At 43.3% G+C, this 576,716-nt stretch overlaps 7 protein-coding genes across 19 annotated transcripts; 3 read left to right on the forward strand and 4 right to left on the reverse strand.

Moving 5' to 3' along the window:
• Positions 1-20,591: 20,591 nt before the first annotated feature.
• On the reverse strand, positions 20,592-44,035 carry SF3B1 (splicing factor 3b subunit 1). Of its 3 annotated transcripts, XM_068407507.1 has the most exons (25): positions 43,927-44,034; positions 37,625-37,791; positions 36,186-36,287; positions 35,362-35,476; positions 33,448-33,527; positions 32,059-32,226; positions 31,663-31,897; positions 30,659-30,871; positions 30,182-30,303; positions 29,316-29,513; positions 29,123-29,224; positions 28,199-28,378; positions 27,665-27,751; positions 27,266-27,536; positions 26,870-27,015; positions 26,637-26,783; positions 26,340-26,465; positions 25,774-25,995; positions 25,341-25,523; positions 25,132-25,243; positions 24,925-25,045; positions 24,366-24,497; positions 23,212-23,484; positions 22,520-22,736; positions 20,592-21,218 (listed from the first exon to the last, which is right to left on the reverse strand). In XM_068407507.1, the coding sequence occupies exons 1-25, from the start codon at positions 43,952-43,954 to the stop codon at positions 21,060-21,062; spliced, it is 3,906 nt and encodes a 1,301-aa protein (XP_068263608.1). In that variant the 5' UTR covers positions 43,955-44,034; the 3' UTR covers positions 20,592-21,059. The 3 variants fall into 3 exon arrangements, with proteins under 3 accessions (XP_068263608.1, XP_068263609.1, XP_068263610.1); XM_068407508.1 differs by lacking the exons at positions 35,362-35,476; positions 36,186-36,287; positions 37,625-37,791; positions 43,927-44,034 and adding an exon at positions 33,844-35,154; XM_068407509.1 differs by lacking the exons at positions 20,592-21,218; positions 22,520-22,736; positions 23,212-23,484; ... (15 more) ...; positions 31,663-31,897; positions 32,059-32,226 and adding an exon at positions 33,844-33,899 and having other exon boundaries at positions 43,927-44,035.
• Positions 44,036-50,908: 6,873 nt separating this feature from the next.
• COQ10B (coenzyme Q10B) lies at positions 50,909-64,526 on the forward strand. Of its 4 annotated transcripts, none has more exons than XM_068407770.1 (5): positions 50,909-51,015; positions 54,858-55,004; positions 56,440-56,632; positions 59,243-59,344; positions 62,021-64,526. In XM_068407770.1, the coding sequence occupies exons 1-5, from the start codon at positions 50,933-50,935 to the stop codon at positions 62,186-62,188; spliced, it is 693 nt and encodes a 230-aa protein (XP_068263871.1). In that variant the 5' UTR covers positions 50,909-50,932; the 3' UTR covers positions 62,189-64,526. The 4 variants fall into 4 exon arrangements, with proteins under 4 accessions (XP_068263871.1, XP_068263873.1, XP_068263870.1 ...); XM_068407772.1 differs by having other exon boundaries at positions 50,952-51,015; positions 54,841-55,004; XM_068407769.1 differs by lacking the exon at positions 50,909-51,015 and adding an exon at positions 51,496-51,675.
• On the reverse strand, positions 64,255-74,509 carry HSPD1 (heat shock protein family D (Hsp60) member 1). Its single transcript, XM_068407768.1, has 12 exons — positions 74,375-74,509; positions 73,329-73,504; positions 70,219-70,471; positions 69,590-69,672; positions 68,801-68,896; positions 68,394-68,487; positions 67,842-68,010; positions 67,394-67,493; positions 66,259-66,504; positions 65,721-65,895; positions 64,945-65,123; positions 64,255-64,853 (listed from the first exon to the last, which is right to left on the reverse strand). Exons 2-12 carry the CDS (start codon positions 73,500-73,502, stop codon positions 64,701-64,703), a joined length of 1,722 nt encoding a protein of 573 aa, XP_068263869.1. The 5' UTR covers positions 73,503-73,504; positions 74,375-74,509; the 3' UTR covers positions 64,255-64,700.
• A 235-nt stretch (positions 74,510-74,744) lies between these two features.
• Positions 74,745-95,614, forward strand: LOC137667012 (MOB-like protein phocein). 3 transcript variants are annotated; one of them, XM_068407375.1, is made up of 9 exons: positions 74,745-75,017; positions 76,860-77,024; positions 87,027-87,089; positions 87,584-87,684; positions 89,256-89,298; positions 89,551-89,637; positions 91,282-91,361; positions 92,173-92,284; positions 93,219-95,614. In XM_068407375.1, exons 1-9 carry the CDS (start codon positions 75,015-75,017, stop codon positions 93,348-93,350), a joined length of 786 nt encoding a protein of 261 aa, XP_068263476.1. In that variant the 5' UTR covers positions 74,745-75,014; the 3' UTR covers positions 93,351-95,614. The 3 variants fall into 3 exon arrangements, with proteins under 3 accessions (XP_068263476.1, XP_068263474.1, XP_068263475.1); XM_068407374.1 differs by lacking the exons at positions 74,745-75,017; positions 76,860-77,024 and adding an exon at positions 84,707-84,893; XM_068407373.1 differs by lacking the exons at positions 87,027-87,089; positions 87,584-87,684; positions 89,256-89,298; ... (2 more) ...; positions 92,173-92,284; positions 93,219-95,614 and adding exons at positions 78,367-78,456; positions 78,955-79,311 and having other exon boundaries at positions 74,755-75,017.
• Positions 95,615-96,468: 854 nt separating this feature from the next.
• Positions 96,469-132,586, reverse strand: RFTN2 (raftlin family member 2). 5 transcript variants are annotated; one of them, XM_068408150.1, is made up of 10 exons: positions 132,506-132,586; positions 131,897-132,100; positions 127,507-127,690; positions 125,322-125,433; positions 122,958-123,270; positions 119,001-119,201; positions 113,906-114,027; positions 112,661-112,764; positions 105,898-105,976; positions 96,469-100,650 (listed from the first exon to the last, which is right to left on the reverse strand). In XM_068408150.1, the coding sequence occupies exons 2-10, from the start codon at positions 132,033-132,035 to the stop codon at positions 100,381-100,383; spliced, it is 1,524 nt and encodes a 507-aa protein (XP_068264251.1). In that variant the 5' UTR covers positions 132,036-132,100; positions 132,506-132,586; the 3' UTR covers positions 96,469-100,380. The 5 variants fall into 5 exon arrangements, with proteins under 5 accessions (XP_068264251.1, XP_068264253.1, XP_068264252.1 ...); XM_068408152.1 differs by lacking the exon at positions 132,506-132,586 and having other exon boundaries at positions 96,469-97,982; positions 100,377-100,650; positions 131,897-132,366; XM_068408151.1 differs by lacking the exon at positions 132,506-132,586 and having other exon boundaries at positions 96,469-97,994; positions 100,377-100,650; positions 131,897-132,366.
• Positions 132,587-141,376: 8,790 nt separating this feature from the next.
• On the reverse strand, positions 141,377-167,750 carry BOLL (boule homolog, RNA binding protein). Its single transcript, XM_068407942.1, has 11 exons — positions 167,686-167,750; positions 164,707-164,847; positions 160,760-160,851; positions 158,322-158,376; positions 155,663-155,738; positions 152,153-152,280; positions 150,125-150,196; positions 149,094-149,135; positions 147,925-148,050; positions 146,513-146,590; positions 141,377-141,461 (listed from the first exon to the last, which is right to left on the reverse strand). The coding sequence occupies exons 1-11, from the start codon at positions 167,701-167,703 to the stop codon at positions 141,438-141,440; spliced, it is 852 nt and encodes a 283-aa protein (XP_068264043.1). The 5' UTR covers positions 167,704-167,750; the 3' UTR covers positions 141,377-141,437.
• Positions 167,751-180,914: 13,164 nt separating this feature from the next.
• On the forward strand, positions 180,915-390,369 carry PLCL1 (phospholipase C like 1 (inactive)). Of its 2 annotated transcripts, none has more exons than XM_068407444.1 (6): positions 180,915-180,985; positions 343,230-345,701; positions 347,896-348,099; positions 360,460-360,535; positions 364,352-364,461; positions 388,677-390,369. In XM_068407444.1, exons 2-6 carry the CDS (start codon positions 343,281-343,283, stop codon positions 388,857-388,859), a joined length of 2,994 nt encoding a protein of 997 aa, XP_068263545.1. In that variant the 5' UTR covers positions 180,915-180,985; positions 343,230-343,280; the 3' UTR covers positions 388,860-390,369. The 2 variants fall into 2 exon arrangements, with proteins under 2 accessions (XP_068263545.1, XP_068263544.1); XM_068407443.1 differs by lacking the exon at positions 180,915-180,985 and adding an exon at positions 181,954-182,226.
• Positions 390,370-576,716: the final 186,347 nt, after the last annotated feature.

The raw sequence follows: 576,716 nt of genomic DNA on the forward strand, positions 1-576,716 counted from the left end.
CCGGGCTGAGGGGCGGCACCGTCCCAGGCCGAGCCTGCCCCGCCGCCCGGACCCGCCCCGCGCCCCGGGCGGGGCGGCCCTGACCGGCAGCCTGTCCCGAGCCGTAATCGGGGGTCCCCGGGGGCACCTGCCACGGGCGGGAGGCGGAGGGGCTGGCTGCTGCCGGCCCGCAGGGGGAGCGCCCCCCGCTCCCTCAGGGCGGCGGTGGCTCCCCGTCCTGCCGGCTGCCTGAGGGGCGCAGAGCGGCACCCCCGTTCCCGCCAGGGCGGGCTGCGGGCGGGGGCGCCCGTACCCCATCCAGCGCCAGGCTCGGAGCAGGCTTCACTCCCCGAAGGAGCTGGGCCTCCAGCCCCGCTTTGGTTCCCCTCACGCTGAGGGGAACGGGCTATTCCCCACTCGTGTAAAAGGGGAAGGCGAGGCCTTTCCCTTTGCCTTTGCCTTTCCCTTTTCCCCCTGTGTGCCCACCTCTGCAGAGGAGCTGTCTGTCGAATCCCACCAACCAGGCACAACTGTTAGAGGGAAGGTCAGACCTGACATCAAGGCTTTTGGGTTTTTTTTTTACCTCTTTTTGGATTATACAGTTTAAACTTGCAAGAATCTGGTAACTCCTGCCAAGTCCAAGTCACTCTTCAAAGACTAGCACCTCAGATGTACTTCTTTTTAAACAAGCCATGCAGGCCCTGCCCCGTGCTGCAGAGGAACATGAGCATCATCCAATGTTCCTGCTGAGCTGACCTGGGGGAAACCTCAGTTCCACCCTCAGGTCTGGCTGTCAGCGGGACTCGAGCGCCAGAGCAAGACTGCACAACCAAGCACAAAAACCGGGGGAAAAAAGAATGAAAAAAAAGCATGAAGGGGTAAATTCTTTCTTGCCCCTCAGAGCTGACAAACTGAATCCCCAGAGCACGCCATTTAATTGATACCATTGGCACAATGCATGGCAACAGGAGTTACAAACACGCTGAAGGTAATGAGGGTAATTACATCTTTCCAGGTACACGCAACTGAGGAGCAAAGGATGGAAGATTCCCTCTTCCCCTCCTCTGCGCTGCACAGCGAGGCCAGGTATTTCCCCACAAGTTAGACTCTGCAGCAACGAGCCCCCCCTACCCTGTGACACGTCCAATATAACAGTGATTTACGACTTTTCAACCCTTCATTACAGAACAGGGTGACTTTAAGGAGTTAAAAAAAAAGGGAAGTGTCTTCTATGGAAGAAAACCAATCCAAGAAGGAAACAGATGTTGGTTTCAGGCTTCTGAGGCTTGAAATTATAAATGGGGATTAAAAATAACATGTTACAACACATTTTGACTGCATCTATTTTAAAGGGGTCTTAACGGAAAAACAGTGCTAATACAAATCAGTCTTTAAAAGAAAAAAAACCAAAAAAGCAGCAAGAGAGAATCCAGTACCTGTTAAGAATGTACTAACTCAGGCAGTTTTTCTTTTTAATATCTTCACCCCTTATGGTCTTTGTCACACCAGAACACATAGAAGCATTACACTTGCATCAGCAGATTTGCTCAGAAGGGCAGCTGGCAGCCCTGCGCTGCCGTGCACCGTGGACCCGAGCCTTTCTGCGTCCCACTGACTCAGTCTGGAAATTCTGCTTTGACAGTCCGCTCCCAGGCTCTGTCGAAACACATGTTCACCACACAGAGGTCAGAAGTAAGCAGAAGTTAGCTTCTGTCTGAGCGCAAGCAAAAAAAGGAAGGGGAAAATGGAGGGAACTTTGAGCATTATAAGGAAAGGTCTGCTTTGTTACTTCCCATCATAAAGGCCTGTTTCCAAGGGCTTGGCATTCACCACAGCGTTTTCCCTGCAGTTAAACTTGGTGGATGCCTAAGGAAAATTATTTTTAATATTTGCTCTGTGCTCCCCTCACTTTCCGTTCTAAGAATCTGGTACAAACCCTTGTACCTTCTTTGGGACCCCTGACAATCTCCTGCCATGGAGCTAAGCTGATGATGGGTCACCTGAATGGAAATTTGCTGATGCAGTAGGAGCCCAGTTCCTTGGCAGCAAATAATTGGGCTAGATGCGAGCTGGTGTTAAAATATTTTTCTGAAGTTTTTTGTTCCTAACAAGCACAGTCTTGTGCTAGCTCCTCTTTCCCAGGCCCCACAGGATGGTGTCTGGGAGGACCAACAATCTACGATGCCGCTCCTTGGGAAGGTCCCCCTGGGGCATGCAGGACAACAGAAAGTGGTCACATCCCATATTAACAGGGCAGCACTTGGTTTAGAGAGGTCCTTAAAATTATATTTGCACTATCCATTTAAAGTGTCACTTGCATGAACTGCCATGACCAGTCACAGTGCTACAATCGTCACCATCACAGCAAAGAAGTCCAAGATTTCTCTGAAAGTACCATGTCCTTCTCTCCTGTCACAAAATAGCACAACCAAATATGTTACAGGCTTCTGACCTACCGTACAGAATCAAATCTCTTTTCTGAGCTATTTAACTCAACAACAACTTAGCCCTGGCTGGTACCTAACAGTAATTCCATAGCACATTTTCATGTGAAACAATGCAGTATGCTCAACTGCCTTTTTTTCGGGAAGACGAGGCACTAAGACACTAGTATCCAGAGCCAATTTTTCAAGTAATGGTCATACCTGCAACTCTCAAACTTGTAGCATTATGTTGACTTTCCATACTGAGACATTAACAAGTATCAACAAAACAGGTGTGCAACAGCCTTAATGAAAATACACTTGAGCTTGCCAGATATTGTCATCTTGGATTAAAGCTGTATTTGGCAAGGAAAAAGCCCTAGGGCTGCCCTGGGCCTCTGACAGGGAAGTGGAAAGAACCCCTCTAGGGATGGCTGATGCATTTGTTTCTTACTGACCCGTGCCCGATCCTAAGAGGATTCTGTGCATCCAGTTGAACTCTTCTATGAAACACCCCCCCCCCCTTTACATATTTTAAAAAGCAAAATAGGAGCATGAAGCCTTGAACTTTAGCACTTCAGCAATTTCTGGCCAACAGCAAGGAAGAACAGAACCGCTCCAAATATTTTGCAGTTGCCCATACTGAGATTTCTTGATCTGGCCACAACACAGTAGGGCTCTGTAGGATACTGGCTCACTGTAACAGGTCTCTGCCTTTCCACCCCCCCCCCCGCCTCCCTTTTTTTTTTGTTCCCAGCAAAACTAAAGTTCTTCCAGTTCCATCCGAAACTGGATGAACGCCATTTGCTATTAGCAGTTGTACATGCATGAGCCACTTCCTCATTCAGATTTTGTGTCAGGAAAGCACTTAGCATTCTTATACCCACTTGGGCTCAGCAAAACTCCCAAGCATGCTTAGACTTAAGCACGTGACTTCAGCAGAACTTAAGCATCATCATAAATGATCTGCCTTTTGTTAAGATCTCACATGCCACTTCCACGTGGTGTAATGTTGCAAGTCTTGGTTTGGGCACTGACTTAGGACTTGAGAGACTCACTATCAATTCTCTCTCGTGCCACAGTGTTCCTGCATGGTCCTGAGTGAGCAACCCGGTCTCATGGTGCCTGGCTTCATGCTCATACAAGGAAATTCTCCCACCTTGCGAGGTGTAGCACTCTGACACAGCTGGGGAAGGATCTCAGGTAAAGGCCACCGGCTGCTGCTCCGAGCATTACTCTGCCATCACAGACTCCGTGTTAGTCTTCCCATGCAACATCAGGAAAACAATACCCGGGAGCTGCACCAGAGAAAGCAAAAGCAAACTCGTTGAAATAAGTCCATTTGCACTGTACTTAAATGCTACAGAGACTCAGGATGTGGGTGGGAAGTGGGTGAACAGACTGAGTGCAGGAGCAAGGTCCCGAGTTTTCCCTGCACCACAGTTCCTCCTGCAGCAATACAAACATGTCTGCAAATTATCTGCTGGATCCCCACAAGAGCTCCTACGTCTCAGACAGACAGATCTCTGCATTAGACTGATGTTTCCACAGCCCAACAGGATGTGGTCACTTTAAGGCAGCCAAAAGTCTGCACCACCACCCTCCTCCCTGCTCCTGCTCCGCGTGCACAGCAGAGTAGCAGAGGCAGGGCTCAGATCTGTTTTGCTCTCCAAAGTCGGGTCTGCTGCTGTATTTAAGCGGGATGATCACTCACAGATGGAGGGTGCAATTGTTCCTAGACACGTGTTTGGCTCCCGCTTCGTGAAGAAAGCTAAAGTAAATATAGTCAGCATATTCCTTAACAGAGTTTATTTGCTACTGTTGAGCATGGATGAAAGACAGGACTGATGGCAGAAGGTACATTTGTTATCTCTAACCATTTCTGACGACTTCAGGTATCTAGCATGCCTCTGGTCCCTACCTGTTGTCTATCCTCTATCAGCAGCACATAAACATCCTGCTGTGCTTTATTCCCCCTTACAGACTCGGTGGGAGTCAGATCAGAGTGATGTATAAGCATCATTATGAGACTGCAGCGGTGGAAACAAGCAAAAAACATACAGAGCTGTGTGAATTTGAAATAGAAGGGCAAACACAGGCCGCAGCAGGAGACGGGGCAAGCAAAACACCAGAGACAGTAATTAATGATTGCTGTCACCATCTCCCTCTCCTGCACTGCTACAGCACACAGGGTGATTGGGGAGTGGGAAAGGAGCAGTCACCTCAGAAGATGCTTCATGCTGCCTCTCAAAGTCTTCTCCCTTCTGTTATAGTATGATTTATTTTCACAAGGTGGAATTCATTTTATTATTTTTCCCAAGGGAGATTCTTTTTATGTCATTATTTTTCCTCTTAGATCTACTTGTTTAATATTTACACATGGAGGGGGGAATCAAACAAAATTAATCAATCTGCTGATAAGGGCAGAGAGGGGAGGAGACCTTAGCAGCACTTCCTTGTATCTAGACACAGGCCTCCTCTCATTTCAAATACGTTTTGCTTATACTTCTGCAGCCACGTGGTTAACACACACAGAGGCTCAGGCATATGATACAATTGGAAACTGTGAATTTGAAGCTGAAATCATAATTATTGCAGCCTTCTGCTGTGTTAACCAAAAAGGAATAAACACTCCCCCACATGTTAAGGTGTTCTTACAGTTGGTCTTAGCTAGCACCTCTCTTGCAGATGTCCATATAACTAATACTAGGTATTGAAAACAGGGGAGGAATTAAGGCATACGACAACTAGACAGGCCAAGCTGGGTCAACTCCTTTATGGTTACACCAGTCTAGAAATGCATCTCTGCAAAACAGGAAGATTTCACTGACAGTGGTAGGCGTGAGGCTCACTTCAGTTCCTAAAGCGATGTGTTAGTGGCCTGTGCAAATACATATCTATCTTTATCAGCCCTGACAAGAGACTGCAACAAAATTTTCACCAATTTGTCACATAGCGCAGTGCTCGATCTAGAAACCAGGTAAGTCAGTAGAAAGACACGTTGATTTCCACGGGCTTTGCACAAGGTTTTACACGATGAAGTGAGAACAGGACAAGAGGGAAGAAAAAGCCTACGCTTTTTGCTGCCTTGTATTGCATAAAGAGGGCCAGAGAGATATGGGTTATTTTGCTGTTTGTTTGGGGTTTTTACTTTTATCTCCTGTCCTCCTTTCCTGGAAAACACCAAGTTAACTGATTCTGCTTTAAGTTTTCCAACACACAAAAAAAAAAAAAACACCAAAAAACCACCAAACCCAACACACAACAGAAAAAAAACACACTGGACACTTCACCACACAACGGAGCTGCTGGCCTGGCTGTGGAGTCTGGACTCTGCACCAAAACAGACACTCTTTACCAACTGGTGCTAAGGCACTGGAGTTAAAAAAGAAGAAAAATAAATGAGGGGAAAAAAAGGATGAGCAAAACAAAGTGAGCAAGAGGAAAGTTCAGTATTTAAATTTTCTGTCCTCAGTCCTATTCCATTTACGGGTATATACAATATCTTAAATCTCCTGTGTCATTAATCTTCTAGGGGAAACATGGAGAAAAAACAGAAGACATAAGAAAAGTATGTATAGGGCTTCCTTGTGCATAGCATAAGTACACATGAGTTTAAAGAATTCCAATCCTACTCACCTCACCCCCCCCCACCTCAAGGCAACAGTCTTTGGACTTTAAAAGCAGCATCTTCCAGTGCTCATGCTCTGAAGTGATTCACCAGCTTTGAAGTATTCTTTTTTAATGTAAATCTTCATTTTCTGCTGACTTACATTTTGAAGTATACCTGACCTTTAAAGAATTCAGCAAATGGTCTCCAGGGGGTAGCATTCCTGTTACACTGAAACATCAACATCAGGTAATTGTGCAAGTTGTATTTATCTAATGAGTTATACTCATTAGAAAGATACCCTTGATAGTTCAAATGGACATTAAACCAACCTCTCTTTGTACGCTCACTTCACCTAAATAACCTACAGCAATTAGTTATTTGTAATCCCTCGCTTTGAAGTCCCTTTTTTACTTTCATCCTCAAGATCAAATTCATTGAACTGTCACACTAATATAAAATACCAAATTTTAATCTTATTTGCATCAGGACATCATCATTATTTTAACACAAGAAGATTTCATGTCCTTGTTTTTTTTCCTTCACAGTACCTGCATAATCTTCACTTCTGTCTGGTACCAGGTACAGCTGATGGGACACCGATGGATGCATGCCAGCAATGTTGAAATCTATCAGCCAAAACAGAATAATTCTGGAAAGAAACAACCAGGTCGGTTGTCCAAGGTCACAGTCTTGGAAGTGAGGAGCATTGCACAAGCTAAATTAGGTAGGAATCCTTATCAATCCACTCTCACTGTGCAGAGAGGAAGAAAGGGCCTATGCCTGAGCCTCTGCCAGGACCTAACGAGTTCAATACCAGCTCTAAGACCCAGGTAAGACTTGGGACTGTTCTACTAGCAAATTCCTTCTCCAAACTCAACTATATTTTTCACAGTGCCCAAAAGCCAGCAAGATATTTCATTTTTTAAGTCATACGAAGAAAGAAATCCCATCCCTGAAGTTGCATTTAGTTAGAAGGGGTGTGGAAGCACACAGTGACTAACATGCAGTTGCCACCAAGGAGGGAGCAGCGCTGTGGTAATTTTCTCTCTGATGTTAGGGTTTAGCTCGTAATCCAAAGGGAGTCTTTTTTCCCTTCCATCAGAGAAGTTATGTGGCCAAGAGCTCTGTGGGGAGAACAATGTGACAGAGGGTGTCAGTAACCTTATTTTTGGAGGAACGCTGGAAGCCTGGATTAAGTTCAGATCTGCTGGATGAAAGCTAATGGAAACAAATCAGCCTAAGACTGTAGTCCATGTTGCTTCACGGTTAAATATAAACCATTCTATGCAGTACTATATACTCCCTTACAAAAAGGGAACACTAGAACATTGCAGAATGAAGGTCTGTGAAGTAAACCAATTAAAATATCTGAATACACTAAAACATAGATGAGAATTTATGATTTGTTTTCAGGAGAACAAAGCTGGGGGAACAAAAGGGTATGGGCTTACCTCAAGGTAATTGGATCATCGCAGGCCATACTAAAACCGATAGACATCCAAACTCTTTCTAGAAGATAAATCAGAAACAGCCATTATATACCCTTTTGCTGTAGCAATACTTGGAAACAGCAGAGAGCCAGTATTCATGGTCACAAGCCACAGCCTACAAGCTTGTCTGCAAACTGAAGGGGGTGATGGGGCTCAGCTCCATGTGTCTACAAATGGCAGAAAGCCAGAGGAACAACCAGCACAGCTCTGAAAATAAGCAGAAACACCAAGCTCTTTGGGGCACAGAATGAATGGGAGGGGCAGACTTGGAAAGAGTTTGTCCTGCATTCAGAAACAAAACTAGCTACACTCTCCTGTAAATTTAAAACAAGATCATGTGTCATAGCTGATTCACAGGAGTTTCTTATTCTTTTATAAGAAAATAATTCCACCAACCCCATATTTCATCCTGCCACTCATGCAATAAAAGAAAACAGTGTTTTGCTTCTAAGGTTTCTAGTGCCTAGTCCAACTGCAGTTTATATCCCAATATTTAGCCAACTGTACTAGCTGCTACACAGGCTGAAGAGGACAAAGTTCCTCCCCTGAAGAGCACAAACCTTTGGAACGCAAAGAAAGCAGGAAATCCAGCACCACAGTTATCTTAGTTTAGTTTTACTAAATTTTACCTTACATGCTTCATAACTGCCTGGCATTTACTGACAGCATTCATTCTGAAGTGGGTGGTGGTGGTTCTTCAGATTATATATTTTGAGATGTTTTATTCCTCATTTTCGCTACTTCCTTGCTAAAAACTGGGATGTGACTTTTTATAATGGTTTACACTGTAAGCCTGAGGGAGGAAAAAAAATCCATTTTTCTTTCTGTGCTTCAGTTAAAGAAGGAAATAAGTAACATGAGCCATGAAAGGACTTTGATCCAGAACTAGGGAATGTAAATGCTTTACAGATGCCAAATAAGGATGTTTCCAAAGAAAAAGAAAACAAAGCATTCTCGACCCCAACCCCTTTTCATTTCCAAACAAGGTAATATAAGGAGAATTTTGTAAGATTTTGATGCAAGTTCCATTTCTCCAAGAGGTTGTTCTGCTTTTAATAATTACATATGTCCATCAGCATAAACAAGTGATTGTTTTGACAAGGGCTTATTGTGTTCCTGGGAGGGAAAAAAATTATTTCTTTAGATCAGAAGGGTCTCTTAAAGCCCTATAGAGACTGAAGAAAAACAGGGTAGAGAGGCAGGAGTCCGTCCTTAACTGCAATGATGTTGGTGAAATGATAATGACCTGCCTGACAGCCATACTGCCTGCACAATGCATCCTAGGAAAATCCACAGCATGTACCAACACTGGTGAAGCCCATGCAGAAAGTGCCATGAATAGGAAGATCCTGTGGTTGACCAGTTTTATTTGTACTGGACAGCACGTGACCTTGCTCTGACTTACAAACATCAACATCAGTTCATCTGGCACGTTCTTTACCAAAACTGCAGTTAAGAACTGCCGAGAGTCTTCAATAAAGAAACAAAAAAGATCCAACAGACTAACATATGAAGTGTTCCCAACTAAAACCTACTTTCCCTCTAAGTGGTGAGCCCGCCCTCTATTTATGTGAGTTGGAACAAGGTATTTGAGAGGAAAGTCATGACTCCAAGATTGAGTGACTCTATTGCAGTCTATTCAGATCCCCTTTAAATGGTTTGTCTTTCACTGTAGGTGCCCTTTAGAGCTAATACAATGTGAATACCTGCTATATGCTTTTAAAAAATAATGTGAAGTACCCTTTACGTATGCAGAATACATTAGCTAAAATTCTTTTGGCATTGTATATTCTTAAACATGTGTTTTGCACAGTATTTTGACTTAGCAATGGATGGAATAAATAATGCTCAGCACACATGCCTGGTCCCAAGATAAAAATCTATGGATTCAGCCCATACAGATGGCCCTGCACTTGCTCGATGCCTCAAGGACATTCGTAAGATTCTGCATGAATGCAGATGTCTTCCCTGATCCTCTTGCAAGATTAGAAGACTTGGGTCAATGGCTGTGCTCCAGATTGTGTCACTAGTAACATCTCCAGACATAACCACAGATACAGCTACAAGAATAAAGCAGGTCAGAAATGAGCTTCTAAGCTTATGGTACAGCTGCCTTACTCCCCTCTAATTCCCTAAATCCCGGAGCACAGTGAGAATGAAAAAACACCTTGCTGACAGAAAAACAGTGCCATGAGGCAGCCAGTGTTCAGATATGGGAGACAAATGCTGGATTTCAGAAATGTTAAACCTACATCTTTGGGGAATGGCAAGGCAAGAGCTCATTCCGTTACCTCTCAAAGCAAAACGGCACAAATGTATCAGGATATAACTTTTTTGATTGTTTACTTCACGTTAACAACAAATTTGTGATTGTATAGTACTAATGATTTAATAATGCATTAATATCTTAACTCTGCTGTCCAGCCACAGCAGAAGTAACTAGTACTTACAATAAATAACACACTACAAATCACACCCCTATCACACAGCACTTCCTGGCAGGTTTTGCAGTTCCTTTAGCGCAGGAAACGGCATGTTTCAGTACAGTATTTCAGCCGATGCCATGACTTTCTGTGTTGACTACGCAGGAAACTAATTTTCCAAACAGTATGTTATGGATTCAAACCCACTTACGTGGAAGTGGGGAGGAGGACACAGACAGAGAGGCAGAAAAAGCTACGCCTGTGTTACTAGAAAGCTCCCCACTAAACAGCAACATCTTGAACCAGAATGCCAAGTAGGGCAGACTGGTTTCAATCACGATGGTCTGCAATTCAGCGTGAGACTCCTTATTAAGTCCTCCACGTCACACTGCTGATTTGCTAGTGGCTTAAGATAGCTGACAGTAGGCTGTACTCTTTTCCAGCATCAGGACAGATGGCCTGAGCTCACTCCAGCAACTCAGTTTAGCTGATACGAAAAAAGAAACACTAAGCAGCATTCTTATCACAGCAATGAGACACAGCCAAGGCTTGGAAAGGAAAGGGAACCTGCCTCCTGAAGGATGGAAAGCATTGTTCTGCCATAGTAAATAGCACCAGCTGGGCTCTCGGATGTCTTCCTGTGGGCAGACTGCTGGGGAGAATCCACGCTCTAAACATGCCTTGCAATAATTTACCCCAGATGCAAGTAAATATTTAAATTTTCAACAGCTACTAACTTGCAATATTTCTTAGACTGCTTGAATATGAGGGAGAATAAAACAGATCGATCCACTTCAATATCATCGGAAGAAGGAAGAGGAGGGGACTGCAAGCATCGCTGCCACAGCACTCCCTCACGGCATGCAGCCCAGGGAGCTGGGTGGCCTCAAGTGACTCACAGGATTTAGAGTGGATTTACCAGCTCAGTCGTGGCTTGCAGACCTATGTCTTCTGGTCCCCTCAGAGGTCAGACCCTGGCAGTCATTCCTGCAGGCCCTAAAACTAGCACTAAGCCCATTGTTTCCCCAGCATAAATGCCTTCTTCCCACAGATACATCCTGGTAGAAACTGGGGTTAAAGTGTCAACTTTCAGGGATACGTGGTAGATAAAACAAAACAGAGAACTTCACAAAGTAACTACATACAACACATACACAGATAAAGAGCACGAGAACTGCAGATAAAATTCATAATTAGCATGCCAAATACATTTTCCTCCTTTCTTTCCAGGACCAATGCTTTGGCCAGTGCCTCCTCTATTCTGACAACACCTCTTGGAAGAAGGTGACAAGTGTCCTCTAATCTATTGTAAGATCCCTTTGACTCCCCTCAGATTGTTTTCTGAGAACCGATACTAAGTGTCACAATTTATGTTTTCCACAAAAGCTTAGCAGTGGAGTCACTGAGCAAATCCTTAGGCAGAGCTGAAGTCCCAGTATTCACTGCTATGCTTTAATCACTATGCACTGCTCCTTTACACCCACACACGCCCCGTTTCAAGCGTGTAAATCAAACTTTTGACAAGACAACACACAAGGTGTGCTAGACAGTTCCACGTTTTAACCCTAAATTAAAACAGCAAAACAAAGCTGTTTGCTTGTTAAGACCCTTATTCTACATAACACAGGACCAAGGACCTAGTCCTTAACTCTCCATCCTCAGGAAACATATTCTGGGGTAAACAAGAAAGCACTTGAGCTAAACATCATGGCAGCGGGTACTTTAAGCAAAGTCCAGGATTACTATCTTGATTAGGATACCTGGAGTTTTGTTTTGGCTTTAAGCCATATAAAACGGATGTGACGTAACAAGAAAATGACCCAGCTGAAGAAAACCATATGAGTAAAACAATATAAAAATTGAACAGATTAAACACGTTTGAAATAAAACGTTAAAAATAATTGCTCATCAGTTGGGGCGTTAAAAGAGGAATTGAGCAGGGTTGAGGGTTACAGCTTTTGTTTATCAATGGAAAAAGCCCCCATTCCTGAAATAGGGGAGCATAAATAAAAGGACCATATGTGTCTACAGAGAGATGATTTGCAAGCAATGGTAACAGAAGTATTACAGTCAGATGCATGTTAGTTCCTTTGGGGGGAAAATTACAACCCATAGCAGCAAAACTCCAGAGGTAGGTAACAAGGAGGCCCCAAGAAATCCAAAGGAAGCAAGAGCAGAGGTAAAACCTTTAACAGATGTGTCAGGAAGTTCTTTGATACCTGAACTGCCCAGGAAGTCTCAAAACATCTCCCAAATGGCAGTATCTATATCACACAGGCATCCCTCTCAGCAGTGCTGGCAAAGACCCTTACTGGAGGCCTCTTCTCTGACATCAGAGAAAGCTTTATAAGCCTCCCTTGGAAAGTGATTAAAAATAACCCAATCAAAATGGATGCAATCCAAGGAACTAGTGGTACAAGCTAAAATGCAAATATGGTGGTGGCTGGATTCTGTGTTTTGTTTTTTGTTTTGGTGGGGTTTTTGGTGTTTTTTTAAATCACTGCATATAGAATCATAGAACCATAGAATCGTTTTGGTTGGAAAGGACCTTTAAGATCCTCAAGTCCAACTGTTAACCTAATAGTACCAAGTCCACCACTAAATCATGTCCCTAAGCACCACATCTACACGTCTTTTAAATACCTCCAGGGATGGTGACTCCACCACTTCCCTGGGCAGCCTGTAACCTACACTATATGAAAAATAAGATTTTTTTGAAGGGTGGACAACTGTGGTACATGGCATTACATCAGCATGAAGGATGTAGAGCTGGCAGCTGACAGGCTGTCATGAACAGCAGACTTATATTTATAACACCAAGAGAATAACCAATGTAAGAAAATGTAATAACACCAAAAGTTTGTACTGCAGGCCTGTCTCCAATGACTGAAGCACCCAAGAGCTACCTCAACACAAAGAAATATAGAAAGAAACCGTAACTGGCCGTAAGAGAAAGAGCAAGCTGCACCCAGGAGCATATATGCCTTTTTTACTTGCACATGGGCAAGTAAATGCATATTAATACTGGAAAGTTATTCTCCCATCTTCAGACAGTGATTCAGAGGAAGATCTTTTTATACAAGCCATGCGAGGGCTTATGCAATTACTAATTGCAACTTCCTACAAACAGAGAGCAAATGATATGCATATGACAGCATTCAGTAATTAATCATCTTTGCTCCTGTAAACACTGCAGGAACGTTCCACTAAAATCTTACACACAAAACAACAAAAACAAAAAAACATAGGTTGGTGATGACTAGCAGGGAAGCATTTTGGACAAAGATGGACTTGTCCATTAAACTTAGCAAGTCAAGAAGCCCATTCTCATCTTCAGTTGAACACCAGATTAGTCAGCGAAACGCTTAGGAAAGGTAAGGTTGAGTTCCTTGTATGAATCTTGGTCAGCTGCTGTCCTAGGCCTATCATACTCTGTGTGCAGGTGGCAGAAAATTTCAAACATCCTCCTGAAGGACAGTATAAGAGCAGACAAGAAAAACTATTCTGGGAAACATGCTACCTAATTAAGATAAACCAGGCTTTGAATCAACTACTTGAAAGAAGTACACTTTGCCTTAACGCCAACAAGTTGTAGAACGTGTTTAACAATGTGTTAGTTTGCAGAGGCAAACACACCCATATCAACAAGCACCTCTAGCCTTAACTTAGATACTAAGCAGGAAGCCCAGTTTCTAGGAGAATGCTGCAAGAGAAGCTTCTCAGAGACCACCTGAGAGTGCTTCTCGAGCCACAACATGGGAATGAATCTCTTGCCACAGAAAAGTGTGCGGCAATAGGGCCTGTGCTGCAGACCCTGGTCAGCTGGAAAAGTAGCTCTACACCTGCAGGCCAGTACATTTCTCTAGCATGACCCGGGCAAACAGCAAAGCCTAGGACATAGCCGGCCACGGCAGGAGGCAACCGCTGCAACACAGGGTGCTGTGGAGCGCTAGTGGCAATTACCAGGATACTGCTGGGTGGGGAACAAAATGACCCTACAGCTTGTCACCATGATGTCGTGTTCACCATTTTCAAGAGAACAAAACCGAGCTGATTTGAAAAGTGTGCTGTCTCTAGTTTTCTAAGCTTTAAATTAAAGCTGTACCTGAAAAAAACTGTAATTGTGTTAAATGATAACTTGCCATTTTATTTTACAGATGCCTTACACTAAGTTTAAGGTACCATGGTTACACCTTTTACAATAAATATAATAAACAGGAGGGAATAAGAAACAATTATGCCCTTGATTTTGCTTGTATTTTTTTAAAATGTCAGGGTGTTTGTTTGTTTTTTTTTTTTTTTAAGGTACTGACACAAGATTGATAGTATCATGTAACTGGTAGTATTATTACTGCAATATTAACAGCAATATTTGTATGCAGCTGAATGTCTAATATATATTTGCAGTGGGACAAAAATTTCTGCCTGGTCTCACTGGATATTATGCACCTTCCAGTGTTGTCAAAATTAACTTAGAACCTAGTGTTATAGAAATCTCTAGCTATATCTCAGCAGGGTTTTTAAGACAAATCTATTCATCATTGTGTTTGTTCTGTGGAAATATAAGATACATATACAGAAACATCTGCAAACCAATGTAGAGAATAATTAAATTATTTTGTATACATTTAACTTATTTTTATTAAGTGAGGAAATAGCCTTTTTTGAAGGTCATTTCTTTGGTCTTAAAAATTCAAACCCAGGCCACCTGGTTTTCATTTCCTGGCATATTCCTTCTGTCTCAGCTGCATACTGTGCTAAAAACAAAGGCTCCATTCTTTAATTGTGAGTATCAGACGCCTTTAACTTTCATTCTGTTGCTAGCGCCTTGGAATGTGAAAAAGCTAATATACAATATCCTCTTTTATTAGCTAAAATAATAAATGGTCAGTTCCATTCCTTTTATCAGCTGGGCTCAAGATCTGCAGATCCTTGGAGACTTAGCCTTCGACAGAGACAAAAACGTATGGCTTTCAAAGCAAAATCACTGTATTTGAACACAGTTCTGTTCTACTGGTTTGGGTGACAGCTAGGGAGTGAAGGGCACTATTGCTAAAGTTACCTAAGAAAAGGCTGGAAATAAGTCACCTCAGACCCTTGTCACCCTACAGTGGTTAACAGCCATCACATCTGGTCTCAATCAAGAGCCAGTAACGAACGACAGCTAGCCTATTCAGAGGCCTGGATCATGTATGGTTTTAACATAAAAACCTGGTACAGAGCATCAGGACCAGTGAAAGATGGCATTCTTCAGTGAGAAACGCAAGCCGTCAGAGGAAATGGGGCGGGGGGGAAATTACTTGTACAGTTCATTGAATCAGTTTATTAGCCAGCTCAGTGCAGAAAATGATTGCTAATAAAGCAAAGAAATATTTATCCAACAGTGAAAAGGAACACTTAGATATTAAGGCTACCAAAATTTCTCCTACTTGTGAAAGGAACGGGAGATTCAGAGTGAATAAACAAATGGATGTAGACCCTGGAGAAGATCTTAGAAATAAGCAAATGAACAAACCAATGAACAAAAAAATCTCTTTTCATCAAGAAAGCAAGCTTTCAGAAAACCTGACACTCTAATCATGATCACTGTGAAGAGGGGACACAGTAACTGACTTGAGACCCATCACATACAGTCTTGGGATGAACAGATCAAGTCCATTAATTTACTCCCTCATTTATTCACAATCCAGAAAACATTTGTTGCTGTTTTGCCTGCAAATAAAACAACTTATTCAGTATTTCCAGAACATTTGGTCTGGGGATTGTGTTAGGAGTGACTGCGCGTAACTGGATAAAGAGGAGGCACTCCTCACCTACTGGTGCACTGGATCTCTTAACCAGGCTTCTGGGAGGCCTTAACAAACCGCACAATGGTTTGAAGGGGTACAACTGGGAGGGGAGCACAGGGAAGGCTGCAGTTTAAACCACATGGGCCAGAGGGAAAGCCAGCACTGGTGGCCAGGGGCAGAAATCTTTCAGTTACTACTGGTGAGACTCAAGGCTCTCCAGCATGCAGCATCACATTGATGTACAGATCTATACTTTGGATCACAGAGTCACATTTACCTCTTCCCTTTTCAATCAACTGGCAAAGACTGAGATTCTGCAGTTGGTTCGCAGATGTATGTTAAATAACAGGCAATCACTTTCCTCATACATCAACACGTCCCACGTTTAGTGAAGAATCACAAATTTGAAAGCTGTTTCCTGTCTCAGTCTATTAGTAACAAGGGTATTCATTACAGCAGCTTAAATAGAGGGAGAATACGTTGCTTAGCTTGGAGAAAAATGTGTAGAACAATAATCAGTGCGATGCAACGCTATCTGAAACTTGATTTCCAGCAGTCACTGCACCAAAAGGTTTAAAAAAGTGGCCTTAAGAGACAATCTTGTGAAAAGTAACAGAGGAAAAAGTTTGTGCCGTGTAATCTCTGGGAGTCACATGGATTAAGACTGGTAAGGAAAACCCTTTGGTTTGGTTTGTCTGTAAAGCTGGTGAACAGAATTTATGCCACAGCGATAAACATTCTTCAGGTTTCCTAGCATTTATTGTTAAGATCATTCTGTTTATTACAACCCTACCAAGCTCCAGCCTTTAACATGTGAGACCCTGGCCCAGGTTGCCCAGAGAAGTTGTGGCTGCCCCCTCCCTGGCCATGTTTAAGGCCAGGTTGGATGAGGCTTTGAGCAACCTGGTCTAGAGGAAAGGTGTCCCTGCCCGTGGCAGAGGTGTGGGAACTGGATGATCTTTAAGGTCCCTTCCAACCCAAACCATTCTGTGATTCTGTTAGAAGCTACTTCACAACGAACCATTTTTCAGAGAGCAGAATTCCTTCATTGACAAGAACAAAATGTTGGAAGTTGTTTTGCTAATTTTTAAGGACTCTTACATGTGATTTTACTTAAAAATCATCACATTCATACTCTGCTGCATAATTCTTTGAAATTCTGTCAAAAAGACTCAAAACCTTATGCTGGGCATCAAGCTTCTGTTCTTGTGAAAAAACTGCCACTCCTTAGGCAATCTCAGGGTCTCTTACAAAAGGTAAATTAAAATTTACCTTATGCCTGTAATGACAATTGCCAATGCATTTCAGGGTTATTTGCAAACCTTTATTTACTAACTTAAACTCTTCAACTCTGCCTCCAGCAGGAACTCGGGCTTGAAGTTCTGCTGTGCTTTGGAATAAGCTTTCCAATGTTCCCTCTGGAGGTACAGACAAAACAGTATCACAGAAAATCTAGTATTTCAGTAACCTTCTGGCACAATGTTTCCTTGTCTTGACAGGAAGACCTTGACAAGCTCCATCTGACTCCTACAAAGACTCTACTACAGGATCAAGAAATTGAATGTAAAAAGCCACTGAACATGCTCCATCTCCACTTTACGTGGCAGAGGAGCAGCCCATGTAGCTCAGGCTGGGCAAGGAAGACCGGTATCAACCTTGCCAGTATAGATACACAAGCACACTGTACTCCCTAGTATTTTCCAAAACAATTTAGAGTTTGGAAGCTATATTCAGGACCCCCCCATACCTGGCACACTCCAGCCTGAGCAGCAGAAGAGTAAGAATTTTCCAGCAGTGACTGATTATTCATGCATCTAGGACCTGCTGCAGTTTCAAGCCAACAGAGGCAGGGAGAATCCCTCTGCAGTGCTCTCATTGCCACCACAGCTACTGTGCCAAGACATGCAGGGGTGAAAAGAAATCCAATACAGACACAGGGGGAAGCGTACAGGTTTCAGTGCAGAGAAAGAGAGGGGAGAGATGCAGATTAGATAGATGCCATGGAAAAATGAGTTATAAGTGAAGTGGGTACAACTGAATCAGAACAGTAGGAGTGAAGGGGGTGTGTGTGTGAAATCATATCAGAGGTATAGAAGCAAGAGAATCAAACTACAAGTGACCACAAAATTGAGGAAACATTAGATCATTATCTTTTGCTGCTCTCAGAAAGTAGCTCAGACAAAACACACAAAAAAAATTATTCTCCCAATCTTTTAAGATTAACATACCTTAAGGACAACTGCTAGCCTTGGCAAATTTTAGCCTCATCAACTCAAGCTGTAAAGGGGCACGATCTGATGGAGAGGTTCAGACTGTAAGGAAATGTAGGTGAATACAACTGTTGCATCCTTTTTTCCATTGAAAAGGACAAACCAAAAAAATCAGTTACAATCAAGAACCACATTAAGTTGTAAAATCAAATATTCTGAAGTAGGAAAAGCCCAAGGCAGTATTGCTTTTTGTAGTGTGGATTACACTCTCTTAATCCACTGCCCCTTTCCAAATGCATCATTGTAATTGATTTGAAAAAATAAATACAGAAATCACATACTTTTTTTTCCCTATAGGTCCTTCCACCTCATTCTGCATACTGGGTGGGCCTGTTCAGAAGAATCAGGGCTGTCAGTGAGGCTTTTGTCCATAGTTTCTTTTGCAGTTCACTAATAAAGTTAGGAGCTGTATGTAAATCCAGAAGGCGGAATGGCGGGGAGCTGGGAAGGAACACTTGGTTCCCTTTACAAGGAAACCTAACTAAGGGAGTTGAGAGACTCTCTGGACATTCAGATTTTATACTTGTACCTGTATTTACCAAACACCACACAGTAATTCTGCAGCAAGGTAAACTCAGTTGCCAAGCCATGGCATGCCTCCCATTTTATAAACAAGCAGCAAAACAGCAGAAGTAGATCTTTTGGTTACTTAGCCTAGTCTATTTTTCTATATTAATGGCAAAATTGATTTTTCATTAATGGAATTTAAAGAGCAGTGACTCAATCTTTCCATTCATTTAAACACTTTGCCCTTTGTTGTCCAGAATCAGAAATCTGCAGGTTAGCACCAGCCACAACCTCAAACTTTCCCATTCATTAATGATTTTCATTTGTACTGGGAAAGAAACATGTTTGCCTACAGACACAGGGATGCCATACTACTGTATCTAGTTACTTCGTTCCCCCAAAACTTTTTGCCCTTGGGCAGAACAAAAGTGGAAGTCAGTATTCTTAGATACCGTCCCCTTAATCTGCCCATGCTAAATAAAGCTTGGTATGGCTGCTAAACAACATAGGCAAAATTCTTTAAGAGCTGCCGTAGGCTCCTAGAAAGTCACTTCAAACAGTGTATGACCCAGAGATGGCCTTTTTAGGTCAGAGATCCACAAAAGCCTCAGGAAGGGAAAAAAGGCCTACCGATGACACTGCATATGAAGAATTGCACTTCAATATGGCTGTTTCAAACTCGATTTCATACGAGATACTCGGGATAGTAAGAAAACCAAAGAGGAACATCACAGTTTTATGTAGAATTCTATTTCATCAGATTCCCTTCCCTCTTTCCCTCTTTCTCAGGAAAAACAGTTTGTACCTTCCTCAAAATGATTTATGAAAATACTTTTGAGAATTAAAGTGATGAGCTTGAAAGATACGAAAATGACAAGCTGAAGTTGCTCTCCTCTATCTTAGTAGAAAATTTTTACTATTCGACTTGTTTATAAAATAACTATTTTGCTAAGATGCATCTAGCAGTCATGAGCCATCATCCATTCCTACCTGTTTCAGAGCTCTCTTTTGGCTAGTCTCTCAAAACTGTTTTTTTTTCAGCTCTCCACCCTCTCTATTGGCACTCACTTAGTCCTATCTTGCAGAACTACTGAAGAAACGAAGATGGCAGGCCATCTGTAATACAAACAATATTATTAAATCAGAAAGCACTAGAAATAGACTAGAATGCACAGGTTACTCTCCAAGGGAACAGATCAGCAATAAAGACTTCAAGAAGTTTCAGCTGTTTTCACCTGAAGAATTTCAGAATAAAGCACACTGCTGAAAAAAGTCACTTCAGTTCCTAACAAATTAGTACCTTTGTAAAAAAAGGATCCCAAGGTGCTGCACCACCCCAAGCCTCTAACAAAAACATAAGCCTTGAAAGGCAGGGTGGAATTTTCTTATATGCTGAACCGCTAAAGAATCACACATCTATATAAAAAAGCAGAGAGGTGTCAGCTAACAACATTGCATTGAACTTGGTAAGATGAAACTTAACACTCAACTTGAATCAAGGACTCTCAGAACAACACGCCTGATAGCCAACTACTACCTTTTGTTATCTTACAAACATACGATAACATATAATACTACCAGAATGATTTAACCTTGTGTTTTATGTGGTTTACTGTCAGATATCAAGACCATTTTCTTTTTAGCACACGCACAGAAGGAAAAAAACAAATGAGGAAATAAAATGCTTTTCCTATCTCAAGCTGAAGCATTTCCTGTGTCACACACACGCCTTCGAAATTGCCTCATCTCAGGTACCGGGGACATTACTTTCCTAGCTCTTTATAGGAATCATAGCATGGCCTATAAATATTACTTGGCCTTTTATACAGCCATACATGGTAAAAGACATGCTAAATGTGATCAATACGCATAATTTGCACAACCAATTTTACACATACCATCTACAATAAACTGCTTAACTTCTGAAAATTTAACAAGCTAATCCATCCCCACAACCAGGATACTGCAGATGAAGCAATAATAACAAGCAGCAATTAAACCACTACTTTTTCCATGACAATAAACTGCCACTACTACAACTATCACCCAGACTACAGCAACATTACTGCATGACAAAGATAGACACATTAACTACAGTTTGTATGTTTTTCTTATTTATTCAAAAGCTAGGTGATGACAAAAAGGGTTAAAATGTTTTATGCCACCTACTTATTACATGAACAAATACTTAATCCAAAGGGACTTGTTTTAGAAGCCCCTCTGTCCAAAAAACACACACAAATTAGTTTTTATACACAAATGTTTATTTCTCAAATAAACTTCCCCTTTAAACACAAGGAATGAAATCTAAATCTTCATAAAGATGAATCCAAAATGAAATCCCTCCAGTACATTGTAATCACTGTTTTCTTGGTCACTACTGACTTTAACTGTTTAACATCAAAAAACAAGGACATATTTAAAAAATCATGCTACTGGATTCCTAGCTCTGCCTCTGACCAGCTCTATACTGATCTCCAATATTTTAAAATTTTACATCATCAAATCTGAAGCGTTTAATTGTAGAACAGCTGTGCATTAAACACAAACGACTGAACAAGAAGATTATAAGATGTAATCAAGTTCATAACGAATATAGGTGTTCTTTTCATCATTATAGATTCTTGGATAATGTGCTATCAGAGCATCCTGTGATCCGATGTAGATCGAATTATAAATCTTCCAATAAACGTCTCTGACTTTCCTGGCAGGGTGAAACAAACCCTAGAAAACAGAATGGAACAAAATTTATTAAAAGCTTAAGGTCTAAATGTCTGTTATTGAATTTAATCAAGTTTTGCACAATAAGCCTTCTCAAAAAGCAATTATAGTAACTAACACCACTTATAACAAAGAAGGTACACTAAATGTGTCATTCCCAATTTTTGCGACTATCTAAACCAGCTAGTAGTAACAAAGTATTATTTAGAGACAGATTTTCTTATCTTTTTTTCTGCCGGGAGAAATTCCACTTAACATACTTCCAGTTCTGGTTTCTTCTTTTAAAACAAAGATTAAAACCTGCTGCAGTATATTTGGCTGGAACTGAGTCTTATCTTTGGCTTTGCTAATTGTGATTTGTGCAGAGAGCGCTAGATAGGAATACATGACATAAACTATTATTAAACCTAAAAAAATGAGCAGCATGTGAAAGCTCCAGAAGAAAGTTCTATATATTAAGAATATACAAGTAGTATTTACAAAAAAATACACTGTGCAAGAGACTTCTTTCACTTTCCTACTGACGTCAGTATCTTCATGCTGAGGCTCCCCATACAAAAATAAATCACACAGTGAAATTCCGTATCTGCAAATAATTAATAAAACGCTGTCACATCTTCTTACATTGATCTGCACTACATTCATCCTTGCTTCCCATCTGTTATGTGAGTTTAGATTCTATAGCCAACGCAGCAATAACTGTTACGTGCAATTACACAGAAAAGGAGCCTTCAGATTTTACCACCACACAGACATTTACAGAAGCTGAACTGACTAGTGATGATATGACGGTATAAACTCTGATCAAAGCACTGGTTTCTAGGGCTTCACTCTTAAACAGTTTTAAATGTTTTTCTTGGCTAACGACAAATAATGTTGATTTAATATTAAGCCTATCTTCTCATTTATTTATCTCACTTGTTACTTGTTCTCATAACACTTTGCACTATCAATTTATTCCCCCATCATTAGTTAGTGCCCTCAAAATTCGTGAGATGCTTCCATTTTACAGTCAGAGTGCCAGGTTATTTTAGCAAATTTATATTCTAAGTTACCTGCTACTTCTACACAAGTTCCTCAATGTAATGAGCTATCTCACTATACCAAAATCGCTGTTTGTTGCTTATTTCAATAACTGAAGTCCCTGGTACAGAATGCCATGTTTAAAGAATACTTTAAAGAGAGGAAAAGCCACACTGTTTTCCTTCGCTGGAAACCATTTTCAGTTGACTTTTTTGTCTCCTGGAAAGAGGTCCTGCCTGATAACTGCTGTCTCTGCTATCTCAGCATACACAAGGACATACCTGTAAGCAATACTGCAACATTCTGCAGGGACCAATAGCGACTCTGAGACCCTCCAGAGCCCCCATAACTGCCTGAATGACGTGGGGTGAGGTTTCAAACACATTAGGCCATACGTAATTTAACAAATGATTAAGAGAATCTTCACAGCCAAACCCATAAACACCCAGAGACATATGCTGCACCACGGCACTGGCTGTTTGTCTGTGGACAAGATCCCTGCAAAGAGAACAATGGCTTATTAATAAATTATATTTAGAAGCAACATGATTGGACAAGTATATTTTTTTCAATAACATTTTTTTGAAAGCACTAATACACACTTTTAACCCTTATTTACTGACAGCAAGAGGCAGAGTAACAAAAATCAGTAAATTAAAAAAGAGTTTTCAGACAAATTACTGTGCTCTGATTCTGCAGCAAAAGTACTAACAATGGAAATTCTCAAAAGCAGTTTGAATGTAAGAAGTCTTGACTCACTTAAGATGCCTGTATCATTTCAATCTTCAAAAGTATTAGTAAAATAGGAGTATATAATATGAATTACTTGCAGACAATGGCTTCCAAATTATGCTGGTCACTTAACATCTTCAGTAAACAAGGACAGTGTGCATCTTTGTTATCACTGAGACACAGCTATACACTTAAAATATATGACTATGGCTAACTGTACCATAGAAAGAAGTGCACTCACCTGTCCATTAAAGCATCTTCAAGCAATGGTGTAACAGCATAGATGTAATCTTTTCCCATCTCTCCAATGTATTCAAACAGGAAAGACAGAGATTTTAACACACCATTCTGGACATTCAGTTCTGGAACTCTGTATTCATTCATGAGTGCAGGCAGCACTGTGAAAGGTGAGCATGTTTCAGCTACAATAGCAATTGCTACTGTAGTACATACTCTGTTCTGCCTTTCCTGTACTTTCAAGTTATTTAGCAGTGTAGCCAATACATCGTGAGGTCTGGAAGAGATAATATGCACATCCATGTCAGTAGATTCCGAGAGAATTTGATAAAATTAGTTGAGTTTCAAACAGCAAGTGGTAGAAAAGGATGGCTTAGCCCTTAAAAAAAGTTTAGGTAACTGGGAAACAACATAAACCACAAAACTGTAAAGCAGCTTAAGCAACTGCGTGATCTTATTTTCATAACCAACATTTTTTACTTTCTCTAGACTTAGCTTTTTTCCTGCCTTCTATTCTGCCTCTTGTAAACTCTGGAGGACAGGAGTGGCCTCCTCACTATTACTCGGATCCCACAGGTAATTATGAACTTGTATAAAACCATACACATTGACAGATATAGGCAATGCCCTGGATAGAGAAGCGTAGTTATGGCACTCCTTGGTTGCTTGCTGTATCTACATTAAGTCAGTAATTGGTCACTTATTTAAGAATATGCATAAAGATCGGAATTGTGCTTCATTCTACAATTCGTGGACTTGCAGTACCACCTCAGTGGCAAAAAATCCTTTGCAAATCAATGGAAGTATTGATTTAGGGAAAAATAAGAGAATAGAGATTGAGTATTTAAAGGAGAGTTTATGAAATAATACAGAGAGGGTCTGAATGCATATCACAGTATCAAAAATGTATAAGACAAACTGCTCTTACTACCAAATTATATTCTACCCTTGCTCGCTGACAAATTCAGTTCAAAAGTGCAGCTCCTTATGTTAATGAATACGTGACTGTATTCTCCTTCTACAAAATGAGTAAAATCAAGTCTACACATTTAACACGTTAAATGTAGAGAAGTTTGAATACTTCTCACCAGAATACTCACAATCATCACTATGTTAGGTAACCACTCGTAGAAGTGGATAAGCATTAGACCAACTTACCCAATAGCTTTTGCAATATAACCAAAAGTGTTCACTGTGGCTCTTCGGATAGCTTTCTTGTGAGCTTTTAATAATTCAAGCAGTTCAAAGCAGATCCTCATCCATTCTCTTGCAGAAACATACTCTGCACCTCTGAAAGAGAATAAAGTGAGCTACCTCTTCAGCGATGCTAGAAGTTTTTAAATAAAACCACATAAATTGTAGCACCTATTCATTTGCTATCAACAGAGGGATACTGCTTAAGCAATTTCCCTAATTAGGTATCTGTTAACACTAGACCTTCACTGGTTAACAGTTTACTCAAATTTTATTATATTGTGTGCATTCTAAGTCTGCATAAATGGACAACATACTACTTAAAAACTGTTTGTAAAATAATGTAATTACAATACATTCAACTGACTGCCAAATATCTCATCTTAAGCTTTATGCACAACTGAAGAAATATCAAGAGATACAATAATAAATACCCAGATGCCAAACCTGATACTCAACTTCAGCTTTTGGTACATTAATTGCCCACGCAGAGGGTCAAATATTTTATCATTAGTCAGCTTACCGGTCTGCAATGCGCCCAACAAGATCAATACAATTTTCCTGTACTTTCTCATGTCTGTTCTTCAAAATAGGTGTAAGCCGTGGCAGCAGATCTTTGATTGGGGGCGTCATCTTGTGCATACCTATCGAATTCAAAGAAGCATATTTAGTTTTGTAACGCCTTTTAATTTTGCTCTTGAACAGGCACGTAATCAATACACAAACGTACCTATAACATTGACAATAGCCTTAAGTGCTCCGAGTATGCTGCCCAGTACTTCAGGATATTCTTCACCCAGGTACTCATACAACACAACACCTAAGTGTCCCATCAGTTTTTCCTACAACCAAGTAAAAAGATTCAGAAGTTAAATTTTTCTTCCCTCTCATTACTACGACGCACTACAGCAAATTTGGTAAAAGTCGTCAATACAATACCTCTTGACAAGTCTTCATGACAACTGCAGTACGAGAGATCAAGTCAGCAGCCTGCTGCCTAACTTTAGCTGATTTGTTGTTCAAACGCCACAAAACCGTACCACAGATTTGTGGCAAGTAGGGTTTAACTCTTTTGCCTAGAGCATTAACGACTGTGCCAAAACCATTCAGCATCACAGAATCCTGCGTGTAAAAACAACAAAGGAAAATCAGACCAAAAGCAACACTACATTTTAATTAAACTCGACATCATCTAAAATTGCTATTAAAATGCTAACACTCCCGAGCTAGTTTCTGGATTTCATTGACAGAGCACTGACATCTGAAAAAGGATTCTAAAAATCTAACTTTTAGAAGCATACATTTCTGTATAACTAACAGTGAGCTAGCTTACAGTTAAAGTGAACCAAATACTAAACACCCTTGGCCATACCTCTGTGGTCTGTTCCTGAAAGGCGTACAAGATACCATCAATAAGTTGTTCTTCCAGCTTATGATCAATGTCTGCTGCCCCCAGATTTCCCATTATCTTCTCAATTGTTTCCATGACCATTTTTCTGTACTGCTCAGCCTCATCTTTCAGATCATCCACAATCCTAGAAATAATTTCTGCTGCTCCAACTTTATTTGCCAGCTCCACAGTTGTATCAACCAACTGAAATATAAAAATGTTAAGCAAGCGTCGTTAAAATCTACTTCCTACACCTTGAAATTAAATTTCCCTAGTCTAACAAGGAGAAACAGCATCATGCATGTTAAGTGCACTATGAACAACTGTTTTTACCTTTAGAAATCACTCCATGTTTTAAACACCACAAGTGGGGTGAACTACCCCACCTTACAACTAATGTAGACTCATATTCACAGATGTAAAATGTACTGATAGCCTCCTAAGAACCTGTGAACCTCTTAGCTATGCAACTTCTAAATCACTAGTCCGAACACTCTAATGTGAATTTTCTTCTACCGTAAATCATTTTCCAATTAAAAAAAAAATACCTGTCTGTAATTTCTTCTGTCCAATGCCATTCTGTGCTGCCAGAAGTGTTTGAAAAACGGTGGCAAGATTTCTGTTTTAATGTAGTTTGCTTCAACACCATCCGTACCACAACACTGCTTTACCACCTGACAGGAAATAAAAATCCAATAATTTTAATTCTATGTACAGTTTGGGGTTTTGGGTGGTTTTGGGGTGGGGTTTTTTTTTTGTTTTGGTTTGAGCTTGTTTTGTTTTTTCTTAAGAAAAGGAAAAACATACATATTCAATATTAATGCTGAACAATCATTCTGACATACCTTCAACACAATTTTTTTCATCTCTTCATCAGGAGACTGGAACTCTCTGATAAGGATTAGCATGACTTCTCTGGTATAATAGTTTGCATACTCAGCATCCATGAGTGGAATCAGGTAACCAATAGCCTTCAAAAAGGCAGCCAAACCCTATTTAAATGCAGAAATATCTCTAATGAGTTACAGAAGGTATAAATCCATTTCAGTTCAAACTAAAGAAAGTATTTTAGATATACCTTTCCTCTGTGTTGACGTATACCCTTCCACAAAGGCTTCAGAACAGAATCAAATGACTCAATACCATAGGGAGTAGCTGCCTCAGCCAAAGCAGCAATAGCCAAAGCACTGATGGTGCGAACTTTCTGCTGCTCATCCACCAGACCTGCAAGAGAATAGTGTTTAGTACCACTTCCTGTACTTCTTGTGACTTAAGTTCAACATAACAAAAATAGAGGGGCAGTATAAAAGGGATTAACTTATTTTCAGGAATTCCTCTTTCTGAGTCAGCTGAACTGTTTCTCAGTGTCAAAAGACCACACAAAACAAGGACCTTACTATCACTGAGCCTCACTGGGGTATGAGTAATTTTCCAAATATAAAGCAAAGTCTTTGCCCAGGAAAGCAGAACTTACCATGTTCAATAATCTCAACCAAGCTCCTGAGATGAGGCAAGATAGCACAACCCATGAGAATGGCAATCTGCTGCACAATCTTGATGCCAGTATGCCTAGCCTGCCAGGATTTTTTGCTTTTACAGACAGCTTTCAAGAAGGGTAACAGAGAAGGAATGCCCAAAGCAGAGGCAACGACAGCAAAGGCTCGAGCTGTTGTATTTCGGACATATTCATCCATATTATCAATATCGGGTCGCATTGTGGAGATCATTGTTGCCAAACCAGCAGCCTGAAGGAAAAATACACAAAACATAACAATCGGATTTACGAACAGCACAGTTAATTCTTCTCTCATGCCTATAAACATGTAGCTATATGTAAGCTGATTCAGTGCCTTAACGATGGATGGAACTTTACCTTAGCCAAGTTTGAAATAATTTCTCTGCCTTCCACTCTAGCATAGTAGTCTTCATCAATCAGCAGTGGTTCAATGACAACAAGGATCTGAAAAAGATAAACAAATTAATATTTTCTTTCATTAATACTTTTAGTAGCATTTTTGGCCCTACTAGACTCCATGAAACAGAGATGATTCCATGCATCCACCATTAAAGCTTTATGATAACCAGAGAAAATTTAAATCTATTATGTTCTTTTTACAGCTCTTTGCCTCTGAAGGACCCGGCCCGTAGATACTAACTAAATCAAATCAGACACCTTTCCCACCCCCAGGTGTGCATATATCATTTTTACATCATGCCTCGATACTATAAAGCCCACACTTCGATCACACTGCAAGAACGTAAAAGTTTGGCTGAAGAAGAAATATGAAAGCCAATTATGCCAAAAAAAAAACCACGGAATCATCCTCTTCTGATATGCAAATACACACTTCTCCCAGCAATGATCAGAAAAAGCTAATCGAAGACGAAATAGTAAACTGCAACAGACCTTGTGTACGTATGGTCGGACCAAGTCATCCAGTTTGTAAAGAATTCTGTCAATGACTTTGACAAGCAAGTGACGCTCCTGATCTTCAAGCGTTGGTGACATCAGCAGAGGCAGAATCTGATTAAACAATGGCCCTGCCCCAAATTCTCGAGCCTTATCAGTAATTTGTCGCAACGCAGCCTAGACAAAACCAAACAGCCTATCAGTTAAACTAAGGAAACAACACCGAAAAATTACAAAACAGGTAGAGGGTAACCAAGTTAAAATATAATTCATTGTAACCATAGGCTTCAAAATACTTGCTCCTACCACTGCAAAACTCTGCTTCAAACAATTTTATGCTGCTCTGTTTAAAAATGAATGCATGAAGAGAAACACCCTGACATTAGCTCCCAGATGTTCAATTTTCAAGAAAAGCATGCTCCTGGTCTAATACTAAGAATGGCTCCATCTGAAAAGTAGCTTATACAGCACTTAGTTGCATCTAGGAACTTGGTGCTATGGTCAATTTAGAGCAGAACTGTGCAGAGAAGACTGCCAACATATTGCATAACGTGTAAGGCTGAAACTTAACTAAGCGCTTCTTAATTTAAGTGTAAGAAGCAAAATGCAGAAAATTACGAAGCCCTGTAAGTAAAAAGCAATATAAGTCTAGTTTCTCATAATTGTAAACAACAACAAAAAAATTATATAAGCCATACACTATTTAGTGACTGACATTACTGTACAAAGAGCAGCAATACTAAATTACATTGAATGACAAACAAAAAGCCACACAGATATAAAAGAGGACGAAAGCACTAAACATATATCAAAGTTTAGGAGATTAAAAGAGAATCCCACGCACAACTGAAATTAAACCCAAAAACAAATGCAGATTTTTGAAAAATGAAGTTACATAAATGCATCTGCAATTCATCTTACCTTCCTCATGGGAGGTGTGCCATTCTTTATTTTCAGAAGTAGCTTCATTATTTTTCTCTCCTTCTGTTCTTCAGGACTCAGAGTTGATTCATCAACATCAACCTACAAATAATTCCAGAGAAATAAATAGGCATTGCTACATATTCAAAAGAAATCAGTAAACTTTAATCAGCATGAGTGAAATCTCATTTACCAGCAGTTTATCAAAGTACTGGATATCGTCTGGTTTTAGGAAGGGCAGATTGCCAGATGGCTGGTCATTAACACTCTTCATAGTCCGGTCTTCCGTCTGCATGTGGAATCCAGTCATACCACCCAAAGGTGTTGGAGTTGCTGTAAGCTTACGAGCTGGAGTGCGAATAGGTACATAACCAGCTGGTGGGGGAAGAACCTACAGAAGAAAAACCAAAATTTATCCTATCACAACAGATATAAAAATACAACGGCATCAAATACAAAACATTACTAAACTTGTATCTTCCATTTTATTTGTTTGGGGATTTGTGCAAGTGTTATTGCATACATCAGATCCCATGTTCACAGCAACACACATAAATTCACTGTGACAGTTTGTATTTGTGCTTATCCTGTATTGATGGTATTTCAGAAGAAAGCTCACTTCCACTGCTGAGAGCTTGGATAATAAATTTTGAAATCTCTTTACAAAGTATTAAAGAAACACTTCAATACCTGTATCCACACAGCATACTTGCTGACTTAGAATTTATGACTCTCTTCTATGTTTTTCTACATCTGGACTTAATATTTTTATCAGTCCATTCAGAGCTTATTTCTGGCCTTGACAGGCATTCCCAACACTGAGAAGCAGAATAACGACTGGCCTTTGAGATCACCTTTAGCTCTCCCTTCCTAATGGATTTACAATAAATCAGTAACCAAACTGAACAAACGTCTAAAATCAATAATCACTACTTAATGTGAAACATTCTACTTCTGGGATAAACTTTTTTTTTTTTTAAAAAAAAAAAAAAAAAAAAGTCCCCTGGCAGGAAAAAAATAAACATTATGGTCTGCTGTATTTTAATCCAGATGAATTACCTTATACCCTTCTGGAAACATAGCATCCAACTCCTCATCAGAAAGTGGTCTGTTTCTCTCATCAATTTCTCTTTCCCAACGCCAAGCCTGCAGCTGTTCAGGAGTCATGCTCATGATATGACCTATATTCAAATTACAAAAAAAAAAAAGTTTAAGAAAAAATCTTCTGTATGCAGAAGGAGATTACTTGTTTACTTAACCTTTAAGTGCTCTCTTAAGCCAAAGTCTCCACAGCACTTGAAATCTGCAGCCAGTAAGATATCAAACTTTTAGAGAGCCTTTTATCCATTTTTTACCAACTAAATTGAACAGGAACAGACATATAACCTTAGTCTCTATTTCTCTCTGGAACTTAGTTGCTGTGGGCATTAAAAACGGTAAAATGAACATATACTGACTATCTCAAAACACAATATAAATGTAAATGTTTCATTTCTACAAGAGAAAGTCAAGCCTTAGAGAACGGACTGGGCTTACCGGGTGTAGGAGTTGCCATATTCATAGCTGGTGTACCAATGGGTGTTTTGCCAGGTGTCAGAACAGGAGTGCTGCCACCCATCTGGCTAGCAGGTGTCTCATCCCATCGTGACTTTCTTTTACTTGCTCCTGGGGTTGGTGTCTCACCAATGGAGTCACCACCTCTATCTGTACGAGGCGTCTCAGCCCATCCACTGCCATGTCCCGGAGTATCTAAGGAAAAACAAAACAATCTTTGCAGAACGCTGAACAGTATATACTCCAACTATAGAATCAATATCCAAACCCCTTTTCAGTATCTTGTCCTCATGCCTACACAAATCAACAAGTATGAAATAAACAGATACACTAGACAAAGGTAAAGACTACTTTGGTGAATATTGAAAAAAAATACAGGCATTACACTAAAAACATCCAACAGAGAATTTCATTTTATGAAAAAAGCACGTCATCTTCTTGCTGAATCTTAGCATAAATAAAACGCAAAAAAATACAAAAGAACTCAGATATTCTAGAAATTGGACAAAGTAATCCATGTACTCCCTTGATAAAAGCATTAAGAAACAATGGTGTTTCACTGTTCTCCGACTCATGAGCTTCATTCAAATTAGGCAGGTGAGAAAATGCTTCCACAACTTGTTCTAATGTTAACCTCTTCAAAAAAATTTAAGTTCAAGAACAACACACATAAATGTATCATGAAAAGCAATTCAATGTGAGCTCCTTTACACATTAAAATCCCACCCTGCAGCAGTCACTAGATATACCACGGAACTTTGATTCAGTTTTTGAGCCAAGGTACTTTCACAGACGTGAGTTAAGCTAACGGGCAGAATTCAATGCTACAAACTCAGACAAAAACATCACTTCCCATCAACCACTAGATGTCAGAATAGAATTACTTCTTGCCTGATTTCTGACTCTACTGCTTACTTAAGGTGAAAAAATCCTATACAATTAACCATTCAAAGCTTATTATGCGCTATCCAATTCACCATAAATACCTCGCTCTGTTTTAGGTGTTTCATCCCATCGATTTTTACGAGCGCTGGAAGTGGCTCCTCCATGGCCTGGTGTTGCATGACCGGGCGTGTCCCGTCCGGGTGTTGCAGCTCCTGCTGGTGTATGACTGGGAGTTGGATCCCATATCTTTGAGCCTGGGGTGGCACCAGGAGTTTCGCTACCCTTTGCACGGCCCGGAGTTTCATCCCATCGCAGAGATGGTGTATGTCCAGGAGTCTATACAAGACAAAACCAAAAGTATCAATATCTCTCTCATACTATAGAGCAAAAGACTGCTAGTTACTCTTTTTCAGTAGAGTAAGAAACTTCGGACATTCAACAGGATTAGCATTAATAACGTCTTCTGTAAATAAGGTGACAAACACTAGGATTATTACCTCTGCTTGGTCCCAACTGGATAATTTTTTAGGTGTAGCACCAGGAGTCTGATCAGCTGTCTGATCCCAACGCCGTTTGCGTTTTGAAGGTGGCTGAGATGCAGCTCCATTGACGACTTTAAGCTCTCCAGCTTTAGCTTTTTCAGCTAGTTGTTGCCTAATTTCCCTCTATTCAAGGGCACAAAAAGACAAAACATAAGAAACAGATTTTTTAAGAAGGCCTATTCAGATTATACTTTTAGAAGAGATTTTTCAGCTGTATCGTATCTTTTGATGCTACTGTTTGAGGTTTTGCTCAAATAACATGCAATTAGCTACTGTTTTAATTTCAAGTTCATTATCTTTTCAAATTCTTCTATACTGACAGTTTGGAGGGGCTGTTTTCAATTGATTTCTTATAAAAGCCATTATTCCAACAAATGCAAACGCATGGAGAATTTTGAGTGCTATCAGTTTCTGTCATCTATATGTATGCCTTAAAATCACTACACATCTGTTTCAAACAAGTTCCATTTCAGGAAATTAAAGGTGGATGAGTTAGAAAATGTGTTCACGTGAGTTATATCCCACGACATAAAAAAGCCCTGAAATTCTTACTTAAAATTCTAAGATTACGTTGTTAAAACAGCACACTAACCCAGACTGCTTTTCACTTATCAGTGGGTCCATAAACAGTAAGACTGCCAAAATTATGAACTAATTCCTCATTAAGGTGAGTCAAGTAGGGTAAATCAATATAAATCTAGAGAGACCACTGGAACTACAAGATCTCGCTCCAATTAACAATGTGGCACTGTAGGTATCACACAAGAAATCTGATTATATTATCAGTATCTTCTTACCTATTAAAATGAATTTTTTGAAGCCATGGATAAAGCACGTATTTTTACATGGGTTTTGTTTTGGTTTTTTTTTTTTTAAATATTTAAAACCAGATGTCGACCTTACACCAATTCTTAGTACTGCAACATCTGTTTTAAGTGCTTTAACAAAAGCCTTTTAAAGCCCCCCTGGATTCCCTTCACACAGAGCTCACAAAAACAAACATCTCTGACACTGAATACCCCTCAGTGACTTTGTTTTTGTCTCTCATCCTCTGAAAGAAAATAAACAACAAAAAGTCCCAGTGCTATAAAAAAATCCAGATTAAAATATATTGAGACTATTTCTCCCTCCATTGTTTAGGCATTATATAGAACAGATGCTTTTCAAAACTTTCATCTTTAAATTCTACTGACTTTCAACACGTGAAACACAGGATTTTCCAAAGAAAAAGACTTTTCAGTCAAGACAAAAAGTCAACAGAACTTCTGTTCCCACTTTCTTAACATGCTTTCAAAGGCTGTAAAATGAAACTAAGTTCAAGTGGAAAACCCTCCCCACACACACCTCTTCTTTTGTTAAATGCTGTTCACGCATGACATCCATGTATGTTCTGGCATTCATTTTAGGATCTGGTGTCTTCCCTCCTGCGGAAGAGAACAGCAACAGGAATGGAGCACAATGAGTACAAGATAAGCAGAAACTACTGACTTTTTCTATTGTCCTGCTCTAATATTATATTATTCCATGATCATTTAATTTTACTTTTTGATTGAGAATTTTTAAAATTACATGTATCTTACGTTTATTCAGTTTGCTGATCAATTTAACCTGTTTGAACACAAACATAGCTACTGCAGTTTCAAACAAATATTTTAAAGCCGATATAAATGATAAAATGACAACACAGTTAAGAGTCTTCAGAAGTGATGGGTTCCTGGGTTGCTAATCCGGAATACGTACACTTTCGTGCCTTTGTCTCCATCAGCAGTTCTGACTTCAAGCAGCAGAATAGAAGCCTAGAAAATTATCTCTTTACCATTAGTAACACTTTGGAAAGATATTTATATTCAAAACATTACCTTGTGTAAGCTGGTAAATCCTAGTTGTTATCTGACTATAAATAACTATTGCATACCTAAGTAATGTTTAAAATGTTTTATCATAAAGACCCATTTATAAGTTTGACAAATCTGGACACGTCTCCCAGATCTTCTAGTGTTATATTGTAAAAGGGCTTCATTAAAAAAAACAAACAAAACAAAAAACCCCAAAAAACCTGTTTGATGACACTTTCCCCCTCTTCTCAAGGTACAACTGTGATTGGGAGCTGAATGCAATACAGTACATATACCACCACAATGATACTCACAGGTAATGGGTTTTGTATACCATATGTTGGTTTATGCTGTGTATCTTGAGTTAATTAAACTTTTAAATACTTTACAAGAAGCCCAACTTTATAAAAATGAGATTTGTCAAGAAAAACACTTTTCTTTAAGAAAAATGTGCAGATTAGCTATACAAGTGGTATAGCATTATAATCTAGGGAAAAAAATAAACGTCTTAAACATTTTTATACTGAAGATCATTGCCCAATTGGCTGTGTCACTCTGACACTAGCTTTGATAGGACTTTCCTTTGGAATAGTTTTTCACCATAATCTACACAGGATGTGTTGAACTGCACCCTTAAGAATGCAGACAGGACTGGCATATAGCAGTACTGCTGTAGGAAAGAAATTAAGGACAGTTAGTATGGGCCTGTGAATTCTGACAATACATGTTTATATCAATTACAATTAAGCAAGTAAAATAATTAATATCCCTATTAATTCATGCAGGCTGAAATTCTAATTTGTAAAACCTGCAAAATAGCTACTAATTTTAAGCCAACAGGCACCTCATTGCCACATGTGAAACTCACTCACCTGAAGAAAGTTTCTGTCAGACCCACTATACCCCTTTTCCTGACTTGCATTCTAAAATTACCAGAACAGACTTGAACTATTAATAGTATCAAAGTCTCATATATGCTTGTTTCTTTTAGCTATACCACCTAAGTTTACATAGGATGGTAAGAATTAGGTGCTCTATTTTGAGAACTAGCATTTCAAAATCAGTAACCCTGTAAATCTATGACTTGGAATGAAAACTTTCAAGGTACTGAAAGAATTTGAGCACTCAATACACAAGTTGTTCAAAGCATAATGCACAACCCAAAACAAAATGAAAAGAGAAACCTTTAACCCTTTGTGTTTCTATGGCAATGGCTCATTATTTTCTTGTCCTTCTACCTGGAAAGAAAACTGGTATTATAAAGATGAAGAATATGGCATCTAGGTTTTCAACCAAATCTCTATAAAAAGGGGATGCTTAAAACAAAACTAAGTTTATAAGCATGCCAACAGAAATCAAAGGGCTAAAGACAATTAAGGACAACAAATTTCATAAAGGGTATAGAAAAGTCAAAATAAATTACCATCTGCAAAAGGATCAAGACGCTCAGGGGAAATTATCATCATCCGCCTGTGCTTTTTGTACTCATCTTCCCGATCTGCAATCTTTTGAGGACGGTGTTCTGCAAAAGGATCATACTAAAAAACAAAAAAAAAAAAAGCTGGTTAGTCACATATGTAAGAAAAACAAGATGAAAAGTGTCTGGTGACCATAAACCTGTATTCTTTTTCAGTATTACTAAAAAGGCCTACTTTATTTTTAATCACAACTACGTAGGAGTGTCAAAACACTGTGCTAATATAAATTTTACTTCTGTAACTAGAATTTCATTTTTTTTAACAAAGAATTTCTTACGAAATAACTCCTGATAAGAATCTGCTATTTTAAGAAGTTTATTCACTCCTTACCAAAGCATTTCTTGCTGTCAACCTTTCCTCTTCTTTTTGCAGGGGGACTTAATGTTACTTCATATGCTTTTAAATTTCACAGAAAAATACTCCAGGAATGTAAAGCCTAAGTGATTACATTTTCTTTACAAAAGTAGAAATATAAAGGACATTAAGTTTTCCTGTTATTTTAATTTTTGAAGTATCTGACCTACACAAAAAATTTTTTAATAGTTTACTATATATGCCTACATTGCCTTTATATGCAGAAGCGCCAATTTTTATCACCCTGTGGAATTCTAAACTAAAGCACTAACAAGCCTACAGCAAAATTAAAATACCATAGCCTTTTACATGCATCTTTTATTTCCAGAAGACAAGACCTGGTCTCAAAAAACTTTAACACTCTTTACACTAATACCTACAACAGTATTTTACTGTGCCTTAAATGAAGATGTACCTGTTCAGTAGACTGTGGTATGTCATTAAGCAATGCCACTGGAGCATGGTACCCTGGCTTCTTCTGGCCAAGCAAACTTGTAGAAGGGTAGTCATCATCATCCTGTCAGCAAAAAGACATGGCAAATTTGTCACATTGATATTATATTTAGATAAAAAAATGTCAAATTAACATACTGTGGTCATAGAAAAGACAAAAATGGACAACTAGAATAGTTAATTCCAAATTTTAGCAAGCTTTTTCATATAGCTTGCTTTATTACCCCCAAACTGCTGAATCAGATAAACCTATCACATCACTAAAAAGATAGCTTTCTCTCCACAAGACTCAAGTATTCTGCAATATTAATTTAATCATACATTTAATCAAGTATGCTGTCTACACTAGTTATACAAAAAGCCTGTATTTCACATTAGCACTACTGATATAGTTCCCTAGTTGGCACGTGAAAACTGGTGCACAGAAATTCAAACCATTTTTTCTTAAAAGCCTGCTAGATTTAGAACAAAACTGCAGTAAATAACCCCATAAAAAAGCTTCAGGAACAGTGAAAAATTCAGAAATATATTAACGTCGATTTAGTTATACTATCTCAATCACAATGGCAATAACAAGCACTCAGAATGTGTAAGATGCTTTTGCTATCTATTCCCTCGTATTAGTAGCCAGTTTCGGAGCAATAATTTGCAGCAACCCAAAAGAATAACTGCTCTTAAAACTACGAACTGATTTCAGTGAGACCCTGTAACAGAAAATTTTTAATGAAGGAATTCTTAGAAGTCCACAAATGACACACAGTACATCACTAAAAAAATTCATCAACTAGTACTAAACTGAACATAACAATCTTCCTTCCTCCTAAAAATATAATTCACTCTGTGTAATATGTAGTTGCCTATGTATTTATGGTCAGAACTGTAGTTTCTGACTGCTCCTGCAGCTGAAAATGTGATCAAATTTTTAACATTAGGAATTAACATGAAGTAATCTTACAAGCAGGATACGTGAGGAGAACCGTATTATGCAGTTAAAAAGCCAATTCTCAAAAATTGCTCTGAAACTTGAAATGAAGTAGAAACAGAAATCTTAAGTTTGTTGGCCCAAGTTTTATTAGATTTTTTTTTTTCACTACCATTTTTCATCTTGGCAGCAACAACAGAACAAAGTTAATTATTCCAGTCAAGGCTAACGCTGATTAAGTACCAGGCCACAACTTTTTGCCTTCTGCTTGGGCCTACATGAGTTTCAAAGCACAATTCATGAAGTACAAGCCAGACTTAGAACTTACAAGCTTCCTGCATAAGACATATTTGGTCCTGTATGGCTTTAATGACAATAACTGCTTTTACTTCAGCAACTGGTATTAAAAATTGCACAAAATTAATTCCAATATACTTAGAACGCATGCCCTAAAGAAACAAATACATAAAATCACTCACATCTTCCAATTCTGTTGCTGCAATAGAAGTGACATATCCAGCAAACCTGCTGTCACTGCCACCATAGATTTCTTGATCGTAATATCCTGTGGAATCAAGGCCTACTCCTTGTGCTTCATCAAGAGCTGGCTTTTTTCCTTGAATTTCTCGAATTTGTGCTTCAATATCTAGGGTAAAGACACAAAAAAAAAAATCAGGTCTTTTTACACATACACACAAAATGTAATATTCATGTTACTATGTAGAGCAAACTGAGCTTTTCACCCAATTTCAAAGATTATCTCTAAAGAAATAAACAAATATGACACATAAAACTATAAAATCACCATATTTGTAAGCAGCTTTTCTTAAGCTGTAATATTATCCAGCACAGGCTACTTCAGTTGTATGGCCTAAAGCAAACTATTCAAACCCACTGTTAACGTATCTCATCTTCCAATAAATCTACCAGAGAATGTAATTTACACCACAGTAATACTTCTAAACACTACACTAACACAACACTTTCTCAACGAATGTAATCCTCTCATTAAAAAAGCCTTTCAAAACGTTATCTCCAATTAACAAACCAATTTTGCTAATTAAAACAAATCTGTTCAAAGGAGCTACCACATGAGTTGTCAAATCTCAGAACATTTATTAAAACAACACTGTATTGTGTTATCTAACATATTGCAAAGCTGTATTATCGTTGAATAAATAAATTTTAAAAACCCTCTAATATGCCACTCGATACCAAATTAGCAAAAAAAAAAAAAAAAAAAAGAAGAAGTTAGGACCACCTTCTTTTCACTCTGGCAGCTCAAATGTTATTTGCTCATGACTATTCCTGCCTGCACCACCATCTTTGAAGAGTCTGCTATTCTGGATAAGAAGCAGCTTAACCTTCAAACAGGACAAATGGGGCTTTGCCAAGCTTTTAACGTATCAGGGTCTGACTCTAATCAACTCTGGTGGCCATCTTTGACCTTAGAAATTTAGTACTTTCAGAAAGAACATTAACTTGTAAACCCAGAAAACAAGGAACCCAATTAAACCATGCTTTCCTCCTACCTGTTGTAATGCAACAAGAAAATAAGTTACAGCAATTCAACTGTCTTCAATAAATTTAACTGTGATATAGGTATACTAAGGCACAGCTGGCTCCATAAAAATAATTACTGTTTCCACCTGAATTTGATTCAATAGATATGTAAAGATAATTATCTATACAATGTGAATTTCAGTAGATCAAACAATCATTTTCATGGCCAAAAGAATACCAGAGTTGCACTTCATGGCTGAAGGAATACCAAGGATCATGCTTGAGCAGGAGGGTTGGACTATTTCGTCTCAAAAGTCCCTTCCAACTTCAACACTTCTGTGATTCACGCTTTCCCATCTGAAGTGGTATTGCCTGCTACAATAATTTGAGGGAAATTTGCCAATTTACAAAAGCTACAGGAAATCCTATTCACAAATAATCTTAAATCTTGATTACTCACTAGTTTTTTACTACTGTTGGTCATTTCTCTTTTTCAGGACTAATAAATTTCAGAAGCTTTTCCCACATATCTTGCAAAAGACACTATACTACAATACCTGCTAACAAACCTGGCAAAAATTCAGACTAGAATACTTTTTTTTTAAAAAAGGTAAGATTATTGCTAATCCAAATTATTGGACCCGAGACATAAATTGGGGGTGGAGTGTTTGGCTTTGGTGATTTTTTTTTTTAATGACTGAAAGACTGCAGATCAGAATTGCTTAGTTTAAACCGTCAGCCCTGTAAACTTCAAGACCTAGAGCCAAGGCTGAGTCCTCTTCTTATCACAAACTGCCACTAATTAAAAAAAAAAAACAACACTGTAAGCCAAATTATGTCTCCTGTACAAAGGCATGTTTTCTACAGAAGTAACTGAACACGTAGTTTTACCTGACAAATCTTTGCTATATAGCTATGAGCGAGAATAGCAGGATTAAGTGTTCACATACAGCCCTGCGGGACTGGCAGTTAGAAACAGTGACTTCACCTTAAGCACAGTAAACCTGACAGCAAATCTGCAATTCCTGCAGTGGTCTACTGGGCACAGAAAGAAACAGCAGCAGTATGTTTCTAAAATCATCAAGAGTCCCATGCACAGAAGAGACACCATAGCAGCTGATAAGGAGAACCTTGCTCCAGCCAGTTAAGGGATTCCATCAAACTTTTGCAGGTATCTAGAACAGGGTAACCTGGACAGTCACCTCTGCGTTACAGAATCGTACGGTATCTGCCTTGAACTCACAAGAAGCTGAAACCTGACAAAAGCCTTATACTGCTGGCCATGATCACCTGCTGAATCCTGCCCCCAGGTACATCCAGCTCCCCCTAAAATCCTGTACAGCACAGGGATTCCAGTGAGTCCAGAACCTGAGACACTTTCTCCCTAACATGTTACTTCCTGAAGAAGCAGCAGAAATAAACTACTGTCGAATTACAGATCCCAGTCTTGCCCACAGAGGTCTCCCACCATCTTCAGAGGCATTCCACACGTATCCTGTTTACCAGTGTCATCTCAAGGTATTCCATTTTTGTGAAGTCATCCTATGGCACGGTTATGGAATGATACAACTCAAATACTTTTCTCATAGATTTTTTAGTTATTTCCGTTTCTTCCAAAGAGCAGATCAAGCTCCTGATTCCTTTTGCAGCCTGGTGCAATGCAGCACTGGGGTGAAAGGGAATACCTGAAGCTTCTGCTGCTGCCAAGGACAACACTACTAGCACCGAGTGCTTTTACAGTACAATGACATTGTTTCTTATTTCTAAAGAGCAGTTACTAGAACTGCCTCTTTAGTAGCACATTTTTTTACGTCCTGTTTGCGCATCCATAGCTGTAACCAACTTCAACACAACAAAGCCTACAGATCTTGCCTACAATGCAAAAAAGCCTTTCCATCACCTGTCCACTGAATCAACCTGACCATACAGCTCAGCCAAATAAAGCACCAGTAAGTACCCTGCCAAGCAAGATGGGCCACAAAGATTTGCCCGTGCATGGGCTCCCGCCACTACTGCCATCAACAGTCTATTAAAGCAGCTGTGGGATTTCTGCAGCAAAAGTGTTAATACAAAAATATTTTCCTATTAATGGTTCTTAACAACACTTTACATACTAAGGCTTTGTTCTCTTATTTTATTTTGAAAATAGCTATATTTACTGAAGAGGGTATAAATCTCATTTATTATTGGCCTCCTTTAAATTACAATGACTACAACTGTTTGCAGACTGAGCAGTCTCATTTTCTTACAGCAAAACCTGCTGGGTTACCTATACAATAAAAGAAAGTCTGCACAGGGTCTACAGGGTTAACTAACCCCCACTTATGGCCACCATAATTTTCAACTAATGCCATGCAGTCTCTAAGTGTGAGTTTAAATGAAGCACTCTGAAGAGAACACCCATTTGACATGTCACAAAACCCCGTTCACTGGAAGGTCTAAAAGGTCTGCAGCCTGATTGTCAGTTTATAAAGCATCACATATTCAGCTAGAAAAGACTATTTTGACATTAAAGATGTGTCTACCTTCCTTGATCTAACTGGCACTTTCTTGAAAAACCTCCCACCCTATTTAACAAAGCACTTAAATACAAATCAAATTAAGAAAGAGTAATCACAAAGCCTAAAAATACATTGTGTAAAGCAAAGTATTTGTTTGATGATTTAGTCAACCAGGACATAAACAGAAACTTCAAAGACAAAGAAACAGTAAAGGGAGTGGGATTTTTAAAAAAAAAAAAGAGGGAGGAAGGGGGATAATATCCTACTGATCATTCCTTTTTCTGTATTTTTCTCTATTTAATAATATATTGGTATTTTAAAAGAAGTAACTTTAACATGCAGTTGATTTGAAACATATCATAAATGTTGAAAATTGTTAAAGTCAACATATTTGAATTTAAAGTCACTGAAAATCTAGCTCACAGACAGATCATGATAGCCTTTCTCAAAATATATACTGCATTACCATACATGTAGTTCTACTTGCAACATTTGGAGTGTAAGACATTATTCAGCATGAAAAAATAATCAAACCTTGTACCGAAGTAGCATTTTACAGTGTAAATAGTTTCTATGTTTTCATGCCTTATCATATTTTTGCACATTCAGCTTGCCCTGTGCAGCTTTATTTCTAGCTACTTTAGCACCCTCATACATGTTAGGTCTCTCTACTATGTTTGGAGATTTCTTCATTCTTTTATGAGCACGAAAAAAAATAATGCAAGTTAAAAACTACCTTCGACAGCATTCAAAACTCAAGCACTTATTGAGGCTTTATAAGCTGCCCTTTAAAACTTTTCAGCTTAACAAAGCAAAGAATTCTCCCTTAAGCTATGTAACTGCAACAATCTCAAACTGTTTTGAGACCTCTTTCAAGTTGTGTCTTGAACACATCAATCAACAAGTATTTAACAAACAGTACAAAGATGTGAGAAATCTTGTAAGACAATGTAGTAACAACTCAATTTGGAAAATCAGTTAGGAACTGAAAAAAGTAAGATAGGATAGAACTCAGAAGAAAAATAATCAAGGTGTTCAGCTAATACCTCCATGTGGGGAAAGACAGCATTACATGGTCATACCCAGTTATATAAAATTTAACTACCTACACCACCACCCCCCTTAAAACCTGTTCTCTTACAACACTAATCAAAACACATGCAATTTGAAGTGTGTCAATGTTTTCATTAAATTCAATGGATCATCATTTGCTTCAATAAATAATTTAAGTTCAAAAAGAACCCAACAACTCTACTATTTTATTATTAAAAGCTCTTTAAATAATATGAGAGGCAGAGCAGTGTGATGGGTAATATTCACTTGGGTAGTATCTCTCACACAAGCATTATGCATGTAACAGCATATAAACAAAAGACAATTTCTGTAACTGCACAAAAATGTTCTAGAATGCCAAAAAATAAAATCAAATTAAATAAAAAAAAAAATGAGGACAACAGTTTACGCTTTTCTTCATCCATAAACTCAAATTAGGTCTGCAGTGTTAAAGACTACGTTAACCTCACTCCCACGGGAGACAATGCCTCTCCATTCATAAAGGTTTTTCAGTGCAAACTTACCGACCCCAAAGGCGATGAATACCTGGGCACCCTGCCTACCTCACAGTGTATAACCGCTGTCCAGAGGTAGTTTTTGCTTAGTGAATTACGGATGTAAATTAACATAAAACGCAGCAGATCACCTATCACACACAGAAACATGAGTAAAAACCCAAAAGCAAAAACACAGAAGCAGTACAATTCTAAAAATTATTCTCCCTTGCCTGAAGATATTTAAGGGCAGGGCACGCCACAGACATTGTCCAAGAAGAAACCTTCGATTGACGCAGTAAAGGGCTGGAAGCAGTAGTGAACACAGCCACACAGCACTCCGAAAATAACACACTGCCTGTGAAAGCCCTCACTCACTAAACCGCTCAGAGACCAGTTTTCCTACACAAACACCCAGCCGGCAGGAAGTCTCCGTGCTAAAATAGCACTTGAAATGCTTGAGACCTCACGCTGTTTTTTCCCTCCTTCGGGGCATCTTTCTCAGAACGCACCACGCCGACACGACACTTAGGAGCTGCTCAGGCCACGCTGGCTTTCAGCGAGCAACACCCGCTCACCCTCCCTCTCTGGCCTCCTGTTTACTGCGGATCCAGGCCGAAGGGCTCGGTCGAGAGAATGAGCGCGTGTTACCGACACTTGCGATGCGGGACCGAGGAGGCGTACAGCGCGGCTGCTGCTGAGCGCCTGCCGAGGGCTCGACGCGAGCGCCAGGAGGGGGCCGGGGACGCGGGAGGTGCGCGCAGGGACGGGGGGCGGAGGCGCGGAGCGGCCCGCGGGCGGCCTTTCGTGGAAGCGCTGCTCCGCCTCGGCTTCCTGCCAGCAACTCGTGCCCCAGCGGCGCCGCCCGCCCCGACAGCAAAACCGGAGCTGACCGACACCGCCCCCCCCTCACCCCCCCGCGCGGGCCTGGCAACCGCCCCCGCTCCCCCCACGCGTGCACGGCGAGAGCCCCCCGCTCCGGTCAGGTTCCCCCGCGCCCGCCCCCGCAGCCCCACAGCGCGCGGCGGCGGCCCGGCCATGGTGGTGACACAAGCGGAGACGCCATTACAAACAGGCCCGGCCCGCCCGCCGCGGGGCGAGCCCGCCCGGCCCCCGCCCGACGAGCCGGGCCTGACGCTGCCCAGAGTCGGGGAAAAACACAAACAAAAGACAACGGCGGAGCACGCAACTACAGGGGCCGCCGCTGCGGGTGTTTTTCGGGCTTTTTACCTTCGTGGGTCTTGGCGATCTTCGCCATTTTGTCCACAGCGAACAACGCCGAGGCGGAACTGAGGCGGCCCCGCCACTTCCGCTACGAGGGGGAAGGCCGAGAACGCAGTGCGCAAGCGCGGCTGCGGGCCGCGCCGCGTCCGGCGGGGCGCTGCCGCCTCGCGCAAGCGCAGTGCCCGCGGCTAACAGACGCCACTCTGCCGGTAGGCCCCGCCCACCGCGTGATGGATGGCGCGGCCAGCGAATGACAACGCGGCTGAGCGGCACGGAGGCGGGCGCTGGGGGCCGGGCGGTCGTCCCGGAGCAGGTGGGGGCGCGCTGTGGCTGAGGGGAGGCCAGGCCGCGGGGAGGGGCCCTGACAGCCCGGGGGACGGCTGACAGGAGGGAGGGGGCCAGGGCATCCCCCGCTGCCGCGGGAGAAGGGGCGGCCACCGCAGCTCCCGGCGCTGGCCTTAGGAGTGGCGGCCGCCGGCTGCCCGGGGGGCAGGACCAGGCTCGGAAGGGGCCTGAGCCATTTGCGGGGCCGGTGAGCTGCGTGGGGTGCGGCCAACTCCGCTCCCCCCGAAGCATTGTCCCCGTGCTGACGCACATCTTTCCACACCATCTGGGTTTATCTGTGCAAATGTTCCCTCCCTCCGCGCTTTTCAGGCCGGTTCATAAGGGACAATGTTTTATCGTGGCCTTCCCACAGGAGTAAGAAGCTATTATGTCTATGAAGGTACAAGCACTTCACTGCTCCTCTGTTCTCTTCAGGCTAGAGAATCAACGGCACCCTTGCGTTATCTGGCTACAAGTTGTCTTCCCATTAGAGACACCAAAAGATGATTACACTTCCACAATACACTGTGTGGACAGTCAAAATGCAATCAGCAAACATGTTACTGTCTCCTGAAAACTTGCTTCTCACAGATACTGGTCTCTTCCTGAGGGCTGGTCCCACTGGAATTTGGATGTTGTGCTATGTTTGCCAAATTGCCTGACCTTTGTTTCATCTTATCAGGGTAACTAGCCTGGTACCGACAGATGAATTGCTAGATATCAGAATAAAGCCTACAGATGTATACTTGCCACAAGATGGGGGCATAATGGGACAACAGCACTTCAGCAGGTTGAGTCTATGAAAGAGGGAATGGAAACTATGTTTCCAAAATTGGCAGATGACACCAAACTGGCCAAAACCACTAGCAGGTGGAAGAAGGAATTCAGAATCATCTTATATTGATCCATACAAGAAATAATCTAAGATCAAGGAGGTGACCTTTAATAACAAGAAGCAAAAAATGTTACATATTGGAATTTGAAATCAAGTATATGAATTCAAAATAGCCAAAATAACCAGAAAGTGATCACATGTGGATAGCAAATCAAAGCTAAATCTCTATCAGTAGCAACATGCTGCTGCAGAGGAAGTAAATTAATTATAGGCCATTAAAAGTGTCACTGCATATGAAACCTGGAAAGCAATCTTTTCACTTCACTTGGCACAGTCAAAGCCACTGATGGAATACCTGATGATGGAGTTCATTTTGGGACTCTGCAGTTCAACAAAGACACAGACAAACTCAAGGTAGTCTAGAAGAGAGTGGGAAGAATGATAAGAGGTTTATGAAACATGACCTAGGTGGGAATCTAAACAGAAATTGTTTTGCTGTTCTGCAATAACTGTCCTTATGCAGCTTCCATGTTTCATTTGGTAACTATGAACTTTTTTTCCCAGTCCTGTTGATGTAATATATACATATTTAAACATCACTGTCTACAGGATACATCATAACTGAATGGGGTTGATTCTGTCCACATGCAAAGCCCTGGAAACTCTCCCTTATAGTCAAGTTGTTCTGAATGAGCTAATTTTTTATTCTCTCAACTTCTACTAGTAGTAAGCAGAAACCTAAGTAAAACACTAAGGCTGGCCACACAACCTAAGTTCAAAGTCCATGATTGCTTAATCATACAACACATTAATGATACTTCATAACACAGTGTAATATGTAATCTTATATAGCTTATTTACTGTAGTGCAGTTTTATTGTACAGCTGCTAAGTTTCTAATCTCTTCAGAAGCCTTTACAACAAGCAAAGTTGAGTCAGCTTGAGAACTTCCAATAAGGTAAAATGTATAAATTATTTGCAAAAAGGGAGATAAATGCATGATGATAAAACTCGTATTCACTACTCACTAATCATTCCCCTTATGAAAGTTGATAGTTCACATTATGGCTTTTTGAGGATTGGCTTAAAGAAAATAAAGCCAAGATTGTGTTTGTGTGAATATGTATGTTTGATTGATCAATTGATCCATGCATCTGCCTGTCTTTGCTTTGTATTGCTTGGCTTGCAGAAGTTTGCTGAACAGTTCTACTTGTAATATTTGACAAAACCACATGTATTCAAATTTTCCTAAGAGAGACTCATTTGAAGGTGCACAGTGTCTTCTTTTTCTTCTCTTCGTGTTACTAAACTCACATTCTGCATTTCTAGAAAGATGCACTTGCACATACTCATAGGCTGCAAAAGGAGACATTTACTGAGCTGCCCAGGGACATGTGAGGGTAAGGTCGAGGCAGACACTAATTCCCTACTGCTGGAATTTAATGCATGTAACTATTTTAAGTAAACGTCACATCACATGCTCGGGTTCACCATGAAGATCAATTTGCAGTAACTTTCTCTAGTTTCTTCAGCCTGACTTCCAACTTACTTTAGGCAGAACAGTTGCAATATTACATTTCCTCTGTATTAAACAGAACTGAGCTCAGGGATTGCGATCCTAAGGAACACTTTTAAATAGTAGTTCTGGAGTATGACATTTCCCAATGAAAAGGGAGTTCTGTGTTGTGAGAGGAATTGTGCTATGATGAAGCGTTGCAAAGTGCTTGTGTCTCTTCCTGCCCCCCCAAGTTCTGTATGCTGCGCCAGGTTCTTTAAATTTGTGTCTGCCTAATCCCGATATATATACTTTTGCCTCCTGAACAGTATCTCTATCACACAGCTTCCACAGAACACAGGGTAGTAACTTAGTGGTTTACCAGTCCTATTTTGCCTGCCCAAGTTCCTACCCCCTTCCCCTACATGCACATGTACATACACTTCATAGAGATCCCTGCATGGATGGGAAACAGATTGGATTTAAGAGCCCACAAGCTTTGCAGATCTTGAATTGTACCTAAGTTCAGACCTGTGAAGTCCTGCTTTACGTAACAGATTCAGGTCCAATTTCATGGCCAGCTTAAGCTATCACTAGCTGGCACTGCTGCTGAAAGAAGTATCCAGCCACTTTGCCTGTCCTTGACTGACCCTGCCTATTGTGCCAGTAGAAGTTTCTGGCACTGATTCACTCAAAGAAGCCATGCTTATGACTGCACTCTCCCGCTGATTCTTCCAAAAAGAACTTTTTATTTGTGTTCAATTTTTTCCCCACACCCAATGCTATAAAGAATTGCACAATGAGCTGGCATTATGCAAGAAGTCACAAACCTGTTCTAAACTAGTCCTTCGATTTACCCCAGGTCTGTGCTTAGCTTCGTGTGCCAGAGACAGTTCACTGACATTTATGTGTCTGTTGAAGATAAGGGCAAGAATTCTTAACTCAAAGAGAGGAAACATTTAACAACAGCAGCTATGTTTCAGCTCCATAGAAACTTAATTAAAGTTTCTCACATGTAACATGAAATAAGATCTCTTCCAGTCCCATTTTTGCTTCTGTTGTCAAGAAGCAGTAAGGTAGAAAGGATCGTTTTTCTCACTGAAAAGCCAATGAGTTGAAAAATACACTTTGGATGACAAACTTTTTGGAGGGGTTTGAATGAGGGCTGTGTCGTGTTTTGCAGCACGGTAGACCTGTGTGTAATCTGAACACTAGCCACCTGTCCCTGCTGGTAAAGACAGGCTGCCAAACATAAATGGAAGCAGGGATGGGGCAGTCATCTGTGCTCCTGCAGTACCGTGGCCTCCCCTGGGGCAGTCTGAGGAGCCTTTTGTAGGTTTTACCTCAAGGGGAATCAGGCTTCAGCCCCACCGGAGGCCTGTGTCACAGCTGGCACAGCACCCCAGCGCTGGCAGGGGAGGGTGGCTGGGTAAGGGCTGCGCCAGCCCCGTGGGGAAGCAAAAGACACAGCCTTCCTCAGGCAGCGATCCTCCCCCAGCCTGCAAGAAGCCGAGGCTGGTGTGCAGGTGGTTTAGTGCTGACCGTGTTCTTCCTTAGCGGTCAGATCAATACGGCCTGTATTGTTTTGGGAGTGGGACAGAGTACAAACAGAGCAGCTGGATTTCAAAACTGGCTATAAGTGAGCAGGGACTGAGGTTTCCACCTTCTTTGGGTTTACGGGCCCACCAAGATCATATAAAGATGTACCAAGTCTAAGCCTTTGCACAACAGGTGTACAGCCAAATACTTTAATTCTTGCTATGCCAGAAACATCCAGTTCACTGGTGCTATATGAAATATAAGAAAATGATCTTGATTTTATATTGTAGCTCCTGATTAATCGACTGAAGTGTGAAATAGTAAATCTGCCCTTAACTCCTAGCTGCAACATTTGTGGATCACGTAACTAGCAACTTAATGATCACCCATGCTCGTAGATCATCCTTCCCAGCCTAAATGTGTGATTTGTGAGAGTTTGTGAGATATTTCAATGGCAAGAATTATTCAAAACTCATTTATAAATAAGAATACAATGGCTTTATTTTCGCTTTACTCAGCATATCTTTGGCTGCCAAGGGAATATACTAAACTAGCTGCCCCATTCAATCATCTATAGGAACAGAGCTGAACGTACTGTGTAAAAAATAGCCTACTTTTAAACAGGGATATGCTTGCCACGTCTAAGATTGACTCTTTCTGCCCACTTAAAAGTGTCCTTAAAATTTTAAAATGTTTTTTAAATAGTATAAACCTTATTAGCCTTAAGCTGAATCTTTCCCATGATGGTGGTATTACAAAAATAGTATTTAGAAAAAAAATAATAACATTTCTTTTTGGTCATACAGCACGGTTGTTTCTGGTGTATCAGAACTGCCTTGTATCTCTCTGGTGTTAAATATTAATGTGGGCCACTCTTCCTGTCAAAGTTAGTGAATGCAAACCTCTTTTCCAACGGCAGATATCAAGCAAGGTGTAAGGACTGTTATTTCTGAGCCTACCAAGGAAAAATAAAGAACAAAAAACCTCAGAGTTCCCTCAGACATCCATCATCTTGTGCTTCTCAACGCTTGATCCTTCAGCTACTCTAAAGACACCAAACTCTCTAAGAGGCGATTCCTGATGCACAGAAGTGAGCTAGAACAGATACAGAACACACTCCCATGGCAAACACAGAATCCAGCAAATAAGAGCAGCTCTGATGGAAGTGGCAAAATGCGCAGATGAGATTAGTAACAAGGATCGGAGGCAAGGGGGTGGAAGGGTTGGGCAGGCTCCGAGTGGGGCTTTTTTTTGTATTTCTGGCTTTGCTGTTTGTTTTTCACCTGCATTGGAGAACACGGGTTTTTACATGTTTCTGTTTTCCACCAAGTTCAATATCAAGAACACGTTACAGGACAGCCTATCTGAAAAACACCATACCCTGATGTGATAAAGAGCTGCTCCAATTAGTTCCAATTACCCAAATTGGTGGTATCCTTGTTTAATAATGAGTGGTTTTGCTAATGGCAAGGACACTAAGATAACTATAAGGAGAACTTTCTGAAGAGGATGTATATGTGGACTTATGTAGTCAAACTGTTATTTTGTCCAGAAATTTTCTCCCTTTACGTGCATTCAGTATTCAACTGCTTTAACTAAAATAGCTTAATTTACATCAGATGTAAAATTCTAGTTGCATTTAATTGAGTGGGAATGGGTTGATCACACAGTTGAAGAGACATTGTTGACAACGTATCCAAGCTGTTTCACTAGTGATACAGCCCAGACACACGTGCAAGTTAAGGATGTGTAAATCCTATGAGGTTTAAGTATGTCTCATTTCACGAGCTGAATAGCCCACCAGGTACTAAATTAAAAAAAAAATATACAATTTTATGGGAATAGATTTTGCAGACTTACTTTTAAATAACTTGTGTGCAACACATGAAGATGTGAATACACTACTCTACATACACGTAGTACAAAGTGTATGATGAGACAAACGACATTTAAGCAATAGTTCAGTTGCAGGACAGTTGTAAAATGCGCTTTTGTTGAGGGAGGCTGTATTGGACAGGTGAGTTATGAGGCAGCACAAGTAACTCCGAGTGTTTTGTTTCAGTGTGTAGCAGACGATGCTCTGTGACTACCGCCAGGTCCACGGAGGTGCGGGTAAGCTTTAACGGCGTCGATCGTTCTACGCTTTAGCCCGCATCGAGCAGGAGCGGGCGAAGCACCAGCCTGCTCCGCACCTGCGCGGGCAGCCCTCCCTCTGCCGAGGGGCGGCGAGGCGACGCGCGGGACAGGTGGGCGTCCCGCACGGAGCGGGAAAGCCCTCCCGGCCGCCGAGGGGCCCGCCTAGGCCGCCCCCACCACGGAGAGCTCTTACCGGCTGCCCCGCGAGCTCCTTCCGCCGCGGAGGCTGCGCTCCCGCGCTGCCAGCCGAGCCGCTCCCGCCCCTCGGAGGCGGGCGCGCCGCCGGCCGACACCACCCCTCCGCGGTCACGCGCTCTGCCGGGCGGCGGGGAAGGGGCCCGGCCGCCCCCGCTGCTGCCGCCTCCGCTCCGCGGGGCGCTGTGGGCGGCGCCCCCTGCGCGCACAAGCCCAAGTATAGCCGTGCGCGGGGCTCGCGCGCCGCCGGGCCAACCAGGCGAGAGGCCTCTCCCCGCCTCCCGCCGCACGAGCCCGCGCTGTCTCGTGACTGCGCCCCCCGCCCCCGCGGCAGCGCCGGCCGGCGGCGGGGCCGGCCCGCGGCGCGTGACGGCGGCCCGCGCGCGGCGATAGGCGGTCGGGCGGCGCGGCGGGGGCGCGGCGCTCGGGCGGCGGCGGTCAGGCGGCGCGCGGGGCGGGCGGGGCAGCCGGCGAGGAGCGGGGCCCGAGATGGCGCGGAGCGGCCGGGCGCTCGGCAGGGCGCTGGCCGGCGGGCTCGCCGCGGCTCCGCCGCCGCGCACGGCCGCTGTCAGGTACGCGGGGCGAGGCGGAGTGACCGCGGGGGTGACAGCCAGGGCCCCGCTGCGGCGCCTCCCACCGCCGCGGCGGGTGGCACGCCGTCCCGGGGCCCCGGCTCCCCGCCGCCCGCTGCGCGGCCCCGCTGCCAGGGCCCGGGGGCGGGGTGGGGCCGCCTGAGGCGCGCGGTGCCTCGGTACGCTCGGAGCGAGCGCTGCCGGGCGTCCCGCAGCCCGCGGGCCGGCGCTGGGAGAGCCCCTGCCCGGGGGAGAGCGGCGGTGCCCGGTGCTGCCCCGGAGAGGAGCCGGTGGCTGTGGGGACGGGGAGAGCGAAGGTGCTCCCCGGTGCCCTCCGGCTCTGCGCTCCGCGGGCCGGCTGCGGTGCCCTCCGCTTCGGTCGCCGTTGGCTCCTTTCGTCGCGGCCGGCGTGGATGGAAGAACAGACGATTCTCCGGTTATAAACTTGTGTTGTTTGCTTGAGCCGGTTGCATAACTCTGAGCAATCCGTAAAAGAAATGAAAACCTTGAGTAAAACGCCCAGATGTTTTCCACTTGGGAGAACGCAACAAGTTCCTTGTCCCCTGGTCACATGTACGGCTGGCTGGGAGCAGAATGCGCTGCAGGAGAAGGGCTGACCTTGGCCCTGGGAGAGAACAAGCAGCCGAGGGAGCGTGTAAGGTGAAAATCCTGCGAGAGGAGGGGAAGAAAGGCTCACCTGTTACTACTGTTAACGGTGGTGCTGCTGTGTTAAATTTTTTGTTAGAATTTTTGTTAAATTCAAAGTCTTACTGTCATCCTCATAAAACCAGTGAAAAAGTAGAATAGAGATGGGTTCGTGATGTCAAATTTCAAGCAGTCATTTGACATAGTTGTTACTGTGCAGGGGTATAATCTGTCATCTTGCTTGGACCCCATTTCTTACTGTATATCCTTTGTGCTTAAATCTTCAAGATGTGGCTGCAATATCAAAATAGTTCAAAACAAAATTCCTATTTTTTAAGTAATTTATTAGTCTTGAATTGAGGGCAAAGTCAATTACTGGGAAGGGTGTTCAGTATAAGGAAACTCATTACGTAACTGGTTGTAACCTCAGTTTGAAAATGTTTCCAGTGTAAGCTGCAAGAATCTTGGCAGCTGGTTTTAAGCAAGTGCAAGGTGAATCCCCAACCGTGCTGTATTATTTGTAGCCTTGAAGCCGGGTGTGCTTTCACCTCTTGCAGTTGTCGTTGGTGTACGTTCTGTACCTGCTGTCAGCTCGGCAGACCCCTTACTGTGCTGAGTAGCAGGCTTCAAGGACTCAGGTGGTGAAGTAGTGTCTTGCACTTACTCAGACTGAGATGCTGATGAGGACACTCGTTGGCCACGCTTATTTTTGGGGATTGGAACAGCTGTCCGCAAAGAATTTGAATGAGATCAACTCATGTCTCGCAGACCTTAAAATGGCCACCAGATCTCACTAACCTTATGGAAGTAACAGTTGGGATAACAGTAAACCCAACTGCCCTGGCATGCTCTTGCCACTAATTTCAGTCTTTTTATAGTCAGGAGTTTGAGGTGCCTTATTTCAAAAATACGTTGATCTTTAGGCTTTGAAAATTTTGTAGCTATTAAAAATAATCACTGAATATAGATCACTTATGTATGTGGACCATACCCCAGTAAATGCTTCCTTTTCAGGTCCTGGAGGTCAGGTGATACTGTGATCAGTGCCCAAATGTTTAGAGAGAAAGCAGCGAGCGGCAGGAATTGAATGATGCCAGTAAGAGCAGTGTGAGCGGGTACGGTTGTGTTACTGTCAGAGGATAAACACAGAGGTGGTAGGTGTGTCTGAATTCTAACATGGACTTTGCTTTTCTTCTGTGGCCTTGAGCGGGTTCACAAAAACACGTGTGACAGTCCATTGACATCTGTGCTTTTGTGATTTCTTGAAGAGGTGTGCTTTCCTGGACTGGGACTGAGCCCAGCACATTCTCAGAGCATCTGTTTTTCTTCAGATAGAATCGGGAGAGAGATGAAGTCTCGCCATGCTTGTTACATTATAACCTCTCTTAACCTTGCCTTCCTCGGACGGCAATGTAATTGCAAAGAGGACATTGTCTTACAGCAGCTAAAAGATTATTTGTAGAGATTGTTTTTCAGCCTTGTAGCTGAACCAAGTCTAGATAAAATGGTATGAAACAATAAACTGGCATAGCATTACAGTAAAAAAACACACACAGAGAAGAAACGTGGCAACTAGTTTGGACTGTGTCCTATATGTAGCCCCAGATGGAGAAAGTAATTTCATTAGCTCTCCAGAATGAGGTCTGGTCCAAACATTTGAACACTTTTTATGAATCTGGTTGAGGCAGCTACAATCTTTCTGGCGCCCTTCCAGCGTTTCTGTCAAAGCAAGGCTTTTCCTTAACAGTCTTGTCCAGTCTGTGTGGAAAAAACCAGACCGTGTCCACATCTCTTGAGACACAGTTGCAAAGATTTGCAGAGCTTGTTGCCTACAGACTTTTGAAGTTGACTATTCTTTCTTAATTTTGACACCATATTTCTGTCCCATCTTAAGTAACTCCTTTTCAGCTGCAGTGATTACAATCTGTGTTGTCAGTCATCTTGCTTCATGTCACAGTTGCTTATTTCTTTTTTAAAAGTCTGTACAGATTGTTTTTAATCAGCTGCTGCTGATTGTTATTTTCCTCTAAACTCAATACCAATTTATTATTTGCCTGTCTCCTAATGCAGTGACCATATAAGCTAGTGTGGTGAGTCCCAGGTTATTACTGTGTTTCTTTAAAATTCAAAGTCATGTTGATTTTTAAAGAACAAGTTCATAGTAATTTTATTTTTTTAAAATCGGTACCTGTAATTTGCTAGGCTACTTTGGTGGTTAGTAAATAACGCATCTATCTGTTCATTGTGTTTAACAAAGCCACCAAAAACCCAAACAAACCACCAAACAAGCCTAATGCTAAATGGGGAAGGTTGGTTCCATTTTTGTCTATGTGAATCCAGAAGTACAGTCTTGATTGTTTAATTAGAGAAAGGACAGTAAAAGACCTAGGTTGCTCTTTAGCTTATGTTTGTAGAATCGCTGACAGCAAACAGGGGCATTTTTAACTTCCTGGTGCCAAAAATCAGAGCTTTTGAAGTAGCATGTTGAATCTTAACTGAGTTGATCTAGGCAAAAATCAATAGTTTGGCAGAACAGACCTATTAATCGCAATGAATATTTGTTACATTTCAGTGCAGATGTTCACAGAGAACACTGGGGTGCAATCTTAGAATTACTAGCATTTTTAAAGGTAATTTGTTAACTGTTATTTCTGAAAACACTGTGTCCAAGGTTTTGCATGATATTTTCTGAAGGAAATTTTGAAAGCTGGGTAAAAACAATGCACTTTCTGAAGGGACTTTCAAAATGAAACTGTCCTTTTACAGAGGGAGCAGAGCAGAGTTCAGCTTTGTATCTCCAAGTGGAACCTTCTCTTCTTTGCTTATTCCAAAAGGGTAAATTATTGCAGACTACGCCTCGATTTTGCTGTTAAGAAAGCCTGTTCTGCAAATTAAGTGCATATGAGGATTGTACATGAACTCAGGCTGCCATGAAGCCAATGTTTAATGAGGGCCTTTGTATTTCACTCTGCCAGTTACTTTTCTCGTGACTGGAGACTATTTTTAGTTTCTCCTAAGGGGAAAAAAAAAAAGTCCGTGTGTTTTTAACAGTTTGTATACTGTTACGAGCCTTTGTTTTTCCATCTGAATCTGACATTTTCTGGAATGTTATACAACAGATTGTTTGTCTCACCTGAATGTGTTGTTATTTATTTTGCTGATACTGAACGCATCTAAAAGCATTTTCACTGTTGCAGGCACTTGGCTTCTTGTGGTATTCTGATGACCAGAATTTCTCCTTTGCAAGTGCCTGTAATGAGCCATACCTTTTCAAGAAGTTTCTTCAAATTCGCTGCACCGCTAGTAAATAAAAGAAAAGAATATTCGGAAAGAAGAATTATAGGGTTTGTATAGATGTGTGAAAAGAGATGTTATATGCTTATCGATTTTGTGTTTGCTGTGATTAATCCGACACACGTGCCCCTATGACTCTGCCCAATTGGAGACTAGGAAGGAGTTATGACTTCCAGAATTTGTAGATACAGGCTTTTTCCAGTCTGAAATTGAGCATAAAAAAATGTAGCAACCCAAAACCCTTGCCCCATAGAAAGAAAGAGCAGAAATAATCCTTCTATTCCATGACGAAACAAGAACAACCCTGAAAGGGAAGAATACCCTATTAATTTCATCTGGTGAAATGGGAATAAACCAACAGGTGTGAAAACTCTGTTTGTTCCCTTCCATCCCAAATACGTGCTAACATTTGCACTTACGTTATGTTGTACTTCTCACTTCTCGAGATTTTCTTCTTTCTTTAAAAGAAGGAAAGTAATTAGTCGTGTGATGAAGAAACTTGAGCACATAGAAAAAGATTTTGAAATCCTGTTTGCCTTAAAGCTAGTGGGAAAATTCCATTCATTCCATTCCTGTTCATTTGATGAGACTTGGATCTGCCCCCAGTCTCTGGTCCACAATAGTATGAACTATTTGTTTATTAGCATAATTTTTTTGACTATGCTTAACACTCCATTATGTGATAGTTCTTGAACTGCAATAGATTTTGCATAGTCGCTTGGAAAGAGCCTTTGTCCAGTAGTACTCACTGTTGAACACATGCTTCATTTTAAACACAGATGGAATTAAGCATGTGCTTAACTTCTTTTCTGAGTCAGAACTAAAAGTTAAAAACCATAGCTATGTAATGCTTTGCCATGTTAGCACAGAATCAACTAAAAAGTTGCCATCATATTCTTTCATATGGTTTCAATACCCTGCTTGAGCAGGGGGTTGGACAAGATGACCTCCAGAGGTCCCTTCCAACCTCAGCCATTCTGTGATGCTGTGAGGTTTTCCATCACATGTATGTTTTAATTAAGCTTTTTTATTTGGGCCAAAATAAGGAAAGTAGCGTTCTCTATTCAAACCTTATGAAATGTAGTACCTTAGTTGTGATACACCTTCTCTGGGTAGCAATCAAGTCTGCATTGTTTATGTGGAATGCAAAAGATCTACCTAAATGAAGACACAACTGTGCTGAAAAAAATATTTTTCTATTTGAAATATATGTGTATTTACCTGGTATTGCAGGAAGTGGCAGACACCAGGTTCCCCGTTCACTAACTTTACTGCTGGATGTGTGATGTTTTGCATCTTTATGCAAAGACTTTTACCAGTTTGTTACTTTTTTTTTTTCTTTTTAATTTCCGAAAACAGTGGTAGTGTTTTCAGGTGACTGTATGTTCACCTTCCAAACTGCCATTTACACCATCTTTGAAACAGTTAAATACTGAATTTGAAGTTAAAATACCTTGTAACTAATGTTCGTGTTTCTGTTTCCAGGTATTCTATGCAGGAAATGTATGAAGTTGTTGCTGTTGTGGAGAATTACAAACTATTTGTTCCTTGGTGCAAAAAGTCAGATGTATTATCGAAGCGCTCTGGATACTGTAAAGCACAGCTAGAAATAGGATTCCCTCCTGTAGTAGAGAGGTACACATCGGTTATTACCCTAGTGAGACCACATTTAGTTAAGGTAACTCCTTTTTTTTTTTTCTTAGCTGTAACTTTCCATAACTTTTGTTTGTTGAAATTCAAATCTGGTGCTTCAAAACAAAATTGATGCTGGAAGTGCTTTGTGTGGCTCAAACCTTGTGTTGCTTTTGTTTAAAGACTTAGATTGGCTGGAGAGAATTTGAATGTGCTTTTAAAACATAAGCTGCCAAATGAGATGGGGAGGAATTGCTTTTTAATTTCCTTTTGCTGGAGAAACTAGCAGCCATTAATGAGGATATACCATTTTTGTTTGTTTTTGTTAGAATTTTGTCCAAGCCTCTCTAAATGCAAAATTAATACTCACTTAAAAGTTCTTTCACAACTGTAGCTTCTGCTGCCTTAGCAAATTTGCTATCCATCATTACTTTTCTTCTGACAACTTTACCTAGCTAATATGAGAAGTCTTAAACTTAAGTGTAGGATATGCTGAAGAACTTGTTATTCAGTGTATAGATGAGAAGATAGAAGAGTGGATTTAAAGTCCATTTTTTAGAATTAATTTGTTCAGAAGAGAAGCTGTAGTATTTCTCCTCGTTTCAGCTTTTCAAGAGCAACAATTAAAAATGTCAAGGGAGAAATTTTAAATAACGTCCGGGTCTTCTGACTAGTTGGCCTGACATGTTCAAATCTGTTTTGGTTAGGAACAGCTCAGAACAGGTTCCTTACAGCAAAACTGCCTCTCCCTTCATATGGCAGGTCTTGACTATTTTTTGGAGTAACTAGTGGAATTACAACAGTTGATTGCTGTTCAAGATAACTGTTTGGATATCCTATTTCACTGTTCTGTTCTAGGCTCCCTCTTAAGAGGCACTACTCAAAACAGAAACTGCGTTTCCCAAGTACAGGGGAGACATAAATTGGAAAAGGAGTATGCAAAGTGCCTTTATTCAAGGTACTTACTGATTCTGGAAAGAAAAATAATATTTCTCCCTTTATTAAGAAAGTTGAACAGCTACAATGGAAAAATCTGCATTTTACATGCCAACTGCTTTCCCTTTCTGTTCTTCCCTGACAAGACTGGCTTTTCTTTCACATAGCTATCGGACTGGCTTACCAGCTCTTTTTCCCCTCTAATTCCCTCAAAAGAGGCATTCTTGTCTCAGAAAAGATCATGAAAGTGGTGAGGAAAACCATTTCTTTAGATTTCCTCCTCCTAGACTTATTAGCCTTTTCTCTGCTGGGATTATTTTTCCGAGAAGTTTACATTATGTTCATGTGATAACTGTAGGAACAGTTCTAGAGAAGCGATTGTGTGTTTGGACTACTTCACCGTCCTCAGAAATAACTCTGGGCACAGGCAGCTTGCATGGTGGTCTAGCATAGCGGGCTGCTGGTGGTGTGACAAAATGGGCACAGATTTGTCGCTTACGGCAGCAGTGCTTGAGCAATGGAAAAATCAGGCTGGTAGCAGCAGCTCTTGCTGCAGAGGAAAGCACGGAGTGAGTTTGCTACTTATAAGGTTGGGAGCAAAGGGGACACGCTGGCAGTTTTCCCACTCTTCCTGCCCTTTTAGCAGCAGCAGGAAAAGCAAGCCCAGCTCCTCGTGTCTAATCTTCCCTCTACTCCTCCCCTTTCTGTTGTAGAAGTAGGAAGGCACTGCATCTCATTCCTGGGCAGAAAAATGTCAGTATTTTTGTGCTGCTGATTAGTCTTTGTGATGGCTTACCTTACCACGGCTTTCAAACCACAGGGAACATCTGTTCTTCACGGGTAGTCTTGTTGGAGCAGAGCTGCTTGTGGTAACAGTAAGAACTTGTAAAAAAAGAATTAAAAAAAGTGACAGAAATTCTCTCTAGAAATTCCAAGCCAATTGAGATTATGTATTTGGATGAGTTTGAAGTATATGTCTTTCAATCTTTTTCTATTATAAATATAGCCACACAAAATTAGCTGTATGTGCTAAAAGCAAAATGAGTGAATATAAGGACCCTGTTGTCATGAAGACTACAAAGCCAACTATTGCAAATTCTTTGCAGTTTTAAAGGAGGTTTGTATGCAAGCACTCCTGAAACATCACTTAAATATGGCTTGCCAGCAACTTAAAGCCCACATATAAGCTGATTATGAACTTGAGTGTATAGTCTTATTGACTTCATGGTAACTCTTACTCGCAATAGTATCTTGTGACAGAAGATGTTTGGAGTTTGTCTTCAGTCAGGTTTGTTTTCATGCTAAGCATTCCTATAGCCCAAGACTGCCAGTCTGTAGATCAGTATATAAAACATTATACACATGTAATGAAAAAAAAACCCCAAACAGTAAATATCCATGTCCTTTACTTAAAATAATGTTGTTCAGAATTCTGGTATATAGCATTAGCATTATTTTGGTGTTCCATGCATCATGCTAGGGATCTGTTTTATGACTCACTCAACACAAAAATTCTTCCTCTCCCTTAAAAGGAAGCCAATTACTTTGCTGTACATGACACTGTGCAAATAGGATCTCGTGCTGCCTACACTGTAAGAATAACGTTTACTATGCCGTGACCTTTGCTGTCTAACCAAATGCAAATGCAAAATTCAGTAATACCACTTTGTCACATCTGTAAAAGCCTAATTGTAGCTTGACTTTTTACACTTTCTTTTAGGCATCCTGCACAGATGGAAGACTATTTAATCACTTGGAAACAGTGTGGCGTTTCAGCCCAGGTATCCCTGGTTACCCAAGGACATGTACATTGGATTTTTCAGTAAGTATTGTAATTAAGACTGCCACATGCTAGGTAGAGGCATAGAAACAGTATCTTTCACTGTGCTTTTTTTTTTTTTTTTAATGCCTGGAACTATTTTTTTAAAAACACATACACAGGGAAAACAAATTTGTTTTAGTCATCCAAAAAAAATTTTGCAAACTTTACCACATGGAGACCACTACGGTGTCTTTTAGAGACAGCAGTCTTCCGTGAGGTGTCCACGTACCATGAAACAGCCTAGGGATGGGTATCTCCCACTGCACAATTACAAACATGCTGAAGTTTTTAGACAGTCAAATACAGAGGGAGAAATACTAAATATACATTGGTATTTCCTTTAATTACTCTACAACCTAAGTGCTCTTGATACCAGAAAGTAGGTATTCTCCCATCTGTCCTGTTTGGCCTGCAGTTCGGTCAGTTTAATTTCCTGGCTTCCAATTTTACTTTTTCATGTGCTTTAAGTCTTCTTCCTTCTACAATACAGGTACAATAGATTTTTGCTGACTTTCTATTCTATGATGGGATATCACTGCAGCTCAAGACTGTTGCTTTTTACATCTAGTATCTGATTTAGCCTGGTACTCCTAGACAAGTTGCTTTCCACTCATTATTGCTTTTCCATTTTGTCTATTTGGTCTGCCATCACTTTTTTTCTTCCATTTCATAGTGTTAAGAGTAGGTGTTGCATTGAGCACGTAGCTAAGCTGGGGTTCAGAACAGGCTACAAAAGTACACAGAAATGGGTTGATCCTGCTGCCATCTACTGGGATACTCTGCTTTAAAAATATCTTCTGTAAATAGGAAAGAGAGCTTTTGGAGTATTTGTAAACTGGCACATGCATCTCCTGGGGTTAATAACTTTCAGCTTATTGCTGTATTGCACTTCATACAGTTCAACAGTAAAAATCAATCTATAGGCACTCAAAAAAATACATTTCTCATGGGATTTGACAGCGATATTTGCATGTTATTTCCTCATGGGATCTGAAGTTCTCCAGGCAAATAGGTGCCAGTTCCTGCTACTGACCAGTACATAAGCTCTTAACCCAAGCTATAAATCAGGTGAGAAAACTTGAATTGTTTAAACCCTATAATCTAAATAATGAGTTTGTGAGGAACCACGCCCCGCCCCCCCCCCATGCCTCCCTTCAATGCCAAAGCCACCTTTTGACATTTCAGGTCAAGAATTTCAGTTGAAGGGTGTCAAAACTGGACTTACAATGGACATTTTCACTTTCTTGGGGAAACAGTATCGATCCTTCTTACTTCTTACCCCATTTGGAGAAATGCAGCCAGCGGAGCAGGGGGTTGCCTCACAAAGCCAAGCCCTTACAGCCTCTCACCCTTGCTAGTTACTGACCTGCTGTGTTACTTGCCTCTGGGCCTGCTGTGCTCTAAATGACAACTCCCAGACTTTCAAAAGGCACATTAATTTTCCTGATGCTTGAGGTCAAGCAAATGTAAATGAAGCTACACCTGGCTTACAGTCCAAGTAGTTTAATTACTTCTGTGCTACTGTTCCCAGTTAACACACATTACTCATAAGCAACTTGAGAGAAGCTGAATTTGCTCCATTTGGCATTTAATCTGCTGATTTATCAGGAACAACAAAAATACTTAAATCTCAATCCAAAAGACATGCTATAGCAGGAGTGATAAAAATCACAGAACAACCTGTTTCTTTTCCCGAAAATTCTGTAATCATTTTTGGAAGCTGTGTATTCCAAAACAACGTGACTCCATAGCCTTAGGGGAACGTTACCTAACTAGACTGAAGGCCAGCACAGCAGAAAAGCGTAATTGAAGGCTATTTGACATAAAAGTGACCTTTTATTTTGAGGGTGGAGGGAGAAAGCCAACTCCCTGCACTCCTGCCATCACTGTTTACTGCTGCAGTAGCTTCAGTTTAACTGCAAGGTTCAGTAGCTAGAACAAAATGTGGAAGTTCAGTTGTGAGCACTGCGGTGGGAGGCCCGAGGGCTTGGTGCAGAGGGGTTCCCCAGTACCTCTGTACTCTGACACTGACTGCCCGTATCGGGACAGCGAAGGTCGGGAGTAGGAGTTGTTCAGGTAGGAGATACGGCACACAAAAGCCAAGTTGTAGCTTTAGTCAGTAAATTCCTCTTGTTTGAACATACCATAACTACAGCTACCCCGATGGAGAGACCGATTTAAAATGTTGGCATTTAATAGGTGACTATTTCGAGCTGCTTTTAAATGCCTCTTGCGTGTGCTGCAGCTTACCTGTACGTTTGCTCTCTTGCCGTGCAGGATTTTCTTCAGACAACTTTTGTCTCGCAGGTGAATTCTGTGCACAAAGTAACTATGTTATTGTTTGTCAGTAGCTTTTCATTATCCCACATCTCTTAACCTTTTGCAACACATCTCTTATTAAGTAAAACACAGTTAGTTTAGATAAATGGAAATGATTACTTCAGAGACCTCAACAAAATGGTTCTTCTCATTGAAAAGCCCGGGGAGACAGTCCCCTGACTAAGGAACAAGGCTTTTCTTCACAGACACACTCCCCCACAGTTCAGTTTTAACTGTTCCTTCTCCCACAGCTTACTTGCAGACCAGCTGATCTTCAATGACATTGTCTATTTGTAACAGCATTTTACCACAACCATAGATACAAGAAAAACAATTCTTCTCTATTTTCTTAAACAGGTTTCTTTTGAATTTCGTTCACTTCTACACTCGAAACTTGCTACGCTATTTTTTGATGAAGTAGTAAAGCAGATGGTAGCTGCCTTTGAAAGAAGAGCATCCAAACTCCACGGCCCAGAAACAACCATACCTCGGGAGCTAATGCTTCATGAAGTTCATCACACATAAAAGGGAAAATTGTAAAACCTCCATATAAACTTGTTCATACAAGAGGTGCCATACTCCTCCTTTGGGGCATCTGTTTCATATCTGAGCTTTGTGTGTGACTTTATACTGTACAAAACACACCTCTGCAGCCAGATGCACATAGAACGTTCAAGCTGCAATCAAGTGCAACTTAAGGTGTTACCAGTAACAGACAATTGGCAGCTACTGTAACACCAGGTATCTCAGGCTGCCATTTAGTAACTTGCCAGTTTGTGTAGTCACAGTGTAAGTTCTGCCTTATCCAAGCTTATGGGTTTTTCCTCAGCATTGTAATGTATTAACTCAAGTTTAAGTTATTAGTAGTGTGAATGTAACTTAACAGCATCAACTCATCCAGCTCTGACCAAGTGGAGTGAAACCAACATTCTGGCCTTGGGGAGTATGAGGTTTGTCAAGCACCAAGTAGCAGGTGCTGTTAATCCAAACGAAGGACAGGGGTAAGTCAGGAGTCTCCAGGTGCTGTGGAACTCTGACCTGCAACTGCAACAGAAAACACACCACAGCCTGGACACTCTGGAGTTTTCAGAAGTTAAATGTGAGGGGTACACTTAATGTAGGGAGGACTATAATTTGAGTGCAGCAGTTCCAGCCACAGCCAGCGGTTCTCAGCGGCCTGGGCTCTGTGCACAGTTGAATTTGTAGGCTGTCTGGCAGGCTGAATGTGCCTGCCTGCTGCTCTTCTGCCGTTACACACTGCACTGCCCTCATGGTAGATACATCTCATCTAGTGAAACAGTTCCCAGTTCCAACACAACTTTAAACCAAGCATTACCTCTTTGAGAGCTAGGGCAGGGACACACAACATTCTGTACCACACTGCTGTCCTTCGCTTACTACGGACGAGCACACCCAAGGCCAGTTGTCATTAAATAAAACAGAGAGCTAAACCTTTGCTCTTAGTTTTCTAGTACCATACCACCATTAGTTAGTCCATTACAATGGTACCAGCTGTCTTGATTGAGTTAATTTTCAGTAGTTCTGTTCCTGACAATATTCTCTTTCCAGTCTCTGAAGAAACTTGTTAATAGGTTTGAACAGGTTTTAAATCCTGTCCCTGTGCTGCCTTGCATTACCCGATTTCCTTACTGAACTTAGGTGAAGCTGGTCCTTTCTCCAAAGCATCTGTAATCCACGGGGTTCCTCCGGAACAGTGCATTAAATAGCACAGGAAGGCACAGGTCAGCACAAAGCCCTGAAGCAGTTTCAGACCATTTAGATACTTTTCCAGAGAGAGCAACTGACATTTCACACATCCTGTCTGTGACGGATAATGAAAAGTAGGAAGGTGAGGAAAGCAACAGCTGGATTAAGAGGTCAGTTTTAAAGCACTGAGAAGTTGTAAAGCAATTTTGTTGAGACAAACATGCCCAAATTTGGAAACACCATTGCTCAGAAGTCTGGAAAGCAAGAGCTGAAAAGCAGGCAGGAAAGGCTTTACACATCCATGCCAGTAGTGGTGTCTGGTGGAAGGACACAGCAGGGGGCAAACAAAGCTCATTTTTAAGGGAAAAGCAGCATCAAGTGCAAAACAACTCAAACCGAATCCTGGAGCCTGCTACCAGAAAGCTGGAAGACAAGACTGGAAGCCTCAAGGCGAGGAGGTAACCACATAATACACCCGAGCAAGAGAAGCATTTAGAAAACCCACAGCCCTTAGCAAAGATGACTTACCTGTTTCATCCCCTCAGGGCACTTTCCCTCCCACAGTACTGTGAAAGACGCGCTGGGCCTGTTCCAGCACGTGAAACAAGCAGCGTGGACAGGGCAAAACACACGTCAGTGCGCGTGCCTTATTTTCATAGCGTTGTTTAATATTTCAGAGAACTGTACTGTCAGTTCAGCTTGGGTATTTCTTAGCAAAATTGAAGTCACTTGTATTTCTGAGAAACATTCTAGAGAAAGGAATGCTCCCTGGAGGGAAGTGCCCCGTCGTTTCCATGCCTGTGTCAGATTTCTAGTCAGCAGCAACAGGCTGTCAAGGCTCTCCCATGACTCTGGGTTTGTGTACAGATGAATAAGGTGATACATTTGGTAACTTTTGAGCAGTTGGTTTTATTACATAAAGGTCACAGAACTGTGTATTTGCCTACTTGGTACACAATTGTCTAGTCTCACGCACAGTGGCTTCCAAGTTCTTCCTAGTACTGGCAAGCACCAATAAATTCTGAAACAGAATATCAAGTGCCTTAATTAAGTTTAAATCAGGACCTTGGTAGATGGATCTTGCACCCAGTTATCAGGAATGTACAAATGTCTTTATTCAAAAAATACAAAATAAATTATCTGTAGGCATGGACAATGACTGTAAACAATTACACGTGTGTTAAATGAAATCCAGTAACTGATGGTTACAGTGATTCTTTTAAACACCAGCCTCACTTCAGTCACTATCCACCCTCTTGCACTGACACCTGAAGGTTAAGTCAGAACTGTCTCGGGCAGCACAGCTCAGGCCACATCCCTGTCCCAGGAATCAGAACATGCCACCTCCCATTCCTCCCCCCATCCCGCCCATCCCTCCCATTGCCGCCTCCTTCTCTTCTTTAGGGATTTCAGTCACCACTGCTTCTGCTGTCGATAGGAGGGACGCGACACCTGCAGCGTCCATCAGAGCAGTTCTCACAACCTAAAAATAGGAAAGCAATAACTTAAGACCTGCTGACCACCACGTGAGCTGGGAGGAAGGAAAGCTGAGAATTAAGACTATTTTAGGTTACCTTCGTTGGGTCTATGATTCCTTTTTCTACCATATTTACAAAGTCCCCAAGCATTGCATCATAGCCGACTTCTGAGGGACTCTGCAGGATTTTTTCAACGATTAAGGACCCTTCAACACCTGCATTCTTTGCAATGGTCATTGCTGGGATTTTCAGTGTTCTCTTTATTATTTCAATGCCTGTAAGAAAAAGGATGTTCAGAGTTACATGTTGCATGCGCTGCTCCTACTGCCGAGGCGTGCACTCACGTGATGGAGATCAATACAGAAAGGGAGAACCCTCTGAGCAAGAACATAAGCTATTTTTATCAGTTCCAGGGAAAAAACTTCCCTGGTACTTGACATTTGTCACCAAAGGAAATCTTTGCGGGATATTCCCACACGTTTTAGTTTTACTTCTGCACAAGGCAGTAAAGAGCACTGCTAAGGTAACACGGCACAAAGCCTTTTCCCCTTTGATTTCCCACACAGCCTCTTAAGCGCTCTTAGACTTTGTCTGCAACGGCTGCAACAGTCAGCTCTCCCCGTCATGGTGTGCAGTTCTTGCAGGGGGCACTGCTGCTGTACTGGTGGTTCTCTCACATTCAGGTCAGGGACACAGTGAAAGCTCCTTCCCACTGTAAAGCAGAGTCTGCCATACCAAGGGGAGATGAGGTTCTAAAGATCAAGTAACTAAAAACTCACCGAGAGCAATCTGTACTTGATCTTACAAAGCCTCAGGACAGAAGAAAGTCTCACCTTAACACTTCCACACACACGTTCAAGTAATTCACTTACCAATTTTCTGATCTTCGTTGGCTGGTGTTAAGGCATCTAATGCTGGAATGCAGCGAAGCAGCGCACAGCCACCGCCTGGCACGATGCCTTCCTCCACGGCAGCACGGGTCGCGTTCAGGGCGTCGGTAACTCGGTCTTTCTTCTCATTCACCTCGACATCACTTGTGCCACCAACCTACAAGCAGCAAACCACACGTCAAGGCCCACACAAGGAGCCCAGGTGGGAGAGCACTGCTGGCAACGGAACTGCTGCCACAAAAATAAACAGCCAACTGGAGTCATTAACTGAGAAGTGCCAGAAAGCAAACCCACTCTCTCCCGAACGGGCAGTGTTCGTCTGTAGCTCAGCACTCACAGAGCCTCAACACACCGTTGTGGCTGGTTATTTCATCAAGTTCTTAATACTAAAGTGTAGCACTGTAAGAAGCCAAACTCCTTATCCAAATCCACTGCTAAGATTACGAGACAACCACGGAGCAGTAACTTAGACTGGCAATAAAGGACCGATACCGCCCCTTCCCCAAGTTTAACTCCTCACCTTCAACACTGCTACTCCGTCAGAGAGCTTGGCCAATCGCTCATTCAGTTTCTCTTTTTCATAGTCACTTGTGGTAACTTCTAGTTGTTCGATAATTTCTTGAATACGTTTTTCAATTTGAGCCTTTTCACCCTTCCCCTTTAGGAGCATGGTGTCATCTTTTGTCACAATCACCTCTCCAACTTTACCAAAGTCATGAGGCTGAATGTCTTCCACATTTAGGGTCAAACCCTCTTCTCCAAACACCTGAAACAAGTTACGTGAAAAGTTGGAATTCACAGCTTCTCCATACTTGAAATTTTTATTTACAGAAATACGAACTCATGCAGCAGGTTAATAGTGCAAAATAATCACACTAATGCAGCCAAGAGGAATGAAACTCTTCCCTTCTAACAGAGTCCAGGCACGTGGGTACCTCACAAACTGGCCCTCACAGAGGGGGGAGCTGCCAACTTCTCATTCACGATTGACTAATGTAACTCCCTGATTCAAAGTGCCTGGAAGGTAGAGTTGTGTTACAAGAGTCCTCCTTGTATTCTGAGAGGTTACGAATATTGGCACAAAGCTGACTTTAGAACAGAGTTTGCTGGTTTTGTTACTTTGTGCTCCATTTAGCTTAAACATTTGTATTTCAATAACCTTTGGATCCCAGTATCATGCTATGATTTTGAAGTGTGTATTAAAAAAAAAAAAAGCAGTGTAGAAGGACACTAATCAGCACATTGATTATTGAAGAAGCTGAGTACAAAAGAAAGTTACAGCCAAGTCTGGGCAATTGTGAGCCAATCGCTTTTGTAAGGTGGCAAGAAAGCTTTGCTATTTCTAAAAAATGTCCCCAATATTCCTCCTTCCCCTTAACAACCTAAATACTGCAAGGAAATTGTGTGCAACTTCAGTCACTTAAAAGGACGTATTAGTCATGGTTGGTCAGGGCTGTATTACACAGCAATTATCGATATCCACATTTTAAAAAAAGATCCAAACATGAGAGTTACTGTTACATTTCTGAAAGAACAGGACGCAGCCTGCAACACAGCAAATACAAGCCAGGGACCTAAAAACATACGTTCTTTTGCTCCTTAAAGACCATTAGCATTTCTTAGAGCACAAAGCCATGCAGAACATCATTACTTACAGCACCACCAGTAGCAATGGCCATATCCTTAAGCTGGTTTTTCCTGTTGTCACCAAAACCTGGCGCTTTTACAGCAACAACCTGAAGGCCAACCTTCAGTCTAAGGAGAAGAATTCAGAGAGCAACACTCCACATGTGTTCAGAGAACAAGTCTTATTACTAAAACCAGTTATTTCAGTACAGCTCTAACAATCAAGCAACAAAGAGACCTTCATGAACTGAGCTGCTTTTGCTCAACAAGGTAGTTAGGGAACAACTGCGGTTCTGTGCGGACTGATGCAAAGGACAGCTATGTACAGAAGCTGCTGCCTCCTTGGTGCTGGTAAGAGGACAGACAACAGTACTACACTGGCAAATTCAAACACATGCTTTTGTGTGCATTCCTTTACAAGGATGAAGATACACACACAAGCAGTATTTGTCTGGAAGTATGGATTTTAAACCTCACCTGTTCAAGACTAGAGTGCTGAGGGCTTCTCCATCAACATCTTCAGCAACGATGACCAAAGGTTTGCGGTGAGCGTTGGCAATTTCAAGAGCTGGGACTATGGACTGTACACTAGAAATTTTCTTTTCACTGATTAAAACGTAAGCGTCCTGGAATTCACATTTCTGCCCTGCAGAAACAACATGCAATATCTGAACAATCTGATTATAAAAACATAGCAAGCATTCTATTGAACTCGAGGAGCTACTTTGGAGCAACTGTTGCACTTTTCAATGGCATTAAAAAAAAAAAAAATTGTTTTCTCCAACACTCCACTTTCAATTCTGCATTGTTCTGGAGTGTTGCAGGGCCAGCTTGATGTTAGCATGGACACTGTCCCTGCTTAACAGAGAAGCTTTTACCAAGAGTTAAAAGTTTCTGACGGGGAAGGACGCCCGTCCTATCTGCTGTAGTACGCGGTGTAACAGATTGTAAAGTCTTCATAACAGGCACCATTATTTCTAACTTAAAGAGCCACTGTAAGGTATTTGACGTGTGTTGTTATTAACTTACCTTTGGTTGTATTAATAAAATACGGAGAAATGTAGCCTCTGTCAAATTTCATACCCTCAATGATTTCCAATTCATCGTTTAGAGTTTTTCCATCCTGTTTAGACACAAGAAAGTCCACATTAAAGACCCTTTTTACTACCAAAAGCACACGAATATTTTTAGCATAATATGCACAACAGAGTGAAAGTCTCTGCACCACACGTTAGTTTTACGTGCTTCCCTTCAAAATAAAAGGATTATAAAAGGGAACAGTGATCAAACTCTGATCTAAAGGAGCTGGGAGGGAGGAATTATGGTGGGATACCATCTGTGAGCAGCAACAGCTATATCATGTGCCACAAAAGCCAGTCCTAACTGGGGAAGAGACAATCACTTCGCACTTGATCCGTATGTTGGCCAGTTCTCACCTTGACAGTGATCACACCCTTTCGTCCAACTTTTTTCATCGCATCAGAGATTATATTGCCGATTTCCTGATCTCCATTTGCTGATATTGTGGCAACCTGAAACAGTAAGCCATTTAGCTCATTGCACAACACAAGTGAGTTGTTTCCCCACTATAAGGAAAATCAGAATAACTGTTTTCAATTCTCATGTTTCCTGACAGGACAGGGCAGCTGACTGTAGCACTCCCACACGAGGGTCCAAGAAGTGCTAATGGCTCTGGGGCAGCTGGAGCACAGGGCCAGATCCCCTGCACTGGGCTCGTGCAGCACGCGCAGGCCAGCTGAATCTGCAGCCATGGGGAGAAATACTCCATGAAGGCCAACACAGCTGGTGTTAGAGACCCAGCTGGGCACCCATCTCAACCTGCACCTCCCCCAGCAGACCACCACACCCCCAGAAGTCTGCCATCACCTCCCACCCACCAACACAGCTTTGCTCTCATCGATTCTTCTCAAGTACACAAATTTATGTTTTAAGATCACATTTTGGAATGAAACTTAAAGATGAGAAAAACTGCCTCCTTCTGAACTAACTTCTACCAGTGTAGTTGAAGGCAGAATACTCGAAATTTTAAATAACTCAAGAAAATGGAAGTATTACCATGAGGATCATTCAATGAAACACACTCTGAATCTTCATATATAAGAAGAATACTCAGGTGTCACGCACAACCTAGCTCCATTAAACCTGACTTCCAACTTTTTCTGAAGAATGGCTATGTAAACTTGGTTTAACTTTTATTTTTTTACCTGTGCAATTTCTTCTGGAGTTGTCACAGGTTTAGAGAGCTTCTTCAGTTCAGCTATGACAGCATCAACTGCAAGCATCACCCCTAAAGATTAACGGAATACTTGTGAGTGAGCATAACAAGGCAGACAGCATAGGAAAAAACCCAACCCACAAACAAGTTAAGTTTCAAACCAAAGTCCACACTGCAAAAATGCATCAGGTTTGCACGTTCAAAGGCAAGTGACTGGCAGTTCTAGTTCCATATTGTCATTTATATTCCTAGAGATCATTTTTTGGAGTTGGTGTGACATACTTTCCATCACGATTGAAATTTATAGCAATTTACATGGCACCAGTAAATTTATATACTTATCAAAAATTAATTAAATGCAGAAATGGCTTTAAATGGAGTTTACATATAACAAATTAAACAAGTTAACTGCATATAAAATAGTAAAATGATTAGAAAAATTAATAATTGTTCAGAGTATCGTAACAGAAACAAGTGGGTTCTCTACACATTGCTCTTCATATAAAGCTTTATGTGGCTCTTCAAAAAGAAGGCAACTTACTCAGGAAGCCAGTCAAATTGGGGATATGAAAAGTAAAAAGACAGTGACTAAACATTAAAAACAAGGGAAAAAGTTACCCCTCCTGATTTCTACTGGATTAGCTCCTTTGCTGATCTTCTCAAAGCCCTCCTTGGCAATAGCACGTGCAAGTACCGTTGCAGTAGTGGTACCATCTCCTGCTTCTTCGTTCGTATTGTTGGCAACATCTTGAACTAACCTGGCTCCAATGTTTTTGTATTTGTCTTTTAAGTCAATTGCCTTTGCTACCGTCACACCGTCTTTTGTCACTTTGGGACTGCCCCAGCTTTGTTCTAGAATAACTGTTCTTCCCTAGGGTGACAAAGAACAAATATTAAATCAAAGCCACGTAATCCACAGTACTCTCAGAGTTCAACTGAAGATGAAAATTCTTTTAAACAGCCACAGCTGAATAGAAACACCCCTCCTTGCCCAGAGCTTTCAGCTGGGACTTTTTCCAAGCACACACATTTCCAAAGTTCTGCAAAACTGGAAAAATGGCTCAAAGGTTTATACTTTCACAGAATGAGGCTTCATTCCCCAGTCATAATGCTCAATGCCACAGACTCAGAAGTCTGCAGCTAAACTAAAATTGGCTTTACGGAGAAAAGTAATTGAAGAGATTCCCCCTAAGACCGGTATTTTCCTCTAAAATTAAAAACACAGCAACATACTGAACTTTGCAAAATTTCTATCAAATCACAATAAAAAGTTTATGTGATTGAAAAATAGTAATAGAAAACTCAAATCATTGCATGGTCTTAAAAAAAAAAAGGTAGACTCAAGCCTTATTAGTGATTAGCAAAGAGGACTGAGAATACTTAAACTGTGGTAATGTGTTGCAATAATTTCTCAAGCCCTGCAAGTTAACAAGCCTTTTTGCTCTTAGCCTGCACTTGCATTCAACTGAAAAGCTGGACTGTCCTGTGCAATAGACACAGTCAATACGGGACAAACTGCGGACTGCAGAGGGAACGCAGGGCAGAGGCACGTGCACAAGAGGGTTGCTTGTTCCCAGATGAATTCAATAGCTTGAACAGCTGCCCCAAACAATCGTGTTCCAGTTTGAGCTGGAGGCAGCAGAAATGTAAGAGCCACCTCTGGGCCGCTCCTGCCCTGAAGGCCCTCTTCAGCTATCCTGGCAGCTGGAGCTGTTGGAAGAGGGGAAGGGAGAGCAACTGCCCCACCTCACCACTGTCGCTCCTGGCTGACCCTGCACAAGCCCCTACACCCGGCCTGTCAGCTCCAGCCCAGAGCTGACCACACTGGCTCCTGCCGAGCCACTGCCGCGGCTGATCACACGCCAGCACAGCTTCAGCTCCAGCCAGAGTCTGGATCACGTGCCGAGCAAACTAGCTACGGACTCCGCACAGCGTGCGACCGCTATGGCGCACCGCGTTCCTGCTCGCAGAGCCCACTCCCGTCTGCCTCAGCGCTTTAACTAGCTGGGGATTCCTGCCACGCACGAGGCTACGCTGCTCCTCACGCACAACCAGCCCTGGCAGCTGCAAAAGCAGTGTTAAGCTTCAGTTACTGGTGTTGAACTTGGGAAAGAGCTTACATAATTCTAAGTCTGTACTATAGAACAATATGGCAAAACAACACATAATCTGATTTCTCACTGCTATTTCATTTGACCTGCACTTCTCCTAGATCTAAAAGTGGTTCAAGAGTAAAACTCTCTCTGGAGGATCCTGCTACTGGTAAGCTCTTCATGTAGCCTCCCCTTGTTTTGCTTGATTTTATTTTCTATTTTGACATGGTCTTACTCCAAGTGTGTATGTGCTGGTTATAAGGAGAGTGGCACAAAAAAAAAATCTACTTATATCCAATCACATCAGAGGACTTACACTCAAACACTTTTTATCTGTGTTCCTGAAAAAGGAACATCACCAGGAAATACACAGGCATTCTGAATGGTCCCGCACATCAAGAATCCAAGCGCTCACATGAACTAGTTCTGACAAAGAAATCAGCATGTTGGCAGCAATACCAAAAGATTGCGTGAGACTGCAACCACGTTTCTTTAAACGTAAGAACAACGCGAAAGGGAACTTTCCTCATCGGAGTGATATTTCTTGAAAATGCTGGAAGCAGAATCAGGCATTACAGTACAGTCCCTAAATCTCTATAAATACCTGGAGAACAGCAGATGAAGTGAGAACACTGGAACAAAAGCCCCACAAGGTTACAGTAAGTTGCATCAGGAACTGCCCTTTAACCAGTGCATTAAAACTATGCTTAGGCATTCACAAAGTAGCCTTATCCAAAAAAACGAGTTAAATTAACTGACTACACTTAAACTTTGTTCCTTTATGGAAAACAACCACAGCTTGCTGACATCACTGTTTCTTAACCTTCACCTGCTCAGCTTATGGCATTTTTGCTTTTGAATATAACTAATAGAGCACCAAAAACATGCAAGAAATACATGAATGAGTTTTACAGAGGCCAAGCAGCCTTGAGAAGAATTACCATGCATATGCTGTTATTAAACGGAACAGAAAACCAGTCTCTTCCTTAAGAAAGACTCTCATCTGCACGTTGCATGACTATGCAGAATACAGTAGTTAGTCTTCCAAAAGACCTAGAACTTACAGGGAATCATACACTACATTCTGTCCTATAAGCAACATAAAGGAATGCCACTGCCACAGAATTTCACTTAAGCTAATAACATTTACTGGTCAACTGAAAACTCAACATTACACTTTCAGTGTTTCTTTCACTTTATTAATACTAAAAGGTAAACTGATACAAACCCATAATTAGTTAAAAAACCCCACATGCAAATTAACCCACCTCACAATAAAGATAGTTAAATTATCCGCTGCATTGTTACAGGCCATCAGCTGAGCCATTGTAACCTATTATGCACATACTCTCAACCTTCAAACTCTTTTAACAAGTATACTGCATCTTCCAGTGAACCAAATCATTTTACTTTGTTACTATGAAAAGCACATGCACTACTATCATGGTTCAGATGACAAAAATGAGAATATGACTGTTTGCAGTAGGCCCGCCGTACCCCTACATCCTTGTGTTACACATCTGCAGATGGCAATCGTGCAGCTCTACAGAGGGAAAACTAACAATTGTTCTCTACTATGGTGTTTTCAACCAGGTCAAAGCATTAATATAAAATAAACGCAAAATCTTCGGTTACCTTTGGCCCCATGGTGACAGCTACAGCATCTGCTAGAAGATCTACTCCTTGAAGCATAAGAGCTCTAGCATCTGCTCCAAACTTAACATCTTTTGCATATGCTCGTGTTAGATGGGGGGCAAGTGCTCTGGACACTGGCCTTATCTGGCGGAGTACTGTAGATAAACGGAGCATGGCTGAAAGAGTAAAACAAACACAGATGAAAATGTAAGCATTATGGTTTTGCACAGCTACTTCTAGAATAAAAGAGAGCAAAAGGGTTGAGGAACTAAAGCAAGTGACCATGAACTTTTAGTTTTTCGACTGGTTTGAACAGACACACAAGCAACTTGAAGTGACATGGCCGGGGAGCCCAGATCCCCAAGGCAAGAGCTGGGCTGTTTCCAGCAACTGCGAGATCGCCCCGCCGGGCCTTCCCCGGCAGCAGGACGGGAGAGCGTGAGGGCACGGCGGAACGCCAGCACCTCCGAACGCAGGCGGCTCCCCCGGCAGCGGCTGGGCGCGGGGGGCCGCGCACGCCGGCGGCGGCAGCAGTGGTACCGTTCCGACGGGCGCCCGACCGCGTCTCGCAAGGGCAGCCCGCACCGCGCGGCCAGCCGAGAGGGGCGAGGGGCCGCGGCCACCGCCCCGCGGCGCAGAGAGGACCCAGGGCCCTGCCGGGGCCCGCAGGGCGGGCGGGCCGGGGCCTGCGGCACGCCACATGCCGCCTTCCATCAGGACAGGCGCAGCAAGGTCAAGGGCCGCTCGCCCCCTGCCGCCGGCCCCGCCACGCTGCACCGCCGAGCCCCGCCGCGCCGCCATCGCCCCCACGCGGGGTGGGGGTGCGGGGGGGCCTCGCTCCAGGCGCCTCGGCCCAGCGGCCGGGCTCGTAGCCACCCCGCTCCCCCCGCCACCCGCTCCGAGCAGCTCTGGCCACTAACGGCGCGGGCCCCCCCGACAGTAACGGCCGCCACAGCGGGGACGGGCGGTGGGGTGCAGCACCCCCAGCCCGCTGTCACCCCACCCCAGGCAGGGCCAGACCACGCCGCGCCGGCCGCCGCGCTCACCTGCGGGCAGCGCGGGGGGAGCAGCAGGAGCCTCCACCGTCCGGAGCCGAGGCCGAGCGGGCAGGTCTGCGCGCAGGAGCGGGAAGGCGCTGGGCGCTCACTGCCTCTGCCCCGCCCCCCGCCAGGCACCGGCCCATGTGGGGCTCCGCACCGCCCGGCCCGGGAACCAGCATAGCCGCCGCGGCCCCGCCCCCGGCGGGAGGAGCGCGGCCGCGAGTGCCCATGTCCCTCCTGCAGAGCTGGGGGGGGCCGGGCCGGCTGTGCGCATGCGCAGCAAGCTCCAGCATGAACCATTCAGGTTCCGGGGCCCGCCAATTCCAGAACCTTCTGGAATGCTCATGCTCGCCGAAGGTCAAAGTTGAGCTGACCTCACTTCCGGGCTGGCGTCCGAGCCCGGGAGCCGGCGGGCGCTGGCCAGCGCGGCTGGCGGCGCCGCGGGGGTGCCAGCCGCCCCCGGGAACGGGACGTAGCCCCGGGGGAGAAAAATAACCGGCGCGATTAAAACTGACCGGGGCCGGGGCGGGGGGCCGGGTTCCGCCCCGGGGCGGGGCGCCGGGCGCGCATGCGCAGGCGGTGACCTTTCCTCACGTGTGCCCGTCGGCGGCCCGGTCACTCGGTGGCGGGGAACGCAGGAGCCGCCATGGTGAGTGCCCGCCGCCCGCGCCCCGGCACGCCGCCTCCGCCTCGGGCCTGGCTCCCCTCAGCGTGCCCAGCGGCACAAGCGGGGAGGCCCCCGCAGGGCCTGGTGGCGGGCCCGCCTGTCCGCCGCGGGCGTGCCGCTGCTGGGGGCCCCTGAGCAGCCCGCGGCCACGCCGCCGCGCACGGGTGTGCCCTCAGCCTGCTGGAGGCCGGCAGCGGTGGGCCCTGTCGTGCTCGTGGGGCTGGGCTGAGCCACGGGAGGAAGGGAGGGAGGTGACGGCCCCCGCCTGTGGACGCAGCGGCCCCGCCAGCCCCGCCGGACGCTAGCAGCGAGCCGCAGCCTGCGGGGGCTGCCCGCCGCCGGCCGGTAGTGCCGCAAGGTCACGGGATCCTTGGGGTAAAAACGATCGCACCGGCGAGCGCGCAGGCTGCGGGCGCTAGGACGTGGCGGGGGTGTTGGTAGGGGCTGCCGCTGGCTTCCCAGACGCTTCAGCTCAGTGTTCCCTGCCGGCGGTAACGGGAGCGTCCCGTTGGCAGCGGGTGCGCGGGCAGGGCTGCACCCCCCGCGGCGGGGGCCTGCCGATAAAACCGAGACATTTTATGCTGAACTCATTCTCTATGTTTTATAAACCTTTATGGAGATCTTACCTAGAAGAAGAAGGGGGTGAGGGCAGAGCTGCCCCTGTTCTTGCGGTGATACTTTATTCTCATGATCCTACTAGCGTGAGGAATTAGCATTTCTTAAAATTTAGGGTAAAATGCCCACGTTCATAAGTCTGGTTGCTTATTTCCGTTAAACAGAGAATGTCCTCCCTTTAAAAAAAGAGGATCAGAGCTGTTATCTTTACAGAATGAAAATGATCACAGTGGGGCAGCCTTTTCCTCTTTTTTTCCATCACTGTGGTAGTAGCATTAGTTACTAGTTGGGGGGGACACACATCTTTCATGTACAGTCTTTTGTTTGTGCTCTACCTGTAATTTTGTCTTCCCCTGATGTGAAAGCATGTGTATGTATATGGATGAGTGTCAGTAAAGGGCACGTGGATGCCAGGCCCTTGTTTCTAGTCGTTTCTATGAGTGTGGGCTCTGGGTACCTGTCTGGTGGAGCACTGTCTCCATGTGACTTGGCAAGTTGCCATATCTTCCCTTTTGAATCAAAGCACGTTCCTTCTTCCTGACCCCTGCTTGCTGGGATTCGGTGCTTGCATTTAGCTGGGAAAGTTTCTTGTGAAGTCGCAGTCCGTTTGTAGAAGTCGATACAAGGGCTAGGACTCGCTTCACACTTTGGAGGCTGGATATCATTGGGTGGAATGCCAAGGCTTGGAAGTACCTGAAAAAGACTGATCTGGGGTACCTGGCTAGACTGCTGCTGCTTTACTATAAACCACTCCACTGCACGAATAAAAATGCAACTGTCCCAAGAGGTGCTTAATCATCATTAAATCTGGTGGGAACTGAATAAATATGTTGCAGATAATCAATAATTGTGCTCACCAAACTATAGTAACAAAGGGTTTGGGATTAGAAGCCTGGGGAGCTTTTCAGCCGGAGGAGGAGGCGGCTGCTCTGTCTGGTGAGGTTTTATTCCCCCAGCTGGAGTACAGCTTCTTACGGCTGAACAGTCAGGATTGCCCAGCATCTGCTTGTGTCTTTAGCAATTTCTGATGCAATCAAAGGTGGCATATGTATGCTACTATTAAAAATAAATGCCTAGCAGTTTTCTTAAACTAATAATTTCTCTCTTCAAGAGAGAAATCACTTTGGTTGGTTGGGGTTTTTTTTAAACTCTTTAGTTGCAATTTTGTTGTAATGTGCCTCTTGTTACAATGTACAATTACTTCTACAGGCAGGAAAAGCATTTAGGAAATTCCTTCCCCTCTTTGATCGTGTTCTGGTTGAACGATGTGTGGCTGAGACAGTAACCAAAGGAGGCATCATGATTCCGGAAAAAGCTCAAGGGAAAGTGCTACAAGCAACAGTAGTAGCCGTTGGATCGGGAGCCAAAGGAAAGGTAAACAGCCTGAGGCACTACATTTGGGGAGAACTAATAATGGTGTGGTGGCAGCTGGAACGTTAGCATCAGAAAGGGATGGTTGCAGTGTAAATGGAGTGATGGCTGACAAAAATGGATGATGGTAATGACTGAAGTTGGAAGTACAGACTCAAAGAGGAGTCTCAAGTTCCCCTGACTGGCTCTGACCTTGGATTCCAGCATTCCTTTCATCATTTGGAAAATACTTGCCTTTTAAAAATCAGTTATTTAATGATATTTATAAGCAGCTCTAAACAGTAGTGGGTTTTTTGGGGTTGGGAATTTTTTTTTTTGCATTTTGGTTGGGGTTTGTTTTGGGTTTTTTTTAAGTTTTAAATACATAAACAGTGTTTTGGGGGATATCTTGTCTCATCATTTCTCAGGCAAAACCTTAAAGGACCGGCAGCTGCCTTTGTTAAAATGATTACATGCCTGGATTTCTGTGACTTGTGAGCAGGATGGAATCCCAGAACGTGGCATTTGCTGTCTTGTGCTGTGCAAAATATCGTTGTCTGTAAAGATTAGACTTATTGGACAAAAGAAACTCAGGAATTAAAAGAAATTAAGTGTTAAATAATTTTTTGTGAATTTTGCATGTGGAATAGACATCTGGGATGATAAAAAAAGACAGTCTTCACTTTACAAAAATGCCAGTGTCTATGGGCTTCAGCATCAGCAGGGTTTTTTCTGCACCAAAGTAGCATTCGGTTAGTAGCAATGGTGGAAAACAGCTTAAATTTTAACTCGGGCATGTTGACTTGGACTTTTTCTTTACCGTGAGTCCCTCTATACATACCACGCTGTGTTGTGTCACTATCTCATTTTCAAAGCTTTATATTGCGAAACGGTGCTAATATTTGACTAACATGCTAATATTTAATTTATAATACAAAAATATAATTAAACCTTATCCAATGTTTCTAAACAACTGATTTGCCCAAGGTAACAAAGATGGGAATGTACTTTTAACTGGCACTTGGAGGAATTAGCCTTGGCTATCCTTTAAGTGAAGTCCTATTCAGTGTGTCAAGCAAAGATCTCACAGTTGTATCTACACTCAAAATTAAATGAAAATTAATTCTATTCAGAAAATCACTGCAGTTCTACTGCCTAAATATTGCAGGACTCCAGTGCTTGAGAATTGACTGGTGTGCTTTTCTTCCTAGTAAACCTGTATATTCTAGTTTCTCTGTACAATGAAAATAGAGAGTTGTTGTGATTTCCTCAGTGTTTTGTATGTGGATGGACCATTGTAGTTTGGAGGAATTCTTTTACATCTGTCTGTATTGTGGAAAACTAAGGACTACTTTTTTTCTTTCAGAATGGTGAGATTCAGCCAGTGAGTGTAAAAGTTGGTGAAAAGGTTTTGCTACCGGAGTATGGTGGTACTAAGATTGTACTGGAAGATAAGGTAAGTTTCCCAATATTGTGAATGCAAGTTAAGCTGGTTCCCAGAATGTCATACTGCCAGTGATAAATACTATAGCTAGCCTCTGGTACCTGGAGTACTTGCTACTTCCACCCCTGCTTAGAAGGAAGTAAGCAAGGAAACCTCTGGCCTGACCTTTGCTGCGTGGACGAAGTGGCTCCATATGCCAAGCATGTAGTAGAGAGAGCCCTAAAAGGCTTTGAAATTACTAGGAGTATTCTTGCTTTGCACAGGGAAAGCTTGTAGAATTGTCTTGCCCTTCCTACTACTAAAACCAGTAACTTGGTAGCTTTCCCCAAGAGTATCTTATGAACAAAAAAATTTTTTCAAGAAATCAACATGTAGAGCTAGTCTCGGTTAGCTCAGTTTTGATTTTGTACTTCATGACTGTGGGAGCCCCGACTTCGGAACAAGACAGTATTTGCAAAACAACTGAAAAACCAACTGATGTGACATGTACTAACACTTCTTTTTTTGCAGGACTACTACTTGTTTAGAGATGGCGACATTCTTGGGAAATACGTGGACTAAACTTGTTGCAGTATCAGTCATCCATTCCACTAAAATGCTGAAATTTTTCTTTCATCATGTAAATAATGTCCTTTATTTTATAATAAGCAGGCACCGAGTCTCTGAAATAACTTGTGATCTCACTGTAATGATGGAACACAAATAAAAATATGTACAGTCAGAAATCAGTTGCTCTTGCCTGAGTTCTGTTGAACAATGACATTCAGATGACCACCAACCAGCCTTAATTATTCCAAACAACATCATTTTATATCCTTATCTCTGTACTGAAATTGTAAAGGTCTTTACAATAAACTTCTAAAACTATTCTGCTTCTGTCTCAGTTTCTGCTGTTGCTCAGTGAAACTGAGTCCCACTTGTGTAGAGAACTAATCTCTCCGAAACAACTACTCAGTTGTAGCAGTAATGTTATTTTCCCTAAACTTCTATGAAGTTGGGAGACGAGTTTAAAATGGTTATCACAGATGCAGTGATGAAGGGGACTTTCAGCTAGCTCCCTTGCACATTGAACTTTATCTTAAGATAACGTGTGTTTTTAACTTCTGTCTTAGCAATAGCTAAGACCCTGATATGGTGGAAGATAAATGCGCACAAACCACCCTGCCACAACCAGCCTGTCCCACAGCAGTCTCAAAGGAGCTCGGTACTAGTCATACCTGTGCTAGAACAAAATCATCCAGGTCACAGGTGAAGCAGATAAGAATTACAATGTTTTTTCTTACCTACCTCTCACTAAATTTTGCCAATAGAAAACAAGTAACTTCCCTCACGAAGTTACATCAGACAGAATTGGGGCTGATGCTGACCTTAAAGCAAATTTCTTACTGATTACTACATTCTCTCAGGCCAGATCTCTGGCTTTCCCAGTAGAGAGCTGATTTGACAAGTTATTTTTCCTTTATCCTTAATGCAACATTCTTAAATAGCAAGACATGTATGTACTTAAGTAATGCTGAAGCAATCAAATTTGCATATTTCTAACCACCCTATCTTGCCTTGGGAAAGGATTCAAGGTTGTTCATGCAGGAGTACACAAATCTGCACTTCATGCACCGTGTTCCTAATGATGCCTTCAGAATTGGTATGCACACACTGATCTAGCGCAGTCTAAGAGCATACACTGCCGTAAAATGTTCTGATGTAGTCTTAGGTGAGATAAATCAGTATATGACTTACTGCTACTGAAACTTGAATAGCAGCAGTTAAATGGTACTTCTTCCCTGTTACATTCAAGCTGTTACAGAATCAACATTGCTAGATACACGATAAGCCTTATTTGGGAGATAAATATTTTTCAGACCTTCAGTAGCTGCAACAGGGGCTTCAGCTTTGCCGTGCTCTGAAACACAATGTGTTTTCTGCCAGGGCAGTTTGGGGTCTCTCCCCTCGACAGCCAAACTTCAGCACAGAGGGGAGCTGGAGCCACTTTTTCACCTAGTTACCACCCAGCTGTGCTGTTAGGAGCTACATTTGACAGTCTTGGCTGCAATGTCTTTTGTCTCCCATGCCTGTGGGGTGTGCTGCTTGTTGGTGGTTACCACCTACCCGCTTGGGAGCTGTAGGCAAAGCAGGCAAAAGCTACACTGTTCAGGTGGTTAAACTCCCCCTGAACTATGTACTAACAGGGAAGATGCTAAATTAAAAATACCTGTTTCAGTATAACAGGCCTACTTGAAATCTGCCCTGTGGTAGTTTTACTTTAGTAGTTACAGCAGTGCACTTCACAGCTGAAACTTAAGATTGTCACACTACAAGTACCTTAAAAGACGACTGTGTAATGCAACACAAACTCAGAAGCATTATCTTCCACCAGAGCAAGCATGCCTTTATCTTCTGTGATAAGGTAGGTATGGTGGTGTAGTCACACACCAGAGGCAAAGGTATTTAACATATTTGCAAACTACTTAAGGAAACTAGACGCCACCTCAATGAGAAAGAGATGCAGTAGGAATCCACTGCCAACAGAGAGATGTTTAGGCCCAACATTTCATCATTTCTTTCAATAATACCTTTTAGAGACTCGCTTTACCTAAGATCCCCACTCACAGCAAATCGTTTCACAATGGTTACAGTCCTTGTTGATGAGGAGCCGCTACAACCTGTGGGGGTGCGATCTGAGGGCAGGTGACCCGGAGGTAGCACCCCCCCCCCCTGTACTGCTTGCAGGACTTCACCCCCAAGCGCTGCACCCCTCAGCCAAGGCACCACCGCTGTTCCAGCCCGCTTCCCAGCAGGACTACGCTGAACTCGCACTGCGGTGCTGCCCAGCACGCACCACGCAAGTCTCTCTCTCCCCAACTCTACCTCCAACCCCTGCTTTCAGCCCCAGCACATTTTCAGCAGCTTGATATCATGCTTATTTAACAAAATACTTAGCGTGGGTGTATCTACTAGTGTTTACATAACTGATTAAAAACGAAAGTCACATTTTCCTGAAAACTTTCATGGAAATAAGTACTTTATGGATACGGAGGGAAAAAAAGCATTCCTAGGCCTAATCAAATGGAGGACACGCTTGAGCATCTGATGGATCAACAGACAGAGAACATGTTATTCTTGCACCACGAGGCTATCGCCGCAAGCAAGGACAAGGTGACCATTACATAGCCAGGGTGATCCATCTGCTGTTACTGTTTTTAGACCCCGACTGCATGCCAAATTCTATAACCCCCAGGTGCTATAGGGGAGGACAGAATCTATCACAAATGCTCGCTCTTTGCTGTGTCAGTCCTGTAGGAATTTAGACCTCTTTATTCCACTGTTTTCTAGACTATTTCGAAGCTTCAGTTTTGGCAAAAATATTACGTATTGCCCGACCTGCTTTTTGCGGGGGATACAGTCCTTCCCAGCCTTTCCTCAGGCTGTCTCAATCATAAGGAAATGAGATGGACTCCACCTACTTTTGCTACTTTCCTTCTTAACATTTCAGAACAGCTTCCATTAGCAGCAGCTATACTGTTTTCAGAAAACCTTTATCACAGAATCAATCAATCAATCAGGTTGGAAGAGCCCTCTGGGATCATCGAGTCCAACCATTACCCTGACACCACCATGTCAACTAGACCATGGCACTAAGTAAAAAAACAGACATTATCGTCCTGGTTATGTTATCCTGCCATAGCAAGAGAAGGATGAAACTTTTACACGCTAGTAGAGAAGAAAGGAAGGCCAGGCCCCTAACAGCACAGGAATCGTCAGTAAGATTTTGGCCAAATATTCCACTTGTCACTCTTGAAGGTCATGAGGCAAACGAGGACCGCGTGAAAACCAAAAAGTAAAGTTACTGTTGATCAGATTTTGCTTAAAAACAACTCGAAATCCAATAAAACAAAAATAATGAACAGCTTCCAGGTATACGGGGTTAATTATCAAGGCACAAGAAACCTAAAAACTTTAACATTTTCATTCAGAAACACTGCAGATTTCTTTCCTTTTCTGCAAACCCATGAGCCAGCTGCAGATTGAACTAACAGACACATATTTCTCTCTGAGAGGTATTTCTTCACAGCCAGATTTATTTCCATTTTAGAAGCATGATGTCCATGAAATAAAAGTCAGGGACAAATGGAAATGTCAAATCCCCAACTCTTCTGTACTCTAGTTATCAGTTAAACCTTGAATGTGATGATAGAAAAAAAAACCAACCAAAAAAAGCCCAGACAAGCTGCTGAGTTTTAAAGGATTTAAACAGCTAGAATCGCTTTTATTTTGGGACTGTCTGATTATAATACCAATCTCATAAAAAATTAATGTTGGATTACAGCTGATCTAACGAGATAAGAGGACATTTGTACCCTTCATTCTAATGCACCAACTTCTCCCAACGTTATTAACCTTTTCATGGTTTCTTACACAAACCGCTAAGAAGTGCTGAGGTTGCCTCAAATAGCTAACATCTCTGGGGCAGGAATGCTGACCAGGAGTAAAACAGTAACTAGTGCAAACCGAACTGGGGTGCCTGAAGTCAGGAATGCCACCTCGGTGTTACAGTGTAACGCGAAGGGAGCTGGCCTCGCTGTCACGGTGAACTGCTGGTTAGCTGGGTGCATGCACCCGGGCAGGAGATGACCCCGTTACCTATTTCTCATCACTCGCACATTGTCCAGCTTTCAGCTCTAATCTGGCCTCCAGAACAAGGCAGGATCCTGGTCATGGCACTGCCCAAGCAAAATAAGGATTCAGAACGCACTTTGCTCTCAGATGGGAAAACCTAATTAGAGATTTTTCAATGTTTTCAATACAGAAATGTTTCACATGCTCTAACTCTGGTTGGGTGGATGGAAGAGGTTTTAACATGGGGAAGCATGTGTTATTCAGAGCAAAGCAATTGAGTGAAGGGGGCAAACCACACCTAGCATTCCCTCTGTAATGCAGTGGAAGTAGGGGCGGCATCAGGTGCCAGTGTTCTCCACTTTGCAGGAAACAACACACAACTGCAACCATTTATTTATTGATTGCATGAGGGGGGCTATCTCATCTCTACCTTGTTCTTCCATCATTCTTGCTCACAGACACAAGCAATTCACCCTTACTTACCTACTCTGTACTCTTCCTACTGTCTATTCCCTAGAAACAGTGCAGCTTCCAGGTAATTTTCTTCTCACTTATCCTACAGAAGCAATATGAGCCGCTCTAATCTTCCAAAATGTCTGCTTGCTTGTAACAGGGACCTATTTATCAGCCAGCTATAAGCTAATAGTGCCTTTTTTGTGTTTTCTTCCCAGTCAACGTGTAACACCTGACTAAGTAAACCTTGAAACCCAAGCTGTTTTCCATTAGCACAGCACTCCCTGACCTCTGCACACCAAACTCACAAGTCCGTCAGTCCTGCCTTTGAGGACCTAGAAAGGCTTTGTACCGAGTATTTTGCCCCAAATCACTGTCGTTGTGGGGTTTTTTAATTCATTATTCTTAGCAATAACAATTACATATCTTTAATACAGGACCTTAAATATTTTTAAAAATTCACATCCTTATGGTTTATATTGTACCAAATTTCACAGACCCAGTTGTGTCGTACAGAGACTTGCACAGAGCAAGCGAGGACTGACCTTGGGGGCAGCACGCACGCTCGGGCGCTGACAGAGGGATGCTGATGAAATGGGGTGAAATCTGAAGAACGCATTTTCTCAACAACCGGTCAGCTCCTTACTCTCTGGAGACTTCGTCTCACAAAACCATCAACTCTGCCCACTGTTACAGTCCTGCCCTTGTGATAACCGGCCTCGCCGCGCAGCTCACGCTTCCTCGGGCAGGCACCGAGCGACCTGGACAGAAAGCGGCAGGGACCACCATCAAAACTGTCCCCCTCCCCCGTGTGTGCGCGCTGTCCCTCTCGAACACGAGCCCCACAGAAAGCTGAGCTTCCCCAGGAGCTCCCCAGGCAGCCCGCGGGTGCCCGCACGGCACTGCCCCGCGGAGCGGCCCGAGCAGCCGGGAACGCGGCCGCGGCCTCCCCGGGCCCCAGCCCCGCGCGGGGAACGGCTCTTCCGCGCACCCCCGCGGCCAGGAGAAGGAGCAGCACGTACCGCGGCAGCGATGGGGAGGAGGGACGGGGAAGGGGCCGGGGCCCGCCTCGCCGCCCCTCAGAGCCGCCTTCCCGCGCCGGGGGCGGGAGGGGCCGCCCGCCGCCTCCGGGCTCCTCTCGCGAGAAGCGCCGCTCCGCGCCCCGCCCCGCCGCTGTTCCCGCTCCGCGCCGCGGCTGTTCCGCCCCCGTCCTCCCCGCCCTCCCTCCGCCGGCAGCCGCGGCAGCCGCAGCGCCCGTTCCTCCCCCTAGCCCGCCGCCCCGCCCGGCGCTGCCGCATCCGGGTCCTGGCGCCGCTGTCACTATGGTCATGGCGGAGGGGACGGCAGTGCTGAGGCGGAACAGGCCGGGCACCAAGGCCCAGGTGAGGCGCCGCGGCCCGGCCCGCCGCCGGCTCGGGCGCGGGGACGGGCAGCGCCGCCGCCGCCGAGGCGCCGGGCCCGACTGGCCGTCGGGGCGTCGTCGCGGGCCTCGCCGGGCCCCAGCGCTGCCCGCTGGGACGGGCCGGGCAGGCTGCGGCGGCGGGCCCCGCGCCGCGGGATCGCTTTGTTCCCGCGCAGCCGGGCCGCGGCCTGGGCGAGACCGGGCCGCGGGCGTGGGGCCGTGGCGGCTGCCTCCCCCGGGGCGCCTGTCTGCCGGGCCCGGGGAAAAAGGTCGCCGCGGCACCGGCCGCCCGCGGCTTTCCGGCGGGGCGAGCGCCGCGCTCCCCTGGGGTCTCCCGGCTCCGGGTCGTGGCGCGGCCGGTTCGCTGCCGGGATCGAGCCGCGTCCCGGGGCGCGGTGGCTGGCAGCGGCGGGGCGCTCCCGGCGCCGGGGACATCCACAGCGTTGGCGGGCGCTTGTGAAATAACCGGGTGTCAGCCGAGGCACGGTGCTGCTCCCCGGAGCTGGGGCTTTCTCCAGGCACGGGGCTGTGTTTCTGATACGTGCCGATGTATTGCTGTTGCTGCTGATAAAATACTAAATACATAACGAGCCGAGTGAGATCACCGGGTGGTCACACGAATAGGCTTCGGCGGGGAGCTCTGCATCGTCAGACAGACGGTACCTGGCCTGTTCGTCTGGAGAGATCAGTCATCCTCCCCTTACGTAACCTGCGCTCCTCTCACAGCAAACCCGGGCTGTTGTCAAGTCGTTTCTCTTAATCAAAATTAAACTGATTTACTGCTGGGCTTTCAAGGTCATCTTGAAAAGGTACATCTCAAGCACATATGCTGCATTTTTTGTATTACTTCAGAGATGTTATCTCCCGTGTGGCCTTTACGCAAGACTTTTTCACTTTGCTTTTGTGAGGAGAGCTCATGGTCAGAAACACAGCAGTGTGAGACACTGCTGTAGGAAAATGCATCTCTTCTTCTCCTGCTGTCATAATGTACAGGGGTAAAATTGCTACACAACCCTGTAAATCAGTTCATTCTGTACATGTTTAATCTATGAAGGAAACAACATTGTGTGCCTTCTGTTTGATAAATTGGTATTCTGAAAAACAGTAAGCTGGACGTAGACCTAGATTTGCTCAAATATTACAAAGTAGTAGGTTGAAGAATTTTGTGTATAGTGATGCAATCATATGATTTTTTTTGTGACTGTATTTAATTTTGGATGACACCGGTATAGCTATTTGGTATGTAAATACAACTACTTAATGATATTTCAACACTGGAGATTCACTCCTTTCTCTAGAGATGACTGTTCTCTCAAGAACAGATTGCTGAGCTTTACAGTTGGAACATTTTAATCGAGTCATTGCGTCTACTAGGATGGCTACGGGAGGCTGATGTGCAGTATCTCTGCATGATAAGAGGGAGTAGCACTACATTTTAGATGCGAAAAATGCCAAGTAAGAAAATGCATGTGTCTGGGACGACCATAGTTGCACCAGATGTGAATTGCTGCAGAACACTGAAGTAGAGCTGGATCTGAGGTGAAACTTCAGGAGGGTTTTATCATATACACTGTGGGCTAGCAGAGCTGATAACCAACCAGTTTTGCAGCATGCTGACCATACCAAGAGAGTAGTTAGTACCAAGTTAGGCCACCGCTGCGTTATCTCAGTTTAGAGCAGATGTTTTCAGTGGTGGGCTACTATTAGAATAGACTGGTGTAATGCTGCTCTCTACAGACCTCTCTTCTTCCCCATTCTTACACGGTCTGACATGTGAAGTGGGCACTGTATGCAAATACTGCGTTTAAAAAAATACAGGCTATACAGGTGTTACAGCAAGATGAGAGGGAGAGACGATGTTTACAGTGTGCCAGGTCACACAGAATTTTCATTGCAAGATGTTCTGCTATTGTGACATTATTAGCATAAGTCCCATTTCACCCTGTTCTTGCACACAAACAAGACTGTGCTGCTTCTGTCGAGATGTAGCTTCCTGGAATTGTATAAACTACCTCTCCATCTCTTTTCCTGCATGTTTGAGCTTATTGTATGTTGCGCGCTTTTCTTCCTCACCCTCTATTTTTGTTAAATTGTTTTAAACTTTTTTTAACAGGATTTCTACAATTGGCCCGATGAATCCTTTGAAGAAATGGATAGTACATTAGCTGTTCAGCAGGTATTCTTACTTATCTGAAATGTTGTTAGTAAGTTCAGTTTCCCCAGTTTTGTATTTTGGTAAAGGAACAGGGAACAGGGCATGCTATTTATCTGTGCTCACGGGAGTGAATTTCATAAGCACCCTATGTACATTAAAAAAATCGTAATTATTGTGTATGCAGAAATAACTAGAATTCCCATGTCGGGTTTAAACAAATCAGATTTAAGAAAATGGTGGGGTTTCCTGTGGGGTTCTTTTGAGACGGATGTTGTAAAAAAGCTGTAAAATTTACCCATTCTTTTACCTTTTCTAATTGAGGAAAGGCATTTTTCAGATCTGGCAATTTTTATACCAATTTTGTTACCCTGCTCATCTAGTCGTTAATGTTTTAGTCTGTCAGTCACTTCTTAAGTAAAGAGAAAAAGAAATCCCTCAAAGATGTAATGTCTAAAATATACTGTCTTACTATAATTACAAAAAGATCTAGATTTATTTTTGCCCCCCTCTTCTAGTATATTCAGCAAAACATAAGGGCAGACTGTTCCAACATTGATAAGATCCTTGAACCTCCTGAAGGCCAGGATGAAGGCGTATGGAAGTATGAACATTTAAGGTAAGAATCCATCTTTTGTCAACATAGTGTCCTGATTCTAAGTTTTGTTCATTGATAGCGGTAGGGAGTCTTTTTGAATATGACACATCAAAAGTCACTTACATGAAACTTGATGTTTCTAGTATGAAATAGTGTTATACTTTGGTATTAATTATTTTGCGAATACTTTGTTCTTTCTAAAGATTTGTGATGATGCGCTCTGATTTAGTGTTTTTGATGTTTTTTAAGAAAAAGTTTGTACCTCACTTCAAAAGTTGTACTAGCATGAAAATATAGTCATGGATTTCCATAGCGCTTTCCCCTAGCAGCATCAGGTTCTTCATCTCCACTAATTGGGAATGTGATTTTCACATGCTCCCAGTGCTTTTTTTGAAACATGCAGGAAAATAGGCTTTAGCAAGAGTACTTAGGTCTTACGGTTCTTTTTTAGTTGTAAGGAAACTCAAAACTTTGTCCTTCCCTTAGTTTGGCTTATGCATTATAATAAACATGTTCAGCCTAGGTAGTTTGTGCCTGGAAGTATTTTTCAGCTGTAGTGTAGGTTTACACCCTGTTAATACATATGTAGTAATCCTTTTTTCCTGGCATTACTTTAGTATCCCTGTGTCCTGATTTTTTTTTCTTGTGTGTCTTCTAACTTTATCAAATATACTTTCAGGAATAAGAATAGTTTTAAGCTACTCCTAGATTTATATATCGTGGCTTTTTGCCTCCCATTTTCTTTTTCTCTCCTCTGGTCTGGAATAGTTTCAATAGACACAGGGAATCCGCAAAAGAGGAACAAACGTGTACACACAATTGCAAAAGACACATTTTAAGAATTTCCCCCGTCCTTTCACATACCCTGAAAATAACTGTAGATTCATAGAAGTGACTTGTCACTAAATACTTGTCACTTTTGGAAAATTTATTCAGATTTTTCCTGTAGGACAGAGGGATGAATTCTCTTAAGTTAAAGAAGGCGCTTTCAGGTACATTCTAGTCAAAGCAGTATTTCTAGAAGTCCACTCTGTTAATGATCTGTGATGGGACCTTAGCTACTTGATTTGGAGGAAGTATATCATAGAAGGATGGAATGATCCAGCTGTATGAATCTAAAGCTTACACTCTTAAGAAATTAATTTTCTTGAAGTGTTCTTTATTTTTTTTAAATCTGTATTAGTGAAATAGCACTTTCTTCCATAACAAAGTTGGTATCTTAAACACTTCCACTACATTGATTGTTAAGCTCAGCCTCTACTGTCAGGTAAGAATTAAAATACAGTTGTTTTGCTGAGTAAAAAAAATACGCTGGTGTGAATTCTGTTTCTCTTAGCTTGTAGTTCTTTTATAGTGTGTTAATTCCTAGCCTCTTGCCTTTTCTGGTGTGATATCAGCTGAAATTATTTAATGGTATTCTTTAAGTATGTTTTTTTTCATGTTCTGATGTATTTTTTTCCACTTTACAAGAATAATTTCCAAAAACATTAGAGATCTGTGAAGACCAGAATGCATAACCTTGTTTTTATTAGATGTTTCCAGTAGGAAAACAAATTGTTGATTTTGATGCTGCTGTGTTCAAATTTTTTTAGACAATTCTGCCTTGAGCTCAATGGACTAGCTGTCAAGCTTCAGGTAATTCTTTTCTTGGTATTTTTATATCGTATCACAGAAGAGACTTTTTTGGTATTGTAAGAGTTTGCAGAGCTTTCTTCTAAATTTATACACATAGACTTATGCAGCATTTTGAGATAAGAATTTTTTAGGGTTTTAAAGACTTCTGGCAAATAACTCTTTGGTGGGGAACAGGACAGGAATGTGATTTGAAAAGATGAGCTCATTTTTGCTGTTGGGGTGGTTTTCGTAACTGAACAATTGTTTTAACAGAGTGAATGTCACCCAGACACGTGTACTCAGATGACAGCAACTGAACAATGGATTTTTCTTTGTGCAGCTCATAAAACTCCCAAAGAGGTATGGATGTATTTTGGAAAACTGACCCCACTGATGTAGGACTTTTTTTCACAGGTCGTACGTTCATTGGGAGACCATTATAGCTGTCTTAGTCAAACTGAGAGCTTCTGAGGGTTAAGAATATCACTTGAGGTTTCTTTCTTTCCCATTCTGTAGTGATTTAACAAAAGAACAGGATGAGGTAGGGAAGAGCTGCTTTTTACTGCAGTATTGTACACTTTGCACATTCCCCTATTTTCTCTCTTAATTTGTGTTGAGACAGCCTGAAACTCAATGGAAAAAGGCCTTTGTTTAATTGAAAGAAGAGCACATGCTGAGATTAGGCTGTCCTCCTCAAACTTCGGCCTCCATCCATAGCACTAGGCACATAAGCCTGGTTCCTAGTGACCATGTGTGCACATTCTTAGGGAAGTTACTCCTAAAAGGTAGTGGAGCCATAAAAATACTTTCTGTCGAGTGGGTTAGCACCATAGCAGTAGCTTGTCTGAGTGTCCAATTACTTTCAACTTTGTTCAGATCTCCTGTTGAACCACTAGAGACGTGTTTTTTTCTTTTTTGCCTTCAGAAGATCCGTGTGTTGCTGTTGATATGGCAATAGTGCAGTCTGTCATATTTGTCTTTGTATTTCACCTTCCAGAATAAGATATTGGTTCTTCTTAACCTTATCCTTTTTGTCCTGTAAGCTTGTTTTGTTTTTCTTAAATTTCCTGAGATGCCTCGATTTAGCTCTGAAGCCCAACTGCATTCCCACTCCCTCCTTTGGCCCTCGTCCCCACTCAGTATATTGGTATGCAGTAAGTCTGTTCTACTTAGCTAGACTGGAGAACTCCAGGCTGCCTTTTATCTCTGAACATGCATCATTCATCTCCTGTCTTCCATGTCAATAACAGCTACTGACTAATGGTTAGATAGATAGTAGGTGATGCAACCTTGAACTGCTGACAGAAATGTGCAACTGAGAAGTCTTCTTCCTGAAACTGGGGCATGGCAAGATGGACAGACATTCCTGCTCTCAGCCTGTCTAGGTTCATCTTTTCTTCTTTCTCTTCTACTTGATTGCAGAGCCAGGGCTTGGCTTGTTACACACTTAGCTACACTAATGATTTTGTTTTCCTTTGCCAAGGTAAAAAGGATTGATGCACTTAGGTGCACTTAGTTTGTTGGCATTTTTTTGGTTGTGTGGTGTTTTTTTTTGTTTTGGTTTGGTGTTTTTTTTTTTTTGACACTGTGTTAATTTAGGCTGTAAAAGAGAGAGTCTGGCAACTTGACTATGTGGGAAAGAAATGAACTGTGAGGTAACAATCATCTTTCCTTTCAGTGTACTTCCAGTGTGTATTCTTATTATACAGCTTCACTTAAGGAGATGCATAAAATTCCCTACTCATGCGCATAATCACATTTCCATAGTAACTTTGTTCTTGAAGTAATTTACATGGGCTGTGAAACGGAGAAAAGAAATGGCTCACTTAAGGAGGAAACGTAGTTAGACCTTCAGAGAAGCTATGTGAAACTTCTGGGAATAAAAATGACCAGTGAAGTTAAAAGCATCAGGAAACATAATTGAAATGTTTTTCTTTAAACAAGTTATATGACAATGTCACGCATGCACTCATACATGTGCTCACTCACTGTCTATTTTTGTAGTGTCCTGCTATAGACTACACCAGACACACACTTGATGGAGCTGCGTGTCTTCTGAATAGCAATAAATATTTCCCCAGCAGGTAAAAATGCTTTCTTTTGGGAGGAGGGAGAGAGTTGGTGGCACCTAAACACTTACAAAGCATGTGGAAATGCATAAAGCGTTTTTCATGGACTACTACTGCAAATATCAGAAATCCTGCAGCATGCGTCACTTGTCGGAGAGCTATTGTCACTTGTAAGCCAAGGAAGAACTCCTGCCTAGTCAAATAGTTTGCCATTTACTGGAGCTGATGGCTGCTTTTTAGGTGGAAACTGTTTTACTAGTATGTGTTGGTGGTATGGGGCTTCCGTTGGAGTAGTGCCAACCTAAAGAACAGGATGGCCTTTAGAGATGCAGTGACTCAAAGGACTTAAACACTACGCCCCTGAAAGCCTCCAGAAGCCAACACCAACCTAGTGTGGGACATCAGTGACCACAGAAGACAGAGGCTGAGTGTATTGAATGGGCAGCCCACACACTGGATCATGGAAACCTAACTGGAGAAGTCAAAACTGTGCTTCTCTAGGAATCTGGTATGGGCAAGGAGGTACAACTGGAAGTTGTCTTCCCTTTGCCCATCAATGCTAGAAACCAGAAATCCAGCCCTTACCAGAATAACTGATAATGTTTAACTACAGACAAAACTGGTTTTGTAGTCAGGGTCCATGTGGAACATGGACCAACATTTTTATCTTCCTTGCAAAAATAAGCAGACACAGATCTCTGCAACACTTAAGTCTAAATTTCATACGCAATTATATACTACAGTTTAACCATCAGAATTCACATCAACATCTATCTCAGTAGTCATTTCAGTAGACCTGTTTTAACCTTTCTCCTGGTGCTTACAGGGTTAGCATAAAGGAATCCTCCGTAGCCAAATTAGGATCAGTGTGCCGAAGGATTTACAGAATATTTTCACATGCTTATTTTCATCACCGGCAGATATTTGATGAATATGAAGTAAGTAGTTTCAAATTATGTCTTGAAAGAAGGGAATTTGCTGAAGTTATAGCTGGGATGTAATGGTATTACGTGCTTTCTTTAACCCTGCTAGAAGATCTGCATTCATGGGAGGTATTGATTATAGTAGATTAGTTTTGTAAGAACTGAAATGCTGTTGTACGTACATATACGTAACTGAAAATGAATTTATATAATTAGTTTACCCAGTTATGGTTTCCTTCATTTGGATAAAAGAGTCAGAATTTGAGAGTTTTTGTACAAACAACTAAAATTTATCTCGTTTTAAAAGATTCCTGAATGTATTCAAGCACTTGGTATAGGTAGTACTTCTTATGTATATACATTGCCTGTTTGTGTATGTTACACAACAGTTAAGGAATTATAATTGTAAAACTGCAAAGAAACAGAGTAACTGGTGGCAGCTTGTGCCCCTCCAGTAACTTCCAACTTTTTTTTTTTAAATGGAAAAGTAGAAATTAATAGATAGAGGGAGATGTATAGCTGGATGTAAAAGGACACATTTGCCAAATCCCACATAAGGTTCCGGGAACAACTCTGGAATGGTTGTGCCCCATTCTGTTGGGGATAGTGTATGTGGGAGGAGTTTCACAATACCTTAAAATTCTCTTGTGGAGAGGGGCTCAGGACCGTATTGATATTTGAATATATTCTTGTCTGAGTACTGTTGAGCTGTGGCTTAAGCCTGAGCTTCAGTAGGGTTTTTTGTTACTGCAGTTAACTATAAGCAAGCAGTAAAGGAAAGATTTAAAAGTAGTAATATAAATTTACCGTTTAAGCATTACTACTTCTAAGACTTGTAAATCTAATGAAGCAATTGTGTATAAGCAGGTTTTTTTTTAGTATGTTCTCCTCAATTGTTTAAAATATTCCTTTTGTATATATTGTTTTTCCCCCTTTTTTTCATCTCCAGAATGAAACTTTCTTGTGTCACCGGTTCACTAAATTTGTGATGAAGTATAATCTGATGTCCAAGGATAACCTGATTGTACCGATTTTGGAAGAAGAAGTGCAGAATTCAGTGTCAGGGGAGAGTGAGGCATGATGGGGATGGCAGTACAGAAGCCTGTACTGAATATAAACAAAACATTAATTATGTACTGTATATACCACTTTAGACACTTCAATCACGTATCCTCATAGCTTTGTTAGTATACTTTTTGTATGCTGTGTGCATTGCCTTTTAATATGGGAAATACTTTTAAGTTATTCATGAGCTGTATATTCATCAATGTGGCACTCATGGTTTTTAAATAAAAGTAGAAGTATCTGTTTATAATGCCTGTTAATAAAAGAATTTACAGTTCTCTAAAATTGCTGCTAAACAATCATTGAATCACAATCCTGAAGATGTGTCTGATTGGGTGGGAAAAAAGTGAGATTAAGATGTCACAGCAAGCCACTTTTTAATGCAGTAGCTATATTAAGTCTTAGTTCAAAGATTATCACCTTAAACATATAATTATGCAGGAAGCTTCTTGCAATGTAGCTTATTCCTAATTTAGCTTTTATTTTTTTAAGATGGCTTTACTGGATGTGCATATTCCTGTATGTGTATATCCAAATACTAATAGGATCTGTAGTATTAGTAATACCAAAAGGACAATTCCACTATGCTATTGAACATATATATTCTTGATATACATCTGACGTACTTTCTGGACTTTTTTTAATTAACAGTGGAGGTTTGTGTATAGCAGAGGACAGGTTCTGTCCTGTTAAGGCAGACTTCTGCTGTTCTCCAGTCCACAGCTGTGGCAGAAAAGTCAATGGCTTATACCTGTGCGTATTTATCGCAACTGCTTACAGATTATACCTCATAAATATTCATGTTACACTACATAACACACTAGCACAGTCTTTCCTTTTATTCCTAGTAAAATCATTCTAAATACCTGAAATATTGAACCTGATTCTTTGCAAGAGTTAATCATGCTTTCCACATATGTTAATTTGTTTTTCTTCATTGATCTGAATTATAGTCTTTGACAGAACGATTTGGATTCATGCTTCTGTTTCCTATGAGATGTTTTATTCGAGTTGTGTCTGCAGATTTGCAATAACTGACAATTTCCATGAGTGCTGCTTAATTGTGTTATATCTAGAATGATCGAATTAAATGTTTTACAGATGAATATAGCAGACATACTGCTAAGCATACATGAATGCAGGGTCTAAAAGCACTAGCAGTGTTCTTATATTAAATGAGTTTTGCTTAGCTGTTTAACAAGTGAGCTAGTTGTTTCTCTCTGAGGTTGCCATGGGCGCTCTTTTTATTTCTTTAAGCAGGTCAGAACGGGTTAACTCAGCTGGTTTCTGTAACCTACGCTTTGTTTTCTACATTATACTTACTTGGAAAGAAGAGAGTCCACCTATTTTTAATAGGTGTTTTTTCATAATATATTAAACATGCCTTAAATTCTAGTTGTCTTTATATGAATCAAGCACACCTCAAGCAACTGTACCACCTGGATGTAAAGGGAATTTAAACAATGAGAAAATAGATAAACTATACTTAAGTACTTCCAACAGCTGTATTCTTTAACAGCTCTTTTTGTCTCATGTTTATCATTGTATTTAACTGTCAGCAGGGTAATTGCATGAGATGATGTCTGAGTAAAAGTAGCTTTAGTTACTGTCTATACACTTAGCTGTAACTTGCCTTGTATAGACCAGGTTACTTGATTTTGATAGATTATCTTGAAGTTTGTACTGCAGGCAGGAGGACTGTATTCCAGAGGCAGTCAAATGTATTTAGCTTTGTTACAGGCTGGTGTAGGACCATCCATGGTGTGGTTCTTCTGTACAGTCACTCTGCAAGCTTATATTGGCCACGGTGACTGAGACAGGCAAAAACATGTAACTGGTGTTGCTAATTACATTTCCTCTACAAAACTGAAGAAAATGATGCAGTGCTCAGGACTGCATTAAAATTCCAAACCTCTCTTCTTCCTCTTGTGCTTTAAGAGTTTCACTTCAAAACAAGACTCGGGAAGTTTGAATCCTGTTTTTTCTCATTCAGATTTGCACTGTAAAGTTGACTTGCTATACTAAGCTGATTTTATATAAGGCCTAAGTGAAATACTGCTTGTATTTTCCCTTGCTGTTGTTTACATGACTACTGTGTACACACATGTGCCTGAATGGTACCATAAAACTTCAGTTAGCCTAAGCAAACCATTGATTTATCTAATAAATATTAACAGGTTTAATTTAGACTCTACATAATAGGGAAATCAAGACTGTCTTTGAATTATACTGTAAAAAAAAAAAGGATAAAATTAAACTGTTTCTTTATCCATACCGCTATATTTTGGTAAGTGATTCTCATTTTTCATGTCGTCCAAGAATTCAGGCAACTGAGTGCTTCCAAAAGGAAGTTCGGTGCTCTCCCATCTCTGCTACAAGGTGTGCTGAAGCGAAGTGGTATTTCTTCTTTTGAAAGCAGAGAAATACAATACTCATTAGCATCCTGAAGTCAGACCTCAAATTTATACACCCCTCAAATCAGAAAATGGTGGTTCTACAATTAAAAAGAGAGATCTAGAAGAGGACATTTCAGATACCACAATAAGCACATTATGACAGCACGTCAGATGCAAGGGCATATTTTAAGCAAAGGATAACTTTCAAATAACTTTTTTCTTAGTCACTGAGGTTTTCCCTGATGTTTGGCTTGGCATATCTTGCAACAAGTCAGCCACGGTGATTCTACTACTTTCAAGATTTTAATTCTCTCAGATGTTGTCAAAGTTTATCTGCTTAAACAGATCAAAACATGTCACTAGACCCATTCCTCTAAACCACTGTGTCTCTTCCAAGTTATGCTCACCTGAAGTCAGTTCACTTTAATTCATAGCAGTTGTCTAAATTCTGATACAGGAATTTGGCTTTGAAAAAATGTAAATCCTAACACTGTTTTCTAAATTAAGCCATCGGGAATTGTCAAGACAGCAACCTGCAATTTTTACCTTCAAAAGATTGATATACTAAGCACAAGGAAAACCTAATCAGCTTTTAATAGATGGCTGTAAGTCTAACAACCTTTGCCTTGTGAGCTGCATGGATGTACAGACAAGACTGCAAAAAAGTAAGCCTAGCTTGAGGAAAGGTAGACATTGATCTAACCCATTTAATGCCAGTGTGAGACAAATAAACTGGTACCTGATTTGGTAAGTGCTTTTAATGGTGAGAATCCTCCTATCAAATATAGGAAAGATCTTAGCTTTACAAAAAGAAAACAGTATTTTACAGAGCAGAAACACAGAAGTTAAGCAGCAGTCTATTGCAGTTGACCAGGTGTGTACAGTAACTGTTGTGAAAATTACAAGCAGGGCACAAAATCATTTTACAGTGGATAGTTTCTCCCTCCTTGTAAACACTAGAAAAGTATTTCTTCTCCAAACACTTTAAGAATCAGAATAAAGAGTCTTTTGCAGAGGTTCACGAACAGCATTCGTTGCCTTCTATCTCTGTTCTTTTTAATAGCTGCAGGACGTTTCTGTTGTCATACACAGGTAAGGGACTTTTCAATTACAGTTCAGACACGCAGGCTCCTAATTGAAGCCCTGTTATTGAATAAGTGTACTTACTTTGTCGGAGAATGCATCCATGCTTTAAGTTTGATTTTCAGTTCTTTCAAGAAAAAGATGACTATGTAAAACATTCCGGTAAAATGAAAACTGAACTCTGTGTGAGTGTGTGTGTATATATATATATATATATATATATATATATATATATATAAAAAATACGAGCAGTCAAAAAAAATCTTGCCACCAGAGTTACTCTTTCTGACAGCTCTTCTGATTTACAAACCTAATTTAATTAATGGGCAGTGCTGGTCACAACAGTAATAAAGGCATACTTTAATGCTCTAGTTTGTGTAACACCAGGTGATAAAACAAGTAACTTAAATTAATATCCTTTATACCCAAAATGCACCCTTCCCTTTTCACTTTTCAAAGATATAGTTGGCTTTCAAAATTTTTAACTATAAAGAAAGAAATAAAAAGATTTCCCATCATTTGTTTTAGAAGCATTTTCAGTTATTTCTGTTTCAGCATCCATGCCCTAGGAAGATGGGTGGTTTATTCTGTGTTCTTCAACTAGTGCATGGAGTCAGATAATTCTTGCACAGTCTTCACACAGGCTGAGCAAGTAACTTACTCTCCCTGATTTTTGAAAGCCAGCCTCGCAGCAGGAGAACACTCTCAGCTATGCGCCCACCAGGTACGAAGCCCTGGTGCTTACAATAATCTAAAATAACAGAATAATGTAAAGAACAGAAAAGCATGCAGTCAGTCAGACCAGCTTTCAGAGTCTCCAACAGTTTCTGGTTCAGTGACTTTCAGAGAGAACAGGGCGATTTTTTTTTCTTTCAGGAATTTTTCAGTCACCTTCTAAATCCATGTAGTTTTATACACAGCATCCTCCAGCAGGGAGTTCTACAGTTAGCTGAACAGATACCTTGATTTGTTTCAAACCTGCTACTTACCACTTCCATGACTCCCTTGAGTTCTTGTATCAAAAAAAGCATGCTGAAGAATTTATTTCTTTGCTACCCTCTCCATGCCACTCACTTCACAGACATCTATCTTGGCTCCTGTCAGATTGACTCCTCTATTTTTCCCCAGGTGAGGAATTGCATTTTGTTTATTTTTTTCCAATACAGAACCTAAACGTAGCCCTGTGAGGTGAAAGACAAAAGAGAGCTAGGAAAGGGGCAACTTTACATACTGTATGTGAGACAAATGGCATTAAAAAACGCCAACTATCCTTAACTATATAGGAATTGCTGAGTGCGTTCAGAGGAAACAATATAGCATATTTACACTGAATTAAAAAGACTAAAATGAAACTCAGAGGTTTGCACCACAGTCAACACCTACCATACTCAAGAGCAAGGACAAAAGCACAGTCAAAACTGTGAGCTACTGAAACAGAATATGGCTTTTATTTCATTTTAAGACAAGCCTTTCTTGCTAAAAAAGTGGAGATATTCTAGAGTGCACCTGTGGACATCCAGAGCATACTCAATTTCTACCCTTGTTCCAGAACAGAATCTCCCTTGTGTATATCCCATTAATCATTAAGGGGAAAGGTTCTTTTAAAAAGATACTAATTTATTTGAATTTTCTGCATTCTCAACAGCTGATATGAAAAGATCCCAGTTAAAAGTTAAATTGATTGTTTTTATCCAATAAATGTATTCTATAAAGATTAACTGCATTCAATTTAGTACTTTATACGTTGTAACTTGTTATATAAATAGTTGTAGTTCAGTTCTGGTTTACGATTCACTACTGTTAACCATCTTAAGCAGAGATATTGCTTTATAAAAGGTCAGGAATTTCTTCGATATACTTTATAGCTTTAACTTGGAATACTCAGAATTCCCAGGGTTTTTGACCAATTTTTGCTGCTTTTACAGGTTTGATTTGTATGGAGAACTACCAGTAGTTAAAATTACACACACAATGAGAGTTCTGAGTAACTTGTGGAAAACAATTTTATAAGTAGAGCAACATATTCCAAGTTGCACAAGACCAGCTGTTACCCCATTTTTAATATGCTAAAGTTATTTGGCTTTCTACCAGAGCTGGATGTAACATGTATTTTCATGATTTTTTTTTTTTTCCGCATCCATGTACCATTGAGGAGATCCCTGCTACTGGGTGGCCATGACCGCTGCTCACAGTGGGCTGCATGAGGAAGCAGCGGCTGGGTCAGGCTCTGCGGGGTGCTGCAGTTGAATGTATTCACATTTCTCTCAACGTTTGCAGTACAACACACACAGACAGGTATCAAAATCCCCGAGTGAATACGTTTGCTCAGTTCTGTTCCGATTTCTCATTTTGACCAAATTATTTTCCATTACCTTGTGTGACGAGCATTTATAGGCTTTGCTTCTAAAACCAACTGAAAAATGCAATTTTTAGTTATAATCACATTTATCTTCTGGAGATGCATTTTTATTCAGCTTCTCCTCTGTAAAATGTAATTTCAGGACAGCAGCATAAAAATAGTTCCTGCTCATGCCTCTCAATGCAAGCAGCTCCTCCCCACAGTGAGGATGGAAGCACAGCAGCTTCATCCTTTCCTCTGAACATTGTCTCTGGTATTTGATGCAGTTGAATACACTTTACCCAGTGTGAGATATACTTAGCCAAGACATTTTTTATATACACATCAGCATATTTGTATATAGTCTATCATTTAAGATTGCCTATTAACTTTAGCCTGCTTCCTCCTATATATTATCAGCATCATTGTGCACCTTAACTGTCAATACTTCTTAGCGAGTTTCTCAAACTAGTTTTTCATAGACTGCAAGTTATCTTTCAGGGATGAGCGGTTCTTAATTTCCACTCATGAGTAAATTATGAATACATCATTATACAAGCTGTATGCTTAGAAAGCTTTTGGCTTAGATATACAAGGAACTCTGGTAAAACCTGCATAGGTGAAATTATATTACAGGAGCAAGTGCCTGCCTACATCCTCCAGAGGTTTTCTGTACATACCAAGTCTGAACGTAGCTTAAATTATTAACCCTCTAGTGTAAGACTTACATTTCTCTAGGCTTTTGAATTTATGCAAGGCAAGTAAAGTGAAAACTACATTAAAACTTAACAACAGCCAGATAGTTCATTTTTCTTTTTTTCCCCAGCAGTATTTACAACACCCTTTAAAAAAAAAAAAAAAAGAAAATAAACATTCCTCCAGCTTGTGGAAAATACTAAACATCCTCATTCCTTTTTCTCTTACACAATTCAACTGTCCCTGTTTTGCAGCATTTGCTTCCTTGCTTGTCAAAAGCATTAACAAGTTAGCAGAGCACCCAGTCACGTAGTTATTCTATTAAAGAGAGGCAGAAACCCAAATTATTTTGCAGTAGTATTATTACTACAGTAGGATTAACACAACAAAGAAACAGACAAAAAATACAAAATGAGTCTGGGAAAAGTCAAGGGATTATACCAATGCATTTAAAGTAGTATGATTTTTTTTTTTTTTTTTTAAGCATTTGTGTGATTTATGTACATGTCCATCTGATGCAGTTACTTACTTTATCACATACATGTGACCTGAGTGACTCCATCTTCCTGGTCAAACTGTCCATCATCCAGTTCCCTTAATACTCCATCACTGCTACTGAATCCTGGAAAGCCTCCATACTGGGAAGACCCCTCCTTGATCCAGCATTGTTTAGAAGGAGATAGGTGAAACTCATCAGGTGGTTGTCCAGTTTCTACAGGGCGAGAAGTAGCCGTGTCTAATCCAACACTTCTACTAGAGACTTTGCCTTTTTCCTCCCCAATAACTTGTCTTAAGGATTTCTTCTGAAATACAAGAGTATGTTTAAGTGTTAGCTTATTTAGGAAAAAAAAAGGCCTAACAGTTTGCAGTGAGTCATGCATGGATTTAATGCGAGCTTCATTTTAAAATAAGGCAGCATTTAACACTCCAGTTTAAACTGTGAACTCCTCTGGAGAAAAAACCTCCAACAGATAGATTTTTGTTCTCTATAAATAAACTTCAAGCGAAACAAAGAAGACACAAGACGTAGTCAACATTCAAGAAAGCACAAATGAAAGCTAAGAAAAAGTACTTCAACAATGCTCGATTCTTATGCAGTACTTGGCAGATCCCGAATGGTTTACAAGCCTTAACCCATACTAAAACCAGCTGTTTGAAGAAAGCACAATTTTTGTGCCTAACGTACACATCTACCGTATGCTGGCTCTGACGCTTTCCGCCATACAGCATTTGTGTGTGTGCTGCCCTTTCTCGTGCTCTGCAGGGATGAATGCTCGAGGGTTGCACTGCTCCTGCTATCACAGCTTCCTCTCAGCTGCACAGGTCCCTCCAGCCCGGAGGGGTGGGAGGGCCAGGCAGTGGCAGGCATGCAGTGACACAGCTCCCCCATCCCCAGCTACCACTGCAGGCATACTCTCACTGTCCTTCACTCACCTATCTATGTGCCATCGTGTACAATGCCTGGCTAGTGCCCTCACCTGCAAGCTGCTCTGAAAGTCACCAGATGTTGATCGCTTCCCCAAACACAGTTCTGTCCAGTGCAATATTTGATAAAGATGTGAATTAAACTCCATCGACATGGAGCTCTTCAGTAGTGTGATCTGACCACTTCATAGGACTGAAGATTTCCCACTGATCCATCTTATGGCAAGACTGCTATGCTTTCCCATCTTTCCAGTTCTGCCCATAAAGACCTTCAGAGGCCTCCTCAGATAACGACAAGTTTCTTAAGAATTGCACTCAATGCACAAGGTGGATCTCCACGGATCGAAGTCAGTGGCTGTCCTGCAGAGCAATTTCAGAAGGGTCTAAAGAGACCTTGCACAGTAAGAACTCAGTATAAATACAACCTGAGATTCGTACTGGATTTCCTGACATGCTTCTTGAAGTGATGGCTGCCAGTGTCAAAAAGAAAAGCAAGCAGATTGTCATTTATAAAAACAACAGACCTATCAGACTATGCTATGGGTCCTCTGAGGCATTACAAGTAAATAAAAGGTTTATTTTACTTTAGCATCAGAAGCTACCCAAGGTACTCCAGTCTGTGATGATGCAGCACCTCCAGAGGCAGGGTCAGTGCCTTGAGTCACAGCAGAGGAGCGTGCTCAGGAAGGCATAAAGTACCCTGGCTGCCTGCCTGGAGCCTTGCTGTCAGCACAAGCACTGCTAAACCAGGAGATGCTTTGCCAGGGGACAAAGCCCTGTCCACACAAGGAGGACATCTAGCTAAGAAGGAATCCAGCCTCAGCACAGAGCTGCATTTCAGCAAGTAAAGGACACGAGCACTCTTGCAGGGGGATCTGCACACACGCTAACACTTTAAAAACAAAAACACCCCACAACTGTATTTGCCATGCTCTGGCAAGTTCTGTGCCCCCCTTCTATACATTGCTAAGTTTTTTCTCAAACCCTTTTGAAACAGTACGAACAATGGTCCTTGTGGCTAAAGGAAATGTATTTAGGGAAGCTGTTACAGGAGACATTGGGAAATTAGACTAAGGGGAAATAGCATTGCCTCAGGAGAAACAGAAGGAAATAAGCTTCGGCTGGATGCCATGGTAAGAGGATGGAGAAGTCTGCTTAAGGGAACTAAAGCAAAAAAGAGAAAAGGAAAAAAAAAAAACCCAAAACCCCTCAGGCACTGTGTGGTTCGATCTTGGATCTCCTCCTCTGACCTCTTTTCTTCGAAAAGCAAATGGTATGTGATAGACAAAGAGCTCACTAAGACAGTATAGCCCTTCTAATCCAAGAGGCCTTTGAACCACTACATAAATCATAAGCCAGGTCATAATGCATTATGCCATGAATACACAAGGCAGCAGAGAGATGAGCTGTGAGAACATAAAATATGCCCTCCTCAGAAAAGAGACCCTGTGGGAATAACAGATCAGGTAATAAGGGCTTTCCCCTCAATTCTTACTGAAGCAAAACTTCCTTTAGAAATGGCAATGCTAACTTCAACCCAACAACTAAAAAAAACCAATCCTGGATACACAAAGCAACCCATACCCAGTGCTGCTGTTCTCCAGAACACAAGTCTCAAGAGGTCCAACAGCTGGACCTGCCTTTGGGGCAAAGCTCCTGCCACGGCCAGACCCTGCTGCGCTGTGAAGAGCTGGGAAGTGATGCAACTGGGGCTCTGGAGGCTTGATAGTGAAGTGTTTGAGGATGCCTGTACGAGGCTGCTTTCTTATTAAGATTCAGTTGTGGGAGAGCCTTGTTGGTTTCATATTTTGACTGTCTCATAGGCAGCATTCTTCTGAAGGTATCAGAGCTGCAAACATGCTAAGGATGTGCTTAAATAAAGATAAATTGTGGTGCAATTTGTTTGTTTGGGTTTTTTTTGGGTTTTTTTTTTTTTTTGAACTTAAAACAATTTAGGTATCTTAAGTATTTCTGTGTTTCAAAAACATCCTAAATTTTTTGAACAATAGCTTTAATATAATTTGAACATCAATGAAAACTATATACAGTACAAATGAAAATGAAGATGTCATGCCCAACAATATAGAATCACAGGAATTAAATGTTTTTACTAAAATGTTTGCAAGGGTTTGATAAAGTTGTACACCTGTGTCATCAATGTCCATGGGACATTTTAAATAAACATATTAATAAGTTCCTAAAGCAAAAGTTAATGCCTTCAAATTTCATTAGCTCGTTTTGCACCTGAAATGTAGCTACCCAATGCAAAGCTAGCATGACATTCTATACCAGTTAGGTATTATTAAACAAATCTATGACTTTAAATTGTAATGAAGGTAAAATGCTGTTTGCCAATTCAGACATTTTGGTAAAAAAGCAATGAAGTAAAAAGATTAAAAATTTAGGGGAAAAAACAACATTATTGGAAAAACAGAAGGAAAATTTTACTCTGCTAAACGTTTCAGTTTCAGCCTGAACTACCTATTTATCTCATGCTAAAATGACCTCAGCATACTGAAATTTCCTGGTGGAGAAGTAAAACATTCACTGGTGCTTAAAGAGCACATTTAGATACCAAGTTTGTTCAGATTTTAAACACAGTAATCCTGATGTAAATGGCTACAAATCAGCTATTTCTTGTTTACTTACACTATGTTAACACTTAAGCCAAAGGTTTCCCATTACAACAAAGTAAAACAGTAACTAAAGAACACACCATTTTATTTGTATAAACCAAAGCTGCTGATCACCTCACAACTGGGTGAGAGAATTTAAACTGTGAGCATAATGCTTCCTATTTTTAATTTAAACCACGTCTCAAAGATTCATCAGTTCCTCAGACTGAATGGTTTTACAGAACTGGTTTGTATTATGTCTCTTGGCAGAATCCAGTCTTAACCATTCTAACTTGTGTCATGTAGTTAGTTACGCAGCCTTTTAAGAGATGCTTATAGTTGGAAATAATATGCCTTACCAAGGACAGAGTATTCATATCAGGAGTCCGTACCCTTATTATACAGAGCATTAAAAAAAAGCAGGGAAGCATCAGGAAGAGTATGACTTTATTTAATAATGACTGACATAATAAGGTTTTATATATTTACAATACTGATATCAAAGTTATGTACCAAAACCTACTTTCAGAAATGTATTAGGAAAGAATATAAAGACTACAAAGTCAGGCATGAGACCAGGGCTCAGAAGCTTTGAAAGCTGAAGATGCTTGGTACACAGAGGGAAATTAAAGGAAAAAAATGTATGAGGAACTGGCAGAATTTAGAAGAGGGTATGAATGGAAGAGGAGATTAAGACATTGGCAAGGGAGACTACACAGAACACTGAAGAGAAAAAAGCAGGAGCTCAAATTTTGTAAATGAGGAAATAAATTATAGACAGTGTACAAGAACTAGCTGGGAACTGAGATGGCAGTAGAGACAAAAAACAAAACAGGACTTCAGCTGTGCATGTTGAATGTAGTTCTTCCAGGCATGGAAGTAGTAATTATCAGGGGACACAGCAAGAAGGAAGTTAAGCTGGAAACAAGCAAAAGCCTGGGGAAGAACAAAAAAAATGAGGGAGTATATTTTAGAAACATTAAGCAGAGGAAAATACAGATGACGGTAACAGTCTGGATAGAAGGTAAAATGGACAGCTAAAGATCAAATATGAATGCAAGAAATTTAGAGACTCTTGGAACTATTTATACAGACAGAGAAAGAAGAGAATAGGTGTCACTGCCTTATAGTAGTATATAATACCATGAATAACAGAGTTTGTCAGTTACTACTCTGGTGCTGGACATCAGTAAAAATATCCATAGTTTTCATAGCTGCTTAAGACTATCACAGGAAAGCCGTGTCGATTAGAAAAAGGTTGAATAGCCGTTGAAAAATAGAAATAACAAAAATTAAAAATCCATCATGGAATGTTGAAAGACTTGGCAAAGAGGAGCCCACCAGTTCATCCTTCTCTGACCACAGCAGGATATACTATAGCGCTACACAGGTGCAATAACTGTTGTGACCTTGACTCTGAGCAGAACATGGTGACTGCCAGTTACTTAATCCTCAAAGCACTTTTATACTACCACTATTATGGGAGCCTCACTCAAAAGGGACAAGGAGTTATTGAGGTCCAGCTACAGCAATTATAAATCCTCTACTTCTGTCACACATTTTCATGCAGCAGCAGCTAATGCCCCTTCACCCTGTTAACCTCCAGATTACAGTATCCCTCGCACAGCTTGACACTTGTACTCTACAAGTGTGAAAGTAGATGTTTTGGAGGTCAAAAGAAAATGTTTTCTTTTTCACGTGCAACAGATCCAGGATTTGAGTCAGAACATTCAAGACTTCCTGAAGACTTCTAAAGAAATACTTACAGCATAGCCAACCTCATTCACCTGATGCTTTTTTCTATGGCTTAATTTAAGAGGTATATGACTGAGAAAAAAATAACATACAAGTTCAGCTGCAAAAGCTCTCCAAAAACTTGAACTTGTTTCAAGTGAAACCATCTTCTGCCACTTTTTTCCCCATTAATTTTGAAGTCTAGTTTGTTTCTGCACCTAACCATTATATGAATTACTAATTTGTTAATACTAATACCATAAACATGTTACTCACCTCTGGTGTCTGGACAGCAGAATTCCACATAACAGGTCTCTGAAGAAAAATGACTTGCTTTGTGGCCAGATTTCCTTCACTACAATTTAAAGAAAATTGTTTCAATATTTTAAAGGCAAAAAAAAGTCACTGTAACACGTTCACAGCTTTCAGAGTCAACTCTAAGTTGTGTGTACATAAGTCCACAGGTGAGAAGAGGATAAAGCACTAAGCATTAACTGGTTTATTAATTTCAAAACAGTTCTGTAATCACATTTTTTTTAAAAATAGAAGCATAGAGCTGGGTAAAGGTGTTGAGCATGAAAACAGGTATAGAACAAAAATTTGTATTACTATGATTAGAGTTATTTAACATGTCTGCTCTTGGAATTTTAAGTCCCAGAGCTCCTCCTCTTAATCAAAGTCTGCACCTTTATGTCTGAAGTAAACCTCAAAGAGTCTGTCTTTCATCTAATCTTCACTGTCAAATATACAGCAATGTATCACTACCTGTTAATGCCACAACAAATAGGCCCAATCTCAACAGACCCACAGCTTCAACAATTATCTCAATACTTTGTGGTATGAAACTTGGGAAGCAAGATTCTTTAACTGCTACCTAAAAGGTGTTTTCCAGTTGAAACACGACATTTAACTGACACAACAGGATAAGCTTGCTGTCTCACCACCTATGGATAAAAGTACTTGGCTCAGTTTTTATATGCTCTACATCCACAGTGACATAGATGTCACTGGCTGTTTTGTATGTGGGAGGTACACGCACAGGAAGAACAAGGGAATATAGTAGTAAGATAAATAAAGGAGAAAGAGGAACTTCAGGTTTTAGTCCTGGAACTTTTACAAATGCTGATACTGTTGTGGTAGATATAATTTAAAGAAGAATTATTGATTTTTTTTTTCAGAAGGAAAAAATTTTAGAAAAATAAATGTGAAAAGGCAAAGCTGTTCCTCAAGACCAAATCAGGTGTTACTGATATGATGTTTCAAAAGCGTTACACTCTTTTAGTACTGGTGATACATCCTCTTCAAGTTTTTATGTATTTATTTTCATCACCTTTCCATCAGAAATACAGGTCAGCACATTGATTGCGTATGTACTACAAAGCCTGACTCTGTGGCACTGAAGGAGCGCAAGAATTTCAAAACCAGAGCTCTAGGATGGGAGGGTTTAAAAAAATTCCTGTGCTCTTCTAAATATCAGATACTACATTTTGATAAACTTTTCTACTCCCAACTCCTACTTCTTGGGAGTATTCAATGAGATCTTTCTGCATATAAAGAAAAGACACTGAAATACTTCTTGGCAGAAAAGTGACTACAGATTTAAGAGCACACTAAAGAAAAGCAGTGAAATAGAAACGAGAGACCCGTAGCGAGTTCATTTGAAGTATCTATGATTCTACCTATTCTATCAACCACTGAACAGTATTATTATGCATAACATTATGGAAAGAGCTAGTAAAATAATGTACGCTTGTACTTCAGTATGGGTATGCCACAACCTTAACAACCACACACATGAAGCTGAGATAACTGATTCATGTTTCATGCCAGGGCTAAGACTGATAGAATTAATTTATATTTAACATTAGGGACTTGCTCAAAGAAAAAACAGGGATTAAAACTGTTCCTATGAGACCAGGAAGAGCTTGTTAACAGCCTGCCCCAGTAGAGCTTCTGGAAGTAGGCTCTGAGAAAGCACACTAAACACACTACTCCCAGCGTACTCAGCTACATCTGATCGATAGTCAGTGATGATGGTTTTGTGATGGTGTTTGGCCCCTCACAATCTTCCTTTCAGTCCAGCTGAACTCAGGTCATGGCATATCTTCGCATGTCTATCTTGGATGAGAACAGAGAACTATCTTAAACTCCAGCTTGTAGGGAAAACAAGGAGGCAGGAGAATGAACTCATTAGTTTCCTTAAGAAGGTTTCCTGCTCTGAGAGTCCCTAACTCACTATTTTCGTTCATTAAAAGAAAGTGTGTTACAATTTTATGTCATGACAAGGAAATCAGCAATCCTGCAACCTTATTCCACTTGGCTAGGTGTCTCTCCCTGCCTCAGTTATGTCTGTTTTGATAATATCACTTGGGAAATCTCTCTTCTAAGTGAGAAGGCTGAGCACAGTCCCCAGCATGAGGAAAAGCCTATGGCTTATTTTGTAACAGTGTCTGCATTCCCTCAAAGAAAAAAACCCAAACATTAAGCTGCAGCTTGTACAAATTCTACTAGAACAGAAAAAGGACACGATGGTGACTAGACAATAAGTAAATTAACAATTTTCTAAGTCTGACCTTGTTAAAATGCCACACACGACAAAGCGGCTATGAGCTTAATTCACAAAGAACTCAATGACAGTGGGATTCCCACAGAATTTAAATGAGAAAAAGTGCTTAGAGCAAGCCACTCCATAGCCTCCCTCATATTTCCACATTCCCTCTTTGCCTCCTAAGTCAGGGCATTTTGAAAACTCAGATTAAGTAGTTTGTCATGATAAATTAATAACCACAAAGTCAGTGTTTTTGCCCTGTGTTTGCCTGTGTGCTTTCTGGCGCTCATAGCAGCCTGCCTTGCCCATTTTCAGGGACTACAGTAATCAGTGAGGGGAAATAAAGGTCACTGCAGAATAAGGCTGCTCAAGCCTTTTTCCTGTCTCTTCTTTTAAGAGGGATGAAGAGCAACAGAGACTCTTTTGTTAAAACACCAGCAATTTGCCTGTCTGCTTATGCTGTATGGGCAATAAATTTGTCCTCTTATTATATGTATATATTTAATAAGTCCCCCAAAACAATCATCAAGCTAGAAGATAACTAGTACTGCCAATGCCTCCTATTTTTACAGATCTATTTTTTAAATGCACGAATGTTTTATATACAAAAGCACTTAGAATTAAGGTTAGACAAAGTTTTCTGAAAAATCAACGAAAGGAGCAAGATAAATTATTTTAGCCCATTTAGGTTTTCTCCATTTCCTGAAATAAAGTTTTGCACTCCTTTGGAATTGCACAGCATCTAGACTCTCAGTTATGAGACAGACACCCACTTGGGACAGTAAGTCTCCTGGCTTAAAGGATCTGTTTAATGAAAATAAATTATAAAAAAAAAACCCTTAGAAGTAATTCTAATTTCAGACCACAAACATGTATGAAATTCTACCAACTCATGATAATATCATATTAGTAACTGCAGTAGCACTAATTTACCAAAGTATCTTCTCAAATACTTTTTCCACTCACTAGATTTAACTCCTAAAAGGACTATTAATTTTATCCTTGTTACATAGCTTCTGAACTTGCATAATTACTGTCAAATTCTTGTCTTGAAGACATTTACCTAATAAGCTGTACGTCATGCAGGAGGCTCTTCAGGTCACTAATATTATTGTGGGTCTGTCTTGTATTTTTTGGCCAGAAAAATCTTTATTGACCACTGACAAAATGTAAATACCCAAGATATGTATGGACACAACAAACATTGCATCATGTGCACTTTTTTTTCCCCCATGCTCTTGTTTTCTCATATCCCTGGAAAAAGAGAATTGATGACAGAGAGGGGAACTTCTGTGGGTTTTACAGTGTGAGGACTAAAAAAAACCCCCAAAACCCCACAGTGCTTATTTTTCAAACAACATCGCACAAAAAAGCAACTCTGCATGTTTCAAGAACATGACATCTACCATTGCTCTATTTGTAACAGCAAAGACAACATTCTCAAGGAAATGTTTCCTGCATCCAACATGATTTAGCCTTTGTGGTAGGAGTTAAAAGGACTAAACAGGGCTAGAGACTGTTGCCCCTGCCTGAAACAAGACAGTGATCCATGATATTCAGCTACCACGTAGTGTGACACTCCCTGCAACAGGACATTTTATTTTACGGAGAGGAACGTCTGTAAAAAAGAAAAACGTCAAGCAGCAACAAAACCATGCAGGAACAGACATTACAGCCTGGCATTTTTTAAACTGTTTCAAATCCTAACCACATAAAACCCAAAAAAGGAACATGTCAGTGCATGACAGTCTGTCACACCCCAGAACCTGCTAGCCTCTTGGTCACACTCTTTGGCTGCAGACAAGCAGTGGGCATAATGGCTAGGAACAGATCACCGAAGATCTGAGATGAGGGAAAGTTTTGCAATAAATTAGGAGAAGAGGAAAACAGAGACTAGAGCAAAATATAAAGGTGAATAAAAATGGGGAGCTGGCTGCCCTGCTAACATATTTTATTCTTAAATAGAATTTTCTTTATATACTTTGTCCAAATTATTTTTTTTAAATAAATATGAAAACATGATTTTGCCAGATCGTCCCAAAGTGCTGCTCATTTTGTTTGTTTGGTGTTTCTGAAGCCTGTTAATATTCAGGCTGGGTTTTGAGGTCAGAGTTCCTGTCTGGGAAAAGAACAGCTGTTCAACAGCATACAGCGTCCTTCTTTACTGAGACATTTAACTTGCATTCCTAGGATAATCCACCACCACAGTAATAGTATCTTTCATATCAGACACATAGTAACCATCCAGGAATTTCTTTTCCTCTTTAAATACCAACATCAATGCCTAAAAATAGTATTTATCAATCACTACTTAGCATATCAGGATAGAAACACATTCTTCTTTGGACTCTTAAGAATTCTAAATTCCTAATTAGGAATTATTGTTCATAGGCTTTCGTGGTTTGTTTTTGTTTGGTTTTGGGTTTTTTTTTTGGTGTTTTTTTTCCTTTTTCTTGAAAAGAAAACTGAATAGCTGTATATTAGATACACGACAGGCACACAAAACACGATTTATCCTATTTCTTCCAAAAGTATCTCTCAAGCCACACTAGGACAACAAGTATTAGACAATTCACGCAGACACCTACCCAACGCTTTAGGCCAAAAAACAAATGCCTTTTCTTAGTCTGAATTATTCTAGTGTGGATACAAAATAAATACAACTTCAGATTTGGCCAGGTTACAACCTCCTTTTGCATGATCACAGCTACTAATGGGCTGGTTGTTTCACATCTAGGAAGCAACGCTACTTCGGACATCTAGTGCAACTTAAATACCTTGCTAGTATATTACCTTCTTACTAGTGCAAGGAACAGGTCTGGTCTAATGAATCTGTTTGCACTTCCTCCAGTATTTTTTCCTTTATTTTTCCTATAGCACTTAGCTTCTTTTGAATGGCCCTGCCTTTGCTCTGCAATCTACAGGGTACAAAATAGCATCATTTTGCCTGCTGCAAGCACAGGCTGATACTCACAGAGTGGCTGATCAGCAGGTGCTCAGGACAATCTTGTCCCTGCTGTCCAAACCCTACAGCGATGGGTACAGTTACACTGCTTGTGGGATAGAAGAGGTTTGAGGTTAAAACCTCTGTCTCACCCTATGACCCACAGCACACCATGACTACTAAAATCTTTCTCTCCCATTGTCCACTCACATTTGGATCCTGAAGGCTTACTCTCAAGCTCTAAGATTTGGCCAAAAATTTCAACTGTTCATGAAAACCAGGCTCAGCAGTTCACATACCCTTAACAAGTCACCCATGTTCAAAACTAATACACTTAGACTACAAAGGGTTTTTTTGAAGAAATGAATTAAAGGATAACCATTTTGTTTCATGTTCTGAAAACTGCTTCTGTCTGGAGCAGGAGCTTTACAAGTTCAGAATTTCATAAACTTCAGCACAAAACAACATACAGAGACCCTTAAAAAAACCCTCCTTCTCACATGGATGAGTTGATTTAATTCTGTCAAATCATTTGAACAAAATTCCACTTTCCTGAAGCAGTTCTCTTAGAACATTTCATTCACGTCCTTTTTCATGCTGTCTTGATTTAATACAGTGAGGTTTGGATCCAAAAGATTACTGAAGTAACCCACACTCTTTCCATCGTCCTTAACGAGCCCTAAAGCCATGCCTCAGTACATTTGTTTGTTTTCAAACCTTAGCAATCTTAATCTAATGGGAGAAGAATTAAACAACAAAAGAAAAAAACCCCCAAAACCACAAACAAAGACAGAAAGAGAGACAAGAGGTGTATGCTTAATCCAGTGTTTCATTTGCCATTTTTTAGCTTCGTACTGTGAAGAAAAGCACAGTACTTTTTTTTTAAAAAAAAAAAAAAAGACACAATCTGGAACCTTATAGGGGGTCCAGTTCTGTTACTTAGCTCCTCCTATGTACACAGATCACCCTCAGTCATCTAAACAAATATTACTGTAAGACAACTGAAACACAGTAGTTTGATACTATATTTGAAATTAAGCATAATGTCTACCTTAAAAAAAGATAAGCAGCTCAATAGCTTTCTGGATTAGCATTCTCCTCTTTAATTTGCAATAAATACTGCATGACTGTCTTGTGACAAGATGACTTCCTACAAAGTCTAAACCAGTCATTCACCAAAGTCCTAAATTAGTGAAACATTTCAACACTTGTTTGAACTTGAAGGATATGAGTAACCCCACTGCTGCCCCATTGTTGCAGACTGGCTATGTGATAAGAAGTTTCCTAAGTAAAAATCTTTATTATTTAGATATCAACAAATTATTTTAAATTCAGGATTATTGGTCTAATTTGAAACTCACTAAGTCAGCAGTCCTAAAACAGTGTGGTAAAAAAAGATTCCACTGTAATGCTAATTACATATTAAGTTTTACATGCAGTTACATTATTAGCATTTTTCTTCCAGTTACATTTAAGTATGCAAGTAATCACTTGATAATTCTCAGAGATGTATACACCAAAAATGCTCTAATCTATTCTTTCAATACCTGTCATGTCGTATGATAGGCGTAGGCAGGACACAGGTCAGGAGCCATCCAAACTCAGCCAGCGTGTGCAATAAAGGTCCATAATCTGTTTTAATTTCACACCCCTACATTAATAATTATAAAAAGTAGTAAAGAGACTCTGTACAGGTTTTATTTGCATTTCTACACATAAATTACGACAACTCTCCTCTCATTTATAATGAGATAATCCTTTGAGATGACATCAAACTGTGTTGTTTGGTAGAGATTTACCATTTCCAACTGAAAACAACTTGAAAAGTTCAAGACTACAGAAGACCAGGAAACAGAGCATATTAACTTTAGGTATGAGCCCTGATTCAGCAAGACATTCAAAGCACATTTCACTTGTTAAACTTGTCATGGTGCTAAATTAACGCCCAAACCTTTTTAAACACCAAAATAGGTGTCTCAATTGATGTATTTAGGTTCTTACTTCACATGTGAATAACAAGCATCTCACCTAGCTATATACTTAGGTTTTTGGGGTTTGGTGCTTGTTTTTTTTGTCTTTTTTTTTTTTTTTTTTTAAAATAAATATACAAGGTCTTAGTTTTATGCTGTTTCTGTTCATATCGGTAAATGTATTTACCATTGAATATTTCAAAAGCAAGACCTTAGCATCCTGCAACAATTACTTTCAGATGTCATTAATTCATACCAATAATCTTATAATATTAAAATATTAAAAAACATTACGTAATTTTACTGCTGTATCATGCTACAGTAGTACATGTAAATTCATTAGAAAAAATGAAGTCTTTCATATTTAGCAGTAAAATTTTACTTATACATCTGAAAACCATACTCAATTCATTTGCTATCAATTTTTTCTTGTTCTGTTTCTAGTTTTTGCTATTTTCTTACCCTTTTTATTTAAAAATACTTCAGCACATTGTCAGTAGACCTGCACTTGCTGAAATTATGTCTAAATTGGTCTGAAACACCTATACTTTAAAAAATATTTTCTTTGGTGGTTGTATTTGTTGGTACGAACATTTGTAAATGTCAGGCCAGAATACCTGAGGCATATTTCTTTTATGCACATTGACCAGTGGCCACAAGCCTGACTTCATTTTTATGACTCAAGGCTTTAGTTTAGCTTATTCAGGTGACTTCAAGAAACCATCCTGAATGTTTATCAAACATGGGTACAAGCATTCTAAGGGGAAAAAAAAAAGAAAACTAGAACTAGGAAATTGCATTGCTAAATAATCACCGATTTACCTCAATGACTGTCCATTGTTCAACAACTATTGCATCATTTCCTTTCCTGTTAGAACCTGGAACCCCAGCACCTTCTTCTTCGTAGATAAATAATCCTTCTAAAGATTTGGGTAAATAGTCTCCTGTGAACATAAGGACAAATATAAACTGAAATATAAAGTTTTAAGTTGATACCTTACTGAGATATACACATGGTTTTGTTTTTTCTCATTGAACAGTCCTCTCAAATAAAACGAACCGAGACAACAAGTAACTCAAATTTGTGGTTATTCTGCGTCTAGTTACAACTTGAAAGTATGCAAGTCAACTTATTCAAAGCCCTTTTTTCTTTACAAATTGAAATATGAACCATTTCATTTTCTCAAAAGCATTAGCCACTTCCATGCTTGAATATGAATTCTAATTTCCGGTATTCGACATATCCCCCGCAGCAGATGGGCACAAACCCTCTTTATTCAACTTCAATATTGGACACTTGACAATAAGTGGGGCTTTTGGGGTGGTGGGAGAGAGCACAATGATAAATAGGGCATGTAGTGCAAAGCCTAGCTACTGTTACTTAAATAAATATGTAAATGGCCACAGGAAGAGCCTGAAACAGAAGTAATTGCAGGAAGATTCCTGATGGGAAGGAAGCATCACAGCACAACTCCCTGACTCACTTGTCGAAGCCTGACAGTATCCGGCCCTCCCAAACTAAAGCTGTGCATCAGATACCGGTTCGTTTTCTGGTTATGCTTCTCCCAAGAGCCACCGGGAAGCCTTTTGGGCAGATGCACCTTGACAGTTGACTATCTTAAACTAAATTTGAACAGTAAAATTATGTAATCCTCAGAATATCCGATTTAAATCCTCTCCACTATTGCACAAAGAGAATGTAAAGAGAGATTGTTTTTGCCACAGCTTCAGGGAAGGCAGATAAACCTAAAGGAAAAAAAAACCACCTAGCAAACAAAGAAAACTTATGTAACACAACTGGTCTGGTTTTAAAAATTGATCAGATTGACACAGAAGTTGTACTGCGTAAACCAGGAATTCCCGTTTTTGAAGAACGCTTGTTAATGTACCATAAAATACCAATTATTTATTCATACCATTTTTTACTATATTGCATGTAGCAATTTATGTAGTTTTAGTTATGATTAGATAATTGCATATATCTCTCTCCCACACATTTGTAGTGATATTGGACTTTTTATTTTTAGATTACACATAAATATAATGTGATTGTACATGGAACTGAATATATGGCTTCAGGCACAAACATATGAATATCTGCACAATTCCTAATGATTCATAAATACTCAATCTTATAAATTCATGAACTTTGACCTTTCTTCAGTGTTCAGGCAGATAATTGAAATGGGCAGTTCACATACAACATGTTAGAATATTTCTTTTTCTATCACTGTTCTAACATGACAGAGTAACTCTAAAATTTAAAGTTACTGACACAAGACACCTCCACTCAGTAGTAATTTGAGACAAACTGTTAATTCATAAAGTGTATCATGTCAAAATCACCTCTATTGAAAAAACATGTGCAGCTAACTGGTTCACCTGCTCATTCTGTCAATTACAAGAGTTTGTCTTTGTTAATATCAGTAAAAAAACACAAAACCTGCTGCATGACAGATAATACAAACCAGAAAAAGCAAAAATATTGCCACAGCACTCCTACTAATCTTAGGTACTTCTATGATCATGAGAGCCTCCAAGGCAGCTACAAATAGAGGAAACACTACAATGATCCAAATGGCTGCTAAAAAGAGAACCTACCTGGATTATTTTTATGACTGCATCCTCTTTTGGCAGCAGAACACAGAAGCTGGTAATTACTAAGAACTGACAATGATTTTTTAAAAAATTCTTTTGATGTTAAAACTTCCTCCTGCCTTAAATTGGGTATTACATTTTGATCCTGGTAGCAACAGAATTCTGCTGACTCTGCAGAACATCTGCAGAGTTCAAACCAGAGGAAGACTTCTGCAGCTACCCAACTTGTATCTGATGTTGTATCTGCTAAAGAAACCTCAGAGTCTAAAAGCAAAGTGAAGTGATGACAATTAGATGTACATGCAGACATATAAGAAGTAATTCTAGAAATGAGTGCAAGTGCTTAAATACTTTCTCTCCCCAAAAAAGCATTTTAGGTTTCCCTCTGTTTGGATGCCAAACTTTTACCTGGTTATAAAACTCTCCAATGTTCACCTCAAGAACAAACATTTTAGCTTAAGAACTCAGTAGCTAAATTAATTTCTTACTGTGGTTACAGACACTTGATTAGCTGCAGAATTCTATCCACATAGTGAGCTGTGCCTTTGAACATATCCAGTTCAATTCAGCAGTGTCCCACCCATGAGTCTAACCGAAACACGTATCAGTCAAGCAGGGCTGAAGCAGAAGCACCAACTGCTGCAGAGACAGCATGAAATCCCTAAATAAGTCATAACCTGGTTATTAAAGATGGGATAGTTATTCACACAGAGAAGAGCAGACAGCTACAGGGGAATGGGAAGACTGCGAAACTGTTGTTGGACAACAGCTGCAAAGATTAATTTCAACAGCTGCCAAAAACACCCCTCAGTGAATTGTAACGTATCTCCAGAGAGTTATTTTCCAGCTCTAAAAATTCTGTATTGAAAACTAGGAGTCCGATTTCTCACCTCTCCTCCCCCAAAGGAAACTTTGTTCTTCCACTGACTTCAATAGACAGGAATTATAATTTAAGAGTAAAAAAGATGGCCAATACAAACTGTGCCATTAGACTGTTTATGTGCATAAAATGTGCAGTTTGAAAGGGACCAGCTGCCAAATTCAATCTGAGGTAAATACAGTGATGTCGATGTGCTTGTGTTCCTCTGACAATCACTAAATTTACTTTATTACAGAGCTACAGAAATGCAGTGATTCACACTCAAAACTAAACTGAGAACAACAAAAACTGAGTTCTTGTAATTTTCAGGGTCTGATTTTTGAAGAACCCTTATCATCCAACTTCCAAAGATTTCATATGTTTTAACTTTTTTTTGTAATTTAAGTCCTTCAGCATTTTCTTTTTCTGATGTTCTGGTTTAAAATAATATGCTTGTACTAACTTAGCACTTAGTAGATGCAAGACATGAAAGGATCCAACCAAAGACAAAATATCACGTTAATGAAGTATAAATTCTAAGTTTGGTATCAAACAACATTTATTACAATAATTAATAAATTCTGAAACGATTAACTATGTCAGATTCTCTTGGTCTGTTCCCCTAGCACTACAGTACTACCATTTTCTTCACATTATTTTCAAGTAATTGCACAACAGTGCTACATACTATTTTTTGCAACACTTCCAATTTCTGGCTTTCAGACAAATTCAGTTCAAATGGACATGAATCTCTTAATCACATATTTTACCAGCAACAGACTTTTAGAGTTCAACAATACTTCAGCCAGTAAACAGCTTCTCCTGTTGTCAGCAGTGGTACAGCACCGTCTCACAGCTCTGCCAAGTGCAGGATCTGGGGCTCAGCAGGGTGTGCAGCGATGGGCCTGGCCCAGCAGCAGCACTGCTGACAGCAGGCTTGTGTCTGTTCATCAGGAGGATGAAGGCTAAGAACTCCGAAAGAGCTAGTCGGATCCCTCCAGAACCGAGATTGAACTGAAACTGGCAGAATGAACAAGGAGATTTGAAAGTCCTGTGGGCTGAAGCTCTATCATTGTAGCAATCTGAGTGTTAATTGAGCTGGTAGATCCCTGCAGAAGAGTGCAGGAAGCAGGAGGGACCAGGGAAGACCTTTCTCCCAGCTATGTGAAAAGGTCCTGAAGGATCTGCCTACAGCTGAGGGCAAGGACAAAACCAGATTTCTCTACTCTCTGCATACATCTACACCTGACCAGAATAACCTGCAGAAACATCTTGAAACTTCAGATCAACAGCCAAATTTTAATGCAATTTGGTGATTTGGAAAGAATTTTTAAGCCCAGCACAGAGCTGGAGAAAGCAGGAAACACGGCAAGTCTGACTTAGGTGTAATGGTACAGTAAGCGCTATGAGAACTCAAGGTGATCTTTTGTCTCATTAGAAACATCCAGAGTGCAGCACAGTATCTACAGTGAGCAGCAGAATATGAACATCAGGGAAACACATATCTAATGATTTTTTTTTCCCATTACCTTTTCCTTTAAAAAACAAAACTAGCGCAAAAGGTTTATTTCATTATAACACTACACTGATTTCCTTTGGAAATCACAGAATCACACAGAATCACAGAATCACAGAATGTTAGGGATTGGAAGGGACCTCGAAAGATCATCTAGTCCAATCCCCCTGCCGGAGCAGGATTACCTAGACCATATCACACAGGAACGCGTCCAGGCGGGTTTTGAATGTCTCCAGAGAAGGAGACTCCACAACCTCTCTGGGCAGCCTGTTCCAGTGTTCGGTCACCCTCACCGTAAAGAAGTTTTTCCTCATATTTATGTGGAACCTCCTGTGTTCCAGCTTGCACCCATTGCCCCTTGTCCTGTCAAGGGATGTCACTGAGAAGAGCCTGGCTCCATCCTCTTGACACTTGCCCTTTACATATTTATAAACATTGATGAGGTCACCCCTCAGTCTCCTCTTCTCCAAGCTAAAGAGACCCAGCTCCCTCAGCCTCTCCTCATAAGGGAGATGTTCCACCCCCTTAATCATCTTCGTGGCTCTGCGCTGGACTCTCTCTAGCAGTTCCCTGTCCTTCTTGAACTGAGGGGCCCAGAACTGGACACAATACTCCAGATGCGGCCTCACCAGGGCAGAGTAGAGGGGGAGGAGAACCTCTCTCGACCTGCTGACCACACCCCTTCTAATACACCCCAGGATGCCATTGGGAAATCCTCAATCTGGTAAAACAAAGCAGAAATTTCAATTATTCAGAGCTGTAACTGCCCAGAAAACAAGTTACTTCCTTTTCAGGTATCAGATTCTGTAATTTCACGATGACTATCTGAACATGTTTACATATTGCCCTTCACACCAAGAAGCAAAACATGATCTACTTTTTGAAAATTATGTGGTTCTACGTAAATGAGTAAAAGCTTCACGATATTCTGGGATAGTACTCACCTTTAGAAGTTTCCCAGTGTACAAAAGAATCAATTAAGGACAATCCTTGTTTATAATAAAACGTGGTTAATTCTAGCCAGTCTGCTTCCAGTGTACTAATAACTGGCCCCTTTCTTGTTACTTTCATAGACAAAACACCTTCATGATAGGTCCAGCAGGTAGAATCATCATCAAAGACATTGAAGACTGTATATAGCTTGTCTAAGAACAAGAAAAAGGAAGAAGAATGAACCTCTGGAAGACAGTGCTCCAAAATAATAATAAAAGAATATTATTTTCTTTCTTCAACATGGTTTTCTAATTCTACGCAACAGTTTTAAGAATTGTTTACTGATGTGACTGTACTCAGATCGAGTCCTAAACACATTCAGGACAAGGTGTGAGAGGGGCACACTCTGGGATAGGAGAAAAATTTGAACATATTACAGTTGGGTTGTCACTGGACCTTTTAGGTAGGTGGGTTTTGCACAGAGAATATACTAGAGCTAAGAGAAAAAGCCAGTGGAAACAGGCTTCATTTCTTCTACTCATGGAACTTCTGACTACAAATATTTGAAATTAGTGTAACTGAAGATTAAAGACAATTTTCTGAATTTTTAAATATTAGGGAAGCCTTGTACAGTATTGATTTTTAACCATTATTTTCTGAAGATTACTTAAGTACCGGTATAATTAGTTGCTTCCTAGCGTTTCCCACATATTAACTGATGAGTGTGTGAGTTAAGCACACAAAACCTGCATATCCTCAAATGCTTTTTATATCTAGGAATTAATACAGTGCTGTTGATACCAGACGGTTCAGTTTAGCAACAGTTTAGCAAGAGTAGGCCTCAGAGTTAGCAACCGTTTAGCAAGAGTAGGCCTCAGAGTAGGCTCTAAAAGGCCTGCTCTGTGTTACCTTTACACAGAACAAACTTTCCTATCAATAATTTTCCTTTTAGCTAGAATAATAGAGAATAACAATAGGTTCTGAAGCAAACTGTATGTTTTGTAGATAGAGTTTGTTTATGGGATTGATAACAAGGTTCTAGTAGACAATGATTCATGCTGTTTACCCTTAGTCCCAGAAAACCAAAGGTCTCTGCTAATTATAAAAGGCCAAAAGACAAAACAAAACCGTAAAGAACAACTTTGTGATGTCTAAATTAACTTCATTCATAAACTCTTGTGTCAGAGGAGAGAGAAGTCCAAAACGATATCTTCTTGACAACACATGTACTTGTAAACAAGAAGGCCTCAACCACGCTTGCGCACAAGCACGATTAAAGGGGGATTGGGACCACCATCGACCCCCAGAGACCACCCAAGACCCCTTCCCCAATTTAGTATCCATGCGTAAAGACATTATGTAATGCATTATATAACGTGTTATGTATAAGGGTTTTTTTTGGAATGCGTGGGCTTTTCTCGGAATTGTGTATATAAGGAGCAAGCTTTTGTTCTTAGGTGTGCCTGATAGGAGGAGATATCCCCCATGCACCCAGCTGTAATAAACCAGTGTCGGCTTTCTAAACTATCATTTGGTTTGGAGAGTTTTCTTGGTTACTATTTTTCGGTAACACTGTTACAAGAACAGAGTCAAAAACAAGCATTCATCAAAAATTAAAACTCACAAATCCATAGCATTTTAGGAAATAATTGGTGACAAGTTATGAAGTCCTACCTACATAAACGTATTCTACAAATACACTTACATGTATGTCACTGCTGTGGAGGAATAACACAAAGCAGTTGCCAAAAAAATGCTCTCAGACTGTCTCATACTTCAACATCTGAGCAGCCTAAATCAACACAAGCAAGTCTCTAGGAAAGCAGAAGTATTCACATTGCCAAAACAAAGGAACTTGGTTTAGATGACCCCACTTAAGATGCTAGCCTCTCTAGGCTCCAGAAATAGAAGGTGATTTCCAAAGTAGGAATTGGACTGTAAGGAGTCTGCATCAGTCACTGGGAGAACCCCTCTCTGTTTTGAGAAGCATTACCATATCCACTGCAAGTAAACATCAGGTGCCTGGAATAAGGTGGAGTAAATTCACGACAAAATTTTGAACTCTATCAGTAAGAGATGACTCCTTTCTATACAGTGTTACTTCATCACCTCCACAGGTGACTGTATTAGCATAAGTGTGTTTATCCTGACAAACCTTGATTTCCTTTGCCATTTAGTAAAGTGAGATCACTTTTATATTTGTTCTTCGGGGGGGGGCAAGTTTCCCGATACAACTATTCAATTGCTCACGTGTATTAGAAATTTGCCTCTGCAAGAAGTGTATTTGTAAATAGTCAAAATTAGTATGTCATGACCCCCAAACCTAGAACTCAGACACAGTTTTGCTTCTTTTGAGCAGACCTAAATAGAAATGGCATACTGAAGTGGCAGTACATACCTACATGCATGTAAGACTTTCTTTGAAAATTCACATCAGGTTTTTTTACAATGATGGTCATATACATTTACAAAGAAAGGGGGTGACGTTTTCATAAGTTTTGTCATATGAATTCCAATAACTTTACTGAATATTTAACTAGCATAGAGAAGCCTGGCATGTTCTTGCCAAAGTTTTTTGAAGAATTTCCTGAGAACACTGCATGTAGGGGATGCACTGGTTGCTAATCTACCTGGTGACCCAGAACCAGGAGGTTTTGCTTACAGGATTTCTATTTTGCTACATTTAGCAAACCCACTATTTCAAGCTGTAAGGAAAGAGTTAAGCTTTAACAGATCATCCTATAAAAGCTCAGCATGCTGTACAAGAACTGCTTTAATTCAAGTGTTAAAAATAAGAGGGACATTGATTACCTCAGTGCTTAGAGTCATTATCCTCACAGTCTACAAACTGGAGAGGGTGCTTAACTCTTAACAAGAAAGTGAAAAGGTTGCTTTTGAGAGCAATTAAAACACTCTGGCCCATCAGGGAAGAACCTATTACGTCAAAATGCAGTCTGACATGAAAGTTTCACGCTGGCTGCTTTCTACACAATACCATCTTGCATTAGTTCTCATGCTTTAGATTACTTCTTCCTTTTCTTCCTAGCAAACCAGGAGGCCTTAGTGCTTCAGTATCAGAAGTCACTGTTTCAGGCAATCTCACACCAAATATCTCAGATTTGTCTACAACCAAGTCTTCTACCACAGCACCAACATTTTTCAATGATACTTTTCCTTCCCATAGAATTTTTTAATGCTTACTTTTCTCCAGTGTAAATTCATTTTTTAACAATTATCCTCTCTTTGATTCCATGGTCAATGCATTAATTTAAGTGATCTCTTTCAGGATGCTTCTTGAAGGCATGTTAACCAGAAAGAATCCATTATTAACGGATTTGTTTGCTGTACATTATGTGAGCTGGCAAGAAGCACGTAAAATTACAGCTCTAGCTGGAAGGGGCTCTCTGTTGTCAGTTTTGAAACAGGCAGGAGAACTGGAATCATATTCTTGGAAATCCATTACATGTTTATGATTTAATATTAAAAGTAAGTGAAAACTTTATGAATTTGGAAAAAAGGTTTTAAAACAATTGCATCCTTCTAAAATAAGATTTTTACTGCCACGTATTTGTTATACGTGTATCAAGCAAAAGAGCTGTTTGCACCACAGTTAAAATCAGAATTACACTGTGGGCGTTTTTTTGGGTCTGAGTTTTTTTTCCTTTTTCTTTAAATTACAAACTAGAATTTTAACAGTACATTTGTAACATTCTATACGAAAACTGGAATATCATTTTAATATATTACCACAGTTCACACATACATAGAGCAAAAGGTAAATATTTCTTCTGTTTTCTCACCTGACAACTTTTTTAGAAATATATACGCATTTAAGGAAGGTGCATCTTCCAAAACCAGTATCTGACACAACAGAACATGCTGTTCTGTTATTTTTTTTCCAACATCTTTTTAAAACAACAGCTCAATAAAATACCTTATTTCTGCAATAAATAAGCAGCATTTATTACCTTCTCCTTTTCGTGCTTTAACAGGGCTGACTTCTTTTCCAAATTGTAAATCTGCATCCTGTAACAGACCACTTTCTCCTTGTGTTTCCTCCTCCATCCCACTCTCAGATGAGTGACCACTCAATGTCCCTTCATTCCAGCTTTTATAGTTCTCATCAGAATTTTTTCTTCTGTGTTCCCTATTTCTTCTGCCCAGCGTTGACTCCAGCTTGGCACTTCCATCTGTGCTCATTCCATTACAGGCTTTAGGTTGAGGAAAATGTTGTGTCACAAACCCCACAAACTTCTTTCCTCTTTTAGCAGCTTCGTTAACCTGTATTTACAACAGAAGTTTATCTGCAAAGTGATTTTAGAATTGCATGTAACTTATGTTTTTAAAAAAGCTTCTATATACATGTCCTGTTTAACTAAACTGCTTATTTCCAAGGACATAGAGGCACAACACTGTACTCTAGAAGGGTGGCTTGTCTTTGTACGCTGCCAAGTAAATGGAAGTCTTCCAGCATGTCTTTGGACTCAAGCCAAAAAAGGTGGCCATCACTGGTACTGCCTTTAGTGTATACAAAATCCTTCATTTATAACAAATCCAAAGTATTTTACTTGCTGTGTTGTAGTGATAAGCAATATACTGGTGCATTAAGTAGTATTGTTTCTCTAAACATGTGATACCAGTCATACTAAAATTACTGACCACTAGTACTATAGAAATATATATTTGTCATGTGTCATGATTCATTATCCCCTGGTTTCCTTAGAGGTTACTCAGCTTCACTATTACTGAGAATAGTGAAGAAGCAGGGAAAGGAGGGAGCTAGAAGCAAAGTAAAACCCTCAGCTCTGCTTTCAGCCAGTGGTGGGTCTTTTTCTCTGCACTGAAGTCTCAAAACACAACTGTAGAATATGTGCCACCTGTGAGACGTGCCTGTTCTTGGAGAGAGGGTTTTTTTCTGGGATAAGGAATGCTGCCATTTAGGAAGGTGATCCCACTGACATCTTGTGCTACTAGCTCCCCTGTGCAATAAAGCCTTCCCAGGAAAGTACAGAAACCCCAGCCCAGAAAGAAGAAATTGACTGGGAAATACTGGATTAGTGAGGGCAGAGACGGAAGGATCTCTACCCAGTTAACTCACATTAACTACTAATAACAGAGTGAATAACACTCAAATATCTGATGGTATTACAACCCCTTTTTAGTACCACGACAGACTGAAATGCTACTACCTATTATTATGTATGTACAGCAATGATATGATATGCCAATCACTGAGATTACACAGAGCTGCCGTGTCTAAGACAACCAAAATAATTTAAAATGTGACAAGCAACATGCAGAAAAAGAGGTAATATGACAATCTTTTTCCTGAAATGCCACAAAGTCTTATGGGTTCAGATCTTGTTTAAAAAAAAAAAGAAAATTAATTTGGTACTGGATTACTGCCTCAGTCTTTAAAACACTGGGAGCATTTTAAAAATCAAATTATTTTCATACACTACTTGTGTTCCAGATTTGCTTGCAAGACTGAATCACTGCTAATTTCAACTGTACTCTTCCTTTAAATGTTTGTCTGGTACACTATACAACCAACCTAGCAATATGCATATAGTATAAATGTGTAATGACATCCCATTTTAAACTTGTAACATCTGAAAATTTCAAAACAAGCCATTTAGAAATTTTAAACAACTCTGTGATAATTTCAAAGATCATTAAAGATCTCCACTATGCTTTTTCCTTTACTTCTTTCCTTGGCAACTAATGTAAGAGATATCACTCTGTTGTAATAACAATAGTTTCCTGTTTCGCTAAGTCTTCAATTTTGCAGAGGAAGCGAAACACAAAAAGAACTAGAGCTTGCATTCCAGTGGAAGCTTAGCTTTCTTTAATGATACAATATTTTCAAAAGCTGTGCCAAGTAAATATTTAATACAATTATGGTGTATTTTGTATTTCTGTTAGAAAATGAAAACATCTTTCTTAGAAACTGAACATATTCATTAGGAACACCTTACTTAACCCAGAGCAACATAAAACTTCAGATTTTGTTTTACTATTAATTCCAGAAAAAGCTATCATACAAGCATTTTATAAAGACTGAGAGAGTTTGGGCCTGATTCTGCTTTCAGTGGTGTGAGTGGCCAGTCTCCCAAAGCTTTACAGGGCTCAGTACTAAGTCCTAAATTAGGAAAAGCAACTAGTGAAGAAAAATAACTCCTTTTGCATCAAGAAAAGACTTTGTAGCTTCTATAGAAGAAACCAAGGTTAAAACTCAAAACTAAAAAAAACCCCATCAACCACTAAATATAACTTACACGTATGGTAGAAATAAAAATCTATAGAGGAATTTGAAAAAACCCCTCCATTACCTTTTCTAACAGTTCTTTCACTACCTCATTTGTCAGTGTTTCATACATTAAAGGACATTCCTCAATCACCAGCCTGGGGTGCCTTTGTCCTCTGGATGCTGCATGCTTCTGGCTAGAACACAGAAAGAAAGCAGTCTTTGTCAGTAGTTTGCTGCTAACTTGGGCAAGTGCTTGCATATAGAATGCTTTTATTTGGAATAGTTATGAATGAAATCCTGGCAATACTTCTTCATACTTTCATTTAGAACTCAGTGGTTTTTGGTGTTTTGTTCTGTTTCTTACACAAAGTGGCAGTTACTGTGTATTACAATGTCAGGGTAAGAATATTAATATTTAACAGGAATTCATCTGAAGACTGTTAATAGGTATCTTTCAGAAACTGAGCTTTACTGACAAACAGCCCTGCTTTTGTAGTAAATAAACCCAAAAATCTCAATGCAAAAAATACAAGTTTAAGCTATAAATGCAGCAAGCACAAAACAGATTCCGTTTTGTAGAAAACACACCATGGATAGAAATGGAACTTTTACACTGTTAACATGCTGCTGTTCAGTTTTTGTAACTGAAGCAGAGTTGCAGCTATTGTACGAAATACAGTGGAGGCAAATACTAGAAATACAATGCAGTAATAATTACTTTGGGTTAGGTAAATGTTTAAATCACTCAGATTTGAGAATCTGACAAGCTTTAACTTCCATTTAAAGTTAAAGAATAGTATTCATCATGTTTTATCTAAAGCCAGTGAGGTTATTACTCAGACATCAATATTTGGTGTACATCAATAATATAATGGGGTTTTATTTAATGTTTCCTTCGCACAATCTTTTGCTTTAGAATGAAACATCAAATGAGACACGCTCAAATATAACGGGTTACTTTCCAGATAGTATTCAGAAAAGTGTATTTGCCTATAGGAAAACCAACATAGGCACATATGGCACCTGCATAGGAGATTTGGAACCTACACCCAACAGTTTCACATGTAGGCTGCAGGGTCTCGTCCTTCACCTATTCAAGGGCCTAAAGGTTCAAACCACAACTTCATAAGAATCTCACATCTACAGGGATAAGGTGAGCTGTGGGAGCTGCGTGCTGGCAGTGTCAGGTCTTACAAGCCTCAGCTCCAGAGAACAGGTATTCTGCTTGTCTTACTCAAGCATTTGCCTACACGGACAACATTCACCTTGTTTGCAGATGAATTTATAAAGGTAAGTTGGATGAGCAGCAAATAACATGGACAATGTTTGTTTAAGCAAAGCGTTTGAGAAGCTCCCTCAAACGAACCGTGTTGTACAGAAGTAGTACTGGAGTGGCAGGGAGTACCTTCCAACTGACGCCCTTCCAGACTTCCAAAAGAAAATGAAAGAACCTTTGTGCACTGCACTAGGACTCAGGAGAGAAGGGGAAGCATGACAGCTCTTAATGCAATAAGACATTCACTTTTCTAGTTATTCAAAATAAGAACAAAATGTTACCTTCTTTGCATTCAGAGGAACTAATAGTAAAGCTTCTTTGCGCATTTTCTTTATCATTAGATGGTGATTACAATGCAGTGAAAACAGGAGTAATAAACAAGACTATGGTGCTGGAACATAAACACAAACTCTTGACTCTCCCTCAGTGTCAAAACCAAGCTTTTGTATGCCCTCTAATAACAGAACAATTATTTCCTTCTTATTAAGAAGGAAAAATAAACTCTGACAAACAAATTCATTCTTCACAGGTAATTTTCCATGAATGATGCTCTTACGGGAAAAGTGAAAACACAAAAGTTTTGAAAGTGAAGAAGAAAAAACAGACATGAGAGAATTTAAAGCAGCTTATTATTCTCCCAGTGTTTTGTTTAATCTTGTATTTGCTGCAGGTTCTAAGACAGATGATACTTTATAATAAAATGTATTAAAATAAAAGGGTAAACTAACAATTTATTTTCCTACAAATTATGATAAGCAACTTTGGATTTTTGTTTGGACATTTACTAAGGCAAAGTAAACATTAGTCTACTGTGTGCTTAGCGTTAATTAGAAAACTTTACTAACTTGCTCACCCTTCTAGACAAGAAATACTTACTTGATTCTCTGAGGTGCTCATTTCAAGTTGATAATAAATTATGCATGTTGAGCAATCCATTACAAATGGCTTAAACAAGTAATGGATCAATATATTGAAATTATTTCACTGTTACCTTAATTTTAATCGTGAAAGTACCACTCGATACATGTGACTTGCAGGGAAACTCCTTCTACGTCCAATTGGCAGGATAATAGGATGAACAGCTCCTACAACATATCCTTTGCTGTAATATTCTTCCACCTTAGATGCTATATCCAACACAGAACTGATCTTGATAACTTCTGGATTCGAGGAAGCTAAAAGCATTGAAAGCAGAAGAGAAGCACATTATACTGTGTACGTCCATATACTTTTTGGAGAGTTCCTTTTATATAAACCATGCAAGATGGGATATCCCAAGGCATTTACTAAAAAGCTACAGTTCTATTTATACAAGAAAAAGCAGTTTCACAGCTGATTCAACAGTATTCAACTAGTTGAAGTACATGTTTTTACAAGTTAACATGATCTATTTTTAATCTACTTGGCAACACTTTGTTGGATCTAGCTTTGCCACGCTCATCTAAGAGCTGCATCAACATCTAAACACACAATAGGTCTGAACTTAACAAAGTTAAGTTCAAAACTATTTTGTCTAGCCAAAGCCTTAAACATGGAGAAGCAGTATCCTTCAACTCTAGTTGTAAAGTAAATTCCCATACAATGCATTTAAGCCTAGAACAACTGGTTTGTTTTTCTTAAAGAGTTTTTTGGATCCCTTAGAAGTAATCTGTGGATTGCAGGGTGAAATTTTAACATAGTTCCAATTCCTTTTCCCAGTAGGCCTAAGTACACATCACCTAAGTAAGCTACATGGTGTCACAGATTTCTAAGAAGGATCCCTCTGAGTGTGTGCAAGCACTTCCAGTCAATAGGCAACAGCTAGGTACTACATAGCTATCGGGGGAAACTACACAAAAGGAAAACTTTTTGGAGAACCTTTTTTGAGTGGTCTGATCCACAGCTTTTGCACAGAGAAAAGGAAGATTCCTCACTGGTAACAGATGATACATGTACATTATGGAGGATTTTTTAAACACAAACAAAAAAACCCCCCCACAACCCCAGAAACTACTGTTTTACAACACACAAATGCTTTTAAATACCAGCTTTTACTAAAGTGAAAAAGGAATGGAGGCCTACTTTGCTTGTCACTGTAAGAGCCTTAACAGCTCAGAAAAGCTATCTCAAGAGAAATGAGAATAGTGTGTACAGTGGGAAACGCACACTACCAAAAAGTATCACTAACACATATATTGACAGTTTATTGCCAATAACTGGCCAACTCAACCTATTAATGTAAACTCTGCCATTCTCAGTCACAGGGACTGGGCTGTTGCACTTTCTTGTGCTACCTTGTCTGTCTTTTTTTTAAGCAGACAGTACATCACAGCCCTCCTTTCCACAGACAGATGATATTTTGCCCTTAGTAATGCCTCCATCCCACGATCCCACTCACAGTAAATCCAGGAGACATTAAATATGTATTGATGAAATAAATGCTTTACAGCCCACAAGCCAAAAAAGCAGGAATGTATGCAACGTGATCACCACTTCACTGGTTTTGCTAATGTCTTAACCATTTTTCATTAACAAAATTTCCTTCCTGATGTGCTGTCAACAGGAGGCCAAAATACTTTTACAAATAACAGAACTACAGCTGACTTGCTAGCTGTAAACTTCAGATGCATGATATTGAAGATGATGACAAAACAGCTACTTCATACATATTCACAATGTTATTCAGTGACAAGAACTTCACAGTACGTCATCTTAATGGGCTGCATCAATATTGCTTCTTTTCCCTAATAGGAGAGTTGTGGAAAAGGCATAAGCATTCTGCTTCAGTAAGAGTATTTTAACTATCCCTACTTTGTGGTTAAACTAACCTCAAAAAATAACAGCTGTTTTTGTAACTGAGATTGCCTCAAGCTTGAGACCATAGAATTTACAATCCTTGAAAGGCATTTAAAATTACACTTCAGAGTCCACTGTTCCCTTTCCTTTGTACTATTCAATCCCACCAAAATAAAAGATGCTGTAATTTTGTTGTTTGGGATTCTCCTGATGCAGAAGAACCTCCATTGAACTCAAAACTGATTTTTACAGTAGGGATGGGAGTATTTTGGGGACCAGGAGGAAAAAAAACAAGGTACAATACACTGCTGCTAACTAGTTAAGATGTGCAGTGGTTCCAGTCAGTGAATTTAGACTACAGTATGGTTGACGTAATCTGCATCACGGCTTGGGAGAAGATCAGGGACTCCTGAAAGTCTCCCCAGCAGGCCCATTTCCACTTCACATAGCATAAATCTGATGAAACAGAGAATAAGGCATATTAAATTGAAATAATGCATTTATGCTTGCTATACTTTTATCTTAATGCAGGACACAGCTTACTGTAGGATCTTACAAAGGATACTAAGTGCACATTTTCTGTTTTACTTGGTGCCAGATCCAGTGGCAACAAGTCACTCAGGCAAACAAATCTCAGATGGTGGGGAAGACCTTGCTCTGGAAATCAGCAGAGTGCCATGAAGACACAACACAACAGCAGAGTGAAAACTAACTTTGGTCTAAAGCGATAAAAGGCTCTCACTTAGGTTTCATTTAGCCAAAGGATATTCAAGTAGCAACAAGTATGTGAGTGAGTTGATTGGGGTAGAAGAAAAAAAAGTAGCCTAACATATTTCCCACAGTACTTCAGCCAATCCTCGTGTTTCATAAGCAAACAGAATTCAGAAATGCCTCCAAGACAGTATATACACCATTTTTTTCCTGTATTCATTATCTTAGCTCTAAAAAGTGAGGACTCCAAACAAAAAATATTTTAAAGGTCAAATACACACACAGCTAGAACCATTCAACGGAAAGATACCTGTGTTTACAAATCCAATTGCTTACAGTTAGAAACCTAAAAAAAGTTAGGCAACTATCTGAAACTGATCTCACTGTTATTTAGCATTCATAATTCCACAGTAAGTCACTGAAGCTAAGCACTTTTGAATATCACACTAAACAGAAGAAAACTTTACTGCTGTACTAACAGGTTATTAAAATACTACAGAGATGCACCTTTATTTGCACTTGTTTGACGTGCTTTTTCTGAAGTCACAACCACCTTTACAACAAATCCTTTACACAACACTTCCAGAAACTTGTTACTTTAAAACACAGCAAAACTATCCAGAACACAGACTATTTAAGAACACTACATGCTCTTCAATTTCAAAAAAAGTTTTACTATCCTATTATCATTAGTAGGCAATTCATGTATGCCTCAGGCAGCCCAGCTTTATTTCCAGTATGTTACCACTACTACTTACTCAAAGCTTTGTTTCTTCAAAAAGAACAAGCCAGTGAGAAACTCTTTACTTGTGTAAATAAACAGAACAAATACAGTTGGATGTCAAGTACTATAACTTAGTAGAATGTGGCTTCTATTAGTATCTTGCAGTTTTTCAATGAACAGACTGATAGATTTTAAATAAAATTAATACTACAGTCCTTAAATTTGAGTTAAAACTAACCAGAGACCAAGTTTTGTTTATGAAAAAGTTCCTGAAAATGTAACAAGACATGCACTTACACTTTCTCCCTTTATCAAACCCTTCTAGCAATTGCATTTACTTCAAATCCTTGTTATTAAGAATTTCCAGTAGATTGGGTTGTTATAAAATGCAAGTTACTACAAAGTGACTGCAAAACTGAGCTGTCTGTTCTCAGAGGGCAGCCATCTGGGCTTGTTTATGTTTTCAACTTTGTGGAACAGGGAGTTGCTCTGTTAGAGACAGGACACCCTCGGGAAGGAAGTATCCCACAGAGCACTGTCTGCCTCTAGCTACGCATACAGATTTTTTTTTCATTTTCAGTCATGACTATTCAACAGCTACAAGTAAAAAGCATTTGGAAAAAATAGAAATTGTTAAGACTCTTACTAAAATATCTACCAAGAGACCAGGGTGGGCATAAGAGTTGAAACTACTCCTGGTACACAACTAAGAAACAGACTTACTTCTGCATAAAGTAACAAGGACAATAACAGCCTGTTTTTGGAAGTTGAGCGCATTTTTAAAAATTGTTATTCAATTAATGCTCAGGCACAGCATATTTTCTGAACCATCACACTGAACTCAAACAACCATTATTCAAAGTGAGTATGGATGGCAGTATCCGACTCACAGGAAACTAGGATATCTCAAACAGTTTTTAGACAGCTTCCTTAACAAGGACAGTTGTGTAATTTGGAGGGTTTGGTTGTTAAAAATACTTCAGTAGTTTGCATTGTAATTTTATCTAAGTGAGGACCTTTGTCATGATTTGTCTTTCAAAATAAAAGTCTTATGTTTTGGCTAGCTTTGAGAAAAGTATCTGAGATTTACTGTAAGTCAAACAAGACAGAACTAAGTTAAATCCTATTCCTTGCTTTCTCAGAATAGTAAAGATATAACATAAAAAGATACCTTCTAAAGTAAAATCCAGCAATACGTATTCATAAGCAGAATCAGTCTTTGTTTCAACTTGTGGTCTCTTCAACGTAGAAAAGATTTTTCCAGGACTGCTATCATCTGGGTCTTCCAGCTTTCTCAGTCCGCACCCCATGGCAAGATCTGCAAATGATTAAATCGCAGGAAGAGGTGGGGGAGCAGCAAGATCTGCCGCTCTCACTAGAGGAAAAAAGTAACCAAATAATTCCCTTCGATTTTGTTTTCTTTTAGCCGTAAACCCAAATATAGAAGTAGTCTGGTTCCCAAATCAAAAAGGAAAGGTACTTTCCATTCATTTTTTATATAGAAACAGTAAGCCCGTGATGATTTCAAGCTACAAACTTGGTAAAAGTAGGCTTGACTTCGCAGAGAGGTTAGAGCTGCTACAAACTAGCAGAGATTTTCCATGCCACGTCAATTTACAGCCAGCCCCCTATCAGTGCTCTCTTGCAGAGGACACCAATAGTGCTTTGTTTGTCCTTCTAGACTGACTGGGTGAGGGGGGGCAGCAGGGGGGGTGGGGGGGGGGGGGGGGAGAGGAACTGAAAAAGAAAGCTAGAGAGAAACTTGTCTGTAATTACTTACCTCCAGAAGTTCTACTCAACTGCAGTAGCAAGTCGGAGGAAAAAAAGCAAGTTAGTCAGAACGAAAGAATGAGAAAAAAGCCTCAACATGGTTGGAGACCAAAATCATTTCCAGAAAGGAAGTCAGCTTCAAGAGGAAATTGCTTCTGGCATCTCAAAGGGTAGAAAAGTAAATGAAAAGCAGTTTAGTCCCTATTTTAGATTTCAAAGTTTGGTTCCTATTTCCTTTCCACAGGAACTTTTTTCCAGAGGGAAAAAAAAAAAAAATCCACGAACACAGTATAATATATTGTAATAATGTAAAAATATGTAGCAAAGAAATACCTCGTCAAGAAAATCACATATGATTACAATAAGCATCTACATCGCTAAAAATCAACTCACATAATTGGTTTTGATAAACACCAAAAAATAACACTGAAATATTTCTCATTTCAAATCAGAAAGACTTTTTCAAAATTAGGTATGAATATAGTTACAAGACATTGTTCCCTATTTTTCATGGGTATTGAACAACTGAAATCCTCTTCTCCTCTGTCAGGCTGACTTCAGTTGGTACAGCCAGACTTTCAACACTGCTTCCCAAGTATACTTTTCTTTAAGTCCTGAAAATTTAACACTATTTTAAGGGCTCTCATTACTCTTACATTAACTACTGCAAGTTACTTATAACTGTATTACACACCTGATGCAGACCATGACAATGCATGGGGAAACAAAAAGAACAGAGACTGATTTTCTAAGGTGCTATTACTGCCAGGGTGGGCGGTTAGAAAATTTACCTTTTTATTTTTAGGTTGCATCCAGAGAAATTAAGAGTCATCGAGAGAAAACCAGAGATTCATAATACCATTTTGGATGAAAGGAACTGCACTTTTGAATTTAAAAAGCTTTTTACTTTTTTCACTGAAAAATATTCATCTTACAAAAAATTGCTCACATTTTCTATAATCAATCACTGCAAGTTAGGCGTTAACCATCTGTGATTTTTCTTCCTGTTCTATTGTAAGCAAAGTGATCTAACTTTTATTTAGGTAGCTTACCAGGAATGATAGCCTGCAGACTATATCCCCTTTGAAATCCACATTAAAGTTACTTAACTTGGGAAGAATTAAAAAAAAAAAACAAAACATCACTGAGTGCAGAGCCTAGGACTGAAGTCACATTTATTGTGTACAGTCTTTAAAATAAGCTCAGGTGCTGAAACCAAGAGGAAATCCCTCAGTGCTGTCATCTCGATTAAAACCTAGGAAAATATACCAAATAAGCAGGATTCTTCAGCTTCCTGCAAGTCTGCTTACAGAGAAACTGCTCCCAAACACTATTTTCTTTTCAGTAAAGGTCATCCCTGAATTGTTGCTATACCAGACACACATGTAAACCGTCCACTCAACCTTGAGAATCCTGCTGCTTCATTCCACACAGTCCTTAAGATCCACTGTAACCACTTGTATAAAGCCATGTGGCATGACTAAGGTAGCTGCAAGTAAAACAACTTTTTACAGCACTAGTGCAGTTGCCAGCTGGTTGCTTTTTTTGATTTAACTAAAGCAAGTTACATTTTTAATGAGGCCAGAATATTGTATTTTGAACTCTCTGTGACAAGGCTTAAATCAGATTTCAACCCTCTCACCAAGACAGGATTTTTCATAGTATAAACAAATTCTTACAACACCAACACAGAAACACTGTTATGGATAAAAACAGTGGTCCTTATTTTGGGTAACCCTAGATTATAGTTAAGTAGTTCCAAGCTGGAAGTAGTTAAGTAGTTCTAAGCTTCCAAGTTGGAAGTCAGTCAACAGTTGCCATTGCAGACTTGACTCAGAAGTCACTAGACTGAACCAATGAAACCAAAGATCCCACATGTCAGAATAAACAAAATCAAACCAAGAACTATCGCAGCATCCCTCCCAGGACCTCAAAACTGCATCAAAGCATCCGAATGACTCAGGAGAGGAACAGGATTGAAAGATTCCTGGATTCGAGAGCTGCTCAAGGAACTGCCTCCATAGCTACAGTATCCTGTCTCAAAGTGGGTTTCCAACTACAAAAGAGTCCTTTTCTGATGACCCAAAACGCAAAGGCTCTGGGAAATCAGTATCAGAGAAGATCCTTAAAACTACACTGTGATTTACTGACGTGTGGTAGTCACAGCAATCCCCATTGAAAGAGCATGCGACTCATTCATTGAAGCTTGATGTAATTTTTAGGCTTTTAAAAAGGCAGAGATAGCCAAACAATGGACCAATTAATATAAAGGAACTACGCTTCTGTAGAAGGCTTCCAGGATCCCCCTACAGTTTTTATTCTGATGAAATAGAAAAATGATACAAAGATGGCAAAAGAGTAGTGTACCAACAGGGGCGTGTGTCTAGTCCTGGACTATTGACTGTCTTCTAGCAGTGCAGGATGAGAGGCAGCAGCAGTCCCGCACAGTACTTTTGACCAGGAAGTGAGACAAGCCTTGCTGTCCACCCACACCTTAGGGGTTGTTCCTGTCCCTTGCTCATGACATACTTTGTTCCCTGTTGTCAGTGTCATGGAAGGTCTGACAACAGTTGTGTGGGAGGCATTTGTGTCTTTCTTGTTACATTACTTAACTTACTGAATGCATGGACATCATCTGATGCTTGAAACTGACGTTTTGAAATAGAGGTCCTTATGTTCCTGACTCCATGCTGAGCTGCTCACTAGTAACATTATCGACATCCAAGGCAGGCTCTCCATCTACGGCATTGGTGCCAAATAAAAGTGGTGTTGGCAGCCCTTTTTGACAAAACTTCTCTTGCTAGAATTAGAAAGACAACACTGTTTTTGGAACACCTGTGATAAACAGACTCTGAAGACAATGCTTATTTATAAGAATGCCTTCTCTGCTCCAAAACCAAATATTACACCTGCCTAAACGGTTTAATAAAATAATACAGTTCAAACTTTGCTTCCCCCAGTATCTTAAAAGATCAAGAATGGGAGATAGTACTTGACAGTGGCATGTTCTTTTTTTCAAGTCGTTTGAGCTTCCCGTTGATTGAATCATAAAACAAAGAAAATGATAAAAACCGTGCAGGTACACAGAAGACTTTCCTTGTCTGTGTATGTACAATGTAAAAATAAAAACGAAAAATAATAAATAAAAACTCAGGGAAATTGACCTATAAGCATTTAATTTTTAATGGATACCAAAACTCAAGAAAGATCATAAGCTACTGAGTCAGCTATAACAGGATCCATAGCAAACACTTCCTTAAAGATATCTCTCTCTTTCTGATTAGGATAGGGGATAGTATGTTAAAAGCAAAAGGAATCATACTGCTTTAATGCTATGTTAACTTCAAAAAGCTGCAAAAGCAGCAGTATTTTATTTTAAATTTTAAAATAGATATATCAAGGACTTCATAAGAAGGGCTATAAAATTTTTAAGCAGTATCGCAATCGTGACAAATGACTCCTGCTCAATCACATGATTTGGAACTGGCTGAAGCTTCTGAGAGGAGAACATCTCATGCTCTCCAGCCTGTCAGACCACCACTGGGACAAAACCATCACTGGCGCTACATCTGTGAGAAGGTTGTTCACTCAAAACAATGTAACTGATGAGCTTACCTGAAATAAATTCACTATTACAAGCTGCACAGCCTTTAAAGATCCATTCCTATTCTCAAGGTTAAAAAGAGTAGTGAGCATCAGAAATACAAATACCTTAAAACTGTACCCATTACCTAAAGAATAAGTTATTGCTATTTATAACGATTTCACGAGAACCAAAACTGACTCAACTAAAAAGAAACAACTCTTAGCTCCTCTGAAAAAGTCAAAACGCAAAAATAATATTTGGACCAAACATGTTTCCTGCTTGGGGTAATAACCATCCGTGTTTGCAGCTTAGAAAGGCATATAAGAGCACCACTTAAAAAAAACCCACCCACCCAAAAAACCACCCGCATTATTATCTGCAGTAGATCAGTCATCCCTGACACATAACGTTTTCAACAGAGGACTGACACATTAGTAAGATCCAAGGGGGCAAGTTACAAACACAAGCTAAAGTAGTCAGGTTTCTCGGGAACCGAGGCTATCTGAACAGCTACAAGACTCAAAAACAATGCATTGAAAAAATGGCTAAATATGAATCACCTCAAATTGCAACACTTTTGAACTTCACAGTTCCTCTCTGAATTTCTTTTTAGCCTTAACTCCCTTTGTTCTACGACTTGAGGCAAATGTAAAGGTGTTGCTTGGGACAGGATAATAACAACCAAAAAATTCTATCAGAAAAACTGTGAAATTCAATTGTAAAGTATTTTTCACACCCCCATCCCCAAGAGCTATTACTTCAGCTAAAACAGAACACTGACATTTAGTTCTTTTTCTGTAGAGTGATTTGATTAAAACTGTTTTGTCCAGACTTTATTTAAAGATGTTATGAAAATAGCAGTGTTCCATTCTGAAGGCTCCTTGGTTTGGCAACTTTTTTTTTTTTTTTTAATTCACCCAAGTTTTTTTGTTTGTTTGTTTTTTTCCTTAGAAGGAAAAATTTTGTGAATGTAGCAGGAACAGTCTTGTTAAATGTGGTAACTTGAGCAGAAAAGCTAGCTTTTCTGCAATAATATTTAACTTAATGTTAAAAAAATAGAGAGATGACAACAATAGTTATATTTTAACAACTGCAAAAGCATAGTTTAATGATAAAAGTTCATCAGTTCCATTTTTCATATTTTTCTAAACGCGTATTTAAACTACTCATCAATGCTACAATTAAATAAACAAAAGTTACAATCCAAACAGTAAATAAGGACCAACTTGAATTAAACTTTTAGTTACCAACCCAGAACTTTACTAGAAGTTACAAACTACGGAAACTTATTATTGCTGTATTACAACTAGTTTCAATAGAAAGTGCTTTTGATTAATAAAATTGCTAACAGTTCTCTAAATGAGATCTAAAAATGTATTAAGCTTTTCCCTATGCACATTCACAGTATTTCATTTATCAAGGCTGCAGTAACCAGATCATCTGTGTCTCCAATACAGTACCAAATAACACAGCCATGTGATCAATTAAAATCACTCATTCTAGAATGACACTGGATGTTCTAGTTTATCTGATTAAAACCAACTGGAAATATTACGAATAGCATTCTCTTTACCTCTAATGTACACACTTATGCAGACTGCAGCTCCACTGACAAGAGGTACACCATGACCATGTGAGGCCCTCAAAATTAGTTTCAATACTTCTTTAAATTATTTGTGACTCAAAGTCTAAGGCAGCCTTACAAGACCTCACTTTCCCATTACATCTTAGCTACATTATTAAACACTTAAAATGAGAGCTACATATAACTTTTCTGCTTTCTATATTTCTATTTGGATTTTCTGTGTAACAGTTTATAAGAATTTGCATACAGGGTAGCACATGTGTATCAAGACACTGGCATTGTATTTTGGATCCTTAAAATACTGATTTAAACTGTGTATTTTTTTACTTAAATAGGAAGCATAGGAAACTTATACCAGGTGAATTGAAACTACCATAGTACTTCAACATTACAAAGCCACAAACCTATTTTACTGTAATTTTTACTGTAAAACAACCTATTTTACACCAGTACAATTTCTCACATCTTAGAACTATGTTAAACAGAAAAACATTTTAAGAGAGCCATGTGTTCTGCTACCTTTGGCTCAGTTAGTATTGGAATGCAGTTTACTCATTGACTTTACATTAGCTATTTTGAAAAACAAATTTCAGAATACAAAGAATTGCCAATTTAATATGAAAACTGTAAACAGTTTTTCAGGGATGAAGAATGGAGTTCTGATGCTTAAGATTAGAAGTAACATCTTGCACTTCTACTAACTACAGAGGCTATATTTTAACCTTTGAGGAATCTGACTTTTCCAAAACATAGAAGGAATCCTATGGGGGTGACAGGAGAAGCATGGGGCGGGAAGAAAATTATCTTCCTGCAGTTGAGGAGAAGGTAGTATTCCATCTCAACTCATGATACTGCTAAGGAGTTCCTAAGTTTTGCATAGACAACAGGAAAAGTCAAAATGCAAGGAGAAGTTGTCAATGGCCTTGTAATGGTAAGAAGTAAATTCTTGCCTTTTCCTATAGCTAAAAACATACCATAAACCCAAGTTTATTGCTTACCATATGCAAGAAAAATGTCAGCCTCATATGAGGATAAATAATTATTAAACTAGTGGTTCAAATTTTATTTTAAAGTTATTATTCCCAAGCACTAAAATGACACATAAGTAAAACATTTTATAAAAAGTAGAGAATACTGACTGCAAAAAAAATTAGAAGTAGACAAACTCTATTGGAAATGAAACAAAATGCACATAGATTTAAGTAACCAGATTTTAACCCACAGCACATAAATGCTGTCAGTTGTGGGGGAAAATGGCTTTTACTTTGTAACTAATGGATCTTTTAATTTTATGTAATCCAGAAATGAAATGTTAAATTTTCCCTTTAATAGAAGTACACTGAAGTATTCAATCTATATTGGTAACCAAAGTTTATACAGCCTGCTGTGTATCAGAAATCACCATTTTGTCCTGTAACAGTATATTTGTTAAGAAAGAAAGTGTAGGATAAAATCATGTTTTCATGTGTTTTCACCTGTCCAAACCACAAGATTTCATTTTATTTCTTTACAAAAGGGAGTGGTATTTTAACTTAGGCATTTTCAGGCAAATAAGTTAGGAAGAACATACTCTCCATGGGACAGGCGTACGTTAACAAAGGAGATAGCTAAAACTCTGTTTTACAGGATCTGTAGAAGGTGGTATAAGAATTTTATCTTCCATTCTGTAATCTTTTCTAGGATGAAAATGGGGACTTCATGTACACCAAGGTTTCAGAGTCACAGATGGATAAAGTGAAAAATTTCTTCTCACAGAATGTGATCTCAATTCCTAAAGAGAGGGAAAAATGCTGTGTTGTTTCCTCTATTTCAAAGTGTGTCCCATTTACTACATTAATAATGCTTCAATTAAAAGGTACAGCCCATTTTGATATTGCATCAGCTAGACAGACTTAGTTCAAAATGGAAAATCAGGTTTCTGCTACGTACATAGGTGAAGTCAATAGTGGCAAGAAATATCGTCCTTTATTTACAAGTATGGAATCTTTGAATGAGTTCAGAATTCATTTACTTTAACAAAAAAAAAAAAAATCAAGTTTTGTTTATTGATCATATAGCCTTAGTAAAGTACGTCAAGTTATTAAAGCGATTGTATCCTCTTTCTAATTGGATATGGAAAATTTATTTTTATAATATGTTAGAGTGCAAAACTATTTAACCAACTATTTTTTTAACTTTTTCATTCTCTGTAATGTAGATTAGAGCAATGCATTACTATGGGAATTTATAATAATGCTTGCATTGTTTTTTCAGTAGCTAAAACTCAGATTTATAAACTTCGATTGAGCTCAGTAACTGCTAGCTGTCCTATTTGTAAACTAACAAACAGTCAAAGGACTGCAATTAAGTAACTTGTCAGTGGATGCCACGAGCTGCTGAGAAGAGGATGGCAAGATCCAGAGAACAGGGCTACCATTTTAGGTCCTGGCAAGAAGAGTTTTTAAAATACTTGTACTATTCTGTTTATACTTCCTAAGATCAAATTCTCTTACAGTCTCCCTTTGTACCTCAGCTGTTCTGTATCCCATTTGTGGAACTCCCATCTGTTTTATTCTCTTTACTTAACCAATCTGAGTCCTTTCTTCACGTTCCTACGATGCCATATGACAGACCCAAACTATCTGTGTTTTCTAACCTTATCTTCTTCGCTCAGGCCTTTCAGCACTCGTTTTGTTTTGTTAAACTTACTCATTTTTTTACCCTTCCTTCTGGCTCTTTAATCTCAAGATTTCAGTTTCTTTCCATCTACTAGCTCCACATCATGTTGTGCATTCCTTTCCTAGATCTCTAGGTTCCATGGCCATCTAGTGCCAGTCTCTCCGCGCACTTTAGCTTTCATTACATCAACCTTAGAGGACTCCAGTCCCAATCAGTTTCTCTTACTCTTCCTTTAGTTTTGACTCTTATTAGAATATGGAGGACACAAACACATTTTCTCCTCTCTACTTCCTGGTCCCAAGAGAAAAGAACTATGCTCAGTTTCACCATGGCAAACTTCTAATATTTTTTAAAAAGCCACATCTGGATATAAATCACACAGACATACACAGACAAGAAGTCACACCTTAACAAACAGCAATCCCCTGCTACAATCACCGGGCTGTTTAAAGGCTATCAAATAAGAAATGGACACAAATTTTAACATGGGCAGAACACGTATTCTTCCCTAGCTTCATTTTATTAAAATAGTAATTTTTAAAAGAAGTGTAAGCAACTAAAAGCAGCACTTTTTTCACAATAAAAAGCATAGTTAAGCACCTGCGAGAGTGTAACTCCATGAATACAAACCACGGTAAATCACACAAAATAGGGAGAAAAGGGGAGAAAGTTGAGTTGTCAATAAAGGAATTAAAAACAGTTTCAGAAACAAAAAATATACATTAAAGTGCTGAAAATTTCCCTCCCTGTTGAAAGAAAATAATCCAAACACACACAGAACTTGGCAAGTTGAACTATAAAGAAAATAATGATGGAATGAATATATACATAGTTATCCCAGGAATGAATAACATGGACTATATAAAGTTTGTTTTACAGAAAAGAATTATTAGGAAATTCACAAACATGCAGGAAGCAGCTAAGTGGTACTGCAGACTATGCTAAATTCTATCTATGTTTTATTATTTACCAATTTGTAAATAGCAGGCATCGCAATGAAACAACTGACCCCAACATGCAGCTGCTAGCTGGTATGTTGATGATGGATCTCAGCCACATTGGAAGAACTGGACAAGAAAATCAGTACAGGTAGACTAGAGCTGCCCAAATGGCTTAATAGTAAATGCTCCATAGTGTCTGTCAAGTAAAGAGAGAGAGAGAACATATAGATCAGAGAAAGCAAAAGCAAAAAACCCAAAACCACAACACTAAACTGGGATGAGAATCAACTATTAGAATAGAAAAAGAGCATATTTTAGAGAGAACAAAGAAGGAAACAACCTGAGAAAAAGCAAGCCATCTGCACCTTTCTATGTTAATACAAAATTAACAAAAATGTTTCTGGTGGAGTTTAAAATACTCCTTTTACAGGCAATAGATCTTGCTACAGCTGGTCACAAGCCTCTTGATAATAATATATGATGACAACTAAAAGTTTAGATCCATGTTTCTGAGACTAAGGTAACTTTAAACAAAAGGTTTATTCTCTCTCTCAATTTCACCGCATGTATAAATTAAAAAAAATACTTACCTATACAGAAAATAGGTTGTAAGGTTTAATTTTTTTGTTCCAGATGGAATAACATATAATGGCATACAGTACTAGTATAAAATTACTATACTTTTCCCAAAATGATTACATCAAGACTTCCCCTTATAAAAAACACAATTTCTGTATATATAGATGCATGTGTATATACACAAACATGTACAAACTCATGTATATTTATGTGTATTACACACTGACAGAACACAAATTTTACCTTATTGCTCTTAACTGCAGAGAAAAATGGAGTGCTCCAAGTTCAGTTAAGTTCACAGAGTGTTCACTACCAAAAGGCCAAGGTGTTAGCATCATACACCATTACAATCTGAATGTGTGTATACAAAAACAATATTACAAATGAATACCCTAAATTCTGTTTTGACAAAGGAAGATCCTCCTCTGCCTTTTCAGTTAGGAGCAATATAATTACTGCCAATATACTGTAGACTGGAAATGCTCAAGCAAAGAATCTTTGACCTTTCTAAAAAGCATTTTCTTATAGTAAGTAGAAAATTCAATTTTAAAGCTATCAAAAAAGATTGTGGGGAATAGAGAATAAAGTAGTGACAAAAACCAAACATGGAAACAAATCTGAAAACCAGGATCCATTTCTATCATTGATAAGTTCTTGTTAAAGAACTCAGTTAAGTAGGTTTTCAGGGGAAAAAACCCCATCAAAATACTTACTACCTTTGTACTCTTCTGTGCCTTTCCAGAACATTTTCTGGAGAAAAGGGCAAGCTTAAAAGAAGTACTATAGCTCTGCACTCCAATCCAGTGTATAGCACTTTCAGGTTCCAAGAATTGGACTAAGGAAGATTGTCAGCTAAAACTAGTCTATTGTAGGGACAGCAGTGAGGAGTTTAGATAACGTAACACTGATTTGCCCCCCACAAGCTAAATGTCCAAGCTCAAAAAAAAAGTGAACACCTCCTGCTCTCCCCCAGGGACCTAAACAGTCTCCTATAAGAAAAGACAATGTATGATCCCATGCTGTCAATGTCAGCCAAAACATTGTTAGATGCAGACCATGGGAATAGGAAAAACTGACAAGACTAGAACCATGCCTACCTCCTACAGGTACACTGCAGCTGGAAAAGATTACTGCATAATAAAAAAACCCCAAAAACATAAAACAAAACAAATCCCACCCAGCTACCCACCTCCATATGCCAGAACCTTTTACACCTTTGCTCAGTTTACGTAGACTGCAACTGTGTTGCTCAGCTCCCCTGGCCTCACAGTTCTCCCTCATACACACACATCCAATAAACATTTACCAGGCCAGTGCCTCAGAACCCAAGATACCCATCCAGCAAAACAAAAATTTCACTCACAGGTATTTCTCCCAGGTCTGAAACCACAGAACATGAATTTCAATCCTGCCTCAAGTTTCTGATGTTACTGTAGACTACACAGATCTTACTGCCAAACACAATCTCGTACCTGTCCTCTAGAAGCATTCAAACATTAATCTCTTTATTAGAGGGCGACTTAAGATCTGAAACTGCACAAGATCCAGTAGAGAGATATATATAAAAAAAACCCAAACAATTCCTAAAAAACAAGTGTCACCTAGCAGCCTTTGAGAATGAATGTCAACCTTATCCATTTGTATAGATGTGAAGATGAAATAATTTCCACATACTCATGAACAAAACATGCTATAATCCCCCAAAAGAAAACATCTTCAGGTAAATACAAACTATCATTAGCAAATAGGGGATAAGATTAGCATTTTTGATTCAAACCTGATCTTAAATACCCAATTTGTATATAAAAATAAATTATACTTGGAAATTGGGGAATGTTTTCTTCTAATTTTCATTTAAGATTACTACAAATTTTATACTAAAAGTTACATCAGCAAAATGCTACTTATGTGGTAGAACAGAAACAACGAAAAATAAATTTGAGAAGTGCCAGAATTAAAGCTTCGTTAACTGCTAAATGGCTTACATGATGAATGAACTGACTTCTCATTTTATCCATCCACAACAGCAATACCAACAGTGGCTTAGAAATTTGTGATTTTCTTCTTCAATAAAGATTTTATCCATTTTGTGTGCTCACCCTTGTGACTTCATTAAAATATGACTGCAATACATGCTCTGTTTTGAGCTGCATTTGACAGCTGTAAGAAGTCTACAACTGCCAAAAATATCTGGATACTGGCTGTTCCCATCCTACTCTCACCATATGACTTACAGCTCCTAGTATAAAGCATATGTTCATTCCTAATGCAGTGGAGGCAATTAGCAAATTACCTTCCAGGTGAGGTCCTTATTTTAGGCATCTGCTCTCTCTTACATGGCCACTACTTGGCAATTTTCCAGCAGCAGAGATACATTTGTTGGGATATCTTGACAAGACTACAGTAATTTTTATGCAGCTGGGGAGCAGGTGGTAATGACACAACCACTTGCTTAATACATAGCAGTCTGCTGTCAACATTTGCTCTTTTTTTTCAACCATTGTTGAGCACTCAGCCACAGTGATAGACACAATACACACTGATCATATTCATTACACATGGAATACATCCAAAACTTTAAGTGGGTATGTGAAAAGGTAAGGTAAGGTCCGCAAAGGAAGAATTATATTCCAGTACTACTGATTACTACTAAACAAAGCTAACTAACTAAACAAAAATTAAAACCTGTCAAAAACTATTTAGCATCACCTTGTAATGAATGAAATTATCAGAATTCAGCAAGTCTGTGTAAGGGTTTAACTGTATCTGTGACAGATGTGTAACTTGAGATCTGAACAGAGCAGAGTTTCAATTTTGGGTAACAGAAGACTTCTGAGAAAATGGGTAAGAATGAGCAAGAAATACAGTGAAGGAATGGACAGGATTAGCAACTCCATGCTCAGTTTCATCAAGGTTAGATCTGCGCTGTTAAAACAAGTCTTACTTTCCTCTATCCTATCTCAAACTTCTTGTACAGGTACAAGAGTTTGTGCAGTTGCTTGACAAACTGGTCTGAGGAGCTGATCCAAGTTTAGTTTAGCTCTTTTTGGGTGGTGAGAGTCGGGCTTCATCTTTAACTACATCAGTTCCCTGACCTGGTTTACCATATTGCCTCAAACCTCTACCAGCACAGGAAACGGGTGGTGTGGAAAATGGAATGAATTGCTGGGTTATGCCAGCTTTGGCTGTGTGTGAAATCACTTCTAAAGCTACGAATAAACATAGAAAATATTATATCAGGAGATAAGTAAGAGTCTGAATTTGTAGCTCACTTCCCATGCCACAGTAACCAAACATAGTTTTACCATGTATGCGCATATTCTACTGTAAATTAACACACTATCACTTATCACAGAGTAAATTACTTTGCCTTTGCTATAAGGTAAAGCATGGTACTGTGGTAATTACTGTAGAAGAGAAAGAGCTATCATGCTCTAGATCTACCTTGTAACTCACTTGACACTATCTGGTTCGTATAGCCTTGGTCCTAGGAAAAATAATAGAAGTCAAGTTTCAAGGTGAAAAAGCTTGTTTCTCTATTTGATACAGTAAGTATGCACTTGTTTTTAATTGAGACTACTATTGCCTTTTTTTTTTTTAAAGTGCTTTCATACACTGTTAGAAAATGGAATACAAACTGGGTATTATGGTCACTGTGTTACCCTAACACCCTTTTAAGTATTCCCTAAAAATTTGAATCACTCAGGATTAGTATTCTCAAATATTCAGCTTCTATTTTTTTTTATTAGAGTACTTGCATTTTATTCCAAGACAACATTTAATGTTACAGCCCCCTCTACAGGAAATACTTAGTAGATATTGTTACACAATAGTCTGGAAAAAAGATTCTTCTCTTAATTGAAATGTAAAATAAATGAAAAAATTCATATAAAAGCCTATAACATGGCTTTGATTCATTCATATTTAGTTATTTAATCTGCATTTGTAACTGAGTAAGCATCTTTCACAGAAGAGCAAGTGCTGTACTAACAAGTAAAACTACTGATACCTTTAGTCCTTTGTTATCAGGCAAATCTAGGATAAGTCTAGTTAACATACTAGATAATGTCTAAACAACCTTATTAATTTAGGCAAAAGGACTAAATTAAACTGGGACCCAAAAAACCCCACCAACTTGCGTCAGGTGACATGGAAGAATCCCATTTTGGAACGGCCATTCGAAATCAGAACTGCACAGAAAGACACCCACAGGTGGCCCATCAGGACAGTTTTTCATGCTCCATGTTCCAAAACCCAATCTCACCACAGCGTGAGGTGCTTATCTAAGGCTGCAAGTAATGAGTTCAACTTCTCAAGATCCAGAAACAGAAACAAGGATTTGTAACAATAATTTTGAAGAACTGAATAAGGTTCATGTTTTCTCTCAAAATACAAAGAAAACTACAAATGAAAAAAAAGTATCTCAAATTTTAAAATAACTAGTCACGGTGGTTTTTTTTTTTGTTTTCCCAAATAGTTCTAAAATAAGTAATACCTATGTCCTCTGTAACAAAGCCTCAAGTGAAGTAATAATCTCAGATTCTCCGCAACATTTTTGTTTCCCTTATTTATTAATTCATTAATAAGACTTTTTCACCCCTGTCCCTCTTCAGAAAGGGGATAGTAAGAATACCACGCTTACTTTAACTATCTTAGTTTGATACTCACAGGTGCAGGTGCAGCTATAGCACTCTGGGTGTAAGGCACCTGGTGATGTGGTGCTTGAACTCCATGATCAGAATACAGCTGGTATTAAAAAAAAAAAGGCAGAAAAACTGGTTTCACAATTTTATGTTTTTGCAAACCTTTTACATGAATTTAGATTCCTTAAAACTTCAAATTGTGGGCTATGTTTATCTAAATTACTGACTTCTTAAAAAACAAAATTTCAGTATTTAAATCTATGTTTTTCCCCCCAGTACGAAAGCTTGGTAAATTTAGTTTATCTAGATCAGTGTCAAAAAGCACTGTCCTTGACAGAAGTAGCATGCTTCTCTACTACAAATCCATTTCACTCAGCTCTGACTGGAACAGTGTTTAAATGTGTAGATTAGCATATTGAAATGTAATTCCCAGCATCATCACACAAGATATTTACATACAAATAATACACAGGCTTTTCTTTGAATTTTACACTATCCTCTGAATTTCCACATACTGCTTCCTTCAACATCAACAAATATGTACCTGTGAACTGAGAGCATGTTACATTCAAATATTCCTTAACTAATTTCATGTTTTTTCTTAGTGCTCACAGTATTATTGTATTATTCAAGACCTCTGCAGGGAAATTAAATTGCTTCGGTATGTCAGGATTTCCCACTCAAGATGTTAGAAACACCAGTTTTGGGATGTCTCTTGTAGCAATAAAATACTCTTCAACTTCTGTAAAAATACTTTATTACTGTCCTAATTTACCATTTATTTTGGCATCTCTGTTAATGAGGAATGAATTATCAAAGAGGAAAAGTATGAATTGATCATAATACAATTTTTTAGTTAAGTTTTTCTGTAGCCAATTACTTACTGTCATTTTTAATATCCAATTATAAAGAAATGGCCTTCTTGTACATTAAGAATGTCAAGAAACATTCGAAATGCTATTGATATAGAAGCAAAAAAAAAAAAATTGTAAACAAAGAAAAATACATTATTTAGTTATTCAACTACTCTTAATTCATTCCAATCTTCAGAATATTTAGAAATGAACTTCTACTCACGCAGAAGAACATTTACTTCAGGAAACTCATGGCTTGGGTAGACTTATCCAGCATTCTGAAGAGTCTGACTCATTTTATTTAAATGTTATTTTCAACAAAACAAATTGACTAGTCTTCATACTGCTGTCTGTCATACACTTGTGACCCTCTAGAATATTTCAGAATCAAAGCATCCTCCTAGAAAACTGTAAGGGATACTCTAGCTTGAGGACAACTGAAATGATTTAACAGCAGCAGCATGGATGTGGGGTTAAGCACAGGGAACAGCTGACATTAAGCACTCTGAACTGCCTGTGCTTAAACTAAAAGATTATGTTTTTCAATTGCAGATAAATGCTTCAACTGTAAGTAAAAAAATACCTCAGGAACTGCAGCTTCCACTAGGAGAGGAGGAGGTACAAATCCACTTTCCTGGGTAATCCCTACTGGCTGATAGATGACTTCAGAGGGTTGCAGATACAAGAATGAAGGTGGAGAGGCAGGAGACTGAAATAAAATACATTATTTTCATAAATTATATCATTTATGCACTATAAATACCAAAGCTTATTTTACAGTCTTCTTTGCTACATATAAACGAAGATAAAGCTTTAAAAGAAAGTGTCAATTCATCTTTGATAACCTAAAGAAACTAAGTGAGAGGGAAGTGGATAGAAAGGTCAAGTAGTAGGATAAGACAAAGACGTCCTTTAATGACTGTTATATATTTTTCAGGTTTTATTTACCTTTTGGAGAGCATTGTTAGAGAAATCCTAAACTTTATAAAATTAACACTCACTCTCAAGATCACAGTTTTATTTTATCTTGCAAAAATGTTACATAAAAACCCCAAGTATTTTGGTTTTAAAATAAACCCCACAGTATTTCTCTAATTCAGCACCCAGATTTCAAAGCAGCAGACTGACATCTATTAATAGAGGCAAACTGACCATAACTGGACATGGCTGCCTGCTACTGAAATAATGAGCACACATTGCAACAGTGCAAACTTAAGAGACGTGGTCCTCCTTTTAGCTTCAAACTCTTCAAGTTCCTTGGGTGGCAAGATTTCCATATTAAGCTCCTCTGCTACAGAGATCACAGAACCAATGAAGTCATCCCCCACCCCGGTCAAATTACCAAGTTAGCAATTTCAGGTTCTTCCTCCTGTTTCAATGGTCTGCGTCTAACTCCAATGAAACATTACAGTTAGTATCAGTTAATGAGCTAGTTAATACTAATTTCTCCTATGAAGCCAAATATGGCAGTTTTTACCTGTTTCTGAGAACTTATTAGATAATTTAATACAAACTTTTTGCCAGAGGGAGAGAGGAGGGGAAGATGCTTTCTTTACATCAGAATTGTATTTGAGTGCCATTTTATGCCTTCTATTGTATCAGTGCTGCAAATTCATTGCTAAAATACAGCAATTAATATTTATTTCAACAGTGCTGTGAAGAGTGGGAAATTTCACTGTTAGATAAGCACACTGTACCTTTAAACTAGATGCAAACTAACAGTAAAATGCTGCAACTATGAACTGTATTTACCTGTGGAACAGACCACTGACTTGGAAGACACTGTGTTGGTGCCTAAATTCAAACAAAAAAAAAGATATTACTTATGTGATTAAGAACATATGCATACGTGTACTATATTTCCAACATACTAGAATCAAAACCTTCTCAAATCCATAACAAATTCTTAATTTAAAAGAAGATATCAATTTTCATAAGCCCCAAATAATTCAGGAACATAGTTTTGTCTACTTTCACTCAGCCTCTGACTTGGGCATTTCATAAGCTTCTAAAATACGGAGGTATCTAAGCAGCATGTCTAATTAGGAAAACAGATGATATAAAACGCAGTTACCTTTCCAACACACATGAAAAATACGGACATACAACATAAATCCAGTAGTGGGCCACCAAGATGGTTAGGGGACTGGAGACTAGATATATCAGGGTGCTGAGAGAATTGGGTTTGTTCAGCCTTGAGAAGGATAACAGTGGGAGGGGATAATTATTGCTGACTACAACTATTTAAGTGGGAGGTGGGGGCATAAATATGACTGAGCCAGATTCTCAGAGGTGTGCAGAGCACAAGAGTAAATGGACATAGGCTGGAACATTGAAAATTCTAACTAGTTATAAGTGAAAAAAGTCTTTTACCAGGAGAAGGGTCAAATACTGGAAGAGGTTGTCCAGAAACGTTGCAGAATCTGCATCACTGGAGATGTTTAAAATTTAACTGGACAAATTCCTGAGAAACCTGATCTAACCAGCCCTGCTTTGAGCAGGAGTTTGGCTTAGATGCTAAAAGTTAAGGATGCTACTAAGCCAGTTGTCTAGCAACTCCAAAGAAAATTTTAATTTATTACATTTCCATGTAGTTACATAGGCAGAACAAATTGTATTCTAGTGAAAAGAAAGTCTCTGATGAAATTCAAATCTGTTTTATATTACTATATTGAAAAGTCTTTTTATTTCCTAAGAATAAACAGACCTGAGACAGTGCTGCAAACAAAACTGCACGGCTGGAAGGAATACTGATAGTCTGAAACCCATTTTCAAACAGGTACCTGATAATGGTATGTAGGAGACTGATAAACCGGTTGAGCTACCATCACAGGTGAACTGGAAACAGAGCGCGGCTTGAAAAGAAGAGTTACAAATCTTAATGCAGCAATTTCACAAACTGTCACTCCTATTAAGAACAGTTCTGAAGTACTACAATGCTTCAGAACCACCTCCCCTCCCTTTTGAAAACAGATTTACCAAGTTTTAACTTACACTTAGATTCTTCAAAACCACTGTTTCTAAGGGCCTACGTTAGAGATGAAACAAAAATCTTAGGCGTATTTACTTAGTCCTTTCCAGAAAGCACTAGGCCATCACTATATAGAGGTGCTAAGGCCATCTACTATCCTGACCATAGGTATGTTTTTGCCACCGCTCAGGGCAATCTAAGTCGTCACTGATGTATTCCTACCCTCTCCACAGCCCCAACCAATCTTCCCTTTTCCATTCCCTTCCCCACAACAGCCCCAGCATTCATCCGATTTGGCAGCGAGCCAGTTTAGGGAACTAATCCAGCTAGAAACCTGCCTGGGTTTTATGGGGGCCTAGTTTAGGGTCAGAAAAACATCAGTGAAAGAAAGGGGTCCAGAAACATATGGCCACGGTAGAGGACACCACTGCACTGTGAACCTCCAGTTCTGATTAGTGTGTGCAACTCCTGTGTCATGAAATTCCCTCAATTCCTGCAAATATTTAGGAAGGGATAGCTCCAAAACTAATTCGTTCTATACTATATGAAAACACAGAAAGCAAAATGGTAAAAAAAAAAAAGGCCCAATCTGCACTGTTATACATGCACAATACACACCAAAAAGTATTAATATCTTTAATTTGATTAATGTTTTCTGTAACATGAAGTTTTCAGGTTTTTTCCTTAACTTCTTTATATAGGTACTTTCCTAACAATGAAAACTAAGAACATGTAAATAACTGAAACCAAAAGAGGCAGCACTATTTGTAATTGGAAAGACTAAATGCTATTTGAAACACAGTGGACCTGAGGCAGGGCACCAGAACCAAAGTTCAGTACTAGAACACAAGAAGTACTGGTTTTTGCAACAGGTAGGATTTGAGGAAGTTCTCTAGAAATATAGAGAATGAACTTCAAAATATGTAAACGGGTGTTTATGCTTATCCTCCATAGATGAGGAGGCACTATGAGGCACTATATTATGCCTGTTAGAAGAGCAAATATCTTAGAAGTTAAGAGAAGTGATTAAAACAAAGGTTAAATACCAAGAAAGAGATTCTACAGTGCCAAAATAAACAAAAAAGAATCTATTACTGCTCTCATCTCCTTTTTGGGAAAGTTTGTTTTTATGTATTAGTAATTCTTCTATTGAGTTTTTCCCCAATACGTGAAGGGATTTTCCACTCATTTAGAGATTGTATGTACAGCATCTGTGAATGCAGCTTTTACAGAAATCTTTCAATCCTTCCCTCTTGCTAAAAAAAAAATAAAAATAAAAAAAGTAGTGATTGACAACTCCTTCCTGTAATTCCCAAGAAATTCTGTCCAAGTTCCCCAAGCCTACTAAAGCCAAACAATTAGTCTATTGAATTATCTTCCTCCTAAAACAAGCAGTATTCTTGAAAAAGAGTATGTGAATGACTATAAAAATACTCAATTTCACTTTTGCTTTGTTGATCTAGTGTTATGTTCTCTTTTCATCCTCAGCATAACAGTTTGCAGCCAAGAACACCTCACTCATGGAGGAATAATAAATTGAGCCAATCGAGGGTCATAAGCACCAACAACTTCAGTAAAACAAAACTTCTCCTGGGGTAGGACCCACACTGATTCTGAACTACCCTGTCCCATAGGTCACATCAAAGCAAAAATCCCCTGCAGAAGAACAATAAACTTAAGTAATATTTAATAAAACCCCGAAGTAAACAGACTAATACAAGGAAGCCATTTAAACATTGAGCACAAACCATAATTAAAGAAACTGGAAGCAGGAGGGACTTGAAAACACTGCACTCATCTTGGTCCATAGAAAAGCATCTTACAAAAATCAGTTACTTACTGGACATGGCTGCAGAACAGAAGCCACTTCAGATGTTTGAAAATAAGCCACTCCATTATGGTACATATAAGGATATCCGCTTGAAGTAGTTAAGTACATTGTACCAGCTTCTGGCATTACAGCAGAACCTGGAATTAATATTTTGAAGTTTACTTACCAGTAAATTTTATTTTTTTAGATGTGTAGGTCATAAAAAAAAGAAGAAAAGATCACTTCTGAACTTCAGAGAAGCAAAACACCCAAAGGAAAGAAATGGGTCCGTGTGCCTAGTGTCATCTCAATTCCCTCTCAAACACAAGGTCATGAAAGCAGATGGTCACAGGCTGTCTCCAGAGGTAGACGGGAAGGGGTGCAGAAGATTACTTGCGTATAAATTATTAAACACAGATAACTCCAGTTAACAGCAAATATATGTATTTTTTTAACCTTCCAATGTCCAAAGGTAACCTCACATTGTAGGAGGTTCTCATTGGTAACCTCCACATATTCATATTTATCTGAAACAGGATCCAAGCACTAAAAACACAGAGCCATTTCATGACAAGGTGCAGTGTGGCTTCTCAACACACAAAGACTGTGTTTCTGTGACGGCACATTGCCCGGAAAAAGTAAAAACCGGTATCTAGATGTCAGCAATGCTGCCACTATGGTGGAGGCTGTAAGTGAGCATGGTGTGATCCCAAAGCAGAGTTCCATCTACCCAGCCCTCTAATGGGTACTGACAGCAAGCATTATTCAAATAAAGGGACATCCATCCCTATGCAGAGGAGGTTCATCTTTTCCAAACACTGCCTTTGAGATCACCTAGGCTCTATTTCTATCTGCATTTTGGAGGGGATGGGACAGGACTTCATGTTTCTCTAGAACTTTATGCCAAACATGAAGACAAGCTTCAGTTCCAAATATAAAAAGACTTCCATAGAACAAAAAGGAAAATTAATTCTGTAACTGAAATGGAAATCTTGAAATCACATGAAGTAGTAACATAGCATGGAAAAAACTCAGGAAGAACACAATATAAAACAGATCATGGAGCAAGTTTTAGTTTTTCATCTCTCTTGCAAAGTTAAGTGCCATGAGGAAGTGTCATTTTATGGACAGACACAACACTGAAAAGATTACTAGAATGCTAAGTGGAGGATCAAGAAGGGTCCCACAACGATTCAAGAGCTTTTATCGATGGTAATAGTTTGACTAACTTCTAGAAAAGCCTGAAAACACTTGGAAACAATAAAGCTGAAACACTATCCATACAGAGGTCAGGCTAAGATGGTTGTTAGGACAGTGTTAAACAGACTTCAGAAAAACTAAAGGCTATTTCAGCTGCAGTAAGCAATCTAGAGTAGTAGTTACTGATTATCTCAAAGGAGAAAACCAACAGGATCCCATGGCCAACAATCCTGTTCGCTTTGCTAACTACCAAGTCCATTGCATGGAACTTTCTGCTATTGTTTAATATGTCTCTTGCAAAGGAAAAGGAAATATTCTCCATCAAACCCAGCAAACTCACTGTGACAGAAAAATAAAACAACTTGGGGGAGGTATGGCTATCTGAAATTCTTCCAGTCCACAGCAATCCATCATTCTTCTTCCATTGTTCAGGTTTGGTTTCTATTGTTCAGCTTTTAGAATGCCCATTTTCACAATACTTGGCGCTGGGGAAAGGCAAACTGAGCAGTCCTCCCAGGACGTTCAAAGCTCTTAGCACAAAAGGTCCTATGATGACAGAAGAGCTAAAACTGTTTCACTTAATAGTACACAAGACAGGTACAAGATAGGTAGGCTGGAGAGGACAGTGATAAATGGACTATCTCTTAAATTCTGCTAAATATAATAGAACCACCGCCCAACAGTGATACTATGAGTCTAGATTTCATGGCTTCACGAACCTCAAGATGAGCTGCAGTTGGATGAAGTATCCTAGTAGCCAAGGTTGGTAGGCTGAGCATGAGATACATCAAAATTAGAACCTAGGATATGTCCCTAGATGTCAATATGATCTTGTATCACAGACTTATCCTAGGCCTGGGGAAGAAGTGGCAGAGTCAAATGGGGCCACAAACATATCTCAAGAGGACATGCAGCTTTCTCAAAAAAAAAAAAATGTTTTTGAGGGTTTTTTTGTCCCCTCTGTTCCCCCAGGTATCAGAATTAAAGAGAGATATGCCCCTCTTCTATCAATACACACATTCACAACAAGAGTTGGAGGAAGGAAGCACCACAAGTCAGGCAATGAAACTGAGAAAGTCCACGTCAAAGATGGAAAGCACAGAAAAAAAAAGCATATAGCCCCTTGATGATGACTGAGCAAAGATCACGCTAAATAATTTCTGAAGCAAAGAAACTATGCAGTTGGAACAAAGTATTCCCTTTCCCCTGAGTAAACGCTATCCTATACACTTACAAGGGAGAAGGGCACACCTGTGCATGAGGGGGGGAAATAGGGAGATTCCCTGTCTGCAGAAAGTATGTCTGCACCAACAGTGTCAGTGTACACATGAACTACTTCTAATCAATAATGTGACAGTAACAACTAAGGAAAACTTTAGAATTAAACTAAAATTCTTCTGTATTGTCCCCAGATGAAAAATGAGCAAAGCTGTTTTTTTTACTCTTCTAAAAGGTACCAAAGGACAAATACTGAAGGGAAGTTACAAAATACACTTCACTCCCTGCTGCACTTACAAAAGGAACGTATTTGTATCTCTGACACATAGCCCTTACTGAGGAATAACAAAACAGTATGCCCTGTTATGCCAAAACCTGACAGATCTTGTCTTAAAAGGTGGTGATTTATACCCTACATTTTCAGTAGTGTACTATAGAAAAAAAACCAGCCCCGGCAGAAGGGGAGGGCATCTTCTCTACAAGAAAACCTGTCTTCCATCTCCCCTAAAAGAACATCGTAACAGCATACTTGCTCAAGATAAAAAAGTCATCTCACAAAAAAACCTTATCAATACTACTCTTATCTATGTGTTCAGTCTAAGTACTTCTTTGCCAGAGAAGGAACATACAGCATCCATTCCATTATCTGACAGCAAAGAACTCTTCAGAACCAAGCGGTGACTGCACCCACACATCCTTATGGTTTCCACCAAAGAAAAAAACAAGATGCAACAGTTCTGACGGATTGTGCTAATATATATAAATAGGTAACAACCCAAGCAACCAACACAGCCTGCTTTATCCTGTAGAATCTGAGAACAGTCTAAGTGTTCAGATTTGAGGTTCTGCCTGGCAACTGAGAGAAATGTCCATTCAGTTTGTTCCTAGATAATATTTTCCAAGAAAGAAAGTAAACAACATATTAAAAGAGATAAAAAGAACCAAAGATCATCAATCTGGTTTTTTTTGGACATTTTCACTGGCATGCATTTACTTCCATTGCAAACCATTCTGAGCACATTCCACATACAGCATTAATGAAGCACACAACCAGGCACATCTTGGTTAAAAGCTTACATTCATAATGACACATAATATACAAATGTAAATAAAAATACATACGAGGACTCCGCATTTGGTGTTTTCTTATTGCTGGACCAATATGCAATTTCTTATCCTTATAATTAAGTTTTTTAGTCTAGAATTAAAGAAAAAAATAAAAGACATTCAGCATGTGTATTTTCTACACATATCTAGGCATCCAAGAAGCAAAAATCAGAAGTAGACAAGGCACACTTAATAGGTTTCACTCTCTCCTGCTTTTTATTTACAGTGCATCTGAAAAAAAACCACAAAAGCTATACTACTACTTCCTCTATCCTAACCTTAGACTTCACATACATAAATTTAATCATTAGTAATTTCAAGTATCATTTACTCCTCATGGAGCCTCTTGACTAAGAACTGATATGTATAATTGTCAGCCGATTTTTTTTTTTTTTAGTTTTACCTTCCTTGTGTATTTACTGTTTTTATAAGAGCACATGTATGCACTAACGGACAATTGCGAGTATAAAGATTATATTTTTTTTTTCATGATCATAACATTATTTTACAAAAGATTAAAGGAACAAGTAAGTCTATGAAAATGGTCAGATTACAAAGACTGAATGTAGAAAATCCCCATATTCACTCAGGACTACCTTAAAACTTTCTTACATCCAGGCTAACAAAACATAAAAGCACACTACAACAGATATCCTAGTAAGGCTAAACTATTACAGAAGAATTTTTTAATAAAAAAAAGTGCTACATACAGACCAGCAGAGCTACATTCTCTTTCAACTGTTTTGCTTACAACAGAAAGCAAGCATCAGGCCCATCAGGTAAATTAAAACCTTGCCTTTGTTTTTAAATTGACGCTGAACTCACTACTTATGGAAAGGAATATGGTAAATCAACCACTGAACCATTTTTTTTTTAGTTGACAGCATCTTTTTCATGCTGCTTTGCAAAACCTGAAAGGGTTCTTCTGAAGGCCTGCTGCCCTGAACAGTTGTGTAAGGGAGAACGCACACTAAACCCTACCACGTTACACCACAAAGTTTCCCGTTTTCAGTGCTGTAACTTCTCCGGTAAGGAGATAACTACTTCTTAAACAGGAACACAGAAAGAAATACAGTTCTAAATCACATTCAACAGAAGGACAACAGTTAGGTAATCAATACATTTTCTTAATTTGAGCCCAATTTAACAAAATACTTGGAACACCTGCACATAATGCAAAGTCCCACCTATCAGATTTAAAGTTAGGAAGAGGCTAAACTACTTTGCTGACTCAGGAACTTCATAAACAAGTACTAATTACAGCAAACATACCTATCTAGCCTATTACTAATGCAGTTTAATACCTTTGAAGACTGCAACATCGAAAAAGAAATTTCTGGAGACATTACTCATGATAGAGAAGTAGGCTGCAAAAAATCAGTGCAAAGGATGACTGGACTACCATATAAATGAGAAGAAATTCAAGAGTACAAAATGAAAAATCATTCATTTCATACATAAATTAAAGCCTAGAAACTCTAAGCTGAGAAAGACCTACATGCTAATTGATCTTAAGATGAGTATGAGATAGCTGTATGATGCAAAGATGAAAAACGTGACAATTGTAGGACGTGTAAATGAAAGCACTTACAGTAGACAAAAAAGTATTAGTATCATTGAATGAGACACCAGTAGGACTTCACATGGAGCAGCCTCTCAGTTACAGAGGCAAAAATCCCAAGCCATTTTCACAATGGTACTCAGTACCATGGGTATTCTTCCAGTTCACAGGAAAGTAAAAAAAAACAGGGCAAGAAAAGTAGCTGACTCAAGAAGTTCCTGTCTGTATATGCTTTTGACTCCACGTAACAGTATTTTTTTTTTAAAACACACTGAAGATTTCTTTGAAAATGTCCCAGCTCTTATTTTCAATTTTGATACATGAATTTTCAACAAAGGCTCAGTATTTCAACACTTTAACCAGCTTTATATTTGGGAGAAGCCAATTTGCAAGCCTTGGATACTATTTTCTTTCCCCACCTCCCCCGCACCCAGATACCTGCACATGTAGGAATAGATCCTGACTAATAGATCTCTCCAATACATTCCAGCCAGAACATGGAGCACACATTTAAAAAAAGCCAAAATAAACTGAAGAGCTAACACACAGCTCAAGAGCCAACCGTGTCTCAAGGGAGGTTCTACACGGAACATCAAGACAGTAATGTAGCTAAGAGGAGGAGCAACAATTACATGACATAAAATGAGCTTCATTTTTTAAGATTTCAATTTAATCTAATTTTTCCTGAAAAGAATTACATCAGCTCTGACAATCAAACATGTCAGGGTAAAAGACGGAGTTATCTTTCCCAACTCCCCACAAAATCTTGATAGCAATGGATTTTCCAATAAAGCAAATGAAAGTAGTTGTGAAGGATAAAGTCTTTACAGCTGTGTATGTACTATAGACCACATACAGACTAAGAAAGTAAAGACTCTATGTCAAAGCCAAGAGCATTACTATGAACTGGCAACTCCTCTCCCTAGTTCCAGAAGATCTCAGTATTTATCTTAGACCTCTCTAAGCCGTCTTCTTAACTACACAGACCAAACTTAACAGATCTTCAAAAGGCAAGCTGGCAAACAGAACAGGACCAGACACCAGGGCTACTTAGTGTAATATGAAATGAAGTATTTAATTTAAGAGATAATCATAATGGGAACTACCCCTTACCTCTTGTAAAATCTTCTGTGCATCTTCTTGGGTTTCAAAAGTAATGAAGCCATACCTAAATGAAATTTACAGAAGCTAAGTCTCCAAAGTTCATATTTATATACATTGCACATTATTACTTCACATATAGTACAAGTGACATTAAAAGGAAAACTAATGGGGAAAAAGATCCATTGTAGAAATAGAGATTACAGTAACAACTGTAATCTTAACATCCTTGTTATAATCTACTTGCTAATATATTTAAGTACATATCATACACTACTGTTTCTATGCAGTGAATGAATAGCCCATGTAGAAAGCTAAGCAAAACTCTGTATTGTCCTTGTTACTCAGTGTATGTCTTTAATTCCTTCATTTCTATTAAAGAAAGAGATTTTGATCTGAAGCTCTCACTCGCTACAGGTGCCCAAGATGAGATACTTGGGATTGTTTTTTTGTTTGTTTTTTTTGTTTGTTTGTTTGGGTTTTTTTGTTTTTAAAAAAGTGTACTTCATAGCACAGCTCCCACCTACTTCAGCAACAACAGTGAATGCTCCACACGTCCACAAGCACTATCCAGTACGTTAAATTGCATTATCAGAAAAAGTAGCAATGCAGATACAGAGTTTATCTGTGACTTTTCTTGTCATTCTTGACGTGACTAGCATTAAACAAGAGTTCTGTGGTGATGAAGGATGAAGTATTTTCATACTTTATGACATAATATGTCTCTTTCACCATACCTCTTCTAACTGCTGCAACAAACCAAACAGGCTTTCTAAACAGAGCTCCTGTTGTACCAAAACCCCTCAGTTAATTCACAGAGAAATGCAGGCCACCTAATGTGGCACTGCCTCTGCAAAAGTATGTATCTCGTCTTATAATTAAAGTCTGTACCACAACACATACATATAAAAAAAATGGATTTTTTTTCCAAAATTAACTCCAACCTTCTGAATTTCAACAAATCTTCTAGTAGTTTTGTATGCACAATTTCTTAGGTTCATCGCTCGTTTCTTAGGGTGAGATTTGAGAAGACACCAAGGCCTCTGTCTTTCCAACCAACAGATCAAATTTTGCAATACAACGTATTATTCTTTGTGAGCATTTCCGTGCTTCCTTGAGCACAGAGGTCCAGTAAAGTCTCTGACCAGCTACACTTTTAAATCTGTGGGCTTTTCTTATCCTGCCTTCTCTAAACAAACTTGGAAACATTTTTGAGTCCAAAGAACACAAACTATTTTCCTAGCTTAGGGCTTTACCCACACAGACTTTTCATTCTATGTGCTATCTGGACGATAAACTAATAGATACAATCAATCACACAATCTCATAACTTACTTAAATCACTTGTCAACAAGACGTAATGAAGCCTGTGCTTGGATTTCAATACAAATCCCAACACCATTCAAAGTAATTGTTTTCCAACATATTTACTGCAAGACATATGTTGGCAATCACAACTGCATAATAATCGGGTATTCTTTCATTGTTGTATTATACGGACACACGTACTGCAAGTCTCAGATATTTCTTGGAATTTGGTAAAAGGGTAAGAGGTCTGGTGACTGATCTGGGACCAGGACCAAGTCCAACACGCCATGCAAGTGTATACTCTATGTTAGTACCTGCAGCTCAGTGTGTAATTTTCTGATCTATGTTAACTGCTGATAGCATTAAAATTATGAGATTCAAACCCCACAGGATTACTGCTCACAAGAGAACTTCTGACCAAAGTTAACTTTACAGGTATAAATTCTCATGCACATTCCTTTTTGCTTCAGCTCTCTTTCCACCCTTCTGTGGCAGTACAGTTCCCCACCTTATTTCTTTCACCATCCTTTGGGTTCTAGCAATAACTTTACTCCCCAGTCTTAATCTTTCTCCAGATTTGTTCTTTGGCATTTCTCTTATTGTTGACTTCCAGTCTTAGTCCCCTTTTCTGCAATCATAATTATCTGTCCGATTTGTCCCCTACGTTCTTGTTCGAAAAATCTTCACACAAAGTCTTGGTTATTGCCATGCACTCCAGCACAATCAGGTGTATCTCACCTCTTCTTCCATTCTTAGCCTCCTTTCCACACTAGCTTTCAGTAGTAGAAACATATCTGTTTAACAACTAAATTACCCTTTTAGGATTATTATTGTCATTTATTTAAATAATTATTATTGTCATTAAAAAACCTGAAAGGACTATTGATTTTTTCCTAGTTGCACACAGCTTCATCTTGTATTATACCAACATGACTATAGAGTTTACAGTTATGCAATTACAGAGACATTTATATGTAAATGGTAAAGGGCAAGAGCAGATTTTTGCATACATGGAATAACTGGGAACATCATTGACATTAATAATATTCCGAGCTATGAAAATCATAATCAAATTTACTATAGTCAGTCAGCTTTCTGTTACATTTTCAATTCCCATAACATGCTTATTCTACTATACCAACCCCTTTGATACTCCAGCTCTGTCATTTACTATCTTCACTTCTGTCACACTGCCATACTGAGCAAAAAACCTCCTCAGATCATTTTCATTAGTCTAGTACAGTAAATCAAGAGAGGAGAAAAAAAGAAGAAAAGTTGGTTTGCATAGTTACTCAATGAATATTTGCCATTAGACTTTTAACGGATATACTTTGGATAAAGTTTGCTACAAACTAATTATAACGCTGGATAGGAAGAGAAAAGAATGAGCATGTACGAGCCTCACAGCGAAGGAACAGCATACCTGCTTAATTACTGCATTTTCATATTCAGCAATAATGCTAGAAAGACACTAAAAGATGAAAATTCTGTTTTTAGTGGATTTATGTAACAACTGTCCCTGTACAGGTAAAGCCACTGAACCAAGTTTACTAGATCTGAATTTTAATTTCTGTAAGTTACATACTAGAGCATTGTTTACAATATGAAACATCACTGCAATGTTTTCAAACTTCAGAACTGCACAGTTTGTAGGCTTCCATAGAGGACTTGCATAGGTCACACATGAAAAAAATTCCCACTAAACCACAGCAACTTAATGGTCAAATCAATCTAATATACCATGATTCCTCTTTTTTAAGGTATATTTAACATAAGACTCTACAAATATGCATAGGCATACCATAGGAACTCCCAACTATAAATTAAGTAATAAAAGGTCCCCTTAATGGAGAATGAGCTAAATCCACTTGGACGAAACTGTTCCCTACGGAGTATGCATGGAGGAAGACAAGTTCCTATTGTAAAGGCACACTTAAGCTATGTGAACACTTGTCCATCTTCTACAGATCAGTTTTCTTTTACAATGTCAGCATATATCAAATATGGTGCCCTAAACACCACTTTTCAGATTTTAAAGTTTTGTTCTATGTGGTCCACAGTTACTAACTTGATACTTAATGCTGGAAGAAGTACGCTAATATGCATGGATCTCCATACGCTTCAAGCAATTTCTATATTCATTAATAGCTATTTTAAAGAAGTGTTTTAACCTCTATTTTACCTCTAGTGAATGACTTCTGTTTTTAACTGTATGTATACAATTTAGTACATCCTCTCCTGTACATCAAAGGCTTATCTACCTCATCTAAGTTTCGAGAAGCAAAAAGATCTTAAAAGAAACAAAACCTAATTTAAACAACTTTCAAAACTGGAAAGAATATGAAGTTAATGCTCTTTTTGAATAATTCTACCCTCAAGACACATTTTACAAAAAGAAATAATGCAGCTTGCTTGCTGCAAGTCCAGCAGCAAGCAATGATGGTAGAAGACTGCGTTATTTCCCTCCCTAATCCAAGTATTCAGGTATTAAAACATCAGAAAATACTCCACACACTGAAAGTGTGAGGAGTAACAGCAGATATGAGTGCACTGAACAGGCATGAAATACTTCAATGTTTTATTAAAGGTCAGTCATTGTGTCCTCTCCTTGGAAAGCGCCTGCATCGGTTCTTGAGAAACTACCCACAATGAACAGGTTTAAAGAAATTCCGACTGGAGTCCACAACCACTCTCTTGAATAGATGATCATGCTTTGCACCTAAACAGAAGTGTGAAAGCCTGTGTGTATAGGAAAAAAGATTCAGCCAAACAACTGATAGCTTACATAAAACAACTCTACAACATATGCTAAAGTGTTCTCACATTCTTGAGTAACAAAAACCATGTACAAAGTGCAAAAGACTGGCAGATGTTCCCCTCAAAATTTTCTCCAATGAACATCAAAACATATCTGCTTAGAAATTAAAGGCCTATAGATAAAATGTCCCATTTCTGGGAGACTGTTTCTTTTAAGCTGCATATGTTACATGTAGCTCAGCTGCTTCACAAAGCTGAGAAAAAGAACCTATGACAAAAAAGTTGAAAGCTAAAATACACCAAGAAACAACCAAAGAGCCCTTAAGATTGATCAGTCCTGAAAGTTTCATTCAATACCTCAAGGACAAGCAGCATGGCTACACAAGACTATAAACCTGGAAAGCCAAAGGTTTGTCTGCAGAGCAGCGTATTAAAGAGGAGTATACGAAGGAAATGCTGTTCAAAGACTCACGGTGAAATCTGCAAGTATCTGGACAAACATGGTATCTAGAAGCTTGCCAGAAACATGTTCAGGACTTGCCTTTTCCTGCTCACAAGAGGACAAAGGGACTTGTCAGATTCTTAAGAATGGCTAACGTTAAGCCTTAACCTATGTTAAAGGTACATGGCATACACCACTGAAGAAAGAGCTCTTCAGACCAAGATGAAAATGTACCCAACTGTAACTCCTCTTACTGAATTTAAGAGGCCAGACATTTCCTCTTACAAATTGGAACCACTGCTATGGTGACAGACCAAATGGAAATGTCTGGGAAAATTATAAAAGAGATTGCTGAAAATCAAATAATTTTTTGTTGATTAAGTGTCTCTCTTTTGCACAAAAAGAAATAAATAGCTTTTTTGCCCACACCCCCCCATGACTTGAATAAGACTTTTTCGGGAAAAAAACAGCAATGTTTTTTGCCATAAGATTCCCAATAAAAAACAATCCAAGACTGATATATATATCCTATTATTTGAACAGAAATTTAAGACTCCACTTGATATTAAGAGTCACAGTAAATAGAAGAATAGCCAAAATGTCTACCGAGGTTTCATCCGTACTATTTCCTTTTCCAATGAAATCCATCTCCTTTATGCTTACAGATACAAACACACTTAATTCCTCTATTGTTGAAATTAAGATTCATAATAGATTTTGACCTATTAGTGACCAAAGAGTCAAGAAACCCTTCAAAATGAACAATAAATGACAAATAACAAGAATATTGATATTTTATGCAGAAAAGTGTTTTAACCTTTGAAATTGCAGTGAAGAAAGAACAGAGCAAGACAGGTCTTTTTACAGCTCTAGTAATTTGCTTACTATTAATGCAAAAACCTACTGTGCCTCTCTGCTAAAGCCCAAATATACTGAAGACCTTGTACAACATCTTTTGAATTATGAACGCCTCCCTTTGAAGTATCTCAGCCAAATGAGCCAGAAGATCCTTGAATTTCTTGTATTTATTATGCAAAACAGTCTGAATGAACTGTCATTCTTCCTCCTCTTCACCTGAGTCAGTGCTCAAAAGGTCCTCAGCTGAGGAGGATTAAGGGAGAGAAGATACTGTTGGTGGGAACAAAGAAACAGCTAAGCAAAGGAAGAACGTTTCACAAAAGTCAATGACTTAACTCATTATCTAAGTGGTAAGAAAGAAAAATGAGAGTAGCTGGTATAAAGGTCTGGTGCACATTTCACTACAAGCATTGAAAGCAACTGAACAACGTAAGAATGGTTCAATATTCAGTGCTATTTGAGCTGTTTAGGGCATATGCAAAGGCACAAGCATTCTAAGAATTAAGATCAGTACTGCAAATTGCCCACAGAAGCTTTAATATTTGTTTCAAAACAAACACTTGTTTTTAAGAAAATTACTATGGTAAGTGAGGAATACATGCACTGTAGCTCCTTCTTTGTGTGAACGGGAAGAAAAGCACTAGAGGAACTGAAGCTACTGACATTTGCTCTGTTTGCAATCTAGAGCATCCTATTTATGGTTTATTAAATTACACTAAATGTTATAACATAATAAAAAAACCTTCTACATACTTTTCTGCCATAAACTCTGCTGATTACAAAAGCCATCTTCTTTGAGGAGACAATTCTGAAGAAACAGTACATCAAAAGCTTCTAGCAGCCACATGTACAGTCAACTTAGTAGTACAGTTATGTACATCAAGGCTTAAAGGTTATTTTCTACTGATGGTTTGGACATTACAGTGAAGGACACTTACCACAAACACGCATATGATTTTGTCTCACATTTTTGCCTATTGATTTTTATGAGGTTAGAAATTATCATTTAGTAGTAAAATGAGGAAAAAATACCTTAACATCAATTCCTCCTACAAAGATGCGATTTGGACTAACTGTTCCAGACCTTGGAGTACTGCTCAGATTTAACGGCACCGGTGACACAGTGTTGGGAGATGAAGATAAAGATTCTGTTTGCGTCTGACTTGTGGTGTGCTGATTGAAAGAAAATAATTTCAAATATTTTCAGTATCTTACATGTTAGAAGCTATTAAATACAAAAATTCTCAACAGAAAATACAAACTTCTTTTTGGGGAGGCACAGCAAATGCTAAACAACTGAACATTAACCACATTTTTATTCAGAATGCAGCTCAGCAAAGTATTTAAACATAAGCTTAGTTTTAAGCAATTCAGTAACTTACTGAATACACTATGGTCTGAAGTTTGACTTTTATTTTAATTTAATACATTTCTGAATTGGACATTTAGGGCCTAATCCCCTAAGCTTAATTTTTCTGTTTGCTGCATGAATCCCAAGTCATGAATTCTATTTCAGAGATTAATTTATACCTATTAAAAGCCCCTTAGTTTAAGCCCATATAGAAAGGACCTTTGGAACTCAACCTGTGTGCTCACACACCCCTACAAACTCTGCTCTTTGAACAGCTTCTGCTTGATTTTCCAAGTGCCAAGCACCCATAATTCCACCACATAAAATCAACAAGCTCATTACAACTGATGAGAACAATACTTGAAGACTAGTCTTTTAATGCAACACTCTCTTAGCTTACAAACATAGTGCACAGTGATTTAAACAGAAATTCTCTCTGCTGAAGAACCAGACTGCTCTTGCCCCAGTAAAGGAAGGGAATGCAGTACGCTGGGAACTTCACAGAAACCATTATTTAGTGAAGTCTGCCTGATGTTTTAACTTCCACCTTGCTTACACCTATGAACTGTGAAACAAAACAGACTTGCATTTCATTGGAAACCCTTTTCAGAACAAACGAATACTGCCTTACATAACCAACCCTAACTGTAAGATGATAGCTGTAAAGCAGCCACGTAGTACTGTCACTAACTTCTCTCATAGGAATTGCAACAGAGGCTTCAAGACCATTTTTGCTCTGTGTTTCCCCCCCCCTCCCCCCACAACTCAAGTTTACTAAAACCAATCCTGGGCCATAGTGCTCTGGCAGTACCACTAAGGAAGGAGCCCAAAGTGAAAGACAAGCTGCTGCTGCAGATAACAAGACTAATAGTAAGCAGAGCAGTGAAAACCAGAAGTAGGAATCTAGGAGTCTCAGCCTCCAACCTTTCTTTTGAAAGGATTTAAAGAGAAATTATTTTTTCTTACCGTTGTGCAACCTTTGAAATTTGTAGTGAGGACTGACAAAACACATGCAAGCATATTTTAAAAATAGAAAGCTACTGCATCTAGTAGAAAGTTCTTTCACTTCCTGTGGTATCCGTACCTTCTAGCCTCTCAAAAACTAGAGCAGAAAGTGAAGTGCTCTTGGACACTTCTCCTCACACAATCCCCCTTTCATTTACACTGTCTGTTTTACTTCCTGATTTTGCCTGTCTCACTTACTCACGGGACAGTATTTTGTCCACATGGACAGCATTTTCTTCTCTCTGCCTTTAAGCATTCCTGGATAAAAACAAATCATTTACACCTTTGGGAGAATGCACAAAAAATGAAGGCTGACAGTTAAAGTGCAGTGAGAAACGGAAGATCAATAATGAAGAATGTCAGAAAAACAAGTTGTCTTTTTGTTTGCCCTGCAAGCCCTTCTAGGATTATTCGGTATTTCCTTAGCTACCTGAGAACTAGTCCTATTAATTCTGAGTAATGGATTAATGCCATTGTTTTGGATACCTTAAAGACAGTAAATCCAACTTTGTCCATGCCTGTTTAGTTTTAGGGAAGACAAAAATCCGTTCCAAATTTACTAAAACATATACATTTGGGGCTGAGGAAAAAAACAAGTCTTTAACCTGATCTATGCAGGAGAATGTATGCATTCCTCCTACTAGGAATACCACCCTAGAGTAGTGCCTAACCTGGAAAAAAAAACCAAACCAACCCAACACTTGCAGGCTAAGAACAATCATAACCCCTAAAGTCCCAAAGGCTTTAGAAAGAAGAAAGTTTTCTGCCGAGAACAACTTCTGAAGGATGACGAAACAGGTTACAATACAATATTCTACTTGTATAATCACCTGGTAATTGTGTATAGCACTGAAACGTCTGAATTTAACTATAAAGTAACAATTAACAGTTGACACCACACTCAAAATGTATCCCTTACCTCAAAGATCTTAAACTTCATTTTCTCTACACAAGTTTTTAGAGTTGTCTTATTAAAAAATCCACCAAAACCCCGAATGGAAGAAACGAGGAATTAAACACATCACTTGTGAACTCCCAATACAATAAACCCCAATGAATTTTAAAACATTAAAAATCTGCATTCTGATAGCTATCTCAACACTGTTTCCTCACTTTAGCGCCAATGTAGCAGTAAGAAAACAGTATTAAAAAACCCCTATGTGCTAATAGCATGTCACTTGCCAAACCAGTTATGTTTCTAGAGGTTTTTAAACTCACTTTTTATTTTTTTTTTCCCCAAACAGTATATGTATGTATATTCATCAGTATTTTTATGGGTTATTTAGCGTGTTTGACAAGTGCTCTTCACCAGAACTGATAGTTTTTTTTTCATTTTTATGTTGCACACATCCACAGTCAAACAACCCAACACTACACAGGCTTGGTGATTAATCGCACCCTGCTATCTAAACAACCCCCTTTGCACAGTCTGTATCCTGTAACGTCTGAAATCAGACGCAGGACCCACGCACCGCTGTAGGCCCGAGGCAAGGGGGCGGTTTGCCACCACCTGAAGCCACCCCAGAGAAAATGGCGGCAGCCCGCGGCGCTGGGCACAAGGCCGCAACCGCCGCCGGGCAGGCCGCGCTCCCGCCCGCCGCCGCCGCCCCCTGCCCCCCCGGCAGCCCGCCTCGCCACCCCGCCGCGCTCCTCACCGTGCCGTCGGGCTCCATCTGTGCGCCGCCGCCTCAGCCCCGGCACGTTGCCGGCACGCGTCGCGCTCCGCTGCTCCGCCTCGTGCCCGGCCGACAAGCACCAGCAGAGAGAGGCCTGCACCGGGCGGGGGAAGACACGGGCGGGCGGACGCACGGAGCGGCGGGAAGCGGGCTGGGGCAGGGGTCGGTCACCGCGGTGAGACCGAGGAGGGACAGAGCAGCCCTTCCTCGCCCAGAAGGCGGGCGCCTCCTCTGAGTCCCGCTCCCCCGCCGCTCTCTCCCGAGGAGCCGCGGGCGCAGCCGGTCCCGCGCCCCCCGGCTCCCCTCAGCCCTCCCTCCCCCAGGGAAATCGCCTTCTTCGCAAACTTGCGGCCTCTCCTCGGCACGTCGGGGGCGTCGCCTCCCCTCACAGGATCCCTGCGGCGCCCTCGCCCCACCTGCGGCAGCCGGCGGCGGTACCTCTTCCCCCCTACGCCTCCCCAGCACCTCCTGGCGCCGTCACTCACCGCCCGCTCTAGGGGCCTGGGGCAGCTCCCGCCAGCGAGGGCAGGGGAACCGCCTGCCGCCGCTGGCCTCAGGGCCGGGACGGCCCGCCGAGCCCCGGCCGCTTCCCGCGGGCCTGCCCGGCTGCCTGTGCCCGTCTCCTCTCCTCTCCCCTCCCCTCGGGTACCGTGTCACCGGCGAGCCCCCTCAGAGGAACATCACCCGGACGGCTCACAGATAGGAGGTTCCCGCCACTGCCCTCAGGAACAGCACTGCGAGGCAGAGGAGGGAACCTCCCTCGAGGCCTGTCCCCGCCCCCTGAGGAGACAGGTGGCCAGCTCCACCCACGTTCTTATCCCCTCAACCAGGGAGTGAAACAGGGTCATGCATGTCACCTGTCCTCCGGCCTCAAGGGGAGAAACACAAACATGCCCAGGGAGGCTCTTCCCCGGGTCTGACTGACCAGGCCATAGTTGATGGAGGCAAAAACATCGTTTAGACTTGACAGCTGTAGTGTGAAGATGTGAAAGTCCTTACTTCAACTCAAAGAGACTTCCTAAGATTCCCCAAGAGACTCTCAAGTAGGCAGGCTGCCCTGAAAAGTGCTGTGCAACGGTAGGCCTGGGGTGACCTTAGAGATGTAATTCGGGGTCCACTAGCAGAGAGGACTAGAAAGTTACACTCACCTTCATGACCACTCTGAGTGTTCATGACCACTCCTCAAAATATTCCATCTCTTTTTCAGCCCATACTGAACTGGAGGAGAAGCACCAGTAGTAAGACTTGTATCAGGTGTACTTCTCTGGTCATTTAACGAACAGCACTACAACCTGTTCTATAATTTCCTCCTCTTTGCAAATAGAGATTGACCTGAAAATAGCCCCTAAACAGATCTGGAAAAAAAGAGGGATTCAAATGTCAAGCTCATAATCAATGTAGTTAGAAGGTACAGCCTGACACATGATTTGATGATGGCAAGAGCTGGAATGTAGACAGATGTGTGCCAGGAGAACCACACCAGTGGGAAAGCTGCTTTTCAAAGTGATCAAACATTCACAGGCTAAGTCACAGCAGCTCAACCCCGAGACACAATGTCAGGATCACTGTAGGGTCAATATATCAGTGGCTACTCTCCTGTTTTACTTTTTTGGGTGCTTTAAAACAAAAACTTCAAGGAAGATTATCTTGATAATGTCTACAATAAAATGTAGTTCAGTTGAATTAAAATCTTTCTGTCTTGCTTAAGTTTGCTTTACGCAAATTATACCGATCCAACCTAAACCCAACAGCACTTTCCATATGAATTGCATCACGTAACTCTCACTGAGCATAGGCACGGCACAGACCTGCAGTCCGTACAGGACCCTACGCTGCTCCTTACTGTTCTGGTGTTGCTTCAACATCTGCCAGCTTCTGCAACATTATTGTTACCACAAGGGGTAAAAAAAACCAAAAAGAGACTTTCTAATAAATTCTGTGCCTGTAATATATAACCATATAATGCTCAACTCTTAGTAGTGACTTTTTTTTTAGCTGCCTGAGAAAACTGTATAAAAGGCAATTTTAGCAGAGCTGATGAGATTTTTAGAAATAGTTATTTTGCGAGATTACAGAGCTGGTGAATTGCATTCATTGACTTTCATGAATATTTATCAGACAGTAACAAAGCTTATCCTCAGAACAGCACTATATTTTAATGATGTGAAAGGTAGAATAGGCCAAGCCTTTCATGTGCTTCGTATCTTGATTTGGGGTATTTCAAGTCAGAACACCTGAAAGAATACAGAAGCATTCTGAGACATGAAAGCGTATTTTGCATAGATTTAATTGTTGGATCTTTTACATTATACCTCCTCTTCAAGTTAAAAAAACTAAATCTGGGACATTTACATTTAAAATAAGGCAGTTGTGACAAAACCAGGACTTTTTCAAATAAATTAGAAAGATTGAGCTGGTTTTTATTCTGATGATTTAAAAACTTGAAACCTGAAAATCCAACACATCTATAAATTTAACAAGATCACTAGCAGAGCTGCCAAAAATGTTGCCATGCATACAGGATTTAAATAGTACAACAAAAGTTGCTGGGCTGCCCTAGCACTGCGTGGCTGCTTCATTAAGGGAATAGTATCCTGGCTTAGTAAGTCACTCTCAAGGGAAATCACGAGTGTGTCTGTTTTTCCTGACTCCGCATGCCAGCAATATATGCAGCATGAAATGATCTCTCCTTCTGTTCTCTCCCACAAATTAAAAGGCAGTGCTGGACAAGGACAAGAGTCTGACTGTGCTGGTTCCTGCAGGCTCTTGCCTTTAGTCCTTTTTTATAGCTTCAGAGAAAGTCAGAGGTTAAATGAGGAATGATAAACTCAAAAACACAAGAGAGAAAAACAGGGAGAAAAAATTATTTGGGAGGAAAAAAGAGGAAAAGAATTCTCCGGGCACAAAAAGACAAGCATGATTTTATGAGCAATACAGGGCCTGGCAACAGACTGCTATTTCACTGATTTATTCCCTGACCTGGGAAAAGACATGCTACCTTTTGTGCTTCTATTACGTATCTGTAGATAATAATGCTAGCTTTCCTACCAGCATCTCAAGATCCTTTCATGGAAATATGAGCATTAATATGTTGTTGTCAGACAGGGAGAGCCAGACTGTACCCGATTAACTTACTTCCTGCTCTCAATTTTATAAAAATGTCTCTTAGGATGTTACTAAAAGATTGACTTCTGTCTCTGTTGCATCGACTACAGCTGCATTAAAAAAATCTGTAATTTATGAAGATGTACACTGTTGTTTGTCTTACGAGCTTGTTAATGGATTCTCTAGACCTTGAGCCTTAACCAGAACAATCAAAAAGCCAAGAGCTCTTATGTATTCAAGGATTTGGGGGAGGCTTTCTGAGAGAGTTAACAGTGCGTAGAAGCAAATGATGGTGGTGACCTAAGGAGTGCCACTGATAAAAAAATTATGGTCAGTGCCTTGTGAAAAATGCAGAAGGAAATTACTCATTTCTGGGAAGTTTTCTATTTAATTCAAATGGGTGTGTGTATTTCTCTGGTATGACATTTCCATCTTACAGGCCCTTTTCCCGTACCATTCCCTTTCTTGGGTTACTTGGGCACATCTCCCTTCTAGATGAGCTGTCACTCCTCACCTCACCCCAATTTCCACCATTCTTTTTGCCCTTTGTCTCTACCTCTTACTTTGTTTCTGGTTGCCCTAACTATACTCTTGCTCGCTTCCTCTTGTCTCTGTTATCACCTTCTCCCCATCACAGTGGCTGTACTGGTATCCTTCACCCCTTTAACCCCTGCAGTCATCACAGGGTGGGTACTGGTGGGCTCTGGCAGAGTACTGGGTACTCAGGGTACTGCAGGACTCTACAATAGTATTGGGAGGGCTCTGAGAGGTACTGGGGGCACTGGGAGAGTGTATAGGGGCTTAGGGGGTACTGGGTTCACTGGGGAGGTACTGGGTAGCTCGGGGGTCTGTTAGGGGCACTGCAGGGTACTTGGGGACTCTGTTGGCCTCTGGGGCGTTCTGAGGGATGGGTACTGGGGTGGGTGAGTGGGGCTCCCACACTGCTTCCTATGGCTCCATCAAGCTGAGCTGCTCTGCTCATGAGTTGCTCATTTGCTTCTGTTTCACATTTTCCCCACCCTCAGCAATGGATGAGCCAGAGGAACATTACAAAACACAAGTGGGGAAAATATACTTGCAAGAAAGATAAAGTATCAGGCTTTGCTTGCTCTGGAAGTGTAAAGCTACATGGATATAAGTGCAATTTAATAACACCTATACACTGCCATGATGTTAAAGGGGTCTTCTTACAAAGAGGTTCTTCCTTTCCCAATACATTTGACTGTCATCAGACAAAATGGCTCTGGGTTCTAATCCCACCTTTTACAACTTGATTCTTCAAATGTCATTATATGTCTAGGTATAGATTCCAAATTAAAAAAAAGTAAAGAAGAATCTCACTGTAGATAGGATGTTGCTAATCTATTCCACATACTTGGGCAAATTTTTGAGAGTCATGTTGTAATTTTCTGTTCTAATGTTCTATTCTATTTTTTTCTTTATTGTATTTTAGATCCAGTAGTCCAAAAGGCCAGGAGTTTTTCTCTCTATTGACTTCCATGATTTGAAGTAGAATGCCACACAAATAGAGTGAAAGAGCCAAGCCATTTTATTGTTGCCCATTACAAACTTTGTTTCCTTTCTTTTCTGTGCATGTGGTAATTTACTCCTTAAATGCAGTTTTTTCAGATTCAGATAAGACAGCAGCTTCTGTTTTTGCAAGTACCTCATTTATGGGGGAATACTTGCATATATCCCTACACATTTCTGTTGCCTTTGTTCTACTATCTGCTACACAAAACTTCTATGTGTAAAAGCGCAGGAAAAGTATAACATAACATAATTGCTATTGCTTAGAAACACTATTCTGAAGAGTTGAACATAGCAGTAAATTAATTAACCTTTACTTCATTTTGTCTTGTCTTTCCCACACTATACTGTATAGAACTGTATGGAATGGAATATATACCAACCTACCATGCAGCTTTCTCCTGTGACTGAACAGCTTCTGTAGTTACAGCCCCCACTGCCATCAGTTCAGGATGGTTATGCAGATATCAAACATATCGAGAAGTGTTTTCCAGTGGTTTTCTTCCTCATTTACAGGAGTTAAGTACCTAATAGGAGTCAAAAGAGAACTGAAATGGGATGAAGGCAGCTGAGTACAGGAAGAAAAGTTTATGCTTGGTCTCATTCTGTGCATTATAGTCTTCTTTACTCTTCACATCTTGATTGAAATGAATATAGAATTTAATGGTGAAAAGGAGAATTGCAACTGTAAAATACCAGTGGCAGAGATGAAAGTAGTACGTTTTACAACCTCAGACTTTGATACCCTTTTTGAAATACTTGGTTTCTGATATTTATTAATCAATTTTAGAGAAATAAGCCTGGCAAACTTTAATGGGCAACACTTCATCATAATCTACTTGTATAATGAAATAGAGTATTTTATCTGGAGATCTCAAATAACTATACAAAGGAGGCCCCTTGTTCTTAAAGTTTCTATTAAAATATTGTTAGATACATAGGAAGAACAAGAACTCAAAATACTGATTTTTTTCCCTACTTGACTTAACACTAAATTTGAGTCGTTTTTATGTCTCATGAAGAGATTTTTCCATATTAATGTTTCAGTTCGAATCAAGCTTTATAAGATCACTTATCTTGCCTGTGTGAGTGATTAGGGGATTTTTTTCATAGTTGCTTTTTTATTTTGCTAAATTTGGAATTCATTCTTTTCCTCCATTTTGTAGAATCCAATCTCTTCCTCTGACATTTGTGAGCTGTTATAGTTTTACCTTTTGCCTTCCATTCAAATCAAGGCTTTTAAAGTATTTCTACTGATATGTAATTTAGATTCAATTTAACTTACTTGTAGTGGCTCTTAGGAAATAATTCAGTGTAAATTTTGGCCCACACTATGGACCCGGCGATTTACAAAACAAAAACCATCATTCTTCCTTTCCTTTTTCCTATCCTCCCCCAAATCACAAACCTTTGAGTAGTGCTCTGTTCAGGAATGGTTCACTGAGCCTCATCTGCTCATAAAAACACTTCTTGGCATCTTTGGGCAACAGACTTGCAGAGTATATATGGGAAAAGTCCTGCTGTCTTTTGACAGCAGCATAGCCTGAAGAGTTAATACACTTCAGTTTTTAATCTCCCCAAATCTTGCTACTGAGTCTGACTGCATATCTGAGATTAGATGAAGAGAGAGTAACTTGTTAGAATTAGAGGATTCTTCCAAACCACAATGTAAATAGGTGTCTTTTAAGTTTGCCTAACACAGGTATGTTTTTCCACTTTTATTGTGGATTTGTCTGTAAATCTCCACATTTGGGAGTAAAACTCTCCTGGCCTTTTAGTTGGAGAATGCTTCACTTTTGCTAATCCTGCAGTAAGCTGTAGTGGGAGTTACTATAGGCTACAGATTTTAACTACCAGCTTATTTAACCCCACTCACAGTGGTTAACAATGCTTTCAATTTGTGCATATTAGTATTCCCACAGTGGCAAATTTCAGGAACACAACCTTACATAGATTAGTCATTAGCTTTTCTTTTCCATGTCCTTAGAATATCTTCTAACCCGACATTAAGGAACAAGAGATTTTGCAATAAAAAACTAAATATACTTCACCCTTGAGGGAAAGTATTTTGAATCTTCTTAAAATCCTGTTCAATTAATACCAGAGGAATTTAAGTTATTTTGAGGATTACATGTTGATCATAATCACATAGCATGTCTTTTTTTTTTTTCCCCAAGATGACTTTTTTAATGACTTAAGAGAGAGGGGCCAAATTTGCATGCATGAGAAACAATCAGACATAAACGTTTTTTGCAAGTTTTCAAATCCATCTATCTAGCCACATGTAAGCTTGTATTTGGAAGTGGTATCAAGGACTAGGCCAAAGTTTGCCTATAACTTTAGTTCCAGTATAAAAAGGATAGAGTTCACAGGGTACCTGTTCTCTGCTCACTTCTACTACCACTTTAAGCCAGTGTAGAAGCTGTCAAAAATACTGCTGGGAAGCACTGCCTTGACTTTTTTTCATTGGAAAGCAGCTTTCTGTGAAATGAGGCAGATGTGGATGCAGCTCTTTACACTCTTTCCTTGGGTAGCCAGTCAAGCTCAAGAGATCTAAATGCAGCAACGTACTTCTAACACCAACATACTTCGGGTGCATCTGGTTTAACATTTTTGTTTGGATCAAGGGTGCAATTTTGAAGCAAATCTGATCACCCTAACTTATCTACATGGTTCACATCACAGAGCAGTTTCTGAGTGTGCAAACTAACTTCTCAGTTGAAACCAAAACAGAGGTTGTGCCCCAGGAGTGCCACTACTGTACTCTAATGTGCAGTTGTGCTATCCATGGGACTGGACTAGGGCTTTTCCCATGTAACCCCCACCCAGATTGCCTATGGTATGGATGTCAGGCTCTCAGTACCAATGCTCTCCCTGTACAGATCCTCTCCTATTAGGTTATTTGATACTTTCCCTCACATCGTTGTCAGGAGCCCCCAGAAAGAATTCCAAATGAGCAGTCTCTTCTCCTGATGGTCAGGCTAGTGCATATCCCTTCAGTGGTCCAGGCTGCACATGATTGTCTTGTTAAGCAATGCAAAATCTTTCAGAGAGCACATGTTAAGAGGAAGGTTGTGTGTCTGATTACCAGGCAGAAGAATATCCTAGATTCTGTGCTTTGTATACTTACCAAATTTCTTCCAAAGTATTTCACTGGAAAATAAATATGAATATGGCTACTGTTGACATTGCTAGCAATTTTTTTCTGAGGTGGCAAGATTAGAGACCATAACAGCAGCTTTTTAATTGGGATATTACCAGAAGGCTTTCTATTCTCAATAAGAAGAATTCCTTGCTAACAGGTATCATTTAACACTAATGCTGTTTCCCCAATAGCTGCACAGTTCATGATAATCCAAATGTTCCCAAAAAATTGCATTGTAAGTGCATGGGAACCATGGTGCCATGTATATTTCTAACACTGAATATATCCATTGAGCTAGCAAGGATGTGAAAGGCTGTGACATAGTATGCTGGCATGAAATTGTATTTTTGATAGGTAATTACCAAAGAAAGGGGGAAATGGCATACACCTATTGGATCACACTGTTCATAGCACTTAACAAGTTCACATAGCCTGAAAGATAGCAACAACTACACTTAGATGTCTATCCATGTGTCACAGCCAAAGAAATACTAAAAGCAATGATCAGAGGAGTTGAAGAGCTCTGAAAAAGACAGTAATTGGTAAACGTTCTCATTAAGTGGAATTACCACCTACCTTAAACAAGAGTCATTATTATTAAGTATCATTAGACTTGCATAAGAATTGATCTTTAAGACTCCTCCAAATCCTGAAGACAATTTCTGTTATAATGTGTACAACATGCCTTCTCTTCCCTCCCCTAAACTTAAGCAACGAGCAACTAAACATAGGGAACTTGAGACAGCTTCACTAATTGCACAAATGAGTAAACTCCATCTATGTTTTGCCTAGGTTGTAGCAACACTTCTGGGATTATGTGATGCTGTCTGTTAAAAACCTTATTTTCAATTACTTGTTAACTTCCCGAACTTCAATCACTTTGGCCAAAAATTTGAAGATCGGTGTGTGACTCATGTTGTGATTCTTTGTTTAAGTAAGGGAAATAGATTCTTGTCAAACATCTACCCTTGAAAATCAGATTAGGAAAAAAATGTTTTTTAATTATTTACAAAAACAAATCAATACATGACATCTTACCATCCTCCCATAGAAAAATTCTAATGTCACCTTCTTTTACAACTGATGCTAAATTTTGTAGAAGAATCACTTCCTTTCCAGGGATGTTCTCTTTCCTGTCTACAAAATTTGGTTCAAATGTTGCTACCTGCTATGCCTCTGAAAAATTTGTTTACAGAATCTCTGTATCGCAGGTTTTACTCTGCTGTTCATGCCCGGCATTACCTAACCCAGGCTCCATTCAGTCTTCTCTGCCGCTGTGGAGCAGTTGTGCTGTACCATGGTCAAAGTCAACCAGCAGAACCATGAGCAGCGACGTTGTCCCTCCTGCTTGCAGTGACCCATCGCTATGCCCAGGTTGGAGGTGAGGGACGCTATGTTGGTCAAACACACAGTGGTAAGAGCTGAGTCTGCAGGAGAGGGAGCAAATGGGTAAAGCAAGTCCATAGCAGGAGCAATGAAAGAAGTACCCCCAACAGTGGCAAAAAATGCCACAATGACTCTGGCAAGGGTGTCCAGTAGTCTTCTCAGGTCTCCTGTGCTGAATGGTCCACAGCAGCTGGTGAGCAAAAAATGGTAGCAGTAACTAGGAGGATCCAGCTAAGGGAAGGAGGGAGAAAAAGAGACCCTGAGTGCCAGAACACCTTGCTACAGTTTGGAGGGCAAGGTGGTGGGTGACAGTAAAATATCATGTCTGGAAGAAGGTGAGAAGAACTGGGATAGGGCTCAAGGTGAGGAAAGCAGTCTCATTCACAGGGATTATCCCATGCAGTGAGAGGAGCCGCAGTCCTGTAGCATTTTATGTGATTGCAACGTCCGCACCACAGGATATTAAACTGCACTGGGACCACTAACCTCTATTCTGGTGTTCGCTAACTTTTGGGTGGCTCTTTGCACTGCTAATGATCTTTACATATGCACTGATCTGTGTATAGAAACCAATACATTCTACTCCAAGGGCTTGGGCATGTGTCTATATAGCAAGCAGTGGCTGTAAAATAGGATTAAACATGACCTAATTGAGGTCCTGATTTTACCCTTTCTCATACTTGATTTGCATATCTGTTTGGGCAAACAAGACTGCTAAAATAAAGGATTATTCCTTGGAGCTAAGAATTGGCAGGAATCTTCCATAACTGCAGTATTCTAATTATTAAAAACACTGGATTAGCCTGAAAGTACTATCAGACAGTGAAAGGAATTCATCAGTGACTTCAGCTGGAACAAGAACATCATTAAGATAGAGGCATATCACAAAAGTACTTCTTGCTAAGTTAGAGAGGACACAACATTTATACTATCTAGAAAATAAAATAAGATGTATAAGTATAGTGAGGCTTTCAACAAAGCAGGAGCCAAGACAAAACAAGAATTAACAAAAAAATTAGGAGGCATTGAATCAAGTAGTGTACATTTTTTTTTTAAATTTAACAAAGATTGAAAACATACACAGTATGTTTTAAATCAAAGATTATGACCTTTTGACTAGATTTGCTGTATACTGACTCGAATTTGCCTTTTTTTTCCCCAGCCTAAAAACGGAGTAATAGTTTTATAGGCAAAATATGACTTGGGGTTGTCTTGCAAAAACCTGAGCGAAGCTTAGCAACACATACATCTTTGTATAAATAAGTTATATCATTAATATGCTTTTTTGTTCTATAATTTCATGTTCAGGATATAACAGCACAAATAGACAGAATAACCACTGAGACTTAAAAAAATCACTACTTTAAGAACTACCTAGCAATACATTTTTTCATCAATAGCTTTGCATAAGTCTCATCAATTCTAAAATTAATTATGATTTGCTATCATTGTGAATACATACTTGAAGAAATTACAACTTGTTCGCTATTGCTTTTTCCCGGTCTAGCAAATCAGATGTTCCTGACACAGGAAAAGATGTCAATTTTCACACTTCATCAGCCATGGTCAATTGGTATAGGAGCACCACTTTCAGCTCCCAGTAGAACACTTAATTTTAAGAGCTTCCCAAAATGCATTATGGAGGTGGAAACTACTGGCTCATGTAAGCTATACTCCAGCACGGCTCCAGACGACTGTATTTTCAGCTGTTTTATGATACAAAATACACCCACTAAGGACCAATTGTGCACCTCGAGAACAAAGTTGAGTGTACAAAAGAACACATTAAAATAGACACTGCAGGCACTTGCTGACTCATGTGTTCAGGCAAACACAAATAGATGCTTTTTATCTATCATCTTGCCTTTCTTAGCTTGAGTCAATTCCTTGGCTGTTCTTGAAAATCTGTCCCTATCTCTTCTCAAGTAATTGTAGAAAACATTGCAGTGTCTTTGTACAGTGGGCTGCATCAGATCATCTTAAAACTGAATATGGAAACGTGTTAAATACACTTATCACCAAGCAATCTTGAGTTTTTTTACTTTCTATGCAAGCACTTTGACTGTAAAGCTTCCTTTTGTTAACTCTTTTTTTTTATTAGATATTAAAAAGTATCAAAACCAACTGATCTTTTCCTTCATAATTCATGGTTCTTACATTTACAAACAGAAGCAGATAGATATACAGATGCCTCAGAAGCATCTGGAGATGCATAGTCAGAAATACAGGTCTAAAAATGAGTCCACCTTTTGTTCTCTTCTGGAGAGGAGTTTAACTAAACTCTCTCTTAGCTGTACCATACGTAATTCTAGAACCTCTGCATCTTGTGGACAAAACAAATATGATTTGTTTGTTGATGTTTATGAAACTTAAAATCTGTAGATTCCCTGTAGACCCTTTTCAGTTAAAGACTTCAGATGTCAGAGGTTGTAACTTAAAGTGAGAATTAAATTATTTTAAACTTCTGATCTCAGAAGACAAATGCATTTGAGAGCAAATATCTCTCTAATTTGAAATGTGTAAGACATGTCCTAAAAGTTCTTTAATATGTTATATGCATCTGTCTGTGCAACATGCTACAGACAGTTTCTGGTACACGCAGCAGATTCCAGCTATGAGAGTACTTTGCTGTTCCCAAATAATGAAACGGGTGATTAGACTTCATAAGATACCACAAAATATATGAAAAAGCTGCAACATATTTCTACATGAAGTAATCCCTCTGATAACATACTGCATGGTAATTACCTTTTCCATTGTCTTTAAATTAATCTTCTTAAGTCAGTCTGTGGACGTGTAACCATAAGCTTTTATTAGTTCTTCCCCCCCCCCCCCGCTTTGTTGCAATGACTTGGTATCATGATCTCTCTCTTGTACAATGCAGGCTGGGGTTGAGTCCTCCACTCCCTTAACCAGTCTTTTCTCTCTCCCCTTTTTTTTTTTTTTTTTTTTTTTATAAATGTTTCTTCAATGTGAATATTTTGTATCTTTTTTAGGGTTACTTATTTTGTGGCCTTTCTCGCTGAAAAAATCCCAAAACAACTGTGGTATACATGCATTGTGACATATTTTTTACATCAAATCTAGGCAGAAGCTCATATAAAAAAGTATTTAGTGGTATTTAGATTTGTCCCTCAATTAGCATTTCTTTGTGTTGAACACGATAAATGCCTTGGTAACCTTTGGCAAAATTCTGTTTTTCACATGGAATTATAAGTATTATATATTGTGTGTATATATATAAAAATTTCACATCCTTTAAGTGGCAATTAGCCTGTAGCTAGGCATTTGTTAGTAGCTAATGACCAGCTGGGGTAAGGAGGTTACCTCTTGCTCTTTCCTGCTTAATCATTGACTGTCAACAGGTTCAACACATTCATTAGGAAATTACTTTATAAACCAGAGAGAAATGAAATTTCCTGCTGAGTCTTATTGCCTTCAAAGCCAATAGCTGTGGTTTCGAATAGTCTCACATTTCCAGTGACCACCAGCTTGCCCAGCCCTACCCCTCCTCTTTTTCATCTGTTTGTATAATCTCTCCTCTGCCCTGCCTGCTTACCTCTTTCCTACGCTTTACCCTTGCTGCACTGCCCTTTGCCTTCTCTCCCCCGAGGTCTCCGTGTCGATAATCTCACAACCAGCACCTGATGCATCGCGAAGGGCAGCACCGCGCTCACACTAACCCTTCACGGCTGACCACGGCTCTCGGCCTCGCTGCCAGGGGATGACCTTTCCGGTATAGCTCCTCCGCTCCGCCTCACGTTGAGGCACCGCACCTGGGACGGCTCGGTACTCGGTGCCGGGGCCGCTGCGGGAGCGGGGCGCGGGCACCGGCCGCTGTCCGCCGGCACCGACTGTTCCGCGGGCAGCGGCGGCCCCGGCCCTGCCGCGCCGCTCCGCGCCGCCAGGGGGCGGTGTTGGCCCTACAAAGGCGGGCGCCGCGCGCCGGCGGCCCTCAGGGGCCCGGCGCTGTGAGGGGCGCGGCGGGAGCGGGACCCTGCGCCGGGCCGGCAGCCGTGAGCGGAGCGAGAGGAGGGCAAAAGGCGGCGACGTCGCAGCCCCGCATGACTTGCCTGGTTTTGGGCTCATTTTCAAGCGACGGAAGGTCCCCACGTGAGTCTTGTCTTTGCCGTCTTTTGCGAGACCCCCCTCACGCCTCGCACCCGCTCTGCGGGCCCGCCCTCAGCAACCGGGGCCTGAGCGCGGCGTTCCCCGTCACGCCGCCCGCCCTGCGGCTGGCGGTGGCAGCGCTCCCCCGCCAACCACACGCCGCCGGCCTGGCAGCGTCCCTGCTTCTCCCCGGCCGCGCTCCTAACGTGAGTGCCTCGACACGAACGCCGCAGCTACGCGGGCTGCGGGTCTGAAGGGGAGTTAACCTAAATCGCCTTTCTTCACACGCTGTTTGTGCTCGGACAGGGGCGCAGCCCAAACCTTCCTAGACTACTCGCGGGGAAGCATTCACGCGGCTGCCCCGGCACACACGCACGGAACGGAACGATCTCTCCCGCGCCCCTTATCCCGGGGCTGCCGTGGATGCGCTCAGGTTTTACAGCCGCCCCTCACTCACTCACAGCCCTACCTGCCGCTCGCCGCCGCGCACCGCCCAGAAGGCCCATCCAGGCGTCCCGCGGACACGCCCATCACCAAAGCTATTGGTCGCCGGGACGCCGCCGCAGCCGCTGAGTGGTCCGGCGCCCCGTCCGTCAACGCCGCCTGTCAAAACACGCCCGGCTCCTGTCACAACAGAGCGGGGCCGCGGCCGCACTTCCTGCGCGCGCGCCGCCAGCACGGCGCTCCCCGCCGCCGCCCCGCTTCCCCCGCCCCGCCGGGCGCACGGCCCCGCCGCCCCGCTTCCCCCGCCCCACCACTCCGCGCCGTCCCTGCGGAGCGGAGCCACCCTCCCCGTTCCTCCGGCACCGCGGGGGCTGCCGAGTCCGCGCGGGCGCTCTCGGCTGTGGGGACGCGGATGGCTCCTCCGGGGAAAGTTGGCGCTGCCGCCGCCGTGCCGTGAGGGGAGCACCGCGGGACGCCGTCCCTGCCCTCTCAGCGCCCCAGAGAAGTTGACGCCGCTCGGCGGGGCGATGGCAGAGGCTACCGGCAGCAGGGAGCAGCCGGCGGCGGGCCGTGCCCCTCCCGACGCCGCTCACCGTGCCGAGGAGGAGCTCGAGCCGGCTTCGCTGGACGCCCCGGCAGCGGCCGCGGGCAGGAGGCGGGAACGCCGCAGCGGCATCTCGGCCGTCGGTGCCGCCGAGCGCTTCCCCGGCGGCAGCCTGGGACCGCCGGCAGCGCCCGACGCCGACGCCTGCCTGCTGGAGGCGGCCAAGGCCACCCCCCGGAGGAGCAGCATCATCAAGGTGAGAGCGCGAAGTTTCCGCGGGTTCCGCCGCCGCTGGGCTGCCCGGGCTGAAGCCACCCTCCGGTGCGTCCCTGCCCGCGGGGCGGCTGGGGCCGGCAGCGGAGGGAGCCGGGCTGGCAGAGGTGTGGTGAGAGCCCAGCGGGCAGGGGCTGCGCGCACCCTCCGCGCAGGTGAAGCAGCCGCTCCGCGGGCGGCGGGACGCGCAGTCTGCACCGAACAAGGGCGATGGGGCTGCGGCGCTGCCTCCTCGGAGCCCTCCGGGGGAAGGCGCGTCCCCGGACCGAGGGGATGTCCTCGGTGGGCCCGGCCGGCCGGTCCCGGGGAGCGGGCTCCGGAGCTGGGCTGTGGCGGTGGTGCTGCTCCTGCCGCCGCTGAGAGGTGTCGGGGTCCTGCCCGCACTCCTGCCCGCCCCGTCAATTTCGCGGCGCGGCAGCTTCCCACGGAGTTGTAAAGTTTTTGTGTAGCAGCTCGTATCTGTCCTTATTTAATATTTATGAAGCACCTGGAGGCAGAATAAATAGCTTCTACAGCGACGGTTTTCTTTGCTCTTGAGTAGCAAAATATGCAGTGTCACAAATTAACAGAAGGCGTGTTTGGAGACTGGATGTAGTACAGATTGCTACGGAGCAGCACCGTGTGTTTCACACCCTTTATGTGGAATTAACAGGTCGGGCGTGATCTTAAAAGCCTCTGCCTTTGTCATAATCTGGTAAGGAAAATGGCCTTATGATTATGTTTATCTTTTTTTTTTCTCTTTCAGTTTATTTTTTAAGAATAAATTACGTGGTTTTGAATTAAATGGTATCTCTTTGCAAGTACGTAGGCTAATCGCTAGTTTCTGGGGAGATGATGAATGAAGTCTCCTGGGCAAACTTAATTTAGCACACGTTATCCTCTTGTAGTGATTTGCACTTGGAAGGCATTGGGAGAACAGTGGAAAATGAGACTTCACTTCTGTAAATGTGTGAAGGCGGCGGGCAGAGCTCTAGCTCAAGGCAAGAAGCAAAAAAACACATGCTTAGCTCTTGGAGCTTGGTATATCCATTCAAAGGACGAATGGATAAACAAAATATTTGCTTTTTTGCATTTTAAAGCTTTAAGATTCAGAGGAAATTAGTTAAGTGCAAAAGAGCCTCGAGGATCCTTTGAAAGTTCCACCTTGAAATATTAACCCATTAAGTCCAACAAAGCATTGAAGTGTGGTTTTAGTCTTGTGAAGGCATCCACTGAATGTGATGGGAAAGCTTCCAATCTGAAGTTACACAAATGCATAAATACTTTACTAAATCAGGACCAAAGTTCTGTAAGTGTTCTGGTATGAAAATGGTATTTTCTCTTGGAAGTGTGCGAAGGTTTCAAAAATCTAAAATACACAATCTTGTATTTAAACTAAAGAACATAGCATTGTTTTTAGAGACTGTACCAGTTTTATGTGGTAGAGAATGTTTTAATGTCACAAATGGTATATAAGTTTTAATGACTGGGTAGCATTTTCACTATAGGTTGATATTTAGCAATACTACTGAGAGTGATAACTATCTGTCTTCCAGCTGGAGGAAATTTCTTGAGATACATCCTGGGATGGTGTTTATCAGCAGAGAGAATTCTGATAGAGATAAGAAAGTATTAATGTTGTTATTTACGGAACTGGTAAAGCCTCACCTGAAACACTGGGGAAACTCAGTTTCCTGTGCTTAGGAATGGTGAATTCAAACTGGAGCGAGGTGCAAAGAAGGATAACTAGGATGGACTGATAAGGTCAATGGGTTGAATACTGTGTGAGGGAAAATTTGATTTCTAGCACAGCATTGCCTTTAGAACAAAGGATGCCTATGCACAGATCCAGTCTGGAAACTAGAAAATTATTCCAATCGCTGTAAGGATTGGGAATGGTCTTATGATAGAAGTGGAATGAAAAATATCATAATTCATCTTAAATTTAGTTGTTAAGCCGATTAATTAAGTTAGATAACATGGTTGTGTCTGATAGCAGGTATCGGAACTTGAGAATTTGCAGACTATGCATCTCTAAGGAATACTGTTGGGACCCCATAGGAAGCATTATGTTTATTTTCCCACAAGGTTGTCTCAGTGGTGTATGAAAGTGTTTTGAATCACAGTTTTCCTTTGGCATTATACCAGTGAATGGGAAATACTTTTAACTTGGGATAGGAATTAAAGAATTTATGTCTGCATCTTTCAGGAATTTCGGATGTCCTAGGAAATGTTCATCAGGCGTTGAATGCAAATTTTAGGTGGAATTATGATAAAAACACCAACTTACTTTACCTTTTCTGGTTTTTTTTTTCAGGACTTTAATGGGCAGGAGTTCTGTTTAAGCATTGTACATTTTGCCAGGGAATGAATTTGACAATGTCATATTTATTTTGCTCCAAAAAGTCTATATGTTCATAGAAATCCATAGACAGAGTAGTATTCCATTGCTTTGTTTAAGCTGATCTTACCAGCTGAAAAAGGGGGTTTAGGAAAGCATAGGAAGTCATACAGTCAAGGCAAGCTCTTATTCTGCAGGAGTTGAACACTCTTGCCCTGTTTTCCCATTTCTCTCCCAATTATTTAAAGGTGCACTTTAAGCATGAGTGGTCTTGCTGAATTAAGGAAAGAGTTAAAATTCTGTAGATTTAGATGATCAAAGTATACTTTTAACAGCCCTTTTTTCCCAGCTATCTTTTAGAACTCTGCAAGTTTCAAGGTTAGCATCTGAGAGTGCAATTCCAGCGGAAGCCAGACCTGCTTACGTTGGAGTGTTTTGGCATCCACAGTATCAATGTGAAGTATAAAGGACTGAACAGGGACTTGCTTTAAAAAGCTTTCCTGCAGCAAATTACTTTTGGCATATACTGCAAGTAAAATATGACACCTTCTAGATAATCTTCAGTGCATTCATGTGCTCTATATTTGGCCTCAGAAACAAGAGAACTCATTTATATACAAAGGACAAAATGTAGCTGGAATATTTTTATTCCTATTTTGCTTTGCTGATGTTCACAGCTTTGTTGTAGATTGAGGTAAATTTGATAGCATTAATGAGAAGTATCTGGGGGGGCGGGTTGGTGTTTGTTGTTGTTTTTTTGTGGATGGTGTTTTTTTTTTTTTTTCTTTTTTTTTTAATGCAAGGAAGAGGTAAATGGTCTTACTACAGAACCAGACCAAGAAAGGGTTTTTGCAATGAGGAGCTTGAAGTCAGCAGAGTGTAATGGTTGGGAGACAAAATTAGAGAAAGGGCAAGACAGCATAGAACTTGACCCCTTTTTCGAAGAAGCCTACCGATGGACCATGCACTGGCTAAATTATTTGCCAAGTATTTCCGTTTTTTTTTCTTGTGAATAATCCAGGACCAGTTGTTTGCAAATAAAATGTTAATTGCAACCACTTTTAGGTCAGAAGAACATAAGACAGTGCTCAAAGAACTGGATTTCTTCTTTCTTTACATGCAATGCTTTGCAAGCCTTCCTGTGTGGGGTTCTAAACAGAGGTGACTGATGTTGTTTTCCTTCTGGCATGTTCCTTCTGACATTGCCACGTACAAGCGTTTTAATAAATGGGTAGGAAGGCTGTGTAACTTGTTATGTAATGCCTACTGAAATATTTTGTAACTTTTTACCAAAATATTTCCCTGTCAGTTCTTATCAGGCTTCTCTGGCTGCTTTATTTGCATGCAATACAAACTTTTGGGACCACGTGGGTTTTTTTTCTTCCTGGATCTTTGTGTCAAGATACTGTAGCAGCTAATGCAGCTCTGTATTTTGTTAGTAACAGCAGACTATGCCCATGAAGTGAACTTGAAGCAGGAACTGCAGAGTCAGACTCCAACTTCAGTCACAGTAGAGTTGGTGAGACCTTTCATTGGAGTTCTTCTAAAGACTATTTGCTTCTGTTTCATGCACAGATTTTGTTTTACTTTAAAAGCCAGTTGAGTTGTCCTTGCCTGCTAGTCTAAGAACTGCAGGGATTAGGGTTTTGCAATTGAATTAATCAGTGGAAGTGTATGAAGATAGCCAGGTGTCTTGTTTCAATAAATTGTATTTATCCTAGTGAAATTTTAGCTTTAAAAAACCCCAAACCTACAATAAAAAAGAATTGGGCTTTGTTTCTTTCAGCTTGTGTTCTGAAGCGTGGTGACAAAATTTAAGTGTTTTAAATACATGATACATCTGTCTATGCAACATGACTATTTAAGAATTTTTTCAGAAGATAGTAGAGTTTTTCAGGACTGTAATGATTCTCCATTAACTCTTATTTAGCTTTTTGCTGTGTAAGCTTACATTTAGATACTTGCTACTTAAAAATCTAAAACTGTGGCTATGTAAGATTCATTTAGGCTGATTAATTAGTCGACGGCCCAATGATGATTTTATCACAACTGCATTATTTGGCATATTCATAACTACCCTAGGAAAAAAGGAACATATTTAGGTAGAGAACACGTTAAAGAATACAGGAGACCTAAATATATATAGAGAAGGGCAAGAATGACATGCCTAGCCGTGGAAATACTGCCACAAAATGAGAAATTCATCAGATTGGTCTGGAAAAAGGTGACTGGTGGGTGATATTTTAGATGTACGTAAATTCCCAAACATTGTGGAGAGAAACAGGGAACTGATATTCACTCTCTTCCACAGAACATGAAGGAGGGGAAACCCAGTGATAGTTACATAGCAGCAGGTTTAAGATAAATGAAAGTATTTTCTGATGCAGCATCTGATTAAATCAGCCCCAGAAAGCTGTGGTAGTCAGAAATGTAAAAAGGTTCAAGCAGGTTCAAAATGACAAATTGATTGAGGAGAGCTTCACAGTGCACCAAAAGCATCTGGCTTAGAAAGTCCCTAAACTACAAGCAGTTGAATGCTGGGAAGCTGTCTCAGAGGATTGATCACTTTGTAGTTCCCTGTTTCTTAGGTGTCTCCCCATGCATGTACTCCTGTCGCTGGGATACCAGCCTAGGCTGACCTTTACCTAACCCGGTACCTATTTGTTAAGAAAAACTTAAATACACTGTTAAGAGACACAGAAGACTGTTTTCTGTTATTGCTAGTGTAAAAATGTCTTAGAAATGAGAAGAATCTTCTGTGTTAATTAGTTATTTAGAATTAATTCTATTTTTTTGCCAGCTTTACAGAAGAGAAGCATTTTGGAGATATTTTTTGGATTCCTGTGGCATAGCCGTTTGTAGTCTTCATAATATTTTCATAACACTGCACCTGTATTCCATACACCACTGTTTTTTCATAAGCATCTACTTAAGACAGGTTAGAACAGAACCTGTACTGGTTGTAGACCTGCTTTTGTCAAATTAATTATATCCAGTAGTTATTATCGCTGAAGATGGACCATTTTCCTGCAGTCTGGAACTGTTGCATTTACCACCAAGATACTCTCTCATGGAGGGCAGTAGGCATTTCAGACTGGGATTTAACCCCCACCTCTTCCCTGAAAACAAAGCAACATTGGTTGGTCCAGTGTGGCTGTGCCTAAGATGGTAACATTGTAGTGAGAAGGATTTAGGTCTTGTGGAATTTTTTGTGTCAAGCTAGCAATAATAATTATCCATAGGAATGCAGACCACAATCCACTGAAGACTTAAGTGTATAAAATGGGATTCAGGTGCAGGATTTAGGCATATGGGTCCCATAAAGCCGTCCTGAAGGCTCACCTAGCTTCTTATGCCTTTCAGGGATCTAAGTTTTTGCCAGAGAAGTTTCTTACAGAGATTTTTCTCTTGTGCAGGCCTGGAGTCACTTACACTTGCTGCTGAGCATTTTAATATGTACCTCATGCCCAAGTCAATCTATGAATAATAGGTGAAGGTTTCTTTCCATTCAATTTCTTGGAATTTTTCGTGTTTAATTTAGGCTTTCTGATTCTGATAGTTGGGTTTGCCACAAAATACAATAATTCTGATTTCCAGCCATCTCTGCACTCAAGTAAAAAAATTATTTAAGTTAACTTCTGCTCAAGAGGAGATTGAGGCCTGGCTAAAAGTCTCTTAAAAATCAATGGGAGTCTTTACACTGACTTATGTAAACTTCAGTTAGTACTTAAAAAACAAACCAACAACCTACATCCACGGCAAACTGCTGCTATGAAAGTTCATAGGAAATTTGTCTGTTACGCTGACTGCTGACTCTGGAGTAGTTTTGTTGTCAGTTAGTTCCATATAGCACATAATGTAACACATGACTAGTGGGCCATTAAACATGTGGGTAGAGCTGGATAATAGCATTATGTTTGTGGTATATTTCCATGCAGGATCATAATAGTCAAGATTATTTGAATGTCTTCCACTGAAATTACCTAAAGGTGACCTTTTTCAAACTGGTGGGACAATATCCTTTCTGTAGGGTACCAGCAAGTCCGGAGATCTGCAAACGCAAGTTCTAGCAGGTCTTTTCAGGAAGTTGTTTGATAGGTTTTCTAGGTAAGAGGTAGGAGCTGTTATGGTCAGGAATAAGAGATGAAGTTGGTGATACTGGTTGATTTGTTTTTGAGGTATGTTATATGCACAAAGACTATTGTGCAGAAGTACATAAATAATGATTAAAAATAATGTTCTGTTGGAGTAATGGCACTGGTGGGTAGAGCAGCAGCGGAGCACCGCTTTCTAATGTTTTCCAAATATGTTAAGCAGCTGTTAATAAAACTAAGTTTTCATATCTTTGCAGAGAGGCAAATCGTGTTTCTTATGATAATATTTTATTCATTTTGTAGTTCCACTGAGATCATCTCCATCTGTAACAAAAATGTTTTATTTTAGTTACTGATACTTATTTTTTTCTGTCCTTCCCCACAGTAGATGTGAAAATGTAGGCAGTTACTGTAGAACCAATAATGCATCCTCTGTGGTGAAGCATTTAGCTGATCATGCTCGTAAACCCAATCAGCATATTTTTTTCTTTCCAGGATGCTCCTGGTAGGTGTAATTTTTGGTAATACCTTGGTGATTTTTCTAAGAAATGGGGGATGATGATTAATATAACTTTCTGTTACACATGTATTCTAGCTTATTTTTTTCTTCTAACCAATAAAACTTGGAGGCTTTGACATGCACGACAGTTTAGGAACTACTCAGGCTTGATTAAAAAGTTCTGCAAAAGGCTAAATGCCTTTACCAAATACTAGCAAGTTCTGAAGACTGGTATCTTCAGTGTATTTACAGTCAAAGCCTTGTTCTTAAATCTTCCTGTATCATAAATATTTTTGGTTTTGAAGCCTGTTTATGTATACTATATTCCGGGGGAATCTTTTTATGTCAGAAATTTGCAGTTTTCGTGATTATTGAGCCCCTTCCTGAAACATGTTTAAATTACTGAGATTATTGTAATGTCTTCATTTCATCTTGAATCACTGTTAACACCTGTATTTATTAAGTTGAAAGACTCCAACCATTAAGACTGTGTACAGGCCCTAACTTAAATAAGTAACTGGAATCAAACTGAGATAAAATATTCCTGTTACAGAGCCACTTACATCAACAAAATTAGTTTTGGGATTATTTTGGGCAGCGTGCGTCAGGTGATGTTATTGCGACGTGCCTATTTGAAGGTGCATCAAAGTCTAAAAGGTAACTGACACCAAAGTATTACTACTTTGCTACTGTACTGAAAGGATAAATATTCTAGCTGTAAGTGTATACAGTGAAAGTTTGATTCTCCTATGGAGTTGCATGCTCGGGGGAGTACTAACACTCATACCACATCTTGGATAATCCTAGCAAAACCAGCTACAGAAAACATTCATGATGCTCATACTGATTATCCCCCAGAGGCTCTCCATCCTGCTAGATCTTATCCCTCCGGGTTGACCTTTGTTGTGCTGTTTTGGTACCTCTTTGAGGGGCAAAAGGAGCACGTCTTTGCTGCCCAGTACTTTGTTCAGGGATTCATACAAAGCGGATATTAGTTTGAGTGCTGCAGAGTTGTCATGTACTGATTTGCAAGGGTGTAAATGACTAGAGAAGCAGCAGAGCGGTGGATAATTAGGACTCCAAAATAATGATTCTTCACTGGAAGTTTTTTTTTTGTAACTCAGATAAAACTTCTGAATGGGCAATAAGAATCTCTGTTTGATATCTATTCAGTATGTAGCTGGCTACTTAATTACATACCTTTCAAGTAAGTCTAGAATCAGATAAAGTGTAGTGCTCATGGTTTATTATTTTATGGACTCAAAGTCCGTCAAGCTATGTTGAGCAGTGATCCTCCCAGCATAATTTGGATCTAATTACCTTTATTGTATTATAGGTAGGCATAATGCATTTTTAATTCATTAGACAGTTTTGATGGATTGCTAATCTGTTTTGATTGTAAGCTACAAAAACTTTTAACCTTATTTAGCTCTTTATCTTATTTAGTTCTTTCAGGTAGTTTGGGGGGAAAACACAACAGAAAATGAGTTCCTTAAATAAAATGCGGGGTGCGTTTGTGGTTTGAGAGAGGCCTGCTGCTTACGTAAACATGGCTACATCCATCTTGCTTTTGTGTATGCTGGTGTACCTTTCTCTGTTTTGTGTTGATGCATCTCCTATAAAGTTTATCTGCTTAAAAAAACAAGCAAACCAAACTCAACCAAAACCAAAAGAACAACCAACCAAACAAAAACTTCTGCCAGGAGTATTAATGAAAAAGACCTCAAGAATTTAAGACATTCTGTAACATTGGATTCTGCTACAAAGTCAATGCATTTTGGGGAGTGTGTGTGCTGTAGTGACTGCATGAGAACGTTAGATAACACCATGTTTGCAAGAAAAAGGGTAGGAAGTAAATAGCAATAGGAAGTAAAACTCCTCATTCAGGAATCAGATGCTAGTGCTCAAGTAACCGGGAAAGCCATGGGGCAGAGCAGGGTTAGAGCATGTCTAGAAGCTCAAGTGAAATTCAGAAAATTGGATTATATGTAATCCAAATGCTGCTGGGAGGAGAGGTTGTCATAAGGAACAGGCAAGGCTGAAAAAAACCTGGGGAGCTTGGGCAGTGGAGTCAGGAGTCAGCCAAGAGTGCACAAGCAGGGTAGGAACAAGGCGAAGGGCAGCGACCAGGACTCGAGAGCAAGAGCTTGGAGCACAGCCACGGAGATCCCATTTGCAGACCCAATGCTGGGCTCCCCCACAGGGAAAGTCGTGCAGGGCACAAAAATAAGTTTGTTGCCTGAACGGAATTACTCTGGTATGGTGGTCTCTTGGGTACTTATAGAGCCAGAGGTGCGCAGGTATTTAAGGGGAGTGGCAGCTGAATGATGTAAAGTTTTGGGGTAGAGTTGGGGGGCCTGCAAGAGGGCACAAGGTAGCTGCCAGGAGGCCAGAGGGTCTTTTTTTTTTTTTTTTTTTTTTTTTTTCCCCCCATGAACACTTATGGCAGCTCTGGTGGAGGGAACAAGAAGAGGATGGGTGAGGGCTGTCTTGGTCCTGTTCTTACCAGCTCGGTGGTTGAGCCTGATTCCTTGCATCCCTCTCTCCCTGAGTGAAGCTCGCCACCCATTCTGGGACAACTCCAAAGCCATTTGGGCATCTCCTATTAAGCTTTCCGCACTCCCATAATGTTTAGGCAAGTTTTACCATTGTAAGTTAATATCACAGTGGTGTTTTAATTTCGATTTTGTTGTCAGGATAATTTTTTGAGAGAAGAGATATTCTTGGTGGATTCTGTCAGTTTTAGCATACCGTTGCTGTTTGCATGGAATAATAAAAAGCATCATGTTTTACTTAACATTAGATTTTCTCTTAAGACACTTGCAAAACAGTATAGGCAACTCTCATTGTAGATGAGTTCTGGGTTCTTAGATTTTTTTATAAGCTGTACTTTTGTTTGAAAGAGCCATGCAATTTGATTGGTTTTGTTCTTTTAATTTAATTTTATAACAATTTTCATAAATACCTGGTTAGAAGTTGCATTTTGCTCAGCTAAAGTGACTGCTGATCTCTTCAAGCCAGAGCTATCAGGAGAGAGCACTGTGAATGAATTACTGTAAGATCTTTTTCCAAATGAGATTATGTAGGAGCTTATTAAATTAATTTAACAAATGTAATAGTTTAATAAAAGAATTATATTCCATTGGAGTATGACACACCTCGAGGCTACCTGATAGAAATACTGTAATAAAAAATTCTGTGAGCAGTGGCTAAAAAATAGACAGTGGGATTCATGAAATGTATGAAAAAAAGATTTTCTGCAAATGTGTTGTGTTCTGTGGTAGATGGAGCCCGGTCCCAGAGACTGCGTGGAAGCTGCGCAGCCTTCAGCAGGAACACTGTGCGTGAGGTCTGCCGGGGCTGGCCTCGCTCTGCGGTAACACCTGAGTCTTGGCACTGGGGTAAAGACAGATTTGTTCTGGGAAATATGTGTGGATGCATCCTGAAGGAAGTCCCGTCTTCTAGTGTTATGTAAAATTGGTTGTACTTGCATAGGATTTGAAAATGCAAGTCATAGTATATACAGCTTGTGCATTTCTTTCTCAGAGTGTTATGATTCACCGTGGCAGTTGCTCCCTAAAGCAATGCAGATTTTGAGTATAAACATAGTTTCTGCAGCCTCTGAAATCAGGGGCAATTTTCCCATTGCCATCAATGGAGGAAGAGTTGGTCTGAACACAAATACCCAATCACTAAACGCAGTTATTTTACTTTGAAATTTTTTTCAGGCTCTTAAAGACTTAAGATGTTATTAATTTTGTTACGCTGATCCTGCTTTGAGCTAGATGAGGTTTGTTTGGAAAAACTGTATTGCTTTAAACCTGAACAATATTACTGCTGTAGAATGGATTTTAGGGGATTGTTCCCAGATAACAGTTGCTCTTATTAGAAACACAAAAAAGAGTAAGTTGCTATTAGAGCTGAGAAAAAAAAGATAGACATGACTTAATAAACAAATGCACTTGGTTTGAGTTGTTCGCTTGACAATTCTACTGCAGGGTCTGTGTGCTGAACGCATATTAACAATTCTGTTCATATTCAATACTTTTTTTTTGCTATGTCTTTATGGATGAGAGGGAAGCACCTTCATACACAGTGGTGAGATACACAAGTCTAATGGACAGGAATAGTGCTTAGAAGTAATTCATTTCGAGGGACTGATCCAAATCTCATTGAGATCAAATCCGATCTCATTCATCGACTTCAGAACATTCTCCTGGTACCGTTGGTCGCCACGGAGGCGCATTGCCTGCAGCAATACCTCCAGACTTTGAAGGCCTGGGTGTGTTTTTTTTTTTTATTTTTAACCATTATATATTACCTAAATTATGTTATATTCTCATCCTCAGTATAGATTACATAGGCCAGTCCAAGGACTGTGCTGTCTTTCTGCAGAAGAAGCTGGGTTGCAGCAGTAGAGGGGGAGGATAAGTAAATTTTTTGGCTTGGGAGAGTGAGATCTGACTGTGTTAAGCAGCATGCTTTGCTTAGGCTCAGTAGCCTTTCTGGGAGGGCATGGGTGAGGGGAGCACGTAAAGCTTAACTCATAGGAAAAAAGGTTAATTTAATGAAATGGGGTTAATATCCTCGTTTGCTTTGATCAGTGTAAAGACTGTAAGTATCTTTCATTGTAACAATGTCCCAGGCGCTGTGAAATGCTGACATAAAGTCACTTGTGATGAAATCTTGCAACTGTTGGAGAGTTTAGACGTGAGCTGATGCTCAGCTGATGGATGATCCCGTTTACCAAGCAGAGATGAGACTGACAGAGGAACAGAGAGCGTGTCAAGCGGGGCCACTGCAGAGCAATGCAAAGGAAGGGAGGTGCTGGGAAGCTGCACCTTGTTGGTGCCTGCTTGTGGCAATGCCTGTGATGTCTGGAGAAGAGCAATTTCTTTGCTTTTCAAAGAATCAGGACTTACATTCTGTGATATAAAACCCCCCAAAGCCTAAGAGTACACCCTGTCCTATAGCAGTGCCTTGCCTTCCAAATAGGAGAGGACCTTACGTTTTCTTAGCTTTCTTAAGAAAATTGGTATATAGCTGATATCTGGCTTCCACATATTCCTTCTCTGCAAAGAGGGAATTGCGTATTTGCTTCAGACCAGCTTTTAACTTCTCCAAAGATACTCAGCTCTCAGCCTGAATAAACTGAGCTATATACTACTGCAAGTGCATTTCACATTGTTTTTAGAAATTTGAGAATTTGAAAGCAACAGTGTGGGCACAGTGTTCCATTCACTGGGAAAGGAGAGGAAAGATGGGCTTTCTAACGTAAAAAGGTTGCAGCATTTTCTGTCTTGTTTGAACAGTTATGAGGCAAAAGACGACCCTGCTGAGATGCACCATTTATGTGGTTTAGATGTGCTATAATCCAGAGCTTTTTATTTCATTTGAAATGCTGTTTACCTTGTTTACCTATCTGTATACCTACTCAGGGATTGCAGAATGTCCCTAACTTGTGTTGCGGCATATTGCAGCCAGGACCACATGGTGCACCGTTCTCCAAATATCATTCAAGGAAAACTCTGCAGTGTTTACATGTCTGGATTATCTGTGTATTCAAAAGAACATAGTTCCACTTGCTCAGTTTATTATCTTGCCATCCATTTACCTACGTATGTATCGCATACACCTTGCATGCCAATAGAGATTCACAGAACATGTTAAATTGACTTTTTAAGACAAATTTTGCATTATTACACACTTGTAGCAGTGGGAAATGGTAATGTTGTTTCCTCTAGTGAACCCAAGAGCTAAACATGGTAATTATTGCAAAATACAACTTCTTTTCAAAAGGCAAAAAAAAAAAGACTTTTAATTCATCAGTGCAGCAGAGGTATATGTATAAGAAGGCAAAGTATGGTTTTCACTGTCAAATAACTTGCCTGTATTGCAAGTACTTTTTTTTCGTTATCTCCTACTCTTTTTGGCCTACTGTAAATGCAAGTTACAGTGGTTTATTTAAAAGGATTTTTTAAAAAGAAATTGTGTATAGACAAGTCTCAATTTTAAACTGATGTAGTCATCAGGAGTGAGCTAAAGCTAATGGTGGTACTAGGTTGTCTATATAGCGATTTGCATTAGTTCTTAATTAAAATAAGATTTTGTGTGGACAAAGGCCAAGACCCTTTTCTTAGAAGATGGAGATGAAAAAATGTGGCAGAACGACAACAACAAACAAACAGCAAATGTTGCATCCATAGGGCGGTGGTTTTGCTGGAAAACTGGTGTGCTTACCTTCAGCCTGAGCTGGCGGTTTCTGCAAACAGCTGCTGTGTGTGTTGCTGTCTGAGGAAGAAGAGAGGTGCAGACTATCTCGTGCTGCTGTGGCAAACTGCAATACAGAGCTCCTTTGTGCCAACAGAATTGCTTGCACAGAGGTAGTGCAGGCCTGAGACTTTGTTTATTCTTATTTAGGCCTGTTGTATCGAAGCAGGATTTCATCCATACTGGATTTAAATAGAAAAGAATATTTGGGAGCCTTTGGCAAAACTCTTGGTATCAGAAGCACATGTTATCTTTGAGCGCTGAATATTGGCAGATGTAAATGAATGACATCTTTCAGGACAGGACCAATGAACGCCCCCTATGGAAAAATACCACTTACTTGCAGTTTGGACAGTGGAAATTGTTCTTTGATCTTCCTGACTGTGTACATAAAATGTCAACTATACTGTTGAATTAATAAAACACTACATGGATCTGTGTTTTTTTGTTTGGTGGTGGGGTTTTTTTTGTGGTTGGTTGTCATGGCTATCTGTATTTCTAGTACCTGTTCATAGTGCGTTTTCTCTTCAGGAACTTTGGATGTTTCCAGTTACAGGTTGATATCTGAATCCGTGGTCAGTGTTTGGGTATAACATTGCATTACCCCTTTGGGTTTATTGTGCTTCAGTAAAGTGATTAATGGATTAATGCAAATATGGAGGTAAATGATATGAAAGAGAATAATATTGTAGAAAAGATGTAAACACGCTACGTGTTTGTATAACTTGATATCGCTAGTTACTTCTCGGTTAGAGGTCTTGGCTGCTCATTAATCTGTACACCAGATTTTGCTCTGAAGACTTCTTGAAGATTTCCTCCCTCTTCCATGTTTTTGAAAATACTGTGGTTTTTGTTTCTTTGTCTGGGTTTTTTCAGTGTTTTGCCACTGCACGTATACTGCATGTTTTGGTTGCTGTATAAAAGATCTTACTATGTCAAGGAAGTATTTGGGGTAACTGTCACACACAGCTGTATTGTTAGTGGCAGTTCCACTGCAATTATAATTTTAAATCTCTCCTAGAAAAGGCTGGAGAAGCTAAGTTCACAAGCATTTAATCTCCAGACATCAGGGAGGTATTAAGCATCCTTCTGGAAGGACCTGAGATGTCTGGAGACATTACAAAGCTGTTAAATGAGCTTGTAATGATGTCAGATGAGCCACTAACAACCAAAGAATGCCAAACTTTTCTTTCTTTCTGTGATGATTTAGTGATCAATAGCAGTAAAGTAATCCAAGCAATGCACTAAGGATAATTGCTGCTCTTCTCAAGTGGTTGTTAACTTTTAGGATAAGCTTCATGGTGTTTCTAGTGATAATAATGATTAATGCTTCCTTTGCTGTTGACTGCTCTAGGCTTTTTGTTCTTCCTATAGTTTGTATACTACATGAGAGGTTTACCACTGCCTCTCCCAGCAGGTCACTTCCAGCCATGCCTAACAGCTTAATTAATTGACTCCTTACGATGATGGATTCATATTTGGTTTTACAGATCTGTCTGAGCGCCTTGTGTTCCCTGAGGACACCACTGTACTTTGTTCTGGGAGGTGTGAAAAGCAAGAAGAAATGTTGAACTGCCAAATAACTGCACCTAGAAGCGTTCAAAGAGTTGAAGGAGAACAGCCCAGAAAAATAATTCCCTTCTCCTGCTCACTTTAAAGTATGTTGTGTGTTGTGCAACAGTGTGCTTGTAGGGGAAGGGCCAGAAGAGAAAGCAGAGTTTGTAGAGAGTTAACTGCAGGGACCTTTTGCACTATGTAAATATTCTGCTGGAGAAGATGATGCTTGTATTAATCACTGTAGTGTATGCTTGGAGCCAAAACACAGGGAGATACAGAATGGTACTGGAGTATCTATTATTGCCAAAACACAGGGAGATACAGGATGGTTTTGGAGTATCTATTAATATAGACTACAGAGGTTGTGATGGACCTACAAAATCCTTCCCTTGGACTGGGGCACAGGGAAGGGGAAAATGCGTCATGAATCCAGTTCAAATTTTTGAATAACATTTCTTCTGTAATTTTTTTCTGTAAGCAAGGGTAATTTGTGTGTGAAAGCTTCATCCTGTTTAGCCATACTTTGTCCATTCTGTGAAGCCAATGCCTGGTGGTAAAAGTCGTGAACAGAGGAGGCTGGCATCGCTGAATGTGTCTGCCAGCTCAGGGGAATAGGCTGGATGTGTAGAACAGGGGAGCAGTGGAGAAAGCTTGCAGTGTGACTTAAGGAGGCCTTGACTAAGTATTTCTAACCTTTGCCAGAGTCTGCCAGCCATTTTTAAATAGCTGCTTTACCTCTTTTTTTATGGCCAAATACTGTTCTTTCCTATTTTTTCAATCTTATCTTGCCACTTAAAAATAGAATATTTTATTTTATTGCAAAGCAAACGGTCATCAGTTAATGATGAAGATCATTAATTACATTGTCAAGTAAAAAAACATCTGCAACCTTTTGTCCACATAGTAATGTTTTTTGCCCTGTATGTTGAAATTAAATCCATGCTGCTTTGAAACTATTGGGAATGTGCTCACTGTTTTCTAAATGGCTGATCAAGCTGCAGCAGTGTTGATCCATCTGTGAATTTTGACTCGGATATGCAGATATTTTTTTTTTTTCCCACTCACTATCTGCCATAACCTTGTTACTGTCAACTCAGAATCTGCCCCTGGATTTTGATCTTCGGCCTTGCCTACACTGGGGATTTCTTGGGAAATGGAAGACAAATTGACTAAAGATGTCAAAACAACACATAAAAGTCCAGATTAAATACCATTTGATGACTGTCAGAAAAAATAGTGCATTTAGTTTACTGTCATTGCGATTCCCTGCTAATGCAGGTTCAACTCTCAGTAACATACGCTGACTTCATGTATTTAGCCGGTAAGTCTTATTTCTGTGCTGTCCTGGAGTAGTTCAAAGCTAAGTATCGAAGCCGTTCTGTCAGTGCTTTTGGGGTTCTGCCTGGGATCACCTTGCACCACCGTTACAATGTCAGGATTTGCCAAAACCCATGGGAGCGGTTCACTGTGGCACTAATACTGGACTATAAGAGTGACAATATTGTGTTGTCAACAAACTTGTTGAGTATTTGTGTGGTGGTGTATTTTTTTTAATCATGCTTTTTAAAACTTGTGTTATATTTGATGGAAGTATGGAGCTGTGATTACTCCTTCTGTAGCAGGCTCTACCAGTGTCCCAAGACTTCAGAATATGGAATGATAGTTTCTGCATGAAAACTAACTTTCGATCATGTAGGAGTTACTCTGTTTCTTTTACCCCCATAGTACTGTTTAAAGCTATATTATTTTTGTTGCCATAATAATATAGTGGTGAGTATTTAGTTCAAGTGTGTAACAATAATTTCAGAGATGAAAACCCCCATGCTTTGTCTTTTGGGGAGGTATACAAGGTGTTGGACAAAGAAGATAAAATGCTTTGTGTGCATTTCACTTTAAGATTGCTGGTAAGAGAAAGGCAGAGACTCTCTAATTTTAACATTTACAAAGACACTATGCAGCACAATAAAAGTTCAGTGTGTTTTTTTTATAAGCTTCTTCCCAAAAAGCAGTATGGTTGCAATACGGATTAAAAAAAGAAGGTTGGGGAAAGAAATGAGAAGGCACAGAAAAGACAGCGAAGACATCCTTCTATTGAATGAGTGAGAAAGGAGTCTTTGCAATGAAGCAGCATCACTCTCCAGAAGGATGAGACTTTTAAAAACCACTGCGTTAGAACAGAAATTAAATTATTTTTTTTTCTTCTCCATCCGGCTTTGAGGATGTCCGATTTTCCTCTCTTGTGTTTGCTAACAGTGAGGTTAAAGAGGACGCAATGTCTCCTGTGCTGGGCTGCTTGGCTGCAGCCCCAGCCTGGATAGCCAGTCTCCCTGCAGGCCACGGCTGTCCAGTCTGCGTGACTGGGGGGGAAAGCATTGCTCCCTTCGGGACAGCATTTACCGAAGTTGATGTTAACACCTTTGTCATAAGTATGACAAATACTGCTTGTGTGACAAATTGTTAGTTACTTTTATAGCAACAGTTGGTTTTTAAATCTTAGTATATTTATACCTTGTTATCTTTCTGCAAATTCTTCCTTTCTGCATGTAAGGATGGAGGTTATATATTTATTACTCTCCCAACTAACACAAAAAGCTGAAGAGTCTTGGATGTTGATCCTAGTTAGTATTCAGTATTCGCATTTTGCTGGACTGTGTCCTGAAGCTATTTAGGTTTCTTATTTTTCCAGACTGATAGAATCTCTTTTGCCCCAGAATTCTCCTTTTTCGGTGGAATAATGACACTTTCTCAGCTTCTTTGTTCTCTACATTTTACTGAAGTCAGTTACTGGAAATACTTTTTTTTTTTTTTTCCTGGTTGGCAAGGCTGAAGCAATTTCACTTTGGGATTTGGTTGGCTCTGCTGGAATCTGTATGTTCTTGCCGAGCTGGATACCTTCCCTTTGGCCTTCCCCTCCCCTCCTGGAGCTGCTATGTACAGTGTGGCAGAGTGACAATCCAGGCAGGTCATAAATAACTCTTGACAGAGGCCTTGCTAGAAACTTAATTTCTTGGCTTTTCAGGAATCCTTCACTTAGAGAACTAATCCTCTTCCTGTCCCATCACTTTAATTCTATTTCTCAAGTCTCAGCTACTCAGTTTGTTGCTTTTAAAGGAAGCCCCTTTCCCTTCTTTTACTTTTTTTTTTTGAAGGATTATGACACCAATGTAAAATTCTTCTTTGTGAGGAAGCGGGCTTCTGCGAATGTGCTGAAAACCACCCAAGGAAAGGATGGAACTGAGAGACGAAGACATTTCACAGACACACTCGTGGCTGCCAGTTCCTGAAATCGAGACCTCCTGCTGCAGTGCAGGGAATCAGAATTGCCCATCGTTTCATTCTTTCCTGCTTGGCCCTGTAGAGTTGTATCAAAGTTGAATTCAGTTGTCTTCATACATTCCCTTTGGCATTTGCTAGCACTGTTAATACTCCATTATTTTGGAAAGAAATCTCCAAATGGTGTTATATTTTATGGGTCCTATAAATCATAATTTCTGACTGTAAAGAAAAATACTAGGCCGAAAATATTTTCAGATTTAATTTATCCATACTTAAATGGATGAGGAAAATAACTGAAGGATACGGGTAGTATTATGCTAATCAGTTTTATAGAAAACAATGGCAAGAGCTGCAGTGATTGAACAGTGTAATAAGTTATTTGAATAATGTGTTTGACAAGTGATAAAAAAACCTCAACCTGCAGTTTTTAGGGGGAAAATAAACTTTCCTAAGAGGTTTACTTTGGATACAAATTGAAAGGGATTTCAGAATGATCCCTTCTGCAGCCAAGCAAAAATATCATTCCTTAGAGGCCACTGTGCCCAAAAGTCAGCAAGTTATTATTTTACTTAAAACTGTGTAGTTCTGTTTTATTTTTCAACTATGTCTTGTTTTATAAGGTTACAACCATGGGAACAGAAATCTGCTGTCTATGAAATAGCTATTCCTGCTGCTTTTGTAAAATACTTTGACATATGTGTTTCCATAGAAAAGATGGATTACTTTCTCAAAACTTTTGAGACTTTCAGGGTGGTGAAACCTCATTCTCCCACAAGAGAGACCCCCAAGAGAAACATGCTTGGTGTTGGGCACCAAACAGCTGTTGGTCTGGATATTGCATATTATGTATTGGATATAAATTTGTATATTGCCAGAATATACAGATTCTGAACTAGTAAGCTGTTTTATGCTTCAGAGATTCTTTTATCTATGAGAGGGTCTGATCTGCTGAAAAAAACTTTATTTTAAGGGATTGTCTCATCTAAATAAGATTTCATTGAAAAATAATCTCATTAAAAGTTGTAATTACTGGGTTTATGAAAAGCACTGGGAGGACTCTGAATTAGTGTAGTACAGGTTTCAGTGGGGTTTGAGTGTTGAAGTGACACTTCCATAGCATGAACTGCTCAATGACGGAAATAACTATAAATTGTATTCTTTCTCAGTTGTAATTTTTCTTCAGGCCCGTTAATGCTCTGATGCTACAAGCCCATGGTTTTCCTGCCATGTATCAGCAAGACCCTTAATAATGGTAAGTTAAGCGTGCATGTAACTAATTGCAGGACTGTGGTTGAACATTGCTGTGAGCCAGGTTCTGCCTGGGCCTCCTGGAGACAGGAAGGATTCAGTACTCTGTTTTCCCTTGTTATCACTGCTCCCCACAGCATATATGGAAGAAGTACCCAGTCTGGCTACTCTGCCTGAAGCCACGAGACATACAAAAGGGTGAGTGAAGTGTGTCCTGGTTTTGTGGGGATAAAATTTATAGAATCGGTTTTCTGTTACAATTTGTTTCCATTTGTGACCAGCTGTGGGATGGTGATCAAGGCCATCAGCAGTGAGAGCCAGGGCAGCTGCCCCAGGCTGGCCCACAGGTGTGTTCTGTAACATTAACGCCAGGGTCACTATAAATGGGAAAGCTGCTGGGGATGGGGGGAGAAGCTATTTGCTCTGTTTTCTTCTCTACTTTTTGTCTCGATGGTTGTGATCCCTAGAGGAGCTTGCCACCACTCTGAGCTAAGTATAATTTTGTCTTTTGTATTAGCGTTGATATTATTTTCCTTATTTTATTAAATCTGTTTAATTTTAACCCATGAGTCTACCTCCTTTTCCCAATTCCCTTTCTTGGTTGGGGAGGGGAGATTGGGTGATAGAAAAACTGCTTATTGCTTAGCCCTGGGTGTGGGCTAAACAAAGACAAGTGTCACACACAGCGTGTTGCTTGTATTTTCTTTTCTTATCTCTGGATTTGTTTGGAGCAGATCTTGACAGAAGTGTTGACCAGGGCCTGTAGAACCAAGCAATGAAACATTTTTACGGTAACAACCTAATTCTCTGTATTCATCAACTTGCTTTGCAGGTTTATTTCAGGTGTAAATGGCTTTTAGTAGCAAGTCATCCTCTGTAGTAGACAGTAGGCCAGCACGCAGAGATGTTGAAGCCTGCGTGCATTTGCAACATGTTCTTTTTTTGTCACATAAATCAGAACCCGGGTCTGGAGGTTATAGTTGAACATGAGTCGTAGTGAGAATTGAAAATTCTGCAGTTGAGCTTTGTTTAATTTCTTCCTGATGCTCATTCTCCTGAGTGCTTTTCATGTAAAAGTTCTCATTTCTTTTTTTAAAAGGTGAAGAAATATCAGCTAAAACCCACCCCCCCAAGTCTACTCCAGTAATGACATATAACTAGTAAAAATAAAAGTAGATTTCTCAGTTCTTTTTTCCTTTGAAGAAGCAAATGGTGTAGGTATGAGCTCAGAGCATATAAAAAAGTTTTAACTGCTACTTTAATTTGAGTGACAGAGCCATAACTGTGGCACTTCTCAAGAAGATATTATTCATAACTAACTTCCTATTACTAATTTTTGCCACCAGCACATTATTTAAGGCCAAAAAATTCTCAAGTCCTATCTGCAATTTCTAGTTACCAATTGATTTTTGATTTTTTTTTTTTTTTTTTTTTTTTCCCCCCAAGTGACCAGTAGAACAGTTCTGGTAATTAAGGGGACATGTTTTCTGGAGGCTTTAATTTTGGGATCTGTGTTTTCTCATTTCTAATTACTATACTTGGATCGTGTAAGGAAAAGCTGTGCAAGATGCACATTGCATAATATTCTAAGCAGGATTTTCTTGCCAAGGTCCAGTTGCTATCACTGTTTGTGGCCGTCCTTTTGAACTTGCTGATGATGCTGATGGAGAGGCGGATGCTGCGGAGTTCGTCACTTCTGGCAGAGTCCCTGTGGCTCCACTCTTGGGTGGGGAGGCTGTCGAGGGAGCTGTGTGTCCGTGCTCTCCCTCCTGTGGTGGGACGGTCAGCCCTGCTGAGCAAGAGGGGACGTGGCAGGGAGTTGAGGGTATTTGAGAGGCAGGCTCTCAGGGGTAGGGACTTGCAGTTGTAACCAAAGGGCGTGGAGGCTGAGGATGTTGCTGTGGAGCTGTGGGGATATGGGGCAAGGCATATAGGACGCTCAGTTGTGTTCATTCCTCAAAGCTTTTTGTTCCGCACAATGACTTAAGTGACTTCCACCTGTAATTTTCAGAGGATGTTTATTCAAAAGTGTCATTTCTTATCTTTCTCGTGCTAATTTACTTTGCAGTGGCTTATAACAGCCATCCCAATTGCTTTGATTTTCTTCTCACTACAGAGTTGCTATGCTTGGCCTCGCCACAGATCTTATGTGCTGAAGTGTCCTTTTGCCCACTGTCCCTCCAGATGCTTTGTTTTATGATAGCTATTTTCTGATGATCCAAGCCTTGTAATAGTTGAATCTGTAAATATGTTTTTTGCATCTTTGTTAAGCAACATATTACTGCAGAACATTTTATGAGAGTCTTATTATTTCATATGAAGATGTTTAAAAATCCAAGTAACTGAAAACACAAAGAAAATGTTTTATTTCTCAGTTTATCTTGTAAATATCAATAGAAACTGACTGCTTCCTTTTCTTTAGCTCTGTTTTTAGAGCAGCTGAAGAGGCTGGCTTTTCTTGCACTGGGTGGGACCTTCCTCTAAATGCTGTCTCAGTGATTCTTCCAAGGTCTAGAGAGGTCTCAAAGCTGATGGATGAATTATTATTTCCTCTTCCTGTCTTCATTTTGTCAATTTTATTGTGAAAGTAGGAAGCAGAGATAACTGCAGGCTTGGTTGCAAATGAAATCCTTCAGGCTTTTTATGGATGTTGTTTGTATTAAAATACTGTTATTTAGCAAAGCCTTGGTTTTGCACTGTTAATCCAAGAAAGATGCTTAATGATTAGTTGGGCCTTTTGAGAGTGCTTTAACAAAATGTTTATGTATTTTGATCAAGATGAATTAGAGGTTGGATTTAAAGGGTGAGTTTTTCTGGCATTGGTGAAGGATAACTGCTACTGTGCTGAAGCAACCTCAGGATAACTAGCTGCGGAAGAAACTGCTGGATCCACTCATTGTAATATGCTTCTGATTGACTTTTAGTCTCCTCATCGTGCTCTCAATAATAATAATAATAACACTAATGGTTTTAAAAATGTGTGAAACAAAATAGTATAAGGTAGCAAAGACCTCACTGCGTTGGTAGACTATCGTAGGCCCAACTGTAGTAGCAGTGTCATGGAAAGAAAGCTAAGCCTGGGGTATTAAATTGTGTTGCAATTATATAAGTTTCTATAAAAGTCCATTTAAAGGATAAATTTGGACTAGATAAAACTTTTTGGGGAGGCAACTATGTTATGAAAAGAAGGTGATACAATTCTCCCAAATGATCCTTCTCTGCTGAAAAATGTTGGTACCACATAGATGCAAAATTTGTCACAGCTGTGCATCAGGGATATGTGAAGAGGAAAACGTTGTCGTTGAGACACAGAGGTGTTAGTCTGTAAATATGAAAATAGCTCATAAATATTTTTATTCCTACCCAAGCAATTCATGTAATGTAAACAGAAGCTTAGTATGTTCTGCTATGGAGTAATACAATATGGACTAGGGTACTTTGAGAAATGAGAGGCTTATCTCTTGGATTATTCATTCTAATCATGGCAATGGACTTTTAAAGCACCACTTTTGTACGTGTGGGTCCGTTCTCTGTCCTTAGTGTCAAACAGATAATTTCCCACTGAATTTGTGATGTAAATCACTACAAAAGTAGACTGAGCCAGATACTGCCTTTCTTTCTCCACTGCAAACATGTGGATGGTGCTTCATAGATACTAATGGAGGCAGCTTTTGAAATAAGGGTGAGACAGGGCATTGAAACAGTTTGCCCACATGGACGCTCAATGTCATCTTCAGGTTGCTTACATCTAAACTGTCTTTGGGCAGTCTTACTGATTGATTCTAATGTTGGATTGGAAACATTTGGTAAGCTGTGGCTCTAGTGTCATGATCGTTCATGTTAAAAGGAGAGTCTTCTCTGTGCCCTGGTGAATGCTTGAAAAAGAAGTTATGTCTTTGATGCGGAGCGTATACACACTCAGTGTTGTTTGAATACAGATCTTATCCTTGTGTGCTGTGTCTTCTGTTAGTGTGTGCAAAGATCCTGTTTTAGATAAGTCAGCTCTGTAAAATCTTGTGTCACTTGCTAGAAGCTAGTAAAGTCAGCTCTGATGCATGCCATCAGCAACAAACACTCTATGGATTCAGTAAAGCTGGTTTATTGCTGACCCATAGGAGTGTTCCCTGTGATCTAAAGCCTTTGTATGTATAAACACGAAGTAAAAGGGACCCCCCAGTTGTGTGCAGCTCCTTTCAGAAGGGGGAAGTGGCAGAGATGGGATAACTTCTTTTCTGTTTTTCATAGTGGGAATGATAATTTTATAAAACAAGCATATACATTTATATTGTAATCCCAATATATTATTATGGTTGAACTCGATGATCTTAAAAATCTTTTCCAACCTAAATGATTCTGTGATTCTATTTAGACCTGTCTTTGTGAAACTCATTTTCTGAGTTAGCAATTTTCTTGATTGGTCAAAAAAGTGACTGTATGTGGACAATTATATACAGAAAATGCTATGTAAAGGATAAAAATATGCATGTTTTCATGCAACTTTATAATCCTGATCTTGCACATATTTGTCAAGAAGCCAGTTTTTCTAGAGGTAAAAAGTATATTATATGCTCCAGTCAAAACTGATTTGAGTGAGTTAATACTCTCAGGATAAAAACCACAACACTTTGTGTGAATTTAGCTACATATAGCATACATTCAACAGTGAAGCTGTTCTGTATGTGTGATGACTATCTGAGATGTGCAATAAGTAAAGAAAGGGTGTGAGATTGATCTGCCTTACACAAACATTCATTTAAAAAACAGTGTGTTTAGATCTAAAACCAAGCAGCTGCATTTGTTTAGCGCTTTTGTGATATCAACGCAAACAAGTGATTTAACAGAAAAAAGAAACGTGAAATGTTGTACAATCTAAAAGTGCCTTTGACATCACTTGGGTCAGGACTTTGCTTGGAGCCTCTTCTGCATTGTGAGCCCATGTGTAGCAGATCATCTGTTTATGATTCTTCACACATCCAAAGTCAAATGGCTCAGTATGAGACTAAATGAAGAGTACAGACTCGATGAACACTACAGAAATTATTGGCAATTTGGATACATGGACTGCATAAGTACCTTTGGCCCAGCTTCCAAGGTGTACTTGGGCTTCTCACTCTTCCACTGAACAAAAAGACAAGCAAAAGACATTCAGTGTCATTTGGAGTGGGACCTCTGTAGGAGGGTGTGTTATCCTTAGACTTTTAGTGAGGCATTGCAACAGGCAAGAGACATTATGAGAAGTAACTTTTTCTTTACAAATAAAAGTAAATGGAATGATTACTTCAGTCTTAGTTGTTTTCCACTGAGTGTTAGTGGTCTTAAGTGTGGAATAGGCTTAGTAAGGAAATACAGGCTTAAGAAAAGTTACTTTGCTCTTTAAAAAAAAAAAAAAAGTTTCTTAATCTGTTTCACTGCACACGCTGGAGCCCGCAGACAGCTTTTAAGCTCACAACTTAGTATTGCATTTGAAAAATTCAGGGTCAGTCATGGTTAAGGAGTGTAATTTTTGTGGCTCTGTGGGCAATAACTTGATTTTGTGAAGAAGTGGCATAGCTTTTAGGAATTAGCAGCAGGTTAGAATTTGAATTAAAGCAAAGTGTATTTGAGGACTGAATTATTTGGTTCACCTCCATACCAATTGCAATTATATGTCTTCATCCAGTTTTCATACAAACAGGATAAAAGGGTGAAGTACTGCAAGAGGAGCAGTTCTGCAGCTCACCAGGAAATGGAGTACTAGGCAGATGGCAATGTTTTCACAAAGTAGATTTTTTTTCAGTCTCAAATCAGGGGGTTCATCACATAGAGAAGTTGTACCTGGGTGTGGGCTTCAGCTGATACATGACCTGCAACGTTGCTGAGGTCACCAACTAGCATAGATGTTGAAACCTGAGTGGTAAACCACCATAGCAGATGCACTGCTGATAAGGATGTTGCAAATACTTAGAGAAAATAATTTTCATCAACATTAAGATTATAGAAATGGGGTATTTTTTGACTAGAGTTATTAGCAACAGCTGTCAGCAAACAGGATTTGTAGATTTCTCTCTGTGGGCATTGTAAAAATTAACTGGTTTGTATGCAAAACTCATGGTTCAGTAGAAAACTTACCATAGTGCTAGCAGGAAAGACCTGCTAGAAACTGCCAGTAGTTGTTGGGAGAGCTCAAGATTTCATGTATGTTGGAAAGCTATGAAGGGATGCCCACAGAACTCTTAACTATGGAACACCCAGTTAATCCTAGTAGTTCTGTTCGTCAGGCTGTGCTCCAGCCTTACCAGTGGGGTAGAAAATCGTCCTTGTCTCTTGATGGGCAGGGAGGAGAACATGTGTGTTTGTACCCCAGTGAGAAACATGGTGGCTTTACTTTCTGTTACCCTCCAGCTCGGTCTGTAATGCTCCAAAAGAGAAAAGTCAGTGGAGCTGAAGACTGCTCAAAAAGAGCCATGTCTGAATCTGAGAAAAACCTCAGGCTTTGCTCATGCATTTTTTGTGTCACCCCCCTGCTCTTTTTGCTGGACTTCCCAGCTCAGGAGGTGAGCCTACAGCTCTCCTAATGCAAGGGAGTGTTCTGTGTGCACAGTTTCTGCCACAGTACTTACTTGATCTGGAATAAGACCTGAAGGAGTGACCATAGTATTGATGATAATTCCAGGCTTTGCCTGCCTGCTTCATGCATGTTTTCAAATAATTCACTTCTGCAGCAGTGTTTGGATGGGCACAAAGAGAGACTATATGTTTTTAGCAACATAAATACAAGGAGTTTAACAATTTTTGCAATTGTAACAGCTTTAAATTTGCAATCCATTATTTAATATTTATTTGCTATTGTTATCACATTTCCAGAGCAAAGTGACAATTAAAATCAGAGCTGATGCCGTAAATCCTGCTGTATGACAAGCTTGCAAAATTCTACTCTCCCACTCAGCTAGAGTGAGTAATGGGTTTTGATGAGTCTGTAATATATCATTAGTGTTTTTTTTTTTCCCCCCCTTTACTATCACTGTAGGGGTGTGTTCTGAGCTATGATCAGTAAGTTCTCCTACCTTTCACTAAATGTTGCTTTACTGTTAGTTACGATTCTTCCTTATGAGAAACTGCTTTTTTATGGCATTAATTAGAGGAATCATGGCCCTTTTGTCTGGTGTTATTAATTTCCTATTGGAAAGGCTTTGTTTCCCTTGTCTCATTTTAGAGATGCTTTTCACTATCATGGGCATAGCAACCAGTTTGAAGTTACAGCCTCTGGGGGTGCTTGGCTCTCCCTCTGGGTCAGTCAGTGCAGGTGGTACACAGACATGGACAATCTGCCTAGGGCTTCATCCTGAAGCATTAGGAAGTGGTATCTGTATCTACTATTAGATGAACGGAAGAGTTCAGTGACTGCTGTGCCAGCCTGAACCTCTTGAAACTTTGGTTGAAGAAAAGGCCTAATGTATTGGGATTTTTACAGAGATCGTACTGCAGTGGGTGTGCATCTGTTCCTGTAGGCAGATATTTATGGTTTGCAGCTGTAGGACCAGATTGCAGCAGACACCCTTGACTGCAGAGGGGACTGACTGCAGTGCTGCCTGGCCTTGTGGGAAATGTGCTGAGGTAGGCATGGTGTGTGCAGGGGCACTGTTTGGCAAAGTCTCCTGCTGTGTGCTTTTACTGGGTACAGTATGCTGTGTTCTGCCCTCCTCTTTGTTTTCTCCTGCTCACTCGGGTGCAGACATTTTTCTACGCTTGACCCCTTTTTCCTTGATTAAACTAGTTGATGCATATTGCCAATGTAGCCAGCAGTCGGGCTGGTGAAACCCAGCCATGGCAGGAGGCAGAGAGCAGAGAGCTTTTACGGATGCTCTCATTCCTTTTGGTGCCATGGGGGGGTGACTTTCATCTGGCTTTTACAACAAGGAGCCCTTCTTCGAGTTCTGCATGTTACAATGAAGGCTATCTCCAGAAAAGCATTTTTATTAATTCTGTTGCGTTTACAGGAGAGACCAAAGATAAAATAAAAGGAGTGGTGGAATGTGATCATCCCAACATAACGCTGGGCTTTAACAAGGATTCAGAAGGACATTAGTATAATAGAGGCTACGATAGTGATTAAGAGCCCACAGAAACCTCTTTGATAACACTGTCAGCAGTCTGCTGCTGTTGCTGGATGAAAGCTTGGTGCAGACTGCATAGTGAAGGTATGGTAGAAGAAAAATGGTAGGGGGATTCTTCTCATTTGTCATTAGATCCATCTAGCCAAAAAAACTTTACCACTTTATTTCAGATCTGGAAGCAAATGTAGCTGCAAAAGATTTCATACAAGGGCCCTTGCTGTTATCGGGGTTTTGTGCAATATTTCCTTTTACATGTGTATGGGCAGACTGTTTTGTTGAACAGCGTGGCAAGAGTTTTGGAATCAAAATTGATAGTACAAATTAAATACATTTTGAGAAGCTGACACTTGAAATGGAAATAGTGGAGGAAAATGAACATATTGAACCACCCACTTATTGCTTACTCATTCTGTTTCTTGACACACTCAGCTTCTGCTGGGTTTGCTACAGCACAAAGATTAGGAGAGCTGATTCTTCACTTCTTTGTCCCTTGTGTTGCGGTTCATGCTTGGCAAGAATATTGTGTTGATGATCTTGGAAGACTGCAGGGAAGGGTGGGCATCAGAGATGGACTCTGCTTTGTGTTTTCTGGTCGGGGGTAGGTATCAGCTGTGTAACATGAATAACCAGGGAGATCTTTAGCTCTTGGCTATATGTGTAATACATTTTTTTCAATAGAAACAGATTCCAGAAAGAAAAGACAAATGCTCCAAAGCCTAATTCTTATAGGTTTTCTGCAACTGATTGCCCCTGCCCTGTCCCTCCCACTTCTATGGGAAAAGACAACTTGCAAGAACAGCAGCATATACTTTTCACATTTAAACTACAAGTTGAGGTAAGCTTAACTGATACATGACTCCCCATCTAATAGTATGTTACACACAAAAAGCTCTTTCAAATGCACTTTGGGTAGGGTCACAAAGTCAGGCACTCAAAGTGTAGGTCCTTGTGTGCAATTATGTCTTTTAAACATTGTCTTGACCTCTCTTCAAATGTTGGCAAGGCAACTTGTTTTTTTTCTTAGCTTTGCTCTTGGAAGTGCTGAATTATTTTGATACTTTTAAATTTTTTTCTTCTTTAAAAGCAGGTGCCTGATATGGAAAACTTCAGTTCAAAGAGCTGAAAGCTGGCAAGTGTATAAGCAACTGAAAAAAGGCAAGCTCTTGCTAACAAGTAAAATTAGCAATAGATGGTTTCATCAGCTTGGCCTTCAACGTGCATGACTTCTGAACATACAGTTCAAAGAGAGCTAAAAACATTTCCTCAACACTCTATATTTAGGCAGCATTTACCTAACAGCAGTCTAATCTGCTGAAAAAATCTTGATGACAGTCTCAAGAAAGTCAGCATCCGTTTGTTTTCTCTTTCAATTTGCTCACAGCCTGTGTAGGTCAGGCTGATACCCTTGGATTCTCACTTTCATGAGTAATGTATTTGCATTAACATTATAAAGCTTTTACAGGATGAAAAGAATATGAAATAAAAAGCATCTAAACCTAACTGCAAAAGTCTCCTCCATCTCAGCATTAGGAGAGTATTTGTGGCTTCATTCGATCCTAGTGTCTCTGAAAAATTCTGTCATCTACTGAAGTTTTAGGGTTGAGCAGGGTAGTAACTTTGCTCATGTGTGTACATGACTTTGCTATTTGACTCCCATTCTATAGGCCGCAAACTGGAAAAAACTTCTTAGTGTGAAAAACTCAAAGAAAACATGCTGTCGAGCTTGTAAAGTTGTCTTCCAGACCTTTTCTGGGAACCATTTCTGGGAACCTTTTCTGTCACCAAAAACCTTTGATTTACTGGGTCAAATGAATGTAGGCATCACTGAGATAAGCTGGGTGGCTCTGGTGGCAGTGTATTGAGAATCAGGATGATACACAGACGCAGCTCAGTTCTTTGATCACAAGAGAAAATGTCACCCTGTGTCACCCTTAAGGGGCTGTCTTCCCCTTAGGGATAGAGCTGTTTCTTTTTAATAGTTTGGGAGCAAAAATAAGACTTTTATACAGTACCTTGTCACTACGTGCTCAGCATACCCCAAGGGTAGTGTATTAGTGTATTCTCATAGGCATATATTGTTTAGGTGAAATAATAGAGCTATTGTAAAGTTCCTAGAGAATTTCCAAATTTCAAATGATGTTTGTGGTAATTTTTTGATCTTGTGTGCATAGTTATTTGCAAGAAGCTATTTTAATTTTTCAGCATAGATACTTTGTAATAATCACTGGTATTTAAAAAAATTAAGTAGCACTTTTCACGGGTAATAAAAATCTGAGGTAATTTTGCCAGAGTGAACAGCTTATTTTTCAAACTTAGTCATTTGAGTGTTAATGTAGCTATTTCTTCAGTTATGTAGAAGTTTTATTAAGAAGCCTGAGTTATGCAAGGGTCTGTTTTAAAATGGTGTTTATTAATAGATTTGCTTGCTCTCTTTGGCTTAATGCAACTAATTAGACTGTTACAGGCTGCTAACGTAGAAGACAAAACTATCCTGGAGTGCAGTATTGCTTGAGGAGATCTTAGACAAGCCATGCATACAAAGTTCAGGGTACCTGGGGGACTTCAGTGCTTTGCAGGATATGGCTGTTGTGTGGTAGTGTGTTGAAAAGAAGCAACACCAGGGAAGCCAAAATACTGAGAGCTTTACTCTGTCCTTCAGGTCAGCAGGGAAAGGATAATCAGGTGTTGAACTTTCCTGGTCTGGGACTTGGTCCCTGCATCCTGGGCAGTCACCAAGGTCTGAATTTGAGCAATTGGGTGAGCTGAGTTTGACTATGAGCACTTACACATCAAAAGCGTAATCTTGTTTACTGCCCTCGCTGCAGGAGCTCTGGGGAAATACCTGCCACCATCTCTGCTGAGACACAGTAGGATTATATCAGGCTGTCTTGCTGAAACAGGCTGGGCAGCTGTGTATGTAAAAGCGGCTGCTGAGACAGCACTTCGGCATAAATCCTGCTCCTGTGCTGTGCCTTGCAAGGCAGCTGGGAGCACCAAGAGCCTCCCTTGCTCCCTACAGCACCAAGAGGCTGTAGCTCTTCACACCCCAAAGAGCACTGAAGGCAGAAAGAGTAGTAGGGTATCACAGTGTTGCCTTGGCTGGATATGTCCCTTCTCCCCTGGCTTTGTCTTTCCTCGTAAGAGGGGAAAAAAAATTCCACTCTTCTGCTGCTCTTCGAAACCTAGTTGTACTCCCACCTCCACCCCAGCCCCATGTCTTCAGACTGTTTCTTGGGTAGTGACTAGCTAACTGATGGGGAGATCCATGTGGTGGCTGCAATAGTCCATTTTATGATGTATAAGAAATAAATTTTCAGGGAACTGTTAACTCCTGCATGTACCTTGAGTCCATCTGCCAATGGAGGAGAAAAGAGGTGGATGGTGAAGTGAGCAAAACTGTTGCAAAAATCTAAATGAAGAGAACTTGATTTTCTTGTGTGTGAGGGGGGAGGCAGCTAACTGCTTTGGTGCAGATATCAGATGGTTATTACATACTTTTATTCATTCTGCAATGCTTTACAATCACAGTAGAATTTAAATAAAAGTTTGGTATACTGGGTTAAGTGCTAACATGGTGTAAAGCCTGTTTCTTAGTAACATTAATTCTGTGGAGTTACTTGTATTGTACACACGGGCAAGAAAGCTATTTAGTCAAGTCCTTTCTGAGTGTCCTTGATGGAAAAAAAGCCTTTGAGACCTATTTACTTTTATTATTCTTGGCTTGTCTTTTATTTTCTTATCCTTTGAAAGTGCTGGGATAGAAACAAATTGGTATATAGCAATGTATTGTCGGGCGTTTCTTTCCATACTAGGCAAAAAAAAAAAAAGAGGTAAAACATGTAAGTTATTCTCTCTGATTTTTGTGGGTTTTCTTGCAATCACTTTATCTCATTTGAAAATATTTTTTCTGCCTGCAAGCTGTGTGAAAAATCCATATATAGCAAAGGAAATTGATTAATGCTTCTCATGGGAGTAGTTCTGGCTGAACTTGTCAAATGTAGAATGTAAACAAACTGAAAATTTAAGATTTCTACCTGCCTAATCATTCTTTGGTGATATTGGAAGAAACCCTGTGATAATAGGAATGAGAGCTTTCCCAGAAGAGGCAGGAGTTTAAAGCCGATACCGCATTGTCTCCTGTCAGTGCTGCACGAGCATCCTGTCTCTTATTTTCTTACTCCTCCAGCTCCTACTTTGGCTATTATAAGGTCGGTAGGATGCAGCATAGCCTGGGAGAATTTACTTGGGAAGTGGGGCCGCTTTCCCCTGTGAACAGCGGAGTTCAACTCTTCCTACCTGACTTACCATTTTCTTTCTCATAAGAAGAGTGTCCCCATGTCTCCATAAGGATTTGGTTGTGGTTAGTAGGCTGGGCATAGACCAGAGATCTAAAATGTTATGTAGCCAGACTTCAGAGATTTTTTTGTTTTGTTTTTGTGTTTTCCCTTTCCAGGGTGGAAAGAGACTCTTCATCCTGCTGAATGGAGGGAGGGATCTTTCCTCCATCCTTACAGCAATGTGGAGTTGTGGTTGGGCCACCAGAGATCTGTGCAAATGTGTTCCTCTGCCAGCTCTGCCAGCTTTCTGGACCTGGTGAGAGCCTCCCGGCAGAGCAGCACACCTGCAGGGGTTTGATTTTTTTTTTTTTTTTTTTGGATTCTTTTCAGCTGCAGAGGCTGAAGTAATTATGAGTATTTTATTTGTTTGCAGCCTAGCTGAGGTAGCATGTATATTAAAGCATGGTGGTTTAGGACCAGCTCCAAACCTGAGCGCAGTAACTATCCTTAATATTTTTTGTGGCTCTGTTCAGGATATCTGAGGTAAGACCATGGTTAAACCCAGTCAAAGATCCATGGAAAGCATTTCCAGCTCTGTTTGTTAAATCAGTTCTGTTCCTTTTCAGTTCTAGTTTTTCTTTCTTCCTTGAAGGCAGCAAACATAGCAAAGGTGAGTGATGAACAGTCCTTCCCTGAGACTGCTGTTGACTTCCTTGGGTCATTTGGCAGTGAAGATCCATTGACCAAATGGTTGATACTTGTGGAAGTACCTTGGAGCCACTGGGGCTTGGGAAGCTAGGCAGTTGTGAGATCCTGGCTGCTTCTGGGCTTCTGCCTACCTGACTGCGTACCCCAGGCTCTGTATTGGCTCTAGCACAAAGATTAACCTTAGAATGGGAATTGTCTATCTGGGCTGTTGGTGGAGGCATCACAGCATTTGGATATGCAGAAGCGGTGCCAAATGAAGATCCACAGCATGGTACTGATGTGCCCACTATGCGAACCTGTACGGTTGTAGTCAAGTTGTTTACTGAAAATATCTCTTCAAAAACCTCTTGAGATAACATCTCTTCTAAAGAAGAAGCATCTGCAGCTGTCACACATATATTCCTAAGGAACAAAGTAATCACTATTAACCTTATCAGGTGCTGTTTCTTTCTCCAACTTAACTTGAACTGTGAAGGACAAAGAAAGCTTTTGCTTGGGATTTTTTTTTTTTCCTTTTCATCTTGGGTAAAGGAAATTGTAAACACTTTTTGTTTCATTAAAAGCTATGGATAAGAAAGAAATAGCATGGCACTGTCACCTCTTCAGTCCTTGTGATTTATCCCATCCGTACAAAGGACAATATTCAAACCTGCATTGCTCTGTAAGTTACTGTGGAGGCAGTCAGCAGGAACTGACCTGGACTGTTCTTGGTGATGAGGGAGATGAATGTGAAACTGAGAATCCTTTTGTGGTTGCTTTGCTTCTTGAAATTGGAGGGACTGATTGAATACTGCGTGCTTCCCAATGACTTCTGCTTCCCTGCCCTGCCTGCCCCCAGGATTTAAAATATTTAACTTGCTGAAAGACTTTGGTTTGAAATCCTCTAAGTGGGAAAGCTCTGATTGTTGGTGAGTTCAAGTGTAAAATTGGTTGTAAGTACTCGTGGGGGAACAGTGCAATGGAGCTGAACAGTACACTGAAAATGAGAGTACTCTAAATCAAAACACATTTGTTATTTGATGTTCACTTCTGGTTTTTGAGAGCACAGCTAGTTAATACTGGATCCAAAGTCCATTTAAGTCAATCAGAAGAATCTTACTGTAATTAATTCGGGCTGGATTTTGAATTAATTCCTTCTTCCAAGGTACTTTACCTTAAATTTCTATTATAAAAGTGGATCACTTTTCCTTGGGTGTTTTATGAACGTGATTGTATAGTGGTTTTATATGGCTGAGATGAATCAGACTCAGATCTTAACCACTAATTAATATGAGCTATGGGAATCTATAATTAAGTAATTTTGATTCTTAGGAAGGAACAAGTAAATGTGGATTCTTTTCTTTGCATTTACACGTATTTAAAATAACTTTCTTTGAAGCTTTTAAAAAGAGGAATTAAAAGCAATGTTTTGGGAAAGCTAAAAGTAAAGTTAATATTGTTGCTTAGGGCTTGCTTTTGCCTAGTGAGGATTACCAGATGCTCAAACTCATTTCATTTATTGCCTAAGCTTTGTCTGACCCCTCTTTAGAGGTGAGGGTTAATCCACTGAAAAAATTACTCTGTTCTGTATTGTATGCCATTAAATCTTGGAGAATGGGTTTGGATTGTTGATTATATTCCGTCATTCCTGTTACACTAATTAAAGAGAAGCAGTATTTGAAGTATGTAGTGGAGCTGTTGTCTGCAGTGCCCCAACATCATACCATATAGTATCGAGGCACTTTTGTGTTTACCTAGAACTGTGCTGGGAGCGCTGTCTTGCAGCACTGGAAGCTTGTGCCAGAACTGTTTTGCATCTTCCTTTACAGCTGTCCGCACAGTGCACCCTCTCTGGCTCTTCTCCCTCCCTTGTGAGTTGGAAGAACATGCTGGATGTTTGTCCCCTTACTGTTTCCATTTAACTTCTGTTTGCTTTGTGGGAGCCAGGAAAGAAGTGCTGCTGCTTCGTCCGCTCCTTGGCGTGGCTGGGGGGATGCCGTGCTGGGCAGGGTCCTCCAGGGCTGGTCTGCGGCTGCTGAGCAAGCCTGATCGTCGTTCCTGTTTGCTCAGGGAGGCAGTTCTCAGCCTCGTGGAGCTCTTGGACATGGGGTGTTTTGCCATGTGTGGTTTTTTTCCTTTAAACCTCTCCTAAAGAACTGAGGACAGATATATTTTTCTTTACCTCCCATAAACATACAGTTTTCCCTACATTAAAAGATGATCAGTGGGGTGGTGAAGTCAGCTCTCAGAAGGGAGAAAATGGCACATTTAAGATTGCCCAGGTCGTCATACTATGGCTTACCGTGTGCGCACATTTTAATGCTCTCCTTTATGGTCACATTGGCTACATACAATGTTTTCTCTGAGTCCCTATTTATCCAGCACACAGGAAGGACTCTTTACCCAATGACCACCTCTTCAGCATTTTGGTTTTATCATTGTTGCGTGTGTACCCCGGGCTGTATTTCCTACATGCTATTGAAGTGATGCTTTCAGGATAGGATTATTAACTAACTCATGAGCTTTCCCTTGGTTCTCATTAGTGTAATAGCTTAGCGTTGCTCAGGCAATAATTACTTTGTCTTCCTCACCTGCAAACTGAGGGCTTATCTTTAATTTTATAGACAGAGTAACTGAGACATGCAGAAAAAAGTGTTACTTGGAATGGCTGATTTAAAAGGCTTTTGTTTTGAAGAGTCCTTAGTCTTGTGTATTTTCAGGAATGGATCAAAGAAAGGGTCATCAGTTTTTTCTGACAGACAAAGAGAAAGAGGAAGGGCTGGGGTTTTTTTTCCCTCTAATGTCATTCTTGTAAACTGCAGACCTGTCTGATTTGAAATATGCAGCTGGTGGAAGACGACATTTAATTTGAACAAGGTCACGTAATGGAAAGTGTTAAGTAACCTTAAAAGTCTCACCAACAGTTAAGCCTTTGTTTTATCAGGAAGATGTCTGCTCTTCCTCTGCTGTTTGTCCGCTCTGAGCTAGCGATGTTCTGTGTGCTCACTTGTGGCTGTGGAAGGAGATGATTGCTACCTTCTCCATACCAACCCAGGCCAGAATTACAATCCTTGCAGCAATGAAGTCTAGGAGGTAGCATCAGGATGCTTCCCACCTTTCCCTCCTCTGAACATTGTTTGCTGGAGCTCCTGGGGCTTTTTGGCTGCACAGCACCAATCAAGGCTGGCTAGCCCATGATGTGGGAATGGGTGCCCAGGGCACCTCTGAGGCAGCCTGGGAGTCCCAGAGCATGATGCAGGATGGCACCATGGCCTGGTGTTCCTCTGAACCACATCAGGGGAGAAATGGTATTGCTGTCTTGTTCCATGTGATCTCGTACTAACTTTTCAGTTCAGTCAACTAACCTTAGCATTTTTGCATTGCTTTTGTGGGATCTAAAGTAAAACGGTAGTAATTACATTTGACTGTGGGTTTTTTTCCTTACAAAGTGGTGGTTTTTTGTTTTTTTTTTTTTTAAAGGGCATAAGGGCTCAGTGGTGGGGTAGAGTGTCTCAGTCCAGCCTTGTGACTGTCACAGTGTGAAAACAGATGTTTGCATATGTATATAAAGCATTTAAATGGGCACTGGTTAGATTTACAGTTGCTTTAATTTTTCTTTTTGCAGCTAGAAGAATGTAAAGGACTTTAGAGTAAGGAGAGCCATGACCAGAGCGATCTAGCTCGCCTGGCTATGAATGCTTTCTGAGTACAGTATAATACCCATCCAATGCAGAAACATAAATCATAGTTCTCCTCAGTGAACCCTGTTGTGAAGGCCAGTAGATACGGTATGACTGTATTAGCATGAGCCCTTGTGAGTAGATTGAGATGTGTATTGCAGTGATAGAATGATTTTTGTATGCATTACTACATTAATTTTTCATGTAGATTGGGCAGGTAAGGAAAGCTGTTTGCAGGGCAAAACAAATTAAGCATATGTGTTTTGTTACATCAATTTCCTTGCTTATATATTTGATTTGTATCTTGTCAAGATTTCACAGCACCTTTATCTATGGAACTGTGTTGGATGTGTACTTAGCATCTGATTAGTCGGTGCCAGTTTTTGTAACTCATTGACATTTGTTCTTTCTATTCCTTTTTAAGCAGTGAATACAGAAAAAGAAATATATTGAAAAGACCACAGATGTCAAGAAAAAGTACAAAATTCAAAGAAAAGAGAATCTAAAATAAAAATGCGCTGTTCAGTTTTGTCTGGGACAACAGCATAGGAAGCGTGTACAACGGCAAGCACTGCTGCTGGTGAGAACTGGCTTTGCCCTTCTGGTAGTTGAAATTTTTTTTTCCCAAAATGATTTAAGCAGTCCTCCAGCAGCTGAATTCAACTAGAATTTCTGATGGGTTAAATAGTAAGTTAAACACTGTATTTATTAGGTAGCCTTTTAACACCATGAACTTAAATTTGTTGTTTTGTTATTCTGCCCCTTCCTGCATGAGTACCTCTGTGACAGCTTTGAGTAGAGGATACTGAAATTGGTGTACAGAGGAAAACTGTTATGGGGACACAGTCACAAGCTAACTACTCCACATGGCAGAAAGCGAGAAAGATATGAACTGCCTACCTACAGATTTCTAAGTCAGCAAAACATAGTATTTGCTGCAAATGCTTGGTTCTTTAACACAACAACTTATTTCTAAAGTGCTGCGAGAGGGTAAGATATGGCTGTGTTGAAGTATGACTTTGTCTTGTGTTTCCTCTAAGCATTTTGTGCTCTGTAAGTGGCATTTCTATTCAGTGTTGCAAAAGTCATGCTGACCTTGACAAGGAAACCCAAGGAAAGAAGAACAAAGTGTGTGAATGCAAAATGTAGGCTCCCTGGCCTGAGAGGTATATTGAATAACAGAATCCAAGGATTTTAAGAGATCATGAATGAGTCAACTGCACTGTGCTAGTGGGGCTTAAAAGAAGGAAAATTTTGTTCTGGGTATTAGGAGGAGTTGTGTATGTAAGATTCAGGTGTAGCTCTGTGTGTAGTCTTGATGAAACCTCACCAGAGAGCCGTATTCAAGTTTTGTGGAGCACAGTTTAAGAAAGAAGCAGATTGATTGAAAGTGGTTGAAAAAGAAGTTCTTGAAAGGACTGGTTGACTTAATTGTGAGGAAAATGGGGAAATCACTGGGTTTGAGCTGCCTCTGTCCTGAGTCTGTCTGCTTTTGGCATGCAGTGATCTGGGAGCTGGAAGGCTGCTGCTGGGTCACCAAGGGCTGTGTTTTCCTGGCCTTTGTAAGGGTGCTTGTGGGAGGTCAAACCACCTTCTATGCCTGAGGCTCTGTCTGAGAAGCTGAGGCCCTCCTCTGCTTTTACACTTGGGAGACCTCTCACTGAATCACTGAATTTTTAAGGCACTGAACGTTTGGTAAGAGTGGTGCTTTTGAAGTCACAGGCACCTTGCTGTGGAGCATCTGGGAGGCCGAGTTTGGTGCCTTTCTTCATGGTGCTGCTCGCTGTCGCTCACTGCGCAGTGTATCTTCTCTTAGAAGGCAGGATTAAAACTCTTCCCTGAGTCAGGTCACTCATTTGCATTAATACATCTCCTGCTGATCACAGAAGACGCATAAATTGCAAATATAAGTACCAAAATGAAACAAAATACACTAATACACTCCTGCAGCCACTGATCTTAATAGTGATTTACAATTATTTTGTTCTGAAGTCCCCACTCTACCCGCCCAGTCCTCAGGGTTACAGTTCCCTCATGGTCCTTGTTCAAGAAAGTGGTTAAATATTGGTCTTAAGGATATTGCTATTCAAGACAAGCCTTTTAATATTTTCCTAGTGTTAAACCCCATGAGAATGGCACTTAATCCTCTGTTTGAACTTTAGCATGTCCTTTTCTATTCTGAATATGGATGCTTTTTAAATTGAAGCCTGACTGGGTAACTGTGTGGAGGGGAAAAAATACTTCTTTAGACCTCATCTGATATTTTGTTGTATAAAGAAGAAAAAGTAACCTTTAACAAGAAAGCTGTTTTTCCCATTTCCCAATTTTGCCTTTTTATTACTTACGATGTTGTTGGTAATAGTACGCAGAGGTCTTTGCGGTACAGGCGGAGGTTACAACGCTAAAACAAAACGCACACAGGTGAGTGTGCTTGTCCTTTTCCCAAGAAATCTCTTCTGAAACGCCCTGGCCTGGACATGGGAGGGAGGCAGCAGGGCTGGCTGGGTGGGTGTGCTAGGAGCCAGGCGGCAGGAGCTGCTGCCCCATGCCTGCCATGCACCCCAGCCAGCCCTCGCTCCCCCCTGCCAAGCTCCCCAGGGCTGCCGTCCCTTTGGGGGGGGCACTGCTGTAGGCCAAGATCAGTGCGTCTCCTGCTTCCTTTACATCCCCTCTGCCCTATTAGTACTCAAGTCACTAGCTGCTCTGGCTGGTTTTCTGATTTAAATAGGAGCCCTCTATGGATTAAGTGGAGACCCTTGGTTTCTAGTGCAGCTTAAGCTAATTTTTTTTTTTTTTTAAAATGTCCTCCATTGGTAAATGGGAAGGATGTTCTGTTGCACCAACTGGTTCCCAAATAACTGTGTGTTAATTAGGTGGGTAACAGTTGGTCCTGTTGCAAATGCTTTCTCATCCTTCTAGCTGTTCTGGTTCTTTTTGAAATGAAGATAGAAGTATTTGCAATAATTTTTCTATTCCAAAGTTACTGTTTATGTGGTAGAGCTGCAGACTGTTCTGTTATTTTTTTGATAAGAAATAACATACCTCAAAGTTTCTTAATATGTTGTGCACCCAATCAAGTGAACCAAAAGCTTGTAGCTACACTATTTGTTACCATTCACCGCTGTTAGGGTTTGAAGATGTTGCATACAGGTAAGCGATTGCTGTGCAGTTGCTCATGTTTTGATTAGTGTATACATTTGGCTGGAATGATTTTGCTGCCTTGTTTTTGCACAGCTTCCCTTTTATTTTAGACTCAAATACCCGAATCATAAAAGACACGCACCGTGGTGCAGAAGCCTGGAGTTCCTGAGACTCCTGTGCCATGTGTTTCATTTCCAGTGTGGGAGAGCAATGAGGATAGACAGTGTGTTTTGCTCTGCTGCTGTCACCCACCCAGGCATGCTGTGTGGGCAGAAGGAAAATGTCCTCGCAGATTTTAAGCACCATTATGTTTAATTTTTATTTCTCATTGTTTTTATTTCTCAGAAGAAGGGGCAAGAAAACGGAAGAGGTGAGAAGGTGTTGGAAAAGCAGAGGAATGGGAGCAAATTGACCAAGTGTTTGTTTCATTAATATAGTGAGAAGCCCCATCAGAGAGGAACATGCAGCTTTTGGTGAGGGTGGAGAGCTCAGTGTCTTATTGTAGGCATCCTGTCATCTGAAATAAGGAGGTGCTCAGCTGGGTGCTGGAAGGGGAAGACTGCTTGTGATACGGAGTCAATGTGATAGAGGAGCTTTGGAGGGAGATCCGAGTACTAAGGTAAAAAAGGCAGATATCCTGGAAAATAACTTCAGATGCTGGTGTCCAAAGAAAAGGAGACTCTAGCAGGGAAGGGGTATGAGGAAAGGTATGTGGCAAGAAGGATAAGTCTAGAGAGATGTAACTAACGTGGGAGACAGCTATAGGAGTGAGGGCTCTTGGAGGTTTGATATGTAGGGCGAGCAGGAAGGCACTACAAAGAGAGTAAGTTGGATTTACTGATTCACAAATTTTTACCTCATCCCATTTAAGTTCTCCAAGTCTTGCAAAATGGAAATCCAGAGGCATACTGGCTTGTTGTAAGGAAGAGCATGAATGAATGCACATCATGCTTGCTGAACAATTTTCTTTTCGGGGGAAAAATGCAAGATTCATTTGGTTTATAAGCTTCAGAGAAGACAGTTGTCAGTGAAGACCTTGATAATGCTCTCACTGGTGTAATAGGAAAACTGTGTATTCATCATCCAGGGAATCAATGCCTAAGGTCTACAACAAATGAGGCTTTTGCTCACTTAAGAGACTAATACGACTGTGACAAACTGGCAATTAATGTCATTAATGATTAATGTTTGATTGTGTTAGAAGCTGTGTTTAATGATTAATAGCAACATCAATGTATATTTATAAAATAAGTTAATGGCTGTAGAACAATTTACTGGCTGAGGAGAAAATTGGCTGCTTCCCGTTAAATGTCAAGTTAATGCTGCGTTAGTCAGAGATGTATTTGTAAGTAGGTAGCATTGTTTACTTGTAAAATCAACATAACTCTGAGAAATTGCCATAAACACATTTCACAAAATTAAAGCTAGATAAATAGAGCTGAAAGAGAACCTGAAATTTTTGTATTGTCTCTCTCAATATCTGTAAGTGAACTTAGTTTTGTATTAATGTTTTTCTCATCCTTGTCATGGCTCAATGAAAATGAGCATTAAAAAGTTCAGTAAGAGGAAAAACTGCTTTTAAGTCAAAAACTCCCAACTGTTCTGCTGATCTGTAGTGAAGAAAGACAAACACTCTGATCTGCGCTTTCTCGGCCCATGCAATTGCACATTTGTTTCTTTCATGTAACTTAAACTGTAGATTTACTACTCTTAGATTCTTTATTTTCTTCACATAAAGATTATTCACATAAGGACTATTCTTTGTGGAACACAAAATGAATGAAATCACATGTGTTTTGAGTGATTTTTCCAAAGCTGTCATTTCAATAATCAAAATGGGATTGCTGTCCAAGGGACCCTGAGTTTTGTTTGAATTAAAATAGCTAAGCACAACTCTATGCAAGAGGAGGAGGTGCCATGGTGAAGACAATACTGTATTTGCATATTTGTTTAGCTTTTCAATACACAGTCTTATCCCAGACAAAAGTAGTGTCTCCAGACATGTCTGCCTGGGGTTTATGTTACAGGCACTCTGAAAACTAAACGAACAGATCACCTTTTTGTTATTTAGCTTTAAGAGCTTAAGTAAGCTTTAACAATCTCTGAGACTTGAGTGTTATGATGGGGTTGAGACTGTATAGGAAGCTGGCATGGGTACAGAGACTGCCCTTACTTGGTTGTAATTATTCTGCCGAGCTTTGTAAGTCAGCCAGGCAGTCCTTTTCTGCATCGTTCCTCCTTGTTGGAAGCTGGGTGTTGCATTGTAGCAGTGACAGTGGAAGATACTGTTGACTTCTTTTTCTCTAAATCTCTCAGATGTGGTCTTTGCATCCGGCATATTCCTTCAGGAACTGCTTCTCAGGGAAGGCATTTAGGTTCAGCATGGGCTAGTGCATGAGAAGCACAACACATAGGCTTTATCTTGGGCTCTTCCAATAAGTTCCGTTGGCCTTGGGAAAGTTGCTTAATATCTTCATGCTTTTGTTTCCTCTCCCACTCTTTGCCCTCATTGTTTGTTTAGCTGGGATGGTATCTTTTACTGAGCATAGTGGAAACCTCATCTTAGATTGGTCATCAAAGTATTATCTTAATGCAAATGAAAAGGAGGGGTTTTTTTCCTCTTTAGTTGTAGAACATTGACCATGAAACGTGCTAGCATTCTTTTGTTTTCCTTGTTAATTTTTTAACTACTAGTCTTCCTCTCATTGAGCTTTCCTCTTTATTTTGGATCAGAAAGCATCTACTTTATGCAAATGCCTGATACTTCCAGTTAATCAAACTGGGCGAATGTGGGAAGAAAAAAGAAAGGGTCGGGTTGGACTAGTCTGATTAATATTCGAAGATGTTTCCTTACTAAAATGAAGGGAAACCGAATTTTTCATTTTGGATCAAATGCAGTGTTTCTGATGTGTCAAAATAGTTTGTTCTGATATATCTGGAGCTACTTGTGTTAGCATTTGGAAAAATGTGTTGGTTTCCCTTTCCAAGGGAAAGCGAAGTTCTCAAAACAGGGCCAGGAGCTACGTTCCCTTTTGTGCAAGGGCTGAGTTAGCTTGAACTGGGGGCACCACGCAGGGTTTTCATTCCTGTTGGAAGGGCTGTGAAGCCAGCTCCCAGTGCTCAAACAGCAGGCCACTGGCCAGCCACTGTCCTTTATCTGGTTCAGAGCAGGAATTTAAATCGGGTTCTCCAAGATTTCTCGTGTCGGGGAGGGAGCAGTGTGAACAGGACAACATGGGTCCTCCATGGCCAGGGAGGGACAGGGTTGCTGGGTAAAAGGGCACAGTGGTTTGCAAATCTAACATTAATTTGAGGGTGGGCAGGTGTTTATTACAAGAGCTGGAAAATTTAGTGTTGTGTGAATGTCAGTATAGTTAGTTCTGAAACTGTTGGAGTAAACAGTTCAGATATTTTTTTTGTTGTTTGTAATGTTTTGCTGAACCTGAACCAAATATGCCCAACAGTTTGAAAACATTTTTTCTTTTGTTGCAACTGAAGTGTTTGGCAAAATTCACCTGTATATACCTGTTGTTTTGGTTACCCTGAAGTACCAGTCCTGACAAATTGCTTAAAACAAAAGCTGAAAAATATTGTCTGATTCTCATCTTATAGACAAATGCCAACTGTCTTTTCTACCGGCTATGCATTTTATAAATTAATTCAGTGGTTACATGAATTAAAAATCAGACTGTCTGTTAGCATAAAGCTTTGTGATAATATAAAAAACCTTTTTATCTCAATTGCGTTTCTTTGACTGTAGTACACCCAGCACAGTTGTCATTGAACAGTAACAGTAGTGAACTGATTATCATTCACAAAGTAGCTGAGACTGAAGAGTTAGAAATATAGAGTGGGGATGACATTTATAGTGTTGGCTGTGAAATACTCATGTAAATCCATTTCTTTCATAAATATTAATTTGACATTAGCTTAGCATTTAATAAGTGGATTTGCTCAAGATGATGAAGATGCTTTATTACATCTGGGTAGCCTTAGGAAATATTTCTGTCTGCCATTTAAAAAAAAAGTATGAAAAATATGAAAACGTTTTAAGTTATGAAAAGTAAAGTGGGTTGAACGTGAAGTTAATTGAGGTTTAGAGTATTTAAAGTAGGGCCAAATTCTTCTCTACATTTATATAAATGGAGTCAAAGCCCATTCTGAATGAAAAGGGAATGCAACTTGATTTCTTTCTAAATCTGTCAAACGTCTTTAAGGCATAGTTCCCTGAGTTTGAAAATGCCCGAGTGCAAAGTACAGGCTTTGTTTTACTGTAGCACACATAAAAATGTGTTATCTGAGGGATCAAAAAGAGTCAGAGGTGCCCTTTTGATTCCTTGGCTGCTTTAAAGGCAAGTTATTTTCTAGCCTGTTGTTTTTGGACTATGTTGGATGCTGCAGTACACAGTCAAAACTGCTGGGTATTTGTGTTGCTGTTAACAGTTCTCGTTATAAGGTAGGCTACATAGTAAGTGATATTATTTTGTTGCATGCTTAAGAGTGAATCATATGGTTGCTGCCGATAATGGGCTGCCGAAAGCAGACCTAAGAGTATTTAAGAAATGTTAAGCTGAGTTACTTGTGTGTCTTTAATCATTCCTGTGTGCAAAATAATCCCAGTACATGAGTTGTGCAAGCATAAATGTTTTAGGCCATGAGAAAAGATAAAACCAAGAAAGAACATTAAGGGCAGAATAATAGTATTTAACGTTCTTGTTGTGTTCAATACCCACAGTGTTCCAGAAATGTTGATCTTTGTAAGCTCCAGGGAGATAGCTTGGAGTAATGCTTTCCCCATTTTAGAGGAAGGGGACGTTTTGACTACCATTCTGTCCTACCTGATGGGTCCCTTGTTCTAAGCAGCAAAACAACTTTGTTTTGCTTCAGTGTGAGCTTCCTTTGGTGGCTTATCTGCATACGTGCCTTCCCACCCTGTTCCAGCAGAATCAGACGTGCTCTTTCAGAGGTTTTATTTGCAATGCTGAGAAGTGCAAGCCTGGTCTGCGGTAAAATCTTGGTCTGCACTTGGAGTCTCTCTATAAACTTTAATGAAGTCACTTCATCTTTGTTTCCTTGTTAAGTGGACCTGCAGATTTCCTGAAAGGAATATTTCCAGAGAGAAGAATGCTTCCAGAATTGTTTTTCATTCTTTGTTTCCTTCTGTTGCTTTTTCTTGCCACATTATTTTGTGGTATTCTCCAGGTCATAGGTTTGTTGTCACAGTGATGATACTGATCTCTGTAAAATAATAAAATGATTTGATTTTTTGACAGCAGGAAGAGAAAGTAGATCAAGTTGTTGATATGCAATATCATAAGCATTCTTGGCAGGAAACTTGTACAGATGAGAGGTCTCCTAACAAAAAACAGACTTTTATTTTCATGGGGAGATTTTAATCAAGTTTTAGATTAATAAAAGTTAAGACTGTTTAAAGCTGTTGTTTACTTGTCAATTCTAAAGCCATGCCTCCTTTTTTAAGGCACATGATGCTACATTTCCTTTAAAAAAAAAAAAAACCCAACCAAACAAAAAAATCCCCTAAAAATCGGAGGTTAAAAAAAATGTTTCTGCAGTGTTCCTTGGTAACTCTTTTGGTTTGACATTTTAATTATAGCCCAAAGGCCTCAACATCACTTTAAACCTGGTACCTATATATAGTAGAGAATTGTCTTTACTCCCAAGAGCTTGCAGTCAGAGAGAACAGACAAAGCAGGTGTTTGAAGCAAGCACGTGGACTGGGGTCACTTCAGCTGAACCCAGACACTCAAAGCTGCCAGTACTGGCTTGTATCATAACTTCCTACTAGTGTAAGGTGCAGCTGGTCCTGTTGTTATAGATACAGTGGTTTAAACTTGTTTTCATATGACTAGTCTGTTCACTGTACAAGGCAGGCAAAGCTGGCTCAGCCAGGAGATAAGTTTGTCTGAAAATTCACTGCTTTCTTGCTGTGCTTTAGTTGTGTAGAATTTTTTTTTTTTCTGGACTTTAATATATTGGGTTCAATTTCTTCTTGCTGGACTCATACTTCAGGCCAAAGATGTTTAAGAAAAGATTTTATTGAAAGTCCCAACTGAAATAGCTCAATCTTGCGAGAATGCACAAGAGAGGTAACAGCTGTAGATCGCTCCATGAGAAAGATCCTTCCAGCTATCCCAGGACACTTCTAGTATGATGGGAATGCCTGGAGGGGTATTCTACAAAGAGAGTCCTTTTTAGATTGTGAATTTGTAACCCATTTTGGCTTCTGACTTATAACAGCTGAGAAAAGTTAATTTTCTTTAAAACTTTGGGGGAGGTTCCTCTAACAAGGCAAGAAATGTGATGATAGGAACCTCACGGTGAAATTGCAATTAAAAGCAAACCATTTATATCACCATTGAAGGCAGCTACCAAGTTAGTCCTGAACACTCTCCTTAATTAGTTTACCTTGAAATAAAATGTGACTCCTCTCCACTAACGTCACCTTGGAGGCAAACATACCTTTGTTGTCAGTGAAGAGCAGCAGTCAGTTCCTCTTCCACCGCAGAGCCGAGGGCACGCTGTACTGCAACACCTAGGTCATTGCAGCAACTTTTCCCTGAAAGCATTCAACCAGTGAGTTCCAGTTGCCATGTTGCCCCTTTACCCCTGACGGTAGTATTCATTGTTACTAATGTGGGAGAAGGGATTAGATGGTTTCCATTTTATTGTGAAGTCTCGTTTTCTTCATTTAGAGGAGGAAAAAAAAGGTTTAGAATTAGACGAGTTGTATTTTGAGAAAAAAATCAGCCTCTAGCACGTTCCTCTCAGCTGTGAAACATAGTTGGCTGGTGCCCTGTGCATACCCAGGCTGTTCGTGCTAATGATCTCTGAAAACACTGAATAGCAACAGTTACTGCAGGATCAGAAGTCCCGGGGATGCATAGTGTGGTCCTTGACTGCTAGTTATAAACAGCATCTCTGTAGGAATGTGAGCAGGCTATACTCCAGAATGCCTGCCTGTTGTATTTCTTTATCACATGGTTTGAGTGAATGCTGAACTTCATAAATTTTTGGTTAGCATATTGGGTTTTTTCTGGTTTTGCTCCCCTTCACTGAAATCTGGATTCAGATATAATTGAATTTAGCTATTTAGATAACTTATTTCTCTCAGAACATCATCTTAGAATGAAAATGGAGGTAAAAGCTATTTAAATTAATGTGGATAAACTATAGTGCTAAGTTTGATCATATGCCCTTGAAAATGTAAGAACTGTCAACTACTCATTCTTTTCATAACATCACTATTCAAATGTTAATGTGCTATCATGAATTTGAGAGTAAGAGAAAATATTCATATCCCTCTCAGATTTTCTGAAAGTACTAACTGTAACTGATAGTTTTCTTTTGTTTTGTTGGGCCACGGACAGGAGGCAGCAAGAGGTGGGTAATTCCTTGTTTGGGCAAGGTATAAAAATAACAGCAACTGCTTGTTCTTCTGGTTTAAATACACTGTTAAATGACATATATTTATTGTCTGTTTCATGATCCACTTAAGATACACATGACTGAATTATTTACAAGAGGAAAACCCTAGGGACAATGTGGCTCAGCAGTGGGCCTTTTGTCTCCAGGTTGAAAGTTCAAATTCAACCCAATTTGGAAGACTGTTTTAGCATATGGCAAACCGGATAGTTAATGCTCTCATACGGCTAAAGCTTAGACTTCCAGCAGGGTTCCCAGGCATCCAAGAGAGAGCTGAGGATGGCCAGCGCACTGAACACTTTGCTTCTCTTTTTACTTTGGGTATGTTGCCTTGGAAATGAGAGTGGAGAGGTATTTTGAACAATTCCCACTGCTGTAGCAGTGTGTCTTGGTTATCAGTCCGCCCGAGCCCAGCAGCTGGAGGAGAGAGAGAGAGGCTCTAACTGTGATCACATTCACCCAATCGTTGTTTTGGTAAAGTAGCAAAATGGTATCTTAACTATAACTGAAGGTGGGTTTTGCCTTCCCAGTTGTATTGCTCTACTTTCCAGCCTGCAGATTAATTTTAAGTTTCAAAAGTACTTCTCAAGTGTAGTCTGAGTATGAAATCTCCTTTTAATGGCCTCCCTCTTCAGGTAAATTTTCTGAGTACTGTGTCCATGCATGATACTTTCAGTTTTTTCCCAGTTAAGGCTGCTTTTTTTTGTGTGTGTGTGCAGTAGTCATGCTCATACTTTTTTTTTTTTTTGACCAGTTTATAAAAATCTTTGTGTAGGCAAAGAGCATATGAGAGGTGGCAGAAAGTGACTGTTTAGTATTAATCTTCTGGCTAATAATTAAAATAACAGGGAGAGCCTGTTGAAATAAACACTTCTCTTCTGATTATGACTAGATAAAACTTTGAGCAGTATCAAGCAGTAGAGAAGACTGCAGCATTCAGACCTTAACCACTCATCAAGAGGCCTTGTTATTACTCAGACTGATTGGCCATCTGCTAGATTTTGATCTCTAGATGTTCATGTAAGAGAGCCGTGAAAAATTTGGCAATGCACTTGTGGTTACAGGATTAGGTCTCTTTTTTCCCTTTTTGATGCAAATTAGCTCCTTCAAAATAAAACCTAGTTAAAGTAATACTGGGGTGCTAGTCCAGTAATATCTTGTGCAACTTCACTATCAGTTTGAAATGTGGCAATGGATTAATTCAATTATTTGTGTTTTATAGTCAATACAACACATACTGTTTTCCATTCATGCATGCTTTATGAATGTGATGCTATGCATGTTAATGGGTTCACATCATTTTACATCTTATTAAAATCAGGTATCCTTGCTATGTTAGAAGGACAACTGCCTTTAAGACCCAAAAAATCATTAATTTAATTTTTAAAAAAAGGCAAAAGTATTATAATTGTATTTAAATTAGTGAAAAGCCAGATTATGATAGAAGGTGTTTTCTTCATTCTTCTTGTTCTGCTTTTCTAGGAAGTAGGCAAGAAAATGGGCTAAAACATTCACTCAGCTCTTACAACAAACAAAACCCAACCAAACCAATGCCTCCAAATGAATAAAAAACCCAAAACCATTTGAAGACTTTCTGGAGACTACTGCTGTTTGTGGGTGGAGACCAGAGAAGAGGAAAGCAGTGGTAACTCATCTAAGATGACCCATATCTTGAACATGGAATGAAAATGTTAGTCTTGACATCTTGTGCATTTTGAAAATCAGATTAGTGGAAGAAAGAAGTGGCTGGAGCCATGCACGCAGTTCGTAGGCTTGTCTGATTTAAAATTGCATGTACCTGTTAAAATAACTGAGAACCGAGAAGGCAGGGATTTACACAAGGCCTGCTAAGTAGAAAAGCTCTATGGCTTTCCTTATTGTAGAGCTGAAAAATGGTAGTGTTGAGATAAAAGGAGTTTACCTACTGCTGATTTTGCAATGGAAGGCTTATTGACTTTTCACAGACATCAAATAAGTGTTCACTTGCTTTTTAATTTATTGCCACACTAATGAGCCGAAGGGGCCTCTGTTTCTCAGTGCAGAGCCCGCTTAAGTAGTTCGAGTGCCTAGTGGTGCCAGGCCCAGCCACCAGCCTCACCCAGCCTGATTCAAAGCCTCGTTATTCAAAAAAAAGCAACCGGCCTGGGCTACGGCAGTGTGGGGACTGCTCCGGGAAGGGCAGTTAACTGTGGGACAGGGCTCAGGTTGTCAGTGAAACTCCAGACTCAGCAAAGCGATTGGCATTTGACCTCGCCATGTGGACGAACTTTGAGAGCAAGCCTGGGATGGCGGATTTGCCAAGCTGCATGCATATTCTAGAGAAGACCAAAGGACTGCATTGGCCTTGGTGGAGATTTGCGCACTGATGGTAGAAGCAAACTCTGCTGTGGAGAAAGAAAAATTTTCAAAGATCAGTAAGCTTGGATGTTTTTGCTGTTTAAATGTCTTTGCATTTCTCAATACCAGTAGATTACTAATAGTTTTGTTTAGGAAGGTAACTCATCAGCATCCCTTAGATAAGTCTGTCTTAGCAAAAAAAAGTATTAGGAAGGTATTATTTCTAAGAATTCCTTTACCCGTTTGAAAAGAAGTAAGTGGAGACCAAGGCAGTGAAGTCTACTTTGCAGGATGACAGCCTTGCTTTTGCAGCTACAGCAGTCTGGTCCCACGAGCTACCGCTTTTGGTGAAGGTACATGCCATACTGATGCTGGCCCAGCACTTTGAAACTAGTGTAAACCACGTGTCTAGAAGAGAGCTTTAGACAGAACAGAAATGTTCCAAGTAATCCTACTGCTGCACTTAATCTGCAAACCTGTCTTGTGTGAGACTGGCCCTGCTGGTTCTGGGAAGAAGATAAAACTGAGAAATTTCTCAGAAATGTGTGTGCACTCACTTGTGTATACAGAGACCTGCATCAAATGGTTTTTCCATGTTTGGTGATGGAGTTTCTGCCAGACCGTTTGGCACACATTTAAGCAGGGATTAGAAAAGAGAGGAAATGTCATTGAAAAAACTTAAGCAGTGAGAAAACACTTTGAAGTTACATTGCTGTTGCTTTCTTCTTTGATCTGCAGATGTACCAGTCGTTTTTATTCCCGTGCATGCAATTATTAATTGCTTTTATGTTTATTGTTTTATGTTTAATGTTTTAAGGGGGAACACTCTTTTACCTTTAATCAGCAATAAAAGTGATGTGATCCCATTGGTTCACTCGGGAGCAATAGAATTTACGCAGGTAATAAGATAATGAGCTTTAGGTTTTTTGTAGAGAATTGTGGCCCTGTAGCTGTCACTTGTAACAGTGAATCCTCAGCTTACATCCTGTTCCTTCTCCAAGGTTTTAACCTTAAGATTGTACATTACAGTACCTCATTGTAAAATACTACAATTTGTATTTATTTTGTCTATGGCAGGGACTTTCTCACAGTAAGAGAGGAGAACTATGGAAATATCCAGATTTCCCCATGTATGGTTAAAAAGAAGTAGGGGGGAAGTTGTTATTCATGGCCTCTGCTACAGTGATTTGTTTCCTGGATCTGCCATAAGCCACACTTGCAGTGTAGTTCTGAAATATTTGCAATGTAAAAGGATTCACACAAATGATTTAGCACAAAGACCCAATTTTATAAACAGTTCTAGAAACCAGACCACCAGAGTGAAATCTAGTTATTGTTTCAATCCAAACACTGTGTTCTTTAGAAATCAGCTCATCTGGAGAAGGAAACGGAGCTGCCATCCAACCTAGTAAAATTCTCAAGAGGCTCATGTTTTGTGAGACTCCTCTGCTGTCACCCAGACTGTTGACTTGAAGAAATACTGACAGATACAAATATACAGTGCCCTTCGCTCTACTTGGCACCACTTTGGACTGGCTGTGGACTCGGGCAAATATTGCTGTAGAGATTACACATAGGTCACACTTTCAAATTTGCCAGTTTGAGGGCCACAACATCATTTTTATAACTGAAAACTGAGATTTTTTTTTTTAAGTCGTCACATCACTTAATGAGCCGTGCTTAGATTTGGTCATCCTACTCTCAATTTTTATAGCTCTTTGAAGTGATTTTTCTCCTATTTGGACTAAAAGTGAAACGGTCTAAGAATATTTTTGGTAACATTTTTTGTACAAGCAATGCAGTTGACTTTGTATGTGGTGCTTCAAAGCCAGTAAATAGTACTGGCTTTTCTTTGTGACAGCAGAATGCAGCAGTCAGGGCTGTTTGCCCTGAATTATAACACTGACTGCGGGACTTGATAAGAAGGCACTGTGTGGGAGCAAGATAAAATTATATCCTTGGGATTATACTAAAAATATATTTGTGAAAACAGTGTTTTCATAGCACAGTTTGATTTAACCTGTCCTTGAAGACATCACACCTCTTTTTGACTGGTACTGTTTTATCTTGCTTCACAGATGGCATATGGGGAAAATAAAGCACAGTGATAATGGTCAGTGTCCCGTGTATCTGAAGCTTTGCAAGCAGCAGTTGCACACTGTGTTTATAACCTCAGGCACTGCATGATTTTTATATTTATCCCTGCGTGTCAGACCAGGATTCCCACTGGATATAAGGGCTTGTTTGGGCTTCTCTTTTAGGAGCAATAGAGGAAATGATGTCTGTTTTTTCAGAGCACCTTGCTGGAGCTTTGCCTCTATACCTGTGTTCTAGGAATGAGATTTGGCTCAAAGTTAAGATAATGTTATGAAAACAAATAGGCACAGGAGCACTCCAAAATAAACATAGCTTTTGTTTTGCATTTTTAAAAAAAAGTTAATTAGAATATTTGCTGCTTGGAGCTTGATGTATAAGAATCAGTATGAAGTAAGGAAGATTTGACTCCTTTTCATCATAAATCAAGGTGCAAAGATTATTTACTCTCTTGTAATCGCCATTATACTCAGGCTGTGGAGTCCTATGTATCTTAAGTTTTTCCCAGGGTCTTGTGGTGTGCGTGAATTTACTTAAAAATGTTGAGCCATAACCTAGTATCCATCTAGTCTGGGAGAGGGAGAAGTCTACAAGTCTTGCTCGGGCTTTACATCTCTGGAACATCTTGTATATCCAGATTACGTTGTTTTTCTTGGTTAGAACGAATCATCTCATTTTTAAAAATGTGCATACCCAAATTCAGCTCAGTACCTGGAACTGAATTACTCTCAGTAGAGAGAAGGATTTGGTCCCCTAGATGTGGTTTGTTGTTGCAGTCAGAACCTGGACTACCTGAAAGCAGGAAAAAAGCACCAAAAGTTTGTGTTTCCAAGGGTGTTCTGGAGTGAGTTTGTGGTAAAGATGCTGCTTCTGACTGTGCTGTTGTTGCGTCTTTGTCTCTTCAGGGCTTCATGTAACCAACACCGTGAGCTGAAGAATTAGAGATGCCTCATGTTTTACTGAAAAACTGTCTTTTCTTAGGATAAAATTGGGTAGATAGGGTTATGTGATGCTGCACAGACTTCAGATGGTCATGTCAAATGGGCCTTGTGCATGTTAATTAGTAATACTGAACCCATCATGGCCTATGCTTGAATTATGTGATCTTCTAAATGGAGCTAGTAAGTATTTTATGGATGGTAAAACTATCTTAAGATCATTTAAAAAATGATACTTAGTTTGCGACATGAATAGGTGTTAATACTAAGCCATATCTTATACTTGGACATCTGCAATAGAAACGGACCCGGGGTCTAGCAAGCCTTCAGAGGAGGTGCTGAATGGTGGTTGTGATAGTGACCAGCCAGTTTGACTTCTAAGAAATACTGCTGATGGTAAGACAGATTGACTAGGAGTTTTATGTATACATTGTACTTCTGTGGGGCTTCTCAGTCGCCCACACTGTGCATGATAAAGACTAGGTCTAGCACTAACTGAGTATATAGTCTGAGTATCTCTCAGTTTGCAAGAAGGGAACAGTGGTTGGTCTGATCTGCATTCAAGGAAGGCTTCCCATGGCTTCATCTGGCTTTAGCTCAGAGCAGTGAGGTCGGAGGGAGACATGACCATTCCCTTCCTTAAAGGGTTTCTTAAGTTAACAATCTTCTTATATTCTTTCACTTGATTTTCTTGTTGAATAATAACATTCTTTGCCCTTTCTGTAAGGGAAGCTCTGTTGCTGTTTAAATACTTCTGCAATGCTAATAGGAAAAAGTAGGATTTGGTGGCGCATCCCTTTTCCAGTTTGATTTTGAGTTACTCCCTGTTCCTATTCACAGAATCACAGAATCAGCCAGGTTGGAAGAGACCTCAGGGATCATCGAGTCCAACCGTTGTTCTTACACCACCCTGTCAACTAGACCATGGCACTAAGTGCCATGTCCAGTCTTTTCTTAAACACATCCAGAGATGGTGACTCCACCACCTCCCTGGGCAGCCCATTCCAATGTCTAATAACCCTTTCTGAAAAGAAATTCTTCCTAATGTCCAACCTGAACCTCCCCTGGCGAAGCTTGAGGCTGTGTCCTCTTGTCCTATTGCTAGTTGCCCGGGAGAAGAGGCTGACTCCCACTTCACTACAACCTCCTTCAGGTAGTTGTAGACTGCAATAAGGTCACCTCTGAGCCTCCTCTTCTCCAGGCTAAACAACCCCAGCTCCCTCAGCCGTTCCTCATAGGTCAGACCCTCCAGACCCTTCAGCAGCTTGGTCGCCCTCCTCTGGACTCGCTCCAACACCTCAACATCTTTCTTGAAGTGCGGGGCCCAGAACTGGACACAGTATTCAAGGTGCAGCCTCACCAGTGCCGAGTACAGAGGGACGATCACTTCCCTAGACCGGCTGGCCACACTATTCCTAATAGAGGCCAGGATGCCATTGGCCTTCTTGGCCACCTGGGCACACTGCTGGCTCATGTTTAGCCGGCTGTCGATCAGCACCCCCAGGATTCGTCTTCCTTCCACTTCTACCAGTAACCATGAAACAGTCAGTCTTCTGTGAAATGAAAAGTAAAGATTAGAGAGATTAGTAGGCAACAATTATTCAAAGCCTTTCTATGAGAGCCATAATAAAATTGAAAGTCTTTTATGTAATGCTCTGCATCCAATGAAGTTATTCCTTTAAATAAGGAAATGGGGTATTATTGTCAGCAGTTGTCGTGCTTGGTGAGATGCTGTGAATTTGGAGGAGTCCAAATGGGTCAAGTCTGTGATGCGATACTCCCAGGGCTATATGGCTCATGAGAACTACATAGAACAGGTTTCTAAATGTTGTCCCAGAGTGAGCAGAGCACATATTCATTAGGTGGAGGTGGAAACAGACTTTTCCAACTTCTCTTTTTTTTTTTAATCACTGAGCTGTGTTGTTTTATTTTGCCCTAAGCAATGGTTGTCTTGCCTGCTGTGGCAAGAAGGGATAGAGCAGGGGCTGGTGGAAATAGGCAGTGAATGGCCTGAAACTGCTGTAGGGAGAGAGTGCTTGTTGGGCTTGACTGTTTAAAAATGTTGTAAACATTATTTCAGTAAATAAACAGTCAAAGCAGCATCCATTTAGGATAAACTGTTTGAGAAGCAAGTCTTCGTGGCTTCACCACCTCCAGAGTAGCCTGGGCTGCAAGTTGTGATGGCAGTAGCCCTGTGGGACGAAGGGGACTGAGGGGCTGGCAGTGATCAGAGCTGGGCAGGGCAGGGAGCTGGAGAGAGACTGGCAGGCCAGGAGCTACCTTCAGCTTTCTCAGAAGAACAGAACAAATCTGGGGTGAGGGACAGACCACCTTCTTGTTGCCTCCTTCTCCCTGTTTTTTCTCTTCACTGCTCTAGGTGAATGAGTTGCTTAGACTGGAGACCCGATTTCAGCCAGGGTAGCATGTGGACCACAGACACCTGGTCCATGGGCTACTTCTAAGGCATCTCTTGAAAGGAAAAACAAGTTTCTTAGTCAGACTTAAATACACTTCAGAGCACTTCCCACTGCCACTAGAAAAAGTAGAGGAGTCTAGACATTAAAAAAAGTTTGGAAACCTCTATTTATACACAGCTGTTTCACCTGGTGCTTTCCTAGCAGCAGCCAAAAAGTTCCCTTTTCTACTTTGATGAGACATGCGTCTGTGGGAGATATGCCATTTCTGCGTGCTCCCTGCTACTTGTCATCTGAATACATCTGTTCCTGCTGCCAAGGGGCTGAGTGGGGCACATGCCAAGATGCAATCAGGTTTTGCTTCACTGGAGTAAAAGCTCAATCTGACTCAGCGTTTTTCTTTCTAATGATGCACTTGCTCTCTCCATCCCCCCCAGGCATCTGGTTTATTCTCTAAGCTGTGATAGCTCGTATTTAGACTTAATTTCTGTGCTTAATTTAGCATTTAAGATGTTTTTGAACACCTGTGTCAAACATTAGCTTGTTCCACAGGCTAAGAATGACTGGATTTTGGATGTGGTTGTAGCTGCTGGCACTGCCTTTGCTTCCCTGCAGAACATGAGAGGTCATTCAAATGCTACAGTAAATGTTGAGAAAAGGCCTGAACTTTAATTCCCGATAGATTTCCCCCTCCCACGTTCCCGGCCTTTTGAGATTCCAGTTTTGCTAGAGGTCATAATTATTTACAAATTACCTTTATTCACACCAGGAAGCAGCAGGTGAAGTGAAGTCAGAACGTGGCTGCGTTCAGAGCTCTGCCCTGATCCTCCTGAGACGGATCCTGGGACAGCTCCTCATGTCAGAGGTAGTGCCTGGCTCCTCACCCTGGCAGGTGGAGATCACCCAGAAGCTCTTAAGTGTGCAGTGTTCCTGAGAAACAGGTTGTTTGTCTGGGATCCTACCTTAAGTTTTTGAAACATCCTCTCTTCATCCTAAATAATCTTACTGAATCCTGGGGTGAAGCTGAATTTCCCTCAGCACCTTCTCTGCACTGTAACAGAACAGCCAAAGGCATCTACAGGTGATCAGCAGTTTTGTCTTTTTTTGTTTTGTTTTTTTTTTTTTTCTTTTGGGGCGGGGATGGGGGAGAGCAGGGAGAAGTAAAGCCTTTTCAGAGAAGGATCAAAATTAATTTAGGTGGTTAGTCTATACTACAGCTTGCAGCTTTTACTTTCTACTTATTTGTCTGGCTTCCTCATCATCTTGCCAGCTTGGTTGTCTTGATTTTGCAGTTTCAAAATACAGTAAACTAGAATGATCCCATTCAGTGTTTACTTGCTTATAACAACAGTTTGTCTTTCGTTCTAAAATCCCCATTGTACCATAACATGCAACAGAGTGTCTGCAGAAGAGTTAATCACGACAAAAAGGAGACAAAACCAAAAGCCCTGGGGTACACAATAGGCCTAATCAATCCATGGTGTGGGTTGGTTTTGTTATTTTTTTCCTAGGTTTATTTCCTCTTTCCTTTATTATTTTCTCCTTATGGTTTGACAGAAAATGCTGGGATGGGAAGGATCCAGTTGTGACAGAGGTCTATTGGCTTCCTCTGAGTTGTTGCCAAGGAAGCTGTAAATACAGTGTGGCTGGCATTTGTGGTATACTTTACACAAACTCAGTACCAACCACCTCTTTGTTAGTATACTAGCCCTTGGTTTTTGGAGGTCCGTCTCCTTTCCTGGCACTGCTGATTTCATTTCACAGGCTGTGTTAAAACCCTTGTTTGTTTAGAAGTATCTTAAGGGCTTAAAATATTCCTGTATTGTAATTCTGCCATACGTCTTCTGAATAATGCATTTCTGACACAGGTTTGTCCAGATTTGTCTATGGAAGCAATCAAAAAACAACATTTCTTCTTAGGAGTTGTTATAGTCTAGTTTAAACACAGTACATAGCAATTTGGCACTTCACTGAGTTACATGCAATCATGTAGGTGAAGCTTTTTCTCTTGTGTGTATTTTCCACAGCCCTTTGTTTCTTTTTTTCTCTTAGAAAATCTGCCTCATTGTTCATTTGCAATTGCAAATAGCTCCACTGCAATAGCACCCAGAGGTGCTTTAATAAAACCAATAGCAGCTTATTAAAAGATGACCATAAATCAGTAGGTCTCCAGAGTAGTTTTAGTGGTTTGGATATATTCCAACTGAAATTAGAATCACAGTATTGTCATTAAGTTTATTAAGAAAGTACGTTGTGGAGATGAGAAGCAAAAAAATGAATGCATAAAGTATAGCCCACATATGAGAAACTGCTATTATTAAAACATAAATGCTTTGCATCCTACACTGGTAAGTAATTATTCCCAAAAAAAGAAGTGCCAGAGGCTTCCATTGTAATGCATCAGGGACTTCCCTAGAATTGATTTTTACAAGAAGATACTCAGCTACTGCAGTAAGGAGTGACTGTAGAAAAGAGGGAGAAAGGGTAATGCAGGTTGTACTGTGTGACACACGGATTGCTAAGCATTTATGGGTAAGATACAAGAGGTATAGCTGCTGATAGCACTCTGCTTCAACTGAAGTCTCAGGTGCATATGCTTCTGGGATGGACTAATAAATTTCCTTACCCAACTGTTACCATTTTGAGGGGCAGATCCTCAGCTGCTCAGTTCCCGGGAGTTGTAATTATTTAGACCATGCATGAGTCTGGTTGGGATTTCTGTCCATGCTAAAAGAAGTGAGGAGTAGCGATGGTGGCAGACACAAGATAAGGTTCACCAGGAGATGCTGAAGACAGGCTGTGGAGACCTTGCAGTCCTGTAAAAGCAAGGAGCAGACGTGGACACTCTCCTTGAAGGTCTGAGCAAACATAGCTCTGTGTGCTGAGTGGCAGTGAAACCCAGGCGTTGTATCTTCCTGGGTGCTCGCTTGTGCTGCCAGAGCTACACGGAGTGATGGGTGCTGCTGATGTGGGCTGAGATTCACAACACTGGTAAATGAGGAAGTCTGGGAAAGCACAGCAAAATGACTGTGGGGGATTTAATGTTCTCTGGGTAATAGTTTTCTGAAGAATTCATCTGCTTGCACTTGGGCAGAGCTTATTGTAGTAATACAAGTGTCTCATGGGGAGGGCAGCAGAATCCAAATTGTTTGAATACTACCGTCCCTTGGGTTATATCACACAGATATCACTGAGAAGGTGTTATCGCTGTACAGGACTTCTGCAAGTCACTCGACCTGGAGTGGAGGTGACCTGCTGGTGGGGTCAGCAAGAGAAATGTTTTAATTTGAGAATGATTGCCAGCCTCCATGTGATGATGGTTGATCTCTGTTGGAAGGAAATTCAGATATCTAGAGCGGGAGGAAGCTGTTGTGTACCTTCTCCAGGCCCTCAGTCTGGCTGAGGTTTCCCACAAAGTCTCAAGCAAGCATGGAGACCTGTCTTCCAGGTTGGTGCATCAGAAACAAGACGACTTGCAGACAATAGCATACTGACAGGAATTGCAAATGCATTTAAAGATGTAGAAAATAGCAAAATATGGCAGATTGAAATGTGAGGAACGTGAATTAGAAACAGTGAAATTCAGCCTCGTATGCAAGTGTGTTGGGTAGAAGTAAACCAAAGCAGACATTTAACTGGGGCAAGACACTGAGCAAGCAATAATGGCAAAGGAGACTTAGGTGAAAGTTAAACAAGAGTCTTCCTGTAGGTTATAGACCTGCTTTGTAAAGCTGTGGTGCCTGCATTTAAAATGCCGTTTTATTTCTGTGCTTTTTCAGTGTCAGAATGACATAGACTAACTGGAAGGAGTTTAGATAAGAGAGCAATAAATAATCAAAACGCTGGAGGGGAGTCTGAAGAAAGAAGCAAGTACAGATTAAGTTTGGCAAAGTGTAGACTCTGGAAACCTATAAATCTACACCCCTCTGAGAGTAATAGCAAGGAAAGGAGTACAGCATTGCTGTTGGGTATGTGTGAGCAGATTCCTCTGGCCGTTGGGTATGATGAAGCTCTGTAGGCTTGGGTCTGCGAGGGTCTGTAGGGCTCTGCCTAAACAGGTCAGACTGCAGGAACAGGGCCTCTGTGAAGCAAGAGCACAGACAATCTTAAAGTCTAACAAGATGCAAAGCTTAGGGGATAGCAGCTGCTAGAGAGTGAAATGAGAGTAATTCCACTGTTTAAAAATGGCTAGAGGAAGCAAGATAAAATACCAAATATTGAGAAGAATCATGTGGAGGGGATGAAGATTAAAAAAAAAAACCATAAACAAACAAAAAACCAACCAACAACAATAAAAAAACAAACTAAAAAAACCCCACAACTCAAAAAAAAAAAACCCAAACCCATAGAACCTGGGAAATGTAGGAGATGGACCGTAGCCTTTCTTTTTACTCTTCTGCATGGAGACATTTGCAGATATGGCCCATGGTACTATAGGAAATGTTACTTGGGGATGGTTTTGGTTTTGGGGGGGGTTTTGTTTGTTTGTTTGTTTTTTAATTTATTTCATTTTAGTTTTTTTACAAGCTGGAAAGGGAACAGAGCTAGATTGAATGTACAGCACTGCAATTTCATTACTGAAATGAGCTGTGCTCCCACAGATTGAATGGGCTTTTCCCTAGGAAAGTAATTAAGGAAAGAAGCAGACTTGATAAAATAGCACAGTGATTTAAATCTGCTTTTTAAAACTATTATATTGCAGTAAATCATGATTGAAATTAGCAATGTAGGTAATCGTGATGTTAAAACTCTTTCTGCTGTGGAAACTGTGAGTCTCGAGGCAGTCCAAGAGGTTTTCTCTGTTTTGCATAAAGTTTGCCACGAGTAAGGTTTTTACTTGTTTCCTAACAAAACAAAGAATATAAAAATCCAACTCCAAAGCAAACAAGCTTTTCTGCCAGCTCAAAAGATGTGTGTTGGCTGCACTGATGCCTGTCTGGGGTAGAGCCAAGGGCTCCCTGTGCTGCGCCTGGGGAATCCCGCAGGGTTCTGCCTGCGCCCACCCAGCCGGCAGCCAGTTGTCTCCAGAGAGTGCCTGTGGACACCTGCCTTTCATCGAGCTGGGTTACAGCCACATCATGCCTCCTTCCTGCAAGGCACGGGGCTGGCATAGTCCATAGCATTGTACCCACATGGCAAAGGCAGCCACAGCTTCAGCAGGAGAAAGAGGAAGCAAGACCTCCTCCATGACCACCAGATAACTTGTGTGGTGTTTCACTGTATGCAGGATTGGTGCCATCCTGCTCTTATTTATTATCTGATTGTAAAGAGAAATGAAACCAGTGCAATAATTTTTGGTCTGGTAATACTGTACAGGGCTTTAGTAATGCTGCCTCACCTGTAGACTCCTGCGATCCCTGCTCTGCTCCCCAGAAGGATATGTGAACCTCGGAGAACTCGCCTCTCGCCTGCAGTTGAGGTCAAGACAATGAGCTGCTTGTGTGATTGAAAAACATCTTTTAGGACAGCTGCAGTCCTAGGCTGGAATGAAGCTGGTGAAAGCAGGGCTTGAAGTGTGTTTTCCTACCAAAGGCACTGACCCTGGGCTGAGCTACCATACAAGATAAGATTGAGTCAAAGCTTGTCCATTTTTGGAGCAAACTGCAACACCTGTCCATCTGTCTGCCACAGCCCCAGCACTGTTGGCGTCAATAAAGAATAAAGGGAAACAGAAGAAAAACAAGACACATTTTGGGAAAACAGAGAAAAGCACTGTGTGAATCTAACACCTACATCGAGTACTTTAGCTGCACAGCCTGAGATTCTGTACATACCTGCTGTCAGATATATGTAGAAATGAGACTTAAGACTGTATATTTATCCGTTCAACTAAAAGTAATGCAGTCCACCACTACCTGGCCTTCCCTGGGTGGAAGAGGGTAGAGTCTGAACTGACTTTGATCCATCATCTGTCCCATTGCTGAGGCTGTGAAGGAGATGCTGGTTATTCTGGTCTTGTGGAAACCTGACCTACACAAACTGAAGCAGTATTACCACTGAAAATATGTCCTAGGGTAACAGCACTTTTGGGATGAATCTGGGATTGATTAAGTGTGAATGGGATCTTTAAAACTGATGGTGCCTCAACACCTACCCTCCTGGAAAGGCTTCCCAGTGAATGTCACGACCTAAAATGCACACTCTTCAGACAGTAAAAATGGGGCTGCTCTGAGAATGCTGCATTGTTTTAAATGCCATTAGCCACTGGGGACAGTTGTGTGTGTTCTGGATCTAGAGGGTGTTTGGTGGGAAGCCACTTGTAGGTAACCCATGGATGTGTTCTGTGGCTGTGATGAGTACAGTGAGTGACAGGGTAGGAGTGAGGGGAAGGGCACCTTGAGGACATTGGCACACAGCCGCAGTAAATCTCAAGCACCTCAGCGTATCTGTGGAAAGACTGGCAGAATCTTAAGCATGTGGCATTTGCTGCCACCATCTAGTGATGCACAAGAGAGCCAGCACTTCTGAGTTAGGTTGGATCAGGTCCTCATGGCTTATAAACCAACAAGACTCTTGGCTGTAACAAAACATGTGGATCCAGTAGTCCACAAAGTTCACTGGAGTACTACTTGTCCTTTATGCCTAGAGGAGAACTCAGTTGGCCTTTTCTGAAAGTTGGTAACACTTCACTTATTTTGAAATAACAGTTGCAGTAATGATTATGTACATAGAGATTCACCAACAGGGAGCTTGCAGAACTGTGTATCATTTATGCTGATAAGTGATACATCATTAATGGCTTGGGTTAAAAGAGTTTATGTTGCTAGTTAACATTGGTTGGGGTTGGTTTTTGTTCCCCTCCACTTTTTTTTTAAGAGAAGTAGCATATGTGTGCTATACAGGAGGTACTCCTGCTGTTTTTTCATAAATTTTCTTCACATTCCTCAAAAATGGAGCAGTTACATGACCTCAGGATGTTGTTTCACCCTGAAAGACTCTGCCGAGACTTCCAAATGTGTGTGCTACTTGGCAAGCTCTAACTTGTTTAGTGGGTGTAAGAAGTTCAAACTGATGAAACTACTGAGAATAAACTCAAGGTCTTGAACATTTTTGTTTACCATAACTTCCCATGTTAAGATCAGCTTTGTTCAATTTGGTTTGCTGCATATTGCCAAGGAGAAATCTAGGGATGTTGGAGTGTGTGAAATGTGTATTTGGAGGATGCGTGTTCCAGAAAGGTGAGGTATTTATGACAGGTGTGTGTGTTTCAGAGCATAAGATTAGTGTGCTTTTCATTGAAATACTTTCTTCTGTGGAAGCAAAATAGCAAAGGAAGATAATATTGGCAGAGACCAGAAGTGAACAGGATTATACCACATCAAAATTATACCAAGTCTGGATTGGCTGCCTAAACAAGTATTTGCAATGAAAAAAAAGAACCAAACTTGTCCCTGTTGGAACAGGCTGCGTTCAGGACTTCTTTGGATTTGCAAGGTGATTGAGGGGAAGGAGGAAGAAATGGTTTATGTTCTCTATTTTACAGTCGCTTTTACTGTTATTAGTGCAGGAAAAAAGCTTCACTGCAGAAGCTTAGGAATTTTGCCCAAAGCAAGTCCCACAGAAAATATTCCATCTGTGTAGAGGCATAGGCATAGATACTCATGCCTTGATCCAATAACTAAGCATGTGCATAGTTTAAAAACAGTTGCAGAGTGTTTTTAAAATGATGTGTCTGCTGAAGGAATCTGCTGGACTGGGGATTTCTGCAAACACGGAGTATTGAAGTCGGCCACATGGAGTATAGCCCACCCACTGCTCTGCATTCGTATGGGGGGACCACAATCCAAATCCTCTCATATGAGAGTACAGACCCCCCCAAAAGTCTGAAGAAAACACTCTCTAATAAGAACAAGTTTGCCATGGCATTTGCAGGATCCAAGTACATCATTGCATGCTGTCAGGATTGTTCACTGTGGCTAAATTCCACTCAATGCTCTGGAGCTGTTGGAGGCAGCCAGAACAACTCCAAGGCTTGCTTGAGGATTAGCCCTTCCCACCCTTCAGCTAAGGCTGTTAGCATTGAAAACCACAGCAAATCTCTGGCTTGCAGTGCCAGGTTGGAAAGGATAATTTATCAGCACTTATTATTATTCTTTAGTAAAGGGAATTTGTTAGTTCACATTTTGAATTTGAATAATTCAAATTATGCTTGTTGTTGAGATGTTTCTTATGATGTAGGTTTGTTTTAATTAGTGGTATCAAGTCAGAGCTCAGTGGCCTGAAGGCAGGAGCAGTTACCTCATTTATGTGTTGTTTTGAAAATGTCAAGCAGAAATGATGGCTGTTTAACTTAATGAGTGATTTTTTTTTTTTTCCCCCCTTCTTCCTGAAGCAGTAAAATTTTCTAGTTGTTTTAGGAATTCATAGGGGTGCATAGGATTTCCTTTGAGTACCTTTAAAAGACAGAAGTCAACAGACTTTTTTATACAGGCGGTTCTTCCCTTATGATGCATATAACTTTTTAAGTGTAATGTTCAAGTTATCATTATCAGGCTACTGGGAAATTAATAGTGATGCATTATTAAAAGAAACTTAAGTGTTACTTTCTAGGTGAACATATAATTAGTTAACTGCAAGCCATTGCTTCAGTTACTTACTGCTGGAAAATGTAATAAAGATGCTCATTACCATTGATGAGCCTTTAAAAAGATTCGAGTGACTGAAATTTATGGCTGTGGGATGGTTTACAGAGATGCTCTTTGGCTGAGCCTTGAGAAAGGCTATGTAGGGGGTAGTAAAGCTGTTCTAAGCATTAGAGCTTAGCACGTGGTCAGATAGCTCCTTCCACAAGATGGCTATGAAATATAAAATTATTGTTTCAAAAGGAAACATGAGTGACTTCAATCACGTAAAGTATTGGTACGAAGTAAATAGTTACCCTGGTTGAAAACCGCTCAGGAGTCTTTACTCCCTCAGCTAACTGAACTCAGCAAACAAAAGTCGCCTTTCATCTAAGGCAACGCTATGGGTAGATGTTACTTTGCTAATGCCGTTGTTAAAATTGAATCCTCTGACTTGGAGAAATCTCAGCTTTGTAGCAAGAGGCTTAATAATTTTTCTAGCCTGGCTTGCAACTCCAAGTGAGCCAGGCCATGGCTATCACACAGCAATGGAGTAGATGCTTCAAAGTGGAAAAAGGTGGAGCTGCCTGTGCTCTTAGGCAGAGAAAATCCAGTTGAGGCAAAGCTGACGGAAGGTCTGAATCGGTTTCAGCCCAGATAATGATGTGTTAGCCAGTTTTTCACCCCCAAAATGGGCATGAAAGAGAGTAATGCATGGCAACGAAACAATTTTTTCCTAACTGCATAGATTTGAGAAAGTATTTGACAGTTTCTATTGCAATTTGCTCTGGCGCATTTCGAAGTGTTAGGGTATGCCAATAAAAAAATAATGAACAACACAGAGACTTTAAATCAGGTTGCAACTTCCACATTTAAATAAGTCACTCAGATCTGTGTTTAACATAAACACTGGAGTCAAATAAAAGAGGCCTCTGTTCACCCTCCTATTTAATACTGCTCTTGACTCTATTGTAGAAAATCCTAGACAGGCCCAGCACATTTGTCACATAGCTTAAAAATGGTGCTAGAAGATTTCCCTTTTGCTGATGGCACAATCCTCTTATGTGGCAGATCAACCAGTGTGAAGACAACGATGTGCACTGCCCAGAAGATAGTGGGAATGGGGAAGAGCAAAAACTCCTATAGGTTAAAAAAGTGTAAGATAGGACATGTTTCTGTCTCGCAGCTTTGTGATTCTCCAAGCTAAACATTGGGTCTTTCCCATCATGTTTGATATCTTTTGATTGACACTTCTTCCATGAACTTGTCTGATTACTTTTGAACCCTTTTATGTTTAGGGATCTAAAGCACCCAAGCAGTGTTACTGAAAAGCAATGAGAGAGAGGAGCTGACTCTTATGCTTTCCAAGGGACTTGGGAACAATAGGAGGTGGTTGTAAGAAATAATGCCGCTGACGGGCAACAATCAATCTGTGGTGCTGTTCTCACTCTAAGATATGAATGAGTGAAAAATTGAAGCCTACTAAAAGAAAGGAGGTAACGCTTGGATCCATCAGAGGTGAGACCTTAGAAATACAGGGTAATCGGTGAGTTGGCTTATGTTTTTTCTTTGGAAAGAGAAAAGTTTCTAGGATGCTTGGGCAAAAGATGGAATGTTACCTTATTAATAAGTCCTTCACATTTCCAAGGATATGTCTAGTCTTCAAAATAGAGGGTACTGGATCAGATTTTAGGAAAAATACTTCCCTCACCCTTTCTGCAACAGGGCAGCCCAGCAGAGGTGTAGGGTGTAGTAGGTACACAAAGGTTTCTGCTAGAAAGTGATGGTGCTTACTTTTGGCTTTCTTGAACTTCTTTTGAAAAGACATAAGTTATAAATGCAGTTTTCAGAAAGTTAAAGAACATTTAAAACCAATATATACTGGATGAATTTCATGCTGAAGCACAGAGGTGCTGTGATGCTGCCTGTAGTGCAAACAGCTCATTCAATTTAAGAAGCTTTTAGGTATGTTTACAACTGTCTTGTTCATATGATTTTTGCCATAAATTCCCAGCTATGCAGTCCTGATTATTGAAAAGTCTTTTTCTGCATTTTTTCAGGTAATTTTAAACAGCTAAGCAACTGCGTCCAAGTATTTGTTTGTGGGAGTTTATACAAGCTAAGCTGTTTCTGCTGTTATACAATGAATCCACTACAGGGCTTAAATTACAAACGGGCTCAAGTCCTGTAGTCACTGTCCCCGCAGCCCCCAGCATTGCCTCACGGTGACTGCAGAGGAGTTGCAGAGTGTTGAGCGGAGGTGTCTCCTCCTCGCTGTGCCAGGCATGAGATGTATGGGTGTGCTGAAAACCCGAGCGCGCCGCTAGCCTTGCCCCGGAATAATGCCCAGGTCTCCTGCAGCACCGCGTGTCCCGCTGGCTGGGCTGCGCTCCCTGGATTTGGTAGGGTTAGCAAGCCTTCCTCTCTCTAATGCCCCATTCTTTTCAGTGGGGCCTCTGGGGGATGGGGAGCAAAAAGAACAATTAGACTTTGTTAATGACTAAGAGACCTGCTGTCAGTGCTATTGCTTGATGGATTAAAAAGCAAATTAATAAATACAATAGCAAGGCTGATGTGGTCACCAAATGTATTCTGCACAGTTTATCTGACAAATATAGTTTGAAGTGTTTGTCTAGTTAGTCTTTCTAAGCAGTTATTTATGGCATACCACATAGTGCCATAATAAAGGCAAGCTCGCTCTTTGTTTCTCTGTTTTACTGAAGCTACCAGACTGTGAGAGCTTACCAAAGCTGTGGGTGCAGAGAAGTGTCTGATGGCTCCACTTAGATGAATCCTAGAACAGAAAGCCCTGAGGAACAGTCTGAGAATTATTTTGGGGTCTTCTCCTTCCCCTCTTTCTGCCTTACCCCATATCATCCACCTGCTCCCATTTCTGACAGTTGTCTCCTCTTCCTGCAAAGAGAGGGCTCTGCCAGCATCCCAGCTGTTCGTGGCCTTTCTGGGAGGCCCATCACAGAGCCCTGGATACCATGATAACCAGCTCAGAGTGGTAGCATGAATTTAGCACTGCACCATGGATTTAAAAAAAGGAAAAAAGAATGCTGTTGTGCCATAAATAAGTTCTACGTCTTTTCTTGGCTCTTCATACAGTCTGCTTTTTAAACATTTTTTTATTCATATTGACACTATTTAAAGGTGCATTTGAAACCAAGCCTAGCTATTTACATTTTTGTTACTTTCTGATTTGTGGTCCTTGCAGATACTTGTTGATTTCTTCTCTCTGCTCCCAGTGATTTTGATTTATGCATGAAACTGCAATTAAATACTTATACTAGTGTTTGCAGATCTTGGCTTAGAGGAAGAGTACAAATATTAGCTCAATTTTATTTTTAAAGGCTTTCAGGATAATTTCTTCAAGTCTAACAAGTGTTAAAAATGGCGTGCAGCCATTGGAAAAAGAACATTGTTATAGCTACAAAAACGAGGCATTGATTTTGGTTGCTTTGCCTTTGCCCTACAAATTTTACTTGTGGACTCCCTGAATAATTATTTATCCACTTGATGTATGGCATTTCATTGCAGTGACGTTGTTTAAAAATGTGAATTCTTGTTTATGGCATATTTCATTCTGACAGGAGTTTACAGAGCCTTCTTCGATATGTCAGAAGATATTGACATATATAGGTGAAATAGCTTTTGTCAGCAATTCTTTGCTCCACTGGGTATTGTGCGTCGTTCTGTTCCTAATTGCTCCTTGCTTATAAAACTGCGGGCTCTGCTGTATCGGGAAGCACGATGTGTTTCTGGGGTCTGTTGGTTTCCGGCTGTTCCCCTGACAATAGGATTTTTCCTCATCCTCTTTTTGCCGCTTTCTGGCAGGCTGTGTTGAAAAGGCTGAATGGGGGGTAAGAGGTTCTCCCCCACCCACGTGGCCCTTTCTTTTTTCCTTACCTCCTGTGAAGATTACCCTGTCCCCTGTAGTGCGCTAACAGCTAATGACAAGCCCTGATGCTGACAGAAGCAATGTGATCCCCAGACTGCAATGCCAGCTGCTTTGGAGTTGGGAAAAGATCCAATTGCTCGGAGCAGCCCGTTTTGCAACAACAGCAGTAGCGCTGGATTGTTTCGGGCTCCGTGTGCAGTGGAGGCTCTACTCTGTTACTGGTTTCATCTTAGATGTTTAGAGATAAGAGGAGCAACACGTGGATTCTCATTATCTCTCTTGCTTATCAGCAGTTGCTTGAATATGGCAGGTGGTTACAAGATAACTGGACATGGATAAAATTAAGTTTTCCACGTTTCAGTTTATAATTCAGAGCACCCCAAAACTGCAGGTTGCTTATTCAAAATGCAGCCTTCCACAGAGTCAGACTGGCTTTCCAGTTCCTCCCAGGTATGTGTGGAGCTGGCATCCAGAAGCATGAAACAGCATTCAAAGTGAGAGGACGTCAGGCTGGCATGCTGTGCTCAGATGTCAATGACAACTGTGGCGAGGGGTTAATAAGTTAATGAAAAGCTACCCAAGAATTAGCTGAGGACTGGGGGATCGTGTTCACTGAGGCGGTTTGCATGATCTGAAATTTTCCCATAGTGGCACACAGGTTGGACTCAGATTGTGTGGTATGTATCACAGGCAAGTGACCCTCTTAGTGGAGAAGCAGGGAAAGGGAAGGTTACACACAACCATCTTCCCCTATTACTGCTTATTGGTAGAATTTGGCTTGATTTTCGTATTGTATATATTACCTGGTTAGTTATCCTTTGGCTGTGTGGTCCAATCGTTATCCTGCTACCGTTACTAAGAAATACTATTTTTGTGACTTTCTTTAAAGCAATTTACAGATGTGGACATTGCTCTGTTTTGCAGAGAGGGGAAGTTAAGCAGACTGAAGATAACTGACTTTTTTGAGGCTATACTGAAACTGGAGGTAGAGCTAAGTCTCCTCACAAGCTGCAGTTCAGTGCACTGGCTGTTTTGGCTGCATGATGTCTCAGAAAGGAGGCTTGCCAAGGCGATAGAGGTAGTCTGGGAAATAAGAACTGCAAACGTCAAAATTAAAAAGGTTTGCCACATTTCCCCTGCCCCTGAAGAAAGGATCCCACCTGACACACGGTGTGGTGGGAAATGGGGGAGAAAGAGACTCCCTGCTCAAGAAATAGCTCTTCTTGTCAGCAAAATTTCCATGCTAGTTTTTGTTTGCTCTGGAAACACTTGGCTTTCCAGGAGCCACTGGGTGACTTAAGGCAAGGACACGTTATATATCCTCTGCAAAAGACTACCTATATTCAGGCATCTAGGAGATCTAATTAAGTCTGTCTTTATGGAGTAAAAACCACTCATTATGGTTGTCAGGTGGCAAGGTGATGACAAATTATGCTTGTTACCTTGTGGTGACTCATGTCATGCATATCACATCATACTGCAACAGTGAAGAGCATGGAGGGGCATGCTGTATGTCATTGCTTTGCCTTGTGTGCTGAACCAGATGCGAGTTCACCTTTGGTAGTCCAAAAGGTTCTCTAAAAATGAGTCCAAAATGTTCCCTTTTTTGGGAGGTTGTGGGGTGGGAGCAGCTCTGTACAAGTTTGATAACTGCAATATGATGATTTGGCTTATGGGTAAAAAAAAAGAGGTAACAGGTATACAAATGGGGATTCTGGAATTCCAGGTGGCTGTGATTTTAGCGTCTGTGTACCCCTGAAACTGTCACCTCCTCTGACTTCCATATTTTTCCAAGAGATGACATCATTTTATAAATGCATCTTGCTGCCAAGTGAAACAGTTGAGACTAATGAAATGATTGCATAATGCCATTGAGAATGTGCTGCAAAATGCTTGGGAGACAGGCCAAAAAATGAGCAGTCCATTGTGACTAACTCTTGGAGCAAGAGCATTGGTTATTGAAAAAAAACCCCAACAAAACAAAAACCCAAGCCCATAGAACTTTCCTTTGAATTATTAGAAAAGAAACACAAAAGAATACAGAATCCAAACAACTAAAAGACTAAGGGGGCTTTTGATAGCTGTAAAACTCAAACAGCCTGCAAGAGTATAGAGTAATTGGCAAAGCGGTGGTTGTAGCTCCTCTGAGAAGAGTATATACAAGATCAGGCTTAAATCTATTATTTCTTAAAAACAAACATGATTGCCATGGGATTGGTTATGAGGTGGAGCAGGGATCGTATCTTTCTCATCTTCAACTAGCTCAACTGGAAACAATTCACTTAACTTGTTCAAGAGCTGCTGTTTCCTACCAGAACCTGGGTGCTTCTATGCAGTTGAATTTAGATGATATGTCAGCTTGTGTTTGGAAGAGTAGTGACACTGAGTGTTTCTAGAGCAAGACAGAAGGGCAGAATCTGTAAGCAAACGATGGCTGAAGAAGAGTGGGTTTTGGTCTGCTGCCTTGCAGTGCTGTGTGTTTCAGCTTGCCTTGAGAACAGACAGAAATATTGCCTCAGGCTTACATTTGTCAGAGTGGGTTGTATCCTCTAGCAGAGCTGTGGGAAAGTTTAAAGGAGTTCACAAAGTGTTTAAATGGATCAGGAAAGAGCAGATTGTTGTTAAGTTGCTTCATGGGCTCCATCTGGTAGGAGCTGGGGAGTAGCTGCACTTGCAGCTTGTAATTGCAGGTGGCTTCTGGTTCCCTCCTCTGGAGGAACTGAGCTGCTGCCAGCTCTTCTGAGACAAGGAAAAGGAAAAAGAGGTTGCACAGGGCAAGGAGGGGCTCAGAGGCAGAAGAGCAGGGAAAGAGTCTAAGTTTGCAAAAAAAAAAAAAAGGAAAGGAAAAAATCCACTGACAAGCTACTTTGCATGTGGCCGCACACATATTTGGAGCGACGTTTGATGTTGGTACAGGCATTTACAACCACCATTGGATTAAAACATTTTTTTGGGCTTGCATTTATCCCTCGGGGCAAAGGTGTATGTGCTTGGTTTGGTTCCTTCCTTTTAAAAGCCATTCTTACTCCCTGTCAGTAAGCTTGTCTGGCAAGATAAACAGATAGTAGGTGGAATGAATTCATGGATGGTTTACTGAGCATCTGAAGAGAGTAACTAGTCATAAGATCATTAGTAATTATACTGGCTTTGCTGAAATAATTCCTTTCCAAGTAACTGCTATCAGCAGGCATAAATTGTTAGATTGAATCTTGTGATTCAGATAAGTGTGGATTAGAAGAAATTAATATTCCAGGGCAAAGATGGAACAACTGTATTTATATGGATATCGCAACATTTCATGTGATCCACTTCACTGTATAGTGTAAGCCAACAAATGTAGCTTTCATACATTTTTAGAAGAAAATGACCATAACACATGCTGTGAGTTAACTCTGACAAAGCTGTATGATCAGTAGAGCTACGTGAGAGGATTGAGGAGATGTTTAGGACATGTGGTTCTCTTCAGCAGTGATAATGCATTTCTTCATCCTCTTATGGTGTGATAATCCAAAGCAATACACACTAACCAATAAAATATATAGCACAGCTAATGTGGGAATTTTAGCTGGAGTAAAGCTGTATAGCTCCATTGGTTTTTACTGGGGATATGCCAATTTTCTGCACTCGAGTATGTCACCAATAATTTTCTCAGAAACAAAACGGAGCTACCTAAAGATGACTATTTTGTGAAGAAAAATATATATTCTGTACTAATTTTGGTCTTGAAAGGTGCTACAAGATAACCATGAAAAACAGTCCAGCTATTTATTGAAATATTCCAGCTACTAGTTCAGAAAACTTTTGTTTGAAATTACAGTATCATTTACTTAAACTGATAAACGAGTATTGAAAAGAGGAGACATTCAGGGCTGAGCTCAGACACATGCAAATGGTTCTTGTTTTCAGCAGAGCCATGACCAGCAAGGAAGGAACAGAGTGGTGCTCCCTGTGGTTAACACAAAGCGTTACTGTTAATCAGGAAAAAAAAAAAACATGACATAGATCTCATACTAACCTGACACTCAGGATGGGACACACTTTATTAGTACTCAAGTTGTGTGAGCATTTTGTGACATTACTCCTGGAATTGTCCTTTGCAGTGTTTGTAATTTCTCTATCAGATTAGTGTACTTTTTTTTTAAGAGCACTTTTAACCCTCTAAACAAGGTCACTTTTCCTTTAAATACGTGAACAATAACACTCATTGTCATCAGGAGGATTTATGTGCACAGTGAGAACAGACTTTGTGGAGTGTAAAAGTTTACATTTTAGAGTCTTTCCCACACACAAAGTAAGTTTTAACCAACTTAATAATTTAAAAAATCCCCAGTGCAGTGGAAAGTAGCAAAAGTTATCACTGTCTTGAAATGTAGTTACATCGTGAACTGATCTCAGAGAAACACTCTAGGAAAAATTCTGTACCAGAAAATCCCCTTTTGCCAACAGTGTATGAGCCAGTAATCACGTTTATTACTTGGGAAGAAGGCTCTGGGCTATTTCACCAGCGACTCTACGAGAATTTGACCTACCTGTAGAAAAATACCTAGAAAAATGGTTAGCTCCCGTGTGAGCCAGCAGCAGCTCCCGGTGGTGCCCTGCCTGAAGGGAGAGGGACGTGGTGGAGGAGGCAGGGCTGGGGGCTTCGCCGCCTCCTGGGGGGCCTGGCGGGGGTGTCCCCCCATCCTGCACCAGTTTTGTCCCTTACAATGCAGGAGCTTCAAAGCAGCTCTTAACAGGCCCTTGAATGATCTATAACCCAACAACATTAACAGACTGGAGAACCCCTCCTTTGAAAAACGTGAAAGAAAATTGCCTTATGCAGCCACATCTCAGAAAGGAGTGTTAAACCACACTTAATATACAGAGCCAGATGAGAATTGGGTGAAAAGAAGAAAGAGGTGCTCAGAAAGGAGGATCGGGGGGGTGGGGGGTGGGCGAAATGGATTAAAATCAACAGGCCTCAGAGTCATGAAATATGTATAGCTCTAGCTGTGAGGCAGTTTCTTGGCTCTGAGCTGGGAGGGGAAGTCTGGAGAAGATCAGGGAGCAATAAACAGTGTCAGTTTATAAAGGACAAATTCTGCCAGGCAGATTTGATCAAAACTTTAGCTCAAATTACACAAGTAGGCAATGAAGTGCTTGCTGTATCTAGGAAAGGATGAAACTGCATCATAATGAAGGGATAGTCTTGCAGAAGCATCTTGCCATAGCCTTCACGTTGGTTTGTGTGTGGGTATATATGGCCCCGAGCTGTGGGATGAACGGGGCTTGAGAGGCAGCTCAGGGGAAGGAGTGGGGAAGACCAATATGCGGGACTGGGAGGAGTATCCAGGGATCAGGTTTTACATAAGGGCTTAGCTGAGGAAAATAAAAGCTGATTCTTTACTGAGGCTGTCAGACATGTAGGCTTGGGATCCTCCTTCCCAGACTAACTAGCCTGTGTTGTGTGCAAAGTCCTGACCTGGACTGATGGCGATTTCATTAAATGCCATGTGCTGTTTAACACTGGTACTCTGTGAAAGCAGAGGTGAGCTGCAGAGGTGGTTAAACTCAGCAGTGGGATTAATGTGCTTACACTGCTTGGCAAGTCAGAGGAGTAATGTAAATAGGAGAAAGTTTCTAAAGAGCTTAAAAATGCGCTCTAGAAATAAAATGAGATTCAAAGTGGAACAATACAAGCTGGCACATTTCGGGGGCAAATAATTCAAAACGCAGATACTCCATGAGAGGAGAGGACCATTAGAAAGCAGTAGTGTTGGAAGGGACCTGGGATTGATCACAGGAGGGAGATCACTAGGAGTTTGGTGTGCAACAGGAAAGACAAGCCAGGGTCTCTGTCAGGTTGTCCACAGGACTCTGGGTGACCCTGCTGTAAGCCAGACACTTTTCCCAAGATTATCAAGGAAGTATGATTTTAAAATTAGGATTTTACATATTTAAAAATATTTTTTAATGAGTGGATTGTTGGTAGAAATTTTTCTACTGGCTCTGTTAAAAACACAAGTGTTTTTTTTTTTTTAATAAACAGGTTTTGGTGTGGTTTTTTTTTGGGTGAATCAGAATGTCAGGAATGGAAGAGTTAACTTTTGCCCTAAAACTAGGCTAATTGAAGCAGCTGAAAATATAGAGGTCTTAAGGCAACTCTTTGGTACTGTGGTTGGTGCATGCCAGTCAAACCTTAGCATGCTTAAGTTGGTATGTCTCAGGAGCTTTGTGGGTAAGGTCTTTAAAGTTCAGATACTGATACGTTTGCAAACTAAGTAAAAAACACTTTGTAAAATTTTGTCTTTATAATAGATTTATTTCTTTTGGAGCAATGTCTGGTCTACAGTGTGTGACTGTCTTTGAGGAAAGGGCCTCAGCTACATTAAATATAGCAAAAAAAAAAAAAGTGGATACTAGTGTTTTTGCATCCATATTGCATACTATATGGTTAGTGTGAAACAGGCATTAAAATAAAAGCATGAAGTAGTTAAAACCATCAGAAGCTTCTGCTTGAAAGACTTTGGTTATTTTAGAGCTGTAGCAATTCTAATTAGCCAACTTGTCCTTCATAGAGAAGAATATATCCAAAGGGCATGGCTGCGATCCAGCTGTAATTGCGAACGTTTCTTATGTGCGGCAATCACAACTGTTGCCATTGGGAAGCCGAGAGTGCGTTCACCGCTCAGGGAAGGAGTATTTTAGGGAACCCAGCCCTCTAATGAACACCTCAATAGGTAAGTAATTTTACTACCCAGTGTTAAGCAACCCATGCACATGCATTTCTAAGGATCAGGCACTTAACAGCAGGAGGCAAGGCTGGTGCTGACCTTCTCCCAGCTCCTGTGCAGAAAACAGTGTTTTGCCTCCGTGGTCCCCCAGATTCTAGTTAAGTTTATGAAGCAGGTCACATCATCGTAGAACGGCAAATATCTGGCCTTCATTCATAATTTTGATAGTGTTTGTGGCATTCCCAGGGGTAGTAGATTTCCTTCTCGACATACTGGTGTGATTGTTTCAGGTTTGAAGCTGGTAGTGATGAGGGCTTCTGTTCAGCAGCCCGCAGCCAAGTATTTGCACCAGTAGCTGCCTGCTGTCCTTTCTGCTTCCCAGCAGAAGGAGGGTCTTCCACTTGCAAACTGGGCAATGCCACTGATGGATATAACCTCAAAGAGACAGCTCTTGCTGAGCACACTCATTTGGGAATACAGAGGGATAGATAATCTGCACTTTTTTCCCCAGTTGCTTTCTCACAGGAAAGAATCTCTCTCCTTCCCGTGAGCTGCTTTTGGAAACAAAGAGGTTCAGCCCAAGTAGGATAATTTCTCTGTGTTTTTTTGGATTGTCACTTAGAACAGTTTCATCGTGTTCCGACAGCTTTTATGAGTGTGCGTGTGGTTTGAGTGTGTTTTTAGAGGAACATTATGCAAACATTCAAGTCAAGATAGAAAACATCTTCAAGCTAGATTTTTAGACACAGCAGTAAACAAAAGTATTTTTTCTTTTTTTGGGGGGTAAACGTGACTTGAGGAGACAGGACAGGAAAGTCTATTATCAGTATGACCAGCCATCTCCACTGTTTGCTAACTCTCTTGAACTCTATTAGAGAAAAGGGTTTGTGAAAATCACAGTACGGGGCACCCAGAGCTCTCCTTTGGTATTTGTGCATTTGGCATGTGCAGGTTTTGTAGCCACACTTATGTTGTTAGAGCGCTGCAACTCCTCCTGTTTTATACCTGCAGGGTTTAGATCTCTGGTGTCTGCCTGGGTGCTAAAAGGGTTTCGCCTTGGCACAATGGGTGGACCCTACTGCCGCTAGATTTATGTGACTGGAAGAAGGGGATAAATACAGGCAAAGCATTTCAGATGGGTACTTGTGGTCAAGCTTAGTTCTGGGCTCTTGGGCAGAGAAATTAATGATGACAGACTTGGTAAGTACTACATGGAAAATGTTTATAATATTGAGAAGGAGATTGACAATTCCCATAAGCATGGGAATAATCCTATGCAAGGTAACTGAATGATTCAAATTAAACTCCTGCCAAGACAAGGCCTGTAGGAGCTTCTCAAAATTTGGAGGAAATACCTCAGGTTATTCAGGTTTATACTTCTAATAAAATAAAAGAGAAAATCCCATACTTTACTTTTATCCTAAAACCTCTGTTGGTGTTTTCCTACTAGCATGTATTACAAGGGCTTGTCTTTTGAGGCAAATGTTTTACATCTGTTGTCCAGGACTGACAGTCTAAATGACCTGAAATGGAAAAAAAATAATTCCATCTATTGACTCTCTGCAGCATTTTATCAGACTCACTGGAACTGAATTCACCATCTGTGCCTTTTTGTCAGGGTCAGTCACAGCTTTTCCTAAGCATTTATTTGTTAGAGAGCTCTGTTTTCCCTGCAAGGTAAGTAGCCTTGATACATGTGCCAATGTACATTTTGAATAAAATTATGGAGTAGTTATCACATTTTTTAAAAGGCAGGTTTATGGTTTTTTTCTAGTTCTGTCTTTGCAAAGAAGTTAAAAACCTGTTTTTTTTTTGAATGAGTGACTCTAACCGTTTTTTCTTTGCTTCTGTGCTCTCTGAGACAGATTATTCCCAGAGCACCTTGTGCATTGTGAGGCCTTCTTAAAAAGACTTTGCTAAAGCCAGTAAACCAGAAATGTCACTTATGAGTTATATTATGGTCTAGAGACACCTCTAACTGGAGCACCGTGTCCCATGTTTACATCAGGAATAGGATACAGCTCCCTTGTGGTGTACTAGGAAAGACAACTTCAGATTACGTTGTGCATGAATTTACTCCTCCTTGAATTTGGCAGTCTTAAAAAAGGCAGCCGTCGCTTTGGGTCCCTACCAAAATAGCTCCCTCCGCCTGAGCAGTGGGGGTTCGCATTTAGCCCTGGATGTACCTGTCAGTGTTGCACTTTCTCCTTCACTGCTTCCTTTTAAAACTCTTCTTACTTTAATCTCTTTGCACTTCCCCCTCCTCCTTTTCCCAGTCTTGGGATTGTTCTGGATCTCCTTGAGGATCAGGTGCTTCTCTTGAACTTCAGGAAAAATAATCTCTGCAGTCATGTTCCTTCTCCTCAGTTCCAGCCAGATCTGGCTGCTGCTTTTGCTCATTAGAGCGAGGATGCAAACAGCAGCAGATGCCTGTTGGTGGTAATTAGATAAAAGAAATGAGTACTGTAAATGCTGCAGTGAGAGAGGAGGTGCTTCCCAGACAGGTTGGAGAGGGATCATTCCCATTTTGAAGGGCTGTTACTGGACTTTCCATAGCCCTGCTTATCTGACTGTTTTGCTAATTAAGCAAATGCACCTCCTACTCTCTGTCCTTCTAGTTTCTTTGTGTCTCTTTCTGACTTTTACATGTCCCTCTTTCTCCTCTCTTCCTATTTTCATTTCACATGGCTCTATTAGGTGTTAGTTGGTTATTGTTAATCTGCACCCCTGTGTAGTGACAATCACTTGGAAAAAACAATTTCTTCCTGGCTTTCATTTTCTAGAGTGTGGCCTCAGCTGCCTGGGGACACAGAGGAGTAAGTGACAGAGGGCTGTGATAGCTGTGTTTCACGGTGGTTCAGCTGCAAGCTCATGGGCTGGCTCTGGTTTTTGAGACAGGTTGTCTTCTCCTGTGACCAGAGGAGGTGGAGATCACTGCACAGAGCAGCATGGGACAGAGAGACAGGGAGGAAAGATTAAGAAGCAGTGAAGGATGAACAGCCTTACACTAGTTGCTGTGCTGGGCTTAGGGAGGGCAATGGGCCTGGGTGTCTCCTTCTTACATCCTCAGCCACAGAAAAGTCATCCTTGGACGTGGAGGGGGCTGTGTGAGCCTGGGATGGGGAGGGACATGGTGACATCTTGCTTTTTAGGCCAGTGCTTTGACTGACCTGGTAGCCTGAAAATAGGCAGAGGTAGTCATAAGTGGCAGGAAGACTGTTACGGCAGGGCTGCACGAAAGGGATGCTACAAACATGGGGGGAGCCTCAAAACATCCTCTTGTGCTTTATCCAAACTGAGACCTAACCTGCTGGCAGGCTTCAGCCGTCCTGTATTCCTGCCTCAGGATGTGATGTGAATAGTTTGCATTTAAGATGCCTTTTTTTTTAACAACAAGCTACAAGGAAGTCCTCTGTGTATTAACGCTCACAGTTCTCTGAAAACTCTGAATGTGGTGCAAGCTCCTTATATGTTTAGCGGGAGTGCGCAAAGTCCACTTCAGCCAGCTGGCTTTGTGTTTTGCCATTACCTTGCGAGGTTCTTAGCTGTCAAGTGGACTTTATCAGCAGCTATGTGTGATTTCAGTATTTTGTTCCAGCTATTTCAGCCCAGGTTTTAATGGCAGCCTTGCCCAGAAGGCTTTGGTGGTAAGCGGAAATCAACTGTACCTCAGAGTAGCTAGAAGGAAATATAGATACTTATTTATGAGGTTTAAAGGGGACAACACTTCTTTATTTCTTTTCTTTATTTTCATCCAGGTATTGTACTTGCAGAAGATGATCTGGATCTGGGGAGTCTTGGCTCCCTGCTAGGCTTCCAGTTCAGCTGTGGTTTTTTTTCAGATGCAAAACCTTCCCTCAGGAATTTCTTAATCCTTATTTCGTTTGGGAAGATATTTTGGTGTCCCTCACAGTAGTTAACTGGCTGCCCTTTTTTGCTTTGGGAAATTATGAAGTCCTTTGGACGTGGCTGGATGAGATAAGAAACTGCCCAGACAGTTAAATGGAGTCCTTTCAGGGTTTAGCCAAGCAGAAGAGCCCTTCTTAGCAAATGAAGCAGAATGACAATAACTCTTTCCAGGCTATACAGTGACCAACTCTTGGAGCAGATAGTTTTTGCATTATGAATCCTATGGCCCCTATAAACACTTAACTTGCTAATGACATTTTGGGCAGTTATGTAACTGGGCTGAACGCGGGAAGCTGGCTTTGGGCTCTTATCCGAGGGGAAAAAAGTACAAGTCAGTACGTTGTAAGCCACAGCTCTCGGAAAATCAGTTACGTCTTTCAAGGAGGCTGATTTAGAAACACTGTTAGGTAATTGATCCGTCTGTTGTATTTCATGTAAAGGTCAGTAAATAAAGATGCTAAGTAGGATAGCGTATCATTTTCAAGTGATGATAATAAACTGGTCTAGTGAATTCTTTCTGCGTTTCTAATGCCATACTTGGTTTGCAATACCCTGCCCTCACATTATTTTCTTACTTTTCACAGTAAGCCACGAAGTGCTCGTTATCACAGAGGAGTTAGATCTTCCCACAGATTGGCTTAGGGGAATGTTTTAATGCATCCGTGGCTGTATGCTTGACTGTCTCTCCTGATGCTATAATTCAAAAGCAGATGACAGCTGCAGATAAAATGTATGACATGGCGTATGATCCACGTGGGAATGGAAGAGCCACCTCTGAGAAATGTACTCCCTCTTCAGAGAGAAACATCAACATGTACAGTTGAGTATGTCACTTAACGAGCTTCCTTGGTCTGCAGGTCAGACCTGACATTAACCAAAGTGACTTGGAATAATTTTGATCGTATAGCTTAAAAGGTCATGTGTAAATTGAGTTTTGTGGTTGCAGATGACTTTCTAGTGGACTACAAGCTTTATCATGAAAGCATCAGGTACAATCAGTTTATACTTAAAAGGGGCTCTGACTAAGACTGATAAGGTGAAATGAAAAAAAGCAGAAAGCCAGGTTGAATTTCTCTTAGGGTTCATGGGGCTTAATTTCTTCTTAAACACTGAGACACTTTCAGTTTGGGGATTATCTTGCAAGCAAAATAATCACATTCCATCTAGTGGCATCTGAAACTGAACTGGATGATGTACTGGGAAAAAACCTGCAAAGAGCAATCCAGCACGAGTAGTAAAATGGACTGAATAACCGCAGACTGTTTAAAAAGGCCATGTTTACCATGTCAGCAGAGAGTACACTGCAAAGTCTGGCATATCATAATTACTTTGCTCCTAGTGTACAAAAATACTGCAATGCCTGAGATACCTTCTGATAAAAGCTGATATGGCTATGCTATATTTTTGTCCCTTGGACCTCATATTAATGTAGAGGGAGACCATTTTCCCCCTGTATTTTTACCTTCCATCGACCTCAGAACTGAGGTATTCTAGCCAGTTGTACAGGTGATAAGGACACGGGGGCTTTTTTCTTTGATCAGAAAACAAGACTCTTTTTCATGTTTGAAACCCATCCTAATCAGGATATGCATGAACTTCTTCCTTCTCACCACTAATAGAATTAAGGGAAAAGAAGTGTTCAGACAGATGAACGCACTATTAGTGTAGTAAAGGATATGCAATAAAATTCTGTGGAAGGGTTGCAGAACCTGGTTAATGGTCATAAACATTTTGCATGCGTGTTAATCCCACAGATGCTGCTGGCTGGTAAGCTGCTCACATCTTTGGAATGGGGTGTTTGTGGAGGGGGTGACTGTGGTGGATTTGCGGGCAGTTGTTTTGTGAAAGCTCATTCATGGGAACGTGGCTGCTCTTGGGGATCCAGTGGAGGTATTCTCACAGACCTGGGAGTGAATGTAGCACCAACTCGAGTGGAGAACGGTGTTCTTGAAAGTCAAACCCAAGTCTGGTTCCCTTTGAAGCTGTTACAAATTTGTAATTTCAGATTCCAAGGTTGACAGTCTTTGTTCTGTAGCCTTATTTGAGCTTTAGGTCCTCCTGGGTTGGCAGGCTATATAAAAGCGCAGATGTTTGCTCAGTGTTTGCTCAGTCCACAATTGCTGAAATGCACAATCTATGTATTTCATGTATTTATTCAGATATGTTTTTATTTACTATTTACTGTTCCTGCATAATTGGTTTGCATTACTAGGTACTGATGAGGTGTGGGAATAGCTATATTTCAATCTAGAGGATATTTGGCTAATGTTGTTTTAAGAGCAAACAATTTCTTGTCTCTCACTTTATGGAACAAAAGAGCTAATTCATGTTCATTTGAAAGTGATTTTCATTTGTTATGGTAGGTTGTGCTGAATAGTGTGTGACAGTATGACTCAAGTTTTTACAAATTATGTCCATATGGTTGGCTTGTTTTGAAAGGCAGTTTGAAAAATAATATGGACCAAAGCATAAGTCTCTACTACTCCTTTTTCCTTCTTACTATATAGAGGACAGGGCTTGTTGTTGGAATGCCTTAAGTTAATTTTTATTTAGAATCGAAAGTTTGCATGTTGTTTATACGTTGTAATATTTTTTTTAATGTCTTATGAGTGGTACTGAGAAGCATGAACCAGACATTGACAGCAGGCTGTTTCTGTAGAGGCTAATCATGGCTGGTGAGCCTGCATTAAGAAACCCGTTCAACTTTAAAGGATAACTATAGGATAGTCAGTAAATGTTCCAGTCTTCCCATGTGGAGTACTCGTAGGTTGGGCTGGTGGATATTTACTGGAAGAATTTGGGATAATAGAGCACAGTAAATGAGAAGATTAATTAGGGTGAGGATACAATGAAACTGTAAAAAAATGATGATGAAAAAAGCAAACAAATCTTTTTAATAAGCTTTTAAAACTCAATAGACATCTGGTTTTGACTCAGTAAACCACTGTCATCATAAAACTGAGGAGCTGCAAAGCTGCCTGGGGCACAGGGTGGGGGAAGATGGTTGGCAGTCTTTGCGTGAATGTCTTTAGAAGAAGAACTTTTTGCCTGCGTAGATGTTCTTGGGAGAAAGTTCCCATCCATTACAAAATATGGGGAATGTTTTGTTTTTTTTTGTTTTTTCCCCCCAAGTTTATTTAAAAGAGATGAAAATTTGAACACTTTATATTTTCAGTAGGCCAAGAACCAGACTGTTCAGCATTTGGTCATCAAGGACTGAAAAAATTTATCCATGAAAATCTGAGTGATTCTGCCAAGCAAAAAAGTTTCATTTTCAGGTTATGTGAAATTTACTACTCAGTAGTGGCTGCATAGTAGATACAGTAGATTTCCAGCCATATCTAGGCATGAGTATGGAACAGCATGTGTGAGCCTGAGGAGTGCTTTAACTGCTGGAGAGAGATGCTGGGAGAGGATGCTTCAGTGGCGGCTGTAAGCAGCAGGCTGGGAAGAAATGCTGTCAGCTTCCCGGGCCTGGGGAGCGCCAGCCCTGGCTTCCTGGGAGCAAAGGTCTGGAGCCTTGGCATGCTCTAACACGGAGTCAGGGGCTTAACAAACGAACTGCTTTGTGCTTTAATTTAGGGTTGAAACGTGGAACTGTCTAGCACATTTCTGGTGTGATATGGCATATAACCCTGAAAAGCAGGCTTTAAAATTTGTTTTCAGTTTTCTTTTATAGAGTGCAGCAGATAGAAAGAATACAGCAGCACTAGAGCTTCCTATAGGCAAAAATGTTTGCTGCTCTGACCTTCATTTACAGGATTCATTTATCACATTAGTGGGAGGGCTGGATTCAGGTCACCTTGTGGGATCCTTCAGACATTCATCTTGCTGTAGGTAGTGCAAGTCAAATGCTTCTGGATTACAGGTCTCATAATAATTGCTCATAATCTGCATATGGTGTGAAACTCAAGATGCCTTTCTGAGCTGACAAGCAGTGAGGGAGAAAACAAAACACAGGAGCAAACAAAGGTTGAAGAGAGTCAGCAAGCACAGCCTGCAGATCTGTGCAGGTGACTCCTCTGTTGGTTCACACATCAATTTGACCTGCTTAGGGCTGGATCACAGCAGAGCATGTAGAGAACTTGTGGCCATTTTTCAGCTGTCATGCTGCCCATCTCCTACTGTGGAAGAGACAATACAGAAATTACCAGTTACCATAATGAAATGGTTATAAAGATTGACAAAAGACTTTCTGTCACCTTATATCCACTGTCTTATATGCTCTAGCTTGTCCATCCATTACCTCATATTAGTAGGGCAAGATCTAGGGTCTGTTAGACTGGGCTGTAGGGAGATTGAAATCTGTATTTATTATGCCCAAAACAGCTGAAATAGGCCAGTAAGGTAGAGGCTAACCCCAGTAAAACCTGCAAGTAAATATGATGACAGCAGTGGAAAACAATTCCACTTTAATTACAGACTGAAGAAACATCCTTATTTCTATTTTAAAATAATGTAAAACAATTTCCAAATTTTTTCTGGCTTTAAATACTGAAATGAAGATCTGTTCAGTGGAGGCTTTCACGAATGTGACACCATGTGGAAACTTGGAATATTTTATGCGTATAATAAGGTTGGTTTGTTTTATATGGAAAAAATATTCACTGCTTCTGCAGTGTCAATTTATATTCCTGCAAGACTGCTCCCTGTATGAAGAGTCAGTTTTGCTTGCAAGTGGAAGCAAGGGCTTAAACTGCCAGACCATCTTCTTTGTACTACTCTTACATTTCATTTATTTGTAATACCACATGTGGTGATTTAAACACAATGTAGATCTAACAAGCACTTCATTAAGAATTTGGAGTCTAATCCATTAAGAGGTTCATATAATGATTCCACCATATTTGTGGTGGTTCCATATGTAACAAGCAGAGATAAATGAGCAGGTACCGATCTGGTCGTTTGGCAGTTTGGTTGTATCCGCTCTGTGATGGGGCATCACATCTTTGGAACGCTTTTTGTCAGCTTTGGGGAGGCATTGGGGGGAATGGGTCTCTCTCTTTCTCGGCCACATCCCTCCCCAGAAAACATACAGGTCTTCTAGGAGTTTGGGCTCCTTATATGCCTCTCCTTCTCTCACAGCCTGGCTGGAGAGCTGAAGGGAGAGGATGCTGGAGGGCTGGCAAGCTCTAAGGGTGAGGGACAGATTAATGCCAGTTTTAATCCTTGAATGAAGGGGTGTGGATCTAGGAGCAAAAGTGTGCCTTGTGCTGGTCCTGAGGTGGTGCAACCAGGCTATTTACTGTATTGCGTTTGCTGAGATTTTAAAGGACTTTATTTTCCTTCTAAAATAGAATTATCCAGAAAAATTTATTTGAGGAAGAGAGACCCAAACTGCCTTTGTAGAAATGACTCACTAACCATTTTAAAGCCTAATGCTCTGTGCTGTCTCCTGACAACTGGATGTAGCATTAACAGAGAGAGAAAAGATGGTCTCTAATTTACTGCATTTTCAGCTGAGACTGAGGAGTAATGGGGAGCTGATTTGGTGTGAGTCGTGTGGAGAAATCTTGTGCTCTGTAGAAGACAACCCTCTGTGTGCAGAGAAGGCGCTGTGTGAGTAGTGCTCCTTTGAGGGAGCAGCTGTAAATGGGGATGGTTTGCTGGGGTCATCCCTACTGTGATGCAGTCCTTGAGATAATTTATAACAATATATGAAAAATGAACTGTTGTTTCAAATGAAATTAGGGCAGGGAAAGGGAGTAAATGGCTGATTAAAGTGATAGTTTTTAAAAGCTGGTTTCAGGGAACCCCTTGAACAGGACTAAACATTGTTTTAGTAAAAAATTGTATTATAGTGGGGAAAAAATATGACTTAATCATTTGTAAATGTCCAAATAAGCTTCCTCAGTTCATAATTCTCTAAGATTGGTGGGCCTACTAGGAAAACTTGTCTTAAACCTGCTGGCTTTTGGGTGGGTTGATACATCTTTCAAGTAAGAGAAATGGGAAATTTAAGATAGAAGAAAGAGTAATAAATTAGCAGTGCAAACACATTCATCAATCAGTACGGGTGGCATGAAAGGTATTGCTAAATTGACCCTGGTGAGTAAAACCCTACTGTTTTAGGCTTTGAGTCGTCCCAATGCATCTTTCAAAATCTGTCAATCTTATGAGCACTGAGTCTGGATTGCTCTCCAGTTGCTGGTGTTTATGCGTAGATATTGCTGCTGTTGGGTACATGAGGACTGTTGGGATACCTGTGGTCGCTGCAGGACCTGGCTGTCGTTCAAGAAGGTACTCAGTATATGGCTAAATTTCAGATGCCAAAGCAGCCATTTGGAATAGGGATGAGTCCGACCCCTCGTGTTTTAAGGTGAGCAGCAAGTGCTCAGGTTTTGCTAATTAAGGCCATGGAACAAAATTGAAAGGCTTAAAAACAGCTTCTTCTTTTCCCCTGATAATACAGTTATGAGCAGGAAAAACAAAGATGAGACTGGTTCAAAGAATTTACTGACATCTGTCCTTATGAACACGCAAGGCCATGGTGTAACCTCTCTATGTTATGGCGTAAACATCTGTTAGTATGGCTAAGAGCTGAATGTGGCGGGAACATTTTGGAGCTATGATTGTGTGCTGGAAGTTTCCATCAGGATGTGGATAAAGGCAAACCTCCCTTGAAATAGGAGTTACTTTCTCCTTCAGTTTAAAAGTGTTGTCTGCTGAAGATGCACCAGCAAAATGCTCTTCTCTCAAACAACTGTTTTCCTGTAATGTTAGAGCATCTTCTTTCTGTTTTTTTTTTCTCTAGCTGTGCAGTAGGTTGCACAGATGGCCTAGCATAAGGAAGAAGGAAAATAAGGATGATGCTTTCTGATGGATTTATTTGTATACAAGTCCCAGTGGACCTAAGTATTAAATAGCTTCAGTTTTTTTAGGTTCTCATGAGTATACAGAAGACTGGGCACACGTCACTAAAGCTGGATTTTTTTTTTAGTAGATAAAGTAGATTTTAGTCTTAAAGTGGATTTTTAGTAGAAGCTTGTAAATGACTGAACTTGAGTTTCTGAAAAGCATAACATATTGGGGGAGAAAAGGAAATGTTGGTAGAATAGGAAATAACATTTAAAAGGAATCTTGAGGCTGCTGTTGAGACTAGCAGATACAAATTTCCTCTACCTATTACTTTTTACACACAGACGTATTTGAACAGATGATATGAAGTACTATTAGCTATAAAACCTGCCTGTCTGTCTTGTGAGCAAGTGATGAAAGTCTACGTACCAGAACCCTGGTGGTCAATACCTGTTGAAAAGTGGTTCTCTGCTAATCCTCCATTATAAGCTTTGGCTGTCTGCTAAATGTCAGGAGGAACGGACTGGTCAGAAAGAGGTTAAAGAGCTCACCTCACGTCAACATAGGTTATTACACTTTGATTTTTAACTTCTTTTTTGTTTCCATTGGTGTCAACTGCTCAGCTATCACAGGGAGAGAGGAAGGTTATCTTCCTCTCCAGTTGCTTACAGCTCCATTTAAAATGCAATCACTGTTTATGTGCTTTCTAGTGCAAAGATATCTTGGCTGAAGACTTAGCTGAAAGCAGTAGGTTTGCATGCAAAACACTGAGGGTGGGCTCTGAACCTTTAAATATAAAGGGCTAGTCAACATTTTTGGCATTCTTACAGTCAATGAATTACCTCTGTCAGTGAGTGACAGTGGTTGAGATGCTGTGGAGTTGCAGCTACAGGGAGGAGTGGCATGTGTTAGGAGAGTGTGGCCTCCCTGCAATTTGGGCATTTTAAATTCCTCCTTCAGCTACAGGAGAGGAGGATGAAATGATCCCTCTTTTCTTTGTTCCTAGTCATTGACCTTGGAGACTCCATCCATAGTCATTTACTGTGTACTTGGGTTATTTCTAGCTCATTGTACAGTTATGTAAATGCCTGTGCTGGACGCGTGCAGGGAGTGGGAATACATTGCTAGAGGGCTGGGGGCAAAGCAGACATCCTTTCCTTCTCGCCTCCTGACTGCAGCGCAAGCTTCAGTGGGAGCTGGTTTAGAGCCCTAAAGTTTGGGGAAAGATGCTACTCTTCCTGTTCTTGCTGCGTTTGCAGTGTTTCCTGTGTCTGCCCTCACCTACCGCTTGGTGTTCTCACAAGCCACGTGTTGAAGTTGATGTGGTTTTTGTTTATTTCTGTGTGTTGTGTTCCCCCCTAGTGCTGCTGAATCCTGACAGATCTGAATTGTAGAGATCCCGATTTTACTCTGTTGACAAGGTGACAGGCAGCACTGGAGGTACCAGAGATACGAGCAGTCCCTGGAAGAATCCCAGCATTCATTAACACTTGGAAATTGCCTGTCTTTTACCCACCAAGATTAACTCGTGTTGTAGAGAGAGTTTAAATTCTGCAGAAATAAACAAAAAAATGTGGACTTGCTAAAGGGAGCTTCCCAGGCATAGGTAATTGAGAAAATGTGGGGTTTTTTTTTCATACTTAAAGAATGTTTCTATTCAAGGGGAACTTTCCTGAACATGTGTCCTTTCTTTGTAGTCCACTTTGTGTATTTTTCAGTGTGAGATAGATTTGCAGTTTAATCACAAACTGATGCTTGATAGTGCAAGTTACTGTAACTGAAATCACATATCAGTAATTTAAAGAAGACATTTCAGTCTTGTTTTTCTGTGCATCTTCATGAACTGAGGCATGAAAGCATAATCTAGTGGTGTCTAAATATACAATATAATTTCTTTAGAACTGCAAATACTGATATTCTCTAGAGACATGTTTGGTTATTGTCAAGTTGTTCTATGCATGTATGAGCATGTAGGCAACTCGGTTTCTGTATAGCATCTACAGTATTCTCTCATATTCTTCTAGTTCAAGACAGGTATACAGAGAGGAAACTGGAAACAATAGTAGAGAGATTTTGGTCTTCTGGTTCTAGAAAAGCAGTCTGGTTTGGAGTGGGGAGAATGAAAAGACTTCCTGAAAAATCAACCGAGCAGGTAGTGTAGCATGCTATGTGTGGGACACATGCTTTGGACACAGAAGGAGAAGTTTTAAATGCTTGGTGACTCCCAGATGAAATGGAATTGGTCCCATGGGTTTGCAAGTGGATCAACATCTCTGGGTATCAAGTCAAAGAAGTTGGTCAGCCCTTTAATAAATGGGGAATGAGCGGTATGTTTGGTGGGACTGCAGGTGGAGTGTGCGAGAGGCAAGTGAACAGGCCCAGCTCTGGGAAAGAATTGTGTGGGTTCAGTGCCTGTGAGAATGAAGGTGGCTTTTGTGGTCGCCTTAATAATGAACTATAAAATAAACCCTGCAGGCCATTGAAGGACGGAAAACAGTTGTAAAGGATGTACTGGCCTTTACTTACAAATATATGCAAGAAAGTACAATCTAGTCAAGCTTTAATTTTAAGAGATGCTAATAAAATGAATTATATATGGAAAATATTTCTATCTGTAACTAAATCTTTTTGTTACATGTGTGTTTCCACATGAGTGCATCTTGCATACTGATAAGTATGGTCTTTTTGCTTGTATGCTTCACACTGTTTAAAATCACAGCAACATATGATTAAAAAAATATTGAAGATGCTATTTGCTACATAAATAACCCTTTTTGTCCCAGTAAGTACTTTTTTTCGAGTTTAAAAGGGTTGTTTGTTTTAATAGAGCATCTTGATTCAGAATGATCGTTTTGCAGAGCTACGGTGTAAGTATGCTCAAATCTCAGCTAGTAATTACCTTTTCTTATTATCAGATAGGAAACTTGCCTAGGGACCTGAGACACTGAATTGACATAATTGATTGTGATACGGAGATGGATGTTTGTTTTTCCACAGACTTACCTTTCATGTGGTTGAAAAGATATTATTGATCCATTTCCAAAGAGAGAACAGTAGAAAAGAGCAGAGAAATCAGACAGTATGGGGCTCTACAACCAGATAATAAAAGGCTCAGGTCAACGAGTTTGAACTCTAAATACTGTTCGTTTTCATTGAGTGACTACCAGGGTCATGATGCAGGGTGGTGGCAGGGAAAGAGGAAGAAAGAGTAAGATACGAGGTAGAATTGCAGGGATGTATGTTTGTATTTGGTGTAAGCAGCTGAAGTGAACAGGGCTGTAAAGCTCCAGTGTATGTGGCCATTATGTTTTACTGAGAGACGCCAAGCAGAGCTCCAGAGCAGAAGACTGTGAAATGATTAAAATTTTCACATGATGGTTAATATGCTTATCATCAGTATCCTTATTTGAGCTTTATGACTGTTAATCACAGGAGGCTGTATTGTGATTAAGCCCACGGCATTGGTTGTGAATATCTCTCCTGCTTGTAACGGGAGGAGATGAAAAGTCATGAGGGGATAGCTGGCTGGAAAACATAGCTGGCAGAGGGCTGAGGTGACAACTGAAGAATCAAGCCCTTGGTTAATCTAAGCAGGCACAGAATTAGATTGTAGTCCTGGAAAAAGTCAAGTAGATCATTAGCATGGCTGACTGCCAGGCTGATTCTTCTCTCTTTGCTTTGAAAACCATGGTGAAGTTGGAAACAAGAGTGAAATGTTAAGACCTGTGAGTAAAATCTCATTCTGTCAGTCCCTATATAGCTGGTATTTTCCATCTGGAATCAGAATGAATGGGTGAATGGTTATTAATATGTAATGAGGTTTTACAGAAACAATTGCATTGCAAGCAAAGGAAAAGAGGGATTTAGAGAAATGAATCATTCATGTGGAAGTTAGGCTTGCCATGATGGCACTTTAGTGATAATAGGGCAGGCATGATCCTAAAGGCTTGTGCCAGTGTTTTAAAATATGGAAATAGCAGGATGCTTGGACCATGAAAGCAGGCGCCCTCCTGACATTATACTGTATCAATTCTCTTGTTCCACTTCCCTGCCTTTTACCATGTTTTCTCATTCCACTGTAAACTGCTTGGGGCAGGGGTCATGCCTTTTATTTGCCTGTAAAGTGCTGCTACTTGTGAGGAACATATTTTGTTGATTGCTAGAGGAAAAAGACCATTAATAACAGAGCCCTGCATGCAAAAGTCTCTTCAAAGATGCATTTTTCTCAATCGGTGTGGGAGGCTGTACCCCTTGAATTTCTAAAAACTGAAGGTGTACGCTAGAGAAGGGTTCAGTCTGTACTCAGACTAGTGGCTGGGTGGGATGGGTGATGAGTCTGACCCATTCGTTGCCCTTGTGCTGTGTCACATCGTCAGAGCAACCCATTAGAGCTCGTGGCCAAGGGAGATGCTGGAAAACCCCCTCCTTCCGTCGAACATCGCTCTGTCAGTGATTACGCAGTGTTCTGTGCACGCTTTGTGTTGAACAGCTCCATGACTTTGGCTTGATCACCAAGGAACTGAGAAACTAGTCATTTCTGATGGAGCTCACCCTTACTGTAGCAACAGGTACCTTGCACTCCAGTGCACAAATAACAGTACATTGTGGCTTTGCTTATTGGAAGATGGAGATGAATATTTTTTTTAAATCGGTTTAACACAATTTTTTCCAAGCTTTTATCACCCGGGGACTGTACCATGATGGAACCTGAACCTGCTGTGCTCAGTCGTAAAATGATATTGTCTCCTGTTAGCAGCTGAAGCATATCAAAACAGTCAAGCATCCAGGAAAACAAATAATAAACAAACAAGAAAATTTAAAATGTACATCATGTAAAAACAAATAGTAGGCTATCAGTGCAGGTAGTTCCAGGTCAGTATTTACACACGGGGTTTTCCAGTCGGGGTGAAAACAGGAACTGCAGCAGCTGTAGGAGAGAGCCCACGATGAGACATGAAGTTCTGTTCTGGGCCTGCCCTTACCGTGGGTTTGGGGAGGTCCAAAGATGGTGTTTTGTCACAAAACTGAAAAGTTTGAGGCCCTCTGACCCCACCCGCTGTGGACACATCCGTAATGAGTCGCAAGTAGTGCCTTGAGGAAAACACCCAAGAGTTTTTGCCATCTCTTTGCACGTGTGTTTCTCAGTCACCAAACAAACGTGGCATTCCTTGGCATGCCACGGTGCTGGCTTGGCGTACGGACGTGTCCAAGTAAAAATCTGTCGTGTGAGGAAGTTGCAAAGAATAAGCAAATGAAGAAAAGGCAAATTAAATTGTAAGTTATTAAGCTTAGGATATAAAAGGGATAGGGTTACTTCTTAGTTTGCCAGTCTTGCTCAGATGATTTTGCCATACAAGCTTTTCTGGTGCTTTTTCATCAGCAGCATCGCACAGCATCTGGGCTATTTGCAGAGTGTGTTAAATTTGTTTCCTAAACAACTTCTGCTGAACCATTATGGACACAAGTAGCCAACTAATATATACCTAGGAGAATATGTTAATGGTACTCTTAATTGTCTCACAATGCATTGCGACATTACTTCCGTGATATCTTTAATCCTTCCAGCGCCTTCACAGGTGCCCACCCCATGAGGGGAGGGGCCAACGCTCAGGCAGCAAAGACTGAGAGGGGAAAAAATTAATTCAGTCTTGATTTATAGTTACTTGATTTATAGTTAATTCATACTTGATTTATTAGTAAAGCGTTTGACACGGTCTCCCACAGCATCCTCGCAGCTAAACTGGGGAAGTGTGGTCTGGATGATCGGGTAGTGAGGTGGATTGTGAACTGGCTGAAGGAAAGAAGCCAGAGAGTGGTGGTCAATGGGACAGAGTCCAGTTGGAGGTCTGTGTCTAGCGGAGTCCCGCAAGGGTCGGTTCTGGGACCAGTTCTATTCAATATATTCATTAATGACTTGGATGAGGGAATAGAGTGCACTGTCAGCAAGTTCGCTGATGACACAAAACTGGGAGGAGTGGCTGACACAACGGAAGGCTGCGCAGCCATTCAGAGAGACCTGGACAGGCTGGAGAGTTGGGCGGGGAGAAATTTAATGAAATATAACAAGGGCAAGTGTAGAGTCCTGCATCTGGGCAAGAACAACCCCATGTACCAGTACAAGTTGGGGGCAGACCTGTTGGAGACCAGCGTAGGGGAAAGGGACCTGGGGGTCCTAGTGGACAACAGGATGACCATGAGCCAGCAGTGTGCCCTTGTGGCCAAGAAGGCCAATGGCATCCTGGGGTGTATTAGAAGGGGTGCGGTTAGTAGGTCAAGAGAGGTTCTCCTCCCCCTCTACTCTGCCCTGGTGAGGCCGCATCTGGAGTATTGTGTCCAGTTGTGGGCCCCTCAGTTCAAGAAGGACAGGGAACTGCTAGAGAGAGTCCAGCGCAGAGCCACGAAGATGATTAAGGGAGTGGAACATCTCCCTTATGAGGAGAGGCTGAGGGAGCTGGGTCTCTTTAGCTTGGAGAAGAGGAGACTGAGGGGTGACCTCATTAATGTTTATAAATATGTAAAGGGCAAGTGTCATGAGGATGGAGCCAGGCTCTTCTCAGTGACATCCCTTGACAGGACAAGGGGCAATGGGTGCAAGCTGGAACACAGGAGGTTCCACTTAAATTTGAGGAAAAACTTCTTTACGGTGAGGGTGACTGAACACTGGAACAGGCTGCCCAGAGAGGTTGTGGAGTCTCCTTCTCTGGAGACATTCAAAACCCGCCTGGACGCGTTCCTGTGTGATATGGTCTAGGCAATCCTGCCCCGGCAGGGGGATTGGACTAGATGATCTTTCGAGGTCCCTTCCAATCCCTAACATTCTGTGATTCTGTGATTCCCCATTGGCAAAGTGGCATTTCATGCCTGAACCATGTGTGTGTGAGAGGGGGCACTGGAGGCTGAGCAGAGCTGCAGTTAGACAGGTGCTCTAAATCCATGCCCAAATAGAAAGGGTAGGAAACAGGTACAAATGCTCATAAAAAAAAAAAAATCATTCCTTTGATACAGCTCTCAGATTCCAGCTGCCCTGCCCTCCATCCCTCAATGTGTTGCCTTCCAAGTTTGCATGAGCTTCCAAGGTCATTTCTACTTCTAAGATCAAAAGGCTTTTCACAGTTACACAAGTGAAGCTATGGTTGATTTCAGGTATTTCAGAAAAGCTTTATGGAAAGCAATTTCAAGAGCTGGATCATAAATGTAACTGAGGAAAACAGATATGAAGGTGGTGGGCTGGCTCTTCAAAGTGTTGATGTGTGTGTCTCGCACCCAAACCGGCAAGTGAAACAGATTCAAGAATTAAAATGCACAATGTATACTTGGAAGCAGAGGAAATATAGATGCATAATTGTGTAATGAGGACTGCTGCTTGTAAACAGTGCAGCATGAGGGCAGAGATGCTAATTAGGTATGCAAATTGAATTTCCAAGGATTTCAGAATAGGGAAGAAATCTGAAAGCAAGCCTTGGTTTTCTAGAGGATAGCATGAATGACTTGCCTTTATTAGTTATCAGGGTGCCTCTGGGAATTCAGATTTAGTAGAGTTCAGAGCTTTTCAGGATCGTGAGGGGATGTGCCAGGGAGAAAGTGACAGGCTCTCAGGCCTTACTGAAAGGGCAGCTATGTCGTACACACTAGAGTTTTAAACAAAAGAAAAGTGAAACGTTTATGACTTAGTTGGTGATTGACATTCTTCTAGCTCTCTCACCCTGATCAGTGCTTTGCCAGACTGCTAAAGGATCTTTGCTCAGCTGAGAGTTACTTGCATGAAGCTGTAGATGTGGGCTCTAACTAGAGGCAGGGATGCTGACACACCTTACCTGTGGTTTAAAGAAATCGCAGCATTTATAACTTTCTGAAGAACAGCGGCAACTAGGAGAGCCTCAGCCACGGTAATCTGTCACTGTCGTTACCTTCCTACTCGTACAGAGCTGTGAGAGAGGGCTATTAATCATCCTGCCTAAGGCCTGGGAGCATGTGGAAATGCATGGAGAATTACCATAGCCTCTAAATAGTCAACACGGCAGGCTCTGGCAGTTGCTTCCTGCTTTAGGTCTGAAGTAATGACAGATTCATCAAAGTGTCTGTGTTTTCTTTCTCTGGCCCCCTTTTTGCTTCTAGGCTGGTGTCAGAGCTGCCACCTTTTATCCCCTTGAGAAGACGACAATTGATGTCCTGCTGAATCCCCTCCAGGAGCTCTTAGTGTGGCACGAGAGCTAGTTTTGGCAGGAGGGACTACGGGGTACTTAGGTTTGTTGTAAGCGTGGGCATTAAGGCAGTGCTGGTGGGGAAAGAGCAGGGGCCCCCTTCTTCCTATATCTTTGAGGAACCACCGGTGTGGGATGAGAGCTGGTGCTGGGGGTGAATGTGCCAAGTTATCTTCAACGCAGCTGCTGGTGATCTGAGTACCTAAAGGCTGGAGTTAGGGTTTGGTAGGGTCAAGTTTTGAAAACACAAGACTGAGATTTTGTGTTTCTTGCTAAATCTTCTGTGGTCCTCAGCTTCAGGATACAGGTTGAATTGAGAAGAAGAGTTGTGTTAAACTTTGTTAGTGAAGTCAGGCACGATTAGTGATGTGGGCATTTATTACATTGGTGTTACTGTTAGTGTTAGGGCTTGTTAAAAGAGGATGAGCAACTGTAAAAGTAGCAGGTCCCAGAGCTGTGGTGTCAGCTGGCTTTGGCATGTTTGAATAAGCTTTTTTCATTTTTTTTTGCAGGTAATAATCACTTGATTGTGTTTAATGTTAGAATTTTTTTTGTACTATTTTGGGTGAGTATTGTTTGGTTTCTGTCCAAGTCTTATGTTGTACACTAGGGTGGGTGAGGAGGTGGCTGACAGCCATGAATGTCACATTTATACATGAATGGCATTTGTTTTCTTATTCTAGAGAAAATCCAGAGTTGTGGTTGAGAAGATGAGGGCTTGTGGGATATGAAAAGGTTAAGCAGTTCAATGTAATTTTGAATCCTGCGTGGATCACATTGGTAATGTGAATGCTGGCGACATCAAACACAAATGCCTTATGTACCATTTTGCAAAGGTATTGGTGATTCAGATATAGTTAGGAGTAGGGTTCATATTCAAGTAAGAGGAAAGGTGAGATAAAAGAAGCAAGGTGAAGTTTGTGTTTTTGGAGAAACTTTCGTGGCTTGCAGGGCCAGGTTTGGGGGTGCTGTTGGTAGTGGTGAGTTTGCTTGTGCTCAGACCTGATGCTGTGTGTGAGCTGTGCAGCGTACGGAGACAGCAGGCGTTAGGTTTAGGCTCAGGATTAAGAGAAGATTGCATGAAAAGAGTGGTTGATTGCAAGGTCTGTGGAGTTGGGATTAAGCCTGGTTCACATCTTACTGGGATGGGGATTAAGGTTTAGGAAAAGGGAGATGGAAGAACTCATGTTCTTGTTGACTCCTGTTGGGCTGCAGGATCAGGAAAAACACTTTTGTTGTCAAAGGCATGTAGATCATGATTAATTTTGTTGCAGGTTGTTTTTCATCTATTTAATGGAAAGGCAATGTAATGAAGTCCCAATTTTTAAAACATACCAACTGCAGAGTGTTCATTGCACATTATGAACAGGATTTCACCAATCCTGGAAGAACTGAAAAGATATAAATACTATGAAACAGTAGAAACTGTGTTATAAATACGAGCTTTACGAAGTGTAGATTAGAAGTCCCAGAAATATAAGGAATTAATATTAAACTTTAGCATATTTATGTTTCTGTCTGTTCTGAATTGTTGCTCATATGGCTTGATTCCATGAAGCTCTACACCTCACATAAACTTTTGCTGTAAATCACTTTTTCATAAACAGTTTTCAGTCCTGGTAACCAAAGATATATCAGAAGCTTTCTCATAAAAACAAATTTATTACTTATCATGCTGCTGTATTGGTTTATAGAGATTAAAAAGTGAGTACATGACATGATTAACAATTTAATTGAGTGTAATAGGAAACCTGATGCTTTCTAGTTCCCAGCCTCATTGCTGCTTGCTCTTCTGCTTTACAAGGCTTTTTAGTTATTATTGTAAAGATCAAATCATACTTATTGTTTGAGCAGTATCCATTAATTTTGCTTTTATGAAAGCTTAAAAAAATCTTGGAGCCTTAATGAATGTGTTGAAGTGAAATACTGTGGACTGCTTTTAGGCCAGTACTGAAAGTATTACTCATCCTGTTTTTTAAATATAGCAGCATTCTTGAACAATTATTTGTGCTCTGTTTACGTAGTTATGATGTTTGTGTATGTGGTGTCTTATTTCCAGCAGGTAGCATATGACCAACGTCTACTTTGAAAGCCCTGACTTTCTTTCACATCTACAACTTAGAGAACAATATCCTGCTTGTGTTGAAGGGCTTCATAAGAGGAAAAAGCAGACTTTCCCCTATCCTTTTATGTCGTTCAGAAAGTCTTCTTCAGTGCCAACTAGTCTCCTTTTCCAGATTTTCTGAAAAATTCATGTTGATTTGCTGCTGAGTTAACCTTAGAGTACTAGAAACATGTAAAGTTTTGGCAGGTGTTTCAAAAATCCCTTACGAACCTGATGAGCTGGGAGCTCCAGTCTTCTTTCCCCACTTTGGGAAACTCTTTGCTTCAGTGTTAAACTTGGCTGCAATACCCACGCTTTCTCGAGGTGCTCAGTAAGCTGTTCCTAAACCCACAGATGATCAGAAACCATATTTGAGCTAAGCCATAGTAAAACCTGCCCATGCACATGCCTATTTTTCTCATGTCATTTTTCTGCAGGGAGGGACAACATAGGGCTCACCTTGAGGTTGCTAGAATGACCGTTTTCTTTCTCTCGCACAATGTAATTTCGTAAGATTCAGGACCTCGGATTGCTCTATAATGCAAACATGTAAAATGGCCTTTCAGCATGCCTGTCTTAGAGCATGATATACAGCACAGTGCAGAAAAAAAAGGGGCTTTGTCTCCACAGAGCCCTTGGCCCTTTTTTAAATAATATAACAAAATCTATGGGCTGAATCTGAAAACTGCTAAGGATGATGGCAGTTTTTCCTCTGGCTCTGAGCCATGCCTTTTGACACCTTCATTGTTAAGGGATATGGAAGTGCTGGCTGAAAATGCAGAAGAATCATCACGTCATCATCACAAAACGTGTGAAGCCTTAGACTTTCTGGTTGATTCCAGCTGCAGAGTTGAATGTTCACGTGTCCGTGCAGGGTGCACGGGTAGTGCCGAAGGTTTATGTTCAGGCGTACGGGCTCTTTTGTGTATTCAGGTTGGTTTGTACAGCAACAGCAGAGGAGGGAAGGTGGGTATGTATGTGTGTTAGTCCAGCGAACTGGATCATGACTGCAAAGAGGTAAGTTGGATTACTTTGCATCTTCCATTGAAGAAGCAATTGAATTTATTCTCTTGAATGCAAATCAACTTTCATTATATTTTTGGTCAACATGTCTTAATTTTTGTCTTATGGGAGATGAAGGAACCCAAAGAGTGTCTGCTCTGGTCACAGGCAAGGCAGAAAAACTTTCATCTAATGGGATGCTGGATTTCACCATTGGAGATTGCTGGGCAGAGTGAGCTCTGGCAGGACCCTTCACCTACTGAGAGCAAACAAACATCTGCTGTTTGTTCAGCAGCTCTTGCACATTAGGGTGAGGTAATGGAGGAAAGATAGTTATGGGTAGCCTTTCTCAAAGAGGCTTCAGCTTTCTCTGGTGGAAGTTGTTCACCTCTGTGCATGCAGTACCCAGGGCTTCTGCAGTACCTTCTGCAAAGCCTACCCGTTAATTCTAGAGAAGCACTAACTGATTTTTGCTCATCATTAGTCTCCAAAAGAGTAATTGGCAGACAGAGCTTTTGAAAAGCAAGCTTTGGAAGGTCCTTTCATTCTATAAAGTGTGCAATAGCATTCTTCTATTAAACCAGCCTAGGATTTCAGGATCACAGTTGAAATGCAGTGTGGTGTGAGTTGATGCTTCTTTCTATGCAGTAGCTCTCTGTTGTGAGTCCTCCTCCACAGAATGGTCTAAATGTTAGGTTTGTGAGTTTGTCTTGTAAAGCTGGTAGAGTATGATATCTTCCTGGAGAGATTGTGCTCTCCTATTGCGTGTGTGTGTTTTGGTTTTGTTATTAATGAGGGTTGTGGATTCTGTAATTTATGGTGCCAGAGTAATTTCTGCTTAATGGAGGTAAAGCATGGTATTGGCGTATCTGACTGTCACATCTAGCTGCTTAAAAGACAAGCCTATCAGAGGCCATAGAAAGAGTTGCATCCATTTAAAAATGGGAATGGCTATAAAATGCCAGAGATACGAGAATGACTTATGTCATGCTCAGCTTGGAAAGGTCTTTGTTGTAATAATTAGTTTCCATCCTTCTGTACAAATGATAAGTTTGAGCTGTCTACTGGAGCTGGTGTAGAAGATCTGACTTTAATTGTCTGTTGGAATTTGACAAACAGCAGTGATTAACATTTTCCTAATAAATTCAGCAAACTGTCAGCAAGCAAACCATCTGAAGGACTGAAGTTCCCTTACAGTGTTGCAAATACTAGGCTGTGATTGCTTTGTAAAATTTCTTCAGCTGGTGTCAGTACTGACGGGAATGCTTATTGTAGGTGTTCCTGGATTATATTTTACCTAAATTATGATCTCTTTTTCAACTAAATCAGAAGATGGCTTAAACAAGGAAAGCAGTTGTGTGTGTGACTACAAATTGGAAGGGGGCTGAGCAATTTGAAAGGTGAAAATATTTGAGCTCTGAACTCTGTTTTGTTGCAGGCAATCACATAATTTCACTGGTACTTCCTAGCTTATAAAAGACAAAATGAAGTAGAGGAAATAATCAGTATTTCGCAACTACCCAGGTGTAAGAATGTTTATTGAGTGAATGTGTGTGAAGTCACTGAGACGGAAACTGTATGGCAGTGACTGTGTTATTAGGGTTGTCGTTATTAATATGTTTGTTGACTAGAATTGCCCTTTTTGATGATCTACTCCTTTATCCAAATAGAAAGTTTTAACTGGGAAGAGTGAAGAGAACTGGAATATATATCCACAGAAGCACAATATTAGTGACTTTAAAGAAATACTGTCAAATTCTAGGCAGGCAGCACTGCCTGTATACGCAGCCTGTTTGGGGAACATAAAGGCATTAAATTCTGCAATTACTCCAAAGATCATTTTGCAGAGGTATTGTTCAGCTTCCACAGAGCATCTATCATGGCTGCAATTAATAGGAGAAAAAAAAAGTCTTGCTGTTTCCGAGTTATTATGGAAATTAGGCAAGGGGGGGGAGTTTTGCTGCTGACAAGAGAGGACTAGCTCTTCCTGGACCAAGTCCTGCAGCACTCACTCAGGCAACAACCCCTCCCAAAAAAGGATGAAATAATGATCCCATCGGAGTAAAGGGCAGATTTCCCATTGACATTGGTAGAGGCAAGATTTCACCCTGCAGCGGTTGGAGAAGTACTTGGAAATTTCTATAGGGAAATTTAGGAAGGAAGAAAGGAAGGAGCAGTGCTTTTAAATAGGAAGTTGTGCTGCATGGAAGACAGTAATACCTACCTTTTCTCTGTGCAGAAAGTCTGTGTTACCAGTAGATGTAACTGTAATGGAGGTTTTTTTTCCTTGCGGTTTTCTCTTTTATGCTGCAGGACCTACCTTTTCCCAGATAGTGCGAGTCACTCTGTACTTGGCATAATTACGCTGCTTCAGCTCTGGGTGACTTCATGCAGGCACGGTAAAACACGAAGCAGGTTTTCAGTCCTTTTCGGTTTGCAGACCTGTAACAGCTCTCCAGTGGAGAGGCAGATGTGGATAGTGATGGTGAGCTTCCTGCAGCAGGTTTACTTTTCTTAGTAACCTCTTGCGGATGATTCCTCTTTGCTATGGAGGGGATGATTTAATTTTGGTTTTTAAATGGCAGTTTTTATTTGTCAGCATCAATGCCTGGTGGAAGACGACTAAGCTGAGGTTTTGATTGTGGATGCTGTCGTAGGAGCATTGGTGGTAGCCCCATGCCTTGCACATTGCCATGTGAATGTTTTCTGGTGGGAAAAGCAGGAGTAATTCAGTGTAGCTCAGATGGATTGGGGGAATCAAAGGAACTTATTCAGAGACCCTTGGTGTCTCATGCTTGAATGTACAACCTCTTGTTCTGAACGCAGGGTCAGTTGCCATCCACAGGCACTGTAATGGAGAACTGCGTGCTCAGTAGTTTCTGAATAGTTTCCTTGGCCAGCTGTGGTTTTTCTGGCACGACACCTTATTATGGCCTTGAATTTATCCCGATATAATTGTTAGATCTGTTTCATCCAGTGGAAATTCAAAAGGAAGTCTATGAATTGCAGTTGTTCCATCCCACAAACATCTGTTGTGAAGCCAGAGATGATGGGTTTGGTTGAGTTTTCTTTACACTTGCTGGGCCAAATCTTCAGTTGTTTAAATTTTAAAGAAGGTTGTCTAGAACCAGAACCTTTCCTTGTGTATGGTTGCCGCTAGCTTTAATTCACTCCAAATGTGCTTTAATATACTCCGAGGTTCATTGGTATTAATTGCAGCACATTTATTACTCTGCAAGAGCTATTATCAAGCTACTGCATTGTGCAGGCCAAGAGGCTGGATAGCTTTCCAGTGCTGTCACTTTTCCTTTGCTTTAGTTTATTTCAAGTGCAGTTCCTCTCTGGAAACTATCTCTGTAGGAATAACACGGTAGCATACCCTGGGGCTGTGTCCTCGCTGCCAGCTGGATCCAGACACGCTGTACAGATGGGTCACCTGCAACCTCTGCAGAAGTCTAAGACCAGTTTCATGTTGTTATCACCAGCTCCTTTTTTTTTTTTCCCTTCTCATTTTCAGCTGACTTGGCTATTTTCAGCAGTCTTGGGGATTTGGCTGGCCCTTGCTGACCTGTGCCCCAGTACGGCAGGAGGCAGAGGTTGGCTCTGGTGAGCAGTTGCCCGTGTGGCAGCCGGCCTCATTAGACGAGGATGAGGTGCTCCGAGGGGTGGCACTTGGCTTGAGCTGCTGGGGCCAAAGCAGCCAGGAGCAGCTGTGGAGCCGGTCTTGTGGAGAAAGCTGAAATGTGCATTAAATTCTTCTTCTTATATTCAGCATAATTCTTGCAGTTGGCTTGCTTTCTTTGCTGTAAGTTATTGTTCGTACAGTTCCTTTCTGTCACATGGAGGGGTAAAAAAAATGTGTAAAACCTATGTGAGTATCCTTCCAGTAACAGCAGCCTGTGTTGCTGGGTTCCCTTTTAGGACTGACAACATAGGGAGTTAATTTACAGGAGTAGTTGGCACCTTGCACTGTTAGCTGCTTTGGCTTGTGTCCCATAACTGACAGGAGGTGGGGAAGCATCGGGGGCTAGATAGGGCCTATATTTCTTTACCTTTTACAAAGCACAAACTGTGTGGTCTGGCTGTTTACCTGTAGAGATAGAGTTCCCACTTGCACGGATCCCTTTAGTTGGGTAGGCAGCTTGCCTACACAGCTGGGACCACAGAGGCCAATGGGTTGCATTAAAAAGGCAGAGTGAAACCAGACTGATATTCCTAAAGGCTGAGGTCTGGTTTTCTTTGCTGAAACAAAGGGGCTGTTTTCTGTGTTTTGTGACACTAGGTTATTACTTGGAGTTGTGTTCCTAATACTTATTCCCACTTGCCCCGTAGGGCTCCTCAGTGACCGCATGCATTTCATTGTAGTGAGATCTTACCTAGAAGTTGATAAAGACCCAGGTCAGTGCCTTTTTCCATAGGTGTCTTGTCCCCCCAGCAGTGTCATGCACATCATGTGGCTCCTGGTAAAACTGACAAAACTCAGGTTGATTTTCATGGGAATCTGATTAGGCCCAGATGATAGAAGTCCTCGTTCAAGACTCGTACAGCAGAACTTCACGTATCTGGACCACTCTCCTCATCCTGAATATGACTTCTGAAATGAGGAAGGCTATTGTCATGCATATGTTTATGTAAATTGGCCTCTCAGTATGTGTTGGTTTTGTTTTTTTTTTTTTTTTTTTAATCCAGCAAAAAATCCCAGTGAACTCAAGTGAATGGGAATTAGTGGGTGGTGCTGAAGGAGACTGGGGCATCACCCTGGGGAGGTGATAGAGATGAAGGTGGTCAGCTCCACAAGGTCAGGCTGCAGCAGGGCTGTGAGCAGAACCTGTTGCTCGTGTCAGTAGGAGTTTCTGTTTTAAATCTAGTGGAAACGTTTCATTTATGGGAATGAAATAGCATTCTAAAAACTGGTTTAAAAACTTCCAGTATTTGAGGGAGAGCGTTGCTCTTTCAGCCATTGAGTACAGTGTTGTAGAGCTCTGCTGGCTGGCTTAGATTTTCTTTAAACTTTTTTTAGGAGGGTTATCATGCACTGTTGAGCTCTGCAGGATTTTTGTGTTGTGGGAGGACTGCGGATTTTGATCCAGTCTTCATTAAAAGGAAGTGTGTTCGTTCACGACTTGGATCTGTTTTTGCATTTCCATAGAAATAAAAGGATCCAAATAGCATGCAGCTGAAATTAAAAGCCATGGAAGGACAAATTCAACCAACTTATTTTCCTGAACATATTTGGAAAACAGAGGGAAGGGACCTGTGAAGTTTTAAATTTGAAGCAATATAAAAAGAACCTTGAACTTTCAATCAAACAAGCATGTAATTAAATTTCTCCTTGCTCCATAATTTTCTATTGTACTCTTGTTACATTTTTTTGTCATATCTATTTGCATCTTCACAAATCCAAAATATCTTAATTTGAATAAAACAAAAGCCTATTCAGGCTTGTACTATTCATGTGGCTTAATTGGTTTACAAAATACAAATGTTCTTTGAAAGAAACTGATTTGATGTCAAGAGGCTGGTAGCTGTCCATCGTATGTGGTCCTTCTGCTCACAAAAGATGATGGAACAGAACTAGACATAAATGGGCTTGCTTCAACTTGCTTTGTTTCTGCTCCTGTTTGGCTGAGCTCTCGCTGTTGCTCAGTGAATAAAGTAGGAAAATATTCTGAGGGTTGTAACTAATTGCACAAACGAAAATAGTTTTCCACATGGTAAGTTTTAATGGAGAACTGAAAATACTTTTGAAACACTCTACTTTCCTGTACTAGGTAATATCAGCGTGATCTTAAAGACTGCAAAATTCGTTATGCTCTTGGAACACGTGGGCGGACTGTGTTACAGTGGTAGAGGTAATAGTGATGAATACCAATGTCAGTCGGGGTTAGAATGAGGTTCCAGGTTATTTTGATATTTATGTGATTTGTAAGAGAGAGTGAGTAGCTGGGAAAAGGTAGTATGTTTTTGCATTACAAATTAATTACATCTAATGAAATGTGAATTGAATTACAAGTAAGAATTGGTTGAAGTTAACTTCTGATATTTCAAATGGAATAATCTGGTAAGTAATGATTTGTCAATGTGGGCCAAGATTTTTCACCCCACGGGTCTCAGTAAAGGCCAGGTGGAGCAGGTGGCACAGGCGAGCGGTGGGCAGGCACCCTTGTCACTCTGTGGTTGGGGAGGTGCTGCAGTGTTTGAGCACACAGGTAGGGTCTGTGCAGGGTGACCGCCTGAGTAGCAAAGACTTTGCAGGATTAAGCTCCAAATCAACAGGGCTAATGGAAACTGAGTTGGTAAATCTGGCCAGATAAATAACTCCCTGTCTAGGTGTGCGTTTCTGTTTTGGAAAATCTTTCGGTGTATCTGAATATCATCACTACAGCTATCTTCAGTGATCCCATTGCAGATGTATTCCTGGTGGAGGGGAACTCTTACCCTCAGAACACGCTTCTTGGCCAGCCCCAGGGCGTCCTGCCATGCTGTGCCTCTGCAAGCAGGGACTGAGCCTCTGCATCGGTCCCCAGGCATTGTGTCCAGACACCCAGCCTCCTCTGGAAGCTGGGAAGATATTCCCCTCACTGCATCTGCCCTGGTTATCTGGCACAGATCTCTGCAATACCTTTTCTGCAGCTGCAGGTGTGGGAGGAAGAGTCCTTGGTGTCTTTCTGTAACAGCTCTTCCTTGGCCAGAAGAGGAAAATGTTTTTTCTCTCGATCTCTGCTCCCAGCTGAACAGTCACTTCTGTTGGGATGCAGAAAGGGATGCAGCCCTGCAGGCTTGTCCATCGAGGGAGGGACCTTCTAGCAGTAGCTGTATAATAGTAATAGGGCAATATAGCACAGGCTGAAGACCTCAGTGTGCAGGATGTCTGGTACAATTTGAATACAAAGCAAGGAGTTAATGTAGAAAAATGTTAGTCAACTCATTAAACTGACCCAAGGGTTTAACTGGAGAATTATATATTCTTCTGCAGGAAGAACAGCATTTCACGGTATGGCTAGTTACTAGTCTATTTAAATTTGTTACATGTTCTCCAATGCAACCATGCAGGGACCATCGGCTGAAGAGTATTCGTGTTGGCTTTGGGGGCCATCTCAGAGTGTGGGAATATATGCAGGGTATTTGAGGGAGGCTGCCTGCCACTGAGGCATCTTCAGCGATGTCAGCTCCTCGTCTATGTGCCTTCATGGGACTATACCCAACGTTTACAGGCTAATCTCAGGGAAATACAGGGAGCTGTCAATCAAGTCTCTCTAGCTGTCAATATAGTTTATGTTTAAGCACAGACTGAAGGGCACAAGAAGGGGCATTACTGGCAAGAGGTTGCAAATGCTGGAGAGAACTGAGAATGGATGGGCAATGGAATTATAAATCAGAGGAAAGCCTCTGAAGGATACAAAGATCATAAAAATGGAAAATACTGGTTATTGGCAGCAATAATCGGAACTCATACTGTGTTACCTCAATGGGAAAGTACTTGAATGTCAAAATAAAGTTTTATGCACAGCCTAATGTGGTGGTAATAGGAAAATAGAAAAATATATTTGCACTGTCAATTGTTGCTCTGTATCTCCATGAGTTCTGAGGTTACTTTAAAGAAAATATTACCTGTACTGAACTGCAGATTAATTAGTTAAGCTAATGAATAATTAAAGTCTTGAATTTACCCAAAGCATCCCTTCTCAGTTTGTATACTTCGCTACTAGGAAAAGAGAAGTTCAGCTTCTTGTTGCAATTTGAAGTTTGTCAAAGCAAAAGCTCAGTTTATGCTTTGCTAAGATGAACTAGATCAGGAATTCATGATAATGGATTTCACAGCCTGCTGAATAGACAACCATTTACTCCTTGTGATTTTTTTCTGTGAGAGATTCACTAGCTGAACCTCATTTAAGGTGTTTATCTCTTGACTGTCACAGAAGAAAAAAGATGTCGCAACAATTATTTTTTTCTTTTGTTTTTTGTTTGCCATGTAAAGTGGCTTACTTCACCTTTTTTATATGAAGCAGAAATCAGCCTGGACTACTTGATTAGTATAGATTATAGAAGGATTTTACAGTGATGGAAGTAGAGTTGCTTACTTAGTATTTACTGATGGTAGGAAGAGCTGATTGCACCTGGTGGTCTGTCTGGGTATAATAAGTACTGTGTATGCCTGTGGGAGAACTGGAAGGAAGCAGGTCTGTACCCACCCCAGTGATGCTAAGCAGGCTCTGCAGTACACAGCTGCTGTCAGCTGCTTGATAATCTCTGAGCACTTTGTGTCTGTTCTCCCTTTATACGCTGCTAACTCACAGGAGTATAAGAGGCCGTGAGTGGGGAGTGAGTCAGCCTGCCTGTCTGCCCCCAAGAGCTGGCTTTGGGACATGTCCCTCTCCTTGACACCAGCGCTCTTCCTTAGGAGGTGAAGAAAGAGCTCTAAAGGGTCATTTTCTTGTGGTGGTGAGTGAGGCTGCTGTGCCTTCTGGGGAGAAAAAGAATGGGCCAGCTAGGTGGGGGAAAAAATCAGGTTTGGCTCAAATACTGTGACTAGGGAAGAGGAGCCAATACCATGTCTAGGACTTTGAGCTGTGAAGGCTTTGATCACAGAATCACAGAATCAACCAGATTGGAAGAGACCTCTGGGATCATAGAGTCCAACCGTTGCCCTGACACCACCCTGTCAACTAGACCATGATGACCTGAACCCCTGGTACTTTGGGTAAAAATTACCTTCTGGGAGAGGTAATAAGTGTAAGTGGTAATTCATGCAATCAAATGATTTTGTCCCTGGACCACTGCTGTGCCATCTCTTCTGCAGAATGAGAAACTTCAGAGACTGCTGTGTGGCTGGAGCCAAGAGCTGCACAAGTTCATCTTGCAAAGGATAGGGATGGCTGGTGCTGACGGGGTGACTTAGGTTTTAAGTATTGATCTGGAGGGGTAAATTTTGCTTCTGAAAAGCTGGTAACCACCCTGGGTTCATTGGTAACTTCATGAGCGCTGCTCTGGGGGGCAGAGGAGGACTTTGGAGGTTGGAGTGGGCTGGTGAAAAGCTGTGTCTTTCTGCGGCTTCTCTGAATGCAGCATGTACAGAGTAGTGCTCTGCGGAGCGGAGAGGAGTAAGCTTTGCACATCTGAATTTGGTTTGACCACTGCCAATGAAAAATGATTAATACTGTCACTGCTCAGTCTTTTATAAGACCATTCAGAGCCAGCTTTCGGACATCTTCTAAAAGCGTGTTTCTGGTGCAGGCGGATTTGCAGGAGCATAAGCCATTCTTGTTCCCTAAAGGTTTCTCTCCACCTGCTTAGGTACAGTCCTCTGATGTTATACAGTTGCTATGGAAATAAATGACATCACAGTATGGGGAACATGGCTTCATGTGAGAAATCAATAAACTCAAGCAAATGACTTGTCAGACGGCTATGTCTCCTCCCTGTCTTACTAACATGGAAAAAAGGAGGTGGATGGATAATGAGAAAGTGATAAATAATTTTTTTTTTTCCCTAATGAAGTGTTTTCTAAGCCAAATGTCTGTCCGTTCTTTTAGACTTCAGAAGGGCTATCAGTAATCCCTTTAAAGATGTATGGGGAATTCAAGTCAGGGAGTTGGTGATTTCCCACTATTTGCATCATATCTCATGTTCCAGTTATTTCCATTTCATTTCTGTTTTTGGTACCAGTTGGACAGTAGAATGCCTTAAAATGAGCTGGGAGAGATGTTGTCAACTCAGTCTGTGAGATAATTGGGACTTCTGCAAATACACCCTCGCCTCCATCTCTCAGCCTGCCTCCCGTTCCCTTCCTCGATATCCTCCCCTCATTAGGTGCCTCTGTCACTGCCTCTGCCATCAGGCTGCGGGCAGCACGGGCAGGGCACGCACAGAGGCCATCCACAGACAGCCAGAGGCCACCGCTGCTCCCCCTTATCCAGGGAACTCAGTGCAGCCTCCGCTGAGCCCCGGGGGGTGGAAGGTATGTGACGCGTGGCAGCCCCACTAGAGCCCAGCCCAGTCATCGTGGTGATTTTTCACATAAGGTATCTCTTTCTAAGAATGAAAGGGCCTCCCCTGTTCCCAGGGTAAGTGTGGGTGGAACGTATGAGAGTGGGTAAAATCTGTGCTGCAGTGTCATCTAGGTAGTGTCAGCACAGTAGTCCTCAGGAAGAACACAACCAAATGAAGGTCCTGAGGTACAGCATGTGTCCTAAATAGCTCTTTCTGACACAGTTCATAGATTAAGGAAATTGAATTGCAAGTGCTTTAACTACCAGAAAAAAAGCCTCTAGAGTAAACGTTAAATTCTGTAGTTAAAATAAAACTCCAAAGTGTTTAAAAGCCTAGGTGAATTAAAGTCTATTTTGTGTGTCATGTGTATGAAAGCAGCTATTATCATCAGCAGTAAAGCAGCTAATATTTTGCAGATGACAACATTTTTTGTTGTAATGGCACTGGTCGTTACTATCTAACATGAGGTAGACAGTCTTAAAAGAATTAGTAGCAAATTCACTCCTTCACAGGAAGGTTGGGCGGGGAGAGCGTGCTGCTTAGTGGATTTGCTGTCACTTTCTGAGGAATTAGCCAGCTCTTGTTGTGACTGGAGCGCGTTTGAATCCTTGGATAATTTCTGAATGAATCAGCCACGCAAGGACAACGCTTTAAAAGGTGGAGCATACCCATGTTGTATGTACCCATCTGTGCAGCAGTGGGCTGTTTTCCAATATTTGCTTAAACAAAAAAGCAGGCCAGGACTAAAATATACGTAGAGAGGGAGTCCAGCTCCGAGAAGATGTGGCATTGCAGTGGAGCTGTCAGTGTAGGACTGCTGTGGTTTATGGCTGAATGGAGGAGCTCAGCACTGCCTACTGTGTGGTTAATCTCTGTTTGTAAGCATTAGATTTGTCACTTGCCAGTTGTACAAATGGCAGCAAGATTTGGAAGCAGCAAGAACGTTACCCAAGCGTGTCCATTGCGGCAGCGTGAGCTGGCAGTAGAAAGGAGATGTGTGTATGTAGTTTTGAACGAAGACATTTGAAAAACTGCCGGGTGCAAGACACCATGGCATGAGGGTTTGGTGTAAAACCCGGCGTTCGTAACACCCCTGAAGAGACTGCAGATTTGCCGGCTGGTGTGATTGGGCTCACCTTACGGTTCCCCTTTTGCGGTAACTTCCCACCCCGTGTCCCAGCACAGCACAGCAACGGCTGCTGTTCGCTAGCCCCAAACTGGAATCGGGAACACCACACGAGGCGATTGAGCTTTTAGCATTCTCCTATTTTAAGCACTGGGAAGAAAAACGATATTAGTGGAAATTTACCTCTGCAAAACAGGCACTGAAATCTGATAGAAACATATTGGTAAGAAAATGGTCTTATACTTTACTGCCTGCTATTCTCTCCTGACTTTCTTCTTTAGAGTTGCATACGATAGCAGGAACTTGTTTTCTTGAGTGTCTTTCTGTTTAGACTACTAGTACTTTAAAACTTTGGTGTGTGAGATCACCAAAGTATCAAGAGCAGCCTGCAGGGACATGGCACATAGTTATTGGCAGAGGTCAAGTCCTGTCTGCTTCACACAAATAGTTCTGTTAAAATCAATAAAACTATTTGTGTGACCAAGGCAAGCAAGATGTGGCTCACTTGGGAGACAGCTTTTAGTAGCAGATGTTCACTTAAGAAGCAATGATCCTGTTGTCTACAAGTGTCCTTAGTAATAAAGAAGAGAACAGAAAAAGAGGAAAGGTCTTGAGGAGCAGAGTGGCTCCCAAAGTGTATGTTTTTCATGAAATATCAATTATTTATGAGGTTTTTTTCTGTAGCATCCAGCTAGTTCAGATGAGGAGCACTAATGCAAATATGATCAGAGAGTTCAGAGAAACTGCCTAAATAAATAAAACGGGCACAGTTTTGCTTATTAAATACAGACTGTTTTTCAGCTTTTTTCCAGCATGTCAGGGCACTTGAGTGTGCTCCTCCAAGTGAGAGGAGGGAAAATAATAGGTAAGGGTGGAAAGGGAGAAGTATCAGAAGGCACAGATTTAGCTAATGATAGCAGTAGGTGCAGGCTGCTTTACCACCTTGGAAATTACAGATACAAATATCCCTAAGTTTGTAGGCGAGAGCAAAGACTTAGACAGTTTGTGCTGCAACTCATCAAATTTAATTGTATACCCCTGGCTATTTTGGAGCATGGAAGAGAGACTGGAAGTTTTCTAGAATGAGAAAGGAGACTTGTTGCTTACATAATGCAAAAGATGGGTCTGAAATATGATACATTATTTACTGTATTTATTCCTGTGTCTCTGTAAAACTAATAAAAGGGCATCTGTCGCCCCTTTTAGCTGACTTTAATATTTTTTTAGACCACAAATGACCATTAAAGGGATCAGGCAACATAATCTGTGAGCATATATAGCAGTAGCTGGTGCAGCCGTACCCTGAGGAGGAGGCACGATCAACTCAAAGTAGTGGAGCAGGCAGCTCCCACTTCACTGGTCAAGGTCCCCTGTCCCCCGAGGGACATCAGTCCCCAGCCCTGTGCTGGGTCTGCTCTGCTTGGTGACACCCCAGCCAAGGGCCTGGTGAGCCAGCACAAATAGACCTGGCAAAGCTGCGGCAGTTACAGTGATGGCAGTGCAGTGGCTTCACGTCCTTTATCAAGTTACCTGTTAACGCATGCAGGTTCCTCTGTAGGATGCGTATGCACACACACACACACACGTAGAGAGTAGAGCTATCTTGTGCAGGGAACAGCTTTCTGATGTGATGGCAAGAGGAAATGATGTTAATTAAATGTCCCATTTTGGAAAAATGAGATGCCAGGTCATTGAATTAAAATACTAGTGCTGTGCAAAACAGAAAACATGAGTCTTGCAATTATTTCTGGAGACATTATCTTCATAATTTGTTTATATTCTGGTAGTTTCTGGAAGCCCCAGTCAGGATGCAAACTGTATCATGCTAAGTATGTTTATGAAGTACTTCAAAGCAGTCCCTTATTTAACAAGCGTTGGGTTAATCTCTCTTCCGTATCCATATGTGAGAAGCCACAATTGCCTGTTCATGTATGCACAGGACTATATATACACTCACAGATTTATGTGCCTAAACAAGAAGATAATGTGCCAGTACAGGAGTAGCTGTGTCTGTGAGGTAGCATTTATAAAAATGACCTGTTGAAATCTATTTTGTCTGCTCTATATTTAAGTAAATACAAGGTGGAGGTGGGGATTTGTTATAGGTGACTCAATCTCAGGAGAGAACAGGCTAAATGGCACTTTCCAGAGAGCTAATTACCATGTAAGGGGAGATGCTTGTACAATTGTAAACAATGCTGCAGAAGGAGCAGGGATGCTCCGGGGTTATTCCTCTCGGGCACTGGAGATGAAGGGCAGGATGTTTCCCCTCGTGCAGTGGGGTATGTGGAAAGGGAAGGTGGTCCTGCGTGGGAGCAGAGGTGGCGCGGCAGTGTGCACTCAGGGGTTTTGAAATCCTTGGGTGCGGAGAAGTAACACCCAGGAGAGCTCAGGAACCTGGCTGCAGCTTTCTGAAACAATAATGTTGATTTTTAACAAATCTTGGGAAACTGGGAAAATTCCCAAGGCCGGTGGGGCTCTCAGACCCTTCCGGTGTTTAAAAAGGGCCCAAAAGCGCAACCCTAGTTAGTAGGTCAGGTTGATTTGATGTTAGCTACAGGCTGATGGGACGGTTTGTTTGGGACTGTGTATTATTTTAATACTGCAAAGTATTAAAGGCTAAAAATACAATTCCTACTTAGTATGGTTTAACCACTGGTAGATTTGTCCATTTGTTTTTTGTTTTGATAGGGTTATATGCTTTCATGATAAAAAAATCCCAGCGATTATATAATATGCTTGGATTTCTCTAAATCGTTTGAACTAGTAATATGTGTCTTTTTGATTAAAAGCAAAATCCAAAAAACTCCCATTGTATTGAATTAACCTTCTAAGTGGATTTAAAACCTGAGATTTTAAAATTAATTTGTTAACGTGTACATATGAAGAATGAGACCCGTTCCTGTCTTCCCGTCCTACTGTTGGTAGTGCAGGGTTTTGTTGGTGGAGTTTGCATACGGAAGTGCAAGCAAGTAATGAGGATGTCAGCTTATGGAATGATGTAAATCACTTTTGTTTCCATTCAGCCAAAAGAAAGGCAATGTAGCAAGGAACTAAGAACCCTATTTACATAAACAAGGTAGCAAATACTGTAATTGTTATAGAGCAATATTCACCAAGCAGGTTTTAGGTCTAGCTTGAGCTATTATAAAAATATCTGTTCCAAGCAATCCAGCAAGTGAAGCCAGAAGTGCAAACCAAAATGCAGGGAGAGAAGTGCTGAGGTAGAAAAGGAATCACGTCTGTACCATACGGAAGTATGATAGCATGGAGAACCATGCCAGTCAATCCCAACATGCAAGTGGTTCACTTTTTCCCGTTCCTCAGCGCAGCGACTGAATTGCAAAGACCACAGCAGCAGAGGCCGCAGGATCTCAGTGTGCAGAAGCTAATGGTTGGCAGTGCAGTAGTGGTTGACAAGGTCAAGATTACTGCACCTCCCCACCATGGCTCCAAAGGCGTGCTGACCAACGGGTGTGTGTTTTGTGAAAAAAATAGCTGTGAGAGAGTGCAAAATTGTTCTTTAGCTCAACGGACTCTGCTTCCATGGGTTGAAACACTTCTCTTTGTGCACAAACTCTGGGGAGGTTGTTTAGAAAACAGTTTATCATTTAAATGGCCATTTCTGAGGCCCTGCTAGCAGTAGTCACATTCTTGGAAGGGCAGCATCCTTTGTGCCAGCTTTAATTAAACACTTCCGTCTTCCCCCATTTCTTCTCTCACTTCTTATGTGAGGGAATTTCAGCTTGCTGCCCTGGAGCAAGATGGTCACAATTTTCTTGGGGTTTGTTTGTTTTGTTTTGTTTTTTTTTGTAAATCTGCTGGCCTCGCTGGCTGGGGACATCTGTGAAGAGTGTATGTCAGCGTCTGCTACAGAACTACTGCCTGTGCCAGTTAGCAGAGCAGTGGGGAGATGTTGGGCAAGCTCTTCCCATCCCTTCTGCCTGGTTTAGCAGCTGTATGACACCACGGACAGCAATGGGGCTTCAGTCATGGGAATCCAGTTTAACAGAGCGCAGAGCCCGGCATGCTGGTGGGCTGCCATGGATGCAGTTGCAGCTCAGGGGGTGCCTGACTGGCAAATTAAATCTTCCATTCCTGGACTAAGCACTGATATCAAAATAAAATAAAAAATAAAAAGAAAAAAGTGGTAATTCCACCCTGTCATGGCAGCCGCATTGGGCACTGAAGTACTGAGATGTGCAAATGCTCTGACTCTGCATACTCTGCAGGAGTGACGGTTTAGTCAATACCATTCTCAGAAATCATTAAACAGGACAAGCCGGACTGTCCTGGGTGTCATTTTAGTAATTGAGCTGGAACTTTAGACTGGGAGAGAATGTGGCCCTCAGATACTGGTGGACACTGATTGCATCCAGCTGTTAGTAATGGCCACAAGGCACTTGCTAAATGTTGCTTTGAGGAATGTGAAGTGAGTTGCCAGCTCTCACTGTGCTTTAAAATCTTCCATAGATTGGAAACAATCGCTTATTTTTTGCTTGTAATAAAGCTAAGGTACCTCAAATAAAACTGTCAGGTGCCAGTTTCAGGACCAAAGAGTATACATTTTTTCATACAAGAAGTAATTAAGCTTAAATACATTGCCAAATATATTTTGATAGGAATGTCAAAAGCAGAGCTGGTTCCAAAAAAGCAAAATCATGATATAAAAATTCATTGGGAGCTATCAAACACAAAAATGCCATTGTTGGACCAGGAAGTCTCGCAGTCATAGATATCTAGAAGTTGCCCAGAGGGCCTGTACTGAGAGTCACTGGCCATCACCTAATGCCCTCCTGTAAGTCTCCTGTGTTAGCAGCTGTCAAAGAAAGCATAGCAGGTAGATGGACCTTTTGTTTAACCTACTTTGGCTATAGTGTTGTGATCATGCAGAGATTCTGAGTGCTTGAGAAGCTTGGGTAGGACTTCTTTTTCTGTGGTATTGACCAGTCTTTAGAGAAGAATGTACTCTGTTTGCTTGTGTGGGCCTACACGGACATGAAAAAAGAAATTTATCCCAAGGCGTAAGCATCCTGCCTCAGGAGAAAGGAAGCATCCTCCTTTCTTGTGAGGCCTCCCACTGACTTCAGTGAAATGATTGTCGTAACTAATGACTGAAAAGCCACCTAGGCGATGCACAGATACTGGAGGTTGAAGGGGATACATCTGAACAAAACATGTTCTGGTTTTTGCCTTACCAGCTGGATTAGTACAGATGTTTTGGTCTCACTACAGGTGGCCTGAAAAAAGACCCTAATTCTAGGAGGTAAGCATTTAGGTCATTGAAGGAAGAAAACAGAAAGTGTGACGCCAGAGAAACTTGGTATGGTGGTTCTTTTTTAAATACTGACTCTTTTTTTTTTTTTTTTTTTTTTTCTGGCTGCATATTTTATTAGAGAGGAATATTTTCTCCCCTGTTGTGGAGTTGTATTAGTTTTTCAACAAAAGGCACAAGGGGCCCAACAACGCACAGAAAAAATCATACTGAGCTGTGCTTCCTGGAATGTGGCACATCAAACAGGGCTTTGTTGGGTGGTTAAAGAGCCTGTTTCGTGCGGATGCTCTTTTGACAGAACGCATTGTTTTCAAAGACCCCGGGAATTATGCCCATAAAATGCATTCAGCGGTTACATCTATGAGGCTTAACTCAGCACCGGTACGGGTGTTGTCTGGGGACCTTTAAAGGCCGGACATGAAAACAGCACCATAATCCTCACGTTGAATCTCATCTCTTGTGCCAGGCTGTCTCTCTTGGCACAGCACGTCCACTGCTGTGCAAAGAGGGCTGGGGGGTGGACAGGGGTCCAAGAAGCCCCCTCTGTCTTGTGCTGCGGGAGGGAGGGAGCTCGTGCTCTGTTTGGTGGGTTGGCTGGGGGCTTAGGGGTGGTGGGTTGTGCTGGACACCCATCCAGAGGAGAGACTGCAGTGGTGGGCAAAGATAAAGACTGGGTGCCCCCAAACAGGGCAGGCTGACGTGAAAAGCACCAGCCAGGCTTGCAGTCCCCTATTTTGGCCGGTGCTCTGGGCACAGTGCCTGGGACCTGTGGCTAAGGACAGCAGGTCTTCAAAGGCTGCCAGGGTGGCAGGGCTCAGCACCGCAGCCTCTGGGGCTTCTCTTGAGGTGGCTCTGTGTCTGTCGGGCAGATGGTGGTAGGCCTGACCAGCATGGCCAGTTCCTGGGCAGGAGAGAGAAGGAAAGAGAGAGGTCTTACATTTAATTCAGAGTAGGCTCTCTCTTTATGGATGGTATTAGAATCACAGAATGGTTTCAGTTGGAAGGGACCTTAAAGATCATCTAGTTCCAACCCCCCTGCCAGGGGCAGGGACACCTTTCCACTAGACCAGGTTGCTCAAAGCCCCATCCAACCCGGCCTTGAACACTGCCAGGGAGGGGGCATCCACAGCTTCTCTGGGCAACCTGTGCAAGTGTCTCACCACCCTCACAGTAAAGAATTTCTTCCTAACATCTAATCTAAATCTCCCCTCTTTCAGTTTAAAACCATTCCCCCTCGTCCTGTCACTGCTTGCCCTTGTAAAAAGCCCCTCTCCTGCTTTCCTGTAGCCCTTTCAGGTACTGGAAGGCTGCTAGAAGGTCTCCCCGGAGCCTTCTCTTCTCCAGGCTGAAGAGCCCCAACTCTCTCAGCCTGTCTCCATAGCAGAGGTGCTCCAGCCTTTTGATGATCTTCGTGGCCTCCTCTGGACTCGCTCCAACAGCTCCATGTCCTTCTTATGTTGGGGGCCCCAGAGCTGAACGCAGTATTCCAGATGGGGTCTCAGGAGAGCAGAGTAAAGGGGCAGAATCACCTCCCTCGACCTGCTGGCCACGCTGCTGGGGATGCAGCCCAGGATACGGTTGGCCTTCTGGGCTGCAAGTGCACATTGCCGGCTCATGTTGAGCTTCTCGTCAACCATCAACCCCAACTCCTTCTCCTCAGGGCTGCTCTCAATCCGTTCTCCGCCCAGCCTGTATTTGTGCTTGGGATTGCCCTGACCCACATGCAGGACCTTGCACTTGGCCTTGTTGAACTTGATGCAGTTCGCACAGGCCCAGCTCTCAAGCCTGTCAGGGTCCCTCTGGATGGCATCACTTCCCTCCAGCGTGTCAACCACACCGCACAGCTTGGTGTTCTTGGCAAACTTGCTGAGGGCGCACTCAATCCCACTGTCCATGTCGTCGATGAAGATGTTAAACAGGACCGGTCCCAATACCGACCCTGAGGAACGCCACTTGTCACTGGTGTCCACTTGGACATAGAGCCGTTGACCGTAACTCTTTGAGTGCGGCCATCCAGCCAATTCTTTATCCGCCCAGTGGTCCATCCATCAAGTCCATGTCTCTCCAATTTGGAGACAAGGATGTCGTATGGGACAGTGTCAAATGCTTTGCACAAGTCCAGGTAGCTGACATCAGTTGCTCTTCCCCTATCCACCAGTGCTGTAACCCTGTTGTTAGAAGGTTTTCCATACAAATCCTCTCTGTTGTCTTCACTGCCTTCTTCCCTAGCCTGTGGTGGGATGTGGTTGAGCGTGCCAATTTAATACTTCTATATGACACACAATATTTATAATTATTTAAGCCACGTATAGTTGTACAGCATGACATAAATATTCTATGTAATGCTATAGGTCCTTCTTCCTGCACTTCACCTACCTCTGCTGAAATGAAGGCCCCAGCTCAGAGCGCTACGCAGAATTTCTTTTACTTAATACTAATTCCTAAAAGATGGCAATAACAATTTTTGACAGCTTTAGGGAGGGACTGACGTATAATCTGTTGATAAATACTGTCAACGTATTTTGTGAGTATTAATAAGTAGGAAGATAGGTAAAATACAGATGAAGAATTTCTCAAACTCCTGAAGAAGTTCTGTTGGTTCTGTGGGGTGAAGTGTCCCCTGATACTCCTGTATGGACTTTAGGGATGTTGCTGGCTCTTGCATACAAGTTTGCACCATCAATAATTATATCTATTATATCTATTTTAGCACAGACTAAACTGCCAAAGCTGTGCTTTCACCTGGATCAGTTTCCTGCTTTGCTACGTGGCTGTAGGATTGCACCGCTGACACGAGAGAGCGTGTGGCATGTTTGCTTTGAGGCTGAGGAGACACGAGCACGAGAATGCCCTCTGCGGGAGGAGTTTGGGCTTGGATCTGCTGTAAGCCACCCACAGAACTGCACCCTCTGCCTCTACGGTGTGACCACTCCTGTAGGGCACAACCAGCTGGTCAGACCCTGGCAAGAATAAAGCCTTTCCCTTCTTCCCCCCAACCTTTCAGAGCCTCTGAAGTCTAGGGAAGCTCTGAACTAAAGAGCATCACAGGCCCCTGAAATTAACGGACACTTTACTGGGTTATGAGTGAAATAGAAAACTGGCAGCATGTGCTGGTCCATTTCTTACGAGATTTTGATTATACAAGTCTGGTTACACCAGATGAAGATGTACAAACCTTTGCTGTATTGAATTTGCTGTATTGCAGCTGTTGGTTGCATATATGATTATTTTCTTTTCACTTGTGACATTTTTTGACTGGCAAAACTGTCCAAAAAAAAGTTTAGCTAGGACAGAGCTATAGTTTCAAAGAAAAAAAAAAAAGTTGTCTTGATCCTGGCATAGCTTTTTTCATTACCTGACCCGATACAACTACATTACTTGTTTGCAGCTGTACCCTGTATCTCTAGTGAGCACTGCTTTAAAGGTGCCCCTACCCAGAAGTATTTCCCTAGTGTACACAAAATATGTGTTCCTTATCTTGATGTGTTTGTGTGGTCTGCCCACATGATTTGACTAAAATTCATGTCTTCCTCCTTACGTTTCTTTTTCTTTCTTAGGACTGCTTTATTTTCTGGGTGTGGGTTTTGTTTTTTTTTTTTTTTTGTAGGCAGGCGATATAGTGTATAAAACCTCAGGATTTCAACTCTATACAGCCAGTTCCTCCAGCGCTGGTGAGAGCTGCAGCTTGCACTCTTGGCAGGGTAAGCGCTCTTTGGGCTCTGACAGCTGGAGATGCTGTGTGTCAGGGTATAGTTTTCTTAGCAGGTGTATGCCGTGAAAGGCTGCAGCCTGGAGACTGTCCTCTTATGAACACCATGGATGTAGTATCTGTGATGTGGCAAAAATGGGATGAGAGCTCTCTGGACGCTACACTCTGGAGGTAGACTCGTATGGTACAGCGAGCCAAGTTCTGTGCTCTGAAACACGCAGCTGAGAAGGAAACAAGTTGGTCGGGATTTGAAAATGAGCCTTGGATACACACGGTGTATGGCATAGTGCACCCTGTGCTCTCCAGCGTGACCCGCAGTTCTGGCTGGCTGCTTTGGGATGCACCAGGAAGGGATCTGCCGGAGACGGGGTGAGTGGTGCTTCGTGAAAATCAGGCCCCTCCAGTATGTGGCAGGGAGGGTAGCTCGAAATAAAAAGCCCAAACTTGCCCATCGCTTTTGAAGTTAAGGAACTTAATCAGTTTGCATTAATTTGGCCCCACTTCTTAAAATGTGTAAGCGTGTGCATAAATACATTGTTATGAGAAGCCTTAAAGCTAAAACTAGGCACCATGTTTTGTAGTGCTAATTGGTGAATGGTAGCATGGAAGGGCTGTGTCTTGTCACCAGGGCACATCTTAATTCTGGTTTTACAGTAGAGTCTCTTTCCTTTTCTGCTGCTCGCCTTACTTTCTTCAGATGGTGGGGGAAAAACACTTCCTTCTCCCTTCTGATGCTGTAGTCTGATGGATTTGCAATCGAGCTCGAGGTATGCTTCCTTTGGGCGTGAATTAGGTTTTGGAGCTGCCTGGAGCTTGCAGAGTAGCCTGGAGGTGCTACGTGCTGTTATAGCACTTGGCCTGTCGTGATGTGAACACGGCCAGAACTAATGAAGTTCTTCTAACCGGTTCCTCATGGCACTGCTGGTAGCACCACCACACTAAATGACTTCTCTTGCATAGAAATCCTGTAAAGTGACCAGCTTCAAAACACTTTAAAACTTTGCAGTCTCTTCACTACCAGTGGCCCAACACAGTGCTTCTGTCTGTGTCTGTCTGTTTTGAGCTGGAGGGTAAAAGGCCATATAGTAAGATGGAATCTTTTATACTACAGCAAGTAGGTATTAGGGAAAATGAGTGATGAACCCTATAGAAATCCTGAATTAAAACAGTGACAGGGTGTATTTACCACTGAAGCTGTACTGGGCCAAACAGATAAAAGTCAGGTTAATAACTTGCTTTCTGGAGAACCTTACTTTCAGAATTATTGCTTGTCCAGGGTTTTTCTTTCAGTGCCATACTCAGATTTAGTGTTGCTTCATGTTAAGTGTGTAATTTTAGATCTTCTCAGCTGTTTATGTCCTTTTGGCTAATAGAAACAAAATGAATCATCTTTATCTATTTTATCAGTGCTTTCTCTATCTTAGCTAATGAGATTTCCAGGTAGATAATTCTTGAATTAGTTAGCAGTGTTGACAAACCGCAGACCAGGGTTGGATACCTGAGAAGATACAGAGAGGAAAAGGAAGAAAAGAATGTGCTGAAAGATAAACAGCTCAGTGTATTTTGCAACACGTGCATAAAATGGTCTGGAAAAATGTTGGTGCTGCACAGCAAAGCATCCTATGGGTAAGGAGGGCCTGTGTAACTAGAATTCACTACCTCTGCAGTTATACATTATGGTACTGTCGTTTATTACATAATTACACTCTTTTTTCAGTAGGAATCTCACTTTTTCCTACCTTATAGTTTTATGTTTATTCCTGTTGCTTTAGTGCTTTACTGTCTGCTATGGTACTAATGATGGTACAAGTGATATTGTGATGATTTTTGATAAACAAGTTAATTTTTCTCTGGCTCAGTTGATTTATCTGTAAGAGAAGTTAATCATGTTTCTCAGCATTGTGGTATAGTTTACTTGGAAGAGCTCTCTCAGAGGATCGCCATGAACTTACTGTCACCTCTGAGTGGAATGTGGACATCTGGAGTGGCATGAGATGCCAACCTGTGCACAAAACCTCCCAGGTTTGCTGGAGAGAAGTGAGAGGTGGACCACGGTCTGATTTGCTTTGCTGGAGGAATTTAAATTGCATAAGGAGATGGTGACGCCTTGTGCCTGTATGCAAGAGATTTTTTTAAATTAATAAGTAGAATCTATTAGCATTAGGGATGCCAAGAGAAAACAAAGTTATTTTTAGAGCTTCCTTTCATTCAGAAACTATTTTTGAAATGCTAATGGTGATATATTTGCCTTGTGCTACTGTATCATAAGCAAAATTTGCAAATGTTTAAATGCTATCCTATTTTGACACTTGGCAATTTCAGCGCAGATTCTCCTGGCATGTTTTTACAGCTTGTTACTACATGCATTGAAGCTCCAGCCTGGATAAATACTTAGCATTGTGAATGCACTGGCATTCAGTATATGAAGTCTCTCCTTGGAGCCCAGCAGAATGGTTCAGTTGTCACTGATGCAAGATGCCCATGGTCTGCAGTTGGAGTTCTAGCAGAGGACCATTGGACTGTGCCCTGTGGTCTTTGTTCTGAGAGCAATTAAAAGGCCTTATGTTGAATTTTACCCTGGAAGACAACTTATAAAGACTTAATGATTATTTTAAGAGGGTTTTGTGCTTTGCTGATACTGGGCTGAGTACAGGAACCAGTGCTGTAGTTATAGGGGCTTTTATTTTATGAACCAGTTGGGTTGTCTTCATACCCTTTAAGGAGCAGCTGCTGAATGCATCATGTATCTGCCCCAGAGATCTGGGCTGTGGGGTGTTTGTATCCCATCTATGGGTCTTTCCAGCTCCCCTCTCACTGTGGTGGCAGCTTAAAACTCTGTGAGATGTTCTCCTGTGCAGTGCTTTTGCACATAAGCAATTGCTGAGCATTTTGCAGACATGAAAAACTCAAGTAGGTGAGGGGGATGGTCTGAGCATTCATGAGTTGAGATTGAAAAGGGCTCACAGGAGATTTTGTATGTTAAGCTGCAGTCATTTCCGTGGAAACCTGGGAGAGCCAGGCTGTGTAACTGTGGGCCAATGGATGTGGGAAAAGCAGAGGAGTATCGAGTGGGTTAGACAGAGAAACAAAGAGAATTAAGTGCTTGTTGGTGAGTGTTTCCTAATGTGCGTAAGATCTAAGGAAAAGGGTGGTACAAACAATGTGATGGGGAGGCAAGGGAAGATAGAAAAACCTCTCAAGCCTTGTTGAGATGATAGTGCTCTGTGGAAAACCAAAGGTTTCTTATCTTCTTCCTTAGTTAAAATATGTAATTGTTCAAAATTCACAGCTCCACTGGAAGGTGAGTCATAGATAATTGCACTTGATCCACAGGATAGCTAAGATTTTAATATAAGCAAAGGATCCTGCCATCCTTTAAAAATACTGCTTTCCACTACACTGAAATGTACAACTTGCACGGTCTGGCCGGCTTTCCAGCTGTATTAGGGAATACGTGCTTCTGGTATGAACACGTGGGGACCGTGGAAAGGCAGCTGTCCTTTGACATTGCATCTCCCAAGGTGGGCTCACTGCCGTGAACGGAGGCAGCTCTATTACCCCAAGGAGCAAGGGATAGGGAGCAGCAAAAAAAAAGGAGCAAAAATTTTTCTAGTGTCTGCTTGTTCTGAAAAGCTTTGCCTGCCCACGTGCTAAGATAAGAATAGCTCCCTCTTCTACTGAGCACGGTAGCGTCTGCCTGCCGCAAACAGACAGTGCCAGCGTCCGAGTTATTGTCAGTGCTCCTTTGGGCTGGAAGGATAATTAAAAATGTTCTTAATGTACATAATGTAAATACGGAGGAACATTTGTGGATGATCAGAGCGCGGGACTGCTAGGGATGACAGTTTGAAAAATGTGGCTTTGTATGGGGGTTTACTGAGGTTCTGGAGCCAAGCTCTGTTTATAATAAACTGCGAAGTGAAAAGCTCGGGAAAGGATGAATGTGAAGCATTTAGCATCAGGATGCTTTGTCAGTGATTAATGGAACTTGGCTACTTTTGCTGCTTGGCAGTTTTACCTCTGCGCGGTGCCTGTTACCCTGTGGACCATCTATAATTGCACTGTCTGTAGCCATTCGGACCCACAGCACAAACCAGAACAGAGCAAACAGTGCTGGTGTCCTGCTCGTTGGTCAACTTTTTAATCAAGTACATATTCACTGTGACAAAGCAGCAGCCATTTTCAGGGTTCGTTAGGACTTAAAGAGGCATCTTTTTGGAGGTACAACATCCTTTTGGAGTGTTATTAATCACTGTTATTATCTTGCATGAAATGAGTTCTGGGAGTTCAGCTTCATCCCCCTGAAGGGACACTGTTTGTTTATTGTTATCCTGAAGCTTGCCTCCATTCTTAGCCTGGTGTCAGTCCTGGTGTAAATAAGGGGAACTGCAATGGCTTCATTCAAGTCTGGCGAACTTCCAGGGAAGCATTTTGAAGAAGCCTGCAGTGGGACATGTGAGCCATTGGGGTGCTTGCTGTGGCCGTGGCTGGAGGAGCATGCTGGCTGCATGGGGAGGATGCGCCTGGGTGCAGGCTGAAAGCGCCAAGAAAAGTTGTGGGGGCCCAAACGCTTGGCTGGGCTGTTGGGAGAGTGCAGGCTCACCGTGCCACGGGACCTGCCTACCCTTGCTTCTGTAGGGAGGAGTGACACTGGCTACGAGCTGGCTGGGGAGGCTTGGGATGGAGTGACGGGAGCAGCCGTTAGCAGGAGCAGCGGTGATGTCATCTGCCAGAAATTCAATTTCCTGCGGAACAGGGATTCCCCGGTAATTATGACGGGGTGGTCCCATGCTTCCACATGGGCACCCGGTTGCAGGGGCTTTCCTAAGTTTCCTTGTTTTCGTTTAATCCTTGCCAGTTGTGACAGTTAAGTACAGGTGAAGCCTGGTTTTGCCATCATTTCTTGATAAACTTCTCCAGGTCATAAAATAATCACTCTTAGGATTTCTGGCCTTGACTACCAGAAGCAGCAGCAGGATGCGGAGGATTTCACACTCCTGCCTGAAACAAAAGCAGCGTTTTTGCAGGCGGGCATCTGTGGAAACAGCTGTATTTGTGCTAGGAGAGAACATGTTTCCTCCTTGCCTGCTCCCTCCAGCAAAGCTCTCTGCAGCTCTGCCAGCCTTCAGCGGGAGAGGAGAGGCAGCCGCTGGCAGGCTGCCAGCCGGGCTCCCCGTGCTGCCTCCGGAGGTTGTGGGGATGCTCCTACTGCCCTGGGGTGGCTGGGAACCAAATGGATCCCTGCTGGTTGTTCCTGGTATGTGGCGGAGTAAGTCTCGCTGCAAGTCTGGGGCTGAATGGTTTCCGTGGTTTTCAAAAGTTTGTGGCTCCTCCGGACTACAGAAAATGTGCCTAAGGAGGAGAACCAGAGGGGGAAAAAAATAACTGCCTGCCATGCTGTCTTGCAAGATGGTTCATCAGTCATGCTTGTGTTAAGAGAGCACCTGGAACTGGAGAGGACAGGCGCCCACATTTGCCAACACACCTCAACCCCAACCAGGAGACCAAAACGATCAGCATTGCATCGTCCTTGCCATACACCAGGGTTTTGTCCAGATGCTGGAGGTGGACAGCTGGTGTCGCGGGCGTTGCAGTTCTTTAGGGGAAGTTTGTGTCTTTCACGCTTACCCTGTGTCCCTCTTATTTGCCTGGGAGCTACATTTTGCATTCTTCTTATTTGACATGTATAATGACAGGGTTTAAACAGCATATCAGATAATTAGCTCTGAATGCATAATTTAACTCCACTGCTATGAGTATGGGAAAGTGCCTTGCCCTCATTGAATTTAATCAGTGAAAGGCAATATATTAAACTCAGTATGGTGAAATAAATGTCTTTGTCTCAGTTCAGGTTCATACAAATGTTCTTCAGAGCTCTGTCTGCTGTCGCCTGCCAGTTTGAGCCATACTGTTTGTAATGGATTTCGCTACAAAAGTTCCTGTATAAAAGGAATAGCAGATCAAAGTCCTGGTTAGGGCTTGGTGGTTCCAGTTAACTGCCTGTAGCGGTCTGAATGGCAACAACAGGAATAGATATATCAGCATGCGTAAATCACAAAGAACCATCATGCAATATTGAATAGTTTGTCTGAGGGTGGGTGCTGGCACAGTGTCGAGTGTATGTGGTATGGCTGTGCCTGGGGCACTGGTGTGGTGGAGCCCAAACATGAAGCTACAGGCTCTACTGACAGACTAAGGAGCAGCTTGGTGATAATTTCCTCCCATTGCCCTGGTGACTGAACAGTTTCCTGTAGCATCATTTGTTTCGGGATGAAAGTGTTACTGTTTGTTCAGTGACGCGAGACGGTGAGAAAATGCTCCTGTGTTTTGTTTCTAAGCTGATTAAAAACGTGGGGAAGAGGCTATTCCCTTCCGGTTTTGGCAGTTCCAGAAATAACAGTGGTTGAAATCTGCATGACTTTCATGTTGCCTCTTTGAGGTTTTGCTGGTTCAAACAGTCAAGAGCAATAAGAATGGTGCCAGGGTGTAAGCCTGACTGAATATGAACAGCTGTGCTTTCCAACCATGGTGGCACACATCTCCTTTCTGAAGCGACATGCAGCTATTATACAACGAAGTGCTTCACTCAATCCAGGTTGCTTTATTTTTCTCCTAAAGCTCTGGACACAATAGGTCCTCTTGACTGGTCTACCAGCTTAGGGGCAGCAGAGTTTAATTTGCTTCTGTTTGAGTCAAAAGCTGTCCTGACCTCAATGAGAAGAGGATCCTGTTCTGTACAGCTTTGCACTTCAGTGGGATAAATACAACGTTTAGGCACTTGCAGACCGGACAAATCCTATCACTTTTTTTTTGTGAATGAACAACTTGCCGGCTCTTTGATTCAAGGCCAGAGTAGCTGAAATAGCATTTATTGTATTTACAAATGAGCTCTGCTGTCTTCATCAGCAATAACAAGTTACCATTTACTGCTCTAGGCAGCAATTTTCTCATTAGGTGTTTTAATGAACACAGAAAGGTTTAAATTTATTCTTATTTCCAGCATTCTTGTGGTAAACACAGCTCCTAGATATACAGGAACCATGGCTTCTAGAGCAGGTTTTGAATGTAGGCTGTGTTAATGACTGTAGGAATTACAATACCAGACTTATTAGTTGAACTAAAATACCATGTAGACCAAATGGAAAAGGTCTTTATTTCTAAAGCTTCTTAATAAAAAAAAAAAAAAAAAGGAGTTATGTAGCTAAGAGATGTCGTGGGGATTTGTGGTCAACAGAGTGATTACAATATCAGAACAGACTTGGCAGCTGCTCCGCTGACATGCTGAAAAAACGCTGTTGCTTCACCATGCCTGTGGGAGAGATCTTTTGGGCTTGTGCTTTGGGTCACAGCAAAGACTTCCTCCTGTTGTTGTTTTCACAAATTGAGCTCCTTTCCATTTAAGTTAAATTTAATGAAGGTTTTCCCTGTCTCCTATATTTCTTTTTTAAAAACCTTCCTTTCCATATTCAGTCTTTCCTTAACTTCCATATTGGAGTTGGAACCAAAGGAGAAATTTTTGTGGGGCAAATTAATGGAAATCCCATAAATCTTGAGATTTTCTGAAGAATATATTGCTGTCTTCCAGCCCCTGGCGTTTTCCATGCCTCTGAGCCAGAGGGAGGTGTTAGCTCCCTCTGTTAGTGTTATGGGAGGGACCTCCACAGCATTATCCCTTCACCTGTGGTTTATTTTTTTGGTAACAGGGAGATTCTTGTGTATTTTAACCCAGTTGATGGTTGGTTGTCCTTTCCCCTTGCTCACTCTCCTTTCACTGCAGCCCTTCGGTGGCCAGCAATGTCCTCTAGCGTTGTTGCGATTCTCCTTCCGCTCTTCCAGTTCTGCCTTCTCTTCTCTCGCTGCTGCTCCTTCACCTCCCTCCCACTGTTCCAGGACCTGGATGCTGCTGGGGTGGATGTGGGAGGGTGGAGGTGTAGGGTTTGATACCCGATATACTTACATGCTGTAGCAGGGAATGGGATTTAATGACCCAAGGGAACCTGTTGACGCCCTGTGTTTTTAGTTTCACCCAAAGTGTGGGGAGAAACGCTCAAGAAAGTGCCCTGAAGAGGAATTTCTTAGACCCGTATGAAGTATCTGTTAATCTGTTTTTTTCGGAAAAACCTGAACTACATTGTGTTGACCAGAAAGTAACTCTGTGATGTTTTGTACAGGTTAGTCCTAGTATGATTTCCATTTGTGGTCTAACATTACAGTACTGTGGTCTGTGCTGCACCATCTGATGGGACTAGCGATGTTTAATTATTTTGGTTCTCCCAACTGAAACACGTGCTCTTTCTTAATTTTCATTTAAACACCTCAGTGCCTAATGCAACTCACTCTTAATCAGCCAGCTTCATTCAGTTACTCTTAATCCAACTCAAATGCTTTTGAACACTGCAATTTCACTTAATTTCTGCAGGAGATGAACAGATTGCCCTTATTGCTTGCCAGCTGGGTAAACTGAAAAGACAGATCACATCGATTCTGTGCTGCACTGAGGGCTTCCCTTGCCTTTCAGTACAGCATCAAACTTGTCCTGGTTTGTGAAGGTATATGTGAGTTCGTTCTGTCCTACCTCTGTGGTACCTCTTCTGCTCACCTACCTCCTCGGTGCTGCTGTCTCTCTGCAGTGTTGTTATCCTCCGGAGCAGGAGGCATCTCTGTGCCTCTTGTGCCATCAGGAAGAGGATTTCTGTATTACAGAGAACTTGATAGCAAACTTTGCTGCTGCACCAGGAGGAGCAGTGAGAGCAGAGGGGTGCAGTCCCCCACTCTTTGCATCCCTCTGGCCACTCCGTCCCTGGGTGATGCCTGCCTGGCCACATGGGCTGTGAGCAGCCTTTGTCCTTGTATGCTCCTCACTGCTGAGACCAAGGTCAGCAGTAGTTTGGCCAAAATGAGGTTTGAAACCTGATTGCTGAACCAGTGCCATTCCTCTGCCTGGGCAAGTCTTGCTCTCAGCGCAGAGCCACTGACGTCAGGATGTTTCACGTCCTGTACTTGAGTACATAAGGGCCAGTCTTTGGTTTCTGTCACCCTTTCTGCCTTTACTGTGGTTGCAGAGGGTGGCTGGAGCACAACTGAGCTGTATAGATTCAGATAATTGCTATGTTTCCAGCTTATTCACCTTGTTGACATAGTAAAAGTCTTTTTTCTTTAGGCCAGAAGAAAGAGTCGGGTACCTGTCAACTGCGGGATTGTTTACTGGTAGCTATTTAATGGCCTGTTTTTCTTTACCAAGTGGTGCTATAGAGTGCATTGCTATAAAAAGCAAACATGTTTTAAATCATCCCCCTCTGTTGACATGGGCTTTTGTTTCCTTTCAGCAGCAGCCCGAGTAGGGGCTGGATGCTCAGCCTTGGTGGCTGTTAGAACTGCAAATTTTAATTATCTTCGTGCCATTCAAGTAAGATCTGACTTTGCAGGGTGCTGTTGGGAGAGTGATACCAAAAGAAACCTCCTTAGCATGAATAGGCAAGGTGCTCTGTTGGTTTGTAGGCAGATGCATGGCTTTAATGGGTTATTAAAAGTAGTTTGAAAGGCTTCTGCTGAGGGAGGGAGAGGGGAAACATGAGAGCAACATCCTGATGGTGGAGAGGTTGCTGGGGCATGATGCCTTTCTGGTGGTGTGCAGGGGAAAGGAAATCAGCAACATTAACCCCCCTCTTTTTGCCTTATGTAGGACTCCTTTAGCCAAAGGTATTAGAACTCCTGCAGATAAAGCCCCTGTGAGGCCCTAATAGGTGAGGGTTTGTGTGGGTGGCTGTGCAGAGGAGCAGAGATGTTTGTTATATGATGAGCTTAAACCACGCAATAAACTGGGAGAACAGTGAGTACGAAGCAAGAAGTGTTAGCCTGGCTCATGCACCAAACTGCGTCTGTCTCTGTGGCTAGGTTTATTTCAGGGGGTCTCGCTGCTGCTGACTGTGAATACAAAGCACAGTAGCCATTCATTTTCCGAGGATTTATAGGTTAAGTTCAATTTTCAGAGTCACTTATACACTTAGCATATCTGAAGTAGGGTGTTTCCTGTCTGTTCTCAAAGGTTTGGTTCAGGTGTTTTTCTAGAGCCTCAGAACACTTTTAAATATCTTGAGATTTTTGCCCTATTTTAAGATATCTATGCTCTGCTTTCAACCTGACAGAGGGGAAAATGGTTTTCAGGGCTTGTGCTGTGTGGCAATCAGTTTTGGTATCAGAGAGGCTTGGGGGTTGCTGTGCTGTGAGGGATGACTCCCACTATTTCAAAATGATGACAGGGAAAATTTAGGAATGCTGAAAGAAACAAAGAAATATTGGCAGTCTTTCCCCCAGCAAAAATTAGAAACCAGTCCGCTGGCATTTCAGAAATGTCAGCTTCATTACAACTAGAATGCTTTTTTTTTCCTCTTGCATATGTTGAAAATCAGATGCTTAACCTAAAATGAAATTCTTTGCTTGAGCATCAATCACCAAGCTACCTCAGATAAGGTTATGAACTAGAAGAAATGTTTTATGCCAGGGTGTAATCATTTCATGCTCCTGGACAGATTGGCCATGGGATTGGACAAATTTTGCCTTGTTCTGTAGTCTTAGGTATGTGGGCAGGGTCTGAAGTCAAATCTAATCTTAGCTGAAACAGTTTTTAAAAACAAATTCTAAAGTGTTGTGCAACTTTGGTAAACCACTTAAAAAGGGGTTTTAGAACATGAAAATGTGAAAATTTGGCTCTGTGAATAAGTGACCTGATTTCTTAAGGCTCTGAATATTTGCAGCTCCAGCTGTAGGCTGTGGTTTTAATATGAACATATAGCATGGCTTTGGCTTTCCAGATGTGAAAATGTCCATCTTAACTCTTTTTCCGCATTTGTGTAAAAACAGAACAAACCTCAACTAATGTTAAGTTTTGTGGTGGTGGTTTTTTTTTTCCTTCCCAAAGCTGCAATATTCTATGTAATGAACTACCTAGTTTACCTACATGTAAGTTCTCCAGAAACAGAGTTAGCCAAGTATTTGTGGTCGACGCTGTGGTGTTCCTTGTTAACTGAAACATGGTTTTTGTTCCTTCCTTTTCTAAATGGATGGGGTCAAGAGATTAATTTCCTGTCAGAAGGTCACATGAATGAGCATGGGAGAACAGGCTTTTTCTAGTCTTCCTTTTTTCCTGTATGTGGGTTAATCTATTTTAGAGGAAGCCCAATAACAGACCATTTTCCTCCTCATCTTCTCAAGATTTAAGCTGCAGCTGTCCAGGAGGTCGCAACCACCGCGGCCCTGGCAGGGAGCCTGGTGCCACCAGCAGCCAATCTGAGAGTGTGGCTGGCTGGATACTGGTGACCATGAAGACACCCGTTAAATGTGCCGAGAACTGCGCTTACCTTGTGTTTATTCTGTGCACTGTCAGGTCCACATTTGCCTGCGTCTAAGCCCTCCGTGGCAGCTGGGGCTTACCACCATTTGCCTATCTCTTGTAGCAAACACTTGACTCATTTTACGCAAACTTTTCTTATGCATCCGTTAACCTCCCAGGAAGTTCCTACAGACCCAAACTAGAAAAAAAAAGACCATGCAAAATGAGCAGCATTTAGCTAATCAACACTTCTGTGCAAGATCTTACACTGAGCACATTTCCCTGAAAATAATCTATTTCCAAGCAATGAAATTATTGGAAAGAAACACTAATGATGTACTAACCAGGGGAAGCTCTGTGTGTGCGTGTACTTTGAAAAAGTGGGAAGAGTCTTTCTACATCTTCCTTTCCTTGGAAATTAGAAACATGTTAATGCGTCACAATTTGAGCTCAAGCAGAATTTAAGTAGGTGAATGTGTCTCGGAGTCAGCAGTGGTGAGAAGGAATAAAAGAGCAAGAGAAATGAATCTGAGAAGTGTAGTTCTGAGCAAGTGGTGACACGAGGAATGGATGCCAACCCTGTTAGCATAAAGAAAGGCTTTTCTCTCTCTCTTCTACAGACATGTCCTGGAGGGTGCTTGCAGTGAACAACAGGAACCTGCAGCATTAACAGCACACAGGGAGAGTGTTCTGGCACAGAGAAAACACTAGGTTGTTGTTGTTTCCTGTAAAAATAAAAATGGAGGGAGAATATGCCATGGAAGTAGGGAGGAAAAAGCCCAAACTACATTTAACTGAAGTGTTCCCACAAAAAAAAAATAATTTTTTTCCAATTTCTTAAGTTTTGGGTTCGATAATACTTTAATACTTCATATTCTCCTGTCTTTGAGAAGGAGGGTAGTGAAACAAGTTCATTTAAATCACTGAACATCTGGAAAATGATCCTGTGAATAGATAGTTTAAGGGTAGTATGATGGTATCTTGCAGCGTAGATATTGGCAAGAATTAGGTAAAATAATTCTAAAAGCTTATGCTACTTGGAAGGAGAAGGCCCTGATTCATTTGCTGTCTTTGTTGTCGCCATATGGATGTGGAGTAGCAGGGCACGAACATGGTAGAAGATTCAGACATCACAGTGACCTTGGCCTTCATCCTGCCATGGCTGCATCATGAGAGGAAGGGGAGCAGCAGCCACCTGCCCAGCTGGAAGCCCCTGAGGCCAGGATGCAGCGCTTCTCAGGTGAGAGGGTGGGAGAAGAAGGCAGCTGGAGGAGAAACGTGAGCGAGCTGAGCTCCGGAGGGAACCGCGGTTTCTTCTCTTTTTGGGTCCTAAGAAGGTTCCTTTGACATGAGGGCTGAAGATATGCATAGGAGAGGAAAATATGATCCTAAGCAGAAATCCCTTGAATCTTTATTTTCCGTGAGATATTGAGTAAAGGTCAGAGGTTCTGGGAAGAAATGTCCAGTGTCTTGGCCAGTGACTGAAATACAATTTGTTTGTGGGCTTTTGTTTCATTTCCTGTTTTTGAGATTACTAAGGGATTTGTAGTTGGGAGATGCATATTCCAGCTCACTTCATGACTTTAGACCCTTAGTGCTGGAGGTAGGCTCTGTTTACAGAACTGCAGTCGACCTTTTTTGAATAAACTAAAAGCACTGGAAATGTGTTTCTGGCTTGCAGAGTTCAGGATGACCCATCTATAACGTGCAGTTGCCTGAGCAGCCTAACAGTCATCATAATAGCTGTTTTTCAGCTTGCAGTAGACACATTCTTTTGAGAAGGGTTTTTGAGGGAAGCTGGACCTACAGAACCTGCCATCGCAACGAAAAACCCAACTAAAAAAACAGCAAACCATTACTTGCAAAGTTTATGCTTCAAACCTGAGTGTCCTAATGTTGGAGTGGTTGGGGGCTGATGTCAGTTTTGCGTCCTCCTGTTAGCCCATGTGCAGGTGTCCTGGACGTGGTTTTCCTTCTCTTTCAGTGAAATCCTTCTAATGAAATCTGTCGTTGATGTCCTTCTACTTCGTAGCTTTTTCTTTTTGAACAGCCTGTGTCAGATAGTAGTTTGTGGTAAGGAAAACTTCCTGTTTTTCTTGATGTTGTCTTCCCGAGTCTCCTGTTCCCTCTGCGCTGGTCAGAGGTGCAAAAGAGGCTGATTTGAAGAGCATTCAGAAAGTGGACTTTAGATTTCTGTAACTGGTAGGAATTCTCTTTAGCAGATTATCAAGAAATGGATGTGTAGTTCATTGAGATACTTATTGAGTACCCCTTCCCTTGAACGTTTCCAGATAAAAAAATAAATTTGTACAAAGTTGTAAAAATATTAGTAAGTCACCTGACAGGAATTGCTTGTTAGAAGAATGAGTGGTGGATTTTATTTTGCTAGAAGCAAAACAAATAATTCTGCTGAGTTTTGACTGTCATGACGGGCTTTCTGCGGCTGCTGCTGCCTTCACATCTTGTTTTTTTCTTTTTAGCATAACTCCTGAGAGTCAGGTGTGAGAAGAACAATTCTCCCCCAAACTTTGAAATAAAGGACTTGAAGACATGTTTTTAACTGACTTTTTTCCACTTAAAGGTGTTTTTGTTGTATGCTGGTCTCTTGAAATCAGCAGAACTATGAAGATTTGCACCAGCTTAGAGACAGAACGTTTTCTCAATGCATTTTTAATTGCAAACTCTTAAAATTATATGTACTTTTTTAATGGAAAGGGACCTTTCATTTCAAGGTATATGCAAAGGCATTGTGTGGACAGTTAAATAACCTAAAGTCACCTGGAATTTCTTTTCTAGTGACATTTTACTTAACTTTCCACATTTTGGAGAAAAAGATGTGTTGCCTGCAGATGAACAATCTCTTTCTACTCCCATTAAATTCTACATGGAGGTGTAAGTATATGTAATTAGAGACTTGGGGACAGGCTGTGAAACAGAATATGAGAGAGGAAGACTTCTCCATTTCTGAAGCCATCTCGGTGTCATCTGCTAATTAAGGCGACCTCCGTGTACATGGGGTGTTTTGTGGCTGTGGGAGCACTGCAACAGCTCCAGATAAGCATGGGGCACAGACAGCTTAGGGGAAAGTCTCTGCTTTTGGCTCTCACAGGAACGGGGTGCTGAAAGATGCACGATTCAGGAGTTGCTATGGCTGGTTTCAGTGAATCTGAAGTACATGAAGTATAGGAAGTATATTAATAGCACTATAGCTCTTTCCAGAAGGTGCAGCTGAAGGTGAAGTGCACGCCAGAAGATGATGGTGTTAGGCAGAGGTTAGGGTAAATCAGCCTTCTACTGTTGTGGGGTGAGGCCAAAGCTATTGTGTCACACCTGTGCAGTTCAACACTTTGAACTTTTATAAACATATGTTTTTCCATAAACTGTGCTGCTCTTCATTTCAAACCAGCAGCAATATGCTTAACAGACTAAAGAAAACTTGAGTGGCCACTTGATACCTGAGAAAGGCTCCTGTGTTGTGATTTTAATTGTTCACATAGGCTTCTGCTCAAAGCTGATGCTTTGTTATGCACAATCGTGAAATAAATTTTAATAATCTGACCTCAGGGCTCATATGTTGTACTTAACTGTCATGTGGTAGAAGCTTGAATCAGATTGAGAGACGAAAGTTTCTATACAGGTAACAAAGTTCAAATTACGATCTGTAAAGAACTTACAGTAAATGCAGAACCAGGTGTAAATATATTGAGGCACTGCGGAGGGGTATAGTAAGCAGCAGTTACAATAGATGCTGTAGATAGGAGAATGTAGATTCTTTATCTTGCTGTTCTCTTGAGACTCTTGGTGCAGTAACAGAAACCTCAGACTGTGCTAAAGGGAGTAGGGGTTCATGGAGACTATACAGCAAATATTTTCAGTGCATTAGACGTATTAACCTATCAGTTACTCAGCTTGGAAAACCAAACTGAATGCTTTTGAAGAGAATCCTGTAACACACTATTTTTCATGATTACACTGCATTTCCCTAGAAATGTCAAGGAACACCCACAAAATCTTGATTCATTAAGTATTGGTTAAGTGGGGTGTTGGTGTTTCTGTCCTGCTGTAATCAGTTACCTGGTATGAAGCACCACACAGATGTTAGGCACATGGATGTGAGAGTAGGTGTGTATGTTCCTTTGCAGAGCTCCAACTTTTAAAAATGTTTGTGCAGATCAATAGCTGAGGCTTGGGCAGTGGATTCACTTTGCCAGGCGGTCAAGTGCTTTTTGTTGATGTAGGCTTCAGCTGGGTGTTGCTCTGCAAATTTTAGGGAAAAGCATAGCCAATATGGACTTCATGTACAATCAGTAACCACATGGCTGATGTATGGTGTTGCTCTACCACTTCTTTTTTCTCTTTTATCCCTTCTGATGGAGAGGTTTAAGAGATATTGAGCCTTGGGGAGCTACTTTGCTCTTGTTGGGGAAGATGGGAATGCTGACATGATAGATGGCGATCTCTGGAGCTTGGGTAGCTCATGGCTGTCCTTGGAGGAAAACAGCATTATCTTGGCAGAATCTCCATCTGTTATTCTCACATCTCAGCTGTGTCTTGTGGCTTCCTTGTTGCATTATTGACAAAGTTTAACAAGGTACGTCGCTAATGATTGTCTCGTGCTCCCTCGTCAGGCAAAGCCACATTTACAAGGAGCAGAGAAAATCTCCCAGTCTGATGGGCCTCCACAGTCAGTCTGGATGGATTCTAAATGCCATGGAAATGACTGTCTAGTTGTGTGACAACTAAATACTTTTAAAATTATTTTTATAATCATTTACATTTGTGTTGCAGCCCATGGGTCTGTGTCCCTGCTGCAGCAGGAAGCACAGTCATGCTGTAGGAATGGTCTGGTGCCAAGAGGATGAGTGCGGAGGCAGGACGCGGGGCCTCCCAGGCTGTGCCCCTCTCCGTTCTGGCTGCAGCTTTCCCGTGCCTCCCACCTGGGCACCCTGGTGCCTCCCAGTCAGGGCCAATTTACAGCCCCCCTCCACTGAGGGGAGGAAGGCAGAAATTAATCTCAAGGGGAAATTGTTCTGCCTGAGTGGGCAAATAGAAGGAAACTGTCTCATTTGACTGTATTGCTTTAATCTCTTTTTATGAGCTACCTGGAGCGCAGAGCTCTTTATCTGACCCACCATCAGAGCTGGCAGGGGCCCAGCAGGATCTCTGCTAGCTTGAGCTGCAGGATTTGCTGGCTTTTGCCAGCTGCCTTCCCCTTGGCAAATCTCCCCGGGAGCAGAACCAAGAGCAGGGTGTCTTGGTGCGTGCGGCTGGATGCAGCCCCCGGGAAGCCCGGCAGCAGCTGTTACCCGAGTGCTGCACAGCGGCGGGGCCGGGCTCCTGCTTCTCCTTCTGGTCTTTGAAGGCCCTGCGCGCTCCGCGGCAGATGGGTGGGAGCAATGCCCACGTCTCCCAAAGGTGCAATCCTGCAGGGCCTTCTGCGGGCCAAGCGCTGCCTTCCCCTCGCTGCGCCCTGGCAACGTGCCTGGTGGAACCCTGCTCTCTGCACGGGCTGCGTTTAATCCCGTACGAAGGGGAACGGTGCATCCTTGTCTACCTCTCACCTCCCTCGGTCCTCCTGCGATTGCTCCCTCATGGCTGTCGAACTGCAGCCCTTGGGCTGGGACTTGCTGTTGGTCTGGCAGGGGTGTTCCTGCTGCAGCACGACCAAGGCCCTTCCCTTCCTTAGCCTCACTGGACTGACAGGCTTCCTGCTCCTTCCCTTGTCCCTTCAGGGCACGGGAGGAGGCTTGGATGGCCTTTCTTCAAATACTCGCCTTTTATCATCCTTGACTGTAACCCCTTATTTATGGTGTGTGCTTAGGCTGTGCCATTTGACCTCCACATGTGGCTGGGTGAAGACGTTCTGTCCACCCAAGGGACTGACTGTGGGCACACTCGGCTGGCTGAAGAGACTCAGTTTTAGTCTATAACAGCTGCATGAAAAGATTAAAATGTCATAATGGAAAATCAATTACAGGGTGTAATGATCATAGCCAGATTCATGGTTTAAACTCTTATTTTTTGTATCTTGCAAATGAATATAAAAATTTGCATGCAGCAGTCGGTTTAAAAGGAGATCTTGAACAACTAGTACAAATGTTAAATTTAGCAGGAGCAGCGCGTAGGGAGCCTGCTGCGAATGGTCACGTTAAGCACGCTCCTCCTCAGGCGAGCTGCCTGCAGCGAGAGGGTCCCGGCCGCCCAGCCCCAGGCAGCGCAGGCGTGGGTGAGGCAGGCCACCTCGCTCCCACAGCCCCAGCGCTGGGAGCGGAGGGGGGCTCGTGGGAAAACGGAGGACATGCACCCGTCCTGAAGTCCTGGTGGGTTTGTTACTCCTCCCGCAGAAACCTTGAACCTTTTGTTTAGAGTACATCAGTGGGAAGCTTAAAGGCAGCTTCCCACCCGCTTTCCATTTTTGTTGCTGGTGAGAATTACAGATGAATGGAGCCTGATAAGATTAGCTGATTTAATGCATGTCTTGAGTCCATTTTGCAATTAAATATACTTTCATTTTTCACAAACTCTTTTCCAGTTCAATTTAAAAATGACTCCTAGCTAACATGGGAAGTGTCTTAAACCCTCCTCCCTGTTCAACAAACAGTGCATGTAGTGATACGGATGAGAAAACCACTGCTATTATTAGGCTTTATCTCAAACTATATAATTTACTGTTACTGCTCTGAGTAATTTGTATTTATTATTAACACAATATTTATCTTTATTAGTAACAGAGTTATTCCGTGTTAGTAGCCTAACTGATGAGACAATGTATTTTCTGAGTGCCCTGAAAAATTTCCTTCTGAGTAAGATTTTTTTTTTCAGAAATGGGAATAATGCAAGCAATATTAACAGTCAGCCCTTTAGGCCAACCACTGCCTCTTTTTATTCATACGGTACCTACTCAGTGCTGTCCAACTCCCTGTTGTGACATCTGGACGCTGTCATCACACAAATATTTACTATGCACTAATTATAGCAGTAAGCAATAAAAAAGAGAGCTTTAAGCATAGTGTGTTGGGTTTTTTAAGGGTAACTAGCTGCGTTTTTTTCCTACTACTCCTGTAGTTGCATGTTAGTTAACTTGCACCCCAGTGTGTTCTGCCAAAGGTTGTTTATTTCTCCCATGCTGATGTCTTGTCATTCTGTGGTTAATGTTATATTTTGAAGACAGGGCTGTAAATTCATTTTGAATTGGACAGCTCTAGGAGACAAAAACCTCCGTGTAAATAGTGGTCCACAGACAGATGAAGATTTGGGTTTGAACTCCATATTTGTTTGCGGTTTTGTTTTTAATTTAATAAAAACAGAACAGGATTGAGCCTCATGCTTCTCAAAGGGAGCCACGTTTCAGCACAGGTGAGTTACTTGGGGCACTGGAGGTTCATGACCTGAGTAAGGAAAATCTCAGCTTAGTCCTATAACCCACTGGGCTGCCCCTGGGGAGAGCTGGCCATGCGCAGCTGGGGAGATGCAATCTTGGTGTCTTAAAAGCACATCTGTTCTGACCAAGTCACTGAGTTTTGTCATATCAAGGGTTTGCCAGTGGATCCTCACGATGGTGTGACGAGTTGTGCGCTCACACGAGGAACCCCTGTGGTTTGTCAGCTTTTGCACCAAGGCACTGGCTGGCAGGTTAGCTCGTACCAGCTGGGGCTCGCCCTGGGCTGGGATCTGGCGTATGCAATTTCTGCCATGCTTCCCCTCCCCTTTCTGCACAGAGTGATGAATTTGCACTTTGAAATCAATGAGGGTTTAGTAGTTAACTTTTGTTACTTTCAATTTTTGTAGGAGCCAAGGTCTCATTAAAAACAGAATACTCCTTCCCCATAGATGACCCCCCCCAAAATCCCTGGAGAGCTCAGTAAAGTAAAGATGGGGTTTGCATGTGACTGTTCAGCATCAGCTTGACTTTTACAATACAAAGAGGATGTTCGTGTGTGGGGACAGCTGACTTGGGAGTTGTTTTGGTAGGTGAGTTTTCCTTATTGCCATATGTAAACAACCAAGATAACGTCTATCGTGAACGTTGCAGAGGAGTTCTGCAGCTGCCCCCGTGAGCGCAGACCTTTCCAGTGGCGATCTGTTGATTGCCATCACACCGTTTACCGTGTGAGCGCTCGCTGCCGTTAAAAGTGCCTGTGAGACAAGAGCAGTCACCGTGATCCCCAGAGGGGTAACAGATCGACCGTGGTTTCTAGCAGTGGCAGCTACAAGGGCGCTGTGTTACAGTGGTTCGCCCAGCCCTGTACCTGGAGACCTAGAGCAAATCTTCCTGTGGAAGTTGAATGGCACAGGCCTGTGCCCAAGTCCTGGACTGCCGTGTCTCTCTCTTCCATCTTTCTTAATATTTTTACAGAAGAGAAGGACTTGCCAAAAACATCTTCCCTACAAAGAGGACTTGTGAGAAACATTATGTGCTTTCAAATAAGGCATAAAATGTACTCGCTGATCAATTTTCTGTCCTCATTAAGTCTCTCAAAGGTGAGTTCAAGGGAAAAAATAAAGATGGGAAGAGCTTGGAAATGAAGTCTCTTTATTTACGATAAAAAAAAACCAACTCAAGAATATTAAAAAAGGCTGAAACTCAGTGGCTTGAGAGGTGGATGACAGACTCAATTATCATAATGTTGTGCTGCTGCACTACCACGTGGATTATTTTCTACTTTGCTCTCAGATATTTAATGTACATGGGTAGCCAGTGTTCTCTTTTTGTTTGTTCTAAATATTTCATATGTGTAATGCAGTATAAGATGTAATTCCCAGTTGGTACAACAGAACAGAGATTGATAGAGCAAAAAAATACCCATCAGTGTTTGCATGCACTACAAATTTAACGACAGATACAGACTAATAATAAAAAGCTTATTCTTGTAATAAAGGAAAGGGAAGAAACAGCAACCAAACTCATACCCTGAATCTGGAATTACAGTTTAAGAAAAAAAATCTTATAATAGCGATCCACTTCAAGTACTTAGTTGTCTGGACTTTTAGACCAAATTTGCATAAAATATGCAAGGTGAATCATTCTCTTGTTCCTGGATACACACATGAGATTATTTCTGTATTGTGTTCCTGGAAGTTCATGGGAGTGCACAGAAGAGCATCTTTCTAGCTTCTAGCATGCAGGAAGGTGTCTGTAGCCAGCAAGCTCCTGGCTTCTCGTGTGTCCCGGAGGTCCAGAACCGAAGCTCTGAAACTCAGTTTTTCACCATACAGGGTACTCTGACATGGGGGTCCAGGGTGTTGCATGAGTTTTGAGTCTTGAAAGGTGGTTAAGCTATGTTGCTCCCTGTTCGAGGTGAGGCCTGTTTTTTGGATTTGAGCTCTGTCATGGTGACACAGGCAGAAATAGGGTTAATGCACAGACGTATGTGGTTGGTATGTGCTTCCCATTTACCTGACAGATGAATCTACGCTGGTGAAGTTTAATGAGCAAATGAATGAATCATGCATTATCCTGTGTTGTAGACCTTGTGAGAGAGAGAAGGACATAAATCTACAAACTGCATAGAGGAGGGAAGGTGGGGGAAAGCACTCACATAATTCTGCTGGTGTTCTACACTGATGCACTATTTGCTATTGTATTCTTCCCTAGTAATGTTAAATTTAAAGATACAGCCTTTGCTGAAGCAATTCTTCTTCCATCAGCAGTTTCTCGTGTTCGATGGTGTTTCAGAAAACATGTAAGCTCATGATAATTGTTGAGTTTAGGGAAGAACATCTTTTCCCCCAATTTGTCTGTATTTTGACAGGCATAGCATACATTCATTTAACTCTTCCTTCTTGCTTGGGATATTCACAGTGCAAGAGGGAAAGGGTTAAACACGGCAGGGTGGGGGGAAAAATGGGATAAAACATCCTTTATTAATGTTTGCTGTTGAGAGAGGATAAAAAGAGGATTCAGTATAAAAGGCCCTGATTAGGTACACACTATTGCACGAGGAATTTAGTTTTAGTTGATTGTTTCCACCAGTAGGTACCTTCAGTGTGAAGAGGCTGCTCGGGTTTTGCAGGGAGAAGGCGGCAGCTGTGCGCCAGTCCTCAGGGCCTGGGAAGCAGGACATGAGGAACGTGCTCTGCTTTCCACCCATTCTGCTAAGTGTGCGCAGACATTTGGAGATGAGTTTAGGTTGCAGGTGTCCCTGAGATTGTCTCAACTGTGGCAGGGACGAGAACAAGCCCTGGCCACCTCCAGGACCCCGAAGAACATTTAAGAAGATACATGATCATCTTTGCTCATTTCCTTGCTCTTTACCAAGATCAGGTCTCCCTAATTTTGACAGTGGCACCTTGAAATACAGGTTGCAGGTTAGACCCACTCAGTGGTTGATGTTTTCTCTTTGTCAGTCAACATCAGGGAGGTAAGGAGCGATTGTATGGATCCTTTAGCTCTACGTGCAATGAAAGGTCTACCCCTTCCCTTTTCTTCCTCCTCTCAGCAGGTGTGTGGAGGGATATTGGTGCCTGCATCAGGAAGGAGCTGGGACTTTTTGTGAGAGAAGAGTGGTGGTGGTAGGTGTTAGGGCAGTGGGAAGGTGAATGCCACCTTACAGCTAGCTCCCTGCTGGATGTTCTTCATTTGGAGTTAGCAGTTTGGTCTGTGGGACGTTTGCATGCAACTTGTAAATTGGAAGGTGCACACCAGAAGCCAATTGCATTGAGAAGACAATTACAGGTTGAACACATTCAATCTTCTGTATGTTTCATTGTGAATATGCACAGAATAATACTGGTTCTATATAGGCTGCTTTTTGATTAAAATAAGTGTTTCAATATTTGTTGGAGCTCGAGAACTCCATCATTCCAAACAGTGGTTAAAATCACAGATAGCTGGAGCAATTTAATGTATGGATCACGATTTGGCTCTCCAGTTGCCTCCTCACTCAGTTTTACCCATTGCAGCGAGGCCGATAAAGGGCCGTGTGCTCTTTGTCTAGGCCCTGAAGATGCTGACTTCCTCCCTTCTATTTCAAGAGGTCATTAGAGCTGATGAGATTAGAGGTTTATATCTTTAGGTCCAAGTCATTATTCCTAATTTAATCAATGCATTTGAAAATGTTTCCTCTAATAAAATTGTAATGACTTGACGTGATTTGTCATGCTTATCAAAAACATGGCTTTAACGTTTTCATATTTAGAGGCACTGAGCTTCTGGAGAGGAGCATACATTAGTACATCATAGCTGGGCCAATTTCCTGCCTCTCCATCTCTCTCTCCAGTAAATCAGAATAATCTAGTCAGTGTAATCACAGTGATGTACAGCCAGCGTGGCACTGGAGTCAGGCCTTCGGAAACAGCTTGAAATCCTGGGAGAGGTCCCTTGCACGAGCAGGATTGCTTCTCTGCCGTCACCTTCATCATTCAGCTGTGTGCTTTGCCTCCGTGTGAAAGAGACTATTAGCAGGCATATGATAAAGGAGAAAATAACCATCTGTAATGTAGAGGTTTGACTGGAGAAACGGCTTTTATGTTACAAGGGGAATGAGATAAATAGTCCCCCGCAGCGGGAACTGAATTACTCAGGCGAGGCGAGAGCGGCGGTGTTACAGCAGAGCTGGGTGTTTGTTCAGAGGCTTTTGAATAAAATTAATGCAAATGCTTGGTTTTCAGGAATGTTCCTGGAATGTGTTAGTGCTACTATTTAATTCAAATTACCTCTGTTTTGAAACAGTCTGCTGTATGCATTTGGGTTCAGGCAGGTGAGAAAGGAGCGGGGGACATGAACTTACTGTGTGGCAGGTGGATTAGCCCCGTGTCTCAACACACAGCCCCTGCCTGAACACACAGCCCCTGCTACCTCACGTGCTGCTCCCCCAGCTCGGCTTCCGGGGGTGAGGCAGGGATGGAAATCACACGAGTGATTTTGATCTTGCAGGTGACGAACTGATGTAAGGAGGAAGAATTTGACTGTGTCCAAGGTCAGATGTGGTGTCTGTGGGAGGGATGATGTTTTTATTAGCTCTCAGGGGCCTTGCTTAGTGTCTAGAAAGCCAGGTGGAGGAGATGCAGGGGTGGGTGCAGTCATGATGGAGGGGCTGGTGCTGGGCAGTCTCTGCAGTGCCAGCGGAGGGGTGTCAGCTCACTGGGATTCCCCGTTTGGGCTTTGGGAGTGTTGGTGCTCCTCACTGCTCCCGGAGAGGAAGAGCCTACCTGTATGGCAATGCTCGGGATATAAATGACTGAGTCCTCCTGCCCTCTTCCTCTAACCCTAGGTCACTTGCTCCACCTGAGGCAACAGTCCAAAAGCAGCGTGAGGGTGCAAACACCAAGAGAGGTTTTTGTCTGTGTTATAGTAGCACGGTGGCTGGTGATACAGCAGCGTGACTGGCAAGTCGCAGTAGGCAGATGGCAGGTCTCACACTAAAAGAGAGGATGTGTGAACGACCAAAGATAGGTTTTAACAGTCTTTTTCAAAGCCAGGAGTTTGTCACTGTATGAGCTCTCAGTCTAAACATCCTTGTGAAATTTCAAGCCTGAAGTCTACTAGTGGATTATTAAATAGTTTTGGCAACTGAAATGGATGCTGTGAATCACGGTGTGTGTGCCTGAGTGGGGGGTGTCCTGGGTCTCTCAGACGTTCGCCGTTCAGCGCAGGCCAGCCAGGCTGTGCCCGCTGCCTCTGCGCTGGCTGCCGGGCTCCCTCTGGCCAGCCGACACTTTGCATCGGGTCTGCAAAGGACAAGCAGTAGGAGAACCAACCCTGGGAAACAGTTGTGCACAAAATGCTTGGGTTTGTTGTCAGGTTGGGGCAGAGCTGTCACCAGTAAAGTGGTGGCGTGTTGGCCTGGCCGCCCTGTCGGGTCTCTGCTTTTGGGGGTCCGCTGGGGCCATGGGCCTCTGCTGCTGCTGGAGGGGTTGGCTCAGTTTGGCCATTGGTCTCAAGGATCAGAACTGCTGATCGCCTTCTGCATCCCGCGTCTTTGCCACACAGGGCAGGACGGGTTGGTGGTGACGTGCCTGTGCTCTGCAGACAGCTGAAAAGATCAAGCTGGCTTTGCTTCCATTGCAGTCTCTAGTCCTTTGTTTTTTTTTTTTCCTGGCTGATCTGTTTTAACAGTGAGACTCAGTTAAGGAGAAGAGTATTTCCTGTACAGCGCAAATTGCCATGTGCAAATATGTAATGTAATTCAGCTCTGTGGAGCTGCCGTATCCTGTACGGACAGCGGTGCTGCAGCTGCCCACTAGTAATGCCCATTTTCTTTTTTCAGTCTTTTTAATACTGCGGAGAAATAATTTTCTGTTTCCCACACCTGACAGGTACAGTCATGTTAGATACCTCAGGAATGATGAAGGGGTAATAAATGCAGTCACTGAGAACACAGAAACAAATTATCAGAAAATTAGGCTCAAACTATTAGCAGCTTGAGCCGCAGATTCTTATCAAATCAGCAGCAACCCAAAAGTAGCTCTAGCGATTAAACTACCCTGCTTTTATCAACGTCAATAGTGCAACTCTCGATAGCATTTGTTGAGAAGTAAATGTGCTCCTTGGAGAACGGTTTCCTTTTTTAGGAGCTCTTTTAATGAGAAGGGAAAGCTGGACCGAGTGAGGTGTCAAAAGCTCTTCAGCTTGTCCCCTTCTGCAGTGTGCTGCCCATGCCTGAGAGCCACTTCTACATGGGGCTGCGTTTATGACTTTTCTCTTGTGTTTTTAATTTCTTTACCTGCTTCGTATATCAGTATTTTTTCCTTTTTTTTTTTTTGCCTTTGACTTGCTCTCTCTGACTCATGCCTTAAATTTTGTTTATGTTCTCACTCTGCTTAAGGGCTCCCCATTCACTGTAAGAGTGCATTGCAATATAGAATCATAGAATCGTTTTGGTTGGAAAGGGCCTTTAAGATCATGCAGCATTTTATTGTCTCTCTTATTTAATTTGTAGCCAGAAAATGAAGTTAAGCCATGGAGTGGGCTTTATTTGCAGAATCAGAGGTGTTTCTGCAAACAGCCAGCAGCATCAGTAGGGCCTGGTTGCCTATGATGATGGACCCAGCCAAACCATGCGTGAACTTAGAAATTCAGGCTGAAGCTGGTGGCTGGTTTGAGGTAGATGAACAGAGTTTATAACTCTGACTACTTTGAAACAAACAGAAGAACCTCCGGAAACATCAGGAACAGCAGCTTTGGAGAAAAGAGCTGTGGGTCTCACTTCATGCCAGTGATCCTGTGGACCTTGGATATAGATTGAACCGTCTGTTGATTAACATAGTTGTGAGTTAGCTGGTAGTATCAGGGCCAAAAGGGACCTTGGGGAATGCCCCTTGGAAGCTGTAGGTAAATGAGTGCTGGTACGTCAAACCACGTTAGCTAGTTTGAAGCAATTAGCAGTCAGAAGAAATGGAGTTAGGCTTCATTGGAGCAGTGGCTCTGGAAAACAGGTGTCGCACTGCGTGGCTCTTCCGTTACCGCTTCTCCTGGTGAGACTCACTGATGAATGTTTACGGAGAGGTGGAAGGTGGTTTTCAGCCATTGTGTTTGAGTCCTACCCAAATGCGGACTGCAGTGCCTTGGCTGGGGGGGAGCGGAGGCAGAGGAGCGTGCACCTGTGTGTGCCTGCGTGGGGTGGTGTACTGGTGTTGGAGTTCAAGGCTGCGGGTTTGCGAAGGGGCCATCTTTTGTGTGATGAGTGAAAAAGCTGTTTGGAGTTTCCCGAGTCATGCATTGGGCACACGCCATACTGACAGACTGCATTTAGGAGCTATCTGCTTCTACGTTCCCCTGCTATTTGAATAATAGAGTGTAGCTGGGTAGTCCCTGATCCTGCAAGCATTCAACTGGCAGCAAGAAGTATGCTTAGAAAGAAAATACAGCCCTGGGACTTAATTCAGTGATGCTCAGTCCCTGATGCTGGCTGAGCAGAGTATCGCTTGAAACTCTTGCTCTTAGGTATTTCTTCTTTTTTTTTATTTATGTCAGGGAGAAGATAAATCTGTTCGGCAGCATCTGTGCATCACCACTGACATTTTAATTTTCAGTTAGAAGATTTTAATTAAAATCTGACATCATTTGGTGTGAAAAATGAGAGTGAATTGAACTTATACACGCAGACTGAACTGATGTCAATTTATGTATCGGTTTCAAGAACAGCTCTATCTGATCAATCCCAGCAGTAGCAGTGTATTCTGGAAGGGGCTCTGGTTGCTCCTTTTGTATAGTTCTGCCGCTATTCTGCCAAGGTAATTACAAGGAGAGAAGTTTTGGGCTGGTTTTCCCAGTTTCTCTCTGCTGGAGTTCTTCCTCTCTTGCTCTGCCTCTTTTTTCTCTTCTGGATGCTGCGTAATCACCTCGGCAAGACATGATTGCTGTCTGGGCTTCAAGGAGATATTTGTGCGGGAGAAAATGTTTGCTCTTGAAATGGCTCAGAAGGTACCAAGTTTTTTATAATTTTACAGGTTGCACTTGGAAAGGAGGTGGTGAATTCTCTTCACGGCTCCATCTTAGGTGTGTGTCGGTGCATGGTGTGCGCTCGCACAGCCTGTGCTCGTGCCTGTGTGCTCATACCCATGTGTCCTGTCTCAAGCCACAGGGCTTAACGCAGCTTTATTCTCAATTCCCTGTGTTACTCACAAATGGAGTATAAACATGGCCAGGATGTGTATTTAAAATACATTTATTTGCCAGACATTGTCTGTCTCTCTGCACAGGCTTAAATAGGAAAACATGGAAAGATTTTTCCAGGCCTTTTAGTCCCATTATTCCCTGTAGCATAAACACCTGCATCTCGTAGGCTTAAGAGACATTTTCTGTTTCTGAAAATTCTGGTTAAACTATGGACAGTGTGTCATTTTCTTAGTGAGGCTGTGCGTACAGACTGCTTGTGAACTTGGTTGTGCTTTTGCATTGGACCAGCTCTGCACAAAACTGCTGAAATAAACGGTTTTTGTCACCACCATTAAGCGTACAAATACGAAATGGCCGAGGTAATGGGGCGCGTCTGTGTATCTTTTCTGGTATCGCAAGAACAAGAACACTCAAATACAAAAAGGAAAAACGATTACACTGAAACTTTTAAGGAAGAAACCAACATTTGGTATTATCCAAACTGAACCGTTTGTTAAATCTTGCTTAATTATTGGGGAACTCATGGTCAAAGGGATATGGTTTAGGTTAAGAGGTTTCAAGTCCATTTCTCCTACCTGCACTCAGATAATGTTTATGGTCAGAAATGAAAAGGATTATCTTTCAGATATGTAGTCTGTTTTTTCTGAAGAGATACCCCAAGCAGTCTAGTTGAAAAAACATTAAGGAACGGTGTGTAGTGTCTTTTCTGCACTTGCAAAGAAATGCCTTATTATACTAAGACAACTGTTTGACTTATTTTTACTGCGTGCTGATATATTCCTACCAGGAAGGTGTGATTCACAAAACATGTAGGTTTGATACAGAGTTAGAGCAATCTCTGAAAACAGAGGGGTGGTTTTGTGGCTCAATACAACAGCGTGTCAGCAGCGTTCAAGGTTCTTCTGCCCTCTCCTTCCTGCACGGCTGTGGGTGAGTCTCTGAGATCAGCAAAGCGCTAAAATATCTTCTAAGTTTCACTGAATACAGCAGATCTGTGTTTAAACATTTCATTGACTCAGCAAGAGCTGGGGATGTATCATCAGCTCTATGCTTCATGCAAAGCAAAGTAACTCAGCTTCTGCTTAAGTGAATGTTACTCTGGAGTCGGATCTGTTGCTTCAGTGGTTGATATAGAAGTACCTCTAGCTCTATATACAATATGTGACGTCTGTACTTAGCTTTTCAGAAATGGGATGAAAGGAGAACCTGGTTCATACCCAGTCTTGTATGTTCTTCTAATGGATTTCAGAATTTGATTTCAGGCCCTGTGTTTTCAGGCAGCAGAGAAAGAGAAAACTCTCCAAGTTTAGCACACAGAATGAGCGTGCCACCAAAAGCAAGCTATAAACCCTGAAAGGTAACAGCCCAGCTCAGTTAATGTGCTAAAAATGTTCTACCCTGCAGTTCTTCACAGGTTTAGTTACTTCCCTTCTACCACTACCGATAGCCATGTTGACACTGAAATCAAAGGATGTATTTAGACCCCTTCCAAATTTATCCTTCCTAATTCAGTATTTTGGCTGATCGATGGATAGTGTGGGTTTTGTAGTTTCATACGCTTTTCTAACATTGCACGTGAGTTTATTCTGGGACATGTTGTTACTGATAGGAAAAAATTATGTTTTCTGTCAGGGTTTAGGAAGGAACTGATGATTGAGGTTGGATTGTGCCAGCCTTTTAACACAGAAACAGCACAGCCAAAATCTCTCCGTGTCGGTGTGACGGTGCACAGTGCTTGCTGAAAGACCGCACTTCACTCGGAGCACTTAGACCGGTGTTTGCATTTTCAGATACTGGCAAAGGGTTGCAAGATGAAGCATTCATTTTTCATGGACGCAATAATGCCGTTTCAGTTTGCTGAGCTACAACAGTGTGCTTTGGTCAATGGAGAACATTCAACAATGACAGTCTCTGACGTGCCTCAGTTTACCTCGTAGCTGAAGAACTCATTGACAGATAATTTAATTGTCTTTGGAAAATGAAGTAGAAACATATTATTTTCCAAAGTACATAGTTAAAAAATGTTTGCCACTTTACTGCATACAAAGAGTTGATTATTTTTCTTCTCTTGGTTAAATCATCCCAGCTGAAAACACTGTCTGGAAAAAAAAATTTAATTCATTTTCTTCATGTATAGGCAGAAGGAGGAAAATATTTTCCATAACCTTCAATATTGATTCAAAATTGGAAAACAGCAGAGACAAAACCCTCTGAAATTAATGAGCTATGGAGTTTACTGTCTATAGTAGTTCTACTAGATTTTATTTTTCTAAATCTACCTGTAAATTATCTGGTGCTACTACAGTGTCTTTTACTTCTCCTGACGCCAAATATACCTTAGAAGAATGTAGCCAGAAAATATGGTATAATTAAGAATGGGATTTCCATGAACCTCATACATTGCTCCTGTGGGCTAGCTTCTGCTTTCATTACATGTAGGTAAGTAAAGAACAATTGCTTTGTGTGAACTAAGAGAATTGAATCTGATTCAGATTAATAATAGCATTAAGGCATTCGTATTTTACTGCTGCCCGCCTTGCTGAACTACAAGACTGAAGCATGGGCATACCTTTCAGTGCATACAAAGACATTGTCCAGACTGTTTTCTAGGTTTTCTATGTTTTTGGTTTAAGAAGCATGATGGTAGTGTTAGAAACAGCACTGAAAAACAATGCATGCCGTATACAATAAGTAGAGCTGTTGTGCAATTACATAAGGTAGTTCAGATGAAAGAGGCACTCTGTTCTGCATCTGAGAGAGGAGACTTAATTAAGACAGACAAATTCTTCTCAGTACAACAAAGCAGTTCTCTAGATACAGCCCTGATTGTACTGTAGTTCTTTTAAATGCATTACCAAAGTCTTCATTATTATGATTAAACAGATATAAAATATGTCTGCCCTTTGTTGCATAAAGCTTTGCTTTAGAGTTAAGACTGGAAATTTCATTAAGAGCTTTGAAATTGAAAGCTGACAGGCAAAGCAAATGAATTCTATAATTTTCTGAAAACTATATAATTTTTTAATTATTGTCCTTTTTGGTCTTCCAATAAAAGACAGATACATTAAAAAAAATAGCAAAGTGGGATATTTACAGCAATGTGGTCTTCCTGCGGCCACCAGCTAGAAAAAAAATACAGTGTCATCTGTAAAAACTGAGCTCAAAAGTTGGCTTCTCCCAGGTATGCAGGGTTTGGAGCAGTCCAGCCTGGGAATGAGTGTGTCCCCCCTGCTCCCCCAGACATGGGGCACTCACTGCTGCCGCTTCCCTGTCAGGGCACTTTCTTGCCTCCCTCTGCTCTCCTTTTCCAAGAGTTAGCAAGTCCCGTATTCTTTTACCCTTTATTTACTTTGGAACAACGTGTTGGGGCGTGTTCATTGCTCATATGCCCACCTAAAGGAACTGATGAAAAATGACAAGAAAGAAGAAAAGAGGGAGCTAATTCTTTTAGGGCAAGAAAAAGGCCTTTCCTTAAAATTTATCTTTTCACCATGTCTGCTTATGTAGAAACCACACCAACAAACTCAGAATCTGTGTTTCCCTGGTGGGAGGGATTAGCTCCAAAAGTCTTGAAAAGCCAGAGCACTGATGTTTAAAAAGGACTTGAGGAGACGTTGGGTGAACAAATGTACAGGCACACCTCTCTTATGCTGAATAGGGTATTAACAAATGAACAGTGTGACCGTGGGGACTAAATGTGTGTGTAAGTGTTCGTAAGATGAAAGCTTAAAGTGAGCAACTGCTAAATCACGCGGTTGTTGCAAATTGTAATCTATTTTGAAGGGCCCATTGAATGGACTTTGAGTTCTGAGCTGATTTTTGTCCATGGAAAAGTGGTTCCTAGTGGTTAGCGGCAATTTCCTGTCAATACCTTTCCTTCAGGTTTTTTGTGCTTCTTGTAAATAGCTTCTGTCCTTGTTGTGACTCTGAAGTAATGTAGAAAGTGTCCTGTTTGCTTGGCAGGCATGGCTTTTGCTTAATTCTCTGCAGTGTAATTGTAAGTCACACATTTTGTCTGGTCTTTTGAGTGATAGCTCACTTATGCCACGCTCCTGCCATCGTTTGTGCACACTTGCAAAACCAGACATTGCCAGTATTTAACAGATGTCCTTTAGGTCCTTCTCAGATTGCTTTGGGGAGCATGCCTGTTGGTGAAATGGCAACTGTGCAAGGTGATAAGGGGAGCTTGTGGTTTAGTAATGGTTTTCTGTGCCTTTCTGTCCTCAAGAAGGCAGATACCAAACTTGGACCTCCCAAAACAAAAAGCTTCCCAAAACCACTGGCCCAGTTGCCCTGGTCCCTGATGCTAAATGCCCCCTTTCCTGCCATGCATGGGTGAGGGGCACTCCCATGGCTGTCCCTGGGCTCCTGCAGCGCACACCATGCCTGGAGACGTGTGTACAACGTGGCGAAGGGGGTGAGTGTGAATTGAGGCTGTTTGTGCTCAGTGTGACTGAAGTCTAGTGGTGATGGCACCCGCTTGGAGAAGGTGAGCCTTGGAGATGGAGGCTGTGAGGAGCAGGGACTTGGCACTGTCACATCCCCAGGGGAGCAAAGCGGCTGCTGCGGTGGGGACCCATCCTTACCCTGTGTCTGCCACAGTGCCTGATTCACACTTCCAAACAAGGGGCACAGCATCACCAGGAGGGAATTAAAGAGCTGTCCTTTCAGAGTACGTCAAAGATGGTCAATCAGGCCTCGCTTTCAGGGACTTACGTGCTCTCAAGCAGGAATAAACCCAACTCCCTTGCAGCCTGGGTGCCAGCCAGAGTCCTTTCAAGAAAGGTTTTGCTGTCACTTCAGTCTTTTGACGAAGGAGATGACCCTTTGCTTATCTTTAAAAGAAAAGTTTAGGCATCAACTTTGTATGAAGTTAGGCTCTGATTCCAAGTGGAGGAAGATTCCTCCTTGGATCCATAGTAATGGAGCAAACTCCTGAAGAAAAGCAGGATTAAATTAATATCCTGGCATTTCTTTTTGGATATGTTAAGAAGCTTCTGCCCAACATTCTGCTTTTGGGGTTCCTCCTCTAATGCACCCAGCAAATCCAGGCACTAAGGGGTCTTCCTGGTGTTGTGAGCAGAACTAGAAGCCGGGGGATTCCCACTTTTCTGGTAGCAGACCCAACATTTTTTGTCTTGCTCAACATTTTCTAGACATGGCAAGTGTACAGGACTGTTGGAGATTTGAGGTGTTATTTTCTTCTCGTAAAATACTAAGTTATGTTGCAGTTACAGTATAATTGTACTGCAGTTAGATTTTTTTTTTTTTAATACCCCTACTGCCACTAATTCATAATGTTTAAATATTAGCTGGATGGCAGCAATTACACCAGGTTGGTGATATACTTAAACCGTAAAAATGCATGTGCTGTGTGAAACCTCAGGGACCATAATATTCAGGCATGCAGCTAATTTACTTGGGAGAAAAAGGAATTATAATTATTTAGCAGAATATATGACCAGAATAAAATTACATTACAATCGCAGTCCTGCATTTATTAAAAAAAGAAGACTGATTTTTCTTTCCCTAAGACTTGAGTTCCTGGAAGTGGGAGAGCTCTGCCCTTGAAGGTGGATAGGTTTGAAGAAATGTGATAAAAATTATAACGCATCACCATAGCAAATTAGTTATTCTTTAAATAAATTGGATGTTTATGATGCTGCAGTTTGTTGTGAAGGCACTTGTAACCTGCATCATTTACTCCTGATTTTGATGAGTAATGAAAACATTCAGTGCCTGCCTTGGTGAAAATTTGGAATACTCCTGCTTATTAGATTCACATAATCACATAATCAGCTACCACAGCTGTCTCTTGAGTCCTTATTTCCTTTATATTATTGGGGAAATCTGTGTTTTGCTTTTAAGGGAGACATTTAATTTGTTATGTTGTCACTAAGTAGGCCATTGAAATCATTGTTTCACCTGTACGTCGGTTTTAGCCCTGTCAAATCCTCTGTCAGTGCAGCGGCACATTTCATGGCTTGACGCAGTCTGCTCTTGTATCAGCAGGCGTAATTTATACCTACAACCTAGCTTTGCAGCCTAGGGATGTTGGAGGTGAATATGGTGTATGCATTGTGCACAGAGTTGCAAAGCTAAAAAGCCATAGATGGGAGCAAAATACTTCAGAAAGTTTTGAGTACGTGTATAAATACAGACAGACCTCGATACGCATACATGCGCTTTGTAGGGGGGCAATCAGAAAGTTCTCCGACGAAGCTTCTTGCAAGGGGTAATAAAGCACAAACAGGTCAACCCAAGTGGACGGGCGTGCCATGTGCGCGGGGAGGTGGACCACACACCCACCCATGCTGGGTGAGCTGGGGAGCGCTGGGGCTGCTGCGGGGATCTGTCTCGTGGGTTCCTGTGGAGGTGGTGCCTGTACCCCCGCGGAGAGTCCGCACAGCAGCTGTACAAACTCCTACACCTCAAGGACGCTTTCCGAAATTGGTAATTTCCTCAGAGGAGCTAATGCATTTGTCGGGTATACTGAAAGTTGCTTTTCTCTCTCACAGAAAGCTGGGACATTTAGACAGCACGCTCGAGGCAAAATTTCACCCCCAAGTGCATTACAGACCAACTAAACCAATGTTGCTAGCTTGCCCACATCATTCGTATTTGGCTTTATGTATTTTATCTCTGCCTATTTAATAATTCAGTTCTGAATTACAATCAGAATTTTAAAAAATATTCTCATGAAAACAGTTTGGTTACTTTATTCTGTTGATTTTTGTAATGTCATTGCAAAATTTAAGGACTGGGGTTGATCTGAATCAGCATAAATGTGATTAATGAAGAAATAATTTAAGTTGATTAAAAAAGGCTTAAAATAATGTGATTAGACTATGGAGATTTGGGTGGCTTATTGGATTACACATTTTATTCCTGGAGGATTGTTGTAAGATTCAGAATGAAATTAAATTGGTCATCCTATTTTGGGCCTCCAGTGCCTGGTAATCTCCAATGCCATGATACCAGACCAGAGGGCATAGTCGTGTTCAGCTTTTTTCTCTGGAAAAATAAGGGATTGAATTTTTGAGCTAATACCTAAATAATCAGGCCAGGAGATACCACTGAAATCTGGTCTGTTCTCCATTATATAGGGCTTAAATGAAATCACGTTTGATCTCATGTGACGTCCTTTAGGAAGGAGTCAGGTGCTGATGAATGTCTTTTTAGTGATGGAGGCTCTCCTGTTGTCCTTGGGAGGTTGTGACCATTGTCAGCCGTCTTCACTGTGGGTCCTTTTTGGTTGGTTTTGGGTGGGTTTTTTGTGGGTGTTTTTGTTTTTTTTAAGTCTTAGCTTTACTTTGAATGTGTCAATTTCCACGTATTGAAAGGATGCATCACCTGAGGGTACTGATCTTTATATAATCATCTATAATCTGTGACAATGTCAGTATACATCTGAAGTTTCTACAGGGTCAATAAGGAAACTTAATTTGATGGACTCCTTAAGATACATTGGTTCACTATTTAATTGAACTACTGAGTTGAAACCATTACATTCTGAATGAAAGTGCCCACAGAAGCCTTTATTAGGGCATAAGAAGTGTCCTTTAAAGGTACGCCTTATATTAATTTGGACTTCGGCAATTGCTCATGACCAGACAATATGTGTATTGAACTAAAAGAATCTGGAATCTCTTACTTGGATGTGTTTTCCAAAATCTTCCTGATTCTTGTGGCGTTTGTAAATTCTCCAGTTTTCAATATAATTTCTAAACTGAAGGTATCACATGATGGACAAATACAAAGATATTGGAAATTCTCTATCCCTAGCAGATACTATGTTTATACAGCCAGGTATACCACTTGCAGTCTTTTTGCTACATTCTGTGCTGATCGTCTGTTGTGATGAAGTTAGGGTTTTTTTCCCCAAAATTCTTGTTTCCTGGATCAGAGTCCTGTAAATAAGGCCAGCCCTTTGTGTTTCTAGATTTATGACCTCATATTTTGCTTCTTATTGGAACATGTTGGTTTTTTTTTTTATGCATTGCTTGTCAAGCAGTCTTTCAACTTTTGATCACTGAGCCGTATTCTTTGTTATTCATCACTGTTCAAATCGTGGGTTTGTATCATCTCCAGACTCAATGTATATTGATTTTATACTTTATTACAGGTCATTCTAAAAATGCTAAATAGCACAGAGCTGAGAACGGGTCTCTGCAGGATCCCATTAAAGGCATATCTACATGATCAGCGTTTCACATTTACTGTTTCATTTGAGACACATCGTTTATCTTGTGTTTGATCCACTTAGTGTCTTCTGAGTTTATTTTTATTGCTATATCTTCTTAATCAAAATGTCATTCAGTACCAAGTCAAATGCGTTGCAGAAACTATAATATATTACAGAGTCTAAGTATATTACAATGACTTTATTATGTGTATAAACCAAACTTTTAATTTCATAAAAGATACCAGATTAGTCTGACAAGCCGTTTTCCATAATGTTGGAAACAGTTAATGCCAATCATCTTTTTATTCTTTATTAATCAAATTTTTTTTCAGCTCTTCCATTATTTTGACAATGAAAAATATCCACTCACACACTGCAAATGCAGCATTCAGAGGTGTAATGAAGGGGGGTACCAGTGGGACAAGTTTTTCCTTAGCCACGCCTTTTTAAACTCATTTGGCTTTTCCTCCTGAGTTACTCCTGGAACTGTCTTACTGTTGTTTAGTGAATAAATGCTCTTTTGTACTATTAACACCACCAGTGTTCCCACTCAGTAATGGACTGCTGGTGGGATTCTGTCTCTTCTGAATATTTGCAAATGAACCGCCTGGACCTTCTCCGCTATAATTGCCACCTGCCACCAAACCCTTCTCCTGCTTGGATCAGCTCCTCCGGTTGCTATTTTTTCTTCCTTTACTAATTTTCTAATTTTATTTACTTTACTTTACAACCCACACCAACAACTTCTCGTATTTTCAGTTTGTAATGTATTACTTCCTTGTAGCTGGTTTTCTTTCCTGTTTAAGAGACAGTGCTTTTAACCAGCATAACCTTCTTTCTGACTTGTCTGTCTCAGGTAGTGTTTTCCATGGATTGATTGAAGAAAGTTTAGATGATTCACCCACAGGTCATCCTCTTCTGTCAGGTTTTAAGGTGAACTTCCCACAGATGCAGTGGAGGTCTCTTTAAAAGAAAAAAATCTTTCATGTTCAGTCGGATTCTTGCAACTCTCAATGAAAGTCCTTAATTTTAGTTGTTTGTTGTTTGGTTTTGTTTCCTTTTTTTTTTTTTTTTTTTTGTCTGAACAAGGGATGCAGAGAAGGTCTTGCTCTGATTTAATGTCCATGTCTGAATAACTAATTTCTTTGAAATATTTAAAGTATACGTTGTTTCGAAGGGATGCAGAACGAAACAAAATCATTGCAGGTAAAAGCCGGTGGGAAGGTGTGTGCATGGTGTGTTGTGTTCACATCTGGATTTTTATGTCGTGGGATGTATTGCATGATGGCATTCTCCCAGGCACCCAGGTGATGTGGAAATATTGTTTCCAAGGCTTCAAGCCCTATAGGTTCTTTCTGGTCTGACTGCTAGGACTCTGAGTCCTACGGATCGCTGGGGTTACTGCCATGGTTTGTTCTGCACAGGGAGTGCAGCCTGTGCAATCACACCAGGACTTGGGCACTCTGAGGAGGGTGTCCGTGGCAGCATGCACAGCAAGCTGTGTCTTCCCTTCCCCTTCACCATGGGTGAGGACCCTGAAGCTGGGTCAGGTATCTCTGCATTAGCTCACAGGTGTAAGCGTGACTGCACTCACTCCTGTGCTAACGTACGGAGCAGCTTCTAAATCTTGTTTCAACTCGTGACAATGCAGAGTTGCTCCAGTCTCTGTGTTTTGGAAGGACATCGTGGCAGTGACCTCTGCACTTGCTGCGGAGCTGTCATATCTCTGACTAGCAAAACAGATGAACATTAACACTGTGCTGAGATGTGCAGATATTGCAGTACTCGTTTTCCTGTTCCCTGGGGCCACGGCAGCCCTTATGTCAGGGTAATGCTCTAATTCTCCATGAGCCTGCCCTGTGTTTGATAGCAATGTGTTAGAGTCTTCCTCATCATGGTGCTCAGAGCTGTTGGGAAGATGCTGAGACCACTGGATCTTTGGTGTTTCCCAGCTCCTGATTTTGCATCTTCTTCATTTTTTTTTCTACTGCAGGTTCAGGCTGGTTACGTGCTCTGTGTACTTGTAGTGCCTTTGCTCCATGTCTGTACAAAGAGCGGATGGAGCATGGCTTCCCATCTGTCCCTTCTGTGGGGCATCTGGCCATTCTCACCAGATGTAGCTCTCTCTACTATGATACAGGTTTTGGTCAGTACAAGGCCCCATCGCTGCAGTGATCTCTGTAAACCTGACATCAATGCAGAAGTTTTAAGTAGGTATAAATGAGGGAAGTTCGTGTTGCCTGAACTCCACCAGTTATTCTCAGTGCTGGCTTGTCTCCGGATTGGATTTAAGACGTGCATTTATCTATTACATTTAAGTAACTTGGGACCTTCCAACCTGAGAGACTCTTTTGCTGTGCCACCTAGTAAGGGTGGTGATCAGCTCAAATACTCAAAATGTGTTGTTAATAAGGACCCCTGGTTTGGTTACTCACCTCTCCTCCGTGGTCTGAAACAGCACTATCTGTGGGACTCTGGTACAGATTGCTCAGTACAGCTCCTTATCCGCAGATGGAGCTCATAGGAGCTGTGGTCTGCCTTGCGTTGAGAGAGGAGCTCTGTAAGGCAGGTCTGTGATTACGGCAGGGTTAGTTGCTTTAAGTAGACACCCCTTTTAACTTTTGCCTCAGATGCATTCAAAGGAGAATCTGTAAAAGAATGAGGGTTTGTATGGTGGAGCTCTCCTGGGAATGCTGCAGCCGAGATCTCATTTTCCCAGGGCTTGCTGTTACTGCTTCTGCTTGAAGACAGAAAGTGTCTTTCTGTCTTTCTCAGGTTTATATTCCCTTAGAGCACGAGAATAAATTCAATCCATGTCCAAGATGCCCTCAGAGACTCATAAGCATTACAGCCCACGAGCAACCCAAGTACCTGGAAATAACAGAGCGGTTGAGAGTGGCAGTGGTTGGAGACATTACATCCAGTGGGCTGGGTCAGTCCCTTCCAAACTAAAAGCCTTCCCCCAGCTGGAAGTAGATCTGGCCCTTGGGGTGTCATAAGTGAAGGTTTTGTTCCAGAGGGAGAATGAAGAGGATCCATGAAAAATCTTCTGCATCAGATGGGGTCTTCCATAGGGTTATATGGAGGCATCGTGTGTATGTATTGAAGTGTCATACAGGAATTTCTTCCTTGCTGTAGATGTTGCTTTATACATAAAGGGAGAGGTACTTGCGCCTTTATTTAAGGAATGGCATTGTGGAAACCAGTTGGGTGATGAAGTGTAAAGAGAAAACTTCAGGAACAATGATGGCAGAAGGAGCTGTGAAGTGGTAGCCTCATTAAAGGCATTGAAAGGTTATTCATGTCCTTGTGCTCTTGGAAGCTTCTTGGCTTTGGCTTCATGGCCCTAATTATAAAAACAAGTAGAAGTAGTAACTTCAGTGTCATACCATGACATAAACCCGTCTTGCATTGCGTGGTTTCCATTTCCAAAAAGTGTTTCTAGATGGAGTCTTAATGTGCTGCTGCTTTTGTCTTTTGTTCTTATTTGTCATTTAAACAGCAAAGGTAAATTTTTTTCAAGGTAAAATTGAATAAATTTGGCAACGCTAGTGATTTAAAAAAGAAAGGGAAAAAAGCCAACACCACGAAGCATTCCTTGAACAGCAAATAATTTTGGTTCGGATGTTTTTCTCGAAGATCTTCTCCAGACGTTCTTCTCTATCTCTCTCCAACTGTACACTCCGATATTTGAAAGGGATTTTTAGTAATGGAGGGAAAGAGGAAAGCAGACAAGCCGTTACAATCTTGCCTCCTGTTGAACTTCTCCAGTGGGGACTAGTCAGCATTCCCGGACAGTTAAGCGATTGTCTTCACTCTGTTTTCCTGCCCATGGGGTGTCAGTTTTGCAGGGTGACATTTCCTCCCCTTTTGATGAGAAGCTGACTGTGAAGTCATTATTATAGGTCTCGGTGACAGTCCACTACCCATACCCGATGTCTGGGTAATCCTGGGGAGCTGAGAAAAGCCCACTGTAAATGCTGATATTACTGTTCCCCATGACGCTTTTCTTTCCTCTGTGTCTGAGATCCCTTAGTCATTGTTTTCTTATGAATGATGGTCATGCTTAGGCTTCTGCGTGGAGCTTGAGCTCGAGTTAAACTGCTCGTTAGTGACAGCTAGCTGGATTTGCAGACATGCCAGCGTGACTATTTTGGTATTTGGAAAGTTGTTGGACACTGCGTGCTGAAGCTATTTCTCATGTATATCTCCATGTCATATTTTTGGTCTGCCTTAAATTTTCTGTTTGTTCCATTACATGCGTATCTCAGCTTTTAAGAGCGCATGTGTTAAACTTTGGATCCAGTCTTTATTCCACATGTGCTCAAATCCCAGAATTAGCAGGAATTTTACCTTGAAGGAGGCTACCGAGGCCACAGCATTAACATCTGCTCTCACAATCTGTTGAGCTGTGCTGTTAGCCCAGGTGTGACTGGCAGCATCCCTGTGGCTGCCTGCACTGATGATGGGGTTGTTTGGTTGTTCAGCCCCTGTGCAAAGGTAGCTGCTTTGTGCCATGAGTTGTCAGCCTGTCACAGTTGTCCCGTGAGTTGTCACGGTGGACATCTGATACTTGCATCTTACAGGCCTTGCCAAGAAAGATTAGAGGGAGTTCAGCTCGTTAATTTGTTGTGATAGCAGAGGCTGTGAGGAGAACCAGTAAAATCTGCAAAATGGGCAATCCTGGGATGCTCTGAGGATGGCCAGAATGTGGCTGAGATTCACAGAAGAAATCATTGTGTCCTAGTAATGAGTACCAGTTTCCAATGATCATTGCTACTTGTAGTAATCACGTACCGGTACCGCAGTACCGCAGTACCGGATCAGTCCATCTGATCAGATGGACTAAGCCTCACATGCACATGAGATCTGGTTGCAGCTCTGGCCCCGACATTGACTTCCTGTGTTCTCTCGGATAGTTTACGTAAACCTTCCCTGCTCTGACTTACTTAATTATAGAAAAATTACACCATCATTTGTCAACCCACTACATGGTGCTTTGAGTGCCGCTAGTGACTCACTGACTTCTTTGTTTAATGTTTGAAGGCACATTTCTTCCACCACAAGTACTGTAAATCTTTAAGATTTTCAGGGACTGGGATTCTCTCTGTATATAACTGAAATATCTAGAAGCATCCCAAAAGATCAAAATTATTATCCTTAAGCTATGGCACTCTTTTGCTTTTAAAAAAACCCACCCTGTATAGCTAATTAGTTTCTCCTGGGAAAATAAAATAGGGTAATCATTTGGTCAATTAAGTGGCTCATCTGGAGTTTCCAGAGCAGATAGCTTTTAGGATGTACCATTTATCACAATCTATTTGTGAGGACGGACTAAGCTGTCTATTATTGATTTCTTAGCGCTAGGTTCATGGGAAATGGCGAAGACTGAAATAAAGCTGCTCTTAGCAACGGTGATACTCACTGGTGAAAATGTGAATTGGTTTTTGGGGAAGTGGCTCTGAACCACACTTCACAAGTTTGGCTCTTAGCATCGTTACTCAATTTCACATCCTTTCACAGAAGCCCTGCAGCTCTTCAAGGGCTTTTGGTGTCTTCAGGTAAGTGATGCCTTTTGCCCTTCTCATCCTCCTTAGCAGAAGCCTGGAAGGCTGTTGATGCTTTAGAGGCCCTTCAGGTAACTTCATTTCAGACAAATAATAATTCATGAGCTTGACTTCCGTGTGCAGAGTTGCTATACAGCTCTTATTACTGCCCTGTTTCTCAACTTCAGCTCAACAATTTACATCCTATAATTTCGACAAAGGGGGTGGGATGAAGTAGAGAGCATGTTTATTCATATTTTTTTACTCCCACATATTTATTTCTGTTAGCTTTTTGATTTAAACAACAGAAGATTAAGTGGTCAAAGGTCAGGGTGGATGGGGTGGAGTTTTCCCACAACTGCTGATGGCTTAGCGATCCCACTGTTTACATATCCAGTCCCTCTGACGAGGATGATGTGTTCAACAGGAGAGCTTCGCCTATTTTGGGAGCGTGCTTAGACTGGAGCTCTGAATTCCTCCTTTAGAAACCAGTTGTTTGCGATGTTAGGATGCCGTCAGGCCAGCACTTAGATATGTCTCCTTGGTGTTAACTGATTTCAGAGCAGCTGTGCCTATGCTGAAAGCTAAGCACATGTTAAAGTGGTCCTGTGGTTGAGGTCTTGAGGTATTTTTGCATAATGCATTATGCAGGCTAAGGAGCAGGAGATGGAGTCAGCCCGTTAGGTCACCTTATAGGGGGTGTCCAAAGAACCGAGGGAAACCAAAGTTTGAGTCACTTTGAAAGAAGTGTCTTGCTTTGGAAAGCACATGGTAGAGTTTTTCTTTTCGTATGTCTACATTGCACACAAACTGGTTGTGTTTGTTGCTAATAACAGTGTTTTGTATAGACCTACGTTGTCTCCGGTAGAGAAGGTCTTAGGGTGGAAAATCTACAAGTCAGTTGTGTGGGTGAGTACTGTAGAGAGTTTTTTGATAATTTGCAGTGTGAATGTTTTTGGCAGGTAGTATGAGAGCAGGTTTGCTATTTATTCACATAAGGTGTTGGCAGCTTTTAGTTTGCCAGGTGGCTGTACTTGTTCCTGTTCGCAGTCTCCAGTGAAAGGTAAGATGGCGCAGGAATCTAGCCACTAGAGATGCTGCAGCACGAAGTAGTCTTAGCTGAATGTCTTGTCTTAGAAGAGCAATGTGTAGAAATTGGATTAAGGTAGAGACTTAAAGACAATAGCTAAGCTAAAATTAGGAACCTAAGTCTGTAAGCTCAGTTGCACTAAGCTCAGCGTAAGATCAGTGGGGAGGCAAAATGTGTTTGAATCGTCTTCTCCAGTGGACGTGGAGCCCAGTGGAGGGAGGATGCTTCCTGAAGAAAACATTAACTTCTGCTCCCCAGGGTGATCCCTTGAACCTGGAGGTGTGTGGCCTGGCTAAACCCTGGTGTCAGGATCTGGAGATGTTTGTCCAAGCAATATGAATGTGGCAGAATAAAGGCAAGAGCCTGGCTTGTCAGGCTGAGAAGACATCATTTGAGCTTACAGACACACATTTTGAGTTTTTGCAACGCTAAAATAACTAACTTCTTGATAATTATGAATGAAAACTGTCTCATTAAATGTAAATTAGCAGCTCTCACTTTGAAAGACTGAGTATGTTCCTATTCTGTAGAGACCAAGAGGGGAATAGCTGATGCAGTAATAAGCTCACTTAGCAACTGCAATTTTGCAGGGTTTGTATGTATTATACAGTAGATTGGGGAGATTGTTAGTATCAGTTAAAATAATCCTGTCAATGTCAATAATACTCAAATCTTGTTAATTTTAGGCAATTAGTCCATGGATTGGACTTAAATTCTATTCAATTGATTAAAAGATGAAAAGATGGAGAAGACCTACTCAGAGATGAAGAACTGCCGTTGTACAATTCTGATGTTACTTACGTACCACCAAGTACGAAACTAGAAGTAACCATCAAAATAAAAGCAGGGAAGGAGGACACGGGAGATTATCTAATTCCCTCCAAATCCCTGAGAGGTTAAGACTGAATGTTAAAAGGCAACTTTTGTTGATTCTTCACAAGACCAATTAGGTTTTTTTCCCACCTTAGTACCCAAAAAATAGCTGATTAGTTCAGTGATTTATTTTCATCAAAAAGCACAGGTATCTTGGAACTAAAAATAAATGGCTTTTATTTTTCAGCAGAAAAGAATTAGTCACATAACAGTTCCCTCCTGTGTAGCAAAGATGAAATGGCAGACCTGTAGCTAAATCAGTTATGCTGCTCTGATGAGTTTTCCAGGTCTGGCCCTGAGGAACCGCTCTCCATCAAGGAATGAATCACTGCAGATTCAAAGCCATTAATACATCTTCCTACATGAGAAAAATAATCTTAACTATCACCAATCTTAAATTTAAGTGTTGCTCCTGTAAACCTAAAGAAATAAGAAAGAAAAGGCACTTCTAGAACCCACGGGGTAATCGGCTGCATTCGTTTGTATTCATTAGCATCTATTGCTTGAAGATTTTCCTGGCCATAGCTGTGTATTAAAACGCAGTATATTAATGTAGGAACAGAATATTTTAGCAGAAAACTAACTTAAAAAGTGGCTGACCCAAGGCACTTGCTTCATTCACTTTCTTCCTATTGTTTTAAGACTAATTCTCATAATAAGTACTACAATAAATGGCTTAAGTAATTCTTCTTGTCAGTAGAAGTTGCTGTATCAGTTTAACGAGAAATCTTTAGCATAAGAGGTTTAGAGGTTTTGATCTTGTTCCCAGCAGATCCCATGCCTTTAAATGCAGTTGTTGAGGGGCTGGGGTTTTGGAAGTATTTCGGATGTTATGAATGGAGTGAATGACAACAGCAATTTTGTAGAAACATTTATACTGACTAAATTGCTGAAAGTATCTATACAAACTTGCAGATGATGAGTGGAGATGTTCTTACAAGCACCAAGACTTACGCTCTGTGGCTGGGAGAACCACACGGGGTCCTGCTTGAGTATGGATGGGGTGGAGCAGCAGAAAGACAGCGATGGGTGGACAGAGGGCACTGCTAGAGCAGGGGTTGCATTTGGGATCTGCAGGGGAGTATGACTTGAGGAAGGGTGAATGACACAGCAGATAAATGGGAGCTGCAGGGAACCAGCTCCTAGGGTAGGGGAGGGTAGTCCAGGCTGCAAGGTTTTGGGAGTCGGGGGTTTTGGTGTCTCAAAGCAGGTCCTCTGTGGCTGTGGGGAAGCTGGTCCCTGGTACAGCTCTCATGGCTGGGCCTGAGGGCAGCGTGGTGGAGGGCTGTGTTCCTACACCCAGCAACAAAAGGGTGTCCTCCCCTTGGGACCCCTCTTCTACTTGAAATCCAGGCAGCAAAAGTCCCTTCAATAGCAGAAGGCAGAGAACTGGGAAAGTATTGCTGGTGGCTAGGGACATAGGAGGGAAAGCAATTTTAACAAGTGTTTCACTATTAATTACAGCCTTGAATGATGTTTTTAAAATATTTTTAGTAGCTGTTGAATAGTTTATATACTAATGGAGTAGATGGAAATCATGCAGAGAAAAAAGAATGATTTGCAATTTATAATTATTGTGAAATGTTTTGAATTGATAATATGTGGCAGAAGATTTAAATCTAGTTGCACTAAAATTACAGAAAGCTTTGCAGACAGCTGGGTTTAAATCCAGCAGCAAGTAGGTAGTTGATGCTGAAAAGACAGTAGCACGTGTCTAGCTAAGTGTTTTCTTAAGAGGAGTTAGAATATATGCCCTAAAGAAAAAGGCTTTGGGTTTCTTGCCTTGTCCATTTTCACACAGCGTTTTGTGGTCCTGGTGCACAGAAATGACCAGAATAACTACTTTTCAAGGCAAATGGGGAGGTAAGAGAGTGTGAAGTAGATTAGGGCTGAGCAGAGGGGTACATGGGGCTCCCACGAGAGCAGCCATGAGAACCATGTGGTTTTGCATGCAGCAGAGATGGGCTTCTCAGACTAGTGAGAATGTCCTTTGGCAAAGGACACTAAAACATGCAAATAAGAAAGCCCAGACTCTCCTGGGTATCTCAGGGGTCTGACTCATGCCTGTTATTTGGTGTTGGTTTAGTTTTGCTTGAGGTGTCCAAGGTTGCAGAAAAAAAACACAATCGAGGCAGGACACTCATCTGCTGAGCACCAAGCTGTCATCTGTGCCCCACAGGCATACTGACCCATCCCAGGCTCTCCTCCCAGCACTGCTTTAGAGACTTCTCCCCCTTCTCCTCCAACATAGGCTGAGACTTTTCTCATGCATTTTTATCCCAAAGTTCCTCCTTTATTCACAATATCTTTTACATCCTGGTGAGATCCACTCCACTTCTGGTTATGTAGACCTTAACCAGGTGCTGGAGCTTCCCATGAAACCCTTCTTCCCATATATATATATATATATTTGTTTTGAAGATGTATATGACACAACCAGATACCCCCTCGTCACAGCTGTAGTGAGTTGCTGAGATCTGGAAGGCAGTTTAATAGCTGCAAATGTCACTCATGAAAGCTTGGTATCTCTAATGCTCCAATCAATCAAGTCGCTGTGTAGCTCAGTGTATTTTATAGCTCAGTAGGGAACTGAATTGTGGGAAGGGATAATATGTTGTGTTTTGAGGTTCAGAAGAACGTGAATTATCTTTACATAAACATATCTTCTCTATTATTTATGCACTTGTGGAATGGCCAAAGAAAACTTACTCTTTTTCTTTTTTTTTGGTGTAATTATTCCACAGGATCCTTCAAACCAAAAATGTGGAAGAAAGAAAACAGTGTCCTTCAGCAGCATGCCATCAGAGAAGAAAATAAGCAGCGCCAGCGACTGTATCAGCTTTATGCAGGCTGGGTGTGAATTGAAGAAAGTTCGTCCAAATTCCCGGATTTATAACCGTTTTTTCACTCTGGATCCTGACCTGCAGGCTCTTCGTTGGGAGCCTTCCAAGAAGGACCTTGAGAAAGCCAAGCTAGATATTTCTGCTATAAAAGAAATCAGACTAGGGAAGAATACAGAAACGTTCAGGAATAATGGACTTGCAGACCAGATTTCTGAGGACTGTGCACTGTCGATAATTCATGGTGAGAACTACGAGTCCCTTGACCTGGTTGCCAATTCAGCTGATGTGGCCAATATTTGGGTATCAGGATTAAGGTACTTGGTTTCTCGTAGCAAACAACCCTTGGATTTGATGGAAAGCAGCCATGATACCCCACGGTTTGCCTGGCTAAAAACTGTATTTGAAGCAGCAGACGTTGATGGTAATGGCATAATGTTAGAAGATACGTCTGTGGAGCTAATAAAGAAACTTAACCCCACCTTAAAGGAATCAAAGATTAGATTAAAATTTAAGGAAATCCAGAAGAGCAAAGAGAAACTGACAACACGAGTAACAAAAGAGGAATTTTGTGAAGCATTCAGCGAACTTTGCACGAGACCTGAAGTTTATTTCTTGCTTGTGCAGATATCTAAAAACAAAGAGTATCTGGATGCCAATGACCTCATGCTGTTTTTGGAGGCTGAGCAAGGAGTGACCCACATAACAGAAGAAATGTGTCTAGATATTATACGCAGGTATGAGCTTTCTCAAGAAGGGCGGTTGAAAGGTTTTCTTGCAATTGATGGATTTACTCAATACTTGTTGTCCCCAGAATGTGATATTTTTGACCCAGAGCACAAAAACATTGTCCAAGACATGACACAGCCTTTGTCACACTACTACATCAATGCATCCCATAATACATACCTAATAGAAGACCAGCTCAGAGGACCAGCTGATATCAATGGTTATGTCAGAGCTTTGAAGATGAGTTGTCGGAGTATTGAACTGGACGTCTGTGACGGCCCAGATAATGAACCCATTATTTGTAACCGTAACAACATGACATCGCCACTTACCTTTCGAAATGTTATTGAGGTAATAAACAAGTTGGCCTTCTTTGCTTCAGAATACCCTCTTATTCTCTGCTTGGGGAATCACTGCTCAGTACAACAGCAGAAGGTAGTGGTACAACACATGAGAAGGATCTTTGGAAACAAACTCTACACAGAGGCACCTTTATCCTCAGAAGTCTACCTCCCATCACCCGAGAAACTGAAAATGAAGATCATTGTGAAGGGGAAGAAGCTACCCTGCGACCAGGATATATTAGAAGGAGAAGTCACAGATGAAGATGAAGAGGCTGAAATATCCCGGAGACTGTCAGAGGACTTCTCAAGGGAACCGAAGCTGATCTGGCTCTGCAGGGAATTGTCTGACTTGGTGTCTCTATGCAAATCTGTCCAATACAAAGACTTTGAGACATCCATGAAAGCTCAAAATTATTGGGAAATGTGTTCCTTCAGTGAGGCAGAAGCCAGTCGGATTGCAAATGAGTACCCTGAAGATTTTGTCAACTACAACAAAAAGTTTCTGTCCAGGGTGTACCCGAGTGCTATGAGGATAGACTCCAGTAACTTAAATCCTCAAGATTTTTGGAATTGTGGTTGCCAGTTAGTGGCAATGAACTATCAGACCCCAGGACCCATGATGGACCTGCACACTGGCTGGTTTCTACAGAATGGGGGATGTGGGTATGTTCTCAGGCCTTCAGTGATGCGTGATGAAGTGTCTTACTTCAGCGCAAATACCAAGGGCATTGTTCCAGGGGTCTCTCCACAAGTCTTACATGTCAAAATAATCAGTGGTCAGAACTTTCCAAAGCCCAAGGGTGCATGTGCAAAAGGGGATGTCATAGACCCCTATGTCTGCATAGAAATACATGGGATTCCTGCAGACTGCACTGAACAAAGAACTAAAACTGTTCAGCAAAACAGTGATAACCCCATTTTTGATGAAAGCTTTGAGTTCCAGATCAATCTACCGGAGCTGGCCATGATCCGTTTTGTTGTTTTGGATGATGACTACATTGGGGATGAGTTCATAGGGCAGTACACCATCCCACTGGAGTGCTTACAGCCTGGATACAGGCACATACCGCTGCGGTCTTTTGTTGGTGATATCATGGAGCATGTTACCCTCTTTGTTCACATTGCAATAACCAACCGAAGTGGAGGCGGGAAGGCCCAAAAGCGCAGCCTCTCGGTGAGGATAGGGAAGAAAGCAAGGGAGTACACCATGCTGAGGAACACCGGTCTCAAGACTATTGATGACATCTTTAAGCTGGCAGTGCATCCGCTACGAGAGGCTACTGACATGAGAGAAAATATGCAGGTATGACACTTCTGTCGTGTGTTGGTGTGTCTTGAATGTGGAACTGAGGGTCCTGGTGTGAGCTGCTGGTAGGGCAAACTTGCTGAAGCTGGTGGAAGCTGGTGAAGCTTCAGACCCTCAGCTGTTGTCAGCCTTTAACTGGACATCGGAAGACTGATAGCTACAAGTGTTAACTAACAGGCAAATGTCGGATTAGGCAGAAATGTTTTAAAAATCAGTATGCCCTCTCTAAACACGTGCTTTCCTCGTTGTTTTTCTCTGAGAAAGCAGAACTGAGGGTGCATTTATGTCCCCAGGCCTCAGGTCTCAAAAACTTCATTTCCTTGCTGGTACTGGAAAATGTCAGCAAGCTTTTGTTTTGCTAACTGAGTGAGGGTTATGCTCTTAGTTTTCTTTGTCTGGGTGACTATAAGAAACAGTCAGTGGATGTGTCATTAAGGTCTTGTCTACACCAGAGAAACCCACTGTGCAAAGAGCAGCAGGTTTCCCTGAGCGTGTGTTGCCACCAGTTGCCCAGGGGCTGCAGATGTTCAATGCAGGCACTGAATGCCACTTGGGTTGCAATTTCCTCCCTGCTAAATAGCTGTGTTGTCTCAGCTGGCTGAGCGCTGGCCCAAACTCTGGTCGCATGTCTTGGCTCAGGCAGCCTCCTGGCACTGCATCCGCCTGCCCATGCTGCTCCAAGAGCAGCCGGAGCCCGCTGTGGCTGGGGACACCAGGGCCCAGGTGCACAGCACCGTCACAGCTGCCTGGGTTAGACCTTCATGGTCGGCAGGAGGTGAAGTGGCAGCAAGGCCAAACAGGAACCAACCTGCCCGGTGCTCTCCTCCATGGCATGGGTGACTCTGCAGGTTTGGTAAGAGGCAGCTCAATTCGGAGGTCCAGGCGCTGCCTAGATACAAAACTGAGTAGCATTAAGCAATGAGTTTTCTTTAATAACTAGCTGAAATCAGCCATAACTATCTCCTTGGTAAAGATACAGAAACAATTCATTTTTCTTTCTTGAAAACAGGAGAAAAACGCATAGCACTTCATTGACCCCGCTCTTCTGGACAGAGTCTAAAGCAAATTAAATGTTGGCAGCTGGAAAAGTTTACAAAATGACATAAGTTTTAAACCACTCCCAAAGGAATAGTCTAAGCATATTTTTAAGAATGGGAAACTCTTCCCAGCCTTTCCTTTCCTGCAGGCCTTGAAAACAAATAGTTTGAACTGCTGACTCCACCTTCTGTCTAGGTCAGGCTTATGTATGTGAACTATATAAAAGAAAATACTCTGAATCTGACTCAGAAACAGCATTAATGTGCCTTCCAAATGAAATTTCAGTACAAGGTCTTGTTCTGGGGAATGCTTTGCAGAGACGCAGTCGTTAGATTTAACTACGTACTAATGTATTTGATTAAGGAGAAAAGCCTCTGTTAATTAGCTGGGCATTTTCTGATGACTGTTTTTTCAGCAAGATGTTGTGGGGGAACTTTTGCAAGGTATGAGCTGTTATAATACTGTCTTACTTAGATTTTGTGCATCTTGGTCACTCGTATGGCTCAAGAAGCTAAATGGTGAGGGCATGTCAGCTGTACCCTCACTGACTTGATAAATATCCTGGCATGTTAGTTTGGTTTGACCTGTATATCCAGTATTGATTTTCTTACGTGTGACCTATGAAGGGGAAAGAGTGTTTGTGTTTCTTTATGATGTGGTAATGCAAGGGCTGAAAACAAAGCGGTTTTTTCCTACTTGCCTTTCCCATGGGAAATCTGAGGTCTGTCGAACTTGTTCTTGCTGGAGGATGGTAATGATGGGAGAACGAGGTGATTACAGCATCAAAAGCAATTGGAGTCTGAACAGTTGTGAAGAGAAATAGCATTTTAGGCTGATAATTTAATATGCTGGGGACCAGAGCTTGTCCCCATTGGGGCTGGATTTGCAATGCAAAGTAGCTGCAGAGCTGGCAGCAGGGATACCTGAGCCTGGGAGGGAGCTGGAGCCGGCAGTAGGCCTGGGGAGTGGAGAGCCGGGCTGGCCAGGAATTCCTGCTGCACTGGGTCCGTGGGGGGCCTGGGGAGGGCGGGCAGCGGGTTAGCACTGCCCCATGTCAGGGGGGAAAAGCAGGCAGGCACTGATGAGGTGCTGGCAGGCTGGGGGAACTGGGTGGCAAGTGGCAACACGTGCTTATTTCTTTTCCTTCCCCCAGAACGCCATGGTGTCTGTCAAGGAGCTGTGTGGGCTGCCGCCCATTGCGAGCCTGAAGCAGTGCATCCTGACCCTGTCCTCGCGGCTCGTGAGCAGCGACAACGCACCCTCCGTCACCCTCTGCATGAAGGACGCATTTCCTTACCTAGAGCCTCTGGGGACCGTCCCTGACGTGCAGAAAAAGGTCCTGGCAGCGTACGACCTGGTAGGCGCTTACCACTGCTACCTCTGCCTTTCCCCGTGATCGTGAACGTGGCAGGCAATGCTCGCTGGCTTTCATGTGCCCAAATGTTTCAGCTGAATGAATGAGGCTCTTCAAATGACTTAAGCTATGCAAAATTGTTCTTTAATCACCAAAATCTCCACACTGGGCTTTTTGTTGTTTGTCTTTTTTTTTTTTTTTTAAACATGGTTGTGGCTAGCACAGGTTGGCACTTGAGGAGGGACTTTGTTTACAAAAATAGCAATTCAGCATGTACTGGCGGCTGTTAGTCATTGTCCTTGAGAAGGAGCAAGATTTGTGTGCTGCCCTTCGCTTGCCTCCCCACAGCAGAGGGCAAGGCCATTAGACAGGGAGCTGCAGTGTGGGAGTTCCCCGGCAAAGCCGAGCCATCCGCTTCCCAATGCCTTTCAGCAGCACTGTAAGTAGTGCCCGTGTCCCTGCCAAACCAAGTCAGTGTTGCTCTTGGGGAGGGCATTGCAGAACTTGGAAGGGAAGTTCTAAAATGCCCATTTTTCTGCATGAGGAAGGAGAAGGCAGTATGGTACACAAATACTTAAAAAACATAGAGAAATGAGCTAAAGTCGTTCCAGGTGAGTGCTGCTGCTCAGCCTTGTATGACATATGTCACTGCTGTGGCTGACTGAGCAGCAGCTGGATGTGACTTCCAGCAGCAGAAGTTGCTGTCACATTGTGCCTCTCGGGCTGTGAGGCTGCCCTGTTGCTTCCCATCCTTAGTAGATAGTCTGCAGCAACCGATAACAAGCTGCATAGGTTTGCAAACTCTGACTTAAGTATTACACTGTGGCAACCAGACTAAATCACGATGAATGTTCAGTGTGTGGCAGTTATTTCTGCAGCTTATGTTCGTAAGAAATAAAAAGGTCAATAACTTTGGGAGTATCGAATTGCTTCCAGAGACCCCGAAGTGCTGCGAAGAGTGATTGCAGCTTTGACCAGCTATTCAACGTGCCAAATGCTCGCCTCCTTTCGCTCTCATTTTTTGCTGTTGTAACACACTTTTGAGAAGAAAATGAGCTTGGGAGGAAAAGGGAGAGACTGATGTTGATTATAAGAGAAATACTAAAAATACTCTGAAATAACCCTTGGGTTCCTTCCAGAGTGGATTATATTACTTGAAGGTGATTAAGTTGTGGTAATAAAATACCAGCTGTAACAATACCAGAACGAGATTTAAAAATCCAGTTGGTTGCCATATTTTAGATTGGACTTTTTTTTGATAGATTTGTTACACGGTGTGATGTCTGTCTGGAAGAGTAAATGCCACACAAATAAGAGGTTTTTCTGTCTTTGGAGGCCTGCTTAATGGAGTTTTACCAAAATGAATGTGTCACCCCTTATCTTTGTAATTACATACTGAAGAGTACACATGGGACATTTCAAGGCCTCCTTGTGCTTTGGAAACAGTTTTTCAATTTAAATAGGTGAAAGGCCTCTTTTGGATGCAGACAGAAACACTTGTCTAACTGTTTTAAATAGTGTTTGGTCTCACGTTTGTCTCTGATGGAGGAAGATGTATCTCGACTGTCAAGAGGCAGTGCAAGAAGTTTAAAATCAGAGGGCTGAGAAAGAGAAGGGAGTTCTTCTGTGCCTATGTAAGGGTTGATTTGAGGTGTAATTCTGGTTAATGAGATCATGATACTTTAAATTATTTTTACATGCTTTGCCTGGCTAGGACTGCCTCTTACTTTGCTAAAACTATTTACTTCTGAAAAGGCAAAAGGCAGATTTAATAAATGTTTTTGCTGCATTTTGGATATTTGCCTTTTGAGGCAATGCCAGCAGCAGAATATTGAAATCTGTTTAGCCTTTTCTGTGTTTAAAAAAAAGAACTGCCTCTATCTGTCTTGATATTTGAAAATACAAGGGGAGAGGAGGGGTTTGCAGTTTTAGTGTGAGAAAGGGCTCTTCCTTGCTATGGTGTTGGTAATGACTTGGTATAATCCAGGGTGTATTTGCTAATACACATCATCTTTGCTAAGTCATGGGCAACAGGAGAGGTGCCTGAGGACTGGAGGAAAGCGAATGTCACTCCAGTCTTCAAAAAGGGCAAGAAGGAGGACCCGGGTAACTATAGACCAGTCAGCCTCACCTCCATCCCTGGAAAGGTGACGGAGCAACTTGTTCTTGGTGCTGTCTCTAGGCACATCAAGGATAGGGGGATCATTAGGGGCACTCAGCATGGCTTCACCAACGGGAAGTCTTGCTCAACCAACTTGATAGCCTTTTATGAGGATGTTACCCGGTGGATAGATGATGGTAAAGCTGTGGATGTGGTCTATCTCGATTTCAGTAAAGCGTTTGACACGGTCTCCCACAGCATCCTCGCAGCTAAACTGAGGAAGTGTGGTCTGGATGATCGGGTAGTGAGGTGGATTGTAAACTGGCTGAAGGAAAGAAGCCAGAGAGTAGTGGTCAGCGGGACAGAGTCCAGTTGGAGGTCTGTGTCTAGCGGAGTCCCGCAAGGGTCGGTTCTGGGACCAGTTCTATTCAATATATTCATTAATGACTTGGATGAGGGATTAGAGTGCTCTGTCAGCAAGTTCGCTGATGACACAAAACTGGGAGGAGTGGCTGAGATGCCGGAAGGCTGCGCAGCCATTCAGAGAGATCTGGACAGGCTGGAGAGTTGGGCGGGGAGAAATTTAATGAAATATAACAAGGGCAAGTGTAGAGTCCTGCATCTGGGCAAGAACAACCCCATGTACCAGTACAAGTTGGGGGCAGACCTGTTGGAGACCAGCGTAGGGGAAAGGGACCTGGGGGTCCTAGTGGACAACAGGATGACCATGAGCCAGCAGTGTGCCCTTGTGGCCAAGAAGGCCAATGGCATCCTGGGGTGTATTAGAAGGGGTGTGGTCAGCAGGTCGAGAGAGGTTCTCCTCCCCCTCTACTCTGCCCTGGTGAGGCCGCATCTGCAATATTGTGTCCGGTTCTGGGCCCCTCAGTTCAAGAAGGACAGGGAACTGCTAGAGAGAGTCCAGCGCAGAGCCATGAAGATGATTAAGGGAGTGGAACATCTCCCTTATGAGGAGAGGCTGAGGGAGCTGGGTCTCTTTAGCTTAGAGAAGAGGAGACTGAGGGGTGACCTCATTAATGTTTATAAATATGTAAAGGGCAAGTGTCATGAGGATGGAGCCAGGCTCTTCTCAGTGACATCCCTTGACAGGACAAGGGGCAATGGGTGCAAGCTGGAGCACAGGAGGTTCCACTTAAATATGAGGAAAAACTTCTTTACGGTGAGGGTGACTGAACACTGGAACAGGCTGCCCAGAGAGGTTGTGGAGTCTCCTTCTCTGGAGACATTCAAAACCCGCCTGGACGCGTTCCTGTGTGATATGGTCTAGGCAATCCTGCTCCGGCAGGGGGATTGGACTAGATGATCTTTCGAGGTCCCTTCCAATCCCTAACATTCTGTGATTCTGTGTGATTCTGTGGGTGTATTTCTTTTTAATAATAGTAACTTTTTTCTTTTTTTTTTTTTCTTTGGTGCAATGAGAGCACAAGGAGATGTTAGTGGAAAGCAATATAAAATATTTTAGCTTTTTATTTATTTTTATTCAAGATACACTACAGTTCAACCTTTTAAGTTGTTGATAAATATGGCTTCAAGGAACTGGATCCACAAGTGCTTGCTGCATTCCTTCAATTCCCCAGAAACATCTCTTCACCTCAGAGCACTTTTTTGGGTGAATAGGTCTGAGAGCAATTTTTAATGTGTAAAATAAAAGCTGTTGATACTGGCCTCTCTCTTGTATAAATGGGCTGTACTTCTTAATTCCTTTTGTGGTAGAATGGAAAAAAGTTTGGCCCTAAATCTTACGGTGAGAAGCAGTGATGGTAGCTCTGGCTCACCCGCTGGGCTCCACAGCACAGGTAGCGTGAATGCTGGGCAAACCCTTCCTCGCCACCTCCGAAAACACCACATATTTCACATTCTTTAAAAAAATCTGCTTTGACAATAATCTCTGATAAAAACAGCCCTGATGTGTTAATTTTTTTTCCACAAGTGGAAATTGCCAACTGAACATACTTCTTTTTTTTTTTTTTTTTTCTCTCCCCAAGGGATATATAAACTCTGCCTGTGTGTTTAATGGGGTATAGACAGGGCTGACAGTCCGGGCAAATGGAGGTGCAAATGCTCAGAGACCTGCCACAATGATCTGGAAAACAATTAACTGTCCGTTCTCTCCTGCTCGGCCTTTGTCAGCAGGCACGACAGACAAAGACCAGTTTGTGCAGTTTGTTTGTTTTTTCCTGGGCAATTAAATTTTACCATTGTGTTCCGCGTTAAATATTTTCTTTCAAGAGAGACCTTATTAGAATAAAACTTAATGTGCTTTGTTTAAGTAACCGGAATGGTTTTTCAAGGCTCTATTTTTTTTATGGTCGCATTGCAGTGGCTTAGTGGAACTTGACTGTTGCTGTGTCTTGTGGAGGAAGAGGCTTCATTGATGATACTGGGAGTTTCTGCAGACAAGAGCAGGGAATGGGACTTGCCAAAACAGGACAATAAGGTGGAACATTAGCAGTGCACAGAAAACATTTTTGAAAAGTATGTCAGCTACCAGAAATACAGTTTAGAATGGTTTATTTTGACTTACAGCTTTGGTTGATACCATACATAGAATATGATGAATGGATTCCAGTAATGTCAGTGATTCCCACACATGCATCCTAGGGTAGCATAACGTGTCATGCACAGAGCTGTTCTTCAGACCTTTCCTTTCCTGTGAAGGAGGACTCTTCCTCTCCCCCTCCGCCTCCATACTCCCCGTCCTTGGTGGCTGGGCGTTGGAAGATGCTCGCTCAGGTGGGCAGCACATGTGGGGTGCCTTGTAACAGGTCAAACTGATCCTGGTGTCCATTGATCACACCTAAAAAAGATACTCAGTGTGAAGAGAGGGGATGGGGCCCAGCTGGATGTGACAGATGGTTTAATTATTCACTGCAAACAGTTATCCTGGGAAGTTAGGACTTTTTTTTTTGGTTGAGAATTGTTCAGAAACAGATTGTGATTTCTCTGTCTGCACAATGTATTCACTTGCTGATGCAAGCATGTGTGACCTAAGGGACACTTGTGCACTTTGCTTTTCAGTTATTGGTTTGGTGTTCAAAGATCAAATGGTTGAATCATTTGCAAATCTAAGGCCATAAACAAATGATAATAAATGTTCTTGGTTTTACCCAGTCTCCTGACTTGTGCGCTTACAGAAATTTTTCTAGAAAAATAAAAGAATGTCCCCAAGTATCTTTACGTGTTTTTAAATCATGAACAACAGAAAGTGTAAAAAATGTTGAACAGTGAAGCTATTTGTTATATAAACTCATGCTGACATTAACGTTTTTCTCTGTATTGAAGCCTCTTTACTCTTGTTATTTTGGAGCAGACAGGTAAGGAAGGACGGCGTGTGTGTAGGTGCTGTTGAGAGAGGGCAAGTTAGTTGAGAATGTCTCTGCCAACATGGAGATGGATTGGGGATTTTTGAGAAGTAGTATCTGTGATGCTGCTGGGGAGTAAGTTGATGTATTTAATGGCAGTGGTTTTGTTGGCACAGGTATTGGTCCATGCACACTAGCAGAAGTCTGCTGAGGTGTGTGTGGAGAGGAACTGCTCTTTGTCTGCTGTGCTTTCAGATTTGGTCTTTTGGGGTTTCTTTGTCTTCATGCAGGCATGACAGCTCTTTATTCCCAAGGAGAAAGTCCATTTTCCCAGTTTATGTCAACGTAAAATGGCTAAATAGATTTTTGTGAGCTTTTCAACTGAAATTCATATTTCAGCTGGGACAGAGTCATCCCCAAAGGAACGTTTTTCATAATTCTCTGAGCAGCTGAAGACAAGGGATATTGCAGAGCAGAGCATCTACTGCCAAGGAAGTGTCATAATGCATTGATGTCAAACACAGTCCAGTACATGGACATTGTCTTGAATTCATATCTGTTTTAGAGTTTTCTGTCCAAAATTGGACATAGATTGGGAAAGCAATTATCCTGTTTCTTTCTCTACTTATAATTCTGTCTCTTATTTAGCCGCCACTCTCGCAATTTCTCTCTCTGTTAGCCATGTCCCTCAGTCCCGTCTAAAATAGGACCTGAAACTTTTCTTACAGAATCAAGTTCCGCTTGGGTACTTTAGTGACTCTGTTGTAGCATAAGCATATTGGAAGCTGACCCCTTCCTCTGTTCTTCTACTGCTCCTGTTTTGTAGGGGACTGGTCTTCGTGCACCAGGTCACATCCTGCAGCACTGACACCATTTTCCCCCAGAAATATTTGTAAGCAAAAACATGAAATTGGAATTTAAAGTGAATTTTATTCAGTTCCTTTTGCAGTTTGTTTCAATAAGGTATTTCAGATGTTTCCAGCTGATGTAACCATCCCTGATAACTGTTCCTCTTACTGGGCTGTTGGAGGAAAAGGCTCAGGTACAGAACCCTGGCCTCGAGCATATTGGGACAGAGACAAGGCGGACTGGTGCCCAGTGTTCCTCCCGCGTCCTGGCACCACGTGCATATCCTTCTTTTTTTTTGCAAGACTTGCTGGCACACGATTGATTGCCTGGCTGTTTCTTGTCCCAAATGTCTGCAAGAAATGCTCGATGCTAAAGAGGGAATCCTGTTCAAATTTTCATGAGCTCAATTTGCGCTTCAGCTGTTTTTCCAAATTGGTTGTATTTTTGTAGCCTTTTTTATTTTCGTTTGGTGATGGGTTTTGGGGGTTTTTTTGTATTTTTTTTTTGTTTATTTGTTTTTTTTTTTTTTTTTTTTAGCAATAGAGGCATGATATGGTACTCCTTACCCAGGCAAAACTCGCCATTGTCAATGAAAGGCATAGGAGCTTGGGACAACAGCCGTGAGGAGACACCCAAGAGAAAGCTTCTTTTTAGTCCAATGTTCAGTCAATTTCTGTTCTAAACTTTGGAAAATTTATGAGAGGATTCTTTGAACTGTCCCTTTTGTATCATTTATCTTCCCAGCAGGAGCAGTGCTTTAATTTGCCACCAGGAGTTTTGCCTGTCTTTTTTTGGTGAGACTCGTCTGTGTTAATTTCCTCTCCCCTTTTCAGTTTGTAGAATAGTTTATAACAAGAAACTGGTCTCTAGCACAGTTCATTAAAGTAAAAAGAAATAACAGTTTTTGTTCAGTTTGTACTGATCCGGTGATTAAACTGCCTTTAGTACAGACAAGAAATAAGCCTGTTAATTTCTTGTGAGTAAAAATATTATGCCCTCCGTGTTAAGGTATTTTAAATTTCACTTAAAATTTATTTATCTTTGTAGTAAACACTTAACAGAAGTCACAAAGCATCGTTCCTTCTGCAAAGCAATGGGGTTTTACATTATATATTGCATGCTGTATTTAGACACTTAATTGAGACAGGTCAGTCATACTTTCAGTCTGTGGTCTGTTCCACTTTCTGGGTCTCATATACTGGCCAAGAGAGAACCCCCCGGGTTTGTGCCAGCTCTCACTTCCCATGCTTTTGTGAGAAACCAGCGTGATCGTAACAGGGTGCTTCAGGTGGATTGAGACGAATCGAGTTGAGGCTTCTTGTTTTCAGCATTTCGTAAGAATATTTAAATTAAATGGGCTGTTTTGCAGGGAAAACCCTAACCTATGCAGATGAGGCTTTGTATTCCTCATTCCCATTAGTTTATTAAACGTGACGTGTACTTCTGGGACTCGTGCCACGCGCATCTTTTGCCAATCTGAATAACCCCTTGTTCACTTCTCATTGTGAGAGCATTTCTGGCGCTGCAGCCTCTCCAGGAGGGTTAGCACCTCCAGGACTCGCAAAAACCCTTGTGTCCCTGCTCCCATGGAGACATGGCAGGGGTCCCCGACAGCAGGAGCGGGGCCATCCTTTGTTCCCGCAGTGCTCTGTGCCGCTGCAGCTGCCAAGCGAGCGCAGAAGGGACCCCGCACCCTCACCGTGGGTCTCGGCCCTCGGGACACAGAGCCCAGTACTGCAATTAGCAGGATCCCAAATGACGTCAAGGTGTGTGGTAGTTTTTTCCATTCAGCCTTCTTGCTTTCTGCTTACTCACATAGGTGTATGCTGTCGGTCAGCAAGGTAGCTTTTTAAGTACCTATACCAGAATCAAATTTTGTGTGGGTTTACTCCTATTTTTGTATATTTTTCCCCCCTGTAGTTATGTTAAACACATCACTCAGTAAAGTTTATCATCTTCTTTCTGACATGAGAAATGCAAGTTGTCCTGAAGAATCCTGCCAGCTTCAGCAGCTGCTCAAATATTCCTCACTGACTCCCAAGTGGACTCAGATACCAGCATCCATCCTCTAAAGGTTGCTTTTCAGTATATGCTGCTTGGAGGTTAATGGCCTGAAGCTCAGCGTTCAGGAGCTAACACTCTGGTGGAGCATGAGTTTCCTGAGGGAGCAGGGCGGCTCTCGCTTTGTGAGAGGCACTCACTGAAGCGAGTTGCCGTGTGGGAGCTGACATTAAACAGCAGCTTGATGGGCTCCAGGCAGATGGCTGGGACTACACAACTGCCTGAGAGCGCTGCTCAGCGTGGGTCTGGGCAGAGTAAAGGTGCATGGAAATTCATGCTGCAAACATCAGAAAGCTCACTCTTCATGTTCGAGACAAGTTGGTGGATTTTGAAACATTACTGGCAAAACTGGCTTTGAAAATCTCAGGCTGTCGTGTGATTTATGGGGTTACCTTCCCAGCAGAAAAATCTCACAGCCCTCCATGTTGTGTTTAAGCCCTCTGGTTCTTGCCTTGGCAGTGTGAGAAATAGGTGACATCCCCAAGCAGGGTTTCGGATGTGATGGCAGCTGGAGAAGCAGGGGACCATTCAGACCAGGACACTGTAGACTCATTTTGGAACCAGTGCCAAAAAAGGATGTCTAGATGCCATGACACAGGGCTGTGAGCGGGAGCTGTTGATGAGTAGAGCCACAGTAGCAAAGTCTCCTCAGGGGCTGATGGACGGGACCAAGCAGAGGACTCTATGGCCAACATGCTGCATCCCTGGGCAGCATCCTCCACTGCAGCCAGGAGCCCTGCCAAAACTGCTGCCTGCTGTCCTGTGTCCAGCATGAAACGATGTGTGGGGCACTAGTTTCTAGCTGAGGCTCTCACCTGCCTTTGCCTGTATTTGAATACCGACAAATTGTTAACATTAATTCCAGTAAACAGTTACTAGTAACTTAGCTTTTTAGGTGACCTTTACAATGTTTACCTAGTAAATGTCCCCCAAGGTGCTACCTTGTGTATAAGTGAAAATGTATGAGAGGGGAAAATTAAAAAAAAATAGTGGGTTTTCAGGTTAGTTTGGCTTTTCTTTTTTGAGGATTGTATCAGTTCTGTTGCCAGGATTTGCACAGAATCCTTTCAAGAGCAACTATTGTGATGTGCTTTAAGAAAAACAAAACAAAACAAAAAACAACAGGAAAAAAAAGCCAAACCAAACCAAAAAACCCCACACCCTATGCTATGATTGTGTTCCTGGATAGCAGTTACTTGCCTGTTTTACTCTTACCTGTATGAATCCAGGCTTCGTCCTTGCACTAGCCTCTTACGATCTTTTCCACAGCGTTAGCAAGCAGGATCTCGTGCCCACTGAGACTGCACACGCGGTTCTTGTTGGGAGCAGAGTCCAGCCTGTCATGTAGAAATACCACGTCCTGCACGCTGTGTTATGGCGAAGATGCCATAGGCCAGCTAAAATCATATATTGTAGTTGGCCCAGGATGTATTATTTCTACCTAGTGCATTATTTCCTAGAGGAACCTGTGAGGGGGGATGCCAGGTGGTGCACTAAGGGCATCCCCTACCCGCAGTGACTGAGCTGAGGAACTCTGAATCCACTCTCAGGATTTTTCATGGGACAAAAGCTGCTTATTTTTGTCAAGACTACTGCCGAGAAGGAAGACAGGAACAGGTTAAATTCTGCTGCATGATCTGTTTTTAATTGTTTGTTCTCGCTGAGCTGAGAGCAGCGAGACTTTGATGTCAGCATCAAAGGAGCAGAGGGCTGCTCTACCTACTCTGCAGTAAGGGAAAATTGATGTCCTATTGCCACTTTCCTCTTAAAAAATGAATGTAATACCTTCATGTCTGAGAATCCTAAAACAGGCATGCCAGAAACTCGTGGGAGTGGGTCCAGTAGTTGGAGGAAGATATGGTCAAACTTAGATTACCAAATTGCATGATTCTCAAGCTTGGTTTTTTGTGCATGGTAGGATAATTTCCTGTGGACATAATATATATATTTATGTATATGTATATATATATATATATATAAAACTCTCACAAGTAAAGTTCTACTTCAGAGATCTGAGCACAGGCTCGGGTGTTTTCAATATCCTGTTGCAGCTTAGAGCCAGTGACCTCACTGGGCAAAACTTTGCTGCTGGGTGGGAAGTGCAGGCACAGACCCGGGGGGTCCAAGCCCCGGGTGATGGGTGGACGGGGCGCAGCGGCCGTGGGGATGCTGGCAGTGCCTGGCTGGACAGGGCAGCACGGGAACTGCCTCACTGGCCCCGTGTCTGCGTGTGCAGGAGGTGCATGTTTGGCCTCTGGCAGCCTCTGTAGTGACTTGCAGGTTTTATCTGACTTCTCACTCTCTTTACTGCACAGACCGACTTCACCGTTTGTCGTTGGTGGCCGAATGGCTCCTGCAGCACAAAATGACTCTGTGCTGTGGTATGGAAAAACCAGAGGGTGGGTAGAAATTGTCATTTCTTTCTAGATGACAAGCAAAAATATCAAAGAGGAAAAAAATCAACATGATGCACAAAAAAGCAAGTAATAAGAATGAAAGGCAAAGGATACTATTGAAAGTAATTTCAATCTCGGGCATATCCACCAGGCATGTTCTGTTAAAAAACAATTTTGCACTCTGCAGATGTATCAGACTTCTTTCTCTCTGCCCGTGAAGCTGGTAATGGATTTTGGTTTTCTTGTGTTCTTGTATATATCAAAGCAAAGGCATAGGTATCTTTGTTAAATGCAGCCTGTCTTAATAGATTTAATTAGAAATGAAGATGGCATGAGGAGCAAAATTTAGATCCAAATTTCTCCAGAATGTGGAAGTTTGGGTGTGATAAGTGGAAGCATCTCTCCTCCCTTGTATCTAATTAAAACAGTAAGACATGCTAATTTGCAAGTGTTAATTTAATACTGTTATACTGTCTTCCACTAAAATCATAGAAACCTACTGGTTGTGTTTTCATATTTAGTGTGTTTGAAAGCAGGAAGGCTTTTAGCAGTTGTAGCATTTTGGCAAAGCTTTCAGATGGTGGCTTCTGTAATTTCAGGTTGTAACATTAGGCAGTATTCGGTTCGCTTCATTCCTAATTGGCACAGCTCTCATGCTGCTTGGACTTGATTGGGGTTTGTGGTGTACGTCCCAGGAGAGTGGGATTATTCTCAGGCATGGTTTGTTATACAGCATGTTCTTGCCTTCTGTAACAGATGCATGTGCCACCTTTTGCAATTTCACAGAATATAGCATTGGAACAATTTGCTGGCCTACCTGGGCTCCTGAAGGGTTCTGAAAGGTTTGTTACCATCAAAGGAGAATAGCATTTGCAAGAAGGGAGGCTCAGGAAACTTGTCACGTAAGGGACACTTCATCTGTTTGCTGTTAATGGGGTACTCTAGAAAGATGCATAAATACGGGTATCTCTTGAAACTTGGGAGTAGGCTTGTTGAAACTGCCTACCTCTCTTGGTTTGTTTTTTTTTTTTTTTCTTTTAGACCTCAACAGAAATGTTAAGGATAGGATAGGATTTGGATCTGAATTTCTCCAAAGACAAGCTCAAGAAATACTGTAGCTGTCTGAACTGCTGTAGTGCATAAAGTTCAGCACAGGCTTAAGTACCTCTTGAAATCAGCGCTATTCATGACTTGGTAACATTTTTGATAACGACTTATGTCAAGGACTATACTTATTTCTCCTTTTGTTTCAAGAGAAGTACTAATCAAGAAAAGTACTAATCCATTCATGTAGAATGAATTTTATTTGTCTGCTAACTCAGGTATTGTCTGCATAGGAATTAAAAAGGAGGGGGGGGCAAATGAAATCACTTGTGTTTCCTTTACGTTATTTGCAGTGGTGTCTCACTGATGTAAAACAGCTGTTCTTTAACTTCTGGAGGAAAACATTTTCTGAGCAACTGTCACTTAGCTTGATACAGATCTGGGAGCCCTGATATGAACGAATGATCCAATCTTTATAGTGTTGCTTGCAGAGCAGAGCTATTCTTAAGTTTGAACCTTTGTACTTTTCTGTGGACTAGATGTTGCAGGAAACCCTAGTAATGCTGCTTTTTTGTCGTTTGTTTTCTGACAGATGATTCAAGAGAGCAGGGTTCTCATTGAGACAGCAGACATCACTCATGACAAGATTGTTCAGTGCCAGAAAGCAGGTAATCCTTCTTTATTGTGCAGTTCTGGATGGGAAACTACGTGCCATAATTTACTTACAGTTTGTGACTAATGCAGCATCTTTCACCTGGTGTGTTAAGTGAGCATCCCGGTCTTTCCCTGGCACATTCCAGTCTCCTGAAGGCTCATCCTCCAGTAGCAATGCAGACGTTCGATCAGGGAAAAATCCTCAGCTTTCACCTGAAAAGCTATTTCTCCATCTGCTCTACAGCTCTGAAATGTCTGACAGTATTTAAATTAGTCAAATGAACTAGAAAGGCATTCAATTAAAAAGAGGGAGTGAGAAAGCGTGCTGCCTTTACTGAGCTCCATTCTCTACCACAATCGTTCCTTTAAACACAGAGGAGGGAAGAGGTTTTGAAACCCACAGGACCAAGCCCTGTTGCCTGCCTTTACTTACTTTTGCTGTTCAGGTTTGTTTTAGACCTTGGAAGCTTATGCCAATATAATTCCATTGTATCACAGTGAATCTGTGTGGCTGTGCATTATATATATCAGGTATGTGGGTGCAAACCACTGTAAGTAGGCTTAAAATAGATCATATGTTGCTGGTGTGTTGTACTGGATGTCTTTATCAGACCTAGGGCTCTGTCTTATGCGCACCTGTAGAAAGGGAAGAGGTGGTTTCAGAAGTGGCCACCCGTGTGCTGTCTGCTCTGCTGCGGTTCACACTCCTTTTTCAGGATGGTAGAAGTCACCAAAGTGTCTGTGATTCACAGTTCAGCTTCTTCCTGCAAACCCCTCTTCATCACTTGCTCAGGGTAGCAGGCTAGCCTCTGAACTGGGACACGTCTTCTGTAGTTTCCACTGATACACAAGAATAAACCCTGCTAGAGAGACAAGGGTCCGCATTTGGGGGTAGTAATCCTCTACAACTAAATCCATCAGCTTTCATGTATCGGAAGCCATACTGAATAAATGCACACAGTGTATTTCTAGTAGGGGTTTACGCTGCAGAAATTAAATCTGTTTTCCGTTCATTTAGTTGTACAGCTGCACCTTTCCTAACCTGTAGCAAGCCTGGAAGGTCAGTAATGCAAGCACTTGCTACTGCATTTAATTTGTGTTCTTGGGCATAGTCTTCTGGGACCACAGCAATCACAAGTACTGTTGTTTCTGATAGGCATTTTTGGATTTGGCAAGTGATGCAGGCTACAGCCATTTGCTTCTATTAACGGTAAATAATGAATGAAATGGGTGTTTTGTAGTAAATACTTTAGTTCATCTTTTTAATTAGAGGAAATTTGGAAACTGTTTCAACAATAGAATTTAACTGATTTTTATGTGGTGCGAGAGCAGGGTGGAACCTAGTCCTTGCTCTTTGCAATTGAGAACACTGTAGCCATGCTGGCGCTGTGGTAGCAAAGGGGGGAGAGGCAAGCAGCTAGGTCTTGCTGGATTTCATGGGCCTCATCTTGTGTCATACCTTGGCTTCTGTGCGTCTGCATAAGCAGCATAACTGTCCTCAGCCTAAAGCCTTTATCAGGTGCAGAGGGTTTAGGAATGGGACACTGACAGGAAAGTACAGCACCGGGGGTCTTTCTAGCTGGTGTAATTTAAGAGCAATATGTTGCACTAAATTTTGCAGACCCTCAGCAGCATCAGCCAGCTTTCTGCTCACCTTACTCTGTGCACAGAGAGAAGAACCCATGATACTTGCCTGGGCACTGGTGTCTTTGTGAGCAGAGGGCTGGAGATGTGTGCAGAGAGGACAGGGCCACTACATGGATGTCCAGAGTTTCATGCAGTTCCCCTCTCCTTCCCCCAGCAAAAAGATGATTTTCTCAAGTTTGTTCTCTTTGCTGCTGTATCTTCTTGTATTTTCATTTGTTTTGCTTTGTTAGCCTTAAAATATCTTTTCTGATTGAGAAGAAGGCTGGAGAGATATGAAGTGCTCTTCTGAAGCCTCAGGTTTTAGATAGAGGAAAGGAGTAGGAGAGAGGATTCCTCACCACACTAAATTGCCAGTTAGTTTGTTAAAAATGTTACCCAGGCAAATTATTCAAATAACATTTTCAATATGGCAAGATGAAGCATTCAAAATTAAGAGGTGTCAGAGGTACAATTGCTTGTGACATTGTCCTTCACCTCACCCAAGTCATGCTCCCTTTGGATGTGTGTTCCCATCAGACCTCTGCTTCACAGCACAGCCTGTTTTGGTCCAGGCTCCCTGTGCCACGGGGTCCTGCCCACTCCTCAAACAGCTTCTCAGGTGGCTGGTTTTGTTGTTTTTTTTTTTGTGTGTGCAGTCTCAGCCCAATGCACAGTGGTCAGCAACAGCTTGGACAAATGTTTGTGGCTCCCTCTCTCTGGGGCAGCACTGTCTCCAAGTTACAGGTGGGGAAGCAAGGTCCAGAGGGAAAAATGACTAAAAGGATGCTGCATAAAGGCAGGGCTGACCAAGTGGAGTTGAGCACCATTAGCCTTCAGATTTTTTTGTGGGACAAAGCAAGTCATTTGAAGGTTTTCTTTCACTTACTGAAGTGAAATGATTTGTAAGTCAGTTGGCACAAGGCACACCTGCAGGGGAATCTTGCTTGGGGTGCAGTTATTTCGACTGTTCTCCAAAGGAAGTGCTGCAGGAGCTCTGTTACCCTGGACAGGCAAAACTTGTGAGTGGGTGAAGTTTTGGAAAATAAGCAGTAGAGAAATCTTGCATTGTGTGGGGTTGAACTGCCTCAGTGTTATCAAGCTCCTGGAGTCGGTGCAATGGGAGAGGAAGCCTATTGTTAGTCTTCCAGGAGCACTTCAGGCAAGCTACGCCAAGTGCAAGCCTGCCTTGGGCTGTTGGAGGTCTGACTCCTTCAGCAACCTGCTAAACAGCCCTCTGCATCTCCTCTGTGCAGGTGTTCTCTCCATGGGCATGTCTTTGATGTCATTTCCATGAAGCTCGAATTTGCAAGTGACATTTGCCTTAAAATGTTAGGGCAGGGAAAGCTATGAAACAACTGGAGGTGGAACTTGGTTTGTTGAGCCAGGATAGGCTTTGGGCATTTCAGAGTGATTTAGTGCTGATTTGGCCTTTGTAAGGTGCAAATTACGGGATCACAAGCAGCTCTTTCTCCATTTTGTCTCTCAATCCACACCAGACTCAGAGAAATGTTTGCATACACGGTGCAAATCTTGTGGAACTGGTGGGCTAATTGGACTCGTTGAAGTTTTTAATCTGCTCCCAGATTTCCTGAATTCTTGTATCCAGCAACAGATTTGCAGACATTTGCCACAGAAACTGGCAATGAAATGTGGCAATTCCCAGGGCTGTGGCTGGAAGTCTCAGTTCTCCAGGCTGCAGGATTAGCAATCCTGTGATTAGCAGTATGCGTTTCTGACATAATTTATCATTGTGGAGTACAAGGGCTTGTCTGTATGACTGTGATTAAGTTTAATGAGGAGCTGTGCATTCGAGTCTGTATTTGCTGTGCTGAACAGGTATCTTCCACATCTGTCACGACTGCCTTCCAAGGTACAAAATCATCTATTGAAGGAGAGTGACAAGCAATTGCCTTTTGTGCAATATTGCCAGCAATGCAGACTGCAGGCAGGAGTGCTGGAGGAGTGTTTGTGCGGGGACTAGGCACGTGCCTGCACCCACATACAAAGTGGAAGCACAACCGCGAGATTGCACATGACTCTCTTATGCTGGAAGATGCTTTCCAGTATGGGGTCATAACAGTGAAGAGGGAGAAACACAGAAAAAGGTTGTAGGAAGTGCCGGCTGCGAGATTGAAAATGTTCACTGAACATCTTCTAGGGGAAATCAGTCATGCACTGGGTGATGTAGCAATCTGTATTTTTAGGAATGGAATTCCATGAAGAGCTTCATAACCTTGGGACAAAGGAAGGTTTGAAAGGAAGAAAACTAAGCAAAGCCATTGAGAGTTTTGCATGGAATATCACAGTGCTGAAGGTAAGCACAGAAAACACCACCTTGTGTCTCCTATTAACTCTATAAGCAAACCTTTGCTCTTTTAGCTCATCTGTTTGTACTGTCTTACTAATACTGAAGCAATGTTTTGTTTTAATAGGATGTTTAAATTACCCCCAGTTACTGAGATTTATCAAATATATCTAATTACGCCTCTAGTTTGGAAGCTGTGGAAGGGAATTTATCTAAGCCTGAACAAAAGAGGAAAGATAGCCTGTGGTTCGTATGCCCAGGGACCTGGTTTTGGTTGTCTGTTTGTTCTGTCCCACACACCCTGAATGTGACCTGTCTGGGGTGACCCTGTGTCAGGTACTTGTTTTGTAAATTGAGGACTAGAGTATCTGTTTGGGAAGGGACAGGGCTGGGGGGAGTGTCATGAAAAAACATGAGGAGTATTGTAGATCCTGCAGAAAGGTCAGGGTTATGTTTCAAAAGTGGAGCATTATCCAAACAGCTAAAAAAGTGAGGGATGAAAACCCCTCCATCCTGGCTGCGCGGTGACACGCTGCTCAAGGAGCATGTTACTCACCAGGCTTGAGCTACTGGTTTGGCACTGGCCAGCCACAAATTGCCACAGTAGCTGGATGTCTGAGCCTGGGTGGAGTTACCCAGGGACAGCCGAAGATGGAAAGAGGAGAGAAGATCTGGTGCAGTCATAGCAGACGGCAGGGAGAGGACCTGAGCCAACCATTCAGGTTGTTATCAGCTCACACCTCCTTTCACAGGCTCATTTCCCACCTTGCTCTGATAGATCACACTTTGATTTCCCCTCGCTCTCTCCCTGCTGCTCCCTCCTTCCAGCTCCCATTAAGCAGATTGCCCTGTCTGACAGCATCTCCCTGTGACCCCCCTAGTGTCTTTCCTTTCGCTGGCATCCCAGGGCGAGCAAGCTGATGACAGGGAATTTTTACAAAGTTCCTCATCCAATGTACACCTAAACATAACATGCAACAGCAGTACCAAGAGTAGTAGGAGATGCATGCTTCAGCGTCATGGAGATGGAAGGAACTCTAACACGTCCTGAGCAGGAGAGGGAAAATGGGGTTGGGAATGAAGAGGCTGAGCGGCAAAAATGGGTGGGAGAGGCCATTGGTAGTAGAGAAGGGTTAGAGAAGACCTGGGGGGCACCTGTGGTTCCTTGCATACCTTGATTTACTATGAGAGAAAGGGAAAGTGAGTGGTGGAGTCAGTGTAGGCTCAGTTAATAGGACCTCTGATGGAGAGAAAAGGCAACCAATTCAAACATGATGGAAGGGACTGACCTTTTCCACGCAGCGTAATTGAGGCAAGTAGCTAAAGAGGACCAAAAAAAGAACCCCACTAGGCAGTTCTGAACATTAACCTGAATACCTTTAGCCGTGTTAGGTAAAATAAATGCCTCATGCTAAGAGTCACTCTAAACAAGGTCAGGGTTACTCTAAACTTTTCCATTTTTAGATATTTGTCAAATGAGAAGTTTGGACCTCTGTGGGTGACCTATGATTAGTGAAGGTATAAGTAACGTATCAGAGAAACCTTTCCCATGAAAAATAATTGCTGCCTAGCACATATTGTCAACATACTGAAAAGCATGTCAAACACCTAGTGAAGGTCAAGGAATAATTGACATGTTTCATTTCTAAGCCACAACTTCTTTTTTACCTTTCTTACATAGTAAAATATTAACAGAGTTTGTGGCAACTACCCATGGGTATAAATGCACATGAAACACCTTTTCATTCTGACTGACGTCCAACTCAACAATTACATTAGGCAACTGGGAATGTGGCTGTCAGGTGTCTGATACGAGACTGTCAGTCATTGGTCTTATTTTTAAACTACTTTTTTTTTTTATTTTTTCCTTAAAGAATACTGTATTTCAGTGACCCTGCCCAGAACAAACCTATTTGCTGGTTACAGCTGCATCTCCTGTTTGGCACTGACTCTCCCCTCTGTGCTGGTGAGATCTCCCCAGGAGGATTTGGTGAGGAGACACCAACAACCCTGCCCCACTCAAGCCATCAGTGTCCTCCCTATGTCTAGTGTCAGGGTGGTCACTACAAATATATTTCACTAGATGTTGATACAGTGATGTAAGAAAAGAAAAAAACAGCCCATAACATCTCGCAAATGCATCAGATGCTTTACACTAGCTGAAGTGAGCGAATGGCACAACACTGACAGGAGAAGGCGTCTTTGTGTGCTCAGGGTTGTTGGAGGCAATTACATCATGCGGCAGCTGTCAGTTTGTGTGAGGGGCCCATGAGCAATAGCAGGTATTATGTTGTGCTTGTGCCTGCCAGGTGATTAATAGGCTTCTTTTAGGCTAGTGAAGCAAAGGCATATTTAATTAATGTATTTCTTCATAAAGGCTTATTGCAATAGGTAAGCTTTGAATACAAAGAGGGGATGCAATAAGAAATTGCTGCTGGCAAAATCATTAAATAGTTACAGAGTGCAAGATTAAAGTATATTTTATAAAAATCGTAACTGTGGGCATTCTTCATGTTTGAAAGTGCCCTGAAGTACTTTTAAGAGGTACCTAATAAGCATGAATCAAAATAATAGGTCGTTTTCTTCCTTAGTTTATATAAACTTAATTACATATTAGTAATAAGCACTAGAAGGACAAACTGTTTGCCAGAACATAAAAATGTTAGTAAGAACAGGGATGTTATAACTTGATAACAGTCAACTTCGACATATATACATATTTTTTAAATGTCTCATCTTATTTGGTCCCATGTTGTGTAAAATACTGTCAGGCTCGCAGTCAGTAATATTGAGAGTCAGTACAATGTCAGTACAATAGACAGAAGAATCGTGTTCTCACACCAACATTACAAGAATGGTTATAATCCCAAATTTGGTCTCGCTTTCATTTTTATTTCCATGTGCCACCGTCCCTGTGCCTCTGTTTTCCTTTCTGTATTTAATTAAGTGCAAGTAAAATGCAAAGGTAGCAAAAGAAATTCTGTGTTTGCCACCTCACGGGGACCATGGTGCTAGGAACCGTTCGTTTCATCCTAACGAGCACGCAAAACCACTTGGCTTGGCCAGCGCTCTCTTTTGCATCAGAAGTTCACAATTAATTTTCATGAGATGTTTGCCCATTTTTAAAATAGCCGACTATCCATTTCACAGAGCAAAGGGGTTCACCTGGATGCGTGGGCTTGTGCTTGTTTCTCCCCATGTGCTGGTGTTCCTCCTCCCCTCCCTGGCGAGGTCACCTCCTCCCTGGCACGTGTGGCCACTTTTGCAGGCAGGCGTGAGATTCTCCTGCCTGCGCTGGGAGAGAGGGGGGCACCGGGCTGTGTAAGGCAGAACCTGAGGAGCCTCGTTAGGGTGGTTCTGACTTGGAGCTAATGAGTCCTACTGAGAGCTGGGACGTAAGCACTAGAACTCTGTGCCGCTGTAGAGCACTAGAAGGCTTTCAGGTCAGATACGCTCACGTATGTATGGGCAGCGTGCGTGCAGGGCCAGCTCGGGTCTGCTCCCAGCCCTCTCGGCTACTGCCTCTCGGGGCACTTCTGCCCGCTCCGTCTGCCTCTCCTGTGGGATCTTGTCCCAAGTGTTTTCCAGTAACTGAGGCACTCTCAGCATCTGTCACATGTGCAAACCACTGATTTAATGACTGCTTTATGAGTTTTTGAGAATGTTTGGGGAAAAAAAAAGTTGTAGCCTGCAAAACTGCTGTGCTTGCTGAGGCAAAACGGTCGCGGACTACCAGGAGATGTTTACTCGGGCAAAGAACTTGGGATCCGCCTGAGTCCCAAGAGCCTGACAAGTAAGCCAAGCAAAGTTCAAGTGTGTTGACTGTGGTTCAGATTTATTGCACTCACGTGGACTTGCTTTGTCTGTCTGCACACCTGTTTTGCTGGGCTGTCTGTGCTTTGGTGGATCAGCACATACAAAGTCTAGAAGCAGTACCATCAAGTACTTGCCTGGGTGTTGACGGTAAATAGATAGTTAATATACCAACATACTGACTTATTTATAGACAAAACATGGGAAGGCAAAGATAAAGTGGCATTTACTGTTTTGGTCTTCTGCTGAAGGGGAAAGCACCCAAGTGTTTGAATCTAGTCTCTGCTCTGAAATGCATTCATGGTTTTTTAAATCTTTTTTGCTGCCCTTGATCAGATTTTGCCTCTGCTGCCATAAGTGTGTTCTGTCTTGCTAGGACTCCAATTGTCAGTGCATGCTGCAAGACATCAAGTGGTTAAATTTTCAGGGATCATTTCAGCACCCATCCATGAGTGTATCTGCTAATTATCTTGCATTTAAATTAATGCTGATTAGATGTATAAAGAGGGAGATTGCTGAATGCAGAAGGCGTACAATTATTAAATTGCTAATGCAGTTCACTCTTTGGGGGAGAAATCCACAATTTCATGATGTAGTCGTGATAAATGTTAGCTCTGATGTAAGTGGTTTTATGCAGCAAAACTGCACAAAAAATAGCACTTTTGGAGGATGATGTCCATAAATGACCTGTTTCTTCATCACAGTCATTTGTGACAGCCTTCAGTTGTGTGGGAGACCTGCAGCATCCAGACCTCTCACTTGGGTGGCAGAGCTCCCAAATGTGCACGTTGAGGCTGCTTGGAGAGAAAATAAGTCAGATTTCTGAAAGATGTACGTACAGACAGCCGTATACTTAGCTGGCTTCACCTAAACTGAGCTGAATTTAGCATCACTACAAGGTATCAGTTTTCTTAAGGAAGAAAAGCAACATATCAGACTGTGGTTATTATTCTAAAGCACCTTATGCACAATGGTACCACACAGAGCTGCTGCTGATCTTTGGAAGAACTAGGTCCATTCACAGCCTTAATTTAAGGATTATTATAGTGCACTATGGGAGTTTCTTTAATGTATACTCTACAGTAGTCTATACCATCTTGTAAGTAAGATTTATTTGGGTCTTTTCACATCATTCCTTTTTCCTGTAGTTAGGCAAGAACCATGGCTTCGCTCCTTGGCATGCTACAGAGTGAACAAAAGAGCAGCATGGCAGTATCTTGGGGACATTTCATGTAATTAAGCACAGTGGTAACAATATATTCTACCAGATGTCATGTAATTGCTGCCAAAGGATTTACACAACAATTTACACTATCTAGATTTTAAGTGAGAGCACAGTGGGCTCATGAGCCCCCGTAAAGCTGCTGCATTCTATGTACCACATATTTTTTTCCCTGCATCAGTTAGGCTTCCCCCCTGCCCCCTGAAAAATTCCTTATATCTAATGCCCCTCCTTTTCCCAGCATATCTCTGTGGACATAAGCGCATCAGTACTCAGTTTGTGAAACTGCAAAAGTAGATGAAATATAAGCCACACAGTGGCTTAGCAACAAATTCTTGTGATTTGCTGTCATCTTGTGACAGTGATAGTCCAGCATGAGCAGTCAGCAGGAGTGGTTTGCGTGGCATGGAGACTTCACGCTTGTCTTTAAATGCTGGGCTTGTTGTATTGTTCCGTGTCTACTCATCTCTGGATCTCCCTAGATAAATGTTTTGAATGTGGTTACCCCAAAGGCTCTTTTTCCGGAGAGGTTAAATGCCTCTCCTGTTCTGTGGTCCCCATGTTGTTTGCATTTCCTTTGTTGATGCAGTGCAGAAAGGTGTTTCTAACTTTTAAACCTCTCCAGACTGTGTGCCCTGGCTACTTGTGAAGGAGCTGCCTTACTCTGAGACCAGCTCAGCTGCAGCTGACATTGGCCGAGCCAAACAGTCTTTGATGGGATGACAGATTTTCACAGAATCACAGAATGTTAGGGATTGGAAGGGACCTCGAAAGATCATCTAGTCCAATCCCCCTGCCGGGGCAGGATTGCCTAGACCATATCACACAGGAACGCGTCCAGGAGGGTTTTGAATGTCTCCAGAGAAGGAGACTCCACAACCTCTCTGGGCAGCCTGTTCCAGTGTTCAGTCACCCTCACCGTAAAGAAGTTTTTCCTCATATTTAAGTGGAACCTCCTGTGCTCCAGCTTGCACCCATTGCCCCTTGTCCTGTCAAGGGATGTCACTGAGAAGAGCCTGGCTCCATCCTCATGACACTTGCCCTTTACATATTTATAAACATTAATGAGGTCACCCCTGAGTCTCCTCTTCTCCAAGCTAAAGAGACCCAGCTCCCTCAGCCTCTCCTCCTAAGGGAGATGTTCCACCCCCTTAATCATCTTCGTGGCTCTGCGCTGGACTCTCTCTAGCAGTTCCCTGTCCTTCTTGAACTGAGGGGCCCAGAACTGGACACAATATTGCAGATGCGGCCTCACCAGGGCAGAGTAGAGGGGGAGGAGAACCTCTCTCGACCTGCTGACCACACCCCTTCTAATACACCCCAGGATGCCATTGGCCTTCTTGGCCACAAGGGCACACTGCTGGCTCATGGTCATCCTGCTGTCCACTAGGACCCCCAGGTCCCTTTCCCCTACGCTGGTCTCCAACAGGTCTACCCCCAACATGTACTGGTACATGGGGTTGTTCTTGCCCAGATGCAGGACTCTACACTTGCCCTTGTTATATTTCATTAAATTTCTCCCCGCCCAACTCTCCAGCCTGTCCAGGTCTCTCTGAATGGCTGCGCAGCCTTCCGTTGTGTCAGCCACTCCTCCCAGTTTTGTGTCATCAGCGAACTTGCTGACAGCGCACTCTAATCCCTCATCCAAGTCATTAATGAATATATTAAATAGTACTGGTCCCAGTACCGACCCTTGAGGGACTCCGCTAGACACAGGCCTCCAACTGGACTCTGTCCCATTGACCACCACTCTCTGGCTTCTTTCCTTCAGCCAGTTCACAATCCACCTCACTACCCGATCATCCAGACCACACTTCCTCAGTTTAGCTGCGAGGATGCTGTGGGAGACTGTGTCAAACGCTTTACTGAAATCGAGATAGACCACATCCACAGCTTTACCATCATCTATCCACCGGGTTACATCCTCATAAAAGGCTATCAAGTTGGTTGAGTATGACTTCCCGTTGGTGAAGCCATGCTGAGTGCCCCTAATGATCCCCCTATCCTTGATGTGCCTAGAGACAGCATCAAGAACAAGTTGTTCCATCACCTTTCCGGGGAGGATGTAGTGAGCGGTCTCCAACAAGGGCAGCACGGCCTCTCTGCGTGCCTGGCTGCTCCCTGCGAACTTTTGAAGCCCTAATGGTGTTTGTGACAAGGTCTCTGTTTTCTTGGCCAAGGAAAATTTCAAGACGTGAGTTGGATTTAGAGCAAATTAAATATTCACATGGGTTTAAAATATACATGAAGGCTACCCAGGCAATCTTAAATCTGCAAGTACCAAATGCTGGCAACAGCAGGGACTAATGGGGGAAGGGAGAGCAATGACCACCAGGGTTCACAACTCTTCCTCCTTTGTGATACTGTGAGTTTCTGGAGAGATGTGTTAGGGCATGGAGTCCCAGGATGGCTTGACAAAGAGGAGAGACTTTGTCCCATATTAGTCAGTTATTCCTGGGTTTTTGTCCAGTAATGTCACAGCAGGAGTGTTTTGTTGACTGGCAAGAAGCAATTGTCCAGACGTTCGGATCAGGCAGAGTCGGTGCCTAACCGTCTGAGGACAGGGATCCATGTGCACCTGCACTCGCCTGCCTGCAGCTCTGGTGCTTGTGATGAGCAGCACTCACCTCCCCACCTCACACGGACCCCGCAGGACCAAGCCCAATTAATAGTTTCTGTTAATTCAGGGAGCACGCACCATTTTCTGACTTTTCTCCAGCCTTTAACAGCTATTTGGGTGCATGGGCAATAGGACTGGAAGGGTCTGTGTTCCTCCTTCTGCCCCAATGCAGGATCAAACTGAATATTTAGCTGCTTTGGGTCTAAGCTCTGCTCGGATACTTGGCATGGAGGGTGCTTGGTTATGAGACTGTGGTGTTCTCCACGGTGACACCCAGTGTTGGGGGGACCCAGGGACACGGAGTCACTTGGCACTTGGGGAAAGAGCTGATGGCCAGAGTCTTCTGAGCAGAAATGTGAGTCTCTGCCATTTTTCTCACTTCCCTCTTCCTCCTTCAGTGCCAGGGCTCTGCTCCCGCAGGTGTTTCACAACAGTGGGTTTAGGGACAAGACCTTCTTGCAATCAGTGTGGGACCCAAGTGTAGGACAGACTAAAACTGGAGGATCACCAAAGCTCATCCAGAAAACAAGTGCTGTGAGCTGCCTTCCTTTAGTATAAACCTTTTTAAATTTTGTTTTTCTTTGGAGGGAGGGATTGCAATCCAAATTTCTGCATTTCAGGTGTAAATATTATTCTTTCAGTTACACTGGGATGGGTTTGTATGTGTGCAAACATACACGCATGTATGTATATAGGAGGTGAGACAGATCATCAAATATATATGCAGAATAACAGTAACTTTGGGACAAGAAGAACAGGTTAGAGAAATGAAAGATGGTATGAAAAGCCTCGAGTGATACCTTGCTTAGCCCATTTTCCTTGTATTTGACTGAAGTAAGTCAGAGATAGATGGCAAGCAATCTTGTGTTGTGCCTTTTATTTTGAGTGATGTGACAAATTGCCAAAAGCCGTGGGTCTGATTCTGAGCCGCTGGCCGTGCACGCAGGATGAGGTGCATCGCATTGCAGCGATGGTGGTGGGAGACAGGTCCAGGAGCATGCAGGGTCGCTGTGGCTGGTGCCCCTTGTGCCAAGGCCACCTCGGCAGCGTAGGCTTTGAGCCTGGCAGAGGGTTGGCATGCTGAGGTGCTGTGTGTAGAAAACCAATTTAGCGTTGCTTCACAAATGGAGGCTTGTCAAGATGTTTAAATAGTGCCAGTCTGCCAAAATAGATGCCTGTCTCTCTTCTTGGGCAGGCTGGCTGCTCAGTGAAGCCCCATACTTGGTCGTCTGTCCTGTCTTGGGTACCCCCCTGTGCCTCACTGTCGTGTCTGTCTTTGCTGTCTCTTCTCCCCAGCCTCAACTCCCCCTTCCCTCTGCGTCACCCCAATTGTGCGTATCATCTAAGCCATGCTAAAGCAGTGGGTGAACCACCACACTCTCGTACCCATACGTCTGATTCTCCCTCATCCTTGATCTGGACTAAACATCTCATGGCTCTAAAGCTTTCTCTGCCTCTGATCTGGTTCGCATGAGTTTATCGCTCTGTGTTTGTGCCAACTTCACCCTGGGATAGCTGTGTGGGATCTGGCACTGCTGTGCTCAGGCTGGCAGGGCAGACCCCATCGCAGCCTGAGCCCTAGCTGCGCTGCTGTCGTCTGTCTTCCCTACCAACCTGGCAGGGATTTTAGCACCTGAGTGTGAAGGCCAGCTTCTCTCGGGGGTGTGGGTCATCTGGTCCAAAGACTGTGCAACTGGAAAAGTGATTAATAATATTCAGGTAATGATGTGTGAATACAAAGAGAGTTTGTTCTCCGAATGCTGCTCTGAGCAGTAACAAGATTATCACCTATGAGGAGGTTATTTGAAAAATCAGCAGGTAGGATTACAAGTTCCTTGAGGGAACTCATCTTTTGAGGAAAAGGAGCAGCTCCTGCACGTATGTGTGCCTGAGCAGAAGTGAGATGGAAAATGGGTAGTACTAAGGCAGGGGGAAAAAAAGATGATTGAATGGAATGATGTTTGTAGATAGTTCCACACTAAAGGAGGATTGTTTGGGTGTAAAAACTGGGTCAGCGTCATCTCCCAGCCCTTGGAGGAAATGACAGTGAAGACAGGAACTGCAAGTGGTGTAGGAACTTCAGCAACTTCTGCCAATGTCCCCTCCCCTGCAACAGTGACATTTTCATCTGAGACACGGATATCAAAGACTACCATACCCGATGGTGGAGTTAATTGACCATGGAAGACATGGTGGTTGTGAGTCTTGTTTGTCCCAATCTGTCAACATGACCTCATTCAGAGGAATTAGAAGGGCTGTAATGAAAGTATAAGTTTCAGCAGAAATTCACACGTTTCTTGCTTTTATATGTCAATGGCTGTACTAACAAAGCAAGAAAGAAAACAAGCAGCTGCCTCCGTGCGGTGTTAAAGATTGCATTATAACCCAAGCTGAGCTGACAGCCCCACCACGCATTACTCAAGCTCCTCCAGGTCCTTTCCCAGCACTAGGCTTGTGCCCCAGGCAGTGCTCCTGTCCTAACACTGGGCACCAGTGATGAGGGGCTTGGAGAGACCTTTTCCTTCCCAGGTTGGCAGTATTCTGTGATGCCTTGCCTGGATGATTATTCACGCCTCTGAAGACCTCGGTGATCTTTACCTTTGCTCTCTTACATTCACTGTTTATGGTGTTTCAGGGTGGTCAGTTAAGCAGCGTGGTATTTCTCATGTGCTGAGACACATAAAATGGATGTTTTTTCTTGGACTCAAGGACTGATTATTGCTTAGAAAACTCCAGTTATGTCTTTATACAACTTGGAGTATTCCTGATGTCCCTTAAATAATATATGAGAAGAGAGATTCAGTTGCATGGTTATTTATTATTGAAAAGACACATTGCATTTTTAAATTATTTCAGTTATATTTTAGTCTCCGTTATTTAGCAAATTCACTTTACAACCTAGAATTTGATTCTGCTGTGCTTGTCTCGTCCCTCCCCAGCTAGCACGTATTGCTGCTTCTGGCCCACGTAGAGATGACACTGATGGTGCCTGCCAGGGTGTTTTGTCTTCCTCATGTTTTAAACTGTCCGCATTTTGTGAATCCACATCGCGTGTCCTGATAAAGGCCTGGCAGAGCCATGATTGCTTCAGGGCTTTGTTTTCCTCCAAACATGGGGCTCATGTGTCAGCTCAGCGCCCTGCCTGAGTTAGGACAACCCACAGACTCTGGAAGGATTCTTACCCAAAGTGTTCCTAAACTGTTAAATTCCCCAGTTCTTTTAGACATGGGTCTTTGTGCTGCTGGGGAGCTTCTCCTTCTGGCAGCCTGTGTGTGTATTGCCATTGTACAAGAGAGTGTGTATCTGAGCAGAGGGCTCCATTTCTAGGTGGTTCCTGGTGGGACAGAGCAAGAGGGAATTGCTGCCTGAAGCCTCCACCCACAGTCATTTTTTCTGAATTTGTGTAGGGCTGTTGAGGGTCAGGGAGAGGTCGGGGTACTGATTTGTACCTGGGGAGGACATTAAGAGAGGATTGCTTGTACAGTTTTTTTTCTCCAACATTTGCTTATTGTTAAATCTGAATTGTGCCATTCTCTGGGAGCTGTAAACTGGTGCTAGCCTCAAGCGGTTACGCTTGAGTGTAAGCTTCGGTGTATGCCAAGAGGTTTAACGTCTTCTAAAAATTACCTTTGTGGTGTATTTTGAGCTTGTTACAGCTACTGTCAGCAGATCACATATGGTTTCTGAGTGCTTATAAGCGATGTGAAGTTGACTGCCCCTTTTGTTATGTGAATTACATGCCAGCGTCTACAAAACCCCTCTCCCTGTGGGGGAACGGGTACCTAATTGAAGCTAATTACCTGGGGGAGCTTGGGAGGTGATGAAAGCTGGTGGTTGCTCCAAGGAACTTCTTCCTGTCCTGTTGCTGACATGGTAGTTGGGTTTGCCCTGGCACTCTCAGTGGCCCTCGTCAAATCTGGTAACATACTTTATAACCAAGTGATACCTGGCCCTCGTGGTTTGCTAGCTAGGGCTGGCACGTCTCTGTACGAATGCCAGGTCGTCCTCCTCTCCATCCTGAGCATAGACAGGAATCCTCTCTCCCCGGGTCGGGATGTGCACAATACCATTGCTAGCCAGGACCTCTGATGACTTCTGCACTTGTGTGAGTACAGGAGTCAGGGGAGCTGCACTCTGAATCCCGCAGGCAGCAATTTGCTGGCATGACCTTCCCTATTTCATTGTGCCAGTCCGGCTTCCATTACTGCCTCCTGACACTGAAAAGCGAAAATGCTCATCCACACTGATGACATATTCCGAGGGCTGCGGTTAAAGAAGTGAAACGCTATTTAACTCAGTGGTGGTATTGATTCATTGCTGTAGTCTGGAGCCACCAGCAGCAGAGGGCTGCGGAGTAAAGACTTCTGTGTTAACGTATATGATTATTGGCTATATGGATTCATGGGGAGGGCTTGGGCAGTTAGTTGAAAGCCACAAACTGCATTAAATAGAATTTGTGGGTGTTCAATGAGACCAGGCATTTGCTTCGCAGTTATTCTTCCCTTGCAACCCTGGTAGATTCCATAAGCCCTAAAAGTGGCAGGCGTTCCCAAAAACTTAGGTGGGAGCTAGGGAAATCAGAGGCCCAAGGGCTTGTGGGTGGAAGTAAGCTTTACTGTATGAACAACGGATTGGGAAACTGCGATCTTGTGTGTTGTATCCTCGACAGCTGCAGTCTTCTTTTACCTGGGTTGGATGAAATCAAGTGCAAGGTGCCGAGCCCTGCAGGAGCTAGAGGACCCTTTCTTATGGGCCATTTCCCCAGGCACAGGTGGGAACCATGTGGGGAGAAAAGCTGAGATAAAGCCAGTGATTCTGTTGCTGTGGCAGCTGCTGTTTATTTTTAGATCACAAAGAGAAAAAGATGGTGTTGCATATTTCAGATAGGCCGTGTACGTGAGAGAGCATGCTAAAAAGACACAGCGGTTAGACTTAGAGGAGTTAAAAAGGCCTGTGTAGTAGTTTTTATTTCCGCATCCTCTGTGTTATGGATCAGACAGAGGTCCTGTATTGGCAGGAGGAGCCTTACTGATGCGCCGTGGTTGCTCTGAATTGGCAGAGCAGGGAGTGACGATAATTGCAGTTCAGTGCTCTGAGTGCTCTCGCTCGGTGTTTCCTGGGCTCCTGCTCCATCGTGCCGGTGACCTGGCAATGCTGCCGTACCCGGGTACCCGGAGGCGAGCCACGTGAGCGCACTGAAAGGCATCTGAGAATTGTTTTACATTTTCAAGCAGTGACAAAGGTGGCGGGAGTTGCACAGCTCAGCCTGAGGGGCCTAATTTAGAGTCTGGGATGAACGGGCCGAGCGTCAGGAGGACAGTTCCCTTCAGAGGGTGGCTCGGTGGTCTGGGGCTGGGTGGTCTAAGTTCGTCTTCTCCAGCCCTCACCGGTAACTGTGGAGGTATTACTACAGCCCTCCGTGTCAGGCTTAAAAATTGAGTTCAATTTTGCTGAAAAGCTTATTTTCTGTGGCGTAGCATTGTAACAGGTTGGAAAACACGCTGGTTTGGTTTCCCTCATTGACGTTTTGGGGCAATGAATGTGTAAATGAATACTGCAGACCCCATCCTGCACCACTTGGTTTTGTGCTTGGCTCGCTCAGGTTGCTTTGTGTCTCCGTTCCCCTCCTTCACAAGGAGTTCTCAGGCCCAGCCATGCCTGTTTCTGGCCCCTGCCCGTTTTCTCCTCCCCTCCCAGTCGCTTTGTTTCGGTAGATCTTTGCCAGCTGGGTCCGCGTGGTGCTTACAAAAATAACCGTACCCCCTGTTTGTGCTTGGTTTCACATCTGCACTGGGAGGGCGAGGCTGGGATTGTCCCAAGGGAACAAGCCCTGTGAGCGCAGGGCCACGGCCGCTGGGCCCACGGGAGCCTCTCTGACCTCTGGCTGGGGGAGCGCGAGCAGAGAAGGTGGCTCAGCTCTGCTCTTACCGAGCTCATGGGTCGGTCTCACCAGCAAACCCGCCTTTGACTGCAGGGGATCAGAATGACAGGACTGGTCCCTGGACAGGGAGTGTCCCAGCTGGCAGGGACTAGGTGCATCAGAGCATTTGCTTAGGGATGTGCTGAAAACCTGTTCCCTCCTAGCAGTTAGACAGCATTTTGTGTCATTTTTTTCTTTCTTCACTTAACCTTTTACATGATTTGGCATTTTTGTTCTCAGCTTAAAGCTTTCTGTTTCAGCGTAAAGTTGTTTGTGGCCTGTGCTGCTTGTGAACAGGTTAGGAAGTGACTGCCCACAGCACCTCGCATGAAGGAAGAGCAGCCAAACCAGAGGGCTGTCATGTCCCCTCCGGGGGAGCTCAGGTGGCTTCTGCAGATTCCTGCACCCCAGTTGGCTGGTGATGTTTGCCAGCTGCCACCGCAGCAGGAGGATTTGCAAACCATATAGTTGCTAAGAAATTAGTGTTTGTGCCAAGCAGTTATTCAAAGACTATGAGAGCATGAGGAGCTGTACGCAGGAACAAGCACCGCATGAGTATGCTCTGTTACCTGTCCAGAACTGCTGCGCTCTGACTGGCCTAATTTCATTTCATCTTAATTAGATTATTGCAGTTGGCATTAAGCACAGCTGAAGGTATTATTTTCCTTTTTCAGCTATTGCCCTAAGGAGAGCAGTGAGTATTTGTGCTACAGCTCCTGTAGCACTCCCAGCCCCCCAAAAAAACCCAAAACCAAACAAAAAAAAAACCAAAACCATGCAGCTGCCTGTTGTATTCAGTCAAAACAGATTCAGCTTGGGGATGGTCAGTAAAGCCTTTCCAGCTTCTGACGAAGTTAATGGACATTTTGCTGTCAGCACTTGTGATGAAGAACATGATTTTGATGTTAACTGTGTGGCTTGCAGCCTGGGCGGCTGTGAGTCAGTGCGGAGGGCACCAGGGAGCAGGGAGGAGGGGGCTGCCAGCTATTCCCAGCCAAGTGTTTTGCCCAGGGGTTGCTTTGCACAGGTGTTTTGTTAGCTGCAAAACCTATCTGTTCCTGCAGCTGGTCCTTTTACTTGGAAAAAGTCTGCCTTTTCTGCATCATTTTTCTTCCCCTTGTTTTGTTTTTCTGGGACTCTGGACTTTACTGGAGTTACCAGCTGGTGCTGGTGCATGTGGGGAATTGGGTTTTGCGGCCAGAGGAGGACTAAGAAATAAGTGCCTGGACGTACAGCTTTGATTTCCATCTCATGGTTGTGTATCAAAAATAAATAATGCCCCAATGTCTTCAATGATATGAGGTTTTCTTAACATCAATTGCGCACTCCTGGACTCCCAGCCAACCCTTTGATTTCAAACTTATCACCAGAAAAAAGGCAGGCTCCTGGCATGGAGGGTTGACAGTGAGAGTCCATACATTTGTGGCTGTGCTTGCAGACTGTCTCCTACATGTACTGCCTGAGAGACACACAAGCAGCTGAACTGCCCAGCACATGGCTAACATCAAATTAATGGCATTATGTCTGAAAGCAAATTCCTGCTGCAACACAGTTACAGACAGTCAATGTTCACATTCGTTGCTTTTGACAGCCTGATATAAGGTAATTTAATTTAAACGCCCAGATGAGAGAGAAGCAAGAGGCATTTTTTTTAAAAAATGAAAATAAAAGCCCACTCTTTTTATACGTAAAATGCCTGCTTGAAGGAATGGATTAGGAGCCATACAGTGCAATTGATTTGCAAGAGCCCATGGATTTCAGTGAAGAGCTCTGTTTAAAGATCAGTGGGGAAGGCTACAGCATGAGTGCTTTTGCCACTTAGGTATTCAAGCAAATGCTCGACATTAATTCCTTCCCAGGCTTTGGTCTAGGGCCAGGAGGGCTTGGGAGGGCACTTGACTGTGTTTCAGAGAGCAAGCTGGCCACCTGTGTCCTTCACCTTTATTTCATTAGGCAAATCCTGTGAGAGAATTACAAACACAGACCCTCTTTCCTAAGTTGCCATGGCTGCACAAGGCAGCGATACACTCGCGCCAGCAAAGGCCAGCAGCCAGAATCAGAAGGTTTTCTAAGTATTTGCTTCTTTGCTAATTGCATGACTGTTTTGAGGTTCTCTTTGTATGATGGAAGTGTTTTGTTCATTTCCACCTCCCAGGCTGCCCTCAAGGTCTGCGTTTGGCTGTGTCACACAATTTGGGAATATACAGGTGGTGGGCTGGCAGTTTTGTAATGAACCAGGGAGCCCTGCCCAGTGCGGTGCTGAAGAGGCTGTCCCTCGGTATCCAGCACAGCCATTTGGATTTTAACTGCAGCTTTTCAACAGCTGGGAAAAAAAGGTGAAAAATGCCATGGGTGTTTTCCAAGGGAGTGCCACACCGGCAGAGGCAGCTGGCGTTTCCTCTTCTCAACCGCTCACGTCACTGCCTTGTGCGCTGGGATTGACTGCTTGGCTGTGCAGTGACCTGTCACTAGCCTCCGAGAAACCTAGGCAGGCTAATGCAGAACACCTCTGTAGATCCCTGTTTAATCATCCTCTCCAATGCAGACATTTGGGGTGAGACCCAAATGGCAAATGAAATCAGTTTAAAAGTTTTGGGGCTTGCATGGGGTAGCCTAAAAATTAACAACTGGCAGATTGGTATAGTTCGGGAGTTTAAATATTAGTAGTTAAAATGAGATGGAACTGCTTTTCGGGTAGCCTGGATATTGGTCTTAACACACCCCATTCACAATTTTAGCATCAGGCTCCATCCCTGGGTCAGCGTACCCGTCTGTACAAACCCATTGGGTGTGTTAACAGAGTAGTCCAGCCTGTGGCTGCCGTGAGTGAGGTTAAGATTTGATCTGTATTATAAGTTAGGGGCATCCAAATCCTACTGTATTTTGTTTGTTATTTATTTATTCTATTTATTATGATTTATTTATTAATTTTTATTAACCTCTTCTGTGTCCCTTTGCTCTGGTATCTGAACGCCTACTATGGTTGCAGAGATCTGTGCTGCGAGGAGGACTGGACTAATATACTGGAACCTGCTGTGTGCTCGGGGCAAGCCAGGGCCGAATGGGCTCTGTGGAGGGGCAGTCATCCAGATTCCTGCCTGCTTTCCCTTGAACTTCTGAGAGTCCCTTCTGCATTTGTACAGGGACCTCCTGGTCAGGTTTCTTCAGAGTTGCCATGTGAATTTTACCAACCACCTGGAGTAACGCTGGGGTTGTTCTCTTAGCTCTTACAACTGACTGCACAGGAAAAGAGACTGTGCTTTGTAGACGGTGTTTGCAGAGATGGTTACCCCTTAGCTCTTCCAGCAGCTGTCCTTAAGTCAGGTGCTTGCTGGCAGAAGGCTGCTGGCTGGGATGCATCGCCTTAGGGCTGCACGTCTTGGCAAGTTGGTGGGTACCCTCGAGGCTGCCGGTGTGCAGGTGTGGTTTCATTTCCGAGACTAATGCAAATATCAGGTGCAAACAGGAATTTTTTCGCTGCACAGGAAGTTAAACAGTTGGGATATACAGTGCAGCCAAGGCTGGTTCTGCACTCCTGGTGTTTTTCCAGTGCTGTTCAATATCTTTATAGATGATCTAGACGTAGGGATTGAGTGCACCCTCAGCAAATTTGCAGATGACACCAAGCTGGGTGGGAGTGTCAATCTGCTGGAGGGTAGGAAGGCCCTACAGAGGGATCTGGACAGGTTAGATGGGCCGAGATCAATGGCATGAGGTTCAACAAGAACAAGTGCCAGGTCTTACAGTTCGGCCACAACAACCCCATGCAGCTCTACAGGCTGGGGGAAGAGTGGTTAAAAAGCGGCCCGGCGGAAAGAGACCTGGGGGTGCTGATAGACAGCCGACTAAACATGAGCCAGCAGTGTGCCCAGGTGGCCAAGAAGGCCAATGGCATCCTGGCCTCTATTAGGAATAGTGTAGCCAGCCGGTCTAGGGAAGTGATCGTCCCTCTGTACTCGGCACTGGTGAGGCCGCATCTTGAGTACTGTGTCCAGTTCTGGGCCCCGCACTTCAAGAAAGATGTTGAGGTGTTGGAGCGAGTCCAGAGGACGGCGACCAAGCTGGTGAAGGGTCTGGAGGGTCTGACCTATGAGGAACAGCTGAGGGAGCTGGGGTTGTTTAGCCTGGAGAAGAGGAGGCTCCGAGGTGACCTTATTGCAGTCTACAACTACCTGAAGGGAGGTTGTAGTGAAGGGGGAGTTGGCCTCTTCTCCCGGGCAACTAGCGATAAGACAAGAGGACATAGCCTCAAGCTTTACCAGGGGAGGTTCAGGTTGGACATTAGGAAGAATTTCTTTTCAGAAAGGGTTATTAGACATTGGAATGGGCTGCCCAGGGAGGTGGTGGAGTCACCATCTCTGGATGTGTTTAAGAAAAGACTGGACATGGCACTTAGTGCCATGGTCTAGTTGACAGGGTGGTGTCAGGGCAATGGTTGGACTCGATGATCCCAGAGGTCTCTTCCAACCTGGTTGATTCTGTGATTCTGTGAAATGAGCTTGAGTTTGTTTCTGCTCTCTGAACCTGCTCAGCCCCCTGTGTAACGAGGGACAGGCAGGAAAGCCTGGAGCCAGCACCTGTATGGCTGGTTCATGAAATAAGCAGGGAAAGGATGAAGTGAGGAGTAACCTGGGTTAGATACAGAAGTACCAGGAGATTGTTCCTGTTAGCTATTGCTCCTCCTCCTCTCTGTCTTCTTCCTCATCCTTGCTGTCCTGGGTGTCCCAGCTGCTGGCTACGATGCATTGAGCAGATCAGCCCTAGAGCTTCTGACCTTGTTGCTTGGCACAATCTTTGATTCAATTTTAACGCTCATCTAAAAACTCAGGTTCACCTTGTTTTTATCATGTAACCTTGTGTCAAAGCTACACACGACAATCTATTCCACAATAGTTTCTCTTTTCTGCTCTTGCTTACAGAGATTTAACACTTCATATCATGACGACTGCCTTTCCCTGGATGGATATTTTCTTTTTCATACATCTCAGATCTGTTCTCTATGTGATATAATTGATTCTCAGCTCTGTTTCCTTCTTGCAATTTTTTGCTAGACTCTGCTTTGGGAAATGGGAGAGAAGGTCTCTGGCTGTCAGTAACTCACTGATGCACCAAAATGAGATGCTCAGTTTGATGTCTGAAATTACTAGTGAATACTGAGAAACATGGTGACTCTGGTCCCAGCGAGGACTCAGTCGCGTCGCCTGATTTACTCAATGGCAAAGCTGTTGCTGGTTTCAGCCAGGCAGAAACAAGCTCTTGCATTTGGTTCAGAATTGGGTATGTGGGAAGCTACGCCCAAAACCCAGACCTTAAATGATGCATTGGTGGCACAAGGAGCACCACTTCAGTGCCATCTTTTATATTTGGGGCCGTTTTATTTTCCTGACAGGAAGTGAATTTCTCCTGTGCGAGGTTTTAAAATAAATTAGCAAGTAATATTTGGCCCCTGCTTTTTCTGTGGGGTAACTCATTTTCACAATCCTTTATTTTTCAGCGTGTGAGAAGTGATTATACTGAGTATGGTCTTCGTGTACAGTAATTTTTTATGCCAACATGTATCACGGAGAATAAAGCAAAGCTCTTGACAAACTATACGCAGTAATAACGAAAAGGGTGGGTTTGTAAAGTCTGCATTGATACAGAAATACTCTGTATGTTTTTGGAGTGCTCTGTTCTGAAATGTGGATGTATCATAATCAAATTCATATCAATTGTTCCCACATTTAACTTTGAGGGAGGCATGGAAAAATATCTGCTTTTTGTAATAAGTTTGACATAGCAGTCTAATCATTTTGTTAACGATTTCCTCCTCAAGATTACATTTTCAAAGCCATGTGCAATCATTTAATCGTGTGCCTCCTTATTAATATTAAACACAATTAAAGTCCCACCAGGACACTTCAAAATGCACCCCTTGTGGTAAATGGTGCTTCCACACAGAGTATCCCAGTATCGCAGCAGCTTGCCAGCATTTCTGCTTTCCAAGTCCCTTGGCACAGACTGTCGGTGCCATTACCTTACCCGTGTTACCTCTGAAATGTGGAGCAATGCAATGCTTGCGGCTGTTTTATTTGGCTGTGTCTGGCTTTTTCAGCCAACCACTGGCGGCCACTGGTGGCCTCTGGAGATTTTACTTTGTGATGAAATAATAATGTAAGAGCTTGTTTCTTTGAGAAAAAGTTAAAAAATAACAGTAATATCATGAGCGTGATGTGGCATGGGCAGTAAGGCCTCTGTTTATTGTTTGTTTACTCAGCCCTGGAGGAGCGGAGAGGAAAGCTCCCATAACGTGCTGTCAGAGAACGTGTCTGCCAGGAGATAAGCAGCCGTCTGCTTTAGCGAGCAGCACGTTACAGAACGGCCTTTGCAGCCACTGCTTCAGCCTCCCTGAAAATGTGGCCAGTTTTGAATGACAGGAGGGCCCTGTTGCTCAGCGTGGGATTTCCCACTCAACCAGTAGTAAAGCAAGGCATTTGTGTGGGGCAGCCTGTTGGTGCAGGTCACTTCAGGGTCCTCTTGTAACCCCCTGATGCTGGTGCAGGCAGCTGCCAACGCGGGGGCTTCGGGTCCTGCCTGCGTGGTAGCCGGGGTCCCCAGTACTGGTGGGTACCCAGAACTAGCAGTGTGTCATGACCTACATGTCGCAGGGTGTTTCCTAGAAAGCACAGGGATAGAAATAGTAATTATTTATTAATGTAGGTACCCATGCCCATATGTTTATATTTATGTAGAAATATACATGCAACATATTAAAAAAAAACACATTGTGGAGTCGAACACAAAATGATGCCACTTACCTAATCCACCTCTTCCTCTCATTTCCCCAGCCTCAGAGTCTGGGTTGCTGTTGGATATAATGAGCTGTTGTCTTGTCTCATAAAAACTTAGGAGTTTAATTGGGGAAAAAAAAAATAATAACAACATACAGAATTCATCCCACCTGTGGCCATTGCCAGCAACTGTCTAGAACTACTGGTGCTTCTTAAAGCCTGTCATGGGTTGTCACTGAAACTGAGCAATATTTGAAGCCATGTCAGATTATCCCTGTTTTCTAAATAGTATTAACCTAGGTAAAGGTTAATAATAAATAGTATTACCAAGGTAAAGGCTTATAATCTTATACTTGCTTGACAAGCTGCATTATTTGTACTGTACTGTTAATTTGTGCTGAGGCTCCGTGGTTAGTTGTAGTTAGGTGTATGAAACCTGACATTTAACGTTCCCTAACTCTAAATAAAAACAGGGCCCTCGATCGGTTTTTCAAGTAGAACACTCAATCTCTTCTGGCTTAATTTAGTGTCCTGCCAAATGCTGAGTTTAACCTTTCTCACAAGTATTTATTTTCAGGAAAGCTGATGATATCAATAGCAGAAGGGGGATAGATGCCGGAGTGGACTATAGTGATCTCTGTTTGTCTGGAAGAGAGATGCTTTGTGAGGGCAAAGAGGATTGCTCTGTGCACAGAGACTATCACAATGACTGATTTATGAAGGTTGTTTCAATGCAATCATACTTTTAAAGTTTACTCCAGCTCCTAGCCAGTATTTAGTTCCTTAAGGTGTTGACACAATTTTGCTGACATTTTTCTTAAGTGGATTATGCTCACAGCCAGTTTTTCAAAGCAAACAGATGGCTTTTCAAACAGAGCATGCCCACAGATTATTTTTTTCATGGTGTCTCTAGAATTATGACAGCTCTGTCAGAGGGGGCTGGTTTGTCGTTAATTTTCTTGTGACAGATGATTCAAAATCATTTTTGCTCCTTCAGCTTGCTCAAGTGAACCACCTGCTTAAAAATAAAAAATACGACGAGAGTAAGACATAAATCAATTGGTCTATACATGAATGGAATTGCACTATTTTGATAAGTCCATTTCTGTTTTTAGATCACTGTAAAATAAGAATATCTTCACAATATTGGAAGTTTGCTTAGGAGGAGTGTTTTTCTTCTTGGAACCCGAAGACATGTCATGCATTGCCTCAGATGGAGCCTGTAATCTGAATTGCCTGGTTACTTAAATGTGAAATCAGAATATGCATAAGGGAGAGCAGATGGCTCAGCACCCTCACACGGGGTGTGAAGTCCCTTGGCTTCTGGGGACTTTAGATGCGAGTCTTGGCAGGGCGGTCTCAGACTGTCAGTCTCCAAGCAGGGGTATATCCCATCCCAAGCAGCTTCCCTTAAATGAGTGTCTCAGAGAGTCCCTAGGCAAAGACACATCTTTCTGGCCACCCTGAGGAAGATTTCCATGCTTTGCCCTCACTCTGAGAAGGAAGAGGACATGGGGAAGGTGACATAGACTCAGCTGGCGCTTTGTGTCAGCTTACGGAGCTGTATCCATCTCATGCTGCTGCATGACGTGAAATCCTCCTCCTCTGTGCATGGTGTGGGTGATCGTTCCTGCTGCCTGAGGAGACGCCAGCCATGCCACAGCAGAGGGCAAACTCCTAGAAGTCTTTCCCCAGATACCCCAACTAAAAGGACGCCAGGTGCTTCAGGGCCTTCATTGTCATCATTTTACCTCTCTGTTGCACTGGTTCTCCCAGGTTTTGGGCTTGGTTGTTCTTAGTGCTGTAGGGAGGTCTATTTTGAGTTGTTTCTTGTGCTAAGCGGACTTTTCTGTTCTTGTGCATGAATACATAGTGCCAGGTTTTGACTTACACAAGTTAAGGCTGCAAAGCATCATCACACCGATTTTGTCTGCACGTATCAGCCTTTGGTGTCTTCAGACCTGTGTGTGTGATAAGGAAAAGCAGCAGCCCCGCTGCAGCTGGGTCTGTTTCATCCTAAAAACAAATGATTTAAAACTGCGTATGTGTAGTGAAGAGTCTGCCACCCTTTTTGATAACATTACCGTGTCATTAACAATACTGCTGTTGGATCTCTTTGCCTGTGCTGCGGTGTGTTGTCCCTGTTGCTACAGCCCAGCATGATTCCTGTGCCATCTGCAGGCAGGGAGACTGGGGCATGCCAGGTGCTTGAGGCAGCCACGGGGCTCCTGGATTCCTGCCTACCACCTTTAACCAGAAGCTCAGCCTCTGTCCTAAAAGCAAGATCACAGCTATGTGAAATACGTGCTGCGTAAATGATTCTCCTTTTTTTTTTTTCAAACCATGTCTGCTCGCTGGATCCCAAGCTATTTGTCTGTGTGCTCCCATAACTCTTACGCTGGCGAGATACAAATCTCTTCAAAAGAGCTTCATACCAGATAGCACAGAGCCACTCGCGCAGTCTCGGTGCTTTTTGTTATTCTCTCATTCAGTTGGATTCCCAGCCCTCGGGGTAGCGATTTGCATTGTTCAGCAGGGACAAACTCATGCCACCAGGAGATGAGGCAATGATGTTCTGGGGCACGGGCTGCCATCCCTGGCTGACGTGGTTTCCCACGTGGTGTTTACCAGTGCAGTGGGACTTGCGAGCTACCATTGTTTCTTTGTTATGAATGTTGTTTCCGGGGGCTCAGGCGGTGCAGGTCCGGTGCCAGGCACTGGCAAAAAGAGAACTGTGCTCATCGGTGTGGGATAATCCTTCCTCTGAGCTCTGGGGAAAGGGAGAGCAGAGAGACGCTCCCGCTGCTGGAAGGTGTCATGCTGTGACTCCCCCAACACATCTGGTCTGTTTTGAAAACCGAAGGAGGGTTGGTGATCCGTCACCCCTCCAGCGTGCCCCAGGTCCTGCTGTAATATCTGTTGTCTCCCCTGAGAGCCTGCGAAGCATCTGTGGTTCGCAGGAGGTCAGGTTAGGTCGCAGGGATGCGAATGTGACATTTCAGTCAGCGGAGGTATTCCTCCTGAATATGCGTGTCACCAGCTGCAGCGGGTGGGGTACTTTAAGCTGTACTTCGGGTGACATTAGGAGAAGAGCAGCTCAAGTTCTTAGTGACACTGAATTTTAATAACCTAGTGACACTGAATTTTAATAACCAGATGCATCTCCTGGCTTTTATTTATTTGTATCCTCTAGCACCAGAATCTTGTCACTTCATGGCACTTGAGATACCAATATTGCATAAATATTCATTTTGGCATTTCTGAACACCAGCTCCTTAATACAAATTTCATATAACACGTTTTTCCTCATAGTTACAAACTGGATTGACATCCTGTTATTCACCTCACCTTTACATGCTCTGAGAAGACACAGAAGCAGGCTCGTGAAGTCTCTCATTCCCACTGGCCTGCTCAAAGGCCCCAAACAGAACGGTTCAGATGGATTCAGTGTGGCGCTACAGGGCACTGTGCTTCTTACAAGCGTGCAGTCTGGCCTGCCTCTGCTACGGGAGGGCCCGAGGCTGGGTAGCAAATCTGGGTGCAAGGAGGGGTGGGTAACCAGGGTGTCACAGCTCACAGGGGAGCCCCGGCTGGGGACACGCAGCCATTGCCATGGGGGGAGTCTGGTGCCTGTCCTGCTCACCCTGCCCGCTCTGCCGGCCGCTGCCTTCCCCCCTGAGCTGGGTACCAGGCTGCAGAAGGGGCTTCAGTCCCTTCCCCCGGCACTGGTGTTCACAAGGAGGCAGAGGGGATTTGAGACAGGGCCTGGGACCTGTTCCACAGCATCAGTGTCAGAGACAGGAGAGCAGTATTGCCGCTGTTGGTCCCGAGCGATGTGTGCGATCCCTGACTCTCTCCTGCGTGTCTGTGCCTCCTCAGGGCCAAGGAGATCTCCTGAAGAACGCCAAGAACGAAGCCCTGGAGAATATGAAGCAGATCCAGCTGGCATGCCTGTCGTGCGGACTGAGCAAAGCTGGAAGTGGGCACGCGGACGCCAAGTCAAAACGGTGCCTGGAGGCAATACAGGAGAAGGACACAGGAGATGAGAACGGGAGGCTGTGAGGGCAGGCAGAGCTGTCGCGTTTGTCACAGATTTCAATAACTCTAAACTATTTTTTTAAAGCATTTAAAAATTCACACAGGAATGCCCTCTACAGGGTGTTGATAGTATTAAAAATCCTCACAATGTCAGTATTTTAATGCCGTTAATTTATCTAAGTTAAACTCTGGTAGTGAGATTTCTAACGAAGCCAAGCTGTCTGTGTGCAAGTGCACATGTGCGTGCGCACATGCAGATCCCGTAGACACCCTTTCATGCTTTGCATTAGCCATTTGCTAATTTATTCCTTTGTCATCTTTGAATAGACCTGTTCATTCTGAAGATCAAAACAAATAGAGGGTACTTGTATCGGTTTTGTGCTTTATTTTACTCTCCAGCTTTTATCATTTAACTTATAGGTTACATTACTGTTATGCTGTTTAAACAAAGAAACAAAATACAGCAACAAATGGCACCAGCAGCTGTTTTTGTGAGGGCAAAAACGGTAGTTTGCTGCTGATCCTGAACGTGATTTTTAATGAACAATTCAAACCAAGTAAACGAGATATTAAATGGTCAGAGTTGCTGGATAGTTATGATTAGATTTGAGGTGTACATTTCACTGAACTTTAGCAAACTGCTCTTCAGGATACACCCAAATAGCACGTACTAACGTAAGAACTAGCTGATTTATTTCATGCCAGTAAATCGTTACTACCTGGTAGATCTGCAGGACAGCTGCAGTCTCTGCTGATAGGCATTAACTCGCGTAGTAATGAACATAGCCAGTCAGCCCTGTAGTTACGAGGAGAGCTGTGAATATCCTCCGGTGATCATGAACTCTGAAGGCGAGCTTCAGGCCGTTCTGAAACACCCCGTGGTGCCAGTATTGGAGGGAAGGTTTTACAGACTTCACAAACTGTGAGCTTTACTGCAAGAGGTGTGAGAGGTCAGATCTTGCTTGCTGCCTTCTGCTTAGATGTTGAAGTCAGGTGGATGAAGCTTAAGATGTTGAAGTCAGGTGGATGAAGCAAGCAGGATCCAGCCTTTCGTTGTTGTGGTGAAGAATCATGCTGTGCTAGAAATTTGAAGCAAGGCTGCAGAACTGCTACAGATGTAGTGTAGAGAAATAGCTTGGGATAAAAAAACAAGGTACCAGTGTTTTTGTGCAGCAGTTATAAATATCCTGACACGTGTGATATGTTTAGGGTAGTTCTGAGAATTGGGTGCCTCCTTGTTCTGCTGCAGAGAGGAGACAGAGAATGTCACGAGGCAATGCATCCTCGTCCCTCCCAGTGTCCAGCTCATGTGTGCTCGCAACATTCATTTCAATTGTTTAAGTACTGTGCTTGAGCGTGGTATTTGTGTTACCTTTAACAGGACTAAGTGTTTTATGGTTATAAAAAAGACTATATTTATTTAAAGCATTGCTTTTATTTTGAAAAGCTACTTTTAAAATTAATTTGATTAACAAATATGCTAATTTTCTGAACTTAACAAAAAGTAATTGCTGAAAGTTTGACCATTGGAGAATCTTATATAGCTATTGTGTTAAGTTATTTTTGACTTCTTAATAACACTATTATGTTCATGTTGCACATTATTGAGAGAGTAAAGCTATGAAACAACTTTGACCCATGTTTTTAAAGTGATTTAACACAGAAGGCAACCAGTGAAATGTGGATAAAGGTGGGTTAGAGTGGGTAAGTTGCTTGAGAGAACATCCTGCTCTAATAGGAGCTGTTTATTGCAAAGGTTATAACTCAGATGCCTTAAATACTATTTCAGTAAAACCTGCCATACTTGTTCAGATCCAGCCCTAAATCCTCTGTTTATCTCTCCATTAGATTATGAGTGTCTGTTCAGCCTTCGTTGAGGTCTGGAGTGGGGTTTCTTTTGTGTTTCGGGCAAGGCATAAAGCCCAGATCAAGGGTGTAAGTGTGCAAGTTCATGTTTTGCCCTCCTGGGTTACCTTCCTGATTTCATCATGGATTGTGTTTATATGAAAAACAGCACTTGGCCTTCAGTATTTACAGATAGGGAGGATGGAAACTTAACCTAGCACCACCACTGGTGAAGGATCGGCCTTCGGAAAGCATCTCTCTCTGAAGAGGGAGGGTGAGTGGCTTTCCTCTTGGTGCTTCATTTAAACATGAAAATAGCTTAATTTTCTCAGTTTGAAAGGCTGTCCCAATGTCTATACAGGAACTGCTGGCAAAATACCTTCCAGTCCTCCTTTCTTCTCTGATGTTATAAACAAACGAACATAAAATTACATCGAGAAGGGCTTGCTTTCTGTGCTCACATGGAAAGGGCCACCATGTAGCTCTCGCTCTATACGTATTTGCAGAACTGGAAGATGGTGGCTGGACGGAAATCCCATAGCACGCATGCCCACACTTTTCGTGCCATGTTGTGTCCGGTGCCAAGGTCATGCTACATGGCTTTCTGTGCCAAAATACAGGGAGTAGAAAACCTTGGCCACCCCAGAGGGCCCCAGGCGACTGGGACTGTGCCTGGTGCTGGTGTCCACAGCCCTGCGACTGGAGCAGCTCCGCACTCTCTCCTGCACAAAGAGAGGGCTGGTGGCAAAAGCTCATCTCACCATCTTCTGTGCCCATTCTGAAGTCACCGGGAGCAGATGCTAAGGCAGCAGTCAGCCTAATAAAAATTCAGTCTTGAAGGAGAACACATGGAAAAATCATATCCAGCATCGACGGCAAGAGCACATGGGGGACTGACAGCCTGGCCTTTCAGGAAGGGTTTCATGACTTCTTGCAGTGGCACAACAACCTTCTCAGGATCCTTTACTGGTACGATTTGCCTGATGTCCCACCTGAATGGGCGGATATTATCTATATAACCTCTGGGGAAATGTCAGGAAAGGGTTACAGGTATTTGCAGTTGTTTACGTTGTGTTTTAGCAACCGGAAATCAGAGAAGCTCTCAGGGATTGGCATGGGGAGGTGTCTGCCAGAGAGACTACAGGAGTGAATCTACCTGGGTTCTCATTCCAGCTCTGCCACCAAGTCCTGTATCTTTACAGTATTTATTTTCCCTGTGTCATTCTCTCATCTGTAAGAGAAGACTGATGATGTTTTCCTTCCCAGGCACAGATTAGGTTACAGATTTGTGAAACCCCTTTGAGTGTGCTGGTGCTCTCAGGAGAACACACAGGCACTGTGTTTGGGCTGTCCTGGAACACCAGTGTCTGTCAGGTGCTTCCACCCCTGGTGAGTGCAGATGAGCCAGCATGTGCAAAGAGGGCTGAGCTGCAACCTCCTTCCCTCTCCTGAGGGCATCAGCTCCTCCAGCGCTCAAGGGTACGTTGTCCATGTGCATGTGTGTCTGGCCCCTACCAAACTGCACCTTTGGTCAAGCGTGGCGGAGCGGCAGCCGCCCCCCATGCGTTCCTGTAGATTTCCCAAGCAAAGACGGGGTGGATGGCTCAGAGAGGCGCCAGCAGCACCTTCCCTGGGGCACGAGGAGGCAGCATGACCTCTACCTATGTGTTAGGCACTGGGGCTCACGAGAGAAAGGTGGGTGCAGAGGTTTCACTTGGATTTTGCTTCGTATGTACATGAAGGAATCCAGCCATGACGCACGGGAAACGAAGCTGAATTAGTGCAGCTGGTCATGCACCTGATTAGTCTTAAATCAGCAGGAGTAGTTTTTTACCGAATTTCATGTGCTGGCGTGACCAGCAGGACTGACCCCCTTCCCTCTTCTGAGCTCAACACGAGTTAAAGCGCCATGCTGTTCTGCTGCTTTCTGAATTATTTTTCATGCATTTTATTCCCTGTTTTTAAAGGGATAATGCAGCTTCCCAGTGCAAACAAGGTGAAAGTTTTGCATGTTCCTCTTTCCGAGATTCACTTCCCAAAATAGATTGTTATCAGATAATTGCATGCACGGAGAGAGCTTTCCTGTATAATAATCCATTTCTTCTATCTATCTGTTCAGACTAAAACGTTAGGTCGTAGCCTCCTTGGCCTCCGTCCCACTCCTGTAGCGACAGACAGCAGCCTCGTGCAGGGGACTAGCTTCAGAAAACAAGAAGGTGAGGGGGTCGCAGGAGCAATCTCTTCTCGCCTCCACCGCTTGCTGTGGGACTGAGCGTGGTGGTCCCAGCTCGTTTTGCAGCAGCAGCAGATGATGTACACATTCAACAAATCTGAGATTTATTTCCTGTAAAGCGTGGTGCTTAGCAGGGGAAAGGTGATTGTGAAGGATGAAAACATCTGGGCACAGTGAATGTGCCCTTGGGAACGGAGCAAATGCCAGGCACTCAAACGCCCTCCTTTGTCAGTCCCTCTCACTTCCCTGGGCAGGCATGAAAATCCAAACGTTCCCATAATATTGTCCCTGTGATATTGTCTCCAAATTGCCACACCAATCACAAGGCGATATGTTTCCCCGGGCAGCCGGTGAGTACTGCTGGGATGCATTTCCCAGGTCTGAAGCAGGTGAGCACCGTTGGAGACTGTTCTGGCGCAGTCTCTCCGGGTTGCCTTTGCGCAGACTCAGGCTGAGCAGTCTTGCGTTTGCTTTCCACAGCAGGTCCCTGAAAAAATGTTTTCTCTTCAAAATAATGTTGAGGAATACAAGTTCAGTAACTGAGATGTGAGTGACCATGCCAGAAATGTGGTGCAAGAGCTGTCCCACCAGCTGTTCCTCTGCAACAGAGTACTGGGTAAGCGTGCCCCCCATCAAATGGGTCATGTTTTAAATGAGGATTTTCTGCTCTTTGATTATTTGAAACAGTTTATTGCTTTTGCAGAAAATATTCATGGAGTAATTTCAAGAAAACATGCAGAAATCAAAACCTCAGCAGACAGCGCATGAGCAGGAGGCAGCGTTACGTTTGATGGCTGTTTGCTGTGTATAGTCCACACCACTCTACTCTGGAAACTGGAAGAAAAATGAGTGATTGCAAAGGCAAGTTTGAGTTATTGGTGGTGTTAGAAGTATTTTCCCTGTTAAACTGCACAGCAGGGATTCATTCATTTATTAAGACATGAATATAGTAGGGTTGGGAAGCAAATGTGATACTTGAAGCCAAAAATAAGTGAGCGTGGAGAAGAAGTGGCATGTCGGCATGTCCGGTGTGCGAGGGGTGCTGGGTTATGGGGTCTGTGTGGGTGAGCGCTGGCTGAGAGCCCCCAGGACGGCCCATCACCCTCCGGTGAAGGGCTGCTGGGGCAGGGAGCAGGCTGGTAACTGGTGGGGTTGGTTTTCACCAGCAGAAGTTTGCACAGAACTTAGTAAGGGCTGGGAGCACGGTGGCCGTGGCGATTGGTCCCATTCCGACCCATGGTTTAGTGTGGCAGTGGGGTGGCCATGGGAGAAACCCTCAGGGGATGGCAGAGTCCGTGGCTGTGTCCACCGGGACCTAGCGGCATTCCCACCATCGGAGCCCTCCTGGGGCTGGGGGGGGGTTCATGGCGGCTGGGGCTGCAGCACTGATGACACTGGATGTGAGCAGCTTGTCATTGTGGCCCAGTGGGTAGGAGTGCTATTCAATGCAGTTTCTGGCTGCAGATGTCGATCAGTTTTAAATAATGTCTCATTAAATCACCTCATTTGACCCTGGCATGCAAAATCACTAAATTGCTGTGCTTCAGTGATACAATGTGCCACCAAGAGCATCGTAGATATTTCTGCTTGCTGTAATGTATCAGGTGTTATTTTTGTAAGACAAAACTGATGATCTTTTTTGACCCAAAAGTATTAGTCCTCAAAGTCAACCTGACTGAATGCCTATAGTTCATCCTCAGTCTCTGAAGTGTATTTAATCAAGAGTTTAGAATATGGGAAGAGATTGAATATGCCAGGTGAAGCATTAATTTTGGATTGCAGCTGAAAATGCAGCTAAATAAGATACTAGGTATACAGGATGGAGATGAGATTAGAAGTAGACAAAGACTGGTATCAATCTGCCTTGTCTGAAAGCATGTAGGGGGAGAATGGAGGAATACAGATGAATTGTTTGTGTGCTTCCTCAGAGGGGGTCTGGTGGACCAGCTACACATAATACAATTAGAAGTGAAATACAAATTATGATTCAGATAGCAGGAGCTGCTGTGATTATTTATGATGCCGATGGATGGAGAAGGGTACTGGCAGCAAGTGCAGCGGGAGTTTTGCAGCTTCTCAGTTGCAGCATGAGCGTGCCACGTGTGGGGGAGAGGGCGAGTGGTGCTGCTGCTCCCTCCTGCGCCAAGCAGAGAGGCCAGAGTGTCGGTCGCTGCCGCGTTTTGTAGCTGGGTTCTCCTGAAGTGAAAAATTAAGAAACAGAGTGTGCTGGAGAGGCAGAAACAAAACATTGGAGAACATATGGGTATTGGCAAGTCCATTGCTCGCTGGTGTCGATGTACTGACCTTCCTGCCCTTGTCTTTGGGACTCACGGGCCCCGGCTCAGCCATGCTCTGCTGCTTTGCAGCAGCCTTCTCGCACAAGGGCTTTCCAAAGCCAGGGCAGCACAGCTACAGCTGAGCCGCACCACCCCCCCCGCCTCAGCACTGGAGGACATCTGGTTTGCTCCTTTCCTTTGCACTCCTAGGTGGTCTCTAGGTTTTACAGAGTCCAAGCGGTGAGAAGGAAATTATTTGTGTAATACTTGGGTGTGGAACTGGCAGGCACCCAGCCTCCCAGCCCAGGGCCGCAGGGAGCCTTCTCTGAGCTGTGTGGGGCTGCCCTGGGCTGGTGGCAGCTTGCTGCAGGGCTGCTTGCTCAGAGACCACCTGGTGAGGCCAGTCTGCAGAAGCTCAGACCAACTGCCGTGTGAGTGGGCACAGCTCCCACCAAAGCCAAACTGTAATTTCACCTGTTCTGCTGTCACTGCCCTTCACCCATGTCTTGTCTGTCAGCGGCCAGGTGCCCACAGAAACCAGCCTGTTGATTCCCGCTGAGGCCTGTCCTGGCCTCCTGGTTCTCGCTGCCTTGCCAAGGCAGGTGGTACATTGTCCTGACTCCTGAGCCGGAGGGTGGCAACACCATTTCAGGCCCGGCATTGGACTGTGGCTTGGAAACAGAGTTATTCTGAGGTATTGGATACACTGACCAAGAAAACAATCTAGAGATGTCTGGAGGAACTGATGCCCTCAGCAGCGGGCAGACGGTGACGTGGTGGGGTACCTCCTTGTCAGATCAGCCAAAACGTTTTGGAAGTGATTGAGTGCAGAGTTGAAAAACTGTCATCAGAGTAAACCCAAAACATCAGCTCCATGAGATGGGCTCCATTGCATTTCAGGTCGGCTAGGACTTGCTGCGAGATGTGTCCCTTACGGCAAGCAGAAGCTGGTCCTGTTTCTGGAAAGCCTGCTGTGGTATTCAGAGTCTGAGCAGAGGCGGGGTGTGTGTGAGTGACCGCCCGCAATCCCACAGGCTGGGGGGGTCAGCAAACCCAGGTGTATCTGTGGGTCAGGGGCTGTGAAAACTTCCAGCATTGCCATGCTCTGCCCCTCTCCGGTGTTTTGGGCCCGTGCCATATCGACCGTTTGGCAAAGGAAAGCTTTTTCCTGGGCCGAGGCCGTCTGCAGAGCTCAGCCCCTGGGGCAGCGCGGCAGGGCTGAGCAGGCAGAGCCCTCCAGCAGCAGCCTTTGCCTCTTGTCCGCGCTGCTCCCTCTGCCAGCCGGCGTGCTGGGACGGAGGTGCTACCCCGAGCTGTTTGTCAGCGAGCTGGGCACCGTCTGGTGGCACAGTTGGCCTCCTTGCTGAGATACGGTAAACCACAGGTACACTTGCATCTAAATTGTTTGCCCTTTGATACTTGCATGTCTCGTCGTGGCCTGCTTGGCCTCTGCCACTGGGTGCTTTGAAAACGTTGAGAGTTTTATTTCGGCGGTGTTCTCCCATCATGGGATGTGTTAGAAGGGCTACAATGAGTGCAGAGAATTAATGCCATTGAATGGTACTACCGAGTGCAACGCTTCTGCTTGTGCCGGGCTGTGTCAGTTCCATAGAAGAGATTTTTTTTTTTTTTTTTGTTACTGATTCTAACTTGGTATTTTCTAGCAAGGTGATTGCAACAAACCTGTAGCTGTGATTCAGTTGGAATTGTCTCTCCCAGGTCTTGAGGAGATGTGTTATGTAAAAACTGACACCATGGTCTGTCACAGTCTCTTTGTGCATAGAGGCTGTTGCCAGGGGATTTTTTTTGTTAATGCTTAAAGGTCATAATTAACATCAAATGAACACAAATGTCCACAGGAAAAATGTTTCTACCAGGCATCAAATTAAGGACAGATGAAAGTCTCCAATGTGGAGTCAGACGACAGCATTCACGAAGACAGAATGGCACCAGTTTTGATTTCTCCCATTATTTATATGAATTGGGTGTGAAAATTGACTAAAGAGTATTTAGTAACAATGTGCATGGGAAAGAGCCTTAGGCCTGGTGAAGAATTTTTATTGGGTAGCCTTACATGCTGGGGCCTCTGGATCCCAGCTATCCAGCGAGAAAAAACAGCTCGTGGGTCCCTAGTAGCCAAGGCAGCAGGTAGTGGTAAGACCTGCCTTTCCCTAGAAGGCAAGCGGGGTGCAGATGGTGCTCTGAGCCGTACCCCGGAGAGGCTCAGTGCTGCAAGAGGCTTGGTGCATCCCTGCATGGTACATCCAACCACTGTGAGCTCCCCAAGAGGGGGCCAAGGGGCTCCTGCTTGGAGAAGCTGCACAATGAGCAGCATCTCGGCCTGATGAGAGACCTGGGTGGGCTCCTGGGGACAGAGGTGCCGATCACTACCTCTAGCAGCGACTCTGCATGTGGGGCTGCCAGGAGGTTTTCCTGGGCACCTAACCCCTCTCTATTGTCAGTGCTGAAATGGGTATTTTTAGGCAGCAGTTTGTCCCATCTGTTTTAGCTGTGCGCTTTAGGAGAGGATTAGGTTTATCCTAACAGTGCCTGCCTCATGCCGTATCTTAAATGTATTTGTGGTAGAACCCCTTGAAGAGAAACTAAGCCTTTATCTGCATAAAAGACAGCTAGCTGTGACAGCTCGTCACAAGGTGTATGCTTGTTCAAGGCCAAGTGATGTATCTCTTCAGTCATTTTTTGCGTTCTTTGACCAAGAAAATCCAAGAAAGATGATGGCGGGGTTGTGGGGATTCAGGTTACCTTGTAAAGACATAGGGGCAGATGCTGCTGCTGTTTGCTAAGAACAGTTTTGTGGTACTAAATTGTTTCAACTCTCACATCTGCAAAAACCAAAGGACGAGGAGAAAGGGTGGCTTTCCGCTCCACAGGCCTTGTGCTCACTGCCTCAGGCGCTGGGGCCGGAGGTGGACTGTGTCCCTGCCACGGGGTGACTAGCCAAGAGAATGCAAATGCCAGACACCCCCATCCCAAGCAGAGCAGCGTTTCTGGCAGGAGCAAAGCCACAGGGAGGAAATGGAGACCTGTTAGGAAGGTAAAGTGCCACATCTTGTTTTGTATGGTACTAACATTGCAACCTGGCCTGATGGGAACATGAAGATAATCTTGAAGAGACTGAAGCAGGCACAAGGACAGTGTCATGAAATTTGGGAGGTCAGCAATGGGGATCCTAGGGTGTCTCTGCTGCTCCTGCATAACAGGTTTGAGCCCCCTCAGTGAGGCAAATTAACCTTTTCCCTGGGACTGGCTGTGCTTTTGTAGCACATCATGAATCCTCTATTTCCTCCTGCATTGAAAACAGTTGCACTGTCTCCTGGGAAAGGCAAATTGATTGTAGGGAGTTCAAAGAATGAAAGCTGAGCAGGTGGCTTTCTAGGTTATACACTCTTCTTGGCAGGAGCTACCTCTCTGAGCAACGTGCCTGCCTGCAAGAGAGAAACAGAGAGCACTGTAATTCCCTGGGATGGGAGCGGCGGTGGCTGGAGAGTGAAGGCTCTGCAGAGCGAAGCTGAAAGGATGAATCTGTTTAACTGCACATCCCATTAAAGCAGGTGGCTGGACAGAAAATTGCCTCTAACGGCATCCAGAGTGGCTGAGACGTCAGACGGGGATTTAGTGCTGCTGCCCGTGTGGTTATGTCTGCCAGAGAGACTCGGTGCGAAGCACAGCCGTGCCTCTGCCTCCTGCCATGGCAGAGGGTCAGGCCTTGTGCATGGGCAGTGCGGGGCAGTGGGGCCTGGCACGTGCCCCGCTCAGCACTGCAGGACGGTGCAGGGGCACAGGAGGGCTGCAAGGATGTGGGGTGGCGGGAAGGAGGCTGTGCAGCCGCTGGTCTCATGCTATATTTTAGCAAGTCAATGTCTTCTCCTTGGAGAGGGCACTTCAGTCCTGTGAGGTCCCTGCTCAGTGGCTGGTTTGTGCCAGATGCCAGGGAAGGAGGCCGTGAAATCACCATTTGTTATAATGCCCATTCAGGGAGTGGAGCGGTTTGTCCTCTTTTCCTGGAAGGGCTCCCGTGGGACTTCTGGACCCCTGGGGCTGGGATTGTCATTATTTTAACACCATTGCACCCTGTGATATTTCTGCATCCCGCGCTGGTCAGGCGAGGCAGCGTACCCTCACTGGACACAGGAGGGACGTGGAGACAGAAAGTGCAGAGGGTTGGCTAACGGGGTCCCAAGGTCTGTGTCAGAGCAGGGAACCAAACTTCTCCCCAGGCATGCAATGCAGCCCTTGCCTTCCCCGTGCAGGCCACCGCTCCCTGTCCTCTGAGAACCCTAAGTCCAAGGAAAACTTATTAACTGGAGGGGTTAATCTTTTCTTTAAGACAGATGAGAGAGATATGATGAGGGATAAAGGTAATTAATGACATCAGTCTGTCTTTTGAATGTAGGTTGTTTTGTAACGGATTGAACAGAAATTTTTGAAAGCAGAGTTTAAGCAGGCATAAGATTAGCCAAGATTAGTAAGGATTTCTGCCTGGTAGCCTAAATCTGATGTCTTTCAGTTAGTAATCCTTCTTTCAGGTCAGTGAATCTTCTTGTAAGGAGGAGAAAAATATAGGTTATACAAGAGAGTTTGGGGGCTTCACTTGTCATGTGGAAGGGATTTAGAGCTGTTCCCAGCACCTGAACTGCTTCCAACATTTGAGGGAGCCCCTACTGTCCTCTCAGAGGAAGCCACAAAGCCATCTTCTCTTGTGCTATGCTGATGCTCATATGGAGAGTCGCCCAAAATGCTTCAGTTACAGAATTTTACTGGTCCCTTCATATAATGGTATCTGAGCCCATCATTGAGGACAAGAGGTCACGGGTACTTTTTTTCCCCAGAGTTTTTTCTACCTGGAAACCCTGGTCTGCATAACATGAGCACAGGCTGCAATTCAGCAAAATCTACGGGGACCGAGCAACCAACCCTCTTTGCTTCAGTGAACCTACCCATGTATCATGCTGATGGTGACAGTTTTGTGCTGAAGGGGAGCACTGAAAAACCAAGGTTTTCTGCAACCGAAGCGCTTTCCCTCTCCCACCGCAGGTAGGACATCCTTACGAAGGGCTCTGCATTGGCAACGGTGTGCTGTGAGCTGTGAGCTGGGCTACACCAGCTGTGTTCGTACCTTGACGGAGGCTGAGAGGTCTCTGTGCTGTGCCCAGCTGCAAGATGTGCAGCATGGTCCTTACTGTGAAGCTGCATCTCACCGTCCCTGCTGGTTTTGTTTATCCACCTTCTCCCACCTCATGGTTTGCAACTGTTTTTGAGCAAACAAACCTTTTTTGGCCATGTTGGTGCAGGCTTATCCTCAGCTGTTTCTTTTGGCCCAGGACAAGCAGAAACCTTCCCGAGGAGCCTCACCGCTTGTTGCTGCTGTGCCACAGTCCTCTAACCTTGTCTCTGGCTCTGCTGGTGAAAGGTTCCCACTGAGCTGCATGATCTGGGCAGTGCCCAGGAATCAGCAAATGCTGAGCAAAGTGATCATGGGAGGGTTTCCAGTGAGCACGTCAGGTCTCTTCAGAGGGCTTCTCCACCTCCACTTGCACTTGGCTTGGCTTGAAGAGCCAAAGGCACATTATCATTGTATTATCATTAACTTCAGGCACTGCAGTGCACCTGGTCACTGGGTTAAAAATCCTTTAAAATGCTGTATTAAAGAGAAAACAAAGCATTTTCTGTAACAACTTCAGGTGCTGCAGCAGGACAGCTGAATTGTTTAGAAAATAATTGCTTCGGAGCCCCTGTCTGCTGTTCTGTCCTTTTCGTGCAAGTTGGTGCTAAACAGCTCCCTTGGGCTGCACAGCGTGAGCAGAGGATGAGGAGGCTGTGCCCATCCTTGCAGACAGGGCCAGTGCACCTGAGAAAGTGATGAAGGCTTTTCCCCTAATGCTCGGGGCACCCCTGAGTGCGTGTGAATGGGAGACCAATTACGGGCTCCCACAGCTGCATTTAACCATTGTCATGCTGAGGCTGAGAACGTCTCCATGTGATAAATATGTGAGGTCCCACATATGAGCCTATGGGGGTATGGCAGAGTGGCCTTCACGATCGTGTCCCCCTTCCTGGTGGGAGGACATGAGCCAAAGCCTGATGCTGTGTGGACACTCATTCATGGCAAAGAGGCTTGTTTCAGTGTAGGTAAAGTGATCCCCAGCTGACTTTGCTTGACTGAGACAAGAGCGTCCTTTCCACAGAGCATACACGTCATTTCGTCACGCAGGCGTTTACTGGGGCTGTTTCTCTATTCATCCTACAGGCTTATTGGCATGATCAAATTCTCCTTTTTCCGAGAGCTGAGCTAATGCTGCAGGTGCTCCTGCCCCGCAGCAGCCGTGAGGCAAAGCCTTCATTTAAACCTCAAGGAGAGACATTTGTGTTAACGTGTCAGATGTCACGTTTGTGAAGGGCTACAGCGTGAGCACGAGCAAGTACTGTGGCTCAGCGGGTATGCTGTAACTTGGTTGGTTGGTTGTACCCCAAGGAAAAAGTCTGAATTCAGTTTCCCAGTGGTTGAATGGTGTTAAACATATGTGGACACCTAAAATGGCCTAGATTTGAAAGTTAATTAAGATCAGCTTAATTAAGGCTAAAGTATTTATAAATGTGAGTATCCCCAATGGCATTTGATGCAGTTTAACAAATTTGCCTTAAATTCAGACCTTTAGTTAATGGAGACTAAATTTCTTGTTTGACAAGCACTGAGCTGTAGAACTACCCATGGATACGGGGCAGCTCCCAGTGGGTCAGTGCGTGGCTGCTGCTCAGCGATCAAAAACTGGCAGCAAGGTGAGAGAACAGGGCATTTAACCAAAAAGCTCGGAGGTGCAGAAACCTCAGTCTGTGAGGCCGTGTTTTGTCACTGTAATCCCTCGTGCTTTGGCCGAGCCATATGGCGGTAGTTCCTTTCGCAGCTCATCCCTGGGGCACAGGTGGTGCCAATCTCCCGCTTGTAAATGAGCTGGTGCACTGATAAATTGGACGGCAGCGTGAGCTGCAGTGGATTATTGCACAGTTACTCCCCAGCAGTCAGTGGGGTACTGTGCTTTCATTGCTCTTGCCTTGCCAAAAGGAAAGAGAGGAGCACAGAGATGCTGGCTGGCAGTCAGGGCTCTCAGCGTTCACCACCCACCATCCTCCCTGCTCCCTGCCCAAGCCTGGCCCTCATCAAACGGCAGGATCTCTCCCTCACAGAAGGGCAACAACTGAGGAGGTTGCAGCAGCAAGGACACAGCCTGGGGACCTGAGCCAGCCCATGGTCATGTCGAGGGCTGTGACTACCTCGGCCCCTCCATCTCCTCTGGCTCCAAGGTGAGGGCAGTATCTCCCATGCCTATGTGAGGTGAACTTGGCTGCTTCCCATCGCCTCTGGGGAAAAGCTTTTCTTGCCTTCATCTTGAAGGGAGGTTGGGGGTAGTATAGATGCACCTCAGCCTGGGAAGCCTCGCTCTAGGTTTCTTTGGGGAAGCACATCGTTCAGGCTGGAGTTTCTAGGTTTCGTGCGTTGTTGAGCCTAGAGTAAGTCTCTGACCCGCTGCTGAGCTGGCAGCCTGTTTGCATGAGCAGCTGAGAGATGTTCTGTGCTAAGTGAATGCCCTCCCGGCTTGGAAGGGGCTGTGCTGTCAATTCCTCTGCTTGGCAAGGCCTCTGCTCTCATGTTTTCTTCTGAATCACAGAGTTCAGTGGTGCAAACCACTATGTCACTGTAGCTGAAACTCAGGCAAGCTCGAGAGCCCATACCACGTACAAAGTGAGGGTTTAAAATGGGCTCTTTCTATTATCTATGTAAAGGGAAGTTCCTAGGAATCATCATCCACTCTTTCAAATCATTGGGGGATATGAATGACTGCGGACTAGCAGAGGGGAGAAGAGCAGGGGCAGGAGTGCCCTGGAGGCGTGGAGGAAGCACAGTATGTTTCCATTTGGGGGGGGAATAACTTCTTGTGCTGTGACTGTGCACAAAGCAAGGAGTGAATTTTTCACGTTGACTTCCAGATTGTACAGAATGAAGCCTTCCTGGATGAGGGAAAGCTGAACAAATGTAGCTACTTTGAATCAAAACTGCCTTTTTGTTGTACTCTGATGCAAGCATGAGACAAGTTGTACAGCTTTGGCATGATCCTCAGCCTGCTGTTTTTCAGTATTTATTTTACATTGTTTCAGATGGATTTCAGTGAATATAATTTATTCACCACCCATTTGGCATCTTTATCTGAGCTTAATATTCACCTGTGGCTTGAGTAAAATGACTTTCAGACCTTAAATTATGTATGCACTGCAGCACTCCTGGCATCTCAGACTTAAAGACCTTTGTGCAGTTATTTGAGGCTCACCCATTTTTTTTGTGTCTAGAAAATGATGGGGAACTTTTGCTGGCCCGCCGGAGAGCGGTGCCTGGCTGCAGCAGACTGTGTGCTGTGGGATGTGGATGGGGAGGCTGGCGGAGCTGCCCCCGTGCTGGGAGCTCAGGAGCCTCCTCCTTGGACGCCAGCCCTGAGCCCTTCGCTTTCCCCCTCCAGCAGCAGTGGGCTGCACTGCTCCTCTCCCACCTCTGTTTTTCCCTTTGTTCTGGGTTTCTCCCTGCTAAGCATTTTCTTGGCCATGCCTTCTGGGTTTTATTCTCCCTTCTCCCCTTCTCCCCCGGAGAGCATGGTGCAGCTCCCTGGCAGTTGCCATAGAGATAACAGAGCCTTATCTCTACCTCTGCTTTTCTCTCCTTCTGAGAAAGGCACTCCTTACCCCTTCGTAGCTTGGCTGGCTGAGCATCATCCCAAATGTACCAGCCTGCCCTGCTCCCCACCACACGAGCAGACTGTCCTGCAGACTGACGAGCTGCGTACCCCTGTCCTGGGATGGACGGCCAAGCCATTACATTGCACTTCAGGCTACCAGCAAGTCACACCGATCCGTGCACAGTAGTGGAGGACACTGAATCTTCAAATAGCTCCATGGCATGACTGGACTCGACGATCCCACTGGCCTTTCCCAACTCTATGCCCCTAAATCTCAATCCACCATCTGCCTTCAAGCTGCTGGGGACCCCGGCCAGAGCAGCGAGAGTGCCAATGCCGATGAACACACTGGGGTGCCACGAACCCCTGCTCGCCTGGGTGGGATGTGCAGGAGAGAGGCAGATAGACAAAGAAGGGGTATGAGGGACTTCACCGTGGTCCGTCCTTTTATTTCCCCCCCTCTGTGCCCTGGCCGTGACTTTAGGTTTCTGCAGTGTGTAGGTGACTCGGTAGTCGTGCTGATGACTGAGATTCAGTGCTGATGACTGGTTGGGAGATGAGAGGTAACTGTTTTTTCTCCTGATCTAATCTCACACTCCAGGGAAAAGAGGTCATGCAGAAACCAAGCAAAGTGGAGAGTTAGTGTCCTCTGCTGACCTCATGAATATGGTGATCAGAAAGGATAACTTTTACTTGGCAGCTTTGTACATGCTGTTCCAGAGCTATTATCTTGTACATTGATTCAAAATGATCAATATGCCTTCAAGAAGCTTGTCCTAAATCCTTCTGACAAATTATTAATAGAAGTCATTTAAGCAGTTGGACTATTCAGAAAACTTACTTTTTACTGTTCAAAAGCTTGGCTGCTGGGAATGCAGTATGCAAAATAATTAATTTTGCTTTACATTTTTCTAAGAAGAATTTCTGACAGAAGAGAAGGTTTGTTCTTTTGAAGTGTGGTAGAAATAGCAACATAACCCCTCTGAACTCAGAGACTACGTTTGATCAGATCCAGACAGAGGTACCTGAAGAGCCTGTATTTTCTTTCCCTGTTCGCAGACATTTAGAGGAAATGTTGTGTCTTTATATGGCAAAAATGAACAGAACAGCAGAGAACTTTGAAAAGTTCAGAAAAGGGAGTGTATTTGAACAGAGTTTCTCAAGCGCTGCAGGATAAAACCTGTCCTGCTCCCACCTAAATTGGTACAAAGGAGGGAGATTATCAACTAAGTGATACTCCTCATGTGCAGTACCAGTTAATTGTTGGATGTTACATAAAATATGGTCTTTGCCACCTTCAGTAGGGCACAAGGGATTTGACTAGGGGTGGAATCACAGGGAGATGACTCTCTCTTCCCTGCAGAGTCTCAGATGGAAGAGACACTTTGACAGGGTAAATTAGATGCAGGACAAAGGCCTTCTGAACGCAGCTGGTTTCAGTGGGCTTATTTTAATGGGAAACCTCTGAGCTGAGGGCAAGCTCCCCTAATGTCTCAGAGTTGTGTATTGCAATAAATGAGTTGTAGGGTTTTTATTTTCAATACTTCTGAGATTTCCTGTTCCCTCCTGACACCACTACTAAAATGTTAAAAGATCTGAAGGGATGGAGAACAGCCCACTTGTAGTGTTTGCTTTTCTGCCGAGCAGCCACTAGCAGGGAGATTTTACCAATCAGTCAGAACCCAAAGAAAATTTATTGCAACTTTGTAAAATCTGCCTCTGTCATTCAAGAGAGGAAGAACTGCCTGTAGAGAAGGCACTGACTTGGCCCTCTGAAGCCTAAAGCTGAGTTTGAGACATCTCAAGTTGTTTTGGGAAAGTGCCTAATCCTTGTAGACCCCTTTAAAGCGTGACTGTTCCTTCCCTAGCAAGGCTGGGCTGTTTCTGTCATGAGCTGTTCCTGGCAGTGACAATACTGTATTTTCGAGGTCCTGCCACCACAGGATCCTGATCTTGTCTGGAGACTTTTTGTTCCAACGGAATGATAGCTATAAAAATCAAAATGCAGGATGTGGAAGGTACAAAACTAATTCATATAAAAACAGCTTCCGTCATCAGGTTACTCTCCAGTACGGTGGATTGTGGGCCAAGGTTATTCAGCAGTGGGCTGAATAACCCACTGGTTATTCGGGTGGCTGACACCACCTCTGGGTTTCAAGCTTTTACTGCTTTTGAAGATTGCTGCTTGTCCTGTGGCTGATGGATGAGTGTTTTAGGCCTCAAAACTGTCCCAGCAGCACTTCTGAGCCACTGGGATTATAACTGTGATATAGTAAAAAAAGTCACTGCTTTCTCCCCATGCTGACCCAAGAAAACAGATCAGAGAGCAGCTCTGAGATAACCCAGATGTGGATATGTTTCCCCTGGAACTGGAGCCTTGCATGTGTTTATGATCACGGCAGCCGTAGGTGTGCGCATCCCCTGCAGCACGGCCAACCTGTTATCCAGCGGGAGCAGCCGCCGGCTGGAGCAGCCTCTCTGGCACCCGGCGCGCTGGCTGCTGTAGCAGCGCCAGGGTAGGGAGGGACAGGTTTAATACTGTTACAGCTCTGCTGAACGATGTCGCTGGAGCTGAAATAAAACTGCAGTGGCTGAAGCCAGCGGATCTGCTGGCTGGGTGAAGGATGTTCCAGCTGTACCGATCACTGCGTAGTTTCCAGAAATATGTCTGCGTTTGTTCTCCCAGAGTATTCTGAGAAATGCTCCAGGGCAGCAGCAAGGGACACAGGTGGCCAGCGGCTCCAACACAGCCCCAGTCCTAAGGGGAAAACCAGTCTAAACACATAAAAGTCTGCACGCATCTGTGTCTGAAGCAGACACTGAATTTCTCACTTCTTTCTCATGCCACTGCGCCAGAGGAGCTGCCTGCTCACCTGGCTCACCACGAGCCCTAGGCGAGCCTGTGGGGCAGCCTGAGCGCCAGCTTGTTGGGGGCTCGTTTGGAGAAACTCATGGTGACCTTGCCTTTGCAGCTTGCCCTGTTATTCATGCCTGTGGTGTCTTCATTGCCCCCACCTCGTGGTACTTAGGGATATTGGCCAGCATGGCTGTGGGTGGTACTGTGACCCTGGCTGGATGAGTATGCACAGTGTCTGCTTCTTCCAGAGACAGTTCAGAAAGCAAACGAGATGAGTATGTCCCATATTAACACATCATCAGTAACCGAGTATACAAAGGAAGAAGATGGTGGCCTTGATGGAAATCATCTGAGTGAAGCCAAAGGTGCTTCTAAATTTCCACTTCTTCTTGCCAAGATATTATTTTCAAAAAAAAAAAAGTTGCATTTTGAGCATAAACTCTGCCTTGCTTTAGGGTTGGAGAATCCTGGGGTTTTTTGTTTGTTTTTTTCTTTTTGCACTGATTTCCTGGCTATTCCTGCTTGAAAGCTTTACTGGACAATGACTGAATCCTTTTGTCTTGCCTGCCAAATAAAGCAGATCATCACAAGCAAAACATGTCACGTATCATGTTTTGCAGACAAACTGGAAAAGAACTCGGGTGCTTCACTTGCTCTGAACTTGCTGCCAGATCTCATGGGCTGTCATATTCAGGCTATATGGCAAAGGCCTGCTTTGCAGTAACTCCATAGGAGCCTCACTGAACTGTCTTTAATAAAGACTCAGCCGTACTCCCAGCAGTAAATGGTGTTGTGCTGCCCTTGGGCACGAAGGTTGTGGGGGTGCTGTTTCATGAAGGGTCCCACAAGGTTCAGAGGGATTATCTGGTGAGTAGAAGGGTTTGTGTGACCGGGTGTGCAAGGCTCAGCATTGATGTTAAATGCACCCTGTGTACACAATGTCTTATGCCCCAATAAAGTGTATTCAAATGCTGATTGTAACAATAATCTGTCTTCTGCAACAAAAATATTGGACGAGAAGTTGGATCAAAGACATCTTTTGGACCTAATTACTTACAATTTTCCTTCTTTAGAGACCACTGAGTCAGAAACAAGGTTTTCCTGTGCACCCAGCAGCCGGATGTCCACCACGTGAGTACAGATTTCATGCTGTTTCAGGAACTCAGCTTGGTGCTCGTTGCCCAGGAGAAGGCTGAGGCAAGGTCTTGATGACCTTGAGGTGTGACCTAGCCCTGAAAGGTGGGGTCTCTGGGTTATCACAGTTTCCACTGGAATATTGCAGTGAGGTACCTGGAAACGAACCTGCTGAACCTGCTTTAATTATAATGATCCATAAAATCTTTATGTTTGTCATTAGGCGTTGCCTAATGGTTGGGTCATCGCAGTATCTATGCCTGCTCTCTCAGGCAGGCTTGTTCACTGTCTTCCTAGAGCAGAGGAGGTCTTGTCCTGAGGTCTAGTCCTCTCTGGAGGCCTGAGTGTATTTGACCTCAGCCAGGTTTGCTTTTGTCTGTGGCTGGGCAGAGATGTGGCCATGGTAGAGCTGGGCTACTAGCCACTGGTGTGGGCAGAAAGCAGGTAGGCTCTCAGGCTCGGTGAGCTCAGATATGTTCTTGAGATGCTCTTCATCCCCGGAGCATATGCAAGGCATCACTCCACGTTTGCAAAGGGCATGTTGCACCTGCCTCCCCACTCAGTGCAGAGCTGAGGAGTTTGGGTTTTGAGGCCACTGGAATTGGAGTATGAGGCTGGTTCTTCAGAGGCAACATCTTTTCTTAGCTCTATCTCAAAGCTTTGTGCAAATTCTCTAGGTAAAATTTCCTGAGGAAAGTCTAATCACAAATCAACAGATGTGGTGAAAGGGAGTGGGTAGGAAAGAAACTTGCTCCCTTCTAAACAGTCTATTTTAATTATATGTTGTGAAATAAGGGGGCTGTAAGTATGCCAGCCAAGTATTCTCAGAAGAATAGAACTATCTGCATGTTTTATCTTCAATAAGACTGGGGTTTTTTTTCACCTTTCTATAGGGAATTAAGCTGCTGCTTCACGAGGCGGCTCTGTGGCAGTGTGTGCCTGTGTCCCAAATTCTCATTAGAGGGGGAGGAGTTACATAACTGGCAGGAGGAGGTCAAATCCCCACGGTGCTGGGCTCGCTCAGTAAAAGTGGTATCGGGGGAATGGACACGCCAAAGTAGGCTTAGATAAATAGAGCAGAGGGAATGGACCTGAATGACATATGGAAGGGTTATGGGGAAGAAGACAACAGTAGTTTTAGTTGTGATTTAAGAGTTTAAAGGGGCAATGGTAGATGAGGGGTAAAAACAATTTTCATCTGTCTGTTACAAACAGCTGATTATTTTCATTGAAAAGTTTTTTCTTTTACTTTTGTTTTTTCAATCCAGTCTTAGCTGTCTTGTGTGAAATCTGTGTAGGATCAGAGCCCGTTCCCACTGAAACGAGGGTAAAAGATTCCACAGGTTTGTCAGCTTTCCAGGGTCTAGTCAACTTTGCAAATTTTCTATCAAGCAGATACACTTCTACAGCAACTGATTCTAAATCATTGAAGCTATTTCTTGGAAAAGATAAAATTTGTTAAGAAAAGAAACCCCCTTAAAATTTCCTAACAGATAGCACTCCAATGGCTACTTGCCTCCTAAATGCCAAGCATAAAGGGAAGAAAAATGTTCGATTTCCTGAGTGCTAAGAACAACAAATATTGTCCCTGTTTGGTTTGAAATGGAGCCATGCACATGCTGGTGCTCCTGCATAGTCCTTGCAGTTCTGCAGTGTTTTCCCACTGTGCTTGCAGCCTTTGTACAGGTAACCTGTGTGTGCATGTGTGTGTGTGTATATCTCTATATATATATCTATATATATCTATATATATATCTTTGGAGTAGAGCTTCTCATAGGGGTTCACTATGTCTAAGAAAACATGTTTGGTTTTACCATGCATTTAAAGAATTCTTCTGTTATGTCTGGAAAACAAAAGAGGAAATCTATGGCCTCATATTATTGTTCGCATATTATTGTGTGTTCATGTGCACTCTACTCTCTTGCTTTCTCAGAACTTGGTGTAACAGAGCAACATTTTCATTGCTCAGATCCCCCTATTTTCTTCTCTTCCTTAAGCCTAGTAAAAGCTAGCTATAAAGCAGCCATATAGTGCTTTCACAGTGCTAGGGAACACCCAGAGAGGAGGTCTGATGGGCAAATGTAGTCAGTAGAAAGCCAGACTAACTTGAAGGAATTCCAAGTTAAACAGAGACCCTTCAACAAAATTCCATTGGGCTCTGAAGAGGTTAGAGCAGGATGTGTGAAGGGCAAAATAATCTCTCAGCACTCAATAGGAGCAGAAGGTCTATAAACCCTGGAGGATCATTGACATTTCTTGCTCTTTGCCTCCCATTTCTGGTCTGAAGATCATCAAGGGCCCAGTCTCTTCAGAGTCTCGTCGCAGCAAAAGGCATTCTTCCCTGACAGCCTCAGCGGGCTATGGAATGGAAAGATCCGCTGGAAATGCCCCTGGTGCACCTCAGCGGTGACACGTTATCACACACTGATCCCAATTTCTTCATGTCCCTTGCGAAAATGAGAAAATGCCCTCCTTCATTGAAGTGAGAGACAGAAAGAGATACCAAAGGATGGGTGGAGAGGGGAAAGAGAATGTTGCTCACTTTTCCATCTGGGATTGGGATAGCCGAGTCTCACTAGCTCTTCAGGTCCTGCCGCTCTGCTTGGTAATGAAAAACAGGGCTGGAAACGATGGCTTGGCTATAGCAACACTGCAGCTGGGAACTGCTCATTACAAACAGCCTGTGCCAATATGGTGGTGTGGAAAAACTCCTCAGTACCTCTGCTACCTTCCAAGTGCTCCTTATTTTCCTTCACTCCTCTCTGCATACTCTTGCAGTCTGCTGCTAGGAGGCCTTGTGCATCCCGCTTTGTGTTTGGCCTCCTACTCCTGGCCCTTGGCTCTTCCATCAGCTGTTTTCAAACAACCTTTCGTGCCAATCTAATAAACACTAGATGTCTAATTTTAGAGAAGGAATGATCCCAGATGCTTTTCTGACTTGTATTATAATACATTTTTCATAAACAGAAGTTTTGTTCTTAGTTTTCCAAAAGTGATGTAGCATTTGGAAAAGCAGCCATGTCTGGGCCTCCCTTACCTGCTGTTTCTCATTTCCGTGAAGAGAATTGTAAGTAAAATGAAATGACAAGGTCTTTAATTACAATCTGAAGGTTAATGCCAAGGGTTTATGCTCTGCATTTCCCACAAAGCTTAGCAGAAATGCTTGATTCCTCTGCATGTCACAATTGCTGTGCTATGCCAGCTATTGCCTGGTTATTATTGGCTTCATAATAAAGAATCACATGGTTGGAGATAAAGCTGAGCTGTGATATGGCAATGCATCACTGTGGAGTTGTGTAGGGGAAGCCTTGATAGAAAGCCCTGTTCAATGATGTGAAGACTCTCAAAATTCGCTTTAGGAGTCATTCTTGTTTTATTTTTATCAGCCTGAGAGGAGACATGAGGAATTTGCACAGGAACTGATTCTCAGCCCAGTAAATATTTGTATGCTCCCAAGTGAAAGGAAACTGGCATTTGGCTGCAGGGTTGCATGCGGCAGGGCCAGAGCTGTGCGGTGTGGTGGGCTGCTGGTGGGAGAGCAGGAGGACTCAGCTGTGCAAGGCGGTCAGTTCAGCTGGGCATGTGAGCCCTGTCAGCAAGCGTGCGCTGGCGTGGCAGAGCTACCTGTGCTGTGCGGCGTGCAGCTCGGGGAGTCACCTGTTGGGCCAAGCTGATGGAGCCCTTTTTATTGTGATATGAAGACTTGAGTCTGTGACCAGCTGAACACATTCAACTCCTGGTAGTGAATGTAAGTGTAAACACCCTGCACAAATGGCCAATGACTCCCTTGAGTCTTTCCTGGGGATTTCTTACCAGAAGAGAAAACTGGAGACTATTCACTTTGCCTTCCTCAAAGGAATTTGGTCCTGTGCATCTTTGATCTGCTCATTTGAAAATGTGATGTTCAAGGAGATCAGTTGTCTCTAGGTAGATCTGTATATGCCACTTCTGTAACTATTTTCTATGCATGTTTTAAATTCAAGAAGCAGGAACACCAGCTTTTTCACCTTACACCCACTGCCCAACAACAGATTGAGGAACAGACATACACACACTTACAGTCCAGTGCTTTATCTCTCTCTCTCTAATATCAGTAGTGCAAGGTTTTCTATAAAACAGAACAGTTCAATTACTAAAACTGTATTCTGTGCTTTAGCTCTGCCCACCCCATCATAGATTAAATAGATTAAGTAAGAATTAAAGCCCCTGGCACAGGTGCCTCCTGGGCCTGGCCTGCCATTTCATTACAAGTTTGGCTCCTAAACGTGGTGGAAGAGCAGGGAAGAGGGTTGTAGCTCAAATAAGCTGGACAGCGATTAGACAAGCAATGTTGCTGACCAGGATTACTCATCATACTGGCTAATACTTCCTGGTTATGCCTGCAGGATATGATGGAGGTGTCTGGACTAGCTCTGAGGACAGCAGCTTGAGCATTAGAAGCTGTAGCAGGGGCCCATCATACCAAGTGAGTGCTCTCCTTTGGACACCTTAGCTAGTTCACTGGGAGCTAGTCTGACCCTTTCTCCATAGCATTGCCCTGTCTCTGTAGGCACACAACACTTTTTTCTGCTTGCCCATTTGTCTCCATCCACCTGTTGTCTCTTGTTTTACACTGAAATTACAAGCACTTTCAAGACCAAATGGTCTTTGGTTTTGGTTCTGCTTCTGCCTCAGTAAGCACAAAGGGATCCTAGACCCAGGGATGCTACTGCAATAGCCATAAATGTTCTTACTGGAAGCCACAGTTAAACCAAAGGTTTTGAATGTGTTTATTGAGGTGTGATTGTCTTGCTAAAATCCGTGGCAGCTTTCACATGCTCTGCTGGCTTTGCTTCTAGGGTCTATATGAGCACAAGTTCTAACCTGCTGCTGTATTGTTTGAAACCAGCCACCAGAGACTCTCTTGTGTGGACTCCAAGAAAATGCATTGCTCACTGTCTTGAAATGTGAGGCCATGATGGGAAGGTACGATGCAAGAGTTGTCTTGGTACTGTGTATGCTTCTGGTAATGAATGCTGGGGTTTTGCCTCACTTAACCACAGGCTAAAGTGGAGTTCATCCCCATCAGAACTCAGTAAACCTTGCTGGTAGTTTTCTTTGTTGTTCCCTCTGCATAGCAACATGCAGTGGTGGCATAATACTAAGAAGTTTTAACTCCTTTGTACAGCAGTTTTTACTCCCCAACAGTAAAAAGTTTTAGAGCCACCACCAAGCAGAGCAAACCACTTTCATGTTCTGTGAAGGGAAAAACTTTCATGTCTTGGAACATCCCTTCTCGCATTTGTTTCCAGAACTAGAATTTCCTATTCCTTTCTTATATGCAGTATTCCTGGGAAGGAAGAAGCCCGACCTTCACTTACAAACTAATCATTAAGGAAGTGTCTGAGCAATACTTTTTTTTTTTTTAAAAAAAAAGAAAGAGAAAGAAAAAGGCACAGTGCATATTTTGATGGCTAGGCAAACAGCAAATCCAAAAGGGTCTCTTTTGCCAGGTGTGCATCGTTCTATTCTCACTCTGCTGTCACCCCAAAGGATCAGTCAGGTTTGTAAATGTACACAAACATCAGGGAGTGGCAGACTCTCTTACAGGATACAGCCCCTCTAACCTCTTTGGTCGCAATACCTGTCAGCCAGGATCAGCACAGTGTAACAAGCCTTTTCATTATCTTATTTTTCTCTTCCATTTCAGGGTCCTCTTTTTAAGCCTTTTTTGGTTTTGCTGTAATGTGAGGCTAATTCTATTATAAGTAAAAATGTTGACAGGCGCACGCTTCCTCTGTAGGTTTGGAGTTTGTGGGTGAATAGCATGTCTCTGTGCCACATTTAGCTTTGCTGGAACAGACTGTTCCAACACATCAGTTTTTTCTTCTCCTAGACCTCACCTTTCTGCCCATATGAAAGGCAAGCTGCTTACTATTTCCTATCTTGCTCCCGTATAATGAACTAATTCTTTTCCTACACTGTCTTCCTTCTACTGTCACATCTTTTCTACATTGTGGAGATCCCTCAAGCAGGAAATGGCTCTCTTCAAGCCAAGTGCTGTGCTTGATTGCTGCTGTGTGTTTAGGGTAACTATGGTGATCTAGTGGCCTGGGGTCTCTGGAGGAGACCATGGAAGGAGATGCTTATGGTTCCCAGGGAACTGAGAGGCACTGGATCTACATCTTATGTTTCAATGCCAAACTGTAGAAGGAGATTCTAGACATTTCCTAATGTCTCTGTTTTCTTGTAAGCAGGAGCTGCAGTTGCCATGGATATGTGTTGTGATCTTAAATGGAAGGGGAAGTGGATGAGAAGGTACGTGCCATGGTGCAGTCTGTTCATTAGGCAGCAGTCATTTCAGACTGTTGTAGCCAGTTAGACCCAAACTCAGCAATGTGAAGTCCAGACTCATCTACTAAACAGACAGAAAGAACCTGGACAAACAGTAAAGGACTGGCTGAACGTGATTTGTGAGTGCCAGCCGGCAGCAAATGCAGCTCATGTATTGGGAGTCAGTGGACCTGCTGCTCAGCAGCAACATGTAAAGCTACTTTGGTAACAGTTCTGTGCTGGGAGCAGACCCCAGTCAAATACCTTGAATCACACCCAGTGTGTGCTGCTACTGAAACAGAGAGCACAGGTGTGTGAAAAGAAGCGGCACATCTGAGTTTCCTCTCCCTATTTATAATTCTGTTCAGGGGGACAGAACATTTTTCCTGGAAGAGGACCATCTTAAAACTCTTGGACAGAATATGAAAAGTGCATGTGCGCTTTCCAAACCATCTCCAGATTCAAGTGCTGATGTGGGAAGTAGATTTGGACTAAAACCACTCAGGAATTTAATTTTTGGCTGGCAAAAGGCAGCCAGCTGAGGGACAACATAGGTAGGTAGAGCTCTTGAAGAAGTGCCTGTAGGCTTGATTGAGAGGTTTGTGCAGCTGGCTAGACCATCAGAGGTGTATATTACTACAGTTTTCCCAGTAGCACTAGACTTTTCAATTTTAAGAGTTTTCCTGTTTTCTCCACAGAATGCATTCACATTTCTTTGTCTAATTCTTTATTCAAGTACCTGCCTTGCCTATTCTCTTTATGCTCTGAATTGGGAACACATCTCTGCAGGAAACACAGGCTTATACAGAGGAAGTTATTGATATAGGCATTTAATGAGAATTAGAGATTAAGGCTATGGGTTTTTTATCTTCCCAAGCATTAAATGAAGCATTTACTTCTAACATTTTTTCTTCTGTGAAGAGCAAAATGTCCATAGGATTTGCAGTAGTCTTTTTCTTTTCTTTCGATAGTGTTTGTTGCCTTGTGACAAATTCTGAATTTACTAAAATCAGCGATGGGCTCCCAGTCTTCAACAACAGTGGGGTTTACCCCTGCTGTGTTGGGATTTTTAGATGTTAGCTTGATAAACAGGTTGTGTAATTCTGAGTCGCCCAATTACTTGCTGCCACTTAAGGCTTCAGGTTTATATGGCTATCTTCTCTGCAGGTTTTTTAGAGAAGTACAATTTCATGTCACAACAGTTCTGCCTCTTCCATATCTGGACTCCTGTGGATGAGCAGTGAGGCCTGCAGGGACATCCCGTGGCAGTCCGTAGGCTCTTTTTAATAGATTGGCTCCGGCTTCCCAGTATAGCCTTTAAAGCTGGGGGCACTTGGTCTGGAAATCCCACCCTCAGTGCCTTGCTGAGATCTGTTTTTAAAGTGAGTGGGTACCATTTCATCTTTGAGATGCCCCAAGTGCCCATGATGGCTCCTTGCTTTGGAGGGTGTTGACTGTGAGCCCTGGCCACTGGTTTCAGATGAGCCTGACAGATTTCTCTGTTTTAATTTGAAATGGTGCCTCCTTTGGCATCAAGCATTACAAAAGGCAATTTTCTGTTAGAGAAACAAGCTGTCCCTGGTACGCTCTCCTGCATCTGTGCTCATGCTGATCTTTCTTCTCCTCATCCATTACCATGGATATTTGGCAGGCCTTTCAAACCTCTGGGCACTCATTCATCAACCTGTCCTGGAACACTACTTCCTTTAGGGTTGTGGTGCTTTGGGAAGGACCAAAGCACCCAGGAATCCTATAGATACCATGTGTTTGTGTGTCTCTATCCCTCCTCATCTCCCCAGTATCCTCCCATGACCCCCTTTCTCCCCTCTGTCCCAGTCCTTCCCACATCCCACCTACTGCTCCTTCTTGACATGCTCTAGCCACTGCTGCGGCATCACCTGGGTGCCCCAACCCCACTATATCCCTGCGCTCCTCTTGGCCACGCAAAGGTGACATTGAGGCTGGGATCATCCACAGCAGAGAGTGCAGCCACAGCTGGGTCAATACCTCTAGCACCACCACCTTGTGCCTAGAGGCAAGGACCCTAGTGTCTGGGAAGGCTTGGGGACCCCTGGCAACTGGGGTATTGCTGACCCATGGAGAGTCCCAGGACTGAGGCATTTGGGGATGCCAGGGACCCCACCATCTGAGGCACCCACCAATTCATGGGGACCCGGGTGTCTAAGAGACCCACTGACCTGTGAGGACCCCAGGAACCCAGTCATCTGGGGCACCCACCCCACCCCTGGGGACTCAATTGTGCAGCTCATTTTTAACAGTGTGTCTTTTTATAGAAAAAAATAAGATTGTAAAGGAAAAAGGGATATTATTAAATATTGAGTTGAATAATGTTTCTGTGTGCCACATACAGTATATATTTAAATTGACTCACTGCATTCAGTAACAAGTTTTGCCAGCAAAAATGGACAAAATCTTCTGTGTGAAATAGTTCAGTTCTAATAGTTAAAGATCTGTCAGATTTCGTTCAGATGAATAGCTCTTAAATTAAGCGAGGATATATGCACTGCACTATTTAATATATAATGAAACTCTTTTGATGAATATGTGAGCTGAGATGAAGGTGGCTAATTTAATCACTGACAGCAGAGTCTTGGTGTATGGAAAATAATGCTTTTGCATTGAAACTTTCATTGCTGCTAATTTTTCCATGCAGTTATTATACATGCAGGGATCCAAAAAAGGCCATTTTCCTGGAGACAGAAACAAAACTGCAAAAGCTTTAGAGGCAGCTGGGCAGAGAGCTGTGGGTCTGACTTTGCTGACAGGAAAAAAAAAGGGAGTTTGGAGGGGAGCAGAGTCTGTGACTTTTTATTGGAAAAATCAATCAGGTGGAAAACTCTTGATCAGTCATACCCTAGTGTTGCCTCAACTGGTTCTGACCGTCTTATTTCCCAACTCCCAGTACCAGTTTCAGGTGTTTGGGAGAGAACGGTGGTTCCTTGCTGGGAAATGGATGACTGTCGTGGTGCGGCTGTCTGGTCCTCCGCCACCAGCACACTGATGGCTTCTTAAAATTACTGCTGATTTCTCAAGAACAGGTTGGATGGTTTTGTATGGTTTTGGCTGCATCTGCTGAATGTTAAATAAATTTTGTGTGTACCGGTGTCAGGAGACAGAAGGAATAAATAGTCCCTAAGCAGACAGAGGGCTATATTTAGGTCTGGGCTGAGTATGCCCTCTGCCTGCCAAATGCAAAAAAAAACCAAACTAAAATGCCTCTCTGTTTCCTGCTGGAGAGTTATATGTAATTTTTTCATTGTTGTGTTTTAAAACTCTCAAATACGGATTCAGCCCGGTGTCAGGCAGCAGCGCGATGCCTCCTCTGTGACAGCCCCAGGAGCACGCGGTGCCCCTTCCGTGCTGTCAGGGCCGCGGGCCCTCGCTGTCCCTGACCAGCCTCCGCCGGGGCCTGCCCTCGCCCCTGCCCACGGCTCAGGACCCCGCTCAGTCCCTGCCCCAGCGACGCCATCGGAAGCTGATCTCCAGCTCTGCACAGCCCTGCCGAGCCTGGCCGTGGGCTCTGCCGAGCCCGACCTGACCCGCACGCTGGCCTCCTGGCCTGCCCTCAGCCCCTTCCCATCCCCGGGGCCCTGCCCGGCCAGCCGTGCGGCTGTGTCCAACCCCGCTTCCCTGCACCAGGCCTGACCCTGACCCCCACCCACGGGGGTGCGGCCTGGCCCCATCCCCAGGGAGGTGCCTGATGGCTGGGGCTGCCCCAGGCTTCCCCACTCCTGGCTGGGGTGGTAGGACAGGCCCTGGCTGTGAGGGCCTGCCCTGCCCTGCCCGCCCCGCAGAGCCTCCGCTGCTCCTGGCCTCCGTGGTGTCCCATCTTCCAAACACCACTGCTGTAAGACCCCTTCCACCATTGCAGCTACTGTGAAAGTCTTAGGCTAAAGGGAGCACAAAGGACTTATATGATTCCTGCTTTTTATGATTTTTCATCAAGAGCACAAGATTCCCTTTTAAAGAGGTGTTGTGTCTTTAGTACACAACCTGGGGAGTGTACCTGTGTTGCAGTGGAGTGTGGAGGTTCCTGAGCTAGTTTTAAATGAAGTGTGCTGGGTATTACAGAGGAATCCAGACATGGGACTTAGCACGGGCTATATTTACCCTGCTTCTCTGCACTGTAGCCATACTCTGGTTTAGAGGCTTGACAAATGGTCTGCAGGTCTGAAAGCTTCAGGAACAGCCTGGCATTAATCCCAGGTTCAAATAGGAAGCAAAGAGTGCCAAGAGACATTGGAAAAAGAAAAATAGCTGCTTGTCACCAGCACTTAGAGACTTTAGCCCTTCAAGAGGAGATTCTGAGCTCCCGATGAGAGCAGACTTTCGTAAACTGTTTTCCAGTTTTACAGTTGTACAGACAGGGTGGATCTTTTGTTTCCAGCACTTCTGAAGTTGCTAAAAAAATATGCCAGTTATTGAAAGCTTCTTTTTTTCTCCCCTTTTGCCAAGACTATCTCTCGGAAGTAATGCTCAGCCTGTGCACTCTGCTCTATCAGGAATGAAACTGCAGCTTATCATGAAATGGAGAACCACAGCGTACACCTTTGTGGGGAAGACAGTTGGAGAGAGAGGAGAGCAACTCTTATTTTCTTCTAAAGCTTTTCAGAGCAGTCTGTCATCCCTAATTTTCCCTTCTATATGTTGCTTTCTTCCATGTGCAGACTATGCATAGATACGAGTGGAGAACCACCAGCTCCATGAGCCCAAAGTGTTTTGGAACACATTGTAGCATGAAAGTCAGGTTGCTCAGGTCCCACTTAATGCCAACACAAAGTAATGCTTCATGACCTGCTGTTTCAGGAAAGGATAGTTCTATTTTAAATCTTTCAGTACATGATTATGCCTCACTGGGTCATCTGTGTTTTGAATGCAGCAGATTCTGTTGCGTGGGTGCGTATGTATACAGTATATATATCAGCAAGAAAAACCTAGGGTTGACTATTGAACTACTTCCACTTCTCATTTCTATAAACTAGAGATCTCTATAGTTGCTTAACCTGAAGCTAAGAATGCAGTAAATACTGGATGGTGGGATTAGGAGCTTTCTGTACAAGGCATTGGAAAAGTAACAAAGAGTTTTTGCACAACCAAATGCTTATTCTTGGTATCCAGCAGAACACAAGTCTCCTAGCTGAACCACAAATTCAAAACTGACTATGAATGACCAAGGGGGTGATAAAATTTCTTTAGCCAGCCAGGTAAAACGCTCAAGTCTTTGATCTTGGTCTGCAGTAAAAATGCTGCTCTGATTCAGTTGTCACTTAAATGGGTATAAATCAGGAATAGCTCCTGTAAATCTTACATATGTACTTTGCCTTCTGGTAAATCTCATGGGCTCGACAGTGATGTGATCTAATTTAAAGTGGTGTTGAGGATTTATTCAGAATGAGTTTTACAAGAGTACTCTGGAGCACTTCTCTATTTGAAAGGGGAAAGTAGGCTAAAAGAAAGATAATTTACAAGAAAAATCAAGGCAAGAACACTCAGCATGAAGGCCTGGTTAGACACATGGCAATGTTTAATCCTTACTGTTCCTAATCCTTCAGGCCAGACTTGCAACACTGTGAGCTTTTCTGTTCTTGCTCCTGGAGGTACTGACTGCTTAGAGGATGGAGCAGTCCCAGTCTCCTCATTTGGTGTCGGCTTGATAGGAACAGTGTAAAGGACAAGAGACAGCATATGTTAAAAGTATATGCCTGTGGGCTACATATGTCATGCAGCTGGAAGGCTGCTGCCTTATAAATCTAAGTAACCAGGAAGAATGAAACCAGAGCTTGCTGGTGCCCAGTAATAAGGCCAAGAGACAGCCATTATGATCAGGCATGTGGGCAGCGAACTGAATAATGCTGCCAGGAGGAATGCCTACAGTGCAGCAGTTGAGAAACACTGATTAAAAAGTCCTAAAGTGGCTGCTTGGCCCTGACGAGTCATTTCTGCCGAAGCAGGCATCTTTCCAGGCTGATAGTTTCTAAATGCGCTTTCAGGATTGTGCGTTTTGGATGTGTTTAGCTGAAGCTGGTTTGTTCTTCCTGTCTATATCTGCAATGCCTCCTATCATACCCATCATTTCAGCTTATCGTCACCCTCCTGGGAATCTTCAGTTCCTCAACAGAACTGGCTGGAAACCTCCCCTCATGCATCATGTCCTGAAGAATTCAATCAGCTTAGCAGGAAAGGCTGAAAGCCAAAAGCTACAAACAAGCTAAGCTTTATTTTGGTAAAGGGAACACTAAACGTATCTGCTGCTTTTCTTCTTTTTTCTTCCTTTTATTTTTTTCCTCCTCATTGTATGTGCAAGGTGAGGATGAAGTCTGCCTCTGTCAGACATTGGATGCTGTTAAAAATAGGCATGTCTATAGTAAGATGTTTTGGGGTGTGTGTGATAAGGGTTTTTTATATTATAGTTAAGAATATATTCATGTCAAGTTGCCGTCAGTCTGATCAAAGCTATCACTTTGCAATCTTTCGCTCTCCTATTTTTCTTTTTTTTTCCCATTATGTGAATACATTGTTGCTCAGAAGTTTTATTCCTTACTTTAAATAAGTTCTTGATACATTAGTATCAGCAACCTAAAAATAAAGCAAGCTGTTATGAAAGACTTGTCAATGAATAAATGATCTGTTTATTTCATTTAGCCAGTATTAGAGCTTTATCACAGTAATATTTGATCATTGTGAGCAAAGTCATATCAATAATATTTAAGATAAAATGAAAACAGAACTTAATAACATTGCTATTTCTACAAAACCATGTCTGCTTCAAAGCAGCCTTAGGATCTTGACTGCACCTCATTCCGCACAATCAAATTCTCGATGCATAACATTGCTGTGGGCTCCTGGGAGTTATTTTGTTGCACTCTAGAGTACCGGTGCTAGTTCTGCCCGCAGTCTGCTCAGCCCCTTGCTACCAGCAGTGTCTGAGAGACTCATTTTGTCATGTATATGGTCTCCAGGTAAGAGAAATATTAAATCTAAATATTCATAGCTGTTGACAGCTACAAGACATTTTCCTAATCAGAAGAGGCAAGTTCAGAAAATGGCTGTTATTGCTTCTGCTGTTCTTTTTTAAACTTATGGTAATCTTGCCAGATATCACCATATGAAGAAGGTGAAGGAGCTGATGAAGTTAAATTCTGAGATTGCTATCATAAAAGGGTAAAGAGTGACTGCAAGTGTTCTTCATGAAAAACAAATGGAAGGCCTGAGTTTCTTCTCCCTGGTTTTGCTTGAGTGGAGTAAATCCCAATTCATGGTGGCAGGCATGAGAGAATGGCAAGAAGCCCAGGGAAAATGTATACCAACACTTAAAAATGAAATAGTTGAGAGCTGGTTCCTCCTTGCAGAGACTTAAGGCTGGAAGTTAGTGACAATTGGTGGTGAAAGCAACTCTTTCCCCCAGCATCAACAATGCCCTGCTTTACTTTATGTCTTTACTGACATTTACCTATTCAGGTTTATCAAGTGTCTCTTCCGGAGCCTGAATGACACTACGGCAGACAACTGCTAGTATCTTCTACTCTGTGCAAAAAGCTCTTCCTCTTCAACTCTTGAAGATTCAGAGTGGAGCTTTTCTAATCTAAGAGCACAGAGTTTTAAAAAAATGTGTATATGTTTGTGTGTGTATCAATACATGCACACACATAGATATAGATACACATATAAACACAAACTTATCTTTTATTAGTTGTTGTGCCTGTGAATGCTGATGATATAGGAAGATGTAATATGACCTTATAAAACTCATTTACTAGTACATGGTAAAGTACAGGCTCCCATTGCACCTCAGTTGTTATTTGCTAATTAACAAAATAAAGTTTCCCAGACACAAATGGGAATTAGTGAGGTTTAACTCTATTTTGATGTTTGGTTGTTTAAAAATTTCCCTGACTAATCTCTTCGATATAAGTATCAGGTGTTGTTCAAGGTTAGCTTGTATAACACAGCACGGAGAGCAACTGAATCTGCTCACTGGTGCCAGTGACTCTAGACCGCCTGCTCATTTTCAGTGTGTGTCTACTGCTTTGGAGCATAGGGACCTGCAGTTGGGTGTCTTTCATTGACAGGTATGTAAGAAATGAGATGTGGCTTTTAATGTGATTGGCTCAGTTTTGTTTTGGGGGTTTTACAGTGTTGTTCTCAGATCTCAGCAGAGTTTATACAAAGTGATCATACTGAAATGCAATACTGGACAGAAGTGAGAAGTATGTTTACTTGGAGATCCAGCCCTCAGATGCTCTGAAAGCTTCTCTGCTGGCTGTGGATACTACTGCTGGGAGCACAATAAAGAAATGTTTGTGTTAGGAGTTACGCTGTCTTTAGTCAGCATCTCTTTGTAACTGCATCATGAGCTAGAACTTGCTCCATTGCTGCATGAGCTCATGAGTGGATTGGCATTGCAGTAGTGAATCTTTTTTCGAGGTCAAAACATTACAATGCACTTAGAGTTGCCCTTGGCTAAAGCCATTTTAAGTGAGCGAGAGAGAGAGATTATGAATGAGATTTACAGCGAAGGTCCTTTCTTCTTTGTAGATCACTGAAGAATGGAGAGCCTCACCCTGCCTGCCTGTGTGAACTTGGCTATTGATCTACACAGCAGCAGGACCTGGGGTTCCTTGCAAGGTAAGGGCTTTGAAGCTCTTTAAGCTGTTGAATGAATGTGCGTGTCCATAGACAAGGGGTGAGTTGTATACCTGACAGAATAATCACGAAGTGTCAAGAATTGTGATACATGACAGAGATGAAAGATGGGAGTGAGGGAAAATGGAGACAGGCCCCATAAAAGAGTGACAGCAAAGTCTCTTTTGAGTAAAGATCTTGTGATGATATGAGGCTCCCAAGCGAAATGGTGTCACTTCAACCACTACCTCTTCAGGAACAGATTTCCATTCATATTCCAGCATTTGGCTCTGCTAATGGGACCTCTTTGTAAGGAATAGCTGCTTCTGGAGAGCAGGATATGTTGTGCTGGTATCATTCTTCATATCAGGCACAATGCATGAAGAAAATCAGTTTATGCTAGCAAAGCAGAGAGTTAAGTTCTGGATTACAAAGATGGGGACACTGTTTACTAAAGAAAAACACGAAAGTGAGGAAACTCAAACTTTAAGTACATCTGGCACTTATCCCTTCGTTTAGAGGATATCTGAAGCATTTCTCAGCTTCAGAAACCTCAAGAGACCAATTCAGAACTTCTCCAAGATGATATTTTTCAGTGGGCTTCCATCCACTTGCCACCATTATTTGGGACAGAAGGATGTTCTCCTTATTGTTGAATACTAATTAAGCTTTAAAATCTCTGTTATCCAGAACAGTAAAAAGTAAGTGGCCACCAAGGTAAAAATACTATTGGCAGCTCTGTGGCCATTGGAGAATGTATTTGTGTTCTGCACGTTCTGCAAATAGTGCAGCTGATAAGGAAGATGGACTCCCTTTTTTCAGCCCCATCTATCGAGCTGTTACCTGTTACATAAAGGTGAAGACAGCACAGTTTAATATCTGGGGTTTTTTTTTAGATAGACTTGTCCTTCTAAAAAGCCACAAGACATCAGTTACAATTATTATTGGAAATCCTGTAGTTTGCAAGGAAAGCCACAGGGTTTAAGTTTATACTAAAATCATGCAAGTATTCTGTGTCATCTTCTGAAGGATAACACTCTTAACTGTCTTATAATTGAAATCTCCTGTGCTTGGTGGAAGCGGGAAGGATAAACTGGTTACAGAGAGTAACCAGTTACAAGCTTAGAAAAATAGCTTGTCTCCCCTGTAAGCCATTAGGCATACCAGTATAATCTTTAAAGCATAAAATACGTGTACATGTTTGTAGATTTTATGCATTGCTTATGCATTTATGCTACAACTAATATGCCTTAGTCAGCTATTGAATGTTATGTGACCCCTTATTCTTGCATTCCGATGTCACCAGTGTCAGACTGTTAAAGATTAACTTGACAATTATTTTGAAAAACACAGTCTGACTTCATTAACCTCTTGTAAGGACACTTGATGTTAAAATCTGCCATTGCCTACTTCTAAGCCTAACATAGTGATGCACTTCATGCTTTATTGCTCTTAATGCTCTATTAGCAGATAAAATTCATCCTTTCTTATAGTAAATGAAATCATTATATATTTATTTGACTCTTGGGTCTAAGGTCCAGGTACTCTGATGTTTATTACAGAAGCTAACAAAATGTTTTGGTGGGTCCTTAAAACCTTAATTGCTTTCTGTTTAGAGATGTCCTTTAGCCATTACTGCTGAAAATGCTAAAATACCAACAACACTTCCATATCCCTGGTGAGACCAAAGCTGGGCAGTTACCCATGTTTCTTGCTAATATTCAGGAGAGGTTTCCTCTCCCGTAGTACGTTTTTCTGAATAATTGGTCTCAGCCGTACAGTTTGGCCTCTGAGTGATTTCAAGGGGTTTATGATTTAATAACAGAAATTAACAAAATAAGCTTGATACCAATTTCAGCCTAGGGTTTTATTTCCCTCACCATGCACCGTAGTGAAGATGATTGCTTTTCTAGCACTAATATTCTTTTCTAGGGAGTGCTGTAGAGTTCATCACTGTGTTCTGAATTCCCCTTATTTGCCTAGGGACTTTGGGTTTTGTGGGGTTTTTTTTGGTTTGTTTTTCTTTTGTTTCATGCAAGACCTTAGCTCTAAGCTAAAGCCGTATAAACAAAAGGGAAATTACAGGGGTCTTATGTCTCAAAGTAATTTTACTTTATTAATTTTTGGTAGTGATGGAATCCCAAGCAAACTCATTATTTGGTGAGTTGAGGGGAAGAAGGAAGAGGTGAAGAAGAGACACCAGCTGTCAGATGGAGAGCCTTTCCTAAAAGCTTTAGACCAAACTTAAAGGAATAGCCAATGTAGACAACAGTATTTCTCAGTAGGTGCAGTTCTCTGATCTTTCCTGAGATGTCCCCTATGACAGCAGTTTGTGAGAAACTAGTCTGCTGTCAGTTGTCAAAACTGGATCTGAGCAGTGAAACTGAGAGGGAAAAGCTCTCATTATCTTGCTGCTCATCTACATCTCCTTCTTTTTCTTGTTACTCTTGTGGTCTGGCTGAGCTGGGGTCACCAGTGAAGCTTCTGTCCTTGGTCTGGAGATGGGCAATGGGTTCTGTGTTGTGAATTGCATTGACTCTGAAAACGACATCAGGGACAGTTATCCAAACAGTGATCTCCCATAGTAAAGCCCTGGGTGACGGGGATAACTTAAAGGTCACACAGCTATGTACAGACACCTGAGCTGGGTTTGCTTATGGTATCTGAGCCATATGGCACTGCAGTGTGGTGCACAGGTGTTTCCTCATTCTAGGTATGTCGGAAATACAAAGCAGGATAAAACTAGAGAGGCAAGTTATCTCTGCAGAGCGCTGATGAAACTTCTGCAGAAATTCTGTATCTGCTTCTGGTAGACTGGTTTTTAGCCTAACAGGAGTACAGACCTTGAAAAACATAAAAACTCTTTTGACTCTCAGTCCTGGGGAAATAGATTTGTCCAAATGCCTCCTGAGTTCTTTATGTACAGAATTCCCTTACTTTCTATCTTCTTCAAAGTATCCAGTTGAAGCATGACAAGGGACTGTGTCAAGGAGGATCTTGCTTCGAAATCATTAGATAAATCAGATTCCAATCATGCTGATAGCTCTGTAACATACCTAACTCTTTCTCTTCCTTTGGCCTCTTCCTCAAAGAGAAATGCCCTGAACTAGAATAAATAGCTCTTTGCTTAATCTGGAAGAATAATACGCAGACCTGTTTCTTTTCAGCGTAGTTGTGAGACGTATCTCAGGACTGGAATGCCAGTTCCATTGCTTGTATACACTAGGAAGTAAGTGATGGCAGCACATAAACAATTGAATTTTTATGCATCTAATTCTGTGATTGTTCCTTTTACCTCCTACTTTTAATGATGGGAAAGCTTTTTTTCTCTCGTGCATATGCTATAATGTTTGCAGGTGACTCTGTTGTGAAATACAGCGAAACTTCCAGTGGAGTACTACATTCTGTGTGTTCGGATTCTGCTGGGAATATGCACGTTTCTGGATGTCATTCTCCAGGTAAGATATCAGGGTGTTACACCTGCTCTCTTTGTTCCCCTGTTTCCCAATGTATTCCTGTATGACACAGCACTGGGCAGGGTAACCCAGGCTGATCAGGAACCAGTTGCTATGGGTGGTATGGACCTTCAGAGGAGCTCACCAGTATCTGTTAGCAACAGTGATGTGTGGAAGCAGAGCTTGCTGCCAGTTCTGAGCAGATTGACAGCTACATCAGTGACAAAAAACTCAGAGTCATTTCAGATACAAACCTTGCTTAGAAAACAATTCTCATCTTATTGAGCTCCCAAAACACTCAAGATTGAGACACTAGAAATAAGAGCAGATATTTCTACACCTTCCACTCCCATTGCCATTCACGCTTTCTGGGGAACACTGCAAACTGATCCACATAGTGTCTACAGAGCTGGGCAGACAGAGCAGGTGAATGGTGTTGGCAGCCAGGCAGAGAGCCAGCTAGCTGTTCTCTTCCAGACTTTCATGGCTGCACAGAGCATAACGTCTCCCTGTACCACTTAGTAAATTTACGACATCACCAGCTGTTACCAGGGAAACACAGAAAGTACAAATTTGGATCTTGGCAGCTAGGTGTAAAGAGGAAATATCTTGCTCTTTTGGGGGTCAAAAAGGAAAGCTGAAACAAATTCCAGAACAGCTTTGAATTGGAACCAAGCTGAGGTAGGTTAATAATTCCAAAACAAACAGCTATAGCTGATAAAGTGCCAGTGTGGTCCCTATTATGTCGCTTATAGAAAACAAACATAGGAGATCAAGTGCAGGACCTCTAACTTCATGCAGCTTAAACATGTCCTTCAGACATAAGACTATTACTGTTGGCTTACAACTTCAGTTCTGACCAGTGGATTTAACAAGTTGCTTTTAGAGATGTGATATCCTCTGACCAGTGATTTTTCAGAAAGTGCTGAGAATTGCTGCTTCTTGAGAGTTTGCTTGTTTTTCACAGCAAAGAAAGTATGTAGTGTTGAGTTTTGATAAAATTGTGAGCAAATACCATTACTGTTGTGATGAAATATGTGCTTTTTATAGCTTTTAAAAATGTGGGGGTTTGTGAGAACTGATGTCTTGAGACATGCATTTTATGGCTTTTAAGTGCTTGAGATTTTTGAAGTTATGGAAATAACATTTTTGTCTTTTAGTAATATTAGCTGATGTTTTATTTATATTGCATGTTTAAATGAAAACAGTGCTTTTTAAATGGATTATTACTAAAGAATTGAGTAGTTGAGGCCCAGCTAATATGAGCTCTTGCACAGGGCTCTTTGATTTCATTCGCAGTGCACAAGGTCTATAGGGTTGGTATGTGCTTGATTTACCCACAAATGCATGCATCTTTGCTGCAAAGGCAGATGGAGCAGGCTTGAGTGAAGACTCGAGCTGAACTCAGGACTGGAATTGTAGCAGCTACTTTGTCTCCATTCATGCCTGCAAGGCTGTGGGCTGTAGGTGGCTGTACTTCCACCTGGAGATCCCATGTCAGAAAGGTTGAGGTTGTTATGCTCACCAGATGTGGGGAAGATCTGAGATAAGCTGTATGGAGTGTTAAAGACCTGTAGACTCACCCTATATGGCTGTGTCTCCACTAAGGAGCAAAATTACATAGAAAAACCCCCCATGTTGAAAATCTGGTGTCAGATATATCCATGATGGAGGCTCTTGTGTGGACATCGAGTGGCATTTCTAGCACTGTTCCATAACTGTCTTAAACAGCACAGGAACAAGTTTAATCTGATTTATGTCTTCCATATCAAAAAACAGACAGGACCTGTTTGCCTAACAATCAGTCTGTCTTTCCCCTGTTTTGTTGGTGGCCTTAGATCCTGGGATTTCTATACCAGAAGAGCAGTTTGTGTACAGTCTGGATCTTGTTATCTGGAACATGGTTCAGTGTTCCCTGTTGTGCCTTGTGTCAGTGGGATAATGACCAAGGAAACTGCTGAGCCATGGATGGATTGCAGGGATATGTCATGAGAAAGCTGCCCAGAGTCATCTGCCCACATGCTGTGATGCTGGCTCACATTTCCAAAGCAGAGTTGCAGACAGAGGAGATCATGAGTGCTCCAAAGAACTTAGCTATCTATGCAAGTTCCTTTTTTTATCCTTTGTAGTGAGTCACTTTGAAAGGCTCCTTTTTTAGTCCTCTTTAGTTAGACTGCTGGTTGCTCTTGCTTGCATGCCCAGTCACCGTCCTGAGACTTGTGACTGGGGCTGCAACCGCCACTGGGGCTATTGTCCTGGTTTTTCTCTCTGGAATGGTGGAAATGTCATACTTCCCCACTTTTTGTTTTTAAGGGTATGAGAGATGCTTCTGAAGAGGAAAGAATTTACTTCTTGGGAAAAGTACAACCAGGAGGAGTCCCCCATGCAGACTTGCAGGCTGGAGGTATGCTCTGGAATTCCCATGAGGAGGAGAACATTTTGGTTTGTGTGGTAAATTCATGGTGTTTGCAACCTCTGCCATGGTTTCAGAACTAGGTGCACTCCTGTGGCCTCCGCATCCATCCCAAGTACACTCTCCAAATGCTGTCTCCTCTGGAGCTACTCTGAAGTACCACAAGTACGGCGGCCCTGCGTGAGCCCCACACAGACCTTTAGGAAAATAAACGAATATGACAAGCATACATTAATCAGACCAATATATGGTATTTATTATTTCATATACACTGGCACTTATAATTGTAAATTACTACAGGGCAACTTCACATTTGTGCTGATGCTCTTCCTATATGTGGTGAAGTGGAACAGAAGGGGCAGTTTAAAAGGGCATACAGGGACAGAAAGACATTGAGCTGCTATGTCATGCTCTCTTCAGCATAAACATATTTACTCCTGGACTCAGAGAAAGGGGAGTGAAGGGAACTCAGTGAAGAGTATCCTCAGAAAATAAACTAATTGTCTTTCTCATGTTTTCATCCTCCTTTTTCTCAGGAGGCAAAAGAAAATAATTTTCCACACCTAACTTGAGAGTCATTCATATTACACATGTATTTATCGAATTCAACTGGATGGGAACCCTGTCCCCTGAAGAACACAGTTGTGAAGAGCCAGAAAATAGATCATGACATCTGGTAACTCCACTGATGTGAGCTGGTAACAGCAATGGACACAGTGCTATTCTCTCAGTTCCTTCTGGATTGCACTGTGATGGGAGAGATGATAAAAAAAGTATTTGCTGTGCAGATTGTGATTAGGATAGATGAAAGCCCCTCTAAAGATGACACTTTCTTGTTCTCTCACTTGACCTGGTGTGTGTTGAATCTTGGTTGCTGACTGAAGTGGCAACACAAATAATCAAGTTTTTAAAGGCCCAAATTCATAAATCTAATAACAACACTAAGAGAAGTTGAGGTGTATTCTCTTCTGACTAGTAAATCATTAATGGAACCAGTATCACATTTTCCCTATGAAAAAACTAATTCTGCAGTAGGGCTGAAAAAAAGATCTGGGATGACTTTCAGGCTCCAGTAGGCTGGCCATTAGGAAGGAAGCCTTCCTGCTGCCTTCATTAGGAAAAAAAGGACATGGTGTGAGAGACACTTTTCAAAGCAACGCCTCATCTTCAGCCCCGTGTTGAAGGATTTGGTGGCCTGCAGCTAGGGATACTCAGTGGTGTCATTTCGAAAGGGGATGCACTGGCTGTGAGCTGACATGGGCCAGTTTTGAGTTGCTATGCTCCTCAAAAGGGACTTTGCCAAAAAAGGAGAAGAATTCATCACCTATTAGAACATATTTTGACTGTACTATGCAAGCAATTTAGTGAAGTCTCTGTATATGAGTACTGGCAGTCTTTGAAATGAAAGAAGTAGGGTTGCTTTGTGTGCACTGAAGAATTTTTGCTATTGACTTCACTGGAGCCGTGATTCTTCACCAGACCCATATCCTGCAGGCCTAAAGCGCCCTTAAAAGGGCTACTGCAAATTTATAAATTGCAATCACAGTCCCCAGCTGACATGACAACCAGCACAACTTCTTAGAATCTAGCCCTGCAAACCTGTAACCCTCTGTCTATACCACACTCAGTACTCACTTGTGAGATTCCTTTGTCTCTACTTTCTTTTACTGGAACTTTTGTTGACAGTAAAGAGCACCTTTTCTTAAAAAAAAAGTGTTTGAAAGCAAATTATGCTCCTGGGTACTTAGTGTTTCAATGTTTGGCCTTCAAACACGCCGGGACATGCTGATTTGTTTAATAGCTACAGTCCTTGCTGGAATGTTTTTAAATTGTGTAAACATTCCCACTAGTTTTATGAGTTTCTAAACTGTTTTTTTTAATGTGTGTACAAATTTAAGTTGACAGTGTACTTTCCAAGCTTCCATTAAATAGGGACAACTTGCTATTGATAGAGAAATATCTCTGAAATAGCTTTATGATGTCTTGCAATGGAAGACTTTTCATTAGCTCTGATTAGAAAAAGAAAAACAACCTACCATGTATTTGAAAGTCTGTTATCAGTTCTTACTGTGCCTGACGTCTGTGGGACTCCTGGTGGTGGAAAGGAGTAGGGAGTGAAAAAGCCCAAGGATAATTGAACGAGGGGAATGTATTTTTGCTGTGCATTGTGTTTGCTAGTTACTGTTATCATGCAGCCATCAAAGAGCTCAGTGCTTTGAAACGTCGCACTTACAGGTTGCGGTACGTTGGTGCTTTCCTTACGTAACTATGTTTTACCTCTCTCCAAGTGTGTCAGCGCTGCTTTAAAAGATCAGTATAGAAAACTTGTGCAACTGCACCATCTGCTTTCAGTTTTCCTTAATTTGGTGTCAGCCAAGCTCCTACAGTCCAGATGATTAAAAGGGACAGAGCTAAACCTGCTGCTTTTTGGGGATTGAAGCCTACCTTTTCCCCCTGTAAATTCTAACCTTTTCAAAATGAGCTTTATTTTTCCCCCAGAAAGCAGAACATAAAGCAAATGTTCGCTACTTTTATCAGTGAAGCTAAATTCCATGCATTCTGGCTGCTTTTCACTGACAGAAAAATTATTCCAAAATAATTAGAGCTTGTAAATGACACTGTATGTCACTGTAACAATAACAGCTAACTTGGCCTTTTGCAAAGTATATATTTTTCTCAAGAAATGTCAATCTAATAAGCAAAACACTGACTATGATGACCTTGGGAAAATACAGCCTAAGGAAAGCGGCGAATGTTTGCAACTGTTTTGAAATCACCTGACTGGAGCAGTTTCCTGCTGAGGAACTGTGCTTGCCTCACACCCAGTGGTGGGATTCTCTTGCTTGCCCTGTCTTCAACCTGGGTCCTGAAGGCTCTAAAGAGGGAGCAGGGGCAGCTTCAGTCCCCTCTGCCGAGCAGCTCCCCAGGGAAGGAAAATGTGCTGTGCATAAAAAATGGGTGTAACTGTTGTCTGATTGTCTGCCTGATTACAGGACTGAACAGAGTTGGGATGGGTACCAGTATGTGCCACGTATACCTGTTTCCTCTGTTCCCAGTAGCATGACTGAGCCTTGGGAACAGTTACTGAGTGAGATCGTTGGGAGGCGTGATGAGCTGCTGAATTCTTCCTTGTCTAGCTTCCCTTGTCTAAGCTGCCCCAAATTATCACTGAACTTTATTATTTTTACACACACACAGCTTTTAAATCCATATAGATGACAGTTTTCATGCCGAAAACGCAGTTACACACTTCTCAGGCTTTGCAGCTGGTTGAGCAGCAATGAAGGAAATTCATTTGGTAACTGAGCTGGGAAAGAAAAGAGCTTGGAAATGCAGTTTCTAATGCTTTCTTGTAGACATTCCTGTTGGACCATGCAAAAAACTCTTCCCATATTTATTATGAAATAAACAGGAGAATATACATTTTTTTGAAAAGTATTTTAAAATTAAATCCTTTGAGAGCTTAATTAAATGTACTGTGAGAAAAATGCGTGGTTCACTTACAGCTATTGACTTGAGGTTTATACATCGTTGCTGAGTCCTGGAATGAATAAAGCTTTAATGTTGAAATCAGGAACAATTGTTCTGTGCACTTTTTATGTTGCAGCATTGAGAAAATAAATACTTAGATTCTACGTATATACTAAAAAGGAGGGGTTTGGACTTCAAGTGATGAGGGTGACTTGCTTTAAAATTGCAATCCTCTTAAGAGAAATTTTTCAGCCTTGTGTGGGATGATCAACATTGATTGCATGGAATGAGCATGAAGAATGGCACCTTGTTAAAGCCACATTTTGGTTGAAATACCAAAACATACAGTTGAGGTGGTGTCATTTCAGCCTCGCTCGTGCTGGATGCCGCCTTTCTCTTCTGCAGAATACAGCAGGAGGCATGCTGTAGATGCCTCAGCAGAACTTTGGTTCATCAGAGCATCCATCTTTCCTCTCGTTCATGACTGTAGCACACCCGGTTTTGTCTGTTCATTTTTCCCTGCACCCCCTGCAGCGCCCGTGCTGAGGAGGAACCCCCGGTACTCCCGCTCCTCGCTCGCACATTCCCAGTAGCACGTTTTCCCCGTGTCACTTCAAGCGTTAGTCCCTCGTTACGAGGGGAACCGGCCCGCTGGGGGCAGCCCGCCGCGCTGCCGGGGGTACCGGGGCGGCGCGGGCCTCGCCTGCCCTCTAGCGGCGGCGCGCAGCGGGGCGGGGGTGCCCCGCTGAGCCCCGTGGGGGGGAACGGGGGGCGGCTGCTCGGCTGGGGGAGCCTCGTCCGTGCGGCTGCCCCTCAGGGGGCAGTTTCGAGCTGCTCCCCACGCCCCGCTCCTGCCCCGGCCCGGAAGGTGCTCTCGGCCCGGGGCCGCGGGGCCAGGCCGCGGGCAGTGGGGTGACACGGCGGGGCGGGACCAGAGGCGGGCACTGGCCTCCCCCACTCAGGCCACCAGCTCGCGTGGGTAGTGTCTGCGCTGGAGGCACCGGCCCGCCTGCCGCGGGGGTGGAGAGCGCGGAGTCCTGGAGCTTCGCGCGTGTGCCCAGGGTGAGGTGAGCTGGGTTCGCCCCGCCCTGGCACCGGGAAACCAGCGGCGAGGGCTGAGCTGGACAGACCTGTCCGTGCTGGGGACCTGGAGTTAGGGGAGACGGAACCCAGCAACGGTTCGCAAGTTGCACCCTGCAGGGGTCTCGATGGAGCAGCTCGTGTGTCAGAGCGGAGGAGGGCAGACTCATTTCTCACGTGCAAGACTGGGGTGTTCGCTGTTCTGTCGTGCTCAGCGTGGGTACTTGACCGACACGTTCGGGTTTGCAAAGACACCCAGCGCTACCCGCAGGAGCACCGCATCCCCAGCAGCTGGGACGTGGTGCCTCACAGAAGCTGGGGAGCAGCAGAGGTAAGAATTGCAGACATACAAAAAGGGGCTGCGGAGGGGCAGCGCCCAGAAATGTGGGTGGTGCTGCTGTCAGGTACACAGAGAACACGTGAAATAGATGGAAACCAGAAATATTTAAAGAAATAACACATCTATCGGTAAACGTGTCTGCAACTCCAGAGAGGGGGAGATACTTTCAAAAAAGGCAGGGAAAGGAAAAAAAAAAGGGCGTAAGAAGAAAGCTGAGTGCTCTAGTTCCGAGATGTGACTTGGGCAGCATTACACAATAGCCCCAAACTGAAACAGCAGCTGCATTATTGCATGGAATGAGAAAGGCTGGGAAGAAAAACTGACCAAAGACAAGCATATCAGAGAGCTAGGGCAGACAAAAATCTGCAGGGAGAACATCACAAAGAGTGACCTCAGGATGGCCTCTGGTAGAATGCAGAACTGGGAAGATCTGGCAAAATTTTTTTTTCCCTTTAACTCTGAGTCTCTATATGGAACTATTGTATTGGAAATGTCAGTACACTTTAAAACAAAATTAAATTTAAACTTTGTTTAGATTAACATTTAAAATTATTGCTACCGTGTGTGAGTTTTCCAGGTAATTATTTCTTTATTTCCAAAATACACGGTTTTTGGTTACTATATTTCATGGAGATATTAGATAGATATGCACATTCCGGGCACGCACATTGTAGGTCCTTAACCCAGTCCCATGTTAACTTCATTATAAAGACCACATATAGAGACACTACATGCATGACCTAAGCTTGTTCTTTAGGAGTGTGCCTATTTTTTTGTCACTAATAAAACACGATGTCTTTTTTTAAGCACTGAGCTCTATGCATGCACGTCACCTATATAGATGCCTTGGATTTTCAACGTTATTTTTCCTGTTTTAGAGCTATACCAGTAACAGGAGAAAATACACCTCAGTGCTCAGCACCTCTAGCGCTAGTTATATTGGTCATTATTTGAGAGTAAAGAATGTGTAGGTGTGTATTTCTGGTATATTCCCAGCAGCCCTTTCTGTGAGTAACCAACATGGAAGCAACATATTTCTCCTTCTGAAGACAATGTAGTTTCTATCAGCAAGTATGACAGTAGCTTGCCCTTCCCAGTTCCTTTTTCTGTGACTGTTTGTCCTGGATGTCTTAAAAATTTTCAGTGATTTTAAATCTCTAGCAAAGAGATCTGGGCAAAGCTGGTGGAGGAGAACTGACCTCAGAGAGCATGTGACAGCAAGCTGAGCAGACAAGGGTGAAGGGAGGGAGAGCTGATCGCTGGGCCATGGGGCCTTGCTTTGGTCATCTTCTTCCCAAAAGTTGTCTGCCACAGAGGACTTAAATGCTTTGGGCTAATACTCCTTGGTGTGTGACAGCAGAAAGCTCGCAAGAGCTGGAGGGTCAGTAGATGGGATTAAGGTCTGGCTACCTTAGGACCATCTAAATCAGTACTGATCTTAACTTTACAAGGAATACCGAAGCACGAAACAGTCCCTGGTGACTTTAGGAATCAAGAATGACCAGGGCCTGGGAAAAATCCGTTTTGCTGGTCTCTCTTGTTTGCTACTGTGTACTAGATCTTCAGATACATGTCCTGAATTTAACCTATTTTAGCTAACTTTGTTACATTTTCTGTTTGTTTTTGAACATTCCAATTCTTTGAATTCATGGTTTACCTAAAAGGACAGATTATCAGACAGAGAATCTAAACTGCCTGGCTTTCTCTGAGGGGACAAAAGAGAGGGAGAGCAGGAGGACTGTGCTTGAGCAAGTACGTGCTGGGATCATTCAGGCTGTGTTATGCTGGCATGGCTTTCAGACCAGATCTGACAGTGTAGGCAGGTTTGCCAGCCTCCTGGAGTTTGTAAGGCTCCAGAGTGTGCCTTCACACCACAGGGTACCTTGAAGTGGGAATGTCATGCAAGAGTCCAAGGTCCTGAAACAGTTCTCCAAGACTTTTCCACTCCTAACCCTGCAAACCACTGACACTATTCTCCAGATACTCCTTTGTAGGCACAAAGGCCTTTGTGTTTCCTTTATTTTGCTAGTGCTCTGCTTGGTGCAAGAGGCTCTGGTGTCAAGCAACAAACAGCTGTCTTCTGACCTGGTGCTGTGGGATTCTGTGCACCTCTAATAACATGCTAAGCACCTTCAGTTTCTGTTGGCATCTCTGAGAGTTTCAGGTTGTCAGAAATGTTGGGGCTCAGACCCCAGCCAAGTCCTCATTTGAAGGCAGCATATGATACCTCAGTTTTTCTCCCAGCAAAGCAGCATGTGTTTTTCAAGGGCACAGCCCAACAAGAGTTACTGCATTTGTTCCATGGGCATAACCAGGAGGACAATCTTCCTTTATCATTTACTTGCCATTAACTCAGATTTCCATTACAACAGGAGGAACTCCCTTCCTGGGAAAAGTTCTCAGCGAGCCTGCAGTCTGTCCGGTAGACCATGGTAATTTTTTCTGCTTCTTCTCGTGTTGTGACTTCCTACGGCCAGTTTTGCCCAGTGTTGGCTAGAATTATACTATGCAAGACAAAGAAGAACTGTGTGATTCCTAACCTCCATCTCACACCTTCTCAACATCTGTTTTTCTGGGTGTTTATGGTAAGGCTTCGCTTTGCTACCTGCTGTGCAGTGTCATGATTCCTAGCAATGAGCAACACTTGTGTTTTCCTGTTCGCTGAGTTTTCTTCCTGGACTGAATTTTAACTGCACGCGTATGTCCGTGCATGTGTATGCACACACGCACACATGCATGTGTGTGTATTTTAAATTAGCCTCAATAGCTTCAAAGCTGTACGAAATACTTTTCCACAGATAAAGTAGCTTTGGTTGCCATGAACAGGAGAAGATAAGATAGTAAGAATCAAGTAACTGAGCTGGGCACAAAACTGCGGTGAAGAGAAAAGGTAACTATAGAGACAGGGTTTCCTCTGGTAAAGAAGAAATAAATTAGCATCATGACTCAATAAATCTGGGCAAAGGTTCCAGCCTTGGATCAATTTCTAAGGTCCCTGTCTATGTGACTTCTAAGTGACGGCCTAACATAACGGTGCTGGTGGTTTTCAGCATGAGTTCACCTCCAAACACAAGAGAAATAGCAAGAACAGAAGTGGCATAAAATAGAGATTGATTCATCCAGCTGGGGCAATGGACTTTGAAAAAGACTTCATCCCTGTGGGAAAAGGTGTCTCCTGTAGTGTAGCTCCATTAGATGGAGGACGTCTGGCAAGGAGTTGTTTGACCATTCGTTTCTGTAAGTATGATGACAGACTGACCTTGCGTCAGGGAATCAAATCTGCTCCATTTGTATCTTCTGAATGCCTAAGAAGAGGTACCCAGCTCTCGTTCATAGGCTCCATCACTGCTCTGAATACAGCTCCTGGCCCCCGTGGAAAGTCCCTGCTTTCAGGTGCTGCAGGGATTATAGCTGAGAGGAGCACTGACTGACTGCTACGGAAGGTGTGAGATGCAGATAAGAGGCATCCTGAGAGCTCACCACAGGGCCACAAACCTATCTGAGCGGAGACTCTCACAGGGAATGGCATCTTGAGCCCATGTGTCTGAAAGAGAGGACTGGTGTGTAAAAGGAGGACATGAAGTAGTCCTATTTTTGCTACCTGGAGGTGAGGCCTAGGGAAAGACCCAACAAGGTTGTTAAGGCAGGCTCCCCAAAAGTGGTTAGAATCTGAGTTCCCTACCAGCTACTACAGTGTGAACCTTTGTGTTGTAACACCTCATTGCAGCCAGTGTGAACCAAGGACTCAGCATTTTGGAGGTGGAGGTTGGGCATACTTGTGGAGATGTCACTTTCTCCCTTAGAGCCCTGGGAAAGAGATGAGATCTGACAGATCTGTTTTGATCTGTTGGATCCGCTGGAGAACACTTCTAGTAGCCCTCCACCAGGAAATCCGGCTACGTAATGGCACAGGTTTCACTCAATGCTAGACCCTTCTGTTGGCAGACTAGAGCCAAGATGTCTGGCAAGGCTGGTGGGGAGTCAGTGAGTGAAAGAGGGCCTGCCTGCAAACTGCAATCACTGGGGAGGCCATAACAACCAAGATCACTCCAGTGACGGCAAGTTGTGCAGAGGCGACACTGGCAGTACCTCACAGATGTGGCGGGGATCCCAGCTCAGAGAGGTTTGATCTCTGTGTGGGGTGTTTGATCTCTGATTTTCAAGGACTTGACTACATTGTAGCAAAGAGTGGAGGTTTGCATCTGAGCTGCTGATGTGCTATATGATAAACTCACACAGCGTTAAAGTGACTCAGGCTCCCTGTGGGAGGGATTTTGTTCAATGCATAAATAAGTTCATTTGTCATGCTCTTCCCAGAGAGGAAAGCTTTGTGTCCAGACTGGTCAGCGTTGGGACCATTTTGCCAGCCTGCAATTAGTTCACATTTATAATTCCCATGGCGCACAGATGTCCATAACATCAAACACTTGCTTGATGGGTTTTTGCTGGGTACCCGGAGCAGAAAAGCCAGGGTTGCAGAAGCATGCATATCAGTGGATACCCAGAAGGACCATCAAGACCCTTCATCATGGTGGTTTCTTGCAACAGAGAACATTGGATTCCTGAGCTTGCTGTGACTCATTTTGATTACAGAAATAGAAGAACTATGCGCATCAGTGCATGCCACGGTCAGGTGAGCTAGTCCTGCAGAGAGGCTGTGCGTGCCTAGGTGGAACCCTAGACCATCAGAGCTAACTCGCTCTTAGCACATGGGCCATGCTGGTACAGTGAGTAACCTGGTGAGTATTGAAATCAACCCCATTGTGATGCAGAAATAAGCAGAATGTCCACAAGCTCTACTCTAGCAAATGAGTGAAATACAGGCAGGACAAAAAAATTGTAAAAAACCAGCACCAATTCTTACCATACAACATTTTTACTGTGGACTTGGCTCAATGGCACATCTCGAACTCTGCAGAAGTGGATGAGAGCTTGGTCCTTAAAGCAATAAAATCATACAGCTATGCTTTGTCAGTTGGAGGTGAAAGTTCACAGGATAGGAGCAGGCATTAGACTGGTCAGGAGCAGTAGCAAGTTTTACCATACTCAAGAATTTTTTGGTGAGAAAAACCAGAATCACCGAATGGTTAGGGTTGGAAGGAACCTCTGGAGATGCACTTCGTGTTTCCAGTGCCGGGCTACAGCTGCAGACAGTGATAGGATGTAACAGCACAGCTTTACTAAACCACATTTTGACAATTTCACGTCTAGCGCCTGTGTCAGTGATCCGAGCCCGTTGTGTACCCGTATGGGAAACCTGCAGCAGAGCGGCAATGCTGTTTGATTCACTTCTGGCAGGTGTATGTGAGGAAAGGATGGCTCCTGTGCAGTCATTGACATTAGAGATTCAGATACTGATCTTTCAAAAAAAGGATTTACAGGTTTTTCTGCCAGTTTGAGTGAAAAATCATCAAAAACTTTGTCCTTTTTATTTTTGACAACTCTGCCTGTTTTCCAGTTGTAACTAGCATAGGTGATGCTGAATTTTTAACTATAGGGCACAGTTATTAGATAATGCCTTTACTACTTTGAGGAATAATAATGAAATTGTCAGTATCTGCTGCAGCGGCAATGGTGCAATGTTGCCTTGTAAAAAAAAAAAAATATGTTTGCCAACGTGAGTACTTCAACAGCATTATGCAGACAGTGAAACCTTGAAAACGTTGCTTATTATCCTGATTTTTGTTATCCAAACTGAGGTAAATCTGGTGAGATTGAACGGCTGGTACGTGAGGGCCACCCTGCTGAGTTCCCCTGCGCTGTATGAGTACCAGTGGCTCGGCAGGCGGCTGCAGGCACTCGGGTAGTCCGTGTTTTCTTTGGGAAACCATGCTGGGTGGCACGGGCTGCCCCACGGCCAGGGGGCACAGCGGCGGGAAGCGGGCCTCGCCTCTCCCCGCTTGCTGGGCCTCGTCTCTCCGTGCCTGGCCTCGCTTCACCAAGCCTGGCCTCGCCTCGCCCCGCTCCCTGGGCCTGGCCTCACCGGGCCTCGCCTGGCCCCGCTCGCTGGGCAGGCAGCGCGGCCTCCGCGGTGCGCGCGGCGGGCCGGCAGGGGGCAGCAAAGCCCTTCGGGAGCGCGGCGGGCCGGGCCGGCTGGGCCGGGCGCTCCGGCGGGCCGCGGCTGGGGGTGCGAGGGGGGCGGGCGGCGGTGCTCCGGGCGGTCACAGGCGCTCCTGCGTCCCGCTGGGCCCGCGAGCCCCGGAGCTTCTGTGTGCTGCCGTGTGCTCCCCCCTGCCTCTCTGGATCTCAAACACCCCCGACCCGCAGCCTCAGCCGCTCGCACCGCGCGTGTGTAGGGGAGCAAAGCCCGCAGCCCAGCGCCGGGGCTGTCCCTCACGCTGCGGGCACGGCAGGCAGCAGCCGTGGCCCTCCTTCCGCTCCGGAGAAAAAGCGTCGCTGTTTCGTTAGCGAGACCCTAATTTGGGGAAGAGCGAGTGCGTGGGCTTTGCCGGGCAGGTCACCGGAGCGCCGGGGCTGTGGGCTGGGCAGGGTGAGGGGAGGGACACGCGTGGGGCTGCTCCTCCACTTCGTGAGTGGGATGGGGTGGGGGTGAGCCCGCACCGCTCTGAGCCCACCCCACACCACGAATTTGCCCCGAATCGGTGTTTTTCTGAACGGCGCGAGGCCCTCCCCGGTGCGGGCCGCGGCCGGTGACAGCGGGGCGCCAGCAGGTGGCAGCCTCGGCCGGCGGCGTCCCCGGGGAGCGGCTGCGCGGCCGCGGCTCCCCCCGCCGCCCCGCTCCGGGGCCGGTGACCCCCCCGCGGCCGCAGCGAGCGGCCCTGCGTGTGCCCGCAGCACCGTCAGGCCGTACCCCGAGCACACCGGGTGTCGCCACCGTAAAGACCTTGCGGAGATTAAAGCTCTGCCGTCAGGAGCATCCCACTGAACACGGCCCTTCCCGCGGGGCGCTTTGGCACTGCTGCCCCCGGTTTATTAAATGCACAGCAACTGGCTGATATCGTGCCCCATAATCTGACTTTTTTTTTTTTTCTTGACAAGGTCCTACATCTCTTTAGTAGGTTTTGTTTTGGACAGAGGTTTCCTGTGCATTCATTGTCTCTTCTAAACCGAGTGCTCTGTGTAATACTCAGACATATTGTGAATAAGCACAATTTGTTAGCTTGGTGAAAATGAAATAATTTCTAGTTAGCGCAGGGTATAATCCTGTACTTAGCCGTCTGACTCTCATTTATTTGGCAGCACAACTTTTTGCCCTGGACGCATACTTTCAGCGCTACAAATTAAACTTTGAGGTGAGACGCTGCGTTGCCGCTGGCAAAGAAACCTTGCTTTTGTAGTAGTAGTGACTAATTTACACGCCTGCCTCCGCTCTCTTTCTAGCCTTCTATTCATAAGCAACATATCAAGGGTGGATGAATGCCAGCAGAACAGCCTGTCTTCGGGAAAGATACTAGCTTTCTTTGCACCTTTGCCTGACTCTCTACTTGTGCTGGCACAAAAAGACTGTCAGTACAACCTCCATCGTTACCTTATTTTTCCTCGTTTCCTTTCCTCCCACTCCAGGTCCTTCCAAACCTTCCTGATAAATATCTTGACGCTGAGGAAAGTGCTAACAGGAGTTTGTGTGTGTTTTAATTTAGAAGTCATTCTTTCTGAGATTGATTTCAAGGAAGCAAAAGTCTCTCTGTAAACCGTCACCTGAATATTTCACATCTGATACAACTGCCTTGTCTTTTTTTGCTCGGGTTTGTTACGTGCTGCCCTGTAGCCACCGAAGCACTCAAGCTTCTTGCTGAAATCGCACCCAGCCATCCCTTTCGGCTAGGCGAGGGAGAAAGGAGGTCTGCAAGAGTTCACGTTAATAATGACTCTAAATGCCCACTTCCCACACATCTTCCCTAGCACAAACAACGAAAATAGTCCACTTGCAGAGAACCTGATTCAGCTTTCTTGCATTCCGCAATAACAGATGGATTGCTAGACTGTTTACTGTTGCTTCCCACAAACTTCCTGTTAGTAAACTCCTGTATTATTTATGAAACAGAAAAATTACAAAGAAGTATCTTAGCTGATTACTGCCTGCTGGTGAACCACTGCCAGAGAAACTTTTTATACCAATATGTGTATGGGAGCAAAGATCACTCCCGCTGCAGTTTTGTTTTTTGTATTATTTTTACAATTGTTTGTTTCACAATATACCGTGACCCTGGCTGGACTCATGGCCCTGTTGTGCTGTGCTTCTGAGCAGGTATTTCCTGCACCCAGACATTTACAGTTGAATTGAGGTATCTGAATGTGTGAAGGAGCGAGGAGAAGGGGGAAAAAAAAAAAAAAAAAAAAAAAGCAGGAGATCAGCTATGAATAAGAAATGTTTGAAGCCTTTTTGTTTTACAATGACAATAATGAATGAGATGTTACTAATGTGATGTTAATCTCTGCTGACCTAGCTTAGGAAGCTGGCTGTCTTGGAGCTGGTTGCAGAAAACAGAGAGAATAGTGCTGTACTGATCACCTTCGTGCTACTTGTGACATAAGTAGAGAGTAAATGTGAAGCAACTTTATTTTCCTCTCAGTTTGGCTGTTAAACTCCACGAAACACGCGAGCTGAGAAGAGCACTTTGTTTGCACTGCATACCATAGGTTAGACTGATTTCTGACTCTCAGTGGTGAGAGACAGGAGGCCAGCCTAAAATCTGTTTGTACAGTCATATCAGCACAGCTAGCGAATTTTAAAAATAGTCTGTAATAAAAAAGAGAAAAAGGTAATGCAGAAATACGAATCTTATATGTTCATGGGAATAACACTTGACCTAACATAGTCATTCTGGTTTTTTAAATAGTTGCTATTGTATTTCACTGAGTTTCTATCTGTTTATGTGTTCTGTATGAACAAGTTGGCTGCTCCACCTGATATTTATGATTGTAGACATGCATTATATATACATATGGAAACAGAATGAAAATTTTCCTGATCTGAGACACAGATAAGTCTTCCTCGAGATTTTTTATTTGATTCCCTAAACTGAAATTGAATCTCAAAACAGCACTGCAGATTGAGCACTGTCTAATGTTAGCCCTGCTACCACGGATCATTCATTGCGTAAAGTTTAACAAAAAAGCTGCTGTGCATTGTAGGCAACTGCAGGATGCTGATTAAATCATCGAATACCTTTATAAGATCTGTATTTGCAAAGAGCTGATCTCAGATGGAACAGGGCATTTGCTGATCCTGGGGCAGAGCTCATTTGTGAGTGTTTGCGTGAGACAGCATCACGTAACGATCACTCATTTCAAGTAATAGGAAGAATATGTCTTTGCTGATCAAATGCTCTCTTTGCCTCCTTAAATACCCTCACTCTACGCTCCTATTGACAGAAAAAGGATTCAATATTATTAAGGGCAGACGATCAACGGCTCTATCTCCCGATGCTTCAATCCACCAAGAATCTTGTGACAGATGTTTCTGTGCTTTATGCAAATAGGAACTTCATGGATCAGTTTTCCTTTCCTCCGTGGAATATATGCAGCTGGAAAATAGAAATCCAGCTCCACGGCACAAAGTGAAAAGAGAAAAAAAAAAAACAAACCCCAAACATGCCACTGACCAAAGAGGCAGCTGAGCGAATGCAAGCCATAGATGTGAAATTGGAATAGTTATACTGCTAGTTCTTAAGATCACTTCTGCGTGTCTCAGTCAAGCAGTGTACGTGATGATACAGGTTTTGTGGGCTTTCTCTGCGACGACACTGTCGCTCACAAGTTGTTTCTGAAAGGGGAAAAAAAAAAAAAAAAATCTTTCCCGGGTTGTGTATAATGTTTCTTCACAAATCTTTTTTTTTTTACCATTTCTGATACGCTGTTTTCGTTCTCACAGTAGTTATGGAGAGCTGTATTAGATATAATATGTTAGTGTATTAAAAACAGTGAAGTTGAGTTTGCACGTGAAGAAAGGATTGCAGCTTCTTATATGTTACAAATAAGGTATAGACATTTATATAAACTGTATGGGTTTAGTTACGATCTTTATAATAACAGAAAGAGCTGGATATGTAAAAATGATTGATGAAAAGAAGATGGAAAATTTCTTTCCTTTTTTTATTAAAAGAAAAATTAAAAGAATTTATTAAAAGAAAAAACAATGCCCAAACTTAGTGAATTAGTGGAGGTTTAAAGGAAATATAGTTTTACAAATTATTGCATAGTAAATGAAAGAACATTTGTATTTAGTAATTTCTATAATATCGTGCAATAGGGACGGGTTGTGGAATCTCACCTATTATTACCCTAGAAAATCATGAGAGGTGGTCATCCTAAATGCAATGATTTTAAAAATGCTGGGTTTATTACTATTATTAAATACAATTAATATTGTTATTTTAGGCTGATTTGGCCTTCTTGTAATTTTATATAGTTCTTTTAAGATTTCTGTGCAAGTACTTTTAATCATCAGACATCAGAACAAGTCTCATGAATTGTTAGTCAACATATCTGTACCTTATTTTCTTGGTTAATTTGTTAATCTTGTTAATCTTGTATACTTTAGGTGTTTTAAAAACTATTGTGGGCCACAAAAATATATTTTCAAAATTTTTAATTTAGAATTTAATTCAAAACCCTGTGTCTGGTACTCTGTAAACACTCAGTTGGGAACTATGATAAATTTTTTTTTTATAGAAACACGAAGCCTGTTTTTGTATCATGGTATTGTGTAGAATCTTGTCTCCATTTCGTGACTAGTCCAATGCTGGGAAAAGAGTTTTATTCAATTCAGATGTACCACATAATTTTGTTCAAAAGTCCCTTTCTGTACCTCTTTTTTTCTAGTTAAATTTATAATAGACATTACTGATTTTATGTAGATATACTTTAATTGAGTTCCTTAAAAAAAAACAACCAAACACCAAAAAATGAAGTGCCAGTACTAGGAAAAGAGGAAAGAAAGGGACTATATGTGTAAAGGACTGTCATGCTATACTGAATCTAATTCAGATGAACAGGAAATAATTGGCAATATATTTGTACATATTATATCACGCCTGCTTTTGCAAGTCGATGTGCAGCTAGTGATGTTCTGCAGTTAAGGTACAGTTTCAGCTAAGACCTGTGTCTGAAGAGTCAAATACCATTCTAGAATCAAGTATTAATAGAATAAACTTAATTTTAGTTTTTCGTAAGTGCAGCTGCATTGTCTATTTAATTATAGGTTCCCACAGTAGTAATTTTTCCATGACCTGCTCAATCTCCAAAGTCAGAAAATTGCTTCTTTTTTAAAGCTGACAATAGCACGGTATGTTTCCAAAGGAAAAAGACAAATTACAGAAAATCATTACTTTAAGCATATTTAAATAGCCAGGAAGAAATCCTAATTGAAAAGTTTGCTAAAATGTGAAAAAGTTAGTGCCTTTTTTTTTTTTTTTTAATAAAAAAAGATTATTCTCATGGTGTTTGTAGCTTTACAAGCTGCTTACGATACGATGCCTTTCCTTTCTCTGCTCACCCTCTACCCCCCCCCCCTTCTTTTCTCTCTGATAAGGTTAGAGAAAAATATTTTTAGGAAGCAAAGATTTTAACTGGAGAGTAATCAATTAGTAGGTGTGTTTAATAATCTAAATTGATTTTTTTCCTTGTGAAGCTGATGCAAAGGTAATGGGAGACTTTGTATTTCTGTGCATGGGCTTCAGCGCAGCCTGTGAGCCTTTATTTCCCAGCAGTAGCTAGCTTCCCTAGTATTTTAAAAGAATTTTGTAACCATATAATTATCGTAATGTATGTACAGGTGATAGAGTAGCATATTTATGTTAAACTTTAACATGATTCAAGTCAATAATTGACCTAGAAATGAGCAACGTTAGAGTAATCCTTAAATGAGCGTGCGCCTAATGAAGTCTCCTGCCCGGCGAAGGGGGCGTTTGGGCAAAGCCACCTGCCACATGGCATAGGGTGCACCCTGCCTCGGCCCTCCGTGCCCCTCACCGGCCTGGCCAGCTGCCCGCACAGCCACCGGTTTCTAGTCATTAACTTCTTTACTGCCAATTACAGTATCTCTAACCACAGTTGTTCAGAAAGTTAAAAAAAAAAAAAAAAAAAAGAGGCATCGTAAAATAGACTTGACAATCATGAGGTGCACCCCACTCCCTCCGGACACCTCGTCCCCAATGTCCCTGTGCTTTTTCCCCATTCCTCCAGTTCTCCCCCCGCTTTTCCCACCCCTGAGCTTTCTCCCAGCACAGCAGGGCCCAGGCCCTTTCCCTGAGAGCCCCCCGAGGCTGTGGTGGGGTTTTTGGTAGCTCATCTCCAGGGTTTGGCCAGAGCAGTGAAGAGCAGCTCCCAGGAAGCAGAGGCAGGGCACTGTGGTGCTGTGCATGGGCAGCCCCAGACCCACAGAGGATTTTGGAGGGGCTGGTGGGTGCAGGCATGGCCGGAGGAGGCGGGCTGCCCAGTGGGAACCACTGCTGGCATCTCCTCATGGAAGAGAGAAGGAGAAGAAAGCCTTCACTGAGGTCCCTTCTGCTGCCACAAAACATCTGAAAGGAGAGCTGTCTGCCGAGGTGGGTAGCCATGGTAATGTGCCTTCAGCGGCTTCCCCAAGGGAGCAAACAGAAGGAGGAGTTGTTCTCCTTTATCTGCTGAAGGGCTCAGGCCCTTCCCCGTCCCTGCGTTCTCCATTTCCCATCTGTAGGTGACGGCAGCTCTTACTGTTAGGCCCAGACCAGGGTCCTGGGAGAGAAGGCGGCGATTAGCGTGATTCTTGTTACAAAGACGACAACCATTACAGGAGGAATTCGCTGTGTGTTTGTCTTATTTTCCATGAACCAGCGGGTCAGGTTTACCCAGGTGGCTCTCGCTATAAGACACACAGAACAAGTTCAGGAGACTATTGTTGTCTCTGCACAAGCGCTGGGGCAGCTCCATGGTGATAAGGACAGTTGTAACTCTGTCAAAGCCCGTTCGAGCTTTTACTCCATGATGTAATGATCTGACCCAAGCCATTACTGCATGAGGCGCTCCACACGTATTTGTTAGTTAAAAAAAAATTAAAAGTGTAAATTTAAGCTAATGCTTCTGTTTTTGGCTGTGGTTAGTCATCCAGTAAGTTAGACACAAAATACTGTTTTCAGTCCCTTGGTTGATCTAGACCTTGGACCTAAAGCGGTGCAAAAGGAGAGTGAACGGGCTGGTTGCCGGTGTAAGGGGCAACCTGAAGCGAGCAGGGGGCAGGACTGCATCCTCCGCTTGCCGTCGTGCTGGCCTGGGTGTCCTGCAGCTGTTCAGAGCAGGGATCCCCCGGTCGGTCTGTTCTCTGTCCCAGCACTGCTCCTCTTCTGGTTTGTACGTCAGAGCAGCTGCGTGCAAAAACAATTGGCATCCAAGGGTTGTTTTGGTCAGTGGTGTTTTTCATTTAAAGTCAAATGAAAAATGAGGCAAAGTTTGTCATACTTGCCTGATACTTTTTCTTTCTGCCGCTTTGTTTCTTTCTTCACTGGTGTGAAAAAATGGGAGTTCACATGGAGGGGTGTGTGGATCTTTCTCGGTGTGGTTTTGGGTTTTTTTTTTGTTGGTCTGATTTTTCAGTCATTTCTCAAATGTGCTGTTGTGTTTTCTGACCCATCTGGTCCCAGACCACGCTGATCTACAGAGTCTCATTTTCCTGACAGCTGGCTGATCACCGGCACAGCTGAGTTGGGGAGGGCTCAATGGAAGGACCTTGACCCCCCAGCCAGCATCTCTCAGGGAATTCTCTTTGTTGGGTGCTTTCAGGCTGAGGCGTCTCCCAAAGACGAAGGTGATTTCTATTTGCCAAAGTGGGGAGACAACAGGAGGAAGAATAAAGACAAAAAATCTCCTACGCGGTCAGCTGAACTTGTTCAGACCGATACCAGTCTGTGGTATTCAGACGGCAGCTCACCCAAGGTTTCCCTAACCTTGGCAGACGTGCGGGAAATAGTTGCAGGAGGATGAAGTGTTCTTGAACTGTTTCTCCAATGTATCAAGCACAAGCAGGCTTTTCTTTAACATTAAGCATGTGCCTCTCTTTTCTTTCCCTTTAAAGAAACTTTTTATTGTAGACTATAAAAGGGAAAAAAAAATCAATTTCTCTGTGTTTGTGGACCCTTGTGCTGCCTCTACGCTAACCAAGGACAAAGATGCAAATCAGGACCTCCCTGGTATAATAACATTTATAAAGCAAAGTTCTTGCTAAAGTCTTACAGTAAAAGCAAAAGGTTAAAAGAAATAGCTGTGCTCAAGTGTCATTTTAAACAAAAAGGGAAAAAAAAATTAACCACGTTCTTAAAAACATCAGCCAGAGCTTCCCTGGAAGCATCAAAAACAGCATTCCAGATAAAAGCAGCATGATGTGAAAAGACCTGATCAGCAACAGATTGATGTCTGGGCTTGGGGACTAATGTAAGAACTTAAAGACTTGGCTAGAGAATATATCTTGAGAAGCATAAACATGTAAGAGGATGCCAAACCATGAAAGGCTTCCTTTGCACTGAGAATTCAGAAATCGACGTGTTGACAAGCAGGGAAGCCAATGCTGCAAGCAAAGCACATAGGGTGATGAATAAACTCAGCCTTTGGGAGCCTAGGATGAGCTCTAAAAAGGGGCCAACCTATTTAGCCACAATTTTAAGTCTCTACAGCCAGCATTTAGGTGCTGTCAAGCCCCGGACCACCCCACCCAGATGCTGACGTCTGACAGACTGGGGCAGCCAGGTTTGATTCAGAAAGTGTGTGCTGGTGTTCAGTTTTAAGAGGGGGATGGAGAGACTTCCAACACACTGACTTTACAGCAGGCTGGTTGAGCCATTTGTTGAGGCGATGGGAGAGTCAGGTTTAATTTCCTGCCCAAATGCGCTGCATTTCTGGCCGTTGGCTTAGCAGTAGGCTCCTGGAGTGCTTCCCTGGAGGCCATGTATACCTTCTCCCATGTACTGGGTGAGAGCTTGGAGGCTGTGTGGGGTCTGAGCTGTTCTTTGGCTGGCACAGCACATTGGAGGCTGATGCACAGCTCTGTAAGTGCGATCTCCATGGCGGCCTCCATGGAGCTACTGCAGCTCGAACACTACCTTTAAATGCTTGAGCAACAGGCAAAGCAAGGGAACAGATATGGCATTCTTAAATGTGGGGCCTGGTCACCTTCTATTGATTGGGAGAGTCTCTCTGGGGTGCTAGCAGTACAGCAGTATTCTTCTCTTGTGAGAAAAAAATACGGTATTCCTGGCTAGTTCAATAACTAGCCTAGAAATAACAGATTTACATATGAAGCAAGATAGCTATAAAAAGGCAGTTATTAGGGAGTTAAATAGGTCCTAGCTAATGTGCAGTCTGATTTTTGGTGGATAAGCTCAGCTTAAAAACTATATTCTAAGGAAAATATGGCATGTGCATGTTGTAGGCAAATGGAGAGGAAAAAAATAAACTCTTTACCTGAAAGAGCAACTTGAGAGGGAAATCCATAGGAGAAAATGCCAATGGCTTCACCTTTTGCATTTAGCAAAACCCTACATGTGACCACCCAAGCTAAACACTGCCTTTCTCTGGTTTGGAAGAGATCTTGAAGGTCCTTTAAACTTGTTGACTTGTTCCTCTTTTGCCAGGCCTTCCTGTGTAAGCACACTGATCCAAATGCAATCACCCCTGGAGACGTACTCATGTTATTGTCAGATATCTCCTGGAGGCTGAACACCTGCCCTAGGAGGGTGCTGGTAAGTAGTGCAGGCACCTCTTCTTTCAGCAAAGAGATTAATGACTATGCAGCTGATGGCTCTTGTTTGGTTGGCAGGAATGGTATCACTAAACTTGAGCTCACTTGTCACAATGGCAATGGAGTTGGAATTTAATTATCTGCTGGAGAGAAGCCCTGACAGCTGTGGCGTAGGTTTTTCAATGTGGATGTTGCCTGGATCGCAAGAAAAATATCAAGGGCTGGTGAGAACAGCCATGTTCTAAAAGCATCTCTGCCTGGGTTAGACCTGCCTACCAAAGAGGTACGTGCGATTATCTTGAAGCTATTTATTGACAGTCATGTCAGATTGTGGGTAAAGTTTATCTCTACTGAAAGTTGTCCTCAGGAATCCTTTTACTTCATCAAAAGTAACTTTTCTTTTCCAGGGCTTAGGTTGGAAGCGCAGTGTTTGCTTACCATATTACCCTTGGGTCTGCCTCTGGCTTGTGTGTCCCGGAGGAAAGGTGATGCCTCCGCTGCTGGTTCCTAAATCAGTGCCGGTCTGGGATGGCCTTCCGGTAGTGAAAACATTTTAATAGCAGCAGCATCAGGTTTTCTTATGGTAATGCTTATCATTGACAAACTAAGGAAATGGTAGCTGAAAAAAGGGGCAACTGGTTTTGTTTTGGCTTTTTTTTAAATGTATCATTTCCATAGCTTGTTATGATGCTATTCCTGGGCATCAGAACCAGGGCACTGATTCATTTTTTGTTCATTTTTACAAATTTTTTTCTTGTTGGTGAACAAGTGCTCATACCAGTAGCCCTCTGAAGTCACTGACATGCTGAAGGCACTTTTATAATGATTTCTATTATACTTGCACAAGTAAAGGACCCAGACTGTGGACAGCAAGTTGCTCCATTTGGCATTTGGTTGCCCTGCCTCCAACCTTGGAGGAGCACCCCACCACCCAGCAGCACACACGCCTTTGGGAGCTCTAAAAGCAGACCAAGATTCAACTCCTGATTTGCGGCCCTGCATCTGCTTACCTCCTAGCATCTAGAAATGTCATCCCTCAAAGATGGGAAACGGAGCCCCTTTTCTGTGGGGAATTTGTGGGTGCCAAGCTATGCCATGGACCTACTTTCTTTCTCACACCCCAGAGGCTGCCATGCACGCCTCCTGGGACCTCCTGGCCATGTCCCTCGGGCTGCAGGGGAGCTCACACTCAGCCCTGGGGTACCTGCCTGCAGTCCTTTCCTTGCCCTCCCGGGAGCTAAGCAGAAAGTGTGCTTTCCGCGGTGGAGGGCAGGCACTCCATAACCTCCATTCAAAGAGGGGTGAGGCTGCCTTTGGCTCCAAAGATGTTTTTCTGCTACAGACTTTTCTGTTTGGAGCCTTTCTCTATATTTAAGAATAAGCGAACTGGATTGTTGCTTGTGCACTCTTCAGGCCACCATCAGATTAAACCGTGTCTGACACACACCAGCCAGTGTTTCTTGTGCCTGTCACCCTGGAGCTTCCTGGGCCAAATTCGGAGGTTGGACCATACAGTGGCACTGCCCAGGCGCCAGGCAGGGCAGGGATATCGCCTGCCCCGGCGAGGGGTACGCTGGTAAGGCGCCTGCGTAAGGCTCCATGCTGCTAGCACGATCTGAAAGGAAGGACCTGTCTGGGAGAGAGCTTTGGGAAGGACTTTCTCCTCCAAAAAGGATGTGTTGTAATCTGTTTATGTTATGCACTGGCAGCTCTTGCTGACTGCTATTAGGATTAGAAAGAATTTGGAAATTCTGGAGTTAAAACTCTGTAAGTTGCATGAAGATAATACTTAATAAACACAAATACATGGTAGGACTTTTTTTTTTTTCCACCCTCTTTATATGACTTTTAGACTTACAAGCTTTTATCTTATTTTATGAGGCCATGTGAAATAAATTAAATGTAACACAAGATGCTGTTAAAAAAGATTTTATGACATCAAGAACTGGTTCTATATTAGGACCAGATCCTGCATAGACTTATGGATGTGAGTAATTTTGCTCCCATAGATAAGCTATTGAATCAACCAGGGCTAACCATTTAAACATTCAGAATCAGGCCCTCATTTTGGACTCACTTCTCATTGTTAAATCAATGTGAAAGTGAAATCTGTCTCCTCTCAAAAGGAAATTGCCAAGACTTTCTACGCTGAGATTTGGGATCTGTAGAAAATGAAGCCTTTTTATTTTTTCTTCCCTCCAATAATCTGTTCAGTGAACAAGCTGTGAAAAATAGTTCTATATTTTTTCCATGTGATGCAGCAGACGGTAAATTTCCATTTAAAAGAATGATCAGAGTAGCTGCTGGCACTGAACTCTGTTGTCTTAGTCAAATCTACTTACAAAGAGTTCACAGCAATACAATAGTTTATTATTCCACTCAACAAGAAATCAGATGAGAAAGGCAAAGGGGAAGCCTGAAGAAGGTTCATGGTCAGAATTCTTTTCTTTCTTAACATCTTGGGGTTTTTTTAAATACAGGAGTTGAGATCAGTAGTTTTGTGTGTAAGGAGAATATTTCTTTTCACCTCTACTTTTGTATGCTGTGAAATAATCAGACTTCACACTTCTATAGTGCCTTTCTTCTGGGGATCTGAAAGCACACTACAAACATTAATTAAAGTCTCACAACACCCATGTGGAGGTAAAGAAGCATTGTTTGTGTACCTAATGCAGAATGCTTAACCTGATTCTGTAAGTACTATGCAAGGACTACAGTAAAATAATGGAATAGCCAAAGCAAATTAATCTAACTTAATTGCTAGGAGGGTGTATATGTATATATATGTGTGTGTGTGTTTACGTAGTTATGTGCACACATACATGTATGTGTGTGTGCATGCATGTGTCTGCAGCTCTATATGTTGCTATATGCCTTAGCCTACACTCCATCGCCCCTGCGTGTCCTGCCTGTTGTTGTCTCAGGCGATACGACAAGTGCTGCTGCTGCTGCTTCTCCCTGCACGATTCCGCAGGTCCATCCACAAATGTGTTTCTTCTAGGAAACCCAGGGAGATCTCTCATCGTCATTGATTAGGCTAGGATCACTTTTTAAAATGTAAAAAGCAGAAATATTCTTTTTCTTGATCACCGAGTTTGTGAAGGAAAATAATAGGTGGGCTGTGGGAACCCAGAGGGGTCTTTGCCCCTGAGCTAGGGCACCCAGAGCCACCGCAACGGAGGCACCGGCACCTCCCCTCTTTGTCTCCCCTTGGTGTCCCCAAGCCCGGTGGCCTTGCCCTTGCTGCTGCCGCCTCCGCAGTCCCCCCCAGCCCCAGGGGTATTGGGGATGGGCCCTGTGGCACTGCGGGGGGAGAGCTGCAGAGGGGGCTTGGCTCCCGCTGGGGCTGCCAGCTCCCCTCCGCGGCCGGGGGAAAAGGCAGCAGAGGGGCGTTCTCCTGCGGCAGCTTCACATGGGGCTTGGCTACCCAAGATGATAACAACATGTACATTAAAACATGTTCAATTATTTTACAGACTGGGTGTTATCCTCCACAGGAGGGGCTTTCAGCATCATTTCTGCAGAGCTGTGCTTCGCTGGACGGGAGTCTGCCCCGAGCAGGTCCAGTTGCGCTGGGTGTTTCCAGTTCTCCACCTTCGCTGCTTTGTTTTCCAGCTGCTGCGGCACCTCACCCCACAGCTGGAGGCCAGGGCTGCCCCAGCCGTGTGTGTCTGACAGGGAACACTGAATTCGTCGGGGCTCTCTAGTTGCACTGTCAGAAATGAAAATGAAGCCGGGGAGCTAAGCAAAAGGGAGGAAAAAACCTGAAAGACTGAGCAACTCTTATGGCTATTCTCAGCCACTTGTGCAGCCTGGGAAAACGCACTGCTGAACTGTGGCAGCCCAACTTCTCTTTTCCTTCGAGAAGTCAGATGAGAAATATATTTTCTTATGGGTTACAGGATCCCATTATTTCCCTTGTTTGGGTTAAAACTGGTCCACGCGACCACCATGAGTTTGAAAGGTGGTCGGCTGGCTACTAAAAGCAAAACAGGCCCTGATACCGCTCGCTTTCTTCAGCCCTAGTCCCATGCTCTGGTGCAATTTAAAAATGCTTTTGGGGCACCAGCATTAGATTAGTTTCTTCATCTTCATCATGACTTTTTTTCTGCTAACTTTGCTTTCTTTGTTTGTCTGATGTAGGCTGTAAGATCTTCAGTGCGCAGAGAGCATCTTTTATCTCTGTGAAGTGTCGTGCAAACTTAGGGTGGTATGTTAATATTTAATAATAATATTAGTGATGGAGATCAGAGTCCTGGAGGAATGTGTCTCCTTCCTTGCAGATGCAGAACATATAATGGGGATTTTTTTGTACTGTTCCATTTCCCTAGTGAGAGTTTTCCTGCTCACCCTTTTTCCAATTGTCCCTGTCATCACCTTGGTAAGGCTATTGGGGCACAGTAATCTTGGCTGGGAACGGCTTAATTAGAAGTGGGCAAATAACTGCTTTTTCACCCGAGACTTTGAAAGAAACTCCCCTAAAATACAGGTTTCCTATTTTCTTGTTAGCAAAATGGAAACCTGGGGAAAAGGGCATACCTTCTGATGTCTGTCTTATGGTTTTAACCATCTTTATTCCGAAAAGGAAATGAAATACAGCTACAAGTGGCCTCCAAATCACATTTCAGAACAGGAAATGGAAACTTTTAATTTACAAAACATCAGAAAAAAACACGTTGGCTTTTCTGAAATGCGCATTTTTGGCCAATAACCATTGCCTCATTCAGTTCCGACCCTTGGCTACTTGTAGCCTCCTGAAAGCACCCCGGGAACACTGTGCAGTGCCTGTGTGAGTCCTGCCAGGGCCCTGGCGCAGTGCCCGCTGGCCCTTTGGTGCCAGGAGCCGTGCCGCGGTGCCCCGGGGGCAGCCAGGGAGGGCTCCTGCAGCGGGACACGGGGGCATCTCTGCGGGCCATTGCTCCCTGCCACCCTCAGAGACCGGGCATGCAGCACGCCTCGGCCGGCTCTGGGTAAACTGCTACCTGCTGTGGCACTTACATCGTATAAGGGCCCTTCACAAAAATGTTTTCTGTTAGCTTCGGATAAAGGAAACCATTATCCTTCATCTCTCAAGGGTTCTTCAGGAGTGAAGGACTGGGAGAAATACACCTTTTTTTTTTTTTTTTTTAATTTCAACAATAATCCTCTCATGGCCATGCGAGCAGCTGTGAGGCCAGGCCAGGTCTCGGGGGAACTGTCCAGAGGTGCCCAAAAAGGCGACATCTGTGAGCTCTCGTGCTGCTGGAGCTAGCAGCAGAGAGGGCTGCTTGGGGCAGAGGGGCTTCAGGGCGCTCAAGCCTGGGGCAGCATCAAGGGAGACAGGCTGCGAGGAGCTCAGAGCTGTCCCCAACTCATCGACTCTCCTTACTTCTTCCTTTTCAGTAGCCTAAATAATTAAAAAAAAACACAGTTTGGCCATATAACTAGATTCATTTTATAGGAGAGAGTTTATGCCATACCTTACTTAAATTTTCTAATGATTGTAGCCAATAGCAATTAATTTAAAATAATTAAGACAAATATACACATCAAATTGCTAAGCACAACATTTTTCTCATTCATTTATGACTTAATAGACTTCAGTGTATATGTTCAGTCTTCGCTAATTGCACAGTTGATAATTCTTTATGACTTTGAGGAGTTCAACATTTTCTATCTTTACTTTACTGGCTGCATCCTCTTAGCGTAATCATAGTCTTAATTTTGTTTAACTTATGCTAAAGCAAAATATGAAACTAAACCACAGGAGGCAAATAAAACATGTCATTGTACAGTTCGCTACATTTTATAAAACCATTTTACAAGAGGAACCATCCACCCGTTCTGTTCAACGGAGTAAATGGGATCTAACCATGCTTTAAGGACTGCGCTCATCTTTAAACTGATTAGTTTCTATCCTTATTACAGAACGCAGGCATCTATACCAGGTCTAACATCTAATTTTATATACAATTAAATGGCCAAGCCCTGCTGCCTCCAGCATAATCATTTCATCGTCGTTATTTACCTTGAGGCTCCCCGGGCAGGATCAGAGCCCGTTCTGCCCATTGTCGTGCAGCGCGGGATGAGCCTCGGTGCGGAGGGGGCCCTTATGGTCCTGGCTGCCACGGGCAGGATGGGATGGAGATGCAGAGAAGGGCCAAGCTCACAGCCCGGGGTCAGCGGGAGATCGGGGAGGACTGAGCCTCAAGCCTGGTGCCAGCTGGGGATGGGGTGGGAAGGCAGAGGCAGGGGCTGGCGTGGTGCGGGGTCAGTGGGCGGGCAGGGGCAGAGCGGTGCTGATTTGGGATGCTGGAGCAGGCTGTGCCCGCGTCCCTGTTGTGCCGGCTTTGGGGTGCGGTGCCTGTGCTTGATGCAGGACCCAGCCAAAGGGTGTGTGGATGAGGCAGTGAACAGGGGCTGGGGTGCTTGTGGGGCAGCTCTGGAGATGGGTCTGGTGGTGCTGGGGTGCTTGTGGGGCAGCTCTGGAGATGGGTCTGGTGGTGCCGAGTGCTTTGGGGGATGCAGCACTGTGGCCACAGGCAAAAGCATCCTCCCGCCCACGGCACCCAGATGGAGATGCAACTTCCCTGCTCTGCACCACACAACAGGGAAAGGAAATAGTGCCTTAACCAAAGGTTAATGCTCAAAAAAAATACCCCAAACTCTCACAGCTTTTTACTCCCCTCTCCCCAGAGAGAAGTGCTCAGTGTGACTCCCCGAGGCAGCACCATGTCGGGGGTCCCCCTGCCCCAAACCCTGCGGGGCACGGAGGAGCGGGCCAGGGCTGGGGCACAGCTCAGGAGCCAGGAGCCCTTTTGCTGGTAGCAGTGCCTGGTTAAACCCCAGTGGGCGAGCGAGAGGGGCTGCCTTCGGCCGGGGCTCTGCCTGGCCCCGTGATAAGGAGCGGAAAGCTGTGATTTCCACCCATGGCCACGTCTCTTTCTCTCGCTCGCTTTCTCTTCTTTTTCTTTTTTTTTTTTTTTTTTTTTCCGGAAATCATGTTTAACACTTGTACAATTTGGTGAAATTACAAGCCTGAGAGGACAGAGGGAGAAGCCAGTCTGTTTAAAAAATAAAAAGAGGACATGATTACTTTGCTGAAGCCGTACTTTCTATTTTCTCTTCCAAAAGAGACAAAGGGAATAAATACTTAAAACCCAGTGGTGACGACAGTGAAGCAATCACGCACTCGCTGGATACCTTTGTCTCGGGGAGGCATGTAGTCATTTTTACATGTCTGCCACTGGGTGTCAAACCTTTCTTTTCTTCCCCTTTCCATTTTGGATGGCCAAACTGATTATCTAAAATAGAAAATTAGCACACAATGGCTTTACTCTGTGATACCCCTTATGCAACTAATGGGCAAAGCTTGTTAATTGGTTGTAAATGCCAGCAGGTTGCCAAGATAATACTTCAGAAATAAGCGGGTATTCTGATAATTACAGCAATCTTCATCTATAAAAGCTTAAGTAGATGAAGTACTGGCTGGCTTAAAACCAAGATTTATCCCGCTGCACTCACATTAAAAGAAAAAATAAGATGAAAACAATAATGTAGCAAAACAATTATATAGCAGGAAGCGTTGTAGGTTTTAGAGATTGTGAAAACTCAGAAAGTAAAACAGTGCTGTAATAACCAGTTATGGAAAAATAGGCCATTTACATTTGTGTATAATTAAATAGTAGGCTATGCAATTTCACTTTTTAAAGTAAACTGCCTTTTCCTTTTTTTTATAGGGCAACGTAGCCATAATTGCTGCATTAAAGCTTTAATGAAAGAAAAAAGCAGCAGATCAAGATGACATGTAACATCCACATTTGTACTGTGGCGTTCTGCTTGTTTAGTAATGGGAAGCTACTGAGGAGATTAAAATTGCAGAATTCTTCATAGTTTTTTTTTTCCCCGAAAATTGCTATAGGAAGATCATTCAAAGTCTAAAATACATACAATTTATTTTTCTACCTTCAATCCACAAGGATTTAATGGCTTTCCTAACTCTCGGAGTGTCTGAAGAAATACTTTCTTGCAAAAGGGGGATATTATTTCAGCTCATCAAAATTATCAAAAGTAAGTGGCTCAAACTTGAAGCGCAGAGGTCTCACCTCAGGTTTTAGACTATTACTGCAAATACTGAACAGTATTTTTTTAACTCGGTGCTGCTTTTCAGCTTTCCTGTCAGAATTATCAACAGGTTGATATAGAATCTTGTTATTTGGCATTTTGATATGTTTCTTTCTACATGTTACAAACTGTGCAGTGCAGCAAAGCCAGGCTCAGCTGGGTTAAAGCTTCGAAATAAGGGTGCAGCTTTCAAACCAAATTTTCGTCTGTGACAGTAAAACACGGGAGTTGACATTGGTGGAGGAGAAAACCCTTTTTTTCTTCATTAATGACCCCGTGTGAATCTCATAGGCAGCATTTAATCATTGATGCCTCATGTGAGCAAGGGAGGGCACGTTTTGGCAGGAGCGGCCCAGAGGCAGGAGGAGCGCGGGGCAGTGCTGGGGGCTGCTCCGCTCGGGCGTCGGGGGGAAAGGCAATGCCAAACCCAGACACCCGTCCTGCTGGGTGGCTGGGCAGCTGTCCTGTGCCTGTGCTGCCAGCTCGCATGTGGTACCTCGTATCCCCAGCAGTGTGGCCAGCAGGTCGAGGGAGGTGATTCTGCCCCTCTACTCTGCTCTCGTGAGACCCCACCTGCAGTGCTACGTCCAGCTCTGAGGCCCCCAACATAAGAAGGACATGGAGCTGTTGGAGCGAGTCCAGAGGAGGCCATGAAGATGCTCAGAGGGCTGGAGCACCTCTCCTATGAAGACAGGCTGAGAGAGTTGAGGCTCTTCAGCCTGGAGAAGAGAAGGCTCCGGGGAGACCTCATAGCAGCCTTCCAGTACCTGAAGGGGGCCTACAGGAAGTGGGAGAGGGGCTTTTTACAAGGGCAAGTAGTGACAGGACGAGGGGGGGGATGGTTTTAAACTGAAAGAGGGTAGATTTAGATTAGACATTAGGAAGAAATTCTTTACTGTGAGGGTGGTGAGACACTGGCCCAGGCTGCCCAGAGAAGTTGTGGCTGCCCCCTCCCTGGCAGTGTTCAAGGTCAGGTTGGATGGGGCTTGGAGCACCCTGGTCTAGTGGAAAGGTGTCCCTGCCCATGGCAGGGGGGGTTGGAACTAGGTGATCTTTATGGTCCCTTCCAACCCAAACCATTCTATGATTCTATAGCAGGAGCCTGTGCCCGTGCTGCTCTTCCCGCGGCATTTGCCCATCCTCGCTGTCCCCGTCACAGTGGAGTCGAGCCATGCAGAGGTGCAGGGGCTGCTGCAAAGCCCTTTCCCAGTGGCTGAACACACGTGACCGGCATGGCCCTGGGTGCAAGGTGCTGGCACGAGAGCAGCTCACACTGGATTTTTCCACTCATGTAAAAGAGGCCACAGTGTGCTCTGTGGTAGGGTCAGCCCAGTGGGTGCTGGTGGGCATGCTGGAAATAAGCCTCAATCACACTGTGCCATGGAAGGCTCGAGCTGGATGTGTGCATTGTCTCACGGTAGCCTGCTTATGTCCTTATTCGCCGGAGATGCCTTTCCCATGTGTCATTGTGCGACATCAACCTGAAATCTTCTCTCACACATTATCCATAAAAAAAGAGCCCATTGGGTAAACGGGGACAACTTGCTGTGCCAGCTAACCCCTTAAATGTTGGCAAAGAAAGAAGTGCATCATGTCACTTGAGAGCACAGGGGCTGTCGGTGGAGCGGGGAGCAAGGCCAGCCCCGGCGCTCGCCAGCCCACAGCCCCACACCATGTAACGGCCTCTCCTAGATCGTACATAATATATGGCACTTGTCCGAAGTGTGGCTGCAGGAACCAGTGGAGGAAGAAATAACTTGACGGGATCCGTTAATGGATCTGTCTTCCTTGTCTTCCAGGAACAAAATAAATAGCAGACTTTTTTCAACTGGCGTGTATTTCCATTTATGCTTTAAAAATTCATGAGCATAGGTTTCATCCGATGGTGTAGTTACTATGGTAATTGTTTATTAATCTGGAGGAGCTTGGTAATTACCACAGTTCAGTTTATGTAACTCAAACCCAGAGTTAAAGTATGGGCATGATTCCTTTACACATCCATCTTTTAGACACTTTTTTCAACTTTTTTTTTTTATTTAACAGAATATGCATTTTCCCCTCTCAGTTCTACTTTTATCCAAGTGCGTACATTTCTAGAAGTGTAGAGAGAGTGTAAAAAATGAGAGAGAAAAGCTTGCTCGGAGTTGGCAGGCCAGGCCAGCCAGGAAAAACGTGCAAAGTTAAGTAGCAGGTGCATTTGGGATGTCTTTTTTAATTTAAAAAAAAAAAAAAATCTTTCTCTTTTCCCTGGAGGATGGCTCATTTGTGGGAGGACAGTAAGGGCAGAGGAAAGCAGGCAGCAAAGCAGGGACGGTGCAGGAGCCTTCCTGCCCAGCCCGAGACTGTCCCCCCGGCTAGCGCGGGGCTGAGGGATGCAGGGCAGAGGGAGGACGCGGGTGCATCGCCCCGCAGCTCTGGGGTTTGTGCTTGCCAGGCACACACGAGAGGAAAAACACGAGCGCTGGGCTAAGGGCGAGTGTCTGCCTGGCTTTGGCACTTGGCTTTTTTAGGGGTTATGTATTTTTGCTAATGGAAAATGCAAGAGCGGCGAGGTGCCCACCGGGAAACCCTGCTGCGGCTCGCCCCACCTCTGCCAGCCTCCCAGGGCTCTGTGCTCACGTTTCCTAGGGAAACTTCAGCTAAAAACTAAGTTAGTTAATTAAAAAATTAATTATTATTTGCTTTTTCAGATAGGCACCACCAATCCTATTGCAAGGCAGTTTTTTTTTACAACGGGCGCTGTAGTGATGCTCTCCAGAGACCTAGGAAGGAGAAAACGATGTGAATATTTTTTGGTGAAATATTTTTCATTTGTCTAAAGCTTCTTTCTCCCAAAGAGTGAAAAATTTTGCCCACTGTGAATCTTTTTCCTGTGTTGATTCTAGTTTAGAGACAATTAATTGCCATTAACTCGTTCCGTAACGACCCACAGGGAACCAGAAGCAGCTCTGTTCGTGGACGACCCCTCCTCGCCCGTCCCTGCTTTGCTCCTCACTGGCTTGCGTGGCTGGCGGGCTGGAGAAACTCCCCGGCTCCATTGCTGAGAGAGTCACATTATTTATACGGCAAAGGCGCAGGATGCCATCTCCCCGCTCGCCCTGCCTGCATAAATTGCGCGTGTTTATTATTCATCGTAACACAGCACATTCTCTGTTTCTGTGTCACTTGTCACTAATCACTTATGCATCTGATGTGCGGATCCAGAGCAGGTTCTTAAGCATTCTTGGCTTCAAAACATAAGATATGCATGGGTAAGAGTTTATCCCACCCCCAAAATAACAACTTTGATACATTTTCAAAAGGGAAAGTGCATATGTTACAGTACCCAGGAGCAGCAATAACCAAACTAGCTGAGAAGTGACACGGACTTGGGTTATTTTCTTGTTGTTTTTTTTCTTTTTTTTTAATGTCTCTTTAGTATTTCATGAAAGTGTGTAAAAATCTTAACATTTGAATGCCACACGCTTCGCTCTGCCTGCGAGATAAAGGACATTTCTCTAAGAGAAACATACGCTCCTTGTTCCTTGTTTTGATTCTCCGTACAGCTTGTCACAATGCATTTACATTTTGTCCATACATTTGGATTTGCCACCCGAGCTGTGCTTTTGAGGAAGGGATGCAAACTCTTTTCTTCAACTTTCCGGCGGCAGCTGGGCGCTGCCCGCAGCACAGGGGATGCACATGGCACGCACGCCCCTGCCAGCTCCTCCTGCCACCCACCGCCTCTCGCCCCGACGGCTCCTTCCCGAGGGGCCATCAGCTGGGGAAAGGCTCTTTCCTGGTGCTTTTCTCTCCCGTCCCGTCTCACTCCCTTCCCAGCCAGCCTCCCAACCCATAAAAGCCAATTGCCAAACCTCAGTGGACGGCAGCACTGTGTCTGCCCCAGCTTCCCCCCGCTGCCACATTTCTTCCTCCCATCTCTTGTAGCCTCTGGAAAATGCCAGAAATTGCTCTTTCTTTGCCCAGATGTGCTTTGGGAAGCACCGTGCAAACGCCGGCAGCCCTGGAAACATTGTGTTTAAGACACTGCCTTTTTTTTTTTTTTTCCCCTTCTCACGGCGCTGGACGAGCAGCAGTAGTGGTGTGTGGCTGCGGATGGAGAGCCCATGCAGCCCCAGTGGGGATAACACCCGCGTGGAGAGCACTGATCTTGTGGAGTCTGGGTATCACTGTGAATAATGGTCATTCAGCTGGGCAAATCCCATCTATCAAATTGAGAATATGGAGAGCATTCCTGCGTTTTCTGGTAGGTGACCTAATCCCACTGTAATGCTGCAAACCTGGTGTCCACAGCCAGTGAAGGATCCATCTACAGGTCTAGAGTGTGAGCTCCTCTGTTGGACATCTGCAATAGATGGCTATGCCGTGTGTCCATTGGTTTGTGACACACCTGCACCACATTAACCCACAGCAGAAGATCTGTGATATTGGCCTAGCCTTGTGGGAGGGCAACATGCAGACCAGCCGGCAGAACAGTAGCCTGGATAACCTATATTTACCAAAATATGTTTTTCTTTTTTCACCAAGCATCTGCAGACCAAAAATTATTTACTGTGCAAATACGAAAAAGTCACAAAGCCGGTCAAATTGTGTGATGTGAATGTTTTCTCCTCTTTCCAAGGATGCTGAAGTAGGACTGCTTACCGATCTCCCCAGCTAGAAACACGGGGGTTTCATCCAAGGAGACATTTTTAATTGTTCCTTGTTCTGCTGATATCTGAGGGGAACAATCTTAATAGCGACCTCCAATTGCAAGTCCTCCTTCTTGAGTGAAGTCAGCCCTACGATAACACCAGAGAGGCAGCTTGAAATTAGGATACAGAAAACTGATGCCAAAAATATGTCAACTTGGAAGGTCATTAAGAATTATCCATTTGTGCATGTTCACATGCCAGCAGTACCTTAAGTGATTACCTTGGAGGGACAGATTTGTCTAATGAACATATGAATTAACAATATAAAATTGTGATTGATAAATCAAATAAGAATTTATAATTTGGCAATGAATCTAACCGGAATGGAGTTTCACTGGATGCGAATGTGAGAGGAGCTGTCGGTGTTCTTTGCTAAAAATGACTCTCAGTGGTATTTTTCCACTTCATGACACCACAGTTGTAGGTGACTGATCTGAAAACCAGCCTGTCTGTACCTCAGGCAGAGACAAGTTGTTCTGAAGATCTTGGCTCACCATTTCCAGTAGTTATTTTTTAAACCTCTCCACCTACACCTTTATTGATCTTTTTTTTTTTTTTTAAGCTGATCTTAGAAATTAACCTAGACTGGCCCTGGCATACAAAGTGTTGTTTTTTTAAACGATGTCATAGTTGGTATCATTCTGGTTAAGTATTTTTAAATTTAGGCACTCAGATAAAAGCAGCTGATGTTTACCTCTGCTTTTCTGCACTGACGTAGCTCAGGAGAGAGTTTTGATTTTCATCTCTGAAAGATAGATTGCATTAGTACTTTCCTGAGTTGTGGATTATATACTTCCTTCACAAAGAGTTTTAAAAGTCTAAAAGAGCACAACATTTAGGTTTAAAAAATGTCTTGTACTGGTGGGCTTTTTTTTTTCCTTCTAAATCTTTACCCCCTTAGTGGCTAAAATCAATGCAATGTACACATTGTTTTTTTAAATAAGCTCCTACTGGCAGATGTACTTCATTTAACATCTATGATAAACTCTTAGTGATTCCTTACCGCATCTTCATCTTTTTGGCTTGTGCCATTTGGGGTTTGGGGCATTCCTAGCGCACAAGCGAGAACCAGCTCTACAAAATCCCGTTAGAGCTGCTACAGCCTAGCTCTTGTCAAACTGCATATTAAAGACCCAGATAATAAGAAAGTACCAAAGGAGTTGTTACATTTCATTACTCTGTGTGATTAATGCCTCCCTATGTGCTAATGAACCAAAGTTAGGTCATAATAGCTTTGAAATATAAGATTATTGAGGGTTTCTTTGACTTGATATAAAGGGGTAGCTTCCGCCTGTTGGGTCTGCAGTGCACTGAGTACCGCTGCTTTTGCAGATTTAAACCTGCCACAGTAAAAGCTGCCATTTAGTTGGGGTGGAAATTTCGAGGGATGTTTATGTTGGATCTTGCTGGGTAAAATGGGTTGGGTCATCATGAAATGAGCAAAATCCCATTCACCAAAACCCTGCATATCATGAGACCAGGCAGAAGTGGTGCTGATTTGGGGCCCCTCGGTGCGTCCCTGGCACGGCCAGCGCGGAGGGACGCTTGCACTGGGAGTCAGCCCCACTTCTCCTGCAGCACCTACTAAACTGAGTCTAACAGAACTCGGCAGACAGCAGCGTCTCCACTTGTTGGTAACGTTGCGGGATGTCCCCACGGGCTCCCACGGAGGACATTGTATGGAAAAGTGCCTCCTGACTCACAGCCCTCCCTTCTGTTTGCATCTCTCCTATATGTAGCAGCCGTTGATTCAATTCTTTGCACTAATTTTTTGTCCCAAATCCGTGGCACTTTCTGTGTGATTTATCACAGGCAATTTTTAAAGTGAGAAAATGCCCTAAATGTAAAAATCATAGTAAGAATGTGAAGGTAAAAGCACTGAAGTTTGCTGCTATAGCCAGAAAACAGAGCATTAAGACTCACTGTGTACTTAACGGATGTCGTTGTGCCTGTGGGCTGTATGGGTATCATAGCAAAGCTGCACTGTACAGCGGGCTTTGCAGTGTGTAGGCTCCCACGGGGAGGGAAGGGGAGAGGGAGCCCATGAGAACTTGTCTATCACAGCCAGTTCCTGAAGGTCCACATGGTCACGGGCTGCGACCATAGTCCCTCTCCTCGGAAAGGGCAAGGTTTGGAACATACTGTGTAAGTTAAACAGAAAATAGGAGCACGGCTGTAAGCGAGCTGCCGAGCGTTGGTGTGGAGCAGGCTTCCTCGCACGAGAGGGGAGGCAGCTGCACGGGGCTGCAGCCCTGCGCCTCAGCACGTCCCGGGGAGCTGCGCAGCAAAGCATGACACAAGCCTTGAAACATTTAGGGAGGGGGCATGTTATTTTAATATCCTTTTTTGTGCTTAATAGAAAAGGGGTTTGTGGTTAATTCTTTATTATCTCCGACAGCAGTTCTCGCTTCGGCTCCTCTTTCTTTAACTGCCAAGCTAGCATTTTCCTGTTTTATTGCTCCTTTCTTCGAGGTTTGCTTTGGAATAGTGCCAGTTATCATTTCCCATTAGGGCAAATATTGCATCAAACTCATGATTAGGGATTTGAGGGCTTGGGAATATCATTCTCTAACATTTGTCTTTCATTTTCTAAGAGTCTTTTTCTCTCTCTTTGTGCACACACATACGCACACATGCCTGTATATCTGTGGATATACATGTGTATATATATTTATAGAGAGGGGGAAAGAGAGCGCTGCATGTGTCTGATTACACGGGTAGGTTTACACGGGTGCATGTGTCTATTTGTACGCAAAGTTTAAACTACTTCTTTTAGACAAAGAAATAGGGAAGAGCTTTCTCCTCGTGTGAGATCTCAGAGGACTCGGAAGGTTAATAAAGGAAGAGAATAACAGATTTGTTTGTATGTTTTGGGTTAAATACTTCAGTTTTGCAGTGAAGGAAGGTGTTAAGAACACACACTGCGAGCGTGGAGATGAAGCCACTGCTAGGGAGCTGCTATCAGTTTTACCGACCCTACAAAACCAGGGAACAACACTGCCTGGTTTTGAGTGTGCCTTTTACCGTACTTTACTTATTACCTACCTGCATATACATAGCCACTTCATTTGTAGCACATTCCTCTAATACAGTGGCCATAAATATTACATTCCTAAACATTAACTACTCTGCTGTAGTGACATATACAGCACCACCTGTATTGAAGGACTACATAGATACTAAGGCTCTGATTTGGGCATCCTGAATTGCTCTTTCTGTTGGTTGAGCAAACGGGCCTAAATGCCCTGAGGCAGACAAGAGGCTGTGCTGGGCACACGTGCTCATGTGGGCTTCAAGGCATCTGGAGCTTGGCTCGATCTACCTCTTCCTTCACTTACCTCCAACATTTAGGCACTGCTGAGATGTTAAAAAAATCATTCCAGCTGCCATCTATTTCTGCTGCTGGCTCACAAAACCCAACACCCACTTTCAGTGCCTCATTTTGGGGGGATTTTTGAAGAATACATCTTTTTTTTCACTGGTGAAACTTTGCTTGTGTCCGGTCTAGGGGGTAGGTTCCCCCACCAGCTTCCCTTGCGGGGATGGGGACATGATGGGGGGTGATGCCTGGGGTCTGTGGTCCCCCACGGGGCCACCTGCCCGCCTTGTGCCACCCCCACCACCACAGAAATGGGGTAGAAACGGGGCTCCCGAGAGCCAGGCGCCATCCCCCTTCATGCTTGGCAAATCACTTAACCTCTCGGCACGTTGGCTTCCACAGCTGTTGAGACGGGGAACGGTTTCATTTCGCCTCCTCTCGTAAAGAGCATTGCAGCTCCAATCGACCGGGGGCCACAGCGTTATTTCCACCGACAGATAAGTTGGGTTTTGGCAGCTGGCGGGAGGGAGGCGAGCACTTTCATCTGGGTAAAATCCCCTGGCTGGAGAAATAGCCAACGGGGAAGTTTTATAAGGCAGGCACAAAGCAATATCAGCAATATCCAGAGCAAATCTTGTTTCAGAGCTGTCATTTTTGCTCCGGCCCAGCAGTGGCTGGCTGGGGATTTGGGGGGGTCCGGGGGGAGACTGAAGCGGGTGGGATGTGGAGCGATGCCGGCCAGCTCAGCTGGGGTGGTGCCGACACTCACAGCCACCCGACAGGTTCCTAAATACATGTATTTCCAGGCAGCCAATTTGTCTGCCTCCAAAAAATTTATTCTTCAAGACTTGTTCCCATCTGCCAAAAGAAAACATGTCACTTCAAAAAAAAAAAACCCACCCCTAACATTGACAGACAGGAGTGCGTTGTTGAGCTAAAGCCCTCTGCTTTTACCTGAGCCCGGCGCCGGCACCGCGTGGTGAGACAGCCCTGTCACCCACAGGCTTTACTAACAGTCGGCTTTTAATCGCTCTTCTCCCTGGCAAGCAGACAAGTATTTTTGCCTTTACTCACAGTTCACCCTTTCTTTTTTCCCAACAAATACCATGCTTACTTCATTTAGAGTTTTGCAAAAATGAGCCGATGCAAAGTGACTCAGTCATTGTCCAGATTAAACACGTCACCTCTTTTTCCCGCTTGTAACAACGGCTGTAAATTAAAATTATTACAGTAATTTCAGTAACTTATGCTGTAATTTCTACTGATAAACCCGACTATGTGTTCCTAGCTCTGCCCTGCTGCTTCTGCCCTCCCTTCCTGAAAATAAAGCCATGGTCCCCACATGGAGAAGCTTCGTGTCGAGGGAAGGTACAGTAAGCTCCTAGTTATTTTAGAAATCTTAAAGTGATTAAGGCAAAAGCATAGTTAATTATAATATTCTAAAAACACAGCTGCAAAAAAAAAAGTTTCAACCAGCCACCAACTTGTTATTATTTTGTCATCATCTCATGACATACTTATGACATATGGGAAAAATAAAAGATTAAATCCCTGTCCCTGAGCTGCTCCCCAAGCCGCACAGTCCTGGGAGCAGCAGCATCCTTGGGAAGGGGGGGCCTGGCCTGCCTCTCTGCCGGTGAGCTCCAGCCCCCGTTCACTTTCAGAGCCTTGAAAGCTGAATTGTCTGCTGGGTTTGCGAGACATCAGCTGGGAAAACTGCGGCTAAACCAAGAGCAACCACAGTTTGCCAGGGAACAAATACCCCAGCCTTGTCCGTACCAGCCTTTTACTGAGCTCACACACCAAGGAGATAAAAAGGTCATTGCTGGTATTGCCAGTGGGGAAGAACTATGGAGCGCCATAAACATTTTCACACCGCCTCAGTAAAGAGCAGCAGCCTTCTCCCTGTGCCCACATTTTTGAGGTTACCTCAAAAATAAAGCTGCCTACAGGAGGAAACCACAGTGTTTTTCCCAGAGGCGGCCAGTGCTTTGGGTGGGGAAAAGGTCTCACACTGCCAGGCTGTCCACACACCGAGGCCAATGTGAGTAAGTTGCTCCTTGGTGTGCCGTTGCACCCGGGAAACTGGGCAGCTGCTATGTCAGCATTATTATTTATGCTGATGTGCTTTAAAGAAAAAAAATACAGCACAAAAACTCCACTTCGTTTTAAAACGAGAGATCAAGCAGGATGGCTGCTACCTAAGGGTCAGGGTGGAGACTGCAGAGGAAACTAAAAGCACTCAAATTAAAAGTAGGCGATGCTGCAAACACTAACCAGAAGTTGCTGTTGCATCGGTGGGCACAGCGATGTCTGCGGTGACTTGGAGAGGAGGGTGGACTTTTTTATGACTAAGGTCTGACCATCCCCTTGCTACAACCAAGCCATAAGAGGTTAATGAACACAAGCATTAACCTTTGTGGTGCGACATTGCACAAGCTGTACATACTGCAATATCATTTCTTTCAGTTACTTGAAAGACAGAGGCTATGGCTGGGACGGGGTTTGTCCGAAGCCCCGGTTGAAGAAACCATCTGCATTGGGAGCGTCCATCATATCCCAGTACGAGCATCAACTATTCTGATGTGGGAGGAAAGAAGGCATGCCAACTCGCTACACAAACACTTCCAGCTCTTTATAGAAAAATGTCATTGGAGGTTTGGAAAAATGCTGGCCAAGCTCAGTCCTGAACCTTTCCAGGTCTGTCCATGGCACATCACAGAGTGCTGGCGTTGCTTGGTGTCACTGCCGCCTCTGCACAGGGGCTGCCGAGTGCCAGGGGCTGCAACTGGCTCTCAGGACACCTCGAAATCTGGGACATGCCTGTGTGTGCCCTTCTCCCAACCGTTGCTTCCTCCAGTCTCCCATCACCTGGGCTGAGTGCTCCCGACTAAAGAGCTGACGGTGCTTGTCAGTGGGATGCGCAGATCGGGTCTTAGGACCAAACGAAAGTTTGGGCACTTGGCAGATCACCCCTGTCCTGAATCTAAACATCTGCAAATATTTAAGATGTGGATGTAATGGAGACTTATGGGCTCCTGTACACGGGTGTGTACAAACCAGCGGTGCCTGGCACAGCTCATGCAATGCGGAAAGCCTCTGTACACTCTCCCAGTTACAGGGGACTCATTCCCAAAGCTTGCAAGGAAACGTCCCCAGGAGGACATGAAGCACAGACTGGGGTCAGCAGCAGGATGAGGAGTGGTACCCAGCCTTCACTGCTGGCACGTTTTTCCCCATGCTCGCTCCTCTCCAGCCCTTTTTCACCCATGGAGCAGCCTGGATGCCATGCACACGCACGAGCTACCAATGTGTAAACGCTTGGTACTGCAGCCGTGACAGCGGTGCCGCTGCCCGTGCCACCCGCCGGCCACACGCACGGCACTGCAGACGGCTGTGCGGAGCACAGGGGCTCACTCCCTGGCAGCAGGGCAGTGGGGGGTAAAGTGCCCGACCCCTCTTCTCCCCTCTCTGCCAGCCACTTGCTTCACAAAAATTATGCAGCAAGGTGGCTGTAGCAGCAGGGTGGGATGGTGCCTCACCACAACCCCGCTCAGGCGGGTGGAGATTGTCTCTCTGGCTCTGGAGGCTCTGGGACAGGCCGACAAGAGCAGTACCACCACCAAAATATTCCCATGGGCTCACGGGGCTCCAGCTCCCATCAGCGGCCACCTTCGGCCCCACGCCAGAGCAGGGGAAGGCACGCTGGCTTTCTGCTCCTGTGAAAATACACCCGCCTGCTCTCGTGAGCTTTTCCCACCACTTCCCGTGGAAGGCTCATCCAAATACTTTTACTATCGCCATAGCTTGTCTTAACGCAGCGTAACACAGACCAACTTAACTTCATAGTGTTGCTTTTTATAGAGGAGCATTTATTTCTTGTACCAACTCTCAAGGATGTTTTATATCCCATTGAATCCTCTGTGAAACTGCACTAGTTTACAATAATTTTATTACTTTATTAATTAAACGTTTTCCAACAAGCTAGCTATGGCATTTCTTATCATCAAGGGTTCCATTAGTTTTTAATGGTGTGAGACAAAATTACCATTTACCCACATGCAATTTAAGAAGCATCATTAACACAGAGAAAGCACCAGGTGGGATTTCTAATAGTTACTGTTTCTCATTTTTGTTTTTATTTAAAAGGAATAACTGGTTTTGAGGTTTTTGCTGCAAGGTTGCCAAATCCTCACTTTGTTTTTTATGTTCAAGATAATTTAAAATAATGTTCTTCTATCTCCTAAGGCTCTTCGCAACACTATTTCCCTTATCAGCACATCGCCTGGTTCGTAGGCAGTGTCTCGGCGCAGCCGGGTGAGTGTGTTGTCTGCACAGTAATCACTAAGAACAAAGACTCATCTGCACGGTCAGTGAGCAGGGACTCTGTGTGTGTGTGCACACGTGTGTGCCTGAGACAGCGGCTGGGCTCGAAGGGGCACGGGGGGGAGGTAGCCAAGCCGGGGTGAGCCCCAAGCCACAGCCAGCTACCACCCTGCGTGGCTCAGGGCCTGGAGCCGCTGGCTGCAGGGTCCCGCAGAGCCCGTCCCGAGCACAGGAGAGCGGGTGATGCTCCTCGGCCACGCTCACCCACGGCATCGGGGACCGGCACTGCGAGGAGCAGAGGAGGCAACCCACCTTTTTAAAGTTCTTGGGAAACTTTGATGCAGACCCTCTGCACAGATACTGTTTTTCCATATGAAAGACAATGGAAAAACCACGATTGTAGTAAATATTTACCTTAAATGAAACGGGAGTAATTAAATAGCAACTTAATTACTATATTCTATTCAATTATGCTGACTCTTGACTAATTGCTGACTCAGTCCATTTACATGTTAATAAATGCCTGTGTTTAAGGTCCTCCTTGGTTAATTTTCTAGGTTTAACAATATGAAGCGGAGTTGCTGGGCTTTTCCCCCCCCGCCCTGTGAACTCATCACTTTTGCTCAGCTCCGTGACCTCCCGCTGCCACGCACTGGCATGGGTGGCGCAGACCCACTGGTGGCCATCGCAGACCCACCGGGTCTGAGCCAGGGCCTCGCCGCCGAGACGCAGCACAAGGGTCCAGATGGTGCACGATCCCGCGAACTGCCGGGCGCGAACGCGCGGGAGGGTGCGAGGGATATTCAGTGGGATGTGTTTGACAAGGTGTTTCCTTATTTAAAGGGGAGGGGAGGAAAAGGCAGATGGTGTGGCTGTTGCTAATGACATTCCCTGGCTGGGTTTTTTAACAGCAGACATAAGAGGGGCACAGGCACCTGACGCGCCTGTCTGCTCGGCTGCTGGGAGGGAAAGGGACGCTGACAAAACAGGTCCCACCGCCGTCCCTGCTACCTGTTTTGTTTTATTTGCCAGGGTGCCCGGTGAGGCTGACGGAGGGCTCTGCCAGGGGACGGTGTCCCCATTGCCACCGGTCCCTGCCCCGCCGCAGCGTTCGCTGCACCCTTCCCTGCACCTCTCTCCCTCCGGCCTCACCCTGCCTTATTCTCCTGCTGCCTGGGCCCTGCGCTCGCCCGGGTGGCTGTGCCGTCACCGAGTCACCGGTCTGTCCCGCTGCCGCTTGTCCCACGGCCTCCTGGAAACACCTGGGGTGATGCTCTGGGTAGGAGGAGAAGGGTTACAAATGATGTTTTCCTCTCAGAGATTTTTAAATACGCTACAAACCAGAAGCGGTCTGATATATTTTATGGTTAGGAGCGTCTATTAAAATAAAAACAAATTTTGCATCTTCTAAATGGGCAGATAATTGTTGCATGACGAAGAGAGCAAATACGTGCACAGGGATGGCCTCTGCCTTAAACACACGCTGAGCTGAACTTCTGGTCAGATAAATTTCTAATTAATTTGCTTGTGCAAGCCACGGAACAAAAGCTCTGATTATATATTAGAGCAAGAGGTGCAAAGATATCTTCCCGCATGCTTCCACGTTATCCTGCTTCTTGCCTGCAAAGGAGCTCTGGGGTGGCTGTCCTGGGGCTGATGCCACCGCAAGCCCCCGCAGGAGCCACCGAAGCACCCTGACCCCCTGCCGCAGCATCCCCCCTTGGTGGGACAGAGCCCACCACCCCCACGCCAGCCTGTGGCCAGGGACCCCCAAGCCCGGGCTGGTTTGGAAGCGGTGCCAGGCGGGCGGCGCAGAGCTGTGGCTGGCACTTTATGCTAATGGCCCAGTCATTATTTATTCCTTTGGCATTCATTACAATCACATTATTTGGGATCGGCTCATTTAGTGTTACGAACGCATCCACAGGATTTTTTTTTTTTATTGTGACCTAATTAATAATGAATGGGTCTATTTTAAACCACTTCTGTACTCTGGGTTTTAAGACGGACTTAAGAGTTACAGCAAATGATGCTGAAGGGGCTCGGTGGCTCCTCGCTGAGAAATGTGGAAGAAAGTGCTGCTCAGCCGCCATGGCCCCTGATGGGCACCAGCCACACTGGCAGAGGCCAGGCACAGAGCTGCACCGGCACGGCACGGCACGGCACAGCTTGCTTGCAGCCAGCAGTCCCAAGCCCAGGCGTCTTGCGCAGCTGCAGCCCCAGATTCCTCTCTGTTCAGAGTAAATTTTTTTTTTTGCGACAGCAGCTCAGAGCTGACTCTTCTACCGAAACCAAGGTTCAGTGCTGACCTTCTCTAAAGCAAGAAAAAACCTCAACAATGTTTTGAGAAAATTGTGTCTTGCTTTTCATTGATCAGCAATATCTTTGGGTACTGTAAAGCTGTGCAGGAGGAGAAAATCTTCACTGACAGAAATCTTATTTTACTTAAAATTAAATATTTTCTTTGAACATGGCACTTTCTAAAAAAATATAATTTTTACATGAAATTCCCATGAATACTTAAAAAGTAATTTTATTTTGAAAGCACTGAAGTGACTTTGACTTTTCTCATTTTTTTTTCCTTCTCAGCACAAGAAACTTGGCAATACCCAAACATATAAAGCCTCTTTATTTCAAGAAAGGTCTCACCCAAACCTTTTGCCAAGACCTGTTTTTAAGCCACCCCATACCGTCCAGCTGAAAGGCATCGGCTCCATTTCACACTGACCCCCAGCCTGGGTCAGGAGGCGTGGCACCACAGCGTGGAAATGGCTTCACCTTTCCCTACTCAACACCTTCTCTGCTAAAAACGTTTCAGTCCAGCAGCTTCGATGTCAATTCACACTGATGTCTGAGTTAAATTCCTTCCTTGAGGGGCAGTGCAGGGCAGTCCCTGTCCCCTGCAAGCCTGTCCCAGCTCAGCAGGTTGACCTGCACCATATTTTTGGATTTGGATTTTCACAAAGTCACATTGTTTCAAATCTCCCTGTTGACCATTAAGCACATTTTACAAATGTTTGTGAAAGTCTACAAACAATTATAATGACATGAATAGTATTTTTGTGAATGCAAGACGGGCTACAGGCAGGGCTGGGAGGTGCTGGGTGGGTGCTGCTGTTTTCTATGGAAAGAGTCAATGGAAAGGGTCAATGGAAAGAGTTTTCTATGGAAAGAGTCAATTCATGTGTTAAAACCGATCACTAAATACTTAGCCAAGCTCCTCCTGAGGTAGCTTAACAGCTCTACCCTCCTGGTGAAACCAGTAGAAAAACCACAGTTTGTCTCCCGGTGTCTCGCTATAGCCTTGAATCCAACGCAAAACTCATCATACCTTTGGCACAAGCACTATAGACAACTTCATTTCAGGTTTTTAAGGCTTACCAATGACCTTCTTTCATTTTATTATAATTAATAATTATAATTCAGGTAATTAACCTGAACTAACAGCTGACAGCAAAATCTATGTCTGGTTGTGGAGTATTTTATGTATATCGCGGATGTCACGAGACTTTATGATTTTTCCTTTGTGTAGTCATTTTTGGCATCGCGTCTGAGAGAATGACTCTCGTGCTCATCTCTGCTGAGAGTTTTGGGTCTGCGTAAGACCTTAAATTGTTTTTGAAGGGCTGCAAGAAAAACATAAGAACAACTCGCTAACATAAAGTCACAGAATACGTTACACTAGTACTTCAGTTCCAAATTTCCTAAAAAAGAGTTACAGCCAAGAAGGACTGCTAGAAATCTGTTCTTACTCAAGCAGGATGTTTTAAATAGCAAGAGGAGAGGCTCCTCACCCACTCCCTTTGCAAAGCCTTCTAACAGTGCCATGCCACTTCCAGGTGGGAAGTCCTCCTGGACGAGCAGGACCTCCTGCCTGTGGTAGCGCTGGCACATGCCACTGCAGGGCTGCAACCCAGGGCTGGGCTCCTCCCACGCTTTGCTACTGGCTTTAGGTCCTTACAGAGCAAAGTACTTAAGCAAAAGCTCTCTTTAAGGCTACAAGGAAAAGCCTTTTGAGTCAGGGTGGAAATCACATGCTTGTAAGTTAGGACATGCCTATGCAGCTTGCTATGTTTGGCCATATGATGCCTCTTTTCAGATATAATCTCCTTAGGACAGTCCCACAGGAATATTTACGTGTAGAAGACGTGGGTGATGTGGGCATGGTGATTACCAGGGAAAGAAGGAATTAATCTCATGCCTGAAGGGCTGGGCCCGCCCTTCAGCCCACAAGAAGGTAAAATAAATTGTTAGGAGCATCATTGTCCCACCAGTGCACACAGGAGATGCCTGCTCCTGCCAAGGAGATGGCAGAGAGCCCACCTGGGTAATTGAATTACAGTGACAAGTAAAGGGGCACAGGACGGGCTTTCAGGGCTGGGCTGGGCTCTGCTGCTAAGCCTTGGCTTACCCCTGGTTGTTCTCTGGCTCCTGGCTGCCACCAAAATGTAAATTACACTTGCTTGTAAAATCAAGATGGTAACATCTACTTCTCGGGGATATTATGAAGCTAAATGTACGTTCAGGAGGTATCTTCAAACCCTTTGGGTGGAAACAACCAACTGCCGTCACCTTAAAGTACCGCTATCTCTTTGAGAACATAAATCACACCAGAAGATTGTGAGGTCTTCTACAGAGGGGCCACCTGAGGGGCCACACATCACTTGTCCATTTGGTTTTCCAAAATAAACATATTCTAAATAAACTTAAATAAGCTACTCTGGCCGGTATGTCAAACCACATCACACACGCACGTTTGTTAGCAGACAAGGCAAGCGATAGTTGTCTTTGTGTGTGTATATACACACACACACATATATATCTATACACACACAATTCGTTATTTTAGTGGAGAGTTACATGAAGTTGGTGTGTGTTGGGACTACACGTGTTTTGTTCGCTTGTGTGATCGCTGCAGCGAAATCCACATTAAACAGGGAACCAGAGACTGTGTTTCTCTATATGAAATCCAGCTCGATTTTAGAGCGAATACTGCGACAGAAAGCGCTGCCAGAGCCTGCGTTGCACAACTCCAGACAGCATCTTCCATAAAACAATTATATTTTTTCTAGATGTAGTGAAAGCCTTGAAAAAGTTTACTTGATGTCTAACCAAGCAATGCTGCATCTTCAAATTTGAAGGAGAGCTCAGAAAGTTAGTTTTTTATTATTCTTCATTTAAGTATTATTTTTTAATTGCCGCGTATTAAACATAAAATCTGGTACAATCTTTAAAAATAAATAGGACCTAACTATAAATGGGCCCTGTTGTGTTTTTATCTTTGACAAGCAAGTAATTGCTTCTCAAATTTATCAGTTTGTTTATGCAAAAACCATTTACCAAGCCTAGCTCAAAAGCATCAATTTCATCATTATCATCTTATTAATTTAGCCAAGCTATAACACAGCTGATTATTCCTGAGTAATATCCTCTGCAGCACATCATGTGTGGCAAAACCATCTGTACAGTACCTATTTAATAAATAAACCCTCGGCTAAATGTCTCTGTTTATTGAGAACTAATGTTTATAGAAAATATAATGGAACTCAATAAATAACTCAGCTTCATCAACCTGCATATGAATCAGTATGAAGAACGCTGACATCATCACCTTTCAAGTACCAGAGAAAGCAAAATTACCCAAAAGAGCTATAGAGTCAATATTAAGGCATTAAAACTGCAATGAAGGCATATTAATGCTTAAAACTTCATTGTTGGCAGTAGAATTGCCACCACGGACATATTTTATAACTCTAAGAATACTTAGGCTTTATGACTGTTTCTTTGTTGAGTGCCTTGCACTTAATGTAGTTTTCCACTTTAAATAAAAAAAACCCTCAAGATCTTAAAAAAAAAAAAAGAAAAGGGAAAAAGAAAATTGCTGATTCTGAGCATTCATTTTTAAAATAATGCAAACTGCTGATTCCAATTGTTCGGATGGAGGAAAAGGCAAACTTAGTTAACTCCATGCTTCCTGAGCTCCCGGCAGCAGGCGTGGGCTGTGCCGAGGTGAAGATCGCTCGGCAGCACTGCACAAGGATTACGGAGCAACCCATGCACAGCTAAAGACGTTATTAATACAATGCCTGGGTTTAGGGGAAGAAAAATGAATTGAGTCGCCGTAGACATTCGGATACTTATCGATCGCTGGTTGTTCCTGCAAAGGCAGCTCTCACTAGTTTATTTGATTTGGGGCTTTACAACTGCTTCTCTGCTGAAAATCGGGCATTTAAAGCATAACTCTTATACCATCATCAAATAATAATAGATTAATTTCTTACAACTCCTTTCCTGGAGCCCTCTGAGAACTATTTTCTGTTTATTTACATTTTACTGTCTTTATTTCTGAGGAATGTCGCTCTGTACACGCAGTTTAAGCGAGGACACTGCCTGCCTGCAGGCACTGGACGGACACTCAACTGGCATCGCCTTCTGCAGCCCCACCTGAGACACCTCTAACGGGTTGCAATTGCATAGGAGACAGCTTTGTGCTTGACAAATGCCGAGTCCCGTGATGTTGGATCAGTAATGCGGTACCTCCAGCTCTCAGCAGGGATTGAGGGCACAATATACTTTCTTAAAAGTTTCTCCTGCCCCTGGGTATGTCCAGCCTCCTCTGGGGTCCCTTCTGGTGGGAGAAAGCAGATCAGAAGGACCAAGACAGAGAAAACATATTTCCTAATCCACTCATTAGTGCATACATGATGGGAAACACTTAGGGGGGTGAATATTTTTAACACTGTATATGTTTACATAAAAAATATTATTTACACAAATCTTCGTTTTTTGTGCTGTATAAACTTGCTACATCGATTAAAAACAGTCCACCATGGTTTCTGGGGAGAGACAGAAAAGGGACACCGAGGCCTGAAGAACAGTTTCCACCAGCTTCTTCACCAAAACAAACTGCAGGTGTTTAAGTGATGTGAGGGGTGGGATCTGGCCTTAGGAGGGAAAGTGTTGATATTGAAAGTTTGGGTTCAGAGGCCATGCACCCCCTCGGTGGGCAGCCATGCGGGGTGCTGAGGGGCTGCTCACACACAGCATGCCGTGCTACTTTGCCTCCAGTGCCCAAAACGGTTTGAAGAAAATAAGAAACAGTGAATGTTTGTGCTTCTGAGTTATTAACAAAATATGCATTTGCAATACTTGAACGTTTTGACCAGCTAACTAGAGAAAGACGCAAGCAACAAGCAAGAAATCCCTAAAAACTACAAACAGAAAAATTTGGGAGAGATTTTTCCAGATTTGCTCCAAAGCAAATCTGGAAATTCTCCAAAGCAAACCCCAGCAACCCAGCCAACCGCCCTGTCAACGCAGGTCACAAATCCACCTTTCTGAAGGACTTTCAGGCTGGCAGAGGGCAGGAGCATCACCGGCCCGAGCATGCTGATATCCTCTAGCAACAAGGCTGACGGAAACGAGCTGGGAGCAACCCCGCATCAAATCAGCATGTCCGAGCATCTCGGGCACTCTGCAAGTGCCTCGAGTTTTTCCCATTCTCCTCAACTTATGTTGCACATATGCAGCTCTTGTTTGCCTTCCTGAATAAAACAGCAGATCCACAGCGCTTCGCCGCCTAATGAAACTGAACATATTTAGAACATATGTGAGCCGGCTCATCGCGAAAAGAACCATTTGTGGTTAACGAAGAAAGTATTCATGGTTTCGCTGCTAATTGCAGGGCGGTCTGCGTTTTCTTTCTGAAAGAAGACAAAGGTAGTGCCGCAGTTGTAAGCACACAACAGAAGCGTGGCACCTTTTTTTTTTGCTGGGTTTCAACGCCATTGGACAAGCAAATCAATCCGCGGGGTATTCTGCAGACAGGGAGAAACATACCATTGATAATCCTTATGTGGCTGTACGTCAGCTGAAAACCCATATGTTTCTTTTAATTATTACTCACACCGCACATGAAAAGATGGGATATTTTTCCCGCTCGAAGTCGACGGGAGGTTTGCCGTTTGTTTTAATCTAGCGAGATCCGCCGGCTGCCAGAGCTGCAGACCCACGGCTCCATGCAGCAGCACTGCCCGCTGCAGCCTCGGGACCAGAGCTCTGCCGCGGCTCTGGGACCAGCAGAGCTCTCCTCCCCTTTGGCCTCCAAGATGCTGGTTCTTGGCCTTTAGGGTTTGCTGGGAACTCAAGCTGCTCGTGAGAAATTTCATAAAGGCAACATCAGGTGATTTACTGAAAACCAGAGGCATTATTTTTAACCACTGCATTTCAACCTACTGCTCTGTAGCAGGCATCAATTCTCTGCTGATTTTGGAGTATTGTATCAACACAAATTTTCCTAGCCAATGTGTTTTTTTTCTTTTTAATTAATTGAAGTGTCTTATTATACCCTAGTCTCAAAATTACCCCTGAACCTTGTCTTCACTTCTAAAGATAAATAATGTGTTTTTTCTTTCAAAACTAGAATAAAATGGCAATTAGATCTCTTTCAGAAGTATAAACTGCTACATCTACACATTATGAAATATGAAAAAATCTTTTGTCACTATATTTAAGAATTTCAGAAATCCATTATAATATATGGCTGAGAACATATTAGTACGTGAACGAACAGTTACCGAACAAACGCAGAACTGCTAAGTCCCAAATGAACCCTAAATTAGAAGCATGTAAACCGTTGAGGCACTTGAACACACCAGCAAGCATTTTAGCTGAGAAAAATCAGGACCAAAATATGAGATAAATGCTGCAGGGCAGAATATACAATTTTAAAGGCTTATTCATAAGTTATACGGAGAGCCAAGTTGATGTTACACAGTCAGTGCTAATGTATCTGCCTGAGTGGGAGGCTGACAATTTAATTCAGAGAAAGAATTTGGGTTTTGAATGAGTTTGCACGTGTATGGAGATCTGCGAGTGCCAGGGCAAATGGCTGCATTTCTAGTGAAGGAGCGTTTCGGAGGGCTGAAGTTTAAATAAATTGGTTTGGTGTATCTGGCTGCGGGCGAGATGGGAGTCACTGCAGGGGCGTGCTCGCCACGTCCCCACACCCTAATGCCACGTCGTGACAGTCGTCCCTGAAAATGCGTGGTTAGAGGCGAAAACGGGGAAAAGGACTCCACGGACAACACCCGCTGTTTACGTTAATAGCGAGCTGCATGCAGAAGCGTTCAGAGGCAAAGCTAACACTAGCGCCCAGGCAGCGATGTCTCAGGGCAGCACTGCAGTCCCGGCGGCTGCGGGTCAATAAGCTGTGCGGTTCGTGGTCAGCCGAAAGCAGAGGGAGCAACTGAAAAACCAAATGCAGACAAGATATTAATTGTTGCCTCTAATATTTTATGAAGAGGAAAGATTCCCTTTACAACCGCCTGGCTGCTTTTAAAAGGTACCCAAAAGGGCTATATTTCTGATTATGTCCTTCCGCCCCACTGCTCTGAAAGTCGCACATCGCTCTGCAGACCAAAACCAAACTAACGCAAATGCCTTCAAATAGGATGCACTTTATTTTATGTTTATAAACGGTGATTTACGGTGCACTATCACTGAGGCTGAGAACACGCTGTGTAGCAACACCGTGGCAAAAGCACAGCCAGCATAGAAACAAATCGAGGGCTCAGGCTGAACTAAAACCACCAACAGGACGCTGCTGTGGGGAACCACCTGGCTGAGGGGGAAACTGGGCTTTCCACCTCCTGCCCTCGTGTTTCAGAGGGAAACGACAACGTTTGTGCTTGGTACGATAACCTTACAGCAACTGCGAAGGGAGGTATGGAGGTTATCCGAGCCAGATAATCGTAACGGAGCGAGATGAACACAGCGGACATCCTGCAGCTGAAGGTCTGGCCACTAGCATGTCCCACCAGGCTCTCGCCCTGCTGCCCCTTGCCCTGGCCACTGGCCGAGGTGGTACGGAGTGCCACGCCAGTGCCACAGCGTGCGTGCCGAAATAGCCTCAGCAAGGCCATTAAGAAACGAAATTACATCCTTGACGTCCGCCGGCTTCCAGAGGGCTGGTTTTGTTTACAGGATGGGTAAGTGCCAGTGGATTCAGCACGGCAAGAATAGCAACCCCTCCATTACCACGAGGCCGGACGGCAGATGGAGGGAAGGTCACGGGCTGGGTTTGTAACCACGGGGCAGCCAAATGGCGCTCCAGCCTTCGGGGCCACACGGACTCGGCCAGCAGCTCCCTGAACACCCTGCCGCAGGAGGGATTTTGGGTGCATCGCTCTCCTCCGCTCCGCCGATGAGGCAGCAGCTCGGGGTGCCCAGGGGTGCAGGCTGCACACAGGGCCGTCACCACTGGCTGCCGCCCACACTATGGCAGGCGAGTGACGCTCGCAGGAAGCCCGTGAGGTCAGGAACCGGTGCCCTGGGTTATTTCAGGTTGGATATTGCAGGTTATGGCTTTTCCCCCCCGCCATCGCTTGGCTCTAATGTGGTCTGATGGTGAGAGCAGCCAAGGGTGAGGAAGGGCTGCGAGGTTGCTGTGGGGTCAAGCTCATTCGTGGTGGTAGAGCCACCCACAATTTCCTGGGAAGGTGGACGATTATCTGCCACCTTGACATCAAACCAAACTGTGCTGCTCGGTGCTGCGTCTGCTGGGGCTGTCTGGACCGATACACCCTGTCACTGACTTCCCACTTTCCATGGCCACCTCCCAGCAGTATCTCATGGTTTACTCAGGGCTTGATTAATTCGGTCAGGACCTTCAGCCCCTACGTGCTTCCCGACTGACATGCTCCCAGCTAGTGACAGAAGTAATTATGAGTTCCCGAGTGCACGACCTTTGGTTTTCCTTCCAGGCAGCACCCTGCCTGCAGCCACCCACCTGCCACAGCATCATGTCCCGCCCTCCCCAGTAATTTCATCATACATTACTGCATCTATATCAAGGTAAACGGTTAAAATATGGGAGCAGTCTGGTCCCAAGAATGATGCTTGAGAAACTGGACAAGTAACTACCCTCTCATGCAACACATTCCCTCAAAGCGTATAAAGTCATTGTCTCCACTCTGCTTGCTGCCCTTGCCATCCCGCAGGTCTCATACCAGTTCCCACCATCACCCTTTTAGCTCATAATTTCCCACAGGGTGTCAGAAGAGATGGAATAAATACCGTTGCTTTGGAGAAATCATTCACTAAATAAGGAAATGAGATTAGCCTGATTCCAAACGCTTTTGGTAAACCCATCCTACATTTTATCGCATTTACCATTTACCCTTCAATATTATTTCTGGAAAAACGTGCTCTGTATTATTCAGGCATGGCTGTTGTGCTCTCCGCTGCCCAGCGCGGCGGCTGAGCGCTGCGAGGCGTGCGTGCGGCTGCTGCCAGCGCGGGTGCGGGGATTGCTCCCTCTGCACGGTGCCACCCATTAGCTCTCACTGCCTGCCTCCCCTCCCGCCTGCAGCACCACCATCTCCAGGGAAAACGGAGGCAATTATTTTGGGGCCACTTCAAAATTACTTTTAATCCTTGGTGCATTGTGCCCTCACTTTTTCCCCCCCTTTGTCTTCTCCTTCTTCATTCTGATAAAGAATTGTTTGCGGTTTGTTTTAATTTCCTTTGCAAGGTCTACCACAGCCGCTGCAGGAGAAGCTACTCTCGCTCTTTGCATGATGCTTTGTAAAAGACAATAGCTCTTGAAGGTGGAGTGAGCCAAAGAGCTTTATTTCTGCAGTGCCTCAGTGATAATGCACACGCCATCCTCTGCAAATAAGAAAATAATGTCATTGCCAGGTTAACTGTTGCTTCAGAAATAGAGAATCCCTGTTCCTGGAGGCAGCTGTTCTCTGTTTGATCGAGGAGCACACAGGTCGCTGTGGCAAACCAAATCAAAGTGCCAGGCTGCAGCTTCACCAGAGGCCAGCCCTCCTCCCGCCCGGCCCAGCCAGGGCAGGGGCATCTGCCACTACCTCCCTCTTCCCAGCGGGCATCTGGGATGCCCGGGCTGCAACGGGGCTGCGTGGCAGCCCAGCTGTCTGGGACGTCTCACAGCCCAGTGCTGCTGAGCTAGAGCAAGGCTGTTACAGTTTGACCCACAATTACCCATTTGGGTTCTGCCCCAGTGGCAAAACTGTACATTTCCATGGAAAACAATAGGCTCCTCTGCTTGCCAAAAGTAGAAATCATTGCTATTGAAAGGCACTTGACGGGAACGTAAATAAATAAAGATATGTTGGAACAGAAACACTGGAGGAAGGTTAATTTCTGAAATCTGTAAATCAGATGTCAGATTAGATTTGTGAAGTAGTGAAGAACATAAACAAGTAGATGAGAAGACTGTGATTAATGAAAATCAATTAACTATGTAAGAGGGGCTTTTACTTCTGAAAGATAAAACCAGGGCAGCAGACCTCTGCCAGGGTGCTCTTGGTGGGGCAGCCAGGTGGGAACCAAGGGTAGCTGGGGGCCAGGCCCACTCCCATCTTTCCCTCCGGGAATGGAGGAGCCACACCGGGTGCCATGCCAGGCTCACACCCTGCCCTGGGGCTCTGGGAGAACCACTGGGGCACATGGCTGACACCTGGCTGGGGGGAGTCCCCTTCCAGCCCTCCCTTCCCAGCACCAGCTGCTCACCAGAGCAGCAGAGCTGCAGCCACAGAGAAATGCAATGTCCCTAAACTCCAAAAGGTGCTTAAAGAAAAAATCGTCTAAATCTCTAACACTTAGAATAAAAAATGCCCTGAGCGTGCCCCCCCTGGCATCTCCTCTCCCCTGTGGCCCCAGGTGCCTTGGTGCAACGCAGAGTGGCCTCGGGGCTGCTCCCCATGCCTCGTCTCTGGTGCAGCATGGTGGGGGCTCCCATGGCTAGTGCTGCTGGAGCCCCTCGGTGAGGGCCGCGGGCTGACCCTGCTGGGACGTGGCACAGCTTGGCCGCGCTGTACCCGCCGGCTGTGCCTTGTTGCAATTGGGTTTCCCCCGTCCGGCGGCTATAATTAGATTTCTCAGTCTTAATACGTTGGATTAAACACCTACCTCCGGGAGGGCAGGAAAACAGCGTGTTGTATTTTTTTTTTCCCCTCTGCAAGTAAGCAATTTGCTGCATGCTGTAATTTGTCTGCATGCTGTCCTTTTTTTGGGACACATGTAATTTTGCTTTGATGAATGACACACATTAGTGATAGCCCTCCTTGCCGGCCAGGCCGGGGAAGGAGGCACTGACAGCCTGCGGGACGCTCACAAAGGAGCTTTGTCAGCAACCGCAGGAGCCAGGGCCCTTCCAAAGAAAACAAGCCGGGAGAAGGGGGTTACAGAGGGACTGTGCTGGTGGCAGGTTAAAAGCAACGCTCTGCGGATGGGGAAACCCAAAGGGCAGCAGAAGCGTGATTTTGATGGGATTTACCCCACGGCCCCCGTTTTTATGCCAAAGACGAGGCAGGGTGGCAGGGAGGTGCAGGGGGAGCGGGGTCTTGGCAGAGACAGGCTCACGTCGCGGCGGGGGGAGCATGCCACCCAAAAGTGGGGGGGCCGACCCCCTGGCAGGCGGCACGCTCCCCCCCAACGCCCACCCCATAAGGGCTGCCATACGGGTGGCAAATAAACCACTTGCCATTTCTCCTCTAATAGGGGCCGGCTGATGGGTGGCAGGAGACAGAAGCGGCGGTTTGCCGTGCCGGCTGCCAGCGAATTCGTGACTGCCATCCAAGCACCAGAGAAGCGACTGGCAGTGGGGGAAAGACCTTATGTCATGCAACAATATTTGGAAAACATTTTTTTTTTTAAACCCCAGGGAAGAGAAGACTAAACATCCAGGGTTTCCATTAATAAGCTCTGTTAAATGATGAGCCTCTGCTCTCCTGACAGTGATGTGCTGCATGGGATGGCCTTTTCTCGCTGAAACAGAGACCAAGGGCTTGGATGCCAAAGCAGGAATCAAAGGCAGGTAGCCCTCGGTGCCGTTGGTAGTGCTGTCTCCCTAGTTGTTTGAAATGCTTAGAGAGGAAAGCACATATTTGCTCTGTAATTAACAGAATTAAAGTATAAATGATGCAGTGGTGTTGCCCGAGCACAGGTCGAGCGCACACCAGGAATGGGGGAGAGATCCCTGCACCCACGGGAGGTTTTCCTCCCAAGCTCTCCGCAGCTGGAACATGATTTCAGGGCAGCCTGGCCCCTTGGCTGAAGTAAAGAGGCTCTCCCTAAGCACGACTAGACACAAGTATGAGCAATTGCTTCCCAAGCAGGGACGATCATCCCTCTCTCGTGCTCAGTTTTACCACAGGCTGCGCGAGGCGGCTCCCTCCCTCCCTCCCGCACGGGCACCACTGCGGCTGCCGCTGCCTGAGAGCCTCTCACGCCGCGATTGTCAGCGCTGGAGTGCACTTAACCTACCCCGAACAAAGCCAGCGTGGATCCAGATGGGCTCTTCAGGAAGGGTTACTTGTCCCCCAGTTCACGCAGTTGCCACCAAGCCACCAGGCAGCACAAATTACTACGTTATGAACTTACCGCAGCCTTCATTTAATTAGTAAAATCAAAGGTACCAAATCAGGGATACCACACTTCCATTGCTCTGTCGCTTAATTCTGCAAAAAGTGACTCTCACAAAGACTGAGGCAAATAAAGATTTTAAAGTTGGAATACAAACCGGGTTATTGGCTTGTGAGAAAGTTTGGATGCCTGAAGGCAGCGACCTGAACTGATTTGCTAGGCGGCTCCTGCTGGAGGGAAAGTTTGCAGGTCGGGTCCATCCTGCTGCCAGCGCACTTGTGAAAACCTGCACTCTCGCCGTGGTCTCCTTCACTTTGATGTCGGGATCGTTAATTTCCAAGTTGATTACTAGAACGGTGCGATTCCCTGGATGGCACATGGGCTGCTCCTACAGCCAGGGGTGGCTGGCTCGGAGCCTGCCAGGCCATGGCTGCACAGGAGGGTGGGCAGCTGCTGCCCTGCAAGCAGCTGGGGGGAGTGGGAAGCACAGCCCATCCCAAAAATGTGCTCTACCATGTGCAGCTTGATCTGTGCTGGGGTAACCCAGCTGCTGGACCAGCCTCGCTGGGGCCACGGACCACACATTTTGGGTGTGGAATGGCTTTCTGGAGTGATGGGTGGTCTGGGGTGCTTTATAAAGCCCCTCAGGGACCGGACCCGCTGTTCTGGGGGACAGGTGGCACTGGGGGCATCACAGGGGAACAGTGCCAGGGCCCACAGGAACGGGAAACCTGGGCAGCACATAAACAAAATCCCATTCAGCTCGAGGGAAAACACAAGCTGAAAAACAGCTGGGGAAAACTAGTCCAAAACACATATGGTTTTTATCTGCCTGAGTGTTTGGGAAGACGTGTCCGTTCCCACAAACGGGTGTCCGTGCAGGGATGCGTGCCCTTGCGGGGCTGCCACAGCTCAGGGACAGGGACCAGCCACCACTGAGAAAGGGATGGGAGAGCTCCCACAGAAGATACCTGCCCCAAAACATGCTGGCAATGCACCTGGTCATCAGCAGGGAGAGCAGAAATTGGGAAGCGAGCAGCCCGAAAGGACAGAGGTGCTGCTGGGGGGCCCATGGTGGCAGCTTCTGGGGCCAGAGGAGCCTTTGCAGAGATTAGCACTTTAGGGCAGGTGAGAAATGCTGCTATGATTTCTTAGCAGTGTCCTGGCAGCATCCACGGCTGGAACAGGGACAAGGGTCTCCTCGTGCAGGACCTGGGCAAAGGCGTCAGAAGAGGAGAGTGCTGATGGCCCAAAGAGTTTACGATCCCAACAGCGACACAAAACTGCTAGCATTCAACAAATCTCATTGATACAATTCCTTGCCCCTCAGGCAAGAAGAAAACCAGCTCTTTAAGACAGGACCCCTCTACACGGCCAAACATAACACCAGTTCTTGCACAAAGCTTTGCAGGAAAAGATTAAAACATGCTCTTGCTTCCCAAGCCTGCTGCAAGCTCCATCCCCAAACAAGCCCACCGTGCCCCACCAGTACTGGGCAGTGTGCTCAGAGCTCCTCGCAAGGATTTGGGGATGAGACGAAGGGTGAAGTAGGTGACCCTTCAGTCATCCCAAAAATTCAGCCCAGGGGGTTTTCTGAGTGGTTTGGGGACTGCGTGGAGCTCCCTGTCACGCCATGAGCTGCCAGGGCACACAGCGCAGGATTGAAGGGCCATATTTGAGATCAAGCACGTACAGACTTTTTCTTCTAGTAGAAAGAGAAAACGAGGGTAGCATCAGCCAGAAGCTGTGCTTAGGTATTCCTCAGGTGGCACGGCAGCGGCACAAGCACATCGGTTACCCCAGCCCTTCCCCAACCCTCATTATTTCCCAGCAAAGCTCAGCCCACGATTTTGTCCTTATTTCTCGTTCGCACGTGGATACCTCACCACAGCACCTCTCGGACCCTTCTGAAGAAAAATTCAGGTTTTAAAATATTTCAAGTCCCACTCTAGAAAATCCCATGCGCACCAGTAAATATGTGCTGGAAGTCAGTACATTCAGGTTTTTCCCAGTTGTTGTGCACAAGACCTGCAGTATGAGCTGAGCTGAGGGCAGGAGCTTTAACTGGCTGGAGTTCAAACAAATCTGTAGGAGAAAATCTAACTAGACCGGTGACCATAGACCGATACGCTACAAATGCTCATACGCTTCCATTTCTGCATATCACAAGGCTCTCCGAGTGAAACCTAGTCCTTCATGCATCTAAGGACAGAAGTGGTGGAGGACCATCATGGCGCAGAGGTGGCACCGGGCGAGCCACACAGAGCTGCACCGATGGCACCGCACTGCCGGATGGACCAATTGCAAGAGCAGCAGGTAAATCCCACTGGTTTCCCACCCTCTCCACCTGTTTCTCTCTGCCTCTCTGTATAAAAGGGCTGGGGTGAGGAGCAGGGATGCCGGCCGGTGGGGGGGTCACACTTTGCAGGGCTTATGCCTGGGAGCTCGGCCCCTCTGCCGGGGCACCATCAGGCAGGAGCAGGGGCTGCCTCCTTTCCCCTGGTTTCCCGGCCTTTGGCAGCACAGGTCACCAGAAACACGCCAAGGCACTGTGCCCCTACCTTCTGCAGCGCAGGGGAAAATAATTTATCTTAATGTTGCCAAGATTTAGAGATTTAGCGCCGGCTTGCCTGGCTGGTTGCCTCCAATCGCGGAGCTGGAGGGGTAGCAACCCACAGGGCATTGTGGTCAGCTTTTGTGAATGGCAAGGAGCGCTCTGAGTCAATGGAAATAAAAGCATTGCAGCGGCACTGGATGAGAAAGCCGGAGAAGGCCCACATTGTTCCCGGGTCCCTAAAACATCTCCCTGGATAACACAATCGTATTTAAGAACAAGAAATAGAGGGCAAAGATTATTTTGAAGTGTGAAATTAACAGACTCTTCACCTCCTGCCTGGGGAAAACTTTCAAGGCTTCCAAGGATAAAGAAAAGGACCCAAGGACCCGAGCCACCTGCGATCTGCTGACACCACCGCTCTGCTGAGCCAGAGACCTTGAAACAAATGTGTAGGGACTCAACAACACCAGCAAGGGACGGGGACATAGAATCCTTTTGCAAAACACGGAGGTGCCATTGATTGCCAAGACAATGCCTGGAAAAGCTTCACGGCAGGTGGGAAATAGTTGAGAGGCACTGAGGGGTCTGTCCCTCCCAGCTTGCAGGGCCAGAGTGGGGCCGTGGGCTTCCCTATTGCTTCACGCCTCAGGCACATCAGCGAGGAGCTGGGGACCAGCAGAAATAGAGGGAGAGCAGACACCAGCCATGCGCTGTGTAGAGTGGCCACCCACCGTCCTTGCAGCAGAGAGGGAGGAGAGTGGCCGAGAAATCAGAGGGAGAAAGATGGCCTCAAGACTGTACAGAGCTCCCTGGGTAGACTGGATAGCTCTGATCAAATACTGCTTGTGGATCTGCATCATTTAAGCCTGTAGGAAGACAGCTGGAAGGCTCACGGTTAATCCTTAGAGCCTCTAAAACAGAGAGCAAAGAAGAGGTGTCAGTGAGGCAGCTTCAGGAAAAAAGGTTTGTCCCAAGAGAAAGGAGGAAGGGGGTGTAAAAAAGGGACTGACAGACTCTCTAAGTTTGAAGGAAGTAGCATCCATAAAGGCAGGCAGGTATGTGCATAGGTAGTGCTAAAATAATTCAGTTTTTTACAACTAGTTGCTGGTGCTTAAATATCATCCTGGTATTGGTTCTTCATCCCAACAAGTTGTCCCAGAGATGTTTCTGAGCCCCCAGGCCTGTGGACACTGTCCTGCCCCTCCCCAGCTCACGGGCAGGGCTGGGCAGGCAGCTGGACACCCCAAACCTTTGTGCAAGGAGGAGACCTGGGCATGCGACCACAGCCAGCCACCATGTTCCCTCTGCCCAGGCGCAAGAGCTGAGTGAGCCTGCATCTCGATTCACTGAAAACTTGCTGTATTTTTTTAATCAGGTTGTTCTTAAGTGGGTGTATTGAGTGAGAGGGAACAAGAGATGAATATTCAGAAACCTTCACCTAGACAACCAAAGCCACTCCTGCCTCCGCTGCCCCTGCAGCCTGCCTGCACGCATGGGTGCCTACACCAACCTCTCCCAAGACTCTGAAGCCAGGAGCTCTCCATCTCTGACCATGACACAGGTCATTTCTAGCAGGTATCCTCAGCAGGTATCACTGGATTAATCTTTCCTTACATGAAATTTGGCCCTCATACCCAACTCTGTAAACAGGAAAAACCTCAAGGAACACGTACATGACTGCAAAACATGATGTTGAGCTTGCTGGTCCTGCAATAGAGTGGAGAACAATCCCAGTAGGTCATCTAGGGTCGGTGGCTACACAGAAGCTTTTTTATTGGGAGTGGAAGATGCAAGAAGCAAAACTGTGGCTCACAGGATGATGCCACGGGGCGTTAGCCGAAAGTTTGCGTTTTTTAGGGCAAACAGAAATAGGGCAGGACCCAAAGCCCTGAAGCCAGTGGAAAGAGTCCCTCTAATTCCAGTGGTCTATGAACCAGTCACATGTGGATTTGGCTGAAATAAACGTTTTATTTGATAGCACCGTATAATGGAGTCGCTCACAGCACACCCTTGATGGCAATGGACCTTGAGGTTTTATGGGACAACGGCACTTCAGCTTAAGAACAGAGTGCAAAGATCGCTGTCAAGGGGGGGTTTGACAGACACCATTTCACTAAACTAATCAGAAAAAGAAGGAATGCGGGAGAATGACAGCTGCCTCTTAAGATAATAGGGAACCTGTCTCTTTAAATGTGCTGGGGTTTTTCAATGCAGACCAGGCAGGGCTATAATCAGAGCAGCAGCGGGTCGGATTTAGGTTCAGTACAGTATAATTCCATTGCAGGGACCATCCAAGAATACTTTGGCAAGCTCAAATATATTGAAATTGCCTTGGCTAGTGGCTTGCAAAATGGCTGTGGAAAGTCAAGATAATTAGAGCATTGTGGAGAGGAGAGACAGTAAAATAAAGGGTAGAAGACAAAAAAAAGACAAGCCAATAAAAAAAGAATTACAGACACGAAGAAAGTTTCCGAACAGAATAATTGAAGGAGAAAGGAGTGCCCAGCAGATTGGAGTTGTGTCATTTGTAAAGGAGGAAAAGGACAAGCACCAAGTAAAAAAAGATCAACCTCCCAAAAATTTGAGATTAATTAATAAATTTAAAAGCACCAAGAAAAACACAGCTGGGTGTTACATAGCGTTTCTGAATAGATTTACATTAGAAATCAAAGAGAAAGCACGAGGGAAGAAAGCGCGAGGAAAGAAAAAGTCACTACTTTTGGAAGTTGTGAGTTGCTTCTTGCGTGTTTGGCCTGACCAGGAGTAGGACAAGCCAGGTAATAGAAAATCAGTTATGTAAACTGAGAAGTCTTTCACTGAAGCAGCAGCACCTTAGTCATTGTTAGCAAGCCTGAGCCCCGTTCAGCCAGGTGCTTGAACCTATGCCTAAACACATGCATGGCGCAGACCCATCAACCCCTACAATTATGAGTTTACGAGCCCTTCTTAGTACCATGTCCCTTGTTACTGGAAACCCGGGATGACTATACGTTGTAAAACACCCAAGCCAACAGGAATTCTGCCAGCAGCTACAATCGGATGAGTTCTGCAGGCATCTATTTTATACAAAATAGACGCCGCACTACAACCGGTGCAGTGACGATGCTCTCCCGGTGCTCCCTAGCTCCGGAGTCGTTTGTCCTCCCGTACGAAAGCAAACGACGCATCCACACTGTACTTCTATACACAGAGAGTTTGCTCTTGGCTCTGTTATGCGTTTGCCATTTACATTCTAGTTTCATAATCCTGATTTCTACTTGCTATTCCTTTTGTGTTTAAATATCCAACAAAATGTATTTGCATAAGAGTTTGGGGTCTACACAAACTCACAAACAGTAACAGAGATGTTTCTCTCCCACACAAGCCAAATTATGCTTCTACATATTACTTACACATGTATACATAATTTACGTGTATACTTGCTATAAACACATACACGTATATATAACCGTCCTTGTGCAGTTCCGTTCTCCACAAAGGAAGCAGCTTCTATGACTAATGAGTAACATTATCATCCGTGTTGTGATCAATTACGAAAGCAAGAATGATGAAGAGTTGTAGAGCGCGTGACCGCTGCTCTTCTCTGCCAGCCGAAGGAGGGGCCTGGGGCTGTGGGAGCTGGTGGTATCTTCAATAAACCCCAGAGCCCCCAGCCCCGAGCAGGCTGGGCTGCCGATGAGCCTGGTCATCGCTTCACATGCAGCACAGGTTCCTGCAGAGGCCTGGCAGCCCCTGCTCCTGTCTGATCCGCCACTGATTCGTTCCCTTTTCTGGGCTTGTACTGGGTAACCAGCTTGGTCTTTTAAGGCTTGTGGGCCCGATCCTCAGCTGTTGTAAGCTGACACAGCTGAACTGGGATGGAGCAGTGTCACTAGATCGCAGCTAAATTTTGGGTCTGGCAGGCTGGTTTTGCTCACCAGCTACTGCGGAGGGGAACATCAGTATGTTCCTCCTTGTGTCAGCCTTCCCGGCAATTTGCAGCACTGTCACAAGACTTTTATTTGCTAGTATTAACCTTCACACTAAATCAAGAGGATTTGTAAAGAAACTGCAGGTCAGGACTGCGCATTTCTGCAGGTAGAGACCTCTCACGCCTCTGGATATGAGATAGCTACTTGTTTGCAGAGGTTCACTAACTTTTATTTCAAACTTGGCATTACAAAATTTCCCTCACCTTCCTCTAAATCAGGTTGCTCTTGCCTTGGTGGGGGGGGGGGGTGTGTGTGTGTGCAGGCTGTGAGATCAGATGGTCCCTCCAGCTTGGAGATTTCTCTCTTCCTCTGACCTTGCTCTTGTTTTGTGCTCAAAGAGGAGGAGAGCACCAAGCCAAAGAACTTCTCACCAGAGTGGCACCCCATGCAGGCACTCAGTCGACAGGGGGTCACTGCACGTAATGGCACAGCAGCACTGGTGGTACTTTTGATGAGAACAACCTGTGTTCAATAGCACAACAGCTAGCCTGAGCTGTGAAAATCGTCACCTAAGGAAGCACGAACCACAGCCCCTTTTAGTAAATATTCTCCGGGTATAAATGAGGAGCTCACGGACCATGGCCCTGCCCTGGCAGGCAAATTTGCAACATAGCTGAGCCTGCCTTGAGATGCATGTTATAGACAGCAGCAGAGCAGACCCCGGCTGTGTCAGGGCGAGGGGTGCAGAGTTTCTGCACAGCCCCTGCTGCCAGCAGCCCCTGCCCCAGCCATTAATGAAACTCTGCCAAACGGACACCACATCCGCAGCGGCGGTGGTGGCTACAGCTCGGCTGTCCTGTGGCTGTTTCATCTCACAGGCCGTGACAGACATGGGAACAAGGAAAAATGTTTCTCACTTCCCACCACGACAGGGTTATAGCCTGTACTGAAAGCCTAACGCGTTAGCGGGCAGCACGCTGAAAATTTCATGGGGCAGCTGTTCCCCGCAGTCCTCGCAGGGACTTGTCCCAGTCCTGCAGCCTCCCCGGCCCACGCCAGCCAGCTCAAGGTCCTGCGATGAACTGTTTTAATGTGCAACATGGAAAAAATGTTACCTGGAAATGCCTGGACATGCAACTCCTGACACAACGAGCACCAGCCCCACACTCTTTTCATCCTCGTAGATGTGCTTCATTATTAACTTTTCATGTGACAACTGTTTGTGCACTAAAAGCGCTTCACAAAACATAAATATTGGAAGTGAGGACTTATAACAGCCCATATTAGCAGGTCCAGCCTCTTAAATGACAGTGACTGTGAAATTGGAACGCAAGTCAAAGAGGTCTGTTCTGACCATCCTACCCTCGTTTTCTGTTCTTCAATTAAACCATTGCTTTTAGCTATTCATTTTTATCAGTTAAAAAAAACTAGGACAGAGTAAATGAAAATTTATAATTTATAAACAATCTGGTAAAAAAAAAAAAATCACTGAATTATTTATGGCACTTTTGAAATACGTGTTTGTTACTTGTACAAAAATTAGTTGTTAGGTCTTAATCACGGCGGTGCCACAAATATGTTGGAAATTAGGACTCTCAAACCTGCTTGTTTGGAAAGAAAAAAAAACCTTGTAACTCTACCTACAATTGGAAAACCCAAACGAAACTGATTCTGAATGGTCTAGTTAAACAAGTGCCAATTATTGAATAATTCTCTGACCTAAACAGAAAGTTATTGTATATGGAAAGATTTTTTTTTCCCAGAGAGTGCTTTATACCAGATGCCCTTTTAAATTGTTTTGAATTCTCTGTAGGCAGTAGATAACTAAACCTACAGAATGTAGTAATGGCAAAAAGGAAGCAATCAAGTTGGCCACTTCTAGTTAAGAGTCATGGAAAAGGCATCTGTTCTATATGAATTGCAGACTATAGGAACTTTGACAGTTCATAGACCAGACTTAATTTATTAAACTAAGTTTCTAATATAAACAGTAATTCGTTTCAGGCACTGACACTGAAGGTCTGGATTATGTGAATAAAATCTAGAGACCTCCGCTGGCCTCCTGAAAAAAGGTGGTTTCGCTGCATAGGAAGAAAATGACCAAGTGTGCCTTAGCGATAGACATCAGTACGGAGGCCATGCCCTGCGTGCACCCCCAGCCCAGCGCGGGTATCGCCAGCAGTGTGCCCAGCCGGCATCCCTGCCCGTGTTCAGTCACCTGGGTGCAGAGCATCCTCGAGATCAAGGATGGCAGTTGTCAGATATCTCAGCAAAACTACTGTTTTAAGTCTTCAGAGAGACGTTAATTTGCAAACAAAACAATGACTAATGCGATGGATGTTGGGAAAAATGCTTGAGAGGAATGCCTCGATGGCACATGCCTGCTGCCTTTCCAGGAAGGCTGTTACCCAGACTAAGCCAGGGCATGGGCTCGTCAGGGATCCACCTGCCCAGCCACCCACACACCCACCCTGTCAGGGTAAGGGACATGACTGTGACCAGTGCCTGCGGTGCACATGCACATACAAAAATAATTTCTCAGTGGCAGTACAGTATGAGGCCTGATGCAGATCAGCAAATATTGCTACGAAATATCCGAATGAAATGAAATACTCAAAGCATGATTTACGGGAGACCCTCGCTTTGTCTGCCCAGCCCCGGCTTCACCCAGGTCTGGGAGAAGCACAGATCAGGGGGGCTCAGGGCCTGATGTCAGCAAATGTTTATCTTCAAGCACTTTAGTAATTCAGGTGAACGCAGTAGGACTATTTCACTGCTTAAAATTAGGCAGGTACCTGAACAATTTCCTGGATCAAGTTTACATTCATCTCAAGTTTCAAGCACTGGCTTTGCTGTTGCTTTGACCAAAAGTTTGGTCATAACTCAGAAATCACACACAACTATTTCCTCATGTCATCAGCCCTCAGCAAAGATTGAGTATGGAAAATCTCAGTCAGGGCTTCCCCCCCGCCCAAAAAAAAAGTGACGGAAACAAGCGATGAAAGTGTTTTGCATTGGCGCTGGCCCGTCCATCGCTGTTGGTGAGAATGATGGACCAAAGTTTCTGGCGGCAGCAGTGTGAAAGCAGCTGCCCAGGCTCCTCTCCAAAAGCCAAAGCGAGCTCCCCGCTGCCTCGTGCTCCAGCAGGCAGCAAGAGGTGTCTTCTGCACAACACTTTGCTCAGGCTGAACCCGCCGCGTCGCCAACCCCGGCTAATTGCTTGATTCCCCATCTCATTTGCTTGAGAACAACTGAGAACGTGAGACAGCGCAGGGTCTATAAAATCATTAATTGAATTACTAGTGTGGAATAAGTAGCGCATCAATTTGAATTCACCATCACCCCCCTCCTCCTCTCCCCCATGTTTTAGAGACCAATCCTACTGTTGATATGTGCATAGCTTCGGAAGGAGGCTCAATAAATAGATGTGCTCGTCTAGCTAAACAAATTTGTTTTTCCAGCTGTTCAATTAGTAAATTGTAATCTTGACTTCAGACTATCTTCCCCATAAAATATATGCTGGCCTGTGTATTTTACTGGCACTTCTTTTGCAGCACCTCATTAAGGGCTGATCCAACCCATATCCCAATCTATTGGAATTTTGCTTTGACCCGAGTAAGCTTTGGGCCTGGGTGCATTATTGATTCAATACATATTTTACGTTTTATTGCTGAATCATTAGCAAGATTTTTATGTGCTCTCTCCTCTTACTTGGTTTTCTAAGAGATTTTAGGGCAATAATTGCAGGCACGAGTAGGCTTGGAGTTTTGTGCCAAATGTGTTGTCTGAGCACGTGTGGGTTCACTGGCACATACTGACGGTTGTTTGTTTTGGAAGCAGTCAGGAATTTTTGTCCAGCCTTGATATGGAAACTTCTCTTTAGCTTGCCTCTGCGTTCAAATGGACTCAAAAGCTTTTACAAATTCTGCAGGTTTGGTTTGCCAGTTGGGCATCTTCCATTTCATTTACACCAATGCATAGTAAGCAGCTGTGTTACTAGGTCACAACAGCAGCATTTCGATCTCATAGGTTAATATAAATTAATTCTGGGCTACAGTTCAAATTTACCATTTTTAAAACCAGCATCACGTTTCAGCTGCCAGCTAACAAGTGAAGCTGAGCCTGGTGGCCTTCGTCCTATGGCTCCGGCACCAAGTGGCCCCTGCGCAGGGCAGCACGCAGCCTGGCATCGCGATTTTGGGGCTTCCGGCTGGCTGGGTGAGAGGATTTGCAGGGCAGGGACGAGGCTGCAGGCACCATGTCCCCAAGGTCTATCAGGTACCATGTCCCCAGGGTCTATCAGGCAGATGCCATGCAGGTTTGCTAGCAGCGGTGCAGCACAATCCCCACACTGCCCCCAAAACCTATCAGCTTTGGCAAACCAGCACGTTCCTGTGAAAACCCTGTTTGGGGGCAGGCTCCTGCTAGGTGCTGCGCATTCCAGCCAGCAGGAACCAGGACCACTTTCATGAGCTCCTAGATTGAAGTGGCTGCCACTTCAAATGCTTAAGAGAATGAAACAAAGACAAAAATATTTATTGGTATCATCCCTCCCAGCCTAAGAGGAACAATTAATGTTTGTTGTAACATTGATAAATACACGCAGCTGTTCAGACCAAAACATAAGAACAAATAACGTGCTTTTAATGCCCTGATGCAAGAGGGATCCAATACCATTTCCCTATCCATCAGGTAAAGGATTTTGCATGCTCCCTGACAAAGAGTGAGCATTTTCAGCAGCTCTCCCTTGAATTAAGATGACAGGTTACTGCTGCGCAGTGTTGTTAATCTTTTCCTAAAAGCTTAATGTTACTACTTAGTAGTTTACTAATAAATCAGAGAAAATATGTAACGTCACTTCGGTTTAGATATAGACAGATGACTTCAGTATTTGTGAAGTTGTACAACAGGTACTGTGTTGGCATTCCGGGAAAGGAGCGATGCTTGGCGTGGTAGCTGTGCTCCTGTCTGCCCTGGGGCCACGGCACACGACACCATTCACCTGATCAAAACCAATTCAATACTCTGTCATACATACTCTGCTAGTAACTGCCTTTCAGCTGTCTTTCATGCAAGATGTATTAAGGATGGTCATTAATTTTCATATGCTTTCTGTTACTTTGATCCTATTTTTCATTATATTAACCTTTTTTTCCCCTGAAAATATTGTGGTCATAACCTTTTAGGATTTTTTTTTTAAGCATGCATCATTGTTGTTTTCATCCTGCACTTGCTTTTGCTGCTGAATTCCCTCTTGTTTGTGGATTTACTGCTTTCAATGCCACACAAGTCTGTTTAAGTTGGTAGCTGGGACGTGACCACATCCTTCCCTTATGTGTGCCACCGACAAGGGAAGATGGCACATCTTCACGGGGACAGCCTGAGAGGCAGCCTAGGTGGAGGAGGGCTTGACTGGCTTTATCTTTATTGCTGGGCAGTTTTATTTTACTGCCCAGGAAATGGCTGGCAAAATTGGAAGCAAACAGAGCCACGGAAGGGAAGGGACCTCGTCCCTGCAGTGGGACAGGCAGCTGCTGGAGCATCTGCCCTGTGTCCCCCGTGCACCACTGAGGGGCTTGCCCTGAGTTTCCAGTAGCATTAACCCCCCCCCGCCTTTACTGTTAGGTCTGTCTTTGCCTACATGGAGTAGGCATCCCTAGAAACCAGTGGTCACCAGTAACCTGCAGGACTGGGGGCCACAAGCACAGCACGCCATCAGTGGTGTAAGGAGAGAGGGCAAGGGCTGCCTGCTGCTTTCTGTCATGATGGGCCCTGTTCGTTTGGCTACCAGGCATGGGAGCAAGACTGTGATGGAAACTCACATGATCCTAGTTTTGAAGCTGGCTGATGTTTCTGAAAAGCCAGGCTCTCTGGGGATGGCCTTGGGCCTGAGTTCTCCCATCGCGTCAGTGTAAACCAGGAGTAACTCCATTCCAGTGAGTAAGGTTAGTGTAAAACCAGTACGAGCAGGAGACAAAACACCTGAGATACACCTGAACCAATCCTGCAGGGCAAAACGACTTGGCCCACAGCATTTACCTTTTTGAAGGCATTTTTGCCCAGATGCCATCACTACAGACAGAGAACAGCATCTTTCAGCTCTCTGCACGAGTGGCACAACCCATCCTGCAGAAACACAGTGCCTCTCCGCAGAGAGCAGGCAGCTTCTAAGAGGAAGCAAGCAAAAGGGAAAAATCTCCATTTCTATTCAGACCCATCGCCTGCTATTGCACAGATACTGACTGCAACTGCCCTTCGGAGGGGCTGCAGCAGTGCAGTGGGAGGGGGGACCCGAAACAGAGAAAGGGTCCCTGCACCACCCCTTGCCCAGCTCCCCTGGGGCAGGGGACAAGCCCCAAGCAGGCACCAGGAGCCTGTGCCTGCCCTGCCTGAGGCCGTGCATATCCTCATACCCGGGTGAGGTGACACCACGCGACTCCCGTGGGCACAGACCAGAGCAGGAGTAGGACAAGGCCCACCCCAACGCCAGGCCATCCAGGTGCTGGCTGCCTGGGGAGCTGGGGGCTGCTTCCCCTTTACTGGAAATTTTTACAAGAAAAGCCCCAGCAGCCCATGTTGTACTTTCTAATGCCAGATCCCATCTATATTCTTAGGTGCTCCTAAGGCCTCCTAATTATTGCTTCCTGGTCATTTTTACTTCTCCTTATTAACTTAATAGGTTCTCTGATGAGCAGAAGCAACTGCAAGCACCCAGGAGCCACCACCAAACAACCCTTCTCATTTAAACCAGAACTCACGATTTTGTGCTGGTGAACTATGCATTTTTTGCTGCACAATAGATGGCAGTAGAGAAAAAAGGCTGAGACTAGACAATTTATAGTTTGGAATATGCAACTGACTTTCCGCCACCCCCCCTCCCCTCAAATCACCGTACAGTATTTGTTGCTTTCTTCTCAACAGAGAGCTTTCCTAGAAAAGGCAGTCTGGTGCGGATGAGGCTAGATGAAATAAAAGATTCATGCATGAATAATTAACATATTGGAGGCCTCACTTGAACTTGTTGCCTTACCCAGATGAATGAGTTAACATGTTGGAGATTATTATAAAGAGGGACTATTCTGCTCCGGTAGATCAAATCAGCTGAAAATGAAGAAGTATCGCCGCACATATAAATATATGCTCGGTACTTAAAAATAACCCTTCCAATAAGTATAGTCATATTGGAGTTCAGCTACGCTGACAGTCGCAGCGACAAGATAGGAAGATTTGGCATGAGTCATTTAGCTTGACTTTTGCACCGAAATGAGATGCAAGCCTGGGAACTCGCTTTATGTGGGGCAGCCGCCGTGCAGGCGGGCAGCTCCCACCGCCCCGGTTTCACGGCGCAAGGGAAGAGCAAGAGCACCTCCAACTTCAACACAAAGGCTGCTGGATAAACGGGCAGGGCTTGCCAGCTCCTGCCGTCTGCAGGGGCTCGCCCAAGCGCCGAGGTGGATGCCGAGCAGGGCATCACCCGGCAGCCACGGGGCCCATGCAGGAGCCATCAGAGAGCAATGGAGTCTGCCATTGGCCCCACACCGAGCAGAAAGTGCCCCTTAACTGTAAATAGCCACAGTCTTTTTAATTTAGCAAATGCTTTCCATTACTGCCTACTTCTTTGAAAGCTAATTGCCGCAAAAAGGAGTCTTCCTTGTAAATCGACATCAAACTCATGCTAACCACAGGAGGGAGAGAAAATTTAATTACAAACTTTAATTCTTACCTCAGCTTTACTAATTTTTAATTGTGCCTAATAATAGTGAAAACCAAGCTGGGAAATATGCAGGAGATTAAACTCACCGCAAATAAATTGCTAGATATCCTATTCAAAAGTACGCCGCAGCTTTCCTGCCTACCCATACCTCTCTATATCCCACAGCACTAACAGTAAAATACGGTTGGGAAAGAAAACCGTGTCATCACTTTTCCATGCCTCCATTAAATAAAACCTTTCTGATGCAGGCGGCAGAGAGCTGCGGCAAGGACAGCGAGCTTTCACCGCGCACGTTGCTTGTGGGGTGCCCGTGGTGCAGAGGGATGGCAGCCGTGAGCTCCGGCCAGGGCTGGTGCTCAGCAGGGAGCGGGGCGCGGGAAGGCATTTGTAAACCAACAGCGCAGCACACACTGTCCCAGTTGTGGCTCTCATTGCATTAGCTCCATATAAATTATCCTAGAATCACATGATTTTTCTTTTGGCCAAAGCTCCCCTAACACCCTCGCAGCCACGGCCCCGCCACACGGCACGTTACGGCGGCTGCAGCCCTCGTGCCAGCCCGAGCACTGAGCAGGAGCAGCTCAAGGTCGCTCTGGCCTGTGGCACCACACAGGTGATGCATCCTCCCTGTGCAGGCTGTCTTTTCCAGAGCGAGTTAAAGGTGCGCCATGCCATGACATTATCCAGGACTGCTTGAAAATAAAAATAGGCTGGAAGTATTTTGGAGACATTTCTGTGTATTATCTCTTGGCTGTACAGTGCTGTCAAGCAAAACGTCTTCTTTCTTCAGTCAGTGCATAAACATAGACCAGATACAGCAGGGCACAGAATTTGTGTGCAAAAATGCCTGATTTCTACATACAACTCAATTTTCGACAAACTGAAAGTTACGCCTAGCAGCAGCCGTGGTCAAAGCCAAGCTTTATCTTCCAGCTCCGGCGGTGAACTGGGGCTCACTGGCTGCCTGCGGCTGGGCTTGGGCTGCCAAGGGTTGGCAGACCCACGGTAACGATTGAACGGCACTTTTCCTTACACGGGTCCCCCAGCTGCTCACACAGTCGTTAGCTGACGCACTTTATTCACATGCTCCTTCCGTACATCGATACTTCCCAAAATGAGGGCGGCAGCAGCAGCGGGATGCAGAGCGTGCCTCTCACCTGAGGTTTATTTAGCTATCCCTAAGGCTGCCCATCAGCTTTGGCGCAGGAGGGAGGCGATCCTCCTGCCACTCAAACACCGTGCTGCGGTGGGTGCTTGCTGATGAAACCGTCCCGTTTGGCAGACAGTTAAGTGATCTGGTAAGAAAACCTTCACCTGCTAACAATATTTTTCCACTTAGATCTGTTCCTGAAGCTTATTGCCACATCAAATCCCATTATAGAAAATAAGGAAATGTTAAAATTAAGAACTAATGTTCACATGAAAGAATTTTTTTTACTATTTCCTTCAGCAAACCAATGAATGTTTAACAGTTGAAATTGCTTTGAAACAGCAATAAATTATTTCATGCATACATGCCAAATATTAAAACCAGAAGGTTTCTTAATATGAAGTCACTGGTACCGAGATTCATATTTGCCTTTGTTAATTATCTACTTGTTTATTAGCTTAGTTCCACTGAGGAGCTGCTGATATCCCCGAGTTAAGGATTTTGGAGCTGTTCACAGGATGTAATAATACAGCTTTATTGGGTGCTTGTTGAGAAAGCGTTTTTAGTTGTTTGCACTTAAGCAGTAAAACTGCTGTTTCTCTCAGCCCCAAGCCCCCTGCACAGGTCCCTGCCAGCCCATGGTCCCCCGGGGTGGCCGCGGTGTCCCCCAGCGCTGCGAGCATCGATGCCGAGGGAAGGCGGGATGCTGCCTGACACTGCAGCTCAAGCAGATCACTCCCTGGGGCTAAAACCAGCCCCAGCCAGGACAAGCCTGCCCTGAGGCCATGTTCCCTATGACCCAAGAGGTGCTGCTTGGAAAGTCACATTCTGAGTAGGCAAACCCAAAGAGACCCAACCTTTGCTATGGATTTAATATTTTAAATTTGGGAAGACTACACAGCAAACTGCTCTAGACTGCAAGGATTTCCTCTGGGAGGAAAAACCAGTGGCACAGACTCTGGTAGTACATTATTATTGACTAAGTCATTTTTATCACTGTGATTAAGGGTTTTTTCCCCTCAAGATTCACCTCCCAGAGCTGGGGCATTAGAGCTAACTTTAAGGAAAAAAAAGTTCCAGTTGTACTGACTGAAAGAAAAGGCTTGAGATCTTCAGGTACATATGTGGTGAGAAAACAAATGCCTCCAGATCTCACCAGTTAGCAAGACCTTGTGGTGTTCAACCCAGTCTAATCACTCTGGAGTACTTATGTGCTCAGTAGTGCCTACATCCAAACCAAAACTCATCTTCCTTCCCACCCACCAACCTGCCTGAAGCACCCGCTGCCTCGGAACAGTCCTGCCTTTTGGGCACCTGTCCCCACGCCACCTGGCAGCCCCTGCCAGAAGAGGGGCTAATCACAGAGCAGGGCTGCTGCTACAGCAAAGCCTGCGGCGGCATTTCCACAACAAACCCCTGCTTGGGGGAATTTTCAAATGTGACCATAAAGCTTTGCTCTGAGCCTTAAATGTGGCTTTAAACCAAGGGCTCAGCCAAAGCCTATTTCCTTCAAACTCAAGCCCTCTGAAACAAAAACACCGTGGCCTTTTTTAAAGCAGTACCAGCACAAAGGGTAAGGCAGGACAGGTCTCAGCTGCGGTTTAACACCTCCTTAGTCCGTGGGGCACGGCCAGAGGACAGCACCAGCGTCGCAGGGGCACGCCTTCTCCAGTCCCACGGCACTGGGCGCTGGGCAGAGGGGCTGGGAAATGCACCCTGGCTGCCGGCAGGCACCCCTGACCTCCTCAACAAAAATGGGTTTTCTACTGACTACAGATATGCTACACAGTATTTAGGGCAAAAGAATTATCTTACTTCTTCCTCCCTCAAGTCCAGCAAATGACCCCTCTAGAAGTGTTTGTCACTTTTTTTTCTAAGTGACTTTAGGAAACATCAGCTTTGGTTTTGAAAGTCTGCAATATTTTGAAATCCAGCTTTTTCTATTGCTGCTCAAAAACCCATGGAAGTTTAACACACTGAGAACAGCCAATTAAAAAAAAAATCCCATGAAGAATAACAAACACATCTGACCTACTCTGGTGCTTTTTGGTGGCAATAGAGGTCCCACGCTGCAGCCCCCCTGCAGGGTGCACGCTCCTTCAGCCTGTGACGGTAACTCAGGTGCAGGTTACTAGTCGACTTAAAGAAGTGCTTTTCCAGAAAGATAATTTTTTGGGCATGTGTGGCAGATGGGAGTGTTAACTCATAGTGCTAGGAGTTAACCTGATTGTATTATAATGTGAGAGCTCCACAGCTAATGCCCATCAGCACTGTGGGCCATTTACTTTATCATAAAATAAAATTAATTGAGTGAAAATAAATTGCAGAGGGATACAGAGGAATTTGAGGCCATATACATGAAATACACGATAGCTCGAGTCTCCTGTGACACTTATCTTCATTAGGGAGGAAACAATAATTATTAATTCTCTCTTTAAAAATAAATATCCTGAAACTCTCAACAAGATTTACTGCACAGACCGCGGATGCAGATATGGCTACAGGAGTGCTAAAATTTCTTTTCCTTTGAAGAAGGACTTTCAGACTCAGCAAAACGCTATGGCAAGGCTGGCTGCTGGCGCCCATATCCCAGTGAAGCCTGCCCAGAGCCTGCAGGGTGCTGGGAGGGGGCTGCGGGGGGCCCTGGTGCTGCTGCGGGAGCCGCACAAAGGAACTCCCCCCAGGCAGGTGAGCAGCAAGGAGCTGCTAGAGTTAGCTGATGGGCTGCAATATTTCTAATGGAGAATGTTTATTTGAGTGCATGTGCGCGTTTGCCAAGTATAGCAAGGTAATGACATTGAGGCTTATTGATAATAGAGTTATAATTCCATGTAATGACCAACTGAGCAAAATGATACAACCATCTCTCCTTCATCTATTATGCTCCTGTCCACAGAGACTTCTCGGTTAAGGGCTGTTTATTTCTGCAGCAAGACATAGACCAGATATGCAGAATATAAACCTTCCTATTAGGACTCTAGTATACCTTTTTCCTTCTAAGTCATTTAATGGCATGTAATTTTGGGGATCAGCTTTCTGTTTGTGTGGCGAGCCAAGAGTCAGAAACAGACCTGTGGCACTGAGCGAGAGGTAACAACCCAGCCACGGACACCTCCTGTGCTCCCACTCGAGAGCAGCGTTTATTTGTCTCCTTAGGGGTCAGTCATAATTCCCACCTGCATTAGCGATGGCTTTCTACACGTCACCACTACTTAGAGTTTCCCTAAAAAAACAAGTAGGGCAAAAGATTATTTTCTCTTTTTTTTTTTTGACATTTGTGTGCCAGTGGTCCCTCAAGCCATGCGGTGTCGGCTCAGCGCCGAGGAGCAGTGGACGTGCCGAGAACGCTGCTCCTCTTGTGGCCGCCCTGGTCCCCTGCCAGGGCCTGCCCTGAGCCCTCTCTACCCCTCCGGCAGGGCTGGGGGGGGACCCCCGGGTTGCCTCCCCAGCCCGCAGCCCCAGCCACCCTCCGGCTTTGGCTTTTGCAGATCTGCATTAAAATTCACACCTACTCACAGTAAACCACACTGGCAGCTTCTGCATTTGCTCAGCAGCACCTACAAGTTCATGGGTGCGGGGTTCCACTTACAAAACCACCCTGCCAGGTCACCCCGAATGCCACCTCCTTCGTTTAACTGGTGCCCGGCACAGATTTGTCACCCATGGGTGACATCTCCAGCCCGGATGCTGAGATGCTGGGCAGTAATAAACCTCTGAAGTGCTGGGTGACTGAGAGGGACCCTTTAAACTCGCAGGCATTTTACTTTGTTATTGAAGACTCCATGTGCCTTTTTCATTATAGGTTTTGTTCCCGGCTGTCAGATCTCTGTACCGCTCAAGGTTAATTGGATATACTTACTAGAAACAGCCATGTTTCATACCTCTGCCTCCCTATTTATAGGATGGGCTAACCCTCAAGTGCTTGACCAGCACGTAATGACTCCAGGTAGCGAGAACCTGGAATCAGATTATACCCCCCCACAATTTCGTTAGCGCTCAGCCCAGTGACCAGGGGCGCAGGTAGCTGTTATTGGGTTACACCACCCTGCGTGTGCAGCACGAGGGGAACGCTCGGTAGCGGCACAGTCTTCGGGCACTGCTCTGGACACGCAGGAAGACAGATAAGATGCAAGGGATGTGGTTTAATTAGGCCACAACTTTATTAAGTTAACTCATCTGGGATCTATCCAGCATGACTCTTTCTTTAATCACTCCCACATGGCAGAGGGTTGCCATTAGCCATCCTGCTCCCCGCAGCTGGTGACCAGTCCTGCGCTGGGACTGTGCCACCCATCGCACGTACAAGGGTTAGGTCTTAGTCGTACAAGGGGAGAGGCACTGTTGCTGCCACGGACGCCGTACCCAGCACCGGCTCAGCTCGGCAGCGAAGCGTCCCACATTGCTCCCATAAGGACAGCCTGTGGCACAGCGCCTGTCCCTCTGCCACCAGCCCTGGGGCCGTGACAGCCCAAAGATGCTGCCGGCACAGCACAACAGTGTGCTGGGATCGGTGACCGCTAAGATGCAAAGGAGAATTAGCATCATGTCCTGAAATACAACTTTTTTTTAAAAAAAAAAATCATCTCTTTTAACCCTGTAGAAAGAATGCAACAGCCAAGGTTTATTTTAGCGAGGGAGATCTGTTTCTGAGGGAGAAAAGAGCTAGGCTTCTTCCAGCTATTGTCCACAGCATTGCACAGCAGCCAACTGGGTTTTTTTTTTCCTCCTGACATAATGCAGACTACCTTCCTGCGTTAGAACATTTCAGAGACTTTAATTACCTAGTTGTGTGTGTTTGGGGCAGGGAGAGAGAGAGGCGAGCCCGAATGCAGAACAGACCTTACCCTGCACTGCCCAGCCCAGTGCTGGTCACCAGGCTGCAGCGAGGGGCTCTTCCCCTGTGCATGCACTCACGCTTGCACCTTACCACCACCACGTCCAGGCCAAGCAGTGTCACTCATGCTCCAAAGCAGAAATATTGCCTGCACCTGGGTCAGGAGCAGCCAAATTTTCATCTCTCTATGGCCTAAGTGTGCTGTTTTCCCGATCAAAAGTCAACACAAAAAGCATCCTTTAAGGGCTGGGTCCAGCCCGTGGCTGAGCTCCATGTGCCAGGCAGGACTGCGCTCCCCAGCTGGGGTGGCACGGTGCAGCTGGCAGGCAGCATACCCTGTCTTGAGGTTGCTCACTGGCATGATGCAATGTTTCCACAGCATAACTTGAACTAATAATGTTTGTTGTGTCATGGACGCTCCTTTTTTCTACAAAACATCAGGGGTCAGAGGAAAAGGGCATCATCTGTTGCGTGACTTTGTTGTTATATGCCGGTTGCACTGGAAGCAGCAGCATTGTGCCCAGGATCCACCGCAGCACTGTCTGCGAGGCTGCACCGCTATGTAATGCTGGCTGCTCCTTCTGCTCTGTGACCCTTGTTCTTTGCTTTTCTCATACACAGCATTATGACTTTTTTTTTTATCTTCCAGATTATTATAAGCCTTTATTCGGCTGCTGCAACCCAAGGTCTTAATCAAGCTCAAGGCTAAATTATGCTGGAAACCCCCCGAGGGAACAGGGGTAATGCCAAGCTGCGGGCTTCCAGCCGGGGCCCAGTCTCTGACTCAGCAGCTGTGTGGCATTGTTTATTTTAAGCTATATATGTTTGTGTACATAGAGAGAGAGAGAGAGAGCGCACATGTGCATGAGAGAGAACTGGGAGAGTCAGCAGCCCTGTCCTGAGCACCGATGCTGATGCTGCTGTTGCTGGAGTGGCCAAGGTGCACCCATGTTTTAGCATTTCAGTGTTTCAGTGGAGTGGAAACATGTTTTTCTCAGCATATCAAAATCTTGCTCCGCTTTCTCTCCATCTCCTCATGAGGGGCTGCCTGGGTCCCTGCCAAAGCAGTGGGAGTCACAAGCCTCCAAGAAATCCTGCCCCCTCAAAACCAGCCCTTTGGGAAAGGACCCATCTCCCAGCTCTCCCCTCGGACCTTGTGCTTTGAAGGAACACAGAAGAAATGTCTGACCAAGGCAGCAACACGCTGTGCACTTCCTTCCCAAGCCCTGTGCAGAGTTGGCCTCTCCCAACTGTTTCGTGCCTTCCCAGGCTCTTTCCCACCCCTGCCAAAAAGCCAAGCCATCAAACCCTGGTGCTCACTTAGCTGTTGCCCATCTTTGCTCTGTACAAATACAGTAACACACCTGTCACATTTCTTAGGTGACACGAGGCTTCCTCCAACAGAACTGTATCATGTTCTTCTTGCTGATGAACGAGAGTAACTTCTGGGGAGCCCAGAAAGCCCCAGATCTCTGACAGATCCAGCACTGAACCTGCCGAGGGGCCAGAGGAGACCATGTCCATGTATACCCATCTATGCTTTCCCACCCAAGGACAATTCGAGGTGACAGGCGAAGTAGAGGACCTCACACCCCTTTCACTCAGAACAGTCTGATGCCACAGACCGGCAGTGGAGCCCAGGGATGCGGCAGCCACTGGTCCCCTGTGTTTCTTCGCTTGCTAACCACGCATCTGCCTTCTGAACACCACACCTAATGCAACACGGCTGTCCTCACTCATTGACATAGCACCACGTATATGCAAAACCAGTATCAGATAGACACAAAACCAACAAAACCCCAGAGGTCAGCAGCCATCTGAGTTTAGTCTGCAAAAGAGCTCATCTACCAGGTTTGATAATCCAAACATGCACCTTCATCAAGGGGCAGTCAGAATTTAAATGACAGTCTTCAACCTGAGGCACAGCTACTGTGCTTTTGACAATAGCTTTTTTCCCACACTATAAATACACATTTAGGGACACACAGCCCAAACAAAACAAAGAGGTTTTGCAGTTTTACTCAGTTATTAGCACCTTCTGTGACTTTGTTCACAGACACTATTTTAAAGCAAAGGAAAGTGGAGTGGTATGAAGCTGTACAGACTTCTAAAGGCCAAAATGTGCATTGTGTATTTATTTGAAAGATTTATGACTCTTTTGCCCTCAGACAAGCATAGCTAACGCTGTGCATCTGGGGACTTTAACCACGAGAAAATTCCTTTACCCCTCTCACCCCCAAGGTCTTCCCAGGATTTGTGCACCGGAGAATCTTATAACCTCTTCCCCTTGCTCAGCTAGAGAGTGAAAGCAAGAAATTGCATTTAACTTGATTATAGTAGTTCTTTTCAGGATGGGCAGTAAAGACACGCTCTTGCACTCGCTCCCCAGGAACATTATCTCACCTTCAGGCTAGGACCAACCCAAGAGCACAAGGTTTCCCTTCAAAGAATTCCTCCTCCAAGTCTCTTTCTAAATCAGCTTCCTTGACAAGTACGCACGCAAAGTCACACTACAAGGTTGCTAGACCATTGGTTGTAAACGAGCTAGAATTTACCCTTTATCCAGACAATCCTTGGCATTAGCGCGCTGATCTAGTTATGTCACATAGATGTTTATTTCTGTCAAAGATACTTGGGTTTCATAATAGGATTGAATCTAAGAAAAATCCGTGATGATGACTCCTACTTTTTTTTCCTTCCCTTTTTTAATTGTATATGCCAGCACTTTCCAGATTCCATGACTGCTGTGCTTATACAGAGCCAATGATATCTGCCCGTGCTGTGGACCACTCTTCCAACACAAGCACTTGTCTCCAGCCTGAGCCCCACTCTTCTGCTGGAGGGAAGCATCCTGGGAAAGTTCCTTTACCTACTGCTGGGCAAAGTCAAACTGGTTTAACAGCTACCAGAGGCTGTTAACCAAGCTAACCTCACACTGAAACAGGGCCCATATCCCAGAAACAAAGCTATGGGACAGACAATTTTCAGTAGACGGGTGGAGGCATCTCCACCTCAAACGGCTCTCTGCCAGATCAACACCTCCCCATGAAGTGCAAGTTTTATTGTCACCTTCAAATCAGCCTCTCCACTTGCTCCCTGTGCTTTACACTGACTCCATTGATAGACATGGGGCAATTAAGCAACAGGCTGTTTTTATGTTGTGAAAACTTGTCATTAGAAGCAATCAACTCTTATTTTAATATATATGCTGTGTATCTCCACTTGCTGGAAGTTAACAAGATCACAAGAGATAAGCAGCATTATGCCATGTCCTCCAGCCAGATTCCCAGCACATCCAGTTACTGGTGCAGCTAAAGTGGGATCTCAGGGCATCCCAGGCATAAGACAGTTATGCTCTGGGTGTCATCAAGCCCCAGTCATCTCCTATACTGCAGGCCAGTCACTGGACTCTCAGACCAGATCTAACAAGTCTTTATTCTTCAACTGAAAGCAACCGAGATGGAAGAGGGAAGGGAGGCAAAGGTTGTGCTGCCCGGCTGCACGAATACTTAAGGCGCTCAAGGAATGTCACTGCTCCTTGACTCTGAGCATGTTTCCACCCAGATCTTGCCGGAAGGTTATTTCTTCTCTGCTGTCCCACTGCTAACTCCTCTCTCTTCCCCCAGATAAAGACTTCCCTGAGCTTTTGTCTGCTACCCCTCTTTGGGTTCACTGCTCTATAGAAGTCAACACAGCTGACATCCCAAGGATATGAGCTTACTCTATATCTACTGCAGTCTCTAAGGAAAACACTCATTTTTGACCAGAAAGCAGAGCTATCAGAACAAGGATAGAAATTACACTCGTAGCATCGCTTCCACCTAATGTCAGGGATACCTCACAGTACACACATTTCATCCCAAGTATACAATTTTCATCTGTATTATGACTATTACAGTATTACAACCCAAAGCAAGAGGACACTAACACCACATTGTATCCACAGCAGCATACAGTCTTCTCTTATAAATCAGGCCTATTCCACACACAGTTAACACCCCCTCGTATTTAAGTTGCTTGCATACCTTGCTTCTGTGTCCCTCAAATATGAGCTTTCCCCTCTTACTATAATGGAAGATTTGCTGAGAGGAAAATTAACCTTTCTTGCCAAGCAATTGGAGTTGCCCAGCTCTCCCAGACCACACACACGCACTGAGCAAGGACAGCATGCTGGGGTGTGCAAAGGCTGACATAGTGACACATGTCAGCTAGAAGAACACTTAGAAGATCAAGATCTTGGAAGATCAAGATCTCAACACATCTGTTTATGACTACTTTCTTTATAATGGACGAGTCCACGCGACGGGTTTCAACAGGAGATGCATGGCTTCCAAAATAGAGGGAAAGACGAACAAACACAGTGTTGGCACTCGCACACTCCCAGTGCCAAGACACATGCCACTTGTCCAGGCCCCTCCTTCCACGTTCCTCTTGCAGCTACTGATGGCATATCAGCAGCTTGTCATTATGTACGGATTTAATCTCAGCTGGCTATTTTATAACCTCCGCTTTGTCCCATCTCTAAAATTAACATCTAGCATTAACATTTTTGAACGTGACTTTAAAGCTTTCAAGCAAATATAAGCAGAGATAGACCCATATAAAATAGGTTTCCTTGGCATGCCGACAAGCCTTCCGAAATGGCAGGCATGAAGGCTGTCTCTCTTCATGGGGTACAGTGCATGCTTTGGAACTGTTTGATAGTTTTAAAATATTTCTGATGCAATGAGTCGAATGCTTTCCAGATGCGTACATGGAGTGCAAAAGGTAACGGCATAGACACTTCACTGTTCTACCTCTCGCCTTCTTTCTACCTATGTTGGAAGAAACAGTTCCATCTTATCTCTAGTTTACTAGTAAATATGAGTTATTCACTTCCCCCCATACTAAACTGAAAATGTTGTTAAATGTACCATAAACAAAACTTATGAACTTTTTTTTTAATGTGATTAAAATGGTCATAACTATCTGATGTTTCTTGCTGATTGAATCTGCCACTTCCATTTACTAGGAAAATAAATAACACATGTTTGCTGTCTTTCTAAAAGGTTCCTATTTATTCTGTGGTCATTTCCCACTTATGATATTTCCAGCTTAATTTCATAAAACAGCTTTTACATGGCTAAAAAAAAGGGTCTTATTGTACATTGTCTTCAAAATATTTTGCCTTTGAGCTGTGGGCTTTTATTTGTAGGAACAACCAACCACCCTGTTTGTGGGGCCTGTATTCCTCCAAATTAAAAAGAGAAACAGCTGTACGTCTTACAAATGTCTGCAGAGCTCCGGCGAGATATTGTTGAATTGTTTGCTTCCCTATCTTCCCACAGGACATGCCTCCTAAACCCACTGCACGAGAGAAAAACATAGGTAAAAGCCAAGCAAATGTTCCCCTCTGAGCGCATGCTTGTAGGCACAAGTCATCCATCCATCTCCAGCAGTGTTTACAGCTACTTTTTGGGATTTACGGGATGTAAATATGAACACCGATTGTTTGATAAGAAGAGATAGACGAACACACAAGTTGATTCAATTTTCTGAGCAAGAACTGCAGTACCTAATTCATCAGTCATCAACACGACACTAATTACAGCCTGCTCTCAGGATTTTATTGCAAGGCTTTTTCCTTCAAGCCCCAGGCTTCTGGATTCAAGGGATTCCTTGAACATCTCCATCTCTCATTCATTGACCTCTCCAGGTTGTACAGGTGGCTCTAGTGGGGACTGCTTTTAAACTACTTGGCATCATAGCTTTGAGAGAGGAACAACTTTGAGAGCAGGAGGGACTGTAAGCTCAAGGCTCTGGACAAAAAAAAAAAAAAAGCCAAATTAAGATAGAGTCATAGCTGGTTTTGTCAAGAAGAACAAAAAAAAGTCTGAGCTGATTTTTGCAGCCTACCTCATGGTCCACAAGCCCTTCATATGGCTCATCTTCTGCTGGCTGCTAGCAAACACCCACTGTGTGCTCAGGCCTCTCTGGGTCCCACACAGGGCACTCGTGGGGGTTGAGGGCTAGTTCCATCTCCCACTGCATCCCAGCACATCAGCCCTCGCACATGCCTACCTTGTGCAGAGCTGCCGATTTTATGAGATGGGCTGTGTTGTGCTCACACATAATGATGAGCAGATTTGAGCCCTAAATCTGGAGAGCTCAACAGCTGCCCCCAAGTCAAACAGGAACAGAGACAATGCATAACTGAAATGGCAAGTCATGGGATAATTAAATTATTTGTGACAGTAAACCAAAATAGAAAGAAACAAAAAACCTAAAACAAACAAACAAACCAGACACAGAGCCATATGCTCCCATGTGCTGCACGCCGCAGAGCGAAGAGAGTCATTGCAACACAGCGCAGAGACCCCACACCCCCGGCCCATGGCTCCACAATGTGCGAGGATGGAGGTGAGGCGTAGTTTGGGCACAGACACTCAGAGCGAGCACGTGCCGACGGGAGCGGGGGGTGAGCCCCTCCATCCCACACCCATGCGGAGATGCGCAACAGCTTGGGGCTGCAGCCACGCACGCCCCCGTGCCCAGGCACGGCTCCGGCAAGAGGCGCTGCAACCCCAGTCCATCACACCCTTCACCCGTGCAAAGCTCTTGGGGCGGATGCCACCGCTCGCCTCCTAAAACAACTCCAAATACCAAAGGCAATGAAAAGACTCTTCTTTTATAGCAGTACAGGGGACCTAGGTGAAGGGGACCAAGGTGAATTCCTTCATAACGACCCATCTGCTAGGCATGCCAGATGGCTTGGCTGCCAATGTTGCACTATTAATTTCCTCCATCAACCTAGAACAGTGCTGTGCCTTATCTCTTGTCAGGTTGATGTCTGGAGCACAGGATTCCGCTCCCAGGAGTCTAGATTCCCCTGTCTTGCCCCTGGTTAATGGCTGTGTGGGCCTTGACACAACCCTGCCAGCCAGCAGCTGCCATGTGTCCTGCTGGGTAGAGCATCACACATCTCATCTCTGGTCCTGCTCCAGAGAAGACTAAGACCTCCATGATGCACTTTTTCCTGAATGATAAGCACTGTTCAGCACCAAGGGGTTAATGCTAGCAGGTGGTACCAGTCCAAAAAAAGTTGGGGAAAAAGTTTCTATGATCTGTCAAGTGAACTAGATTAAAGGGGAGGAAGAAGTGCCAAACCCAAAATTTAACCCCAGATAATGAACCAAGTTTCTGCAGATGATCCAAAAGCTGTCCATAGTTTCTGTGGATGGATCCTTGGGAATTTTTCAGTAGGCAGCAATTAGCCCCCATTAACAGCATGCAGGAAGGGATCGGCAGCTGCATTAATGGCAGTCCCACCATGGCCACGTCAGGGATGCCAATCCACAGCAGCACCTAGTCACTCTATTTTTCCTACCTATAACCTCTACCTGCGATAACCCGTGGTTCCCCATAAGCGCTGTCTTTCAGATAAGCCTTCGAGGAAAGCGCACAAAGTCCATGAAGGGGGTTACCGGGTAGCAAAGGGCAGGCTGGGGAGGCTGCAAAGGCGAATGGCCGCAGGGCAAGGGGCTCTGCTGACCACACTCCCACCAGTGGCACTCGCTGCCACCGGGTCACAGGCCCCGCTTCGCTCCCGTGCGTGTGCACGTGCAGTTTCCTTTTTAAAACAGATAACTTGCAGAGTAGTAATATGAAAATATGGTAATGTTTATAGGCGACAGCAGTCTCCACCTTCGGATGTTAATTATACATTAGAACTGGACAAATTATTCATCGGGAACAGTTTGAGCTCAGGGGAAAGAAAACAGTTTTCTCCTCTAAATACTGCAACCAAAGCCTTTGTCAGGGCACTCAAAATATATAGAGCGGATTTGTGTGTGCACACTTTACACCACAGCTATATTTAATGAACAGCATGATCTGTAGACTAACTCAACCGTTTATGTCTGTGCCCAACTTTGCTTGTCTATAAACTGCTCAGAGTTATTCAGATATATTCTTCTTCCTAACACACTACCTCTGCCATGCTGGATTTGCAGCCTTTGGCTTCAGCTTGTGTGCCTGGACCTACCCCTGCCTAGAAGTAAAATTGTTTGGGAGGTGAGTTCCCATGTGCCAGGCAAGGATTGCTGGGCTCTCCCACCCAAGACGAGCATTTGTCATAGAATGTGTTCAGACATGTGAAAAAACTCCTCAGAAACACTGCCTGCTAAAAAGTTTGCAGAGTGGCCACATTTTATGGAGGCTCAGGTTTCTTAAGCGTGCTCAGAAGTATTTATCCCATCACCAGTGCCTGAACCCCCGGCTGCCCAGGAAAGCTGCAGCCCTGCCATCCTTCCCGCAGCCAAACCCCTCCCCGCTCTGCCCACACAAGCACAAACCTCAGACATTTAACTCCTGTTCTTTGACTGGGTTTCCATGAGTGCTGAAATCCCATTTTCACTAAGCAGCACCCCCCAGAATTAATTTTTTGTGTGAAAAATTACTGCTTCCGTTAAGCTTTGTAGATTTTTAGGAAGACAATTTGGTTGATGCTTTGAGAAAAGAAGTGGGGGAAGCAAACTAACACCAAAACTTTGGGAGGGAATTTTTTCATGAATTAAATTTAAAGAAAAAACACCCCCAAAACACACAATGCTAAAATAGAATGGAGTTCGATATTTACAGCTTAATTTTTTTTTAAGTCAGTAGAACAAAACTCTGGTTTTCCTTATTGACTGTTAACCACAATAACATAAGACTTGCTCAATTTCATCTTTGTTCCTTTAATATTGGGAATTTCTTTTTTATTTTATTGACGAGGAAACATCCAGTTTTCTGGCTGGAGCCTATTATGTAAAGAAAGCATAAAAGGACTCATTACTTTTTAACTACTAGCAGGGAAGCAAACGGAATAACTATTATTTTCGGTGAGTTCAGCAGCTGGTAGCATTAGTATTTCAAACACCACATTTATAGTATCCCATCCCCAAAACTCTTTGAAACAACATCAGTATAAGATCTGACTACTACGTCACGCACACGTACGTGTGGAGGTTGATGTACGTTACAAACGATGCATTTGCTAATACACACTGGATTGCACTGCGTCCTCCTTCAATTACCTGGCTGTGTACTTCACAGCACAAGTGCTGGGATTCAGACTCGTAGCTGTGAACTCAGAGGGGTTCTCCATGCACCGGCCCCGTTGAAGTGGGACCCAATGTGGCCGAGCCAGTGGGGCATGCTCTGGCCACTGTGCCTCTGCCATGCCAGCAGGTCCTGGGGCCTGGCCACAAGACCTCCCACGCAAAACCCCTGGCTTCCCCCGCAGCTCCAGGGTGCTTGGGAGAAGGAAACCAGGCAAATAACAGGGACACTCGAGGAGACGGGGATGTGTCTTTCCCTCCCTCCTCAAACAGAAATCCTACTCTCAACGTGTCTCTCTGCAGCATCTCTTTTTTTCAGAGGCTGTCTAAATATTACATAGGTTTGGAATACAGAATTCAAAGGTTTTTTGGGGTAGTTTTTTTTTTTTAACCCACACAGTAATTAAACCAGTGGGTTAAACAGCAAAAGAGAGAATCTGCCTCGGGGCTGAGGGCTGTGGAATACCATCCCACCAGAGACTAAACACTGCAAACCGCTCGGCTGGTAATGGATGGGCATCGTGCAGGAGGCAAATGATAAACAGCGATGGAGCGTAATTGGTGCTGTTTGTTGTGCGCTCGCTGATGAAATGCCAGCAAAACTGAGTCGCTTCAAAATGACATGTTTATGTGACATCAAAGAGGCTGAGCTGACTTTACATTATATCTGTGACAAATGTATATATTGGATCGCTGTTTGCCATTTAGACCTTCTCTGATTACTTCTCATTGTAAAGAGAAACATTTGCGATTCTGCTCACTTGGTAAATCTGCAGAGTGACTTGTTAGCAACACATGCAGGGAAAGTTGTTGAAAAGCCCTTCTGGGCCTACCGTAGTAAATATGTATTCACACACCCGATAATGTGCTGCTGCTTGTTGCCTGAAAGATGAATGCAGCGAGAGAGGCACACACAGTAGTGCTCCAGAGTGTGCTCCTAGCCAAGTATTTGCACTTCAGGCACTCAACCCAAGCTTCCTGCTCCTCCTTCCCCCCGGACCCCCACGCAACCCCGCTTTGTGTGCTTCTCGCTGTCAGACACCACAGAGGTCTGCTTTGCAGCAGCAGCCCTGGGAAGCAGGGCTCACACAGGCTGCCCGGTGGAAATGCTATGGTTAAATTGTCCTGGGGGCCAGAAAATCAGCAAAAAAGAGTGTCAGCACCTGCGTATCAGGAAGAGATGGAAGCAGAAAGCTGCTGCCTTTCCCAAACATGTATCTGTTGCCTTTAGGGGGGGGGAAAAAAAAAAAAAAAAGTCTGGGGAAGTACGTCCTGGGAGGGCTGGGTATTTTCCCCAAACCCAGCAGCCCTTGGCAGCACAGCGGGACACAGCACCGATCAGCAGGGCAGAGGCTTCAGGGGCTGGAGCTGCACAGCTCAGTGGTAGGCTGAGAGGCAGCACAGGTAGAGCATCTCAGCTGCCCCAATCCTCTGGGAACTCCAGCCCGCTGGTGGATACCCCCAGCTGCCCCCTGTGATCCCCACGTGCCCCATGGCCTCGTGGGGAGGGCGTCTGCAGTGGCAGAGTGGGGCACTCCCGTACGGGGAGGCCCGGGGGGAGCAAGGGGTGGCTGGAAGGAAGCCGGGCAGCTGGCAATGTGTCTGTGAAGCCAGGCAAGCCCTTCTGGTAAAAGCCATCTTTGATGCATTTCACCACTATCAGTCACGGTTAATGCTTCTCCTGCTTACTAGCAAGTAGGTAACGTATTCAGGCTGAAGGGAGCGTGCTGCCATCACGATGATGGAGCATCTGTTTCACCAGGAAAGCTAACGGCTCCCACAAAGCGAGGGAGCGGGGGAACAGCACTTCACCCACCAACGGCTAATTCCTGCCCGGACCTCCCGGGTTAATGGCTACTGCCAGGCTGATGACTTCAGCTGCCACACAGAGAGCAGACAGACACCGGCAACTGCTCTCCAGCTTTCTCGCCACCAAAAGATCCTGTCCATCAGTCCTGGCTAAGGAAAACCTTGGAAGATGCTGCCTGAAGCACTCCCAGCAACACTGCAGGCCAGGGTACCGCAGGGACCACCAGAGGACAAACCTGGCACCGTCTGATGATGGCAAGGGGAGGAGAGAGAGCTCAGACAGTCACCTGCACCCTCACCCGCATGGGAGCGGTTAGTGCTTGCAGGGTGCTCATCCTCAAGCAAGCAGGATGAAGGGAAAAGAGCAGCAATCGCTTTGAGACGGGGCCAGCTTGAGAAGCGGTTTTCTGCTCAGGACAAGCCAAAGAGGAGAGACTGGCCATGGAAGCCTGAGCACATTCCATCGTTAGCTAAGCATCAGCAGAGCTGGAGCCCTTGAATCAATTTTAAAAATAAATAAACAAAACCCTGTGACACAGGTAACAGCCTTGCACCGCTCGCTGCTTCACGTGCAAACTGTGGACAAGCAGGTTTTGAGCCTGAGAACAACACGGCGCTTTGGGAAGGAATGGCACAGTGCTCACCCGAGGGACCCAGACCTGCCAGGGGCACGGGCAGGGCTGCGGCCCCATGGCAGCTCCCGCACCCTCTGCACAGGGCAGGCAGCTAACAACGGCTGAACTCACCACAAAGCCTCCCCCTGCCTCTGTGGGTTGATATGTAAATGGAGAAAAGATTTTCAACCTGGTTCCTATTACTGCTGTTATGTTTTAGCCTTCCTTTCCCCTCTGGCCCTGCCAGCCCCAGCCGTTTGCCCGGCAGGCAGCAAGCAGGGCTGGCTGCTGTCACCTACCCACCCTTCACGGCATTTCTGCTCTCACAACAGGCAGCAGCTCCGTTGTCCTCTGAGAGGGCAAAGGCTCTCGGGACACAGAAGTCCCAGCCTCACGGGCTGCAGCAGCTTCTTCCCACTATCTGGCCAGCTTCTGTGTTTTGTTTTGACCTCGTTAGCCTTTTTTTTTAAAGCATGTTTATGATTATCATACTAGAGGAATGCACTAAATACAGAGCATAACTGGAGAAAGGAATTACTGCTGGGGGAATGTTGAACACGCGTGTGCACAGCTCTGTAACGCTATCCCCGTCTCATTGATAAACTCTGGCAGATTTTGGAGGCAGATATATCTGTAAATATTGCAGGGAGTGGGTGATCTCAGAGCTGACACCCAGAGAGGGCTCAGGAAAGGCAATCTGCACCCCAGCTTCAGTGTCCCCCACACAGGGTGGCCACACTGCCCCTCAGCCCCAGGAGGGGGGAGGCAGCTTCTCTCCCACCAGCCCACCACCCAGACCAGCTGCGCTGCCTCTCCTGCCCACCAGCACATTCACCTGGGGGGGCTCCAACCACTACAGAAAGACTCTTAGGTTCCTCACACTAAAGCAGAGGTCTATTTTTGCCTCTCTTTAGGGACATACCCTCGTGGCAGCCAGTGGGACTCATGAAATTTCATTTGTTTCAGGGAAGAAATGAGAAGCACAGCACTGGGCTTTTTCTGCATTTCACTTGCTGGAGATGCAATTCACATGGATAAGGAGGACTGAGGCTTAGTTTATTCTTAAACCAATGCCATAAAAACACCACCACCACCCCTCTCCATAGGGGAGAGTCTTGGCAGCTCATCCTCCTTGGACCCGCTCCAGGAGCGCTTCCCCTGCCACTCCTGTGCCCTGCAGGCTATGAACCGCTGGCTCATGCCACCCCGATGCAAATGATCCTGCTGCCACCAGAGCCTGTGATAGGGCCTGGACACTGAGGCCATCGTCACCTTGCTGGAGGCCAGACCTCGATTTTCTACTCATTAGACAGCGTCTTTTCTTCTAGCCCACTGCATCACGAGCTGCAGCACCGCCAGCCACAGGCAGCCGCCACCAAGGGTGAGACCCCAGGTTTCATGCAAAGTCTGCATGAGGAAAAATGCACACAGGGCCCAGAGCAGATGTGGTGGTCACTGCAGCCACATCTGGGCAGAGGAGATTGCCATCGTCCCCCACACTTAGCAGCCCAGGAACACATGCTGTCCTGAGAGCCGTGATGCTCCTGGAGCTCCAGCACTCCTCCTGGGCAGCTCCATGCTGGCAGCACCCTGCACCCAGCCTGTCCCCATCCCCCGGGGACATGGTGCACTCCCAAATGCGCTCCTGCCTTCTTGCCTCTGCAGGGGACCACCAGATTTGGTCTAACGAGCACGTTTACTGGTAGGTTACAAATAATTGTGTGTGTTGATATGCGATTCTTAATATGTCTGTTGATATTGATTAAATAAGGAGTAAGATGTTTCCCTTTTCTTTGGTGTGGCACTTTGCCTGTCTCTGGCTGGCACCAGTGCTGAGCGCTGAGGAGCCAGAGCGACTGCCAGCAGGGCTTGGCCATGCCCATGCCGAGGAGCCAATCGGCAGAGGCTCAGGAAACGGGCTCCACGTTGGATTTTGCAGAGCGAGCTGGGCCGGCACTGAAAGCGCATCTCCCAGCAATGACCTCTTGGGTCCTGCTGGGAGAAACACTTTGAAGCAAAGCGTTTTTCTGGGATCAGGAATGTTTTGCTCAACTTTGCATTCCTCCCTCCCCAAACAAAGCTGGGATTCAATGTCTCCCACGGGCACCTCATTTTCTACATCACCTCACAGCAAAGGCCACAGTTCCCAAAAAACCATTTTCCTTCCTGACATGTCATCCCGGGCATGAACAAACCCCCCCCCAGCCTGGGAGCCAGGAGAGACCCCTGCCAGCCCCAGCGCTCCTGCCTCAGCCAGGACACCAACATCAGCGGCACCCCAAGCACCCGCTGGTGCAGGACTCTGCCCTCGCCACCCACAAGGGACAGGGACATGGTGCCACCTCCCAGGAGGGACTCCTGCACTGCAGACTTTGCCCGGGCTGGGCCAGCAGATCCCTCTGCCCACAGGAACAGCGTTCTGGCACATTCAGCCACCCAGCAGTAGCGCTTTGGGAAGACCCATCCAGATTCAGGAGTACAGGCTGTTCCCCCTCCGCCATGAACTAGCCTAACGCCCTGGACTCACCAGCTGTACACGTGTGCCGCATTTCAGTCCTGCAAGAGCCCTGCTGCTTCCTGGGCACTTCTTGAGGCAGAAAAACTAAGTGTTTGCAGGATCAGAGCCTGGTAAGAGAACAGGTACACTCAAAGCAACATGTGAGCAAGCTGTGTACATCTTCAGCTGGGGATGTGGGAGATGAAATGACCCTGGTATTCAATCGCAGGTTGTTAACATATATTTTTTCCCAGTCCGGTTTCTTAATGAGGCAAGATTTACACAACTGCACTATTTACTTCCCAGTCCTTTCCAGTACTACTGCGCTCCGATGGCTGGTTTCAGCCAAATTTAATGCCTCAGAGGAATCTCAGATGTGCCAGATTCCTATGAGTCTCAAGAAAATACATAGAAAGACTTGAACTGCTGTCCCCTCTGAGGAACAAGACTGCAATGTGAAATCACCCATGCTATTAGATAACACAGATCCTACATGGGAAAGCAAGGCTGTGAATACTCCAGCCACAGGAAAAGCTTTAATCAGGATGAACACGAGATAATCAAGCCACGGGAGAGAGCGCCAGCAAAAGAACAGGATTCATAAGTTCTGCTGCTCTTGCAGTGATTCTTTTTTTTTCCCCCCCCTCCTTAAGAACTGAATAATCAAGTGGCTCTTTTTCCAGCCTTCTGTTCACATGCTTTTTTTGGATTGCCTTTCTGTAGCTGCTTGCACACAGCACAGAGGTTACTGGCTTTATACTGCACAGCATCCGTGAGAGCCAGGGGCTGAGCAGGCATTGGCAGATACTTTGGTGGCTGCACAGCTGCATCCTCCAAGAGGACAGAGGCAAGGAGGAAAAGCTGCTGTCCCTGCTAGCTCATAGCCTCAGATTTTAGCTACTGCTGCCTGCAAACAGACAGGCATGACCCAGAGGCTCAGCAACAGGCCTGGACACTTCCCTATCTGTGACATGCCCCCCACAGCGCTGATGGGGCAGCCTGCACATCCCTGACGCTGGTGATACAACATCACCCAGATATTAGCAGCGTGGGAGGCAAATGCCTTTTTGACCAGAGACGAAGAGCAGCCACTGGACAACAGCAACCAAAGGCCGGTGCCAGCTGTGCTTCCACGGGAAAGGAGGCCGTGCCAGCAGCTTGCTGCCTCCCCTTCCCACGCAGGCTGAGACTAAGGGCTCCGCGAAGCAGTGCTGGAGCTGAGCATCCCACGTTTTTGACATGTTGCCCAGATGTGCAGAGAGCTGGATCAGGCTGTCGGAGCTACAGCTCAGCAGCTTCAGGGCTTACTGGGCCAGGTTTTGGATAAGACCACGTGCTGGCCATGCTGCACGCAGTCACATCACCCAAGCCCCAATTACAGCGTGAAGGAGGTGATGATCCAGTGGGGCTCCCTGCCCTTCCCAGTCGCAGGTCCCGGGGGTGGGCAGTCGTTCAGCAGGTCCCACTGCACCCCAGAGCTGTGCCACGCTCCGAGCGGGGCAGCAAAGGCAACAAGCAGAAGCTCTGGGTACAGAGGGCTGTCTGCTGAGTTTAGTAACTACGTTCTCTCTGTTGGGTTTCCTTCAGAGTGGGGCAAGAAGGAAGCATTATTACTATTACTTTGTCTCGACCCTATACAAGCAGGCAGCATAAGGTGCAATGAGGTACCCTTTGCTGGGGGAGCTTCCACTTTCCTGCCCCTTGGCTGTGCTTCCTCTAACGCTCCCAAAGTGCAGGGTTATCCAGCCACTTTGGCACCCCTCTACAGCTATCTTTGTCCTTTCTGCTGTGCCACTCCATGAAACATCACTGCTGCCATTCCTCCTGCACATCCTTGTCTCTTCTCCACTGACACAGACCGACCAGCCAAACATTCCAGTCAACCACATCGATCCTCCCACCACTCACAGCCATCTCAAAGGCATTTAGGTAATACAGATATAATGCACAAGACACTTTTACATATTCTGATAATATCCCACACGCTTACACTCCCCTGCGAGTTGTAAGCTCTTTGAAGAGACACACGATGCTCCCATTGCACAACACAGACTGCCGGCAGGGCACTAGCTGGCCCTACACACTCAAACAGGGATGGCAGGCACTACCCTTCCCCTCTGAGCAAGCCGTGCAGCCCAGAGGGAACCAATGACAGTCTAAGTCAAAGAGATTAGGACTCTGACTTCCCCCCAAAATTATGTCAAGCCCATCTGAGCTGGGCATGAAAGGAGATAACTGCAGAAGGGACTGAGACACAACGAGATCACACATTTGATCCAGGCACCACACTACGTGTTCCTCCTTTCTTAGAGTGTCTAGTTATCCTCAGCAAAACCACACTTCAAAGAAAAAGAAACAGCCACTACAATCGATTTTAATTTAACTATATTTTTTTGGTAATATTCTTGTTCAAGAAAGCAGAGGTAACTGGCTTACTACACAGTTTCTTATTCACCTCTGAACAGAGGTGATAATGGCTTTGCAGGTGTGGAATACGGTTTTAAAGACAAATAAGGTCTGTACCTCTTAATGAAACTTAATTGGTTCCATCCACAGCTCCCCTACGCTATTGAACTCGTTGTACACCTATGTTTTATGCATAATGACTTTTCTATCTGGTATCAGACAGTAATCATTCCAGAAGGCAAAAATCTCAAAATAACCACAGTATATGCATACAGAATACATTTAAAAGAAAAATCTAAATTGACTGTTCAGACCTTCCCTCACTTGCCAGTGGATCTTCTCCAAACAGAAGGCATTCCAAGTCGGCGTAGGAAATGCTAAGATAGCATGCTTTCCATATTGTGTTATCGGAGCGTCTTCCAAAAACTCAAGCTTTCCCATACAACAAAATGTCATGAAGAAGGTTTTACTCCAGTCTGCGTATCACAGGCTGTACATACTGCTTCAGCTACTGTAACGTTGGCAAGCAAAGCTTGTAATGACTTGAAGTACAGTTTAGGAGCAGAAAAACTTTGCTTCAGAGCCACTTGCTCACACTGTCTGATTTTCATTAGGAGGGGTTTGTGTGCATGTGTTTTTTTCCCCCCAGGAGTGAAGACAGAGATAAATGTCACACAGGACTTTTTGGCTTTCAATGCTTTCACTGTATGGAGCCCGATTAATTGAGCTGATGTTGTACTTGCATCAAAGGGAGGGGCAGTTTCCCAGAACCAACCGGCCTGACTGAACAGAGAACTGGGTCAAACCCTGGCAGCGACAACGCACTTCAGAGCACAGCGAGCATCTTGGTTTTAAAAACAGATTTTACACCCAAGCGGGTAGCTTCCCCCTTCCCTCCCATTAACATTAAATCACTTCATCTCATCTCTGTTTTCACGAGGCTAGCAAGAAGCAGTCTCTGCAATACTTCACTCAGGCACCATTGCAGCAAAACCAGCAGAGCTGGGTTCAAACAGCACAAAAGGCAACAAGCAGCATCACTGCCAGGAAGCCAGGCATAACAACCCACCAGAGCACTGCAAAACAAGCCCCCCGGCCACAGATGCACGCTCACGCTGCCTTACCTGGCACAGTCCAAACCGCCCGGTCTCCACGCAGCTCCTGCTGCAGCAATGGCAGGTGGGGTACTTGGGGCAGGTAGAGCCTGGTCTCAGCTGCAGGAGCCCCAGCCTATCAGAGAAGCATCCAGGGAGCCCTCGCTGCGCATCTCCTCATCAGGGCTGGGTGGAGTGGGTCAGCTTCAACTCTTCTGCAGGTTAGCCCCACTCTCAGCCTCAGCCTTGTTCCTCTGGGCCCCAGCTGTAATCAATGCAAAAAAAATAAGCTAACCCAGAAGTTAACTCAGGGCACCTGGTGCCCAGGCCCTGCTGGGGTCCAGCCCAGGGGCACCTCAGAGGGCTGAGCTCAGGCCCCACAGCCGCCCCTCAAGCCAGCCCTGCGCTGGCCGGGGTAGCCCGGCAGGGAGCGAGGCCCCAGCAGTGGTGGGCACCCCAGTCTGCTCTGCGTGTCTGTTCGTGTGTACTAAGGTCCGTGGGTGCTTGCTGGGGGCTTGGCTAGTCCTCTACCGCACCAAAACTGCCGTGCAAGACCACCGGGGCAGTGCGGGTGCCTAGTCCTGCAGTCAGGCCTGGGCAAGAGAGAAAGGAAACAGTTTCACCAGAAACTCTTGTCTTTGGCACACTGATTCAAGTTAAGTTCTGAGTGAAACAAAATATGCTATAAAGGTTTTAATAAAAATCCGTTTACCCAAATAAAGTCCTCATTTTCCTTTTTTTTTTTTTAACTGTCAAAGAATTTGACAAATTTGATCAGATCATATCGCTGAGCCGAAAGTGTGAGTTCTGGGAATGAGCTATTTGCATCGCTGTAGCTCCCCACTTACATTTTTGGGCTTGCTACGCACCCCCCTCTCTGCCTTCTCCGCTATTACAACCCATCTGATCTCGCTTAGGGTGGAAAAACGCACTTTAGCAGGCACAGAAGTCTTCACAGCAAAAAGGCAGAGCTCTCGCCCGCAGCTCAAACGGGGCAGGCAGGGTGCCCTGCCAGGGTGGTACGTCTCACCCCTTCTGGTCCTTCAACAGCCCCAGCCCAGCCCGCGTAGCTCAGTCGCAGAGCCCCGGGGTGCCGAGCTCCACGTGGCACAGATACTGGCTGCGAAGTGAGAGCTTAAGTTTAAGCACATGTGCAGATACACTTACTTACAAAGGTACGTGCATGAAATTTGGCTGAGCAACTGTTTGACCCCAGCTCTGATTAGACTGGCTGGTATAAGGTAGACCTTTCCACTGGTGGCACACAGCTGTGAGTAAATGCACGTCACTCCCTCCCAAAAGTGAGGGCCATGTGCAAGACCTGCAGCTTGGCCGTGTCACCATGACTGCACCACAGCGGCAGGAAGAGTGGCCCTCTCCTCTGCCCTGGCCCAGGTGCTGCCAGCTCGTCATGGTTGTCTTTCATTAGAAGATGCCACGTGGAGCTCACGCACACGTGCCCATCACAGGCTCTAGCGCCTGCCTCTTCTGGGCAGCAGCTGCTCTTCAGGAGAAACCAAAAGGCTCCACTCAGCAAGTAAATAAAAGATGCTTTTATGAAGACCAAAGTACTGCTTTCAGTACTTTTTTTTCACTTTATTTTCACTCTGCACAACAAATGCTCTGGTGACAGGAGGCAGGACCACCAGCAAGCCCTTCCCCTCCAATGCACCACCTTCCCTCAGGACAGGGCACCACATCCCACAGCGGGGACTATGGCCCAGGCACCGTCTGTTCCCTCCAAGCAGCAAATCCTGGCAACCTTTCTGAGAGATCTGGAACCCATAAGTGGTCATGCACAAGCATCCCCCAACACTGAGGGGTCCCTAAATATGTCTTTTTCTAGGCAAAAATGAAGATTCAAAAGGAAGCAGAGCAGCAAAGCTCCGCGGGCACAGCCTCACACTGCAGCGGCAGCAGCCACCCGGCAGCTGCAGCCACGGCTGCTCAGCGCCCGCTGAAGCAGGAGCCCACAGCTCGAACGTGGCAGCGCTCCACATCATCTGCCAGTGCTGTGGCATGAAAATGCCACCCGCATCAGCCCACAGCTTTGTTGATCCGCCTGCCTGCTGTGCCTGTTAGTCAGTGGAGGAGCGTGCAAACACCCATGGTGTGGTTCCTAATGGCATGAGTTTGGGGAGCCTAGACTGTTCCTGAGGGATAAAACCATGGGCAAGTTACTCAGGTCATCTCCCGTGTGTGCTCACAGGGATGTGGACCATCAGGTGCTTAGCCTGAGCCAATTTTCAGAACAATTCTGATGCAAAACCGATTATTCTGGAGAAAAGCTCGTGGTTTTGGAGGTGGCGGTATCACTATGGTTATCAGCCCATTCTTGTTTTGAGCCCTGTTGCCCATAAAGCCAGCATGCCAGAAAGGGCAAGTCCACCTGCTCATGGCTGGGACCAAAAACGAACATGCATCCTTTCAAACACCTCAGGATGCCCTGAGATGTCCGTCTCCCCTCACCAGGACTGCTGTGATCCTGCGGTGCGCCATTTGTTGGGTGCGAGATCTGAGAAGTCAGCCAGGCAGGAGGGGAAAGCTGGCAGTTTCGTCCTGACTCACTTCTAGTGGGAAGAGGGAAGATGGTGGTGGAGAAACAGCTCCTGGGGAGCTTCTTTCCAAGCCAAATCTGACTTTGAAGGGCAGCCTCTTACAGATACTCTGAGGTGAGAAGCAGCAGCAGGGAGGAGGAAGAGGAGGAGAGTACATATAAAGAAATGCCTTGGTGTTCCTCGGGGGCTTTTTTTCCCTTAAAGAGCCCATACCAGGAGGTGTTTGATCAGCAAAGTCAGAAATCCTGCGATACTGCAGAGCCTGGCATTACCCCTGCTCTGTGGAGGGTTCACTCACTCAGCCCCCCAAAAAGACTTGAAAAAATTGTACAAGCCATTACAATACAGTCACTGAGTTATGGATTTCCATTTTTCCCTTTCATGACAGACACTCTCTATTAGAACAGCTTTTATTTTATAAAGGGATCAGGAAAGCAAACTCAAAAGTAAACTTCTCCAGGTTCTGTAAAATCACTAAACCAAAAAGCTTTGAAATGCCCTGTAAAACAGGATTAAAATAGATACTGCATTGTGGTAAACCTGAAATGTCTTATGACAATTTTGATTTTTTTTCCTTTCATCCATAGTTTTCAAAAAACTGTTTATAAGTTTACTAATAAAAATGTTTTTATAACAACAGTTTCAACATGAAAAATCAGAACATTCCCATCCTCATCCACAAGGCTGAATCCACCTGTCTCAGCCTGCTTATAATACTCTATTTCCACATACAATAGTATTTCCACTCTATTTTTCTATTTTCTTTTGATGAAATAGCATTTCCATGACAGAAAATTCCTGACCAGCTCCAAGTATAAATCAATACACCGCAGTGAAGAAGCCCAAGCTTAAGATTCAAGCTCTCTTATGCTGTGCTGGCCGTTGGGAAATAAAGCTTTTACTCATAGACTGAACTTTTTTGATATGCACTTGCTGAAATCTAATGAAGAGGAGACCCTGGAAAGCAACCACAGATAATGGCATCCGAGTGAAGCAGGTTGAACCTAAGCTTGTTTACCTCACAGGGTTAGTTCCTTTATGGAGAGTTTTTAGCTGGGTGGGAACACACAGCCATGGATTTCTCCAGCTCCCCACTCCCTCCCTGCAAGCATCCTCACTGGGAGCATGCTGGGTCTACCACATCCGATGGGAAAAGTTCTCTTGGCACTTCTGTGGCTACTATATTAGCAGCAAGTTTCTGACAGTCAGTTCAGCCTCACAGTAATCATTTAATCTTTTTGTTTCCAGAGACAGAACACTTCCATTTGGCTTTCCAAGGGAGAAGTTTTTATAAGAGGAAAAACATCCTTTTCCAGCACTGCAGAAGAGCACAAGGAAATGAAAAGTTCCAAAGTGACCAGCATCTGCTGCGAGGTCATCTCGGGTGACCTGCCCAGGGTGGTGACGTTCAGAACAGCAAGAGTGGACAGAAAGCCCAGTCTGTGCCTGAACACGGAGCGACTCGTGTTTGGGGAGCATGCACACACACTGCCCCTCTGCAGCTCAGAATTAACATGTAGTGTTGGAGGAGTTTGTACGGTGAAAGTAATTACACAGTATGAGTACTCACTACTTAACCATGTGCCTGTGTTGGACATTGGTGTGTGCACAGGACACTTTATCAGGACAGTTCATTGGGACACCAGTTCACAGCGACCTGCATCCCACTGGCACTGTAATGGTTAATGCCTAAAACTTGCCTTGGCTGAGATCCTTCTGCTGTTTGATGGCGCAACTGAAGCTTGATGTTTATGGTGGAAATTGTCTTGATTTCTTTAGATGAGATGAGCATCCATGGAGTTTGAAAATGTGTTTTAATTAAGATTCTGCTAAATTCTACCAGACACCTACTTGGAAAACAAAGCAACTGAATAATTAACTCTGATGAGAGCAGATGCTGCTCTAATGACAACCTGTTACTGCTCAAGTGCATCATTAGTTGTTTTACTGTGTTGTTTTAATATGTCCAGAGATCCTCAGCTAATGAATATATTGGTAGCAATGCATCTAAAATAATTCTTCAGTGTGGACTGTTGTAAGAAAAAATAAAAACAGAATAGCTAACCACCAAAAAAAAACCAAACCACTCAATTGAAATAGTGCTTCCGCTGGTCTGCGTTGTGTGTGCTTGAAAGCAAACACTTCTTTAGTTATCCTTGTGGGATTATTTTAGCCATACACCAAGTGAAGCCTACAAATTGATGAGAATCTAATGATGCATTTATTTACAGATGTGCAGTTCTGTTCCCTGTTATGCTGCCGAGGGGTGAGAAGAGGGAAGGCTTTTCCTTTCCCCCATGTAATCGGCACAGCCGTGCATTTGACAAAGTGACTAGAAAAATATCACCAGCATGATTTTACCCTGTTATTTCTAGCTCTCAAAAAATAAATCTGTATCATCTCCTAAAATATAGACAGAACTCTTCAAAAAATAGAAGATAGAATATTTATACTTAAATAACCCACTTTAATGACACTCTGGCCTTCCTGTTTTCAGAGTATCTCGTGGTTTCATCTTAAAGCATGTATTATTTTTACATTAAAAACTGTGGGTTTCTGTTTTGGACTATCAGCATCAAGAAGGATTGGCCTGACCATAAAAGTAATTAGATGAAGTGCAATAACGCAAGCAAAAACATCAAATGGGATGATCTAGTTCATACATTTATATATCCTTCTCTATTTTTTTTAAGTATCAGAACTATCCCTTTTACTTTGAAATAATTAAAAGATATGTTGAGGAATGACTGAGGTCCTCTTTGAGATGTTTTTGAGAGCCCACCGAGCCCAACAGACACCAGTCTACTGGAGCCAAAAGCAGTGGAAAACTCTCTAACCCCTGGAAAGGAGCTGGAGATTGCTGGGGAATGTGCATGGGGCATCTCCATTAGCCCCTGGAGAGCAGCACTGCTCACCTCCAGCCCCGCTTGGTACCTGCTGTGCAGCTTTTAAAGCCTCAAGGCCTGTAAATCCCACAAGAGTTCGATGAGCAAGTGATGCCAAGCCCATGTCTCGCTCCCTGCGATCCCCCTCCGTGCGTGATGGGCCTTGCCACAGCCCCAACCCCAGGGATGCCACAGCTGGTGGCAAAGCCCCATTGCCCCTTTCAGAGGGTCTTGGTGGCTGCTGCCACTCAAAGGCAGCAGCACTCTCCAAGGACTCACCTGAAGATGACCTAGCCCAATGCACACCATGGTCGGGTCAGCTAGGAGCAAGGTCAGTGCCAGGTTAAAGACTGAGTGCCACCAGCACCCAAGGGATGTGCTCACCAGGCCCTTCCAGCCCAGGGGGTCACCCCAGTAAATCCTCCTGGGCCTTGCCCTGGCAGCACCCCTGAAACCACTGACACCCTGCCTGCATGCCAGTAGCCAGACCTGCTCCCTGCACGCACAGGGCGGCAGCCAGCCAGAGGCACTCTGCCTGCTAGGCACTGCTACCTGCATCGCCAGCAGGTCACTGCCAGCGGGTCACTGCTGGTGTCCTGCCGCACCACGCTTTCTGCGGGGACAAGCTCCGAGCTGCAGAAGCAGCCCCACGCACAGGCAGGCTGTCATGGTCTGGCTCCCTGCAGCACATGGCGATGCACAGGGCTGCAGTTTGCCCTCTGAGCCATTGCGTTACCATCTCGCTGCGAGAAACCAATGTAGCTATTGCTGCTTTATTAATGCTCTTAAGCAAATTTAAAAAAATCCCAAACAAACAAATAACCAAACCAACCAAAAGCATGTGAATATTCACACATCTTCAAGAAAGCAAGTTAGCGAACTAATTTCATCCCAGCATCGCACACTGCCTTTTTAACAATGCTTCACTGCAAACAAGCTAGCTGCATTCTTGTTAAGGAGGGAGGGAAAAAAACCCCAACAAAAACAAACCCAAAAACCTTTAACAAGTTTGCTTTCTCCTGTGACCAGCTCCTGACTGCAGGATGCAGAGCTTCCCAGGTCACCTTTCCTACCTAAAGGATAGAGAAGCCCTTTGAATTTACAGGGCTCGTAGCTGACTGCTATGCCTTTTACGGAGACCTCTTTGGTTTGGGTCTGATTAATTAGTCACTGGGGTGGGAGCTATGCACTTCGGTGACTCTTGGTGCCTTGATTGTAAATCGCAATCTGGTGCTAAATCTCAGCAGGTCACATTGCTGTTTTTGCTGTGCCCCAGTGACACAACTGATTAAATCTGTGTAAACAATACCTTAACAGAAATGGTTTTGGGGGATGGAGGGCTGCCTTCAGTTCAGAAGAATTATTTATTTCTGAGGGTTCTGTCTGTTCTAAAGCATTTTCATCAACTGCCAGTCGTCCCATTTGATCACACAGCAAACTAACGGTTTTAATTTGGGCTTAGAAAGCTTGCCCACTGCGGGGACTTTTAAACAGCGAGTCAGCACTCCATTCGTACGGGCAAGCCTAGGATGACAAACAAACACTATCCTGGGTAGCTTTACAACTAAAGGAAGGACAAGGATGGTACTAGAACACAGTTTTTTCTATATGTTTTCCTACCTGCTGCCAGGAGGCCCCACAGGGCCTGGGGCGCTGCTCCCTCAGCAGGCATGTGCAGTACGGGTTGCCTCGTCTGTATGTTTTTTGACCACAAGAGAGGAGAAATGCAGAGCCGTCTGCTTTCCAGGCTCTTTCAGAGCAAGCGGAGGACCCGCACCTTCCAGTCCACCTCCAGTCCTCCAGCCAGCACTCCAGCTGCCTCCACCTCTGTGCCTGCCCAGGCCAGGTCCTTGGTCCTATCCCATTCTCCTCTTCCCCGTGCAAGTGGGTCTGGTTTTCCATGGTGTCGGAGCCACTGTGTCACTTCCCCAACATGAGATGCTCCCATTTCTGTCCCTGTTATTGGTGTGCTCCCCACAGACGCTTCCTGCACCCCAGCCGGTGGCTGTGCCTTGCTGTGCAGGTCCATGTTGCCCCGAATCTTGTGGGGTTGAGCCCTGCCTACACATTTGAAGCAAGGCAAGTGAAATGAGTGTTACTGTAAGAATGTAGGAGAAATGTTTGACATGTTGCCTGTCTGGTCATTAAAGTCTGGTCATTAAACACCTGATTTTTTTCCCCACTTAATTCACAAAAGCATGTTAATAAATGTGGAATGCAAACTGGTGAGTCTGGTGTACCATTGCCTTTCCTGTGCTCCAGCTTCCTCTCCAACCAGTGTAGCTCAGTACAGGTGATAGGTGCTTCTCAGACTGCTCCCTCCAGATTATCTAAGAACAACTGCCTTTGAAGGGACAAGAAATCATTTGCAATACACTATAATGCTGAACAGCTGTTTTCATATGCTCTTTGGGAAGGAAGTGTGTTTATCTGCAGTTTCGACGAGCTGGAATGTTGTCCATGACCTTGCAGCGCTGTTTTAACAACTGCTGTGTGGAGAAGCAGCCAGCCAGTGCTCTCCATAACCTTCCTCGGGGTGAGGAGGAGGGGGTGTTTACATTCATTTGCATGATACATACAAATCCATGGCCTAGGCTGCGGATTTGCACTTGAATTACCTGCTGGCTGTTGTGGTTGAACTGGATCTGACCTGCTTTTAAGCAATGTAACTTGGGTCTTTCAAAGGCAGATGTTCAAATTAGTCCTGGAGAATCCAGCTCTGGCTCCAGAGCAGGCAATTTGGTCCTGGAGTTAAAGGCAGAGTTAAAGAGCCAGTGGGCAGCCCTGCTCTCTTGGATGAGGATGGCTTTCATGTAGGAAGAGGAAAGAGCTGGGGGAGCTGGGGGAGAGGAGGCAGCAGCCCCGGCACTTCACAGAGCTCCTGGCCGCAGCGGATGGCTTTTCTGAGCGTGGTGTCTGGCTGGTGCCTAGCCTATGTTCCCACCATGGCCCCAGCTCCTGTGGGTTTGCTATGAGCAGGAGACCCCAAGTGCAGAGTGAGGCGGAAAATATTCCAATCCCTGGACTTGTGGAAAGGAAACTAGTCAGGAGAGAGCATCAAAAATTCTGTTTCAAATTTGGCATCAGAGTTGTGCAGGCCTATCCAAAACTTGTTGCATTATAGACCTCTGGGATCTGGAACAAAGATTAAAAAAATCTTGGAAGATCAGAGGAATGTTTTTGGGTGGATTTCCTGCAGTTCATGACTTTTTTCCCACCGTGCTGTTGCTGCAAGAACACTTTCCCTTGTGTTAATTTGTTACTTCCTCTCCTGATTCCAGAAAACAGCAGTAAAGCACACAGCAGTGGAGTGAAAACTACGGAACTCTTGGAAACCTCACATAAATAAGTTCTGGTTGGGTAAAAATCTAGTCTGTCCTTATCTTGCCTGAAATTGTTTGCCCCGCCTAAAGCTTCAGCATGGTCCTGCTATCTGCAGAGCTAGAGTGTTGGTCAGGAACTGGAGCACCAGATGAGCCTGTGCATCACCCACTGGGCTTGTCACAGTGAGAGACGGGCTCAGGTCAGCCAGTTCAAGTGGGGAACCACACACCATTCCAGTGGGGGTTGCTTGGAGCCGGCGTTCAGGATAGGTCACGGGGGAAATACATGTGATTTGCATAGTTTAGCCCTGGATTTTGGCACCACAGACCTAAGGAGGCTTCAGATCCACTACTGCCACTGAGACTAAGATTGCTTCTCCTCAGATCACTGCCTCGTTAGAGTGCAGCCTCTTACTGTCCTATATCAAACAGGCCTTGATGCCACCAAGTGAGCTTCAGTCTCTGAGGCTAAGATGCTGTGACAGTGGTCCAGTGCAGTGATCAAGCCTTTCTTCTTCCAGACTACAGTACATATGGCTGTGGGATCTAAATGTTAAGCACATTACAGCCATGCTTATGGAGACAAAAGAGGAATGCTGTGATGCCTTTAGTAGGGGTCGAGCTGAGGATTTCTTATTGAGATGTGCAAGACAAAGTGTAAGAGATATAAAAGCATCTGCCAGAAGGCAAACAGCAGGTCACAGACTGGGTAGCAATATTTTTCTGTCTCCTTGAATACTACAAGCCAGGGCTGTACCTACTGGCCTCTCCAGCCTTTCAGTCCGTTCCTCAGCATGGATTCCTCTTCTCTTTCTCACATTTTTCCAGGGAAGGGAGAGATCCCCAGCTGCTTTCACATGTAGCAGTTTCTATATGACTAATACTGAAGCCTTGTTGAAGACATCAGGATTTTGCTACCAACTTCAGTAGTCACGTCTGGAAGTACTGGAGCATATGTTACACTAACTGCAGGGCAGCTATTCACTGTGCATCTCTTAATTGCATCCATACAGACAAGATGTTCTACTGCACATGGTCAATTCCAAATAAGCATGAATCTAGCTAATGAAACTAGATTTTCTCCAGAGCAACTGTAAGTGCTACTCCTTATTGAGGGCCTTATTCTTGCCAAATTTCGAGATTTTAGCTCTATCCATTCCTGCAGGAGCCCTGCCTGAATAATCATGGTTGATTGCTCCTGGAGTTGTGTGAACATTCACAACAGCATTTGTCATCTTCTCATTTGCTGTTTTTCTAAAGAAATAATTTTGCTGTCAACAAATCCCTTTCTTGAATGAAAAGCTAGTAGCTAAAGTAGAATGCTTAGAATAGGAATGGGGTTTTGTCCTTGCTTTGCCAAACTCAGCACTGCTTCAGAGCTTAACATCTAAAGGATTACAGTGAATTAGAGGATCCCAAACGTGTGAATCCTTTCTCAGCCAATGGCAACTATCAGTATGCCATTACAATAATTAACCATGAGGTGGCTTGATTTTTCCTCTATTCTGTGGGAGCTGAATCCTGTGAAAGACTGTTCAGACACTGGTACCTGTCACCCAACTTCTCTTATCTTTAGGTATATGATCACATCTTTTGTTAACCCTCTTTTTCCTTATTACCACACCAAGACAAGGTTGACTTATTTAAATCCAGGTGTGAATTTTACAATCAAGAGCTAATGTGCTTTTATGTGCTCTTATGTGCAGCCTAAATTGAGCTGTGGAGCTCAGTTTAACGGTGTTTCATGTTCTTTCTGAGCAGAGAAAAAGGCACAGAGCTAAACTTGGGACATAGAAGAACAGGACAAATACTCAAACTCAGCATGCAATTTTCCTTGCCCAACCTGCTGGACAGTTTAGCAGCTGCAGGCTGAGGGAGTGTGGCTCCCATGTACTGAGGAGCAGATTATTTCAGATGAGATGTTCCAACATAAGCTCTTCTCATTCAGATCACTAGGGCTTCTGTAGAGATTAGACTTTGTAAATTGTCTTTAAGATTATTTATCGTCTGCTTCATGCAAGATTTCCCTTTTTGCTTCCATTTCATCTATGGTGGCTGAGTCCTGAAACACCACTCTTGCATGTGATACTTCATCGTACATCAGTATAAACCTTAGTGCTTCATTCTTCAGAGATTTAAACCAGCTCATTTTTCTGTGCTTGTGGTATTTTCTATGTTGATTCTTGAGAAAACAGAGCAAGCATTTTAACTGCAGTGCTGGTGGTGGGCCACTTCTGTGAGTTAGAATTGACATTAGCAGACACAAAGATGTGCTGCCAGTTTGCTCCTGGATCACACCTGGCTGGGAGGATTCAGCTGTGTGTTTATTCACTTGGAGCAGAGAGTCAGCAGGAGGTACCGAGCAGAGCACATGTTTCCCTTCTTTGGGAAAAGCACTTTTACTGTCACATTATATCAGGTCATCCTGGATTAATATCTCAAGCAAATAGTTTTATATCTTTTTGTACCATGCAGTTAAAAGCACAAGCTGTTTATCCTCACTGCTGGAGCAATAAATGGCTATCTGCATTGATGCCCATTTGCTGATATGCTTTCAGAACAAACTATAAATTAATTACTCTAGTCAGGAATGCTCAAGAAGAGTTAGACATCAAGGTTTAAATTAAGCATTAATAACAATACAGAAGAAGCCATTGCAATTTATGGAGGGTAGTCTTTTTGATGTTCTTTTATATAAATATATATATACACACATATACATACTACTTCTGCAAAAGAACATGTTTGTTAATAGCTAGCTTAGACTGGCAGCTCTAGTGTTTTTTTTTTTATCTGGGGTGGGGGGAAGGTTTACCATGCAGGATAAGGGCACTTCCTTTTCTGTGACCATGGCACCAGGCTTGGCATTGGCGTATGCCCTGCTGCTCTCCATGTTTTCTGCAAAGAAAATAACTCTGAAAGGATTGCTGAAGTGACCCTCAGTGGTCAGGAGAGGATGGACCCAGCTCTCCCCAGTGGAAGGGCCACCTCTCAGTCTGAGGGGTTTTAAGACAGCTAGTACGTGCAGAGGCTAGCAGTGAGCCAGGGACTTTGCACATTAAGAGATACGGGGTATTGCCTCGCAGGCAGAAGACACTTAATTGAACAAGTATAGGCTCAGCATGGATGGCAGGCTTCCTGGTCTTCCAGTGCCTTTTCACCTCTTTCGGGGTGCCAAGTTCAGCCTTTTAGCTTAGCTTTGCTCAGTTCTCCTGAATCGCAGTCGGCATTGGTGGCTGTGTAGAGTTAGACTCCCGTCCCGCACTGGATCTGCAGAAGATGAATTAGTTGGACTGCAGATGGATTTATGTCTCTGCTCACAATAATCACATTACAGGATCACGGCCATCATCTGGAGCTTCTAAAAACAACATTCCCTCATCTGTTTGCCTAGCTGATGCATAACACGTATTTACATAGGCTCTCATCTTAGAAAGTTTCATCATCTCTTGCGTAGGAGAATGCTGAAGTGATGTTTGCACCATAAATGTTTCAGATTCCACACATGATTTCAGTCGCCCAGCATGGTCCTGCAGGCAAAAATATGTAAATGCCACTGTCCCATAGGGTAAAAGTAAAAGCAGTACATACTTCAATGGAGTTTTCCAGCTTATTCTCAGATCTAAAACGTCCCTTCCTTCAAATACCGGTGCGGGATTATTCATGTCCTCAAAGTCAAATAATCCGCTTTAGCATTTTCATTAGCACGATGTTAGGCTGATTCACCAAAATGCCTGAAAACAGGACTAACTTTAAAGGTGTGAAACACAGAAGGCAACAGGACCGTTTGCCCACTTTAATTTCTTGAGCCAGAGTTTATTCCTAGAGTCAGAATTTAAGCACTAATCACAGACTTGAAAACTACAATCTGAAATTTAGGAAGTGTGTATCTTCAGGCTGAGTTAAACTGGAGCTAGGTGCTTGGAGGCAGTCACAATAAAAGGAGCAAATGTAGCCACAGCTGGGACAGGGGTGTTCAGCAGCCTGACTATGTGTTCCTCTTGTTGTGTGAACTAGGAACACCGACAGCACGGGGTTAGCAGATCTGCAGCCTCATAAACCCCCCCCCTTTGCCCCTCCCTCAAGTTATTCCTTGAAGCTAACCGTCACTAGACCAATTCAATACATTTTCTAGCCCCTAACCTCTAGTTACTACATTTTTTAGTCAAAATCAGTATGAGCTGGATATACAGATGACTATTTCTCATGCAATCATATTGTGTGGTTAATACAAATTATTATATTAATGTTTTCTGCTCTTGTATTACATCTTGTTATTTTGCAATCATATGGTTAAGCAAATTAAGAAACTGAACATCCTGTGTGCAAGATCTATTTGGGTGACATTAACATAAAATCAGTTGAGAAAGATGGCTACAGCTAAGTGTTGAGTTTTCTGGGTTCACATACATATCACTGCAGGAAGCTTGCAGTAATAAGAAATCCTTCAGTGATGTACAAATATTGTGATTTTGAAGGCTCTCTGCCTGAACCGAGGCCTCCAAACCACACTCAAGGTCCATGAAAACATGGAGCATCTCACTTCTAATGGGTTCTCAGTATCTCAGCAAGGAGAATAATTGGAAGTTAGTCAATACGAAAGCTCTGGGAATGCTGACTCCAAAGCTTAGGGGGCTGGGGTGCAAATGGGGTAAAGCCTGTTTCAGAAACAGTAAAGATCAAATAGATTTGGTAAAACCAAAAGAATCACTTTCTCCTCCAAAACTCTTATTTTTCAAAAAAATAGTAAATTCCAGTGTGTTCAAGTTGATTTTAGGCAGGCAAAAGTAGCAGTAAACACATTGCTGGCAGGACACTGGCAGTAGGTGTTAGAAGTTTTCTGCTGGGCTGCACAAGAAATCATTCAACCTTCAACATTTTATGAAATGTGAAAGTTTTGTAATTGTAATTTAAATCCTTTAACTGACGTACAATGGAATTTGTGTATAAAGAGAAACCTCAGAAGGTTCACAGTGAAGGATTGTTATTGTAGGGTACCACTCTGACAACTTGGTTGCGCAAGGACGTGGACTTTGTCAATACAGGAAAGTGTGAAATGACACATTAATGCTTAGGGAGGGTACTTTCAGTAATTTTAGCCAGTTTCCCCCATACACTCAAATCCCCTGGTAATTTCAGGCCCAACCCTTGACAGTGGCATGGACAAAGGCCAGATTTGCAACAAAGACAAGGAGTTGGACACTAAAAGAGGATAAACACAGCTTGCTCAAGGAAAACTTTCTGAATTAAGTCATTCACTTCTGGTTTGAAAATAAATAGATCTTGCAGTCCCTGGTCCCCGTAAGATTTCCGCAGGCACACTTTATTTTATTGCACTTTGAAATCTAAAGGACTCTTCAGGAATGGAAGGTTAAACATCCACATAAGTGTTCATGAAGATGGAGCCTTATTTGACTAATTTCTCCTAGGCTGATAATCAAATACGAAATAGCTCTGGCTCTTGGAGCAAACATTTCCCCTTAAGGACAAACCTCTTTACTGAACAATAGATCAGAAGTGAGCTGGCACTCCAGAGTTCAAGACAGACCCACTATAATTAATTCAGTTAGAGCAGAGCAATTTGGAGGTAGCTGAAGGATGGCAAATCCCACCCTGTTTCCTAATCTTCCCCAAAGGAACATATTTATTACAAACTCTTAAAATCACCTTTCGAGAACGTTGAACAGCCTGTGAGGGGCCCATTAAGGCATACAATGCAGACCCATTTTAATCCTTAATACCACTTGAAGATTATCCATTTTAAATGGCCTTGCAGAGCTTATCATAATTTTGTAAACTATTAAAAAGTATTAAAAAGCACTACTACATCTATCTGATGAGAAACATGGGCTCCTCCAGCCTGCCTGATAGCAAACACTGTATTTCTGTGACTGCCTGATGGTGATTCCAGCTGTGGCAATCCAGCAACTTCCCGAGTTTCACTGAGAGTGAAGACTGTACTATAGTTACCCGAGTTACTCTGCTCCTCAGGCTGAATGCAGAGATCTCATTTTCTTTTCTACATGGGGCACTGTCAACCAAAACCAAGACAGCTAACTCACAACTGCCCATTCTTTTCAGGATACACAGTAACTGGCATTTAAAAGCATGCTGGCTTTCAAGTGTGGCTGAAACAGAGCCATCTTTCATTTGGTACTTTAAAAAAGCTATCCAATATAAATCACTCAAAGAAGATAAAACCAAGCCATTCCACGGCTCCAGGACCAGACAGGGGTTAACACCGGCTAGAGGTCTTCACACCCATTGGTAAAGGCAATGTGAGAATAATCATAATTTCCAAGGGGACTCAGAGTGCAGAGTTTACCAGTCTCCCCACTCAAGAATGGGTGAACTAACCTCGGTTCCTGAAAACCCGTGAGATGCGTCATAGCAGTTGCAGTTACTGTCTGCAGGTCCATGGCAGCGTCTCTTAATGCACTTCTTCAGATACAGCAGCTCCACACTGCTCCTAAATGCAGGCCACTGCATCAGTAACACAATTGGGCTGGAAAAGGAGAGAACGAACAGAGTAAAGTGCAGCTCCCACAAATGCACAGTGGAAAGAAACTGAAATGCAGGCGTGCCTGGCTGCCTGAGACCCCTTGGCATGAAGAGAACCCCACCTGGCTAATTCCCCCTAACTGCTGTCTGAGGAGCACAGCGGAGAGGGGAGAGAGAGGACAGAGCTGGGCATGCTGTCCACTGTGTCTGACTCACTGCTGTCTGTGCCACTGAGCTTGTAGAGGAGATGTCAGCACGGATGGGACCTGCTGACTTGTAAACTTGCAGTTGGATGATCTGGCCCCTTCTCATTGCCTCAGTTGCCTTCACTGAATGAACGACTGTCACATTTACAGGGCTAAATGCTAAATGAAAAGAAATGTAAGCTCAAGAGAAAAGTCCAGCATTGCATGTTTGCCCTTCAAAGTAAAGAAACCCAGGAAAGCAGGCACGGCAAACCAAAAAGTATATAAGGCATGGAACAAGTGGGATGGCTTGGAAAAAAATGGGGCGCTAATTACCCCGGCTTGAGCCAGATAAGCAGGGCTTCTCACACAGCAGCACCCATACCACATCTAAAGCCTGACCTGCAACACCAACCTGGGCTTGTGAGCAGAGAGGCGTTCAAGCTGAAATCCAACAGATAAGAAGTGAGGGGAGGCTGCCAAACTCATTTTCACTGGGGATCTGAACCACAATCCAGTCCAGGTGACATTTTACATATTTTCACCATTGTTTTTGTTTAATTTGTGAAAGCAATTACACAGCCAATTGAACAGTGTAAAGCAACTGCTGCAATAGTCAATATTTCAGTGAGGTACAGCACAGCTCAGCTTTCCCAGTTAGGATATTCAGGCATAGCCCTAAGGTATCTGTACCATCCATCACTGCCATTGCCATCTGGCTTACCTGAATCCTCCCCAACTACAGCTTGTGCTGAACAAACCTGACGTTTCTTTGGGCTCCTTTTGAGGAAAACAAGGCAATGAAACACCCTGCACTGCTGGTGATATGGACAATGTTAGCTGGCATTCTCAGCCCTTAGTTGAAGCATGACAGGGGACAGCTAAGTGACAGACGAGGCCAAATATACTAGGTCCCTGGGTGGTCACTTTGATGCAGATAATTGATGGCCCACCCTGTTGAATTACGCAGTGTAAACATGTAATATTAGCCCCTTACAGGACTGCTTTGTCCTCGTGTCACTTCAGCTGAACTACTCTGATTTTTATTGCTGTGGCTGAAATCAAATCTGTTTCTCTTTGGTGTGGTGTGGCACAGGAACCCCTCCTACCCCACAGGCTGGGACTGAGCCAGCGGGGCCCAGTTTGCTGCCAGGACTGCGGTGGGACAAACTGGTGATACAGGTGAGTTGCTGAGGTGGCGTAACACTGTCAGTAGAGCAGCAGATAACTGCGCACGCAAGTACGCTGGGAGCTGGCGGTAGTACCGCTGTGTTACCTATGATAAATAGTCTGTGTCACCGCAGTAGCTGGTCTCCAGATTGAAGCAGACTTTTGCGAATCAGCAGGGTCAGCATTTGAAAAGCATGTGAATATTGTGCACTTGTAAATATTTGAGCACATCTGTTTAGCTCCCTCTCAAAAACCACTGGGAAAAACTACTTCACATTGTGCCATGCAATGCTGTTACCCTGCTCTAATTGTCAAATCTGTTGAGTGTTTTTCTCATGCACACAAAAATTAAAAATTACTATCCTCATTCATGATTAATTCAGCTGCAGTGCTGCACTGTGTCACACTGCATTTTTTAAAGTATTAAATTCCACCTCATAATCAGAAGAGTTTTAATTAACTTTTTGCCAGTTCATCTTTTTTTCCCTCCTTCACAGAGCCTCAGACAATCTCCAGAGCTGCTCTCCCTACAAACATCTCCTCAGATGCTACCCAGAGAATGATGGAGTGCCAAGCTGGCACTGTGAAAATTGCCTGCACCAACCCAAAACTATTTGCCTCTTCCATGCCTCCTTGCTACAGGCCTGAGGCCAGTAGCCTGTCTGTGCACAGCTCACTTGGCCAGGGCATGACAGAGATCTAACCCACGGCATTTCTTAGGTGCCTGGGCAGAGCATCTGGCTATTGCTTCCCTTCAGCCCAAATCTTCTAGCAGATGTGGGACTGGTCTTTTATATAAAACCTTTAGGGAAGTCAAAGAGAGGACTTCAGAGGAGCAATATTTCTGCCTGTATGTCTGTCATTTTTGTGTAAAAGCATCTGTCTTCTTCCCTGCACCTTGTGCACCCCAGGATTGACCCAAACTGCTCTCGCACCTCTTATGGGTTTGCAGATGGACTTGCCAGGCAGGGACATGTTTGCAGGTAGGAAGAGTCATGTTCCCTCTCTTCCCTAAGCTGGCCTTGACAAGAAGGAAAGAAACAGGTCATTAAATCTCATTATTTTCAGAACAGAGCAAAAGGAAAAGAAGACAGCATGGAAAGAGGACCCATAGGAGACTCAACTCCCTCCCACAGGTTTCATGAACCTTTCTGGACCAGTGTGATTTTTTAGACTCAACTTGGCCATGATTAAAGAGCCAACAGCCAGGTGAGCTTGAGCAGGTTTGGATCTCGATATAGTTTTCCTTGTGAGCAGCAAGAACAGAGAAAAGCAGCAGGAGCTCCTCTCCCTGCCTCTGTCCCTAAGGGACCCTGATGGAAAACTGCCTTGGCAACATGACCAGGCTGCCTCTAGATGGCTTTTCCTTGCAGGACCAGCACTTACTCAGCAGATCTCCTTAGGTTTTTCTGACCTTGGCAATATTACAAGGGTCACATTTTCACACGGCTGAATTGTTCCTGAACAATTTCTCTGATGTATTAGGCACAAACATGCTTTCTGTCAGCACCAGGCATGTCTAATGTCTCCACCTGCTTTCTCTCCCAGCAGTTACATTTGGTATCTGTTGCGCGGAAAATCCCACTTCTTTTTTTTTTTTGTTTAGTAGCAAATTCCCACTGCAGGCTGAGGGAGCAATCACTCTTTGAAGGAATGGAGGCCAGCTGGGTAAAATTTACTTCACTTTCCCCAATAAAACTTCTTCCTGGGTCCCCGATTTATATTAACTAGTACCGCTGACCGGCATTCTCTCAAAGGGATGTCAGATGTCCTTTTTTGGGTCCAAGGGCACCCAGAGCTATTGGGTCACTGCATTGGTGGGTGATACCTCTCCTAAAAGCATGCCTATGCAGCGAACCTGCAGCTCTGGTCCCAAGCCTTCGGGACACCTGTAAGGCCAAATGCCTCTTCTTTTACAGGAGTAAGGTCTCACCTTACAAGCAGGCAGGGTGAGCAGGCAACTCCTGGCTGAGAGGGCCTGCTCAGGAGCACGAGCATGAACCTCAACAGGACTAGAGAACATAGCCTCAAGCTGCACCAGGGGAGGTTCAGGTTAGACATTAGGAAAAATTTCTTCACAGAAAGGGTTATTAGGCATTGGAATGGGCTACCCAGGGAGGTGGTGGAGTCACCATCCCTGGAGGTGTTTAAGAGAAGACTAGATGTGGCACTTAGTGCCATGGTCTAGTTGACACAGTGTTGTTAGGTCAAAGGTTGGACTCGATGATCCCAGAGGTCTCTTCCAACCTAGTCGATTCTGTGATTCTGAACCCCTGCGCCCTGCCTTGTACATGCAAGTGGCTGTGCTGAAGGGGAGCACCACAAGCACGGGTCAGGGCAGAAGTGCCCCCCGCGCTTCCCCTGGGCTGGCTGAGAGGAGGGAGGCTTTGGTGGAGCACACGCTGCATATGACTGCTCTGCCGCTCCTCCCTGCCCATACTGAGGCCTCACTTCCCTCATAAATCAGCACCGACAGGTTTTAGGGCAGAATTAGTACCAGCAAGGGCTTGAATCCCTCCTGAGGGACAAAGGGCTGAGGGAGCTGCAAAAGGGGTCCCTCTGCCTGTGTCGGTATGGCTGCACCACAACATGCAACACAACAACAATTACAGGGTGCAGGAATTGAGACGGAGGATACATAGTTTTATGGAGTTGGTGCTGCTTAATAAGGCACTGAACATTATAGACAAGATACAAGCAATAGGAAAATGGAAAGCAAATGGAAAAGAAAGGGAGCTGGACCAACCACACATTTCATTATGGGAATTTCTGACACTGGTTTGCTGCATATCTGAACACAAAAAGATGGGCAGTGGCCATTCACCAGCTGTAATCCAAAGGGACATGAGATACTCTGCAAGGGCAGAGGTGATGTTGATTTGCTGCTCACACATGACGCCTTGCAATGTTCACTGCTTTTTTGTTATTTCCATGTCCCTTTAAGGGTCACATTACCTTGGAAACTCTCTGAGCCTCTGGAAGGAGCTGGGAATCCCGTCAGTATTTGAGAGGATAAAATGTGGTTATATTTCATATAAGAGGCCAGAAGTAACATCTTCTAAACCATTTGCTTTTCAGAAAGAAAATAAGCAAAGGCATTCCTGGCCCAGAGGCATTTTTAGTGGGATTTCCTTAATACTTTTTTCCTAACCTCTCCTGTCCACTTACCCCCGGCTCTGAACCCGCTCCTGTGTCACACAAGTTGGAAACAATCATTCCCCGTGCCAGAGCAGCGTGAACCTCTTCTAGGAAGGAGCTGCCCCGGGGACAACTCCTCCTTCGAAGCTGATATTTGCCTGGCATAGCTTGTATCAATTCAGGAATGAAAGAAGCTGTACGCACCAAGAGACTTTCATGCCATTATTTTGTATTTGCTGTCAAAACAGTTGTGTGCACATGACAGCTTTACCCCAGCTCTGCAGTGGTCAAACCACTACCAGTCATTTTAGAATAAACTCGAGTAATGACTAGGCCCTGGGCTATTAGGGCAAGTCCTAAGAGAGTAATCCTGTCTGCTCTGGGTTTTAACCAGCACAGGTTTCCAAGGGCTAAGGCTGCGTTTATCTGCAAAGGACATACTGATTTAAATTACACACACAGCTAAAACTCTGAATCCCCCACTCTTGCTAGTCTGGTTTAAATTTGCTGCGGTCCCTCGCTCCTGCACAGGAGGAAGAAGATCCTGTAGGAGCTTAGCTTTTTGTGCCTCTGCTGTGTGGCGTCTCACCCACCCAGCAGAGTGCAGCACCCCTGTACAAAGGCGCTACCAGCAGTGCCTCTGTGGGACATTTGGCCTCACCTCCTCCCCCCTGTCTCCATTACAGTTACGAGAGGGGAAATGTTAAATGGCATATCATATAGCAGAACTTCCTTTCTCTCCTTTCTGCTGGGTTTCTTAAGTCAACCAATATTAAAAGTGAACTCCTCCATTCCTGAAATTTTTTGCACTACTTTGCTGCCAGCCTCAGCAAGCACTCAGGATGGGCAGACCCTCTCTAGATGTTCCTATACAGCCTCCTGCACTGCATTAGCTGAAGAGCTGCCCCTCTGAAACATAGCCTTTCTATGCCTGGAGTTTCCTTTAGGGATGTTTTAGTGATTCACGATTTTTCACAAACAAGTATACCCAAAATATCACGCATACCTTTTACCATCAGGAACTCGCCAGGAAAACGTTTGTGCAGAAAGGAAGGGCTGTTCCTTTTAGCTCTGAAGCATGATGGGCTGAGAACAGAGATCAATAAATGTTTTGTGAAATAAAAATAAGAAGGACCACCAAAATGAGGTATAGCTGACATTTATAGGTGAGCACTGCAAGGCTGAGTAAGTGATTTGGACACTTTACCACTAAAATTAATCAAAGACACTCATTTCAGTCCCCTAGGCTGATTTGCAAGACATCTGTGGGTCTCAAATATACAATGTATGTGTGTAATTCTCAGTTTTAGTTTATTTTAGATAGATTCAAGATAAAACAAAACAGACAAAAATGCAAGCACTCAGGTATATTCTGAATTTGGCAGAATGAAGACCACCACCCACCTATCTGCCTCACACCCATTTGAAAGTGCCCAGCAATCCTGCATGTTCAGCTTCCAGGTTATTCTCAGACAGAAAATTGCATTACCAATTTTTGCTCAGAACTTAGAAAAAACAGGTAAAAGCAAAGCCACATCCACAGATTTAAAGAAAACTCCCTCTGCAAACAGTGTATTTCTTACTAACTCATCTTCAGCCATCCCTTCTCTGCTAGAAGCTGTCCTTCTCACCAGCCCAGCTACCCAGCCTCATGCCACACACAGCTTTTTTGCCTTGCCACTGCCAACTGCTCATTAGCACTGCCCCAGGGGCCAGTGCTTTGTACAACAGGACTCTGCTTGTGAATCTCAACTGTCCTGCACAACCACCTTCTCTACTGTAAGTGTCAAGCAGGTTCTGTCTGTGGGCCGTGGCTGGTGGCTTTAAAAGTGTTTTGTTTTGTTTATTCAGTAGATTCTCAAGGTATCACAAAGTTCTGTATTTCTCCCCCTTCAGGATACAGAGATGCTTCGGCTGCTATTTGACCTCTGGTGCATCTCTTTCCATACAGGTATTTTTCCTTAAGTAACCATGAATGTAGAATATACAGAATCATATAGTATCAGTGAAAAGAATATATTCATGCATGAAACACCATTATACTTTAACAAACACCCTCAAAGTCAAGAAGAGGACATAGGAAGAGACTGTACTCTGGATAAGCTGATGAAGGGGACAAGTTCAGCCTAAGGTGGCCAACAAAACAATAGCGAAAGGCTCTTCATGAGTTTCCTGACTGTTCAACATGATGGGTTATAACGGATGAGCAGAGGGAAGAACTCCTCAGAGCAAAATGAATGTGGTAGGCCTTCTGGCTATGCCAAAGGATAAAATGAGACTCCCCCAAAATAGCTAGGTAACCAAACAGGAGTTAAACACGGCTGCTTAGAATTATTTTCAGCTGATTTTTGGTCATAAAAGGCCATCATTAAGATCTGAAAGTTAACAAAAAACTGTTTTCCTGAATGTGGAAAAGGAAATTTGGAAATGTTCTTTATCTTTTTTTTATTATATTTTTTTCTTTCTCTTCCACCATCTCCCCACCTTCCTGTGGTGGGGTATGGGATATGGGGTAACAAAGGAGAGGCAAGAGAGGAGTCAGAGGAAGTATATTCAAAAAGAAGCATGCAAAAACAAATAACAAAGAAAGAACAGAACAACAAAAACTGAGATCTTTCAACTGCAATTATTTTCCCTAAATTTCAGTGAAACCATTCAGGAAAACAAAATATTACTAATTCTCTCTCCAGAGGTTTTTGAAATGGTTTCAACATTCTTCCCCAGCCTGGTTTCCTCCCGTCTCCAAGCCATTGTGATGAGTGGTGCTGGAGGAGCCGCTCCATCAGCGCAGGAGCTGGGGAACAGGCCATCGCACCGTCAGAGGACACATCGCCTGCATTAAGATATCACCAGAGCCAGGCTGAATCCAGCAGGCCTTAGCAGGAATACACCAATCACTCCGTCACCTCATCTTTTGGCATTTCAAACCCAGTTTTATCTAGTATGGGATACGTGATATAATTTAAACAGCTGGCAATGTAAACATCTGACGAGCTGAGCGTCTAGAAAGAAGAACTCCAGACACGAGGAGCTCCTTTGTGGGGGTCAGCCTACTGCAATGCATTCACAATATGGGCTTCTGGGCACATCTTGGCTGCTAGAGGTGCATCTGCTAATTTAACCCAGAGGACTGATGGAGGAAGTTGTAGGACCGCCCCAGCACTTTGCCTGTGTCCAGGCCTCGGGCAGGTTCCTTTGCCGTCGGCTGGAGGGCACATACCAGTGAAAAGGGTGCTGGACTTCTAAAACAGAAAGAAGTGCTGGCTGATGGAACGCTGCGAGCACTGATCTGAACGGCTTGTGAACCATTACTATCTAGAAGTGTCAAGAAAGATTAGAACAAACATCAAGCACAGATGAAATAAACAGCTATTGTATGGGCAGAAATGGATTTTCAGTTTCCACAGTAAGTAAAATAATGTGCTGTCTTAGTCAGTGCCCCTGTGATGATACAGTTTGCAGGATTTTTACTGGCAAGCTGCCATACTTACTTTCATTTATCTGCCTCAAAGCACCATTTCAAAAAGTGCAAAAGCATGTTGTTGATAGAGTAGATTGTTTATAGCTGAATTGAGTATTTCAGAACAACACTCATTGTAATAAAGCGGGGGAGGGGACAAGGAAGCCAGCACAGCTGCAGCTTCTTGAATCCTTTGTCAAAAATCAATGCCAGAAAGCTGAGATGTATTTGTTCTGTCTCAGGAAACGCAATACGCAGCACCCTCGCAGCTCCACTCAGTGACAAGTGCTAACAAAGCCCCACGGTACCACCAAGGCTTCCCCAGCACCTTGCACGGACAGTGCTGGCACCCCTGGATGGCTGAGCGAGGGATGGCACCGCGCTCCTGATGGCTCCTTGGTGGCCAGCAGAGCATGAGGACCCATCACCTCTGTGCACCATCACATGTGGCTGCTGCACGTAGATGATGTGGAGCACATGGTACAGTAACTCCTCCAGCAATTTAAAGGTTGGGAGGGGGGAAGAGAGAAGGATATTAAAAATAATAAAGTAAATAAAGCCAAGGTGTTTTAAGAGCAGAGGAGTGCAGCCCTCGTCACTGGGTTGGCAGCCTGCCACTGCTGGAGTGAGGCAAGAAGCCAGAACAGCCCATTGCAGCAGTGGCTGAAGCAGAAAGGCGGCTTGTCCCAGTTCACCAGTCTCCCTTGCACTCACAGCATCTTCCAAAGGACAGTAAGTCGCATAGGCTGGCTCTCGGTGTTGAAAAACAGCACGAAAAGCACATGCCTCTGGAGGTTTCCACTACTAACAAGGGCTGGTTTCCTCAATACAAACAATAAAAGGCTGATGAGTGAGGACTTCAGTTCCCCTGAGCCCGTTGCATCTGAACAAATAACAGACTGAAAAATATGACTGGAATTAAGGTAAAAAGAGAACGAGACTTTACAGGAGGATAGTCGTAGCTGCTACCCAGAGTTAGAGAACATGGGGAGAACGTGAGAGTCTCCTCCAGTCCTGCTGGCCCCAGAAGAAAACATCTCGCACTCCCACCACGCTGGGGGACAGAACCTTTTCTCGTCAGTGTTCCTGCAGCTTACTGGAGATAACAGGGGTGGCATTGCTGCCAGACTGGCAGCGGAGGGTATGGGACCATGGGTGCTGGGAGATACACAGCCTTTGTTTCCTCCCGCAGCCCAGCTTCCTGAGTGACTTGCCCCATAGCCCCATGCTGGGCAGCTCTGCGTGGGGAAGCTCTGCCACTTGCTCCTGGATGCCTGGGAAAAAGCTGCGCTGGGGCACCTCAGCTGCTTCAGTGACTCTCACTTTGCCATGTGCCCCTTGGCTGGCCCAGCTGACACCAAATGCCCTTGGGACGTTCATTATGAGCACAGTTCTCTCAGGCACCATAGGCTTTCAGGAGATACTGCGCTCCCTCAGCTCCCTTTGCCAGCAGGAGCTCCCGGAGGCGCTCAGCACCCCAACGCAACGCTTGATCCTTCGCTGAATCAAGCCCTATTAGCATATTTCCAGGCATTTACAGATGCCATATTTTCTACATTAATATTTAACCCACCAAGTCTTTCAAAGCCCATCTTTCCAAACCTCAAGTTCCCAGATGCTTTTTAATGCCCTTCTCAATAGTGCAATAAAAGTCTGATATTTTATTACTCCCATGAATTATTATCCTAATTTGTAATTTGCCAGACTTTTTTAAACTTCAAAATCTGTACTGTATTTTCCCACACACACAAAAAAAAAAGCTGTGCGCGACACATTTTTCACTAACAAGCTGAAGCCTAATATTTAAATAGACACAATGATTTTTCTGAAAGGGCGCACTATCTTTGTCACACTGTCAGCGAGGTTGTTTTATGTCACCCCAAATCACGTTTAAAGGTTTTCCTAAAATAGAAAGGATAACCTGGAACTGTGCATGAAATACTGGAAGCAGAATGAAATGGTTATGCATTCTTCTGAACTTTGATGTAATGTAAACTTCCAGGATGGTTTATGGGCACCATTTTTATTTTTTTTTAAGAAGTAAGCATCTTGGTTATCTGGAATGCAGATGCTGGGCAAATTCAGAAGCTCTGGAATGCCTGCAAGCTGTGCTCCCTATGCAGTAGACGCCAAAGATAATGGAGCAAAAGACGCTCGAGATCTCATCCAGCATCTACTGAAGTCAACAAGGGCCCTGATTGAGCTGAGCTGCACTGCGAATGAAGCTGCTGAGCTGAGCTGCGAAGGAAGCCTCCAAAGAGCACCTTCCTGTCAATGAACTAGAGACCTGACTGAATCCAGATCACCATAAATGAGGTGGGTCAAATCAAAGAAAAGAGAGACACTGAAAGGGTGACCTCAAAGCCAAACTTAGTACCCTACGAATGTCTAAACAGGGCAAGACTTCTAAAGACATGAGGCTGATGGTGTCTTGCTTCTTTTGATGTGGGTTGCCCAGGAAAGTGGAGTTCTGTATTGGGAATGACTGATCTACCAATGTAAGGATGGAAACCTCCATTTGTCATGCAGTGAGAAATGAGGGTTTAATACTTGTAACTCACAAAAGTGCCTTCCACTGGCATCTCAGTGTTACGTTCTGGAGAAGCAAAAGTGAAAGTTGTTTGAAACTATTTGCTTTCTTCCTCCTGCAGACCTATTAAAAATGAAGACAGAAAACTTCTGTGGAGTCGTCTGTAATGGCTCAGAGCCGGCCACAGCTTTGTGCTGAGTGCTATGTCAGTAACTTGATTGGCAGGAGGCCAAAAGCGTTTATTTTTCTGGGTGGAAGCATGACATCATACTTCCTATAGGTACAGGCTATGTCATTCTGGAAGAAGCAGCTTGACTACTCATGCAGAACTTGCAACATCTGAAGATTATCTAAGCATTTAAACTCATCTGTGGTTGGACAAATCTGAGCCAGAGATGTGAGAGTACCTTGACTGGAGAACCTGGATTGGGGACTGACTGAAAAAGTGCTATACTTTCAGTATTGTTTTCTAAGGATCCTCTTCCACCATGGGAGAGATCCACCTTGCAGTGGATCTTTCAAGGTCTATTTTCAGGTGGACAAGAGCTTTGGATAGTAAATTCTCCTCAAAGAGGAGTGATTCCTAGTGATGTAAATGAATTTCCACAGAGCATCTGTGCAAGTGGGTGAGAAGGTTCTTCACAGGGACAGAGGCCCTGTTGCACTAATCCTGCTTGCTCTGCCTTTGGCCCCTTCAACTACTCTCCGTGCAAGGCCACTTAAAATTCACAGCAGAGCTGAGCCCCATCTAATGCAACAAATGCTCAGTTTGTGCCCAAGCTCTCTCTCCCAGCACACTTACCTCCTGTTCTCTCATCCTCTTCATTCCCCTTGGGCTTTGCAGTTGTTGTGGGGGATCCTTCTGCCCACTAACATTTGCACAATTATTTTTTCTTTTAAACACCTTTCCTCCAAGGAGATGTTGAAGACAACTCTCTATTCCGCTGAATATGCACTTCCTGCCTTTGAGTCTAACTGCTCTGACAGTTGGTAAAGTAGACATTTCTTCTGCATCTCATCCAGCCAAGTGGCAGCTACTGATCTCAGAAGAGAGAACGCAAACCCTGTTTTGCATCACTCTCATGGGAGGTTTTTGGAGAGCTTCACCTCAGACACACAATTTTGCTTGAGGCTGAGGGAGCTGAGAAGTGCAAATTCCCTTCAGCATTCAGGGACCCACAGCCAAGTTGTTAACACAATAAATCTGTCACGGTTTAAAGCTGGGCCAGCTATTAACCAGGTGGCAGATGCTCTCTGTTAACCCTCTCCCCCCCACCTAAGGGAAAGGGAAAGGGAAAAGGGAGAGAGACTTATGGGTTGGAAAGTTAAAACAGTTTTAATAAACTATAATAATGAAAAAGAATATAATAACAATAATAATAGAAATAACCAAATATATACAAATATGTACAAAACCAAGATCAAGAGCTTGGAAATCCTCCTCAGGCAGAATTGCTCCCCCCAGTACAGGCAGAGGGGAAAAGGCAGTAGCTCCCCCCAGCACGGGCAGAGGGCAAAATGCAAAAGCTCCACTGCCATCACACCTGCAGGCTTTTAACTGGAGATTTGGCAAAGCTGGTACCAATCAGTGGGAGACAGGAGGGCCCCTCCCTCCTGGGCCCCACCTCCAGGAGGCAGTGGGTTAGTGATAAACAGGAAAGTGAGAATGACATGTATGGGATGGAATACCTTGCTGGTCAATCCTGGGTCACCTGCCCCGTCCACTACTCCCTGCAGGTACAACCCCCTTCGGCTCTTTACTCGTAAGCAGTGACCTTGGGTTCTCTAAGACTATTTGGCCTGGTTTGAGCCAAACCAGGACATTAATTGCGGCGCATGTTTCACAATCATGGATAACCTGTGCAATAGAGTCCATGGTTAAGTCCACCCCTCGGTCACGAGCCCATCTGTATGTTGCATCTCTCCCTTGATGACCTGAAGTGTCATGAGCCCACCGAGCTAAAAATAGTTCACCTTTGTGTTCCCAGTCCAAATCTATTTGGAACACTTTAGCAGCTTGATCCGCTTGTTGGTTGTTTCGATGTTCCTCAGTTGCCCGACTTTTAGGTACGTGAGCATCTACATGACGTGCCTTCACGACTAGTTTTTCTAGCCGAGCAGCAATATCTTGCCACAATTTAGCAGCCCAAATAGGTTTCCCTTTGCGCTGCCAGTTGCTTTGCTTCCACTGCTTTAACCACCCCCACAAGGCATTTGCCACCATCCATGAGTCAGTATAAAGATACAGCCTTGGCCACTTTTCTCGTTTAGCAATGTCTAAAGCCAGCTGGATGGCTTTTACTTCTGCAAATTGACTTGATTCACCTTGTCCTTCTGTGGCTTCTGTGACTCGTCGTATAGGACTCCATACAGCAGCTTTCCACTTCCGATGCTTTCCTACAAGACGGCAGGATCCATCGGTGAACAGCGCATACTGCTTCTCATCCTCTGGTAGTTCATTATATGGTGGGGCTTCTTCAGCACGTGTCACCTCCTTTTCTGGTGGCATTCCGAAGTCTTTGCCTTCTGGCCAGTCCATGATTACTTCTAAGATTCCTGGGCGATTAGGGTTTCCTATTCGAGCCCTCTGCGTAATTAATGCAATCCATTTACTCCACGTCGCATCAGTTGCATGATGGGTAGTGGGAACCTTACCCTTGAACATCCAGCCTAGTACTGGTAGTCGAGGTGCTAGGAGAAGTTGTGCTTCAGTACCAATTACCTCTGAAGCAGCTCTAACTCCTTCATATGCTGCCAGTATCTCTTTTTCAGTTGGAGTGTAATTGGCCTCGGAGCCCTTGTATCCTCGACTCCAAAATCCTAGGGGTCGACCTCGAGTCTCCCCTGGCACTTTCTGCCAGAGGCTCCAGGTAGGACCATTGTCCCCAGCTGCGGTGTAGAGCACATTTTTAACATCTTGTCCCGTACGGACTGGTCCAAGGGCTACTGCATGCACAATCTCTTGTTTAATCTGTTCAAAAGCCTGTCGTTGTTCAGGGCCCCACTGAAAATCATTCTTCTTTCTGGTCACTTGATAAAGAGGGCGTACAATCTGGCTGTAATCTGGAATATGCATTCTCCAGAAACCCACAACACCTAAGAAGGCTTGTGTTTCCTTTTTGTTAGTTGGTGCGGACATTGCTGTTATTTTGTTGATCACCTCTATCGGGATCTGGCGACGCCCATCTTGCCATTTAATCCCTAAAAACTGGATCTCCCGGGCAGGTCCCTTGACCTTGCCCCTTTTTATGGCAAAACCAGCTTTCAGAAGAATTTGGATTATTTTCTCCCCTTTGTCAAAAACTTCTGCTGCTGTATCACCCCACACAATGATGTCATCAATGTATTGCAAATGTTCTGGAGCTCCACCCTTTTCTAGTGCAGTCTGGATCAGTCCATGGCAAATAGTAGGACTGTGTTTCCACCCCTGGGGCAATCGATTCCAGGTGTACTGGATACCTCTCCAGGTAAAAGCAAACTGTGGCCTGCACTTTGGTGCCAAAGGAATAGAGAAAAAGGCATTAGCAATGTCTATGGTGGCGTACCACTTGGCTGCCTTTGACTCCAGTTCGTATTGAAGTTCTAGCATGTCTGGCACAGCAGCACTCAGCGGTGGCGTAACTTCATTTAGGCCACGATAGTCCACAGTTAATCTCCATTCTCCATCAGACTTTCGCACTGGCCATATAGGACTATTAAAGGGTGAGCGAGTCTTGGTAATCACTCCTTGATTTTCTAATTGTCTAATCAGTTTATGAATGGGGATCAGGGAGTCTCGATTGGTACGATATTGTCGTCGGTGCACCGTGGTAGTAGCAATTGGCACCTGTTGTTCTTCAACCTTCAGCAACCCCACAACAGAAGGATCTTCTGAGAGGCCAGGCAAGGTAGACAGCTGTTTAATGTCCTCAGTCTCTACAGCTGCTATACCAAAGGCCCATCTGTACCCTTTTGGGTCCTTAAAATACCCTCTCTTGAGGTAGTCTATGCCAAGGATGCACGGAGCATCTGGGCCAGTCACAATGGGGTGCTTTTTCCATTCATTTTTAGTTAGGCTCACTTCGGCCTCCAATACAGATAACACTTGAGATCCTCCTGTTACTCCTGAAATGCTGATAGATTCTGCCCCTTTATGATCCGATGGCATTAGGGTGCACTGTGCACCAGTGTCTACCAGGGCTCGATACCTTTGTGGTTTTAATGTGCCAGGCCATCGAATCCACACAGTCCAATAAATCCGGTTGTCCCTCTCCTCCACCTGGCTGGAGGCAGGGCCCCCCTAATTAAGAAATGGATTCGTGCTGCTCACAGGGACTGGACCTTCATTTCTCCTATTCACACTTGGGAAAAAGTGATTTGAGGCCCATCTCCCCTGACTGGGGTCCTGCTCACTGGTAACTGGAGCAGCCATCCTCCTAGAAAAATTCTCTCTGGTATTTCTTTTAGCTTGCAACTCACGTACTCGTGCCTGTAGGGTACTGGTAGGTTGTCCATGCCATCTGCTCATGTCCTCCCCATAACCACGCAGGGCAAACCACAGGATACCTCGTGATGTGTTCCTTTTCCTTTGAGCTGGTCCTGTAGGAGAACGTTTTCTCTTAACAGCTGCAACGCGCGCCTGTGTAGGTAGAGAGTCAAGTTTATTCTCGATCATGGACAGTTTGTCTGACAGTTGTTTAAATGAGTCCTTGTTCTCCTTAGTCAGTTTTTCCACAGCCGAGATGCGTGCCTGCAGTGGGGAAGAAATACTATCTTCATACTGTCGCATACAGTTAGCCATTTCGCCCACACTAGATCGTGCCATAGCATCTTCTCCCCATACTAATATTGACAATGTATGGGTATATGTCGGTGGAGCATTCTTCACAACCTTCCGGAACATGGATCGGTTGCATTCCACTTCATCAGGATCTACAGGATCTACAATGTCCCGAGGGTGTCTATAAATGATCTCTTGCACAGCCAGTTCTCTAAGGTAGTTAATACCTTTTTCTATAGTGGTCCATTTGCTTAGGTGGCTCATAACATCATCTTTATAGGGATACCTGCTCTTTACAGCTGACAAGAGTCGCCTCCAGAGACTGACAGTGTTTGACTTTCTTGCGAGCGCTTTATCAATACCACCATCTCTGGACAGGGATCCCAACTGTCTGGCTTCTCTGCCATCCAATTGCATGCTGTCTGCCCCATTATCCCAGCATCGGAGCAACCAGGTAATAATAGGTTCTCTGTCATAACGGCTGAAGTCTTTCCTTATATTTCTCAGGTCCTTCAGGGATAAGGAGTGGTAGGTTATCTCTACGTCCGAGTCCTCTTGTGATAGTTCTGCTTTAGAAGGGCCTTTCTTCTGTGATGGGTCTGCTTTAAAAGGACAATCAAGGGAACCCCCATCTGTGTCGGGCCCTAACTCTGCCTGAGAAGGGCCCTCACCTGGGTCATATGATGGCTCTGTCTTAGAAGGCTCTGAGTCATCATCCTTCTCTTCACGAGCTGATTTCTTTTGGTATTTCTTCCTGGTTACAGGAGCAATTGGTACAGATTCGATAGATGCTGGGGTCTGAGTAGATGCAGTGGCTGTCGTGGGAGTGCTGAGAGTCTGAGTAGCTGCAGTGGCCATCTTGGGGGGTGTAGCAGCTGTGGTACAGGCTGCCAAGGTTTCAGTGGGTTGAGTGGCTGTAGCAGCAGTACACACTGTAGGATCTGAGGTGGCTGCATAACACCTACAACTGTCCCTGCACCGATATTTAATCTTATCCCACATCAGAAACACATTCAGGACAACCAAAAATAAAAACATGCCACCTAGACAGCACCATCCTAATTTCGCAAAATCTAGTGGAATCAGCTTGGCAGAAAAGGAGAAGGTACTATTTCCCAAAGTAAAACTGGAAGTGTAATCATTAACAGAATCAGCTAAAGGACGCCTGGAGCGTGCAGATGAAGTTGCTGCTACTGATTCGCGATTAAAGCTGCCCATCATTGTGTCATAGAGATAAGAGATCGGAATATTAACTGCCCAGTTTATCACAGCATAAATCAGTATCAAACCCCATACCAAAACAATACATTTCGACCAGCGCCCACTGCTAAACTGCATGTAAACATTCATAAGAAGCAAGCAATAACACAGTGCCCACGGCAGGTAAGGCATCATTGCAATACTCAATTGTGAAAGAAACTCCATAAAAAGATGAGATAACACAGCATTCAAAAATGACATCACCATCTTCACTATCTGTTTTAACTTTCCAACCCCTCGTAAATCTCAAAGGAAGAAATCTGATATTCTCTCAGCTGAGCTCTCTGGGTCTCCTCCCACCAGAGCCAGGATTCAACTTATCAGAGCAACCTGTTGGAGCTTCTCTCGAGCCCCACGTTGGGCGCCAATAAGTCTGTCACGGTTTAAAGCTGGGCCAGCTATTAACCAGGTGGCAGATGCTCTCTGTTAACCCTCTCCCCCCCACCTAAGGGAAAGGGAAAGGGAAAAGGGAGAGAGACTTATGGGTTGGAAAGTTAAAACAGTTTTAATAAACTATAATAATGAAAAAGAATATAATAACAATAATAATAGAAATAACCAAATATATACAAATATGTACAAAACCAAGATCAAGAGCTTGGAAATCCTCCTCAGGCAGAATTGCTCCCCCCAGTACAGGCAGAGGGGAAAAGGCAGTAGCTCCCCCCAGCACGGGCAGAGGGCAAAATGCAAAAGCTCCACTGCCATCACACCTGCAGGCTTTTAACTGGAGATTTGGCAAAGCTGGTACCAATCAGTGGGAGACAGGAGGGCCCCTCCCTCCTGGGCCCCACCTCCAGGAGGCAGTGGGTTAGTGATAAACAGGAAAGTGAGAATGACATGTATGGGATGGAATACCTTGCTGGTCAATCCTGGGTCACCTGCCCCGTCCACTACTCCCTGCAGGTACAACCCCCTTCGGCTCTTTACTCGTAAGCAGTGACCTTGGGTTCTCTAAGACTATTTGGCCTGGTTTGAGCCAAACCAGGACAAGGAAAGATGCACAGCTACACTATAGGTTGAAGCACAAGCATGCACAGGGACAGTACTGCCTCAAACTATCACATATCTTAAAAAGTCTTTCAAAGGTGGTGAGGCAAAATTGAGAAAGCCTGGGAGAAAAGTCAAATTCTAAAAGCCACTGAGAAGGAATTCAGAGTTGCTCATGTGTTTTTCAGTGGAGGCAACCATCGTGTTCACCCCAGAAGTCCTACCATCAGAAGACTGCTATTGGGACCCAGTCAGCTCTGTTGTCACGTTCCCCCTTGCATCCCTTCCATCACCTCCCTGGGCTAATCCAAAGCAGAAACCTGCCTCTCTGCACAGCAGGAAAAGCCTTTGTGAGCAAGCACAGGGACGATAACGCAAGAGTCCAGCTTAGTACCCAGTAGCATTTGTATGTGACCGATGGCCTCTGTGTGGCACTTACCCTCTGCTTATCTCTCAGGGCTGTGACTTATTAACAGTATTACCTTTTCTGATGAAATATCATCATCATGTGTAAACATCAGTGACAGGCATTAGCTGCAGAAAATGCCTTTAATCAACAATTGAACATTAATAAGCATAGACCTTGAGAATTAACACGAGACACTTGTACTTAATCACTAAAGAGTACTTCTCATAAAGAAAACCCTCTCCTTTTGTTCCTAAAAAGGTCAAAGTCGTCTTTTCTCTATTTGACAAGGAGAAAAACCACACATAGTAGAGCATATCTAGGCTGCTTTATGTGGCTTAAATTATTTCCATCCATGCGTAAAAAACATTCCTTTTCAAAGATGTTCACCAAGTTTTTGTATGTGATCTACAGCTCCCAGAGTCTCTGTTCCTGAAATTATTAGGTTAGCTGCTGAAAGCAGCAATCAAGTTTTACTGTTAATCTTAAAAGCTAATCCTTTTTATTGACTTCCCAGTCAATAAACTTGTAGCTCTGAAACTACTTTCGGGTTTCCTTGAGTAATAAGAGGGTTTGTGTGTACCTGTGCATGTGTTTGAAGCTGCTAATTTCCTTGCTGAGTAAGTTGCACTCACAGATTAAAACTATAAAGCAATTTGCTTTATCTCCTGATATGGGGTCCTACTTCCACAGAAATCAGAACAAGGCTCGAGCTGAGAGGACTCAGGGAGTAAGGTCAGGACCCTCATCTGGTCACAGTTTATGGGGGGTTGTTACAGGGAGTGAATCTTCCTGACGAACAGAAAGGATAAGCAGAGAGGGGTTTTTTGACCTTTTTTTTTTTTTTTAAAGTAACTCAGAGGATATAGTCCTGTCCCTATTCTTGAATTAAAATCTAACCCAGAGAACTAAAGACTAGTTAAGCATCACACAGATTTATCCTTCCTCAGCTCTAGCCAAAGAAAAGGGAATGAAGGACACGCCAGATGTCTCAGTCTACTTGAAGTTGCTGTGAACCAGTTTGGCTGCATTCAGCCATGCACAAGCCCCGCTCACAAGTCTCCTCTTACTCACGCCAGTAACCAGCAGCATGGGACTCCCCAGAAGCCCCACCATCACCTCAGCAAGAAGAGGACACAGTATGGGAGAAGAAAAGCAGGTCTGTTCTCAGCTTACGTGCTATGTCGAACACTAAAATATAAATAGCTCTCCGAGCAGCAGGGAAAACATGAAGGCTTCCTTGGCTTTGTAATTTGTGGTGGGATTTTCTTGTGCTGAGCAGTAGGCAAGCTCTGACTGAAGCTCTTCCCACTGGTGGGGGGCATTCAGGCTGCCGCTCGGAGAGCAGCCCTTCCCTCGGCAGCAGGAATAATGCTCTTTCTCTTTGTCCATCACCAGTTTCATGTAGTCTGCCAGAATTAAAAACTTTACCATTTATAGCCGCTGCTCAAGCTTAGCAGAGACCAACCCCTGAGTACAAAAGGTCCAGGGGGAAATTTCCCCCTCCCTCACCAAGCGTGAAGTTTTCTCTCAGACTAACCCCCTTTCCAAAACCATATGGCCAGTGAGCTGCTATCCAACCTTCGGTTGCACCAGGAGACCACAAACATCTGAGCACTTCTCACATCTAGCGTGGAGCAACTCACAGCCTCACGCTTGCGCTCAGGTTTCAGGTGGGCCCGTTCCCTGCCTGCTCTTAGCATGTACAGCAAGCTTCATGCTCTTAACATTTCCCAGAAATTCAAAGTGACAGAACCGGAGGTATTGCAATCTGGAACTCTTAACTTTCGTAAACTGGTGAGAATACTGGAATGTGCATGTTCCTTATTTAACTGCTCCACCAGCTTTTCTTATATGCTGCTCGGCACAGCCGTTCAGGATACATATTAGACAACTAACATCTGGACTGAATATCTATTAGGACCATATGCTCTACTCAGCTACAGCATCATGTTGGAGATTGGGAAAATCCAAACCAAATGGAGATATCAGAAACTTTCAAGGGTCAAAAATAAAGTAATTTTGGTTTTCCCAGCCCCGATGAATATAGTATATTGGCCTGTGCTCTATGCCTCGTGCGAAACTCTCGTAGAAATAACCTGACTTAAAAAATGAAAAACAACTTGAGCATTGTGGTTGAAAACAGATCTATCTTGATGATTTTCCCCCTAGTAAAGTTTTGAGTGAGGCAATGCTTAATGCCTCTGTCTCCTAAATGAGAACGAACAGTAAAAGCCCCAACCCTCACTTTCCTGTCAATACTTTATGGTGGTGTTTTCAGTGTGGGTGTGATGGTTTCCAGTTTCGCCCCAATAGGATTCTACTGGTTTACGGCCAAAAAGGTTACATGTGCCCTAAATGGCCATGCCTGGAAATGTACTGCTTACATAAACAGAAGCAGTGCTTAAATGCTATAAAAGCCCCTCAAGATAGTTGATGGGGCATGGTGTGACTGCCTCAGCAGTGAATAAGGAATTGAGAGCACTCAGCAGCTAAAACCATTTTGTACATGAAAGGAAGAAGGCAGGAGGAGTCCCTTTAACCAGCTTTGAGACCTCATCAGGAAAAAATTAGATTCCCACAGTCTCACAAATATCTCATGTCAGAGGAGATATCTTAGTGCATTTACAACACTACAGGTAAAGCTCTTAGTCACCAGAGGCCAACAGTATTCTTTAGATAAGAGCATTATTTGTACCCACCTGAATTTCCCATGACCAAGTCAGGGAAAACAAAGACTTGACTGGGGCAAGGAGCAGAACTTAATACTTTGGCTTCTTGGTACTACTGCCACTTCAGATGAATGTGCTTTGGGGCAGTGCACATCTCAGTGGTGTCCTTGCCCCAGATAAAAGGATTTCTCCCAACCTAGCTGGGGCACCAGGGGAACCATTGCATTTTATCGAAGTAATATCCATACTGTATTTTTCTAGGTCAAGATGGCAACCCTTCAAAATAACAAACACAAAATAATTTTGCAAGAGAAAACAATTCAATTTTCCACTACTGTTTTTTTGTTACAAAATGAAATAAGTAAGAGTCAAAAAACCTGTATTTAAAAACCTGACATAAAAAATCCCAAACATCTTTTTTTTAACAACTGTTCATATTTTCTTAATGAAAAGATGGATGGATCCTTTAAATGGATGGATCAACATAACAAAGATGGAGAAAAAGAGTGCATAGGGTGGATATTTCTGGTCTGGAGGAGGAGAACTGGAAGAGCTGGATGACTGGGGTGATAGAAATGGAGTGGGATTCAATAGCACAACATGCCCGGCTGTAAGGTGTAAGGACTTGGACCAGCATCGCTGCTGTGCCCTGGGAGTTCATCAGCTGAGAATGACAGGGGATGAGAAGAGCCTGGAGGTATTGGCTGGTCACAGGACAAGTGTGAGTCACCAGCACGACCTGGCCTTGAGCAAAGCAGGAGTCTGCTGTGGCAGGTGAGGCAAGGTAATTCCCCCAGAGTTAAGGCAGCAGTAACAGCCCTGTTCAAGGCCAGGAGACCTCAACAGGAGCACAGCAAACTCTTGTCACCACCCATGCTCAGGAAAGATGAAACAGGTAGAGAGAAAGGCTATTAGGGCATCCAAGGAAGTGCAGATCCTGAGGATCTTGGCCGGTTTAACCCAGTAAAATGAAGCCAGAAGTGGACCGTGATGGTAGCTTCAGATTCATGAGAGCACAAAAGGAAAAGGAGGAATAAGTATCACGGAGGGAAATTCTTTTCAATAACTGCATTGTCAAAAGATATATAACAAGCAGTTAACTAGCCAGAAATTAACATCAAGGTTTTCTTCAGGGTGTTAAGTTGAACTATGGTCTCTCAGCCAGAGGCTGATAATCATCCCAAAGCACTGACATCCCAGTGAAATCAATGACTAATTCCTGCCCTCCATCCCTGTGTCTGGCTGCCCGCGGATTCAAGCAGATGTTACTGAACTCCTTAGTTTCAACTCCTTTCTAAAACCTTTTTTTAAAAAAATCCTCTGAGGTCTAGAGACTTCATTTTCTTCAGATGAAAGATTAGATTCTGTCAGTTCTGAGTACATATGTGGGCTGATCTGGCCTATGGGCCGTATGTTTGACACCTCTAGTATACTGTGTTATTGTACCCGGGGGAGGTGATGGGGACTTATTTATAGAGACAGTGTCTGTCAGGGGAAGTTATAAGTGCGATTTGTGTGGGTTAAAATAGGAAGAATATGTACTCTCTTAAGTGGACACTCCCTTGATTTTAGGCATGGCCAGGGTGAGTGCCCTTAACACAGTTTTCAATTTATTACTTTTTTGTGGGAAGACACAATATTTTTAGAATCCTCAAGTGTGTCTTTAAACTTGGAGAAATGACAAGTCCAGGGACTTCTGGGACAGTTGAAGCAGATCTAACCTGTCATCTGTGCCGTGAGTAGCTGCAGACGCTCCTGCAGAGTTAGTGCAAACGCTATCTTGCTGCAGGGGCGGTGCTCAGCACCCACACAGCACAAGGGCAACACGGAGCTGGGGCTACCGAGGCTTTGGTCCTCTGAGCCCCCAAACCGCACCGAGCCAGGCTCTCTCTTGCCTGTTAGCTGCTCTCCCCTCCCGCCACAGGGACAGTAAAATACATGCAATGCCCTGCACAAGCGTGATGTTCTGGAAGATCGCTTCTTCCAAAACGCCTTAATATGAAATAAAAAACCACCCTGGTTTAAAGAGGAGGAAAACATCTCCTGTTGACTTTGTGACAGGGGCTTGGGGCTTCAGCCTGTCTCACTGAATCTGTTCCTTCTCTAGTGTAAATTATTTGAGAAAGAAAGTTTCCTGATATTAGCATTTCACACATCACCAAGCACATTGCTGGTGCTTGAGAAATGGCCAACAAAAATAACTTCCTTGCAGGGTTTAAGTACATAAGACTTAAAGTAGCCAATGAAGTTTTCAGACTCTTAACACTTCAAACAGAAGAGCTCCAACAGTAAGCATACAGCTTAAAAACTTTAATCAAATGCACTAGTTCACAGCGAGAGCAAGTAGATAAAACAGATGCAAGATTTCTAGACCAAGTCGTTCTCACATATGGTAACACCATCCTCTCTTAGGAGAAAGCAATGATGGCAAACAATGAAAATGCCCTATTTAAAAAAATTCCTTAGTATGTCCAAACTGCCATCTCTGTTTAATCTCAAACTTACAAAAACCAATCCCCTTGGTTAGGAGTCTGCTGATACTTTAGGTTTAAAAAAAACCCAAACCTCCACAACTTCCCCCCTGCCCCCAATTTCCTGGAGTTGCTGCTATGTAAGTCAGGGTGAGGGAAATTGCTTGAGAAGCTTGTCTCAGATTCTGGTTTCTAATACAGTGTACTGGGACAGCATCCTTAAAGTTGGGGTCCGGACTGTGTTAGTCCATTGCCACAGGTCCCTAATGTTTCACCGGCGGTTGGCAATAGAGCTGGGACCTCCTGCAGCCTCTGCGTGGCAACCGTGAAACAGAACTGGCCTGCTTGCACTGGAATTTCCTTTATGACTCCTTACATTTAATCAAAAGGTTTTTTTCTTTCTCTGGTCTGGATTGGATGTGGCTGGCTCATGATCTCGGTGATGAAAAAGCCAATAATTCACCTCACTAGTCAGCCCTGCATTTTCTATGTTCATTTATTAAATTAAATTCCAGCTGTTACCAACTATTCATATGTTCTCTCTTGTGTGTGCACATCCACATACACCGAAACAGTAATGTTTATGAAAAGATAGTACCATTAGGGTTGCCCATCTAACAGCCAGCTTATTAAGTACTGTTTTGAGACAGAAATGAAAGCTGTGAAATCAGTACTGCCTAATGCAAAATTAGAAAAATAATAGACTGGTTTCTTAGGTACATAAACCAGCACAGCACCATTGGGTTGGGTGAGACTTCTCTGTTTCACGCCTGCTGAAAGTCTGCTCCTTTGGCTGTTCTCGTCAATCCCCTTTTTCTCAGGATTAAATGTGTGCAGCAGAGGATTTTGCAACAAGGCAAAGCTGTCAGCTCAGAGGACAAGTCCAGGGCTGCAGCACTAGTGCTAGAGGTGAGAGCAGCCCTGTGTCTGTGCTCAGCAAGGCTTGCTTCAGCTCCTCTTGAACCCTCTCCTCACGCGCAGGCTGAAGAGGAAGACTTAGGGCTGCTTTGGCTGGCTGACTTTGCAAGAGGGGACCCGTAACTTCTGTTCTCTAGAAAACAAGGAGTCACTCAGTGGTGGTGAAGTTAGGAAAAGCCTGCTCCCTGATGCACTTTGGCTGTCTTATACCCCCATTTGGGCCACTTAGAAATAAAACTGGTAACTTCTTGGTTTAAGATTTAACTTGCTGGTGCCATTTGCAGGCTGGATCGTACCCTGAGCTGGTGCAAACTGGCATAGCTGTATTGGCTCTGGGGAGGGGTCAGCCTGGACACCCCAGCTGAGGATCTGGCCCCTGATGCCCCGGCTGTGGGGCAGCAGGAATCCCCTGGGCCAGTGCATACAAAGTACTTGCAGAACACGTTATTGTGGATGATCGCGCAGCTCTCCAGGCAGCAGATTACTAACAAGTAAACCCAGAACTCCTCCTGAAACAGTATCAGCTTTGAGCAAACAGTTGTCCTAAATGAAAATTCATCCCCTGCTAAATTTAACCAGGTTGCATGACAGCACATATGTGTTGATTTCAGAGAGGTTTCTGAGGCATGAGGGAGATCATAAATAGGCCCTAACATCTGAGAAAATTAGACAGAAAACACAGTTTTGCTTTCCATTACACTTTTGTTTAGAATTCATCTCACTATCTGCTCTTCCTTAAATATCCTGGAACACAGCTTAATTATTAGCACGGTATCCTTCAGGGTGAATAGAAAGTGGAAAAGGTTATTTTTGTTTCAGTATCATACACAAATTAATGGGAAAAAATTATTTGCAAAGTAAGAGTTTCTACTTCTTCAAACTGTGAACCTGGCTGCCGGCACCCCAAGGATTGTAACCTGTCCGTGTGATTGTTCTGCTTGATGTCAGGCAGCCACCAGCACTGTCAGGTTAATCATCTTAGGTGCAAATAATCACCCAAACAACGTGAATGGTGAAGGACACAAAGCCAAAGACACACTTTTTCTAATCATGGACCTGAAGTTAGGTGAGACTAGGACAGCTGGGCTGTGGTGGGGCTGTAATGTCTTCTTCACGCAGCACTGCTGACCAAAGAGCAGAGCTTGCCCGCTGGTTGCAGGCTTCATCTCTAGGGCTTACATCAAGCAGAAACAGAGTTGGAGGAAAATTATGAGAGCAGGACTGAACGAGGCTTTCTATCTATCTCAGTTTTCTGAAAGATAGATAGAAAGTTTCTCTTTCCTCTACCCAGGATACATAGAGCAAGCACTAATCAAGTAAATAGTGGTATTAAGTAAATGTTAACGTAAAATAACATAATTGACCTTGTCACTGCGTAAATCTCTCCACTCAAAGTTGAACTGCATTTACCTGAGTGTTGCCAAACATTATTTGTAACTGATAAAACACCCTCTCATCCACTCAGGAGGAACACACCAAGGCTTACAAGCTCTCTCACAGTCAGTGTCAAGAAGAGAGGGGCCGTAGCTTTGTCACTAGGATAGACTACAGGTCCCGTTTAAAATCCTTTATTATAAGATTCTCAGATTTGAAGCCATTATTCTCAACAAGCAGTTGATTTTTTTACAAATCATTAAATAAAGTAAGTAGAAGACAACTTTTCCTTCAGATTTTTGGCAACTTGAATTTTTGCTGTAGCTTAGACACAAGTAACCTGGTTTATGTTTTCCCCAGGATGGAAGCTGTCAGCAGTGGCACGCTGGGGCTCCTAAATGCCACACCCCACAGTCAGATGAACCCTCCGGATGCTCAGCACAAAGAGATTTTCCATATTTTGAGAGTACCATTTGGAAAGCTTTGGTTTTACATTAAAATATTAAAAAACTGGAGGGGCTGAGGCTAAATACAAGTGCTCTGTTGTCCTAAGGGTTTTGGTGTCTCTTTGTTTGGCCCCGATCTCAGGTCTCTGGAAGAACATGCAGGTCCTCCAGGTGCTAGAGACCATGGCCAAAACCCAAGGCATGAGGGGTGTTTGAGGCCAGGGAAGCAGCAAGATGAAGAACAAGGTTTAAAAGAAGCGTGGCCTGAGAAGGGAGGTGAAAGAAAGGAGAGGCATGGGACAGCATGGAGGTCTGAGATGCGCAGAGGAAGGGGACCTGTAGAGCCTGCTAGTGCCGGTGCATGATGTCCTGCACGCCCTGTCCCCTGGCTCCCCCTGAACTTGGCAGAGGAACATGATGATTGTGCTGGTGGGCTACTCAAATGTGCAAAAATGTTTTCCTTTTACATATTGTGCTAAAACTGAAATTCCTGGGCTTTAATATATGAATTTCTGGCTAACTTTCTTAGGGTAGCAGGATTTTTTTTTCTTTTACATACGACAATATTTTAAAGATTTTATCTCTGTGTATAAACTATTTTTTTTCTTTTGTTTCCCTCATCAGCTCAAAGAAAGTTTCATCTGCCATAGGAGCACAAATACCTGTGCTTACTATCATAACTGCTAAAAACCACAGAAAACTTTGCAAAAGGCGCATCGTGGAGGATACAGCCAGAGTAACAACCTCAGTCCATGCAGGAGTATGTTTGGATTATACACAAATAAAGTCAAACTGAGCTAGAATGAAAATGTTACTATTTGGGAATATGAAATTTCCCCATCTGTTTCTGTCAGACATGGCTGAATGGATGCTTCAGCATCCCCAAAGGAATGTCTCTGTTAGGGGGACAATGCTTTATACTCAAAGCTTCTGAATAGTCAGATTTTAAAATTTAATTGAATTTCATTTTTTAAGGAAAGGTCCAAGTCACACAAGGACCCACAAAAAGAGCTGAAATAGTTTTGATGGGGGGAAAAAGAAGTCAGAATCCCACAGACAAATCAGATTGCACAGGAATCATGCTGACTTGTGCTTCCAGACTTTCCTAGAAATGTCCAGCTGCTAACAAGAAGACCTGGCCAGTCTCTTCTAGGATACTCAGGGTTCAAATTCTCTGATAATGGGTAAGGAAGATTTACTCAATGCACTTCATCCCTTAAACCAAGATAATGCTCTTGGTAAAGAAACATGTTCAAGTCTAAAGGGAGTGGTCTCCGTCTCCTTAGGCTTCTACATGAAGAAGGGAAAAAAGAGTAAGAATTTACTCCTCCCCTGGGTCAAAATCTCAGTTTACTCCAAGAAAACATATATGTCTTCCACGCAATGTAATTACAAGTCAGCTGAGAAACTTGGAATGAAGGAAAGCAGATCCATACATTGGCAAATTCATGTAGTCCCTCAGCTTTGAGGGATGCCAACAAATCCATTACTGCAATAGTATTTTGCACTGAGAGAGTCCCAATTCAGGATTTACAGGCTTAATATAAGGAACTTAGGCTGGAAAGGAAAAAAAATTCCCCTCCCATTCACTATTTCCAATGGAAAAGGATTTTTCCCTAGTGAAAAGTAAATTGCTGAGAAAATGCAATTGAAATGATTAAAATTGCTGAAGGTTTTCCCCTTAATTTTGTTCCCATCCTTCTCCCTCTAAAATTCCCACGATAGTCAATGTCAGAAGATTTCGCTTACTCTTGAATTCCTCCTCCTGAATCATAAATATTTATCACGTGAATGGGGTCCTTACAAGTCTCTCACATTTGTGAAAGAAAGCAGTTTGCTGCACGATTTGACCTTGAAAATCTTCCCCAGTCTCATTGACAGGAGCCCATGCTATTTTTCCTTTTTAATAGCCTTGGAAACTTGTGCCAGACAGACAGACCAGCCAGACAGACCACACGCAGATTATTAAAAACAGTTAAGGGTGTGTGATTTTGGTATAGGGACATAATGGCCACTACATTATGGGCAAATGGGAGGTGGTAGGGTGGGAGGGGGGATTGTTCATTAATGAACATAAATAATGAAAGGACATTGGAACATGGTTCATTCAACATAAAAAGCCAAATTCTTCAGCTAGAAAGCAGAATCAATTGTCTGCAGTAACAGAAGAATTAGAAAACACTGTCAACCTTTATGTTTTGGATTCCTAAGCAGCTATTAGACTTGGATGTCAGAAAAAATATTACAGTACTGGCTAAAAAGCAAGAAGGTAGATTATACAAACTATCGCCAACTCTTCCACAAACCCCTGTATTGACATAACTACAGTGCCCATGGACTCCCAACGCAGACCTCTGCCAGAAACACACACCATACAACATAAACCAATAAATACTGAGCTTCAGTCTATGATGGGCACTTTAACACTGAAGAAGCAACACAGCCCAAGTCAGCGAACAAGCCAGGAAGCAAAAGGCAACGCTGCTTTGGCCAGCTCTGCTGTGAGAAGCTGAAGGAGGCATTTTATTTCACTGCATATGTGCTTTCCTCCTCTGTTTCTTCTGTTGGATCTGTAAGAGTGCCCGGTCATGGGGCTTGCAGCAAGGACCTGACTCATATCCAGCCCTCAAGGCAGGCATGGGAACTGCAGAACTTGGACACGCAGCTTCGCTGCACCCTGAGCATTGTTACCTTGCAGTTGCTCCTTTGACTATCACTGATCTTCAAAAAAAGGAAAAAAAAAAAAAACAAAAACCCAAAACCAAACTCAACATGAAAATCGATGACTCTAAGGGCAGCCAAAGAGAGTGGGAATCTCAGCCAGCTGACTGAGGTGGGCTTGCTCTTGCTCCTATCAAGGAGAAGAGACTATTTCTGACAGTTTCAACAAGTGTTGGATTACCATCCAGGGATGAATCTGACCCCCACGTTAAATTAACACTAGCCAGTGCACAGCCCCTATATAAAGTTATCAACGGAGGGGGCTGCACAGTCAGAGAAACCTTCCTGAGAAGCTACCTTGCCAAGACCAGAAAAGAGCACACATGAATACCTCAGGATTTGCGTTGATGCTTGTGGCACAGAAAGAATCCCTGGTTCTGTACGATTGCTGTGGCCCACTGAATTTGTCAACCAAGAAAAGGAAAGTCAGCAAGTCCTGTGGGACAGAGGACCTTCTGGTCCTATAGCCAAGAAAGCTGACCTGGTCAGGAAACCCACCACCTGTCCCTTCTTTCCCAGAGTCTCCCCTCCTGCCCCTTTATCTTCCCATGGATGTTTTGTTAAAATGTGGAAAAAAAGACGTTTTTGTCAGAAATTTCCTTGGTTTCCCAAGGCTGCATGACGTTTTGGCCAGGTTTCCTCCTTCGTCTCACTTCTCTGACACACAATAGAGTCCCATTCTGGTGGCAGGAAGCAATTACTCATGGTATCTCTGGCAAAGAAACATTTCCATTGAAAAATGGCTTTTGGAAAACTCACTTGTTTTCCATTGGCCTTAAAAAGACCATTGACTGAAAAGGCCTTTCCATTTGAAATCCTGGTTTAAGGTCAGGAGCCTTGTCTGAATTGAGCAGCATCTCAGTATCACTGAGGGAGGAGGCAGTTTCCCAAGGATGATTTGGGCTCCTTATCACTTCTTCCACTTGCCTCCCCAGCCTACCACATCGTCTCAGTCACACTCAGCCAACTAACCCGAATACAAGCAGCTAAATTAGATCAGCAGCTGCCTGTGCATGAAAGTCCTATCCCAGGGAAAAATGAAAACAAGGGGCCTTAAATATTCTTCAGGATGCAAAAAATGGGCTTGTATCACAAAGCAGAAGAAATATTTTCCATCACCACAATGAAATATTTATTAATAGCAGACACTAAATAATCTAGTACAGACTTGTTCACCAGAGTGCAGATTTTAGCGGGAGTCTCTGAGAACCAAAGCACATTTAATTGTAATGAATAATAGCACAGATTTCCTATATTTGGGCTCATATTTTGCAAAAAGCATTAGCAAGTAAACATGGATATTCCCAAACTGTGAATATTTAGTTAAGTCCTATTCTGATGTTTCTTGTTCTGAATATTACTCTATGAATTATTAAATTGCAACTGATTTTCATAAGTTGCATTTTTTTGTTTGCAAAAATTGCTACTTTCTTCCACCTGAAGCTAAATCCACTACACATGGAGACAACTAGAGGCAATATATTCTTGAAAAGGAACGTAAGATCCAAGCCAAAGTATATATCGGATGAAAACCAGAAATGCTACTTTTGTTCAAGCATCATACACCCATAATGGCTTCAGACAAATGAAGATTTTTACCAAATGGCTTACTAGTATTAAAAGTTCATGAGCAGAAATTGGTTTAGTTGAGCACATGTTACTGACTGAGCATTTTCACTTTATTTACACCTCGTGTCTCTGACCAGAAACATGCGGGAAAAAAAACATATCCCAAATGCAGAGTGTAGGGGACAGGGAAGAAGGGTCTGGAGAGGAGAAACCAAGTGCTCTCCATGCATGGGTCACTGCACTGGGAGGGGAAGCCCTGTTCTGAGCTGCTGCAGGGCACCAAAGAGCCCATCTCATGCTGGATGTTGGAAGGGAGCCAAGAACACATGCCCAGATGCAAACCCACGCCCTGCAATAAAACACCAGCTTTCCCTCACCTCGCTTGCTTAAAACTTTCCCACTCTTTCTTTCCTTTGTGACTGGACACTGCTGGGGGCAGCAACTCCTCCCTGTGAGTTTGTATGAGACCTAAGAAAATGATCAAGGCCTCATGAGACCTTCATCTGCACTCATATGCTCTCTGGAGATGAGGAGGGCTCATGCCGCAGCGGCGTTATTAGCAACGAGACAGATAGAGAATAGACCTCCAGCAGCTGAATTCTCTTGGGGGGAAAGGAAGGGGATACTTTTAAACATACATAACAGAAGTATAATCAACAGTAAGCATTACGTGATGGTCGCAACAGAGGTGTAAAAGCGCAGAGGAATAATTAACTTCGACACTACTTCACAGAATGAGAATCAGCTACTCACACTCCTGCTCCCAGAACTATCCCTATGATCGTCACACAGGCACAGTGGACATACCTTTCACGCCTGCAGAAAACACTTTTCTAATACTGACCCTATACAGAGAAGGGAGAAAAAGATACATGTGCCTATAGCTGCAATTTCCCCATGCCAGGCTTACTGCTCAGGCCTGTGCGTATGTACTGATGCTGCCAAGTGGTCAAGCCTTTGCTGCTGCTTCCACGGCAATTTGCACGGCATGGCTCACAGTATTTCATGATTTATCTTTTAAAAAAATTACACTGTTTTACAAGTACCAAGTGACAGCGGCAAGTCTATTTAATGACTCTGCTACTGGGTTGTGTTGGAAGCTTAGGGTAGGCTTACAGGTACCTTACAATTGTCCTATTTTAATATGCCACACACAAAGATACAAAAATCGGCCTGACAGCACAGAGAAGCCTCTGATTAGACAGCAAACGTCACTTTCTGTCCTTTTTAAGTGTAACATTTTCATTCTCACACATGTGCATGCTCATTTGGGAAGCATCTGACTAGTTCTGGCACCAGATTTGGACACCTTAATGTGTGCATCTTCCTCACAGTCTCATAGCACTGAATAACACATGAAGCTGCATTTGTCTAGAGGTCTGCTCAGATCAGCCTGGGCGGCTGAAGAGGCAGATATTTATGTACACTGCTGCCCACAGGGGTGAGGTCCTGATGGCCTGGTGCAGGGTGTGTGGTACCTGACTGCAAGCTGAGCCGCTGGTTTCAGTGCAAGTCCTTGCAGAACAAGGCATTGCTCAGCTGGAGCCGATGCTGGTCCTCGCCTTCAAGCCTTGTAGAGCTCAGCACTGTTGGGGGCAACCGAAATGTCTGCCCTTTGCTAGCACTCCTCACCTGCTATCTGCAAAGCAGTTGTACTTAGAACAACAAACCACAACGTCCATGTAATGTTTGTCAGCAAATACTGGCTTTCAATGGATAGTTGCTAGCGATAAGCACAAATTTATTTGACAAACAATGTCCTGTTGTAGGAAGAAAACCAAACCCTTCCTGCAAAGGAAAACCATCCTTTAATGTTGGATAGCTTAGAGTTAGGCCTGCATAGCCTACTCTCTCCCTTACAGCCATATACTCTGCAAGAGGTACTGGGAATAAAGTGATAGCTAGGTCATTCCTACAGCACATTATAGATTTTGAATGGAAAATCCCATCATTTTCTTGTATAAGTAAGTCCAAAATGCATTTATAGTATAGGTTTGGTTTTTTCCAACTTGCAAAAGGATTTTATTTTATTTTTTTTTTGCCACATGAACTGCCAACTAAACTGAGAACCAGAAATCCTAAAAAAAAAAAGTTTAAAACCAACCACCCACTGTTTGGAAACTGAAAAAAACACTCTACTAGGAAAACAGCCCTTTTAAGACAGTGTTCCAGTAAGATGCCAGGGACAGGTCACTTGGTTGTCTCATTGGAATAACCACATTTTAGGTTTTCAGAATAAAATATATGAGGTTGGGCAGCCAAGAGGGTTAGTACAGGGCTCAGATTTTAACACAAACAAAGGGTAATCTGGTCTGTCGCAGTCTGGTCACTGCAGCAGTGTAGCTGAAGGTTAGGTTTTATGTTTATTAGCATCATCCAGATGGCGCTTTATGTCCTTAATAACTTTGTCCCTGACTAAGCCATGAACCTACTGTTTGACAAACACTGTAGGAAATACCCATCAGCAGAAAAGCCATTTTGTAACGAGGGGTAGAGCCGGTATGTTTAAGATGCCTACAATTTAGTTCTGTGTACCTGTCACCTTTTGCTGTGTACACTTAATGTTGTAAAGTACTTTACTTTAAGCAGTCGTCCTTAAGCTAAGGGGTCAGCACAAATGAGGCTGGTACATTTGCGGACTCCTGGGAGCCCTGCAGCGCCTCCAATGCACTGCTGAGCGGTGTGGGCTCCTCCTTGGCTGCTTGCACCCTGGCCCCTCCGCATGCTCTGACACGCAGAGGAAGGAGGGCCGAGGCTTCGGCAGGGTGTTGGGGCTGGCTCCCGTCACCCCCACGCACCTTGCACCATGCCGGGCAATTCACGCCAAGAACCTTGAGCTCGTGGTTGTCTGCAAGTTGGGGCAAAAGCACCTTTTTCACAAAGCTGTCATGACAATTCAATTATCTCTGCTCACAGAGTGCCTTGCAGTCCCTGAGGGGAACATGTTCTGTACTTCATTAGCAGAGATATCTTATCTCCAACATGTCATCCCAAACACCGTATGCCTCACAGAACCTCCAGGATTTTGATGACAGACAAGAAAGCGCCACTTCTAATTAGTGGAACTTGTGAGTTTGTGTGAAAAACTATTTCAGTTTCTAATTGTTAAAATAAAAGGACCACTGCCATTTATTTTAGCAAGACCGTCATTGCCCCATAGGACAGCTCAGCAACCCGGGAGCTTCTTTCAGCACGTCAAAGGTGTACAAGTTTTTCACTTTCAATCTAAACTCAAAAATGTTTTATTTCTTTCTAGCTGCATTTCTAGGGCCAAAACATTCCCCTGAAATGAGCAGGAGTTATTGCGCGTTTGCAGAGAGCCAAGGCTTGAGCGCAGCCTGTGCCGGGAGCTGGGGTGCGCAGGGCAGCCCACTGAGCGCAGCCCCTGCACGGCTGCCCGCGCGATGCGAGCGTTCGCACGCTCGTGGTGGCTCGTACAGTTGTGTGATTTCGTACTCAGGCAGCCTGGTGCATAAATGCCTACATGACATTTAAAACCCAAGCTGTGGCCAGCTATCATATACCCGATCAAACGTATGGGCTAAAAGATAACAAGTTTAAACAATCCAGGAGACTCTACATACTTGTTCCGCTGGTTTACTGAACTAGTTTAAGTTAAATTGGTTCAGCCTCATGATTCAGACAAGACCAGGATGAATGTTAGCAGCACTTTTGGTGTTTCATGACACAATTTACTTCGAATTAAAGCAACTGGAAAAAACCTTATGCTCGGGGAGGCATGTATGTATCGCTGTTGGAGCAGACACGGGCAGTAGTGACATCAGCATGTTTTTTTAGGCATACATTCGTCTTTTGCAGGGATATTTTGAGACCCTAAGAATGTCACCACAGAACTGTCCCAGTTTTTGATTTTGAAAATGTCACCTGTGTCATCGTTGGAACTGGGCTGTTATTTCCAGAACTAACCATTTGGGGAATGGTTTACACGAAACCGAAACCTTAGCACCAGCTCTGCAGCGAAAGAGAGAAGGCAAAAGTGCTGGCGCTCACACTGGCGCTGGAGTCATCCAGGAATTGGCTGGCTTACCTCAGGCCAGCCTTTCACTTGCCAGAATTCAGAAATTCACATTTCTTTTCAAATTTGCTATTTTCTTTAGGCATTCGTTTTGAACGTGACCAGCTGTTCTCAGAACAGGGATCTGGAGCCATATTCTATATTTTTAGAGCAGGCATCTTTCCTGTTAAACAGAAAGATGAGAAACTCCAAATTAGAATATGGTTAGGAAGAACAGAAGAAAATTCACAAGTGCAAAGCTGCTGCTGTTCACCCAAAAAGCTTGCAACAAAGGTGCAGGGTGACTTTCCTGATACTCGCAATGGTTTACCTGAACCAGGAGCGGAAAAGAAGCCAGGGCAACCACACAACAAACAAATAGCTCACTGGGAGCCCTAGGGTTTGGTGTCACAATCAGCTGAAGGTACCAAAAGGGGTACCACCCCTGGTACAGGCTCCTGCTCATCCCTTGGGCCAGCACCAACACTGACACAACTGTCTTGGGAACTAGATCTAGGAACTCATCAAGCTGCAGAGTGACCTGGCCAAAAAAAATCCAGATTTGGACAGAGTCAGTCACTCAGCTGCTCCACAGTGTGCATACTGGTGCACAATGACTGGGGTGGGACTGGGATGGACAGTAGGACTGGCATTTTTGGCAGCAAAGTGACAGCAAATGTGCAACCTGAGTAAAATCACCATGCATTTACAACAGCACTGTAAATAACAAAGCCTGAGCTCGCAGGGCCTTGGGCTGTGAGCTGCTAGTCAAGTGTTGCAGGTACCTGGGCCGTACAGCACGGCTCCTCCAGGCACGCTCATCCTCTGATGCCTGGTAACATGCGAGTTCGTGCCACAGCCTTTCCATCTGTCAAAACTGACAGAGTCTTTCTACTCTAACAAACCACATATATTCCTAAAACTTGTAGGAAATTAATTATGCTTGAGGCCTTTACTGCTTCAACCAATTAGGTTGAGGACAGCCAACAGCTTCCACTGCCTTTGAATGCGGTTAAAAATACACAAAGTGACATTACTAAGCAACCCCATACCCTTAAACAAATCATCCCACTGAAGAACCAAAACAACACGAGAAAAAAAAAAACATCAACACCAAGCTTAAGGGAAATGTATTTAGAAGACCATCCCTGAGGCACTGTCTCCAAAATGCCTTTGTCTTGAGTGGTCACTTCCCTCAAGAGGTCCCCAGCTCCTTTGGAGGTTGGTAATTTTATGCTGCTTTACAGGTGGGAAGCTGAAGAACAAAGGAGGAAGACACCATGCGACTTCAGCAATCAGTAGAGGATGGAGTTTGTTTCCTTACCCACTAGGTAGTGCCACTTCTTTTTTGTTTATTTCTATGTTGCCCATCTTAGAATTTGGGAAAAAACACATCATAAGCCCAAAATACTGAAATATTAGCTCATTCCTATAACCAAGCCTCAAAAGACCATCTATAATTGTTCATGTTGTTCCTAATTCTCACCAAGTTAATCAAAATTTCAAAATGTTAGGTTTTTATAAAGCCCTACCTTTATCAGGTGATTGCACATGAATCTCCTGTAACTTGGCCATTGTTAAGTATTTCCCTTTCAGAGGAAAGTTTTGGTTTATCCCACGTGGCCACGTTTCTGAAATGAATGATTTAAATTTGTGGCAAGGTAAGTTGAAAAGTTTCAGTCATCCACTTTGTGCTTTCAGGCTATACAAATCCAGATTAAATGCGCTCTGGGAGACTTTACCCCTAATTAAGCATTTAACCGAGGGAGTTTATCCCTCCTCAGTGGAGGCGGGACTCTTCCCTCTTCTGCTCCAGAATGAATTGCAATGAGCAGGACAATTTGGAGGAAATGCTTTAAAGGACCTGGCTCTGCTCCCTTCTTGCCAGCCCTTGGCCAGCAGCGTGAGCGGGGCACTGCCAGCACTCAAACAACCTGTCCCACCTCGCACTTGAATCGAAGGGGCCATCCACCCTGCAAGCACAGTGTGTAAAATCCTCTTTTTCACAGGAACCCAAGTAAGAAGGGATCCTTCAAAGGGCCTTCCCTTCCTCTGAGAAGGAAGAAACCAAAAAATTCAAGGTTGTATTCCAACAAGAGAGTGCTGCACGTTTTCTTAAACTCCTCCCAACTCTTAGCTGTAGGAGAACATTTTAGATGAAGGTGAAAGAAGGTCTCTCATGCAAGTGGATGCCTATTGTTCCCCCATGTAATTCAGAAGAGATGGTCACCTGCAGCAGTGAGGGATTCTCACACAACATACTATACTATACGCTACTCTGTGTCCCAAAGAAAAACATAGGCTCCAATGAGTAATCATGTGATAAGACAGAGTACATTTAACTTTACATTTGTAATTTTAAAGATGAAAGGGTATGAAACACCCTTGGCTTGTTATTAGGAAATGCCTTGTTAGCCACCTTCTTTTGAATTCGCTCAGTGCCATTTGTAGAAAAGCCATTTCTCCCCAGGAACCATTTCTTTTCAGATTGCTTTTTCCCCTGCTTCCCAGCAATTTCTGTTTTCAGAGTAATGAAGACCAGTGTGGTTCTCTTCTACACCATTTCACTACATTTACATTTTTTTAAATAATTGATCATATCTCTGTAATTTTATACTTTTATTCTAAAACATAGGATACATACAGTCACTACTCAGCATGGCCAGTGAATTATGGCTTATTTGGGATTTTAAATACAAAGATTATAAAAGCGTTGGTTAAAGTGCTGCCAAGTGAACTAAACTTAGTGTTCATGGTATCTGGCTAAATATATGTTTTTTAAGTAATAAGAAGGAGTTGTTATTGAAACTGCAATCATCTTTCACAATAAATACTGTTTTACTTGAAGGCTTCTATACAATAAAGTTATATCAGTACTTGGGTATGGTGTACTTATAATTAACGCAAATATAGGGAAAACATACTAATGTTCCTTAAACTGCATTTCTTTTGTTTATGCTAATGCAAAGAATAATTTGGTGTGCCACATGCGCTGAGGATTGATAAAGGCACATAAGCAAATATGTGGCAAAGATGTCTCAGAGGTTATCAGCTTGGAGAGTTGTAAGCAGGAGTATTATCAAACGCAATCACCGTATTAAAGAGAAGGTACGGCTCACAGACTGCTGTTGGGAAGGCTCGGGGGCTGAATGATGGTGACAATATTGTTTAGACCAAGATCTCCTAGGTATGTTCAAAACCATGGAAATACAGCCTAGGTGAACACTCCTGAGACTTGCTGCACTCATGCGAACTCTGCTAGGATGAAAGTTCTCCAAAATTAGCAACTAGAATTAAATTTCAGACTCCAATGCTCCCGAAAAATAATCTTTATCGGGAGATCTAAAAGCAAGGCTTATAAGCATTTAAAAAACAAAGCTTTGTTTTCGCTCTGCTGTAACTAAAGGCAATTGAAAAAACAGCAGATTTTAACTTTTAAATATGTATATACCCATTTAAATAATATACTTATAAATATAAAATATATATTTTTATAAATATAAAATTTAGATATATAAGATAAATATCTATAAAAATAAATATAAAATATAAAAATATAAATCAAAAATATATACTACTTTCCTAAGCAGATCGCGGTGACAAAGGACATACAGTAACAGGTTTGCCTGCAGTATCAGGAATGCACTAAGGAAAAGTTAAAAATGGTCCGTTTATATGGGGGGAAGATTGAACAGAGTCTGAGATAGTGGTTTGGTTTTTTTTTTTTTTCCTCTTGCATACAAAAAAACCCTAGCTGTGCTTCCACCACCAAAAGTTGAAATTCACTTTTATAAAGCATCCTGCAAATTGCACTCATATATTTTACTAAAATCATGTCACTCATCCTGGTGAGATCAATGAGGCAATAAGCACATAAATAACTAAAGGATCAGGAGCCTACATGGCTATTTATTGTAGTACCTTCTGTGTCTTTAGGGTTTATAAGACCCAAGCCTATTCTTGTACAGAGAGGGAATTGGTTTCCTTATGAGATATCTTCCCTCTTTCAGGGAGATGTAGTGCATGCATGCATGCACTTTAAAAGCCTTGAAGAAGGAATAAGTCTTTCTGGTGAAAGCAACCTGGGGTGTCCTGTTGTTCACCCCCAGAGCACTCCTTCAGACCCCCCAATACAGCTGGTATCCCCAGAGGAGCATCACACAGCTGTCCCCATGCAGAGGACTGATGCCCCGTCTCATGGAATCTATCCAGGCAGATGGGGACAAGATGGGCACAGCTGGGCTGGGGACTGTGCAGGGATGCCAGTCTTCCCACTGGGGATGAAGCTGCGGGGTCTGTCCTGAGACTTCTCTGCCTGCCCTGGCTCTGCCAGAAATGGAGTTGTTGCTTCCCATTCGCCGTGGTGAGGAGGAGACAGCCCTGCTGCCCGTGTGGGTGCAAGCAGGCGAGGGACAGAGGGAGCGAGGGAGGAACCCACAGATTTGTCCTTCATCCTTGACTGTTCCATGGCTGAAACATACGAAAGAATCAAACCCAAAAACGTCAGCACAGCGCCTGACATTTCAGACGTATAAGTCTGCGAGAAACTCTGATCAACTGCCTCCAGGGAGTCTTCATCCTGGACCCCTTTCAAATGAGATGGCTTGTGGACGCAGGATGGAGAGTGCATCGAGCACATCAAGCCTTGCTTGCCCATTGCCTCTGGGAGGGCCTGATGAAGGGGTTGCCTTGGGGCCACCTGGCTTCCCTTGCCCCTCTCCTTGCCTGCATCCTCCCTCAAAACGCCGCGGGGCCACAATGCCACATGACATCGCCTAACACCCACCCAAAGCCAGCTGGTCCCTTCAACTCATTGGGCTCAGACTAAACATCCTTTGGGAAGCTGCCCCAGCTGAGGAGCAGAACCAGTGGGGATGGCCCACGGACCCTCCCCGAGACCCTCATGCGAGTCATGGACAGCTGTTGATTGCAGTTCAGCATCACATTAGAGCTGGTCCAGCTGTCTCAGTCAACATGATTTCTCACCGGAAAAAGGTGATTTTTAGAACTTGAAACTTTTTCATGTGAAAATGGCAGTTTTGACAAAGGCTTTTCATTCTGTGATGGAGATAATCAAAATGAAAAATCTCATCTTGAATCAAAATGAAAAGAAATGGAAAACTGAAACAGTTACACTTTCTGTTTTGACATTTCCCATTCAAAACTCCTCAGAATCCTTTCCCGGCTGTGTGAAAATGTTCCTTTTCTGATTTTTTTTTTTATTTGTTTCACTGGGGGGAAAGAATTTGGAAATGCTGACATTTCTTGCATGAGACATTTCAAGCTTTGTATAGAGAAGTTGTGCCTACAAGTACACTGAGTAAGGCTTGGTTCCTTGCACCCCACCCCACGAGTATTTTAGAAGACTTGTTGGAAAATATAAAATTTAAATAATATCCTTCCAATTTTAAAAGCAAAGTTAATAGTTTATATTTTTCTGGGATTTCAAATATTAAAAGGTATCCAGACTTAAAACCAATTTCAGTGTAGAAATCCATCCGTGGAAAATGATAGACCAGCTGATGCAACTGGCAAAATTCACACTTTTAATTAAAAT

Source organism: Nyctibius grandis, chromosome 9 (genome assembly GCF_013368605.1).
Source record: "Nyctibius grandis isolate bNycGra1 chromosome 9, bNycGra1.pri, whole genome shotgun sequence".
In the NCBI taxonomy this organism is placed as follows: domain Eukaryota; kingdom Metazoa; phylum Chordata; class Aves; order Nyctibiiformes; family Nyctibiidae; genus Nyctibius; species Nyctibius grandis.

Coding starts and splice junctions, on each gene's coding strand:
- SF3B1 (XM_068407507.1), bottom strand. CDS start 43,954: ATGGCGAAGATCGCCAAGACCCACGAAG. Junction 27,537..27,664: donor TTATTTCAAACTTGGCTAAG/GTAAAGTTCCAT, acceptor TTTTTCCTTCAG/GCTGCTGGTTTGGCAACAAT. Junction 25,046..25,131: donor GGCTATTGTCAATGTTATAG/GTACGTTTGTGT, acceptor TGAATTCGATAG/GTATGCACAAGATGACGCCC.
- COQ10B (XM_068407769.1), top strand. CDS start 51,539: ATGTTTTCCACTTGGGAGAACGCAACAAGTTCCTTGTCCCCTGGTCAC. Junction 51,676..54,857: donor CAGCCGAGGGAGCGTGTAAG/GTGAAAATCCTG, acceptor TCACTGTTGCAG/GCACTTGGCTTCTTGTGGTA. Junction 56,633..59,242: donor TGAGACCACATTTAGTTAAG/GTAACTCCTTTT, acceptor ACTTTCTTTTAG/GCATCCTGCACAGATGGAAG.
- HSPD1 (XM_068407768.1), bottom strand. CDS start 73,502: ATGCTCCGTTTATCTACAGTACTCCGCCAGATAAGGCCAGTGTCCAGA. Junction 68,897..69,589: donor CTCCAGAAGAAATTGCACAG/GTAAAAAAATAA, acceptor TTACTGTTTCAG/GTTGCCACAATATCAGCAAA. Junction 64,854..64,944: donor GAATCATAGACCCAACGAAG/GTAACCTAAAAT, acceptor TCCTATTTTTAG/GTTGTGAGAACTGCTCTGAT.
- LOC137667012 (XM_068407375.1), top strand. Junction 77,025..87,026: donor GATCGGGAGCCAAAGGAAAG/GTAAACAGCCTG, acceptor TTTTTTTAACAG/GATTTCTACAATTGGCCCGA. Junction 89,299..89,550: donor GACTAGCTGTCAAGCTTCAG/GTAATTCTTTTC, acceptor TTGTTTTAACAG/AGTGAATGTCACCCAGACAC.
- RFTN2 (XM_068408150.1), bottom strand. CDS start 132,035: ATGGGGTGCGGACTGAGAAAGCTGGAAGACCCAGATGATAGCAGTCCT. Junction 125,434..127,506: donor CTTTCACGATTAAAATTAAG/GTAACAGTGAAA, acceptor TCTGTGTTCTAG/CCAGAAGCATGCAGCATCCA. Junction 119,202..122,957: donor TAAAGCACGAAAAGGAGAAG/GTAATAAATGCT, acceptor TCTTGTTCTTAG/ACAAGCTATATACAGTCTTC.
- BOLL (XM_068407942.1), bottom strand. Junction 160,852..164,706: donor TAGGAGGAATTGATGTTAAG/GTATTTTTTCCT, acceptor TTACTGTACTAG/ACTAATGAAAATGATCTGAG. Junction 152,281..155,662: donor ACACCAAATGCGGAGTCCTC/GTATGTATTTTT, acceptor TATTAATTCCAG/GTTCTGCTGTAATGCCAGAA.
- PLCL1 (XM_068407443.1), top strand. CDS start 181,954: ATGGCAGAGGCTACCGGCAGCAGGGAGCAGCCGGCGGCGGGCCGTGCC. Junction 182,227..343,229: donor GGAGGAGCAGCATCATCAAG/GTGAGAGCGCGA, acceptor ATTATTCCACAG/GATCCTTCAAACCAAAAATG. Junction 364,462..388,676: donor GGAATATCACAGTGCTGAAG/GTAAGCACAGAA, acceptor GTGCCTCCTCAG/GGCCAAGGAGATCTCCTGAA.